The sequence below is a fragment of the Mustelus asterias genome, chromosome 21 (assembly GCF_964213995.1).
Source record: "Mustelus asterias chromosome 21, sMusAst1.hap1.1, whole genome shotgun sequence".
In the NCBI taxonomy this organism is placed as follows: Eukaryota; Metazoa; Chordata; class Chondrichthyes; order Carcharhiniformes; family Triakidae; genus Mustelus; species Mustelus asterias.
The window spans coordinates 21,280,776-21,857,491 of NC_135821.1; positions in this window are offsets into that span (position 1 = coordinate 21,280,776).

Below are 576,716 nucleotides of genomic sequence, written 5' to 3' on the forward strand. Positions count from 1 at the left end.
AATCCAATCCCATCCAAGTAACGGCACCCAATCCAATCCAATCCAATCCAAGTAACGGCATCCAATCCAATCCAATACAATACAAGTAACGGCATCCAATCCAGTACAATCCAATCCAATCCAAGTAACGGCACCCAATCCAATCCAATCCAATCCAAGTAACGGCATCCAATCCAATCCAATCCAATCCCATCCAAGTAACGGCATCCAATCCAATACAATCCAAGTAACGGCATCCAATCCAATACAATACAATACAAGTAACGGCATCCAATCCAGTACATTCCAATCCAATCCAAGTAACGGCACCCAATCCAATCCAATCCAACCCAAGTAACGGCATCCAATCCAATCCAATCCAAGTAACGGCATCCAATCCAATCCAAGCCAATCCAATCCAATCCAAGGAACGACATCCAATCCAATCCAATCCAATCCAATCCAAGTAACGGCATCCAACCCATCCCAATCCAATCCAATCCCAGTAACGGCATCCAATCCAATCCAATCCAAACCAATTAACGGCATCCAATCCAAGCCAATCCAATCCAATCCAATCCAATCCTATTCAAGTAACGGCATCCAATTCTATCCAATCCAATCCAATCCAATCGAAGTCACGGCATTCAATAAAATCCAATCAATTCCAATCCAATCCAAGTAACCGCATCCAATCCAATCCAATCCAAGTCACGCATCAAATCCAATCCAATCCAATCCAAGTAACCGCTTCCAATCCAATCCAATCGAATCCAATCCAATCCAATCAACTCGAACCTAATCGAAGGAACGGCATCCAATGAAATCCAATACGATCCAAGGAACGGCATCCAATCCAATCCAACCCAATCCAATCCAATCCAATCCAATCCAAGTAACGGCATCCAATCCAATCCAATGCAATCCAATCCAAGTAACGGCATTCAATCCAATCCAATCCAATCCAATCCAAGTTACGGCATCCAATGCAATCAATTTCCAATCCAATCCAAGTAACGGAATCCAATCCAATCCAATCCAATCCAAGTAACGGCATCCAATCCAATCCAATCCAAGAAACGGCATACAATCCAATCCAATCCAATCCAAGTAACGGCATCAAATTCAATCCAATCCAAGGAACGGCATCCAATCCAATCCATTCCGATCCAATCCAAGTAACGACATCCAATCCAATCCAATCCAATCCAATCCAAGTAACTGCATCCAACCCATCCCAATCCAATCCAATCCCAGTAACGGCATCCAATCCAATCCAATCCAATCCAATCCAATTAACGGCATCCAATCCAAGCCAATCCAATCCAATCCAATCCAATCCTATTCAAGTAACGGCATCCAATTCTATCCAATCCAATCCAATCCCATCCAAGTAACGGCATCCAATCCAATCCAATCCAATCCAAGTTACGGCATCCAATCCAATCCAATACAATACAAGTAACGGCATCCAATCCAGTACAATCCAATCCAATACAAGTAACGGCACCCAATCCAATCCAATCCAAGTAACGGCATCCAATCCAATCCAATCCAAGTAACGGCATCCAATCCAATCCAAGCCAATCCAATCCAATCCAAGGAACGACATCCAATCGAATCCAATCCAATCCAATCCAAGTAACGGCATCCAACCCATCCCAATCCAATCCAATCCCAGCAACGGCATCCAATCCAATCCAATCCAATCCAATCCAATTAACGGCATCCAATCCAAGCCAATCCAATCCAATCCAATCCAAGTAACGGCATCCAATTCAATCCAATCCAATCCAATCCAAGTAACCGCATCCAATCCAATCCAATCCAATCAAATCCAATCCAGTCCAATCCAATCCTAGTAACGGAATCCAATCAAATCCAATTCAATCCAAGTCACGGCATCCAATCCATTCCAATCCAATCCAAGTAACGGCATCCAATCCAATCCAATCCAATCCAATCCAAGGAAAGGCATCCAATCCAATCCAATCCAATCCAATCCAAGTCACGCCATCCAATCCAATCCAATCCCATCCAAGTAACGGCATCCAATCCAATCCAATTCAATCCAAGTCACGGCATCCAATCCAATCCAATCCAATCCAATACATGTTACCCCATCCAATCCAATTCAAGCCAATCCAATCCAATCCAATCCAATCCAATCCAAGTAACGGCATACAATCCAATGCAATGCAGTCCAATCCAAGTATCGGCATCCAATCCAATCCAATCCCATCCAAGTAACGGCATCCAATCCAATCCAATTCAATCCAAGTCACGGCATCCAATCCAATCCAATCCAATCCAATACATGTTACCCCATCCAATCCAATTCAAGCCAATCCAATCCAATCCAATCCAATCCAATCCAAGTAACGGCATACAATCCAATGCAATGCAGTCCAATCCAAGTATCGGCATCCAATCCAATCCAATCCAATCCAAGTAACGGCATCCAATCCAATCCAATTCAATCTAAGTAACGGCATCCAATCCAATGCAATCTAATCCAATCCAAGTAACGGCATGCAATCGAATCGAATCCAATCCAATCCAAGAAACGGCATACAACCCAATCCAATCCAATCAAATCCAAGTAACGGAATCCAATCCAATCCAATCCAATCCAATCCAATTAACCGCATCCAATCCAATCCAATCCAGTCCTATACAATGGAAGTAACTGCATCAAATCGAATCCAATCCAATCCAATCCAATCCAAGTAACGGCATCCAATCCAATCAATTCCAATCCAATGCAAGTAACCGCATCCAATCCAATCCAATCCAATCAAATCCAATCCAGTCCAATCCAATCCTAGTAACGGCATCCAATCCAATCCAATCCAAGTTACGGCATCCAATCCATTCCAATCCAATCCAAGTAACGGCATCCAATCCAATCCAATCCAATCCAATCCAAGGAAAGGCATCCAATCCAATCCAATCCAATCCAAGTAACGGCATCCAATCCAATCCAATCCCATCCAAGTAACGGCATCCAATCCAATCCAATTCAAATCAAGTCACGACATCCAATCCAATCCAATCCAATCCAATCCATGTTACGCCATCCAATCCAATCCAATCCAATTCAAGCCAATCCAATCCAATCCAATCCAATCCAATCCAAGTAACGGCATACAATCCAATCCAATACAATACAATCCACGTAACGGCATCCAGTCCAATCCAATCCAATCCAATCCAAACCAATGCAATGCAGTCCAATCCAAGTAACGGCATCCAATCCAATCCAATCCAATCCAAGTAACGGCATCCAATCCAATCCAATCCAATCTAAGTAACGTCATCCAATCCAATCCAATCCAATCCAAGTAACGGCATGCAATCGAATCCAATCCAATACAATCCAAGAAACGGCATATAACCCAATCCAATCCAATCAAATCCATGTAACGACATCCAATCCAATCCAATCCAAGTAACGGCATACAACCCAATCCAATCCAATAAAATCCAAGTAACGACATCCAATCCAATCCAATCCAAGTAACGGCATCCAATCCAATCCAATCCAATCCCATCCAAGTCACGGCATCCAATCCAATCCAATCGAATCCAAGTAACGGCATCCAATCCAATCCAATACAATACAAGTAACGGCATCCAATCCAGTACAATCCAATCCAATCCAAGTAACGGCACCCAATCCAATCCAATCCAAGTAACGGCATCCAATCCAATCCAATCCAATCCAATCCAAGTAACGGCATCCAATCGAATCCAAGCCAATCCAATCCAATCCAAGTAACGACATCCAATCGAATCAAATCCAATCCAATCCCAGTAACGGCATCCAATCCAATCCAATCCAATCCAATTAACGGCATCCAATCCAAGCCAATCCAATCCAATCCAATCCAATCCCATTCAAGTAACGGCATCCAATTCTATCCAATCCAATCCAATCCAATCCAAGTAACGGCATTCAATCAAATCCAATCAATTCCAATCCAATCCAAGTAACGGCATCCAATCCAATCCAATCCAAGTAACGGCATCCAATCCAATCCAATACAGTACAAGTAACGGCATCCAATCCAGTACAATCCAATCCAATCCAAGTAACGGCACCCAATCCAATACAATCCAATCCAAGTAACGGCATCCAATCCAATCCAATCCAAGTAACGGCACCCAATCCAATCCAATCCAATCCAAGTAACGGCATCCAATCCAATCCAATCCAATCCAAGTAACGGCATCCAATCCAATCCAAGCCAATCCAATCCAATCCAAGTAACGACATCCAATCGAATCCAATCCAATCCAATCCAAGTAACTGCATCCAACCCATCCCAATCCAATCCAATCCCAGTAACGGCATCCAATCCAATCCAATCCAATCCAATCCAATTAACGGCATCCAATCCAAGCCAATCCAATCCAATCCAATCCAATCCTATTCAAGTAACGGCATCCAATTCTATCCAATCCAATCCAATCCCATCCAAGTAACGGCATCCAATCCAATCCAATCCAATCCAAGTAACGGCATCCAATCCAATCCAATACAATACAAGTAACGGCATCCAATCCAGTACAATCCAATCCAATACAAGTAACGGCACCCAATCCAATCCAATCCAATCCAAGTAACGGCATCCAATCCAATCCAATCCAAGTAACGGCATCCAATCCAATCCAAGCCAATCCAATCCAATCCAAGGAACGACATCCAATCGAATCCAATCCAAACCAATCCAAGTAACGGCATCCAACCCATCCCAATCCAATCCAATCCCAGCAACGGCATCCAATCCAATCCAATCCAATCCAATTAACGGCATCCAACACAAGCCAATCCAATCCAATCCAAGTAACGGCATCCAATCCAATCCAATCCAATCCAATCCAAGTAACCGCATCCAATCCAATCCAATCCAATCAAATCCAATCCAGTCCAATCCAATCCTAGTAACGGAATCCAATCAAATCCAATCCAAGTTACGGCATCCAATCCATTCCAATCCAATCCAAGTAACGGCATCCAATCAAATCCAATCCAATCCAATCCAAGGAAAGGCATCCAATCCAATCCAATCCAATCCAATCCAATCCAAGTCACGCCATCCAATCCAATCCAATCCCATCCAAGTAACGGCATCCAATCCAATCCAATTCAATCCAAGTCACGGCATCCAATCCAATCCAATCCAATCCAATACATGTTACCCCATCCAATCCAATTCAAGCCAATCCAATCCAATCCAATCCAATCCAATCCAAGTAACGGCATACAATCCAATGCAATGCAGTCCAATCCAAGTATCGGCATCCAATCCAATCCAATCCAATCCAAGTAACGGCATCCAATCCAATGCAATCTAATCCAATCCAAGTAACGGCATGCAATCGAATCGAATCCAATCCAATCCAAGAAACGGCATACAACCCAATCCAATCCAATCAAATCCAAGTAACGGCATCCAATCCAATCCAATCCAATTAACGGCATCCAATCCAATCCAATCCAATCCCATCCAAGTAACGGCATCCAATCCAATCCAATCCAATCCAAGTAACCGCATCCAATCCAATCCAATCCATTCCAATCCAGGTAACGGCATTCAATCCAATCCAATCCAATCCAATCCAAGTAACGGCATCCAATCCAATCAATTTCCAATCCAATCCAAGTAACGGAATCCAATCCAATCCAATCCAATCCAATCCAATTAACCGCATCCAATCCAATCCAATCCAGTCCTATACAATGGAAGTAACTGCATCAAATCGAATCCAATCCAATCCAATCCAATCCAAGTAACGGCATCCAATCCAATCCAATTCAATCCAAGTAACCGCATCCAATCCAATCCAATCCAATCAAATCCAATCCAGTCCAATCCAATCCTAGTAACGGCATCCAATCCAATCCAATCCAAGTTACGGCATCCAATCCATTCCAATCCAATCCAAGTAACGGCATCCAATCCAATCCAATCCAATCCAATCCAAGGAAAGGCATCCAATCCAATCCAATCCAATCCAAGTAACGGCATCCAATCCAATCCAATCCCATCCAAGTAACGGCATCCAATCCAATCCAATTCAAATCAAGTCACGGCATCCAATCCAATCCAATCCAATCCAATCCATGTTACGCCATCCAATCCAATCCAATCCAATTCAAGCCAATCCAATCCAATCCAATCCAATCCAATTCAAGTAACGGCATACAATCCAATCCAATACAATACAATCCACGTAACGGCATCCAGTCCAATCCAATCCAATCCAATCCAAACCAATGCAATGCAGTCCAATCCAAGTAACGGCATCCAATCCAATCCAATCCAATCCAAGTAACGGCATCCAATCCAATCCAATCTAAGTAACGGCATCCAATCCAATCCAATCCAATCCAATCCAAGTAACGGCATGCAATCGAATCCAATCCAATACAATCCAAGAAACGGCATATAACCCAACCCAATCCAATCAAATCCAAGTAACGACATCCAATCCAATCCAATCCAAGTAACGGCATACAACCCAATCCAATCCAATAAAATCCAAGTAACGTCATCCAATCCAATCCAATCCAAGTAACGGCATCCAATCCAATCCAATCCAATCCCATCCAAGTAACGGCATCCAATCCAATCCAATCCAATCCAAGTAACGGCATCCAATCCAATCCAATACAATACAAGTAACGGCATCCAATCCAGTACAATCCAATCCAATACAAGTAACGGCACCCAATCCAATCCAATCCAATCCAAGTAACGGCATCCAATCCAATCCAATCCAATCCAATCCAAGTAACGGCATCCAATCGAATCCAAGCCAATCGAATCCAATCCAATCCAATCCCAGTAACGGCATCCAATCCAATCTATTCCAATCCAATTAACGGCATCCAATCCAAGCCAATCCAATCCAATCCAATCCAATCCTATTCAAGTAACGGCATCCAATTCTATCCAATCCAATCCAATCCAATCCAAGTAACGGCATTCAATCAAATCCAATCAATTCCAATCCAATCCAAGTAACGGCATCCAATCCAATCCAATGCAAGTAACGGCATCCAATCCAATCCAATCCCATCCAAGTAACGGCCTCCAATCCAATCCAATCCAATCCAAGTAACGGCATCCAATCCAATCCAATACAGTACAAGTAACGGCATCCAATCCAGTACAATCCAATCCAATCCAAGTAACGGCACCCAGTCCAATCCAATCCAATCCAAGTAACGGCATCCAATCCAATCCAATCCAAGTAACGGCATCCAATCCAATCCAAGCCAATCCAATCCAATCCAAGGAACGACATCCAATTGAATCCAATCGAATCCAATCCAAGTAACGGCATCCAACCCATCCCAATCCAATCCAATCCCAGTAACGGCATCCAATCCAATCCAATCCAATCCAATCCAATTAACGGCATCCAATCCAAGCCAATCCAATCCAATCCAATCCAATCCAAGTAACGGCATCCAATCCAATCCAATCCATTCCAAGTAACCGCATCCAATCCAATCCAATCCAATCAAATCCAATCCAGTCCAATCCAATCCTAGTAACGGCATCCAATCCAATCAAATCCAAGTTACGGCATCCAATCCATTCCAATCCAATCCAAGTAACGGCATCCAATCCAATCCAATCCAATCCAATCCAAGGAAAGGCATCCAATCCAATCCAATCCAATCCAATCCAATCCAAGTAACGGCATCCAATCCAATCCAATTCAATCCAAGTCACGGCACCCAATCCAATCCAATCCAATCCAATACAATCCATGTTACGCCATCCAATCCAATCCAATCCAATTCAAGCCAATCCAACCCAATCCAAGTAACGGCATACAATCCAATCCAATCCAATCCAATCCAAGTAACGGCATCCAATACAATCCAATCCACTCCAATCCAAGTAACGGCATGCAATCGAATCGAATCCAATCCAATCCAAGAAACGGCACACAACCCAATCCAATCCAATCAAATCCAAGTAACGGCATCCAATCCAATCCAAGTAACGGCATCCAATCCAATCCAATCCAATCCCATCCAAGTAACGGCATCCAATCCAATCCAATCCAATCCAAGTAACGGCATCCAATCCAAGCCAATACAATACAAGTAACGGCATCCAATCCAGTACAATCCAATCCAATCCAATTAACGGCACCCACTCCAATCCAATCCAATCCAAGTAACGGCATCCAATCCAATCCAATCCAATCCAAGTAACGGCATCCAATCCAATCCAAGCCAATCCAATCCAATCCAAGTAACGACATCCAATCGAATCCAATCCAATCCAATCCAAGTAACTGCATCCAACCCATCCCAATCCAATCCAATCCCAGTAACGGCATCCAATCCAATCCAATCCAATCCAATTAACGGCATCCAATCCAAGCCAATCCAATCCAATCCAATCCAATCCTATTCAAGTAACGGCATCCAATTCTATCCAGTCCAATCCAATCCAATCCAAGTAACGGCATTCAATCAAATACAATCAATTCCAATCCAATACAAGTAACGGCATCCAATCCAATCCTATCCAAGTAACGGCATCCAATCCAATCCAATCCAATCCCATCCAAGTAACGGCACCCAATCCAATCCAATCCAATCCAAGTAACGGCATCCAATCCAATCCAATACAATACAAGTAACGGCATCCAATCCAGTACAATCCAATCCAATCCAAGTAACGGCACCCAATCCAATCCAATCCAATCCAAGTAACGGCATCCAATCCAATCCAATCCAATCCAAGTAACGGCATCCAATCCAATCCAAGCCAATCCAATCCAATCCAAGGAACGACATCCAATCGAATCCAATCCAATCCAATCCAAGTAACGGCATCCAACCCATCCCAATCCAATCCAATCCCAGCAACGGCATCCAATCCAATCCAATCCAATCCAATCCAATTAACGGCATCCAATCCAAGCCAATCCAATCCAATCCAATCCAATCCAAGTAACGGCATCCAATCCAATCCAATCCAATCCAATCCAAGTAACCGCATCCAATCCAATCCAATCAAATCCAATCCAGTCCAATCCAATCCAATTAACCGCATCCAATCCAATCCAATCCAGTCCTATACAATGGAAGTAACTGCATCAAATCGAATCCAATCCAATCCAATCCAAGTAACGGCATCCAATCCAATCCAATCCAATCCAATCCCATCCAAGTAACGGCATCCAATCCAATCCAATTCAATCCAAGTCACGGCCTCCAATCCAATCAAATCCAATCCAATCCATGTTAAGCCATCCAATCCAATCCAATCCAATTCAAGCCAATCCAATCCAATCCAATCCAATCCAAGTAACGGCATACAATCCAATCCAATCCAATGCAATCCAAGTAACGGCATCCAGTCCAATCCAATCCAATCCAATCCAAACCAATGCAATGCAGTCCAATCCAAGTAACGGCATCCAATCCAATCCAATCCAATCCAAGTAACGGCATCCAATCCAATCCAATCCAATCTAAGTAACGGCATCCAATCTAATCCAATCCAATCCAATCCAAGTAACGGCACGCAATCGAATCCAATCCAATCCAATCCCAGTAACGGCATACAACCCAATCCAATCCAATAAAATCCAAGTAACGACATCCAATCCAATCCAAGTAACGGCATCCAATCCAATCCAATCCAATCCAATCCCATCCAAGTAACGGCATCCAATCCAATCCAATCCAATCCAAGTAACGGCATCCAATCCAATCCAATACAATACAAGTAACGGCATCCAATCCAGTACAATCCAATCCAATCCAAGTAACGGCACCCAATCCAATCCAATCCAAGTAACGGCATCCAATCCAATCCAATCCAATCCAAGTAACGGCATCCAATCCAATCCAAGCCAATCCAATCCAATTCAAGTAACGACATCCAATCGAATGCAATCCAATCCAATCCAAGTAACGGCATCCAACCCATCCCAATCCAATCCAATCCCAGTAACGGCATCCAATCCAATCCAATCCAATCCAATTAACGGCATCCAATCCAAGCCAATCCAATCCAATCCAATCAAATCCTATTCAAGTAACGGCATCCAATTCTATCCAATCCAATCCAATCCAATCCAAGTAACGGCATTCAATCAAATCCAATCAATTCCAATCCAATCCAAGTAAAAGCATCCAATCCAATCCAATCCAAGTAACGGCATCCAATCCAATCCAATCCAGTCCCATCCAAGTAACGGCCTCCAATCCAATCCAATCCAATCCAAGTAACGGCATCCAATCCAATCCAATACAGTACAAGTAACGGCATCCAATCCAGTACAATCCAATCCAATCCAAGTAACGGCACCCAATCCAATCCAATCCAATACAAGTAACGGCATCCAATCCAATCCAATCCAATCCAATCCAAGTAACGGCATCCAATCCAATCCAAGCCAAGCCAATCCAATCCAAGGAACGACATCCAATTGAATCCAATAGAATCCAATCCAAGTAACGGCATCCAACCCATCCCAATCCAATCCAATCCCAGTAACGGCATCCAATCCAATCCAATCCAATCCAATTAACGGCATCCAATCCAAGCCAATCCAATTAACCGCATCCAATCCAATCCAATCCAATCAAATCCAATCCAGTCCAATCCAATCCTAGTAACGGCATCCAATCCAATCCAATCCAAGTTACGGCATCCAATCCATTCCAATCCAATCCAAGTAACGGCATCCAATCCAATCCAATCCAATCCAATCCAAGGAAAGGCATCCAATCCAATCCAATCCAAGTAACGGCATCCAATCCAATCCAATCCCATCCAAGTAACGGCATCCAATCCAATCCAATTCAATCCAAGTCACGGCATCCAATCCAATCCAATCCAATCCAATCCATGTTACGCCATCCAATACAATCCAATCCAATTCAAGCCAATCCAATCCAATACAATCCAATCCAAGTAACGGCATACAATCGAATCCAATCCAATCCAATCCAATCCAATCCAAGTAACGGCATCCAGTCCAATCCAATACAATCCAATCCAAACCAATGCAATGCAGTCCAATCCAAGTAACGGCATCCAATCCAATCCAATCCAATCCAAGTAACGGCATCCAATCCAATCCAATCCAATCTAAGTAACGGCATCCAATCCAATCCACTCCAATCCAATCCAAGTAACGGCATGCAATCGAATCCATTCCAATACAATCCAAGAAACGGCATACAACCCAATCCAATCCATTCAAATCCAAGTAACGACATCCAATCCAATCCAATCCAAGTAACGGCATCCAATACAATCCAATCCACTCCAATCCAAGTAACGGCATGCAATCGAATCGAATCCAATCCAATCCAAGAAACGGCATACAACCCAATCCAATCCAATCAAATCCAAGTAACGGCATCCAATCCAATCCAAGTAACGGCATCCAATCCAATCCAATCCAATCCCATCCAAGTAACGGCATCCAATCCAGTCCAATCCAATCCAAGTAACGGCATCCAATCCAATCCAATACAATACAAGTAACGGCATCCAATCCAGTACAATCCAATCCAATCCAATTAACGGCACCCAATCCAATCCAATCCAATCCAAGTAACGGCATCCAGTCCAATCCAATCCAATCCAAGTAACGGCATCCAATCCAATACAAGCCAATCCAATCCAATCCAAGTAACGACATCCAATCGAATCCAATCCAATCCAATCCAAGTAACTGCATCCAACCCATCCCAATCCAATCCAATCCCAGTAACGGCATCCAATCCAATCCAATCCAATCCAATCCAATTAACGGCATCCAATCCAAGCCAATCCAATCCAATCCAATCCAATCCTATTCAAGTAACGGCATCCAATTCTATCCAATCCAATCCAATCCAATCCAAGTAACGGCATTCAATCAAATACAATCAATTCCAATCCAATACAAGTAACGGCATCCAATCCAATCCTATCCAAGTAACGGCATCCAATCCAATCCAATCCAATCCCATCCAAGTAACGGCACCCAATCCAATCCAATCCAATCCAAGTAACGGCATCCAATCCAATCCAATACAATACAAGTAACGGCATCCAATCCAGTACAATCCAATCCAATCCAAGTAACGGCACCCAATCCAATCCAATCCAATCCAAGTAACGGCATCCAATCCAATCCAAGCCAATCCAATCCAATCCAAGGAACGACATCCAATCGAATCCAATCCAATCCAATCCAAGTAACGGCATCCAACCCATCCCAATCCAATCCAATCCCAGCAACGGCATCCAATCCAATCCAATCCAATCCAATTAACGTCATCCAATCCAAGCCAATCCAATCCAATCCAATCCAATCCAAGTAACGGCATCCAATCCAATCCAATCCAATCCAATCCAAGTAACCGCATCCAATCCAATCCAATCCAATCAAATCCAATCCAGTCCAATCCAATCCTAGTAACGGAATCCAATCCAATCCAAGTTGCGGCATCCAATCCATTCCAATCCAATCCAAGTAACGGCATCCAATCCAATCCAATCCAATCCAATCCAAGTAAAGGCATCCAATCCAATCCAATCCAATCCAATCCAAGTCACGGCATCCAATCCAATCCAATCCCATCCAAGTAACGGCATCCATTCCAATCCAATTCAATCCAAGTCACGGCATCCAATCCAATCCAATCCAATCCATGTTACGCCATCCAATCCAATCCAATCCAATTCAAGCCAATCCCATCCAATCCAATCCAATCCAATCCAATCCAAGTAACGGCATACAATCCAATCCAATCCAATCCAATCCAAGTAACGGCATACAGTCCAATCCAATCCAATCCAATCCAAACCAATGCAATGCAGTCCAATCCAAGTAACGGCATCCAATCCAATTCAATCCAATCCAAGTAACGGCATCCAATCGAATCCAATTCAATCTAAGTAACGGCATCCAATCCAATCCAATCTAATCCAATCCAAGTAACGGCATGCAATCGAATTGCATCCAATCCAATCCAAGGAACGGCATACAACCCAATCCAGTCCAATCCAAGTAACCGCATGCAATCCAATCCAATCCAATCCAATCCAAGTAACGGCATCCAATCCAATCAATTTCCAATCCAATCCAAGTAACGGAATCCAATCCAATCCAATCCAATCCAATTAACCGCATCCAATCCAATCCAATCCAGTCCTATACAATGGAAGTAACTGCATCAAATCCAATCCAATCCAAACCAATCCAATCCAATCCAAGTAACGGCATCCAATCCAATCCAATCCAATCCAATCCAATCCAATCCAATCCAAGTAACGGCATCCAATCCAATCCAATGCAATCAAATCCAATCCAGTCCAATCCAATCCTAGGAACGGCATCCAATCCAATCCAATCCAAGTTACGGCATCCAATCCATTCCAATCCAATCCAAGTAACGGCATCCAATCCAATCCAATCCAATCCAATCCAATCCAAGGAAAGGCATCCAATCCAATCCAATCCAATCCAAGTAACGGCATCCAGTCCAATCCAATCCCATCCAAGTAACGGCATCCAATCCAATCCAATTCAATCCAAGTCACGGCCTCCAATCCAATCCAATCCAATCCAATCCATGTTACGCCATCCAATCCAATCCAATCCAATTCAAGCCAATCCAATCCAATCCAATCCAAGTAACGGCATACAATCCAATCCAATCCAATCCAATCCAAGTAACGGCATCCAGTCCAATCCAATCCAATCCAATCCAAACCAATGCAATGCAGTCCAATCCAAGTAACGGCATCCAATCCAATCCAATCCAATCTAAGTAACGGCATCCAATCTAATCCAATCCAATCCAATCCAAGTAACGGCATGCATTCGAATCCAATCCAATACAATCCAAGAAACGGCATACATCCCAATCCAATCCAATCAAATCCAAGTAACGACATCCAATCCAATCCAATCCAAGTAACGGCATACAACCCAATCCAATCCAATAAAATCCAAGTAACGACATCCAATCCAATCCAATCCAAGTAACGGCATCCAATCCAATCCAATCCAATCCCATCCAAGTAACGGCATCCAATCCAATCCAATCCAATCCAAGTAACGGCATCCAATCCAATCCAATACAATACAAGTAACGGCATCCAATCCAGTACAATCCAATCCAATCCAAGTAACGGCACCCAATCCAATCCAATCCAATCCAAGTAACGGCATCCAATCCAATCCAATCCAATCCAAGTAACGGCATCCAATCCAATCCAAGCCAATCCAATCCAATCCAAGTAACGTCATCCAATCGAATCCAATCCAATCCAATCCAAGTAACGGCATCCAACCCATCCCAATCCAATCCAATCCCAGTAACGGCATCCAATCCAATCCAATCCAATCCAATCCAATTAACGGCATCCAATCCAAGCCAATCCAATCCAATCCAATCCAATCCTATTCAAGTAACGGCATCCAATTCTATCCAATCCAATCCAATCCAATCCAAGTAACGGCATTCAATCAAATCCAATCAATTCCAATCCAATCCAAGTAAAAGCATCCAATACAATCCAATCCAAGTAACGGCATCCAATCCAATCCAATCCAGTCCCATTCAAGTAACGGCCTCCAATCCAATCCAATCCAATCCAAGTAACGGCATCCAATCCAATACAGTACAAGTAACGGCATCCAATCCAGTACAATCCAATCCAATCCAAGTAACGGCACCCAATCCAATCCAATCCAATACAAGTAACGGCATCCAATCCAATCCAATCCAATCCAAGTAACGGCATCCAATCCAATCCAAGCCAATCCAATCCAATCCAAGGAACGACATCCAATTGAATCCAATCGAATCCAATCCAAGTAACGGCATCCAACCCATCCCAATCCAATCCAATCCCAGTAACGGCATCCAATCCAATCCAATCCAATCCAATCCAATTAACGGCATCCAATCCAAGCCAATCCAAGTAACGGCATCCAATCCAATCCAATCCATTCCAAGTAACCGCATCCAATCCAATCCAATCCAATCAAATCCAATCCAGTCCAATCCAATCCTAGTAACGGCATCCAATCCAATCCAATCCAAGTTACGGCATCCAATCAATTCCAATCCAATCCAAGTAACGGCATCCAATCCAATCCAATCCAATCCAATCCAATCCAAGGAAAGGCATCGAATCCAATCCAATCCAATCCAATCCAATCCAATCCAAGTAACGGCATCCAATCCAATCCAATCCCATCCAAGTAACGGCATCCAATCCAATCCAATTCAATCCAAGTCGCGGCATCCAATCCAATCCAATCCAATCCAATCCATGTTACGCCATCCAATCCAATCCAATTCAAGCCAATCCAATCCAATCCAATCCAATCCAATCCAAGTAACGGCATACTATCCAATCCAATCCAATCCAATCCACGTAACGGCATCCAGTCCAATCCAATCCAATCCAATCCAATCCAATCCAATCTAAGTAACGGCATCCAATTCTATCCAATCCAATCCAATCCAATCCAAGTAAGGGCATTCAATCAAATCCAATCAATTCCAATCCAATCCAAGTAACGGCATCCAATCCAATCCAATCCAATCCCATCCAAGTAACGGCATCCAGTCCAATCCAGTCCAAGTAACGGCATCCATTCCAATCCAATATAATACAAGTAACGGCATCCAATCCAGTACAATCCAATCCAATCCAAGTAACGGCACCCAATCCAATCCAATACAATCCAAGTAACGGCATCCAATCCAATCCAATCCAATCCAAGTAACGGCATCCAATCCAATCCAAGCCAATCCAATCCAATCCAAGGAACGACATCCAATCGAATCCAATCCAATCCAATCGAAGTAACGGCATCCAACCCGTCCCAATCCAATCCAATCCCAGTAATGGCATCCAATCCAATCCAATCCAATCCAATTAACGGCATCCAATCCAATCCAATCCAATTAACGGCATCCAATCCAAGCCAATCCAATCCAATCCAATCCAATCCTATTCAAGTAACGGCATCCAATTCTATCCAATCCAATCCAATCCAAGTAACGGCATTCAATCAAATCCAATCAATTCCAATCCAATCCAAGTAACCGCATCCAATCCAATCCAATCCAAGTCACGCATCAAATCCAATCCAATACAATCCAAGTAACCGCTTCCAATCCAATCCAATCGAATCCAATCCAATCCAATCAACTCGAATCTAATCGAAGGAACGGCATCCAATCCAATCCAATCCGATCCAAGGAACGGCATCCAATCCAATCCAACCCAATCCAATCCAATCCAATCCAATCCAATCCAAGGAACGGCATCCAATCCAATCCAATGCAATCCAATCCAAGTAACGGCATTCAATCCAATCCAATCCAATCCAATCCAAGTTACGGCATCCAATCCAATCAATTTCCAATCCAATCCAAGTAACGGAATCCAATCCAATCCAATCCAATCCAAGAAACGGCATACAATCCAATCCAATCCAATTCAATCCAAGTAACGGCATCAAATTCAATCCAATCCAAGGAACGGCATCCAATCCAATCCAATCCGATCCAATCCAAGTAACGGCATCCAGTCCAATCCAATCCAATCCAATCCAATGCAATGCAATCGAATCCAAGTAACGGCATCCAATCCAATCCAATCCAAGTAACGGCATCCAATCCAATCCAATCCCATCCACGTAACGGCATCCAATCCAATCCAATTCAATGCAAATCACGGCACCCAATCCAATCCAATCCAATCCAATACAATCCATGTTACGCCATCCAATCCAATCCAATCCAATTCAAGCCAATCCAATCCAATCCAATCCAATCCAAGTAACGGCATACAATCCAATACAATCCAATCCAATCCAAGTAACGGCATCCAATACAATCCAATCCACTCCAATCCAAGTAACGGCATGCAATCGAATCCAATCCAATCCAATCCAAGAAACGGCATACAACCCAATCCAATACAATCAAATCCAAGTAACGGCATCCAATCCAATCCAAGTAACGGCATCCAATCCAATCCAATCCAATCCCTTCCAAGTAACGGCATCCAATCCAATCCAATCCAATACAAGTAACGGCATCCAATCCAATCCAATACAATACAAGTAACGGCATCCAATCCAGTACAATCCAATCCAATCCAAGTAACGGCACCCAATCCAATCCAATCCAATCCAAGTAACGGCATCCAATCCAATCCAATCCAATCCAAGTAACGGCATCCAATCCAATCCAAGCCAATCCAATCCAATCCAAGTCACGACATCCAATCGAATCCAATCCAATCCAATCCAAGTAACTGCATCCAACCCATCCCAATCCAATCCAATCCCAGTAACGGCATCCAATCCAATCCAATCCAATCCAATCCAATCCAATTAACGGCATCCAATCCAAGCCAATCCAATCCAATCCAATCCTATTCAAGTAACGGCATCCAATTCTATCCAATCCAATCCAATCCAATCCAAGTCACGGCATCCAATCCAATCCAAGTAACGGCATCCAATCCAATCCAATCCAATCCAATCCCAGTAACGGCATCCAATCCAATCCAATCCAATCCAATTAACGGCATCCAATCCAAGCCAATCCAATCCAATCCAATCCAATCCAAGTAACGGCATCCAATCCAATCCAATCCAATCCAAGTAACCGCATCCAATCCAATCCAATCCAATCAAATCCAATCCAGTCCAATCCAATCCTAGTAACGGAATCCAATCCAATCCAACCCAAGTTACGGCATCCAATCCATTCCAATCCAATCCAAGTAACGGCATCCAATCCAATCCAATCCAATCCAAGGAAAGGCATCCAATCCAATCCAATCCAATCCAATCCAATACAATGCAATCCAAGTCACGGCATCCAATCCAATCCAATCCCATCCACGTAACGGCATCCAATCCAATCCAATTCAGTCCAAGTCACGGCATCCAATCCAATCCAATCCAATCCAATCCATGTTACGACATCCAATCCAATCCAATCCAATTCAAGCCATCCAATCCAATCCAATCCAATCCAATCCAATCCAAGTAACGGCATACAATCCAATCCAATCCAATCCAATCCAAGTAACGGCATCCAGTCCAATCCAATCCAATCCAATCCAAACCAATGCAATGTAGTCCAATCCAAGTAACGGCATCCAATCCAATCCAATCCAATCCAAGTAACGGCATCCAATCCAATCCAATTCAATCTAAGTAACGGCATCCAATCCAATCCAATCCAATCCAAGTAACGGCATGCAATCGAATCGAATCCAATCCAATCCAAGAAACGGCTTACAACCCAATCCAATCCAATCAAATCCAAGTAACGGCATCCAATCCAATCCAATCCAATTAACGGCATCCAATCCAATCCAATCCAATCCCATCCAAGTAACGGCATCCAATCCAATCCAATCCAATCCAAGTAACCGCATCCAATCCAATCCAATCCAGTCCAATCCAAGTAACGGCATTCAATCCAATCCAATCCAATCCAATCCAAGTCACGGCATCCAATCCAATCAATTTCCAATCCAATCCAAGTAACGGAATCCAATCCAATCCAATCCAATTCACCGCATCCAATACAATCCAATCCAGTCCTATACAATGGAAGTAACTGCATCAAATCGAATCCAATCCAATCCAATGCAATCCAAGTAACGGCATCCAATCCAATCCAATCCAATCCAAGTAACCGCATCCAATCCAATCCAATCAAATCAAATCCAATCCAGTCCAATCCAATTCTAGAAACGGCATCCAATCCAATCCAATCCAAGTTACGGCATCCAATCCATTCCAATCCAATCCAAGTAACGGCATCCAATCCAATCCAATCCAATCCAATCCAAGGAAAGGCATCCAATCCAATCCAATCCAATCCAATCCAATCCAAGTAACGGCATCAATTCCAATCCAATCCCATCCAAGTAACGGCATCCAATCCAATCCAATCCAATCCAAGTAACCGCATCCAATCCAATCCAATCCAGTCCAATCCAAGTAACGGCATTCAATCCAATCCAATCCAATCCAATCCAAGTCACGGCATCCAATCCAATCAATTTCCAATCCAATCCAAGTAACGGAATCCAATCCAATCCAATCCAATCCAATTCACCGCATCCAATACAATCCAATCCAGTCCTATACAATGGAAGTAACTGCATCAAATCGAATCCAATCCAATCCAATGCAATCCAAGTAACGGCATCCAATCTAATCCAATCCAATCCAAGTAACCGCATCCAATCCAATCCAATCCAATCAAATCCAATCCAGTCCAATCCAATCCTAGAAACGGCATCCAATCCAATCCAATCCAAGTTACGGCATCCAATCCATTCCAATCCAATCCAAGTAACGGCATCCAATCCAATCCAATCCAATCCAATCCAAGGAAAGGCATCCAATCCAATCCAATCCAATCCAATCCAATCCAATCCAAGTAACGGCATCCAATCCAATCCAATCCCATCCAAGTAACGGCATCCAATCCAATCCAATTCAATCCAAGTCACGGCATCCAATCCATTCCAATCCAATCCAATCCATGTTACGCCATCCAATCCAATCCAATCCAATTCAAGCCAATCCAATCCAATCCAATCCAATCCAAGTAACGGCATACAATCCAATCCAATCCAATCCAATCCAAGTAACGGCATCCAGTCCAATCCAATACAATCCAATCCAAACCAATGCAATGCAGTCCAATACAAGTAACGGCATCCAATCCAATCCAATCCAATCCAAGTAACGGCATCCAATCCAATCCAATCTAAGTAACGGCATCCAATCCAATCCACTCCAATCCAACCCAAGTAACGGCATGCAATCGAATCCAATCCAATACAGTCCAAGAAACGGCATACAACCCAATCCAATCCAATCAAATCCAAGTAACGACATCCAATCCAATCCAATCCAAGTAACGGCATCCAATCCAATCCAATCCAATCCCATCCAAGTAACGGCATCCAATCCAATCCAATCCTATTCAAGTAACGGCATCCAATTCTATCCAATCCAATCCAATCCAATCCAAGTAACGGCATCCAATCCAATCCAATTCAATCCAAGTCACGGCATCCAATCCAATCCAATCCAATCCAATCCATGTTACGCCATCCAATCCAATCCAATCCAATTCAAGCCAATCCAATCCAATCCAATCCAATCCAAGTAACGGCATACAATCCAATCCAATCCAATCCAAGTAACGGCATCCAGTCCAATCCAATCCAATCCAATCCAAACCAATGCAATGCAGTTCAATCCAAGTAACGGCATCCAATCCAATCCAATCCAATCCAAGTAACGGCATCCAATCCAATCCAATTCAATCTAAGTAACGGCATCCAATCCAATCCAATCCAATCCAATCCAAGTAACGGCATGCAATCGAATCGAATCCAATCCAATCCAAGAAACGGCTTACAACCCAATCCAATCCAATCAAATCCAAGTAACGGCATCCAATCCAATCCAATCCAATTAACGGCATCCAATCCAATCCAATCCAATCCCATCCAAGTAACGGCATCCAATCCAATCCAATCCAAGTAACCGCATCCAATCCAATCCAATCCAGTCCAATCCAAGTAACGGCATTCAATCCAATCCAATCCAATCCAATCCAAGTCACGGCATCCAATCCAATCAATTTCCAATCCAATCCAAGTAACGGAATCCAATCCAATCCAATCCAATCCAATTAACCGCATCCAATCCAATCCAATCCAGTCCTATACAATGGAAGTAACTGCATCAAATCGAATCCAATCCAATCCAATCCAATCCAAGTAACGGCATCCAATCCAATCCAATCCAATCCAATCCAAGTAACCGCATCCAATCCAATCCAATCCAATCAAATCCAATCCAGTCCAATCCAATCCTAGTTACGGCATCCAATCCAATCCAATCCAAGTTACGGCATCCAATCCATTCCAATCCAATCCAAGTAACGGCATCCAATCCAATCCAATCCAATCCAATCCAAGGAAAGGCATCCAATCCAATCCAATCCAATCCAATCCAATCCAATCCAAGTAACGGCATCCAATCCAATCCAATCCCATCCAAGTAACGGCATCCAATTCAATCCAATTCAATCCAAGTCACGGCATCCAATCCAATCCAATCCAATCCAAGTAACCGCATCCAATCCAATCCAATCCAATCAAATCCAATCCAGTCCAATCCAATCCTAGAAACGGCATCCAATCCAATCCAATCCAAGTTACGGCATCCAATCCATTCCAATCCAATCCAAGTAACGGCATCCAATCCAATCCAATCCAATCCAATCCAAGGAAAGGCATCCAATCCAATCCAATCCAATCCAATTCAATCCAATCCAAGTAACGGCATCCAATCCAATCCAATCCCATCCAAGTAACGGCATCCAATCCAATCCAATTCAATCCAAGTCACGGCATCCAATCCATTCCAATCCAATCCAATCCATGTTACGCCATCCAATCCAATCCAATCCAATTCAAGCCAATCCAATCCAATCCAATCCAATCCAAGTAACGGCATACAATCCAATCCAATCCAATCCAATCCAAGTAACGGCATCCAGTCCAATCCAATACAATCCAATCCAAACCAATGCAATGCAGTCCAATACAAGTAACGGCATCCAATCCAATCCAATCCAATCCAAGTAACGGCATCCAATCCAATCCAATCCAATCTAAGTAACGGCATCCAATCCAATCCACTCCAATCCAACCCAAGTAACGGCATGCAATCGAATCCAATCCAATACAGTCCAAGAAACGGCATACAACCCAATCCAATCCAATCAAATCCAAGTAACGACATCCAATCCAATCCAATCCAAGTAACGGCATCCAATCCAATCCAATCCAATCCCATCCAAGTAACGGCATCCAATCCAATCCAATCCTATTCAAGTAACGGCATCCAATTCTATCCAATCCAATCCAATCCAATCCAAGTAACGGCATCCAATCCAATCCAATTCAATCCAAGTCACGGCATCCAATCCAATCCAATCCAATCCAATCCATGTTACGCCATCCAATCCAATCCAATCCAATTCAAGCCAATCCAATCCAATCCAATCCAATCCAAGTAACGGCATACAATCCAATCCAATCCAATCCAAGTAACGGCATCCAGTCCAATCCAATCCAATCCAATCCAAACCAATGCAATGCAGTTCAATCCAAGTAACGGCATCCAATCCAATCCAATCCAATCCAAGTAACGGCATCCAATCCAATCCAATTCAATCTAAGTAACGGCATCCAATCCAATCCAATCCAATCCAATCCAAGTAACGGCATGCAATCGAATCGAATCCAATCCAATCCAAGAAACGGCTTACAACCCAATCCAATCCAATCAAATCCAAGTAACGGCATCCAATCCAATCCAATCCAATTAACGGCATCCAATCCAATCCAATCCAATCCCATCCAAGTAACGGCATCCAATCCAATCCAATCCAAGTAACCGCATCCAATCCAATCCAATCCAGTCCAATCCAAGTAACGGCATTCAATCCAATCCAATCCAATCCAATCCAAGTCACGGCATCCAATCCAATCAATTTCCAATCCAATCCAAGTAACGGAATCCAATCCAATCCAATCCAATCCAATTAACCGCATCCAATCCAATCCAATCCAGTCCTATACAATGGAAGTAACTGCATCAAATCGAATCCAATCCAATCCAATCCAATCCAAGTAACGGCATCCAATCCAATCCAATCCAATCCAATCCAAGTAACCGCATCCAATCCAATCCAATCCAATCAAATCCAATCCAGTCCAATCCAATCCTAGTTACGGCATCCAATCCAATCCAATCCAAGTTACGGCATCCAATCCATTCCAATCCAATCCAAGTAACGGCATCCAATCCAATCCAATCCAATCCAATCCAAGGAAAGGCATCCAATCCAATCCAATCCAATCCAATCCAATCCAATCCAAGTAACGGCATCCAATCCAATCCAATCCCATCCAAGTAACGGCATCCAATTCAATCCAATTCAATCCAAGTCACGGCATCCAATCCAATCCAATCCAATCCAATCCATGTTACGCCATCCAATCCAATCCAATCCAATTCAAGCCAATCCAATCCACTCCAATCCAATCCAAGTAACGGCATACAATCCAATCCAATCCAATCCAATCCAATCCAAGTAACGGCATCCAGTCCAATCCAATACAATCCAATCCAAACCAATGCAATGCAGTCCAATCCAAGTAACGGCATCCAATCCAATCCAATCCAATCCAAGTAACGGCATCCAATCCAATCCAATCCAATCTAACTAACGGCATCCAATCCAATCCACTCCAATCCAATCCAAGTAACGGCATGCAATCGAATCCAATCCAATACAATCCAAGAAACGGCATACAACCCAATCCAATCCAATCAAATCCAAGTAACGACATCCAATCCAATCCAATCCAAGTAACGGCATCCAATCCAATCCAATCCAATCCCATCCAAGTTACGGCACCCAATCCAATCCAATCCAATCCAAGTAACCGCATCCAATCCAATCCAATCCAATCCAGGTAACGGCATCCAATCCAATCCAAGCCAATCCAATCCAATCCAAGTAACGACATCCAATCGAATCCAATCCAATCCAATCCAAGTAACGGCATCCAACCCATCCCAATCCAATCCAATCCCAGTAACGGCATCCAATCCAATCCAATCCAATCCAATCCAATTAACGGCATCCAATCCAAGCCAATCCAATCCAATCCAATCCAATCCTATTCAAGTAACGGCATCCAATTCTTCCCAATCCAATCCAATCCAATCCAAGTAACGGCATTCAATCAAATCCAATCAATTCCAATCCAATCCAAGTAACGGCATCCAATCCAATCCAATCCAAGTAACGGCATCCAATTCAATCCAATCCAATCCCATCCAAGTAACGGCCTCCAATCCAATCCAATCCAATCCAAGTAACGGCATCCAATCCAATCCAATACAGTACAGGTAACGGCATCCAACCCAGTACAATTCAATCCAATCCAAGTAACGGCACCCAATCCAATCCAATCCAATCCAAGTAACGGCATCCAATCCAATCCAATCCAATCCAAGTAACGGCATCCAATCCAATCCAAGCCAATCCAATCCAATCCTAGGAACGACATCCAATCGAATACAATCGAATCCAATCCAAGTAACGGCATCCAACCCATCCCAATCCAATCCAATCCCAGTAACGGCATCCAATCCAATCCAATCCAATCCAATTAACGGCATCCAATCCAAGACAATCCAATCCAATCCAATCCAATCCAAGTAACGGCATCCAATCCAATCCAATCCAATCCATTCCAAGTAACCGCATCCAATCCAATACAATCCAATCAAATCCAATCCAGTCCAATCCAATCCTAGTAACGGCATCCAATCCAATCCAATCCAAGTTGCGGCATCCAATCCATTCCAATCCAATCCAAGTAACGGCATCCAATCCAATCCAATCCAATCCAATCCAAGTAACGGCATCCAATCCAATCCAATCCCATTCAAGTAACGGCATCCAATCCAATCCAATTCAATCCATTTTACGCCATCCAATCCAATCCAATCCAATTCAAGCCAATCCAATCCAATCCAATCCAATCCAAGTAACGGCATACAATCCAATCCAATCCAATCCAAGTAACGGCATCCAGTCCAATCCAATACAATCCAAGTAACGGCATCCAGTCCAATCCAATACAATCCAAGTAACGGCATCCAATCCAATCCAATCCAATCCAATCCAATCCAATCCAAGTAACGGCATCCAATCCAATCCAATCCCATCCAAGTAACGGCATCCAATTCAATCCAATTCAATCCAAGTCACGGCATCCAATCCAATCCAATCCAATCCAAGTAACCGCATCCAATCCAATCCAATCCAATCAAATCCAATCCAGTCCAATCCAATCCTAGAAACGGCATCCAATCCAATCCAATCCAAGTTACGGCATCCAATCCATTCCAATCCAATCCAAGTAACGGCATCCAATCCAATCCAATCCAATCCAATCCAAGGAAAGGCATCCAATCCAATCCAATCCAATCCAATTCAATCCAATCCAAGTAACGGCATCCAATCCAATCCAATCCCATCCAAGTAACGGCATCCAATCCAATCCAATTCAATCCAAGTCACGGCATCCAATCCATTCCAATCCAATCCAATCCATGTTACGCCATCCAATCCAATCCAATCCAATTCAAGCCAATCCAATCCAATCCAATCCAATCCAAGTAACGGCATACAATCCAATCCAATCCAATCCAATCCAAGTAACGGCATCCAGTCCAATCCAATACAATCCAATCCAAACCAATGCAATGCAGTCCAATACAAGTAACGGCATCCAATCCAATCCAATCCAATCCAAGTAACGGCATCCAATCCAATCCAATCCAATCTAAGTAACGGCATCCAATCCAATCCACTCCAATCCAACCCAAGTAACGGCATGCAATCGAATCCAATCCAATACAGTCCAAGAAACGGCATACAACCCAATCCAATCCAATCAAATCCAAGTAACGACATCCAATCCAATCCAATCCAAGTAACGGCATCCAATCCAATCCAATCCAATCCCATCCAAGTAACGGCATCCAATCCAATCCAATCCTATTCAAGTAACGGCATCCAATTCTATCCAATCCAATCCAATCCAATCCAAGTAACGGCATCCAATCCAATCCAATTCAATCCAAGTCACGGCATCCAATCCAATCCAATCCATGTTACGCCATCCAATCCAATCCAATCCAATTCAAGCCAATCCAATCCAATCCAATCCAATCCAAGTAACGGCATACAATCCAATCCAATCCAATCCAAGTAACGGCATCCAGTCCAATCCAATCCAATCCAATCCAAACCAATGCAATGCAGTTCAATCCAAGTAACGGCATCCAATCCAATCCAATCCAATCCAAGTAACGGCATCCAATCCAATCCAATTCAATCTAAGTAACGGCATCCAATCCAATCCAATCCAATCCAATCCAAGTAACGGCATGCAATCGAATCGAATCCAATCCAATCCAAGAAACGGCTTACAACCCAATCCAATCCAATCAAATCCAAGTAACGGCATCCAATCCAATCCAATCCAATTAACGGCATCCAATCCAATCCAATCCAATCCCATCCAAGTAACGGCATCCAATCCAATCCAATCCAAGTAACCGCATCCAATCCAATCCAATCCAGTCCAATCCAAGTAACGGCATTCAATCCAATCCAATCCAATCCAATCCAAGTCACGGCATCCAATCCAATCAATTTCCAATCCAATCCAATAACGGAATCCAATCCAATCCAATCCAATCCAATTAACCGCATCCAATCCAATCCAATCCAGTCCTATACAATGGAAGTAACTGCATCAAATCGAATCCAATCCAATCCAATCCAATCCAAGTAACGGCATCCAATCCAATCCAATCCAATCCAATCCAAGTAACCGCATCCAATCCAATCCAATCCAATCAAATCCAATCCAGTCCAATCCAATCCTAGTTACGGCATCCAATCCAATCCAATCCAAGTTACGGCATCCAATCCATTCCAATCCAATCCAAGTAACGGCATCCAATCCAATCCAATCCAATCCAATCCAAGGAAAGGCATCCAATCCAATCCAATCCAATCCAATCCAATCCAATCCAAGTAACGGCATCCAATCCAATCCAATCCCATCCAAGTAACGGCATCCAATTCAATCCAATTCAATCCAAGTCACGGCATCCAATCCAATCCAATCCAATCCAATCCATGTTACGCCATCCAATCCAATCCAATCCAATTCAAGCCAATCCAATCCACTCCAATCCAATCCAAGTAACGGCATACAATCCAATCCAATCCAATCCAATCCAATCCAAGTAACGGCATCCAGTCCAATCCAATACAATCCAATCCAAACCAATGCAATGCAGTCCAATCCAAGTAACGGCATCCAATCCAATCCAATCCAATCCAAGTAACGGCATCCAATCCAATCCAATCCAATCTAACTAACGGCATCCAATCCAATCCACTCCAATCCAATCCAAGTAACGGCATGCAATCGAATCCAATCCAATACAATCCAAGAAACGGCATACAACCCAATCCAATCCAATCAAATCCAAGTAACGACATCCAATCCAATCCAATCCAAGTAACGGCATCCAATCCAATCCAATCCAATCCCATCCAAGTTACGGCACCCAATCCAATCCAATCCAATCCAAGTAACCGCATCCAATCCAATCCAATCCAATCCAGGTAACGGCATCCAATCCAATCCAAGCCAATCCAATCCAATCCAAGTAACGACATCCAATCGAATCCAATCCAATCCAATCCAAGTAACGGCATCCAACCCATCCCAATCCAATCCAATCCCAGTAACGGCATCCAATCCAATCCAATCCAATCCAATCCAATTAACGGCATCCAATCCAAGCCAATCCAATCCAATCCAATCCAATCCTATTCAAGTAACGGCATCCAATTCTTCCCAATCCAATCCAATCCAATCCAAGTAACGGCATTCAATCAAATCCAATCAATTCCAATCCAATCCAAGTAACGGCATCCAATCCAATCCAATCCAAGTAACGGCATCCAATTCAATCCAATCCAATCCCATCCAAGTAACGGCCTCCAATCCAATCCAATCCAATCCAAGTAACGGCATCCAATCCAATCCAATACAGTACAGGTAACGGCATCCAACCCAGTACAATTCAATCCAATCCAAGTAACGGCACCCAATCCAATCCAATCCAATCCAAGTAACGGCATCCAATCCAATCCAATCCAATCCAAGTAACGGCATCCAATCCAATCCAAGCCAATCCAATCCAATCCTAGGAACGACATCCAATCGAATACAATCGAATCCAATCCAAGTAACGGCATCCAACCCATCCCAATCCAATCCAATCCCAGTAACGGCATCCAATCCAATCCAATCCAATCCAATTAACGGCATCCAATCCAAGCCAATCCAATCCAATCCAATCCAATCCAAGTAACGGCATCCAATCCAATCCAATCCAATCCATTCCAAGTAACCGCATCCAATCCAATACAATCCAATCAAATCCAATCCAGTCCAATCCAATCCTAGTAACGGCATCCAATCCAATCCAATCCAAGTTGCGGCATCCAATCCATTCCAATCCAATCCAAGTAACGGCATCCAATCCAATCCAATCCAATCCAATCCAAGTAACGGCATCCAATCCAATCCAATCCCATTCAAGTAACGGCATCCAATCCAATCCAATTCAATCCATTTTACGCCATCCAATCCAATCCAATCCAATTCAAGCCAATCCAATCCAATCCAATCCAATCCAAGTAACGGCATACAATCCAATCCAATCCAATCCAAGTAACGGCATCCAGTCCAATCCAATACAATCCAATCCAAACCAATGCAATGCAGTCCAATCCAAGTAACGGCATCCAATCCAATCCAATCCAATCCAAGTAACGGCATCCAATCCAATCCAATCCAATCGAAGTAACGGCATCCAATTCTATCCAATCCAATGCAATCCAATCCAAGTAAGGGCATTCAATCAAATCCAATCAATTCCAATCCAATCCAAGTAACGGCATCCAATCCAATCCAATCCAAGTAACGGCATGCAATACAATCCAATCCAATGCCATCCAAGTAACGGCATCCAATCCAATCCAATCCAAGTAACGGCATCCAATCCAATCCAATACAATACAAGTAACGGCATCCAATCCAGTACAATCCAATCCAATCCAAGTAACGGCACCCAATCCAATCCAATCCAATCCAAGTAACGGCATCCAATCCAATCCAATCCAAGTAACGGCATCCAATCCAATCCAAGCCAATCCAATCCAAGGAACGACATCCAATCGAATCCAATCCAATCCAATCCAAGTAACGGCATCCAACCCATCCCAATCCAATCCAATCCCAGTAACGGCATCCAATCCAATACAATCCAATACAATCCAATTAACGGCATCCAATCCAAGCCAATACAATCCAATCCAATCCAATCCTATTCAAGTAACGGCATCCAATTCGATCCAATCCAATCCAATCCGATCCTATCCAAGTAACGGCATCCAATCTAATCCAAACCAATCCAATCCAATCCAAGTCACGGCATCCAATCCAATCCAATCCAAGTTGCGGCATCCAATCCATTCCAATCCATTCCAAGTAACGGCATCCAATCCAATCCAATCCAATCCAATCCAATCCAATCCAGTCCAATCCAATCCTAGTAACGGCATCCAATCCAATCCAATCCAAGTTGCGGCATCCAATCCATTCCAATCCAATCCAAGTAACGGCATCCAATCCAATCCAATCCAATCCAATCCAAGTAACGGCATCCAATCCAATCCAATCCCATTCAAGTAACGGCATCCAATCCAATCCAATTCAATCCAAGTCACGGCATCCAATCCAATCCAATCGAATCCAATCCATTTTACGCCATCCAATCCAATCCAATCCAATTCAAGCCAATCCAATCCAATCCAATCCAATCCAAGTAACGGCATACAATCCAATCCAATCCAATCCAAGTAACGGCATCCAGTCCAATCCAATACAATCCAATCCAAACCAATGCAATGCAGTCCAATCCAAGTAACGGCATCCAATCCAATCCAATCCAATCCAAGTAACGGCATCCAATCCAATCCAATCCAATCGAAGTAACGGCATCCAATTCTATCCAATCCAATGCAATCCAATCCAAGTAAGGGCATTCAATCAAATCCAATCAATTCCAATCCAATCCAAGTAACGGCATCCAATCCAATCCAATCCAAGTAACGGCATGCAATACAATCCAATCCAATGCCATCCAAGTAACGGCATCCAATCCAATCCAATCCAAGTAACGGCATCCAATCCAATCCAATACAATACAAGTAACGGCATCCAATCCAGTACAATCCAATCCAATCCAAGTAACGGCACCCAATCCAATCCAATCCAATCCAAGTAACGGCATCCAATCCAATCCAATCCAAGTAACGGCATCCAATCCAATCCAAGCCAATCCAATCCAAGGAACGACATCCAATCGAATCCAATCCAATCCAATCCAAGTAACGGCATCCAACCCATCCCAATCCAATCCAATCCCAGTAACGGCATCCAATCCAATACAATCCAATACAATCCAATTAACGGCATCCAATCCAAGCCAATACAATCCAATCCAATCCAATCCTATTCAAGTAACGGCATCCAATTCGATCCAATCCAATCCAATCCGATCCTATCCAAGTAACGGCATCCAATCTAATCCAAACCAATCCAATCCAATCCAAGTAACGGCATCCATTCCAATCCAATCCAATCCAAGTAACGGCATCCAATCCAATCTAATCCAATCCAATCCAATCCAATCCAATCCAAGTAACGGCATCCAATCCAATCTCATCCAAGCCAATCCAATCCAATCCAATCTAAGTTAACGCATCCAATCCAATCCAATCCAATCCAATCCAAGTAACGGCATCCAAACCAATCCAATCCAATCCAATCCAAGTAACGGCATCTATTCCAATCCAATCCAAGCCAATCCAATCCAATCCAAGTAACGGCATGCAATCCGATCCAATCCAATGCAATCCAATCCAATTAACCGGATGCAATCCAATGCAAATCAATCCCAGTAACTGCACCCAATCCAATCCAATCCTATCCTATCCAAGTAACGGCATCCAATCTAATCCAATCCAATCCAATACAATCCAAGTAACCGCATCTAATCCAATCCAATACAATCCAAGTAACGGCATCCAAACCAATCCAATCCAATCCAATGCAATGCAAGTAACTGCATCCAATCCAATCCAATCCAATTCAAGTAACGGCATCCAATCCAATCCAATCCAAGTAACGGCATCCAATCCAATCCAAACCATTCCAATGCAATCCAATCCGATCCAATCCAATCCAAGTAACGGCATCCAATCCAATCCAATCCAATCCAGATAACGGCATCCAATCCAACCTAATCCAATCCAATCGAATCCATTCCAATCCAAGTACCGGCAAGCAATCCAATCCAATCCAAGTAACGGCATCCAATACAATCCAATCCAATCCAATCCAATCCAAGTAACGGCACCCAATCGAATCCAATAGAATCCAATCCAATCCAAGTAACGGCATCCAACCCAATCCAATCCAATCCAATTCAGGTAACGGCATCCAATCCAATCCAATCCAATGCAATCCAAGTAACGGCACTCAATCCAATCCAATCCAATACAAATAACGGCATCCAATCCAAGCCAATCCAATCCAAGTAACGGCATCCAATCGAATAAAATCCAATCCAATGCAATCCAATTAAAGTAACGGCATCCAACCCAATCCAATCCATGTAACAGCATCCAATCCAATCCAATCCAATCAAATCCACGTAACGGCGTCCAATCGAATGCAAACGAATCCAATCCAATCCAATCCAAGTAACGGCATCCAACCCAATCCAATTCAATCCAATCCAATCCAATCCAATCCAATCCTATCCTATCCAAGTAACCGCATCCAATCCAATCCAATCCAATCCAAGAAACGGCATCCAATCCAATGCTATCCAATCCAATCCAATCCAATCCAATCCAATCCAATCCAATCCAATCCAGGTACCGGCATCCAATCCAATCAAATCGAATCTAAGTAACGGCATCCAATCCAATCTAATCCAAGCCAATCCAATGCAATCCAATCCAAGTAACCGCATCCAATCCAATCCAATCCTATCCAAGTAACGGCATCCAATCTAATCTAATCCAATCCAATCCAATCCAATCCAAGTAACCGCATCCATTCCAATCCAATACAATCCAATCCAATCCAAGTAACGGCATCCAATCCAATGCAATCCAATGCAATCCAATCCAGGTTCCGGCATCCAATCCATTTCAATCCAATCCAAGTAACGGCATCCAATCCAATCCAATCCAATCCAATCTAAGTAACGGCATCCAATCCAATCCAATCCAATCCAATCCAATTCAATCCAATCTAAGTAACGGCATCCAATCTAATCCAATCCAATCCAATCCAAGTAACGGCATCCAATCGAATCCAATCGAATCCAATCGAATCCAATCCAATCCAAGTAACGGCATCCAACCCAATCCAATCCAATCCAATCCAATCCATGTAACGGCATCCAATCCAATCCAATCGAATCAAATCCACGTAACGGCATCCAATCGAATCCAATCGAATCCAATCCAATCCAATCCAAGTAACGGCATCCAAACCAATCCAATCCAATCCAATGCAATGCAAGTAACGGCATCCAATCCAATCAAATCCAATCCAATTCAAGTAACGGCATCCAATCCAATCCAATCCAAGTAGCGGCATCCAATCCAATGCAATCCAATCCAATCCAATCCAAACCAATCCAATCCAAGTAACGGCATCCAATACAATGTGATCCAATCGAATCCAATCCAAGTAACGGCATCCAATCCAATCCAATCCAATCCAAGTCACGGCATCCAATGCAATTCAGTCCAATCCAATCCAAGTAACCGCATCCAATCCAATCCAATCGAATCCAATCGAATCCAATCCAATCCAATCCAATCCAAGTACCGGCATCCAATCCAATCCAATGCAATCCAATGCAATCCAATCCAATCCATGTAACTGCATCCAATCCAATCCAATCCAATCCAATCCAAGTATCCGCATCCAATCCAATCCAATCCAATCCAAGGAACGGCATCCAATCCAATCCAATCCAATCCAAGTAACGGCATACTATCCAATCCAATCCAATCCAATCCACGTAACGGCCTCCAGTCCAATCCAATCCAATCCAATCCAATCCAATCCAATCTAAGTAACGGCATCCAATTCTATCCAATCCAATTCAATCCAATCCAAGTAAGGGCATTCAATCAAATCCAATCAATTCCAATCCAATCCAAGTAACGGCATCCAATCCAATCCAATCCAATCCCATCCAAGTAACGGCATCCAATCCAATCCAATCCAAGAAACGGCATCCAATCCAATCCAATACAATACAAGTAACGGCATCCAATCCAGTACAATCCAATCCAATCCACGTAACGGCACCCAATCCAATCCAATCCAATCCAAGTAACGGCATCCAATCCAATCCAATCCAAGTAACGGCATCCAATCCAATCCAAGCCAATCCAATCCAATCCAAGGAACGACATCCAATCGAATCGAATCCAATCCAATCCAAGTAACGGCATCCAACCCATCCCAATCCAATCCAATCCCAGTAACGGCATCCAATCCAATCCAATCCAATTAACGGCATCCAATCCAAGCCAATCCAATCCAATCCAATCCAATCCTATTCAAGTAACGGCATCCAATTCTATCCAATCCAATCCAATCCAATCCAAGTAACGGCATTCAATCAAATCCAATCAATTCCAATCCAATCCAATCCAAGTCACGCATCAAATCCAATCCAATCCAATCCAAGTAACCGCTTCCAATGCAATCCAATCGAATCCAATCCAATCCAATCAACTCGAATCTAATCGAAGGAACGGCATCCAATCCAATCCAATCCGATCCAAGGAACGGCATCCAATTGAATCCAACCCAATCCAATCCAATCCAATCCAATCCAAGTAACGGCATCCAATCCAATCCAATGCAATCCAATCCAAGTAACGGCATTCAATCCAATCCAATCCAATCCAATCCAAGTTACGGCATCCAATCCAATCAATTTCCAATCCAATCCAAGTAACGGAATTCAATCCAATCCAATCCAATCCAAGTAACGGCATCCAATCCAATCCAATCCAAGAAACGGCATACAATCCAATCCAATCCAATTCAATCCAAGTAACGGCATCAAATTCAATCCAATCCAAGTAACGGCATCCAATCCAATCCAATCCAAGTAACGGCATCCAATACAATCCAATCCAATGCCATCCAAGTAACGGCATCCAATCCAATCCAATCCAAGTAACGGCATCCAATCCAATGCAGTACAATACAAGTAACGGCATCCAATCCAGTACAATCCAATCCAATCCAAGTAACGGCACCCAATCCAATCCAATCCAATCCAAGTAACGGCATCCAATCCAATCCAATCCAAGTAACGGCATCCAATCGATTCCAAGCCAATCCAATCCAAGGAACGACATCCAATCGAATCCAATCCAATCCAATCCAAGTAACGGCATCCAACCCATCCCAATCCAATCCAATCCCAGTAACGGCATCCAATCCAATCCAATACAATCCAATTAACGGCATCCAATCCAAGCCAATACAATCCAATCCAATCCGATCCTATCCAAGTAACGGCATCCAATCTAATCCAAACCAATCCAATCCAATCCAAGTAACAGCATCCAATCCAATCCAAACCATTCCAATGCAATCCAATCCAATCCAAGTAACGGCATCCATTCCAATCCAATCCAATCCAAGTAACGGCATCCAATCCAATCTAATCCAATCCAATCCAATCCAATCCAAGTAACGGCATCCAATCCAATCACATCCAAGCCAATCCAATCCAATCCAATCTAAGTTAACGCATCCAATCCAATCCAATCCAATCCAAGTACCGGCATCCAAACCAATCCAATCCAATCCAATCCAAGTAACGGCATCTATTCCAATCCAATCCAAGCCAATCCAATCCAATCCAAGTAACGGCATGCAATCCGATCCAATCCAATGCAATCCAATCCAAGTAACCGGATGCAATCCAATCCAAATCAATCCCAGTAACTGCACCCAATCCAATCCAATCCTATCCTATCCAAGTAACGGCATCCAATCTAATCCAATCCAATCCAATACAATCCAAGTAACCGCATCTAATCCAATCCAATCCAATCCAAGTAACGGCATCCAAACCAATCCAATCCAATCCAATGCAATGCAAGTAACTGCATCCAATCCAATCCAATCCAATCCAATTCAAGTAACGGCATCCAATCCAATCCAATCCAACTAACGGCATCCAATCCAATCCAAACCATTCCAATGCAATCCAATCCAATCCAATCCAATCCAAGTAACGGCATCCAATCCAATCCAATCCAATCCAGATAACGGCATCCAATCCAACCTAATCCAATCCAATCCAATCGAATCCATTCCAATCCAAGTACCGGCAAGCAATCCAATCCAATCCAAGTAACGGCATCCAATCCAATCCAATCCAATCCAATCCAATCCAAGTAACTGCACCCAATCGAATCCAATAGAATCCAATCCAATCCAATCCAAGTAACGGCATCCAACCCAATCCAATCCAATCCAATTCAGGTAACGGCATCCAATCCAATCCAATCCAATGCAATCCAAGTAACGGCCTCCAGTCCAATCCAATCCAATCCAATCCAATCCAATCCAATCTAAGTAACGGCATCCAATTCTATCCAATCCAATTCAATCCAATCCAAGTAAGGGCATTCAATCAAATCCAATCAATTCCAATCCAATCCAAGTAACGGCATCCAATCCAATCCAATCCAATCCCATCCAAGTAACGGCATCCAATCCAATCCAATCCAAGAAACGGCATCCAATCCAATCCAATACAATACAAGTAACGGCATCCAATCCAGTACAATCCAATCCAATCCACGTAACGGCACCCAATCCAATCCAATCCAATCCAAGTAACGGCATCCAATCCAATCCAATCCAAGTAACGGCATCCAATCCAATCCAAGCCAATCCAATCCAATCCAAGGAACGACATCCAATCGAATCGAATCCAATCCAATCCAAGTAACGGCATCCAACCCATCCCAATCCAATCCAATCCCAGTAACGGCATCCAATCCAATCCAATCCAATTAACGGCATCCAATCCAAGCCAATCCAATCCAATCCAATCCAATCCTATTCAAGTAACGGCATCCAATTCTATCCAATCCAATCCAATCCAATCCAAGTAACGGCATTCAATCAAATCCAATCAATTCCAATCCAATCCAATCCAAGTCACGCATCAAATCCAATCCAATCCAATCCAAGTAACCGCTTCCAATGCAATCCAATCGAATCCAATCCAATCCAATCAACTCGAATCTAATCGAAGGAACGGCATCCAATCCAATCCAATCCGATCCAAGGAACGGCATCCAATTGAATCCAACCCAATCCAATCCAATCCAATCCAATCCAAGTAACGGCATCCAATCCAATCCAATGCAATCCAATCCAAGTAACGGCATTCAATCCAATCCAATCCAATCCAATCCAAGTTACGGCATCCAATCCAATCAATTTCCAATCCAATCCAAGTAACGGAATTCAATCCAATCCAATCCAATCCAAGTAACGGCATCCAATCCAATCCAATCCAAGAAACGGCATACAATCCAATCCAATCCAATTCAATCCAAGTAACGGCATCAAATTCAATCCAATCCAAGTAACGGCATCCAATCCAATCCAATCCAAGTAACGGCATCCAATACAATCCAATCCAATGCCATCCAAGTAACGGCATCCAATCCAATCCAATCCAAGTAACGGCATCCAATCCAATGCAGTACAATACAAGTAACGGCATCCAATCCAGTACAATCCAATCCAATCCAAGTAACGGCACCCAATCCAATCCAATCCAATCCAAGTAACGGCATCCAATCCAATCCAATCCAAGTAACGGCATCCAATCGATTCCAAGCCAATCCAATCCAAGGAACGACATCCAATCGAAGCCAATCCAATCCAATCCAAGTAACGGCATCCAACCCATCCCAATCCAATCCAATCCCAGTAACGGCATCCAATCCAATCCAATACAATCCAATTAACGGCATCCAATCCAAGCCAATACAATCCAATCCAATCCGATCCTATCCAAGTAACGGCATCCAATCTAATCCAAACCAATCCAATCCAATCCAAGTAACAGCATCCAATCCAATCCAAACCATTCCAATGCAATCCAATCCAATCCAAGTAACGGCATCCATTCCAATCCAATCCAATCCAAGTAACGGCATCCAATCCAATCTAATCCAATCCAATCCAATCCAATCCAAGTAACGGCATCCAATCCAATCACATCCAAGCCAATCCAATCCAATCCAATCTAAGTTAACGCATCCAATCCAATCCAATCCAATCCAATCCAAGTACCGGCATCCAAACCAATCCAATCCAATCCAATCCAAGTAACGGCATCTATTCCAATCCAATCCAAGCCAATCCAATCCAATCCAAGTAACGGCATGCAATCCGATCCAATCCAATGCAATCCAATCCAAGTAACCGGATGCAATCCAATCCAAATCAATCCCAGTAACTGCACCCAATCCAATCCAATCCTATCCTATCCAAGTAACGGCATCCAATCTAATCCAATCCAATCCAATACAATCCAAGTAACCGCATCTAATCCAATCCAATCCAATCCAAGTAACGGCATCCAAACCAATCCAATCCAATCCAATGCAATGCAAGTAACTGCATCCAATCCAATCCAATCCAATCCAATTCAAGTAACGGCATCCAATCCAATCCAATCCAACTAACGGCATCCAATCCAATCCAAACCATTCCAATGCAATCCAATCCAATCCAATCCAATCCAAGTAACGGCATCCAATCCAATCCAATCCAATCCAGATAACGGCATCCAATCCAACCTAATCCAATCCAATCCAATCGAATCCATTCCAATCCAAGTACCGGCAAGCAATCCAATCCAATCCAAGTAACGGCATCCAATCCAATCCAATCCAATCCAATCCAATCCAAGTAACTGCACCCAATCGAATCCAATAGAATCCAATCCAATCCAATCCAAGTAACGGCATCCAACCCAATCCAATCCAATCCAATTCAGGTAACGGCATCCAATCCAATCCAATCCAATGCAATCCAAGTAACGGCACTCAATCCAATCCAATCCAATACAAATAACGGCATCCAATCCACGCCAATCCAATCCAAGTAACGGCATCCAATCGAATAAAATCCAATCCAATGCAATCCAATTAAAGTAACGGCATCCAACCCAATCCAATCCAATCCATGTAACAGCATCCAATCCAATCCAATCCAATCCAATCAAATCCACGTAACGGCGTCCAATCGAATGCAAACGAATCCAATCCAATCCAATCCAAGTAACGGCATCCAACCCAATCCAATCCAATCCAATCCAATCCTATCCTATCCAAGTAACGGCATCCAATCTAATCCAATCCAATGCAATCCAATCCAATCCCATGCAAGTAACCGCATCCAATCCAATCCAATCCAATCCAAGAAACGGCATCCAATCCAATGCTATCCAATCCAATCCAATCCAATCCAATCCAATCCAATCCAGGTACCGGCATCCAATCCAATCAAATCGAATCTAAGTAACGGCATCCAATCCAATCTAATCCAAGCCAATCCAATGCAATCCAATCCAAGTAACCGCATCCAATCCAATCCAATCCTATCCAAGTAACGGCATCCAATCCAATCCAATCCAATCCAATCCAATCCAATCCAATCCAATTCAATCCAATCTAAGTAACGGCATCCAATCTAATCCAATCCAATCCAATCCAAGTAACGGCATCCAATCGAATCCAATCGAATCCAATCCAATCCAAGTAACGGCATCCAACCCAATCCAATCCAATCCAATCCAATCCATGTAACGGCATCCAATCCAATCCAATCGAATCAAATCCACGTAACGGCATCCAATCGAATCCAATCGAATCCAATCCAATCCAATCCAAGTAACGGCATCCAAACCAATCCAATCCAATCCAATGCAATGCAAGTAACGGCATCCAATCCAATCAAATCCAATCCAATTCAAGTAACGGCATCCAATCCAATCCAATCCAAGTAGCGGCATCCAATCCAATGCAATCCAATCCAATCCAATCCAAACCAATCCAATCCAAGTAACGGCATCCAATACAATCTGGTCCAATCGAATCCAATCCAAGTAACGGCATCCATTCCAATCCAATCCAATCCAAGTAACGGCATCCAATCCAATCTAATCCAATCCAATCCAATCCAATCCAATCCAAGTAACGGCATCCAATCCAATCTCATCCAAGCCAATCCAATCCAATCCAATCTAAGTTAACGCATCCAATCCAATCCAATCCAATCCAATCCAAGTAACGGCATCCAAACCAATCCAATCCAATCCAATCCAAGTAACGGCATCTATTCCAATCCAATCCAAGCCAATCCAATCCAATCCAAGTAACGGCATGCAATCCGATCCAATCCAATGCAATCCAATCCAATTAACCGGATGCAATCCAATGCAAATCAATCCCAGTAACTGCACCCAATCCAATCCAATCCTATCCTATCCAAGTAACGGCATCCAATCTAATCCAATCCAATCCAATACAATCCAAGTAACCGCATCTAATCCAATCCAATACAATCCAAGTAACGGCATCCAAACCAATCCAATCCAATCCAATGCAATGCAAGTAACTGCATCCAATCCAATCCAATCCAATTCAAGTAACGGCATCCAATCCAATCCAATCCAAGTAACGGCATCCAATCCAATCCAAACCATTCCAATGCAATCCAATCCGATCCAATCCAATCCAAGTAACGGCATCCAATCCAATCCAATCCAATCCAGATAACGGCATCCAATCCAACCTAATCCAATCCAATCGAATCCATTCCAATCCAAGTACCGGCAAGCAATCCAATCCAATCCAAGTAACGGCATCCAATACAATCCAATCCAATCCAATCCAATCCAAGTAACGGCACCCAATCGAATCCAATAGAATCCAATCCAATCCAAGTAACGGCATCCAACCCAATCCAATCCAATCCAATTCAGGTAACGGCATCCAATCCAATCCAATCCAATGCAATCCAAGTAACGGCACTCAATCCAATCCAATCCAATACAAATAACGGCATCCAATCCAAGCCAATCCAATCCAAGTAACGGCATCCAATCGAATAAAATCCAATCCAATGCAATCCAATTAAAGTAACGGCATCCAACCCAATCCAATCCATGTAACAGCATCCAATCCAATCCAATCCAATCCAATCAAATCCACGTAACGGCGTCCAATCGAATGCAAACGAATCCAATCCAATCCAATCCAAGTAACGGCATCCAACCCAATCCAATTCAATCCAATCCAATCCAATCCAATCCAATCCAATCCTATCCTATCCAAGTAACCGCATCCAATCCAATCCAATCCAATCCAAGAAACGGCATCCAATCCAATGCTATCCAATCCAATCCAATCCAATCCAATCCAATCCAATCCAATCCAATCCAATCCAGGTACCGGCATCCAATCCAATCAAATCGAATCTAAGTAACGGCATCCAATCCAATCTAATCCAAGCCAATCCAATGCAATCCAATCCAAGTAACCGCATCCAATCCAATCCAATCCTATCCAAGTAACGGCATCCAATCTAATCTAATCCAATCCAATCCAATCCAATCCAAGTAACCGCATCCATTCCAATCCAATACAATCCAATCCAATCCAAGTAACGGCATCCAATCCAATGCAATCCAATGCAATCCAATCCAGGTTCCGGCATCCAATCCATTTCAATCCAATCCAAGTAACGGCATCCAATCCAATCCAATCCAATCCAATCTAAGTAACGGCATCCAATCCAATCCAATCCAATCCAATCCAATTCAATCCAATCTAAGTAACGGCATCCAATCTAATCCAATCCAATCCAATCCAAGTAACGGCATCCAATCGAATCCAATCGAATCCAATCGAATCCAATCCAATCCAAGTAACGGCATCCAACCCAATCCAATCCAATCCAATCCAATCCATGTAACGGCATCCAATCCAATCCAATCGAATCAAATCCACGTAACGGCATCCAATCGAATCCAATCGAATCCAATCCAATCCAATCCAAGTAACGGCATCCAAACCAATCCAATCCAATCCAATGCAATGCAAGTAACGGCATCCAATCCAATCAAATCCAATCCAATTCAAGTAACGGCATCCAATCCAATCCAATCCAAGTAGCGGCATCCAATCCAATGCAATCCAATCCAATCCAATCCAAACCAATCCAATCCAAGTAACGGCATCCAATACAATGTGATCCAATCGAATCCAATCCAAGTAACGGCATCCAATCCAATCCAATCCAATCCAAGTCACGGCATCCAATGCAATTCAGTCCAATCCAATCCAAGTAACCGCATCCAATCCAATCCAATCGAATCCAATCGAATCCAATCCAATCCAATCCAAGTACCGGCATCCAATCCAATCCAATGCAATCCAATGCAATCCAATCCAATCCATGTAACTGCATCCAATCCAATCCAATCCAATCCAATCCAAGTATCCGCATCCAATCCAATCCAATCCAATCCAAGGAACGGCATCCAATCCAATCCAATCCAATCCAAGTAACGGCATACTATCCAATCCAATCCAATCCAATCCACGTAACGGCCTCCAGTCCAATCCAATCCAATCCAATCCAATCCAATCCAATCTAAGTAACGGCATCCAATTCTATCCAATCCAATTCAATCCAATCCAAGTAAGGGCATTCAATCAAATCCAATCAATTCCAATCCAATCCAAGTAACGGCATCCAATCCAATCCAATCCAATCCCATCCAAGTAACGGCATCCAATCCAATCCAATCCAAGAAACGGCATCCAATCCAATCCAATACAATACAAGTAACGGCATCCAATCCAGTACAATCCAATCCAATCCACGTAACGGCACCCAATCCAATCCAATCCAATCCAAGTAACGGCATCCAATCCAATCCAAGTAACGGCATCCAATCCAATCCAGGCCAATCCAATCCAATCCAAGGAACGACATCCAATCGAATCGAATCCAATCCAATCCAAGTAACGGCATCCAACCCATCCCAATCCAATCCAATCCCAGTAACGGCATCCAATCCAATCCAATCCAATTAACGGCATCCAATCCAAGCCAATCCAATCCAATCCAATCCAATCCTATTCAAGTAACGGCATCCAATTCTATCCAATCCAATCCAATCCAATCCAAGTAACGGCATTCAATCAAATCCAATCAATTCCAATCCAATCCAATCCAAGTCACGCATCAAATCCAATCCAATCCAATCCAAGTAACCGCTTCCAATGCAATCCAGTCGAATCCAATCCAATCCAATCAACTCGAATCTAATCGAAGGAACGGCATCCAATCCAATCCAATCCGATCCAAGGAACGGCATCCAATTGAATCCAACCCAATCCAATCCAATCCAATCCAATCCAAGTAACGGCATCCAATCCAATCCAATGCAATCCAATCCAAGTAACGGCATTCAATCCAATCCAATCCAATCCAATCCAAGTTACGGCATCCAATCCAATCAATTTCCAATCCAATCCAAGTAACGGAATTCAATCCAATCCAATCCAATCCAAGTAACGGCATCCAATCCAATCCAATCCAAGAAACGGCATACAATCCAATCCAATCCAATTCAATCCAAGTAACGGCATCAAATTCAATCCAATCCAAGTAACGGCATCCAATCCAATCCAATCCAAGTAACGGCATCCAATACAATCCAATCCAATGCCATCCAAGTAACGGCATCCAATCCAATCCAATCCAAGTAACGGCATCCAATCCAATGCAGTACAATACAAGTAACGGCATCCAATCCAGTACAATCCAATCCAATCCAAGTAACGGCACCCAATCCAATCCAATCCAATCCAAGTAACGGCATCCAATCCAATCCAATCCAAGTAACGGCATCCAATCGATTCCAAGCCAATCCAATCCAAGGAACGACATCCAATCGAATCCAATCCAATCCAATCCAAGTAACGGCATCCAACCCATCCCAATCCAATCCAATCCCAGTAACGGCATCCAATCCAATCCAATACAATCCAATTAACGGCATCCAATCCAAGCCAATACAATCCAATCCAATCCGATCCTATCCAAGTAACGGCATCCAATCTAATCCAAACCAATCCAATCCAATCCAAGTAACAGCATCCAATCCAATCCAAACCATTCCAATGCAATCCAATCCAATCCAAGTAACGGCATCCATTCCAATCCAATCCAATCCAAGTAACGTCATCCAATCCAATCTAATCCAATCCAATCCAATCCAATCCAAGTAACGGCATCCAATCCAATCACATCCAAGCCAATCCAATCCAATCCAATCTAAGTTAACGCATCCAATCCAATCCAATCCAATCCAAGTAACGGCATCCAAACCAATCCAATCCAATAAAATCCAAGTAACGGCATCCAATCCAATCCAAGTAACGGCATCCAATCCAATCCAAGCCAATCCAATCCAATCCAAGGAACGACATCCAATCGAATCGAATCCAATCCAATCCAAGTAACGGCATCCAACCCATCCCAATCCAATCCAATCCCAGTAACGGCATCCAATCCAATCCAATCCAATTAACGGCATCCAATCCAAGCCAATCCAATCCAATCCAATCCAATCCTATTCAAGTAACGGCATCCAATTCTATCCAATCCAATCCAATCCAATCCAAGTAACGGCATTCAATCAAATCCAATCAATTCCAATCCAATCCAATCCAAGTCACGCATCAAATCCAATCCAATCCAATCCAAGTAACCGCTTCCAATGCAATCCAGTCGAATCCAATCCAATCCAATCAACTCGAATCTAATCGAAGGAACGGCATCCAATCCAATCCAATCCGATCCAAGGAACGGCATCCAATTGAATCCAACCCAATCCAATCCAATCCAATCCAATCCAAGTAACGGCATCCAATCCAATCCAATGCAATCCAATCCAAGTAACGGCATTCAATCCAATCCAATCCAATCCAATCCAAGTTACGGCATCCAATCCAATCAATTTCCAATCCAATCCAAGTAACGGAATTCAATCCAATCCAATCCAATCCAAGTAACGGCATCCAATCCAATCCAATCCAAGAAACGGCATACAATCCAATCCAATCCAATTCAATCCAAGTAACGGCATCAAATTCAATCCAATCCAAGTAACGGCATCCAATCCAATCCAATCCAAGTAACGGCATCCAATACAATCCAATCCAATGCCATCCAAGTAACGGCATCCAATCCAATCCAATCCAAGTAACGGCATCCAATCCAATGCAGTACAATACAAGTAACGGCATCCAATCCAGTACAATCCAATCCAATCCAAGTAACGGCACCCAATCCAATCCAATCCAATCCAAGTAACGGCATCCAATCCAATCCAATCCAAGTAACGGCATCCAATCGATTCCAAGCCAATCCAATCCAAGGAACGACATCCAATCGAATCCAATCCAATCCAATCCAAGTAACGGCATCCAACCCATCCCAATCCAATCCAATCCCAGTAACGGCATCCAATCCAATCCAATACAATCCAATTAACGGCATCCAATCCAAGCCAATACAATCCAATCCAATCCGATCCTATCCAAGTAACGGCATCCAATCTAATCCAAACCAATCCAATCCAATCCAAGTAACAGCATCCAATCCAATCCAAACCATTCCAATGCAATCCAATCCAATCCAAGTAACGGCATCCATTCCAATCCAATCCAATCCAAGTAACGTCATCCAATCCAATCTAATCCAATCCAATCCAATCCAATCCAAGTAACGGCATCCAATCCAATCACATCCAAGCCAATCCAATCCAATCCAATCTAAGTTAACGCATCCAATCCAATCCAATCCAATCCAAGTAACGGCATCCAAACCAATCCAATCCAATCCAATCCAAGTAACGGCATCTATTCCAATCCAATCCAAGCCAATCCAATCCAATCCAAGTAACGGCATGCAATCCGATCCAATCCAATGCAATCCAATCCAAGTAACCGGATGCAATCCAATCCAAATCAATCCCAGTAACTGCACCCAATCCAATCCAATCCTATCCTATCCAAGTAACGGCATCCAATCTAATCCAATCCAATCCAATACAATCCAAGTAACCGCATCTAATCCAATCCAATCCAATCCAAGTAACGGCATCCAAACCAATCCAATCCAATCCAATGCAATGCAAGTAACTGCATCCAATCCAATCCAATCCAATCCAATTCAAGTAACGGCATCCAATCCAATCCAATCCAACTAACGGCATCCAATCCAATCCAAACCATTCCAATGCAATCCAATCCAATCCAATCCAATCCAAGTAACGGCATCCAATCCAATCCAATCCAATCCAGATAACGGCATCCAATCCAACCTAATCCAATCCAATCCAATCGAATCCATTCCAATCCAAGTACCGGCAAGCAATCCAATCCAATCCAAGTAACGGCATCCAATCCAATCCAATCCAATCCAATCCAATCCAAGTAACTGCACCCAATCGAATCCAATAGAATCCAATCCAATCCAATCCAAGTAACGGCATCCAACCCAATCCAATCCAATCCAATTCAGGTAACGGCATCCAATCCAATCCAATCCAATGCAATCCAAGTAACGGCACTCAATCCAATCCAATCCAATACAAATAACGGCATCCAATCCACGCCAATCCAATCCAAGTAACGGCATCCAATCGAATAAAATCCAATCCAATGCAATCCAATTAAAGTAACGGCATCCAACCCAATCCAATCCAATCCATGTAACAGCATCCAATCCAATCCAATCCAATCCAATCAAATCCACGTAACGGCGTCCAATCGAATGCAAACGAATCCAATCCAATCCAATCCAAGTAACGGCATCCAACCCAATCCAATCCAATCCAATCCAATCCTATCCTATCCAAGTAACGGCATCCAATCTAATCCAATCCAATGCAATCCAATCCAATCCCATGCAAGTAACCGCATCCAATCCAATCCAATCCAATCCAAGAAACGGCATCCAATCCAATGCTATCCAATCCAATCCAATCCAATCCAATCCAATCCAATCCAATCCAGGTACCGGCATCCAATCCAATCAAATCGAATCTAAGTAACGGCATCCAATCCAATCTAATCCAAGCCAATCCAATGCAATCCAATCCAAGTAACCGCATCCAATCCAATCCAATCCTATCCAAGTAACGGCATCCAATCTAATCTAATCCAATCCAATCCAATCCAATCCAAGTAACCGCATCCATTCCAATCCAATACAATCCAATCCAATCCAAGTAACGGCATCCAATCCAATGCAATCCAATGCAATCCAATCCAGGTTCCGGCATCCAATCCATTTCAATCCAATCCAAGTAACGGCATCCAATCCAATCCAATCCAATCCAATCTAAGTAACGGCATCCAATCCAATCCAATCCAATCCAATCCAATCCAATCCAATTCAATCCAATCTAAGTAACGGCATCCAATCTAATCCAATCCAATCCAATCCAAGTAACGGCATCCAATCGAATCCAATCGAATCCAATCCAATCCAAGTAACGGCATCCAACCCAATCCAATCCAATCCAATCCAATCCATGTAACGGCATCCAATCCAATCCAATCGAATCAAATCCACGTAACGGCATCCAATCGAATCCAATCGAATCCAATCCAATCCAATCCAAGTAACGGCATCCAAACCAATCCAATCCAATCCAATGCAATGCAAGTAACGGCATCCAATCCAATCAAATCCAATCCAATTCAAGTAACGGCATCCAATCCAATCCAATCCAAGTAGCGGCATCCAATCCAATGCAATCCAATCCAATCCAATCCAAACCAATCCAATCCAAGTAACGGCATCCAATACAATGTGATCCAATCGAATCCAATCCAAGTAACGGCATCCAATCCAATCCAATCCAATCCAAGTCACGGCATCCAATGCAATTCAGTCCAATCCAATCCAAGTAACCGCATCCAATCCAATCCAATCGAATCCAATCCAATCCAATCCAATCCAAGTACCGGCATCCAATCCAATCCAATGCAATCCAATGCAATCCAATCCAATCCATGTAACTGCATCCAATCCAATCCAATCCAATCCAATCTAAGTATCCGCATCCAATCCAATCCAATCCAATCCAATCCAAGTAACGGCATCCAATCCAATACAATCCAATCCAATCCACGTAACGGCCTCCAGTCCAATCCAATCCAATCCAATCCAATCCAATCTAAGTAACGGCATCCAATTCTATCCAATCCAATCCAATCCAATCCAAGTAAGGGCATTCAATCAAATCCAATCAATTCCAATCCAATCCAAGTAACGGCATCCAATCCAATCCAATCCAATCCCATCCAAGTAACGGCATCCAATCCAATCCAATCCAAGAAACGGCATCCAATCCAATCCAATACAATACAAGTAACGGCATCCAATCCAGTACAATCCAATCCAATCCAAGTAACGGCACCCAATCCAATCCAATCCAATCCAAGTAACGGCATCCAATCCAGTCCAATCCAATCCAAGTAACGGCATCCAATCCAATCCAAGCCAATCCAATCCAATCCAAGGAACGACATCCAATCGAATCCAATCCAATCCAATCCAAGTAACGGCATCCAACCCATCCCAATCCAATCCAATCCCAGTAACGGCATCCAATCCAATCCAATCCAATTAACGGCATCCAATCCAAGCCAATCCAATCCAATCCAATCCAATCCTATTCAAGTAACGGCATCCAATTCTATCCAATCCAATCCAATCCAATCCAAGTAACGGCATTCAATCAAATCCAATCAATTCCAATCCAATCCAATCCAAGTCACGCATCAAATCCAATCCAATCCAATCCAAGTAACCGCTTCCAATGCAATCCAATCGAATCCAATCCAATCCAATCAACTCGAATCTAATCGAAGGAACGGCATCCAATCCAATCCAATCTAATCCAATCCGATCCAAGGAACGGCATCCAATTCAATCCAACCCAATCCAATCCAATCCAATCCAATCCAATCCAAGTAACGGCATCCAATCCAATCCAATGCAATCCAATCCAAGTAACGGCATTCAATCCAATCCAATCCAATCCAATCCAAGTTACGGCATCCAATCCAATCAATTTCCAATCCAATCCAAGTAACGGAATTCAATCCAATCCAATCCAATCCAAGTAACGGCATCCAATCCAATCCAATCCAAGAAACGGCATACAATCCAATCCAATCCAATTCAATCCAAGTAACGGCATCAAATTCAATCCAATCCAAGGAACGGCATCCAATCCAATCCAATCTGATCCAATCCAAGTAACGGCATCCAGTCCAATCCAATCCAATGCAATGCAATGCAATGCAATCGAATCCAAGTAACGGCATCCAATCCAATCCAATCCAAGTAACGGCATCCAATCCAATCCAATCCCATCCAAGTAACGGCATCCAATCCAATCCAATTCAATCCAAATCACGGCACCCAATCCAATCCAATCCAATCCATGTTACGCAATCCAATCCAATCCAATCCAATTCAAGCCAATCCAATCCAATCCAATCCAAGTAACGGCGTACAATCCAATCCAATCCAATCCAATCCAAGTAACGGCATCCAATACAATCCAATCCACTCCAATCCAAGTAACGGCATGCAATCGAATCGAATCCAATCCAATCCAAGAAACGGCATACAACCCAATCCAATCCAATAAAATCCAAGTAACGGCATCCAATCCAATCCAAGTAACGGCATCCAATCCAATCCAATCCAATCCCATCCAAGTAACGGCATCCAATCCAATCCAATCCAATCCAAGTAACGGCATCCAATCCAATCCAATACAATACAAGTAACGGCATCCAATCCAGTACAATCCAATCCAATCCATGTAACGGCACCCAATCCAATCCAACCCAATCCAAGTAACGGCATCCAATCCAATCCAATCCAATCCAATCCAAGTAACGGCATCCAATCCAATCCAAGCCAATCCAATCCAATCCAAGTCACGACATCCAATCGAATCCAATCCAATCCAATCCAAGTAACTGCATCCAACCCATCCCAATCCAATCCAACCCCAGTAACGGCATCCAATCCAATCCAATCCAATTAACGGCATCCAATCCAAGCCAATCCAATCCAATCCAATCCAATCCTATTCAAGTAACGGCATCCAATTCTATCCAATCCAATCCAATCCAATCCAAGTAACGGCATCCAATCCAATCCAATCCAATCCAATCCCAGTAACGGCATCCAATCCAATCCAATCCAATCCAATCCAATTAACGGCATCCAATCCAAGCCAATCCAATCCAATCCAATCCAATCCAAGTAACGGCATCCAATCCAATCCAATCCAATCAAATCCAATCCAGTCCAATCCAATCCTTGTAACGGAATCCAATCCAATCCAATCCAAGTTACGGCATCCAATCCATTCCAATCCAATCCAAGTAACGGCATCCAATCCAATCCAATCCAATCCAATCCAAGTAACGGCGTCCAAACCAATCCAATCCAATCCAATGCAATGCAAGTAACGGCATCCAATCCAATCAAATCCAATCCAATTCAAGTAACGGCATCCAATCCAATCCAATCCAAGTAGCGGCATCCAATCCAATGCAATCCAATCCAATCCAATCCAAACCAATCCAATCCAAGTAACGGCATCCAATACAATGTGATCCAATCGAATCCAATCCAAGTAACGGCATCCAATCCAATCCAATCCAATCCAAGTCACGGCATCCAATGCAATTCAGTCCAATCCAATCCAAGTAACCGCATCCAATCCAATCCAATCGAATCCAATCCAATCCAATCCAATCCAAGTACCGGCATCCAATCCAATCCAATGCAATCCAATGCAATCCAATCCAATCCATGTAACTGCATCCAATCCAATCCAATCCAATCCAATCTAAGTATCCGCATCCAATCCAATCCAATCCAATCCAATCCAAGTAACGGCATCCAATCCAATACAATCCAATCCAATCCACGTAACGGCCTCCAGTCCAATCCAATCCAATCCAATCCAATCTAAGTAACGGCATCCAATTCTATCCAATCCAATCCAATCCAATCCAAGTAAGGGCATTCAATCAAATCCAATCAATTCCAATCCAATCCAAGTAACGGCATCCAATCCAATCCAATCCAATCCCATCCAAGTAACGGCATCCAATCCAATCCAATCCAAGAAACGGCATCCAATCCAATCCAATACAATACAAGTAACGGCATCCAATCCAGTACAATCCAATCCAATCCAAGTAACGGCACCCAATCCAATCCAATCCAATCCAAGTAACGGCATCCAATCCAGTCCAATCCAATCCAAGTAACGGCATCCAATCCAATCCAAGCCAATCCAATCCAATCCAAGGAACGACATCCAATCGAATCCAATCCAATCCAATCCAAGTAACGGCATCCAACCCATCCCAATCCAATCCAATCCCAGTTACGGCATCCAATCCAATCCAATCCAATTAACGGCATCCAATCCAAGCCAATCCAATCCAATCCAATCCAATCCTATTCAAGTAACGGCATCCAATTCTATCCAATCCAATCCAATCCAATCCAAGTAACGGCATTCATTCAAATCCAATCAATTCCAATCCAATCCAATCCAAGTCACGCATCAAATCCAATCCAATCCAATCCAAGTAACCGCTTCCAATGCAATCCAATCGAATCCAATCCAATCCAATCAACTCGAATCTAATCGAAGGAACGGCATCCAATCCAATCCAATCTAATCCAATCCGATCCAAGGAACGGCATCCAATTCAATCCAACCCAATCCAATCCAATCCAATCCAATCCAAGTAACGGCATCCAATCCAATCCAATGCAATCCAATCCAAGTAACGGCATTCAATCCAATCCAATCCAATCCAATCCAAGTTACGGCATCCAATCCAATCAATTTCCAATCCAATCCAAGTAACGGAATTCAATCCAATCCAATCCAATCCAAGTAACGGCATCCAATCCAATCCAATCCAAGAAACGGCATACAATCCAATCCAATCCAATTCAATCCAAGTAACGGCATCAAATTCAATCCAATCCAAGGAACGGCATCCAATCCAATCCAATCCGATCCAATCCAAGTAACGGCATCCAGTCCAATCCAATCCAATGCAATGCAATGCAATGCAATCGAATCCAAGTAACGGCATCCAATCCAATCCAATCCAAGTAACGGCATCCAATCCAATCCAATCCCATCCAAGTAACGGCATCCAATCCAATCCAATTCAATCCAAATCACGGCACCCAATCCAATCCAATCCAATCCATGTTACGCAATCCAATCCAATCCAATCCAATTCAAGCCAATCCAATCCAATCCAATCCAAGTAACGGCGTACAATCCAATCCAATCCAATCCAATCCAAGTAACGGCATCCAATACAATCCAATCCACTCCAATCCAAGTAACGGCATGCAATCGAATCGAATCCAATCCAATCCAAGAAACGGCATACAACCCAATCCAATCCAATAAAATCCAAGTAACGGCATCCAATCCAATCCAAGTAACGGCATCCAATCCAATCCAATCCAATCCCATCCAAGTAACGGCATCCAATCCAATCCAATCCAATCCAAGTAACGGCATCCAATCCAATCCAAGCCAATCCAATCCAATCCAAGTCACGACATCCAATCGAATCCAATCCAATCCAATCCAAGTAACTGCATCCAACCCATCCCAATCCAATCCAATCCCAGTAACGGCATCCAATCCAATCCAATCCAATTAACGGCATCCAATCCAAGCCAATCCAATCCAATCCAATCCAATCCTATTCAAGTAACGGCATCCAATTCTATCCAATCCAATCCAATCCAATCCAAGTAACGGCATCCAATCCAATCCAATCCAATCCAATCCCAGTAACGGCATCCAATCCAATCCAATCCAATCCAATCCAATTAACGGCATCCAATCCAAGCCAATCCAATCCAATCCAATCCAATCCAAGTAACGGCATCCAATCCAATCCAATCCAATCAAATCCAATCCAGTCCAATCCAATCCTTGTAACGGAATCCAATCCAATCCAATCCAAGTTACGGCATCCAATCCATTCCAATCCAATACAAGTAACGGCATCCAATCCAATCCAATCCAATCCAATCCAATCCAATCCAAGGAAATGCATCCAATCCAATCCAATCCAATCCAATACAATCCAATCCAATACAATCCAAGTCACGGCATCCATTCCAATCCAATCCAATCCCATCCAAGTAACGGCATCCAATCCAATCCAATTCAATCCAAGTCACGGCATCCAATCCAATGCAATCCAATCCAATCCATGTTACGCCATCCAATCCAATCCAATCCAATTCAAGCCAATCCAATCCAATCCAATCCAAGTAACGGCATACAATCCAATCCAATCCAATCCAATCCAAGTAACGGCATCCAGTCCAATCCAATCCAATCAAATCCAAACCAATGCAATGCAGTCCAATCCAAGTAACGGCATCCAATCCAATCCAATCCAATCCAAGTAACGGCATCCAATCCAATCCAATTCAATCTAAGTAACGGCATCCAATCCAATCCAATCCAATCCAAGTAACGGCATGCAATCGAATCGAATCCAATCCAATCCAAGAAACGGCTTACAACCCAATCCAATCCAATCAAATCCAAGTAACGGCATCCAATCCAATCCAATACAATTAACGGCATCCAATCCAATCCAATCCAATCCCATCCAAGTAACGGCATCCATTCCAATCCAATCCAATCCAAGTAACCGCATCCAATCCAATCCAATCCAGTCCAATCCAAGTAACGGCATTCAATCCAATCCAATCCAATCCAATCCAAGTCACGGCATCCAATCCAATCAATTTCCAATCCAATCCAAGTAACGGAATCCAATCCAATCCAATCCAATTAACCGCATCCATTCCAATCCAATCCAGTCCTATACAATGGAAGTAACTGCATCAAATCGAATCCAATCCAATCCAATCCAATCCAAGTAACGGCATCCAATCCAATCCAATCCAATCCAATCCAAGTAACCGCATCCAATCCAATCAAATCCAATCCAGTCCAATCCAATCCTAGTAACGGCATCCAATCCAATCCAATCCAAGTTACGGCATCCAATCCATTCCAATCCAATCCAAGTAACGGCATCTAATCCAATCCAATCCAATCCAATCCAAGGAAAGGCATCCAATCCAATCCAATCCAATCCAAGTAACGGCATCCAATCCAATCCAATCCCATCCAAGTAACGGCATCCAATCCAATCCAATTCAATCCAAGTCACGGCATCCAATCCAATCCAATCCAATCCAATCCATGTTACGCCATCCAATCCAATCCAATCCAATTCAAGCCAATCCAATCCAATCCAATCCAATCCAAGTAACGGCATCCAATCCAATCCAATGCAATCCAATCCAAGTAACGGCATTCAATCCAATCCAATCCAATCCAATCCAAGTTACGGCATCCAATCCAATCAATTTCCAATCCAATCCAAGTAACGGAATTCAATCCAATCCAATCCAATCCAAGTAACGGCATCCAATCCAATCCAATCCAAGAAACGGCATACAATCCAATCCAATCCAATTCAATCCAAGTAACGGCATCAAATTCAATCCAATCCAAGGAACGGCATCCAATCCAATCCAATCCGATCCAATCCAAGTAACGGCATCCAGTCCAATCCAATCCAATGCAATGCAATGCAATGCAATCGAATCCAAGTAACGGCATCCAATCCAATCCAATCCAAGTAACGGCATCCAATCCAATCCAATCCCATCCAAGTAACGGCATCCAATCCAATCCAATTCAATCCAAATCACGGCACCCAATCCAATCCAATTCAATCCATGTTACGCAATCCAATCCAATCCAATCCAATTCAAGCCAATCCAATCCAATCCAATCCAAGTAACGGCGTACAATCCAATCCAATCCAATCCAATCCAAGTAACGGCATCCAATACAATCCAATCCACTCCAATCCAAGTAACGGCATGCAATCGAATCGAATCCAATCCAATCCAAGAAACGGCATACAACCCAATCCAATCCAATAAAATCCAAGTAACGGCATCCAATCCAATCCAAGTAACGGCATCCAATCCAATCCAATCCAATCCCATCCAAGTAACGGCATCCAATCCAATCCAATCCAATCCAAGTAACGGCATCCAATCCAATCCAATACAATACAAGTAACGGCATCCAATCCAGTACAATCCAATCCAATCCATGTAACGGCACCCAATCCAATCCAACCCAATCCAAGTAACGGCATCCAATCCAATCCAATCCAATCCAATCCAAGTAACGGCATCCAATCCAATCCAAGCCAATCCAATCCAATCCAAGTCACGACATTCAATCGAATCCAATCCAATCCAATCCAAGTAACTGCATCCAACCCATCCCAATCCAATCCAATCCCAGTAACGGCATCCAATCCAATCCAATCCAATTAACGGCATCCAATCCAAGCCAATCCAATCCAATCCAATCCAATCCTATTCAAGTAACGGCATCCAATTCTATCCAATCCAATCCAATCCAATCCAAGTAACGGCATCCAATCCAATCCAATCCAATCCAATCCCAGTAACGGCATCCAATCCAATCCAATCCAATCCAATCCAATTAACGGCATCCAATCCAAGCCAATCCAATCCAATCCAATCCAATCCAAGTAACGGCATCCAATCCAATCCAATCCAATCAAATCCAATCCAGTCCAATCCAATCCTTGTAACGGAATCCAATCCAATCCAATCCAAGTTACGGCATCCAATCCATTCCAATCCAATCCAAGTAACGGCATCCAATCCAATCCAATCCAATCCAATCCAATCCAAGGAAATGCATCCAATCCAATCCAATCCAATCCAATACAATCCAATCCAATACAATCCAAGTCACGGCATCCATTCCAATCCAATCCAATCCCATCCAAGTAACGGCATCCAATCCAATCCAATTCAATCCAAGTCACGGCATCCAATCCAATGCAATCCAATCCAATCCATGTTACGCCATCCAATCCAATCCAATCCAATTCAAGCCAATCCAATCCAATCCAATCCAAGTAACGGCATACAATCCAATCCAATCCAATCCAATCCAAGTAACGGCATCCAGTCCAATCCAATCCAATCAAATCCAAACCAATGCAATGCAGTCCAATCCAAGTAACGGCATCCAATCCAATCCAATCCAATCCAAGTAACGGCATCCAATCCAATCCAATTCAATCTAAGTAACGGCATCCAATCCAATCCAATCCAATCCAATCCAAGTAACGGCATGCAATCGAATCGAATCCAATCCAATCCAAGAAACGGCTTACAACCCAATCCAATCCAATCAAATCCAAGTAACGGCATCCAATCCAATCCAATCCAATTAACGGCATCCAATCCAATCCAATCCAATCCCATCCAAGTAACGGCATCCATTCCAATCCAATCCAATCCAAGTAACCGCATCCAATCCAATCCAATCCAGTCCAATCCAAGTAACGGCATTCAATCCAATCCAATCCAATCCAATCCAAGTCACGGCATCCAATCCAATCAATTTCCAATCCAATCCAAGTAACGGAATCCAATCCAATCCAATCCAATTAACCGCATCCAATACAATCCAATCCAGTCCTATACAATGGAAGTAACTGCATCAAATCGAATCCAATCCAATCCAATCCAATCCAAGTAACGGCATCCAATCCAATCCAATCCAATCCAATCCAATCCAAGTAACCGCATCCAATCCAATCCAATCCAATCAAATCCAATCCAGTCCAATCCAATCCTAGTAACGGCATCCAATCCAATCCAATCCAAGTTACGGCATCCAATCCATTCCAATCCAATCCAAGTAACGGCATCTAATCCAATCCAATCCAATCCAATCCAAGGAAAGGCATCCAATCCAATCCAATCCAATCCAAGTAACGGCATCCAATCCAATCCAATCCCATCCAAGTAACGGCATCCAATCCAATCCAATTCAATCCAAGTCACGGCATCCAATCCAATCCAATCCAATCCAATCCATGTTACGCCATCCAATCCAATCCAATCCAATTCAAGCCAATCCAATCCAATCCAATCCAATCCAAGTAACGGCATACAATCCAATCCAATCCAATCCAATCCAAGTAACGGCATCCAGTCCAATCCAATACAATCCAATCCAAACCAATGCAATGCAGTCCAATCCAAGTAACGGCATCCAATCCAATCCAAGTAACGGCATCCAATCCAATCCAATCCAATCTAAGTAACGGCATCCAATTCAATCCACTCCAATCCAATCCAAGTAACGGCATGCAATCGAATCCAATCCAATACAATCCAAGAAACGGCATACAACCCAATCCAATCCATTCAAATCCAAGTAACGACATCCAATCCAATCCAATCCAAGTAACGGCATCCAATCCAATCCAATCCAATCCCATCCAAGTAACGGCATCCAATCCAATCCAATCCAATTCAAGTAACGGCATCCAATCCAATCCAATACAATACAAGTAACGGCATCCAATCCAGTACAATCCAATCCAATCCAAGTTACGGCACCCAATCCAATCCAATCCAATCCAAGTAACCGCATCCAATCCAATCCAATCCAATCCAAGTAACGGCATCCAATCCAATCCAAGCCAATCCAATCCAATCCAAGTAACGACATCCAATCGAATCCAATCCAATCCAAGTAACGGCATCCAACCCATCCCACTCCAATCCAATCCCAGTAACGGCATCCAATCCAATCCAATCCAATCCAATTAACGGCATCCAATCCAAGCCAATCCAATCCAATCCAATCCAATCCAATCCTATTCAAGTAACGGCATTCAATCAAATCCAATCAATTCCAATCCAATCCAAGTAACGGCATCCAATTCAATCCAATCCAATCCCATCCAAGTAACGGCCTCCAATCCAATCCAATCCAATCGAAGTAACGGCATCCAATCCAATCCAATACAGTACAAGTAACGGCATCCAATCCAGTACAATCCAATCCAATCCAATAACGGCACCCAATCCAATCCAATCCAATCCAAGTAACGGCATCCAATCCAATCCAAGTAACGGCATCCAATCCAATCCAAGCCAATCCAATCCAATCCAAAGAACGACATCCAATCGAATCCAATCGAATCCAATCCAAGTAACGGCATCCAACCCATCCCAATCCAATCCAATCCCAGTAACGGCATCCAATCCAATCCAATCCAATCCAATTAACGGCATCCAATCCAAGCCAATCCAATCCAATCCAAGTAACGGCATCCAATCCAATCCAATCCAATCCATTCCAAGTAACCGCATCCAATCCAATACAATCCAATCAAATCCAATCCAGTCCAATCCAATCCTAGTAACGGCATCCAATCCAATCCAATCCAAGTGACGGCATCCAATCCATTCCAATCCAATCCAAGTAACGGCATCCAATCCAATCCAATCCAAGGAAAGGCATCCAATCCAATCCAATCCAATCCAATCCAAGTAACGGCATCCAATCCAATCCAATCCCATTCAAGTAACGGCATCCAATACAATCCAATTCAATCCAAGTCACGGCATCCAATCCAATCCAATCCATGTTACGCCATCCAATCCAATCCAATCCAATTCAAGCCAATCCAATCCAATCCAATCCAATCCAATCCAAGTAACGGCATACAATCCAATCCAATCCAATCCAATCCATGTAACGGCATCCAGTCCAATCCAATACAATCCAATCCAAACCAATGCAATGCAGTCCAATCCAAGTAACGGCATCCAATCCAATCCAATCCAATCCAAGTAACGGCATCCAATCCAATCCAATCTAAGTAACGGCATCCAATTCTATCCAATCCAATCCAATCCAATCCAAGTAACGGCATCCAATCCAATCCAATCCAAGTAACGGCATCTAATCCAATCCAATCCAATCCAATCCAAGGAAAGGCATCCAATCCAATCCAATCCAATCCAATCCAAGTAACGGCATCCAATCCAATCCAATCCCATCCAAGTAACGGCATCCGATCCAATCCAATTCAATCCAAGTCACGGCATCCAATCCAATCCAATCCAATCCAATCCATGTTACGCCATCCAATCCAATCCAATTCAAGCCAATCCAATCCCATCCAATCCAATCCAAGTAACGGCATACAATCCAATCCAATCCAATCCAATCCAAGTAACGGCATCCAGTCCAATCCAATACAATCCAATCCAAACCAATGCAATGCAGTCCAATCCAAGTAACGGCATCCAATCCAATCCAATCCAATCCAAGTAACGGCATCCAATCCAATCCAATCCAATCTAAGTAACGGCATCCAATTCAATCCACTCCAATCCAATCCAAGTAACGGCATGCAATCGAATCCAATCCAATACAATCCAAGAAACGGCATACAACCCAATCCAATCCATTCAAATCCAAGTAACGACATCCAATCCAATCCAATCCAAGTAACGGCATCCAATCCAATCCAATCCAATCCCATCCAAGTAACGGCATCCAATCCAATCCAATCCAATTCAAGTAACGGCATCCAATCCAATCCAATACAATACAAGTAACGGCATCCAATCCAGTACAATCCAATCCAATCCAAGTTACGGCACCCAATCCAATCCAATCCAATCCAAGTAACCGCATCCAATCCAATCCAATCCAAGTAACGACATCCAATCGAATCCAATCCAATCCAATCCAAGTAACGACATCCAATCGAATCCAATCCAATCCAATCCAAGTAACGGCATCCAACCCATCCCACTCCAATCCAATCCCAGTAACGGCATCCAATCCAATCCAATCCAATCCAATTAACGGCATCCAATCCAAGCCAATCCAATCCAATCCAATCCAATCCAATCCTATTCAAGTAACGGCATCCAATTCTATCCAATCCAATCCAATCCAATCCAAGTAACGGCATTCAATCAAATCCAATCAATTCCAATCCAATCCAAGTAACGGCATCCAATTCAATCCAATCCAATCCCATCCAAGTAACGGCCTCCAATCCAATCCAATCCAATCCAAGTAACGGCATCCAATCCAATCCAATACAGTACAAGTAACGGCATCCAATCCAGTACAATCCAATCCAATCCAAGTAACGGCACCCAATCCAATCCAATCCAATCCAAGTAACGGCATCCAATCCAATCCAAGTAACGGCATCCAATCCAATCCAAGCCAATCCAATCCAATCCAAAGAACGACATCCAATCGAATCCAATCGAATCCAATCCAAGTAACGGCATCCAACCCATCCCAATCCAATCCAATCCCAGTAACGGCATCCAATCCAATCCAATCCAATCCAATTAACGGCATCCAATCCAAGCCAATCCAATCCAATCCAATCCAAGTAACGGCATCCAATCCAATCCAATCCAATCCATTCCAAGTAACCGCATCCAATCCAATACAATCCAATCAAATCCAATCCAGTCCAATCCAATCCTAGTAACGGCATCCAATCCAATCCAATCCAAGTTACGGCATCCAATCCATTCCAATCCAATCCAAGTAACGGCATCCAATCCAATCCAATCCAAGGAAAGGCATCCAATCCAATCCAATCCAATCCAATCCAAGTAACGGCATCCAATCCAATCCAATCCCATTCAAGTAACGGCATCCAATACAATCCAATTCAATCCAAGTAACGGCATCCAATCCAGTCCAATCGAATATAACCCAATCCAATCCAAGTAACAGCATCCAATCGAATCCAATCCAATCCAATAAAAGTACCGGCATCCAACCCAATCCAATCCAATCCAATCCAAGTAACGGCATCCAATCCAATGCAATCCAATCCAATCCAATCCAAAACAATCCAATCCAAGTAACGGCATCCAATTCAATCTGATCCAATCGAATCCAATCCAATCCAAGTAACGGCATCCAATCCAATACAATCCAATCCAATCCAAGTAACCGCATCCAATCCAATCCAATCCAAGTAACGGCATCCAATCCAATCCAATCCAATCCTATCCTATTCAAGTAACGGCATCCAATCTAATCCAATACAATCCAATCCAATCCAATCCAAGTAACCGCATCCATTCCAATCCAATCCAATCCAATCCAAGTAACGGCATTCAATCAAATCCAATCAATTCCAATCCAATCCAAGTAACGGCATCCAATTCAATCCAATCCAATCCCATCCAAGTAACGGCCTCCAATCCAATCCAATCCAATCCAAGTAACGGCATCCAATCCAATCCAATACAGTACAAGTAACGGCATCCAATCCAGTACAATCCAATCCAATCCAAATAACGGCATCCAATCCAATCCAATCCAATCCAATCCAATCCAAGTAACGGCATCCAATCCAATCCAATCCAATCAAATCCAATCCAGTCCAATCCAATCCTTGTAACGGAATCCAATCCAATCCAATCCAAGTTACGGCATCCAATCCATTCCAATCCAATCCAAGTAACGGCATCCAATCCAATCCAATCCAAGGAAATGCATCCAATCCAATCCAATCCAATCCAATACAATCCAATCCAATACAATCCAAGTCACGGCATCCATTCCAATCCAATACAATTCCATCCAAGTAACGGCATCCAATCCAATCCAATTCAATCCAAGTCACGGCATCCAATCCAATGCAATCCAATCCAATCCATGTTACGCCATCCAATCCAATCCAATCCAATTCAAGCCAATCCAATCCAATCCAATCCAAGTAACGGCATACAATCCAATCCAATCCAATCCAAGTAACGGCATCCAGTCCAATCCAATCCAATCAAATCCAAACCAATGCAATGCAGTCCAATCCAAGTAACGGCATCCAATCCAATCCAATCCAATCCAAGTAACGGCATCCAATCCAATTCAATCTAAGTAACGGCATCCAATCCAATCCAATCCAATCCAATCCAAGTAACGGCATGCAATCGAATCGAATCCAATCCAATCCAAGAAACGGCTTACAACCCAATCCAATCCAATCAAATCCAAGTAACGGCATCCAATCCAATCCAATCCAATTAACGGCATCCAATCCAATCCAATCCAATCCCATCCAAGTAACGGCATCCATTCCAATCCAATCCAATCCAAGTAACCGCATCCAATCCAATCCAATCCAATCCAGTCCAATCCAAGTAACGGCATTCAATCCAATCCAATCCAATCCAATCCAAGTCACGGCATCCAATCCAATCAATTTCCAATCCAATCCAAGTAACGGAATCCAATCCAATCCAATTAACCGCATCCAATCCAATCCAATCCAGTCCTATACAATGGAAGTAACTGCATCAAATCGAATCCAATCCAATCCAATCCAATCCAAGTAACGGCATCCAATCCAATCCAATCCAATCCAAGTAACCGCATCCAATCCAATCCAATCCAATCAAATCCAATCCAGTCCAATCCAATCCTAGTAACGGCATCCAATCCAATCCAATCCAAGTTACGGCATCCAATCCATTCCAATCCAATCCAAGTAACGGCATCTAATCCAATCCAATCCAATCCAATCCAAGGAAAGGCATCCAATCCAATCCAATCCAATCCAAGTAACGGCATCCAATCCAATCCAATCCCATCCAAGTAACGGCATCCAATCCAATCCAATTCAATCCAAGTCACGGCATCCAATCCAATCCAATCCAATCCAATCCATGTTACGCCATCCAATCCAATCCAATCCAATTCAAGCCAATCCAATCCAATCCAATCCAATCCAAGTAACGGCATACAATCCAATCCAATCCAATCCAATCCAAGTAACGGCATCCAGTCCAATCCAATACAATCCAATCCAAACCAATGCAATGCAGTCCAATCCAAGTAACGGCATCCAATCCAATCCAAGTAACGGCATCCAATCCAATCCAATCCAATCTAAGTAACGGCATCCAATTCAATCCACTCCAATCCAATCCAAGTAACGGCATGCAATCGAATCCAATCCAATACAATCCAAGAAACGGCATACAACCCAATCCAATCCATTCAAATCCAATTAACGACATCCAATCCAATCCAATCCAAGTAACGGCATCCAATCCAATCCAATCCCATCCAAGTAACGGCATCCAATCCAATCCAATCCAATTCAAGTAACGGCATCCAATCCAATCCAATACAATACAAGTAACGGCATCCAATCCAGTACAATCCAATCCAATCCAAGTTACGGCACCCAATCCAATCCAATCCAATCCAAGTAACCGCATCCAATCCAATCCAATCCAATCCAAGTAACGGCATCCAATCCAATCCAAGCCAATCCAATCCAATCCAAGTAACGACATCCAATCGAATCCAATCCAATCCAAGTAACGGCATCCAACCCATCCCACTCCAATCCAATCCCAGTAACGGCATCCAATCCAATCCAATCCAATCCAATTAACGGCATCCAATCCAAGCCAATCCAATCCAATCCAATCCAATCCAATCCAATCCTATTCAAGTAACGGCATCCAATTCTATCCAATCCAATCCAATCCAAGTAACGGCATTCAATCAAATCCAATCAATTCCAATCCAATCCAAGTAACGGCATCCAATTCAATCCAATCCAATCCCATCCAAGTAACGGCCTCCAATCCAATCCAATCCAATCCAAGTAACGGCATCCAATCCAATCCAATACAGTACAAGTAACGGCATCCAATCCAGTACAATCCAATCCAATCCAAGTAACGGCACCCAATCCAATCCAATCCAATCCAAGTAACGGCATCCAATCCAATCCAAGTAACGGCATCCAATCCAATCCAAGCCAATCCAATCCAATCCAAAGAACGACATCCAATCGAATCCAATCGAATCCAATCCAAGTAACGGCATCCAACCCATCCCAATCCAATCCAATCCCAGTAACGGCATCCAATCCAATCCAATCCAATCCAATTAACGGCATCCAATCCAAGCCAATCCAATCCAATCCAATCCAATCCAAGTAACGGCATCCAATCCAATCCAATCCAATCCATTCCAAGTAACCGCATCCAATCCAATACAATCCAATCAAATCCAATCCAGTCCAATCCAATCCTAGTAACGGCATCCAATCCAATCCAATACAATTCCATCCAAGTAACGGCATCCAATCCAATCCAATTCAATCCAAGTCACGGCATCCAATCCAATGCAATCCAATCCAATCCATGTTACGCCATCCAATCCAATCCAATCCAATTCAAGCCAATCCAATCCAATCCAATCCAAGTAACGGCATACAATCCAATCCAATCCAATCCAAGTAACGGCATCCAGTCCAATCCAATCCAATCAAATCCAAACCAATGCAATGCAGTCCAATCCAAGTAACGGCATCCAATCCAATCCAATCCAATCCAAGTAACGGCATCCAATCCAATTCAATCTAAGTAACGGCATCCAATCCAATCCAATCCAATCCAATCCAAGTAACGGCATGCAATCGAATCGAATCCAATCCAATCCAAGAAACGGCTTACAACCCAATCCAATCCAATCAAATCCAAGTAACGGCATCCAATCCAATCCAATCCAATTAACGGCATCCAATCCAATCCAATCCAATCCCATCCAAGTAACGGCATCCATTCCAATCCAATCCAATCCAAGTAACCGCATCCAATCCAATCCAATCCAATCCAGTCCAATCCAAGTAACGGCATTCAATCCAATCCAATCCAATCCAATCCAAGTCACGGCATCCAATCCAATCAATTTCCAATCCAATCCAAGTAACGGAATCCAATCCAATCCAATTAACCGCATCCAATCCAATCCAATCCAGTCCTATACAATGGAAGTAACTGCATCAAATCGAATCCAATCCAATCCAATCCAATCCAAGTAACGGCATCCAATCCAATCCAATCCAATCCAAGTAACCGCATCCAATCCAATCCAATCCAATCAAATCCAATCCAGTCCAATCCAATCCTAGTAACGGCATCCAATCCAATCCAATCCAAGTTACGGCATCCAATCCATTCCAATCCAATCCAAGTAACGGCATCTAATCCAATCCAATCCAATCCAATCCAAGGAAAGGCATCCAATCCAATCCAATCCAATCCAAGTAACGGCATCCAATCCAATCCAATCCCATCCAAGTAACGGCATCCAATCCAATCCAATTCAATCCAAGTCACGGCATCCAATCCAATCCAATCCAATCCAATCCATGTTACGCCATCCAATCCAATCCAATCCAATTCAAGCCAATCCAATCCAATCCAATCCAATCCAAGTAACGGCATACAATCCAATCCAATCCAATCCAATCCAAGTAACGGCATCCAGTCCAATCCAATACAATCCAATCCAAACCAATGCAATGCAGTCCAATCCAAGTAACGGCATCCAATCCAATCCAAGTAACGGCATCCAATCCAATCCAATCCAATCTAAGTAACGGCATCCAATTCAATCCACTCCAATCCAATCCAAGTAACGGCATGCAATCGAATCCAATCCAATACAATCCAAGAAACGGCATACAACCCAATCCAATCCATTCAAATCCAATTAACGACATCCAATCCAATCCAATCCAAGTAACGGCATCCAATCCAATCCAATCCCATCCAAGTAACGGCATCCAATCCAATCCAATCCAATTCAAGTAACGGCATCCAATCCAATCCAATACAATACAAGTAACGGCATCCAATCCAGTACAATCCAATCCAATCCAAGTTACGGCACCCAATCCAATCCAATCCAATCCAAGTAACCGCATCCAATCCAATCCAATCCAATCCAAGTAACGGCATCCAATCCAATCCAAGCCAATCCAATCCAATCCAAGTAACGACATCCAATCGAATCCAATCCAATCCAAGTAACGGCATCCAACCCATCCCACTCCAATCCAATCCCAGTAACGGCATCCAATCCAATCCAATCCAATCCAATTAACGGCATCCAATCCAAGCCAATCCAATCCAATCCAATCCAATCCAATCCAATCCTATTCAAGTAACGGCATCCAATTCTATCCAATCCAATCCAATCCAAGTAACGGCATTCAATCAAATCCAATCAATTCCAATCCAATCCAAGTAACGGCATCCAATTCAATCCAATCCAATCCCATCCAAGTAACGGCCTCCAATCCAATCCAATCCAATCCAAGTAACGGCATCCAATCCAATCCAATACAGTACAAGTAACGGCATCCAATCCAGTACAATCCAATCCAATCCAAGTAACGGCACCCAATCCAATCCAATCCAATCCAAGTAACGGCATCCAATCCAATCCAAGTAACGGCATCCAATCCAATCCAAGCCAATCCAATCCAATCCAAAGAACGACATCCAATCGAATCCAATCGAATCCAATCCAAGTAACGGCATCCAACCCATCCCAATCCAATCCAATCCCAGTAACGGCATCCAATCCAATCCAATCCAATCCAATTAACGGCATCCAATCCAAGCCAATCCAATCCAATCCAATCCAATCCAAGTAACGGCATCCAATCCAATCCAATCCAATCCATTCCAAGTAACCGCATCCAATCCAATACAATCCAATCAAATCCAATCCAGTCCAATCCAATCCTAGTAACGGCATCCAATCCAATCCAATCCAAGTTACGGCATCCAATCCATTCCAATCCAATCCAAGTAACGGCATCCAATCAAATCCAATCCAAGGAAAGGCATCCAATCCAATCCAATCCAATCCAAGTAACGGCATCCAATCCAATCCAATCCCATTCAAGTAACGGCATCCAATACAATCCAATTCAATCCAAGTCACGGCATCCAATCCAATCCAATCCATGTTACGCCATCCAATCCAATCCAATCCAATTCAAGCCAATCCAATCCAATCCAATCCAATCCAAGTAACGGCATACAATCCAATCCAATCCAATCCAATCCAATCCATGTAACGGCATCCAGTCCAATCCAATACAATCCAATCCAAACCAATGCAATGCAGTCCAATCCAAGTAACGCCATCCAATCCAATCCAATCCAATCCAAGTAACGGCATCCAATCCAATCCAATCTAAGTAACGGCATCCAATTCTATCCAATCCAATCCAATCCAATCCAAGTAACGGCATCCAATCCAATCCAATCCAAGTAACGGCATCTAATCCAATCCAATCCAATCCAATCCAAGGAAAGGCATCCAATCCAATCCAATCCAATCCAAGTAACGGCATCCAATCCAATCCAATCCCATCCAAGTAACGGCATCCGATCCAATCCAATTCAATCCAAGTCACGGCATCCAATCCAATCCAATCCAATCCAATCCATGTTACGCCATCCAATCCAATCCAATCCAATTCAAGCCAATCCAATCCAATCCAATCCAATCCAAGTAACGGCATACAATCCAATCCAATCCAATCCAATCCAAGTAACGGCATCCAGTCCAATCCAATACAATCCAATCCAAACCAATGCAATGCAGTCCAATCCAAGTAACGGCATCCAATCCAATCCAATCCAATCCAAGTAACGGCATCCAATCCAATCCAATCCAATCTAAGTAACGGCATCCAATTCAATCCACTCCAATCCAATCCAAGTAACGGCATGCAATCGAATCCAATCCAATACAATCCAAGAAACGGCATACAACCCAATCCAATCCATTCAAATCCAAGTAACGACATCCAATCCAATCCAATCCAAGTAACGGCATCCAATCCAATCCAATCCAATCCCATCCAAGTAACGGCATCCAATCCAATCCAATCCAATTCAAGTAACGGCATCCAATCCAATCCAATACAATTCCAGTAACGGCATCCAATCCAGTACAATCCAATCCAATCCAAGTTACGGCACCCAATCCAATCCAATCCAATCCAAGTAACCGCATCCAATCCAATCCAATCCAATCCAAGTAACGGCATCCAATCCAATCCAAGCCAATCCAATCCAATCCAAGTAACGACATCCAATCGAATCCAATCCAATCCAATCCAAGTAACGGCATCCAACCCATCCCACTCCAATCCAATCCCAGTAACGGCATCCAATCCAATCCAATCCAATCCAATTAACGGCATCCAATCCAAGCCAATCCAATCCAATCCAATCCAATCCAATCCTATTCAAGTAACGGCATCCAATTCTATCCAATCCAATCCAATCCAATCCAAGTAACGGCATTCAATCAAATCCAATCAATTCCAATCCAATCCAAGTAACGGCATCCAATTCAATCCAATCCAATCCCATCCAAGTAACGGCCTCCAATCCAATCCAATCCAATCCAAGTAACGGCATCCAATCCAATCCAATACAGTACAAGTAACGGCATCCAATCCAGTACAATCCAATCCAATCCAAGTAACGGCACCCAATCCAATCCAATCCAATCCAAGTAACGGCATCCAATCCAATCCAAGTAACGGCATCCAATCCAATCCAAGCCAATCCAATCCAATCCAAAGAACGACATCCAATCGAATCCAATCGAATCGAATCCAAGTAACGGCATCCAACCCATCCCAATCCAATCCAATCCCAGTAACGGCATCCAATCCAATCCAATCCAATCCAATTAACGGCATCCAATCCAAGCCAATCCAATCCAATCCAATCCAATCCAAGTAACGGCATCCAATCCAATCCAATCCAATCCATTCCAAGTAACCGCATCCAATCCAATACAATCCAATCAAATCCAATCCAGTCCAATCCAATCCTAGTAACGGCATCCAATCCAATCCAATCCAAGTTACGGCATCCAATCCATTCCAATCCAATCCAAGTAACGGCATCCAATCCAATCCAATCCAAGGAAAGGCATCCAATCCAATCCAATCCAATCCAATCCAAGTAACGGCATCCAATCCAATCCAATCCCATTCAAGTAACGGCATCCAATACAATCCAATTCAATCCAAGTCACGGCATCCAATCCAATCCAATCCATGTTACGCCATCCAGTCCAATCCAATCCAATTCAAGCCAATCCAATCCAATCCAATCCAATCCAAGTAACGGCATACAATCCAATCCAATCCAATCCAATCCATGTAACGGCATCCAGTCCAATCCAATACAATCCAATCCAAACCAATGCAATGCAGTCCAATCCAAGTAACGGCATCCAATCCAATCCAATCCAATCCAAGTAACGGCATCCAATCCAATCCAATCTAAGTAACGGCATCCAATTCTATCCAATCCAATCCAATCCAATCCAAGTAACGGCATCCAATCCAATCCAATCCAAGTAACGGCATCTAATCCAATCCAATCCAATCCAATCCAAGGAAAGGCATCCAATCCAATCCAATCCAATCCAAGTAACGGCATCCAATCCAATCCAATCCCATCCAAGTAACGGCATCCGATCCAATCCAATTCAATCCAAGTCACGGCATCCAATCCAATCCAATCCAATCCAATCCATGTTACGCCATCCAATCCAATCCAATCCAATTCAAGCCAATCCAATCCAATCCAATCCAATCCAAGTAACGGCATACAATCCAATCCAATCCAATCCAATCCAAGTAACGGCATCCAGTCCAATCCAATACAATCCAATCCAAACCAATGCAATGCAGTCCAATCCAAGTAACGGCATCCAATCCAATCCAATCCAATCCAAGTAACGGCATCCAATCCAATCCAATCCAATCTAAGTAACGGCATCCAATTCAATCCACTCCAATCCAATCCAAGTAACGGCATGCAATCGAATCCAATCCAATACAATCCAAGAAACGGCATACAACCCAATCCAATCCATTCAAATCCAAGTAACGACATCCAATCCAATCCAATCCAAGTAACGGCATCCAATCCAATCCAATCCAATCCCATCCAAGTAACGGCATCCAATCCAATCCAATCCAATTCAAGTAACGGCATCCAATCCAATCCAATACAATTCCAGTAACGGCATCCAATCCAGTACAATCCAATCCAATCCAAGTTACGGCACCCAATCCAATCCAATCCAATCCAAGTAACCGCATCCAATCCAATCCAATCCAATCCAAGTAACGGCATCCAATCCAATCCAAGCCAATCCAATCCAATCCAAGTAACGACATCCAATCGAATCCAATCCAATCCAATCCAAGTAACGGCATCCAACCCATCCCACTCCAATCCAATCCCAGTAACGGCATCCAATCCAATCCAATCCAATCCAATTAACGGCATCCAATCCAAGCCAATCCAATCCAATCCAATCCAATCCAATCCTATTCAAGTAACGGCATCCAATTCTATCCAATCCAATCCAATCCAATCCAAGTAACGGCATTCAATCAAATCCAATCAATTCCAATCCAATCCAAGTAACGGCATCCAATTCAATCCAATCCAATCCCATCCAAGTAACGGCCTCCAATCCAATCCAATCCAATCCAAGTAACGGCATCCAATCCAATCCAATACAGTACAAGTAACGGCATCCAATCCAGTACAATCCAATCCAATCCAAGTAACGGCACCCAATCCAATCCAATCCAATCCAAGTAACGGCATCCAATCCAATCCAAGTAACGGCATCCAATCCAATCCAAGCCAATCCAATCCAATCCAAAGAACGACATCCAATCGAATCCAATCGAATCGAATCCAAGTAACGGCATCCAACCCATCCCAATCCAATCTAATCCCAGTAACGGCATCCAATCCAATCCAATCCAATCCAATTAACGGCATCCAATCCAAGCCAATCCAATCCAATCCAATCCAATCCAAGTAACGGCATCCAATCCAATCCAATCCAATCCATTCCAAGTAACCGCATCCAATCCAATACAATCCAATCAAATCCAATCCAGTCCAATCCAATCCTAGTAACGGCATCCAATCCAATCCAATCCAAGTTACGGCATCCAATCCATTCCAATCCAATCCAAGTAACGGCATCCAATCCAATCCAATCCAAGGAAAGGCATCCAATCCAATCCAATCCAATCCAATCCAATCCAAGTAACGGCATCCAATCCAATCCAATCCCATTCAAGTAACGGCATCCAATACAATCCAATTCAATCCAAGTCACGGCATCCAATCCAATCCAATCCATGTTACGCCATCCAGTCCAATCCAATCCAATTCAAGCCAATCCAATCCAATCCAATCCAATCCAAGTAACGGCATACAATCCAATCCAATCCAATCCAATCCATGTAACGGCATCCAGTCCAATCCAATACAATCCAATCCAAACCAATGCAATGCAGTCCAATCCAAGTAACGGCATCCAATCCAATCCAATCCAATCCAAGTAACGGCATCCAATCCAATCCAATCTAAGTAACGGCATCCAATTCTATCCAATCCAATCCAATCCAATCCAAGTAACGGCATCCAATCCAATCCAATCCAAGTAACGGCATCTAATCCAATCCAATCCAATCCAATCCAAGGAAAGGCATCCAATCCAATCCAATCCAATCCAAGTAACGGCATCCAATCCAATCCAATCCCATCCAAGTAACGGCATCCGATCCAATCCAATTCAATCCAAGTCACGGCATCCAATCCAATCCAATCCAATCCAATCCATGTTACGCCATCCAATCCAATCCAATCCAATTCAAGCCAATCCAATCCAATCCAATCCAATCCAAGTAACGGCATACAATCCAATCCAATCCAATCCAATCCAAGTAACGGCATCCAGTCCAATCCAATACAATCCAATCCAAACCAATGCAATGCAGTCCAATCCAAGTAACGGCATCCAATCCAATCCAATCCAATCCAAGTAACGGCATCCAATCCAATCCAATCCAATCTAAGTAACGGCATCCAATTCAATCCACTCCAATCCAATCCAAGTAACGGCATGCAATCGAATCCAATCCAATACAATCCAAGAAACGGCATACAACCCAATCCAATCCATTCAAATCCAAGTAACGACATCCAATCCAATCCAATCCAAGTAACGGCATCCAATCCAATCCAATCCAATCCCATCCAAGTAACGGCATCCAATCCAATCCAATCCAATTCAAGTAACGGCATCCAATCCAATCCAATACAATTCCAGTAACGGCATCCAATCCAGTACAATCCAATCCAATCCAAGTTACGGCACCCAATCCAATCCAATCCAATCCAAGTAACCGCATCCAATCCAATCCAATCCAATCCAAGTAACGGCATCCAATCCAATCCAAGCCAATCCAATCCAATCCAAGTAACGACATCCAATCGAATCCAATCCAATCCAATCCAAGTAACGGCATCCAACCCATCCCACTCCAATCCAATCCCAGTAACGGCATCCAATCCAATCCAATCCAATCCAATTAACGGCATCCAATCCAAGCCAATCCAATCCAATCCAATCCAATCCAATCCTATTCAAGTAACGGCATCCAATTCTATCCAATCCAATCCAATCCAATCCAAGTAACGGCATTCAATCAAATCCAATCAATTCCAATCCAATCCAAGTAACGGCATCCAATTCAATCCAATCCAATCCCATCCAAGTAACGGCCTCCAATCCAATCCAATCCAATCCAAGTAACGGCATCCAATCCAATCCAATACAGTACAAGTAACGGCATCCAATCCAGTACAATCCAATCCAATCCAAGTAACGGCACCCAATCCAATCCAATCCAATCCAAGTAACGGCATCCAATCCAATCCAAGTAACGGCATCCAATCCAATCCAATCCAATCCCATCCAAGTAACGGCATCCAATCCAATCCAATCCAAGTAACGGCATCCAATCCAATCCAATACAATACAAGTAACGGCATCCAATCCAGTACAATCCAATCCAATCCAAGTAACGGCACCCAGTCCAATCCAATCCAATCCAAGTAACGGCATCCAATCCAATCCAATCCAATCCAAGTAACGGCATCCAATCCAATCCAAGCCAATCCAATCCAAGGAACGACATCCAATCGAATCCAATCCAATCCAATCCAAGTAACGGCATCCAACCCATCCCAATCCAATCCAATCCCAGTAACGGCATCCAATCCAATCCAATCCAATACAATCCAATTAACGGCATCCAATCCAAGCCAATACAATCCAATCCAATCCAATCCTATTCAAGTAACGGCATCCAATTCTATCCAATCCAATCCAATCCGATCCTATCCAAGTAACGGCATCCAATCTAATCCAATCCAATTCAATCCAAGTAACGGCATCCAATCCAATCCAATCCAATCCAAGTAACGGCATCCAATCCAATCTAATCCAATCCAATCCAATCCAATCCAATCCAAGTCACGGCATCCAATCCAATCTCATCTAAGCCAATCAAATCCAATCCAATCTAAGTTAACGCATCCAATCCAATCCAATCCAAGTAACGGCATCCAAACCAATCCAATCCAATCCAATCCAAGTAACGGCATCTATTCCAATCCAATCCAAGCCAATCCAATCCAATCCAAGTAACTGCATCCAATCCGATCCAATCCAATGCAATCCAATCCAAGTAACCGGATGCAATCCAATCCAAATCAATCCCAGTAACTGCACCCAATCCAATCCAATCCTATCCTATCCAAGTAATGGCATCCAATCTAATCCAATCCAATCCAATACAATCCAAGTAACCGCATCTAATCCAATCCTATCCAATCCAAGTAACGGCATCCAAACCAATCCAATCCAATCCAATGCAATGCAAGTAACTGCATCCAATCCAATCCAATCCAATCCAATCCAATTCAAGTAACGGCATCCAATCCAAACCAATCCAAGTAACGGCATCCAATCCAATCCAAACCATTCCAATGCAATCCAATCCAATCCAATCCAAGTAACGGCATCCAATCCAATCCAATCCAATCCTAGTAACGGCATCCAATCCAATCCAATTCAAGTAACGGCATCCAATCCAATCCAATCCAACTAACGGCATCCAATCCAATCCAAACCATTCCAATGCAATCCAATCCAATCCAATCCAATCCAAGTAACGGCATCCAATCCAATCCAATCCAATCCAGATAACGGCATCCAATCCAACCTAATCCAATCCAATCCAATCGAATCCATTCCAATCCAAGTACCGGCAAGCAATCCAATCCAATCCAAGTAACGGCATCCAATCCAATCCAATCCAATCCAATCCAATCCAAGTAACTGCACCCAATCGAATCCAATAGGATCCAATCCAATCCAATCCAAGTAACGGCATCCAACCCAATCCAATCCAATCCAATTCACGTAACGGCATCCAATCCAATCCAATCCAATGCAATCCAAGTAACGGCACTCAATCCAATCCAATCCAATACAAATAACGGCATCCAATCCACGCCAATCCAATCCAAGTAACGGCATCCAATCGAATAAAATCCAATCCAATGCAATCCAATTAAAGTAACGGCATCCAACCCAATCCAATCCACTCCATGTAACAGCATCCAATCCAATCCAATCCAATCCAATCAAATCCACGTAACGGCGTCCAATCGAATGCAAACGAATCCAATCCAATCCAATCCAGGTAACGGCATCCAACCCAATCCAATCCAATCCAATCCAATCCTATCCTATCCAAGTAACGGCATCCAATCTAATCCAATCCAATGCAATCCAATCCAATCCCATGCAAGTAACCGCATCCAATCCAATCCAATCCAATCCAAGAAACGGCATCCAATCCAATGCTATCCAATCCAATCCAATCCAATCCAATCCAATCCAATCCAATCCAATCCAGGTACCGGCATCCAATCCAATCAAATCGAATCTAAGTAACGGCATCCAATCCAATCTAATCCAAGCCAATCCAATACAATCCAATCCAAGTAACCGCATCCAATCCAATCCAATCCTATCCAAGTAACGGCATCCAATCTAATCTAATCCAATCCAATCCAATCCAATCCAAGTAACCGCATCCATTCCAATCCAATACAATCCAATCCAATCCAAGTAACGGCATCCAATCCAATGCAATCCAATGCAATCCAATCCAGGTTCCGGCATCCAATCCATTTCAATCCAATCCAAGTAACGGCATCCAATCCAATCCAATCCAATCCAATCTAAGTAACGGCATCCAATCCAATCCAATCCAATCCAATCCAATCCAATCCAATTCAATCCAATCTAAGTAACGGCATCCAATCTAATCCAATCCAATCCAATCCAAGTAACGGCATCCAATCGAATCCAATCGAATCCAATCCAATCCAAGTAACGGCATCCAACCCAATCCAATCCAATCCAATCCAATCCATGTAACGGCATCCAATCCAATCCAATCGAATCAAATCCACGTAACGGCATCCAATCGAATCCAATCGAATCCAATCCAATCCAATCCAAGTAACGGCATCCAATCCAATCAAATCCAATCCAATTCAAGTAACGGCATCCAATCCAATCCAATCCAAGTAGCGGCATCCAATCCAATGCAATCCAATCCAATCCAATCCAAACCAATCCAATCCAAGTAACGGCATCCAATACAATGTGATCCAATCGAATCCAATCCAAGTAACGGCATCCAATCCAATCCAATCCAATCCAAGTCACGGCATCCAATGCAATTCAGTCCAATCCAATCCAAGTAACCGCATCCAATCCAATCCAATCGAATCCAATCCAATCCAATCCAATCCAAGTACCGGCATCCAATCCAATCCAATGCAATCCAATGCAATCCAATCCAATCCATGTAACTGCATCCAATCCAATCCAATCCAATCCAATCTAAGTATCCGCATCCAATCCAATCCAATCCAATCCAATCCAAGTAACGGCATCCAATCCAATACAATCCAATCCAATCCACGTAACGGCCTCCAGTCCAATCCAATCCAATCCAATCCAATCCAATCTAAGTAACGGCATCCAATTCTATCCAATCCAATCCAATCCAATCCAAGTGAGGGCATTCAATCAAATCCAATCAATTCCAATCCAATCCAAGTAACGGCATCCAATCCAATCCAATCCAATCCCATCCAAGTAACGGCATCCAATCCAATCCAATACAAGAAACGGCATCCAATCCAATCCAATACAATACAAGTAACGGCATCCAATCCAGTACAATCCAATCCAATCCAAGTAACGGCACCCAATCCAATCCAATCCAATCCAAGTAACGGCATCCAATCCAGTCCAATCCAGTCCAAGTAACGGCATCCAATCCAATCCAAGCCAATCCAATCCAATCCAAGGAACGACATCCAATCGAATCCAATCCAATCCAATCCAAGTAACGGCATCCAACCCATCCCAATCCAATCCAATCCCAGTAACGGCATCCAATCCAATCCAATCCAATTAACGGCATCCAATCCAAGCCAATCCAATCCAATCCAATCCAATCCTATTCAAGTAACGGCATCCAATTCTATCCAATCCAATCCAATCCAATCCAAGTAACGGCATTCAATCAAATCCAATCAATTCCAATCCAATCCAATCCAAGTCACGCATCAAATCCAATCCAATCCAATCCAAGTAACCGCTTCCAATGCAATCCAATCGAATCCAATCCAATCCAATCAACTCGAATCTAATCGAAGGAACGGCATCCAATCCAATCCAATCCAATCCGATCCAAGGAACGGCATCCAATTCAATCCAACCCAATCCAATCCAATCCAATCCAATCCAAGTAACGGCATCCAATCCAATCCAATGCAATCCAATCCAAGTAACGGCATTCAATCCAATCCAATCCAATCCAATCCAAGTTACGGCATCCAATCCAATCAATTTCCAATCCAATCCAAGTAACGGAATTCAATCCAATCCAATCCAATCCAAGTAACGGCATCCAATCCAATCCAATCCAAGAAACGGCATACAATCCAATCCAATCCAATTCAATCCAAGTAACGGCATCAAATTCAATCCAATCCAAGGAACGGCATCCAATCCAATCCAATCCGATCCAATCCAAGTAACGGCATCCAGTCCAATCCAATCCAATGCAATGCAATGCAATGCAATCGAATCCAAGTAACGGCATCCAATCCAATCCAATCCAAGTAACGGCATCCAATCCAATCCAATCCCATCCAAGTAACGGCATCCAATCCAATCCAATTCAATCCAAATCACGGCACCCAATCCAATCCAATCCAATCCATGTTACGCAATCCAATCCAATCCAATCCAATTCAAGCCAATCCAATCCAATCCAATCCAAGTAACGGCGTACAATCCAATCCAATCCAATCCAATCCAAGTAACGGCATCCAATACAGTCCAATCCACTCCAATCCAAGTAACGGCATGCAATCGAATCGAATCCAATCCAATCCAAGAAATGGCATACAACCCAATCCAATCCAATAAAATCCAAGTAACGGCATCCAATCCAATCCAAGTAACGGCATCCAATCCAATCCAATCCAATCCCATCCAAGTAACGGCATCCAATCCAATCCAATCCAATCCAAGTAACGGCATCCAATCCAATCCAATACAATACAAGTAACGGCATCCAATCCAGTACAATCCAATCCAATCCATGTAACGGCACCCAATCCAATCCAACCCAATCCAAGTAACGGCATCCAATCCAATCCAATCCAATCCAAGTAACGGCATCCAATCCAATCCAAGCCAATCCAATCCAATCCAAGTCACGACATCCAATCGAATCCAATCCAATCCAATCCAAGTAACTGCATCCAACCCATCCCAATCCAATCCAATCCCAGTAACGGCATCCAATCCAATCCAATCCAATTAACGGCATCCAATCCAAGCCAATCCAATCCAATCCAATCCAATCCAATCCTATTCAAGTAACGGCATCCAATTCTATCCAATCCAATCCAATCCAATCCAAGTAACGGCATCCAATCCAATCCAATCCAATCCAATCCCAGTAACGGCATCCAATCCAATCCAATCCAATCCAATTAACGGCATCCAACCCAAGCCAATCCAATCCAATCCAATCCAATCCAAGTAACGGCATCCAATCCAATCCAATCCAATCAAATCCAATCCAGTCCAATCCAATCCTTGTAACGGAATCCAATCCAATCCAATCCAAGTTACGGCATCCAATCCATTCCAATCCAATCCAAGTAACGGCATCCAATCCAATCCAATCCAATCCAATCCAATCCAAGGAAATGCATCCAATCCAATCCAATCCAATACAATACAATCCAATCCAATACAATCCAAGTCACGGCATCCATTCCAATCCAATCCAATCCCATCCAAGTAACGGCATCCAATCCAATCCAATTCAATCCAAGTCACGGCATCCAATCCAATGCAATCCAATCCAATCCATGTTACGCCATCCAATCCAATCCAATCCAATTCAAGCCAATCCAATCCAATCCAATCCAAGTAACGGCATACAATCCAATCCAATCCAATCCAATCCAAGTAACGGCATCCAGTCTAATCCAATCCAATCAAATCCAAACCAATGCAATGCAGTCCAATCCAAGTAACGGCATCCAATCCAATCCAATCCAATCCAAGTAACGGCATCCAATCCAATCCAATTCAATCTAAGTAACGGCATCCAATCCAATCCAATCCAAGTAACGGCATGCAATCGAATCGAATCCAATCCAATCCAAGAAACGGCTTACAACCCAATCCAATCCAATCAAATCCAAGTAACGGCATCCAATCCAATCCAATCCAATTAACGGCATCCAATCCAATCCAATCCAATCCCATCCAAGTAACGGCATCCATTCCAATCCAATCCAATCCAAGTAACCGCATCCAATCCAATCCAATCCAGTCCAATCCAAGTAACGGCATTCAATCCAATCCAATCCAATCCAATCCAAGTCACGGCATCCAATCCAATCAATTTCCAATCCAATCCAAGTAACGGAATCCAATCCAATCCAATCCAATTAACCGCATCCAATCCAATCCAATCCAGTCCTATACAATGGAAGTAACTGCATCAAATCGAATCCAATCCAATCCAATCCAATCCAAGTAACGGCATCCAATCCAATCCAATCCAATCCAATCCAATCCAAGTAACCGCATCCAATCCAATCCAATCCAATCAAATCCAATCCAGTCCAATCCAATCCTAGTAACGGCATCCAATCCAATCCAATCCAAGTTACGGCATCCAATCCATTCCACTCCAATCCAAGTAACGGCATCTAATCCAATCCAATCCAATCCAATCCAATCCAAGGAAAGGCATCCAATCCAATCCAATCCAATCCAAGTAACGGCATCCAATCCAATCCAATCCCATCCAAGTAACGGCATCCAATCCAATCCAATTCAATCCAAGTCACGGCATCCAATCCAATCCAATCCAATCCAATCCATGTTACGCCATCCAATCCAATCCAATCCAATTCAAGCCAATCCAATCCAATCCAATCCAATCCAAGTAACGGCATACAATCCAATCCAATCCAATCCAATCCAAGTAACGGCATCCAGTCCAATCCAATACAATCCAATCCAAACCAATGCAATGCAGTCCAATCCAAGTAACGGCATCCAATCCAATCCAAGTAACGGCATCCAATCCAATCCAATCCAATCTAAGTAACGGCATCCAATTCAATCCACTCCAATCCAATCCAAGTAACGGCATGCAATCGAATCCAATCCAATACAATCCAAGAAACGGCATACAACCCAATCCAATCCATTCAAATCCAAGTAACGACATCCAATCCAATCCAATCCAAGTAACGGCATCCAATCCAATCCAATCCAATCCCATCCAAGTAACGGCATCCAATCCAATCCAATCCAATTCAAGTAACGGCATCCAATCCAATCCAATACAATGCAAGTAACGGCATCCAATCCAGTACAATCCAATCCAATCCAAGTTACGGCACCCAATCCAATCCAATCCAATCCAAGTAACCGCATCCAATCCAATCCAATCCAATCCAAGTAACGGCATCCAATCCAATCCAAGCCAATCCAATCCAATCCAAGTAACGACATCCAATCGAATCCAATACAATCCAAGTAACGGCATCCAACCCATCCCACTCCAATCCAATCCCAGTAACGGCATCCAATCCAATCCAATCCAATCCAATTAACGGCATCCAATCCAAGCCAATCCAATCCAATCCAATCCAATCCAATCCTATTCAAGTAACGGCATTCAATCAAATCCAATCAATTCCAATCCAATCCAAGTAACGGCATCCAATTCAATCCAATCCAATCCCATCCAAGTAACGGCCTCCAATCCAATCCAATCCAATCCAAGTAACGGCATCCAATCCAATCCAATACAGTACAAGTAACGGCATCCAATCCAGTACAATCCAATCCAATCCAATAACGGCACCCAATCCAATCCAATCCAATCCAAGTAACGGCATCCAATCCAATCCAAGTAACGGCATCCAATCCAATCCAAGCCAATCCAATCCAATCCAAAGAACGACATCCAATCGAATCCAATCGAATCCAATCCAAGTAACGGCATCCAACCCATCCCAATCCAATCCAATCCCAGTAACGGCATCCAATCCAATCCAATCCAATCCAATTAACGGCATCCAATCCAAGCCAATCCAATCCAATCCAAGTAACGGCATCCAATCCAATCCAATCCAATCCATTCCAAGTAACCGCATCCAATCCAATACAATCCAATCAAATCCAATCCAGTCCAATCCAATCCTAGTAACGGCATCCAATCCAATCCAATCCAAGTTACGGCATCCAATCCATTCCAATCCAATCCAAGTAACGGCATCCAATCCAATCCAATCCAAGGAAAGGCATCCAATCCAATCCAATCCAATCCAAGTAACGGCATCCAATCCAATCCAATCCCATTCAAGTAACGGCATCCAATACAATCCAATTCAATCCAAGTCACGGCATCCAATCCAATCCAATCCATGTTACGCCATCCAATCCAATCCAATCCAATTCAAGCCAATCCAATCCAATCCAATCCAATCCAAGTAACGGCATACAATCCAATCCAATCCAATCCAATCCAATCCATGTAACGGCATCCAGTCCAATCCAATACAATCCAATCCAAACCAATGCAATGCAGTCCAATCCAAGTAACGGCATCCAATCCAATCCAATCCAATCCAAGTAACGGCATCCAATCCAATCCAATCTAAGTAACGGCATCCAATTCTATCCAATCCAATCCAATCCAATCCAAGTAACGGCATCCAATCCAATCCAATCCAAGTAACGGCATCTAATCCAATCCAATCCAATCCAATCCAAGGAAAGGCATCCAATCCAATCCAATCCAATCCAAGTAACGGCATCCAATCCAATCCAATCCCATCCAAGTAACGGCATCCGATCCAATCCAATTCAATCCAAGTCACGGCATCCAATCCAATCCAATCCAATCCAATCCATGTTACGCCATCCAATCCAATCCAATTCAAGCCAATCCAATCCAATCCAATCCAATCCAAGTAACGGCATACAATCCAATCCAATCCAATCCAATCCAAGTAACGGCATCCAGTCCAATCCAATACAATCCAATCCAAACCAATGCAATGCAGTCCAATCCAAGTAACGGCATCCAATCCAATCCAATCCAATCCAAGTAACGGCATCCAATCCAATCCAATCCAATCTAAGTAACGGCATCCAATTCAATCCACTCCAATCCAATCCAAGTAACGGCATGCAATCGAATCCAATCCAATACAATCCAAGAAACGGCATACAACCCAATCCAATCCATTCAAATCCAAGTAACGACATCCAATCCAATCCAATCCAAGTAACGGCATCCAATCCAATCCAATCCAATCCCATCCAAGTAACGGCATCCAATCCAATCCAATCCAATTCAAGTAACGGCATCCAATCCAATCCAATACAATACAAGTAACGGCATCCAATCCAGTACAATCCAATCCAATCCAAGTTACGGCACCCAATCCAATCCAATCCAATCCAAGTAACCGCATCCAATCCAATCCAATCCAAGTAACGACATCCAATCGAATCCAATCCAATCCAATCCAAGTAACGACATCCAATCGAATCCAATCCAATCCAATCCAAGTAACGGCATCCAACCCATCCCACTCCAATCCAATCCCAGTAACGGCATCCAATCCAATCCAATCCAATCCAATTAACGGCATCCAATCCAAGCCAATCCAATCCAATCCAATCCAATCCTATTCAAGTAACGGCATCCAATTCTATCCAATCCAATCCAATCCAATCCAAGTAACGGCATTCAATCAAATCCAATCAATTCCAATCCAATCCAAGTAACGGCATCCAATTCAATCCAATCCAATCCCATCCAAGTAACGGCCTCCAATCCAATCCAATCCAATCCAAGTAACGGCATCCAATCCAATCCAATACAGTACAAGTAACGGCATCCAATCCAGTACAATCCAATCCAATCCAAGTAACGGCACCCAATCCAATCCAATCCAATCCAAGTAACGGCATCCAATCCAATCCAAGTAACGGCATCCAATCCATTCCAAGCCAATCCAATCCAATCCAAAGAACGACATCCAATCGAATCCAATCGAATCCAATCCAAGTAACGGCATCCAACCCATCCCAATCCAATCCAATCCCAGTAACGGCATCCAATCCAATCCAATCCAATCCAATTAACGGCATCCAATCCAAGCCAATCCAATCCAATCCAATCCAAGAAACGGCATCCAATCCAATCCAATCCAATCCATTCCAAGTAACCGCATCCAATCCAATACAATCCAATCAAATCCAATCCAGTCCAATCCAATCCTAGTAACGGCATCCAATCCAATCCAATCCAAGTTACGGCATCCAATCCATTCCAATCCAATCCAAGTAACGGCATCCAATCCAATCCAATCCAAGGAAAGGCATCCAATCCAATCCAATCCAATCCAATCCAAGTAACGGCATCCAATCCAATCCAATCCCATTCAAGTAACGGCATCCAATACAATCCAATTCAATCCAAGTAACGGCATCCAATCCAGTCCAATCGAATATAACCCAATCCAATCCAAGTAACAGCATCCAATCGAATCCAATCCAATCCAATAAAAGTACCGGCATCCAACCCAATCCAATCCAATCCAATCCAAGTAACGGCATCCAATCCAATGCAATCCAATCCAATCCAATCCAAAACAATCCAATCCAAGTAACGGCATCCAATTCAATCTGATCCAATCGAATCCAATCCAATCCAAGTAACGGCATCCAATCCAATACAATCCAATCCAATCCAAGTAACCGCATCCAATCCAATCCAATCCAAGTTACGGCATCCAATCCAATCCAATCCAATCCTATCCTATTCAAGTAACGGCATCCAATCTAATCCAATACAATCCAATCCAATCCAATCCAAGTAACCGCATCCATTCCAATCCAATCCAATCCAATCCAAGTAACGGCATCCAATCCAATCCAATCCATGTTACGCCATCCAGTCCAATCCAATCCAATTCAAGCCAATCCAATCCAATCCAATCCAATCCAAGTAACGGCATACAATCCAATCCAATCCAATCCAATCCATGTAACGGCATCCAGTCCAATCCAATACAATCCAATCCAAACCAATGCAATGCAGTCCAATCCAAGTAACGGCATCCAATCCAATCCAATCCAATCCAAGTAACGGCATCCAATCCAATCCAATCTAAGTAACGGCATCCAATTCTATCCAATCCAATCCAATCCAATCCAAGTAACGGCATCCAATCTAATCCAATCCAAGTAACGGCATCCAATCCAATCCAATCCAATCCCATCCAAGTAACGGCATCCAATCCAATCCAATCCAAGTAACGGCATCCAATCCAATCCAATACAATACAAGTAACGGCATCCAATCCAGTACAATCCAATCCAATCCAAGTAACGGCACCCAGTCCAATCCAATCCAATCCAAGTAACGGCATCCAATCCAATCCAATCCAATCCAAGTAACGGCATCCAATCCAATCCAAGCCAATCCAATCCAAGGAACGACATCCAATCGAATCCAATCCAATCCAATCCAAGTAACGGCATCGAACCCATCCCAATCCAATCCAATCCCAGTAACGGCATCCAATCCAATCCAATCCAATACAATCCAATTAACGGCATTCAATCCAAGCCAATACAATCCAATCCAATCCAATCCTATTCAAGTAACGGCATCCAATTCTATCAAATCCAATCCAATCCGATCCTATCCAAGTAACGGCATCCAATCTAATCCAATCCAATTCAATCCAAGTAACGGCATCCAATCCAATCCAATCCAATCCAAGTAACGGCATCCAATCCAATCTAATCCAATCCAATCCAATCCAATCCAATCCAAGTCACGGCATCCAATCCAATCTCATCTAAGCCAATCAAATCCAATCCAATCTAAGTTAACGCATCCAATCCAATCCAATCCAAGTAACGGCATCCAAACCAATCCAATCCAATCCAATCCAAGTAACGGCATCTATTCCAATCCAATCCAAGCCAATCCAATCCAATCCAAGTAACTGCATCCAATCCGATCCAATCCAATGCAATCCAATCCAAGTAACCGGATGCAATCCAATCCAAATCAATCCCAGTAACTGCACCCAATCCAATCCAATCCTATCCTATCCAAGTAACGGCATCCAATCTAATCCAATCCAATCCAATACAATCCAAGTAACCGCATCTAATCCAATCCAATCCAATCCAAGTAACGGCATCCAAACCAATCCAATCCAATCCAATGCAATGCAAGTAACTGCATCCAATCCAATCCAATCCAATCCAATCCAATTCAAGTAACGGCATCCAATCCAAACCAATCCAAGTAACGGCATCCAATCCAATCCAAACCATTCCAATGCAATCCAATCCAATCCAATCCAAGTAACGGCATCCAATCCAATCCAATCCAATCCAGATAACGGCATCCAATCCAACCTAATCCAATCCAATCCAATCGAATCCATTCCAATCCAATTACCGGCAAGCAATCCAATCCAATCCAAGTAACGGCATCCAATCCAATCCAATCCAATCCAATCCAATCCAATCCAAGTAACGGCACCCAATCGAATCCAATAGAATCCAATGCAATCCAATCCAAGTAACGGCATCCAACCCAATCCAATCCAATCCAATTCAGGTAACGGCATCCAATCCAATCCAATCCAATGCAATCCAAGTAACGGCACTCAATCCAATCCAATCCAATCCAAGTAACGGCATCCAATCGAATAAAATCCAATCCAATGCAATCCAATTAAAGTAACGGCATCCAACCCAATCCAATCCAATCCAATCCATGTAACAGCATCCAATCCAATCCAATCCAATCCAATCCAATCAAATCCACGTAACGGCGTCCAATCGAATGCAAACGAATCCAATCCAATCCAATCCAAGTAACGGCATCCAACCCAATCCAATCCAATCCAATCCAATCCAATCCTTTCCTATCCTATCCAAGTAACGGCATCCAATCTAATCCAATCCAATGCAATCCAATCCAATCCTATCCAAGTAACCGCATCCAATCCAATCCAATCCAATCCAAGAAACGGCATCCAATCCAATGCTATCCAATCCAATCCAATACAATCCAATCCAATCCAATCCAGGTACCGGCATCCAATCCAATCAAATCGAATCTAAGTAACGGCATCCAATCCAATCTAATCCAAGCCAATCCAATGCAATCCAATCCAAGTAACCGCATCCAATCCAATCCAATCCTATCCATGTAACGGCATCCAATCTAATCTAATCCAATCCAATCCAATCCAATCCAAGTAACCGCATCCATTCCAATCCAATCCAATCCAATCCAATCCAAGTAACGGCATCCAATCCAATGCAATCCAATGCAATCCAATCCAGGTTCCGGATTCCAATCCATTTCAATCCAATCCAAGTAACGGCATCCAATCCAATCCAATCCAATCCAATCTAAGTAACGGCATCCAATCCAATCCAATCCAATCCAATCAAATCCAATCCAAGTAACGGCATCCAATCGAATCCAATCGAATCGAATCCAATCCAATCCAATCCAAGTAACGGCATCCAACCCAATCCAATCCAATCCAATCCAATCCATGTAACGGCATCCAATCCAATCCAATCCAATCAAATCCACGTAACGGCATCCAATCGAATCCAATCGAATCCAATCCAATCCAATCCAAGTAACGGCATCCAAATCAATCCAATCCAATCCAATGCAATGCAAGTAACGGCATCCAATCCAATCAAATCCAATCCAATTCAAGTAACGGCATCCAATCCAATCCAATTCAAGTAGCGGCATCCAATCCAATGCAATCCAATCCAATCCAATCCAAACCAATCCAATCCAAGTAACGGCATCCAATACAATCTGATCCAATCGAATCCAATCCAAGTAACGGCATCCAATCCAATCCAATCCAATCCAAGTCACGGCATCCAATGCAATTCAATCCAATCCAATCCAAGTAACCGCATCCAATCCAATCCAATCGAATCCAATCCAATCCAATCCAATCCAATCCAAGTACCGGCATCCAATCCAATCCAATGCAATCCAATGCAATCCAATCCAATCCATGTAACTGCATCCAATCGAATCCAATCCAATCTAATCCAATCCAAGTATCCGCATCCAATCCAATCCAATCCAATCCAATCCAATCCAATCCAAGTAACGGCATCCAATCCAATCCAATCCAATCCAAGTACCGGCATCCAACCCAATCCAATCCAATCCAATCCAAGTAACGGCATCCAATCCAATCCAATCCAATCCAAGTAACGGCATCCAATCCAGTCCAATCGAATATAACCCAATCCAATCCAAGTAACAGCATCCAATCGAATCCAATCCAATCCAATAAAAGTACCGGCATCCAACCCAATCCAATCCAATCCAATCCAAGTAACGGCATCCAATCCAATGCAATCCAATCCAATCCAATCCAAAACAATCCAATCCAAGTAACGGCATCCAATTCAATCTGATCCAATCGAATCCAATCCAATCCAAGTAACGGCATCCAATCCAATACAATCCAATCCAATCCAAGTAACCGCATCCAATCCAATCCAATCCAAGTAACGGCATCCAAACCAATCCAATCCAATCCAATGCAATGCAAGTAACTGCATCCAATCCAATCCAATCCAATCCAATCCAATTCAAGTAACGGCATCCAATCCAAACCAATCCAAGTAACGGCATCCAATCCAATCCAAACCATTCCAATGCAATCCAATCCAATCCAATCCAAGTAACGGCATCCAATCCAATCCAATCCAATCCAGATAACGGCATCCAATCCAACCTAATCCAATCCAATCCAATCGAATCCATTCCAATCCAATTACCGGCAAGCAATCCAATCCAATCCAAGTAACGGCATCCAATCCAATCCAATCCAATCCAATCCAATCCAATCCAATCCAATCCAATCCAAGTAACGGCACCCAATCGAATCCAATAGAATCCAATGCAATCCAATCCAAGTAACGGCATCCAACCCAATCCAATCCAATCCAATTCAGGTAACGGCATCCAATCCAATCCAATCCAATGCAATCCAAGTAACGGCACTCAATCCAATCCAATCCAATCCAAGTAACGGCATCCAATCGAATAAAATCCAATCCAATGCAATCCAATTAAAGTAACGGCATCCAACCCAATCCAATCCAATCCAATCCATGTAACAGCATCCAATCCAATCCAATCCAATCCAATCCAATCAAATCCACGTAACGGCGTCCAATCGAATGCAAACGAATCCAATCCAATCCAATCCAAGTAACGGCATCCAACCCAATCCAATCCAATCCAATCCAATCCTTTCCTATCCTATCCAAGTAACGGCATCCAATCTAATCCAATCCAATGCAATCCAATCCAATCCTATCCAAGTAACCGCATCCAATCCAATCCAATCCAATCCAAGAAACGGCATCCAATCCAATGCTATCCAATCCAATCCAATACAATCCAATCCAATCCAATCCAGGTACCGGCATCCAATCCAATCAAATCGAATCTAAGTAACGGCATCCAATCCAATCTAATCCAAGCCAATCCAATGCAATCCAATCCAAGTAACCGCATCCAATCCAATCCAATCCTATCCATGTAACGGCATCCAATCTAATCTAATCCAATCCAATCCAATCCAATCCAAGTAACCGCATCCATTCCAATCCAATCCAATCCAATCCAATCCAAGTAACGGCATCCAATCCAATGCAATCCAATGCAATCCAATCCAGGTTCCGGATTCCAATCCATTTCAATCCAATCCAAGTAACGGCATCCAATCCAATCCAATCCAATCCAATCTAAGTAACGGCATCCAATCCAATCCAATCCAATCCAATCAAATCCAATCCAAGTAACGGCATCCAATCGAATCCAATCGAATCGAATCCAATCCAATCCAATCCAAGTAACGGCATCCAACCCAATCCAATCCAATCCAATCCAATCCATGTAACGGCATCCAATCCAATCCAATCCAATCAAATCCACGTAACGGCATCCAATCGAATCCAATCGAATCCAATCCAATCCAATCCAAGTAACGGCATCCAAATCAATCCAATCCAATCCAATGCAATGCAAGTAACGGCATCCAATCCAATCAAATCCAATCCAATCCAATTCAAGTAACGGCATCCAATCCAATCCAATTCAAGTAGCGGCATCCAATCCAATGCAATCCAATCCAATCCAATCCAAACCAATCCAATCCAAGTACCGGCATCCAATACAATCTGATCCAATCGAATCCAATCCAAGTAACGGCATCCAATCCAATCCAATCCAATCCAAGTCACGGCATCCAATGCAATTCAATCCAATCCAATCCAAGTAACCGCATCCAATCCAATCGAATCCAATCCAATCCAATCCAATCCAATCCAAGTACCGGCATCCAATCCAATCCAATGCAATCCAATGCAATCCAATCCAATCCATGTAACTGCATCCAATCGAATCCAATCCAATCTAATCCAATCCAAGTATCCGCATCCAATCCAATCCAATCCAATCCAATCCAATCCAATCCAATCCAATCCAATCCAAGTAACGGCATCCAATCCAATCCAATCCAATCCAAGTACCGGCATCCAACCCAATCCCATCCAATCCAATCCAAGTAACGGCATCCAATCCAATCCAATCCAATCCAAGTAACGGCATCCAATCCAGTCCAATCGAATATAACCCAATCCAATCCAAGTAACAGCATCCAATCGAATCCAATCCAATCCAATAAAAGTACCGGCATCCAACCTAATCCAATCCAATCCAATCCAAGTAACGGCATCCAATCCAATGCAATCCAATCCAATCCAATCCAAAACAATCCAATCCAAGTAACGGCATCCAATTCAATCTGATCCAATCGAATCCAATCCAATCCAAGTAACGGCATCCAATCCAATACAATCCAATCCAATCCAAGTAATCGCATCCAATCCAATCCAATCCAAGTAACGGCATCCAATCCAATCCAATCCAATCCTATCCTATTCAAGTAACGGCATCCAATCTAATCCAATACAATCCAATCCAATCCAATCCAAGTAACCGCATCCATTCCAATCCAATCCAATCCAATCCAAGTAACGGCATTCAATCAAATCCAATCAATTCCAATCCAATCCAAGTAACGGCATCCAATTCAATCCAATCCAATCCCATCCAAGTAACGGCCTCCAATCCAATCCAATCCAATCCAAGTAACGGCATCCAATCCAATCCAATACAGTACAAGTAACGGCATCCAATCCAGTACAATCCAATCCAATCCAAGTAACGGCATCCAATCCAATCCAATCCAATCCAATCCAATCCAATCCAATCCAAGTAACGGCATCCAATCCAATCCAATCCAATCAAATCCAATCCAGTCCAATCCAATCCTTGTAACGGAATCCAATCCAATCCAATCCAAGTTACGGCATCCAATCCATTCCAATCCAATCCAAGTAACGGCATCCAATCCAATCCAATCCAATCCAATCCAATCCAAGGAAATGCATCCAATCCAATCCAATCCAATCCAATACAATCCAATCCAATACAATCCAAGTCACGGCATCCATTCCAATCCAATCCAATCCCATCCAAGTAACGGCATCCAATCCAATCCAATTCAATCCAAGTCACGGCATCCAATCCAATGCAATCCAATCCAATCCATGTTACGCCATCCAATCCAATCCAATCCAATTCAAGCCAATCCAATCCAATCCAATCCAAGTAACGGCATACAATCCAATCCAATCCAATCCAATCCAAGTAACGGCATCCAGTCCAATCCAATCCAATCAAATCCAAACCAATGCAATGCAGTCCAATCCAAGTAACGGCATCCAATCCAATCCAATCCAATCCAAGTAACGGCATCCAATCCAATCCAATTCAATCTAAGTAACGGCATCCAATCCAATCCAATCCAATCCAATCCAAGTAACGGCATGCAATCGAATCGAATCCAATCCAATCCAAGAAACGGCTTACAACCCAATCCAATCCAATCAAATCCAAGTAACGGCATCCAATCCAATCCAATCCAATTAACGGCATCCAATCCAATCCAATCCAATCCCATCCAAGTAACGGCATCCATTCCAATCCAATCCAATCCAAGTAACCGCATCCAATCCAATCCAATCCAGTCCAATCCAAGTAACGGCATTCAATCCAATCCAATCCAAGTCACGGCATCCAATCCAATCAATTTCCAATCCAATCCAAGTAACGGAATCCAATCCAATCCAATCCAATTAACCGCATCCAATCCAACCCAATCCAGTCCTATACAATGGAAGTAACTGCATCAAATCGAATCCAATCCAATCCAATCCAATCCAAGTAACGGCATCCAATCCAATCCAATCCAATCCAATCCAAGTAACCGCATCCAATCCAATCCAATCCAATCAAATCCAATCCAGTCCAATCCAATCCTAGTAACGGCATCCAATCCAATCCAATCCAAGTTACGGCATCCAATCCATTCCAATCCAATCCAAGTAACGGCATCTAATCCAATCCAATCCAATCCAATCCAAGGAAAGGCATCCAATCCAATCCAATCCAATCCAAGTAACGGCATCCAATCCAATCCAATCCCATCCAAGTAACGGCATCCAATCCAATCCAATTCAATCCAAGTCACGGCATCCAATCCAATCCAATCCAATCCAATCCATGTTACGCCATCCAATCCAATCAAATCCAATTCAAGCCAATCCAATCCAATCCAATCCAATCCAAGTAACGGCATACAATCCAATCCAATCCAATCCAATCCAAGTAACGGCATCCAGTCCAATCCAATACAATCCAATCCAAACCAATGCAATGCAGTCCAATCCAAGTAACGGCATCCAATCCAATCCAAGTAACGGCATCCAATCCAATCCAATCCAATCTAAGTAACGGCATCCAATTCAATCCACTCCAATCCAATCCAAGTAACGGCATGCAATCGAATCCAATCCAATACAATCCAAGAAACGGCATACAACCCAATCCAATCCATTCAAATCCAAGTAACGACATCCAATCCAATCCAATCCAAGTAACGGCATCCAATCCAATCCAATCCAATCCCATCCAAGTAACGGCATCCAATCCAATCCAATCCAATTCAAGTAACGACATCCAATCCAATACAATACAAGTAACGGCATCCAATCCAGTACAATCCAATCCAATCCAAGTTACGGCACCCAATCCAATCCAATCCAATCCAAGTAACCGCATCCAATCCAATCCAATCCAATCCAAGTAACGGCATCCAATCCAATCCAAGCCAATCCAATCCAATCCAAGTAACGACATCCAATCGAATCCAATCCAATCCAAGTAACGGCATCCAACCCATCCCACTCCAATCCAATCCCAGTAACGGCATCCAATCCAATCCAATCCAATCCAATTAACGGCATCCAATCCAAGCCAATCCAATCCAATCCAATCCAATCCAATCCTATTCAAGTAACGGCATCCAATTCTATCCAATCCAATCCAATCCAGTCCAAGTAACGGCATTCAATCAAATGCAATCAATTCCAATCCAATCCAAGTAACGGCATCCAATTCAATCCAATCCAATCCCATCCAAGTAACGGCCTCCAATCCAATCCAATCCAATCCAAGTAACGGCATCCAATCCAATCCAATACAGTACAAGTAACGGCATCCAATCCAGTACAATCCAATCCAATCCAAGTAACGGCACCCAATCCAATCCAATCCAATCCAAGTAACGGCATCCAATCCAATCCAAGTAACGGCATCCAATCCAATCCAAGCCAATCCAATCCAATCCAAAGAACGACATCCAATCGAATCCAATCGAATCCAATCCAAGTAACGGCATCCAACCCATCCCAATCCAATCCAATCCCAGTAACGGCATCCAATCCAATCCAATCCAATCCAATTAACGGCATCCAATCCAAGCCAATCCAATCCAATCCAATCCAATCCAATCCAAGTAACGGCATCCAATCCAATCCAATCCAATCCATTCCAAGTAACCGCATCCAATCCAATACAATCCAATCAAATCCAATCCAGTCCAATCCAATCCTAGTAACGGCATCCAATCCAATCCAATCCAAGTTACGGCATCCAATCCATTCCAATCCAATCCAAGTAACGGCATCCAATCCAATCCAATCCAAGGAAAGGCATCCAATCCAATCCAATCCAATCCAATCCAAGTAACGGCATCCAATCCAATCCAATCCCATTCAAGTAACGGCATCCAATACAATCCAATTCAATCCAAGTCACGGCATCCAATCCAATCCAATCCATGTTACGCCATCCAATCCAATCCAATCCAATTCAAGCCAATCCAATCCAATCCAATCCAATCCAAGTAACGGCATACAATCCAATCCAGTCCAATCCAATCCAATCCAATCCATGTAACGGCATCCAGTCCAATCCAATACAATCCAATCCAAACCAATGCAATGCAGTCCAATCCAAGTAACGGCATCCAATCCAATCCAATCCAATCCAAGTAACGGCATCCAATCCAATCCAATCTAAGTAACGGCATCCAATTCTATCCAATCCAATCCAATCCAATCCAAGTAACGGCATCCAATCCAATCCAATCCAAGTAACGGCATCTAATCCAATCCAATCCAATCCAATCCAAGGAAAGGCATCCAATCCAATCCAATCCAATCCAAGTAACGGCATCCAATCCAATCCAATCCCATCCAAGTAACGGCATCCGATCCAATCCAATTCAATCCAAATCACGGCATCCAATCCAATCCAATCCAATCCAATCCATGTTACGCCATCCAATCCAATCCAATCCAATTCAAGCCAATCCAATCCAATCCAATCCAATCCAAGAAACGGCATACAATCCAATCCAATCCAATCCAAGTAACGGCATCCAGTCCAATCCAAAACAATCCAATCCAAACCAATGCAATGCAGTCCAATCCAAGTAACGGCATCCAATCCAATCCAATCCAATCCAAGTAACGGCATCCAATCCAATCCAATCCAATCTAAGTAACGGCATCCAATTCAATCCACTCCAATCCAATCCAAGTAACGGCATGCAATCGAATTCAATCCAATACAATCCAAGAAACGGCATACAACCCAATCCAATCCATTCAAATCCAAGTAACGACATCCAATCCAATCCAATCCAAGTAACGGCATCCAATCCAATCCAATCCAATCCCATCCAAGTAACGGCATCCAATCCAATCCAATCCAATTCAAGTAACGGCATCCAATCCAATCCAATACAATACAAGTAACGGCATCCAATCCAGTACAATCCAATCCAATCCAAGTTACGGCACCCAATCCAATCCAATCCAATCCAAGTAACCGCATCCAATCCAATCCAATCCAATCCAAGTAACGGCATCCAATCCAATCCAAGCCAATCCAATCCAATCCAAGTAACGACATCCAATCGAATCCAATCCAATCCAATCCAAGTAACGGCATCCAACCCATCCCACTCCAATCCAATCCCAGTAACGGCATCCAATCCAATCCAATCCAATCCAATTAACGGCATCCAATCCAAGCCAATCCAATCCAATCCAATCCAATCCAATCCTATTCAAGTAACGGCATCCAATTCTATCCAATCCAATCCAATCCAATCCAAGTAACGGCATTCAATCAAATCCAATCAATTCCTATCCAATCCAAGTAACGGCATCCAATTCAATCCAATCCAATCCCATCCAAGTAACGGCCTCCAATCCAATCCAATCCAATCCAAGTAACGGCATCCAATCCAATCCAATACAGTACAAGTAACGGCATCCAATCCAGTACAATCCAATCCAATCCAAGTAACGGCACCCAATCCAATCCAATCCAATCCAAGTAACGGCATCCAATCCAATCCAAGTAACGGCATCCAATCCAATCCAAGCCAATCCAATCCAATCCAAAGAACGACATCCAATCGAATCCAATCGAATCCAATCCAAGTAACGGCATCCAACCCATCCCAATCCAATCCAATCCCAGTAACGGCATCCAATCCAATCCAATCCAATCCAATTAACGGCATCCAATCCAAGCCAATCCAATCCAATCCAATCCAATCCAAGTAACGGCATCCAAACCAATCAAATCCAATCCATTCCAAGTAACCGCATCCAATCCAATACAATCCAATCAAATCCAATCCAGTCCAATCCAATCCTAGTAACGGCATCCAATCCAATCCAATCCAAGTTACGGCATCCAATCCATTCCAATCCAGTCCAAGTAACGGCATCCAATCCAATCCAATCCAAGGAAAGGCATCCAATCCAATCCAATCCAATCCAATCCAAGTAACGGCATCCAATCCAATCCAATCCCATTCAAGTAACGGCATCCAATACAATCCAATTCAATCCAAGTCACGGCATCCAATCCAATCCAATCCATGTTACGCCATCCAATCCAATCCAATCCAATTCAAGCCAATCCAATCCAATCCAATCCAATCCAAGTAACGGCATACAATCCAATCCAATCCAATCCAATCCAATCCATGTAACGGCATCCAGTCCAATCCAATACAATCCAATCCAAACCAATGCAATGCAGTCCAATCCAAGTAACGGCATCCAATCCAATCCAATCCAATCCAGGTAACGGCATCCAATCCAATCCAATCTAAGTAACGGCATCCAATTCTATCCAATCCAATCCAATCCAATCCAAGTAACGGCATCCAATCCAATCCAATCCAAGTAACGGCATCCAATACAATCCAATCCAATCCCATCCAAGTAACGGCATCCAATCCAATCCAATCCAAGTAACGGCATCCAATCCAATCCAATACAATACAAGTAACGGCATCCAATCCAGTACAATCCAATCCAATCCAAGTAACGGCACCCAGTCCAATCCAATCCAATCCAAGTAACGGCATCCAATCCAATCCAATCCAATCCAAGTAACGGCATTCAATCCAATCCAAGCCAATCCAATCCAAGGAACGACATCCAATCGAATCCAATCCAATCCAATCCAAGTAACGGCATCCAACCCATCCCAATCCAATCCAATCCCAGTAACGGCATCCAATCCAATCCAATCCAATACAATCCAATTAACGGCATCCAATCCAAGCCAATACAATCCAATCCAATCCAATCCTATTCAAGTAACGGCATCCAATTCTATCCAATCCAATCCAATCCGATCCTATCCAAGTAACGGCATCCAATCTAATCCAATCCAATTCAATCCAAGTAACGGCATCCAATCCAATCCAATCCAATCCAAGTAACGGCATCCAATCCAATCTAATCCAATCCAATCCAATCCAATCCAATCCAAGTCACGGCATCCAATCCAATCTCATCTAAGCCAATCAAATCCAATCCAATCTAAGTTAACGCATCCAATCCAATCCAATCCAAGTAACGGCATCCAAACCAATCCAATCCAATCCAATCCAAGTAACGGCATCTATTCCAATCCAATCCAAGCCAATCCAATCCAATCCAATCCAAGTAACTGCATCCAATCCGATCCAATCCAATGCAATCCAATCCAAGTAACCGGATGCAATCCAATCCAAATCAATCCCAGTAACTGCACCCAATCCAATCCAATCCTATCCTATCCAAGTAACGGCATCCAATCTAATCCAATCCAATCCAATACAATCCAAGTAACCGCATCTAATCCAATCCAATCCAATCCAAGTAACGGCATCCAAACCAATCCAATCCAATCCAATGCAATGCAAGTAACTGCATCCAATCCAATCCAATCCAATCCAATCCAATTCAAGTAACGGCATCCAATCCAAACCAATCCAAGTAACGGCATCCAATCCAATCCAAACCATTCCAATGCAATCCAATCCAATCCAATCCAAGTAACGGCATCCAATCCAATCCAATCCAATCCAGATAACGGCATCCAATCCAACCTAATCCAATCCAATCCAATCGAATCCATTCCAATCCAATTACCGGCAAGCAATCCAATCCAATCCAAGTAACGGCATCCAATCCAATCCAATCCAATCCAATCCAATCCAATCCAATCCAAGTAACGGCATCCAATCCAATCCAATCCAATCCAATCCAATCCAATCCAAGTAACGGCACCCAATCGAATCCAATAGAATCCAATGCAATCCAATCCAAGTAACGGCATCCAACCCAATCCAATCCAATCCAATTCAGGTAACGGCATCCAATCCAATCCAATCCAATGCAATCCAAGTAACGGCACTCAATCCAATCCAATCCAATCCAAGTAACGGCATCCAATCGAATAAAATCCAATCCAATGCAATCCAATTAAAGTAACGGCATCCAACCCAATCCAATCCAATCCAATCCATGTAACAGCATCCAATCCAATCCAATCCAATCCAATCCAATCAAATCCACGTAACGGCGTCCAATCGAATGCAAACGAATCCAATCCAATCCAAGTAACGGCATCCAACCCAATCCAATCCAATCCAATCCAATCCAATCCTTTCCTATCCTATCCAAGTAACGGCATCCAATCTAATCCAATCCAATGCAATCCAATCCAATCCTATCCAAGTAACCGCATCCAATCCAATCCAATCCAATCCAAGAAACGGCATCCAATCCAATGCTATCCAATCCAATCCAATACAATCCAATCCAATCCAATCCAGGTACCGGCATTCAATCCAATCAAATCGAATCTAAGTAACGGCATCCAATCCAATCTAATCCAAGCCAATCCAATGCAATCCAATCCAAGTAACCGCATCCAATCCAATCCAATCCTATCCATGTAACGGCATCCAATCTAATCTAATCCAATCCAATCCAATCCAATCCAAGTAACCGCATCCATTCCAATCCAATCCAATCCAATCCAATCCAAGTAACGGCATCCAATCCAATGCAATCCAATGCAATCCAATCCAGGTTCCGGATTCCAATCCATTTCAATCCAATCCAAGTAACGGCATCCAATCCAATCCAATCCAATCCAATCTAAGTAACGGCATCCAATCCAATCCAATCCAATCAAATCCAATCCAAGTAACGGCATCCAATCGAATCCAATCGAATCGAATCCAATCCAATCCAATCCAAGTAACGGCATCCAACCCAATCCAATCCAATCCAATCCAATCCATGTAACGGCATCCAATCCAATCCAATCCAATCAAATCCACGTAACGGCATCCAATCGAATCCAATCGAATCCAATCCAATCCAATCCAAGTAACGGCATCCAAATCAATCCAATCCAATCCAATGCAATGCAAGTAACGGCATCCAATCCAATCAAATCCAATCCAATTCAAGTAACGGCATCCAATCCAATCCAATCCAAGTAGCGGCATCCAATCCAATGCAATCCAATCCAATCCAATCCAAACCAATCCAATCCAAGTAACGGCATCCAATACAATCTGATCCAATCGAATCCAATCCAAGTAACGGCATCCAATCCAATCCAATCCAATCCAAGTCACGGCACCCAATGCAATTCAATCCAATACAATCCAAGTACCGGCATCCAATCCAATCCAATGCAATCCAATGCAATCCAATCCAATCCATGTAACTGCATCCAATCCAATCCAATCCAATCTAATCCAATCCAAGTATCCGCATCCAATCCAATCCAATCCAATCAATCCAATCCAATCCAATCCAATCCAAGTAACGGCATCCAATCCAATCCAATCCAATCCAAGTACCGGCATCCAACCCAATCCAATCCAATCCAATCCAAGTAACGGCATCCAATCCAATCCAATCCAATCCAAGTAACGGCATCCAATCCAGTCCAATCGAATATAACCCAATCCAATCCAAGTAACAGCATCCAATCGAATCCAATCCAATCCAATAAAAGTACCGGCATCCAACCCAATCCAATCCAATCCAATCCAAGTAACGGCATCCAATCCAATGCAATCCAATCCAATCCAATCCAAAACAATCCAATCCAAGTAACGGCATCCAATTCAATCTGATCCAATCGAATCCAATCCAATCCAAGTAACGGCATCCAATCCAATACAATCCAATCCAATCCAAGTAACCGCATCCAATCCAATCCAATCCAAGTAACGGCATCCAATCCAATCCAATCCAATCCTATCCTATTCAAGTAACGGCATCCAATCTAATCCAATACAATCCAATCCAATCCAATCCAAGTAACCGCATCCATTCCAATCCAATCCAATCCAATCCAAGTAACGGCATCCAATCCAATGCAATCCAATCCAATCCAATCCAGGTTCCGGCATCCAATCCAATTCAATCCAATCCAAGTAACGGCATCTATTCCAATCCAATCCAATCCAATCCAATCCAATCTAAGTAACGGCATCCAATCCAATCCAATCCAATCCAATCCAAGTAACGGCATCCAATCCGATCCAATCCAATGCAATCCAATCCAAGTAACGCATCCAATCCAATCCAAATCAATCCCAGTAACTGCACCCAATCCAATCCAATCCAATCCGATCCGATCCAAGTAACGGCATCCAATCTAATCCAATCCAATCCAATCCAATCCAAGGAACAGCATCCAATCCAATCCAATCCAATCCAATCCAAGTAACGGCATACAATACAATGCAATCCAATCCAATCGAATCCATTCCAATCCAAGTACCGGCAAGCAATCAAATCCAATCCAAGTAACGGCATCCAATCCAATCCAATCCAATCCAACTTACGGCATCCAATCCAATCCAATCAAATCCAATCCAATCCAATCCAAGTAACGGCATCCAATCCAATCCAATCCAATCCAATTAACGTCATGCAATCCAATCCAATCCAATCCAATCCAACACAATCCAATCCAATCCAATCCAATCCAATCCAATCCAATCCAAGGAACGGCATCCAATTCAATCCAATCCAATCCAAGTAACTGCATCCAATCCAATCCACTCCAAGTAACGGCAATCAATCCAATCCAATCCAATCCAATCAAATCCAATCCAATCCAAGTAACGGCGTCCAATCCAATCCACTCCAATCCCATACAACGAACGGCATCGAATCCAATCCAATCCAATCCAATCCAAGAAAGGGCATACAATCCAATCCAATCCAATCCAATTCAATCCAATCCAAGTAACGGCATCAAATTCAATCCAATCCAAGGAACGGCATCCAATTCAATCAAATCTAATCCAATCCAAGTAGCGGCATCCAATCTATTCCAATCCAATCCAAGTAACCGCATCCAATCCAATCCAATCAAATCCAATCCAATCCTATCCAATCGAAGTAACTGCATCCAATCGAATCCAATCCTATCCAATCCAATCCAATCAAATCCAATCCAATCCAAGTAACGGCATCCAATCCAATCCAATCCAATCCAATCCAAGTACCGGCATCCAACCCAATCCAATCCAATCCAATCCAAGTAACGGCATCCAATCCAATCCAATCCAATGCAATCCAAGTAACGGCACTCAATCCAATCCAATCCAATCCAAGTAACGGCATCCAATCGAATAAAATCCAATCCAATGCAATCCAATTAAAGTAACGGCATCCAACCCAATCCAATCCAATCCAATCCATGTAACAGCATCCAATCCAATCCAATCCAATCCAATCCAATCAAATCCACGTAACGGCGTCCAATCGAATGCAAACGAATCCAATCCAATCCAATCCAAGTAACGGCATCCAACCCAATCCAATCCAATCCAATCCAATCCAATCCTTTCCTATCCTATCCAAGTAACGGCATCCAATCTAATCCAATCCAATGCAATCCAATCCAATCCTATCCAAGTAACCGCATCCAATCCAATCCAATCCAATCCAAGAAACGGCATCCAATCCAATGCTATCCAATCCAATCCAATACAATCCAATCCAATCCAATCCAGGTACCGGCATCCAATCCAATCAAATCGAATCTAAGTAACGGCATCCAATCCAATCTAATCCAAGCCAATCCAATGCAATCCAATCCAAGTAACCGCATCCAATCCAATCCAATCCTATCCATGTAACGGCATCCAATCTAATCTAATCCAATCCAATCCAATCCAATCCAAGTAACCGCATCCATTCCAATCCAATCCAATCCAATCCAATCCAAGTAACGGCATCCAATCCAATGCAATCCAATGCAATCCAATCCAGGTTCCGGATTCCAATCCATTTCAATCCAATCCAAGTAACGGCATCCAATCCAATCCAATCCAATCCAATCTAAGTAACGGCATCCAATCCAATCCAATCCAATCAAATCCAATCCAAGTAACGGCATCCAATCGAATCCAATCGAATCGAATCCAATCCAATCCAATCCAAGTAACGGCATCCAACCCAATCCAATCCAATCCAATCCAATCCATGTAACGGCATCCAATCCAATCCAATCCAATCAAATCCACGTAACGGCATCCAATCGAATCCAATCGAATCCAATCCAATCCAATCCAAGTAACGGCATCCAAATCAATCCAATCCAATCCAATGCAATGCAAGTAACGGCATCCAATCCAATCAAATCCAATCCAATTCAAGTAACGGCATCCAATCCAATCCAATCCAAGTAGCGGCATCCAATCCAATGCAATCCAATCCAATCCAATCCAAACCAATCCAATCCAAGTAACGGCATCCAATACAATCTGATCCAATCGAATCCAATCCAAGTAACGGCATCCAATCCAATCCAATCCAATCCAAGTCACGGCATCCAATGCAATTCAATCCAATCCAATCCAAGTACCGGCATCCAATCCAATCCAATGCAATCCAATGCAATCCAATCCAATCCATGTAACTGCATCCAATCCAATCCAATCCAATCTAATCCAATCCAAGTATCCGCATCCAATCCAATCCAATCCAATCAATCCAATCCAATCCAATCCAATCCAAGTAACGGCATCCAATCCAATCCAATCCAATCCAAGTACCGGCATCCAACCCAATCCAATCCAATCCAATCCAAGTAACGGCATCCAATCCAATCCAATCCAATCCAAGTAACGGCATCCAATCCAGTCCAATCGAATATAACCCAATCCAATCCAAGTAACAGCATCCAATCGAATCCAATCCAATCCAATAAAAGTACCGGCATCCAACCCAATCCAATCCAATCCAATCCAAGTAACGGCATCCAATCCAATGCAATCCAATCCAATCCAATCCAAAACAATCCAATCCAAGTAACGGCATCCAATTCAATCTGATCCAATCGAATCCAATCCAATCCAAGTAACGGCATCCAATCCAATACAATCCAATCCAATCCAAGTAACCGCATCCAATCCAATCCAATCCAAGTAACGGCATCCAATCCAATCCAATCCAATCCTATCCTATTCAAGTAACGGCATCCAATCTAATCCAATACAATCCAATCCAATCCAATCCAAGTAACCGCATCCATTCCAATCCAATCCAATCCAATCCAAGTAACGGCATCCAATCCAATGCAATCCAATCCAATCCAATCCAGGTTCCGGCATCCAATCCAATTCAATCCAATCCAAGTAACGGCATCTATTCCAATCCAATCCAATCCAATCCAATCCAATCTAAGTAACGGCATCCAATCCAATCCAATCCAATCCAATCCAAGTAACGGCATCCAATCCGATCCAATCCAATGCAATCCAATCCAAGTAACGCATCCAATCCAATCCAAATCAATCCCAGTAACTGCACCCAATCCAATCCAATCCGATCCGATCCAAGTAACGGCATCCAATCTAATCCAATCCAATCCAATCCAATCCAAGGAACAGCATCCAATCCAATCCAATCCAATCCAATCCAAGTAACGGCATACAATACAATGCAATCCAATCCAATCGAATCCATTCCAATCCAAGTACCGGCAAGCAATCAAATCCAATCCAAGTAACGGCATCCAATCCAATCCAATCCAATCCAATTTACGGCATCCAATCCAATCCAATCAAATCCAATCCAATCCAATCCAAGTAACGGCATCCAATCCAATCCAATCCAATCCAATTAACGTCATGCAATCCAATCCAATCCAATCCAATCCAACACAATACAATCCAATCCAATCCAATCCAATCCAATCCAATCCAAGGAACGGCATCCAATTCAATCCAATCCAATCCAAGTAACTGCATCCAATCCAATCCACTCCAAGTAACGGCAATCAATCCAATCCAATCCAATCCAATCAAATCCAATCCAATCCAAGTAACGGCGTCCAATCCAATCCACTCCAATCCCATACAACGAACGGCATCCAATCCAATCCAATCCAATCCAATCCAAGAAAGGGCATACAATCCAATCCAATCCAATCCAATTCAATCCAATCCAAGTAACGGCATCAAATTAAATCCAATCCAAGGAACGGCATCCAATTCAATCAAATCTAATCCAATCCAAGTAGCGGCATCCAATCTATTCCAATCCAATCCAAGTAACCGCATCCAATCCAATCCAATCAAATCCAATCCAATCCTATCCAATCGAAGTAACTGCATCCAATCGAATCCAATCCTATCCAATCCAATCCAATCAAATCCAATCCAATCCAAGTAACGGCATCCAATCCAATCCAATCCAATCCAATCCAAGTACCGGCATCCAACCCAATCCAATCCAATCCAATCCAAGTAACGGCATCCAATCCAATATAATCCAATCCAATCCAAACCAATCCAATCCAAGTAACGGCATCCAATTCAATCTGATCCAATCGAATCCAATCCAATCCAAGTAACGGCATCCAATTCAATCTGATCCAATCGAATCCAATCCAATCCAAGTAACGGCATCCAATCCAATCGAATCCAATCCAATCCAAGTAACCGCATCCAATCCAATCCAATCCAAGTAACGGCATCCAATCCAATCCAATCCAATCCAACCCTATCCTATTCAAGTAACGGCATCCAATCTAATACAATCCAATCCAATCCAATCCAAGTAACCGCATCCATTCCAATCCAATCCAATCCAATCCAATCCAAGTAACGGCATCCAATCCAATGCAATCCAATCCAATCCAATCCAATCCAGGTTCCGGCATCCAATAAAATTCAATCCAATCCAAGTAACGGCATCTATTCCAATCCAATCCAATCCAATTCAATCTAAGTAACGGCATCCAATCCAATCTAATCCAATCCACGTAACGGCATCCAATCCGATCCAATCCAATGCAATCCAATCCAAGTAACGCACCAATCCAATCCAAATCAATCCCAGTAACTGCACCCAATCCAATCCAATCCAATCCGATCCGACCCAAGTAACGGCATCCAATCTAATCCAATCCAATCCAATCCAATCCAATCCAAGGAACCGCATCCAATCCAATCCAATCCAATTCAAGTAACGGCATCCAATACAATGCAATCCAATCCAATCGAATCCATTCCAATCCAAGTACCGGCAAGCAATCCAATCCAATTCAAGTAACGGCATCCAATCCAATCCAATCCAATCCAATCCAAGTTACCGCATCCAATCCAATCCAATCCAAGTAACGGCATCCAATCCAATCCAATCCAAGTAACGGCAACCAATCGAATCCAGTCCAATCCAATCCACGTACCGGCATTCAACCCAATCCAATCCAATCCAATCCAAGTAAAGGCATCCAATCCAATGCAATGCAATCCAATCCAATCCAATCCAATCCAATCCAAGTAACGGCCTCCAATCCAATGCAATCCAATGCAATCCAATCCAGGTTCCGGCATCCAATCCAATTCAATCCAATCCAAGTAACGGCATCCAATCCAATCCAATCCAATCCAATCTAAGTAACGGCATCCAATCCAATCCAATCCAATCCAAGTAACGGCATCCAATCCGATCCAATCCAATGCAATCCAATCCAAGTAACGCATCCAATCCAATCCAAATCAATCCCAGTAACTGCACCCAATCCAATCCAATCCAATCCGATCCGATCCAAGTAACGGCATCCAATCTAATCCAATCCAATCCAAGTAACCGCATCCAATCCAATCCAACCCAAGTAACGGCATCCAATACAATGCAATCCAATCCAATCCAATCCAATCCAAGTAACGGCATCCAATCCAATCCAATCCAATCCAAGTCACGGCATCCAATCGAATCCAATCGAATCCAATCCAATCCAATCCAATCCAAGTAACGGCATCCAACCCAATCCAATCCAATCCAATCCGATCCGATCCAAGTAACGGCATCCAATCTAATCCAATCCAATCCAATCCAATCCAATCCAAGGAACCGCATCCAATCCAATCCAATCCAATTCAAGTAACGGCATCCAATCCAATCCAATCCAATCCAAGTTACCGCATCCAATCCAATCCAATCCAAGTAACGGCATCCAATCCAATCCAATCCAATCCAAGTAACGGCAACCAATCGAATCCAGTCCAATCCAATCCACGTACCGGCATTCAACCCAATCCAATCCAATCCAATCCAAGTAAAGGCATCCAATCCAGTGCAATGCAATCCAATCCAATCCAATCCAATCCAAGTAACGGCCTCCAATCCAATGCAATCCAATGCAATCCAATCCAGGTTCCGGCATCCAATCCAATTCAATCCAATCCAAGTAACGGCATCCAATCCAATCCAATCCAATCCAATCTAAGTAACGGCATCCAATCCAATCCAATCCAATCCAAGTAACGGCATCCAATCTGATCCAATCCAATGCAATCCAATCTAAGTAACGCATCCAATCCAATCCAAATCAATCCCAGTAACTGCACCCAATCCAATCCAATCCAATCCGGTCCGATCCAAGTAACGGCATCCAATCTAATCCAGTCCAATCCAAGTAACCGCATCCAATCCAATCCAACCCAAGTAACGGCATCCAATACAATGCAATCCAATCCAATCCAATCCAATCCAAGTAACGGCATCCAATCCAATCCAATCCAATCCAAGTCACGGCATCCAATCGAATCCAATCCAATCCAATCCAATCCAATCCAATCCAAGTAACGGCATCCAACCCAATCCAATCCAATCCAATCCAATCCAAGTAACGGCATCCAATCCAATGCAATCCAATGCAATCCAATCCAATCCAAGTAACCGCATCCATTCCAATCCAATCCAATCCAATCCAAGTAACGGCATCCAATCCAATGCAATCCAATGCAATCCAATCCAGGTTCCGGCATCCAATCCATTTCAATCCAATCCAAGTAACGGCATCCAATCCAATCCAATCCAATCCAATCTAATCCAAGCCAATCCAATGCAATCCAATCCAAGTAACCGCATCCAATCCAATCCAATCCTATCCAAGTAACGGCATCCAATCTAATCTAATCCAATCCAATCCAATCCAATCCAAGTAACCGCATCCATTCCAATCCAATCCAATCCAATCCAATCCAAGTAACGGCATCCAATCCAATGCAATCCAATCCAGGTTCCGGCATCCAATCCATTTCAATCCAATCCAAGTAACGGCATCCAATCCAATCCAATCCAATCCAATCTAAGTAACGGCATCCAATCCAATCCAATCCAATCCAATCAAATCCAATCCAAGTAACGGCATCCAATCGAATCCAATCGAATCGAATCCAATCCAATCCAATCCAAGTCACGGCATCCAACCCAATCCAATCCAATCCAATCCAATCCATGTAACGGCATCCAATCCAATCCAATCCAATCAAATCCACGTAACGGCATCCAATCGAATCCAATCGAATCCAATCCAATCCAATCCAAGTAACGGCATCCAAACCAATCCAATCCAATCCAATGCAATGCAAGTAACGGCATCCAATCCAATCAAATCCAATCCAATTCAAGTAACGGCATCCAATCCAATCCAATCCAAGTAGCGGCATCCAATCCAATGCAATCCAATCCAATCCAATCCAAACCAATCCAATCCAAGTAACGGCATCCAATACAATCTGGTCCAATCGAATCCAATCCAAGTAACGGCATCCAATCCAATCCAATCCAATCCAAGTCACGGCATCCAATGCAATTCAATCCAATCCAATCCAAGTAACCGCATCCAATCCAATCCAATCGAACCCAATCCAATCCAATCCAAGTACCGGCATCCAATCCAATCCAATGCAATCCAATGCAATCCAATCCAATCCATGTAACTGCATCCAATCCAATCCAATCCAATCCAATCCAAGTATCCGCATCCAATCCAATCCAATCCAATCCAATCCAAGTAACGGCATCCAATCCAATCCAATCCAATCCAAGTACCGGCATCCAACCCAATCCAATCCAATCCAATCCAATCCAAGTAACGGCATCCAATCCAATCCAATCCAATCCAAGTAACGGCATCCAATCCAGTCCAATCGAATATAACCCAATCCAATCCAAGTAACAGCATCCAATCGAATCCAATCCAATCCAATAAAAGTACCGGCATCCAACCCAATCCAATCCAATCCAATCCAAGTAACGGCATCCAATCCAATGCAATCCAATCCAATCCAATCCAAAACAATCCAATCCAAGTAACGGCATCCAATTCAATCTGATCCAATCGAATCCAATCCAATCCAAGTAACGGCATCCAATCCAATACAATCCAATCCAATCCAAGTAATCGCATCCAATCCAATCCAATCCAAGTAACGGCATCCAATCCAATCCAATCCAATCCTATCCTATTCAAGTAACGGCATCCAATCTAATCCAATACAATCCAATCCAATCCAATCCAAGTAACCGCATCCATTCCAATCCAATCCAATCCAATCCAATCCAAGTAACGGCATCCAATCCAATGCAATCCAATCCAATCCAATCCAGGTTCCGGCATCCAATCCAATTCAATCCAATCCAAGTAACGGCATCTATTCCAATCCAATCCTATCCAATCCAATCCAATCTAAGTAACGGCATCCAATCCAATCCAATCCAATCCAATCCAAGTAACGGCATACAATCCGATCCAATCCAATGCAATCCAATCCAAGTAACGCATCCAATCCAATCCAAATCAATCCCAGTAACTGCACCCAATCCAATCCAATCCAATCCGATCCGATCCAAGTAACTGCATCCAATCTAATCCAATCCAATCCAATCCAATCCAAGGAACAGCATCCAATCCAATCCAATCCAATCCAAGTAACGGCATACAATACAATGCAATCCAATCCAATCGAATCCATTCCAATCCAAGTACCGGCAAGCAATCAAATCCAATCCAAGTAACGGCATCCAATCCAATCCAATCCAATCCAATCCAACTGACGGCATCCAATCCAATCCAATCAAATCCAATCCAATCCAATCCAAGTAACGGCATCCAATCCAATCCAATCCAATCAAATTAACGTCATGCAATCCAATCCAATCCAATCCAATCCAATCCAATCCAATCCAAGGAACGGCATCCAATTCAATCCAATCCAATCCAAGTAACTGCATCCAATCCAATCCAATCCAAGTAACGGCAATCAATCCAATCCAATCCAATCCAATCAAATCCAATCCAATCCAAGTAACGGCGTCCAATCCAATCCACTCCAATCCCATACAACTAACGGCATCCAATCCAATCCAATCCAATCCAATCCAAGAAAGGGCATACAATCCAATCCAATCCAATCCAATTAAATCCAATCCAATTAACGGCATCAAATTCAATCCAATCCAAGGAACGGCATCCAATCCAATCCAATCCAATCCAATCTAATCCAATCCAAGTAGCGCCATCCAATCTATTCCAATCCAATCCAAGTAACCGCATCCAATCCAATCCAATCATATCCAATCCAATCCTATCCAATCGAAGTAACTGCATCCAATCGAATCCAATCCTATCCAATCCAATCCAATCAAATCCAATCCAATCCAAGTAACGGCATCCAATCCAATCCAATCCAATCCAATCCAAGTAACGGCATCCAATCCAAGCCAATCCAATCCAATCCAAGTCCCGGCATCCAACCCAATCCAATCCAATCCAAGTAACGGCATCCAAATCAATGCAATCCAATCCAATCCAAACCAATCCAATCCAAGTAACGGCATCCAATTCAATCTGATCCAATCGAATCCAATCCAATCCACGTAACGGCATCCAATCCAATCGAATCCAATCCAATCCAAGTAACCGCATCCAATCCAATCCAATACAAGTAACGGCATCCAATCCAATCCAATCCAATCCAACCCTATCCTATTCAAGTAACGGCATCCAATCTAATCCAATCCAATCCAATCCAATCCAAGTAACCGCATCCATTCCAATCCAATCCAATCCAATCCAATCCAATCCAAGTAACGGCATCCAATCCAATGCAATCCAATCCAATCCAATCCAATCCAGGTTCCGGCATCCAATAAAATTCAATCCAATCCAAGTAACGGCATCTATTCCAATCCAATCCAATCCAATCCAATCTAAGTAACGGCATCCAATCCAATCTAATCCAATCCAATCCACGTAACGGCATCCAATCCGATCCAATCCAATGCAATCCAATCCAACTAACGCATCCAATCCAATCCAAATCAATCCCAGTAACTGCACCCAATCTAATCCAATCCAATCCGATCCGAACCAAGTAACGGCATCCAATCTAATCCAATCCAATCCAATCCAATCCAAGGAACCGCATCCAATCCAATCCAATCCAATTCAAGTAACGGCATCCAATACAATGCAATCCAATCCAATCGAATCCATTCCAATCCAAGTACCGGCAAGCAATCCAATCCAATTCAAGTAACGGCATCCAATCCAATCCAATCCAATCCAAGTTACCGCATCCAATCCAATCCAATCCAAGTAACGGCATCCAATCCAATCCAATCCAATCCAAGTAACGGCAACCAATCGAATCCAGTCCAATCCAATCCACGTACCGCCATTCAACCCAATCCAATCCAATCCAATCCAAGTAAAGGCATCCAATCCAATCCAATCCAATCCAAGTAAAGGCATCCAATCCAATGCAATGCAATCCAATCCAATCCAATCCAATCCAAGTAACGACCTCCAATCCAATGCAATCCAATGCAATCCAATCCAGGTTCCGGCATCCAATCCAATTCAATCCAATCCAAGTAACGGCATCCAATCCAATCCAATCCAATCCAATCTAAGTAACGGCATCCAATCCAATCCAATCCAATCCAAGTAACGGCATCCAATCCGATCCAATCCAATGCAATCTAATCCAAGTAACGCATCCAATCCAATCCAAATCAATCCCAGTAACTGCACCCAATCCAATCCAATCCAATCCGATCCGATCCAAGTAACGGCATCCAATCTAATCCAATCCAATCCAAGTAACCGCATCCAATCCAATCCAACCCAAGTAACGGCATCCAATACAATGCAATCCAATCCAATCCAATCCAATCCAATCCAAGTAACGGCATCCAGTCCAATCCAATCCAATCCAAGTCACGGCATCCAATCGAATCCAATCGAATCCAATCCAATCCAATCCAATCCAAGTAAGGGCATCCAACCCAATCCAATCCAATCCAATCCGGTCCGATCCAAGTAACGGCATCCAATCTAATCCAATCCAATCCAATCCAATCCAAGGAACCGCATCCAATCCAATCCAATCCAATTCAAGTAACGGCATCCAATCCAATCCAATCCAATCCAAGTTACCGCATCCAATCCAATCCAATCCAAGTAGCGGCATCCAATCCAATGCAATCCAATCCAATCCAATCCAAACCAATCCAATCCAAGTAACGGCATCCAATACAATCTGATCCAATCGAATCCAATCCAAGTAACGGCATCCAATCCAATCCAATTCAAGTCACGGCATCCAATGCAATTCAATCCAATCCAATCCAAGTAACCGCATCCAATCCAGTCCAATCGAATCCAATCCAATCCAATCCAATCCAATCCAAGTACCGGCATCCAATCCAATCCAATGCAATCCAATGCAATCCAATCCAATCCATGTAACTGCATCCAATCCAATCCAATCCAATCCAATCCAAGTATCCGCATCCAATCCAATCCAATCCAATCCAATCCAAGTAACGGCATCCAATCCAATCCAATCCAATCCAATCCAAGTACCGGCATCCAACCCAATCAAATCCAATCCAATCCAATCCAAGTAACGGCATCCAATCCAATCCAATCCAATCCAATCCAAGTAACGGCATCCAATCCAGTCCAATCGAATATAACCCAATCCAATCCAAGTAACAGCATCCAATCGAATCCAATCCAATCCAATAAAAGTACCGGCATCCAACCCAATCCAATCCAATCCAATCCAATCCAAGTAACGGCATCCAATCCAATGCAATCCAATCCAATCCAATCCAAAACAATCCAATCCAAGTAACGGCATCCAATTCAATCTGATCCAATCGAATCCAATCCAATCCAAGTAACGGCATCCAATCCAATACAATCCAATCCAATCCTAGTAACCGCATCCAATCCAATCCAATCCAAGTAACGGCATCCAATCCAATCCAATCCAATCCTATCCTATTCAAGTAACGGCATCCAATCTAATCCAATACAATCCAATCCAATCCAATCCAAGTAACCGCATCCATTCCAATCCAATCCAATCCAATCCAATCCAAGTAACGGCAACGAATCCAATGCAATCCAATCCAATCCAATCCAGGTTCCGGCATCCAATCCAATTCAATCCAATCCAAGTAACGGCATCTATTCCAATCCAATCCAATCCAATCCAATCCAATCTAAGTAACGGCATCCAATCCAATCCAATCCAATCCAATCCAAGTAACGGCATCCAATCCGATCCAATCCAATGCAATCCAATCCAAGTAACGCATCCAATCCAATCCAAATCAATCCCAGTAACTGCACCCAATCCAATCCAATCCAATCCGATCCGATCCAAGTAACGGCATCCAATCTAATCCAATCCAATCCAATCCAATCCAAGGAACAGCATCCAATACAATCCAATCCAATCCAATCCAAGTAACGGCATCCAATACAATGCAATCCAATCCAATCGAATCCATTCCAATCCAAGTACCGGCAAGCAATCAAATCCAATCCAAGTAACGGCATCCAATCCAATCCAATCCAATCCAATCCAACTGACGGCATCCAAACCAATCCAATCAAATCCAATCCAATCCAATCCAAGTAACGGCATCCAATCCAATCCAATCCAATCCAATTAACGTCATCCAATCCAATCCAATCCAATCCAATCCAATCCAATACAATCCAATCCAATCCAATCCAATCCAATCCAAGGAACGGCATCCAATTCAATCCAATCCAATCCAAGTAACTGCATCCAATCCAATCCAATACAAGTAACGGCAATCAATCCAATCCAATCCAATCCAATCAAATCCAATCCAATCCAAGTAACGGCGTCCAATCCAATCCACTCCAATCCCATACAACTAACGGCATCCAATCCAATCCAATCCAATCCAAGAAAGGGCATACAATCCAATCCAATCCAATCCAATTCAATCCAATCCAAGTAACGGCATCAAATTCAATCCAATCCAAGGAACGGCATCCAATCCAATCCAATCCAATCTAATCCAATCCAAGTAGCGGCATCCAATCTATTCCAATCCAATCCAAGTAACCGCATCCAATCCAATCCAATCAAATCCAATCCAATCCTATCCAATCGAAGTAACTGCATCCAATCGAATCCAATCCTATCCAATCCAATCCAATCAAATCCAATCCAATCCAAGTAACGGCATCCAATCCAATCCAATCCAATCCAATCCAAGTAACGGCATCCAATCCAAGCCAATCCAATCCAATCCAAGTACCGGCATCCAACCCAATCCAATCCAATCCAATCCAAGTAACGGCATCCAATCCAATGCAATCCAATCCAATCCAAACCAATCCAATCCAAGTAACGGCATCCAATTCAATCTGATCCAATCGAATCCAATCCAATCCAAGTAACGGCATCCAATCCAATCGAATCCAATCCAATCCAAGTAACCGCATCCAATCCAATCCAATCCAAGTAACGGCATCCAATCCAATCCAATCCAATCCAACCCTATCCTATTCAAGTAACGGCATCCAATCTAATCCAATCCAATCCAATCCAATCCAAGTAACCGCATCCATTCCAATCCAATCCAATCCAATCCAATCCAAGTAACGGCATCCAATCCAATGCAATCCAATCCAATCCAATCCAATCCAGGTTCCGGCATCCAATAAAATTCAATCCAATCCAAGTAACGGCATCTATTCCAATCCAATCCAATCCAATCCAATCTAAGTAACGGCATCCAATCCAATCTAATCCAATCCAATCCACGTAACGGCATCCAATCCGATCAAATCCAATGCAATCCAATCCAAGTAACGCATCCAATCCAATCCAAATCAATCCCAGTAACTGCACCCAATCCAATGCAATCCAATCCGATCCGACCCAAGTAACGGCATCCAATCTAATCCAATCCAATCCAATCCAATCCAAGGAACCGCATCCAATCCAATCCAATCCAATTCAAGTAACGGCATCCAATACAATGCAATCCAATCCAATCGAATCCATTCCAATCCAAGTACCGGCAAGCAATCCAATCCAATTCAAGTAACGGCATCCAATCCAATCCAATCCACTCCAATCCAAGTTACCGCATCCAATCCAATCCAATCCAAGTAACGGCATCCAATCCAATCCAATCCAATCCAAGTAACGGCATCCAATCGAATCCAGTCCAATCCAATCCACGTACCGGCATTCAACCCAATCCAATCCATTCCAAGCAAAGGCATCCAATCCAATGCAATGCAATCCAATCCAATCCAATCCAATCCAATCCAAGTAACGGCCTCCAATCCAATGCAATCCAATGCAATCCAATCCACGTTCCGGCATCCAATCCAATTCAATCCAATCCAAGTAACGGCATCCAATCCAATCCAATCCAATCCAATCTAAGTAACGGCATCCAATCCAATCCAATCCAATCCAAGTAACGGCATCCAATCCGATCCAATCCAATGCAATCCAATCCAAGTAACGCATCCAATCCAATCCAAATCAATCCCAGTAACTGCACCCAATCCAATCCAATCCAATCCGATCCGATCCAAGTAACGGCATCCAATCTAATCCAATCCAATCCAAGTAACCGCATCCAATCCAATCCAACCCAAGTAACGGCATCCAATACAATGCAATGCAATCCAATCCAATCCAATCCAAGTAACGGCATCCAATCCAATCCAATCAAATCCAAGTCACGGCATCCAATCGAATCCAATCGAATCCAATCCAATCCAATCCAATCCAAGTAACGGCATCCAACCCAATCCAATCCAATCCAATCCAATACAAGTAACGGCATCCAATCCAATGCAATCCAATACAAGCAACGGCATCCAATCCAGTCCAATCGAATCTAACCCAATCCAATCCAAGTAACGCTATCCAATCGAATCCAATCCAATCCAATCCAAGTACCGGCATCCAACCCAATCCAATCCAATCCAATCCAATCCAAGTAACGGCATCCAATCCAATGCAATCCAATCCAATCCAATCCAAGTAACCGCATCCAATCTAATCCAATCCAATCCAATCCAATCCAAGTAACCGCATCCATTCCAATCCAATCCAATCCAAGTAACGGCCTCCAATCCAATGCAATCCAATCCAATCCAATCCAGGTTCCGGCATCCAATCCAATTCAATCCAATCCAAGTAACGGCATCCAATCCAATCCAATCCAATCCAATCCAAGTAACGGCATCCAATCCGATCCAATCCAATGCAATCCAATCCAAGTAACGCATCCAATCCAATCCAAATCAATCCCAGTAACTGCACCCAATTCAATCCAATCCAATCCAATCCAATCCAAGTAACCGCATCCAATCCAATCCAATCCAAGTAACGGCATCCAGTACAATGCAATCCAATCCAATCGAATCCATTCCAATCCAAGTACCGGCAAGCAATCCAATCCAATCCAAGTAACGGCATCCAATCCAATCCAAGTAACGGCATCCAATCGAATCCAATCGAATCGAATACAATCCAATCCAATCCAATCCAAGTAACGGCATCCAACCCAATCCAATCCAATCCAATCCAATCCAACTTACCGCATCCAATCCTATCCAATCCAATCCAATCCAAGTAACGGCATCCAATCCAATGCAATCCAATCCAAGTAACGGCATCCAATCGAGTCCAATCGAATCTAACCCAATCCAATCCAAGTAACGCTATCCAATCGACTCCAATCCAATGCAATCCAATTACCGGCATCCAACCCAATCCAATCCAATCCAATCCAATCCAAGTAACGGAATCCAATCCAATGCAATCCAATCCAATCCAATTCAAACCAATCCAATCCAAGGAACGGCATCCAATCCAATCTGATCCAAAAGAATCCAATCCAATCCAAGTAACGGCATCCAATCCAATCGAATCCAATCCAATCCAACTAACCGCATCCAATCCAATCCAATCCAATCCAAGTAACGGCATCCAATCGAATCCAATCCAATCCAATCAAATCCAAGTAACGGCATCCAATCGAATCCAATCCAATCCAATCCAAGTACCGGCATCCAACCGAATCCAATCCAATCTAATCCAATCCAAGTAACGGCATCCAATCCAATGCAATCCAATCCAATCCAATCCAAACCAATCCAACCCAAGTAACGGCATCCAATGCAATCTGATCCAATCGAATCCAATCCAATCCAAGCAACGGCATCCAATCCAATCGAATCCAATCCAATCCAAGTAACCGCACCCAATCCAATCCAATCCAATCCAAGTAACGGCATCCAATCCAATCCAATCCAATCCAATCCTATCCTATCCAAGTAACGGCATCCAATCTAATCCAATCCAATCCAATCCAAGTAACCGCATCCATTCCAATCCAATCCAATCCAATCCAATCCAAGTCACGGCATCCAATCCAATGCAATCCAATCCAATCCAATCCAGTTTCCGGCATCCAATCCAATCCAATCCAATCCAAGTAACTGCACCCAATCCAATCCAATCCAATCCGATCCGATCCAAGTAACGGCATCCAATCTAATCCAATCCAATCCAATCCAATCCAAGTAACCGCATCCAATCCAATCCAATCCAAGTAACGGCATCCAGTACAATGCAATCCAATCCAATCGAATCCATTCCAATCCAAGTACCGGCAAGCAATCCAATCCAATCCAAGTAACGGCATCCAATCCAATCCAATCCAAGTAACGGCATCCAATCGAATCCAATCCAATCCAATCCAAGTACCGGCATCCAACCGAATCCAATCGATTCTAATCCAATCCAAGTAACGGCATCCAATCCAATGCAATCCAATCCAATCCAATCCAAACCAATCCAACCCAAGTAACGGCATCCAATGCAATCTGATCCAATCGAATCCAATCCAATCCAAGTAACGGCATCCAATCCAATCGAATCCAATCCCATCCAAGTAACCGCATCCAATCCAATCCAATCCAAGTAACGGCATCCAATCCAATCCAATCCAATCCAATCCAATCCTATCCTATCCAAGTAACGGCATCCAATCTAATCCAATCCAATCCAATCCAATCCAAGTAACCGCATCCATTCCAATCCAATCCAATCCAATCCAAGTAACGGCATCCAATCCAATGCAATCCAATCCAATCCAATCCAGGTTCCGGCATCCAATCAAATCCAATCCAATCCAAGTAACGGCATCCAATCCAATCCAATCCAATCCAATCCAATCCAGTCTAAGTAACGGCATCCAATCCAATCCAATCCAATCCAATCCAAGTAACGGCATCCAATCCGATCCAAATCAATCCCAGTAACTGCACCCAATCCAATCCAATCCAATCCGATCCTATCCAAGGAACGGCATCCAATTTAATCCAATCCAATCCATGTAACCGCATCCAATCCAATCCAATCCAAGTAACGGCATCCAATACAATGCAATCCAATCCAATCGAGTCCATTCCAATCCAAGTACCGGCAAGCAATCCAATCCAATCCAAGTAACGGCATCCAATCCAATCCAATCCAATCCAATTCAAGTAACGTCATCCAATCCAATCCAATTCAAGTAACGGCATCCAATCCAATCCAAACCATTCCAATGCAATCCAATACAATCCAATCCAGCTAAGTAACGGCATCCAATCCAATCCAATCCAATCCAATCCAAGTAACGGCATCCAATCCGATCCAATCCAATGCAATCCAATCCAAGTAACGCATCTACCCAATCCAAATCAATCCCAGTAACTGCACCCAATCCAATCCAATCCAATCCGATCCGATCCAAGTAACGGCATCCAATCTAATCCAATCCAATCCAATCCAATCCAATCCAAGTAATGGCATCCAATACAATGCAATCCAATCCAATCGAATCCATTCCAATCCAAGTACCGGCAAGCAATCCAATCCAATCCAAGTAACGGCATCCAATCCAATCCAATCCAATCCAAGTAACGGCATCCAATCGAATCCAATCGAATCCAATCCAATCCAATCCAAGTAACGGCATCCAGCCCAATCCAATCCAATCCAATCCAATTTACCGCATCCAATCCAATCCAATCCAATCCAATCCAATCCAAGTAACGGCATCCAATCCAATGCAATCCAATCCAAGTAACGGCATCCAATCCAGTCCAATCGAATCGAACCCAATCCAATCCAAGTAACGCTATCTAATCGAATCCAATCCAATCCAATCCAATTACCGGCATCCAACCCAATCCAATCCAATCCAATCCAATCCAAGTAACGGAATCCATTCCAATGCAATCCAATCCAATCCAATCCAAACCAATCCAATCCAAGTCACGGCATCCAATCCAATCTGATCCAAAAGAATCCAATCCAATCCAAGTAACGGCATCCAATGCAATCGAATCCAATCCAATCCAAGTAACCGCATCCAATCCAATCCAATCCAATCCAATCCAAGTAACGGCATCCAATCCAATCCAATCCTATCCTATCCTATCCAAGTTATGGCATCCAATCTAATCTAATCCAATCCAATCCAATCCAAGTAACCGCCTCCATTCCAATCCAATCCAATCCAATCCAAGTAACGGCATCCAATCCAATCCAATCCAATCCAATCAAATCCAATCCAATCCTATCCAATCGAAGTAACTGCATCCAATCGAATCCAATCCTATCCAATCCAATCCAATCAAATCCAATCCAATCCAAGTAACGGCATCCAATCCAATCCAATCAAATCCAATCCAATCCAATCCAATCTAAGTAACGGCATCCAATCTAATCCAATCCAATCCAATCCAACTAACGGCACTCAATCCAATCCAAACCAATCCAAGTAACGGCATCCAATCCAATACAATGCAATCCAATGCAATCCAATCCAATCCATGTAACTGCATCCAATTCAATCCAATCCAATCCAATCCAAGTTACCGCATCCAATCCAATCCAATCCAATCCAAGTAACGGCATCCAATCCAATCCAATCCAAGTAACGGCATCCAATCGAATCCAATCCAATCCAATCCAAGTACCGGCATCCAACCGAATCCAATCCAATCTAATCCAATCCAAGTAACGGCATCCAATCCAATGCAATCCAATCCAATCCAATCCAAACCAATCCAACCCAAGTAACGGCATCCAATGCAATGTGATCCAATCGAATCCAATCCAATCCAAGTAACGGCATCCAATCCAATCGAATCCAATCCAAGTAACCGCATCCAATCCAATCCAATCCAAGTAACGGCATCCAATACGATCCAATCCAGTCCAATCCTATCCTATCCAAGTAACGGCATCCAATCTAATCCAATCCAAGTAACCGTATGCATTCCAATCCAATCCAATCCAATCCAATCCAAGTAACGGCATCCAATCCAATGCAATCCAATCCAATCCAATCCAGGTTCCGGCATCCAATCCAATCCAATCCAAGTAACGGCATCCAATACAATCCAATCCAATCCAATCCAATCTAAGTAACGGCATCCAATCCAATCCAATCCAATCCAATCCAATCCAATCCAATCCAATCCAATCCAAGTAACGGCATCCATTCCGATCCAATCCAATGCAATCCAATCCAAGTAACGCATCCAATCCGATCCAAATCAATCCCAGTAACTGCACCCAATCCAATCCAATCCAATTCAATCCAATCCAAGTAACGGCATCAAATTCAATCCAATCCAAGGAACGGCATCCAATCCAATCCAATCCAATCTTATCCAATCCAAGGAGCGGCATCCAATCTATTCCAATCCAATCCAAGTAACCGCATCCAATCCAATCCAATCCAATCAAATCCAATCCAATCCTATCCAATCGAAGTAACTGCATCCAATCGAATCCAATCCTATCCAAGTAACGGCATCCAATCCAATCCAATCCAATCCAATCCAAGTATCGGCATCCAATCCAATCCAATCCAATCCAAGTCACGGCATCCAATCCAATCCAAGTAACGGCATGCAATCCAATCCAATCCAAGTAACGGCATGCAATCGAATCGAAACCAATCCAATCCAAGAAACGGCATCCAACCCAATCCAATCCAATCCAATCCAAGTAACGGCATCCAATCCAATCCAATCCAAGTAACGGTATCCAATCCAATCCAGTCCAATCCAATCCAAGTAACGGCATCCAATCCAATCCAATCCAATCAAATCAAATCCAATCCAAGTAACGGCATCCAATCCAATCCAATCCAATCCACGTAACGGCATCCAGTCCAGTAGAATCAAATCCAATCCAATCCAAGGAACGGCATCCAATCCAATCCATCCAATCCAATCCAATGCAATACAAGTAACGGCATCCAATCCAATCCAATCCAATCTAATGCAAGTAACGGCACCCAATCCAATACAATCAAATCAAAGTAACGTCATCCAATCCAACACAATCAAAGTTACGGCATCCAATCCAATCCAAGCCAATCCAATCCAATCGAAGGAACGACATCCAATCGAACCCAATCCAATCCAATCCAAGGAACGGCATCCAATCAAATCCAATCCAATCCAATCGAATCCACGTAACCGCATCCAATCCAATCCAATCCAATCCAAGTCACGGCATCCAATACAATCCAATCCAAGTAACCGCATCCAATCCAATCCAATCGAATCCAATCCAATCCAAACCAGTCCAATCCAAGTAACGGCATCCAATCCAATCCAATGCAATCCAATGCAATCCAATCCAATCCATGTAACTGCATCCAATCCAATCCAATCCAATCCAAGTTACCGCATCCAATCCAATCCAATCCAATCCAAGTAACGGCATCCAATCCAATCCAATCCAAGTAACGGCATCCAATCCAATCCAATCGAATGTAACCCAATCCAATCCAAGTTACGGCATCCAACCCAATCCAATCCAATCCAAGTAACGGCATCCAATCCAATGCAAACCAATCCAATCCAATCCAAGTTACCGCATCCAATCCAATCCAATCCAATCCAATCCAAGTAACGGCATCCAATCCAATCCAATCCAATCCAAGTAACGTCATCCAATCGAATGCAATCCAATCCAATTCAATCCAATCAAAGTAACGCCATCCAACCCAACCCAATCCAATCCAATCCAATCCAATACAATCCATGTAACAGCATCCAATCCAATCCAATTCAATCCAATCAAATCCACGTAACAGCGTCCAATCGAATGCAAACGAATCGAATCCAATCCAATCCAAGTAACGGCATCCAGCCCAATCCAATCCAATCCAATCCAATCCAATCCTATCCTATCCAAGGAACGGCATCTAATCTAATGCAATCCAATCCAATCCAATCCAACCCCATCCAAGTAACCGCATCCAATCCAATCCAAGTAACGGCATCCAATCCAATGCAATCCAACCCACTCCAATCCAATCCAATCCAGGTACCGGCATCCAATCCAATCAAATCCAATCGAAGTAACGGCATCCAATCCAATCTTATCCAAGCCAATCCAATCCAATCCAATCCAAGAAACCGCATCCAATCCACTCCAATCCAATCCAAGTAACGGCATCCAATCCAAGCCAATCCAATCCAATCGAATCCAAGTAACGGCATCCAATCCGATCCAATCCAATGCAATCCAATCCAAGGAACCGCATCTAATCCAATCCAAATCAATCCCAGTAACTGCACCCAATCCAATCCAATCCTATTCTATCCAAGTAACGGCATCCAATCTTCTCCAATCCAATCCAATCCAATCCAATCCAAGTAACCGCATCTAATCCAATCCAATCCAATCCAAGTAACGGCATCCAACCAAATCCAATCCGAACCAATGCAATGCAAGTAACGGCATCCAATCCAGTCCAATCCAATCCAAGTAACAGCATCCAATCCGATCCAATCCAATGCAATCCAATCCAAGTAACGCATCTACCCAATCCAAATCAATCCCAGTAACTGCACCCAATCCAATCCAATCCGATCCGATCCAAGTAACGGCATCCAATCTAATCCAATCCAATCCACTCCAATCCAATCCAAGTAATGGCATCCAATACAATGCAATCCAATCCAATCGAATCCATTCCAATCCAAGTACCGGCAAGCAATCCAATCCAATCCAAGTAACGGCATCCAATCCAATCCAATCCAATCCAAGTAACGGCATCCAATCGAATCCAATCGAATCCAATCCAATCCAATCCAATCCAAGTAACGGCATCCAGCCCAATCCAATCCAATCCAATCCAATTTACCGCATCCAATCCAATCCAATCCAATCCAATCCAATCCAAGTAACGGCATCCAATCCAATGCAATCCAATCCAAGTAACGGCATCCAATCCAGTCCAATCGAATCGAACCCAATCCAATCCAAGTAACGCTATCCAATCGAATCCAATCCAATCCAATCCAATTACCGGCATCCAACCCAATCCAATCCAATCCAATCCAATCCAAGTAACGGAATCCAATCCAATGCAATCCAATCCAATCCAATCCAAACCAATCCAATCCAAGTCACGGCATCCAATCCAATCTGATCCAAAAGAATCCAATCCAATCCAAGTAACGGCATCCAATGCAATCGAATCCAATCCAATCCAAGTAACCGCATCCAATCCAATCCAATCCAATCCAAGTAACGGCATCCAATCCAATCCAATCCTATCCTATCCTATCCAAGTTATGGCATCCAATCTAATCTAATCCAATCCAATCCACTCCAAGTAACCGCCTCCATTCCAATCCAATCCAATCCAATCCAATCCAATCCAAGTAACGGCATCCAATCCAATCCAATCCAATCAAATCCAATCCAATCCTATCCAATCGAAGTAACTGCATCCAATCGAATCCAATCCTATCCAATCCAATCCAATCAAATCCAATCCAATCCAAGTAACGGCATCCAATCCAATCCAATCAAATCCAATCCAATCCAATCCAATCTAAGTAACGGCATCCAATCTAATCCAATCCAATCCAATCCAACTAACGGCACTCAATCCAATCCATTACAATCCAAGTAACGGCATCCAATCCAATACAATGCAATCCAATGCAATCCAATCCAATCCATGTAACTGCATCCAATTCAATCCAATCCAATCCAATCCAAGTTACCGCATCCAATCCAATCCAATCCAATCCAAGTAACGGCATCCAATCCAATCCAATCCAAGTAACGGCATCCAATCCAATCCAATCCAATCCAATCCAAGTACCGGCATCCAACCGAATCCAATCCAATCTAATCCAATCCAAGTAACGGCATCCAATCCAATGCAATCCAATCCAATCCAATCCAAACCAATCCAACCCAAGTAACGGCATCCAATGCAATGTGATCCAATCGAATCCAATCCAATCCAAGTAACGGCATCCAATCCAATCGAATCCAATCCAATCCAAGTAACCGCATCCAATCCAATCCAATCCAATCCAAGTAACGGCATCCAATACGATCCAATCCAGTCCAATCCTATCGTATCCAAGTAACGGCATCCAATCTAATCCAATCCAATCCAATCCAAGTAACCGTATGCATTCCAATCCAATCCAATCCAATCCAATCCAAGTAACGGCATCCAATCCAATGCAATCCAATCCAATCCAATCCAGGTTCCGGCATCCAATCCAATCCAATCCAATCCAAGTAACGGCATCCAATACAATCCAATCCAATCCAATCCAATCTAAGTAACGGCATCCAATCCAATCCAATCCAATCCAATCCAATCCAATCCAATCCAATCCAAGTAACGGCATCCATTCCGATCCAATCCAATGCAATCCAATCCAAGTAACGCATCCAATCCGATCCAAATCAATCCCAGTAACTGCACCCAATCCAATCCAATCCAATTCAATCCAATCCAAGTAACGGCATCAAATTCAATCCAATCCAAGGAACGGCATCCAATCCAATCCAATCCAATCTTATCCAATCCAAGGAGCGCCATCCAATCTATTCCAATCCAATCCAAGTAACCGCATCCAATCCAATCCAATCCAATCAAATCCAATCCAATCCTATCCAATCGAAGTAACTGCATCCAATCGAATCCAATCCTATCCAATCCAATTCAATCAAATCCAATCCAATCCAAGTAACGGCATCCAATCCAATCCAATCCAATCCAATCCAAGTATCGGCATCCAATCCAATCCAATCCAATCCAAGTCACGGCATCCAATCCAATCCAATCCAATCCAAGTAACGGCATGCAATCCAATCCAATCCAAGTAACGGCATGCAATCGAATCGAAACCAATCCAATCCAAGAAACGGCATCCAACCCAATCCAATCCAATCCAATCCAAGTAACGGCATCCAATCCAATCCAATCCAAGTAACGGCATCCAATCCAATCCAGTCCAATCCAATCCAAGTAACGGCATCCAATCCAATCCAATCCAATCAAATCAAATCCAATCCAAGTAACGGCATCCAATCCAATCCAATCCAATCCACGTAACGGCATCCAGTCCAGTAGAATCAAATCCAATCCAATCCAAGGAACGGCATCCAATCCAATCCATCCAATCCAATCCAATGCAATACAAGTAACGGCATCCAATCCAATCCAATCCAATCTAATGCAAGTAACGGCACCCAATCCAATACAATCAAATCAAAGTAACGTCATCCAATCCAATACAATCAAAGTTACGGCATCCAATCCAATCCAAGCCAATCCAATCCAATCGAAGGAACGACATCCAATCGAACCCAATCCAATCCAATCCAAGGAACGGCATCCAATCAAATCCAATCCAATCCAATCGAATCCACGTAACCGCATCCAATCCAATCCAATCCAATCCAAGTCACGGCATCCAATACAATCCAATCCAATCCAAGTAACCGCATCCAATCCAATCCAATCCAATCCAATCCAATCCAATCCAGTCCAATCCAAGTAACGGCATCCAATCCAATCCAATGCAATCCAATGCAATCCAATCCAATCCATGTAACTGCATCCAATCCAATCCAATCCAATCCAAGTTACCGCATCCAATCCAATCCAATCCAATCCAAGTAACGGCATCCAATCCAATCCAATCCAAGTAACGGCATCCAATCCAATCCAATCGAATGTAACCCAATCCAATCCAAGTTACGGCATCCAACCCAATCCAATCCAATCCAAGTAACGGCATCCAATCCAATGCAAACCAATCCAATCCAATCCAAGTTACCGCATCCAATCCAATCCAATCCAATCCAATCCAAGTAACGGCATCCAATCCAATCCAATCCAATCCAAGTAACGTCATCCAATCGAATGCAATCCAATCCAATTCAATCCAATCAAAGTAACGCCATCCAACCCAACCCAATCCAATCCAATCCAATCCAATACAATCCATGTAACAGCATCCAATCCAATCCAATTCAATCCAATCAAATCCACGTAACAGCGTCCAATCGAATGCAAACGAATCGAATCCAATCCAATCCAAGTAACGGCATCCAGCCCAATCCAATCCAATCCAATCCAATCCTATCCTATCCAAGGAACGGCATCTAATCTAATGCAATCCAATCCAATCCAATCCAATCCAACCCCATCCAAGTAACCGCATCCAATCCAATCCAAGTAACGGCATCCAATCCAATGCAATCCAACCCACTCCAATCCAATCCAATCCAGGTACCGGCATCCAATCCAATCAAATCCAATCGAAGTAACGGCATCCAATCCAATCTTATCCAAGCCAATCCAATCCAATCCAATCCAAGAAACCGCATCCAATCCACTCCAATCCAATCCAAGTAACGGCATCCAATCCAAGCCAATCCAATCCAATCGAATCCAAGTAACGGCATCCAATCCGATCCAATCCAATGCAATCCAATCCAAGGAACCGCATCCAATCCAATCCAAATCAATCCCAGTAACTGCACCCAATCCAATCCAATCCTATTCTATCCAAGTAACGGCATCCAATCTACTCCAATCCAATCCAATCCAATCCAAGTAACCGCATCTAATCCAATCCAATCCAATCCAAGTAACGGCATCCAACCAAATCCAATCCAATCCAATGCAATGCAAGTAACGGCATCCAATCCAATCCAATCCAATTCAAGTAACGGCATCCAATCCAATCCAAACCAATCCAATGCAATCAAATCCAATCCAATCCAATCCATTCCAATCCAATCCAAGTAACGGCATCCAATCCAATCCAAGTAACGGCATCCAATCCAATCTAATCCAATCCAATCCAAGTAACGGCATCCAAGCCAATCTCATCCAATCCAACCCAATCCAAGAAACCGGATCCAATCCAATCCAATCCAATGCAAGTCACGGCATCCAATCCAATCCAATCCAATCAATCCAATCCAAGTAACGGCATCCACTCCAAGCCAATCCAATCCAATCCAATACAATCCAAGCCAAGTAACGGCATCCAATCCGATCCAATCCAATGCAATCCAATCCAAGTAACCGCATGCAATCCAATCCAAATCAATCCCAGCAACTACACCCAATCCAATCCAATCCAATCTTATCCTATCCAAGTAACGGCATCCAATCCAATCGAATCCAATCCAATCCAATCCAATCCATGTAACGGCATCCAATGCAATCCAGTCCAATCCAAGTAACGGCATCCAATCCAATCCAATCCAAGCCAAGGAACGGCATCCAATCAAATCCAATCCAATCCAATCCAATCGAATTCAGTGAACCGCCTCCAATCCAATGCAAGTCACGGCATCCAATCCAATCCAATCCAATCCAAGTAACCGCATCCAATCCAATCCAATCGAATCCAATCCAATCCAATCCAAGCCAAGTAACGGCATCCAATCCAATCCAGTCCAATCGAATCTAACCCAATCCAATCCAAGTAACGGCATCCAATCCAATCCAATCCAATCCAATCCAAGTACCGGCATCCAACGCAATCCAATCCAATCCAATCCAATTAACGGCATCCAATCCAATGCAATCCAATCCAATCCAATCCAAACCAATCCAATCCAAGTAACGGCATCCAATCCAATCTGATCCAATCCAATCCAATCCAATCCAATCCAAGTAACGGCATCCAATCTAATCGAATGCAATCCAATCCAAGTAACCGCTTCCAATCCAATCCAATCCAATCCAAGTCACGGCATCCAATCCAATCCAATTCAATCCAATCCTATCCTATCCAACTAACGGCATCCAATCCAATGCAATCCAATCCAATCCAATCCGGGTTCCGGCATCCAATCCAATTCAATCCAATCCAAGTAACGGCATCCAATCCAATCCAATCCAATCCAATCTAAGAAACGGCATCCAATCCAATCCAAACCAATCCAATCCAATCCAATCCAAGTAACGGCATCCAATCCGATACAATCCAATGCAATCCAATCCAAGTAACGCATCCAATCCAATCCAAATCAATCCCAGTAACTGCACCCAATCCAATCCAATCCAATCCGATCCTATCCAAGGAACGGCATTCAATCTAATCCAATCCAATCCAATCCAATCCAAGTAACCGCATCCAATCCAATCCAATCCAATCCAATCCAAGAAACGGCATCCAATACAATGCAATCCAATCCAATCGAATCCAATCCAATCCAAATACCGGCATCCAATCCAATCCAATCCAATCCAATGCAATCCAATGCAATCCAATCCAATCCATGTAACTGCATCCAATCCAATCCAATCCAATCCAATATCCGCATCCAATCCAATCCAATCTAATCCAATCCAAGTAACGGCATCCAATCCAATCCAATCCAATCCACGTAACGGCATCCAATCCAGTCCAATCGAATCTAACCCAATCCAATCCAAGTAACGGCATCCAATCGAATCCAATCCAATCCAATCCAAGTACCGGCATCCAACCCAATCCAATCCAATCCAAGTAACGGCATCCAATCCAAGCCAATCCAATCCAATCCAAGTACCGGCATCCAACCCAATCCAATCCAATCCAAGTAACGGCATCCAATCCAATCCAAACCAATCCAATGCAATCAAATCCAATCCAATCCAATCCATTCCAACCCAATCCAAGTAACGGCATCCAATCCAATCCAAGGAACCGCATCCAATCCAATCCAAATCAATCCCAGTAACTGCACCCAATCCAATCCAATCCTATTCTATCCAAGTAACGGCATCCAATCTACTCCAATCCAATCCAATCCAATCCAATCCAAGTAACCGCATCTAATCCAATCCAATCCAATCCAAGTAACGGCATCCAACCAAATCCAATCCAATCCAATGCAATGCAAGTAACGGCATCCAATCCAATCCAATCCAATTCAAGTAACGGCATCCAATCCAATCCAAACCAATCCAATGCAATCAAATCCAATCCAATCCAATCCATTCCAATCCAATCCAAGTAACGGCATCCAATCCAATCCAAGTAACGGCATCCAATCCAATCTAATCCAATCCAATCCAATCCAAGTAACGGCATCCAAGCCAATCTCATCCAATCCAACCCAATCCAAGAAACCGGATCCAATCCAATCCAATCCAATGCAAGTCACGGCATCCAATCCAATCCAATCCAATCCAATCAATCCAATCCAAGTAACGGCATCCACTCCAAGCCAATCCAATCCAATACAATACAATCCAATCCAAGTAACGGCATCCAATCCGATCCAATCCAATGCAATCCAATCCAAGTAACCGCATGCAATCCAATCCAAATCAATCCCAGCAACTACACCCAATCCAATCCAATCCAATCTTATCCTATCCAAGTAACGGCATCCAATCCAATCGAATCCAATCCAATCCAATCCAATCCATGTAACGGCATCCAATGCAATCCAGTCCAATCCAAGTAACGGCATCCAATCCAATCCAATCCAAGCCAAGGAACGGCATCCAATCAAATCCAATCCAATCCAATCCAATCGAATTCAGTTAACCGCCTCCAATCCAATGCAAGTCACGGCATCCAATCCAATCCAATCCAATCCAAGTAACCGCATCCAATCCAATCCAATCGAATCCAATCCAATCCAATCCAAGCCAAGTAACGGCATCCAATCCAATCCAGTCCAATCGAATCTAACCCAATCCAATCCAAGTAACGGCATCCAATCCAATCCAATCCAAGTACCGGCATCCAACGCAATCCAATCCAATCCAATCCAAGTAACGGCATCCAATCCAATGCAATCCAATCCAATCCAATCCAAACCAATCCAATCCAAGTAACGGCATCCAATCCAATCTGATCCAATCCAATCCAATCCAAGTAACGGCATCCAATCTAATCGAATGCAATCCAATCCAAGTAACCGCATCCAATCCAATCCAATCCAATCCAAGTCACGGCATCCAATCCAATCCAATTCAATCCAATCCTATCCTATCCAAGTAACGGCATCCAATCCAATGCAATCCAATCCAATCCAATCCGGGTTCCGGCATCCAATCCAATTCAATCCAATCCAAGTAACGGCATCCAATCCAATCCAATCTAATCCAATCTTAGAAACGGCATCCAATCCAATCCAAACCAATCCAATCCAATCCAATCCAAGTAACGGCATCCAATCCGATACAATCCAATGCAATCCAATCCAAGTAACGCATCCAATCCAATCCAAATCAATCCCAGTAACTGCACCCAATCCAATCCAATCCAATCCGATCCTATCCAAGGAACGGCATTCAATCTAATCCAATCCAATCCAATCCAAGTAACCGCATCCAATCCAATCCAATCCAATCCAATCCAATCCAAGAAACGGCATCCAATACAATGCAATCCAATCCAATCGAATCCAATCCAATCCAAGTACCAGCAACCAATCCAATCCAATCCAATCCAATGCAATCCAATGCAATCCAATCCAATCCATGTAACTGCATCCAATCCAATCCAATCCAATCCAATATCCGCATCCAATCCAATCCAATCTAATCCAATCCAAGTAACGGCATCCAATCCAATCCAATCCAATCCACGTAACGGCATCCAATCCAGTCCAATCGAATCTAACCCAATCCAATCCAAGTAACGGCATCCAATCGAATCCAATCCAATCCAATCCAAGTACCGGCATCCAACCCAATCCAATCGAATCCAAGTAACGGCATCCAATCCAAGCCAATCCAATCCAATCCAAGTACCGGCATCCAACCCAATCCAATCCAATCCAAGTAACGGCATCCAATCCAATCCAAACCAATCCAATGCAATCAAATCCAATCCAATCCAATCCATTCCAATCCAATCCAAGTAACGGCATCCAATCCAATCCAAGTAACGGCATCCAATCCAATCTAATCCAATCCAATCCAATCCAAGTAACGGCATCCAAGCCAATCTCATCCAATCCAACCCAGTCCAAGAAACCGGATCCAATCCAATCCAATCCAATGCAAGTCACGGCATCCAATCCAATCCAATCCAATCAATCCAATCCAAGTAACGGCATCCACTCCAAGCCAATCCAATCCAAACCAATACAATCCAATCCAAGTAACGGCATCCAATCCGATCCAATCCAATGCAATCCAATCCAAGTAACCGCATGCAATCCAATCCAAATCAATCCCAGCAACTATACCCAATCCAATCCAATCCAATCTTATCCTATCCAAGTAACGGCATCCAATCCAATCGAATCCAATCCAATCCAATCCAATCCATGTAACGGCATCCAATGCAATCCAGTCCAATCCAAGTAACGGCATCCAATCCAATCCAATCCAAGCCAAGGAACGGCATCCAATCAAATCCAATCCAATCCAATCCAATCGAATTCAATTAACCGCATCCAATCCAATGCAAGTCACGGCATCCAATCCAATCCAATCCAATCCAAGTAACCGCATCCAATCCAATCCAATCGAATCCAATCCAATCCAATCCAAGCCAAGTAACGGCATCCAATCCAATCCAGTCCAATCGAATCTAACCCAATCCAATCCAAGTAACGGCATCCAATCCAATCCAATCCAATCCAATCCAAGTACCGGCATCCAACGCAATCCAATCCAATCCAATCCAAGTAACGGCATCCAATCCAATGCAATCCAATCCAATCCAATCCAAACCAATCCAATCCAAGTAACGGCATCCAATCCAATCTGATCCAATCCAATCCAATCCAATCCAAGTAACGGCATCCAATCTAATCGAATGCAATCCAATCCAAGTAACCGCATCCAATCCAATCCAATCCAATCCAAGTCACGGCATCCAATCCAATCCAATTCAATCCAATCCTATCCTATCCAAGTAACGGCATCCAATCCAATGCAATCCAATCCAATCCAATCCGGGTTCCGGCATCCAATCCAATTCAATCCAATCCAAGTAACGGCATCCAATCCAATCCAATCCAATCCAATCTAAGAAACGGCATCCAATCCAATCCAAACCAATCCAATCCAATCCAATCCAAGTAACGGCATCCAATCCGATACAATCCAATGCAATCCAATCCAAGTAACGCATCCAATCCAATCCAAATCAATCCCAGTAACTGCACCCAATCCAATCCAATTCAATCCAATCCAAGTAACCGCATCTATTGTTTAAGAAGGGGAACAGAGACTTCCCCGGGAATTATAGACCGGTGAGTCTCACTTCTGTTGTCGGCAAGATGTTGGAAAAAATTATAAGGGATAGGATTTATAGTTATTTGGAGAGTAATGAATTGATAGGTGATAGTCAGCATGGTTTTGTGGCAGGTAGGTCGTGCCTTACTAACCTTATTGAGTTTTTTGAGAAAGTGACCAAGGAGGTGGATGGGGGCAAGGCAGTGGACGTGGTATATATGGATTTTAGTAAGGCGTTTGATAAGGTTCACCATGGTAGGCTTCTGCAGAAAATGCAGATGTATGGGATTGGGGGTGATCTAGGAAATTGGATCAGGAATTGGCTAGCGGATAGGAAACAGAGGGTGGTGGTTGATAGTAAATATTCATCATGGAGTGCGGTTACAAGTGGTGTACCTCAGGGATCTGTTTTGGGGCCACTGCTGTTTGTAATATTTATTAATGATCTGGATGAGGGTATAGTTGGGTGGATTAGCAAATTTGCTGATGACACCAAAGTCGGTGGTGTGGTAGACAGTGAGGAAGGGTGTCGTAGTTTGCAGGAAGACTTAGACAGGTTGCAAAGTTGGGCCGAGAGGTGGCGGATGGAGTTTAATGCGGAGAAGTGTGAGGTAATTCACTTTGGTAGGAATAACAGATGTGTTGAGTATAGGGCTAACGGGAGGACTTTGAATAGTGTGGAGGAGCAGAGGGATCTAGGTGTATGTGTGCATAGATCCCTGAAAGTTGGGAATCAAGTAGATAAGGTTGTTAAGAAGGCATATGGTGTCTTGGCGTTTATTGGTAGGGGGATTGAATTTAGGAGTCGTAGCGTTATGTTGCAACTGTACACAACTCTGGTGCGGCCGCACTTGGAGTACTGTGTGCAGTTCTGGTCCCCACATTACAGGAAGGATGTGGAGGCTTTGGAGAGGGTGCAGAGGAGGTTTACCAGGATGTTGCCTGGTATGGAGGGGAGATCCTATGAGGAGAGGCTGAGGGATTTGGGATTGTTTTCGCTGGAAAGGCGGCGGCTAAGAGGGGATCTTATTGAAACATATAAGATGATTAGAGGTTTAGATAGGGTGGATAGTGATAGCCTTTTTCCTCTGATGGAGAAATCCAGCACGAGGGGGCATGGCTTTAAATTGAGGGGGGGTAGTTATAGAACCGATGTCAGGGGTAGGTTCTTTACCCAGAGGGTGGTGAGGGATTGGAATGCCCTGCCAGCATCAGTAGTAAATGCGCCTAGTTTGGGGGCGTTTAAGAGATCCGTAGATAGGTTCATGGACGAAAAGAAATTGGTTTAGGTTGGAGGGTCACAGTTTTTTTTTTAACTGGTCGGTGCAACATCGTGGGCCGAAGGGCCTGTTCTGCGCTCTAATGTTCTATGTTCTATGTTCTATTCCAATCCAATCCAATCCAATCCAATCTAAGTAACGGCATCCAATCCAATCCAATCCTATCCAATCCAAGTAACGGCATCCAATCCGATCCAATCCAATGCAATCCAATCCAAGTAACGCATCCAATCCAATCCAAATCAATCCCAGTAACTGCACCCAATCCAATCCAATCCAATCCGATCCGATCCAAGTAACGGCATGCAATCTAATCCAATCCAATCCAATCCAATCCAAGTAACCGCATCCAATCCAATCCAATCCAATCGAATCCATTCCAATCCAAGTACCGGCAAGCAATCCAATCCAATCCAAGTAACGGCATCCAATCCAATCCAATCCAATCCAAGTTACCGCATCCAATCCAATCCAATCCAATCCAAGTAACGGCATGCAATCCAATCCAATCCAATCCAAGTAACGGCATCCAATCCAGTCCAATCGGCTCTAACACAATCCAATCCAAGTAACGGCATCCAATCGAATCCAGTCCAATCCAATCCAAGTACCGGCATTCAACCCAATCCAATCCAATCCAATCCAATACAAGTAACGGCATCCAATCCAATGCAATCCAATCCAATCCAATCCAAACCAATCCAATCCAAGTAACGGCATCCAATCCAATCTGATCCAATCGAATCCAATCCAATCCAAGTAACGGCATCCAATGCAATCCAATCCAAGTAACCGCATCCAATCCAATCCAATCCAAGTTACGGCATCCAATCTAATCCAATCCAATCCAATCCTATCCTATCCAAGTAACGGCATCCAATCCAATCCAATCCAATCCAAGTAACCGCATCCATTCCAATCCAATCCAATCCAATCCAATCCAAGTAACGGCCTCCAATCCAATGCAATCCAATCCAGGTTCCGGCATCCAATCCAATTCAATCCAATCCAAGTAACGGCATCCAATCCAATCCAATCCAATCCAATCCAATCTAAGTAACGGCATCCAATCCAATCCAATCCAATCCAATCCAATCCAAGTAACGGCATCCAATCAGATCCAATCCAATGTAATCCAATCCAAGTAACGCATCCAATCCAATCCAAATCAATTCCAGTAACTGCACCCAATCCAATCCAATCCAATCCGATCTGATCCAAGTAACGGCATCCAATCTAATCCAATCCAATCCAATCCAATCCAAGTAACCGCATCCAATCCAATCCAATTAGGATATTGGTATGTAGATAGGCTGGAAAATTGGGCGGGGATCCAGGATTCAGGATTCAATCCTGGACCGGGGAGCGGCGCGGGCTTGGAGGGCCGAAGGGCCTGTTCCTGTGCTGTATTGTTCTTTGTTCTTCTTTGTTCTTTGTTCCAAGTAACGGCATCCAATCCAATCCAATCCAATCCAATCTAAGTAACGGCATCCAATCCAATCCAATCCAATCCAAGTAACGGTATCCAATCCGATCCAATCCAATGCAATCCAATCCAAGTAACGCATCCAATCCAATCCAAATCAATCCCAGTAACTGCACCCAATCCAATCCAATCCAATCCGATCCGATCCAAGTAACGGCATCCAATCTAATCCAATCCAATCCAATCCAATCCAATCCAAGTAACCGCATCCAATCCAATCCAAGGACCCGCATCCAATCCAATCCAATCCAAGTAACGGCATCCAATCCAATCCAATCCAATCCAATCCTATCCTATCCAAGTAACGGCATCCAATCTAATCCAATCCAATCCAAGTAACCGCATCCATTCCAATCCAATCCACTCCAATCCAATCCAAGTAACGGCCTCCAATCCAATGCAATCCAATACAATCCAGGTTCCGGCATTCAATGCAATCCAGTCCAATCCAAGTAACGGCATCCAATCCAATCGAATCCAAGCCAAGGAACGGCATCCAATCAAATCCAATCCAATCCAATCCAATCGAATTCAATTAACCGCATCCAATCCAATGCAAGTCACGGCATCCAATCCAATCCAATCCAATCCAAGTAACCGCATCCAATCCAATCCAATCGAATCCAATCCAATCCAATCCAAGCCAAGTAACGGCATCCAATCCAATCCAGTCCAATCGAATCTAACCCAATCCAATCCAAGTAACGGCATCCAATCCAATCCAATCCAATCCAATCCAAGTACCGGCATCCAACGCAATCCAATCCAATCCAATCCAAGTAACGGCATCCAATCCAATGCAAACCAATCCAATCCAATCCAAACCAATCCAATCCAAGTAACGGGATCCAATCCAATCTGATCCAATCCAATCCAATCCAATCCAAGTAACGGCATCCAATCTAATCGAATGCAATCCAATCCAAGTAACCGCATCCAATCCAATCCAATCCAATCCAAGTCACGGCATCCAATCCAATCCAATTCAATGCAATCCTATCCTATCCAAGTAACGGCATCCAATCCAATGCAATCCAATCCAATCCAATCCGGGTTCCGGCATCCAATCCAATTCAATCCAATCCAAGTAACGGCATCCAATCCAATCCAATCCAATCCAATCTAAGAAACGGCATCCAATCCAATCCAAACCAATCCAATCCAATCCAATCCAAGTAACGGCATCCAATCCGATACAATCCAATGCAATCCAATCCAAGTAACGCATCCAATCCAATCCAAATCAATCCCAGTAACTGCACCCAATCCAATCCAATCCAATTCGATCCTATCCAAGGAACGGCATTCAATCTAATCCAATCCAATCCAATCCAAGTAACCGCATCCAACCCAATCCAATCCAATCCAATCCAAGAAACGGCATCCAATACAATGCAATCCAATCCAATCGAATCCAATCCAATCCAAGTACCGGCATCCAATCCAATCCAATCCAATCCAATGCAATCCAATGCAATCCAATCCAATCCATGTAACTGCATCCAATCCAATCCAATCCAATCCAATATCCGCATCCAATCCAATCCAATCTAATCCAATCCAAGTAACGGCATCCAATGCAATCCAATCCAAGTAACCGCATCCAATCCAATCCAATCCAAGTTACGGCATCCAATCTAATCCAATCCAATCCAATCCTATCCTATCCAAGTAACGGCATCCAATCCAATCCAATCCAATCCAAGTAACCGCATCCATTCCAATCCAATCCAATCCAATCCAATCCAAGTAACGGCCTCCAATCCAATGCAATCCAATCCAGGTTCCGGCATCCAATCCAATTCAATCCAATCCAAGTAACGGCATCCAATCCAATCCAATACAATCCAATCCAATCTAAGTAACGGCATCCAATCCAATCCAATCCAATCCAATCCAATCCAAGTAAAGGCATCCAATCAGATCCAATCCAATGTAATCCAATCCAAGTAACGCATCCAATCCAATCCAAATCAATTCCAGTAACTGCACCCAATCCAATCCAATCCAATCCGAGCTGATCCAAGTAACGGCATCCAATCTAATCCAATCCAATCCAATCCAATCCAATCCAAGTAACCGCATCCAATCCAATCCAATTAGGATATTGGTATGTAGATAGGCTGGAAAATTGGGCGGGGATCCAGGATTCAGGATTCAATCCTGGACCGGGGAGCGGCGCGGGCTTGGAGGGCCGAAGGGCCTGTTCCTGTGCTGTATTGTTCTTTGTTCTTCTTTGTTCTTTGTTCCAAGTAACGGCATCCAATCCAATCCAATCCAATCCAATCTAAGAAACGGCATCCAATCCAATCCAAACCAATCCAATCCAATCCAATCCAAGTAACGGCATCCAATCCGATACAATCCAATGCAATCCAATCCAAGTAACGCATCCAATCCAATCCAAATCAATCCCAGTAACTGCACCCAATCCAATCCAATCCAATCCGATCCGATCCAAGTAACGGCATCCAATCTAATCCAATCCAATCCAATCCAATCCAAGTAACCGCATCCAATCCAATCCAAGGACCCGCATCCAATCCAATCCAATCCAAGTAACGGCATCCAATCCAATCCAATCCAATCCAATCCTATCCTATCCAAGTAACGGCATCCAATCTAATCCAATCCAATCCAAGTAACCGCATCCATTCCAATCCAATCCAATCCAATCCAAGTAACGGCCTCCAATCCAATGCAATCCAATCCAATCCAGGTTCCGGCATCCAATGCAATCCAGTCCAATCCAAGTAACGGCATCCAATCCAATCGAATCCAAGCCAAGGAACGGCATCCAATCAAATCCAATCCAATCCAATCCAATCGAATTCAATTAACCGCATCCAATCCAATGCAAGTCACGGCATCCAATCCAATCCAATCCAATCCAAGTAACCGCATCCAATCCAATCCAATCGAATCCAATCCAATCCAATCCAAGCCAAGTAACGGCATCCAATCCAATCCAGTCCAATCGAATCTAACCCAATCCAATCCAAGTAACGGCATCCAATCCAATCCAATCCAATCCAATCCAAGTACCGGCATCCAACGCAATCCAATCCAATCCAATCCAAGTAACGGCATCCAATCCAATGCAATCCAATCCAATCCAATCCAAACCAATCCAATCCAAGTAACGGCATCCAATCCAATCTGATCCAATCCAATCCAATCCAATCCAAGTAACGGCATCCAATCTAATCGAATGCAATCCAATCCAAGTAACCGCATCCAATCCAATCCAATCCAATCCAAGTCACGGCATCCAATCCAATCCAATTCAATCCAATCCTATCCTATCCAAGTAACGGCATCCAATCCAATGCAATCCAATCCAATCCGGGTTCCGGCATCCAATCCAATTCAATCCAATCCAAGTAACGGCATCCAATCCAATCCAATCCAATCCAATCTAAGAAACGGCATCCAATCCAATCCAAACCAATCCAATCCAATCCAATCCAAGTAACGGCATCCAATCCGATACAATCCAATGCAATCCAATCCAAGTAACGCATCCAATCCAATCCAAATCAATCCCAGTAACTGCACCCAATCCAATCCAATCCAATCCGATCCTATCCAAGGAACGGCATTCAATCTAATCCAATCCAATCCAATCCAAGTAACCGCATCCAATCCAATCCAATCCAATCCAATCCAAGAAACGGCATCCAATACAATGCAATCCAATCCAATCGAATCCAATCCAATCCAAGTACCGGCATCCAATCCAATCCAATCCAATCCAATGCAATCCAATGCAATCCAATCCAATCCATGTAACTGCATCCAATCCAATCCAATCCAATCCAATATCCGCATCCAATCCAATCCAATCTAATCCAATCCAAGTAACGGCATCCAATCCAATCCAATCCAATCCACGTAACGGCATCCAATCCAGTCCAATCGAATCTAACCCAATCCAATCCAAGTAACGGCATCCAATCGAATCCAATCCAATCCAATCCAAGTACCGGCATCCAACCCAATCCAATCCAATCCAAGTAACGGCATCCAATCCAATCCAATCCAATCCAAGTAACGGCATCCAATCCAGTCCAATCGAATCTAACCCAATCCAATCCAAGTAACGGCATCCAATCGATTCCAATCCAATCCAATAAAACTACCGGCATCCAACTCAATTCAATCCAATCCAATCCAAGTAACGGCATCCAATCCAATGCAATCCAATCCAATCCAATCCAAACCAATCCAATCCAAGTAACGGCATCCAATTCAATCTGATCCAATCGAATCCAATCCAATCCAAGTAACGGCATCCAATCCAATCTAATCCAATCCAATCCAAGTAACCGCATCCAATCCAATCCAATCCAAGTAACGGCATCCAATCCAATCCAATCCATTCCTATCCTATTCAAGTAACGGCATCCAATCTAATCCAATCCAATCCAATACAAGTAACCGCATCCATTCCAACCCAATCCAATCCAATCCAAGTAACGGCATCCACTCCAATGCAATCCAATCCAATCCAATCCAATCCAGGTTCCGTCATCCAATCCAATTCAATCCAATCCAAGTAACCGCATCTATTGTTTAAGAAGGGGAACAGAGACTTCCCCGGGAATTATAGACCGGTGAGTCTCACTTCTGTTGTCGGCAAGATGTTGGAAAAAATTATAAGGGATAGGATTTATAGTTATTTGGAGAGTAATGAATTGATAGGTGATAGTCAGCATGGTTTTGTGGCAGGTAGGTCGTGCCTTACTAACCTTATTGAGTTTTTTGAGAAAGTGACCAAGGAGGTGGATGGGGGCAAGGCAGTGGACGTGGTATATATGGATTTTAGTAAGGCGTTTGATAAGGTTCACCATGGTAGGCTTCTGCAGAAAATGCAGATGTATGGGATTGGGGGTGATCTAGGAAATTGGATCAGGAATTGGCTAGCGGATAGGAAACAGAGGGTGGTGGTTGATAGTAAATATTCATCATGGAGTGCGGTTACAAGTGGTGTACCTCAGGGATCTGTTTTGGGGCCACTGCTGTTTGTAATATTTATTAATGATCTGGATGAGGGTATAGTTGGGTGGATTAGCAAATTTGCTGATGACACCAAAGTCGGTGGTGTGGTAGACAGTGAGGAAGGGTGTCGTAGTTTGCAGGAAGACTTAGACAGGTTGCAAAGTTGGGCCGAGAGGTGGCGGATGGAGTTTAATGCGGAGAAGTGTGAGGTAATTCACTTTGGTAGGAATAACAGATGTGTTGAGTATAGGGCTAACGGGAGGACTTTGAATAGTGTGGAGGAGCAGAGGGATCTAGGTGTATGTGTGCATAGATCCCTGAAAGTTGGGAATCAAGTAGATAAGGTTGTTAAGAAGGCATATGGTGTCTTGGCGTTTATTGGTAGGGGGATTGAATTTAGGAGTCGTAGCGTTATGTTGCAACTGTACACAACTCTGGTGCGGCCGCACTTGGAGTACTGTGTGCAGTTCTGGTCCCCACATTACAGGAAGGATGTGGAGGCTTTGGAGAGGGTGCAGAGGAGGTTTACCAGGATGTTGCCTGGTATGGAGGGGAGATCCTATGAGGAGAGGCTGAGGGATTTGGGATTGTTTTCGCTGGAAAGGCGGCGGCTAAGAGGGGATCTTATTGAAACATATAAGATGATTAGAGGTTTAGATAGGGTGGATAGTGATAGCCTTTTTCCTCTGATGGAGAAATCCAGCACGAGGGGGCATGGCTTTAAATTGAGGGGGGGTAGTTATAGAACCGATGTCAGGGGTAGGTTCTTTACCCAGAGGGTGGTGAGGGATTGGAATGCCCTGCCAGCATCAGTAGTAAATGCGCCTAGTTTGGGGGCGTTTAAGAGATCCGTAGATAGGTTCATGGACGAAAAGAAATTGGTTTAGGTTGGAGGGTCACAGTTTTTTTTTTAACTGGTCGGTGCAACATCGTGGGCCGAAGGGCCTGTTCTGCGCTCTAATGTTCTATGTTCTATGTTCTATTCCAATCCAATCCAATCCAATCCAATCTAAGTAACGGCATCCAATCCAATCCAATCCTATCCAATCCAAGTAACGGCATCCAATCCGATCCAATCCAATGCAATCCAATCCAAGTAACGCATCCAATCCAATCCAAATCAATCCCAGTAACTGCACCCAATCCAATCCAATCCAATCCGATCCGATCCAAGTAACGGCATGCAATCTAATCCAATCCAATCCAATCCAATCCAAGTAACCGCATCCAATCCAATCCAATCCAATCGAATCCATTCCAATCCAAGTACCGGCAAGCAATCCAATCCAATCCAAGTAACGGCATCCAATCCAATCCAATCCAATCCAAGTTACCGCATCCAATCCAATCCAATCCAATCCAAGTAACGGCATGCAATCCAATCCAATCCAATCCAAGTAACGGCATCCAATCCAGTCCAATCGGCTCTAACACAATCCAATCCAAGTAACGGCATCCAATCGAATCCAGTCCAATCCAATCCAAGTACTGGCATTCAACCCAATCCAATCCAATCCAATCCAATACAAGTAACGGCATCCAATCCAATGCAATCCAATCCAATCCAATCCAAACCAATCCAATCCAAGTAACGGCATCCAATCCAATCTGATCCAATCGAATCCAATCCAATCCAAGTAACGGCATCCAATGCAATCCAATCCAAGTAACCGCATCCAACCCAATCCAATCCAAGTTACGGCATCCAATCTAATCCAATCCAATCCAATCCTATCCTATCCAAGTAACGGCATCCAATCCAATCCAATCCAATCCAAGTAACCGCATCCATTCCAATCCAATCCAATCCAATCCAATCCAAGTAACGGCCTCCAATCCAATGCAATCCAATCCAGGTTCCGGCATCCAATCCAATTCAATCCAATCCAAGTAACGGCATCCAATCCAATCCAATCCAATCCAATCCAATCTAAGTAACGGCATCCAATCCAATCCAATCCAATCCAATCCAAGTAACGGCATCCAATCAGATCCAATCCAATGTAATCCAATCCAAGTAACGCATCCAATCCAATCCAAATCAATTCCAGTAACTGCACCCAATCCAATCCAATCCAATCCGATCTGATCCAAGTAACGGCATCCAATCTAATCCAATCCAATCCAATCCAATCCAAGTAACCGCATCCAATCCAATCCAATTAGGATATTGGTATGTAGATAGGCTGGAAAATTGGGCGGGGATCCAGGATTCAGGATTCAATCCTGGACCGGGGAGCGGCGCGGGCTTGGAGGGCCGAAGGGCCTGTTCCTGTGCTGTATTGTTCTTTGTTCTTCTTTGTTCTTTGTTCCAAGTAACGGCATCCAATCCAATCCAATCCAATCCAATCTAAGTAACGGCATCCAATCCAATCCAATCCAATCCAATCCAAGTAACGGTATCCAATCCGATCCAATCCAATGCAATCCAATCCAAGTAACGCATCCAATCCAATCCAAATCAATCCCAGTAACTGCACCCAATCCAATCCAATCCAATCCGATCCGATCCAAGTAACGGCATCCAATCTAATCCAATCCAATCCAATCCAATCCAATCCAAGTAACCGCATCCAATCCAATCCAAGGACCCGCATCCAATCCAATCCAATCCAAGTAACGGCATCCAATCCAATCCAATCCAATCCAATCCTATCCTATCCAAGTAACGGCATCCAATCTAATCCAATCCAATCCAAGTAACCGCATCCATTCCAATCCAATCCAATCCAATCCAATCCAAGTAACGGCCTCCAATCCAATGCAATCCAATCCAATCCAGGTTCCGGCATCCAATGCAATCCAGTCCAATCCAAGTAACGGCATCCAATCCAATCGAATCCAAGCCAAGGAACGGCATCCAATCAAATCCAATCCAATCCAATCCAATCGAATTCAATTAACCGCATCCAATCCAATGCAAGTCACGGCATCCAATCCAATCCAATCCAATCCAAGTAACCGCATCCAATCCAATCCAATCGAATCCAATCCAATCCAATCCAAGCCAAGTAACGGCATCCAATCCAATCCAGTCCAATCGAATCTAACCCAATCCAATCCAAGTAACGGCATCCAATCCAATCCAATCCAATCCAAGTACCGGCATCCAACGCAATCCAATCCAATCCAATCCAAGTAACGGCATCCAATCCAATGCAATCCAATCCAATCCAATCCAAACCAATCCAATCCAAGTAACGGGATCCAATCCAATCTGATCCAATCCAATCCAATCCAATCCAAGTAACGGCATCCAATCTAATCGAATGCAATCCAATCCATGTAACCGCATCCAATCCAATCCAATCCAATCCAAGTCACGGCATCCAATCCAATCCAATTCAATGCAATCCTATCCTATCCAAGTAACGGCATCCAATCCAATGCAATCCAATCCAATCCAATCCGGGTTCCGGCATCCAATCCAATTCAATCCAATCCAAGTAACGGCATCCAATCCAATCCAATCCAATCCAATCTAAGAAACGGCATCCAATCCAATCCAAACCAATCCAATCCAATCCAATCCAAGTAACGGCATCCAATCCGATACAATCCAATGCAATCCAATCCAAGTAACGCATCCAATCCAATCCAAATCAATCCCAGTAACTGCACCCAATCCAATCCAATCCAATCCGATCCTATCCAAGGAACGGCATTCAATCTAATCCAATCCAATCCAATCCAAGTAACCGCATCCAACCCAATCCAATCCAATCCAATCCAAGAAACGGCATCCAATACAATGCAATCCAATCCAATCGAATCCAATCCAATCCAAGTACCGGCATCCAATCCAATCCAATCCAATCCAATGCAATCCAATGCAATCCAATCCAATCCATGTAACTGCATCCAATCCAATCCAATCCAATCCAATATCCGCATCCAATCCAATCCAATCTAATCCAATCCAAGTAACGGCATCCAATCCAATCCAATCCAATCCACGTAACGGCATCCAATCCAGTCCAATCGAATCTAACCCAATCCAATCCAAGTAACGGCATCCAATCGAATCCAATCCAATCCAATCCAAGTACCGGCATCCAACCCAATCCAATCCAATCCAAGTAACGGCATCCAATCCAATCCAATCCAATCCAAGTAACGGCATCCAATCCAGTCCAATCGAATCTAACCCAATCCAATCCAAGTAACGGCATCCAATCGATTCCAATCCAATCCAATAAAGGTACCGGCATCCAACCCAATTCAATCCAATCCAATCCAAGTAACGGCATCCAATCCAATGCAATCCAATCCAATCCAATCCAAACCAATCCAATCCAAGTAACGGCATCCAATTCAATCTGATCCAATCGAATCCAATCCAATCCAAGTAACGGCATCCAATCCAATCGAATCCAATCCAATCCAAGTAACCGCATCCAATCCAATCCAATCCAAGTAACGGCATCCAATCCAATCCAATCCATTCCTATCCTATTCAAGTAACGGCATCCAATCTAATCCAATCCAATCCAATACAAGTAACCGCATCCATTCCAACCCAATCCAATCCAATCCAATCCAAGTAACGGCATCCACTCCAATGCAATCCAATCCAATCCAATCCAATCCAGGTTCCGTCATCCAATCCAATTCAATCCAATCCAAGTAACCGCATCTATTCCAATCCAATCCAATCCAATCCAATCTAAGTAACGGCATCCAATCCAATCCAATCCTATCCAATCCAAGTAACGGCATCCAATCCGATCCAATCCAATGCAATCCAATCCAAGTAACGCATCCAATCCAATCAAAATCAATCCCAGTAACTGCACCCAATCCAATCCAATCAAATCCGATCCGATCCAAGTAACGGCATCCAATCTAATCCAATCCAATCCAATCCAATCCAATCCTAGTAACCGCATCCAATCCAATCCAATCCAATCGAATCCATTCCAATCCAAGTACCGGCAAGCAATCCAATCCAATCCAAGTAACGGCATCCAATCCAATCCAATCCAATCCAAGTTACCGCATCCAATCCAATCCAATCCAATCCAAGTAACGGCATGCAATCCAATCCAATCCAATCCAAGTAACGGCATCCAATCCAGTCCAATCGACTCTAACACAATCCAATCCAAGTAACGGCATCCAATCGAACCCAGTCCAATCCAATCCAAGTACCGGCATTCAACCCAATCCAATCCAATCCAATCCAATACAAGTAACGGCATCCAATCCAATGCAATCCAATCCAATCCAAACCAATCCAATCCAAGTAACGGCATCCAATCCAATCTGATCCCATCGAATCCAATCCAATCCAAGTAACGGCATCCAATGCAATCCAATCCAAGTAACCGCATCCAATCCAATCCAATCCAAGTTACGGCATCCAATCTAATCCAATCCAATCCAATCCTATCCTATCCAAGTAACGGCATCCAATCCAATCCAATCCAAGTAACCGCATCCATTCCAATCCAATCCAATCCAATCCAATCCAAGTAACGGCCTCCAATCCAATGCAATCCAATCCAATTCAATCCAGGTTCCGGCATCCAATCCAATTCAATCCAATCCAAGTAACGGCATCCAATCCAATCCAATCCAATCCAATCCAATCCAATCTAAGTAACGGCATCCAATCCAATCCAATCCAATCCAATCCAAGTAACGGCATCCAATCAGATCCAATCCAATGTAATCCAATCCAAGTAACGCATCCAATCCAATCCAAATCAATTCCAGTAACTGCACCCAATCCAATCCAATCCAATCCGATCTGATCCAAGTAACGGCATCCAATCTAATCCAATCCAATCCAATCCAATCCAAGTAACCGCATCCAATCCAATCCAATTAGGATATTGGTATGTAGATAGGCTGGAAAATTGGGCGGGGATCCAGGATTCAGGATTCAATCCTGGACCGGGGAGCGGCGCGGGCTTGGAGGGCCGAAGGGCCTGTTCCTGTGCTGTATTGTTCTTTGTTCTTCTTTGTTCTTTGTTCCAAGTAACGGCATCCAATCCAATCCAATCCAATCCAATCTAAGTAACGGCATCCAATCCAATCCAATCCAGTCCAATCCAAGTAACGGTATCCAATCCGATCCAATCCAATGCAATCCAATCCAAGTAACGCATCCAATCCAATCCAAATCAATCCCAGTATCTGCACCCAATCCAATCCAATCCAATCCGATCCGATCCAAGTAACGGCATCCAATCTAATCCAATCCAATCCAATCCAATCCAATCCAAGTAACCGCATCCAATCCAATCCAAGGAACCGCATCCAATCCAATCCAATCCAAGTAACGGCATCCAATCCAATCCAATCCAATCCAGTCCTATCCTATCCAAGTAACGGCATCCAATCTAATCCAATCCAATCCAAGTAACCGCATCCATTCCAATCCAATCCAATCCAATCCAATCCAAGTAACGGCCTCCAATCCAATGCAATCCAATCCAATCCAGGTTCCGGCATCCAATGCAATCCAGTCCAATCCAAGTAACGGCATCCAATCCAATCGAATCCAAGCCAAGGAACGGCATCCAATCAAATCCAATCCAATCCAATCCAATCGAATTCAATTAACCGCATCCAATCCAATGCAAGTCACGGCATCCAATCCAATCCAATCCAATCCAAGTAACCGCATCCAATCCAATCCAATCGAATCCAATCCAATCCAATCCAAGCCAAGTAACGGCATCCAATCCAATCCAGTCCAATCGAATCTAACCCAATCCAATCCAAGTAACGGCATCCAATCCAATCCAATCCAATCCAATCCAAGTACCGGCATCCAACGCAATCCAATCCAATCCAATCCAAGTAACGGCATCCAATCCAATGCAATCCAATCCAATCCAATCCAAACCAATCCAATCCAAGTAACGGCATCCAATCCAATCTGATCCAATCCAATCCAATCCAATCCAAGTAACGGCATCCAATCTAATCGAATGCAATCCAATCCAAGTAATCGCATCCAATCCAATCCAATCCAATCCAAGTCACGGCATCCAATCCAATCCAATTCAATCCAATCCTATCCTATCCAAGTAACGGCATCCAATCCAATGCAATCCAATCCAATCCAATCCGGGTTCCGGCATCCAATCCAATCCAAGTAACGGCATCCAATCCAATCCAATCCAATCCAATCTAAGAAACGGCATCCAATCCAATCCAAACCAATCCAATCCAATCCAATCCAAGTAACGGCATCCAATCCGATACAATCCAATGCAATCCAATCCAAGTAACGCATCCAATCCAATCCAAATCAATCCCAGTAACTGCACCCAATCCAATCCAATCCAATCCGATCCTATCCAAGGAACGGCATTCAATCTAATCCAATCCAATCCAATCCAAGTAACCGCATCCAATCCAATCCAATCCAATCCAATCCAAGAAACGGCATCCAATACAATGCAATCCAATCCAATCGAATCCAATCCAATCCAAGTACCGGCATCCAATCCAATCCAATCCAATCCAATGCAATCCAATGCAATCCAATCCAATCCATGTAACTGCATCCAATCCAATCCAATCCAATCCAATATCCGCATCCAATCCAATCCAATCTAATCCAATCCAAGTAACGGCATCCAATCCAATCCAATCCAATCCACGTAACGGCATCCAATCCAGTCCAATCGAATCTAACCCAATCCAATCCAAGTAACGGCATCCAATCGAATCCAATCCAATCCAATCCAAGTACCGGCATCCAACCCAATCCAATCCAATCCAAGTAACGGCATCCAATCCAATCCAATCCAATCCAAGTAACGGCATCCAATCCAGTCCAATCGAATCTAACCCAATCCAATCCAAGTAACGGCATCCAATCGATTCCAATCCAATCCAATAAAAGTACCGGCATCCAACCCAATTCAATCCAATCCAATCCAAGTAACGGCATCCAATCCAATGCAATCCAATCCAATCCAATCCAAACCAATCCAATCCAAGTAACGGCATCCAATTCAATCTGATCCAATCGAATCCAATCCAATCCAAGTAACCGCATCCAATCCAATCCAATCCAAGTAACGGCATCCAATCCAATCCAATCCAATCCATTCCTATCCTATTCAAGTAACGGCATCCAATCTAATCCAATCCAATCCAATACAAGTAACCGCATCCATTCCAACCCAATCCAATCCAATCCAATCCAAGTAACGGCATCCACTCCAATGCAATCCAATCCAATCCAATCCAATCCAGGTTCCGTCATCCAATCCAATTCAATCCAATCCAAGTAACCGCATCTATTCCAATCCAATCCAATCCAATCCAATCTAAGTAACGGCATCCAATCCAATCCAATCCTATCCAATCCAAGTAACGGCATCCAATCCGATCCAATCCAATGCAATCCAATCCAAGTAACGCATCCAATCCAATCCAAATCAATCCCAGTAACTGCACCCAATCCAATCCAATCCAATCCGATCCGATCCAAGTAACGGCATCCAATCTAATCCAATCCAATCCAATCCAATCCAAGTAACCGCATCCAATCCAATCCAATCCAATCGAATCCATTCCAATCCAAGTACCGGCAAGCAATCCAATCCAATCCAAGTAACGGCATCCAATCCAATCCAATCCAATCCAAGTTACCGCATCCAATCCAATCCAATCCAATCCAAGTAACGGCATGCAATCCAATCCAATCCAATCCAAGTAACGGCATCCAATCCAGTCCAATCGACTCTAACACAATCCAATCCAAGTAACGGCATCCAATCGAATCCAGTCCAATCCAACCCAAGTACCGGCATTCAACCCAATCCAATCCAATCCAATCCAATCCAATACAAGTAACGGCATCCAATCCAATGCAATCCAATCCAATCCAATCCAAACCAATCCAATCCAAGTAACGGCATCCAATCCAATCTGATCCAATCGAATCCAATCCAATCCAAGTAACGGCATCCAATGCAATCCAATCCACGTAACCGCATCCAATCCAATCCAATCCAAGTTACGGCATTCAATCTAATCCAATCCAATCCAATCCAAGTAACCGCATCCAATCCAATCCAATCCAATCCAATCCAAGAAACGGCATCCAATACAATGCAATCCAATCCAATCGAATCCAATCCAATCCAAGTACCGGCATCCAATCCAATCCAATCCAATCCAATGCAATCCAATGCAATCCAATCCAATCCATGTAACTGCATCCAATCCAATCCAATCCAATCCAATATCCGCATCCAATCCAATCCAATCTAATCCAATCCAAGTAACGGCATCCAATCCAATCCAATCCAATCCACGTAACGGCATCCAATCCAGTCCAATCGAATCTAACCCAATCCAATCCAAGTAACGGCATCCAATCGAATCCAATCCAATCCAATCCAAGTACCGGCATCCAACCCAATCCAATCCAATCCAAGTAACGGCATCCAATCCAATCCAATCCAATCCAAGTAACGGCATCCAATCCAGTCCAATCGAATCTAACCCAATCCAATCCAAGTAACGGCATCCAATCGATTCCAATTCAATCCAATAAAAGTACCGGCATCCAACCCAATTCAATCCAATCCAATCCAAGTAACGGCATCCAATCCAATGCAATCCAATCCAATCCAATCCAAACCAATCCAATCCAAGTAACGGCATCCAATTCAATCTGATCCAATCGAATCCAATCCAATCCAAGTAACCGCATCCAATCCAATCCAATCCAAGTAACGGCATCCAATCCAATCCAATCCAATCCATTCCTATCCTATTCAAGTAACGGCATCCAATCTAATCCAATCCAATCCAATACAAGTAACCGCATCCATTCCAACCCAATCCAATCCAATCCAATCCAAGTAACGGCATCCACTCCAATGCAATCCAATCCAATCCAATCCAATCCAGGTTCCGTCATCCAATCCAATTCAATCCAATCCAAGTAACCGCATCTATTCCAATCCAATCCAATCCAATCCAATCTAAGTAACGGCATCCAATCCAATCCAATCCTATCCAATCCAAGTAACGGCATCCAATCCGATCCAATCCAATGCAATCCAATCCAAGTAACGCATCCAATCCAATCCAAATCAATCCCAGTAACTGCACCCAATCCAATCCAATCCAATCCGATCCGATCCAAGTAACGGCATCCAATCTAATCCAATCCAATCCAATCCAATCCAAGTAACCGCATCCAATCCAATCCAATCCAATCGAATCCATTCCAATCCAAGTACCGGCAAGCAATCCAATCCAATCCAAGTAACGGCATCCAATCCAATCCAATCCAATCCAAGTTACCGCATCCAATCCAATCCAATCCAATCCAAGTAACGGCATGCAATCCAATCCAATCCAATCCAAGTAACGGCATCCAATCCAGTCCAATCGACTCTAACACAATCCAATCCAAGTAACGGCATCCAATCGAATCCAGTCCAATCCAACCCAAGTACCGGCATTCAACCCAATCCAATCCAATCCAATCCAATCCAATACAAGTAACGGCATCCAATCCAATGCAATCCAATCCAATCCAATCCAAACCAATCCAATCCAAGTAACGGCATCCAATCCAATCTGATCCAATCGAATCCAATCCAATCCAAGTAACGGCATCCAATGCAATCCAATCCACGTAACCGCATCCAATCCAATCCAATCCAAGTTACGGCATCCAATCTAATCCAATCCAATCCAATCCTATCCTATCCAAGTAACGGCATCCAATCCAATCCAATCCAATCCAAGTAACCGCATCCATTCCAATCCAATCCAATCCAATCCAATCCAAGTAACGGCCTCCAATCCAATGCAATCCAATCCAATCCAATCCAGGTTCCGGCATCCAATCCAATTCAATCCAATCCAAGTAACGGCATCCAATCCAATCCAATCCAATCCAATCCAATCTAAGTAACGGCATCCAATCCAATCCAATCCAATCCAATCCAATCCAATCCAAGTAATGGCATCCAATCAGATCCAATCCAATGTAATCCAATCCAAGTAACGCATCCAATACAATCCAAATCAATTCCAGTAACTGCACCCAATCCAATCCAATCCAATCCGATCTGATCCAAGTAACGGCATCCAATCTAATCCAATCCAATCCAATCCAATCCAAGTAACCGCATCCAATCCAATCCAATTAGGATATTGGTATGTAGATAGGCTGGAAAATTGGGCGGGGATCCAGGATTCAGGATTCAATCCTGGACCGGGGAGCGGCGCGGGCTTGGAGGGCCGAAGGGCCTGTTTCTGTGCTGTATTGTTCTTTGTTCTTCTTTGTTCTTTGTTCCAAGTAACGGCATCCAATCCAATCCAATCCAATCTAAGTAACGGCATCCAATCCAATCCAATCCAATCCAATCCAAGTAACGGTATCCAATCCGATCCAATCCAATGCAATCCAATCCAAGTAACGCATCCAATCCAATCCAAATCAATCCCAGTAACTGCACCCAATCCAATCCAATCCAATCCGATCCGATCCAAGTAACGGCATCCAATCTAATCCAATCCAATCCAATCCAATCCAATCCAAGTAACCGCATCCAATCCAATCCAAGGAACCGCATCCAATCCAATCCAATCCAAGTAACGGCATCCAATCCAATCTAATCCAATCCAATCCTATCCTATCCAAGTAACGGCATCCAATCGATTCCAATCCAATCCAATAAAAGTACCGGCATCCAACCCAATTCAATCCAATCCAATCCAAGTAACGGCATCCAATCCAATGCAATCCAATCCAATCCAATCCAAACCAATCCAATCCAAGTAACGGCATCCAATTCAATCTGATCCAATCGAATCCAATCCAATCCAAGTAACCGCATCCAATCCAATCCAATCCAAGTAACGGCATCCAATCCAATCCAATCCAATCCATTCCTATCCTATTCAAGTAACGGCATCCAATCTAATCCAATCCAATCCAATACAAGTAACCGCATCCATTCCAACCCAATCCAATCCAATCCAATCCAAGTAACGGCATCCACTCCAATGCAATCCAATCCAATCCAATCCAATCCAGGTTCCGTCATCCAATCCAATTCAATCCAATCCAAGTAACCGCATCTATTCCAATCCAATCCAATCCAATCCAATCTAAGTAACGGCATCCAATCCAATCCAATCCTATCCAATCCAAGTAACGGCATCCAATCCGATCCAATCCAATGCAATCCAATCCAAGTAACGCATCCAATCCAATCCAAATCAATCCCAGTAACTGCACCCAATCCAATCCAATCCAATCCGATCCGATCCAAGTAACGGCATCCAATCTAATCCAATCCAATCCAATCCAATCCAAGTAACCGCATCCAATCCAATCCAATCCAATCGAATCCATTCCAATCCAAGTACCGGCAAGCAATCCAATCCAATCCAAGTAACGGCATCCAATCCAATCCAATCCAATCCAAGTTACCGCATCCAATCCAATCCAATCCAATCCAAGTAACGGCATGCAATCCAATCCAATCCAATCCAAGTAACGGCATCCAATCCAGTCCAATCGACTCTAACACAATCCAATCCAAGTAACGGCATCCAATCGAATCCAGTCCAATCCAATCCAAGTACCGGCATTCAACCCAATCCAATCCAATCCAATCCAATCCAATACAAGTAACGGCATCCAATCCAATGCAATCCAATCCAATCCAATCCAAACCAATCCAATCCAAGTAACGGCATCCAATCCAATCTGATCCAATCGAATCCAATCCAATCCAAGTAACGGCATCCAATGCAATCCAATCCACGTAACCGCATCCAATCCAATCCAATCCAAGTTACGGCATCCAATCTAATCCAATCCAATCCAATCCTATCCTATCCAAGTAACGGCATCCAATCCAATCCAATCCAATCCAAGTAACCGCATCCATTCCAATCCAATCCAATCCAATCCAATCCAAGTAACGGCCTCCAATCCAATGCAATCCAATCCAATCCAATCCAGGTTCCGGCATCCAATCCAATTCAATCCAATCCAAGTAACGGCATCCAATCCAATCCAATCCAATCCAATCCAATCTAAGTAACGGCATCCAATCCAATCCAATCCAATCCAATCCTATCCAATCCAAGTAATGGCATCCAATCAGATCCAATCCAATGTAATCTAATCCAAGTAACGCATCCAATACAATCCAAATCAATTCCAGTAACTGCACCCAATCCAATCCAATCCAATCCGATCTGATCCAAGTAACGGCATCCAATCTAATCCAATCCAATCCAATCCAATCCAAGTAACCGCATCCAATCCAATCCAATTAGGATATTGGTATGTAGATAGGCTGGAAAATTGGGCGGGGATCCAGGATTCAGGATTCAATCCTGGACCGGGGAGCGGCGCGGGCTTGGAGGGCCGAAGGGCCTGTTTCTGTGCTGTATTGTTCTTTGTTCTTCTTTGTTCTTTGTTCCAAGTAACGGCATCCAATCCAATCCAATCCAATCTAAGTAACGGCATCCAATCCAATCCAATCCAATCCAATCCAAGTAACGGTATCCAATCCGATCCAATCCAATGCAATCCAATCCAAGTAACGCATCCAATCCAATCCAAATCAATCCCAGTAACTGCACCCAATCCAATCCAATCCAATCCGATCCGATCCAAGTAACGGCATCCAATCTAATCCAATCCAATCCAATCCAATCCAATCCAAGTAACCGCATCCAATCCAATCCAAGGAACCGCATCCAATCCAATCCAATCCAAGTAACGGCATCCAATCCAATCTAATCCAATCCAATCCTATCCTATCCAAGTAACGGCATCCAATCTAATCCAATCCAATGCAAGTAACCGCATCCATTCCAATCCAATCCAATCCAATCCAATCCAAGTAACGGCCTCCAATCCAATGCAATCCAATCCAATCCAGGTTCCGGCATCCAATCCAATTCAATCCAATCCAAGTAACGGCATCCAATCCAATCCAATCCAATCCAATCCAATCTAAGTAACGGCATCCAATCCAATCCAATCCAATCCAATCCAATCCAAGTAACGGCATCCAATCAGATCCAATCCAATGTAATCCAATCCAAGTAACGCATCCAATCAAATCCAAATCAATCCCAGTAACTGCACCCAATCCAATCCAATCCAATCCGATCCGATCCAAGTAACGGCATCCAATCTAATCCAATCCAATCCAATCCAATCCAAGTAACCGCATCCAATCCAATCCAATCAGGATATTGGTATGTAGATAGGCTGGAAAATTGGGCGGGGATCCTGGATTCAGGATTCAATCCTGGACCGGGGAGCGGCGCGGGCTTGGAGGGCCGAAGGGCCTGTTCCTGTGCTGTATTGTTCTTTGTTCTTCTTTGTTCTTTGTTCGAGGTAACGGCATCCAATCCAATCCAATCCAATCCAATCTAAATAACGGCATCCAATCCAATTCAATCCAATCCAATCCAAGTAACGGCATCCAATCCGATCCAATCCAATGCAATCCAATCCAAGTAACGCATCCAATCCAATCCAAATCAGTCCCAGTAACTGCACCCAATCAATTCCAATCCAATCCGATCCGATCCAAGTAACGGCATCCAATCTAATCCAATCCAATCCAAGTAACGGCATCCAATCCAATCCAATCCAAGTAACGGCATCCAATAGAATCCAATCGAATCGAATCCAATCCAATCCAATCCAATCCAATCCAATCCAAGTAACGGCATCCAACCCAATCCAATCCAATCCAATCCAATCCAAGTTACCGCATCCAATCCAATCCAATCCAAGTTACCGCATCCAATCCAATCCAATCCAATCCAAGTAACCGCATCCTATCCAATCCAATCCAATCCAAGTAACGGCATCCAATCCAATCCAATCGAATCTAATCCAATCCAATCCACGTAACGGCATCCAACCCCATCCAATCCAATCCAATCCAATCCAAGTAACGGCATCCAATCCAATGCAAACCAATCCAATCCAATCCAAGTAACGGCATCCAATAGAATCCAATCGAATCCAATCGAATCCAATCCAATCCAATCCAATCCAAGTAACGGCATCCAACCCAATCCAATCCAATCCAATCCAAGTTACCGCATCCAATCCAATCCAATCCAATCCAATCCAAGTTACCGCATCCAATCCAATCCAATCCAATCCAAGTAACCGCATCCTATCCAATCCAATCCAATCCAAGTACCGGCATCCAATCCAATCCAATCGAATCTAATCCAATCCAATCCACGTAACGGCATCCAACCCCATCCAATCCAATCCAATCCAATCCAAGTAACGGCATCCAATCCAATGCAAACCAATCCAATCCAATCCAAGTTACCGCATCCAATCCAATCCAATCCAATCCAAGTAACGGCATCCAATCCAATCCTATCCAATCCAAGTACCGGCATCCAATCGAATACAATACAATCCAATGCAATCCAATCAAAGTAACGCCATCCAACCCAATCCAATCCAATCCAATCCAATACAATCCATGTCACAGCATCCAATCCAATCCAATTCAATCCAATCAAATCCACGTAACAGCGTCCAATCGAATACAATCCAATCCAATCCAATCTAAGTAACGGCATCCAATCTAATCCAATCCAATCCAATCCAAGTAACGGCACTCAATCCAATCCAAACCAATCCAAGTAACGGCATCCAATCCAATCCAATGCAATCCAATGCAATCCAATCCAATCCATGTAACTGCACCAATCCAATCCAATCCAATCCAAGTTACCGCATCCAATCAAATCCAATCCAAGTAACGGCATCCAATCCAATCCAATCCAATCCAAGTAACGGCATCCAATCGAATCCAATCCAATCCAATCCAAGTACCGGCATCCAACCGAATCCAATCCAATCTAATCCAATCCAAGTAACGGCATCCAATCCAATGCAATCCAATCCAATCCAATCCAAACCAATCCAACCCAAGTAACGGCATCCAATGCAATCTGATCCAATCGAATCCAATCCAATCCAAGTAACGGCATCCAATCCAATCGAATCCAATCCAATCCAAGTAACCGCATCCAATCCAATCCAAATCAACCCAAGTAACGGCATCCAATCCAATCCAATCCAATCCAATCCTATCCTATCCAAGGAACGGCATCCAATCTAATCCAATCCAATCCAATCCAATCCAATCCAATCCAAGTAACCGCATCCATTCCAATCCAATCCAATCCAATCCAATCCAAGTAACGGCGTCCAATCCAATGCAATCCAATCCAATCCAATCCAGGTTCCGGCATCCAATCCAATCCAATCCAATCCAAGTAACGGCATCCAATCCAATCCAATCCAATCCAATCCAATCTAAGTAACGGCATCCAATCCAATCCAACCCAATCCAATCCAAGTAACGGCATCCATTCCGATCCAATCCAATGCAATCCAATCCAAGTAACGCATCCAATCCGATCCAAATCAATCCCAGTAACTGCACCCAATCCAATCCAATCCAATCCAATCCGATCCTATCCAAGTAACGGCATCCAATCTAATCCAATCCAATCCAATCCAATCCAAGTAACCGCATCCAATCCAATCCAATCCAAGTAACGGCATCCAATACAATGCAATCCAATCCAATCGAATCCATTCCAATCCAAGTTCCGGCAAGCAATCCAATCCAATCCAAGTAACGGCATCCAATCCAATCCAATCCAATCCAATTCAAGTAACTGCATCCAATCCAATCCAATCCAAGTAACGGCATCCAATCCAATCCAAACCATTCCAATGCAATCCAATCCAATACAATCCAATCCAAGTAACGGCATCCAATCCAATCCAATCCAATCCAAGTAACGGCATCCAATCCAATCTAATCCAATCCAATCCAATCCAATCCAACCAAGTAACGGCATCCAATCCAATCTCATCCAAGCCAATCCAATCCAATCCAATCTAAGTTAACGCGTCCAGTCCAATCCAATCCAATCCAATCCAAGTAACGGCATCTAAACCAATCCAATCCAATGCAATCCAAGTAACGGCATCTGTTCCAATCCAATCCAAGCCAATCCAATACAATCCAAGTAACGGCATCCAATCCGATCCAATCCAATGCAATCCAATCCAAGTAACCGCATGCAATCCAATCCAAATCAATCCCAGTAACTGCACCCAATCCAATCCAATCCTATCCTATCCAAGTAACGGCATCCAATCTAATCCAATCCAATCCAATCCAATGCAAGTAACCGCATCTAATCCAATCCAATCCAATACAAGTAACGGCATCCAAACCAATCCAATCCAATCCAATGCAATGCAAGTAACTGCATCCAATCCAATACAATCCAATCCAATTCAAGTAACGGCATCCAATCCAATCCAAACCATTCCAATGCAATCCAATCCAATCCAATCCAATCCAAGTAACGGCATCAAATCCAATCCAATCCAATCCAGATAACGGCATCCAATCCAACCTAATCCAATCCAATCCAATCGAATCCATTCCAATCCAAGTACCGGCAAGCAATCCAATCCAATCCAAGTAACGGCATCCAATCCAATCCAATCCAAGTAACGGCACCCAATCGAATCCAATCGAATCCAATCCAATCCAATCCAAGTAACGGCATCCAACCCAATTCAATCCAATCCAATCCAATGCAATGCAAGTAACGGCACTCAATCCAATCCAATCCAATACAAATAACGGCATCCAATCCAAGCCAATCCAATCCAAGTAACGGCATCCAATCGAATAAAATCCAATCCAATGCAATCCAATTAAAGTAACGGCATCCAACCCAATCCAATCCAATCCAATCCATGTAACAGCATCCAATACAATCCAATCCAATCCAATCAAATCAAATCCACGTAACGGCGTCCAATCGAATGCAAACGAATCCAATCCAATCCAAGTAACGGCATCCAACCCAATCCAATCCAATCCAATCCAATCCAATCCAATCCTATCCCATCCAAGTAACCGCATCCAATCCAATCCAATCCAATCCAAGAAACGGCATCCAATCCAATGCAATCCAATCCAATCCAATCCAATCCAATCCAGGTACCGGCATCCAATCCAATCAAATCGAATCGAAGTAACGGCATCCAATCCAATCTAATCCAAGCCAATCCAATGCAATCCAATTCAAGTAACCGCATCCAATCCAATCCAATCCAAGTAACGGCATCCAATCCAATCCAATCCAATCCAAGTAACGGCATCCAATCCAATTCAATCCAAGCCAATCCAATCCAAACCAATCCAATCCAAGTAACGGCATCCAATCCGATCCAATCCAATGCAATCCAATCCAAGTCACCGCATCCAATCCAATCCAAATCAATCCCAGTAACTGCACCCATTCCAATCCAATCTTATCCTATCCAAGTAACGGCATCCAATCTACTCCAATCCAATCCAATCCAATCCAATCCAAGTAACCGCATCTAATCCAGTCCAATCCAATCCAAGTAACGGCATCCAACCCAATCCAATCCAATCCAATGCAATGCAAGTAACGGCATCCAATCCAATCCAATTCAAGTAACGGCATCCAATCCAATCCAAACCAATCCAATGCAATCCAATCCAATCCAATCCAATCCAATCCAATTCAAGTAACGGCATCCAATCCAATCCAATCCAATCCAATTCAAGGAGCGGCATCCAATCCAATCTCATCCAATCCAATCCAATCCAATCCAAGTAACGGCATCCAATCCAATCTCATCCAATCCAATCCAACCCAATCCAAGTAACCGCAACCAATCCAATCCAATCCAATCCCAGTAACGGCATCCAATCCAATCCAATCAATCCAATTCAAGTAACGGCATCCACTCCAAGCCAATCCAATCCAATCCAATCCATTCCAATCCAAGTAACGGCATCCAATTCGATCCAATCCAATGCAATCCAATCCAAGTAACGGCATCCAATCCAATCCAATCCAATCCAATCTCAGTAACGGCATCCAATCCAACCCAATCCAATCCAATCCAATCCAATCTAAGTAACGGCATCCAATCTAATCCAATCCAATCCAATCGAAGTAACGGCACTCAATCCAATCCAAACCAATCCAAGTAACGGCATCCAATCCAATCCAATGCAATCCAATGCAATCCAATCCAATCCATGTAACTGCATCCAATCCAATCCAATCCAATCCAATCCAAGTTACCGCATCCAATCCAATCCAATCCAATCCAAGTAACGGCATCCAATGCAATCTGATCCAATCGAATCCAATCCAATCCAAGTAACGGCATCCAATCCAATCGAATCCAATCCAATCCAAGTAACCGCATCCAATCCAATCCAATCCAATCCAAGTAACGGCATCCAATCCAATCCAATCCAATCCAATCCTATCCTATCCAAGTAACGGCATCCAATCTAATCCAATCCAATCCAATCCAATCCAAGTAACCGCATCCATTCCAATCCAATCCAATCCAATCCAATCCAAGTAACGGCATCCAATCCAATGCAATCCAATCCAATCCAATCCAGGTTCCGGCATCCAATCCAATCCAATCCAATCCAAGTAACGGCATCCAATCCAATCCAATCCAATCCAATCCTATCCAAGTAACCGCATCCATTCCAATCCAATCCAATCCAATCCAATCCAAGTACCGGCATCCAATCCAATGCAATCCAATCCAATCCAATCCAGGTTCCGGCATCCAATCCAATCCAATCCAATCCAAGTAACGGCATCCAATCCAATCCAATCCAATCCAATCCAATCTAAGTAACGGCATCCAATCCAATCCAACCCAATCCAATCCAAGTAACGGCATCCATTCCGATCCAATCCAATGCAATCCAATCCAAGTAACGCATCCAATCCGATCCAAATCAATCCCAGTAACTGCACCCAATCCAATCCAATCCAATCCAATCCGATCCTATCCAAGTAACGGCATCCAATCTAATCCAATCCAATCCAATCCAATCCAAGTAACCGCATCCAATCCAATCCAATCCAAGTAACGGCATCCAATACAATGCAATCCAATCCAATCGAATCCATTCCAATCCAAGTTCCGGCAAGCAATCCAATCCAATCCAAGTAACGGCATCCAATCCAATCCAATCCAATCCAATTCAAGTAACTGCATCCAATCCAATCCAATCCAAGTAACGGCATCCAATCCAATCCAAACCATTCCAATGCAATCCAATCCAATACAATCCAATCCAAGTAACGGCATCCAATCCAATCCAATCCAATCCAAGTAACGGCATCCAATCCAATCTAATCCAATCCAATCCAATCCAATCCAACCAAGTAACGGCATCCAATCCAATCTCATCCAAGCCAATCCAATCCAATCCAATCTAAGTTAACGCGTCCAGTCCAATCCAATCCAATCCAATCCAAGTAACGGCATCTAAACCAATCCAATCCAATGCAATCCAAGTAACGGCATCTGTTCCAATCCAATCCAAGCCAATCCAATACAATCCAAGTAACGGCATCCAATCCGATCCAATCCAATGCAATCCAATCCAAGTAACCGCATGCAATCCAATCCAAATCAATCCCAGTAACTGCACCCAATCCAATCCAATCCTATCCTATCCAAGTAACGGCATCCAATCTAATCCAATCCAATCCAATCCAATGCAAGTAACCGCATCTAATCCAATCCAATCCAATACAAGTAACGGCATCCAAACCAATCCAATCCAATCCAATGCAATGCAAGTAACTGCATCCAATCCAATACAATCCAATCCAATTCAAGTAACGGCATCCAATCCAATCCAAACCATTCCAATGCAATCCAATCCAATCCAATCCAATCCAAGTAACGGCATCAAATCCAATCCAATCCAATCCAGATAACGGCATCCAATCCAACCTAATCCAATCCAATCCAATCGAATCCATTCCAATCCAAGTACCGGCAAGCAATCCAATCCAATCCAAGTAACGGCATCCAATCCAATCCAATCCAAGTAACGGCACCCAATCGAATCCAATCGAATCCAATCCAATCCAATCCAAGTAACGGCATCCAACCCAATTCAATCCAATCCAATCCAATGCAATGCAAGTAACGGCACTCAATCCAATCCAATCCAATACAAATAACGGCATCCAATCCAAGCCAATCCAATCCAAGTAACGGCATCCAATCGAATAAAATCCAATCCAATGCAATCCAATTAAAGTAACGGCATCCAACCCAATCCAATCCAATCCAATCCATGTAACAGCATCCAATACAATCCAATCCAATCCAATCAAATCAAATCCACGTAACGGCGTCCAATCGAATGCAAACGAATCCAATCCAATCCAAGTAACGGCATCCAACCCAATCCAATCCAATCCAATCCAATCCAATCCAATCCTATCCCATCCAAGTAACCGCATCCAATCCAATCCAATCCAATCCAAGAAACGGCATCCAATCCAATGCAATCCAATCCAATCCAATCCAATCCAATCCAGGTACCGGCATCCAATCCAATCAAATCGAATCGAAGTAACGGCATCCAATCCAATCTAATCCAAGCCAATCCAATGCAATCCAATTCAAGTAACCGCATCCAATCCAATCCAATCCAAGTAACGGCATCCAATCCAATCCAATCCAATCCAAGTAACGGCATCCAATCCAATTCAATCCAAGCCAATCCAATCCAAACCAATCCAATCCAAGTAACGGCATCCAATCCGATCCAATCCAATGCAATCCAATCCAAGTCACCGCATCCAATCCAATCCAAATCAATCCCAGTAACTGCACCCATTCCAATCCAATCTTATCCTATCCAAGTAACGGCATCCAATCTACTCCAATCCAATCCAATCCAATCCAATCCAAGTAACCGCATCTAATCCAGTCCAATCCAATCCAAGTAACGGCATCCAACCCAATCCAATCCAATCCAATGCAATGCAAGTAACTGCATCCAATCCAATCCAATTCAAGTAACGGCATCCAATCCAATCCAAACCAATCCAATGCAATCCAATCCAATCCAATCCAATCCAATCCAATTCAAGTAACGGCATCCAATCCAATCCAATCCAATCCAATTCAAGGAGCGGCATCCAATCCAATCTCATCCAATCCAATCCAATCCAATCCAAGTAACGGCATCCAATCCAATCTCATCCAATCCAATCCAACCCAATCCAAGTAACCGCAACCAATCCAATCCAATCCAATCCCAGTAACGGCATCCAATCCAATCCAATCAATCCAATTCAAGTTACGGCATCCACTCCAAGCCAATCCAATCCAATCCAATCCATTCCAATCCAAGTAACGGCATCCAATTCGATCCAATCCAATGCAATCCAATCCAAGTAACGGCATCCAATCCAATCCAATCCACTCCAATCTCAGTAACGGCATCCAATCCAACCCAATCCAATCCAATCCAATCCAATCTAAGTAACGGCATCCAATCTAATCCAATCCAATCCAATCGAAGTAACGGCACTCAATCCAATCCAAACCAATCCAAGTAACGGCATCCAATCCAATCCAATGCAATCCAATGCAATCCAATCCAATCCATGTAACTGCATCCAATCCAATCCAATCCAATCCAATCCAAGTTACCGCATCCAATCCAATCCAATCCAATCCAAGTAACGGCATCCAATGCAATCTGATCCAATCGAATCCAATCCAATCCAAGTAACGGCATCCAATCCAATCGAATCCAATCCAATCCAAGTAACCGCATCCAATCCAATCCAATCCAATCCAAGTAACGGCATCCAATCCAATCCAATCCAATCCAATCCTATCCTATCCAAGTAACGGCATCCAATCTAATCCAATCCAATCCAATCCAATCCAAGTAACCGCATCCATTCCAATCCAATCCAATCCAATCCAATCCAAGTAACGGCATCCAATCCAATGCAATCCAATCCAATCCAATCCAGGTTCCGGCATCCAATCCAATCCAATCCAATCCAAGTAACGGCATCCAATCCAATCCAATCCAATCCAATCCTATCCAAGTAACCGCATCCATTCCAATCCAATCCAATCCAATCCAATCCAAGTACCGGCATCCAATCCAATGCAATCCAATCCAATCCAATCCAGGTTCCGGCATCCAATCCAATCCAATCCAATCCAAGTAACGGCATCCAAACCAATCCAATCCAATCCAATCCAAGTAACGGCATCTATTCCAATCCAATCCAAGCCAATCCAATCCAATCCAAGTAACGGCATCCAATCCGATCCAATACAATGCAATCCAATCCAAGTAACCGCATGCAATCCAATCCAAATCAATCCCAGTAACTGGACCCAATCCAATCCAATCCTATCCTATCCAAGTATCGGCATCCAATCTAATCCAATCCAATCCAATCCAATGCAAGTAACCGCATCGAATCCAATCCAATCCAATCCAAGTAACGGCATCCAAACCAATCCAATCCAATCCAATGCAATGCAAGTAACTGCATCCAATCCAATCCAATCCAATCCAATTCAAGTAACGGCATCCAATCCAATCCAAGTAACGGCATCCAATCCAATCCAAACCAATCCAATGCAATCCAATCCAATCCAATCCAATCCAAGTAACGGCATCCAATCCCATTCAATCCAATCCAGATAACGGCATCCAAACCAACCTCATCCAATCCAATCCGATCGAATCCATTCCAATCCAAGTTCCGGCAAGCAATCCAATCCAATCCAAGGAACGGCATCCAATCCAATCCAATACAATCCAATCCAATCCAAGTTACGGCACCCAATCGAATCCAATCGAATCCAATCCAATCCAATCCAAGTAACGGCATCCAACCCAATCCAATCCAATCCAATTCAGGTAACGGCATCCAATCCAATCCAATCCAATGCAATCCAAGTAACGGCACTCAATCCAATCCAATCCAATACAAATAACGGCATCCAATCCAAGCCAATCCAATCCAAGTAACGGCATCCAATCGAATAAAATCCAATCCAATGCAATCCAATTAAAGTAACGGCATCCAACCCAATCCAATCCAATCCAATCCATGTAACAGCATCCAATCCAATCCAATCCAATCCATTCCAATCAAATCCACGTAACGGCGTCCAATCGAATGCAAACGAATCCAATCCAATCCAATCCAATCCAAGTAACGGCATCCAACCCAATCCAATCCAATCCAATCCAATCCTATCCTATCCTATCCAAGTAACGGCATCCAATCTAATCCAATCCAATCCAATCCAATACCATCCAAGTAACCGAATCCAATCCAATCCAATCCAAGAAACGGCATCCAATCCAATGCAATCCAATCCAATCCAATCCAATCCAATCCAATCCAATCCAGGTACCAGCATCCAATCCAATCAAATCGAATCTAAGTAACGGCATCCAATCCAATCTAATCCAAGCCAATCCAATGCAATCCAATCCAAGTAACCGCATCCAATCCCATCCAATCCAATCCAAACCATTCCAATGCAATCCAATCCAATCCAATCCAATCCATGTAACGGCATCCAATCCGATCCAATCCAGATAACGGCATCCAATCCAACCTAATCCAATCCAATCCAATCGAATCCATTCCAATCCAAGTACCGGCAAGCAATCCAATCCAATCCAAGTAACGGCATCCAATCCAATCCAATCCAAGTAACGGCACCCAATCGAATCCAATCGAATCCAATCCAATCCAATCCAAGTAACGGCATCCAACCCAATTCAATCCAATCCAATCCAATGCAATGCAAGTAACGGCACTCAATCCAATCCAATCCAATACAAATAACGGCATCCAATCCAAGCCAATCCAATCCAAGTAACGGCATCCAATCGAATAAAATCCAATCCAATGCAATCCAATTAAAGTAACGGCATCCAACCCAATCCAATCCAATCCAATCCATGTAACAGCATCCAATCCAATCCAATCCAATCCAATCCAATCAAATCCACGTAACGGCGTCCAATCGAATGCAAACGAATCCAATCCAATCCAATCCATGTAACGGCATCCAACCCAATCCAATCCAATCCAATCCAATCCAATCCTATCCTATCCTATCGAAGTAACGGCATCCAATCTAATCCAATCCAATCCAATCCAATTCAATCCCATCCAAGTAACCGCATCCAATCCAATCCAATCCAATCCAAGAAACGGCATCCAATCCAATGCAATCCAATCCAATCCAATCCAATCCAATCCAGGTACCGGCATCCAATCCAATTAAATCGAATCTAAGTAACGGCATCCAATCCAATCTAATCCAAGCCAATCCAATGCAATCCAATCCAAGTAACCGCATCCAATCCAATCCAATCCAAGTAACGGCATCCAATCCAATCCAATCCAATCCAAGTAACGGCATCCAATCCAATTCAATCCAAGCCAATCCAATCCAATCCAATCCAATCCAAGTAACGGCATCCAATCCGATCCAATCCAATGCAATCCAATCCAAGTCACCGCATCCAATCCAATCCAAATCAATCCCAGTAACTGCACCCATTCCAATCCAATCTTATCCTATCCAAGTAACGGCATCCAATCTACTCCAATCCAATCCAATCCAATCCAATCCAAGTAACCGCATCTAATCCAGTCCAATCCAATCCAAGTAACGGCATCCAACCCAATCCAATCCAATCCAATGCAATGCAAGTAACGGCATCCAATCCAATCCAATTCAAGTAACGGCATCCAATCCAATCCAAACCAATCCAATGCAATCCAATCCAATCCAATCCAATCCAATTCAAGTAACGGCATCCAATCCAATCCAATCCAATCCAATCCAAGTAACGGCATCCAATCCAGTCTCATCCAATCCAATCCAATCCAAGTAACGGCATCCAATCCAATCTCATCCAATCCAATCCAACCCAATCCAAGTAACCGCAACCAATCCAATCCAATCCAATCCAAGTAACGGCATCCAATCCAATCCAATCCAATCAATCCAATTCAAGTAACGGCATCCACTCCAAGCCAATCCAATCCAATCCAATCCATTCCAATCCAAGTAACGGCATCCAATCCGATCCAATCCAATGCAATCCAATCCAAGTAACGGCATCCAATCCAATCCAATCCAATCTCAGTAACGGCATCCAATCCAATCCAATCCAATCATATCCAATCCAATCTAAGTAACGGCATCCAATCTAATCCAATCCAATCCAATCGAAGTAACGGCACTCAATCCAATCCAAACCAATCCAAGTAACGGCATCCAATCCAATCCAATGCAATCCAATGCAATCCAATCCAATCCATGTAACTGCATCCAATCCAATCCAATCCAATCCAAGTTACCGCATCCAATCCAATCCAATCCAATCCAAGTAACGGCATCCAATCCAATCCAATCCAATCCAAGTAACGGCATCCAATCGAATCCAATCCAATCCAATCCAAGTACCGGCATCCAACCGAATCCAATCCAATCTAATCCAATCCAAGTAACGGCATCCAATCCAATGCAATCCAATCCAATCCAATCCAAACCAATCCAACCCAAGTAACGGCATCCAATGCAATCTGATCCAATCGAATCCAATCCAATCCAAGTAACGGCATCCAATCCAATCGAATCCAATCCAATCCAAGTAACCGCATCCAATCCAATCCAATCCAATCCAAGTAACGGCATCCAATCCAATCCAATCCAATCCAATCCTATCCTATCCAAGTAACGGCATCCAATCTAATCCAATCCAATCCAATCCAATCCAATCCAAGTAACCGCATCCATTCCAATCCAATCCAATCCAATCCAATCCAAGTAACGGCATCCAATCCAATGCAATCCAATCCAATCCAATCCAGGTTCCGGCATCCAATCCAATCCAATCCAATCCAAGTAACGGCATCCAATCCAATCCAATCCAATCCAATCCAATCCAAGTAACCGCATCCATTCCAATACAATCCAATCCAATCCAATCCAAGTAACGGCATACAATCCAATGCAATCCAATCCAATCCAATCCAGGTTCCGGCATCCAATCCAATCCAATCCAATCCAAGTAACGGCATCCAAACCAATCCAATCCAATCCAATCCAAGTAACGGCATCTATTCCAATCCAATCCAAGCCAATCAAATCCAATCCAAGTAACGGCATCCAATCCGATCCAATCCAATGCAATCCAATCCAAGTAACCGCATGCAATCCAATCCAAATCAATCCCAGTAACTGCACCCAATCCAATCCAATCGTTTCCTATCCAAGTATCGGCATCCAATCTAATCCAATCCAATCCAATCCAATGCAAGTAACCGCATCGAATCCAATCCAATCCAATCCAAGTAACGGCATCCAAACCAATCCAATCCAATCCAATGCAATGCAAGTAACTGCATCCAATCCAATCCAATCCAATTCAAGTAACGGCATCCAATCCAATCCAATCCAAGGAACGGCATCCAATCCAATCCAAACCATTCCAATGCAACCAATCCAATCCAATCCAATCCAAGTAACGGCATCCAATCCCATCCAATCCAATCCAGATAACGGCATCCAATCCAACCTCATCCAATCCAATCCAATCGAATCCATTCCAATCCAAGTTCCGGCAAGCAATCCAATCCAATCCAAGGAACGGCATCCAATCCAATCCAATCCAATCCAATCCAATCCAAGTAACGGCACCCAATCGAATCCAATCGAATCCAATCCAATCCAATCCAAGTAACGGCATCCAACCCAATCCAATCCAATCCAATTCAGGTAACGGCATCCAATCCAATCCAATCCAATGCAATCCAAGTAACGGCACTCAATCCAATCCAATCCAATACAAATAACGGCATCCAATCCAAGCCATTCCAATCCAAGTAACGGCATCCAATCGAATAAAATCCAATCCAATGCAATCCAATTAAAGTAACGGCATCCAACCCAATCCAATCCAATCCAATCCATGTAACAGCATCCAATCCAATCCAATCCAATCAAATCCACGTAACGGCGTCCAATCGAATGCAAACGAATCCAATCCAATCCAATCCAATCCAAGTAACGGCGTCCAACCCAATCCAATCCAATCCAATCCAATCCTATCCTATCCTATCCAAGTAACGGCATCCAATCTAATCCAATCCAATCCAATCCAATCCCATCCAAGTAACCGAATCCAATCCAATCCAATCCAATCCAAGAAACGGCATCCAATCCAATGCAATCCTATCCAATCCAATCCAATCCAATCCAATCCAATCCAATCCAATCCAATCCAATCCAGGTACCAGCATCCAATCCAATCAAATCGAATCTAAGTAACGGCATCCAATCCAATCTAATCCAAGCCAATCCAATGCAATCCAATCCAAGTAACCGCATCCAATCCAATCCAATCCAAGTAACGGCATCCAATCCAGTCCAATCCAATCCAAGTAACGGCATCCAATCCAATTCAATCCAAGCCAATCCAATCCAATCCAAGTAACGGCATCCAATCCGATCCAATCCAATGCTATCCAATCCAAGTAACCGCATCCAATCCAATCCAAATCAATCCCAGTAACTGCACCCATTCCAATCCAATCTTATCCTATCCAGGTAACGGCATCCAATCTACTCCAATCCAATCCAATCCAATCCAATCCAAGTAACCGCATCTAATCCAGTCCAATCCAATCCAAGTGACGGCATCCAACCCAATCCAATCCAATCCAATGCAATGCAAGTAACGGCATTCAATCCAATCCAATCCAATCCAATTCAAGAAACGGCATCCAATCCAATCTAAACCAATCCAATGCAATCCAAACCAATCCAATCCAATCCAATTCAAGTAACGGCATCCAATCCAATCCAATCCAATCCAAGTAACGGCATCCAATCCAATCTAATCCAATCCAATCCAATCCAAGTAACGGCATCCAATCCAATCTCATCCAATCCAATCCAACCCAATCCAAGTAACCGCAACCAATCCAATCCAATCCAATTCAAGTAACGGCATCCAATCCAATCCAATCCAATCAATCCAATTCAAGTAACGGCATCCACTCCAAGCCAATCCAATCCAATCCAATCCAAGTAACGGCATCCAATCCGATCCAATCCAATGCAATCCAATCCAAGTAACCGCATCCAATCCAATCCAAATCAATCCCAGTAACTGCACCCAATCCAATCCAATCCTATCCTATCCAAGTAACGGCATCCAATCCAATCGAATCCAACCCAATCTGATCCAATGCAAGTAACGGCATCCAATGAATCCAATGCAATCCACTCCATGTAACGGCATCCAATCCAATCCAGTCCAATCCAAGTAACGGCATCCAATCCCATCCAATCCAATTAAATCCAAGGAACGGCATCCAATCAAATCCAATCCAATCCAATCCAATCGAATCCAAGTAACCGCATCCAATCCAATCCAATCCAATCCAAGTCACGGCATCCAATCCAATCCTATCCAATCCTATTCAAGTAACCGCATCCCATCCAATCCAATCCAATCCAATCCAAGTAACGGCGTCCAATCCAATCCAATGCAATCCAGTGCAATCCAATCCAATCCATGTAACTGCATCCAATACAATCCAATCCAATCCAATCCAATTTACCGCATCCAATCCAATCCAATCCAATCCAAGTAACGGCATCCAATACAATCCAATCCAATCCAAGTAACGGCATCCAATCGAATCCAATCCAATCCAATCCAAGTACCGGCATCCAGCTCAATCCAATCGAATCCAATACAATCCAAGTAACGGCATCCAATCCAATGCAATCCAATCCAATCCAATCCAATCCAAACCAATCCAACCCAAGTAACGGCATCCAATCGAATCTGATCCAATCGACTCCAATCCAATCCAGGTAACGGCATCCAATGCAATCGAATCCAATCCAATCCAAGTAACCGCATCCAATCCAATCCAATCCAATCCAAATAACGGCATCCAATCCAATCCAATCCAATCCAATCCTATCCTATCCTATCATAGTAACGGCATTCAATCTAATCCAATCCAATCCAATCCAATCCAATCCAAGAAACCGCATCCATTCCAATCCAATCCAATAAAATCCAATCCAAGTAACGGCATCAAATCCAATGCAATCCAATCCAATCCAATCCAGGTTCCGGCATCCAATCCAATCCAATTCAATCCCAGTAACGGCATCCAATCCAATCCAATCCAATCCAATCTAAGTAACGACATCCAATCCAATCCAATCCAATCCAAGTAAAGGCATCCATTCCGATCCAATTCAATGCAATCCAATCCAAGTAACGCATCCAATCCAATCCAAATCAATCCCAGTAACTGCACCCAATCCAATCCAATCCAATCCGATCCTATCCAAGTAACGGCATCCAATCCAATCGAATCCAATCCAATCCAAGTAACCGCATCCAATCCAATCCAATCCAAGTTGCGGCATCCAATACAATGCAATCCAATACAATCGAATCCATTCCAATCCAAGTACCGGCAAGCAATCCAATCCAATCCAGGTAACGGCATCCAATCCAATCTAATCCAATCCAATTCAAGTAACGGCATCCAATCCAATTTAATACAAGCCAATCCAATACAATCCAATCTAAGTAAACGCATCCAATCCAATCCAATCCAATCCATGTAACGGCATCCAAACCAATCCAATCCAATCCAATCCAAGTAACGGCATCCAATCCAATGCAATCCAAGCCAATCCAATTCAATCCCAGTAACGGCATCCAATCCGATCCAATCCAATGCAATGCAATCCTAGTAACCGCATCCAATCCAATCCAAATCAATCCCAGTAACTGCACCGAATCCAATCCAATCCAATCCAATCCAAGTAACGGCATCCAATCCAATCTCATCCAATCCAATCCAACCCAATCCAAGTAACCGCAACCAATCCAATCCAATCCAATCCAAGTAACGGCATCCAATCCAATCCAATCCAATCAATCCAATCCAAGTAACGGCATCCACTCCAAGCCAATCCAATCCAATCCAATCCAATCCAATCCAAGTAACGGCATCCAATCCGATCCAATCCAATGCAATCCAATCCAAGTAACCGCATCCAATCCAAATCAATCCCAGTAACTGCACCCAATCCAATCCAATCCAATCCTATCCTATCCAAGTAACGGCATCCAATCCAACCGAATCGAACCCAGTCCGATCCAATCCAAGTAACGGCATCCAATCCAATCCAATCCAATCCACTCCATGTAACGGCATCCAATCCAATCCAGTCCAATCCAAGTAACGGCATCCAATCCCATCCAATCCAATTAAATCCAAGGAACGGCATCCAATCAAATCCAATCCAATCCAATCGAATCCAAGTAACCGCATCCAATCCAATCCAATCCAATCCAAGTCACGGCATCCAATCCAATCCAATCCAATCCTATCCAAGTAACCGCATCCAATCCAATCCAATCCAATCCAATCCAATCTAAGTAACGGCGTCCAATCCAATCCAATGCAATCCAATGCAATCCAATCCAATCCAAGTAACGGCATCCAATCCAATCCAATCCAATCCAATCCAATTAACGGCATCCAATCGAATCCAATCCAATCCAATCCAAGTACCGCCATCCAGCTCAATCCAATCCAATCCAAGTAACGGCATCCAATCCAATGCAATCCAATCCAATCCAATCCAATCCAAACCAACCCAACCCATGTAACGGCATCCAATCGAATCTGATCCAATCCAATCCAAGTAACCGCATCCAATCCAATACAATCCAAGTAACGGCATCCAATCCAATCCAATCCAATCCAATCCTATCCTATCCAAGTAACGGCATTCAATCTAATCCAATCCAATCCAATCCAATCCAAGTTACCGCATCCATTGCAATCCAATCCAATCCAATCCAATCCAAGTAACGGCATCCAATCCAATGCAATCCAATCCAATTCAATCCAGGTTCCGGCATCCAATCCAATCCAATCCAATTCAATCCAGGTTCCGGCATCCAATCCAATCCAATCCAATCCAATCTAAGTAACTGCATCCAATCCAATCCAATCCAATCCAATCCAATCCAAGTAAAGGCATCCATTCCGAACCAATCCAATGCAATCCAATCCAAGTAACGCATCCAATCCAATCCAAATCAATCCCAGTAACTGCACCCAATCCAATCCAATCCAATCCGATCCTATCCAAGTAACGGCATCCAATCTAATCCAATCCAATCCAATCCAAGTAACCGCATCCAATCCAATCCAATCCAATTCAAGTAACGGCATCCAATACAATGCAATCCAATCCAATCGAATCCATTCCAATGCAAGCACCGGCAAGCAATCCAATCCAATCCAAGTAACGGCATCCAATTCAATCCAATCCAATCCAGTTCAAGTAACGGCATGCAATCCAATCTAATCCAAGCCAATCCAATCCAATCCAATCTACGTAAACGCATCCAATCAAATCCAATCCAATCCAAGTAACGGCATCCAAACCAATCCAATCCAATCCAAGTAACGGCATCCAATCCAATGCAATCCAAGCCAATCCAATCCAATCCAATCCCAGTAACGGCATCCAATCCGATCCAATCCAATGCAACCCAATACAGGTAACCGCATCCAATCCAATCCAAATCAATCCCAGGAACTGGACTGAATCCAATCCAATCCTATCCTATCCAAGGAACGGCATACAATCGAATAAAATCCAATCCAATGCAATCCAATCAAAGTAACGGCATCCAACCCAATCCAATCCAATCCAATCCAATCCATGTAACAGCATCCAATCCAATCCAATCCAATCCAATCCAATCAAATCCACGTAACGGCGTCCAATCGAATGCAAACGAATCGAATCCAATCCAATCCAAGTAACGGCATCCAACCCAATGCAATCCAATCCAATCCAATCCAATCCAATCCTATCCTATCCTATCCAATCCAAGTAACGGCATCCAATCTAATCCAATCCAATCCAATACAATCCCATCCAAGTAACCGCATCCAATCCAATCCAATCCAATCCAAGAACGGCATCCAATCCAATGCAATCCAATCCAATACAATCCAATACAGGTACCGGCATCCAATCCAATCAAATCCAATCTAAGTAACGGCATCCAGTCCAATCTAATCCAAGCCAATCCAATCCAATCCAATCCAAGTCACCGCATCCAATCCAATCCAATCCAATCCAAGTAACGGCATCCAATCCGATCCAATCCAATGGAATCCAATCCAAGTAACCGCATCCAATCCAATCCAAATCAATCCCAGTAACTGCACCCAATCCAATCCAATCCTATCCTATCCAAGTAACGGCATCCAATCTACTCCAATCCAATCCAATCCAATCCAATCCAAGTAACCGCATCTAATCCAGTCCAATCCAATCCAAGTAACGGCATCCAACCCAATCCAATCCAATCGAATGCAATGCAAGTAACGGCATCCAATCGAATCCAATCCAATTCATGTAACGGCATCCAATCCAATCCAAACCAATCAAATGCAATCCAATCCAATCCAATCCAATCCAAGTAACGGCATCCAATCCAATCCAATCCAATCCAAGTAACGGCATCCAATCCAAACTAATCCAATCCAATCCTACCCAATCCAAGTAACGGCATCCAATCCAATCTCATCCATTCCAATCCAACCCAATCCAAGTAACCGCATCCAATCCAATCCAATCCAATCCAAGAAACGGCATCCAATCCATTCCAATCCAATCTATCCAATCCAAGTAACGGCATCCACTCCAAGGCAATCCAATCCAATCCAAGTAACGGCATCCAATCCAATCTAATACAATCCAAACCAATTCAATCCAAGTAACGGCATCCAATCCAATCTCATCCATTCCAATCCAACCCAATCCAAGTAACCGCATCCAATCCAATCCAATTAAATCCAAGGAACGGCATCCAATCAAATCCAATCCAATATGTTCAAATCCAAGTAACCGCATCCAATCCAATCCAATCCAATCCAAGTCACGGCATCCAATCCAATCCAATCCAATCCAATTCAATCCAAGTAACGGCGTCCAATCCAATCCAATGCAATCCAATGCAATCCAATCCAATCCATGTAACTGCATCCAATCCAATCCAATCCAATCCAAGTTACCGCATCCAATCCAACCCAATCCAATCCAAGTAACGGCATCCAATCCAATCCAATCCAATCCAAGTAACGGCATCCAATCGAATCCAATACAATCCAATGCAAGTACCGGCATCCAACTCAATCCAATCCAATCCAATCCAAGTAACGGCATCCAATCCAATGCAATCCAATCCAATCCAATCCAATCCAAACCAATCCAACCCAAGTAACGGCATCCAATCGAATCTGATCCAATCGAATCCAATCCAATCCAAGTAACGGCATCCAATCCAATCGAATCCAATCCAATCCAAGTAACCGCATCCAATCCAATCCAATCCAATACAAGTAACCGCATCCATTCCAATCCAATCCAATGCAATCCAATCCAAGTAACGGCGTCCAATCCAATGCAATCCAATCCAATCCAATCCAATCCAGCTTCCGGCATCCAATCCAATCGAATCCAATCCAAGTCACGGCATCCAATCCAATCCAATCCAATCTAAGTAACGGCATCCAATCCAATCCAATCCAATCCAATCCAAATAACGGCATCCAATCCGATCCAATACAATGCAATCCAATCCAAGTGACGCATCCAATCCAATCCAAATCAATACCAGTAACTGCACCCAATCCAATCCAATCCAATCCGATCCTATCCAAGTAACGGCATCCAATCTAATCCAATCCAATCCAATTCAATCAAATCCAAGTAACCGCATCCAATCCAATCCAATCCAAGTAACGCCATCCAATACAATGAAATCCAATCCACTCGAATCCATTCCAATCCAAGTACCGGCAAGTAATCCAATCCAAGTAACGGCATCCAATCCAATACAATCCAATCCAATCCAAGTAACGGCATCCAATCGAATCCAATCCAATCCAATACAATACAAGTAACGGCATCCAACCCAATCCAATCCAATCCATGTAACGGCATCCAATCCAATCCAATCGAATCCAATCCAATCCAAGTACCGGCATGCAACCCAATCCAATCCAATCCAATCCAATCCAAGTAACGGCATCCAATCCAATGCAATCCAATCCAATCCAAACCAATCATATCCAAGTAACGGCATCCAATCCAATCTGATCCAATGGAATCCAATCCAATCCAAGTAACGGCATCCAATCCAGTCGAATCCAATCCAATCCAAGTAACCGCATCCTATTCAATCCAATCCACGTAACGGCATCCAATCCAATCCAATCCAATCCTATCCTATCATAACCAAGTAACGGCATCCAATCTAATGCAATCCAATCCAATCCAATCCTATCCAATCCAATCCAAGTTACCGCATCCATTGCAATCCAATCCAATCCAATCCAAGTAACGGCATTCAATCCAGTGCAATCCAATCCAATCCAATCCAGGTTCCGGCATCCAATCCAATCCAATCCACGTAACGGCATCCAATCCAATCCAAATCAATCCCAGTAACTGCACCCAATCCAATCCAATCCAATCCGATCCTATCCAAGTAACGGCATCCAATCTAATCCAATACAATCCAAGTAACGGCATCCAATACAATGCAATCCAATCCAATCCAATCCATTCCAATCCAAGTACCGGCAAGCAATCCAATCCAATGCAAGTAACGGCATCCAATCCAATCCAATCCAATCCAATTCAAGTAACGGCATCCAATCCAATCCAATCCAATTAACGGCATCCAATCCAATCCAAACGATTCCAATGCAATCCAATCCAATCCAATCCAAGTAACGGCATCCAATCCAATCCAATCCAATCCAAGTAACGGCATCCAATCCAATCTAATCCAATCCAATCCAATCCAAGTAACGGCATCCAATCCAATCTCATCCAATCCAATCCAACCCAATCCAAGTAACCGCATTCAATCCAATCCAATCCAATCCAAGTAACGGCATCCAATCCAATCCAATCCAAGTAACGGCATCCAATCCAATCCAATCCAATCCAATCCAATCCAATCCAATCCAAGTAACGGCATCCACTCCGATCCAATCCAATGCAATCCAATCCAAGTAACCGCATCCAATCGAATCCAAATCAATCCCAGTAACAGCACCCAATCCAATCAAATCCAATCCAATCCTATCCAATCCAAGTAACGGCATCCAATCCAATCGAATCCAACCCAATCCAATCCAATCCAAGGAACGGCATCCAATCCAATCCAATCCAATCCAATCCAATCCAATCCATGTAACGGCATTCAATCCAATCCAATCCAATCCACGTAACGGCATCCAATCCAATCCAATCCAATCCAAGGAACGGCATCCAATCAAATCCAATCCAATCCAATCGAATTCAAGTAACCGCATCCAATCCAATCCAATCCAATCCAAGTCACGGCATCCAATCCAATCCAATCCAATCCAATCCAAGTAACCGCATCCAATCCAATACAATCGAATCCAATCCAATCCAATCCAATCCAAGTAACGGCATCCAATCCAATCCAATCCAAGTAACGGCATCCAGTCCAATCTAATCCAAGCCAATCCAATCCAATCCAATCCAAGTCACCGCATCCAATCCAATCCAATCCAATCCAAGTAACGGCATCCAATCCGATCCAATCCAATGGAATCCAATCCAAGTAACCGCATCCAATCCAATCCAAATCAATCCCAGTAACTGCACCCAATCCAATCCAATCCTATCCTATCCAAGTAACGGCATCCAATCTACTCCAATCCAATCCAATCCAATCCAATCCAAGTAACCGCATCTAATCCAGTCCAATCCAATCCAAGTAACGGCATCCAACCCAATCCAATCCAATCGAATGCAATGCAAGTAACGGCATCCAATCGAATCCAATCCAATTCATGTAACGGCATCCAATCCAATCCAAACCAATCAAATGCAATCCAATCCAATCCAATCCAAGCCAAGTAACGGCATCCAATCCAATCCAATCCAATCCAATCCAAGTAACGGCATCCAATCCAAACTAATCCAATCCAATCCTACCCAATCCAAGTAACGGCATCCAATCCTATCTCATCCATTCCAATCCAACCCAATCCAAGTAACCGCATCCAATCCAATCCAATCCAATCCAAGAAACGGCATCCAATCCATTCCAATCCAATCTATCCAATCCAAGTAACGGCATCCACTCCAAGGCAATCCAATCCAATCCAAGTAACGGCATCCAATCCAATCTAATACAATCCAAACCAATTCAATCCAAGTAACGGCATCCAATCCAATCTCATCCATTCCAATCCAACCCAATCCAAGTAACCGCATCCAATCCAATCCAATTAAATCCAAGGAACGGCATCCAATCAAATCCAATCCAATATGTTCAAATCCAAGTAACCGCATCCAATCCAATCCAATCCAATCCAAGTCACGGCATCCAATCCAATCCAATCCAATCCAATCCAATTCAATCCAAGTAACGGCGTCCAATCCAATCCAATGCAATCCAATGCAATCCAATCCAATCCATGTAACTGCATCCAATCCAATCCAATCCAATCCAAGTTACCGCATCCAATCCAACCCAATCCAATCCAAGTAACGGCATCCAATCCAATCCAATCCAATCCAAGTAACGGCATCCAATCGAATCCAATACAATCCAATGCAAGTACCGGCATCCAACTCAATCCAATCCAATCCAATCCAAGTAACGGCATCCAATCCAATGCAATCCAATCCAATCCAATCCAATCCAAACCAATCCAACCCAAGTAACGGCATCCAATCGAATCTGATCCAATCGAATCCAATCCAATCCAAGTAACGGCATCCAATCCAATCGAATCCAATCCAATCCAAGTAACCGCATCCAATCCAATCCAATCCAATACAAGTAACCGCATCCATTCCAATCCAATCCAATGCAATCCAATCCAAGTAACGGCGTCCAATCCAATGCAATCCAATCCAATCCAATCCAATCCATCTTCCGGCATCCAATCCAATCGAATCCAATCCAAGTCACGGCATCCAATCCAATCCAATCCAATCTAAGTAACGGCATCCAATCCAATCCAATCCAATCCAATCCAAATAACGGCATCCAATCCGATCCAATACAATGCAATCCAATCCAAGTGACGCATCCAATCCAATCCAAATCAATACCAGTAACTGCACCCAATCCAATCCAATCCAATCCGATCCTATCCAAGTAACGGCATCCAAGCTAATCCAATCCAATCCAATTCAATCAAATCCAAGTAACCGCATCCAATCCAATCCAATCCAATCCAAGTAACGCCATCCAATACAATGAAATCCAATCCACTCGAATCCATTCCAATCCAAGTACCGGCAAGTAATCCAATCCAAGTAACGGCATCCAATCCAATACAATCCAATCCAATCCAAGTAACGGCATCCAATCGAATCCAATCCAATCCAATCCAATACAAGAAACGGCATCCAACCCAATCCAGTCCAATCCATGTAACGGCATCCAATACAATCCAATCGAATCCAATCCAATCCAAGTACCGGCATGCAACCCAATCCAATCCAATCCAATCCAATCCAAGTAACGGCATCCAATCCAATGCAATCCAATCCAATCCAAACCAATCATATCCAAGTAACGGCATCCAATCCAATCTGATCCAATGGAATCCAATCCAATCCAAGTAACGGCATCCAATCCAGTCGAATCCAATCCAATCCAAGTAACCGCATCCTATTCAATCCAATCCACGTAACGGCATCCAATCCAATCCAATCCAATCCAATCCTATCCTATCCTAACCAAGTAACGGCATCCAATCTAATGCAATCCAATCCAATCCAATCCTATCCAATCCAATCCAAGTTACCGCATCCATTGCAATCCAATCAAATCCAATCCAAGTAACGGCATTCAATCCAGTGCAATCCAATCCAATCCAGGTTCCGGCATCCAATCCAATCCAATCCACGTAACGGCATCCAATCCAATCCAATCCAATCCAAATCAATCCCAGTAACTGCACCCAATCCAATCCAATCCAATCCGATCCTATCCAAGTAACGGCATCCAATCTAATCCAATCCAATCCAAGTAACGGCATCCAATACAATGCAATCCAATCCAATCCAATCCATTCCAATCCAAGTACCGGCAAGCAATCCAATCCAATGCAAGTAACGGCATCCAATCCAATCCAATCCAATCCAATTCAAGTAACGGCATCCAATCCAATCCAATCCAATTAACGGCATCCAATCCAATCCAAACGATTCCAATGCAATCCAATCCAATCCAATCCAAGTAACGGCATCCAATCCAATCCAATCCAATCCAAGTAACGGCATCCAATCCAATCTAATCCAATCCAATCCAATCCAAGTAACGGCATCCAATCCAATCTCATCCAATCCAATCCAACCCAATCCAAGTAACCGCATTCAATCCAATCCAATCCAATCCAAGTAACGGCATCCAATCCAATCCAATCCAAGTAACGGCATCCAATCCAATCCAATCCAATCCAATCCAATCCAATCCAATCCAATCCAAGTAACGGCATCCACTCCGATCCAATCCAATGCAATCCAATCCAAGTAACCGCATCCAATCGAATCCAAATCAATCCCAGTAACAGCACCCAATCCAATCAAATCCAATCCAATCCTATCCAATCCAAGTAACGGCATCCAATCCAATCGAATCCAACCCAATCCAATCCAATCCAAGGAACGGCATCCAATCCAATCCAATCCAATCCAATCCAATCCAATCCAATCCATGTAACGGCATTCAATCCAATCCAATCCAATCCACGTAACGGCATCCAATCCAATCCAATCCAATCCAAGGAACGGCATCCAATCAAATCCAATCCAATCCAATCGAATTCAAGTAACCGCATCCAATCCAATCCAATCCAATCCAAGTCACGGCATCCAATCCAATCCAATCCAATCCAATCCAAGTAACCGCATCCAATCCAATACAATCGAATCCAATCCAATCCAATCCAATCCAACTAACGGCATCCAATCCAATCCAATCCAAGTAACGGCATCCAGTCCAATCTAATCCAAGCCAATCCAATCCAATCCAATCCAAGTCACCGCATCCAATCCAATCCAATCCAATCCAAGTAACGGCATCCAATCCGATCCAATCCAATGGAATCCAATCCAAGTAACCGCATCCAATCCAATCCAAATCAATCCCAGTAACTGCACCCAATCCAATCCAATCCTATCCTATCCAAGTAACGGCATCCAATCTACTCCAATCCAATCCAATCCAATCCAAGTAACCGCATCTAATCCAGTCCAATCCAATCCAAGTAACGGCATCCAACCCAATCCAATCCAATCGAATGCAATGCAAGTAACGGCATCCAATCGAATCCAATCCAATTCATGTAACGGCATCCAATCCAATCCAAACCAATCAAATGCAATCCAATCCAATCCAATCCAAGCCAAGTAACGGCATCCAATCCAATCCAATCCAATCCAATCCAAGTAACGGCATCCAATCCAAACTAATCCAATCCAATCCTACCCAATCCAAGTAACGGCATCCAATCCTATCTCATCCATTCCAATCCAACCCAATCCAAGTAACCGCATCCAATCCAATCCAATCCAATCCAAGAAACGGCATCCAATCCATTCCAATCCAATCTATCCAATCCAAGTAACGGCATCCACTCCAAGGCAATCCAATCCAATCCAAGTAACGGCATCCAATCCAATCTAATACAATCCAAACCAATTCAATCCAAGTAACGGCATCCAATCCAATCTCATCCATTCCAATCCAACCCAATCCAAGTAACCGCATCCAATCCAATCCAATTAAATCCAAGGAACGGCATCCAATCAAATCCAATCCAATATGTTCAAATCCAAGTAAGCGCATCCAATCCAATCCAATCCAATCCAAGTCACGGCATCCAATCCAATCCAATCCAATCCAATTCAATCCAAGTAACGGCGTCCAATCCAATCCAATGCAATCCAATGCAATCCAATCCAATCCATGTAACTGCATCCAATCCAATCCAATCCAATCCAAGTTACCGCATCCAATCCAACCCAATCCAATCCAAGTAACGGCATCCAATCCAATCCAATCCAATCCAAGTAACGGCATCCAATCGAATCCAATACAATCCAATGCAAGTACCGGCATCCAACTCAATCCAATCCAATCCAATCCAAGTAACGGCATCCAATCCAATGCAATCCAATCCAATCCAATCCAATCCAAACCAATCCAACCCAAGTAACGGCATCCAATCGAATCTGATCCAATCGAATCCAATCCAATCCAAGTAACGGCATCCAATCCAATCGAATCCAATCCAATCCAAGTAACCGCATCCAATCCAATCCAATCCAATACAAGTAACCGCATCCATTCCAATCCAATCCAATGCAATCCAATCCAAGTAACGGCGTCCAATCCAATGCAATCCAATCCAATCCAATCCAATCCAGCTTCCGGTATCCAATCCAATCGAATCCAATCCAAGTCACGGCATCCAATCCAATCCAATCCAATCTAAGTAACGGCATCCAATCCAATCCAATCCAATCCAATCCAAATAACGGCATCCAATCCGATCCAATACAATGCAATCCAATCCAAGTGACGCATCCAATCCAATCCAAATCAATACCAGTAACTGCACCCAATCCAATCCAATCCAATCCGATCCTATCCAAGTAACGGCATCCAATCTAATCCAATCCAATCCAATTCAATCAAATCCAAGTAACCGCATCCAATCCAATCCAATCCAATCCAAGTAACGCCATCCAATACAATGAAATCCAATCCACTCGAATCCATTCCAATCCAAGTACCGGCAAGTAATCCAATCCAAGTAACGGCATCCAATCCAATACAATCCAATCCAATCCAAGTAACGGCATCCAATCGAATCCAATCCAATCCAATCCAATACAAGTAACGGCATCCAACCCAATCCAGTCCAATCCATGTAACGGCATCCAATACAATCCAATCGAATCCAATTCAATCCAAGTACCGGCATGCAACCCAATCCAATCCAATCCAATCCAATCCAAGTAACGGCATCCAATCCAATGCAATCCAATCCAATCCAAACCAATCATATCCAAGTAACGGCATCCAATCCAATCTGATCCAATGGAATCCAATCCAATCCAAGTAACGGCATCCAATCCAGTCGAATCCAATCCAATCCAAGTAACCGCATCCTATTCAATCCAATCCACGTAACGGCATCCAATCCAATCCAATCCAATCCAATCCTATCCTATCCTAACCAAGTAACGGCATCCAATCTAATGCAATCCAATCCAATCCAATCCTATCCAATCCAATCCAAGTTACCGCATCCATTGCAATCCAATCCAATCCAATCCAAGTAACGGCATTCAATCCAGTGCAATCCAATCCAATCCAATCCAGGTTCCGGCATCCAATCCAATCCAATCCACGTAACGGCATCCAATCCAATCCAATCCAATCCAAATCAATCCCAGTAACTGCACCCAATCCAATCCAATCCAATCCGATCCTATCCAAGTAACGGCATCCAATCTAATCCAATCCAATCCAAGTAACGGCATCCAATACAATGCAATCCAATCCAATCCAATCCATTCCAATCCAAGTACCGGCAAGCAATCCAATCCAATGCAAGTAACGGCATCCAATCCAATCCAATCCAATCCAATTCAAGTAACGGCATCCAATCCAATCCAATCCAATTAACGGCATCCAATCCAATCCAAACGATTCCAATGCAATCCAATCCAATCCAATCCAAGTAACGGCATCCAATCCAATCCAATCCAATCCAAGTAACGGCATCCAATCCAATCTAATCCAATCCAATCCAATCCAAGTAACGGCATCCAATCCAATCTCATCCAATCCAATCCAACCCAATCCAAGTAACCGCATTCAATCCAATCCAATCCAATCCAAGTAACGGCATCCAATCCAATCCAATCCAAGTAACGGCATCCAATCCAATCCAATCCAATCCAATCCAATCCAATCCAATCCAATCCAAGTAACGGCATCCACTCCGATCCAATCCAATGCAATCCAATCCAAGTAACCGCATCCAATCGAATCCAAATCAATCCCAGTAACAGCACCCAATCCAATCAAATCCAATCCAATCCTATCCAATCCAAGTAACGGCATCCAATCCAATCGAATCCAACCCAATCCAATCCAATCCAAGGAACGGCATCCAATCCAAACCAATCCAATCCAATCCAATCCATGTAACGGCATTCAATCCAATCCAATCCAATCCACGTAACGGCATCCAATCCAATCCAATCCAATCCAAGGAACGGCATCCAATCAAATCCAATCCAATCCAATCGAATTCAAGTAACCGCATCCAATCCAATCCAATCCAATCCAAGTCACGGCATCCAATCCAATCCAATCCAATCCAATCCAAGTAACCGCATCCAATCCAATACAATCGAATGCAATCCAATCCAAGTAACGGCATCCAATCGAATCCAATGCAATCCAATGCAATCCAATCCAATCCATGTAACTGCATCCAATCCAATCCAATCCAATCCAATCCAAGTTACCGCATCCAATCCAATCCAATCCAATACAAGTAACGGCATCCAATCCAATTCAATCCAATCCAAGTTACGGCATCCAATCCAATCCAATCGAATCAAATCCAACCCAATCCAAGTAACGGCATCCAATCGAATCCAACCCACTCCAATCCAATCCAATCCAATCCAAGTAACGGCATCCAATCCAATGCAAACCAATCCAATTCAATCCAAACCAATCCAATCCAACCCAAGTAACGGCATCCAATCCAATCTGATCCAATCGAATCCAATCCAATCCATGTAACGGCATGCAATCCAATCCAATCCAATCCAAGTAACAGCATCCAATCCAATCCAATCCAATCCAAGTAACGGCATCCAACCAATCCAATCCAATCCAATCCTATCCTCTCCAAGTAACGGCATCCAATCTAATCCAATCCAGTCCAATCCAATCCAATCCAATCCAATCCAAGTAACAGCATCCAATTCAATCCAATCCAATCCAAGTAACGGCATCCAACCAATCCAATCCAATCCAATCCTATCCTCTCCAAGTAACGGCATCCAATCTAATCCAATCCAGTCCAATCCAATCCAATCCAATCCAATCCAAGTAACCGCATCCATTCCAATCGAATCCAAGCCAATCCAATCCAAGTAACGGCATCCAATCCAATGCAATCCAATCCAATCCAGGTTCCGGCATCCAATCCAATCGAATCCAATCCAAGTAACGGCATCCAATCCAATACAATCCAATGCAATCCAATCCAATCGAAGTAACGGCATTCAATCCAATCCAATCCAATCCAATCCAAATAACGGCATCCAATCCGATCCAATACAATGCAATCCAATCCAAGTAACGCATCCAATCCAATCCAAATCAATCCCAGTAACTGCACCCAATCCAATCCAATCCAATCCGATCCTATCCAAGTAACGGCATCCAATCTCATCCAATCCAATCCATTCCAATCCAATCCAAGTAACCACATCCAATCCAATCCATTCCAATCCAAGTAACGCCATCCAATACAATGAAATCCAATCCAATCGAATTCATTCCAATCCAAGTATCGGCAAGCAATCCAATCCAATCTAAGTAAGACATCCAATCCAATCCAATTCACTCCAATGCAATCCAAGTCACGGCATCCAATCCAATCCAATCCAATGCAATCCAATCCAATCCAAGTAACGGCATCCAGCCCAATCCAATCCAATCCATGTAACGGCATCCAATCCAATCCAAGTAATCGCATCCAATCCAATCCAATCCAATCCAATCCAATCCAAGTAACGCCATCCAATACAATGCAATCCAATCCAATCGAATCCATTCCAATCCAAGTACCGGCAAGCAATCCAATCCAATTCAAGTAACGGCATGCAATCCAATCAAATCCAATCCAATCCAAGTAACCGCATCCAATCCAATCCAATCCAATACAAGTAACCGCATCCATTCCAATCCAATCCAATGCAATCCAATCCAAGTAACGGCGTCCAATCCAATGCAATCCAATCCAATCCAATCCAATCCAGCTTCCGGTATCCAATCCAATCGAATCCAATCCAAGTCACGGCATCCAATCCAATCCAATCCAATCTAAGTAACGGCATCCAATCCAATCCAATCCAATCCAATCCAAATAACGGCATCCAATCCGATCCAATACAATGCAATCCAATCCAAGTGACGCATCCAATCCAATCCAAATCAATACCAGTAACTGCACCCAATCCAATCCAATCCAATCCGATCCTATCCAAGTAACGGCATCCAATCTAATCCAATCCAATCCAATTCAATCAAATCCAAGTAACCGCATCCAATCCAATCCAATCCAATCCAAGTAACGCCATCCAATACAATGAAATCCAATCCACTCGAATCCATTCCAATCCAAGTACCGGCAAGTAATCCAATCCAAGTAACGGCATCCAATCCAATACAATCCAATCCAATCCAAGTAACGGCATCCAATCGAATCCAATCCAATCCAATCCAATACAAGTAACGGCATCCAACCCAATCCAGTCCAATCCATGTAACGGCATCCAATACAATCCAATCGAATCCAATTCAATCCAAGTACCGGCATGCAACCCAATCCAATCCAATCCAATCCAATCCAAGTAACGGCATCCAATCCAATGCAATCCAATCCAATCCAAACCAATCATATCCAAGTAACGGCATCCAATCCAATCTGATCCAATGGAATCCAATCCAATCCAAGTAACGGCATCCAATCCAGTCGAATCCAATCCAATCCAAGTAACCGCATCCTATTCAATCCAATCCACGTAACGGCATCCAATCCAATCCAATCCAATCCAATCCTATCCTATCCTAACCAAGTAACGGCATCCAATCTAATGCAATCCAATCCAATCCAATCCTATCCAATCCAATCCAAGTTACCGCATCCATTGCAATCCAATCCAATCCAATCCAAGTAACGGCATTCAATCCAGTGCAATCCAATCCAATCCAATCCAGGTTCCGGCATCCAATCCAATCCAATCCACGTAACGGCATCCAATCCAATCCAATCCAATCCAAATCAATCCCAGTAACTGCACCCAATCCAATCCAATCCAATCCGATCCTATCCAAGTAACGGCATCCAATCTAATCCAATCCAATCCAAGTAACGGCATCCAATACAATGCAATCCAATCCAATCCAATCCATTCCAATCCAAGTACCGGCAAGCAATCCAATCCAATGCAAGTAACGGCATCCAATCCAATCCAATCCAATCCAATTCAAGTAACGGCATCCAATCCAATCCAATCCAATTAACGGCATCCAATCCAATCCAAACGATTCCAATGCAATCCAATCCAATCCAATCCAAGTAACGGCATCCAATCCAATCCAATCCAATCCAAGTAACGGCATCCAATCCAATCTAATCCAATCCAATCCAATCCAAGTAACGGCATCCAATCCAATCTCATCCAATCCAATCCAACCCAATCCAAGTAACCGCATTCAATCCAATCAAATCCAATCCAAGTAACGGCATCCAATCCAATCCAATCCAAGTAACGGCATCCAATCCAATCCAATCCAATCCAATCCAATCCAATCCAATCCAATCCAAGTAACGGCATCCACTCCGATCCAATCCAATGCAATCCAATCCAAGTAACCGCATCCAATCGAATCCAAATCAATCCCAGTAACAGCACCCAATCCAATCAAATCCAATCCAATCCTATCCAATCCAAGTAACGGCATCCAATCCAATCGAATCCAACCCAATCCAATCCAATCCAAGGAACGGCATCCAATCCAAACCAATCCAATCCAATCCAATCCATGTAACGGCATTCAATCCAATCCAATCCAATCCACGTAACGGCATCCAATCCAATCCAATCCAATCCAAGGAACGGCATCCAATCAAATCCAATCCAATCCAATCGAATTCAAGTAACCGCATCCAATCCAATCCAATCCAATCCAAGTCACGGCATCCAATCCAATCCAATCCAATCCAATCCAAGTAACCGCATCCAATCCAATACAATCGAATGCAATCCAATCCAAGTAACGGCATCCAATCGAATCCAATGCAATCCAATGCAATCCAATCCAATCCATGTAACTGCATCCAATCCAATCCAATCCAATCCAATCCAAGTTACCGCATCCAATCCAATCCAATCCAATACAAGTAACGGCATCCAATCCAATTCAATCCAATCCAAGTTACGGCATCCAATCCAATCCAATCGAATCAAATCCAACCCAATCCAAGTAACGGCATCCAATCGAATCCAACCCACTCCAATCCAATCCAATCCAATCCAAGTAACGGCATCCAATCCAATGCAAACCAATCCAATTCAATCCAAACCAATCCAATCCAACCCAAGTAACGGCATCCAATCCAATCTGATCCAATCGAATCCAATCCAATCCATGTAACGGCATGCAATCCAATCCAATCCAATCCAAGTAACAGCATCCAATCCAATCCAATCCAATCCAAGTAACGGCATCCAACCAATCCAATCCAATCCAATCCTATCCTCTCCAAGTAACGGCATCCAATCTAATCCAATCCAGTCCAATCCAATCCAATCCAATCCAATCCAAGTAACAGCATCCAATTCAATCCAATCCAATCCAAGTAACGGCATCCAACCAATCCAATCCAATCCAATCCTATCCTCTCCAAGTAACGGCATCCAATCTAATCCAATCCAGTCCAATCCAATCCAATCCAATCCAATCCAAGTAACCGCATCCATTCCAATCGAATCCAAGCCAATCCAATCCAAGTAACGGCATCCAATCCAATGCAATCCAATCCAATCCAGGTTCCGGCATCCAATCCAATCGAATCCAATCCAAGTAACGGCATCCAATCCAATACAATCCAATGCAATCCAATCCAATCGAAGTAACGGCATTCAATCCAATCCAATCCAATCCAATCCAAATAACGGCATCCAATCCGATCCAATACAATGCAATCCAATCCAAGTAACGCATCCAATCCAATCCAAATCAATCCCAGTAACTGCACCCAATCCAATCCAATCCAATCCGATCCTATCCAAGTAACGGCATCCAATCTCATCCAATCCAATCCATTCCAATCCAATCCAAGTAACCACATCCAATCCAATCCATTCCAATCCAAGTAACGCCATCCAATACAATGAAATCCAATCCAATCGAATTCATTCCAATCCAAGTATCGGCAAGCAATCCAATCCAATCTAAGTAAGACATCCAATCCAATCCAATTCACTCCAATGCAATCCAAGTCACGGCATCCAATCCAATCCAATCCAATGCAATCCAATCCAATCCAAGTAACGGCATCCAGCCCAATCCAATCCAATCCATGTAACGGCATCCAATCCAATCCAAGTAATCGCATCCAATCCAATCCAATCCAATCCAATCCAATCCAAGTAACGCCATCCAATACAATGCAATCCAATCCAATCGAATCCATTCCAATCCAAGTACCGGCAAGCAATCCAATCCAATTCAAGTAACGGCATGCAATCCAATCAAATCCAATCCAATCCAAGTAACGGCATCCAATCGTATCCAATCCAATCCAATCCAAGTAGCGGCATCCAACCCAATCCAATCCAATCCAATCCAATCCAAGTAACGGCATCCAACCCAATGCAATCCAATCCAATCCAAGTAACGGCATCCAATCCAATTCAATCCAATCCAATCCACGTAACGGCACTCAATCCAATCCAAACCAATCCAAGTAACGGCATCGAATCCAATCCAATCCAATCCATGAAACGGCATCCAATCGAATGCAAACGAATCGAATCCAATCCAATCCAAGTAACGGCATCCAACCCAATCCAATCCAATCCAATCCTATCCAAGGAACGGCATCCAATCTAATCCAATCCAATCCAATCCAATCCAATCCCATCCAAGTAATCGCATCCAATCCAATTCAATCCAATCCAAGTAACGGCATCCAATCCAATGCAATCCAATCCAATCCAATCCAATCCAATCCAGGTACCGGCATCCAATCCAATCAAATCCAATCCAAGTAACGGCATCCAATCCAATCTAATCCAAGCCAATCCAATCCAATCCAATCCAAGTAACGGCATCCAATCCAATCCAATCCAAGTAACGGCATCCAATCCAATCCAATGCAAGTAACGGCATCCAATCCAATCCAATCCAAGACAATCCAATCCAATCCAATCCAAGTAACGGCATCCAATCCGATCCAATCCAATCAATCCAATCCAAGTAACCGCATGCAATCTAATCCAAATCAATCCCAGTAACTGTACCCAACCCAATCCAATCCTATCCTATCCAAGTAACGGCATCCAATCTAATCCAATCCAATCCAATCCAAGTAACCGCATCTAATCCAATCCAATCCAATCCAAGTAACGGCATCCAATCTAATCCAATCCAATCCAATCCAATCCAATCAAATCCAAGTAACCGCATCCAATCCAATCCAACCCAACCCGATCCAAGTAACGCCATCCAATACAATGAAATACAATCCAATCGAATCCATTCCAATCCAAGTACCGGGAAGCAATCCAATCCAATCCAAGTAACGGCATGCAATCCAATCAAATCCAATCCAATCCAAGTAACGGCATCCAATGGTATCCAATCCAATCCAATCCAAGTAGCGGCATCCAACCCAATCCAATCCAATCCAATCCAATCCAATCCAAGTAACGGCATCCAACCAATCCAATCCAATCCAATCCAAGTAACGGCATCCAATCCAATTCAATCCAATCCAATCCAAGTAACGGCACTCAATCCAATCCAAACCAATCCAAGGAACGGCATCGAATCCAATCCAATCCAATCCAAGTAACGGCATCCAATCGAATGCAAACGAATCGAATCCAATCCAATCCAAGTAACGGTATCCAACCCAATCCAATCCAATCCAATCCTATCCAAGGAACGGCATCCAATCTAATCCAATCCAATCCAATCCAATCCAATCCCATCCAAGTAATCGCATCCAATCCAATCCAATCCAATCCAAGTAACGGCATCCAATCCAATGCAATCCAATCCAATCCAATCCAATCCAATCCAGGTACCGGCATCCAATCCAACCAAATCCAATCCAAGTAACGACATCCAATCCAATCTAATCCAAGCCAATCCAATCCAATCCAAGTAACGGCATCCAATCCAATCCAATCCAAGTAACGGCATCCAATCCAATCCAATCCAATGCAAGTAACGGCATCCAATCCAATCCAATACAAGACAATCCAATCCAATCCAATCCAAGTAACGGCATCCATTCCGTTCCAATCCATTTAATCCAATCCAAGTAACCGCATGCAATCCAATCCAAATCAATCCCAGTAACTGTACCCAACCCAATCCAATCCTATCCTATCCAAGTAACGGCATCCAATCTACTCCAATCCAATCCAATCCAAGTAACCGCATCTAATCCAATCCAATCCAATCCAAGTAACGGCATCCAATCTAATCCAATCCAATCCAATCCAATCCAATCAAATCCAAGTAACCGCATCCAATCCAATCCAACCCAACCCGATCCAAGTAACCCCATCCAATACAATGAAATCCAATCCATTCGAATCCATTCCGAACCAAGTACCGGCAAGCAATCCAATCCAATCCAAGTAACGGCATCCAATCCAATCCAATCCAATCCAAGTAACGGCATCCAATCCAATCCAATCCAATCCAATCCAATCCAAGTAACGGCATCCAACCCAATCCAATCCAATCCAATCCAATCCATGTAACGGCATCCAATCCAATCCAATCGAATCCAATCCAATCCAAGTACCGGCATGCAACCCAATCCAATCCAATCCAATCCAAGTAACGGCATCCAATCCAATGCAATCCAATCCAATTCAAACCAATCCAATCCAAGTAACGGCATCCAATCCAATCTGATCCAATCGAATCCAATCCAATCCAAGTAACGGCATCCAATCCAGTCGAATCCAATCCAATCCAAGTAACCGCATCCTATCCAATCCAATCCAATCCACGTAACGGCATCCAATCCAATCCAATCCTCTCCTATCCTATCCAAGTAACGGCATCCAATCTAATCCAATCCAATCCAATCCAATCCAATCCAATCCAAGTTACCGAATCCATTCCAATCCAATCCAATCCAAGTAACGGCATCCAATCCAATGCAATCCAATCCAATCCAATCCAGGTTCCGGCATCCAATCCAATCCAATCCAATCCAAGTAACGGCATCCAATTCAATCCAATCCAATCCAATCCAATCCAGGTAACGGCATTCATTCCGATACAATCCAATGCAATCCAATCCAAGTAACGCATCCAATCCAATACAAATCAATTCCAGTAACTGCACCCAATCCAATCCAATCCAATCCGATCCTATCCAAGTAACGGCATCCAATCTAATCCAATCCAATCCAATCCAATCCAAGTAACCGCATCCAATCCAATCCAATCCAATCCAAGTAACGGCATCCAATACAATGCAATCCAATCCAATCCAATCCATTCCAATTCAAGTCCCGGCAAGCAATCCAATACAATCCAAGTAACGGCATCCAATCCAATCCAATCCAATCCAATTCAAGTAACGGCATCCAATCCAATCCAATCCAAGTAACGGCATCCAATCCAATCCAATCCAATCCAATCTAAGTAACGGCATCCAATCCAATCCAATCCAATCCAATCCAAGTAACGGCATCCATTCCGATCCAATCCAATGCAATCCAATCCAAGTAACGCATCCAATCCAATCCAAATCAATCCCAGTAACTGCACCCAATCCAATCCAATCCAATCCGATCCTATCCAAGTAACGGCATCCAATACAATGCAATCCAATCCAATCCAATCCTTTCCAATCCAAGTACCGGCAAGCAATCCAATCCAATCCAAGTAACGGCATCCAATCCAATCCAATCCAATCCAATCCAAGTAACGGCATCCAATCCAATCCAATCCAAGTAACGGCATCCAATTCAATCTAATCCAATCCAATCCAATCCAATCCAAGTAACGGCATCCAATCCAATCTCATCCAATCCAATCCAACCCAATCCAAGTAACCGCATTCAATCCAATCCAATCCAATCCAAGTAACGGCATCCAATACAATCCAATCCAAGTAACGGCATCCAATCCAATCCAATCCAATCCAATCCAATCCAAGTAACGGCATCCAATCCGATCCAATCCAATGCAATCCAATCCAAGTAACCGCATCCAATCCAATCCAAATCAATCCCAGTAACAGCACCCAATCCAATTAAATCCAATCCAATCCTATCCTATCCAAGTAACGGCATCCAATCCAATCGAATCCAACCCAATCCAATCCAATCCAACGAACGGCATCCGATCCAATCCAATCCAATCCATGTAACGGCATTCAATCCAATCCAATCCAATCCACGTAACGGCATCCAATCCAATCCTATCCAATCCAAGGAACGGCATCCAATCAAATCCAATCCAATCCAATCGAATCCAAGTAACCGCATCCAATCCAATCCAATCCAATCCAAGTCACGGCATCCAATCCAATCCAATCCAATCCAATCCAATTCAATCCAAGTAACGGCGTCCAATCCAATCCAATGCAATCCAATGCAATCCAATCCAATCCATGTAACTGCATCCAATCCAATCCAATCCAATCCAAGTTACCGCATCCAATCCAATCCAACCCAATCCAATCCAAGTAACGGCATCCAATCCAATCCAATCCAATCCAAGTAACGGCATCCAATCGAATCCAATACAATCCAATGCAAGTACCGGCATCCAACTCAATCCAATCCAATCCAATCCAATCCAAGTAACGGCATCCAATCCAATGCAATCCAATCCAATCCAATCCAAACCAATCCAACCCAAGTAACGGCATCCAATCGAATCTGATCCAATCGAATCCAATCCAATCCAAGTAACGGCATCCAATCCAATCGAATCCAATCCAATCCAAGTAACCGCATCCAATCCAATCCAATCCAATCCAAGTAACCGCATCCATTCCAATCCAATCCAATGCAATCCAATCCAAGTAACGGCGTCCAATCCAATGCAATCCAATCCAATCCAATCCAGCTTCCGGCATCCAATCCAATCGAATCCAATCCAAGTCACGGCATCCAATCCAATCCAATCCAATCTAAGTAACGGCATCCAATCCAATCCAATCCAATCCAATCCAAATAACGGCATCCAATCCGATCCAATACAATGCAATCCAATCCAAGTGACGCATCCAATCCAATCCAAATCAATACCAGTAAGTGCACCCAATCCAATCCAATCCAATCCGATCCTATCCAAGTAACGGCATCCAATCTAATCCAATCCAATCCAATTCAATCAAATCCAAGTAACCGCATCCAATCCAATCCAATCCAATCCAAGTAACGCCATCCAATACAATGAAATCCAATCCACTCGAATCCATTCCAATCTAAGTACCGGCAAGTAATCCAATCCAAGTAACGGCATCCAATCCAATACAATCCAATCCAATCCAAGTAACGGCATCCAATCGAATCCAATCCAATCCAATACAATACAAGTAACGGCATCCAACCCAATCCAATCCAATCCATGTAACGGCATCCAATCCAATCCAATCGAATCCAATCCAATCCAAGTACCGGCATGCAACCCAATCCAATCCAATCCAATCCAATCCAAGTAACGGCATCCAATCCAATGCAATCCAATCCAATCCAAACCAATCATATCCAAGTAACGGCATCCAATCCAATCTGATCCAATGGAATCCAATCCAATCCAAGTAACGGCATCCAATCCAGTCGAATCCAATCCAATCCAAGTAACCGCATCCTATTCAATCCAATCCACGTAACGGCATCCAATCCAATCCAATCCAATCCAATCCTATCCTATCCTAACCAAGTAACGGCATCCAATCTAATGCAATCCAATCCAATCCAATCCTATCCAATCCAATCCAAGTTACCGCATCCATTGCAATCCCATCCAATCCAATCCAAGTAACGGCATTCAATCCAATGCAATCCAATCCAATCCAATCCAGGTTCCGGCATCCAATCCAATCCAATCCACGTAACGGCATCCAATCCAATCCAATCCAATCCAAATCAATCCCAGTAACTGCACCCAATCCAATCCAATCCAATCCGATCCTATCCAAGTAACGGCATCCAATCTAATCCAATCCAATCCAAGTAACGGCATCCAATACAATGCAATCCAATCCAATCCAATCCATTCCAAAACAAGTACCGGCAAGCAATCCAATCCAATCCAAGTAACGGCATCCAATCCAATCCAATCCAATCCAATTCAAGTAACGGCATCCAATCCAATCCAATCCAATTAACGGCATCCAATCCAATCCAAACCATTCCAATGCAATCCAATCCAATCCAATCCAATCCAAGTAACGGCATCCAATCCAATCCAATCCAATCCAAGTAACGGCATCCAATCCAATCTAATCCAATCCAATCCAATCCAAGTAACGGCATCCAATCCAATCTCATCCAATCCAATCCAACCCAATCCAAGTAACCGCATTCAATCCAATCCAATCCAATCCAAGTAACGGCATCCAATCCAATCCAATCCAAGTAACGGCATCCAATCCAATCCAATCCAATCCAATCCAATCCAAGTAACGGCATCCACTCCGATCCAATCCAATCCAATCCAAGTAACGGCATCCAACCCAATCCAATCCAATCCAATCCAAGTAACGGCATCCAATCCAATGCAAACCAATCCAATTCAATCCAAACAAATCCAATCCAACCCAAGTAACGGCATCCAATCCAATCTGATCCAATCGAATCCAATCCAATCCATGTAACGGCATGCAATCCAATCCAATCCAATCCAAGTAACAGCATCCAATTCAATCCAATCCAATCCAAGTAACGGCATCCAACCAATCCAATCCAATCCAATCCTATCCTCTCCAAGTAACGGCATCCAATCTAATCCAATCCAGTCCAATCCAATCCAATCCAATCCAATCCAAGTAACCGCATCCATTCCAATCCAATCCAAGCCAATCCAATCCAAGTAACGGCATCCAATCCAATGCAATCCAATCCAATCCAGGTTCCGGCATCCAATCCAATCCAATCCAATCCAAGTAACGGCATCCAATCCAATCCAATCCAATGCAATCCAATCCAATCGAAGTAACGGCATTCAATCCAATCCAATCCAATTAAATCCAAATAACGGCATCCAATCCGATCCAATACAATGCAATCCAATCCAAGTAACGCATCCAATCCAATCCAAATCAATCCCAGTAACTGCACCCAATCCAATCCAATCCAATCCGATCCTATCCAAGTAACGGCATCCAATCTCATCCAATCCAATCCATTCCAATCCAATCCAAGTAACCACATCCAATCCAATCCAATCCAATCCAAGTAACGCCATCCAATACAATGAAATCCAATCCAATCGAATCCATTCCAATCCAAGTATCGGCAAGCAATCCAATCCAATCCAAGTAAGACATCCAATCCAATCCAATTCACTCCAATGCAATCCAAGTCACGGCATCCAATCCAATCCAATCCAATCCAATCCAAGTAACGGCATCCAGCCCAATCCAATCCAATCCAATCCATGTAACGGCATCCAATCCAATCCAAGTAATCGCATCCAATCCAATCCAATCCAATCCAATCCAAGTAACGCCATCCAATACAATGCAATCCAATCCAATCGAATCCATTCCAATCCAAGTACCGGCAAGCAATCCAATCCAATTCAAGTAACGGCATGCAATCCAATCAAATCCAATCCAATCCAAGTAACGGCATCCAATCGTATCCAATCCAATCCAATCCAAGTAGCGGCACCCAACCCAATCCAATCCAATCCAATCCAATCCAAGTAACGGCATCCAATCCAATGCAATCCAATCCAATCCAAGTAACGGCATCCAATCCAATTCAATCCAATCCAATCCAAGTAACGGCACTCAATCCAATCCAAACCAATCCAAGTAACGGCATCGAATCCAATCCAATCCAATCCAAGTAACGGCATCCAATCGAATGCAAACGAATCGAATCCAATCCAATCCAAGTAACGGCATCCAACCCAATCCAATCCAATCCAATCCTATCCAAGGAACGGCATCCAATCTAATCCAATCCAATCCAATCCAATCCCATCCAAGTAATCGCATCCAATCCAATCCAATCCAATCCAAGTAACGGCATCCAATCCAATGCAATCCAATCCAATCCAATCCAATCTAATCCAGGTACCGGCATCCAATCCAATCAAATCCAATCCAAGTAACGGCATCCAATCCAATCTAATCCAAGCCAATCCAATCCAATCCAATCCAAGTAACGGCATCCAATCCAATCCAATCCAAGTAACGGCATCCAATCCAATCCAATCCAATGCAAGTAACGGCATCCAATACAATCCAATCCAAGACAATCCAATCCAATCCAATCCAAGTAACGGCATCCAATCCGATCCAATCCAATCAATCCAATCCAAGTAACCGCATGCAATCCAATCCAAATCAATCCCAGTAACTGTACCCAACCCAATCCAATCCTATCCTATCCAAGTAACGGCATCCAATCTAATCCAATCCAATCCAATCCAATCCAAGTAACCGCATCTAATCCAATCCAATCCAATCCAAGTAACGGCATCCAATCTAATCCAATCCAATCCAATCCAATCAAATCCAAGTAACCGCATCCAATCCAATCCAACCCAACCCCATCCAAGTAACGCCATCCAATACAATGAAATCCAATCCAATCGAATCCATTCCAATCCAAGTACCGGCAAGCAATCCAATCCAATCCAAGTAACGGCATGCAATCCAATCAAATCCAATCCAATCCAAGTAACGGCATCCAATGGTATCCAATCCAATCCAATCCAAGTAGCGGCATCCAACCCAATCCAATCCAATCCAATCCAATCCAAGTAACGGCATCCAACCCAATCCAATCCAATCCAATCCAAGTAACGGCATCCAATCCAATTCAATCCAATCCAATCCAAGTAACGGCACTCAATCCAATCCAAACCAATCCAAGGAACGGCATCGAATCCAATCCAATCCAATCCAAGTAACGGCATCCAATCGAATGCAAACGAATCGAATCCAATCCAATCCAAGTAACGGTATCCAACCCAATCCAATCCAATCCAATCCTATCCAAGGAACGGCATCCAATCTAATCCAATCCAATCCAATCCAATCCAATCCCATCCAAGTAATCGCATCCAATCCAATCCAATCCAATCCAAGTAACGGCATCCAATCCAATGCAATCCAATCCAATCCAATCCAATCCAGGTACCGGCATCCAATCCAACCAAATCCAATCCAATTAACGACATCCAATCCAATCTAATCCAAGCCAATCCAATCCAATCCAAGTAACGGCATCCAATCCAATCCAATCCAAGTAACGGCATCCAATCCAATCCAATCCAATGCAAGTAACGGCATCCAATCCAATCCAATACAAGACAATCCAATCCAATCCAATCCAAGTAACGGCATCCATTCCGTTCCAATCCATTTAATCCAATCCAAGTAACCGCATGCAATCCAATCCAAATCAATCCCAGTAACTGTACCCAACCCAATCCAATCCTATCCTATCCAAGTAACGGCATCCAATCTACTCCAATCCAATCCAATCCAAGTAACCGCATCTAATCCAATCCAATCCAATCCAAGTAACGGCATCCAATCTAATCCAATCCAATCCAATCCAATCCAATCAAATCCAAGTAACCGCATCCAATCCAATCCAACCCAACCCGATCCAAGTAACGCCATCCAATACAATGAAATCCAATCCATTCGAATCCATTCCGAACCAAGTACCGGCAAGCAATCCAATCCAATCCAAGTAACGGCATCCAATCCAATCCAATCCAATCCAATCCAAGTAACGGCATCCAATCCAATCCAATCCAATCCAATCCAATCCAAGTAACGGCATCCAACCCAATCCAATCCAATCCAATCCATGTAACGGCATCCAATCCAATCCAATCGAATCCAATCCAATCCAAGTACCGGCATGCAACCCAATCCAATCCAATCCAATCCAAGTAACGGCATCCAATCCAATGCAATCCAATCCAATTCAAACCAATCCAATCTAAGTAACGGCATCCAATCCAATCTGATCCAATCGAATCCAATCCAATCCAAGTAACGGCATCCAATCCAGTCGAATCCAATCCAAGTAACGGCATCCAATACAATCCAATCCAAGTAACGGCATCCAATCCAATCCAATCCAATCCAATCCAATCCAAGTAACGGCATCCAATCCGATCCAATCCAATGCTATCCAATCCAAGTAACCGCATCCAATCCAATCCAATTCAATCCCAGTAACAGCACCCAATCCAATTAAATCCAATCCAATCCTATCCTATCCAAGTAACGGCATCCAATCCAATCCAATCCAAGTAACGGCATCCAATCCAATCTAATCCAATCCAATCCAATCCAAGTAACGGCATCCAATCCAATCTCATCCAATCCAATCCAACCCAATCCAAGTAACCGCATTCAATCCAATCCAATCCAATCCAAGTAACGGCATCCAATACAATCCAATCCAAGTAACGGCATCCAATCCAATCCAATCCAATCCAATCCAATCCAAGTAACGGCATCCAATCCGATCCAATCCAATGCTATCCAATCCAAGTAACCGCATCCAATCCAATCCAAATCAATCCCAGTAACAGCACCCAATCCAATTAAATCCAATCCAATCCTATCCTATCCAAGTAACGGCATCCAATCCAATCGAATCCAACCCAATCCAATCCAATCCAACGAACGGCATCCGATCCAATCCAATCCAATCCATGTAACGGCATTCAATCCAATCCAATCCAATCCACGTAACGGCATCCAATCCAATCCTATCCAATCCAAGGAACGGCATCCAATCAAATCCAATCCAATCCAATCGAATCCAAGTAACCGCATCCAATCCAATCCAATCCAATCCAAGTCACGGCATCCAATCCAATCCAATCCAATCCACGTAACCGCATCCAATCCAATCCAATCGAATCCAATCCAATCCAATCCAATCCAAGTAACGGCATCCAATCCAATCCAATGCAATCCAATGCAATCCAATCCAATCCATGTAACTGCATCCAATCCAATCCAATCCAATCGAAGTTACCGCATCCAATCCAATCCAATCCAGTCCAAGTTTCCGCATCCAATCCAATCCAATCCAACCCAAGTAACGGCATCCAATCCAATCTGATCCAATCGAATCCAATCCAATCCAAGTAACGGCATCCAATCCAATCCAATCCAATCCAAGTAACAGCATCCAATCCAATCCAATCCAATCCAATTAACGGCATCCAATCCAATCCAATCCAATCCAATCCAATCCTATCCTATCCAAGTAACGGCATCCAATCTAATCCAATCCAGTCCAATCCAATCCAATCCAATCCAATCCAAGTAACCGCATCCATTCCAATCCAATCCAATCCAATCCAATCCAAGTAACGGCATCCAATCCAATGCAATCCAATGCAATCCAATCCAATCCAGGTTCCGGCATCCAATCCAATCGAATCCAATCCAAATAACGGCATCCAATCCAATCCAATCCAATCCAATCCAATCTAAGTAACGGCATTCAATCCAATCCAATCCAATCCAATCCAAATAACGGCATCCAATCCGATCCAATACAATGAAATCCAATCCAAGTAACGCATCCAATCCAATCCAAATCAATCCCAGTAACTGCACCCAATCCAATCCAATCCAATCCGATCCTATCCAAGTAACGGCATCCAATCTAATCCAATCCAATCCATTCCAATCCAATCCAAGTAACCGCATCCAATCCAATCCAATCCAATCCAAGTAACGCCATCCAATACAATGAAATCCAATCCAATCGAATCCATTCCAATCCAGGTATCGGCAAGCAATCCAATCCAATCCAAGTAAGACATCCAATCCAATCCAATCCACTCCAATCCAATCCAAGTCACGGCATCCAATCCAATCCAATCCAAGTAACGCCATCCAATACAATGCAATCCAATCGAATCCATTCCAATCCAAGTACCGGCAAGCAATCCAATCCAATCCAAGTAACGGCATGCAATCCAATCAAATCCAATCCAATCCAAGTAACGGCATCCAATCGTATCCAATCCAATCCAATCCAATCCAATCCAATCCAAGTAGCGGCATTCAACCCAATCCAATCCAATCCAATCCAATCCAAGTAACGGCATCCAACCCAATCCAATCCAATCCAAGTAACGGCATCCAATCCAATTCAATCCAATCCAATCCAAGTAACGGCACTCAATCAAATCCAAACCAATCCAAGTAACGGCATCGAATCCAATCCAATCCAATCCAAGTAACGGCATCCAATCGAATACAAACGAATCGAATCCAATCCAATCCAAGTAACGGCATCCAACCCAATCCAATCCAATCCAAGTAACGGCATCCAATCCAATTCAATCCAATCCAATCCAAGTAACGGCACTCAATCAAATCCAAACCAATCCAAGTAACGGCATCGAATCCAATCCAATCCAATCCAAGTAACGGCATCCAATCGAATACAAACGAATCGAATCCAATCCAATCCAAGTAACGGCATCCAACCCAATCCAATCCAATCCAATCCTATAAAGTAACGGCATCCAATCTAATCCAATCCAATCCAATCCAATCCCATCCAAGTAATCGCATCCAATCCAATCCAATCCAAGTAACGGCATCCAATCCAATGCAATCCAATCCAATCCAATCCAATCCAGGTACCGGCATCCAATCCAATCAAATCCAATCCAAGTAACGGCATCCAATACAATCTAATCCAAGCCAATCCAATCCAATCCAATCCAAGTAACGGCATCCAAACCAATCCAATCCAATCCAAGTAACGGCATCCAATCCAATCCAATCCAATGCAAGTAACGGCATCCAATCCAATCCAATCCAAGACAACCCAATCCAATCCAATCCAAGTAACGGCATCCAATCCGATCCAATCCAATCAATCCAATCCAAGTAACCGCATGCAATCCAATGCAAATCAATCCCAGTAACTGTACCCAACCCAATCCAATCCTATCCGATCCAAGTAACGGCATCCAATCTACTCCAATCCAATCCAATCCAATCCAATCCAAGTAACCGCATCTAATCCAATCCAATCCAATCCAAGTAACGGCATCCAATCTAATCCAATCCAATCCAATCCAATCAAATCCAAGTAACCGCATCCAATCCATTCCAATCCAATCCGATCCAAGTAACGCCATCCAGTACAATGAAATCCAATCCAATTGAATCCATTCCAATCCAAGTACCGGCAAGCAATCCAATCCAATCCAAGTAACGGCATCAAATCCAATCCAATCCAATCCAATTAACGGCATCCAATCCAATCCAATCCAATCCAATCCAATCCTATCCTATCCAAGTAACGGCATCCAATCTAATCCAATCCAGTCCAATCCAATCCAATCCAATCCAATCCAAGTAACCGCATCCATTCCAATCCAATCCAATCCAATCCAATCCAAGTAACGGCATCCAATCCAATGCAATCCAATGCAATCCAATCCAATCCAGGTTCCGGCATCCAATCCAATCGAATCCAATCCAAATAACGGCATCCAATCCAATCCAATCCAATCCAATCCAATCTAAGTAACGGCATTCAATCCAATCCAATCCAATCCAATCCAAATAACGGCATCCAATCCGATCCAATACAATGAAATCCAATCCAAGTAACGCATCCAATCCCATCCAAATCAATCCCAGTAACTGCACCCAATCCAATCCAATCCAATCCGATCCTATCCAAGTAACGGCATCCAATCTAATCCAATCCAATCCATTCCAATCCAATCCAAGTAACCGCATCCAATCCAATCCAATCCAATCCAAGTAACGCCATCCAATACAATGAAATCCAATCCAATCGAATCCATTCCAATCCAGGTATCGGCAAGCAATCCAATCCAATCCAAGTAAGACATCCAATCCAATCCAATCCACTCCAATCCAATCCAAGTCACGGCATCCAATCCAATCCAATCCAAGTAACGCCATCCAATACAATAGAACATAGAACATAGAACATAGAACATTACAGCGCAGAACAGGCCCTTCGGCCCACGATGTTGCACCGACCAGTTAAAAAAAACTGTGACCCTCCAACCTAAACCAATTTCTTTTCGTCCATGAACCTATCTACGGATCTCTTAAACGCCCCCAAACTAGGCGCATTTACTACTGATGCTGGCAGGGCATTCCAATCCCTCACCACCCTCTGGGTAAAGAACCTACCCCTGACATCGGTTCTATAACTACCCCCCCTCAATTTAAAGCCATGCCCCCTCGTGCTGGATTTCTCCATCAGAGGAAAAAGGCTATCACTATCCACCCTATCTAAACCTCTAATCATCTTATATGTTTCAATAAGATCCCCTCTTAGCCGCCGCCTTTCCAGCGAAAACAATCCCAAATCCCTCAGCCTCTCCTCATAGGATCTCCCCTCCATACCAGGCAACATCCTGGTAAACCTCCTCTGCACCCTCTCCAAAGCCTCCACATCCTTCCTGTAATGTGGGGACCAGAACTGCACACAGTACTCCAAGTGCGGCCGCACCAGAGTTGTGTACAGTTGCAACATAACGCTACGACTCCTAAATTCAATCCCCCTACCAATAAACGCCAAGACACCATATGCCTTCTTAACAACCTTATCTACTTGATTCCCAACTTTCAGGGATCTATGCACACATACACCTAGATCCCTCTGCTCCTCCACACTATTCAAAGTCCTCCCGTTAGCCCTATACTCAACACATCTGTTATTCCTACCAAAGTGAATTACCTCACACTTCTCCGCATTAAACTCCATCCGCCACCTCTCGGCCCAACTTTGCAACCTGTCTAAGTCTTCCTGCAAACTACGACACCCTTCCTCACTGTCTACCACACCACCGACTTTGGTGTCATCAGCAAATTTGCTAATCCACCCAACTATACCCTCATCCAGATCATTAATAAATATTACAAACAGCAGTGGCCCCAAAACAGATCCCTGAGGTACACCACTTGTAACCGCACTCCATGATGAATATTTACTATCAACCACCACCCTCTGTTTCCTATCCGCTAGCCAATTCCTGATCCAATTTCCTAGATCACCCCCAATCCCATACATCTGCATTTTCTGCAGAAGCCTACCATGGTGAACCTTATCAAACGCCTTACTAAAATCCATATATACCACGTCCACTGCCTTGCCCCCATCCACCTCCTTGGTCACTTTCTCAAAAAACTCAATAAGGTTAGTAAGGCACGACCTACCTGCCACAAAACCATGCTGACTATCACCTATCAATTCATTACTCTCCAAATAACTATAAATCCTATCCAATGCAATCCAATCGAATCCATTCCAATACAAGTACCGGCAAGCAATCCAATCCAATCCAAGTAACGGCATGCAATCCAATCAAATCCAATCCAATCCAAGTAACGGCATCCAATCGTATCCATTCCAATCCAATCCAATCCAATCCAATCCAAGTAGCGGCATTCAACCCAATCCAATCCAATCCAATCCAATCCAAGTAACGGCATCCAACCCAATCCAATCGAATCCAAGTAACGGCATCCAATCCAATTCAATCCAATCCAATCCAAGTAACGGCACTCAATCCAATCCAAACCAATCCAAGTAACGGCATCGAATCCAAGCCAATCCAATCCAAGTAACGGCATCCAATCGAATGCAAACGAATCGAATCCAATCCAATCCAAGTAACGGCATCCAACCCAATCCAATCCAATCCAATCCTATCCAAGTAACGGCATCCAATCTAATCCAATCCAATCCAATCCAATCCAATCCAATCCCATCCAAGTAATCGCATCCAATCCAATCCAATCCAAGTAACGGCATCCAATCCAATGCAATCCAATCCAATCCAATCCAATCCAGGTACCGGCATCCAATCCAATCAAATCCAATCCAAGTAACGGCATCCAATACAATCTAATCCAAGCCAATCCAATCCAATCCAATCCAAGTAACGGCATCCAAACCAATCCAATCCAATCCAAGTAACGGCATCCAATCCAATCCAATCCAATGAAAGTAACGGCATCCAATCCAATCCAAGACAACCCAATCCAATCCAATCCAAGTAACGGCATCCAATCCGATCCAATCCAATCAATCCAATCCAAGTAACCGCATGCAATCCAATGCAAATCAATCCCAGTAACTGTACCCAACCCAATCCAATCCTATCCGATCCAAGTAACGGCATCCAATCTACTCCAATCCAATCCAATCCAATCCAATCCAAGTAACCGCATCTAATCCAATCCAATCCAATCCAAGTAACGGCATCCAATCTAATCCAATCCAATCCAATCCAATCAAATCCAAGTAACCGCATCCAATCCAATCCAATCCAATCCGATCCAAGTAACGCCATCCAGTACAATGAAATCCAATCCAATTGAATCCATTCCAATCCAAGTACCGGCAAGCAATCCAATCCAATCCAAGTAACGGCATCCAATGGTATCCAATCCAATCCAATCCAAGTAGCGGCATCCAACCCAATCCAATCCAATCCAATCCAATCCAAGTAACGGCATCCAACCCAATCCAATCCAATCCAATCCAAGTAACGGCATCCAATCCAATTCAATCCAATCCAATCCAAGTAACGGCACTCAATCCAATCCAAACCAATCCAAGGAACGGCATCGACTCCAATCCAATCCAATCCAAGTAACGGCATCCAATCGAATGCAAACGAATCGAATCCAATCCAATCCAAGTAACGGTATCCAACCCAATCCAATCCAATCCAATCCTATCCAAGGAACGGCATCCAATCTAATCCAATCCAATCCAATCCAATCCAATCCCATCCAAGTAATCGCATCCAATCCAATCCAATCCAATCCAAGTAACGGCATCCAATCCAATGCAATCCAATCCAATCCAATCCAATCCAGGTACCGGCATCCAATCCAACCAAATCCAATCCAATTAACGACATCCAATCCAATCTAATCCAAGCCAATGCAATCCAATCCAAGTAACGGCATCCAATCCAATCCAATCCAAGTAACGGCATCCAATCCAATCCAATCCAATGCAAGTAACGGCATCCAATCCAATCCAATACAAGACAATCCAATCCAAACCAATCCAAGTAACGGCATCCATTCCGTTCCAATCCATTTAATCCAATCCAAGTAACCGCATGCAATCCAATCCAAATCAATCCCAGTAACTGTACCCAACCCAATCCAATCCTATCCTATCCAAGTAACGGCATCCACTCTACTCCAATCCAATCCAATCCAAGTAACCGCATCTAATCCAATTCAATCCAATCCAAGTAACGGCATCCAATCTAATCCAATCCAATCCAATCCAATCCAATCAAATCCAAGTAACCGCATCCAATCCAATCCAACCCAACCCGATCCAAGTAACGCCATCCAATACAATGAAATCCAATCCATTCGAATCCATTCCGAACCAAGTACCGGCAAGCAATCCAATCCAATCCAAGTAACGGCATCCAATCCAATCCAATCCAATCCAATCCAAGTAACGGCATCCAATCCAATCCAATCCAATCCAATCCAATCCAATCCAATCCAAGTAACGGCATCCAACCCAATCCAATCCAATCCAATCCATGTAACGGCATCCAATCCAATCCAATCGAATCCAATCCAATCCAAGTACCGGCATGCAACCCAATCCAATCCAATCCAATCCAAGTAACGGCATCCAATCCAATGCAATCCAATCCAATTCAAACCAATCCAATCTAAGTAACGGCATCCAATCCAATCTGATCCAATCGAATCCAATCCAATCCAAGTAACGGCATCCAATCCAGTCGAATCCAATCCAAGTAACGGCATCCAATACAATCCAATCCAAGTAACGGCATCCAATCCAATCCAATCCAATCCAATCCAATCCAAGTAACGGCATCCAATCCGATCCAATCCAATGCTATCCAATCCAAGTAACCGCATCCAATCCAATCCAAATCAATCCCAGTAACAGCACCCAATCCAATTAAATCCAATCCAATCCTATCCTATCCAAGTAACGGCATCCAATCCAATCCAATCCAAGTAACGGCATCCAATCCAATCTAATCCAATCCAATCCAATCCAAGTAACGGCATCCAATCCAATCTCATCCAATCCAATCCAACCCAATCCAAGTAACCGCATTCAATCCAATCCAATCCAATCCAAGTAACGGCATCCAATACAATCCAATCCAAGTAACGGCATCCAATCCAATCCAATCCAATCCAAGTAACGGCATCCAATCCGATCCAATCCAATGCTATCCAATCCAAGTAACCGCATCCAATCCAATCCAAATCAATCCCAGTAACAGCACCCAATCCAATTAAATCCAATCCAATCCTATCCTATCCAAGTAACGGCATCCAATCCAATCGAATCCAACCCAATCCAATCCAATCCAACGAACGGCATCCGATCCAATCCAATCCAATCCATGTAACGGCATTCAATCCAATCCAATCCAATCCACGTAACGGCATCCAATCCAATCCTATCCAATCCAAGGAACGGCATCCAATCAAATCCAATCCAATCCAATCGAATCCAAGTAACCGCATCCAATCCAATCCAATCCAAGTCACGGCATCCAATCCAATCCAATCCACGTAACCGCATCCAATCCAATCCAATCGAATCCAATCCAATCCAATCCAATCCAAGTAACGGCATCCAATCCAATCCAATGCAATCCAATGCAATCCAATCCAATCCATGTAACTGCATCCAATCCAATCCAATCGAAGTTACCGCATCCAATCCAATCCAATCCAGTCCAAGTTACCGCATCCAATCCAATCCAATCCAATCCAAGTAACGGCATCCAATCGAATCCAATCCAATCCATGTTACGGCATCCAATCCAATCCAATCGAATCAAATCCAATCCAATCCAAGTAACGGCCTTCAATCGAATCCAATCCAATCCATGTTACGGCATCCAATCCAATCCAACCCAATCCAATCCAATCCAATCCAATCCAAGTAACGGCATCCAATCCAATCCAATCCAATCCAAGTAACAGCATCCAATCCAATCCAATCCAATCCAATTAACGGCATCCAATCCAATCCAATCCAATCCAATCCAATCCAATCCTATCCTATCCAAGTAACGGCATCCAATCTAATCCAATCCAGTCCAATCCAATCCAATCCAATCCAATCCAAGTAACCGCATCCATTCCAATCCAATCCAATCCAATCCAAGTAACGGCATCCAATCCAATGCAATCCAATGCAATCCAATCCAATCCAGGTTCCGGCATCCAATCCAATCGAATCCAATCCAAATAACGGCATCCAATCCAATCCAATCCAATCCAATCCAATCTAAGTAACGGCATTCAATCCAATCCAATCCAATCCAATCCAAATAACGGCATCCAATCCGATCCAATACAATGAAATCCAATCCAAGTAACGCATCCAATCCAATCCAAATCAATCCCAGTAACTGCACCCAATCCAATCCAATCCAATCCGATCCTATCCAAGTAACGGCATCCAATCTAATCCAATCCAATCCATTCCAATCCAATCCAAGTAACCGCATCCAATCCAATCCAATCCAATCCAAGTAACGCCATCCAATACAATGAAATCCAATCCAATCGAATCCATTCCAATCCAGGTATCGGCAAGCAATCCAATCCAATCGAATCCATTCCAATCCAGGTATCGGCAAGCAATCCAATCCAATCCAAGTAAGACATCCAATCCAATCCAATCCACTCCAATCCAATCCAAGTCACGGCATCCAATCCAATCCAATCCAAGTAACGCCATCCAATACAATGCAATCCAATCGAATCCATTCCAATCCAAGTACCGGCAAGCAATCCAATCCAATCCAAGTAACGGCATGCAATCCAATCAAATCCAATCCAATCCAAGTAACGGCATCCAATCGTATCCAATCCAATCCAATCCAATCCAAGTAGCGGCATTCAACCCAATCCAATCCAATCCAATCCAATCCAAGTAACGGCATCCAACCCAATCCAATCCAATCCAAGTAACGGCATCCAATCCAATTCAATCCAATCCAATCCAAGTAACGGCACTCAATCCAATCCAAACCAATCCAAGTAACGGCATCGAATCCAATCCAATCCAATCCAAGTAACGGCATCCAATCGAATGCAAACGAATCGAATCCAATCCAATCCAAGTAACGGCATCCAACCCAATCCAATCCAATCCAATCCTATCCAAGTAACGGCATCCAATCTAATCCAATCCAATCCAATCCAATCCAATCCCATCCAAGTAATCGCATCCAATCCAATCCAAGTAACGGCATCCAATCCAATGCAATCCAATCCAATCCAATCCAATCCAGGTACCGGCATCCAATCCAATGAAATCCAATCCAAGTAACGGCATCCAATACAATCTAATCCAAGCCAATCCAATCCAATCCAATCCAAGTAACGGCATCCAAACCAATCCAATCCAATCCAAGTAACGGCATCCAATCCAATCCAATCCAATGCAAGTAACGGCATCCAATCCAATCCAATCCAAGACAACCCAATCCAATCCAATCCAAGTAACGGCATCCAATCCGATCCAATCCAATCAATCCAATCCAAGTAACCGCATGCAATCCAATGCAAATCAATCCCAGTAACTGTACCGAACCCAATCCAATCCTATCCGATCCAAGTAACGGCATCCAATCTACTCCAATCCAATCCAATCCAATCCAATCCAAGTAACCGCATCTAATCCAATCCAATCCAATCCAAGTAACGGCATCCAATCTAATCCAATCCAATCCAATCCAATCAAATCCAAGTAACCGCATCCAATCCAATCCAATCCAATCCGATCCAAGTAACGCCATCCAGTACAATGAAATCCAATCCAATTGAATCCATTCCAATCCAAGTACCGGCAAGCAATCCAATCCAATCCAAGTAACGGCATCAAATCCAATCCAATCCAATCCAATTAACGGCATCCAATCCAATACCATCCAATCCAATCCAATCCTATCCTATCCAAGTAACGGCATCCAATCTAATCCAATCCAGTCCAATCCAATCCAATCCAATCCAATCCAAGTAACCGCATCCATTCCAATCCAATCCAATCCAATCCAATCCAAGTAACGGCATCCAATCCAATGCAATCCAATGCAATCCAATCCAATCCAGGTTCCGGCATCCAATCCAATCGAATCCAATCCAAATAACGGCATCCAATCCAATCCAATCCAATCCAATCCAATCTAAGTAACGGCATTCAATCCAATCCAATCCAATCCAATCCAAATAACGGCATCCAATCCGATCCAATACAATGAAATCCAATCCAAGTAACGCATCCAATCCAATCCAAATCAATCCCAGTAACTGCACCCAATCCAATCCAATCCAATCCGATCCTATCCAAGTAACGGCATCCAATCTAATCCAATCCAATCCATTCCAATCCAATCCAAGTAACCGCATCCAATCCAATCCAATCCAATCCAAGTAACGCCATCCAATACAATGAAATCCAATCCAATCGAATCCATTCCAATCCAGGTATCGGCAAGCAATCCAATCCAATCCAAGTAAGACATCCAATCCAATCCAATCCACTCCAATCCAATCCAAGTCACGGCATCCAATCCAATCCAATCCAAGTAACGCCATCCAATACAATGCAATCCAATCGAATCCATTCCAATCCAAGTACCGGCAAGCAATCCAATCCAATCCAAGTAACGGCATGCAATCCAATCAAATCCAATCCAATCCAAGTAACGGCATCCAATCGTATCCAATCCAATCCAATCCAATCCAATCCAATCCAAGTAGCGGCATTCAACCCAATCCAATCCAATCCAATCCAATCCAAGTAACGGCATCCAACCCAATCCAATCCAATCCAAGTAACGGCATCCAATCCAATTCAATCCAATCCAATCCAAGTAACGGCACTCAATCCAATCCAAACCAATCCAAGTAACGGCATCGAATCCAATCCAATCCAATCCAAGTAACGGCATCCAATCGAATGCAAACGAATCGAATCCAATCCAATCCAAGTAACGGCATCCAACCCAATCCAATCCAATCCAATCCTATCCAAGTAACGGCATCCAATCTAATCCAATCCAATCCAATCCAATCCAATCCAATCCCATCCAAGTAATCGCATCCAATCCAATCCAATCCAAGTAACGGCATCCAATCCAATGCAATCCAATCCAATCCAATCCAATCCAGGTACCGGCATCCAATCCAATCAAATCCAATCCAAGTAACGGCATCCAATACAATCTAATCCAAGCCAATCCAATCCAATCCAATCCAAGTAACGGCATCCAAACCAATCCAATCCAATCCAAGTAACGGCATCCAATCCAATCCAATCCAATGCAAGTAACGGCATCCAATCCAATCCAATCCAAGACAACCCAATCCAATCCAATCCAAGTAACGGCATCCAATCCGATCCAATCCAATCAATCCAATCCAAGTAACCGCATGCAATCTAATGCAAATCAATCCCAGTAACTGTACCCAACCCAATCCAATCCTATCCGATCCAAGTAACGGCATCCAATCTACTCCAATCCAATCCAATCCAATCCAATCCAATCCAAGTAACCGCATCTAATCCAATCCAATCCAATCCAAGTAACGGCATCCAATCTAATCCAATCCAATCCAATCCAATCAAATCCAAGTAACCGCATCCAATCCAATCCAATCCAATCCGATCCAAGTAACGCCATCCAGTACAATGAAATCCAATCCAATTGAATCCATTCCAATCCAAGTACCGGCAAGCAATCCAATCCAATCCAAGTAACGGCATCAAATCCAATCCAATCCAATCCAATAACGGCATCCAATCGAATCCAATCCAATCCAATCCAATCCAAGTAACGGCATCCAACCCAATCCAATCCAATCCAATCCAATCCATGTAACGGCATCCAATCCAATCCAATCGAATCCAATCCAATCCAAGTACCGGCATGCAACCCAATCCAATCCAATCCAATCCAAGTAACGGCATCCAATCCAATGCAATCCAATCCGATCCAAACCAATCCAATCCAAGTAACGGCATCCAATCCAATCTGATCCAATCGAATCCAATCCAATCCAAGTAACGGCATCCAATCCAATCGAATCCAATCCAATCCAAGTAACGGGCTCCAATACAATCCAATCCAAACAAATCCTCTCCTATCCTATCCAAGTAACGGCATCCAATCTAATCCAATCCAATCCAATCCAAGTTACCGCATCCATTCCAATCCAATCCAATCCAAGTAACGGCATCCAATCCAATCCAATGCAATGCAATCCAATCCAATCCATGTAACTGCATCCAATCCAATCCAATCCAATCCAAGTTACCGCATCCAATCCAATCCAATCCAATCCAAGTAACGGCATCCAATCCAATCCAATCCAATCCAAGTTACGGCATCCAATCCAATCCAATCGAATCAAATCCAATCCAATCCAAGTAACGGCATCCAATCGAATCCAATCCAATCCAATCCAAGTACCGGCATCCAACCCAATCCAATCCAATCCAATCCAATCCAAGTAACGGCATCCAATCCAATTCAAACCAATCCAATCCAATCCAAACCAATCCAATCCAACCCAAGTAACGGCATCCAATCCAATCTGATCCAATCGAATCCAATCCAATCCAAGTAACGGCATCCAATCCAATCCAATCCAATCCAATCCAAGTAACAGCATCCAATCCAATCCAATCCAATCCAATTAACGGCATCCAATCCAATCCAATCCTATCCTATCCAAGTAACGGCATCCAATCTAATCCAATCCAGTCCAATCCAATCCAATCCAATCCAATCCAAGTAACCGCATCCATTCCAATCCAATCCAATCCAATCCAATCCAATCCAAGTAACGGCATCGAATCCAAATTCAATCCAATGCAATCCAATCCAATGCAAGTAACGGCATCCAATCCAATCCAATCCAAGACAACCCAATCCAATCCAATCCAAGTAACGGCATCCAATCCGATCCAATCTAATCAATCCAATCCAAGTAACCGCATGCAATCCAATGCAAATCAATCCCAGTAACTGTACCCAACCCAATCCAATCCTATCCGATCCAAGTAACGGCATCCAATCTACTCCAATCCAATCCAATCCAATCCAATCCAAGTAACCGCATCTAATCCAATCCAATCCAATCCAAGTAACGGCATCCAATCTAATCCAATCCAATCCAATCCAATCAAATCCAAGTAACCGCATCCAATCCAATCCAATCCGATCCAAGTAACGCCATCCAGTACAATGAAATCCAATCCAATTGAATCCATTCCAATCCAAGTACCGGCAAGCAATCCAATCCAATCCAAGTAACGGCATCAAATCCAATCCAATCCAATCTAATTAACGGCATCCAATCCAATACCATCCAATCCAATCCAATCCTATCCTATCCAAGTAACGGCATCCAATCTAATCCAATCCAGTCCAATCCAATCCAATCCAATCCAATCCAAGTAACCGCATCCATTCCAATCCAATCCAATCCAATCCAATCCAAGTAACGGCATCCAATCCAATGCAATCCAATGCAATCCAATCCAATCCAGGTTCCGGCATCCAATCCAATCGAATCCAATCCAAATAACGGCATCCAATCCAATCCAATCCAATCCAATCCAATCTAAGTAACGGCATTCAATCCAATCCAATCCAATCCAATCCAAATAACGGCATCCAATCCGATCCAATACAATGAAATCCAATCCAAGTAACGCATCCAATCCAATCCAAATCAATCCCAGTAACTGCACCCAATCCAATCCAATCCAATCCGATCCTATCCAAGTAACGGCATCCAATCTAATCCAATCCAATCCATTCCAATCCAATCCAAGTAACCGCATCGAATCCAATCCAATCCAATCCAAGTAACGCCAGCCAATACAATGAAATCCAATCCAATCGAATCCATTCCAATCCAGGTATCGGCAAGCAATCCAATCCAATCCAAGTAAGACATCCAATCCAATCCAATCCACTCCAATCCAATCCAAGTCACGGCATCCAATCCAATCCAATCCAAGTAACGCCATCCAATACAATGCAATCCAATCGAATCCATTCCAATCCAAGTACCGGCAAGCAATCCAATCCAATCCAAGTAACGGCATGCAATCCAATCAAATCCAATCCAATCCAAGTAACGGCATCCAATCGTATCCAATCCAATCCAATCCAATCCAATCCAATCCAAGTAGCGGCATTCAACCCAATCCAATCCAATCCAATCCAATCCAAGTAACGGCATCCAACCCAATCCAATCCAATCCAAGTAACGGCATCCAATCCAATTCAATCCAATCCAATCCAAGTAACGGCACTCAATCCAATCCAAACCAATCCAAGTAACGGCATCGAATCCAATCCAATCCAATCCAAGTAACGGCATCCAATCGAATGCAAACGAATCGAATCCAATCCAATCCAAGTAACGGCATCCAACCCAATCCAATCCAATCCAATCCTATCCAAGTAACGGCATCCAATCTAATCCAATCCAATCCAATCCAATCCAATCCAATCCCATCCAAGTAATCGCATCCAATCCAATCCAATCCAAGTAACGGCATCCAATCCAATGCAATCCAATCCAATCCAATCCAATCCAGGTACCGGCATCCAATCCAATCAAATCCAATCCAAGTAACGGCATCCAATACAATCTAATCCAAGCCAATCCAATCCAATCCAATCCAAGTAACGGCATCCAAACCAATCCAATCCAATCCAAGTAACGGCATCCAATCCAATCCAATCCAATGCAAGTAACGGCATCCAATCCAATCCAATCCAAGACAACCCAATCCAATCCAATCCAAGTAACGGCATCCAATCCGATCCAATCCAATCAATCCAATCCAAGTAACCGCATGCAATCCAATGCAAATCAATCCCAGTAACTGTACCCAACCCAATCCAATCCTATCCGATCCAAGTAACGGCATCCAATCTACTCCAATCCAATCCAATCCAATCCAATCCAAGTAACCGCATCTAATCCAATCCAATCCAATCCAAGTAAAGGCATCCAATCTAATCCAATCCAATCCAATCCAATCAAATCCAAGTAACCGCATCCAATCCAATCCAATCCAATCCGATCCAAGTAACGCCATCCAGTACAATGAAATCCAATCCAATTGAATCCATTCCAATCCAAGTACCGGCAAGCAATCCAATCCAATCCAAGTAACGGCATCAAATCCAATCCAATCCAATCCAATAACGGCATCCAATCGAATCCAATCCAATCCAATCCAATCCAAGTAACGGCATCCAACCCAATCCAATCCAATCCAATCCAATCCATGTAACGGCATCCAATCCAATCCAATCGAATCCAATCCAATCCAAGTACCGGCATGCAACCCAATCCAATCCAATCCAATCCAATCCAAGTAACGGCATCCAATCCAATGCAATCCAATCCGATCCAAACCAATCCAATCCAAGTAACGGCATCCAATCCAATCTGATCCAATCGAATCCAATCCAATCCAAGTAACGGCATCCAATCCAATCGAATCCAATCCAATCCAAGTAACGGGCTCCAATACAATCCAATCCAAACAAATCCTCTCCTATCCTATCCAAGTAACGGCATCCAATCTAATCCAATCCAATCCAATCCAAGTTACCGCATCCATTCCAATCCAATCCAATCCAAGTAACGGCATCCAATCCAATCCAATGCAATGCAATCCAATCCAATCCATGTAACTGCATCCAATCCAATCCAATCCAATCCAAGTTACCGCATCCAATCCAATCCAATCCAATCCAAGTAACGGCATCCAATCCAATCCAATCCAATCCAAGTTACGGCATCCAATCCAATCCAATCGAATCAAATCCAATCCAATCCAAGTAACGGCATCCAATCGAATCCAATCCAATCCAATCCAAGTACCGGCATCCAACCCAATCCAATCCAATCCAATCCAATCCAAGTAACGGCATCCAATCCAATTCAAACCAATCCAATCCAATCCAAACCAATCCAATCCAACCCAAGTAACGGCATCCAATCCAATCTGATCCAATCGAATCCAATCCAATCCAAGTAACGGCATCAAATCCAATCCAATCCAATCCAAGTAACAGCATCCAATCCAATCCAATCCAATCCAATTAACGGCATCCAATCCAATCCAATCCTATCCTATCCAAGTAACGGCATCCAATCTAATCCAATCCAGTCCAATCCAATCCAATCCAATCCAATCCAAGTAACCGCATCCATTCCAATCCAATCCAATCCAATCCAATCCAAGTAACGGCATCGAATCCAAATTCAATCCAATGCAATCCAATCCAATCCAGGTTCCGGCATCCAATCCAATCGAATCCAATCCAAGTAACGGCATCCAATCCAATCCAATCCAATCCAATCCAATCTAAGTAACGGCATTCAATCCAATCCAATCCAAATAACGGCATCCAATCCGATCCAATACAATGCAATCCAATCCAAGTAACGCATCCAATCCAATCCCAATCAATCCCAGTAACTGCACCCAATCCAATCCAATCCAATCCGATCCTATCCAAGTAACGGCATCTATTCTAATCCAATCCAATCCATTCCAATCCAATCGAAGTAACCGCATCCAATCCAATCCAATCCAATCCAATCCAAGGAACGCCATCCAATACAATGAAATCCAATCCAATCGAATCCATTCCAATCCAAGTATCGGCAAGCAATCCAATCCAATCCAAGTAAGACATCCAAACCAATCCAATCCACTCCAATCCAATCCAAGTCACGGCATCCAATCCAATCCAAGTAACGCCATCCAATACAATGCAATCCAATCCAATCGAATCCATTCCAATCCAAGTACCGGCAAGCAATCCAATCCAATCCAAGTAACGGCATGCAATCCAATCAAATCCAATCCAATCCAAGTAACGGCATCCAATCGTATCCAATCCAATCCAATCCAATCCAATCCAAGTAGCGGCATCCAACCCAATCCAATCCAATCCAATCCAATTCAAGTAACGGCATCCAACCCAATCCAATCCAATCCAATCCATGTTACGGCATCCAATCCAATTCAATCCAATCCAATCCAAGTAACGTCACTCAATCCAATCCAAACCAATCCAAGTAACGGCATCGAATCCAATCCAATCCAATCCAAGTAACGGCATCCAATCGAATGCAAACGAATCGAATCCAATCCAATCCAAATAACGGCATCCAACCCAATCCAATCCAATCCAATCCTATCCAAGTAACGGCATCCAATCTAATCCAATCCAATTGAATCCAATCCAATCCCATCCAAGTAATCGCATCCAATCCAATCCAATCCAATCCAAGTAACGGCATCCAATCCAATGCAATCCAATCCAATCCAATCCAATCCAATCCAGGTACCGGCATCCAATCCAATCAAATCCAATCCAAGTCACGGCATCCAATACAATCTAATCCAAGCCAATCCAATCCAATCCAATCCAAGTAACGGCATCCAAACCAATCCAATCCAATCCAAGTAACGGCATCCAATCCAATCCTATCCAATCCAAGGAACGGCATCCAATCAAATCCAATCCAATCCAATCGAATCCAAGTAACCGCATCCAATCCAATCCAATCCAATCCAAGTCACGGCATCCAATCCAATCCAATCCAAGTAACCGCATCCAATCCAATCCAATCGAATCCAATCCAATCCAATCCAATCCAAGTAACGGCATCCAATCCAATCCAATGCAATCCAATGCAATCCAATCCAATCCATGTAACTGCATCCAATCCAATCCAATCCAATCAAATCCAATCGAAGTTACCGCATCCAATCCAATCCAATCCAGTCCAAGTTACCGCATCCAATCCAATCCAATCCAATCCAAGTAACGGCATCCAATCCAATCCAATCCAATCCATGTTACGGCATCCAATCCAATCCAATCGAATCAAATCCAATCCAATCCAAGTAACGGCATCCAATCGAATCGAATCCAATCCAATCCAAGTACCGGCATCCAACCCAATCCAATCCAATCCAATCCAATCCAACCCAAGTAACGGCATCCAATCCAATCTGATCCAATCGAATCCAATCCAATCCAAGTAACGGCATCCAATCCAATCCAATCCAATCCAATCCAAGTAACAGCATCCAATCCAATCCAATCCAATCCAATTAACGGCATCCAATCCAATCCAATCCAATCCAATCCTATCCTATCCAAGTAACGGCATCCAATCTAATCCAATCCAGTCCAATCCAATCCAATCCAATCCAATCCAAGTAACCGCATCCATTCCAATCCAATCCAATCCAATCCAATCCAAGTAACGGCATCCAATCCAATGCAATCCAATGCAATCCAATCCAATCCAGGTTCCGGCATCCAATCCAATCGAATCCAATCCAAATAACGGCATCCAATCCAATCCAATCCAATCCAATCCAATCTAAGTAACGGCATTCAATCCAATCCAATCCAATCCAATCCAAATAACGGCATCCAATCCGATCCAATACAATGCAATCCAATCCAAGTAACGCATCCAATCCAATCCAAATCAATCCCAGTTACTGCACCCAATCCAATCCAATCCAATCCGATCCTATCCAAGTAACGGCATCCAATCTAATCCAATCCAATCCATTCCAATACAATCCAAGTAACCCCATCCAATCCAATCCAATCCAATCCAAGTAACGCCATCCAATACAATGAAATCCAATCCAATCGAATCCATTCCAATCCAGGTATCGGCAAGCAATCCAATCCAATCCAAGTAAGACATCCAATCCAATCCAATCCAATCCACTCCAATCCAATCCAAGTCACGGCATCCAATCCAATCCAAGTAACGCCATCCAATACAATGCAATCCAATCGAATCCATTCCAATCCAAGTACCGGCAAGCAATCCAATCCAATCCAAGTAACGGCATGCAATCCAATCAAATCCAATCCAATCCAAGTAACGGCATCCAATCGTATCCAATCCAATCCAATCCAATCCAAGTAGCGGCATTCAACCCAATCCAATCCAATCCAATCCAATCCAAGTAACGGCATCCAACCCAATCCAATCCAATCCAAGTAACGGCCTCCAATCCAATTCAATCCAATCCAATCCAAGTAACGGCACTCAATCCAATCCAAACCAATCCAAGTAACGGCATCGAATCCAATCCAATCCAATCCAAGTAACGGCATCCAATCGAATGCAAACGAATCGAATCCAATCCAATCCAAGTAACGGCATCCAACCCAATCCAATCCAATCCACTCCTATCCAAGTAACGGCATCCAATCTAATCCAATCCAATTGAATCCAATCCAATCCCATCCAAGTAATCGCATCCAACCCAATCCAATCCAATCCAAGTAACGGCATCCAATCCAATGCAATCCAATCCAATCCAATCCAATCCAATCCAGGTACCGGCATCCAATCCAATCAAATCCAATCCAAGTCACGGCATCCAATACAATCTAATCCAAGCCAATCCAATCCAATCCAATCCAAGTAACGGCATCCAAACCAATCCAATCCAATCCAAGTAACGGCATCCAATCCAATCCTATCCAATCCAAGGAACGGCATTCAATCAAATCCAATCCAATCCAATCGAATCCAAGTAACCGCATCCAATCCAATCCAATCCAATCCAAGTCACGGCATCCAATCCAATCCAATCCAAGTAACCGCATCCAATCCAATCCAATCGAATCCAATCCAATCCAATCCAATCCAAGTAACGGCATCCAATCCAATCCAATGCAATCCAATGCAATCCAATCCAATCCATGTAACTGCATCCAATCCAATCCAATCCAATCAAATCCAATCGAAGTTACCGCATCCAATCCAATCCAATCCAGTCCAAGTTACCGCATCCAATCCAATCCAATCCAATCCAAGTAACGGCATCCAATCCAATCCAATCCAATCCATGTTACGGCATCCAATCCAATCCAATCGAATCAAATCCAATCCAATCCAAGTAACGGCATCCAATCGAATCCAATCCAATCCAATCCAAGTACCGGCATCCAACCCAATCCAATCCAATCCAATCCAATCCAATCCAACGCAAGTAACGGCATCCAATCCAATCTGATCCAATCGAATCCAATCCAATCCAAGTAACGGCATCCAATCCAATCCAATCCAATCCAATCCAAGTAACAGCATCCAATCCAATCCAATCCAATCCAATTAACGGCATCCAATCCATTCCAATCCAATCCAATCCAATCCAATCCAAGTAACGGCATCCAATCCAATGCAATCCAATGCAATCCAATCCAATCCAGGTTCCGGCATCCAATCCAATCGAATCCAATCCAAATAACGGCATCCAATCCAATCCAATCCAATCCAATCCAATCTAAGTAACGGCATTCAATCCAATCCAATCCAATCCAATCCAAATAACGGCATCCAATCCGATCCAATACAATGCAATCCAATCCAAGTAACGCATCCAATCCAATCCAAATCAATCCCAGTAACTGCACCCAATCCAATCCAATCCAATCCGATCCTATCCAAGGAACGGCATCCAATCTAATCCAATCCAATCCATTCCAATACAATCCAAGTAACCGCATCCAATCCAATCCAATCCAATCCAAGTAACGCCATCCAATACAATGAAATCCAATCCAATCGAATCCATTCCAATCCAGGTATCGGCAAGCAATCCAATCCAATCCAAGTAAGACATCCAATCCAATCCAATCCAATCCACTCCAATCCAATCCAAGTCACGGCATCCAATCCAATCCAATCCAAGTAACGCCATCCAATACAATGCAATCCAATCGAATCCATTCCAATCCAAGTACCGGCAAGCAATCCAATCCAATCCAAGTAACGGCATGCAATCCAATCAAATCCAATCCAATCCAAGTAACGGCATCCAATCGTATCCAATCCAATCCAATCCAATCCAAGTAGCGGCATTCAACCCAATCCAATCCAATCCAATCCAATCCAAGTAACGGCATCCAACCCAATCCAATCCAATCCAAGTAACGGCATCCAAACCAATTCAATCCAATCCAATCCAAGTAACGGCACTCAATCCAATCCAAACCAATCCAAGTAACGGCATCGAATCCAATCCAATCCAATCCAAGTAACGGCATCCAATCGAATGCAAACGAATCGAATCCAATCCAATCCAAGTAACGGCATCCAACCCAATCCAATCCAATCCAATCCTATCCAAGTAACGGCATCCAATCTAATTCAATCCAATCCAATCCAATCCAATCCCATCCAAGTAATCGCATCCAATCCAATCCAATCCAATCCAAGTAACGGCATCCAATCCAATGCAATCCAATCCAATCCAATCCAATCCAGGTACCGGCATCCAATCCAATCAAATCCAATCCAAGTAACGGCATCCAATACAATCTAATCCAAGCCAATCCAATCCAATCCAATCCAAGTAACGGCATCCAAACCAATCCAATCCAATCCAAGTAACGGCATCCAATCCAATCCAATCCAATGCAAGTAACGGCATCCAATCAAATCCAATCCAAGACAACCCAATCCAATCCAATCCAAGTAACGGCATCCAATACGATCCAATCCAATCAATCCAATCCAAGTATCCGCATGCAATCCAATGCAAATCAATCCCAGTAACTGTACCCAACCCAATCCAATCCTATCCGATCCAAGTAACGGCATCCAATCTATTCAAATCCAATCCACTCCAATCCAATCCAAGTCACGGCATCCAATCCAATCCAATCCAAGTAACGCCATCCAATACAATGCAATCCAATCGAATCCATTCCAATCCAAGTACCGGCAAGCAATCCAATCCAATCCAAGTAACGGCATGCAATCCAATCAAATCCAATCCAATCCAAGTAACGGCATCCAATCGTATCCAATCCAATCAAATCCAATCCAAGTAGCGGCATTCAACCCAATCCAATCCAATCCAATCCAATCCAAGTAACGGCATCCAACCCAATCCAATCCAATCCAAGTAACGGCATCCAAACCAATTCAATCCAATCCAATCCAAGTAACGGCACTCAATCCAATCCAAACCAATCCAAGTAACGGCATCGAATCCAATCCAATCCAATCCAAGTAACGGCATCCAATCGAATGCAAACGAATCGAATCCAATCCAATCCAAGTAACGGCATCCAACCCAATCCAATCCAATCCAATCCTATCCAAGTAACGGCATCCAATCTAATTCAATCCAATCCAATCCAATCCAATCCCATCCAGGTAATCGCATCCAATCCAATCCAATCCAATCCAAGTAACGGCATCCAATCCAATGCAATCCAATCCAATCCAATCCAATCCAGGTACCGGCATCCAATCCAATCAAATCCAATCCAAGTAACGGCATCCAATACAATCTAATCCAAGCCAATCCAATCCAATCCAATCCAAGTAACGGCATCCAAACCAATCCAATCCAATCCAAGTAACGGCATCCAATCCAATCCAATCCAATGCAAGTAACGGCATCCAATCAAATCCAATCCAAGACAACCCAATCCAATCCAATCCAAGTAACGGCATCCAATACGATCCAATCCAATCAATCCAATCCAAGTATCCGCATGCAATCCAATGCAAATCAATCCCAGTAACTGTACCCAACCCAATCCAATCCTATCCGATCCAAGTAACGGCATCCAATCTATTCAAATCCAATCCAATCCAATCCAATCCAAGTAACCGCATCTAATCCAATCCAATCCAATCCAAGTAACGGCATCCAATCTAATCCAATCCAATCCAATTCAATCCAATCAAATCCAAGTAACCGCATCCAATCCAATCCAATCCGATCCAAGTAACGCCATCCAATACAATGAAATGCAATCCAATCGAATCCATTCCAATCCAAGTACCGGCAAGCAATCCAATCCAATCCAAGTAACGGCATCAAATCCAATCCAATCCAATCCAATAACGGCATCCAATCGAATCCAATCCAATCCAATCCAATCCAAGTAACGGCATCCAACCCAATCCAATCCAATCCAATCCAATCCATGTAACGGCATCCAATCCAATCCAATCGAATCCAATCCAATCCAAGTACCGGCATGCAACCCAATCCAATCCAATCCAATCCAAGTAACGGCATCCAATCCAATGCAATCCAATCCAATCCAAACCAATCCAATCCAAGTAACGGCATCCAATCCAATCTGATCCAATCGAATCCAATCCAATCCAAGTAACGGCATCCAATCCAATCGAATCCAATCCATTCCAAGTAACGGCCTCCAATACAATCCAATCCAATCAAATCCTCTCCTATCCTATCCAAGTAACGGCATCCAATCTAATCCAATCCAAACCAATACAATACAATCCAATCCAAGTTACCGCATCCATTCCAATCCAATCCAATCCAAGTAACGGCATCCAATCCAATCCAATGCAATCCAATGCAATCCAATCCAATCCATGTAACTGCATCCAATCCAATCCAATCCAATCCAAGTTACCGCATCCATTCCAATCCAATCCAATCCAAGTAACGGCATCCAATCCAATCCAATCCAATCCAAGTAACGGCATCCAATCCAATCCAATCGAATCAAATCCAATCCAATCCAAGTAACGGCATCCAATCGAATCCAATCCAATCCAATCCAAGTACCGGCATCCAACCCAATCCAATCCAATCCAATCCAATCCAAGTAACGGCATCCAATCCAATTCAAACCAATCCAATCCAATCCAAACCAATCCAATCCAACCCAAGTAACGGCATCCAATCCAATCTGATCCAATCGAATCCAATCCAATCCAAGTAACGGCATCCAATCCAATCCAATCCAATCCAAGTAACAGCATCCAATCCAATCCAATCCAATCCAATTAACGGCATCAATTCCAATCCAATCCTATCCTATCCAAGTAACGGCATCCAATCTAATCCAATCCAGTCCAATCCAATCCAATCCAATCCAATCCAAGTAACCGCATCCATTCCAATCCAATCCAATCCAATCCAAGTAACGGCATCCAATCCAAATTCAATCCAATGCAATCCAATCCAATCCAGGTTCCGGCATCCAATCCAATCGAATCCAATCCAAGTAACGGCATCCAATCCAATCCAATCCAATCCAATCCAATCTAAGTAACGGCATTCAATCCAATCCAATCCAAATAACGGCATCCAATCCGATCCAATACAATGCAATCCAATCCAAGTAACGCATCCAATCCAATCCCAATCAATCCCAGTAACTGCACCCAATCCAATCCAATCCAATCCGATCCTATCCAAGTAACGGCATCCAATCTAATCCAATCCAATCCATTCCAATCCAATCCAAGTAACCGCATCCAATCCAATCCAATCCAATCCAATCCAAGTAACGCCATCCAATACAATGAAATCCAATCCAATCGAATCCATTCCAATCCAAGTATCGGCAAGCAATCCAATCCAATCCAAGTAAGACATCCAATCCAATCCAATCCACTCCAATCCAATCCAAGTCACGGCATCCAATCCAATCCAAGTAACGCCATCCAATACAATGCAATCCAATCCAATCGAATCCATTCCAATCCAAGTACCGGCAAGCAATCCAAACCAATCCAAGTAACGGCATGCAATCCAATCAAATCCAATCCAATCCAAGTAACGGCATCCAATCGTATCCAATCCAATCCAATCCAATCCAAGTAGCGGCATCCAACCCAATCCAATCCAATCCAATCCAAGTAACGGCATCCAACCCAATCCAATCCAATCCAATCCAAGTTACGGCATCCAATCCAATTCAATCCAATCCAATCCAAGTAACGGCACTCAATCCAATCCAAACCAATCCAAGTAACGGCATCGAATCCAATCCAATCCAATCCAAGTAACGGCATCCAATCGAATGCAAACGAATCGAATCCAATCCAATCCAAGTAACGGCATCCAACCCAATCCAATCCAATCCAATCCTATCCAAGTAACGGCATCCAATCTAATCCAATCCAATCCAATCCAATCCCATCCAAGTAATCGCATCCAATCCAATCCAATCCAATCCAATCCAAGTAACGGCATCCAATCCAATGCAATCCAATCCAATCCAATCCAATCCAATCCAGGTACCGGCATCCAATCCAATCAAATCCAATCCAAGTAACGGCATCCAATACAATCCAATCCAAGCCAATCCAATCCAATCCAATCCAAGTAACGGCATCCAAACCAATCCAATCCAATCCAAGTAACGGCATCCAATGCAATCCAATCCAATGCAAGTAACGGCATCCAATCCAATCCAATCCAAGACAACCCAATCCAATCCAATCCATGTAACGGCATCCAATCCGATCCAATCCAATCAATCCAATCCACGTAACCCCATGCAATCCAATCCAAATCAATCCCAGTAACTGTACCCAACCCAATCCAATCCTATCCGATCCAAGTAACGGCATCCAATCTACTCCAATCCAATCCAATCCAATCCAAGTAACCGCATCTAATCCAATGCAATCCAATCCAAGTAACGGCATCCAATCTAATCCAATCCAATCCAATCCAATCCAATCAAATCCAAGTAACCGCATCCAATCCAATCCAATCCAATCCGATCCAAGTAACGCCATCCAATACAATGAAATCCAATCCAATCGAATCCATTCCAATCCAAGTACCGGCAAGCAATCCAATCCAATCCAAGTAACGGCATCCAATCCAATCCAATCCAATCCAACAACGGCATCCAATCCAATCCAATCCAATCCAATCCAAGTAACGGCATCCAACCCAATCCAATCCAATCCAATCCAATCCATGTAACGGCATCCAATCCAATCCAATCCAATCCAACAACGGCATCCAATCCAATCCAATCCAATCTAATCCAACAACGGCATCCAATCCAATCCAATCCAATCCAATCCAAGTACCGGCATGCAACCCAATCCAATCCAATCCAATCCAAGTAACGGCATCCAATCCAATGCAATCCAATCCAATCCAAACCAATCCAATCCAAGTAACGGCATCCATTCCAATCTGATCCAATCGAATCCAATCCAATCCAAGTAACGGCATCCAATCCAGTCGAATCCAATCCAATCCAAGTAACCGCATCCTATCCAATCCAATCCAATCCAAGTAACGGCCTCCAATCCAATCCAATCCAATCCAATCCTCTCCTATCCTATCCAAGTAACGGCATCCAATCTAATCCAATCCAATCCAATCCAATCCAATCCAATCCAAGTTACCGCATCCATTCCAATCCAATCCAATTCAAGTAACGTCATCCAATCCAATGCAATCCAATCCAATCCAATCCAGGTTCCGGCATCCAATCCAATCCAATCCAATCCAAGTAACGGCATCCAATCCAATCCAATCCAATCCAATCCAATCCAATCCAGGTAACGGCATCCATTCCGATACAATCCAATGCAATCCAATCCAAGTAACGCATCCAATCCAATCCAAATCAATCCCAGTAACTGCACCCAATCCAATCCAATCCAATCCGATCCTATCCAAGTATCGGCATCTAATCCAATCCAATCCAATCCAATCCAATCCAAGTAACCGCATCCAATCCAATCCAATCCAATCCAAGTAACGGCATCCAATACAATGCAATCCAATCCAATCCAATTCATTCCAATCCAAGTACCGGCAAGCAATCCAATACAATCCAAGTAACGGCATCCAATCCAATCCAATCGAATCCGATTCAAGTGACGGCATCCAATCCAATCCAATCCAAGTAACGGCATCCAATCCAATCCAAACCATTCCAATGCAATCCAATCCAATCCAATCCAAGTAACGGCATCCACTCCAATCCAATCCAATCCAATCAAATTAAGGGCATCCAATCCAATCCACTCCAATCCAATCCAATCCAAGTAACGGCATCCATTCCGATCCAATCCAATGCAATCCAATCCAAGTAACGCATTCAATCCAATCCAAATCAATCCCAGTAACTGCACCCAATTCAATCCAATCCAATCCGATCCTATCCAAGTAACGGCATCCAATACAATGCAATCCAATACAATCCAATCCATTCCAATCCAAGGACCGGCAAGCAATCCAATCCAATCCAAGTAACGGCATCCAATCCAATCCAATCCAATCCAATTCAAGTAACGGCATCCAATCGAATGCAAACGAATCGAATCCAATCCAATCCAAGTAACGGCATCGAACCCAATCCAATCCAATCCAATCCTATCCAAGTAACGGCATCCAATCTAATACAATCCAATCCAATCCAATCCTATCCCATCCAAGTAATCGCATCCAATCCAATCCAATCCAATCCAAGTAACGGCATCCAATCCAATGCAATCCAATCCAATCCAATCCAATCCAATCCAGGTACCGGCATCCAATCCAATCAAATCCAATCCAAGTAACGGCATCCAATACAATCCAATCCAAGCCAATCCAATCCAATCCAATCCAAGTAACGGCATCCAAACCAATCCAATCCAATCCAAGTAACGGCATCCAATGCAATCCAATCCAATGCAAGTAACGGCATCCAATCCAATCCAATCCAAGACAACCCAATCCAATCCAATCCAAGTAACGGCATCCAATCCGATCCAATCCAATCAATCCAATCCAAGTAACCCCATGCAATCCAATCCAAATCAATCCCAGTAACTGTACCCAACCCAATCCAATCCTATCCGATCCAAGTAACGGCATCCAATCTACTCCAATCCAATCCAATCCAATCCAAGTAACCGCATCTAATCCAATGCAATCCAATCCAAGTAACGGCATCCAATCTACTCCAATCCAATCCAATCCAATCCAAGTAACCGCATCTAATCCAATGCAATCCAATCCAAGTAACGGCATCCAATCTAATCCAATCCAATCCAATCCAATCCAATCAAATCCAAGTAACCGCATCCAATCCAATCCAATCCAATCCGATCCAAGTAACGCCATCCAATACAATGAAATCCAATCCAATCGAATCCATTCCAATCCAAGTACCGGCAAGCAATCCAATCCAATCCAAGTAACGGCATCCAATCCAATCCAATCCAATCCAACAACGGCATCCAATCCAATCCAATCCAATCCAAGTAACGGCATCCAACCCAATCCAATCCAATCCAATCCAATCCATGTAACGGCATCCAATCCAATCCAATCGAATCCAATCCAATCCAAGTACCGGCATGCAACCCAATCCAATCCAATCCAATCCAAGTCACGGCATCCAATCCAATGCAATCCAATCCAATCCAAACCAATCCAATCCAAGTAACGGCATCCATTCCAATCTGATCCAATCGAATCCAATCCAATCCAAGTAACGGCATCCAATCCAGTCGAATCCAATCCAATCCAAGTAACCGCATCCTATCCAATCCAATCCAATCCAAGTCACGGCCTCCAATCCAATCCAATCCAATCCAATCCTCTCTTATCCTATCCAAGTAACGGCATCCAATCCAATCCAATCCAAGTTACCGCATCCATTCCAATCCAATCCAATTCAAGTAACGTCATCCAATCCAATGCAATCCAATCCAATCCAATCCAGGTTCCGGCATCCAATCCAATCCAATCCAATCCAAGTAACGGCATCCAATCCAATCCAATCCAATCCAATCCAATCCAATCCAGGTAACGGCATCCATTCCGATACAATCCAATGCAATCCAATCCCAGTAACGCATCCAATCCAATCCAAATCAATCCCAGTAACTGCACCCAATCCAATCCAATCCAATCCGATCCTATCCAAGTAACGGCATCCAATCTAATCCAATCCAATCCAATCCAATCCAAGTAACCGCATCCAATCCAATCCAATCCAATCCAAGTAACGGCATCCAATACAATGCAATCCAATCCAATCCAATTCATTCCAATCCAAGTACCGGCAAGCAATCCAATACAATCCAAGTAACGGCATCCAATCCAATCCAATCGAATCCGATTCAAGTGACGGCATCCAATCCAATCCAATCCAAGTAACGGCATCCAATCCAATCCAAACCATTCCAATGCAATCCAATCCAATCCAAGTAACGGCATCCACTCCAATCCAATCCAATCCAATCAAATTAAGGGCATCCAATCCAATCCACTCCAATCCAATCCAATCCAAGTAACGGCATCCATTCCGATCCAATCCAATGCAATCCAATCCAAGTAACGCATCCAATCCAATCCAAATCAATCCCAGTAACTGCACCCAATTCAATCCAATCCAATCCGATCCTATCCAAGTAACGGCATCCAATACAATGCAATCCAATACAATCCAATCCATTCCAATCCAAGGACCGGCAAGCAATCCAATCCAATCCAAGTAACGGCATCCAATCCAATCCAATCCATGTAACGGCATCCAATCCAATCCAATCGAATCCAATCCAATCCAAGTACCGGCATGCAACCCAATCCAATCCAATCCAATCCAAGTAACGGCATCCAATCCAATGCAATCCAATCCAATCCAAACCAATCCAATCCAAGTAACGGCATCCATTCCAATCTGATCCAATCGAATCCAATCCAATCCAAGTAACGGCATCCAATCCAGTCGAATCCAATCCAATCCAAGTAACCGCATCCTATCCAATCCAATCCAATCCAAGTCACGGCCTCCAATCCAATCCAATCCAATCCAATCCTCTCCTCTCCTATCCAAGTAACGGCATCCAATCTAATCCAATCCAATCCAATCCAATCCAATCCAAGTTACCGCATCCATTCCAATACAATCCAATTCAAGTAACGTCATCCAATCCAATGCAATCCAATCCAATCCAATCCAGGTTCCGGCATCCAATCCAATCCAATCCAATCCAAGTAACGGCATCCAATCCAATCCAATCCAATCCAATCCAATCCAATCCAGGTAACGGCATCCAATCCAATGCAATCCAATCCAATCCAAACCAATCCAATCCAAGTAACGGCATCCATTCCAATCTGATCCAATCGAATCCAATCCAATCCAAGTAACGGCATCCAATCCAGTCGAATCCAATCCAATCCAAGTAACCGCATCCTATCCAATCCAATCCAATCCAAGTCACGGCCTCCAATCCAATCCAATCCAATCCAATCCTCTCCTATCCTATCCAAGTAACGGCATCCAATCTAATCCAATCCAATCCAATCCAATCCAATCCAATCCAAGTTACCGCATCCATTCCAATCCAATCCAATTCAAGTAACGTCATCCAATCCAATGCAATCCAATCCAATCCAATCCAGGTTCCGGCATCCAATCCAATCCAATCCAATCCAAGTAACGGCATCCATTCCAATCCAATCCAATCCAATCCAATCCAATCCAATCCAGGTAACGGCATCCATTCCGATACAATCCAATGCAATCCAATCCAAGTAACGCATCCAATCCAATCCAAATCAATCCCAGTAACTGCACCCAATCCAATCCAATCCAATCCGATCCTATCCAAGTAACGGCATCCAATCTAATCCAATCCAATCCAATCCAATCCAAGTAACCGCATCCAATCCAATCCAATCCAATCCAAGTAACGGCATCCAATACAATGCAATCCAATCCAATCCAATTCATTCCAATCCAAGTACCGGCAAGCAATCCAATACAATCCAAGTAACGGCATCCAATCCAATCCAATCGAATCCGATTCAAGTGACGGCATCCAATCCAATCCAATCCAAGTAACGGCATCCAATCCAATCCAATCCAATCCAAGTAACGGCATCCACTCCAATCCAATCCAATCCAATCAAATTAAGGGCATCCAATCCAATCCACTCCAATCCAATCCAATCCAAGTAACGGCATCCATTCCGATCCAATCCAATGCAATCCAATCCAAGTAACGCATCCAATCCAATCCAAATCAATCCCAGTAACTGCACCCAATTCAATCCAATCCAATCCGATCCTATCCAAGTAACGGCATCCAATACAATGCAATCCAATACAATCCAATCCATTCCAATCCAAGGACCGGCAAGCAATCCAATCCAATCCAAGTAACGGCATCCAATCCAATCCAATCCATGTAACGGCATCCAATCCAATCCAATCGAATCCAATCCAATCCAAGTACCGGCATGCAACCCAATCCAATCCAATCCAATCCAAGTAACGGCATCCAATCCAATGCAATCCAATCCAATCCAAACCAATCCAATCCAAGTAACGGCATCCATTCCAATCTGATCCAATCGAATCCAATCCAATCCAAGTAACGGCATCCAATCCAGTCGAATCCAATCCAATCCAAGTAACCGCATCCTATCCAATCCAATCCAATCCAAGTCACGGCCTCCAATCCAATCCAATCCAATCCAATCCTCTCCTATCCTATCCAAGTAACGGCATCCAATCTAATCCAATCCAATCCAATCCAATCCAATCCAATCCAAGTTACCGCATCCATTCCAATCCAATCCAATTCAAGTAACGTCATCCAATCCAATGCAATCCAATCCAATCCAATCCAGGTTCCGGCATCCAATCCAATCCAATCCAATCCAAGTAACGGCATCCAATCCAATCCAATCCAATCCAATCCAATCCAGGTAACGGCATCCATTCCGATACAATCCAATGCAATCCAATCCAAGTAACGCATCCAATCCAATCCAAATCAATCCCAGTAACTGCACCCAATCCAATCCAATCCAATCCGATCCTATCCAAGTAACGGCATCCAATCTAATCCAATCCAATCCAATCCAATCCAAGTAACCGCATCCAATCCAATCCAATCCAATTCAAGTAACGGCATCCTATACAATGCAATCCAATCCAATTCATTCCAATCCAAGTACCGGCAAGCAATCCAATACAATCCAAGTAACGGCATCCAATCCAATCCAGTCGAATCCGATTCAAGTGACGGCATCCAATCCAATCCAATCCAAGTAACGGCATCCAATCCAATCCAAACCATTCCAATGCAATCCAATCCAATCCAATCCAATCCAAGTAACGGCATCCACTCCAATCCAATCCAATCAAATTAAGGGCATCCAATCCAATCCACTCCAATCCAATCCAATCCAAGTAACGGCATCCATTCCGATCCAATCCAATGCAATCCAATCCAAGTAACGCATCCAATCCAATCCAAATCAATCCCAGTAACTGCACCCAATTCAATCCAATCCAATCCGATCCTATCCAAGTAACGGCATCCAATACAATGCAATCCAATACAATCCAATCCATTCCAATCCAAGGACCGGCAAGCAATCCAATCCAATCCAAGTAACGGCATCCATTCCAATCCAATCCAATCCAATTCAAGTAACGGCATCCAATCCAATCCAATCCAAGTAACGGCATCCAATCCAATCCAAACCATTCCAATGCAATCCAATCCAATCCAATCCAAGTAACGGCATCCAATCCAATCCAATCCAATCCAAGTAACGGCATCCAATCCAATCTCATCCAATCCAATCCAACCCAATCCAAGTAACCGCATTCAATCCAATACAAGTAACGGCATCCAATCCAATCTCATCCAATCCAATCCAGCCCAATCCAAGTAACCGCATTCAATCCAATCCAATCCAATCCAAGTAACGGCATCCAATCCAATCCAATCCAAGTAACGGCATCCAATCCAATCCAATCCAATCCAATCCAATCCAATCCAAGTAACGGCATCCAATCCGATCCAATCCAATGCAATCCAATCCAAGTAACCGCATCCAATCCAATCCAAATCAATCCCAGTAACAGCACCCAATCCAATCAAATCCAATCCAATCCTATCCCATCCAAATAACGGCATCCAATACAATCGAATCCAACCCAATCCAATCCAATCCAAGGAACGGCATCCAATACAATCCAATCCAATCCATGTAACGGCATTCAATCCAGTCCAATCGAATCCACGTAACCGCATCCAATCCAATCCAATCCAATCCAAGTCACGGCATCCAATCCAATCCAATCCAATCCAAGGAACCGCATCCAATCCAATCCAATCGAATCCAATCCAATCCAATCCAATCCAAGTAACGGCATCCAATCCAATCCAATGCAATCCAATGCAATCCAATCCAATCCATGTAACTGCATCCAATCCAATCCAATCCAATCTAAGTTACCGCATCCAATCCAATCCAATCCAAGTAACGGCATCCAATACAATCCAATCCAATCCAAGTTACGGCATCCAATCCAATCCAATCGAATCAAATCCAATCCAATCCAAGTAACGGCATCCAATCCAATCCAATCCAATCCAAGTTACGGCATCCAATCCAATCCAATCGAATCAAATCCAATCCAATCCAAGTACCGGCATCCAACCCAATCCAATCCAATCCAATCCAAGTAACGGCATCCAATCCAATGCAAACCAATCCAAACCAATCCAAACCAATCCAATCCAACCCAAGTAACGGCATCCAATCCAATCTGATCCAATCGAATCCAATCCGATCCAAGGAACGGCATCCAATCCAATCCAAGTAACAGCAACCAATCCAATCCAATCCAATCCAAGTAACGTCATCCAATCCAATCCAATCCAATCCTATCCAATCCAATTAACGGCATTCAATCTAATCCAATCCAGTCCAATCCAATCCAATCCAATCCAATCCAAGTAACCGCATCCATTCCAATCCAATCCAATCCAATCCAAGTAACGGCATCCAATCCAATGCAATCCAATGCAATCCAATCCAATCCAGGTTCCGGCATCCAATCCAATCGAATCCAATTCAGGTAACGGCATCCAATCCAATCCAATCCAATCCAATCTAAGTAATGGCATTCAATCCAATCCAATCCAATCCAATCCAAATAACGGCATCCAATCCGATCCAATACAATGCAATCCAATCCAAATAACGCATCCAATCCAATCCAAATCAATCCCAGTAACTGCACCCAATCCAATCCAATCCGATCCTATCCAAGTAACGGCATCCAATCTAATCCAATCCAATCCATTCCAATCCAATCCAAGTAACCGCATCCAATCCAATCCAAGTAACGCCATCCAATACAATGAAATCCAATCCAATCGAATCCATTCCAATCCAAGTATCGGCAAGCAATCCAATCCAATCCAAGTAAGACATCCAATCCAATCCAATCCACTCCAATCCAATCCAAGTCACGGCATCCAATCGAATCCAATCCAATCCAATCCAATCCAAGTAACGGCATCCAACCCAATTCAATCCAATCCAATCCAATCCATGTAACGGCATCCAATCCAATCCAATCGAATCCAATCCAATCCAATCCAAGTAACGGCATCCAGCCCAATCCAATCCAATCCAATCCAATCCATGTAACGGCATCCAATCCAATCCAAGTAACCGCATCCAATCCAATCCAATCCAATCCAATCCAAGTAACGCCATCCAATACAATGCAATCCAATCCAATCGAATCCATTCCAATCCAAGTACCGGCAAGCAATCCAATCCAATCCAAGTAACGGCATGCAATCCAATCAAATCCAATCCAATCCAAGTAACGGCATCCAATCGTATCCAATCCAATCCAATCCAAGTAGCGGCATCCAACCCAATCCAATCCAATCCAAGTAACGGCATCCAACCCAATCCAATCCAATCCAATCCAAGTAACGGCATCCAATCCAATTCAATCCAATCCAATCCAAGTAACGGCACTCAATCCAATCCAAACCAATCCAAGTAACGGCATCGATTCCAATCCAATCCAATCCAAGTAACGGCATCCAATCGAATGCAAACGAATCGAATCCAATCCAATCCAAGTAAAGGCATTCAACCCAATCCAATCCAATCCTATCCAAGCAACGGCATCCAATCTAATCCAATCCAATCCAATCCAATCCAATCCCATCCAAGTAATCGCATCCAATCCAATCCTATCCAATCCAAGTAACGGCATCCAATCCAATCCAAACCATTCCAATGCAATCCAATCCAAAACAATCCAAGTAACGGCATCCAATACAATCCAATCCGATCCAAGCAACGGCATCCAATCCAATCAATTTCAATCCAATCCAATCCAAGTAACGGCATCCAATCCAATCTCATCCAATCCAATCCAACCCAATCCAAGTAACGGCATTCTATCCAATCCAATCCAATCCAAGTAACGGCATCCAATCCAATCCAATGCAATCCAATGCAATCCAATCCAATCCATGTAACTGCATCCAATCCAATCCAATCCAATCTAAGTTACCGCATCCAATCCAATCCAATCCAAGTAACGGCATCCAATACAATCCAATCCAATCCAAGTTACGGCATCCAATCCAATCCAATCGAATCAAATCCAATCCAATCCAAGTAACGGCATCCAATCCAATCCAATCCAATCCAAGTTACGGCATCCAATCCAATCCAATCGAATCAAATCCAATCCAATCCAAGTACCGGCATCCAACCCAATCCAATCCAATCCAATCCAAGTAACGGCATCCAATCCAATGCAAACCAATCCAAACCAATCCAAACCAATCCAATCCAACCCAAGTAACGGCATCCAATCCAATCTGATCCAATCGAATCCAATCCGATCCAAGGAACGGCATCCAATCCAATCCAATCCAATCCAAGTAACAGCAACCAATCCAATCCAATCCAATCCAAGTAACGTCATCCAATCCAATCCAATCCAATCCTATCCTATCCAATTAACGGCATTCAATCTAATCCAATCCAGTCCAATCCAATCCAATCCAATCCAAGTAACCGCATCCATTCCAATCCAATCCAATCCAATCCAAGTAACGGCATCCAATCCAATGCAATCCAATGCAATCCAATCCAATCCAGGTTCCGGCATCCAATCCAATCGAATCCAATTCAGGTAACGGCATCCAATCCAATCCAATCCAATCCAATCTAAGTAATGGCATTCAATCCAATCCAATCCAATCCAATCCAAATAACGGCATCCAATCCGATCCAATACAATGCAATCCAATCCAAATAACGCATCCAATCCAATCCAAATCAATCCCAGTAACTGCACCCAATCCAATCCAATCCGATCCTATCCAAGTAACGGCATCCAATCTAATCCAATCCAATCCATTCCAATCCAATCCAAGTAACCGCATCCAATCCAATCCAAGTAACGCCATCCAATACAATGAAATCCAATCCAATCGAATCCATTCCAATCCAAGTATCGGCAAGCAATCCAATCCAATCCAAGTAAGACATCCAATCCAATCCAATCCACTCCAATCCAATCCAAGTCACGGCATCCAATCGAATCCAATCCAATCCAATCCAATCCAAGTAACGGCATCCAACCCAATTCAATCCAATCCAATCCAATCCATGTAACGGCATCCAATCCAATCCAATCGAATCCAATCCAATCCAATCCAAGTAACGGCATCCAGCCCAATCCAATCCAATCCAATCCAATCCATGTAACGGCATCCAATCCAATCCAAGTAACCGCATCCAATCCAATCCAATCCAATCCAATCCAAGTAACGCCATCCAATAAAATGCAATCCAATCCAATCGAATCCATTCCAATCCAAGTACCGGCAAGCAATCCAATCCAATCCAAGTAACGGCATGCAATCCAATCAAATCCAATCCAATCCAAGTAACGGCATCCAATCGTATCCAATCCAATCCAATCCAAGTAGCGGCATCCAACCCAATCCAATCCAATCCAAGTAACGGCATCCAACCCAATCCAATCCAATCCAATCCAAGTAACGGCATCCAATCCAATTCAATCCAATCCAATCCAAGTAACGGCACTCAATCCAATCCAAACCAATCCAAGTAACGGCATCGATTCCAATCCAATCCAATCCAAGTAACGGCATCCAATCGAATGCAAACGAATCGAATCCAATCCAATCCAAGTAAAGGCATTCAACCCAATCCAATCCAATCCTATCCAAGCAACGGCATCCAATCTAATCCAATCCAATCCAATCCAATCCAATCCCATCCAAGTAATCGCATCCAATCCAATCCTATCCAATCCAAGTAACGGCATCCAATCCAATCCAAACCATTCCAATGCAATCCAATCCAAAACAATCCAAGTAACGGCATCCAATACAATCCAATCCGATCCAAGCAACGGCATCCAATCCAATCAATTTCAATCCAATCCAATCCAAGTAACGGCATCCAATCCAATCTCATCCAATCCAATCCAACCCAATCCAAGTAACGGCATTCTATCCAATCCAATCCAATCCAAGTAACGGCATCCAATCCAATCCAATCCAAGTAACGGCATCCAATCCAATACAATCCAATACAATCCAATCCAAGTAACGGCATCCAATCCGATCCAATCCAATGCAATCCAATCCAAGTAACCGCATCCAATCCAATCCAAATCAATCCCAGTAACAGCACCCAATCCAATCCAATCCAATCCAATCCTATCCTATCCAAGTAACGGCATCCAATCCAATCGAATCCAACCCAATCCAATCCAACCCAAGTAACGGCATCCAATCCAATCCAATCCAATCCAATCCATGTAACGGCATCCAATCCAATCCAATCCAATCCAAGGAACGGCATCCAATCAAATCCAATCCAATCCAATCGAATCCAAGTCACGGCATCCAATCCAATCCAATCCAAGTAACCGCATGCAATCCAATCCAATCCAATCCAATCCAATCCAACCCAAGTAACGGCATCCAATCCAATCCAATCCAATCCATGTAACGGCATCCAATCCAATCCAATCCAATCCAAGGAACGGCATCCAATCAAATCCAATCCAATCCAATCGAATCCAAGTCACGGCATCCAATCCAATCCAATCCAAGTAACCGCATGCAATCCAATCCAATCGAATCCAATCCAATCCAATCCAAGTAACGGCATCCAATCCAATCCAATGCAATCCAATGCAATCCAATCCAATCCATGTAACTGCATCCAATCCAATCCAATCCAATCCAAGTTACCGCATCCAATCCAATCCAATCCAAGTAACGGCATCCAATCCAATCCAATCCAATCCAAGTAACGGCATCCAATCCAACCAATCGAATCTATTCCAATCCAATCCAAGTAACGGCATCCAATCGAATCCAATCGAATCCAATCCAAGTACCGGCATCCAACCCAATCCAATCCAATCCAATCTAAGTTACGGCATCCAATCCAATCCAATCCAATCCAAGTAACGGCATCCAATCCAACCAATCGAATCTATTGCAATCCAATCCAAGTAACGGCATCCAATCGAATCCAATCCAATCCAATCCAAGTACCGGCATCCAACCCAATCCAATCCAATCCAATCTAAGTTACGGCATCCAATCCAATCCAATCCAATCCAAGTAACGGCATCCATTCCGATCCAATCCAATGCAATCCAATCCAAGTAACGGCATCCAATACAATGCAATCCAATCCAATCCAATCCATTCCAATCCAAGTACCGGCAAGCAATCCAATCCAGTCCAAGTAACGGCATCCAATCCAATCCAATCCAATCCAATTCAAGTAACGGCATCCAATCCAATCCAATCCAAGTAACGGCATCCAATCCAATCCAATCCAATCCAAGTAACGGCATCCAATCCAATCTAATCCAATCCAATCCAATCCAAGTAACGGCATCCAATCCAATATAATCCAAGCCAATCCAATCCAATCCAATCTAAGTTAATGCATCCAATCCAATCCAATCCAAGTAACGGCATCCAAACCAATCCAATCCAATCCAATCCAACAACGGCATCTATTCCAATCCAATCCAAGCCAATCCAATCCAATCCAAGTAACGGAATCCAATCCGATCCAATCCAATGCAATCCAATCCAAGTAACCGCATGCAATCCAATCCAAATCAATCCCAGTAACTGCACCCAATCCAATCCAATCCTATCCTATCCAAGTAACGGCATCCAATCTAATCCAATCCAATCCAATCCAAGTAACCGCATCTAATCCAATCCAATCCAATCCAAGTAACGGCATCCAAACCAATCCAATCCAATCCAATGCAATGCAAGTAACTGCATCCAATCCAATCCAATCCAATTCAAGTAACGGCATCCAATCCAATCCAATCCATGAAACGGCATCCAATCCAATCCAAACCATTCCAATGCAATCCAATCCAATCCAAGTCACGGCATCCAATCCAATCCAATCCAATTCAAGTAACGGCATCCAATCCAATCCAATCCATGAAACGGCATCCAATCCAATCCAAACCATTCCAATGCAATCCAATTCAATCCAAGTCACGGCATCCAATCCAATCCAATCCAATCCAGATAACGGCATCCAATCCAACCTAATCCAATCCAATCCAATCGAATCCATTCCAATCCAAGTACCGGCAAGCAATCCAATCCAATCCAAGTAACGGCATCGATTCCAATCCAATCCAATCCAAGTAACTGCATCCAATCGAATGCAAACGAATCGAATCCAATCCAATCCAAGTAAAGGCATTCAACCCAATCCAATCCAATCCAATCCTATCCAAGTAACGGCATCCAATCTAATCCAATCCAATCCAATCCAATCCAATCCCATCCAAGTAATCGCATCCAATCCAATCCTATCCAATCCAAGTAACGGCATCCAATCCAATCCAAACCATTCCAATGCAATCCAATCCAAAACAATCCAAGTAACGGCATCCAATACAATCCAATCCGATCCAAGCAACGGCATCCAATCCAATCTAATCCAATCCAATCCAATCCAAGTAACGGCATCCAATCCAATCTCATCCAATCCAATCCAACCCAATCCAAGTAACGGCATTCTATCCAATCCAATCCAATCCAAGTAACGGCATCCAATCCAATCCAATCCAAGTAACGGCATCCAATCCAATACAATACAATCCAATCCAATCCAAGTAACGGCATCCAATCCGATCCAATCCAATGCAATCCAATCCAAGTAACCGCATCCAATCCAATCCAAATCAATCCCAGTAACAGCACCCAATCCAATCCAATCCAATCCAATCCTATCCTATCCAAGTAACGGCATCCAATCCAATCGAATCCAACTCAATCCAATCCAACCCAAGTAACGGCATCCAATCCAATCCAATCCAATCCAATCCATGTAACGGCATCCAATCCAATCCAATCCAATCCAAGGAACGGCATCCAATCAAATCCAATCCAATCCAATCGAATCCAAGTCACGGCATCCAATCCAATCCAATCCAAGTAACCGCATGCAATCCAATCCAATCCAATCCAATCCAATCCAACCCAAGTAACGGCATCCAATCCAATCCGATCCAATCCATGTAACGGCATCCAATCCAATCCAATCCAATCCAAGGAACGGCATCCAATCAAATCCAATCCAATCCAATCGAATCCAAGTCACGGCATCCAATCCAATCCAATCCAAGTAACCGCATGCAATCCAATCCAATCGAATCCAATCCAATCCAATCCAAGTAACGGCATCCAATCCAATCCAATGCAATCCAATGCAATCCAATCCAATCCATGTAACTGCATCCAATCCAATCCAATCCAATCCAAGTTACCGCATCCAATCCAATCCAATCCAATCCAAGTAACGGCATCCAATCCAATCCAATCCAATCCAAGTAACGGCATCCAATCCAACCAATCGAATCTATTCCAATCCAATCCAAGTAACGGCATCCAATCGAATCCAATCCAATCCAATCGAAGTACCGGCATCCAACCCAATCCAATCCAATCCAATCTAAGTTACGGCATCCAATCCAATCCAATCCAATCCAATCCAAGTAACGGCATCCAATCCAACCAATCGAATCTATTGCAATCCAATCCAAGTAACGGCATCCAATCGAATCCAATCCAATCCAATCCAAGTACCGGCATCCAACCCAATCCAATCCAATCCAATCTAAGTTACGGCATCCAATCCAATCCAATCCAATCCAAGTAACGGCATCCATTCCGATCCAATCCAATGCAATCCAATCCAAGTAACGGCATCCAATACAATGCAATCCAATCCAATCCAATCCATTCCAATCCAAGTACCGGCAAGCAATCCAATCCAGTCCAAGTAACGGCATCCAATCCAATCCAATCCAATCCAATTCAAGTAACGGCATCCAATCCAATCCAATCCAAGTAACGGCATCCAATCCAATCCAATCCAATCCAAGTAACGGCATCCAATCCAATCTAATCCAATCCAATCCAATCCAAGTAACGGCATCCAATCCAATATAATCCAAGCCAATCCAATCCAATCCAATCTAAGTTAACGCATCCAATCCAATCCAATCCAATCCAAGTAACGGCATCCAAACCAATCCAATCCAATCCAATCCAACAACGGCATCTATTCCAATCCAATCCAAGCCAATCCAATCCAATCCAAGTAACGGAATCCAATCCGATCCAATCCAATGCAATCCAATCCAAGTAACCGCATGCAATCCAATCCAAATCAATCCCAGTAACTGCACCCAATCCAATCCAATCCTATCCTATCCAAGTAACGGCATCCAATCTAATCCAATCCAATCCAATCCAAGTAACCGCATCTAATCCAATCCAATCCAATCCAAGTAACGGCATCCAAACCAATCCAATCCAATCCAATGCAATGCAAGTAACTGCATCCAATCCAATCCAATCCAATTCAAGTAACGGCATCCAATCCAATCCAATCCATGAAACGGCATCCAATCCAATCCAAACCATTCCAATGCAATCCAATCCAATCCAAGTCACGGCATCCAATCCAATCCAATCCAATTCAAGTAACGGCATCCAATCCAATCCAATCCATGAAACGGCATCCAATCCAATCCAAACCATTCCAATGCAATCCAATCCAATCCAAGTCACGGCATCCAATCCAATCCAATCCAATCCAGATAACGGCATCCAATCCAACCTAATCCAATCCAATCCAATCGAATCCATTCCAATCCAAGTACCGGCAAGCAATCCAATCCAATCCAAGTAACGGCATCCAATCCAATCCAATCCAATCCAATCCAAGTAACGGCTCCCAATCGAATCCAATCGAATCCAATCGAATCCAATCCAAGTAACGGCATCCAACCCAATCCAATCCAATCCAATTCAGGTAACGGCATCCAATCCAATCCAATCCAATGCAATCCAAGTAACGGCACTCAATCCAATCCAATCCAATCCAAATCACGGCATCCAATCCAAGCCAATCCAATCCAAGTAACGGCATCCAATCGAATAAAATCCAATCCAATGCAATCCAATCAAAGTAACGGCATCCAACCCAATCCAATCCAATCCAATCCATGTAACAGCATCCAATACAATCCAATCCAAACCAATCCAATCCAATCCAATCCAACAACGGCATCTATTCCAATCCAATCCAAGCCAATCCAATCCAATCCAAGTAACGGCATCCAATCCGATCCAATCCAATGCAATCCAATCCAGGTAACCGCATCCAATCCAATCCAAATCAATCCCAGTAACTGCACCCATTCCAATCCAATCTTATCCTATCCAAGTAACGGCATCCAATCATCTCCAATCCAATCCAATCCAATCCAAGTAACCGCATCTCATCCAGTCCAATCCAATCCAAGTAACGGCATCCAACCCAATCCAATCCAATCCAATGCAATGCAAGTAACGGCATCCAATCCAATCCAATCCAATCCAATTCAAGTAACGGCATCCAATCCAATCCAAACCAATCCAATGCAATCCAATCCAATCCAATCCAATCCAATTCAAGTAACTGCATCCAATCCAATCCAATCCAATCCAAGTAACGGCATCCAATCCAATCTCATCCAATCCAATCCACTCCAAGTAACGGCATCCAATCCAATCTCATCCAATCCAATCCAACTCAATCCAAGTAACCGCAACCAATCCAATCCAATCCAATCCAATCCAAGTAACGGCATCCACTCCAAGCCAATCCAATCCAATCGAATCCAATCCAAGTAACGGCATCCAATCCGATCCAATACAATGCAATCCAATCCAAGTAACCGCATCCAATCCAATCCAAATCAATCCCAGTAACTGCACCCAATCCAATCCAATCCAATCCTATCCTATCCAAGTAACGGCATCAAATCCAATCCAATCCAAGTAACGGCATCCAATCCAATCCAATACAATCCAATCCACTCCAAGTAACGGCATCCAATCCGATCCAATCCAATGCAATCCAATCCAAGTAACCGCATCCAATCCAATCCAAATCAATCCCAGTAACAGCACCCAATCCAATCAAATCCAATCCAATCCTATCTCATCCAAATAACGGCATCCAATACAATCGAATCCAACCCAATCCAATCCAATCCAAGGAACGGCATCCAATACAATCCAATCCAATCCATGTAACGGCATTCAATCCAGTCCAATCGAATCCACGTAACCGCATCCAATCCAATCCAATCCAATCCAAGTCACGGCATCCAATCCAATCCAATCCAATCCAAGGAACCGCATCCAATCCAATCCAATCGAATCCAATCCAATCCAATCCAATCCAAGTAACGGCATCCAATCCAATCCAATGCAATCCAATGCAATCCAATCCAATCCATGTAACTGCATCCAATCCAATCCAATCCAATCTAAGTTACCGCATCCAATCCAATCCAATCCAAGTAACGGCATCCAATACAATCCAATCCAATCCAAGTTACGGCATCCAATCCAATCCAATCGAATCAAATCCAATCCATCCAAGTAACGGCATCCAATCCAATCCAATCCAATCCAAGTTACGGCATCCAATCCAATCCAATCGAATCAAATCCAATCCAATCCAAGTACCGGCATCCAACCCAATCCAATCCAATCCAATCCAAGTAACGGCATCCAATCCAATGCAAACCAATCCAAACCAATCCAAACCAATCCAATCCAACCCAAGTAACGGCATCCAATCCAATCTGATCCAATCGAATCCAATCCGATCCAAGGAACGGCATCCAATCCAATCCAATCCAATACAAGTAACAGCAACCAATCCAATCCAATCCAATCCAAGTAACGGCATCCAATCCAATCCAATCCAATCCTATCGTATCCAATTAACGGCATTCACTCTAATCCAATCCAGTCCAATCCAATCCAATCCAATCCAATCCAATCCAATCCAAGTAACCGCATCCATTCCAATCCAATCCAATCCAATCCAAGTAACGGCATCCAATCCAATGCAATCCAATGCAATCCAATCCAATCCAGGTTCCGGCATCCAATCCAATCGAATCCAATTCAGGTAACGGCATCCAATCCAATCCAATCCAATCCAATCTAAGTAATGGCATTCAATCCAATCCAATCCAATCCAATCCAAATAACGGCATCCAATCCGATCCAATACAATGCAATCCAATCCAAATAACGCATCCAATCCAATCCAAATCAATCCCAGTAACTGCACCCAATCCAATCCAATCCGATCCTATCCAAGTAACGGCATCCAATCTAATCCAATCCAATCCATTCCAATCCAATCCAAGTAACCGCAACCAATCCAATCCAATCCAATCCAATCCAAGTAACGCCATCCAATACAATGAAATCCAATCCAATCGAATCCATTCCAATCCAAGTATCGGCAAGCAATCCAATCCAATCCAAGTAAGACATCCAATCCAATCCAATCCACTCCAATCCAATCCAAGTCACGGCATCCAATCGAATCCAATCCAATCCAATCCAATCCAAGTAACGGCATCCAACCCAATTCAATCCAATCCAATCCAATCCATGTAACGGCATCCAATCCAATCCAATCGAATCCAATCCAATCCAATCCAAGTAACGGCATCCAGCCCAATCCAATCCAATCCAATCCATGTAACGGCATCCAATCCAATCCAAGTAACCGCATCCAATCCAATCCAATCCAATCCAAGTAACGCCATCCAATACAATGCAATCCAATCCAATCGAATCCATTCCAATCCAAGTACCGGCAAGCAATCCAATCCAATCCAAGTAACGGCATGCAATCCAATCAAATCCAATCCAATCCAAGTAACGGCATCCAATCGTATCCAATCCAATCCAATCCAAGTAGCGGCATCCAACCCAATCCAATCCAATCCAAGTAACGGCATCCAACCCAATCCAATCCAATCCAATCCAAGTAACGGCATCCAATCCAATTCAATCCAATCCAATCCAAGTAACGGCACTCAATCCAATCCAAACCAATCCAAGTAACGGCATCGATTCCAATCCAATCCAATCCAAGTAACGGCATCCAATCGAATGCAAACGAATCGAATCCAATCCAATCCAAGTAACGGCGTTCAACCCAATCCAATCCAATCCAATCCTATCCAAGTAACGGCATCCAATCTAATCCAATCCAATCCAATCCAATCCAATCCCATCCAAGTAATCGCATCCAATCCAATCCTATCCAATCCAAGTAACGGCATCCAATCCAATCCAAACCATTCCAATGCAATCCAATCCAAAACAATCCAAGTAACGGCATCCAATACAATCCAATCCGATCCAAGTAACGGCATCCAATCCAATCTAATCCAATCCAATCCAATCCAAGTAACGGCATCCAATCCAATCTCATCCAATCCAATCCAACCCAATCCAAGTAACGGCATTCTATCCAATCCAATCCAATCCAAGTAACGGCATCCAATCCAATCCAATCCAAGTAACGGCATCCAATCCAACACAATCCAATCCAATCCAATCCAAGTAACGGCATCCAATCCGATCCAATCCAATGCAATCCAATCCAAGTAACCGCATCCAATCCAATCCAAATCAATCCCAGTAACAGCACCCAATCCAATCCAATCCAATCCAATCCTATCCTATCCAAGTAACGGCATCCAATCCAATCGAATCCAACCCAATCCAATCCAACCCAAGTAACGGCATCCAATCCAATCCAATCCAATCCAATCCATGTAACGGCATCCAATCCAATCCAATCCAATCCAAGGAACGGCATCCAATCAAATCCAATCCAATCCAATCGAATCCAAGTCACGGCATCCAATCCAATCCAATCCAAGTAACCGCATGCAATCCAATCCAATCGAATCCAATCCAATCCAATCCAAGTAACGGCATCCAATCCAATCCAATGCAATCCAATGCAATCCAATCCAATCCATGTAACTGCATCCAATCCAATCCAATCCAAGTTACCGCATCCAATCCAATCCAATCCAATCCAAGTAACGGCATCCAATCCAATCCAATCCAATCCAAGTAACGGCATCCAATCCAACCAATCGAATCTATTCCAATCCAATCCAAGTAACGGCATCCAATCGAATCCAATCCAATCCAATCCAAGTACCGGGATCCAACCCAATCCAATCCAATCCAATCTAAGTTACGGCATCGAATCCAATCCAATCCAATCCAATCCAAGTAACGGCATCCAATCCAACCAATCGAATCTATTGCAATCCAATCCAAGTAACGGCATCCAATCGAATCCAATCCAATCCAATCCAAGTACCGGCATCCAACCCAATCCAATCCAATCCAATCTAAGTTACGGCATCCAATCCAATCCAATCCAATCCAATCCAAGTAACGGCATCCATTCCGATCCAATCCAATGCAATCCAATCCAAGTAACGGCATCCAATACAATGCAATCCAATCCAATCCAATCCATTCCAATCCAAGTACCGGCAAGCAATCCAATCCAGTCCAAGTAACGGCATCCAATCCAATCCAATCCAATCCAATTCAAGTAACGGCATCCAATCCAATCCAATCCAAGTAACGGCATCCAATCCAATCCAATCCAATCCAAGTAACGGCATCCAATCCAATCTAATCCAATCCAATCCAATCCAAGTAACGGCATCCAATCCAATATAATCCAAGCCAATCCAATCCAATCCAATCTAAGTTAACGCATCCAATCCAATCCAATCCAATCCAAGTAACGGCATCCAAACCAATCCAATCCAATCCAATCCAACAACGGCATCTATTCCAATCCAATCCAAGCCAATCCAATCCAATCCAAGTAACGGAATCCAATCCGATCCAATCCAATGCAATCCAATCCAAGTAACCGCATGCAATCCAATCCAAATCAATCCCAGTAACTGCACCCAATCCAATCCAATCCTATCCTATCCAAGTAACGGCATCCAATCTAATCCAATCCAATCCAATCCAATCCAATCCAAGTAACCGTATCTAATCCAATCCAATCCAATCCAAGTAACGGCATCCAAACCAATCCAATCCAATCCAATGCAATGCAAGTAACTGCATCCAATCCAATCCAATCCAATTCAAGTAACGGCATCCAATCCAATCCAATCCAAGAAACGGCATCCAATCCAATCCAAACCATTCCAATGCAATCCAATCCAATCCAAGTCACGGCATCCAATCCAATCCAATCCAATCCAGATAACGGCATCCAATCCAACCTAATCCAATCCAATCCAATCGAATCCATTCCAATCCAAGTACCGGCAAGCAATCCAATCCAATCCAAGTAACGGCATCCAATCCAATCCAATCCAATCCAATCCAAGTAACGGCTCCCAATCGAATCCAATCGAATCCAATCGAATCCAATCCAAGTAACGGCATCCAACCCAATCCAATCCAATCCAATTCAGGTAACGGCATCCAATCCAATCCAAATCCAATGCAATCCAAGTAACAGCACTCAATCCAATCCAATCCAATCCAAATCACGGCATCCAATCCAAGCCAATCCAATCCAAGTAACGGCATCCAATCGAATAAAATCCAATCCAATGCAATCCAATCAAAGTAACGGCATCCAACCCAATCCAATCCAATCCAATCCATGTAACAGCATCCAATACAATCCAATCCAAACCAATCCAATCCAATCCAATCCAACAACGGCATCTATTCAAATCCAATCCAAGCCAATCCAATCCAATCCAAGTAACGGCATCCAATCCGATCCAATCCAATGCAATCCAATCCAGGTAACCGCATCCAATCCAATCCAAATCAATCCCAGTAACTGCACCCATTCCAATCCAATCTTATCCTATCCAAGTAACGGCATCCAATCATCTCCAATCCAATCCAATCCAATCCAAGTAACCGCATCTCATCCAGTCCAATCCAATCCAAGTAACGGCATCCAACCCAATCCAATCCAATCCAATGCAATGCAAGTAACGGCATCCAATCCAATCCAATCCAATCCAATTCAAGTAACGGCATCCAATCCAATCCAAACCAATCCAATGCAATCCAATCCAATCCAATCCAATCCAATTCAAGTAACTGCATCCAATCCAATCCAATCCAATCCAAGTAACGGCATCCAATCCAATCTCATCCAATCCAATCCACTCCAAGTAACGGCATCCAATCCAATCTCATCCAATCCAATCCAACTCAATCCAAGTAACCGCAACCAATCCAATCCAATCCAATCCAATCCAAGTAACGGCATCCACTCCAAGCCAATCCAATCCAATCCAATCCAATCCAATCCAAGTAACGGCATCCAATCCGATCCAATACAATGCAATCCAATCCAAGTAACCGCATCCAATCCAATCCAAATCAATCCCAGTAACTGCACCCAATCCAATCCAATCCAATCCAATCCTATCCTATCCAAGTAACGGCATCAAATCCAATCGAATCCAACCCAATCCGATCCAATCCAAGTAACGGCATCCAATCCAATCCAATCCAATCCACTCCATGTAACGGCATCCAATCCAATCCAGTCCAATCCAAGTAACGGCATCCAATCCCATCCAATCCAATTAAATCCAAGGAACGGCATCCAATCAAATCCAATCCAATCCAATCCAATCGAATCCAAGTAACCGCATCCAATCCAATCCAATCCAATCCAATCCTATCCAAGTAACCGCATCCAATCCAATCCAATCCAATCCAATCCAAGTAACGGCGTCCAATCCAATCCAATGCAATCCAAGTAACGGCATCCAACCCAATCCAATCCAATCCAATCGAATCCAAGTAACCGCATCCAATCCAATCCAATCCAATCCAATCCTATCCAAGTAACCGCATCCAATCCAATCCAATCCAATCCAAGTAACGGCATCCAATCGAATCTGATCCAATCGACACCAATCCAATCCAGGTAACCGCATCCAATCCAATTCAATCCAATCCAAATAACGGCATCCAATCCAATCCAATCCTATCCTATCCAATCCAGGTTCCGGCATCCAATCCAATACAATCCAATCCAAGTAACGGCATCCATTCCGATCCAATTCAATGCAATCCAATCCAAGTAACGCATCCAACCCAATCCAAATCAATCCCAGTAACTGCACCCAATCCAATCCAATCCAATCCGATCCTATCCAAGTAACGGCATCCAATCCAATCGAATGCAATCCAATCCAAGTAACCGCATCCAATCCAATACAATCCAAGTTACGGCATCCAATACAATGCAATCCAATCCAATCGAATCCATTCCAATCCAAGTACCGGCAAGCAATCCAATCCAATCCAAGTAACGGCATCCAATCCAATACAATCCAATACAATTCAAGTAACGGCATCCAATCCAATCTAATCCAAGCCAATCCAATCCAATCCAATCTAAGTAAACGCATCCAATCCAATCCAATCCATGTAACGGCATCCAAACCAATCCAATCCAATCCAATCCAAGTAACGGCATCCAATCCAATGCAATCCAATCCAATCCAATCCAATCCCAGTAACGGCATGCAATCCGATCCAATCCAATGCAATCCAATCCAAGTAACCGCATCCAATCCAATGCAAATCAATCCCAGTAACTGCACCGAATCCAATCCAATCCAATCCAAGTAACGGCATCCAATCCAATCTCATCCAATCCAATCCAACCCAATCCAAGTAACCGCAACCAATCCAATCCAATCCAATCCAATCCAAGTAACGGCATCCAATCCAATCCAATCAATCCAATCCAAGTAACGGCATCCACTCCAAGCCAATCCAATCCAATCCAATCCAAACCAATCCAAGTAACGGCATCCAATCCGATCCAATCCAATGCAATCCAATCCAAGTAACCGCATTCAATCCAATCCAAATCAATCCCAGTAACTGCACCCAATCCAATCCAATCCAATCCTATCCTATCCAAGTAACGGCATCCAATCCAACCGATTGCAACCCAATCCGATCCAATCCAAGTAACGGCATCCAATCCAATCCAATCCAATCCACTCCATGTAACGGCATCCAATCCAGTCCAGTCCACTCCAAGTAACGGCATCCAATCCCATCCAATCCAATTAAATCCAAGGAACGGCATCCAATCAAATCCAATCCAATCCAATCCAATCGACTCCAAGTAACCGCATCCAATCCAATCCAATCCAATCCAAGTCACGGCATCCAATCCAATCCAATCCAATCCTATCCAAGTAACCGCATCCAATCCAATTCAATCCAATCCAATCCAATCCAAGTGACGGCGTCCGATCCAAACCAATGCAATCCAATGCAATCCAATCCAATCCATGTAACTGCATCCAATCCAATCCAGTCCAATCCAATCCAATTTTCCGCATCCAATCCAATCCAATCCAATCCAAGTAACGTCATCCAATCCAATCCAATCCAAGTAACGGCATCCAATCGAATTCAATCCAATCCAATCCAAGTACCGGCATCCAGCTCAATCCAATCCAATCCAATCCAAGTAACGGCATCCAATCCAATGCAATCCAATCCAATCCAATCCAATCCAAACCAATCCAACCCAAGTAACGGCATCCAATCGAATCTGATCCAATCCAATCCAAGTAACCGCATCCAATCCAATCCAATCCAATCCAAGTAACGGCATCCAATCCAATCCAATCCAATCCAATCCTATCCTATCCAAGTAACGGCATTCAATCTAATACAATCCAATCCAATCCAATCCAAGTAACCGCATCCATTCCAATCCAATCCAATCCAATCCAATCCAAGTAACGGCATCCAATCCAATGCAATCCAATCCAATCCAATCCAGGTTCCGGCATCCAATCCAATCCAATCCAATCCAAGTAACGGCATCCAGTCCAATCCAATCCAATCCAATCTAAGTAACGACATCCAATCCAATCCAATCCAAGTAAAGGCATCCATTCCGATCCAATCCAATGCAATCCAATCCAATCCAATCCAATCCAAGTAACGGCATCCAATCCAATGCAAACCAATCCAAACCAATCCAAACCAATCCAATCCAACCCAAGTAACGGCATCCAATCCAATCTGATCCAATCGAATCCAATCCGATCCAAGTAACGGCATCCAATCCAATCAATCCAAGTAACAGCACCCAATCCAATCCAATCCAATCCAAGTAACGGCATCCAATCCAATCCAATCCAATCCAATCCAATCCTATCCTATCCAATTAACGGCATCCAATCTAATCCAATCCAGTCCAATCCAATCCAATCCAATCCAATCCAATCCACGTAACCGCATCCATTCCAATCCAATCCAATCCAATCCAATCCAAGTAACGGCATCCAATCCAATGCAATCCAATGCAATCCAATCCAATCCAGGTTCCGGCATCCAATCCAATCGAATCCAATTCAGGTAACGGCATCCAATCCAATCCAATCCAATCCAATCTAAGTAACGGCATTCAATCCAATCCAATCCAATCCAAATAACGGCATCCAATCCGATGGAATACAATGCAATCCAATCCAAATAACGCATCCAATCCAATCCAAATCAATCCCAGTAACTGCACCCAATCCAATCCAATCCAATCCGATCCCATCCAAGTAACGGCATCCAATCTAATCCAATCCAATCCATTCCAATCCAATCCAAGTAACCGCATCCAATCCAATCCAATCCAATCCAATCCAAGTAACGCCATCCAATACAATGAAATCCAATCCAATCGAATCCATTCCAATCCAAGTATCGGCAAGCAATCCAATCCAATCCAAGTAAGGCATCCAATCCAATCCAATCCACTCCAATCCAATCCAAGTCACGGCATCCAATCGAATCCAATCCAATCCAATCCAATGCAATCCAAGTAACGGCATCCAACCCAATCCAATCCAATCCAATCCAATCCATGTAACGGCAGCCAATCCAATCCAATCGAATCCAATCCAATCCAATCCAAGTAACGGCATCCAGCCCAATCCAATCCAATCCAATCCAATCCATGTAACTGCATCCAATCCAATCCAATCCAATCCAATCCAAGTAACGCCATCCAATACAATGCAATCCAATCCAATCGAATCCATTCCAATCCAAGTACCGGCAAGCAATCCAATACAATCCAAGTAACGGCATGCAATCCAATCAAATCCAATCCAATCCAAGTAACGGCATCCAATCGTATCCAATCCAATCCAATCCAATCTAAGTAGCGGCATCCAACCCAATCCAATCCAATCCAATCCAATCCAAGTAACGGCATCCAACCCAATTCAATCCAATCCAATCCAAGTAACGGCATCCAATCCAATTCAATCCAATCCAATCCAAGTAACGGCACTCAATCCAATCCAAACCAATCCAAGTAACGGCATCGAATCCAATCCAATCCAATCCAAGTAACGGCATCCAATCGAATGCAAACGAATCGAATCCAATCCAATCCAAGTAACGGCATTCAAATCAATCCAATCCAGTCCAATCCTATCCAAGTAACGGCATCCAATCTAATCCAATCCAATCCAATCCAATCCAATCCCATCCAAGTAATCGCATCCAATCCAATCCAATCCAATCCAAGTAACGGCATCCAATCCAATCCAAACCATTCCAATGCAATCCAATCCAAAACAATCCAAGTAACGGCATCCAATACAATCCAATCCGATCCAAGTAACGGCATCCAATCCAATCTAATCCAATCCAATCCAATCCAATCCAAGTAACGGCATCCAATCCAATCTCATCCAATCCAATCCAACCCAATCCAAGTAACGGCATGCAATCCAATCCAATCCAATCCAAGTAACGGCATCCAATCCAATCCAATCCAAGTAACGGCATCCAATCCAATCCAATCCAATCCAATCCAATCCAAGTAACGGCATCCAATCCGATCCAATCCAATGCAATCCAATCCAAGTAACCGCATCCAATCCAATCAAAATCAATCCCAGTAACAGCACCCAATCCAATCCAATCCAATCCAATCCTATCCTATCCATTAACGGCATGCAATCCAATCGAATCCAACCCAATCCAATCCAATCCAAGTAACGGCATCCAATCCAATCCAATCCAATCCAATCCATGTAACGGCATCGAATCCAATCCAATCCAATCCAAGGAACGGCATCCAATCCAATCCAATCCAATCCAATCGAATGCAAGTCACGGCATCCAATCCAATCCAATCCAAGTAACCGCATGCAATCCAATCCAATCGAATCCAATCCAATCCAATCCAAGTAACGGCATCCAATCCAATCCAATGCAATCCAATGCAATCCAATCCAATCCATGTAACTGCATCCAATCCAATCCAATCCAATCCAAGTTACCGCATCCAATCCAATCCAATCCAATCCAATCCAAGTAACGGCATCCAATCCAATCCAATCCTATCCTATCCTATCCTAAGTAACGGCATTCAATCTAATCCAATCCAATCCAATCCAATCCAATCCAATCCAAGTAACCGCATCCATTCCAATCCAATCCAATCCAATCCAAGTAACGGCATCCAATCCAATGCAATCCAATCCAATCCAATCCAGGTTCCGGCATCCAATACAATCCAATCCAATCCAATCCAAGTAACGGCATCCAATCCAATCCAATCCAATCCAGTCTTAGTAACGACATCCAATCCAATCCAATCCAAGTAAAGGCATCCATTCCGATCCAATCCAATGCAATCCAATCCAATCCAATCCAAGTAACGGCATCCAATCCAATGCAAACCAATCCAAACCAATCCAAACCAATCCAATCCAACCCAAGTAACGGCATCCAATCCAATCTGATCCAATCGAATCCAATCCGATCCAAGTAACGGCATCCAATCCAATCCAATCCAATCCAATCCAAGTAACAGCACCCAATCCAATCCAATCCAATCCAAGTAACGGCATCCAATCCAATCCAATCCAATCCAATCCAAGTAACGGCATCCAATCCAATGCAAACCAATCCAAACCAATCCAAACCAATCCAATCCAACCCAAGTAACGGCATCCAATCCAATCTGATCCAATCGAATCCAATCCGATCCAAGTAACGGCATCCAATCCAATGCAATCCAATCCAAGTAACAGCACCCAATCCAATCCAATCCAATCCAAGTAACGGCATCCAATCCAATCCAATCCAATCCTATCCTATCCAATTAACGGCATCCAATCTAATCCAATCCAGTCCATTTCAATCCAATCCAATCCAATCCAATCCAAGTAACCGCATCCATTCCAATCCAATCCAATCCAAGTAACGGCATCCAATCCAATGCAATCCAATGCAATCCAATCCAATCCAGGTTCCGGCATCCAATCCAATCGAATCCAATTCAGGTAACGGCATCCAATCCAATCCAATCCAATCCAATCTAAGTAACGGCATTCAATCCAATCCAATCCAATCCAATCCAAATAACGGCATCCAATCCGATCCAATACAATGCAATCCAATCCAAATAACGCATCCAATCCAATCCAAATCAATCCCAGTAACTGCACGCAATCCAACCCAATCCAATCCGATCCTATCCAAGTAACGGCATCCAATCTAATCCAATCCAATCCATTCCAATCCAATCCTAGTAACCGCATCCAATCCAATCCAATCCAATCCAATCCAAGTAACGCCATCCAATACAATGAAATCCAATCCAATCGAATCCATTCCAATCCAAGTATCGGCAAGCAATCCAATCCAATCCAAGTAAGACATCCAATCCAATCCAATCCACTCCAATCCAATGCAAGTCACGGCATCCAATCGTATCCAATCCAATCCAATCCAATCCAAGTAACGGCATCCAACCCAATCCAATCCAATCCAATCCAATCCATGTAACGGCATCCAATCCAATCCAATCGAATCCAATCCAATCCAATCCAAGTAACGGCATCCAGCCCAATCCAATCCAATCCAATCCATGTAACGGCATCCAATCCAATCCAAGTAACCGCATCCAATCCAATCCAATCCAATCCAATCCAAGAAACGCCATCCAATACAATGCAATCCAATCCAATCGAATCCATTCCAATCCAAGTACCGGCAAGCAATCCAATCCAATCCAAGTAACGGCATGCAATCCAATCAAATCCAATCCAATCCAAGTAACGGCATCCAATCGTATCCAATCCAATCCAATCCAAGGAGCGGCATCCAACCCAATCCAATCCAATCCAATCCAATCCAAGTAACGGCATCCAACCCAATCCAATCCAATCCAATCCAAGTAACGGCATCCAATCCAATTCAATCCAATCCAATCCAAGTAACGGCACTCAATCCAATCCAAGCCAATCCAAGTAACGGCATCGAATCCAATCCAATCCAATCCAAGTAACGGCATCCAATCGAATGCAAACGAATCGAATCCAATCCAATCCAAGTAACGGCATTCAACCCAATCCAATACAATCCAATCCTATCCAAGTAACGGCATCCAATCTAATCCAATCCAATCCAATGCAATCCAATCCCATCCAAGTAATCGCATCCAATACAATCCAATCCAATCCAAGTAACGGCATCCAATCCAATCCAAACCATTCCAATGCAATCCAATCCAAAACAATCCAAGTAACGGCATCCAATACAATCCAATCCGATCCAAGTAACGGCATCCAATCCAATCTAATCCAATCCAATCGAATCCAATCCAAGTAACGGCATCCAATCCAATCTGTTTAGGATTGGTTTAGGTTGGAGGGTCACAGTTGGTTTAGGTTGGAGGGTCACAGTTTTTTTTTTAACTGGTCGGTGCAACATCGTGGGCCGAAGGGCCTGTTCTGCGCTGTAATGTTCTATGTTCTATGTTCTATGTTCTAATCTCATCCAATCCAATCCAACCCAATCCAAGTAACGGCATTCAATCCAATCCAATCCAATCCAAGTAACGGCATCCAATCCAATCCAATCCAAGTAACGGCATCCAATCCAATCCAATCCAATCCAAGTAACGGCATCCAATCCGATCCAATCCAATGCAATCCAATCCAAATAAACGCATCCAATCCAATCCAAATCAATCCCAGTAACAGCACCCAATCCAATCCAATCCAATCCAATCCTATCCTATCCAAGTAACGGCATCCAATCCAATCGAATCCAACCCAATCCAATCCAATCCAAGTAACGGCATCCAATCCAATCCAATCCAATCCAATCCATGTAACGGCATCCAATCCAATCCAATCCAATCCAAGGAACGGCATCCAATCCAATCCAATCCAATCGAATCCAAGTCACGGCATCCAATCCAATCGAATCCAAGTAACCGCATGCGATCCAATCCAATCGAATCCAATCCAATCCAATCCAAGTAACGGCATCCAATCCAATCCAATGCAATCCAATGCAATCCAATCCAATCCAATCCATGTAACTGCATCCAATCCAATCCAATCCAATCCAAGTTACCGCATCCAATCCAATCCAATCCAAGTAACGGCATCCAATCCAATCCAATCCAATCCAGGTAACGGCATCCAATCCAACCAATCGAATCTATTGCAATCCAATCCAAGTAACGGCATCCAATCGAATCCAATCCAATCCAATCCAAGTACCGGCATCCAACCCAATCCAATCCAATCCAATCTAAGTTACGGCATCCAATCCAATCCAATCCAATCCAAGTAACGGCATCCATTCCGATCCAATCCAATGCAATCCAATCCAAGTAACGGCATTCAATACAATGCAATCCAATCCAATCCAATCCATTCCAATCCAAGTACCGGCAAGCAATCCAATCCAGTCCAAGTAACGGCATCCAATCCAATCCAATCCAATTCAAGTAACGGCATCCAATCCAATCCAATCCAAGTAACGGCATCCAATCCAATCCAATCCAATCCAAGTAACGGCATCCAATCCAATCAAATCCAATCCAATCCAATCCAAGTAACGGCATCCAATCCAATATAATCCAAGCCAATCCAATCCAATCCAATCTAAGTTAACGCATCCAATCCAATCCAATCCAATCCAATCCAAGTAACGGCATCCAAACCAATCCAATCCAATCCAATCCAACAACGGCATCTATTCCAATCCAATCCAAGCCAATCCAATCCAATCCAAGTAACGGAATCCAATCCGATCCAATCCAATCCAAGTAACCGCATGCAATCCAATCCAAATCAATCCCAGTAACTGCACCCAATCCAATCCTATCCTATCCAAGTAACGGCATCCAATCTAATCCAATCCAATCCAATCCAATCCAAGTAACCGCATCTAATCCAATCCAATCCAATCCAAGTAACGGCATCCAAACCAATCCAATCCAATCCAATGCAATGCAAGTAACTGCATCCAATCCAATCCAATCCAATTCAAGTAACGGCATCCAATCCAATCCAATCCAAGAAACGGCATCCAATCCAATCCAAACCATTCCAATGCAATCCAATCCAATCCAATCCAAGTAACGGCATCCAATCCAATCCAATCCAATCCAGATAACGGCATCCAATCCAACCTAATCCAATCCAATCGAATCCATTCCAATCCAAGTACCGGCAAGCAATCCAATCCAATCCAAGTAACGGCATCCAATCCAATCCAATCCAATCCAATCCAAGTAACGGCTCCCAATCGAATCCAATCGAATCCAATCGAATCCAATCCAAGTAACGGCATCCAACCCAATCCAATCCAATCCAATTCAGGTAACGGCATCCAATCCAATCCAATCCAATGCAATCCAAGTAACGGCACTCAATCCAATCCAATCCAATCCAAATCACGGCATCCAATCCAAGCCAATCCAATCCAAGTAACGGCATCCAATCGAATAAAATCCAATCCAATGCAATCCAATCAAAGTAACGGCATCCAACCCAATCCAATCCAATCCAATCCATGTAACAGCATCCAATACAATACAATCCAAACCAATCCAATCCAATCCAATCCAACAACGGCATCTATTCCAATCCAATCCAAGCCAATCCAATCCAATCCAAGTAACGGCATCCAATCCGATCCAATCCAATGCAATCCAATCCAAGTAACCGCATCCAATCCAATCCAAATCAATCCCAGTAACTGCACCCATTCCAATCCAATCTTATCCTATCCAAGTAACGGCATCCAATCATCTCCAATCCAATCCAATCCAATCCAAGTAACCGCATCTCATCCAGTCCAATCCAATCCAAGTAACGGCATCCAACCCAATCCAATCCAATCCAATGCAATGCAAGTAACGGCATCCAATCCAATCCAATCCAATCCAATTCAAGTAACGGCATCCAATCCAATCCAAACCAATCCAATGCAATCCAATCCAATCCAATCCAATCCAATTCAAGTAACTGCATCCAATCCAATCCAATCCAATCCAAGTAACGGCATCCAATCCAATCTCATCCAATCCAATCCACTCCAAGTAACGGCATCCAATCCAATCTCATCCAATCCAATCGAACTCAATCCAAGTAACCGCAACCAATCCAATCCAATCCAATCCAATCCAAGTAACGGCATCCACTCCAAGCCAATCCAATCCAATCCAATCCAATCCAAGTAACGGCATCCAATCCGATCCAATACAATGCAATCCAATCCAAGTAACCGCATCCAATCCAATCCAAATCAATCCCAGTAACTGCACCCAATCCAATCCAATCCAATCCAATCCAATCCAATCCAATCCTATCCTATCCAAGTAACGGCATCAAATCCAATCGAATCCAACCCAATCCGATCCAATCCAAGTAACGGCATCCAATCCAATCCAATCCAATCCACTGCATGTAACGGCATCCAATCCAATCCAGTCCAATCCAAGTAACCGCATCCAATCCCATCCAATCCAATTAAATCCAAGGAACGGCATCCAATCAAATCCAATCCAATCCAATCCAATCGAATCCAAGTAACCGCATCCAATCCAATCCAATCCAATCCAATCCAATCCTATCCAAGTAACCGCATCCAATCCAATCCAATCCAATCCAATCCAAGTAACGGCGTCCAATCCAATCCAATGCAATCCAATCCAATCCATGTAAATGCATCCAATCCAATCCAATCCAATCCAATCCAATTTACCGCATCCAATCCAATCCAATCCAATCCAAGTAACGCCATCCAATCCAATCCAATCCAATCCAAGTAACGGCATCCAATCGAATCCAATCCAATCCAATCCAAGTACCGGCATCCAGCTCAATCCAATCCAATTCAATCCAATCCAAGTAACGGCATCCAATCCAATGCAATCCAATCCAATCCAATCCAATCCAAACCAATCCAACCCAAGTAACGGCATCCAATCGAATCTGATCCAATCGACACCAATCCAATCCAGGTAACGGCATCCAATCCAATCGAATCTAATCCAATCCAAGTAACCGCATCCAATCCAATCCAAATAACGGCATCCAATCCAATCCAATCCTATCCTATCCAAGCAACGGCATTCAATCTAATCCAATCCAATCCAATCCAACCAAGTAACCGCATCCATTCCAATCCAATCCAATCCAGGTAACGGCATCCAATCCAATGCAATCCAATCCAATCCAATCCAGGTTCCGGCATCCAATCCAATCCAATCCAATCCAAGTAACGGCATCCAATCCAATCCAATCCAATCCAATCTAAGTAACGACATCCAATCCAATCCAATCCAATCCAAGTAAAGGCATCCATTCCGATCCAATTCAATGCAATCCAATCCAAGTAACGCATCCAACCCAATCCAAATCAATCCCAGTAACTGCACCCAATCCAATCCAATCCAATCCGATCCTATCCAAGTAACGGCATCCAATCCAATCGAATCCAATCCAATCCAAGTAACCGCATCCAATCCAATACAATCCAAGTTACGGCATCCAATACAATGCAATCCAATCCAATCGAATCCATTCCAATCCAAGTAACGGCAAGCAATCCAATCCAATCCAAGTAACGGCATCCAATCCAATACAATCCAATACAATTCAAGTAACGGCATCCAATCCAATCTAATCCAAGCCAATCCAGTCCAATCCAATCTAAGTAAACGCATCCAATCGAATCCAATCCATGTAACGGCATCCAAACCAATCCAATCCAATCCAATCCAAGTAACGGCATCCAATCCAATGCAATCCAAGCCAATCCAATCCAATCCCAGTAACGGCATCCAATCCGATCCAATCCAATGCAATCCAATCCAAGTAACCGCATCCAATCCAACGGGCGGCACGGTAGCACAGTGGTTAGCACTGCTGCTTCACAGCTCCAGGGTCCTGGGTTCGATTCCCGGCTCGGGTCACTGTCTGTGTGGAGTTTGCACATTCTCCTCGTGTCTGCGTGGGTTTCCTCCGGGTGCTCCGGTTTCCTCCCACAGTCCAAAGATGTGCGGGTTAGGTTGATTGGCCAGGTTAAAAATTGCCCCTTAGAGTCCTGGGATGTGTAGGTTAGAGGGATTAGTGGGTAAAATATGTGGGGGTAGGGCCTGGGTGGGATTGTGGTCGGTGCAGACTCGATGGGCCGAATGGCCTCCTTCTGCACTGTAGGGTTTCTATGTTTCTATGTTTCAATCCAATGCAAATCAATCCCAGTAACTGCACCGAATCCAATCCAATCCAATCCAAGTAACGGCATCCAATCCAATCTCATCCAATCCAATCCAACCCAATCCAAGTAACCGCAACCAATCCAATCCAATCCAATCCAAGTACCGGCATCCAATCCAATCCAATCCAATCAATCCAATTCAAGTAACGGCATCCACTCCAAGCCAATCCAATCCAATCCAATCCAATCCAAGTAACGGCATCCAATCCGATCCAATCCAATGCAATCCAATCCAAGTAACCGCATTCAATCCAATCCAAATCAATCCCAGTAACTGCACCCAATCCAATCCAATCCAATCCTATCCTATCCAAGTAACGGCATCCAATCCAACCGAATGCAACCCAATCCGATCCAATCCAAGTAACGGCATCCAATCCAATCCAATCCAATCCACTCCATGTAACGGCATCCAATCCAATCCAGTCCAATCCAAGTAACGGCATCCAATCCCATCCAATCCAATTAAATCCAGGGAACGGCATCCAATCAAATCCAATCCAATCCAATCCAATCGAATCCAAGTAACCGCATCCAATCCAATCCAATCCAATCCAAGTCACGGCATCCAATCCAATCCAATCCAATCCTATCCAAGTAACCGCATCCAATGCAATCCAATCCAATCCAATCCAATCCAATCCAAGTAACGGCGTCCAATCTAATCCAATGCAATCCAATGCAATCCAATCCAATCCATGTAACTGCATCCAATCCAATCCAGTCCAATCCAATCCAATTTACCGCTACCAATCCAATCCAATCCAATCCAAGTAACGTCATCCAATCCAATCCAATCCAATCCAAGTAACGGCATCCAATCGAATCCAATCCAATCCAAGTACCGGCATCCAGCTCAATCCAATCCAATCCAATCCAAGTAACGGCATCCAATCCAATGCAATCCAATCCAATCCAATCCAATCCAAACCAATCCAACCCAAGTAACGGCATCCAATCGAATCTGATCCAATTCAATCCTAGTAACCGCATCCAATCCAATCCAATCCAATCCAAGTAACGGCATCCAATCCAATCCAATCCAATCCAATCCTATCCTATCCAAGTAACGGCATTCAATCTAATCCAATCCAATCCAATCCAATCCAATCCAATCCAAGTAACCGCATCCATTCCAATCCAATCCAATCCAATCCAATCCAAGTAACGGCATCCAATCCAATGCAATCCAATCCAATCCAATCCAGGTTCCGGCATCCAATCCAATCCATCCAATCCAATCCAAGTAACGGCATTCAATCCAATCCAATCCAATCCAATCTAAGTAACGACATCCAATCCAATCCAATCCAAGTAAAGGCATCCATTCCGATCCAATCCAATGCAATCCAATCCAAGTGACGCACCAATCCAATCCAAATCAGTCCCAGTAACTGCACCCAATCCAATCCAATCCAATCCGATCCTATCCAAGTAACGGCATCCAATCTAATCCAATCCAATCCAATCCAATCCAAGTAACCGCATCCAATCCAATCCAATCCAATCCAAGTAACGGCATCCAATACAATTCAATCCAACCCAATCCAATCCATTCCAATCCAGGTACCGGCAAGCAATCCAATCCAATCCAAGTAACGGCATCCAATCCGATCCAATCCAATGCAATCCAATCCAAGTAACCGCATTCAATCCAATCCAAATCAATCCCAGTAACTGCACCCAATCCAATCCAATCCAATCCTATCCTATCCAAGTAACGGCATCCAATCCAACCGAATGCAACCCAATCCGATCCAATCCAAGTAACGGCATCCAATCCAATCCAATCCAATCCACTCCATGTAACGGCATCCAATCCAATCCAGTCCAATCCAAGTAACGGCATCCAATCCCATCCAATCCAATTAAATCCAGGGAACGGCATCCAATCAAATCCAATCCAATCCAATCCAATCGAATCCAAGTAACCGCATCCAATCCAATCCAATCCAATCCAAGTCACGGCATCCAATCCAATCCAATCCAATCCTATCCAAGTAACCGCATCCAATGCAATCCAATCCAATCCAATCCAATCCAATCCAAGTAACGGCGTCCAATCTAATCCAATGCAATCCAATGCAATCCAATCCAATCCATGTAACTGCATCCAATCCAATCCAGTCCAATCCAATCCAATTTACCGCTACCAATCCAATCCAATCCAATCCAAGTAACGTCATCCAATCCAATCCAATCCAATCCAAGTAACGGCATCCAATCGAATCCAATCCAATCCAATCCAAGTACCGGCATCCAGCTCAATCCAATCCAATCCAATCCAAGTAACGGCATCCAATCCAATGCAATCCAATCCAATCCAATCCAATCCAAACCAATCCAACCCAAGTAACGGCATCCAATCGAATCTGATCCAATCCAATCCAAGTAACCGCATCCAATCCAATCCAATCCAATCCAAGTAACGGCATCCAATCCAATCCAATCCAATCCTATCCTATCCAAGTAACGGCATTCAATCTAATCCAATCCAATCCAATCCAATCCAATCCAATCCAAGTAACCGCATCCATTCCAATCCAATCCAATCCAATCCAATCCAAGTAACGGCATCCAATCCAATGCAATCCAATCCAATCCAATCCAGGTTCCGGCATCCAATCCAATCCATCCAATCCAATCCAAGTAACGGCATTCAATCCAATCCAATCCAATCCAATCTAAGTAACGACATCCAATCCAATCCAATCCAAGTAAAGGCATCCATTCCGATCCAATCCAATGCAATCCAATCCAAGTGACGCACCAATCCAATCCAAATCAGTCCCAGTAACTGCACCCAATCCAATCCAATCCAATCCGATCCTATCCAAGTAACGGCATCCAATCTAATCCAATCCAATCCAATCCAATCCAAGTAACCGCATCCAATCCAATCCAATCCAATCCAAGTAACGGCATCCAATACAATGCAATCCAACCCAATCCAATCCATTCCAATCCAGGTACCGGCAAGCAATCCAATCCAATCCAAGTAACGGCATCCAATCCGATCCAATCCAATGCAATCCAATCCAAGTAACCGCATTCAATCCAATCCAAATCAATCCCAGTAACTGCACCCAATCCAATCCAATCCAATCCTATCCTATCCAAGTAACGGCATCCAATCCAACCGAATGCAACCCAATCCGATCCAATCCAAGTAACGGCATCCAATCCAATCCAATCCAATCCACTCCATGTAACGGCATCCAATCCAATCCAGTCCAATCCAAGTAACGGCATCCAATCCCATCCAATCCAATTAAATCCAGGGAACGGCATCCAATCAAATCCAATCCAATCCAATCCAATCGAATCCAAGTAACCGCATCCAATCCAATCCAATCCAATCCAAGTCACGGCATCCAATCCAATCCAATCCAATCCTATCCAAGTAACCGCATCCAATGCAATCCAATCCAATCCAATCCAATCCAAGTAACGGCGTCCAATCAAATCCAATGCAATCCAATGCAATCCAATCCAATCCATGTAACTGCATCCAATCCAATCCAGTCCAATCCAATCCAATTTACCGCTACCAATCCAATCCAATCCAATCCAAGTAACGTCATCCAATCCAATCCAATCCAATCCAAGTAACGGCATCCAATCGAATCCAATCCAATCCAATCCAAGTACCGGCATCCAGCTCAATCCAATCCAATCCAATCCAAGTAACGGCATCCAATCCAATGCAATCCAATCCAATCCAATCCAATCCAAACCAATCCAACCCAAGTAACGGCATCCAATCGAATCTGATCCAATCCAATCCAAGTAACCGCATCCAATCCAATCCAATCCAATCCAAGTAACGGCATCCAATCCAATCCAATCCAATCCAATCCTATCCTATCCAAGTAACGGCATTCAATCTAATCCAATCCAATCCAATCCAATCCAATCCAATCCAAGTAACCGCATCCATTCCAATCCAATCCAATCCAATCCAATCCAAGTTACGGCATCCAATCCAATGCAATCCAATCCAATCCAATCCAGGTTCCGGCATCCAATCCAATCCATCCAATCCAATCCAAGTAACGGCATTCAATCCAATCCAATCCAATCCAATCTAAGTAACGACATCCAATCCAATCCAATCCAAGTAAAGGCATCCATTCCGATCCAATCCAATGCAATCCAATCCAAGTGACGCACCAATCCAATCCAAATCAGTCCCAGTAACTGCACCCAATCCAATCCAATCCAATCCGATCCTATCCAAGTAACGGCATCCAATCTAATCCAATCCAATCCAATCCAATCCAAGTAACCGCATCCAATCCAATCCAATCCAATCCAAGTAACGGCATCCAATACAATGCAATCCAACCCAATCCAATCCATTCCAATCCAGGTACCGGCAAGCAATCCAATCCAATCCAAGTAACGGCATCCAATCCAATCCAAACCATTCCAATGCAATCCAATCCAATCCAATCCAATCCAAGTAACGGCATCTATTCCAATCCAATCCAAGCCAATCCAATCCAATCCAAGTAACGGAATCCAATCCGATCCAATCCAATGCAATCCAATCCAAGTAACCGCATGCAATCCAATCCAAATCAATCCCAGTAACTGCACCCAATCCAATCCTATCCTATCCAAGTAACGGCATCCAATCTAATCCAATCCAATCCAATCCAATCCAAGTAACCGCATCTAATCCAATCCAATCCAATCCAAGTAACGGCATCCAAACCAATCCAATCCAATCCAATGCAATGCAAGTAACTGCATCCAATCCAATCCAATCCAATTCAAGTAACGGCATCCAATCCAATCCAATCCAAGAAACGGCATCCAATCCAATCCAAACCATTCCAATGCAATCCAATCCAATCCAAACCAAGTAACGGCATCCAATCCAATCCAATCCAATCCAGATAACGGCATCCAATCCAACCTAATCCAATCCAATCGAATCCATTCCAATCCAAGTACCGGCAAGCAATCCAATCCAATCCAAGTAACGGCATCCAATCCAATCCAATCCAATCCAATCCAAGTAACGGCTCCCAATCGAATCCAATCGAATCCAATCGAATCCAATCCAAGTAACGGCATCCAACCCAATCCAATCCAATCCAATTCAGGTAACGGCATCCAATCCAATCCAATCCAATGCAATCCAAGTAACGGCACTCAATCCAATCCAATCCAATCCAAATCACGGCATCCAATCCAAGCCAATCCAATCCAAGTAACGGCATCCAATCGAATAAAATCCAATCCAATGCAATCCAATCAAAGTAACGGCATCCAACCCAATCCAATCCAATCCAATCCATGTAACAGCATCCAATACAATCCAATCCAAACCAATCCAATCCAATCCAATACAACAACGGCATCTATTCCAATCCAATCCAAGCCAATCCAATACAATCCAAGTAATGGCATCCAATCCGATCCAATCCAATGCAATCCAATCCAAGTAACCGCATCCAATCCAATCCAAATCAATCCCAGTAACTGCACCCATTCCAATCCAATCTTATCCTATCCAAGTAACGGCATCCAATCATCTCCAATCCAATCCAATCCAATCCAAGTAACCGCATCTCATCCAGTCCAATCCAATCCAAGTAACGGCATCCAACCCAATCCAATCCAATCCAATGCAATGCAAGTAACGGCATCCAATCCAATCCAATCCAATCCAATTCAAGTAACGGCATCCAATCCAATCCAAACCAATCCAATGCAATCCAATCCAATCCAATCCAATTCAAGTAACTGCATCCAATCCAATCCAATCCAATCCAAGTAACGGCATCCAATCCAATCTCATCCAATCCAATCCACTCCAAGTAACGGCATCCAATCCAATCTCATCCAATCCAATCCAACTCAATCCAAGTAACCGCAACCAATCCAATCCAATCCAATCCAATCCAAGTAACGGCATCCACTCCAAGCCAATCCAATCCAATCCAATCCAAGTAACGGCATCCAATCCGATCCAATACAATGCAATCCAATCCAAGTAACCGCATCCAATCCAATCCAAATCAATCCCAGTAACTGCACCCAATCCAATCCAATCCAATCCAATCCTATCCTATCCAAGTAACGGCATCAAATCCAATCGAATCCAACCCAATCCGATCCAATCCAAGTAACGGCATCCAATCCAATCCAATCCAATCCACTCCATGTAACGGCATCCAATCCAATCCAGTCCAATCCAAGTAACGGCATCCAATCCCATCCAATCCAATTAAATCCAAGGAACGGCATCCAATCAAATCCAATCCAATCCAATCCAATCGAATCCAAGTAACCGCATCCAATCCAATCCAATCCAATCCAATCCTATCCAAGTAACCGCATCCAATCCAATCCAATCCAATCCAATCCAAGTAACGGCGTCCAATCCAATCCAATGCAATCCAATCCAATCCATGTAAATGCATCCAATCCAATCCAATCCAATCCAATTTACCGCATCCAATCCAATCCAATCCAATCCAAGTAACGGCATCCAATCCAATCCAATCCAATCCAAGTAACGGCATCCAATCGAATCCAATCCAATCCAATCCAAGTACCGGCATCCAGCTCAATCCAATCCAATTCAATCCAATCCAAGTAACGGCATCCAATCCAATGCAATCCAATCCAATCCAATCCAATCCAAACCAATCCAACCCAAGTAACGGCATCCAATCGAATCTGATCCAATCGACACCAATCCAATCCAGGTAACGGCATCCAATCCAATCGAATCTAATCCAATCCAAGTAACCGCATCCAATCCAATCCAAATAACGGCATCCAATCCAATCCAATCCTATCCTATCCAAGCAACGGCATTCAATCTAATCCAATCCAATCCAATCCAACCAAGTAACCGCATCCATTCCAATCCAATCCAATCCAATCCAATCCAGGTAACGGCATCCAATCCAATGCAATCCAATCCAATCCAATCCAGGTTCCGGCATCCAATCCAATCCAATCCAATCCAAGTAACGGCATCCAATCCAATCCAATCCAATCCAATCTAAGTAACGACATCCAATCCAATCCAATCCAATCTAAGTAAACGCATCCAATCGAATCCAATCCATGTAACGGCATCCAAACCAATCCAATCCAATCCAATCCAAGTAACGGCATCCAATCCAATGCAATCCAAGCCAATCCAATCCAATCCCAGTAACGGCATCCAATCCGATCCAATCCAATGCAATCCAATCCAAGTAACCGCATCCAAACCAACGGGCGGCACGGTAGCACAGTGGTTAGCACTGCTGCTTCACAGCTCCAGGGTCCTGGGTTCGATTCCCGGCTCGGGTCACTGTCTGTGTGGAGTTTGCACATTCTCCTCGTGTCTGCGTGGGTTTCCTCCGGGTGCTCCGGTTTCCTCCCACAGTCCAAAGATGTGCGGGTTAGGTTGATTGGCCAGGTTAAAAATTGCCCCTTAGAGTCCTGGGATGTGTAGGTTAGAGGGATTAGTGGGTAAAATATGTGGGGGTAGGGCCTGGGTGGGATTGTGGTCGGTGCAGACTCGATGGGCCGAATGGCCTCCTTCTGCACTGTAGGGTTTCTATGTTTCTATGTTTCAATCCAATGCAAATCAATCCCAGTAACTGCAACGAATCCAATCCAATCCAATCCAAGTAACGGCATCCAATCCAATCTCATCCAATCCAATCCAACCCAATCCAAGTAACCGCAACCAATCCAATCCAATCCAATCCAAGTAACGGCATCCAATCCAATCCAATCCAATCAATCCAATTCAAGTAACGGCATCCACTCCAAGCCAATCCAATCCAATCCAATCCAAGTAACGGCATCCAATCCGATCCAATCCAATGCAATCCAATCCAAGTAACCGCATTCAATCCAATCCAAATCAATCCCAGTAACTGCACCCAATCCAATCCAATCCAATCCTATCCTATCCAAGTAACGGCATCCAATCCAACCGAATGCAACCCAATCCGATCCAATCCAAGTAACGGCATCCAATCCAATCCAATCCAATCCACTCCATGTAACGGCATCCAATCCAATCCAGTCCAATCCAAGTAACGGCATCCAATCCCATCCAATCCAATTAAATCCAGGGAACGGCATCCAATCAAATCCAATCCAATCCAATCCAATCGAATCCAAGTAACCGCATCCAATCCAATCCAATCCAATCCAAGTCACGGCATCCAATCCAATCCAATCCAATCCTATCCAAGTAACCGCATCCAATGCAATCCAATCCAATCCAATCCAAGTAACGGCGTCCAATCTAATCCAATGCAATCCAATGCAATCCAATCCAATTCATGTAACTGCATCCAATCCAATCCAGTCCAATCCAATCCAATTTACCGCTACCAATCCAATCCAATCCAATCCAAGTAACGTCATCCAATCCAATCCAATCCAATCCAAGTAACGGCATCCAATCGAATCCAATCCAATCCAATCCAAGTACCGGCATCCAGCTCAATCCAATCCAATCCAATCCAAGTAACGGCATCCAATCCAATGCAATCCAATCCAATCCAATCCAATCCAAACCAATCCAACCCAAGTAACGGCATCCAATCGAATCTGATCCAATCCAATCCAAGTAACCGCATCCAATCCAATCCAATCCAATCCAAGTAACGGCATCCAATCCAATCCAATCCAATCCAATCCTATCCTATCCAAGTAACGGCATTCAATCTAATCCAATCCAATCCAATCCAATCCAATCCAAGTAACCGCATCCATTCCAATCCAATCCAATCCAATCCAATCCAAGTAACGGCATCCAATCCAATGCAATCCAATCCAATCCAATCCAGGTTCCGGCATCCAATCCAATCCATCCAATCCAATCCAAGTAACGGCATTCAATCCAATCCAATCCAATCCAATCTAAGTAACGACATCCAATCCAATCCAATCCAAGTAAAGGCATCCATTCCGATCCAATCCAATGCAATCCAATCCAAGTGACGCACCAATCCAATCCAAATCAGTCCCAGTAACTGCACCCAATCCAATCCAATCCAATCCGATCCTATCCAAGTAACGGCATCCAATCTAATCCAATCCAATCCAATCCAAGTAACCGCATCCAATCCAATCCAATCCAATCCAAGTAACGGCATCCAATACAATGCAATCCAACCCAATCCAATCCATTCCAATCCAGGTACCGGCAAGCAATCCAATCCAATCCAAGTAACGGCATCCAATCCAATCCAAACCATTCCAATGCAATCCAATCCAATCCAATCCAATCCAAGTAACGGCATCCAATCCAATCCAATCCAATCCAAGTAACGGCATCCAATCCAATCTAATGCAATCCAATCCAATCCAATCCAAGGAACGGCATCCAATCCAATCTCATCCAATCCAATCCAACCCAATCCAAGTTACCGCATCCATTCCAATCCACCCAATCCAATCCAATCCAAGTAACGGCATCCAATCCAATCCAATCCAATCCAATCCAAGTAACGGCATCCATTCCGATCCAATCCAATGCAATCCAATCCAAGTAACGCATCCAATCCAATCCAAATCAATCCCAGTAACTGCACCTAATCCAATCCAATCCAATCCGATCCTATCCAAGTAACGGCATCCAATCTAATCCAATCCAATCCAAGTAACGGCATCCAATACAATGCAATCCAATCCAATCCAATCCATTCCAATCCAAGTACCGGCAAGCAATCCAATCCAATCCAAGTAACGGCATCCAATCCAATCCAATCCAATCCAATTCAAGTAACGGCATCCAATCCAATCCAATCCAAGTAACGGCATCCAATCCAATCCAAACCATTCCAATGCAATCCAATCCAATCCAATCCAAGTAACGGCATCCAATCCAATATCATCCAATCCAATCCAACCCAATCCAAGTAACCGCATTCAATCCAATCCAATCCAATCCAAGTAACGGCATGCAATCCAATCCAATCCAAGTAACGGTATCCAATCCAATCCAATCCAATCCAATCCAATCCAATCCAATCCAATCCAATCCAAGTAACGGCATCCAATCCGATCCAATCCAATGCAATCCAATCCAAGTAACCGCATCCAATCCAATCCAAATCAATCCCAGTAACAGCACCCAATCCAATCAAATCCAATCCAATCCTATCCTATCCAAGTAACGGCATCCAATCCAATCGAATCCAACCCAATCCTATCCAATCCAAGGAACGGCATCCAATCCAATCCAATCCAATCCAATCCATGTAACGGCATTCAATCCAATCCAATCCACGTAACGGCATCCAATCCAATCCAATCCAATCCAAGGAACGGCATCCAATCAAATCCAATCCAATCCAATCGACTCCAAGTAACCGCATCCAATCCAATCCAATCCAAGTCACGGCATCCAATCCAATCCAATCCAATCCAATCCAATCCAATCCAAGTAACCGCATCCAATCCAATCCAATCGAATCCAATCCAATCCAATCCAGGTTCCGGCATCCAATCCAATCGAATCCAATCCAAGTAACGGCATCCAATCCAATCACATCCAATCTAAGTAACGGCATCCAATCCAATCCAATCCAAATAACGGCATCCAATCCGATCCAATACAATGCAATCCAATCCAAGTGACGCATCCAATCCAATCCAAATCAATCCCAGTAACTGCACCCAATCCAATCCAATCCAATCCAATCCAATCAAATCAAAGCCAAGTAACCGCATCCAATCCAATCCAAGTAACGCCATCCAATACAATGAAATCCAATCCACTCGAATCCATTCCAATCCAAGTACCGGCAAGCAATCCAATCCAATCCAAGTAACGGCGTCCAATCCAATCCAATCCAATCCACGTAACGGCATCCAATCGAATCCAATCCAATCCAATCCAAATAACGGCATCCAACCCAATCCAATCCAATCCATGTAACGGCATCCAATCCAATCCAATCGAATCCAATCCAATCCAAGTACCGGCATGCAACCCAATCCAATCCAATCCAATCCAAGTAACGGCATCCAATCCAATGCAATCCAATCCAATCCAATCCAAACCAATCCAATCCAAGTAACGGCATCCAATCCAATCTGATCCAATCGAATCCAATCCAATCCAAGTAACGGCATCCAATCCAGTTGAATCCAATCCAATCCAAGTAACCGCATCCTATCCAATCCAATACACGTAACGGAATCCAATCCAATCCAATCCAATCCAATCCTATCCTATCCTAACCAAGTAACGGCATCCAATCGAATCCAATCCAATCCAATCCTATCCAATCCAATCCAAGTTACCGCATCCATTCCAATCCACCCAATCCAATCCAATCCAAGTAACGGCATCCAATCCAATGCAATCCAATCCAATCCAATCCAGGTTCCGGCATCCAATCCAATCCAATCCAATCCACGTAACGGCATCCAATCCAATCCAATCCAATCCAATCCAATCTAAGTAACGGCATCCAATCCAATCCAATCCAATCCAAGTAACGGCATCCATTCCGATCCAATCCAATGCAATCCAATCCAAGTAACGCATCCAATCCAATCCAAATCAACCCCAGTAACTGCACCCAATCCAATCCAATCCAATCCGATCCTATCCACGTAACGGCATCCAATCTAATCCAATCCAATCCAAGTAACGGCATCCAATACAATGCAATCCAATCCAATCCATTCCAATCCAAGTACCGGCAAGCAATCCAATCCAATCCAAGTAACGGCATCCAATCCAATCCAATCCAATCCAATTCAAGTAACGGCATCCAATCCAATCCAATCCAAGTAACGGCATCCAATCCAATCCAAACCATTCCAATGCAATCCAATCCAATCCAATCCAATCCAAGTAACGGCATCCAATCCAATCTAATCCAATCCAATCCAATCCAAGTAACGGCATCCAATCCAATCTCATCCAATCCAATCCAACCCAATCCAAGTAACCGCATTCAATCCAATCCAATCCAATCCAAGTAACGGCATCCAATCCAATCCAATCCAAGTAACGGCATCCAATCCAATCCAATCCAATCCAATCCAATCCAAGTAACGGCATCCAATCCGATCCAATCCAATGCAATCCAGTCCAAGTAACCGCATCCAATCCAATCCAAATCAATCCCAGTAACAGCACCCAATCCAATCAAATCCAATCCAATCCTATCCTATCCAAGTAACGGCATCCAATCCAATCGAATCCAACCCAATCCTATCCAATCCAAGGAACGGCATCCAATCCAATCCAATCCAATCCAATCCATGTAACGGCATTCAATCCAATCCAATCCACGTAACGGCATCCAATCCAATCCAATCCAATCCAAGGAACGGCATCCAATCAAATCCAATCCAATCCAATCGACTCCAAGTAACCGCATCCAATCCAATCCAATCCAATCCAAGTCACGGCATCCAATCCAATCCAATCCAATCCAATCCAAGTAACCGCATCCAATCCAATACAATCGAATCCAATCCAATCCAATCCTATCCAAGTAACGGCATCCAATCCAATCCAATGCAATCCAATGCAATCCAATCCAATCCATGTAACTGCATCCAATCCAATGCAATCCAATCCAATCCAAGTTACCGCATCCAATCCAATCCAATCCAATCCAAGCAACGGCATCCAATCCAATCCAATCCAAGTTACGGCATCCAATCCAATCCAATCGAATCAAATCCAATCCAATCCAAGTAACGGCATCCAATCGAATCCAATCCAATCCAATCCAAGTACCGGCATCCAACCCAATCCAATCGAATCCAATCCAATCCAAGTAACGGCATGCAACCCAATCCAATCCAATCCAATCTAATCCTAGTAACGGCATCCAATCCAATGCAATCCAATCCAGTCCAATCCAAACCAATCCAATACAAGTAACGGCATCCAATCCAATCTGATCCAATCGAATCCAATCCAATCCAAGTAACGGCATCCAATCCAGTCGAATCCAATCCAATCCAAGTAACCGCATCCTATCCAATCCAATCCACGTAACGGCATCCAATCCAATCCAATCCAATCCAATCCTATCCTATCCTAACCAAGTAACGGCATCCAATCGAATCCAATCCAATCCAATCCAATCCTATCCAATCCAATCCAAGTTACCGCATCCATTCCAATCCACCCAATCCAATCCAATCCAAGTAACGGCATCCAATCCAATGCAATCCAATCCAATCCAATCCAGGTTCCGGCATCCAATCCAATCCAATCCAATCCACGTAACGGCATTCAATCCAATCCAATCCAATCCAATCCAATCTAAGTAACGGCATCCAATCCAATCCAATCCAATCCAATCCAAGTAACGGCATCCATTCCGATCCAATCCAATGCAATCCAATCCAAGTAACGCATCCAATCCAATCCAAATCAATACCAGTAACTGCACCCAATCCAATCCAATCCAATCCGATCCTATCCAAGTAACGGCATCCAATCTAATCCAATCCAATCCAAGTAACGGCATCCAATACAATGCAATCCAATCCAATCCAATCCATTCCAATCCAAGAACCGGCAAGCAATCCAATCCAATCCAAGTAACGGCATCCAATCCAATCCAATCCAATCCAATTCAAGTAACGGCATCCAATCCAATCCAATCCAAGTAACGGCATCCAATCCAATCCAAACCATTCCAAGTAACGGCATCCAATCCAATCTAATCCAATCCAACCCAATCCAATCCAAGTAACGGCATCCAATCCAATCTCATCCAATCCAATCCAACCCAATCCAAGTAACCGCATTCAATCCAATCCAATCCAATCCAATCCAAGTAACGGCATCCAATCCAATCCAATCCAAGTAACGGCATCCAATCCAATCCAATCCAATCCAATCCAATCCAATCCAAGTAACGGCATCCAATCCGATCCAATCCAATGCAATCCAATCCAAGTAATCGCATCCAATCCAATCCAAGTCAATCCCAGTAACAGCACCCAATCCAATCAAATCCAATCCAATCCTATCCTATCCAAGTAACGGCATCCAATCCAATCGAATACAACACAATCCTATCCAATCCAAGGAACGGCATCCAATCCAATCCAATCCAATCCAATCCATGTAACGGCATTCAATCCAATCCAATCCACGTAACGGCATCCAATCCAATCCAATCCAATCCAAGGAACGGCATCCAATCAAATCCAATCCAATCCAATCGACTCCAAGTAACCGGATCCAATCCAATCCAATCCAATCCAAGTCACGGCATCCAATCCAATCCAATCCAATCCAATCCAATCCAATCCAAGTAACCGCATCCAATCCAATCCAATCGAATCCAATCCAATCCAATCCTATCCAAGTAACGGCATCCAAGCCAATCCAATGCAATCCAATGCAATCCAATCCAATCCATGTAACTGCATCCAATCCAATGCAATCCAATCCAATCCAAGTTACCGCATCCAATCCAATCCAATCCAAGTAACGGCATCCAATCCAATCCAATCCAAGTTACGGCATCCAATCCAATACAATCGAATCAAATCCAATCCAATCCAAGTAACGGCATCCAATCGAATCCAATCCAATCCAATCCAAGTACCGGCATCCAACCTAATCCAATCCAATCCAATCCAATCCAAGTAACGGCATCCAATCCAATGCAAACCAATCCAATCCAATCCAAACCAATCCAATCCATCCCAAGTAACGGCATCCAATCCAATCTGATCCAATCGAATACAATCCAATCCAAGTAACGGCATCCAATCCAATCCAAGTAACAGCATCCAATCCAATCCAATCCAATCCAAGTAACGGCATCCAATCCAATCCAATCCAATCCAATCCTATCCTATCCAAGTAACGCCATCCAATCTAATCCAATCCAGTCCAATCCAATCCAATCCAAGTAACCGCATCCATTCCAATCCAATCCAATCCAATCCAAGTAACGGCATCCAATCCAATGCAATCCAATGCAATCCAATCCAATCCAGGTTCCGGCATCCAATCCAATCGAATCCAATCCAAGTAACGGCATCCAATCCAATCCAATCCAATCCAATCCAATCTAAGTAACGGCATTCAATCCAATCCAATCCAATCCAATCCAAATAACGGCATCCAATCCGATCCAATACAATGCAATCCAATCCAAGTAACGTATCCAATCCATTCCAAATCAATCCCAGTAACTGCACCCAATCCAATCCAATCCAATCCGATCCTATCCAAGTAACGGCATCCAATCTCATCCAATCCAATCCATTCCAATCCAATCCAAGTAACCGCATCCAATCCAATCCAATCCAATCCAATCCAATCCAAGTAACGCCATCCAATACAATGAAATCCAATCCAATCGAATCCATTCCAATCCAAGTATCGGCAAGCAATCCAATCCAATCCAAGTAAGACATCCAATCCAATCCAATCCACTCCAATCCAATCCAAGTCACGGCATCCAATCGAATCCAATCCAATCCAATCCATTCCAATCCAAGTAACGGCATCCAACCCAATCCAATCCAATCCAATCCAATCCATGTAACGGCATCCAATCCAATCCAATCGAACCCAATCCAATCCAATTCAAGTAACGGCATCCAGCCCAATCCAATCCAATCCAATCCAATCCATGTAACGGCATCCAATACAATCCAAGTAACCGCAACCAATCCAATCCAATCCAATCCAATCCAAGTGACGCCATCCAATACAATGCAATCCAATCCAATCGAATCCATTCCAATCCAAGTACCGGCAAACAATCCAATCCAATCCAAGTAACGGCATGCAATCCAATCAAATCCAATCCAATCCAAGTAACGGCATCCAATCGTATCCAATCCAATCCAATCCAATCCAATCCAAGTAGCGGCATCCTACCCAATCCAATCCAATCCAATCCAAGTAACGGCATCCAACCCAATCCAATCCAATCCAATCCAAGTAACGGCATCCAATCCAATTCAATCCAATCCAATCCAAGTAACGGCATCGAATCCAATCCAATCCAATCCAAGTAACGGCATCCAATCGAATGCAAACGAATCGAATCCAATCCAATCCAAGTAACGGCATCCAACCCAATCCAATCCAATCCAATCCCATCGAAGTAATCGCATCCAATCCAATCCAATCCAAGTAACGGCATCCAATCCAATGCAATCCAATCCAATCCAATCCAATCCAATCCAGGTACCGGCATCCAATCCAATCAAATCCAATCCAAGTAACGGCATCCAATCCAATCTAATCCCAGCCAATCCAATCCAATCCAATCCAAGTAACGGCATCCAATCCAATCCAATCCAATCCAAGTAACGGCATCCAATCCAATCCAATCCAATCCAATGCAAGTAACGGCATTCAATCCATTCCAATCCAAGACAATCCAATCCAATCCAATCCAAGTAACGGCATCCAATCCGATCCAATCCAATCAATCCAATCCAAGTAACCGCATGCAATCCAATCCAAATCAATCCCAGTAACTGTACCCAACCCAATCCAATCCTATCCTATCCAAGTAACGGCATCCAATCTACTCCAATCCAATCCAATCCAATCCAAGTAACCGCATCTAATCCAATCCAATCCAATCCAAGTAACGGCATCCAATCTAATCCAATCCAATCCAATCCAATCCAATCAAATCCAAGGAACCGCATCCAATCCAATCCAATCCAATCCGATCCAAGTAACGCCATCCAATACAATGAAATCCAATCCAATCGAATCCATTCCAATCCAAGTACCGGCAAGCAATCCAATCCAAGTAACGGCATCCAATCCAATCCAATCCAAGTAACGGCATCCAATCGAATCGAATCGAATCCAATCCAATCCAACCCAAGCAACGGCATCCAACCCAATCCAATCCAATCCAAGCAACGGCATCCAACCCAATCCAATCCAATCCAATCCAATCCAAGTAACGGCATCCAATCCAATCCAATACAATACAATACAAAAGTTTCTTTGTTGGTTAAAAAGAAAAAGGAGGCTTATGTTCGGATGAGACGTGAGCACTCGGGTAGTGCACTAGAAAGCTTTAGATTGGCTAAGAGGGAGTTGAAGAGCGAGCTTAGAAGGGCTAAAAGGGGACATGAGAAGACTTTGGCGGATAGGGTTAAAGAGAATCCTAAGGCGTTCTATAGGTATGTCAAGAACAGAAGGTTGGTTAGGGCAAGTTTAGGGCCAGTTATAGATGGCAGAGGGAAGTTATGTGTGGAACCGGAGGAGATTGGTGAAGCATTGAACCAATATTTCTCTTCGGTGTTCACGCAAGGGGACATGAATATAGCTGAGGAGGACACTGGGTTGCAAGGGAGTAGAATAGACAGTATTACAGTTGATAAGGAGGATGTGCAGGATATTCTGGAGGGTCTGAAAATAGATAAATCCCCTGGTCCGGATGGGATTTATCCAAGGATTCTCTGGGAGGCAAGAGAAGTGATTGCAGAGCCTCTGGCTCTGATCTTCAGGTCGTCGTTGGCCTCTGGTATAGTACCAGAAGATTGGAGGTTAGCGAATGTTGTCCCATTGTTTAAGAAGGGGAACAGAGACTTCCCCGGGAATTATAGACCGGTGAGTCTCACTTCTGTTGTCGGCAAGATGTTGGAAAAAATTATAAGGGATAGGATTTATAGTTATTTGGAGAGTAATGAATTGATAGGTGATAGTCAGCATGGTTTTGTGGCAGGTAGGTCGTGCCTTACTAACCTTATTGAGTTTTTTGAGAAAGTGACCAAGGAGGTGGATGGGGGCAAGGCAGTGGACGTGGTATATATGGATTTTAGTAAGGCGTTTGATAAGGTTCACCATGGTAGGCTTCTGCAGAAAATGCAGATGTATGGGATTGGGGGTGATCTAGGAAATTGGATCAGGAATTGGCTAGCGGATAGGAAACAGAGGGTGGTGGTTGATAGTAAATATTCATCATGGAGTGCGGTTACAAGTGGTGTACCTCAGGGATCTGTTTTGGGGCCACTGCTGTTTGTAATATTTATTAATGATCTGGATGAGGGTATAGTTGGGTGGATTAGCAAATTTGCTGATGACACCAAAGTCGGTGGTGTGGTAGACAGTGAGGAAGGGTGTCGTAGTTTGCAGGAAGACTTAGACAGGTTGCAAAGTTGGGCCGAGAGGTGGCGGATGGAGTTTAATGCGGAGAAGTGTGAGGTAATTCACTTTGGTAGGAATAACAGATGTGTTGAGTATAGGGCTAACGGGAGGACTTTGAATAGTGTGGAGGAGCAGAGGGATCTAGGTGTATGTGTGCATAGATCCCTGAAAGTTGGGAATCAAGAAGATAAGGTTGTTAAGAAGGCATATGGTGTCTTGGCGTTTATTGGTAGGGGGATTGAATTTAGGAGTCGTAGCGTTATGTTGCAACTGTACACAACTCTGGTGCGGCCGCACTTGGAGTACTGTGTGCAGTTCTGGTCCCCACATTACAGGAAGGATGTGGAGGCTTTGGAGAGGGTGCAGAGGAGGTTTACCAGGATGTTGCCTGGTATGGAGGGGAGATCCTATGAGGAGAGGCTGAGGGATTTGGGATTGTTTTCGCTGGAAAGGCGGCGGCTAAGAGGGGATCTTATTGAAACATATAAGATGATTAGAGGTTTAGATAGGGTGGATAGTGATAGCCTTTTTCCTCTGATGGAGAAATCCAGCACGAGGGGGCATGGCTTTAAATTGAGGGGGGGTAGTTATAGAACCGATGTCAGGGGTAGGTTCTTTACCCAGAGGGTGGTGAGGGATTGGAATGCCCTGCCAGCATCAGTAGTAAATGCGCCTAGTTTGGGGGCGTTTAAGAGATCCGTAGATAGGTTCATGGACGAAAAGAAATTGGTTTAGGTTGGAGGGTCACAGTTTTTTTTTTAACTGGTCGGTGCAACATCGTGGGCCGAAGGGCCTGTTCTGCGCTGTAATGTTCTATGTTCTATGTTCTATGTTCTATGTTCTATGTTCTATGTTCTATCCAATCTAAGTAACGGCTTTCAATCCAATCCAATCCAATCCAATCCAAATAACGGCATCCAATCCGATCCAATACAATCCAATCCAATCCAAGTAACGGCATCCAATCCAATCCAAGAAACGGCATCCAATCCAATCCAATCCAATCCAATCCAATCCAATCCAATCCAATCCAACTAACGGCATCCAATACTATCCAATCCAATGCAATCCAAGCCAAGTAACCGCATCCAATCCAATCCAAATCAATCCCAGGAACAGCACCCAATCCAATCAAATCCAATCGAATCCAACCCAATCCAATCCAATCCAAGGAACGCCATCCAATCCAATCCAATCCAATCCATGTAACGGCATTCAATCCAATCCAATCCAATCCACGTAACGACATCCAATCCAATCCAATCCAATCGAATCCAAGTAACCGCATCCAATCCAATCCAATCCAATCCAAGTCACGGCATCCAATCCAATCCAATCCAATCCAATCCAAGTAAACGCATCCAATCCAATCCAATCCAATCCAATCCAATCCAATACAATCCAGGTAACGGCATCCAATCCAATCCAATGCAATCCAATGCAATCCAATCCAATCCATGTAACTGCATCCAATCCAATCCAATCCAAGTTACCGCATCCAATCCAATCCAATCCAATCCAAGTAACGGCATCCAACCCAAGCCAATCCAATCCAAGTTACGGCATCCAATCCAATCCAATCGAATCAAATCCAATCCAATCCAAGTAACGGCATCCAACCGAATCCAATCCAATCCAATCCAAGTACCGGCATCCAACCCAATCCAATCCAATCCAATCCAATCCAAGTAACGGCATCCAATCCAATGCAAACCAATCCAATCCAATCCAATCCAAACCAATCCAATCCAACCCAAGTAACGGCATCCAATCCAATCTGATCCAATCGAATCCAATCCAATCCAAGTAACGGCATCCAATCCAATCTAATCCAATCCAATCCAAGTAACAGCATCCAATCCAATCCAATCCAAGTAACGGCATCCAATCCAATCCAATCCAATCCTATCCTATCCAAGTAACGGCATCCAATCTAATCCAATCCAGTCCAATCCAATCCAATCCAATCCAAGGAACGGCATCCAATCAAATCCAATCCAATCCAATCGAATCCAAGTAACCGCATCCAATCCAATCCAATCCAATCCAAGTCACGGCATCCAATCCAATCCAATCCAATCCAATCCAAGTAACCGCATCCAATCCAATCCAATCCAATCCAATACAATACAATCCAGTTAACGGCATCCAATCCAATCCAATGCAATCCAATGCAATCCAATCCAATCCATGTAACTGCATCCAATCCAATCCAATCCAATCCAATCCAAGTAACGGCATCCAATCCAATCCAAGAAACGGCATCCAATCCAATCCAATCCAATCCAATCCAATCCAATCCAATCCAATCCAAGTAACGGCATCCAATCCGATCCAATCCAATGCAATCCAAGCCAAGTAACCGCATCCAATCCAATCCAAATCAATCCCAGGAACAGCACCCAATCCAATCAAATCCAATCGAATCCAACCCAATCCAATCCAATCCAAGGAACGCCATCCAATCCAATCCAATCCAATCCAATCCATGTAACGGCATTCAATCCAATCCAATCCAATCCACGTAACGACATCCAATCCAATCCAATCCAATCCAAGGAACGGCATCCAATCAAATCCAATCCAATCCAATCGAATCCAAGTAACCGCATCCAATCCAATCCAATCCAATCCAAGTCACGGCATCCAATCCAATCCAATCCAATCCAATCCAAGTAACCGCATCCAATCCAATCCAATCCAATCCAATCCAATCCAATACAATCCAGGTAACGGCATCCAATCCAATCCAATGCAATCCAATGCAATCCAATCCAATCCATGTAACTGCATCCAATCCAATCCAATCCAATCCAATCCAAGTTACCGCATCCAATCCAATCCAATCCAATCCAAGTAACGGCATCCAACCCAAGCCAATCCAATCCAAGTTACGGCATCCAATCCAATCCAATCGAATCAAATCCAATCCAATCCAAGTAACGGCATCCAACCGAATCCAATCCAATCCAATCCAAGTACCGGCATCCAACCCAATCCAATCCAATCCAATCCAATCCAAGTAACGGCATCCAATCCAATGCAAACCAATCCAATCCAATCCAATCCAAACCAATCCAATCCAACCCAAGTAACGGCATCCAATCCAATCTGATCCAATCGAATCCAATCCAATCCAAGTAACGGCATCCAATCCAATCTAATCCAATCCAATCCAAGTAACAGCATCCAATCCAATCCAATCCAAGTAACGGCATCCAATCCAATCCAATCCAATCCTATCCGATCCAAGTAACGGCATCCAATCTAATCCAATCCAGTCCAATCCAACCCAATCCAATCCAAGGAACGGCATCCAATCAAATCCAATCCAATCCAATCGAATCCAAGTAACCGCATCCAATCCAATCCAATCCAATCCAAGTCACGGCATCCAATCCAATCCAATCCAATCCAAGCCAAGTAACCGCATCCAATCCAATCCAATCCAATCCAATACAATCCAGGTAACGGCATCCAATCCAATCCAATGCAATCCAATGCAATCCAATCCAATCCATGTAACTGCATCCAATCCAATCCAATCCAATCCAATCCAAGTTACCGCATCCAATCCAATCCAATCCAATCCAAGTAACGGCATCCAACCCAAGCCAATCCAATCCAAGTTACGGCATCCAATCCAATCCAATCGAATCAAATCCAATCCAATCCAAGTAACGGCATCCAACCGAATCCAATCCAATCCAATCCAAGTACCGGCATCCAACCCAATCCAATCCAATCCAATCCAATCCAAGTAACGGCATCCAATCCAATGCAAACCAATCCAATCCAATCCAATCCAAATCAATCCAATCCAACCCAAGTAACGGCATCCAATCCAATCTGATCCAATCGAATCCAATCCAATCCAAGTAACGGCATCCAATCCAATCTAATCCAATCCAATCCAAGTAACAGCATCCAATCCAATCCAATCCAAGTAACGGCATCCAATCCAATCCAATCCAATCCTATCCTATCCAAGTAACGGCATCCAATCTAATCCAATCCAGTCCAATCCAATCCAATCCAATCCAATCCAAGTAACCGCATCCATTCCAATCCAATCCAATCCAATCCAATCCAAGTAACGGCATCCAATCCAATGCAATCCAATGCAATCCAATCCAATCCAGGTTCCGGCATCCAATCCAATCGAATCCAATCCAAGTAACGGCATCCAATCCAATCCAATACAATACAATACAAAAGTTTCTTTGTTGGTTAAAAAGAAAAAGGAGGCTTATGTTCGGATGAGACGTGAGCACTCAGGTAGTGCACTAGAAAGCTTTAGATTGGCTAAGAGGGAGTTGAAGAGCGAGCTTAGAAGGGCTAAAAGGGGACATGAGAAGACTTTGGCGGATAGGGTTAAAGAGAATCCTAAGGCGTTCTATAGGTATGTCAAGAACAGAAGGTTGGTTAGGGCAAGTTTAGGGCCAGTTATAGATGGCAGAGGGAAGTTATGTGTGGAACCGGAGGAGATTGGTGAAGCATTGAACCAATATTTCTCTTCGGTGTTCACGCAAGGGGACATGAATATAGCTGAGGAGGACACTGGGTTGCAAGGGAGTAGAATAGACAGTATTACAGTTGATAAGGAGGATGTGCAGGATATTCTGGAGGGTCTGAAAATAGATAAATCCCCTGGTCCGGATGGGATTTATCCAAGGATTCTCTGGGAGGCAAGAGAAGTGATTGCAGAGCCTCTGGCTCTGATCTTCAGGTCGTCGTTGGCCTCTGGTATAGTACCAGAAGATTGGAGGTTAGCGAATGTTGTCCCATTGTTTAAGAAGGGGAACAGAGACTTCCCCGGGAATTATAGACCGGTGAGTCTCACTTCTGTTGTCGGCAAGATGTTGGAAAAAATTATAAGGGATAGGATTTATAGTTATTTGGAGAGTAATGAATTGATAGGTGATAGTCAGCATGGTTTTGTGGCAGGTAGGTCGTGCCTTACTAACCTTATTGAGTTTTTTGAGAAAGTGACCAAGGAGGTGGATGGGGGCAAGGCAGTGGACGTGGTATATATGGATTTTAGTAAGGCGTTTGATAAGGTTCACCATGGTAGGCTTCTGCAGAAAATGCAGATGTATGGGATTGGGGGTGATCTAGGAAATTGGATCAGGAATTGGCTAGCGGATAGGAAACAGAGGGTGGTGGTTGATAGTAAATATTCATCATGGAGTGCGGTTACAAGTGGTGTACCTCAGGGATCTGTTTTGGGGCCACTGCTGTTTGTAATATTTATTAATGATCTGGATGAGGGTATAGTTGGGTGGATTAGCAAATTTGCTGATGACACCAAAGTCGGTGGTGTGGTAGACAGTGAGGAAGGGTGTCGTAGTTTGCAGGAAGACTTAGACAGGTTGCAAAGTTGGGCCGAGAGGTGGCGGATGGAGTTTAATGCGGAGAAGTGTGAGGTAATTCACTTTGGTAGGAATAACAGATGTGTTGAGTATAGGGCTAACGGGAGGACTTTGAATAGTGTGGAGGAGCAGAGGGATCTAGGTGTATGTGTGCATAGATCCCTGAAAGTTGGGAATCAAGTAGATAAGGTTGTTAAGAAGGCATATGGTGTCTTGGCGTTTATTGGTAGGGGGATTGAATTTAGGAGTCGTAGCGTTATGTTGCAACTGTACACAACTCTGGTGCGGCCGCACTTGGAGTACTGTGTGCAGTTCTGGTCCCCACATTACAGGAAGGATGTGGAGGCTTTGGAGAGGGTGCAGAGGAGGTTTACCAGGATGTTGCCTGGTATGGAGGGGAGATCCTATGAGGAGAGGCTGAGGGATTTGGGATTGTTTTCGCTGGAAAGGCGGCGGCTAAGAGGGGATCTTATTGAAACATATAAGATGATTAGAGGTTTAGATAGGGTGGATAGTGATAGCCTTTTTCCTCTGATGGAGAAATCCAGCACGAGGGGGCATGGCTTTAAATTGAGGGGGGGTAGTTATAGAACCGATGTCAGGGGTAGGTTCTTTACCCAGAGGGTGGTGAGGGATTGGAATGCCCTGCCAGCATCAGTAGTAAATGCGCCTAGTTTGGGGGCGTTTAAGAGATCCGTAGATAGGTTCATGGACGAAAAGAAATTGGTTTAGGTTGGAGGGTCACAGTTTTTTTTTTTAACTGGTCGGTGCAACATCGTGGGCCAAAGGGCCTGTTCTGCGCTGTAATGTTCTATGTTCTATGTTCTAATCCAATCCAAGTAACGGCATCCAATCCAATCCAATCCAAGTAACGGCATGCAATCCAATCCAATCCAATCCAATCCAAGTAACGGCATCCAATCCAATCCAATCCAAGTAACGGCATTCAATCCAATCCAATCCAATCCAATCAAATCCAATCCAATCCAAATAACGGCATCCAATCCAATCCACTCCAATCCAATCCAAATAACGGCATCCAATCCAATCCAATCCAAGAAACGGCATACAATCCAATCCAATCCAATCCAAGTAACGGCATCAAATTCAATCCAATCCAATCCAATCCAATCCAAGTAACGGCATCCAATCCAATCCAATCCAAGTAACCGCATCAAATCCAATCCAATCCAATCAAATCCAATCCAATCCAATCCAATCCTATCCAATCGAAGGAACTGCATCCAATCAAATCCAATCCAATCCAATCCAATCCAATCCAAGTAACGGCATCCAATCCAATCCAATCCAATCCAAGTAACGGCATCCAATCCAATCCAATCCAATCCAATCAAATCCAATCCAATCCAAATAACGGCATCCAATCCAATCCACTCCAATCCAATCCAAGTAACGGCATCCAATCCAATCCAATCCAAGAAACGGCATACAATCCAATCCAATCCAATCCAATCCAGTCAAAGTAACGGCATCAAATTCAATCCAATCCAATGCAATGCAATCCAATCCAAGTAACGGCATCCAATCCAATCCAATCCAAGTTACCGCATCCAATCCAATCCAATCCAATCAAATACAATCCAATCCAAGTAACGGCATGCAATCCAATCTAATCCAATCCAATACAAGTAACGGCATCCAATCCAATCCAATCCAATCCAAGAAACGGCATTCAATCCAACCCAATCCAATCCACTCCAAGCAAGGGCATCAAATTCAATCCAATCCAAGGAACGGCCACCAATCCAATCCAATCCAATCCAATCTAATCCAATCCAAGTAACGGCACGCAATCCAATCAATTCCAATCCAAGTAACCGCATCCAATCCAATCCAATCCAATCCAATGGAAGGAATTGCATCCAATCGAATCCAATCCAATACAAGTAAGCGCATCCAATCCAATCCAATCCAATCAAATCCAATCCAATGCAATGCAATGCAGTCCAATCCAAGTAACGGCATGCAATCCAATCCAATCCAATCCAAGTAACAGCATCCAATCCAATTCAATCCAATCCAATCCAAGTAACGGCATCCAATCCAATGCAATCCAATCCAATTAACGGCATCAAATCCAATCCAATCCAATCCAGTCCAATCCAATCCAATCAATCCAAGTAACGGCATCCAATCCTATCCAGTCCAATCCAATCCAATCCAAGTAACGGGATCCAATCAAATCCAATCCAATCCAATCCAAGTAACCGCATCCAATCCAATCCAATCCACTTCACGGCATCCAATCCAATCCAATCCAATCGAATCCAAGTAACCGCATCCATTCCAATCCAATCGAATCCAATCCAATCCAATCAACTCCAATCTAATCCAAGTAACGGCATCCAATCCAATCCAATCCAATCCAATCCAAGTAACGGCATCCAATCCAATACAATCCAATACAATCCAATCCATTCCAAGTAACGGCATCCAATCCAATCCAATCCAATCCAATCCAAGTAACGGCATCCAATCCAATCCAATTCAAGTAACGGCATCCAACCCAATCCAATGCAATCCAATCCAATCCAATCCGATCCATGGAACGGCATCCAATCCAATACAATACAATCCAATCCAAGTAACAGCATCCAATCCAATCGAATCCAATCCAAGTAACGGCATCCAATCCAATCCAATCCAAGTAACGGCATGCAATCGAATCCAATCCAATCCAATCCAAGAAACGGCATCCAACCCAATCCAATCCAATCCAATCCAAGTAACGGCATCCAATCCAATCCAATCCAAGTAATCGCATCCAATCCAATCCAATCCAGTCCAATCCAAGTAACGGCATTCAATCCAATCCAATCCAATCCAATCCAAGTAACGGCATCCAATCCTATCAATTTCCAATCCAATCCAACTAACGGAATCCAATCCAATCCAATCCAATCCAATCGAAGTAACGGCATCCAATCCAATCGAATCCAAGTAACGGCATACAATCCAATCCAATCCAATCCAATCCAAGTAACGGCATCAAATTGAATCCAATCCAAGGAACGGCATCCAATCCAATCCAATCCGATCCAGTCCAAGAAACGGCATCCAGTCCAATCCAATCCAATCCAATGCAATGCAATCGAATCCAAGTAACGGCGTCCAATCCAATCCAATCCAATACAAGTAACGGCATCCAATCCAATCCAATCCAAGTAACGGCATCCAATCCAATGCAATCCAATCCAATCCAATCCAATTAACGGCATCCAATCCAATCCAATCCAGTCCAATCCAATCCAATCCAATCCAAGTAAAAGGCATCAAATTCAATCCAATCCAAGGAACGGCATCCAATCCAATCCAATCCAATTCAATCTAATCCAATCCAGGTAACGGCATCCAATCCAATCCAATCCAGTCCAATCCAATCCAATCCAATCCAATCCAATCCAAGTAACGGCATCAAATTCAATCCAATTCAAGTAACGACAATCAATCCAATCGAATCCAATCCAATGCAATCATATCCAATCCAATCCAAGTAACGGCATGCAATCCAATCTAATCCAATCCAATACAAGTAACGGCATCCAATCCAATCCAATCCAATCCCAGAAACGGCATTCAATCCAACGCAATCCAATTCAATCCAAGCAAGGGCATCAAATTCAATCCAATCCAAGGAACGGCCTCCAATACAATCCAATCCAATCCAATCTAATCCAATCCAAGTAACGGCACGCAATCCAATCAATTCCAATCCAAGTAACCGCATCCAATCCAATCCAATCCAATGCAATCCAATCCAATGGAAGGAACTGCATCCAATCGAACCCAATCCAATCCAATCCAATCCAAGTAACCGCATCCAATCCAATCCAATCAAATCCAATCCAATCCAATCCAAGTAACGGCTTCCAATCCAATCCAATCCAATCCAAGTAACGGCATCCAATCCAATCCAAATCAATCCCAGGAACAGCACCCAATCCAATCAAATCCAATCCAATCCTATCCTATCCAAGTAACGGCATCCAATCCAATCGAATCCAACCCAATCCAATCCAATCCAAGGAACGGCATCCAATCCAATCCAATCCAATCCAATCCAATCCATGTAACGGCATTCAATCCAATCCAATCCACGTAACGGCATCCAATCCAATCCAATCCAATCCAAGGAACGGCATCCAATCAAATCCAATCCAATCCAATCGAATCCAAGTAACCGCATCCAATCCAAGCCAATCCAATCCAAGTTACGGCATCCAATCCAATCCAATCGAATCAAATCCAATCCAATCCAAGTAACGGCATCCAATCGAATCCAATCCAATCCAATCCAAGTACCGGCATCCAACCCAATCCAATCCAAGCCAATCCAATCCAAATAACGGCATCCAATCCAATGCAAACCAATCCAATCCAATCCAAACCAATCCAATCCAACCCAAGTAACGGCATCCAATCCAATCCAATCCAATCCAAGTAAAGGCATCCAATCCGATCCAATCCAATGCAATCCAATCCAAGTAACCGCATCCAATCCAATTCAAATCAATCCCAGGAACAGCACCCAATCCAATCAAATCCAATCCAATCCTATCCTATCCAAGTAACGGCATCCAATCCAATCGAATCCAACCCAATCCAATCCAATCCAAGGAACGGCATCCAATCCAATCCAATCCAATCCAATCCATGTAACGGCATTCAATCCAATCCAATCCACGTAACGGCATCCAATCCAATCCAATCCAATCCAATCCAAGGAACGGCATCCAATCAAATCCAATCAATCCAATCGAATCCAAGTAACCGCATCCAATCCAATCCAATCCAATCCAAGTCACGGCATCCAATCCAATCCAATCCAATCCAATCCAAGTAACGGCATCCAATCCAATCCAATGCAATCCAATGCAATCCAATCCAATCCATGTAACTGCATCCAATCCAATCCAATGCAATCCAATCCAATCCAAGTTACCGCATCCAATCCAATCCAATCCAATCCAAGTAACGGCATCCAACCCAAGCCAATCCAATCCAAGTTACGGCATCGAATCCAATCCAATCGAATCAAATCCAATCCAATCCAAGTAACGGCATCCAATCGAATCGAATCCAATCCAATCCAAGTACCGGCATCCAACCCAATCCAATCCAATACAATCCAATCCAAGTAACGGCATCCAATCCAATGCAAACCAATCCAATCCAATCCAAACCAATCCAATCCAACCCAAGTAACGGCATCCAATCCAATCTGATCCAATCGAATCCAATCCAATCCAAGTAACGGCATCCAATCCAATCTAATCCAATCCAATCCAAGTAACAGCATCCAATCCAATCCAATCCAAGTAACGGCATCCAATCCAATGCAATCCAATCCAATCCAATCCAATTAACGGCATCCAATCCAATCCAATCCAGTCCAATCCAATCCAATCCAATCCAAGTAAAAGGCATCAAATTCAATCCAATCCAAGGAACGGCATCCAATCCAATCCAATCCAATTCAATCTAATCCAATCCAGGTAACGGCATCCAATCCAATCCAATCCAGTCCAATCCAATCCAATCCAATCCAATCCAATCCAAGTAACGGCATCAAATTCAATCCAATTCAAGTAACGACAATCAATCCAATCGAATCCAATCCAATGCAATCATATCCAATCCAATCCAAGTAACGGCATGCAATCCAATCTAATCCAATCCAATACAAGTAACGGCATCCAATCCAATCCAATCCAATCCCAGAAACGGCATTCAATCCAACGCAATCCAATTCAATCCAAGCAAGGGCATCAAATTCAATCCAATCCAAGGAACGGCCTCCAATACAATCCAATCCAATCCAATCTAATCCAATCCAAGTAACGGCACGCAATCCAATCAATTCCAATCCAAGTAACCGCATCCAATCCAATCCAATCCAATGCAATCCAATCCAATGGAAGGAACTGCATCCAATCGAACCCAATCCAATCCAATCCAATCCAAGTAACCGCATCCAATCCAATCCAATCAAATCCAATCCAATCCAATCCAAGTAACGGCTTCCAATCCAATCCAATCCAATCCAAGTAACGGCATCCAATCCAATCCAAATCAATCCCAGGAACAGCACCCAATCCAATCAAATCCAATCCAATCCTATCCTATCCAAGTAACGGCATCCAATCCAATCGAATCCAACCCAATCCAATCCAATCCAAGGAACGGCATCCAATCCAATCCAATCCAATCCAATCCAATCCATGTAACGGCATTCAATCCAATCCAATCCACGTAACGGCATCCAATCCAATCCAATCCAATCCAAGGAACGGCATCCAATCAAATCCAATCCAATCCAATCGAATCCAAGTAACCGCATCCAATCCAAGCCAATCCAATCCAAGTTACGGCATCCAATCCAATCCAATCGAATCAAATCCAATCCAATCCAAGTAACGGCATCCAATCGAATCCAATCCAATCCAATCCAAGTACCGGCATCCAACCCAATCCAATCCAAGCCAATCCAATCCAAATAACGGCATCCAATCCAATGCAAACCAATCCAATCCAATCCAAACCAATCCAATCCAACCCAAGTAACGGCATCCAATCCAATCCAATCCAATCCAAGTAAAGGCATCCAATCCGATCCAATCCAATGCAATCCAATCCAAGTAACCGCATCCAATCCAATTCAAATCAATCCCAGGAACAGCACCCAATCCAATCAAATCCAATCCAATCCTATCCTATCCAAGTAACGGCATCCAATCCAATCGAATCCAACCCAATCCAATCCAATCCAAGGAACGGCATCCAATCCAATCCAATCCAATCCAATCCATGTAACGGCATTCAATCCAATCCAATCCACGTAACGGCATCCAATCCAATCCAATCCAATCCAATCCAAGGAACGGCATCCAATCAAATCCAATCAATCCAATCGAATCCAAGTAACCGCATCCAATCCAATCCAATCCAATCCAAGTCACGGCATCCAATCCAATCCAATCCAATCCAATCCAAGTAACGGCATCCAATCCAATCCAATGCAATCCAATGCAATCCAATCCAATCCATGTAACTGCATCCAATCCAATCCAATGCAATCCAATCCAATCCAAGTTACCGCATCCAATCCAATCCAATCCAATCCAAGTAACGGCATCCAACCCAAGCCAATCCAATCCAAGTTACGGCATCGAATCCAATCCAATCGAATCAAATCCAATCCAATCCAAGTAACGGCATCCAATCGAATCGAATCCAATCCAATCCAAGTACCGGCATCCAACCCAATCCAATCCAATACAATCCAATCCAAGTAACGGCATCCAATCCAATGCAAACCAATCCAATCCAATCCAAACCAATCCAATCCAACCCAAGTAACGGCATCCAATCCAATCTGATCCAATCGAATCCAATCCAATCCAAGTAACGGCATCCAATCCAATCTAATCCAATCCAATCCAAGTAACAGCATCCAATCCAATCCAATCCAATCCAAGTAACGGCATCCAATCCAATCGAATCCAATCCTATCCTATCCAAGTAACGGCATCCAATCTAATCCAATCCAGTCCAATCCAATCCAATCCAATCCAATCCAAGTAACCGCTTCCATTCCAATCCAGTCCAATCCAATCCAATCCAAGTAACGGCATCCAATCCAATGCAATCCAATGCAATCCAATCCAATCCAGGTTCCGGCATCCAATCCAATCGAATCCAATCCAAGTAACGGCATCCAATCCAATCCAATCCAATCCAATCTAAGTAACGGCATTCAATCCAATCCAATCCAATCCTATCCAAATAACGGCATCCAATCCGATCCAATACAATGCAATCCAATCCAAGTAACGCATCCAATCCAATCCAAATCAATCCCAGTAACTGCACCCAATCCAATCCAATCCAATCCGATCCTATCCAAGTAACGGCATCCAATCTAATCCAATCCAATCCATTCCAATCCAATCCAATCCAAGTAACGCCATCCAATACAATGAAATCCAATCCAATCGAATCCATTCCAATCCAAGTATCGGCAAGCAATCCAATCCAATCCAAGTAAGACATCCAATCCAATCCAATCCACTCCAATCCAAATCCATGTCACGGCATCCAATCGAATCCAATCCAACCCAATCCAATCCAATCCAAGTAACGGCATCCAACCCAATCCAATCCAATCCAATCCAATCCATGTAACGGCATCCAATCCAATCCAATCGAATCCAATCCAATCCAATCCATGTAACAGCATCCAATCCAATCCAAGTTACCGCATCCAATCCAATCCAATCCAATCCAATCCAAGTAACGCCATCCAATACAATGCAATCCAATCCAATCGAATCCATTCCAAGCCAAGTACCGGCAAGCAATCCAATCCAATCCAAGTAACGGCATGCAATCCAATCAAATCCAATCCAATCCAAGTAACGGCATCCAATCGTATCCAATCCAATCCAATCCAATCGAAGGAGCGGCATCCAACCCAATCCAGTCCAATCCAATCCAATCCAAGTAACGGCATCCAACCCAATCCAATCCAATCCAATCCAAGTAACGGCATCCAATCCAATTCAATCCAATCCAATCCAAGTAACGGCACTCAATCCAATCCAAACCAATCCATGTAACGGCATCGAATCCAATCCAATCCAATCCAAGTAACGGCATCCAATCGAATGCAAACGAATCGAATCCAAACCAATCCAAGTAACGGCATCCAACCCAATCCAATCCAATCCAATCCTATCCAAGTAACGGCATCCAATCTAATCCAATCCAATCCAATCCAATCCCATCCAAGTAATCGCATTAAATCCAATCCAATCCAATCCAAGTAACGGCATCCAATCCAATGCAATCCAGTCCAATCCAATCCAATCCAATCCAGGTACCGGCATCCAATCCAATCAAATCCAATCCAAGTAACGGCATCCAATCCAATCCAATCCAATGCAAGTAACGGCATCCAATCCGATCCAATCCAAGACAATCCAATCCAATCCAATCCAAGTAACGGCATTCAATCAGATCCAATCCAATCAATCCAATCCAAGTAACCGCATGCAATCCAATCCAAATCAATCCCAGTAACTGTACCCAACCCAATCCAATCCTATCCTATCCAAGTAACGGCATCCAATCCAATCCAATCCAATCCGATCCAAGTAACGCCATCCAATACAATGAAATCCAATCCAATCGAATCCATTCCAATCCAAGTACCGGCAAGCAATCCAATCCAATCCAAGTAACGGCATCCAATACAATCCAATCCAATCCAATCCAATCCAAGTAACGGCATCCAATCGAATCCAATCCAATCCAATCCAATCCAATCCAATCCAATCCACGTAACGGCATCCAACCCAATCCAATCCAATCCAATCCATGTAACGGCATCCAATCCAATCCAATCGAATCCAATCCAATCCATGTACCGGCATGCAACCCAATCCAATCCAATCCAATCCAAGGAACGGAATCCAATCCAATGCAATCCAATCCAATCCAAACCAATCCAATCCAAGTAACGGCATCCAATCCAATCTGATCCAATCGAATCCAATCCAATCCAAGTAACGGCATCCAATCCAGTCGAATCCAATCCAATGCAAGTAACCGCATCCTATCCAATCCAATCCAATCCAAGTAACGGCATCCAATCCAATCCAATCCAATCCTCTCCTATCCTATCCAGGTAACGGCATCCAATCTAATCCAATCCAATCCAATCCAATCTAATCCAAGTTACCGCATCCATTCCAATCCAATCCAATCCAAGTAACGGCATCCAATCCAATGCAATCCAATCCAATCCAATCCAGGTTCCGGCATCCAATCCAATCCAATCCAATCCAAGTAACGGCATCCAATCCAATCCAATCCAATCCAATCCAGGTAACGGCATCCATTCCGATACAATCCAATGCAATCCAATCCAAGTAACGCATCCAATCCAATCCAAATCAATCCCAGTAACTGCACCCAATCCAATCCAATCCAATCCGATCCTATCCAAGTAACGGCATCCAATCTAATCCAATCCAAGTAACGGCATCCAATACAATGCAATCCAAACCAATCCAATCCATTCCAATCCAAGTTCCGGCAAGCAATCCAATACAATCCAAGTAACGGCATCCAATCCAATCCAATCCAATCCAATTCAAGTAACGGCATCCAATCCAATCCAATCCAAGTAACGGCATCCAATCCAATCCAAACCATTCCAATGCAATCCAATGCAATCCAATCCAAGTAACGGCATCCAATCCAATCCAATCCAATCCAAGTAACGGCATCCAATCCAATCTAATCCAATCCAATCCAATCCAATCCAAGTAACGGCATCCAATCCAATCTCATCCAATCCAATCCAACCCAATCCAAGTAACCGCATTCAATCCAATCCAATCCAATCCAAGTAACGGCATCCAATCCAATCCAATCCAAGTAACGGCATCCAATCCAATCCAATCCAATCCAATCCAATCCAAGTAACGGCATCCAATCCGATCCAATCAAATGCAATCCAATCCAAGTAACGGCATCCAATCCAATCTCATCCAATCCAATCCAACCCAATCCAAGTAACCGCATTCAATCCAATCCAATCCAATCCAAGTAACGGCATCCAATCCAATCCAATCCACTAAACGGCATCCAATCCAATCCAATCCAATCCAATCCAATCCAAGTAACGGCATCCAATCCAATCCAATCCTCTCCTATCCTATCCAGGTAACGGCATCCAATCCAATCCAATCCAAGTAACGGCATCCAATCCAATCCAATCCAATCCAATCCAAGTAACGGCATCCAATCCAATCCAATCCAATCCTCTCCTATCCTATCCAGGTAACGGCATCCAATCTAATCCAATCCAATACAATCCAATCCAATCCAATCCAAGTTACCGCATCCATTCCAATCCAATCCAATCCAAGTAACGGCATCCAATACAATGCAATGCAATCCAATCCAATCCAGGTTCCGGCATCCAATCCAATCCAATCCAAGTAACGGCATCCAATCCAATCCAATCCAATCCAATCCAATCCAGGTAACGGCATCCATTCCGATACAATCCAATGCAATCCAATCCAAGTAACGCATCCAATCCAATCCAAATCAATACCAGTAACTGCACCCAATCCAATCCAATCCAATCCGATCCTATCCAAGTAACGGCATCCAATCTAATCCAATTCTATCCAATCCAATCCAAGTAACCGCATCCAATCCAATCCAATCCAATCCAAGTAACGGCATCCAATACAATGCAATCCAAACCAATCCAATCCAAGTTCCGGCAAGCAATCCAATACAATCCAAGTAACGGCATCCAATCCAATCCAATCCAATCCAATTCAAGTAACGGCATCCAATCCAATCCAATCCAAGTAACGGCATCCAATCCAATCCAAACCATTCCAATGCAATCCAATGCAATCCAATCCAAGTAACGGCATCCAATCCAATCCAATCCAATCCAAGTAACGGCATCCAACCCAATCTAGTCCAATCCAATCCAATCCAATCCAAGTAACGGCATCCAATCCAATCTCATCCAATCCAATCCAACCCAATCCAAGTAACCGCATTCAATCCAATCCAATCCAATCCAAGTAACGGCATCCAATCCAATCCAATCCAAGTAACGGCATCCAATCCAATCCAATCCAATCCAATCCAATCCAAGTAACGGCATCCAAACCGATCCAATCCAATGCAATCGAATCCAAGTAACCGCATCCAATCCAAGCCAAATCAATCCCAGTAATAGCACCCAATCCAATCCAATCCAATCCAATCCAAGTAACGGCATCCAATCCAATCCAATCCAATCCAAGTAACGGCATCCAATCCAATCCAATCCAATCCAAGGAACGGCATCCAATCAAATCCAAACCAATCCAATCGAATCCAAGTAACCGCATCCAATCCAATCCAATCCAATCCAAGTCACGGCATCCAATCCAATCCAATCCAATCCAATCCAAGTAACCGCATGCAATCCAATCCAATCGAATCCAATCCAATCCAATCCAAGTAACGTCATCCAATCCAATCCAATGCAATCCAATCAAATCCATGTAACTGCATCCAATCCAATCCAATCCAATCCAAGGAACGGCATCCAATCAAATCCAATCCAATCCAATCGAATCCAAGTAACCGCATCCAATCCAATCCAATCCAATCCAAGTCACGGCATCCAATCCAATCCAATCCAATCCAAGTAACCGCATGCAATCCAATCCAATCGAATCCAATCCAATCCAATCCAAGTAACGTCATCCAATCCAATCCAATGCAATCCAATCAAATCCATGTAACTGCATCCAATCCAATCCAATCCAATCCAAGTTACCGCATCCAATCCAATCCAATCCAATCCAAGTAACGGCATCCAATCCAATCCAATCCAATCCAAGTAACGGCATCCAATCCAATCCAATCCAATCCAATCCGATCCTATCCAAGTAACGGCATCCAATCTAATCCAATCCTATCCAATCCAATCCAAGTAACCGCATCCAATCCAATCCAATCCAATACAAGTAACGGCATCCAATACAATGCAATCCAAACCAATCCAATCCATTCCAATCCAAGTTCCGGCAAGCAATCCAATACAATCCAAGTAACGGCATCCAAACCAATCCAATCCAATCCAATTCAAGTAACGGCATCCAATCCAATCCAATCCAAGTAACGGCATCCAATCCAATCCAAACCATTCCAATGCAATCCAATGCAATCCAATCCAAGTAACGGCATCCAATCCAATCCAATCCAATCCAAGTAACGGCATCCAATCCAATCTAATCCAATCCAATCCAATCCAATCCAAGTAACGGCATCCAATCCAATCTCATCCAATCCAATCCAACCCAATCCAAGTAACCGCATTCAATCCAATCCAATCCAATCCAAGTAACGGCATCCAATCCAATCCAATCCAAGTAACGGCATCCAATCCAATCCAATCCAATCCAATCCAAGTAACGGCATCCAATCCGATCCAATCCAATGCAATCGAATCCAAGTAACCGCATCCAATCCAAGCCAAATCAATCCCAGTAACAGCACCCAATCCAATCCAATCCAATCCAATCCAAGTAACGGCATCCAATCCAATCCAATCCAATCCAAGTAACGGCATCCAATCCAATCCAATCCAATCCAAGGAACGGCATCCAATCAAATCCAATCCAATCCAATCCAATCCAAGTAACCGCATCCAATCCAATCGAATCCAAGTCACGGCATCCAATCCAATCCAATCCAATCCAATCCAAGTAACCGCATGCAATCCAATCCAATCGAATCCAATCCAATCCAATCCAAGTAACGTCATCCAATCCAATCCAATGCAATCCAATCAAATCCATGTAACTGCATCCAATCCAATCCAATCCAAGGAACGGCATCCAATCAAATCCAATCCAATCCAATCGAATCCAAGTAACCGCATCCAATCCAATCCAATCCAAGTCACGGCATCCAATCCAATCCAATCCAATCCAAGTAACCGCATGCAATCCAATCCAATCGAATCCAATCCAAACCAATCCAAGTAACGTCATCCAATCCAATCCAATGCAATCCAATCAAATCCATGTAACTGCATCCAATCCAATCCAATCCAATCCAAGTATCGGCATCCAATCCAATCCAAGTAACGGCATCCAATTCAACCAATCGAATCTATTCCAATCCAATCCACATAACGGCATCCAATGGAATCCAATCCAATCCAATCCAAGTACCGGCATCCAACCCAATCCAATCCAATCCAATCCAAGTAACGGCATCCAATCCAATGCAAACCAATCCAATCCAATCCAAACCAATCCAATCCAAGTAACGGCATCCAATCCAATCTGATCCAATCGAATCCAATCCAATCCAAGGAACGGCATCCAATCCAGTCGAATCCAATCCAATCCAAGTAACGGCATCCAATCCAATGCAAACCAATCCAATCCAATCCAAGTAACGGCATCCAATCCAATCCAATCGAATCTAATCCAATCCAATCCAAGTAACGGCATCCAATCGAATCCAATCCAATCCAATCCAAGTACCGGCATCCACCCCAAGCCAATCCAATCCAATCCAATCCAAGTAACGGCATCCAATCCAATGCAAACCAATCCAATCCAATCCAAACCAATCCAATCCAAGTAACGGCATCCAATCCAATCCAATCCAATTAAAACCAATCCAATCCAAGTAACGGCATCCAATCCAATCTGATCCAATCGAATCCAATCCAATCCAAGTAACAGCATCCAATCCAATCCAATCCAATCCAAGTTACGGCATCCAATCCAATCCAATCCAATCCAATCCTATCCTATCCAAGTAACGGCATCCAATCTAATCCAATCCAGTCCAATCCAATCCAATCCAATCCAATCCAATCCAATCCAAGTAACCGCATCCATTCCAATCCAATCCAATCCAATCCAATCCAAGTAACGGCATCCAATCCAATGCAATCCAATGCAATCCAATCCAATCCAGGTTCCGGCATCCAATCCAATCGAATCCAATCCAAGTAACGGCATCCAATCCAATCCAGTCCAATCCAATCCAATCTAAGTAACGGAATCCAATCCAATCCAATCCAATCCAATCCAATCCAATCCAAGTAACGGCATCCAATCCGATCCAATACAATGCAATCCAATCCAATCCAAGTAACGGCATCCAATCCGATCCAATACAATGCAATCCAATCCAAGTAACGCACCCAATGCAATCCAAATCAATCCCAGTAACTGCACCCAATCCAATCCAGTCCAATCCAATCCAATCTAAGTAACGGAATCCAATCCCATCCAATCCAATCCAATCCAATCCAATCCAAGTCACGGCATCCAATCAGATCCAATACAATGCAATCCAATCCAAGTAACGCACCCAATCCAATCCAAATCAATCCCAGTAACTGCACCCAATCCAATCCAATCCAATCCAATCCAATCCGATCCTATCCAAGTAACGGCATCCAATCTAATCCAATCCAAACCAATCCAATCCAAGTAACCGCATCCAATCCAATCCAATCCAATCTAATCCATTCCAATCCAAGTACCGGCAAGCAATCCAATCCAATCCAAGTAACGGCATCCAATCCAATCCAAGTAACGGCATCCAATCCAATCCACTCCAATCCAATCCAAGTAACGGCATCCACTCCAATCCAATCCAATCCAATCCAAGGAACGGCATCCAACCCAATCCAATCCAATCCAATCCAATCCATGTAACGGCATCCAATCCAATGCAATCGAATCCAATCCAATCCAATCCAAGTAACGGCATCCAACCCAATCCAATCCAATCCAATCCATGTAACGGCATCCAATCCAAGTAACCGCATCCAATCCAATCCAATCCAATCCAATCCAAGTAACGCCATCCAATACAATGCAATCCAATCCAATCCAATGGAATCCATTCCAATCCAAGTACCGGCAAGCAATCCAATCCAATCCAAGTAACGGCATGCAATCCAATCCAATCCAATCCAATCCAAGTAACGGCATCCAATCGAATCCAATCCATTCCAATCCAATCCAATCCAAGTAGCGGCATCCAACCCAATCCAATCCAATCCAATCCAATCCAAGTAACGGCATCCAACCCAATCCAATACAATCCAATCCAAGTAACGACATCCAATCCAATCCAATCCAATCCAATCCAAGTAACGGCACTCAATCCAATCCAAACCAATCCAAGTAACGGCATCCAATCCAATCGAATCCAACCCATTCCAATCCAATCCAAGTAACGGCATCCAATCCAATCCAATCCAATCCATGTAACGGCATCCAATCCAATCCTGTCCAATCCAAGGACCGGCATCCAATCAAATCCAATCCAATCCAATCCAATCCAATCGAATCCAAGTAACCGCATCCAATCCAATCCAATCCAATCCAAGTCACGGCATCCAATCCAATCCAATCCAATCCAAGTAACCGCATCCAATCCAATCCAATCCAATCCAATCCAATCCATGTAACGGCATCCAATCCAATCCAATGCAATCCAATGCAATCCAATCCAATCCATGGAACTGCATCCAATCCAATCCAATCCAATCCAATCCAAGGTACCGCATCCAATCCAATCCAATCCAATCCAAGTAACGGCATCCAATCCAATCCAATCCAATCCAAGTAACGGCATCCAATCCAATCCAATCGAATCTAATCCAATCCAATCCAAGTAACGGCATCCAATCGAATCCAATCCAATCTAATCCAAGTACCGGCATCCAACCCAAACCAATCCAATCCAAGTAACGGCATCCAATCCAATGCAAACCAATCCAATCCAATCCAAACCAATCCAATCCAAGTAACGGCAACCAATCCAATCTGATCCAATCGAATCCAATCCAATCCAAGTAACGGCATCCAATCCAATCGAAACCAATCCAAGTAACAGCATCCAATCCAATCCAATACAGCTAACGGCATCCAATCCAATCCAATCCAATCCAATCCTATCCTATCCAAGTAACGGCATCCAATCTAATCCAATCCAGTCCAATCCAATCCAATCCAATCCAATCCAATCCAAGTAACCGCATCCATTCCAATCCAATCCAATCCAATGCAATCCAATCCAATCCAGGTTCCGGCATCCAATCCAATCGAATCCAATCCAAGTAACGGCATCCAATCCAATCCAATCCAATCCAATCCAAGTAACGGCATCCAATCCAATCCAATCCAATCCAAATAACGGCATCCAATCCGATCCAATACAATGCAATCCAATCCAAGTAACGCACCCAATCCAATCCAAATCAATCCCAGTAACTGCACCCAATCCAATCCAATCCAATCCGATCCTATCCAAGTAACGGCATCCAATCTAATCCAATCCAATCCAATCCAATCCAATCCAAGTAACCGCATCCAATCCAATCCAATCCAATCCAATCCAAGTAACGCCATCCAATACAATGAAATCCAATCCAATCGAATCCGTTCCCATCCAAGTACAGGCGAGCAATCCAATCCAATCCAAGTAACGGCATCCAATCCAATCCAATCCACTCCAATCCAATCCAAGTAACGGCATCCAATCGAATCCAATCCAATCCAATCCAATCCAAGTAACGGCATCCAACCCAATCCAATCCAATCCAATCCAATCCATGTAACGGCATCCAATCCAATCCAATCGAATCCAATCCAATCCAATCCAAGTAACGGCATCCAACCCAATCCAATTCAATCCAATCCAATCCATGTAACGGCATCCAATCCAATCCAAGGAACCGCATCCAATACAGTACAATCCAATCCAATCCAATCCAAGTAACGCCATCCAATACCATGCAATCCAATCCAATCGAATCCATTCCAAACCAAGTACCGGCAAGCAATCCAATCCAATCCAAGTAACGGCATGCAATCCAATCCAATCCAATCCAATCCAAGTAACGGCATCCAATCAAATCCAATCCAATCCAATCCAATCCAATCCAGGTAGCGGCATCCAACCCAATCCAATCCAATCCAATCCAATCCAAGTAACGGCATCCAACCCAATCCAATCCAATCCAATCCAAGTAACGGCATCAAATCCAATCCAATCCAATCCAATCCAAGTAACGGCACTCAATCCAATCCAAACCAATCCAAGTAACGGCATCCAATCCAATCCAATCCAAGTAACGGCATCCAACCGAATGCAAACGAATCGAATCCAATCCAATCCAAGTAACGGCATCCAACCCAATCCAATCCAATCCAGTCCAATCCAATCCAATCCTATCCAAGTAACGGCATCCAATCTAATCCAATCCAATCCAATCCAATCCCATCCAAGGAACCGCATCCAATCCAATCCAATCCAATCCAGGTACCGGCATCCAATCCAATCAAATCCAATCCAAGTAACGGCATCCAATCCTGTCCAATCGAATCTCACCCAATCCAATCCAAGTAACGGCATCCAACCCAGTCCAATCCAATCCAATCCAATCCAAGTAACGGCATCCAATCCAATGCAATCAAATCCAATCCAAACCAATCCAATACAAGTAACGGCATTCAATCCAATCTGATCCAATCGAATCCAATCCAATCCAAGTAACGGCATCCAATCCAATCGAATCCAATCCAATCCAAGTAACCGCATCCAATCCAATCCAATCCAATCCAAGTAACCGCATCCATTCCAATCCAATCCAATCCAATCCAATCCAAGTAACGGCATCCAATCCAATGCAATCCAATCCAACCCAATCCAAGTAACGGCATCCAATCCAATCCAATCCACTCCAATCCAATCCAATCCAAGTAACGGCATCCAATCGAATCGAATCCAATCCAATCCAATCCAATCCAAGTAACGGCATTCAACCGAATCCAATCCAATCCAATCCAATCCATGTAACGGCATCCAATCCAATCCAATCGAATCCAATCCAATCCAAGTAACGGCATCCAACCCAATCCAATCCAATCCAATCCATGTAACGGCATCCAATCCAATCCAATCCAAGTAACCGCATCCAATCCAATCCAATCCAATCCAATCCAAGTAACGCCATCCAATACAATGCAATCCAATCCAATTGAATCCATTCCAATCCAAGTACCGGCAAGCAATGCAATCCAATCCAAGTAACGGCATGCAATCCAATCCAATCCAATCCAAGTAACGGCATCCAATCGAATCCAATCCAATCCAATCCAATCCAATCCAGGTAGCGGCGTCCAACCCAATCCAATCCAATCCAATCCAATCCAAGTAACGGCATCCAACCCAATCCAATCCAATCCAATCCAAGTAACGGCATCCAATCCGATCCAATCAAATGCAATCCAATCCAAGTAACGGCATCCAATCCAATCTCATCCAATCCAATCCAACCCAATCCAAGTAACCGCATTCAATCCAATCCAATCCAATCCAAGTAACGGCATCCAATCCAATCCAATCCAAGTAACGGCATCCAATTCAATCCAATCCAATCCAATCCAATCCAAGTAACGGCATCCAATCCAATCCAATCCAATCCTCTCCTATCCTATCCAGGTAACGGCATCCAATCCAATCCAATCCAAGTAACGGCATCCAATCCAATCCAATCCAATCCACTCCAATCCAATCTAAGTAACGGCATCCAATCCAATCCAATCCAATCCTCTCCTATCCTATCCTGGTAACGGCATCCAATCTAATCCAATCCAATCCACGGTAGCACAGTGGTTAGCACTGCTGCTTCACAGCTCCAGGGACCTGGGTTCGATTCCCGGCTTGGGTCACTGTCTGTGTGGAGTTTGCACATTCTCCTCATGTCTGGGCGGCACGGTAGCACAGTGGTTAGCACTGCTGCTTCACAGCTCCAGGGTCCCGGGTTCGATTCCTGGCTCGGGTCACTGTCTGTGTGGAGTTTGCACATTCTCCTCGTGTCTGCGTGGGTTTCCTCCGGGTGCTCCGGTTTCCTCCCACAGTCCAAAGATGTGCGGGTTAGGTTGATTGGCCAGGTTAAAAATTGTCCCTTAGAGTCCTGGGATGCACAGGTTAGAGGGATTAGCGGGTAAATATGTGGGGGTGGGGCCTGGGTGGGATTGTGGTCGGTGCAGACTCGATGGGCCGAATGGCCTCCTTCTGCACTGTAGGGTTTCTATGATTCTATGAGTCTGCGTGGGTTTCCTCCGGATGCTCCGGTTTCCTCCCACAGTCCAAAGATGTGCGGGTTAGGTTGATTGGCCGTGCTAAAATTGCCCCTTAGTGTCTTGAGATGGGTAGGTTAGAGGGATTAGCAGGTAAATATGTAGGGAAATGGGGGTAGGGCCTGGGTGGGATTGTGGTTGGTGTAGACTCGATGGGCCGAATGGCCTCTTTCTACACTGTAGGGTTTCTATGATTTCTATGATTTCTAATACAATCCAATCCAATCCAATCCAAGTTACCGCATCCATTCCAATCCAATCCAATCCAAGTAACGGCATCCAATCCAATGCAATGCAATCCAATCCAATCCAGGTTCCGGCATCCAATCCAATCCAATCCAATCCAAGTAACGGCATCCAATCCAATCCAATCCAATCCAATCCAATCCAATCCAGGTAACGGCATCCATTCCGATACAATCCAATGCAATCCAATCCAAGTAACGCATCCAATCCAATCCAAATCAATACCAGTAACTGCACCCAATCCAATCCAATCCAATCCGATCCTATCCAAGTAACGGCATCCAATCTAATCCAATCCTATCCAATCCAATCCAAGTAACCGCATCCAATCCAATCCAAGTAACGGCATCCAATACAATGCAATCCAAACCAATCCAATCCTTTCCAATCCAAGGTCCGGCAAGCAATCCAATACAATCCAAGTAACGGCATCCAATCCAATCCAATCCAATCCAATTCAAGTAACGGCATCCAATCCAATCCAATCCAAGTAACGGCATCCAATCCAATCCAAACCATTCCAATGCAATCCAATGCAATCCAATCCAAGTAACGGCATCCAATCCAATCCAATCCAATCCAAGTAACGGCATCCAACCCAATCTAATCCAATCCAATCCAATCCAATCCAAGTAACGGCATCCAATCCAATCTCATCCAATCCAATCCAACCCAATCCAAGTAACCGCATTCAATCCAATCCAATCCAAGTAACGGCATCCAATCCAATCCAATCCAAGTAACGGCATCCAATCCAATCCAATCCAATCCAATCCAATCCAAGTAACGGCATCCAATCCGATCCAATCCAATGCAATCGAATCCAAGTAACCGCATCCAATCCAAGCCAAATCAATCCCAGTAATAAATCAATCCAATCCAAGTAACGTCATCCAATCCAATCCAATGCAATCCAATCAAATCCATGTAACTGCATCCAATCCAATCCAATCCAATCCAAGGAACGGCATCCAATCAAATCCAATCCAATCCAATCGAATCCAAGTAACCGCATCCAATCCAATCCAATCCAATCCAAGTCACGGCATCCAATCCAATCCAATCCAATCCAAGTAACCGCATGCAATCCAATCCAATCGAATCCAATCCAATCCAATCCAATCCAAGTAACGTCATCCAATCCAATCCAATGCAATCCAATCAAATCCATGTAACTGCATCCAATCCAATCCAATCCAATCCAATCCAAGTTACCGCATCCAATCCAATCCAATCCAATCCAATCCAAGTAACGGCATCCAATCCAATCCGATCCAATCCAAGTAACGGCATCCAATCCAATCCAATCCAATCCAATCCGATCCTATCCAAGTAACGGCATCCAATCTAATCCAATCCTATGCAATCCAATCCAAGTAACCGCATCCAATCCAATCCAATCCAATCCAAGTAACGGCATCCAAGACAATGCAATCCAAACCAATCCAATCCATTCCAATCCAAGTTCCGGCAAGCAATCCAATACAATTCAAGTAACGGCATCCAATCCAATCCAATCCAATCCAATTCAAGTAACGGCATCCAATCCAATCCAATCCAAGTAACGGCATCCAATCCAATCCAAACCATTCCAATGCAATCCAATGCAATCCAATCCAAGTAACGGCATCCAATCCAATCCAATCCAATCCAAGTAACGGCATCCAATCCAATCGAATCCAATCCAATCCAATCCAATCCAAGTAACGGCATCCAATCCAATCTCATCCAATCCAATCCAACCCAATCCAAGTAACCGCATTCAATCCAATCCAATCCAATCCAAGTAACGGCATCCAATCCAATCCAGTCCAAGTAACGGCATCCAATCCAATCCAATCCAATCCAATCCAATCCAAGTAACGGCATCCAATCCGATCCAATCCAATGCAATCGAATCCAAGTAACCGCATCCAATCCAAGCCAAATCAATCCCAGTAACAGCACGCAATCCAATCCAATCCAATCCAATCCAAGTAACGGCATCCAATCCAATCCAATCCAATCCAAGTAACGGCATCCAATCCAATCCAATCCAATCCAAGGAACGGCATCCAATCAAATCCAATCCAATCCAATCGAATCCAAGTAACCGCATCCAATCCAATCCAATCCAATCCAAGTCACGGCATCCAATCCAATCCAATCCAAACCAATCCAAGTAACCGCATGCATTCCAATCCAATCGAATCCAATCCAATCCAATCCAAGTAACGTCATCCAATCCAATCCAATGCAATCCAATCAAATCCATGTAACTGCATCCAATCCAATCCAATCCAATCCAAGGAACGGCATCCAATCAAATCCAATCCAATCCAATCGAATCCAAGTAACCGCATCCAATCCAATCCAATCCAATCCAAGTCACGGCATCCAATCCAATCCAATCCAATCCAATCCAAGTAACCGCATGCATTCCAATCCAATCGAATCCAATCCAATCCAATCCAAGTAACGTCATCCAATCCAATCCAATGCAATCCAATCAAATCCATGTAACTGCATCCAATCCAATCCAATCCAATCCAAGTTACCGCATCCAATCCAATCCAATCCAAGTAACGGCATCCAATCCAATCCAATCCAATCCAAGTAACGGCATCCAATTCAACCAATCGAATCTATTCCAATCCAATCCAAATAACGGCATCCAATGGAATCCAATCCAATCCAATCCAAGTACCGGCATCCAACCCAATCCAATCCAATCCAATCCAATCCAAGTAACGGCATCCAATCCAATGCAAACCAATCCAATCCAAGTAACGGCATCCAATCCAATCTGATCCAATCGAATCCAATCCAATCCAAGGAACGGCATCCAATCCAGTCGAATCCAATCCAATCCAAGTAACGGCATCCAATCCAATGCAAACCAATCCAATCCAATCCAAGTAACGGCATCCAATCCAATCCAATCGAATCTTATCCAATCCAATCCAAGTAACGGCATCCAATCCGATCCAATCAAATGCAATCCAATCCAAGTAACGGCATCCAATCCAATCTCATCCAATCCAATCCAACCCAATCCAAGTAACCGCATTCAATCCAATCCAATCCAATCCAAGTAACGGCATCCAATCCAATCCAATCCAAGTAACGGCATCCAATCCAATCCAATCCAATCCAATCCAATCCAATCCAAGTAACGGCATCCAATACAATCCAATCCAATCCTCTCCTATCCTATCCAGGTAACGGCATCCAATCCAATCCAATCCAAGTAACGGCATCCAATCCAATCCAATCCAATCCAATCCAATCCAAGTAACGGCATCCAATCCAATCCAATCCAATCCTCTCCTATCCTATCCAGGTAACGGCATCCAATCTAATCCAATCCAATACAATCCAATCCAATCCAATCCAAGTTACCGCATCCATTCCAATCCAATCCAATCCAAGTAACGGCATCCAATCCAATGCAATGCAATCCAATCCAATCCAGGTTCCGGCATCCAATCCAATCCAATCCAATCCAAGTAACGGCATCCAATCCAATCCAATCCAATCCAATCCAATCCAATCCAGGTAACGGCATCCATTCCGATACAATCCAATGCAATCCAATCCAAGAAACGCATCCAATCCAATCCAAATCAATACCAGTAACTGCACCCAATCCAATCCAATCCAATCCGATCCTATCCAAGTAACGGCATCCAATCTAATCCAATTCTATCCAATCCAATCCAAGTAACCGCATCCAATCCAATCCAATCCAATCCAAGTAACGGCATCCAATACAATGCAATCCAAACCAATCCAATCCATTCCAATCCAAGTTCCGGCAAGCAATCCAATACAATCCAAGTAACGGCATCCAATCCAATCCAATCCAATCCAATTCAAGTAACGGCATCCAATCCAATCCAATCCAATCCAAGTAACGGCATCCAATCCAATCCAAACCATTCCAATGCAATCCAATGCAATCCAATCCAAGTAACGGCATCCAATCCAATCCAATCCAATCCAAGTAACGGCATCCAACCCAATCTAGTCCAATCCAATCCAATCCAATCCAAGTAACGGCATCCAATCCAATCTCATCCAATCCAATCCAACCCAATCCAAGTAAGCGCATTCAATCCAATCCAATCAAATCCAAGTAACGGCATCCAATCCACTCCAATCCAAGTAACGGCATCCAATCCAATCCAATCCAATCCAATCCAAGTAACGGCATCCAATCCGATCCAATTCAATGCAATCGAATCCAAGTAACCGCATCCAATCCAAGCCAAATCAATCCCAGTAATAGCACCCAATCCAATCCAATCCAATCCAATCCAAGTAACGGCATCCAATCCAATCCAATCCAATCCAAGTAACGGCATCCAATCCAATCCAATCCAATCCAAGGAACGGCATCCAATCAAATCCAATCCAATCCAATCGAATCCAAGTAACCGCATCCAATCCAATCCAATCCAATCCAAGTCACGGCATCCAATCCAATCCAATCCAATCCAATCCAAGTAACCGCATGCAATCCAATCCAATCGAATCCAATCCAATCCAATCCAAGTAACGTCATCCAATCCAATCCAATGCAATCCAATCAAATCCATGTAACTGCATCCACTCCAATCCAATCCAATCCAAGGAACTGCATCCAATCAAATCCAATCCAATCCAATCGAATCCAAGTAACCGCATCCAATCCAATCCAATCCAATCCAAGTCACGGCATCCAATCCAATCCAATCCAATCCAAGTAACCGCATGCAATCCAATCCAATCGAATCCAATCCAATCCAATCCAAATAACGTCATCCAATCCAATCCAATGCAATCCAATCAAATCCATGTAACTGCATCCAATCCAATCCAATCCAATCCAATCCAAGTTACCGCATCCAATCCAATCCAATCCAAGTAACGGCATCCAATCCAATCCAATCCAATCCAAGTAACGGCATCCAATCCAATCCAATCCAATCCAATCCGATCCTATCCAAGTAACGGCATCCAATCTAATCCAATCCTATCCAATCCAATCCAAGTAACCGCATCCAATCCAATCCAATCCAATACAAGTAACGGGATCCAATACAATGCAATCCAAACCAATCCAATCCATTCCAATCCAAGTTCCGGCAAGCAATCCAATACAATCCAAGTAACGGCATCCAATCCAATCCAATCCAATCCAATTCAAGTAACGGCATCCAATCCAATCCAATCCACGTAACGGCATCCAATCCAATCCAAACCATTCCAATGCAATCCAATGCAATCCAATCCAAGTAACGGCATCCAATCCAATCCAATCCAATCCAAGTAACGGCATCCAATCCAATCTAATCCAATCCAATCCAATCCAATCCAAGTAACGGCATCCAATCCAATCTCATCCAATCCAATCCAACCCAATCCAAGTAACCGCATTCAATCCAATCCAATCCAATCCAAGTAACGGCATCCAATCCAATCCAATCCAAGTAACGGCATCCAATCCAATCCAATCCAATCCAATCCAATCCAAGTAACGGCATCCAATCCGATCCAATCCAATGCAATCGAATCCAAGTAACCGCATCCAATCCAAGCCAAATCAATCCCAGTAACAGCACCCAATCCAATCCAATCCAATCCAATCCAAGTAACGGCATCCAATCCAATCCAATCCAATCCAAGTAACGGCATCCAATCCAATCCAATCCAATCCAAGGAACGGCATCCAATCAAATCCAATCCAATCCAATCGAATCCAAGTAACCGCATCCAATCCAATCCAATCCAAGTCACGGCATCCAATCCAATCCAATCCAATCCAATCCAATCCAAGTAACCGCATGCAATCCAATCCAATCGAATCCAATCCAATCCAATCCAAGTAACGTCATCCAATCCAATCCAATGCAATCCAATCAAATCCATGTAACTGCATCCAATCCAATCCAATCCAATCCAAGGAACGGCATCCAATCAAATCCAATCCAATCCAATCGAATCCAAGTAACCGCATCCAATCCATCCAATCCAAGTCACGGCATCCAATCCAATCCAATCCAATCCAATCCAAGTAACCGCATGCAATCCAATCCAATCGAATCCAATCCAATCCAATCCAAGTAACGTCATCCAATCCAATCCAATGCAATCCAATCAAATCCATGTAACTGCATCCAATCCAATCCAATCCAATCCAAGTTACCGCATCCAATCCAATCCAAGTAACGGCATCCAATCCAATCCAAGTAACGGCATCCAATTCAACCAATCGAATCTATTCCAATCCAATCCAAATAACGGCATCCAATGGAATCCAATCCAATCCAATCCAAGTACCGGCATCCAACCCAATCCAATCCAATCCAATCCAAGTACCGGCATCCAATCCAATGCAAACCAATCCAATCCAATCCAAACCAATCCAATCCAAGTAACGGCATCCAATCCAATCTGATCCAATCGCATCCAATACAATCCAAGGAACGGCATCCAATCCAGTCGAATCCAATCCAATCCAAGTAACGGCATCCAATCCAATGCAAACCAATCCAATCCAATCCAAGTAACGGCATCCAATCCAATCCAATCGAATCTAATCCAATCCAATCCAAGTAACGGCATCCAATCGAATCCAATCCAATCCTATCCAAGTACCGGCATCCACCCCAAGCCAATCCAATCCAATCCAATCCAAGTAACGGCATCCAATCCAATGCAAACCAATCCAATCCAATCCAAACCAATCCAATCCAAGTAACGGCATCCAATCAAATCCAATCCAATTAAAACCAATCCAATCCAAGTAAAGGCATCCAATCCAATCTGATCCAATCGAATCCAATCCAATCCAAGTAACAGCATCCAATCCAATCCAATCCAATCCAAGTTACGGCATCCAATCCAATCCAATCCAATCCAATCCTATCCTATCCAAGTAACGGCATCCAATCTAATCCAATCCAGTCCAATCCAATCCAATCCAATCCAATCCAATCCAAGTAACCGCATCCATTCCAATCCAATCCAATCCAATCCAATCCAATCCAAGTAACGGCATCCAATCCAATGCAATCCAATGCAATCCAATCCAATCCAGGTTCCGGCATCCAATCCAATCGAATCCAATCCAAGTAACGGCATCCAATCCAATCCAGTCCAATCCAATCCAATCTAAGTAACGGAATCCAATCCAATCCAATCCAATCCAATCCAATCCAATCCAAGTAACGGCATCCAATCCGATCCAATACAATGCAATCCAATCCAATCCAAGTAACGGCATCCAATCCGATCCAATACAATGCAATCCAATCCAAGTAACGCACCCAATCCAATCCAAATCAATCCCAGTAACTGCACCCAATCCAATCCAGTCCAATCCAATCCAATCTAAGTAACGGAATCCAATCCCATCCAATCCAATCCAATCCAATCCAATCCAAGTCACGGCATCCAATCCGATCCAATACAATGCAATCCAATCCAAGTAACGCACCCAATCCAATCCAAATCAATCCCAGTAACTGCACCCAATCCAATCCAATCCAATCCAATCCAAACCGATCCTATCCAAGTAACGGCATCCAATCTAATCCAATCCAAACCAATCCAATCCAAGTAACCGCATCCAATCCAATCCAATCCAATCTAATCCATTCCAATCCAAGTACCGGCAAGCAATCCAATCCAATCCAAGTAACGGCATCCAATCCAATCCAAGTAACGGCATCCAATCCAATCCACTCCAATCCAATCCAAGTAACGGCATCCACTCCAATCCAATCCAATCCAATCCAAGGAACGGCATCCAACCCAATCCAATCCAATCCAATGCAATCCATGTAACGGCATCCAATCCAATGCAATCGAATCCAATCCAATCCAATCCAAGTAACGGCATCCAACCCAATCCAATCCAATCCAATCCATGTAACGGCATCCAATCCAAGTAACCGCATCCAATCCAATCCAATCCAATCCAATCCAAGTAACGCCATCCAATACAATGCAATCCAATCCAATCCAATGGAATCCATTCCAATCCAAGTACCGGCAAGCAATCCAATCCAATCCAAGTAACGGCATGCAATCCAATCCAATCCAAGTAACGGCATCCAATCGAATCCAATCCAATCCAATCCAATCCAATCCAATCCAAGTAGCGGCATCCAACCCAATCCAATCCAATCCAATCCAAGTAACGGCATCCAACCCAATCCAATACAATCCAATCCAAGTAACGACATCCAATCCAATCCAATCCAAGTAACGGCACTCAATCCAATCCAAACCAATCCAAGTAACGGCATCCAATCCAATCGAATCCAACTCATTCCAATCCAATCCAAGTAACGGCATCCAATCCAATCCAATCCAATCCATGTAACGGCATCCAATCCAATCCTGTCCAATCCAAGGACCGGCATCCAATCAAATCCAATCCAATCCAATCCAATCCAATCGAATCCAAGTAACCGCATCCAATCCAATCCAATCCAATCCAAGTCACGGCATCCAATCCAATCCAATCCAATCCAAGTAACCGCATCCAATCCAATCCAATCCAATCCAATCCATGTAACGGCATCCAATCCAATCCAATGCAATCCAATGCAATCCAATCCAATCCATGGAACTGCATCCAATCCAATCCAATCCAATCCAATCCAATCCAAGGTACCGCATCCAATCCAATCCAATCCAATCCAAGTAACGGCATCCAATCCAATCCAATCCAATCCAAGTAACGGCATCCAATCCAATCGAATCTAATCCAATCCAATCCAAGTAACGGCATCCAATCGAATCCAATCCAATCTAATCCAAGTACCGGCATCCAACCCAAACCAATCCAATCCAATCCAAGTAACGGCATCCAATCCAATGCAAACCAATCCAATCCAATCCAAACCAATCCAATCCAAGTAACGGCATCCAATCCAATCTGATCCAATCGAATCCAATCCAATCCAAGTAACGGCATCCAATCCAATCGAATCCAATCCAATCCAATCCTATCCTATCCAAGTAACGGCATCCAATCTAATCCAATCCAGTCCAATCCAATCCAATCCAATCCAATCCAAGTAACCGCATCCATTCCAATCCAATCCAATCCAATGCAATCCAATCCAATCCAGGTTCCGGCATCCAATCCAATCGAATCCAATCCAAGTAACGGCATCCAATCCAATCCAATCCAATCCAATCCAATCCAAGTAACGGCATCCAATCCAATCCAATCCAAATAACGGCATCCAATCCGATCCAATACAATGCAATCCAATCCAAGTAACGCACCCAATCCAATCCAAATCAATCCCAGTAACTGCACCCAATCCAATCCAATCCAATCCGATCCTATCCAAGTAACGGAATCCAATCTAATCCAATCCAATCCAATCCAATCCAATCCAAGTAACCGCATCCAATCCAATCCAATCCAATCCAAGTAACGCCATCCAATACAATGAAATCCAATCCAATCGAATCCATTCCCATCCAAGTACAGGCGAGCAATCCAATCCAATCCAAGTAACGGCATCCAATCCAATCCAATCCACTCCAATCCAATCCACGTAACCGCATCCAATCCAATCCAATCGAATCCAATCCAATCCAATCCAATACAAGTAACGGCATCCAACCCAATCCAATCCAATCCAATCAAATCCATGTAACGGCATCCAATCCAATCCAATCCAATCCAATCCAAGCCAATCCAAGTAACGGCATCCAACCCAATCCAATTCAATCCAATCCAATCCATGTAACGGCATCCAATCCAATCCAAGGAACCGCATCCAATACAATACAATCCAATCCAATCCAATCCAAGTAACGCCATCCAATACCATGCAATCCAATCCAATCGAATCCATTCCAAACCAAGTACCGGCAAGCAATCCAATCCAATCCAATCCAATCCAAGTAACCGCATCCATTCCAATCCAATCCAATCCAATCCAATCCAAGTAACGGCATCCAATCCAATCCAATCCAAGTAACGGCATCCAATCAAATCCAATCCAATCCAATCCAATCCAATCGAAGTAGCGGCATCCAACCCAATCCAATCCAATCCAATCCAATACAAGTAACGGCATCCAACCCAATCCAATCCAATCCAATCCAAGTAACGGCATCAAATACAATCCAATCCAATCCAATCCAAGTAACGGCACTCAATCCAATCCAAACCAATCCAAGTAACGGCATCCAATCCAATCCAATCCAAGTAACGGCATCCAACCGAATGCAAACGAATCGAATCCAATCCAATCCAAGTAACGGCATCCAACCCAATCCAATCCAATCCAGTCCAATCCAATCCAATCCTATCCAAGTAACGGCATCCAATCTAATCCAATCCAATCCAATCCAATCCCATCCAAGGAACCGCATCCAATCCAATCCAATCCAGGTACCGGCATCCAATCCAATCAAATCCAATCCAAGTAACGGCATCCAATCCAGTCCAATCGAATCTCACCCAATCCAATCCAAGTAACGGCATCCAACCCAGTCCAATCCAATCCAATCCAATCCAAGTAACGGCATCCAATCCAATGCAATCAAATCCAATCCAAACCAATCCAATACAAGTAAAGGCATTCAATCCAATCTGATCCAATCGAATCCAATCCAATCCAAGTAACGGCATCCAATCCAATCGAATCCAATCCAATCCAAGTAACCGCATCCAATCCAATCCAATCCAATCCAATCCAAGTAACCGCATCCATTCCAATCCAATCCAATCCAATCCAATCCAAGTAACGGCATCCAATCCAATGCAATCCAATCCAACCCAATCCAAGTAACGGCATCCAATCCAATCCAATCCACTCCAATCCAATCCAATCCAAGTAACGGCATCCAATCGAATCCAATCCAATCCAATCCAATCCAATCCAAGTAACGGCATTCAACCGAATCCAATCGAATCCAATCCAATCCATGTAACGGCATCCAATCCAATCCAATCGAATCCAATCCAATCCAAGTAACGGCATCCAACCCAATCCAATCCAATCCAATCCATGTAACGGCATCCAATCCAATCCAAGTAACCGCATCCAATCCAATCCAATCCAATCCAATCCAATCCAAGTAACGCCATCCAATACAATGCAATCCAATCCAATCGAATCCATTCCAATCCAAGTACCGGCAAGCAATCCAATCCAAACCAAGTAACGGCATGCAATCCAATCCAATCCAATCCAATCCAAGTAACGGCATCCAATCGAATCCAATCCAATCCAATCCAATCCAATCCAAGTAGCGGCATCCAACCCATTCCAATCCAATCCAATCCAATCCAAGTAACGGCATCCAACCCAATCCAATCCAATCCAATCCAAGTAACGGCATCAAATCCAATCCAATCCAATCCAAGTAACGGCACTCAATCCAATCCAAACCAATCCAAGTAACGGCATCCAATCCAATCCAATCCAATCCAATCCAAGTAACGGCATCCAATCGAATGCAAACGAATCGAATCCAATCCAATCCAAGTAACGGCATCCAACCCAATCCAATCCAATCCAGTCCAATCAAATCCAATCCTATCCAAGGAACGGCATCCAATCTAATCCAATCCAATCCAATCCAATCCAGGTACCGGCATCCAATCCAATCAAATCCAATCCAAGTAACGTCATCCAATCCAATCTAATCCAAGCCAATCCAATCCAATCCAATCCAAGTAACCGCATCCATTCCAATCCAATCCAAGTAACGGCATCCAATCCAATCCAATCCAATGCAAGTAACGGCATCCAATCCAATCCAATCCAAGCCAATCCAATCCAATCCAATCCAAGTAACGGCATCCAATCCGATCCAATCCAATGCAATCCAATCCAAGTAACCACATGCAATCCAATCCAAATCAATCCCAGTAACTGTACCCAATCCAATCCAATCCTATCCTATCCAAGTAACGGCATCCAATCAACTCCAATCCAATCCAATCCAATCCAATCCAAGTAACCGCATCTAATCCAATCCAATCCAATCCAAGTAACGGCATCCAACCAAATCCAATCCAATCCAATGCAATGCAAGTAACGGCATCCAATCCAATCCAAACCAATCCAATGCAATCCAATCCAATCCAATCCAAGTAACGGCATCGAATCCAATCCAATCCAATCCAAGTAACGGCATCCAATCCAATCTACTCAAATCCAATCCAATCCAATCCAAGTAACGGCATCCAATCTAATCTCATCAAATCCAATCCAACCCAATCCAAGTAACCGCATCCAATCTAATCCAATCCAATCCAAGTAACGGCACCCAATCCAATCCAATCCAATCAATCCAATCCAAGGAACGGCATCCACTCCAAGCCAATCCAACCCAATGCAATCCAATCCAAATCAATCCCAGTAACTGCACCCAATCCAATGCAATCCTATCCTATCCAAGTAACGGCATCCAATCCAATCCAATCCAATCCATGTAACGGCATCCAATCCAATCCAGTCCAATCCAAGTAACGGCATCCAATCCAATCCAATCCAATCCAATCCAAGGAACGGCATCCAATCAAATCCAATCCACTCAAATCCAATCGAATCCAAGTAACCGCATCCAATCCAATCCAATCCAATCCAAGTCACGGCATCCAATCCAATCCAATCCAATCCAATCCAAGTCGCATCATCCAATCCAATCCAAGTAACGGCATCCAATCCAATCCAATGCAATCCAATCCAATCCATGTAACTGCATCCAATCCAATCCAATCCAATCCAAGTTACCGCATCCAATCCAATCCAATCCAATCCAAGTAACGGCATCCAATCCAATCCAATCCAAGTAACGGCATCCAATCCAGTCCAATCGAATCTAACCCAATCCAATCCAAGTAACGGCATCCAACCCAGTCCAATCCAATCCAATCCAATCCAAGTAACGGCATCCAATCCAATGCAATCCAATCCAAACCAATCCAATACAAGTAACGGCATCCAATCCAATCCAATCGAATCCAATCCAATCCAAGTAACGGCATCCAACCCAATCCAATCCAATCCAATCCATGTAACGGCATCCAATCCAATCCAAGTAACCGCATCCAATCCAATCCAATCCAATCCAATCCAATCCAAGTAACGCCATCCAATACAATGCAATCCAATCCAATCGAATCCATTCCAATCCAAGTACCGGCAAGCAATCCAATCCAAACCAAGTAACGGCATGCAATCCAATCCAATCCAATCCAATCCAAGTAACGGCATCCAATCGAATCCAATCCAATCCAATCCAATCCAATCCAAGTAGCGGCATCCAACCCATTCCAATCCAATCCAATCCAATCCAAGTAACGGCATCCAACCCAATCCAATCCAATCCAATCCAAGTAACGGCATCAAATCCAATCCAATCCAATCCAAGTAACGGCACTCAATCCAATCCAAACCAATCCAAGTAACGGCATCCAATCCAATCCAATCCAATCCAATCCAAGTAACGGCATCCAATCGAATGCAAACGAATCGAATCCAATCCAATCCAAGTAACGGCATCCAACCCAATCCAATCCAATCCAGTCCAATCAAATCCAATCCTATCCAAGGAACGGCATCCAATCTAATCCAATCCAATCCAATCCAATCCAGGTACCGGCATCCAATCCAATCAAATCCAATCCAAGTAACGTCATCCAATCCAATCTAATCCAAGCCAATCCAATCCAATCCAATCCAAGTAACCGCATCCATTCCAATCCAATCCAAGTAACGGCATCCAATCCAATCCAATCCAATGCAAGTAACGGCATCCAATCCAATCCAATCCAAGCCAATCCAATCCAATCCAATCCAAGTAACGGCATCCAATCCGATCCAATCCAATGCAATCCAATCCAAGTAACCACATGCAATCCAATCCAAATCAATCCCAGTAACTGTACCCAATCCAATCCAATCCTATCCTATCCAAGTAACGGCATCCAATCAACTCCAATCCAATCCAATCCAATCCAATCCAAGTAACCGCATCTAATCCAATCCAATCCAATCCAAGTAACGGCATCCAACCAAATCCAATCCAATCCAATGCAATGCAAGTAACGGCATCCAATCCAATCCAAACCAATCCAATGCAATCCAATCCAATCCAATCCAAGTAACGGCATCGAATCCAATCCAATCCAATCCAAGTAACGGCATCCAATCCAATCTACTCAAATCCAATCCAATCCAATCCAAGTAACGGCATCCAATCTAATCTCATCAAATCCAATCCAACCCAATCCAAGTAACCGCATCCAATCTAATCCAATCCAATCCAAGTAACGGCACCCAATCCAATCCAATCCAATCAATCCAATCCAAGGAACGGCATCCACTCCAAGCCAATCCAACCCAATGCAATCCAATCCAAATCAATCCCAGTAACTGCACCCAATCCAATGCAATCCTATCCTATCCAAGTAACGGCATCCAATCCAATCCAATCCAATCCATGTAACGGCATCCAATCCAATCCAGTCCAATCCAAGTAACGGCATCCAATCCAATCCAATCCAATCCAATCCAAGGAACGGCATCCAATCAAATCCAATCCACTCAAATCCAATCGAATCCAAGTAACCGCATCCAATCCAATCCAATCCAATCCAAGTCACGGCATCCAATCCAATCCAATCCAATCCAATCCAAGTCGCATCATCCAATCCAATCCAAGTAACGGCATCCAATCCAATCCAATGCAATCCAATCCAATCCATGTAACTGCATCCAATCCAATCCAATCCAATCCAAGTTACCGCATCCAATCCAATCCAATCCAATCCAAGTAACGGCATCCAATCCAATCCAATCCAAGTAACGGCATCCAATCCAGTCCAATCGAATCTAACCCAATCCAATCCAAGTAACGGCATCCAACCCAGTCCAATCCAATCCAATCCAATCCAAGTAACGGCATCCAATCCAATGCAATCCAATCCAAACCAATCCAATACAAGTAACGGCATCCAATCCAATCTGATCCAATCGAATCCAATCCAATCCAAGTAACGGCATCCAATCCAATCGAATCCAATACAATCCAAGTAACCGCATCCAATCCAATCCAATCCAATCCAATCCAAGGAAACGCATCCATTCCAATCCAATCCAATCCAATCCAATCCAAGTAACGGCATCCAATTCAATGCAATCCAATCCAATCCAATCCATTCCAATCCAAGTCCCGGCAAGCAATCCAATCCAATCCAAGTAACGGCATCCAATCCAATCCAATCCACTCCAATCCAATCCAAGTCACGGCATCCAATCGAATTGAATCCAATCCAATGCAATCCAATCCAATCCAAGTAACGGCATCCAACCCAATCCAATCCAATCCAATCCAATCCATGTAACGGCATCCAATCCAATCCAATCGAATCCAATCCAATCCAATCCAAGTAACGGCATCCAACCCAATCCAATCCAATCCAATCCAATCCAATCCATGTAACGGCATCCAATCCAATCCAAGTACCCGCATCCAATCCAATCCAATCCAATCCAAGTAACGCCATCCAATACAATGCAATCCAATCCAATCGAATCCATTCCAATCCAAGTACCGGCAAGCAATCCAATCCAATCCAAGTAACGGCATGCAATCGAATCCAATCCAATCCAATCCAATCCAATGCAAGTAGCGGCATCCAACCCAATACAATCCAATCCAATCCAATCCAAGTAACGGCATCCAACCCAATCCAATCCAATCCAATCCAAGTAACGGCATCAAATCCAATCCAATCCAATCCAATCCAAGTAACGGCACTCAATCCAATCCAAACCAATCCAAGTAACGGCATCCAATCCAATCGAATCCAATCCAAGTAACGGCATCCAATCGAATGCAAACGAATCGAATCCAATCCAATCCAAATAGCGGCATCCAACCCAATCCAATCCAATCCAATCCAATCCAAGTTACGGCATCCAACCCAATCCAATCCAATCCAATCCAAGTAACGGCATCAAATCCAATCCAATCCAATCCAATCCAAGTAACGGCACTCAATCCAATCCAAACCAATCCAAGTAACGGCATCCAATCCAATCGAATCCAATCCAAGTAACGGCATCCAATCCAATCCAAGAAACGGCATCCAATCCAATCCAATCCAATCCAATCCAAGTAACGGCATCCAATCCGATCCAATCCAACGCAATCCAAGCCAAGTAAGCGCATCCAATCCAATCCAAATCAATCCCAGGAACAGCACCCAATCCAATCAAATCCAATCCAATCCTATCCTATCCAAGTAACGGCATCCAATCCAATCGAATCCAACCCAATCCAATCCAATTCAAGGAACGCCATCCAATCCATTCCAATCCAATCCAATCCATGTAACGGCATTCAATCCAATCCAATCCAATCCTCGTAACGACATCCAATCCAATCCAATCCAATCCAAGTAACGGCATCCAATCCGATCCAATCCAATGCAATCCAAGCCAAGTAACCGCATCCAATCCAATCCAAATCAATCCCAGGAACAGCACCCAATCCAATCAAATCCAATCCAATCCTATCCTATCCAAGTAACGGCATCCAATCCAATCGAATCCAACCCAATCCAATACAATTCAAGGAACGCCATCCAATCCAATCCAATCCAATCCAATCCATGTAACGGCATTCAATCCAATCCAATCCTCGTAACGACATCCAATCCAATCCAATCCAAGGAACGGCATCCAATCAAATCCAATCCAATCCAATCGAATCCAAGTAACCGCATCCAATCCAATCCAATCCAATCCAAGTCACGGCATCCAATCCAATCCAATCCAATCCAAGTAACCGCATCCAATCCAATCCAATCCAATCCAATCCAATACAATCCAGGTAACGGCATCCAATCCAATCCAATGCAATCCAATGCAATCCAATCCAATCCATGTAACTGCATCCAACCCAATCCAATCCAATCCAATCCAAGTTACCGCATCCAATCCAATCCAATCCAATCCAAGTAACGGCATCCAACCCAAGGCAATCCAATCCAAGTTACGGCATCCAATCCAATCCAATCGAATCAAATCCAATCCAATCCAAGTAACGGCATCCAACCGAATCCAATCCAATCCAATCCAAGTACCGGCATCCAACCCAATCCAATCCAATCCAATCAAATCCAAGTAACGGCATCCAATCCAATGCAAACCAATCCAATCCAATCCAAACCAATCCAATCCAACCCAAGTAACGGCATCCAATCCAATCTGATCCAATCGAATCCAATCCAATCCAAGTAACGGCATCCAATCCAATCTAATCCAATCCAATCCAAGTAACAGCATCCAATCCAATCCAATCCAATCCAATCCAAGTAACGGCATCCAATCCAATCCAATCCAATCCTATCCTATCCAAGTAACGGCATCCAATCTAATCCAATCCAGTCCAATCCAATCCAATCCAATCCAAGTAACCGCATCCATTCCAATCCAATCCAATCCAATCCAAGTAACGGCATCCAATACAATGCAATCCAACCTAATCCAATCCATTCCAATCCAAGTACCGGCAAGCAAGCCAATACAATCCAAGTAACGGCATCCAATCCAATCCAATCCAATCCAATTCAAGTAACGGCATCCAATCCAATCCAATCCAAGTAACGGCATCCAATCCAATCCAAACGATTCCAATGCAATCCAATCCAATCCAATCCAAGTAACGGCATCCAATCCAATCCAATCCAATCTAAGTTACGGCATCCAATCCAATCCAATCCAATCCAAGTAACGCATCCAATCCAATCCAAATCAACCCCAGTAACTGCACCCTATCCAATCCAATCCAATCCGATCCTATCCAAGTAACGGCATCCAATACAATGCAATCCAATCCAATCCATTCAAATCCAACTACCGGCAAGCAATCCAATCCAATCCAAGTAACGGCATCCAAGCCAATCCAATCCAATCCAATTCAAGTAACGGCATCCAATCCAATCCAATCCAAGTAACGGCATCCAATCCAATCCAAACCATTCCAATGCAATCCAATCCAATCCAATCCAATCCAAGTAACGGCATCCAATCCAATCCAATCTATTCCAAGTAACGGCATCCAATCCAATCTAATCCAATCCAATCCAATCCAATCCAAGTAACGGCATCCAATCGAATCTCATCCAATCCAATCCAACCCAATCCAAGTAACCGCATTCAATCCAATCCAATCCAATCCTAGTAACGGCATCCAATCCAAGAAACGGCATCCAATCCAATCCAATCCAATCCAATCCAAGTAACGGCATCCAATCCGATCCAATCCAATGCAATCCAAGCCAAGTAACCGCATCCAATCCAATCCAAATCAATCCCAGGAACAGCACCCAATCCAATCAAATCCAATCCAATCCTATCCTATCCAAGTAACGGCATCCAATCCAATCGAATCCAACCCAATCCAATCCAATCCAAGGAACGGCATCCAATCCAATCCAATCCAATCCAATCCATGTAACGGCATTCAATCGAATCCAATACAATCCACGTAACGACATCCAATCCAATCCAATCCAATCCAAGGAACGGCATCCAATCAAATCCAATCCAATCCAATCGAATCCAAGTAACCGCATCCAATCCAATCCAATCCAATCCAAGTCACGGCATCCAATCCAATCCAATCCAATCCAAGTAACCGCATCCAATCCAATCCAATCCAATCCAATCCAATCCAGGTAACGGCATCCAATCCAATCCAATGCAATCCAATGCAATCCAATCCAATCCATGTAACTGCATCCAATCCAATCCAATCCAATCCAAGTTACCGCATCCAATCCAATCCAATCCAATCCAAGTCACGGCATCCAATCCAATCCAATCCAATCCAAGTAACCGCATCCAATCCAATCCAATCCAATCCAATCCAATCCAATCCAAGTAACCGCATCCAATCCAATCCAATCCAATCCAATCCAAGGAACGGCATCCAATCCAATCCAATGCAATCCAATGCAATCCAATCCAATCCATGTAACTGCATGCAATCCAATCCAATCTAATCCAAGGTACCGCATCCAATCCAATCCAATCCAATCCAAGTAAGGGCATCCAATCCAATCCAATCCAATCCAATCCAATCCAAGTAACGGCATCCAATCCAATCCAATCGAATCTAATCCAATCCAATACAAGTAACGGCATCCAATCGAATCCAATCCAATCCAATCCAAGTACCGGCATCCAACCCAACCCAATCCAATCCAATCCAATCCAAGTAACGGCATCCAATCCAATGCAAACCAATCCAATCCAATCCAAACCAATCCAATCCAAGTAACGGCATCCAATCCAATCTGATCCAATCGAATCCAATCCAATCCAAGTAACGGCATCCAATCCAATCGAATGCAATCCAAGTAAAAGCATCCAATCCAATCCAATCCAATCCAATAACGGCATCCATTCCGATACAATCCAATGCAATCCAATCCAAGTAACGCATCCAATCCAATCCAAATCAATCCCAGTAACTGCACCCAATCCAATCCAATCCAATCCGATCCTATCCAAGTAACGGCATCCAATCTAATCCAATCCAATCCAATCCAAGTAACCGCATCCGATCCGATCCAATCCAATCCAAGTAACGGCATCCAATACAATGCAATCCAACCCAATCCAATCCATTCCAATCCAAGTACCGGCAAGCAATCCAATACAATCCAAGTAACGGCATCCAATCCAATCCAATCCAATCCAATTCAAGTAACGGCATCCAATCCAATCCAATCCAAGTAACGGCATCCAATCCAATCCAAACGATTCCAATGCAATCCAATCCAATCCAAGTAACGGCATCTAATCCAATCCAATCCAATCTAAATTACGGCATCCAATCCAATCCAATCCAATCCAATCCAAGTAACGGCATCCATTCCGATCCAATCCAATGCAATCCAATCCAAGTAACGCATCCAATCTAATCCAAATCAACCCCAGTAACTGCACCCTATCCAATCCAATCCAATCCGATCCTATCCAAGTAACGGCATCCAATACAATGCAATCCAATCCAATCCAATCCATTCCAATCCAAGTACCGGCAAGCAATCCAATCCAATCCAAGTTAAGGCATCCAATCCAATCCAATCCAATCCAATTCAAGTAACGGCATCCAATCCAATCCAATCCAAGTAACGGCATCCAATCCAATCCAAACCATTCCAATGCAATCCAAACCAATCCAATCCAATCCAAGTAACGGCATCCAATCCAATCCAATCCAAACTAAGTAACGGCATCCAATCCAATCTAATCCAATCCAATCCAATCCAAGTAACGGCATCCAATCCAATCTCATCCAATCCAATCCAACCCAATCCAAGTAACCGCATTCAATCCAATCCATTCCAATCCAAGTACCGGCAAGCAATCCAATCCGATCCAAGTAACGGCATCCAATCCAATCCAATCCAATCCAATTCAAGTAACGGCATCCAATCCAATCCAATCCAAGTAACGGCATCCAATCCAATCCAAACCATTCCAATGCAATCCAATCCAATCCAATCCAATCCAAGTAACGACATCCAATCCAATCCAATCCAATCCAAGTAACGGCATCCAATCCAATACAATCCAATCCAAGTAACTGCATCCAATCCAATCAAATCCAATCCAATCCAATCCAAGTAACGGCATCCAATCCAATCTCATCCAATCCAATGCAACCCAATCCAAGTAACCGCATTCAATCCAATCCAATCCAATCCAAGTAACGGCATCCAATCCAATCCAAGAAACGGCATCCAATCCAATGCAATCCAAGCCAAGTAACCGCATCCAATCCAATCCAAATCAATCCCAGGAACAGCACCCAATCCAATCAAATCCAATCCAATCCTATCCTATCCAAGTAACGGCATCCAATCCAATCGAATCCAACCCAATCCAATCCAATCCAAGGAACGCCATCCAATCCAATCCAATCCAATCCATGTAACGGCATTCAATCCTATCCAATCCAATCCTCGTAACGACATCCAATCCAATCCAATCCAATCCAAGGAACGGCATCCAATCAAATCCAATCCAATCCAATCGAATCCAAGTAACCGCATCCAATCCAATCCAATCCAATCCAGGTCACGGCATCCAATCCAATCCAATCCAATCCAATCCAAGTAACCGCATCCAATCCAATCCAATCCAATCCAATACAATACAATCCAGGTAACGGCATCCAATCCAATCCAATGCAATCCAATGCAATCCAATCCAAACCATGTAACTGCATCCAATCCAATCCAATCCAATCCAATCCAAGTTACCGCATCCAATCCAATCCAATCCAATCCAAGTAACGGCATCCAACCCAAGCCAATCCAATCCAAGTTACGGCATCCAATCCAATCCAATCGAATCAAATCCAATCCAATCCAATCCAAGTAACGGCATCCAACCGAAGCCAATACAATCCAATCCAAGTACTGGCATCCAACCCAATCCAATCCAATCCAATCCAAGTAACGGCATCCAATCCAATGCAAACCAATCCAATCCAATCCAAACCAATCCAATCCAACCCAAGTAACGGCATCCAATCCAATCTGATCCAATCCAATCCAATCCAATCCAAGTAACGGCATCCAATCCAATCTAATCCAATCCAATCCAAGTAACAGCATCCAATCCAATCCAATCCAATCCAAGTAACGGCATCCAATCCAATCCAATCCAATCCTATCCTATCCAAGTAACGGCATCCAATCTAATCCAATCCAGTCCAATCCAATCCAATCCAATCCAATCCAATCCAATCCAAGTAACCGCATCCATTCCAATCCAATCCAATCCAATCCAATCCAAGTAACGGCATCCAATACAATGCAATCCAACCCAATCCAATCCATTCCAATCCAAGTACCGGCAAGCAATCCAATACAATCCAAGTAACGGCATCCAATCCAATCCAATCCAATCCAATTCAAGTAACGGCATCCAATCCAATCCAATCCAAGTAACGGCATCCAATCCAATCCAAACGATTCCAATGCAATCCAATCCAATCCAATCCAAGTAACGGCATCCAATCCAATCCAATCCAATCTAAGTTACGGCATCCAATCCAATCCAATCCAATCCAATCCAATCCAAGTAACGGCATCCATTCCGATCCAATCCAATGCAATCCAATCCAAGTAACGCATCCAATCCAATCCAAATCAACCCCAGTAACTGCACCCTATCCTATCCAATCCAATCCAATCCGATCCTATCCAAGTAACGGCATCCAATACAATGCAATCCAATCCAATCCAATCCATTCCAATCCAACTACCGGCAAGCAATCCAATCCAATCCAAGTAACGGCATCCAAGCCAATCCAATCCAATCCAATTCAAGTAACGGCATCCAGTCCAATCCAATCCAAGTAACGGCATCCAATCCAATCCAAACCATTCCAATGCAATCCAATCCAATCCAATCCAATCCAAGTAACGGCATCCAATCCAATCCAATCTATTCCAAGTAACGGCATCCAATCCAATCTCATCCAATCCAATCCAACCCAATCCAAGTAACCGCATTCAATCCAATCCAATCCAATCCTAGTAACGGCATCCAATCCAATCCAAGAAACGGCATCCAATCCAATCCAATCCAATCCAATCCAATCCAAGTAACGGCATCCAATCCGATCCAATCCAATGCAATCCAAGCCAAGTAACCGCATCCAATCCAATCCAAATCAATCCCAGGAACAGCACCCAATCCAATCAAATCCAATCCAATCCTATCCTATCCAAGTAACGGCATCCAATCCAATCGAATCCAACCCAATCCAATCCAATCCAAGGAACGGCATCCAATCCAATCCAATCCAATCCAATCCAATCCAATCCATGTAACGGCATTCAATCCAATCCAATCCAATCCACGTAACGACATCCAATCCAATCCAATCCAATCCAAGGAACGGCATCCAATCAAATCCAATCCAATCCAATCGAATCCAAGTAACCGCATCCAATCCAATCCATTCCAATCCAAGTCACGGCATCCAATCCAATCCAATCCAATCCAATCCAAGTAACCGCATCCAATCCAATCCAATCCAATCCAATCCAATCCAATCCAGGTAACGGCATCCAATCCAATCCAATGCAATCCAATGCAATCCAATCCAATCCATGTAACTGCATCCAATCCAATCCAATCCAATCCAAGTTACCGCATCCAATCCAATCCAATCCAACCCAAGTCACGGCATCCAATCCAATCCAATCCAATCCAAGTAACCGCATCCAATCCAATCCAATCCAATCCAATCCAATCCAATCCAATCCAAGTAACCGCATCCAATCCAATCCAATCCAATCCAATCCAAGGAACGGCATCCAATCCAATCCAATGCAATCCAATGCAATCCAATCCAATCCATGTAACTGCATGCAATCCAATCCAATCCAATCCAAGGTACCGCATCCAATCCAATCCAATCCAATCCAAGTAAGGGCATCCAATCCAATCCAATCCAATCCAAGTAACGGCATCCAATCCAATCCAATCGAATCTAATGCAATCCAATACAAGTAACGGCATCCAATCGAATCCAATCCAATCCAATCCAAGTACCGGCATCCAACCCAATCCAATCCAATCCAGTCCAAGTAACGGCATCCAATCCAATGCAAACCAATCCAATCCAATCCAAACCAATCCAATCCAAGTAACGGCATCCAATCCAATCTGATCCAATCGAATCCAATCCAATCCAAGTAACGGCATCCAATCCAATCGAATCCAATCCAAGTAACAGCATCCAATCCAATCCAATCCAATTTAATAACGGCATCCATTCCGATACAATCCAATGCAATCCAATCCAAGTAACGCATCCAATACAATCCAAATCAATCCCAGTAACTGCACCCAATCCAATCCAATCCAATCCGATCCTATCCAAGTAACGGCATCCAATCTAATCCAATCCAATCCAATCCAATCCAAGTAACCGCATCCGATCCGATCCAATCCAATCCAAGTAACGGCATCCAATACAATGCAATCCAACCCAATCCAATCCATTCCAATCCAAGTACCGGCAAGCAATCCAATACAATCCAAGTAACGGCATCCAATCCAATCCAATCCAATCCAATTCAAGTAACGGCATCCAATCCAATCCAATCCAAGTAACGGCATCCAATCCAATCCAAACGATTCCAATGCAATCCAATCCAATCCAATCCAAGTAACGGCATCCAATCCAATCCAATCCAATCTAAATTACGGCATCCAATCCAATCCAATCCAATCCAATCCAATCCAAGTAACGGCATCCATTTCGATCCAATCCAATGCAATCCAATCCAAGTAACGCATCCAATCCAATCCAAATCAACCCCAGTAACTGCACCCTATCCAATCCAATCCAATCCGATCCTATCCAAGTAACGGCATCCAATACAATGCAATCCAATCCAATCCAATCCATTCCAATCCAACTACCGGCAAGCAATCCAATCCAATCCAAGTAACGGCATCCAAGCCAATCCAATCCAATCCAATTCAAGTAACGGCATCCAATCCAATCCAAGTAACGGCATCCAATCCAATCCAAACCATTCCAATGCAATCCAATCCAATCCAACCCAAGTAACGGCATCCAATCCAATCCAATCTATTCCAAGTAACGGCATCCAATCCAATCTAATCCAATCCAATCCAATCCAATCCAAGTAACGGCATCCAATCGAATCTCATCCAATCCAATCCAACGCAATCCAAGTATCCGCATTCAATCCAATCCAATCCAATCCTAGTAACGGCATCCAATCCAATCCAAGAAACGGCATCCAATCCAATCCAATCCAATCCAAGGAACGGCATCCAATCAAATCCAATCCAATCCAATCCAATCCAAGTAACCGCATCCAATCCAATCCAATCCAATCCAAGTCACGGCATCCAATCCAATCCAATCCAATCCAATCCAAGTAACCGCATCCAATCCAATCCAATGCAATCCAATGCAATCCAATCCAATCCATGTAACTGCATCCAATCCAATCCAATCCAATCCAAGTTACCGCATCCAATCCAATCCAATCCAATCCAAGTCACGGCATCCAATCCAATCCAATCCAATCCAAGTAACCGCATCCAATCCAATCCAATCCAATCCAATCCAATCCAATCCAATCCAAGTAACCGCATCCAATCCAATCCAATCCAATCCAATCCAATCCAAGGAACGGCATCCAATCCAATCCAATGCAATCCAATGCAATCCAATCCAATCCATGTAACTGGGTAAATAATGTTGCCAGTGGACCCAAAGAAAGGGAATTCATTGAATGTTTACAGGATGGCTTTTTGGAACAGCTTGTGATGGAGCCCACGAGGGAACAGGCTATTCTGGACTTAGTGTTATGTAATGAGCCAGACGTGATAAAAGATCTTAAAGTAAGGGAACACTTAGGAAGCAGTGATCATAATATGGTAGAATTCAGTCTGCAATTTGAAAGAAGGAAGGCAGAATCAGATGTGAAGGTTCTACAGTTAAATAAAGGTAATTACAGGCGCATGAGGGAGGAACTGACAAAAATCGACTGGAAGCAGAGCCTAATGGGAAAGACAGTAGAACAGCAATGGCAGGAGTTTCTGGGAGTAATTGAGGACACAGTGCAGAGGTTCATCCCAAACAAAAGAAAGGTTATCAGAGGGGGGATTAGACAGCCATGGTTGACAAAGGAAGTCAGGGAATGCATCAAGGCAAAAGAGAGAGCCTATAATGTGGCAAAGAGTAGTGGGAAGTCAGAAGATTGGGAAGGCTATAAAAACAAACAGAGGATAACAAAGAGAGAAATAAGGAAGGAGAGGATCAAATATGAAGGTAGGCTAGCCAGTAACATTAGGAATGATAGTAAAAGTTTCTTTAAATACATTAAAAACAAACGGGAGGCAAAAGTAGACATTGGGCCGCTCCAAAATGACGCTGGTAATCTAGTGATGGGAGACAAGGAAATAGCTGAGGAACTTAATAAGTACTTTGCGTCAGTCTTCACAGTAGAAGACATGAGTAATATCCCAACAATTCAGGAAAGTCAGGGGGCAGAGTTGAATATGGTTGCCATCACAAAGGAGAAAGTGCTAGAGAAACTAAAAGGTCTGAAAATTGATAAATCTCCGGGCCCAGATGGGCTACATCCTAGAGTTCTAAAGGAGATAGCTGAAGAAATAGTGGAGGCATTAGTTATGATCTTTCAAAAGTCACTGGAGTCAGGGAAAGTCCCAGAGGATTGGAAAATCGCTGTTGTAACCCCACTGTTCAAGAAGGGAACAAGAAAAAAGATGGAAAATTATAGGCCAATTAGCCTAACCTCAGTTGTTGGCAAAATTCTAGAATCCATCGTTAAGGATGAGATTTCTAAATTCTTGGAAGTGCAGGGTCGGATTAAGACAAGTCAGCATGGATTTAGTAAGGGGAGGTCGTGCCTGACAAACCTGTTAGAGTTCTTTGAAGAGATAACAAATAGGTTAGACCAAGGAGAGCCAATGGATGTTATCTATCTTGACTTCCAAAAGGCCTTTGACAAGGTGCCTCACGGGAGACTGCTGAGTAAAATAAGGGCCCATGGTATTCGAGGCAAGGTACTAACATGGATTGACGATTGGCTGTCAGACAGAAGGCAGAGAGTTGGGATAAAAGGTTCTTTCTCAGAATGGCAACCGGTGACAAGTGGTGTCCCGCAGGGTTCAGTGTTGGGGCCACAGCTGTTCTCTTTATATATTAACGATCTAGATGACGGGACTGGGAGCATTCTGGCCAAGTTTGCCGATGATACAAAGATAGGTGGAGGGGCAGGTAGTATTTAGGAGGTGGGGAGGCTGCAGAAAGATTTAGACAGTTTAGGAGAGTGGTCCAAGAAGTGGCTGATGAAATTCAACGTGGGCAAGTGCGAGGTCGTACACTTTGGAAAAAAGAATAGAGGCATGGACTATTTTCTAAACGGTGACAAAATTCATAATGCTAAAGTGCAAAGGGACTTGGGAGTCCTAGTCCAGGATTCTCTAAAGGTAAACTTGCAGGTTGAGTCCGTAATTAAGAAAGCAAATGTAATGTTGTCATTTATCTCAAGAGGCTTGGAATACAAAAGCAGGGATGTACTTCTGAGGCTTTATAAAGCACTGGTTAGGCCCCATTTGGAGTACTGTGAGCAATTTTGGGCCCCACACCTCAGGAAGGACATACTGGCACTGGAGCGGGTCCAGCGGAGATTCACACGGATGATCCCAGGAATGGTAGGCCTGACATACGATGAACGTCTGAGGATCGTGGGATTATATTCATTGGAGTTTAGGAGGTTGAGGGGAGATCTGATAGAAACTTACAAGATAATGAACGGCTTAGATAGGATGGACGTAGGGAAGTTGTTTCCATTAACAGGGGAGACTAGGACGCGGGGGCACAGCCTTAGAATAAAAGGGAGTCACTTTAGAACAGAGATGAGGAGAAATTTCTTCAGCCAGAGAGTGGTGGGTCTGTGGAATTCATTGCCACAGAGGGCTGTGGAGGCCGAGACGTTGAGCGTCTTCAAGACAGAAATTGATAAATTCTTGATTTCTCGAGGAATTAAGGGCTATGGGGAGAGAGCGGGTAAATGGAGTTGAAATCAACCATGATTGAATGGTGGAGTGGACTCGATGGGCCGAATGGCCTTACTTCCGCTCCTATGTCTTATGGTCTTATGGTCTTATGGTAACTGCATGCAATCCAATCCAATCTAATCCAAGGTACCGCATCCAATCCAATCCAATCCAATCCAAGTAAGGGCAACCAACCCAATCCAATCCAATCCAAGTAACGGCATCCAATCCAATCCAATCGAATCTAATCCAATCCAATCCAAGTAACGGCATCCAATCGAATCCAATCCAATCCAATCCAAGTACCGGCATCCAACCCAATCCAATCCAATCCAATCCAAGTAACGGCATCCAATCCAATGCAAACCAATCCAATCCAATCCAAACCAATCCAATCCAAGTAACGGCATCCAATCCAATCTGATCCAATCGAATCCAATCCAATCCAAGTAACGGCATCCAATCCAATCGAATCCAATCCACGTAACAGCATCCAATCCAATCCAATCCAATCCAATAACGGCATCCATTCCGATACAATCCAATGCAATCCAATCCAAGTAACGCATCCAATACAATCCAAATCAATCCCAGTAACTGCACCCAATCCAATCCAATCCAATCCGATCCTATCCATGTAACGGCATCCAATCTAATCCAATCCAATCCAATCCAATCCAAGTAACCGCATCCGATCCGATCCAATCCAATCCAAGTAACGGCATCCAATACAATGCAATCCAACCCAATCCAATCCATTCCAATCCAAGTACCGGCAAGCAATCCAATACAATCCAAGTAACGGCATCCAATCCAATCCAATCCAATCCAATTCAAGTAACGGCACCCAATCCAATCCAATCCAAGTAACGGCATCCAATCCAATCCAAACGATTCCAATGCAATCCAATCCAATCCAATCCAAGTAACGGCATCCAATCCAATCCAATCCAATCTAAGTTACGGCATCCAATCCAATCCAATCCAATCCAATCCAAGTAACGGCATACATTTCGATCCAATCCAATGCAATCCAATCCAAGTAACGCATCCAATCCAATCCAAATCAACCCCAGTAACTGCACCCTATCCAATCCAATCCAATCCGATCCTATCCAAGTAACGGCATCCAATACAATGCAATCCAATCCAATCCAATCCATTCCAATCCAACTACCGGCAAGCAATCCAATCCAATCCAAGTAACGGCATCCAAGCCAATCCAATCCAATCCAATTCAAGTAACGGCATCCAATCCAATCCAATCCAAGTAACGGCATTCCAATCCAATCCAAACCATTCCAATGCAATCCAATCCAATCCAAGTAACGGCATCCAATCCAATCCAATCTATTCCAAGTAACGGCATCCAATCCAATCTAATCCAATCCAATCCAATCCAATCCAAGTAACGGCATCCAATCGAATCTCATCCAATCCAATCCAACCCAATCCAAGTAACCGCATTCAATCCAATCCAATCCAATCCTAGTAACGGCATCCAATCCAATCCAAGAAACGGCATCCAATCCAATCCAATCCAATCCAATCCAACCCAATCCAATCCAATCCAAGTAACGGCATCCAATCCGATCCAATCCAATGCAATCCAAGCCAAGTAACCGCATCCAATCCAATCCAAATCAATCCCAGGAACAGCACCCAATCCAATCAAATCCAATCCAATCCTATCCTATCCAAGTAACGGCATCCAATCCAATCGAATCCAACCCAATCCAATCCAATCCAAGGAACGGCATCCAATCCAATCCAATCCAATCCAATCCATGTAACGGCATTCAATCCAATCCAATCCAATCCACGTAACGACATCCAATCCAATCCAATCCAATCCAAGGAACGGCATCCAATCAAATCCAATCCAATCCAATCGAATCCAAGTAACCGCATCCAATCCAATCCAATCCAATCCAAGTCACGGCATCCAATCCAATCCAATCCAATCCAATCCAAGTAACCGCATCCAATCCAATCCAATGCAATCCAATGCAATCCAATCCAATCCATGTAACTGCATCCAATCCAATCCAATCCAATCCAAGTTACCGCATCCAATCCAATCCAATCCAATCCAAGTCACGGCATCCAATCCAATCCAATCCAATCCAAGTAACCGCATCCAATCCAATCCAATCCAATCCAATCCAATCCAAGTAACCGCATCCAATCCAATCCAATCCAATCCAATCTAATCCAAGGAACGGCATCCAATCCAATCCAATGCAATCCAATGCAATCCAATCCAATCCATGTAACTGCATGCAATCCAATCCAATCTAATCCAAGGTACCGCATCCAATCCAATCCAATCCAAGTAAGGGCATCCAATCCAATCCAATCCAATCCAAGTAACGGCATCCAATCCAATCCAATCGAATCTAATCCAATCCAATACAAGTAACGGCATCCAATCGAATCCAATCCAATCCAATCCAAGTACCGGCATCCAACCCAATCCAATCCAATCCAATCCAAGTAACGGCATCCAATCCAATGCAAACCAATCCAATCCAATCCAAACCAATCCAATCCAAGTAACGGCATCCAATCCAATCTGATCCAATCGAATCCAATCCAATCCAAGTAACGGCATCCAATCCAATCGAATCCAATCCACGTAACAGCATCCAATCCAATCCAATCCAATCCAATAACGGCATCCATTCCGATACAATCCAATGCAATCCAATCCAAGTAACGCATCCAATACAATCCAAATCAATCCCAGTAACTGCACCCAATCCAATCCAATCCAATCCGATCCTATCCAAGTAACGGCATCCAATCTAATCCAATCCAATCCAATCCAATCCAAGTAACCGCATCCGATCCGATCCAATCCAATCCAAGTAACGGCATCCAATACAATGCAATCCAACCCAATCCAATCCATTCCAATCCAAGTACCGGCAAGCAATCCAATACAATCCAAGTAACGGCATCCAATCCAATCCAATCCAATCCAATCCAATTCAAGTAACGGCATCCAATCCATTCCAATCCAAGTACCGGCAAGCAATCCAATACAATCCAAGTAACGGCATCCAATCCAATCCAATCCAATCCAATTCAAGTAACGGCATCCAATCCAATCCAATCCAAGTAACGGCATCCAATCCAATCCAAACGATTCCAATGCAATCCAATCCAATCCAATCCAAGTAACGGCATCCAATCCAATCCAATCCAATCTAAGTTACGGCATCCAATCCAATCCAATCCAATCCAATCCAATCCAATCCAAGTAACGGCATCCATTTCGATCCAATCCAATGCAATCCAATCCAAGGAACGCATCCAATCCAATCCAAATCAACCCCAGTAACTGCACCCTATCCAATCCAATCCAATCCGATCCTATCCAAGTAATGAAGGGTACCATTCTTAGCAGTGTAGAGGATCAGAAGGACCTTGGGGTCCGGGTCCATAGGACTCTTAAATCGGCCTCGCAGGTGGAGGATGCGGTCAAGAAGGCGTATGGCGTACTAGCCTTCATTAATCGAGGGATTGAGTTTAGGAGTCGGGAGATAATGCTGCAGCTTTATAGGACCCTGGTTAGACCCCACTTGGAGTACTGCGCGCAGTTCTGGTCACCTCATTACAGGAAAGATGTTGAAGCCATTGAAAGGGTGCAGAGGAGATTTACAAGGATGTTGCCTGGATTGGGGGGCATGCCTTATGAGGATAGGTTGAGGGAGCTTGGTCTCTTCTCCCTGGAGAGACGAAGGATGAGAGGTGACCTGATAGAGGTTTACAAGATGTTGAGGGGTCTGGATAGGGTGGACTCTCAGAGGCTATTTCCAAGGGCTGAAATGGTTGCTACGAGAGGACACAGGTTTAAGGTGCTGGGGGGTAGGTACAGGGGGGATGTCAGGGGTAAGTTTTTCACTCAGAGGGTGGTGGGTGAGTGGAATCGGCTGACGTCGGTGGTGGTGGAGGCAAACTCGTTGGGGTCTTTTAAGAGACTTCTGGATGAGTACATGGGATTTAATGGGATTGAGGGCTATAGATAGGCCTAGAGGTGGGGATGTGATCGGCGCAACTTGTGGGCCGAAGGGCCTGTTTGTGCTGTGGCTTTCTATGTTCTATGTTCTATGTTCTATGTAACGGCATCCAATACAATGCAATCCAATCCAATCCAATCCATTCCAATCCAAGTACCGGCAAGCAATCCAATCCAATCCAAGTAACGGCATCCAATCCAATCCAATCCAATCCAATTCAAGTAACGGCATCCAATCCAATCCAATCCAAGTAACGGCATCCAATCCAATCCAAACCATTCCAATGCAATCCAATCCAATCCAATCCAATCCAAGTAACGGCATCCAATCCAATCTCATCCAATCCAATCCAACCCAATCCAAGTAACCGCATTGAATCCAATCCAATCCAATCCAAGTAACGGCATCCAATCCAATCCTAGAAACGGCATCCAATCCAATCCAATCCAATCCAATCCAATCCAATCCAATCCAATCCAATCCAATCCAAGTAACGGCATCCAATCCGATCCAATCCAATGCAATCCAAGCCAAGTAACCGCATCCAATCCAATCCAAATCAATCCCAGGAACAGCACCCAATCCAATCACATCCAATCCAATCCTATCCTATCAAAGTAACGGCATCCAATCCAATCGAATCCAACCCAATGCAATCCAATGCAAGGAACGCCATCCAATCCAATCCAATCCAATCCATGTAACGGCATTCAATCCAATCCAATCCAATCCACGTAACGACATCCAATCCAATCCAATCCAATCCAATCCAAGGAACGGCATCCAATCAAATCCAATCCAATCCAATCGAATCCAAGTAACCGCATCCAATCCAATCCAATCCAATCCAAGTCACGGCATCCAATCCAATCCAATCCAATCCAATCCAAGTAACCGCATCCAATCCAATCCAATCCAATCCAATCCAATACAATCCAGGTAACGGCATCCAATCCAATCCAATGCAATCCAATGCAATCCAATCCAATCCATGTAACTGCATCCAATCAAATCCAATCCAATCCAATCGAATCCAAGTAACCGCATCCAATCCAATCCAATCCAATCCAAGTCACGGCATCCAATCCAATCCAATCCAATCCAAGTAACCGCATCCAATCCAATCCAATCCAATCCAATCCAATACAATCCAGGTAACGGCATCCGATCCAATCCAATGCAATCCAAGCCAAGTAACCGCATCCAATCCAATCCAAATCAATCCCAGGAACAGCACCCAATCCAATCAAATCCAATCCAATCCTATCCTATCCAAGTAACGGCATCCAATCCAATCGAATCCAACCCAATCCAATCCAATCCAAGGAACGCCATCCAATCCAATCCAATCCAATCCAATCCATGTAACGGCATTCAATCCAATCCAATCCAATCCACGTAACGACATCCAATCCAATCCAATCCAATCCAAGGAACGGCATCCAATCAAATCCAATCCAATCCAATCGAATCCAAGTAACCGCATCCAATCCAATCCAATCCAATCCAAGTCACGGCATCCAATCCAATCCAATCCAATCCAATTCAAGTAACCGCATCCAATCCAATCCAATCCAATCCAATACAATCCAGGTAACGGCATCCAATCCAATCCAATGCAATCCAATGCAATCCAATCCAATCCATGTAACTGCATCCAATCCAATCCAATCCAATCCAATCCAAGTTACCGCATCCAATCCAATCCAATCCAATCCAAGTAACGGCATCCAACCCAAGCCAATCCAATCCAAGTTACGGCATCCAATCCAATCAAATCCAATCCAATCCAAGTAACGGCATCCAACCGAATCCAATCCAATCCATTCCAAGTACCGGCATCCAACCCAATCCAATCCAATCCAATCCAAGTAACGGCATCCAATCCAATGCAAACCAATCCAATCCAATCCAAACCAATCCAATCCACCCCAAGTAACGGCATCCAATCCAATCTGATCCAATCGAATCCAATCCAATCCAAGGAACGGCATCCAATCCAATCCAATCCAATCCAATCCATGTAACGGCATTCAATCCAATCCAATACAATCCACATAACGACATCCAATCCAATCCAATCCAAGGAACGGCATCCAATCAAATCCAATACAATCCAATCGAATCCAAGTAACCGCATCCAATCCAATCCAATCCAATCCAAGTCACGGCATCCAATCCAATCCAATCCAATCCAATCCAAGTAACCGCATCCAATCCAATCCAATGCAATCCAATGCAATCCAATCCAATCCATGTAACTGCATCCAATCCAATCCAATCCAATCCAAGTTACCGCATCCAATCCAATCCAATCCAATCCAAGTCACGGCATCCAATCCAATCCAATCCAATCCAAGTAACCGCATCCAATCCAATCCAATCCAATCCAATCCAATCCAAGTAACCGCATCCAATCCAATCCAATCCAAGGAACGGCATCCAATCCAATCCAATGCAATCCAATGCAATCCAATCCAATCCATGTAACTGCATGCAATCCAATCCAATCTAATCCAAGGTACCGCATCCAATCCAATCCAATCCAATCCAAGTAAGGGCATCCAATCCAATCCAATCCAATCCAAGTAACGGCATCCAATCCAATCCAATCGAATCTAATCCAATCCAATACAAGTAACGGCATCCAATCGAATCCAATCCAATCCAATCCAAGTACCGGCATCCAACCCAATCCAATCCAATCCAATCCAAGTAACGGCATCCAATCCAATGCAAACCAATCCAATCCAATCCAAACCAATCCAATCCAAGTAACGGCATCCAATCCAATCTGATCCAATCGAATCCAATCCAATCCAAGTAACGGCATCCAATCCAATCGAATCCAATCCACGTAACAGCATCCAATCCAATCCAATCCAATCCAATAACGGCATCCATTCCGATACAATCCAATGCAATCCAATCCAAGTAACGCATCCAATACAATCCAAATCAATCCCAGTAACTGCACCCAATCCAATCCAATCCAATCCGATCCTATCCAAGTAACGGCATCCAATCTAATCCAATCCAATCCAATCCAATCCAAGTAACCGCATCCGATCCGATCCAATCCAATCCAAGTAACGGCATCCAATACAATGCAATCCAACCCAATCCAATCCATTCCAATCCAAGTACCGGCAAGCAATCCAATCCAATCCAAGTAACGGCATCCAATCCAATCCAATCCAATCCAATTCAAGTAACGGCATCCAATCCAATCCAATCCAAGTAACGGCATCCAATCCAATCCAAACCATTCCAATGCAATCCAATCCAATCCAATCCAATCCAAGTAACGGCATCCAATCCAATCCAATCCAATCCAAGTAACGGCATCCAATCCAATCTAATCCAATCCAATCCAATCCAATCCAAGTAACGGCATCCAATCCAATCTCATCCAATCCAATCCAACCCAATCCAAGTAACCGCATTCAATCCAGTCCAATCCAATCCAAGTAACGGCATCCAATCCAATCCAAGAAACGGCATCCAATCCAATCCAATCCAATCCAATCCAATCCAATCCAATCCAAGTAACGGCATCCAATCCGATCCAATCCAATGCAATCCAAGCCAAGTAACCGCATCCAATCCAATCCAAATCAATCCCAGGAACAGCACCCAATCCAATCAAATCCAATCCAATCCTATCCTATCCAAGTAACGGCATCCAATCCAATCGAATACAACCCAATCCAATCCAATCCAAGGAACGCCATCCAATCCAATCCAATCCAATCCAATCCATGTAACGGCATTCAATCCAATCCAATCCAAACCACGTAACGACATCCAATCCAATCCAATCCAATCCAAGGAACGGCATCCAATCAAATCCAATCCAATCCAATCGAATCCAAGTAACCGCATCCAATCCAATCCAATCCAAGTCACGGCATCCAATCCAATCCAATCCAATCCAATCCAAGTAACCGCATCCAATCCAATCCAATCCAATCCAATCCAATACAATCCAGGTAACGGCATCCAATCCAATCCAATGCAATCCAATGCAATTCAATCCAATCCATGTAACTGCATCCAATCAAATCCAATCCAATCCAATCGAATCCAAGTAACCGCATCCAATCCAATCCAATCCAATCCAAGTCACGCATCCAATCCAATCCAATCCAATCCAAGTAACCGCATCCAATCCAATCCAATCCAATCCAATCCAATACAATCCAGGTAACGGCATCCGATCCAATCCATTGCAATCCAAGCCAAGTAACCGCATCCAATCCAATCCAAATCAATCCCAGGAACAGCACCCAATCCAATCAAATCCAATCCAATCCTATCCTATCCAAGTAACGGCATCCAATCCAATCGAATCCAACCCAATCCAATCCAATCCAAGGAACGCCATCCAATCCAATCCAATCCAATCCATGTAACGGCATTCAATCCAATCCAATCCAATCCACGTAACGACATCCAATCCAATCCAATCCAATCCAAGGAACGGCATCCAATCAAATCCAATCCAATCCAATCGAATCCAAGTAACCGCATCCAATCCAATCCAATCCAATCCAAGTCACGGCATCCAATCCAATCCAATCCAATCCAATCCAAGTAACCGCATCCAATCCAATCCAATCCAATCCAATCCAATACAATCCAGGTAACGGCATCCAATCCAATCCAATGCAATCCAATGCAATCCAATCCAATCCATGTAACTGCATCCAATCCAATCCAATCCAATCCAATCCAAGTTACCGCATCCAATCCAATCCAAGTAACGGCATCCAACCCAAGCCAATCCAATCCAAGTTACGGCATCCAATCCAATCCAATCGAATCAAATCCAATCCAATCCAAGTAACGGCATCCAACCGAATCCAATCCAATCCAATCCAAGTACCGGCATCCAACCCAATCCAATCCAATCCAATCCAATCCAAGTAACGGCATCCAATCCAATGCAAACCAATCCAATCCAATCCAAACCAATCCAATCCAACCCAAGTAACGGCATCCAATCCAATCTGATCCAATCGAATCCAATCCAATCCAAGTAACGGCATCCAATCCAATCTAATCCAATCCAATCCAAGTAACAGCATCCAATCCAATCCAATCCAAGTAACGGCATCCAATCCAATCCAATCCTATCCTATCCAAGTAACGGCATCCAATCTAATCCAATCCAGTCCAATCCAATCCAATCCAATCCAAGTAACCGCATCCATTCCAATCCAATCCAATCCAATCCAATCCAATCCAAGTAACGGCATCCAATCCAATGCAATCCAATGCAATCCAATCCAATCCAGGTTCCGGCATCCAATCCAATCGAATCCAATCCAAGTAACGGCATCCAATCCAATCCAATACAATACAATCCAATCTAAGTAACGGCTTTCAATCCAATCCAATCCAATCCAATCCAAATAACGGCATCCAATCCGATCCAATACAATGCAATCCAATCCAAGTAACGCATCCAATCCAATCCAAATCAATCCCAGTAACTGCACCCAATCCAATCCAATCCAATCCGATCCTATCCAAGTAACGGCATCCAATCTAATCCAATCCAATCCATTCCAATCCAATCCAAGTAACCGCATCCAATCCAATCCAATCCAATCCAATCCAAGTAACGCCATCCAATACAATGAAATCCAATCCAATCGAATACATTCCAATCCAAGTATCGGCAAGCAATCCAATCCAATGCAAGTAAGACATCCAATCCAATCCAATCCACTCCAATCCAATCCAAGTCACGGCATCCAATCGAATCCAATCCAATCCAATCCAATCCAAGTAACGGCATCCAACCCAATCCAATCCAATCCAATCCAATCCAATCCATGTAACGGCATCAATTCCAATCCAATCGAATCCAATCCAATCCAAGTAACGGCATCCAGCCCAATCCAATCCAATCCAATCCAATCCATGTAACGGCATCCAATCCAATCCAAGTAACCGCATCCAATCCAATCCAATCCAATCCAAGTAACGCCATCCAATACAATGCAATCCAATCCAATCGAATCCATTCCAATCCAAGTAACGGCATGCAATCCAATCAAATCCAATCCAATCCAAGTAACGGAATCCAATCGTATCCAATCCAATCCAAGTAACCGCATCCAATCCAATCCAATCCAATCCAATCCAACTAACGCCATCCAATACAATGCAATCCAATCCAATCGAATCCAATCCAATCCAAGAAACGGCATGCAATCCAATCAAATCCAATCCAATCCAAGTAACGGCATCCAATCGTATCCAATCCAATCCAATCCAATCCAATCCAAGTAGCGGCATCCAACCCAATCCAATCCAATCCAATCCAAGTAACGGCATCCAACCCAATCCAATCCAATCCAATCCAAGTAACGGCATCCAATCCAATTCAATCCAATCCAATCCAAGTAACGGCACTCAATCCAATCCAAACCAATCCAAGTAACGGCATCGAATCCAATCCAATCCAATCCAAGTAACGGCATCCAATCGAATGCAAACGAATCGAATCCAATCCAATCCAAGTAACGGCATCCAACCCAATCCAATCCAATCCAATCCTATCCAAGGAACGGCATCCAATTTAATCCAATCCAATCCAATCCAATCCCATCCAAGTAATCGCATCCAATCCAATCCAATCCAATCCAAGTAACGGCATCCAATCCAATGCAATCCAATCCAATCCAATCCAATCCAATCCAGGTACCGGCATCCAATCCAATCAAATCCAATCCAAGTAACGGCATTCAATCCAATCAAATCCAAGCCAATCCAATCCAATCCAATCCAAGTAACGGCATCCAATCCAATCCAATCCAATCCAAGTAACGGCATCCAATCCAATCCAATCCAATGCAAGTAACGGCATCCAATCCAATCCAATCCAAGACAATCCAATCCAATCCAATCCAATCCAAGTAACGGCATCCAATCCGATCCAATCCAATCAATCCAATCCAAGTAACCGCATGCAATCCAATCCAAATCAATCCCAGTAACTGTACCCAACCCAATCCAATCCTATCCTATCCAAGTAACGGCATCCAATCTACTCCAATCCAATCCAATCCAATCCAATCCAAGTAACCTCATCTAATCCAATCCAATCCAATCCAAGTAACGGCATCCAATCTAATCCAATCCAATCCAATCCAATCCAATCACATCCAAGTAACCGCATCCAATCCAATCCAATCCAATCCAATCCGATCCAAGTAACGCCATCCAATACAATGAAATCCAATCCAATCGAATCCATTCCAATCCAAGTACCGGCAAGCAATCCAATCCAATCCAAGTAACGGCATGCAATACAATCCAATCCAATCCAATCCAATCCAAGTAACGGCATCCAATCGAATCCAATCCAATCCAATCCAATCCAAGTAAAGGCATCCAACCCAATCCAATCCAATCCAATCCAATCCATGTAACGGCATCCAATCCAATCCAATCCAATCCAATCCAAGTACCGGCATGCAACCCAATCCAATCCAATCCAAGTAACGGCATCCAATCCAATCTGATCCAATCGAATCCAATCCAATCCAAGTAACGGCATCCAATCCAGTCGAATCCAATCCAATCCAAGTAACCGCATCCTATCCAATCCAATCCAATCCAACTAACGGCATCCAATCCAATCCAATCCAATCCAATCCTCTCCTATCCTATCCAGGTAACGGAATCCAATCTAATCCAATCCAATCCAATCCAATCCAAGTTACCGCATCCATTCCAATCCAATCCAATCCAAGTAACGGCATCCAATCCAATGCAATCCAATCCAATCCAATCCAGGTTCCGCCATCCAATCCAATCCAATCCAATCCAATCCAGGTAACGGCATCCATTCCGATACAATCCAATGCAATCCAATCCAAGTAACGCATCCAATCCAATCCAAATCAATCCCAGTAACTGCACCCAATCGAATCCAATCCAATCCGATCCTATCCAAGTAACGGCATCCAATCTAATCCAATCCAATCCAATACATTCCAAGTAACCGCATCCAATCAAATCCAATCCAATCCAAGTAACGTCATCCAATACAATGCAATCCAAACCAATCCAATCCATTCCAATCCAAGTTCCGGCAAGCAATCCAATACAATCCAAGTAACGGCATCCAATCCAATCCAATCCAATCCAATTCAAGTAACGGCATCCAATCCAATCCAATCCAAGTAACGGCATCCAATCCAATCCAAACCATTCCAATGCAATCCAATCCAATCCAATCCAAGTAACGGCATCCAATGCAATCCAATCCAATCCAGGTAACGGCATCCAATCCAATCTAATCCAATCCAATCCAATCCAATCCAAGTAACGGCATCCAATCCAATCTCATCCCATCCAATCCAACCCAATCCAAGTAACCGCATTCAATCCAATCCAATCCAATCCAAGTAACGGCATCCAATCCAATCCAATCCAAGTAACGGCATCCAATCCAATCCAATCCAATCCAATCCAATCCAAGTAACCGCATCCAATCCGATCCAATGCAATGCAATCGAATCCAAGTAACCGCATCCAATCCAATCCAAATCAATCCCAGTAACAGCACCCAATCCAATCGAATCCAACCCAATCCAATCCAATCCAAGTAACGGCATCCAATCCAATCCAATCCAATCCATGTAACGGCATTCAATCCAATCCAATCCAATCCAAGTAACGGCATCCAATCCAATCCAATCCAATCCAATCCAAGGAACGGCATCCAATCAAATCCAATCCAATCCAATCGAATCCAAGTAACCGCATCCAATCCAATCCAATCAAATCCAAGTCACTGCATCCAATCCAATCGAATCCAAGTAACCGCATGCAATCCAATCCAATCGAATCGAATCCAATCCAATCCAATCCAAGTAACGTCATCCAATCCAATCCAATCCAATCAATGTAACAGCATTCAATCCAATCCAATCCAAGTAACGGCATCCAATCCAATCCAAACCAATCCAATCCAAGGAACGGCATCCAATCAAATCCAATGCAATCCAATCAAATCCATGTAACTGCATCCAATCCAATCCAATCCAAGTTACCGCATCCAATCCAATCCAATCCAATCCAAGTAACGGCATCCAATCCAATCCAATCCAATCCAAGTAACGGCATCCAATCCAACCAATCGAATCTATTCCAATCCAATCCACATAACGGCATCCAATGGAATCCAATCCAATCCAATCCAAGTACCGGCATCCAACCCAATCCAAGCCAATCCAATCCAATCCAAGTAACGGCATCCAATCCAATGCAAACTAATCCAATCCAATCCAAACCAATCCAATCCAAGGAACGGCATCCAATCCAGTCGAATCCAATCCAATCCAAGTAACGGCATCCAATCCAATGCAAACCAATCCATTCCAATCCAATCCAATCCAAGTAACGGCATCCAATCCAATCCAATCGAATCTAATCCAATCCAATCCAAGTAACGGCATCCAATCAAATCCAATCCAATCCAATCCAAGTACCGGCATCCACCCCAATCCAATCCAATCCAATCCAATCCAATCCAATCCAAGTAACGGCATCTAATCCAATGCAAACCAATCCAATCCAATCCAAACCAATCCAATCCAAGTAACGTCATCCAATCCAATCCAATCCAATTAAAACCAATCCAATACAAGTAACGGCATCTAATCCAATATGATCCAATCGAATCGAATCCAATCCAAGTAACAGCATCCAATCCAATCCAATCCAATCCAAGTTACGGCATCCAATCCAATCCAATCCAATCCTATCCTATCCAAGTAACGGCATCCAATCTAATCCAATCCAGTCCAATCCAATCCAATCCAATCCAATCAAAGTAACCGCATCCATTCCAATCCAATCCAATCCAATCCAATCCAAGTAACGGCATCCAATCCAATGCACTCCAATGCAATCCAATCCAATCCAGGTTCCGGCATCCAATCCAATCGAATCCAATCCAAGTAACGGCATCCAATCCAATCCAGTCCAATCCAATCCAATCTCAGTAACGGCATCCAATCCAATCCAATCCAATCCAATCCAATCCAATTCAAATAACGGCATCCAATCCGATCCAATACAATGCAATCCAATCCAAGTAACGCACCCAGTCCAATCCAAATCAATCCCAGTAACTGCACCCAATCCAATCCAATCCAATCCAATCCAATCCAATCCGATCCTATCCAAGTAACGGCATCCAATCTAATCCAATCCAATCCAATCCAATCCAAGTAACCGCATCCAATCCAATCCAATCCAATCGAATCCATTCCAATCCAAGTACCGGCAAGCAATCCAATTCAATCCAAGTAACGGCATCCAATCCAATCCAATCCACTCCAATCCAGTCCAAGTAACGGCATCCAATCCAATCCATTCCAATCCAATCCAATCCAAGTAACGGCATCCAACCCAATCCAATCCAATCCAATCCAATCCATGTAACGGCATCCAATCCAATCCAATCGAATCCAATCCAATCCAATCCAAGTAACGGCATCCAACCCAATCCAGTCCAATCCAATCCAATCCATGTAACGGCATTCAATCCAAGTAACCGCATCCAATCCAATCCAATCCAATCCAATCCAAGTAACGGCTTGCAATCCAATCCAATCCAATCCAAGTAACGTCATCCAATCGAATCCAATCCAATCCAATCCAATCCAAGTAGCGGCATCCAACCCAATCCAATCCAATCCAATCCAATCCAAGTAACGGCATCCAACCCAATCCAATCCAATACAATCCAAGTAACGACATCCAATCCAATCCAATCCAATCCAATCCAAGTAACGGCACTCAATCCAATCCAAACCAATCCAAGTAACGGCATCCAATCCCATCGAATCCAACCCATTCCAATCCAATCCAAGTAACGGCATCCAATCCAATCCGATCCAATCCATGTAACGGCATCCAATCCAATCCTGTCCAATCCAAGGACCGGCATCCAATCAAATCCAATCCAATCCAATCCAATCCAATCCAATCCAAGTAACCGCATCCAATCCAATCCAATCCAATCCAAGTCACGGCATCCAATGCAATCCAATTCAATCCAATCCAATTCAATCCAAGTAACCGCATCCAATCCAATCCAATCCAATCCAATCCAAGTAAAGGCATCCAATCCAATCCAATGCAATCCAATGCAATCCAATCCAATACATGGAACTGCATCCAATCCAATCCAATCCAATCCAATCCAAGGTACCGCATCCAATCCAATCCAATCCAATCCAATCCAAGTAACGGCATCCAATCCAATCCAATCCAATCCAAGTAACGGCATCCAATCCAATCCAATCGAATCTAATCCAATCCAATCCAAGTAACGGCATCCAATCCAATGCAAACCAATCCAATCCAATCCAAACCAATCCAATCCAAGTAACGGCTTCCAATCCAATCTGATCCAATCGAATCCAATCCAATCCAAGTAACGGCATCCAATCCAATCGAATCCAATCCAAGTAACAGAATCCAATCCAATCCAATCCAATCCAACTAACGGCGTCCAATCCAATCCAATCCAATCCAATCCTATCCTATCCAAGTAACGGCATCTAATCCAATCCAATCCAATCCAATCCAAGTAACGGCATCCAATCCAATGCAATCCAATCCAATCCAATCCATTCCAATCCAAGTACCGGCAAGCAATCCAATCCAATCCAAGTAACGGCATCCAATCCAATCCAATCCACTGCAATCCAATCCAAGTAACGGCATCCAAACGAATCCAATCCAATCCAATGCAATCCAATCCAATCCAAGTAACGGCATCCAACCCAATCCAATCCAATCCAATCCAATCCAATCCATGTAACGGCATCCAATCCAATCCAATCGAATCCAAGCCAATCCAATCCAAGTAACGGCATCCAACCCAATCCAATCCAATCCAATCCAATCCATGTAACAGCATCCAATCCAATCCAAGTAACCGCATCCAATCCAATCCAATGCAATCCAAGTAACGCTATCCAATACAATGCAATCCAATCCAATCGAATCCATTCCAATCCAAGTACCGGCAAGCAATCCAATCCAATCCAAGTAACGGCATGCAATCGAATCCAATCCAATCCAATCCAATCCAATCCAAGTAGCGGCATCCAACCCAATCCAATCCAATCCAATCCAAGTAACGGCATCCAACCCAATCCAATCCAATCCAATCCAAGTAACGGCATCAAATCCAATCCAATCCAATCCAAGTAACGGGAATCAATCCAATCCAAACCAATCCAAGTAACGGCATCCAATCCAATCGAATCCAATCCAAGTAACGGCATCCAATCGAATGCAAACGAATCGAATCCAATCCAATCCAAGTAACGGCATCCAACCCAATCCAATCCAATCCAGTCCAATCCAATCCAATCCAATCCAAGTAACGGCATCCAATCGAATGCAAACGAATCGAATCCAATCCAATCCAAGTAACGGCATCCAACCCAATCCAATCCAATTCAGTCCAATCCATTCCAATGCAATCCAAGTAACGGCATCCAATCGAATCCAATCCCATCCATGTAACGGCATCCAATCCAATCCTGTCCAATCCAAGGACCGGCATCCAATCAAATCCAATCCAATCCAATCCAATCCAATCGAATGCAAGTAACCGCATCCAATCCAATCCAATCCAATCCAAGTCACGGCATCCAATCCAATCCAATCCAATCCAATCCAAGTAACCGCATCCAATCCAATCTAATCCAATCCAATCCAAGTAACCGCATCCAATCCAATCCAATCCAATCCAATCCAATCCAATCCATGTAACTGCATGCAATCCAATCCAATCCAATCCAAGGTACCGCATCCAATCCAATCCAATCCAAGTAAGGGCATCCAATCCAATCCAATCCAATCCAAGTAACGGCATCCAATCCAATCCAATCGAATCTAATCCAATCCAATCCAAGTAACGGCATCCAATCGAATCCAATCCAATCCAATCCAAGTACCGGCATCCAACCCAATCCAATCCAATCCAATCCAATCCAAGTAACGGCATCCAATCCAATGCAAACCAATCCAATCCAATCCAAACCAATCCAATCCAAGTAACGGCATCCAATCCAATCTGATCCAATCGACTCCAATCCAATCCAAGTAACGGCATCCAATCCAATCGAATCCAATCCAAGTAACAGCATCCAATCCAATCCAATCCAATCCAAGTAACGGCATCCATCCCGATACAATCCAATGCAATCCAATCCAAGTAACGCATCCAATCCAATCCAAATCAATCCCAGTAACTGCACCCAATCCAATCCAATCCAATCCGATCCTATCCAAGTAACGGCATCCAATCTAATCCAATCCAATCCAATCCAAGTAACCGCATCCAATCCAATCCAATCCAATCCAAGTAACGGCATCCAATACAATGCAATCCAACCCAATCCAATCCATTCCAATCCAAGTACCGGCAAGCAATCCAATACAATCCAAGTAACGGCATCCAATCCAATCCAATCCAATCCAATTCAAGTAACGGCATCCAATCCAATCCAATCCAAGTAAAGGCATCCAATCCAATCCAAACCACTCCAATGCAATCCAATCCAATCCAATCCAAGTAACGGCATCTAATCCAACCCAATCCAAACCAATCAAAGTTACGGCATCCAATCCAATCCAATCCAATCCAATCCAATCCTATCCTATCCAAGTAACGGCATCCAATCTAATCCAATCCAGTCCAATCCAATCCAATCCAATCCAAGTAACCGCATCCATTCCAATCCAATCCAATCCAATCCAATCCAAGTAACGGCATCCAATCCAATGCACTCCAATGCAATCCAATCCAATCCAGGTTCCGGCATCCAATCCAATCGAATCCAATCCAAGTAACGGCATCCAATCCAATCCAGTCCAATCCAATCCAATCTCAGTAACGGCATCCAATCCAATCCAATCCAATCCAATCCAATCCAATTCAAATTACGGCATCCAATCCGATCCAATACAATGCAATCCAATCCAAGTAACGCACCCAGTCCAATCCAAATCAATCCCAGTAACTGCACCCAATCCAATCCAATCCAATCCAATCCAATCCGATCCTATCCAAGTAACGGCATCCAATCTAATCCAATCCAATCCAATCCAATCCAAGTAACCGCATCCAATCCAATCCAATCCAATCGAATCCATTCCAATCCAAGTACCGGCAAGCAATCCAATTCAATCCAAGTAACGGCATCCAATCCAATCCAATCCACTCCAATCCAGTCCAAATAACGGCATCCAATCCAATCCATTCCAATCCAATCCAATCCAAGTAACGGCATCCAACCCAATCCAATCCAATCCAATCCAATCCATGTAACGGCATCCAATCCAATCCAATCGAATCCAATCCAATCCAATCCAAGTAACGGCATCCAACCCAATCCAATCCAATCCAATCCAATCCATGTAACGGCATTCAATCCAAGTAACCGCATCCAATCCAATCCAATCCAATCCAATCCAAGTAACGGCTTGCAATCCAATCCAATCCAATCCAAGTAACGTCATCCAATCGAATCCAATCCAATCCAATCCAATCCAAGTAGCGGCATCCAACCCAATCCAATCCAATCCAATCCAATCCAAGTAACGGCATCCAACCCAATCCAATCCAATACAATCCAAGTAACGACATCCAATCCAATCCAATCCAATCCAATCCAAGTAACGGCACTCAATCGAATCCAAACCAATCCAAGTAACGGCATCCAATCCAATCGAATCCAACCCATTCCAATCCAATCCAAGTAACGGCATCCAATCCAATCCGATCCAATCCATGTAACGGCATCCAATCCAATCCTGTCCAATTCAAGGACCGGCATCCAATCAAATCCAATCCAATCCAATCCAATCCAATCCAATCCAATCCAAGTAACCGCATCCAATCCAATCCAATCCAATCCAAGTCACGGCATCCAATGCAATCCAATTCAATCCAATCCAATTCAATCCACGTAACCGCATCCAATCCAATCCAATCCAAGTAAAGGCATCCAATCCAATCCAATGCAATCCAATGCAATCCAATCCAATACATGGAACTGCATCCAATCCAATCCAATCCAATCCAATCCAAGGTACCGCATCCAATCCAATCCAATCCAATCCAAGTAACGGCATCCAATCCAATCCAATCCAATCCAAGTAACGGCATCCAATCCAATCCAATCGAATCTAATCCAATCCAATCCAAGTAACGGCATCCAATCCAATGCAACCAATCCAATCCAATCCAAACCAATCCAATCCAAGTAACGGCTTCCAATCCAATCTGATCCAATCGAATCCAATCCAATCCAAGTAACGGCATCCAATCCAATCGAATCCAATCCAAGTAACAGCATCCAATCCAATCCAATCCAATCCAACTAATGGCGTCCAATCCAATCCAATCCAATCCAATCCTATCCTATCCAAGTAACGGCATCCAATCCAATCCAATCCAATCCAATCCAAGTAACGGCATCCAATCCAATGCAATCCAATCCAATCCAATCCATTCCAATCCAAGTACCGGCAAGCAATCCAATCCAATCCAAGTAACGGCATCCAATCCAATCCAATCCACTCCAATCCAATCCAAGTAACGGCATCCAATCGAATCCAATCCAATCCAATGCAATCCAATCCAATCCAAATAACGGCATCCAACCCAATCCAATCCAATCCAATCCAATCCATGTAACGGCATCCAATCCAATCCAATCGAATCCAAGCCAATCCAATCCAAGTAACGGCATCCAACCCAATCCAATCCAATCCAATCCATGTAACAGCATCCAATCCAATCCAAGTAACCGCATCCAATCCAATCCAATGCAATCCAAGTAACGCTATCCAATACAATGCAATCCAATCCAATCGAATCCATTCCAATCCAAGTACCGGCAAGCAATCCAATCCAATCCAAGTAACGGCATGCAATCGAATCCAATCCAATCCAATCCAATCCAATCCAAGTAGCGGCATCCAACCCAATCCAATCCAATCCAATCCAAGTAACGGCATCCAACCCAATCCAATCCAATCCAATCCAAGTAACGGCATCAAATCCAATCCAATCCAATCCAAGTAACGGGAATCAATCCAATCCAAACCAATCCAAGTAACGGCATCCAATCCAATCGAATCCAATCCAAGTAACGGCATCCAATCGAATGCAAACGAATCGAATCCAATCCAATCCAAGTAACGGCATCCAACCCAATCCAATCCAATCCAGTCCAATCCAATCCAATCCAATCCAAGTAACGGCATCCAATCGAATGCAAACGAATCGAATCCAATCCAATCCAAGTAACGGCATCCAACCCAATCCAATCCAATTCAGTCCAATCCATTCCAATGCAATCCAAGTAACGGCATCCAATCGAATCCAATCCCATCCATGTAACGGCATCCAATCCAATCCTGTCCAATCCAAGGACCGGCATCCAATCAAATCCAATCCAATCCAATCCAATCCAATCGAATGCAAGTAACCGCATCCAATCCAATCCAATCCAATCCAAGTCACGGCATCCAATCCAATCCAATCCAATCCAATCCAAGTAACCGCATCCAATCCAATCTAATCCAATCCAATCCAAGTAACCGCATCCAATCCAATCCAATCCAATCCAATCCAATCCAATCCAATCCATGTAACTGCATGCAATCCAATCCAATCCAATCCAAGGTACCGCATCCAATCCAATCCAATCCAAGTAAGGGCATCCAATCCAATCCAATCCAATCCAAGTAACGGCATCCAATCCAATCCAATCGAATCTAATCCAATCCAATCCAAGTAACGGCATCCAATCGAATCCAATCCAATCCAATCCAAGTACCGGCATCCAACCCAATCCAATCCAATCCAATCCAATCCAAGTAACGGCATCCAATCCAATGCAAACCAATCCAATCCAATCCAAACCAATCCAATCCAAGTAACGGCATCCAATCCAATCTGATCCAATCGACTCCAATCCAATCCAAGTAACGGCATCCAATCCAATTGAATCCAATCCAAGTAACAGCATCCAATCCAATCCAATCCAATCCAAGTAACGGCATCCATCCCGATACAATCCAATGCAATCCAATCCAAGTAACGCATCCAATCCAATCCAAATCAATCCCAGTAACTGCACCCAATCCAATCCAATCCAATCCGATCCTATCCAAGTAACGGCATCCAATCTAATCCAATCCAATCCAATCCAAGTAACCGCATCCAATCCAATCCAATCCAATTCAAGTAACGGCATCCAATCCAATCCAATCCAAGTAAAGGCATCCAATCCAATCCAAACCACTCCAATGCAATCCAATCCAATCCAATCCAAGTAACGGCATCTAATCCAACCCAATCCAAACCAATCAAAGTTACGGCATCCAATCCAATCCAATCCAATCCAATCCAATCCAATCCAATCCTATCCTATCCAAGTAACGGCATCCAATCTAATCCAATCCAGTCCAATCCAATCCAATCCAATCCAATCCAAGTAACCGCATCCATTCCAATCCAATCCAATCCAATCCAATCCAATCCAAGTAACGGCATCCAATCCAATGCACTCCAATGCAATCCAATCCAATCCAGGTTCCGGCATCCAATCCAATCGAATCCAATCCAAGTAACGGCATCCAATCCAATCCAGTCCAATCCAATCCAATCTCAGTAACGGCATCCAATCCAATCCAATCCAATCCAATCCAATCCAATTCAAATTACGGCATCCAATCCGATCCAATACAATGCAATCCAATCCAAGTAACGCACCCAGTCCAATCCAAATCAATCCCAGTAACTGCACCCAATCCAATCCAATCCAATCCAATCCAATCCGATCCTATCCAAGTAACGGCATCCAATCTAATCCAATCCAATCCAATCCAATCCAAGTAACCGCATCCAATCCAATCCAATCCAATCGAATCCATTCCAATCCAAGTACCGGCAAGCAATCCAATTCAATCCAAGTAACGGCATCCAATCCAATCCAATCCACTCCAATCCAGTCCAAGTAACGGCATCCAATCCAATCCATTCCAATCCAATCCAATCCAAGTAACGGCATCCAACCCAATCCAATCCAATCCAATCCAATCCATGTAACGGCATCCAATCCAATCCAATCGAATCCAATCCAATCCAATCCAAGTAACGGCATCCAACCCAATCCAATCCAATCCAATCCAATCCATGTAACGGCATTCAATCCAAGTAACCGCATCCAATCCAATCCAATCCAATCCAATCCAAGTAACGGCTTGCAATCCAATCCAATCCAATCCAAGTAACGTCATCCAATCCAATCCAATCCAATCCAATCCAAGTAGCGGCATCCAACCCAATCCAATCCAATCCAATACAATCCAAGTAACGGCATCCAACCCAATCCAATCCAATACAATCCAAGTAACGGCATCCAACCCAATCCAATCCAATCCAATCCAAGTAACGGCACTCAATCCAATCCAAACCAATCCAAGTAACGGCATCCAATCCAATCGAATCCAACCCATTCCAATCCAATCCAAGTAACGGCATCCAATCCAATCCGATCCAATCCATGTAACGGCATCCAATCCAATCCTGTCCAATTCAAGGACCGGCATCCAATCAAATCCAATCCAATCCAATCCAATCCAATCCAATCCAATCCAAGTAACCGCATCCAATCCAATCCAATCCAATCCAAGTCACGGCATCCAATGCAATCCAATTCAATCCAATCCAATTCAATCCACGTAACCGCATCCAATCCAATCCAATCCAATCCAATCCAAGTAAAGGCATCCAATCCAATCCAATGCAATCCAATGCAATCCAATCCAATACATGGAACTGCATCCAATCCAATCCAATCCAATCCAATCCAAGGTACCGCATCCAATCCAATCCAATCCAATCCAAGTAACGGCATCCAATCCAATCCAATCCAAGTAACGGCATCCAATCCAATCCAATCGAATCTAATCCAATCCAATCCAAGTAACGGCATCCAATCCAATGCAAACCAATCCAATCCAATCCAAACCAATCCAATCCAAGTAACGGCTTCCAATCCAATCTGATCCAATCGAATCCAATCCAATCCAAGTAACGGCATCCAATCCAATCGAATCCAATCCAAGTAACAGCATCCAATCCAATCCAATCCAATCCAACTAACGGCGTCCAATCCAATCCAATCCAATCCTATCCTATCCAAGTAACGGCATCCAATCCAATCCAATCCAATCCAAGTAACGGCATCCAATCCAATGCAATCCAATCCAATCCAATCCATTCCAATCCAAGTACCGGCAAGCAATCCAATCCAATCCAAGTAACGGCATCCAATCCAATCCAATCCACTCCAATCCAATCCAAGTAACGGCATCCAATCGAATCCAATCCAATCCAATGCAATCCAATCCAATCCAAGTAACGGCATCCAACCCAATCCAATCCAATCCAATCCAATCCATGTAACGGCATCCAATCCAATCCAATCGAATCCAAGCCAATCCAATCCAAGTAACGGCATCCAACCCAATCCAATCCAATCCAATCCAATCCATGTAACAGCATCCAATCCAATCCAAGTAACCGCATCCAATCCAATCCAATGCAATCCAAGTAACGCTATCCAATACAATGCAATCCAATCCAATCGAATCCATTCCAATCCAAGTACCGGCAAGCAATCCAATCCAATCCAAGTAACGGCATGCAATCGAATCCAATCCAATCCAATCCAATCCAATCCAAGTAGCGGCATCCAACCCAATCCAATCCAATCCAATCCAAGTAACGGCATCCAACCCAATCCAATCCAATCCAATCCAAGTAACGGCATCAAATCCAATCCAATCCAATCCAAGTAACGGGAATCAATCCAATCCAAACCAATCCAAGTAACGGCATCCAATCCAATCGAATCCAATCCAAGTAACGGCATCCAATCGAATGCAAACGAATCGAATCCAATCCAATCCAAGTAACGGCATCCAACCCAATCCAATCCAATCCAGTCCAATCCAATCCAATCCAATCCAAGTAACGGCATCCAATCGAATGCAAACGAATCGAATCCAATCCAATCCAAGTAACGGCATCCAACCCAATCCAATCCAATTCAGTCCAATCCATTCCAATGCAATCCAAGTAACGGCATCCAATCGAATCCAATCCCATCCATGTAACGGCATCCAATCCAATCCTGTCCAATCCAAGGACCGGCATCCAATCAAATCCAATCCAATCCAATCCAATCGAATGCAAGTAACCGCATCCAATCCAATCCAATCCAATCCAAGTCACGGCATCCAATCCAATCCAATCCAATCCAATCCAAGTAACCGCATCCAATCCAATCTAATCCAATCCAATCCAAGTAACCGCATCCAATCCAATCCAATCCAATCAAATCCAATCCAATCCATGTAACTGCATGCAATCCAATCCAATCCAATCCAAGGTACCGCATCCAATCCAATCCAATCCAAGTAAGGGCATCCAATCCAATCCAATCCAATCCAAGTAACGGCATCCAATCCAATCCAATCGAATCTAATCCAATCCAATCCAAGTAACGGCATCCAATCGAATCCAATCCAATCCAATCCAAGTACCGGCATCCAACCCAATCCAATCCAATCCAATCCAATCCAAGTAACGGCATCCAATCCAATGCAAACCAATCCAATCCAATCCAAACCAATCCAATCCAAGTAACGGCATCCAATCCAATCTGATCCAATCGACTCCAATCCAATCCAAGTAACGGCATCCAATCCAATCGAATCCAATCCAAGTAACAGCATCCAATCCAATCCAATCCAATCCAAGTAACGGCATCCATCCCGATACAATCCAATGCAATCCAATCCAAGTAACGCATCCAATCCAATCCAAATCAATCCCAGTAACTGCACCCAATCCAATCCAATCCAATCCGATCCTATCCAAGTAACGGCATCCAATCTAATCCAATCCAATCCAATCCAAGTAACCGCATCCAATCCAATCCAATCCAATCCAAGTAACGGCATCCAATACAATGCAATCCAACCCAATCCAATCCATTCCTATCCAAGTACCGGCAAGCAATCCAATACAATCCAAGTAACGGCATCCAATCCAATCCAATCCAATCCAATTCAAGTAACGGCATCCAATCCAATCCAATCCAAGTAACGGCATCCAATCCAATCCAAACCACTCCAATGCAATCCAATCCAATCCAATCCAAGTAACGGCATCCAATCCAACCCAATCCAAACCAATCAAAGTTACGGCATCCAATCCAATCCAATCCAATCCAATCCAATCCAAGTAACGGCATCCATTCCGATCCAATCCAATGCAATCCAATCCAAGTAACGCACCCAATCCAATCCAAATCAACCCCAGTAACTGCACCCTATCCAATCCAATCCAATCCGATCCTATCCAAGTAACGGCATCCAATACAATGCAATCCAATCCAATCCAATTCATTCCAATCCAAGTACCGGCAAGCAATCCAATCCAATCCAAGTAACGGCATCCAATCCAATCCAATCCAATCCAATTCAAGTAACGGCATCCAATCCAATCCAATCCAAGTAACGGCATCCAATCCAATCCAAACCATTCCAATGCAATCCAATCCAATCCAATCCAATCCAAGTAACGGCATCCAATCCAATCCAATCCAATCCAAGTAACGGCATCCAATCCAATCTAATCCAATCCAATCCAATCCAATCCAAGTAACGGCATCCAATCCAATCTCATCCAATCCAATCCAACCCAATCCAAGTAACCGCATTCAATCCAATCCAATCCAATCCAAGTAACGGCATCCAATCCAATCCAATCCAAGTAACGGCATCCAATCCAATCCAATCCAATCCAATCCAATCCAAGTAACGGCATCCAATCCGATCCAATCCAATGCAATCCAAGCCAAGTAACCGCATCCAATCCAATCCAATCCAATCCAATCGAATCAAATCCAATCCAATCCAATTAACGGCAGCCAACCGAATCCAATCCAATCCAAGTACCGGCATCCAACCCAATGCAATCCAATCCATTCCAATCCAGGTAACGGCATCCAATCCAATGCAAACCAATCCAATCCAATCCAAACCAATCCAATCCAACCCAAGTAACGGCATCCAATCCAATCTGATCCAATCGAATCCAATCCAATCCAAGTAACGGCATCCAATCCAATCTAATCCAATCCAATCCAAGTAACAGCATCCAATCCAATCCAATCCAATCCAAGTAACGGCATCCAATCCAATCCAATCCAATCCAATCCAATCTATGTAACAGCATCCAATCCAATCCAAGTAACCGCATCCAATCCAATCCAATGCAATCCAAGTAACGCTATCCAATACAATGCAATCCAATCCAATCGAATCCATTCCAATCCAAGTACCGGCAAGCAATCCAATCCAATCCAAGTAACGGCATGCAATCGAATCCAATCCAATCCAATCCAATCCAATCCAAGTAGCGGCATCCAACCCAATCCAATCCAATCCAATCCAAGTAACGGCATCCAACCCAATCCAATCCAATCCAATCCAAGTAACGGCATCAAATCCAATCCAATCCAATCCAAGTAACGGGAATCAATCCAATCCAAACCAATCCAAGTAACGGCATCCAATCCAATCGAATCCAATCCAAGTAACGGCATCCAATCGAATGCAAACGAATCGAATCCAATCCAATCCAAGTAACGGCATCCAACCCAATCCAATCCAATCCAGTCCAATCCAATCCAATCCAATCCAAGTAACGGCATCCAATCGAATGCAAACGAATCGAATCCAATCCAATCCAAGTAACGGCATCCAACCCAATCCAATCCAATTCAGTCCAATCCATTCCAATGCAATCCAAGTAACGGCATCCAATCAAATCCAATCCCATCCATGTAACGGCATCCAATCCAATCCTGTCCAATCCAAGGACCGGCATCCAATCAAATCCAATCCAATCCAATCCAATCCAATCGAATGCAAGTAACCGCATCCAATCCAATCCAATCCAATCCAAGTCACGGCATCCAATCCAATCCAATCCAATCCAATCCAAGTAACCGCATCCAATCCAATCTAATCCAATCCAATCCAAGTAACCGCATCCAATCCAATCCAATCCAATCCAATCCATGTAACTGCATGCAATCCAATCCAATCCAATCCAAGGTACCGCATCCAATCCAATCCAATCCAAGTAAGGGCATCCAATCCAATCCAATCCAATCCAAGTAACGGCATCCAATCCAATCCAATCGAATCTAATCCAATCCAATCCAAGTAACGGCATCCAATCGAATCCAATCCAATCCAATCCAAGTACCGGCATCCAACCCAATCCAATCCAATCCAATCCAATCCAAGTAATGGCATCCAATCCAATGCAAACCAATCCAATCCAATCCAAACCAATCCAATCCAAGTAACGGCATCCAATCCAATCTGATCCAATCGACTCCAATCCAATCCAAGTAACGGCATCCAATCCAATCGAATCCAATCCAAGTAACAGCATCCAATCCAATCCAATCCAATCCAAGTAACGGCATCCATCCCGATACAATCCAATGCAATCCAATCCAAGTAACGCATCCAATCCAATCCAAATCAATCCCAGTAACTGCACCCAATCCAATCCAATCCAATCCGATCCTATCCAAGTAACGGCATCCAATCTAATCCAATCCAATCCAATCCAAGTAACCGCATCCAATCCAATCCAATCCAATCCAAGTAACGGCATCCAATACAATGCAATCCAACCCAATCCAATCCATTCCAATCCAAGTACCGGCAAGCAATCCAATACAATCCAAGTAACGGCATCCAATCCAATCCAATCCAATCCAATTCAAGTAACGGCATCCAATCCAATCCAATCCAAGTAACGGCATCCAATCCAATCCAAACCACTCCAATGCAATCCAATCCAATCCAATCCAAGTAACGGCATCCAATCCAACCCAATCCAAACCAATCAAAGTTACGGCATCCAATCCAATCCAATCCAATCCAATCCAAGTAACGGCATCCATTCCGATCCAATCCAATGCAATCCAATCCAAGTAACGCACCCAATCCAATCCAAATCAACCCCAGTAACTGCACCCTATCCAATCCAATCCAATCCGATCCTATCCAAGTAACGGCATCCAATACAATGCAATCCAATCCAATGCAATCCAATCCAATCCAAGTAACGGCATCCAACCCAATCCAATCCAATCCAATCCAATCCATGTAACGGCATCCAATCCAATCCAATCGAATCCAAGCCAATCCAATCCAAGTAACGGCATCCAACCCAATCCAATCCAATCCAATCCAATCCATGTAACAGCATCCAATCCAATCCAAGTAACCGCATCCAATCCAATCCAATGCAATCCAAGTAACGCTATCCAATACAATGCAATCCAATCCAATCGAATCCATTCCAATCCAAGTACCGGCAAGCAATCCAATCCAATCCAAGTAACGGCATGCAATCGAATCCAATCCAATCCAATCCAATCCAATCCAAGTAGCGGCATCCAACCCAATCCAATCCAATCCAATCCAAGTAACGGCATCCAACCCAATCCAATCCAATCCAATCCAAGTAACGGCATCAAATCCAATCCAATCCAATCCAAGTAACGGGAATCAATCCAATCCAAACCAATCCAAGTAACGGCATCCAATCCAATCGAATCCAATCCAAGTAACGGCATCCAATCGAATGCAAACGAATCGAATCCAATCCAATCCAACTAACGGCATCCAACCCAATCCAATCCAATCCAGTCCAATCCAATCCAATCCAATCCAAGTAACGGCATCCAATCGAATGCAAACGAATCGAATCCAATCCAATCCAAGTAACGGCATCCAACCCAATCCAATCCAATTCAGTCCAATCCATTCCAATGCAATCCAAGTAACGGCATCCAATCGAATCCAATCCCATCCATGTAACGGCATCCAATCCAATCCTGTCCAATCCAAGGACCGGCATCCAATCAAATCCAATCCAATCCAATCCAATCGAATGCAAGTAACCGCATCCAATCCAATCCAATCCAATCCAAGTCACGGCATCCAATCCAATCCAATCCAATCCAATCCAAGTAACCGCATCCAATCCAATCTAATCCAATCCAATCCAAGTAACCGCATCCAATCCAATCCAATCCAATCAAATCCAATCCAATCCATGTAACTGCATGCAATCCAATCCAATCCAATCCAAGGTACCGCATCCAATCCAATCCAATCCAAGTAAGGGCATCCAATCCAATCCAATCCAATCCAAGTAACGGCATCCAATCCAATCCAATCGAATCTAATCCAATCCAATCCAAGTAACGGCATCCAATCGAATCCAATCCAATCCAATCCAAGTACCGGCATCCAACCCAATCCAATCCAATCCAATCCAATCCAAGTAACGGCATCCAATCCAATGCAAACCAATCCAATCCAATCCAAACCAATCCAATCCAAGTAACGGCATCCAATCCAATCTGATCCAATCGACTCCAATCCAATCCAAGTAACGGCATCCAATCCAATCGAATCCAATCCAAGTAACAGCATCCAATCCAATCCAATCCAATCCAAGTAACGGCATCCATCCCGATACAATCCAATGCAATCCAATCCAAGTAACGCATCCAATCCAATCCAAATCAATCCCAGTAACTGCACCCAATCCAATCCAATCCAATCCGATCCTATCCAAGTAACGGCATCCAATCTAATCCAATCCAATCCAATCCAAGTAACCGCATCCAATCCAATCCAATCCAATCCAAGTAACGGCATCCAATACAATGCAATCCAACCCAATCCAATCCATTCCTATCCAAGTACCGGCAAGCAATCCAATACAATCCAAGTAACGGCATCCAATCCAATCCAATCCAATCCAATTCAAGTAACGGCATCCAATCCAATCCAATCCAAGTAACGGCATCCAATCCAATCCAAACCACTCCAATGCAATCCAATCCAATCCAATCCAAGTAACGGCATCCAATCCAACCCAATCCAAACCAATCAAAGTTACGGCATCCAATCCAATCCAATCCAATCCAATCCAAGTAACGGCATCCATTCCGATCCAATCCAATGCAATCCAATCCAAGTAACGCACCCAATCCAATCCAAATCAACCCCAGTAACTGCACCCTATCCAATCCAATCCAATCCGATCCTATCCAAGTAACGGCATCCAATACAATGCAATCCAATCCAATCCAATTCATTCCAATCCAAGTACCGGCAAGCAATCCAATCCAATCCAAGTAACGGCATCCAATCCAATCCAATCCAATCCAATTCAAGTAACGGCATCCAATCCAATCCAATCCAAGTAACGGCATCCAATCCAATCCAAACCATTCCAATGCAATCCAATCCAATCCAATCCAATCCAAGTAACGGCATCCAATCCAATCCAATCCAATCCAAGTAACGGCATCCAATCCAATCTAATCCAATCCAATCCAATCCAATCCAAGTAACGGCATCCAATCCAATCTCATCCAATCCAATCCAACCCAATCCAAGTAACCGCATTCAATCCAATCCAATCCAATCCAAGTAACGGCATCCAATCCAATCCAATCCAAGTAACGGCATCCAATCCAATCCAATCCAATCCAATCCAATCCAAGTAACGGCATCCAATCCGATCCAATCCAATGCAATCCAAGCCAAGTAACCGCATCCAATCCAATCCAATCCAATCCAATCGAATCAAATCCAATCCAATCCAATTAACGGCAGCCAACCGAATCCAATCCAATCCAAGTACCGGCATCCAACCCAATGCAATCCAATCCATTCCAATCCAGGTAACGGCATCCAATCCAATGCAAACCAATCCAATCCAATCCAAACCAATCCAATCCAACCCAAGTAACGGCATCCAATCCAATCTGATCCAATCGAATCCAATCCAATCCAAGTAACGGCATCCAATCCAATCTAATCCAATCCAATCCAAGTAACAGCATCCAATCCAATCCAATCCAATCCAAGTAACGGCATCCAATCCAATCCAATCCAATCCAATCCAATCTATGTAACAGCATCCAATCCAATCCAAGTAACCGCATCCAATCCAATCCAATGCAATCCAAGTAACGCTATCCAATACAATGCAATCCAATCCAATCGAATCCATTCCAATCCAAGTACCGGCAAGCAATCCAATCCAATCCAAGTAACGGCATGCAATCGAATCCAATCCAATCCAATCCAATCCAATCCAAGTAGCGGCATCCAACCCAATCCAATCCAATCCAATCCAAGTAACGGCATCCAACCCAATCCAATCCAATCCAATCCAAGTAACGGCATCAAATCCAATCCAATCCAATCCAAGTAACGGGAATCAATCCAATCCAAACCAATCCAAGTAACGGCATCCAATCCAATCGAATCCAATCCAAGTAACGGCATCCAATCGAATGCAAACGAATCGAATCCAATCCAATCCAAGTAACGGCATCCAACCCAATCCAATCCAATCCAGTCCAATCCAATCCAATCCAATCCAAGTAACGGCATCCAATCGAATGCAAACGAATCGAATCCAATCCAATCCAAGTAACGGCATCCAACCCAATCCAATCCAATTCAGTCCAATCCATTCCAATGCAATCCAAGTAACGGCATCCAATCAAATCCAATCCCATCCATGTAACGGCATCCAATCCAATCCTGTCCAATCCAAGGACCGGCATCCAATCAAATCCAATCCAATCCAATCCAATCCAATCGAATGCAAGTAACCGCATCCAATCCAATCCAATCCAATCCAAGTCACGGCATCCAATCCAATCCAATCCAATCCAATCCAAGTAACCGCATCCAATCCAATCTAATCCAATCCAATCCAAGTAACCGCATCCAATCCAATCCAATCCAATCCAATCCATGTAACTGCATGCAATCCAATCCAATCCAATCCAAGGTACCGCATCCAATCCAATCCAATCCAAGTAAGGGCATCCAATCCAATCCAATCCAATCCAAGTAACGGCATCCAATCCAATCCAATCGAATCTAATCCAATCCAATCCAAGTAACGGCATCCAATCGAATCCAATCCAATCCAATCCAAGTACCGGCATCCAACCCAATCCAATCCAATCCAATCCAATCCAAGTAATGGCATCCAATCCAATGCAAACCAATCCAATCCAATCCAAACCAATCCAATCCAAGTAACGGCATCCAATCCAATCTGATCCAATCGACTCCAATCCAATCCAAGTAACGGCATCCAATCCAATCGAATCCAATCCAAGTAACAGCATCCAATCCAATCCAATCCAATCCAAGTAACGGCATCCATCCCGATACAATCCAATGCAATCCAATCCAAGTAACGCATCCAATCCAATCCAAATCAATCCCAGTAACTGCACCCAATCCAATCCAATCCAATCCGATCCTATCCAAGTAACGGCATCCAATCTAATCCAATCCAATCCAATCCAAGTAACCGCATCCAATCCAATCCAATCCAATCCAAGTAACGGCATCCAATACAATGCAATCCAACCCAATCCAATCCATTCCAATCCAAGTACCGGCAAGCAATCCAATACAATCCAAGTAACGGCATCCAATCCAATCCAATCCAATCCAATTCAAGTAACGGCATCCAATCCAATCCAATCCAAGTAACGGCATCCAATCCAATCCAAACCACTCCAATGCAATCCAATCCAATCCAATCCAAGTAACGGCATCCAATCCAACCCAATCCAAACCAATCAAAGTTACGGCATCCAATCCAATCCAATCCAATCCAATCCAAGTAACGGCATCCATTCCGATCCAATCCAATGCAATCCAATCCAAGTAACGCACCCAATCCAATCCAAATCAACCCCAGTAACTGCACCCTATCCAATCCAATCCAATCCGATCCTATCCAAGTAACGGCATCCAATACAATGCAATCCAATCCAATCCAATTCATTCCAATCCAAGTACCGGCAAGCAATCCAATCCAATCCAAGTAACGGCATCCAATCCAATCCAATCCAATCCAATTCAAGTAACGGCATCCAATCCAATCCAATCCAAGTAACGGCATCCAATCCAATCCAAACCATTCCAATGCAATCCAATCCAATCCAATCCAATCCAAGTAACGGCATCCAATCCAATCCAATCCAATCCAAGTAACGGCATCCAATCCAATCTAATCCAATCCAATCCAATCCAATCCAAGTAACGGCATCCAATCCAATCTCATCCAATCCAATCCAACCCAATCCAAGTAACCGCATTCAATCCAATCCAATCCAATCCAAGTAACGGCATCCAATCCAATCCAATCCAAGTAACGGCATCCAATCCAATCCAATCCAATCCAATCCAATCCAATCCAATCCAAGTAACGGCATCCAATCCAATCCAATCCAAGTAACGGCATCCAATCCGATCCAATCCAATGCAATCCAAGCCAAGTAACCGCATCCAATCCAATCCAATCCAATCCAAGTAACGGCATCCAATCCGAGCCAATCCAATCCAAGTTACGGCATCCAATCCAATCCAATCGAATCAAATCCAATCCAATCCAAGTAACGGCAGCCAACCGAATCCAATCCAATCCAATCCAAGTACCGGCATCCAACCCAATGCAATCCAATCCAATCCAATCCAGGTAACGGCATCCAATCCAATGCAAACCAATCCAATCCAATCCAAACCAATCCAATCCAACCCAAGTAACGGCATCCAATCCAATCTGATCCAATCGAATCCAATCCAATCCAAGTAACGGCATCCAATCCAATCTAATCCAATCCAATCCAAGTAACAGCATCCAATCCAATCCAATCCAATCCAAGTAACGGCATCCAATCCAATCCAATCCAATCCTATCCTATCCAAGTAACGGCATCCAATCTAATCCAATCCAGTCCAATCCAATCCAATCCAATCTAATCCAAGTAACCGCATCCATTCCAATCCAATCCAATCCAATCCAAGTAACGGCATCCAATCCAATGCAATCCAATGCAATGCAATCCAATCCAGGTTCCGGCATCCAATTCAATCGAGTCCAATCCAAGTAACGGCATCCAATCCAATCCAATCCAATCCAATCCAATCTAAGTAACGGCATTCAATCCAATCCAATCCAATCCAATCCAAATAACGGCATCCAATACGATCCAATACAATGCAATCCAATCCAAGTAACGCATCCAATCCAATCCAAATCAATCCCAGTAACTGCACCCAATCCAATCCAATCCAATCCGATCCTATCCAAGTAACGGCATCCAATCCAATCGAATCCAATCCAAGTAACAGCATCCAATCCAATCCAATCCATGTAACGGCATCCAATCCAATCCTGTCCAATCCAAGGACCGGCATCCAATCAAATCCAATCCAATCCAATCCAATCCAATCGAATGCAAGTAACCGCATCCAATCCAATCCAATCCAATCCAAGTCACGGCATCCAATCCAATCCAATCCAATCCAATCCAAGTAACCGCATCCAATCCAATCCAATCCAATCCAATCCAAGGAACCGCATCCAATCCAATCCAATCCAATCCAATCCAATCCAATCCATGTAACTGCATGCAATCCAATCCAATCCAATCCAAGGTACCGCATCCAATCCAATCCAATCCAATCCAAGTAAGGGCATCCAATCCAATCCAATCCAATCCAAGTAACGGCATCCAATCCAATCCAATCGAATCTAATCCAATCCAATCCAAGTAACGGCATCCAATCGAATCCAATCCAATCCAATCCAAGTACCGGCATCCAACCCAATCCAATCCAATCCAATCCAATCCAAGTAACGGCATCCAATCCAATCCAATCCAATCCAAGTAACGGCATCCAATCCAATCTAATCCAATCCAATCCAATCCAATCCAAGTAACGGCATCCAATCCAATCTCATCCAATCCAATCCAACCCAATCCAAGTAACCGCATTCAATCCAATCCAATCCAATCCAAGTAACGGCATCCAATCCAATCCAATCCAAGTAACGGCATCCAATCCAATCCAATCCAATCCAATCCAATCCAATCCAATCCAAGTAACGGCATCCAATCCGATCCAATCCAATGCAATCCAAGCCAAGTAACCGCATCCAATCCAATCCAATCCAATCCAAGTAACGGCATCCAATCCAAGCCAATCCAATCCAAGTTACGGCATCCAATCTAATCCAATCGAATCAAATCCAATCCAATCCAAGTAACGGCAGCCAACCGAATCCAATCCAATCCAATCCAATCCAAGTAACGGCATCCAATCCAATCCAATCCAATCCAATTCAAGTAACGGCATCCAATCAAATCCAATCCAAGTAACGGCATCCAATCCAATCCAAACCATTCCAATGCAATCCAATCCAATCCAAGTAACGGCATCCAATCCAATCCAATCCAATCCAAGTAACGGCATCCAATCCAATCTAATCCAATCCAATCCAATCCAATCCAAGTAACGGCATCCAATCCAATCTCATCCAATCCAATCCAACCCAATCCAAGTAACCGCATTCAATCCAATCCAATCCAATCCAAGTAACGGCATCCAATCAAATCCAATCCAAGTAACGGCATCCAATCCAATCCAAACCATTCCAATGCAATCCAATCCAATCCAATCCAATCCAAGTAACGGCATCCAATCCAATCCAATCCAATCCAAGTAACGGCATCCAATCCAATCTAATCCAATCCAATCCAATCCAATCCAAGTAACGGCATCCAATCCAATCTCATCCAATCCAATCCAACCCAATCCAAGTAACCGCATTCAATCCAATCCAATCCAATCCAAGTAACGGCATCCAATCCAATCCAATCCAAGTAACGGCATCCAATCCAATCCAATCCAATCCAATCCAATCCAATCCAATCCAAGTAACGGCATCCAATCCGATCCAATCCAATGCAATCCAAGCCAAGTAACCGCATCCAATCCAATCCAATCCAATCCAAGTAACGGCATCCAATCCAAGCCAATCCAATCCAAGTTACGGCATCCAATCTAATCCAATCGAATCAAATCCAATCCAATCCAAGTAACGGCAGCCAACCGAATCCAATCCAATCCAATCCAATCCAAGTAACGGCATCCAATCCAATCCAATCCAATCCAATTCAAGTAACGGCATCCAATCAAATCCAATCCAAGTAACGGCATCCAATCCAATCCAAACCATTCCAATGCAATCCAATCCAATCCAAGTAACGGCATCCAATCCAATCCAATCCAATCCAAGTAACGGCATCCAATCCAATCTAATCCAATCCAATCCAATCCAATCCAAGTAACGGCATCCAATCCAATCTCATCCAATCCAATCCAACCCAATCCAAGTAACCGCATTCAATCCAATCCAATCCAATCCAAGTAACGGCATCCAATCCAATCCAATCCAAGTAACGGCATCCAATCCAATCCAATCCAATCCAATCCAATCCAATCCAAGTAACGGCATCCAATACAATGCAATCCAATCCAATCCAATTCATTCCAATCCAAGTACCGGCAAGCAATCCAATCCAATCCAAGTAACGGCATCCAATCCAATCCAATCCAATCCAATTCAAGTAACGGCATCCAATCAAATCCAATCCAAGTAACGGCATCCAATCCAATCCAAACCATTCCAATGCAATCCAATCCAATCCAATCCAATCCAAGTAACGGCATCCAATCCAATCCAATCCAATCCAAGTAACGGCATCCAATCCAATCTAATCCAATCCAATCCAATCCAATCCAAGTAACGGCATCCAATCCAATCTCATCCAATCCAATCCAACCCAATCCAAGTAACCGCATTCAATCCAATCCAATCCAATCCAAGTAACGGCATCCAATCCAATCCAATCCAAGTAACGGCATCCAATCCAATCCAATCCATTCCAATCCAATCCAATCCAATCCAAGTAACGGCATCCAATCCGATCCAATCCAATGCAATCCAAGCCAAGTAACCGCATCCAATCCAATCCAATCCAATCCAAGTAACGGCATCCAATCCAAGCCAATCCAATCCAAGTTACGGCATCCAATCTAATCCAATCGAATCAAATCCAATCCAATCCAAGTAACGGCAGCCAACCGAATCCAATCCAATCCAATCCAATCCAAGTAACGGCATCCAATCCAATCCAATCCAATCCAATTCAAGTAACGGCATCCAATCAAATCCAATCCAAGTAACGGCATCCAATCCAATCCAAACCATTCCAATGCAATCCAATCCAATCCAAGTAACGGCATCCAATCCAATCCAATCCAATCCAAGTAACGGCATCCAATCCAATCTAATCCAATCCAATCCAATCCAATCCAAGTAACGGCATCCAATCCAATCTCATCCAATCCAATCCAACCCAATCCAAGTAACCGCATTCAATCCAATCCAATCCAATCCAAGTAACGGCATCCAATCCAATCCAATCCAAGTAACGGCATCCAATCCAATCCAATCCAATCCAATCCAATCCAATCCAAGTAACGGCATCCAATCCGATCCAATCCAATGCAATCCAAGCCAAGTAACCGCATCCAATCCAATCCAATCCAATCCAAGTAACGGCATCCAATCCAAGCCAATCCAATCCAAGTTACGGCATCCAATCTAATCCAATCGAATCAAATCCAATCCAATCCAAGTAACGGCAGCCAACCGAATCCAATCCAATCCAATCCAAGTACCAGCATCCAACCCAATGCAATCCAATCCAATCCAATCCAGGTAACGGCATCCAATCCAATGCAAACCAATCCAATCCCATCCAAACCAATCCAATCCAACCCAAGTAACGGCATGCAATCCAATCAAATCCAATCCAATCCAAGTAACGGCATCCAATCGGATCCAATCCAATCCAATCCAAGTAGCGGCATCCAACCCAATCCAATCCAATCCAATCCAATCCAAGTAACGGTATCCAACCCAATGCAATCCAATCCAATCCAAGTAACGGCATCCAATCCAATTCAATCCAATCCAATCCAAGTAACGGCACTCAATCCAATCCAAACCAACCCAAGTAACGGCATCGAATCCAATCCAATCCAATCCAAGTAACGGCATCCAATCGAATGCAAACGAATCGAATCCAATCCAATCCAAGTAACGGCATCCAACCCAATCCAATCCAATCCAATCCAATCCAAGTAACGGCATCCAATCCAATCCAATCCAATGCAAGTAACGGCATCCAATCCAATCCAATCCAAGACAATCCAATCCAATCCAATGCAAGTAACGGCATCCAATCCGATCCAATCCAATCAATCCAATCCAAGTAACCGCATGCAATCCAATCCAAATCAATCCCAGTAACTGTACCCAACCCAATCCAATTCTATCCTATCCAAGTAACGGCATCCAATCTACTCCAATCCAATCCAATCCAATCCAATCCAAGTAACCGCATCTAATCCAATCCAATCCAATCCAAGTAACGGCATCCAATCGAATCCAATCCAATCCAATCCAATCCAATCACATTCAAGTAACCGCATCCAATCCAATCCAATCCAATCCGATCCAAGTAACGCCATCCAATACAATGAAATCCAATCCAATCGAATCCATTCCAATCCAGGTACCGGCAAGCAATCCAATCCAATCCAAGTAACGGCATCCAATACAATCCAATCCAATCCAATCCAATCCAAGTAACGGCATCCAATCGAATCCAATCCAATCCAATCCAATCCAATCCAAGTAACGGCATCCAACCCAATCCACTCCAATCCAATCCAATCCATGTAACGGCATCCAATCCAATCCAATCCAATCCAAGTACCGGCATGCAACCCAATCCAATCCAATCCAATCCAAGTAACGGCATCCAATCCAATGCAATCCAATCCAATCCAAACCAATACAATCCAAGTAACGGCGTCCAATCCAATCTGATCCAATCGAATCCAATCCAATCCAATCCAAGTAACGGCATCAAATCCAATCCAATCCAATCCAATCCAAGTAACGGCACTCAATCCAATCCAAACCAATCCAAGTAACGGCATCCAATCCAATCGAATCCAATCCAAGTAACGGCATCCAATCGAATGCAAACGAATCGAATCCAATCAAATCCAAGTAACGGCATCCAACCCAATCCAATCCTATCCAGTCCAATCCAATCCAATCCAATCCAAGTAACGGCATCGAATCGAATGCAAACGAATCGAATCCAATCCAATCCAAGTAACGGCATACAACCCAATCCAATCCAATCCAGTCCAATCCATTCCAATACAATCCAAGTAACGGCATCCAATCGAATCCAATCCAATCCATGGAACGGCATCCAATCCAATCCTGTCCAATCCAAGGAAAGGCATCCAAACAAATCCAATCCAATCCAATCCAATCCAATCGAATCCAAGTAACCGCATCCAATCCAATCCAATCCAATCCAAGTCACGGCATCCAATCCAATCCAATCCAATCCAAGTAACCGCATCCAATCCAATCCAATCCAATCCAATCCACGTAACCGCATCCAATCCAATCCAATCCAATCCAAGTAACGGCATCCAATCCAATCCAATCCAATGCAAGTAACGGCACCCAATCCAAGACAATCCAATCCAATCCAATGCAAGTAACGGCATCCAATCCAAGACAATCCAATCCAATCCCATCCAAGTAACGGCATCCAATCCGATCCAATCCAATCAATCCAATCCAAGTAACCGCATGCAATCCAATCCAAATCAATCCAAGTAACTGTACCCAACCCAATCCAATCCTATCCTATCCAAGTAACGGCATCCAATCTACTCCAATCCAATCCAATCCAATCCAATCCAAGTAACCGCATCTAATCCAATCCAATCCAATCCAAGTAACGGCATCCAATCTAATCCAATCCAATCCAATCCAATCCAATCACATCCAAGTAACCGCATCCAATCCAATCCAATCCAATCCGATCCAAGTAACGCCATCCAATACAATGAAATCCAATCCAATCGAATCCATTCCAATCCAGGTACCGGCAAGCAATCCAATCCAATCCAAGTTACGGCATCCAATACAATCCAATCCAATCCAATCCAATCCAAGTAACGGCATCCAATCGAATCCAATCCAATCCAATCCAATCCAAGTAACGGCATCCAACCCAATCCAATCCAATCCAATCCATGTAACGGCATCCAATCCAATCCAATACAATCCAAGTACCGGCATGCAACCCAATCCAATCCAATCCAATCCAAGTAACGGCATCCAATCCAATGCAATCCAATCCAATCCAAACCAATCCAATCCAAGTAACGGCATCCAATCCAATCTGATCCAATCGAATCCAATCCAATCCAAGTAACGGCATCCACTCCAGTCGAATCCAATCCAATCCAAGTAACCGCATCCTATCCAATCCAATCCAATCCAAGTAACGGCATCCAATCCAATCTAATCCAATCCAATCCTCTCCTATCCTATCCAGGTAACGGCATCCAATCTAATCCAATCCAATCCAAGCCAATCCAATCCAATCCAATCCAAGTTACCGCATCCATTCCAATCCAATCCAATCCAAGTAACGGCATCCAATACAATGCAATCCAATCCAATCCCATCCAGGTTCCGGCATCCAATCCAATCCAATCCAATCCAAGAAACGGCATCCAATCCAATCCAATCCAATCCAATCCAGGTAACGGCATCCATTCCGAAACAATCCAATGCAATCCAACCCAAGTAACGCATCCAATCCAATCCAAATCAATCCCAGTAACTGCACCCAATCCAATCCAATCCACTCCGATCCTATCCAAGTCACGGCATCCAATCTAATCCAATCCAATCAAATCCAATCCAAGCAACCGCATCCAATCCAATCCAATCCAATACAATTAACGGCATCCAATACAATGCAATCCATACCAATCCAATCCATTCCAATCCAAGTTCCGGCAAGCAATCCAATACAATCCAAGTAACGGCATCCAATCCAATCCAATCCAATCCAATTCAAGTAACGGCATCCAATCCAATCCAAGTAACGGCATCCAATCCAATCCAAACCATTCCAATGCAATCCAATCCAATCCAATCCAAGTAACGGCATCCAATCCAATCCAATCCAATCCAAGGAACGGCATCCAATCCAATCGAATCCAATCCAATCCAATCCAAGTAACGGCATCCAATCCAATCTCATCCAATCCAATCCAACCCAATCCAAGTAACCGCATTCAATCCAATTCAATCCAATCCAAGTAACGGCATCCAATCCAATCCAATCCAAGTAACGGCATCCAATCCAATCCAATCCAATCCAATCCAAGTAACGGCATCCAATCCGAGCCAATCCAATGCAATCGAATCCAAGTAACCGCATCCAATCCAATCCAAATCAATCCCAGTAACAGCACCCAATCCAATCCAATCCAATCCAATCCTATCCTATCCACGTAACGGCATCCAATCCAATCGAATCCAACCCAATCCAATCCAATCCAAGTAACGGCATCCAATCTCATCCAATCTAATCCATTCCAATCCAATCCAAGTAACCGCATCCAATCCAATCCAATCCAATCCAAGTAACGCCATCCAATGCAATGAAATCCAATCCAATCGAATCCATTCCAATCCAAGTATCGGCAAGCAATCCAATCCAATCCAAGTCAGACATCCAATCCAATCCAATCCACTCCAATCCAATCCAAGTCACGGCATCCAATCGAATCCAATCCAATCCAATCCAATCCAAGTAACGGCATCCAACCCAATCCAATCCAATCCATGTAACGGCATCCAATCCAATCCAATCGAATCCAATCCAATCCAATCCATGTAACGGCATCCAATCCAATCCAAGTAACCGCATCCAATCCAATCCAATCCAATCCAATCCTATCCAAGTAACACCATCCAATACGATGCAATCCAATCCAATCGAATCCATTCCAATCCAAGTACCGGCAAGCAATCCAATCCAATACAAGTAACGGCATGCAATCCAATCAAATCCAATCCAATCCAAGTAACGGCATCCAATCGTATCCAATCCAATCCAATCCAATCCAATCCAAGTAGCGGCATCCAACCCAATCCAATCCAATCCAATCCAAGTAACGGCATCCAACCCAATTCAATCCAATCCAATCCAAGTAACGGCACTCAATCCAATCCAAACCAATCCAAGTAACGGCATCGAATCCAATCCAATCCAATCCAAGTAACCGCATCCAATCCAATCCAATCCAAGTAACGGCATCCAACACAATGCAATCCAACCCAATCCAATCCATTCCAATCCAAGTACCGGCAAGCAATCCAATACAATCCAAGTAACGGCATCCAATCCAATCCAATCCAATCCAATCTACGTTACGGCATCCAATCCAATCCAATCCAATCCAATCCAATCCAAGTAACGGCATCCATTCCGATCCAATCCAATGCAATCCAATCCAAGTAACGCATCCAATCCAATCCAAATCAACCCCAGTAACTGCAACCTATCCAATCCAAATCCAATCCGATCCTATCCAAGTAACGGCATCCAATACAATGCAATCCAATCCAATCCAATCCATTCCAATCCAAGTACCGGCAAGCAATCCAATCCAATCCACGTAACGGCATCCAATCCAATCCAATCCAATTCAAGTAACGGCATCCAATCCAATCCAATCCAAGTAACGGCATCCAATCCAATCCAAACCATTCCAATGCAAACCAATCCAATCCAATCCAATCCAAGTAACGGCACCAATCCAATCCAATCCAATCCAAGTAACGGCATCCAATACAATCTAATCCAATCCAATCCAATCCAATCCAAGTAACGGCATCCAATCCAATCCAAACCATTCCAATGCAATCCAATCCAATCCAATCCAATCCAAGTAACGGCATCCAATCCAATCCAATCCAATCCAAGTAACGGCATCCAATCCAATCTAATCCAATCCAATCCAATCCAATCCAAGTAACGGCATCCAATCCAATCTCATCCAATCCAATCCAACCCAATCCAAGTAACCGCATTCAATCCAATCCAATCCAATCCAAGTAACGGCATCCAATCCAATCCAATCCAAGTAACGGCATCCAATCCAATCCAATCCAATCCAATCCAAGTAACGGCATCCAATCCGATCCAATCCAATGCAATCCAAGCCAAGTAACCGCATCCAATCCAATCCAATCCAATCCAAGTAACGGCATCCAATCCAAGCCAATCCAATCCAAGTTACGGCATCCAATCCAATCCAATCGAATCAAATCCAATCCAATCCAAGTAACGGCATCCAACCGAATCCAATCCAATCCAATCCAAGTACCGGCATCCAAACCAATCCAATCCAATCCAATCCAATCCAGGTAACGGCATCCAATCCAATGCAAACCAATCCAATCCAATCCAAACCAATCCAATCCAACCCAAGTAACGGCATCCAATCCAATCTGATCCAATCGAATCCAATCCAATCCAAGTAACGGCATCCAATCCAATCTAATCCAATCCAATCCAAGTAACAGCATCCAATCCAATCCAATCCAATCCAAGTAACGGCATCCAATCCAATCCAATCCAATCCAATCCTATCCTATCCAAGTAACGGCATCCAATCTAATCCAATCCAATCCAATCCAATCCAATCCAAGTAACCGCATCCATTCCAATCCAATCCAATCCAATCCAAGTAACGGCATCCAATCCAATGCAATCAAATGCAATCCAATCCAATCCAGGTTCCGGCATCCAATCCAATCGAATCCAATCCAAGTAACGGCATCCAATCCAATCCAATCCAATCCAATCCAATCCAAATAACGGCATCCAATCCGATCCAATACAATGCAATCCAATCCAAGTAACGCATCCAATCCAATCCAAATCAATCCCAGTAACTGCACCCAATCCAATCCAATCCAATCCGATCCTATCCAAGTAACGGCATCCAATCTCATCCAATCCAATCCATTCCAATCCAATCCAAGTAACCGCATGCAATTCAATCCAATCCAATCCAAGTAACGCCATCCAATACAATGAAATCCAATCCAATCGAATCCATTCCAATCCAACTATCGGCAAGCAATCCAATCCAATCCAAGTAAGACATCCAATCCAATCCAATCCACTCCAATCCAATCCAAGTCACGGCATCCAATCCAATCCAATCCAATCCAAGTAACGGCATCCAACCCAATCCAATCCAATCCAATCCATCTAACGTATTCCAATCCAATCCAATCCACTCCAATCCAAGTCACGGCATCCAATCCAATCCAATCCAATCCATGTAACGGCATCCAATCCAATCCAAGTAACCGCATCCAATCCAATCCAATCCAATCCAATCCAAGTAACGCCATCCAATACGATGCAATCCAATCCAATCGAATCCATTCCAATCCAAGTACAGGCAAGCAATCCAATCCAATCCAAGTAACGGCATGCAATCCAATCAAATCCAATCCAATCCAAGTAACGGCATCCAATCGTATCCAATCCAATCCAATCCAATCCAATTAGCGGCATCCAACGCAATCCAATCCAATCCAATCCAATCCAAGTAACGGCATCCAACCCAATCCAATCCAATCCAATCCAAGTAACGGCATCCAATTAAATTCAATCCAATCCAATCCAAGTAACGGCATCCAATCCAATCTCATCCAATCCAATCCAACCCAATCCAAGTAACCGCATTCAATCCAATCCAATCCAATCCAAGTAACGGCATCCAATCCAATCCAATCCAAGTAACGGCATCCAATCCAATCCAATCCAATCCAATCCAATCCAAGTAACGGCATCCAATCCGATCCAATCCAATGCAATCCAAGCCAAGTAACCGCATCCAATCCAATCCAATCCAATCCAAGTAACGCCATCCAATCCAAGCCAATCCAATCCAAGTTACGGCATCCAATCCAATCCAATCGAATCAAATCCAATCCAATCCAAGTAACGGCATCCAACCGAATCCAATCCAATCCAATCCAAGTACCGGCATCCAACCCAATCCAATCCAATCCAATCCAATCCAGGTAACGGCATCCAATCCAATGCAAACCAATCCAATCTAATCCAAACCAATCCAATCCAACCCAAGTAACGGCATCCAATCCAACCTGATCCAATCGAATCCAATCCAATCCAAGTAACGGCATCCAATCCAATCTAATCCAATCCAATCCAAGTAACAGCATCCAATCCAATCCAATCCAAGTAACGGCATCCAATCCAATCCAATCCAATCCTATCCTATCCAAGTAACGGCATCCAATCTAATCCAATACAATCCAATCCAATCCAATCCAATCCAAGTAACCGCATCCATTCCAATCCAATCCAATCCAATCCAATCCAAGTAACGGCATCCAATCCAATGCAATCCAATGCAATCCAATCCAATCCAGGTTCCGGCATCCAATCCAATCGAATCCAATCCAAGTAACGGCATCCAATCCAATCCAATCCAATCCAATCCAATCCAATCCAATCCAAATAACGGCATCCAATCCGATCCAATACAATGCAATCCAATCCAAGTAACGCATCCAATCCAATCCAAATCAATCCCAGTAACTGCACCCAATCCAATCCAATCCAATCCGATCCTATCCAAGTAACGGCATCCAATCTCATCCAATCCAATCCATTCCAATCCAATCCAAGTAACCGCATCCAATTCAATCCAATCCAATCCAAGTAACGCCATCCAATACAATGAAATCCAATCCAATCGAATCCATTCCAATCCAACTATCGGCAAGCAATCCAATCCAATCCAAGTAAGACATCCAATCTAATCCAATCCACTCCAATCCAATCCAAGTCACGGCATCCAATCCAATCCAATCCAATCCAAGTAACGGCATCCAACCCAATCCAATCCAATCCAATCCAATCCAATCCAAGTAACGGCATCCAATCGAATCCAATCCAATCCAATCCAATCCAAGTAACGGCATCCAACCCAATCCAATCCAATCCAATCCATGTAACGGCATCCAATCCAATCCAATCCAATCCAATCCAAGTACCGGCATGCAACCCAATCCAATCCAATCCAATGCAATCCAAGTAACGGCATCCAATCCAATGCAATCCAATCCAATCCAAACCAATCCAATCCAAGTAACGGCATCCAATCCAATCTGATCCAATCGAATCCAATCCAATCCAAGTAACGGCATCCAATCCGATCCAATCCAATGCAATCCAAGCCAAGGAACCGCATCCAATCCAATCCAATCCAATCCAAGTAACGGCATCCAATCCAAGCCAATCCAATCCAAGTTACGGCATCCAATCCAATCCAATCGAATCAAATCCAATCCAATCCAAGTAACGGCATCCAACCGAATCCAATCCAATCCAATCCAAGTACCGGCATCCAACCCAATCCAATCCAATCCAATCCAATCCAGGTAACGGCATCCAATCCAATGCAAACCAATCCAATCCAATCCAAACCAATCCAATCCAACCCAAGTAACGGCATCCAATCCAATCTGATCCAATCGAATCCAATCCGATCCAAGTAACGCCATCCAATACAATGAAATCCAATCCAATCGAATCCATTCCAATCCAGGTACCGGCAAGCAATCCAATCCAATCCAAGTAACGGCATCCAATACAATCCAATCCAATCCAATCCAATCCAAGTAACGGCATCCAATCGAATCCAATCCAATCCAATCCAATCCAAGTAACGGCATCCAACCCAATCCAATCCAATCCAATCCATGTAACGGCATCCAATCCAATCCAATCCAATCCAATCCAAGTACCGGCATGCAACCCAATCCAATCCAATCCAATCCAAGTAACGGCATCCAATCCAATGCAATCCAATCCAATCCAAACCAATCCAATCCAAGTAACGGCATCCAATCCAATCTGATCCAATCGAATCCAATCCAATCCAAGTAACGGCATCCAATCCAGTCGAATCCAATCCAATCCAAGTAACCGCATCCTATCCAATCCAATCCAATCCAAGTAACGGCATCCAATCCAATCTAATCCAATCCAATCCTCTCCTATCCTATCCAGGTAACGGCATCCAATCTAATCCAATCCAATCCAAGTTACCGCATCCATTCCAATCCAATCCAATCCAAGTAACGGCATCCAATACAATGCAATCCAATCCAATCCCATCCAGGTTCCGGCATCCAATCCAATCCAATCCAATCCAAGTAACGGCATCCAATCCAATCCAATCCAATCCAATCCAGGTAACGGCATCCATTCCGAAACAATCCAATGCAATCCAATCCAAGTAACGCATCCAATCCAATCCAAATCAATCCCAGTAACTGCACCCAATCCAATCCAATCCAATCCGATCCTATCCAAGTAACGGCATCCAATCTAATCCAATCCAATCCAATCCAATCCAAGCAACCGCATCCAATCCAATCCAATCCAATCCAAGTAACGGCATCCAATACAATGCAATCCATACCAATCCAATCCATTCCAATCCAAGTTCCGGCAAGCAATCCAATACAATCCAAGTAACGGCATCCAATCCAATCCAACCCAATCCAATTCAAGTAACGGCATCCAATCCAATCCAAGTAACGGCATCCAATCCAATCCAAACCATTCCAATGCAATCCAATCCAATCCAATCCAAGTAACGGCATCCAATCCAATCCAATCCAATACAAGGAACGGCATCCAATCCAATCTAATCCAATCCAATCCAATCCAAGTAACGGCATCCAATCCAATCTCATCCAATCCAATCCAACCCAATCCAAGTAACCGCATTCAATCCAATCCAATCCAATCCAAGTAACGGCATCCAATCCAATCCAATCCAAGTAACGGCATCCAATCCAATCCAATCCAATCCAATCCAAGTAACGGCATCCAATCCGATCCAATCCAATGCAATCGAATCCAAGTAACCGCATCCAATCCAATCCAAATCAATCCCAGTAACAGCACCCAATCCAATCCAATCCAATCCAATCCTATCCTATCCACGTAACGGCATCCAATCCAATCGAATCCAACCCAATCCAATCCAATCCAAGTAACGGCATCCAATCTCATCCAATCCAATCCATTCCAATCCAATCCAAGTAACCGCATCCAATCCAATCCAATCCAATCCAAGTAACGCCATCCAATGCAATGAAATCCAATACAATCGAATCCATTCCAATTCAAGTATCGGCAAGCAATCCAATCCAATCCAAGTCAGACATCCAATCCAATCCAATCCACTCCAATCCAATCCAAGTCACGGCAACCAATCGAATCCAATCCAATCCAATCCAATCCAAGTAACGGCATCCAACCCAATCCAATCCAATCCAATCCATGTAACGGCATCCAATCCAATCCAATCGAATCCAATCCAATCCAATCCAATCCATGTAACGGCATCCAATCCAATCCAAGTAACCGCATCCAATCCAATCCAAATCAATCCCAGTAACAGCACCCAATCCAACCCAATCCAATCCAATCCAAGTAACGGCATCCAATCTCATCCAATCCAATCCATTCCAATCCAATCCAAGTAACCGCATCCAATCCAATCCAATCCAATCCAAGTAACGCCATCCAATGCAATGAAATCCAATACAATCGAATCCATTCCAATTCAAGTATCGGCAAGCAATCCAATCCAATCCAAGTCAGACATCCAATCCAATCCAATCCACTCCAATCCAATCCAAGTCACGGCAACCAATCGAATCCAATCCAATCCAATCCAATCCAAGTAACGGCATCCAACCCAATCCAATCCAATCCAATCCATGTAACGGCATCCAATCCAATCCAATCGAATCCAATCCAATCCAATCCAATCCATGTAACGGCATCCAATCCAATCCAAGTAACCGCATCCAATCCAATCCAATCCAATCCTATCCAAGTAACACCATCCAATACGATGCAATCCAATCCAATCGAATCCATTCCAATCCAAGTACCGGCAAGCAATCCAATCCAATCCAAGTAACGGCATGCAATCCAATCAAATCCAATCCAATCCAAGTAACGGCATCCAATCGTATCCAATCCAATCCAATCCAATCCAATCCAAGTAGCGGCATCCAACCCAATCCAATCCAATCCAATCCAATCCATGTAACGGCATCCAACCCAATCCAATCCAATCCAATCCAAGTAACGGCATCCAATCCAATTCAATCCAATCCAATCCAAGTAACGGCACTCAATCCAATCCAAACCAATCCAAGTAACGGCATCGAATCCAATCCAGTCCAATCCAAGTAACGGCATCCAATCGAATGCAAACGAATCGAATCGAATCCAATCCAAGTAACGGCATCCAACCCAATCCAATCCAATCCAATCCAATCCTATCCAAGGAACGGCATCCAATCTAATCCAATCCAATCCAATCCAATCCCATCCAAGTAATCGCATCCAATCCAATCCAATCCAATCCAAGTAACGGCATCCAATCCAATGCAATCCAATCCAATCCAATCCAATCCAATCCAGGTACCGGCATCCAATCCAATCAAACCCAATCCAAGTAACGGCATCCAATCCAATCTAATCCAAGCCAATCCAAACCAATCCAAGTAACGGCGTCCAATCCAATCCAATCCAAGTAACGGCATCCAATCCAATCCAATGCAAGTCACGGCATCCAATCCAATCCAATCCAAGACAATCCAATCCAATCCAATCCAAGTAACGGCATCCAATCCGATCCAATCCAATGCAATCCAATCCAAGTAACCGCATCCAATCCAATCCAAATCAATCCCAGTAACTGCACCCAATCCAATCCAATCCTATTCTATCCAAGTAACGGCATCCAATCTACTCCAATCCAATCCAATCCAATCCAATCCAAGTAACCGCATCCAACCCAATCCAATCCAATCCAAGTAACGGCATCCAATCCAATCCAATCCAATCCATGTAACGGCATCCAATCCAATCCAATCCAATCCAAGTAACGGCATCCAATCCAATCCAATCCAATCCAAGGAACGACATCCAATCAAATCCAATCCAATCGAATCCAAGTAACCGCATCCAATCCAATCCAATCCAATCCAAGTCACGGCATCCAATCCAATCCAATCCAATCCCATCCAAGTAACCGCATCCAATCCAATCCAATCGAATCGAATCCAATCCAATCCAGTCCAATCCAAGTAACGGCATCCAATCCAATCCAATGCAATCCAATGCAATCCAATCCAATCCATGTAACTGCATCCAATTCAATCCAATCCAATCCAATCCAATCCAAGTTACCGCATCCAATCCAATCCAATCCAAGTAAAGGCATCCAATCCAATCCAATCCAATCCAAGTAACGGCATCCAATCCAATCCAATCGAATCTAATCCAATCCAATCCAAGTAACGGCATCCAACCCAATCCAATCCAATCCAATCCAAGTAACGGCATCCAATCCAATGCAAACCAATCCAATCCAATCCAAGTTACCGCATCCAATCCATTCCAATCCAAGTAACGGCATCCAATCCAATCCAATCCAATCCAAGTAACGGCATCCAATCGAATACAATCCAATCCAATGCAATCCAATCAAAGTAACGGCATCCAACCCAATCCAATCCAATCCAATCCAATCCAATCCAAGTAACGGCATCCAATCCAATCCAATTCAATCCAATGAAATCCACGTAACAGCGTCCAATCGAATGCAAACTAATCGAATCCAATCCAATCCAAGTAACGGCATCCAACCCAATCCAATCCAATCCAATCCAATCCTATCCTATCCAAGGAACGGCATCTAATCTAATCCAATCCAATCCAATCCAATCCAATCCCATCCAAGTAACCGCATCCAATCCAATCCAATCCAATCCAATCCAAGTAACGGCATCCAATCCAATGCAATCCAATCCACTCCAATCCAATCCAATCCAGGTACCGGCATCCAATCCAATCAAATCCAATCGAAGTAACGGCATCCAATCCAATCTTATCCAAGCCAATCCAATCCAATCCAATCCAAGTAACCGCATCCAATCCAATCCAATCCAATCCAAGTAACGGCATCCAATCCAAGCCAATCCAATCCAATCGAACACAAGTAACGGCATCCAATCCGATCCAATCCAATGCAATCCAATCCAAGTAACCGCATCCAATCCAATCCAAATCAATCCCAGTAACTGCACCCAATCCAATCCAATCCTATTCTATCCAAGTAACGGCATCCAATCTACTCCAATCCAATCCAATCCAATCCAAGTAACCGCATCTAATCCAATCCAATCCAATCCAAGTAACGGCATCCAACCAAATCCAATCCAATCCAATGCAATGCAGGTAACTGCATCCAATCCAATCCAATCCAATCCAATTCAAGGAACGGCATCCAATCCAATCCAAACCAATCCAATGCAATCCAATCCAATCCAATCCAATCCAATCCAATCCAAGTAACGGCATCCAATCCAATCCAATCCAATCCAAGTAACGGCATCCAATCCAATCTAATCCAATCCAATCCAATCCAATCCAAGTAACGGCATCCAATCCAATCGCATCCAATCCATTCCAACCCAACCCAAGTAACCGCATCCAATCCAATCCAATCCAATCCAATCCAAGTCACGGCGTCCAATCCAATCCAATCCAATCAATCCAAACCAAGTAACGACATCCACTCCAAGCCAATCCAATCCAATCCAATTCAATCCAATCCAAGTAACGTCATCCAATCCAGTCCAATTGAATCTAACCCAATCCAATCCAAGTAACGGCATCCAATCGAATCCAATCCAATCCAATCCATGTAACGGCATCCAACCCAATCCAATCCAATCCAATCCAAGTAACGGCATCCAATCCAATGCAATCCAATCCAATCCAATTCAAACCAATCCAATCCAAGTAACGGCATCCAATCCCATCTGATCCAATCGAATCCAATCCAATCCAAGTAACGGCATCCAATCCAATCGAATCCAATCCAATCCAAGTACCCGCATCCAATCCAATCCAATCCAATCCAAGTAACGGCATCCAATCCAATCCTATCCTATCCAAGTAACCGCATCCATTCCAATCCAATCCACTCCAATCCAAGTAACGGCATCCAATCCAATGCAATCCAATCCAATCCAATCCAGGTTCCGGGATCCAATCCAATCCAATCCAATCCAACGAACGGCATCCAATCCAATCCAATCCAATCAAATCCAATCCAATCTAAGTAACGGCATCCAATTCAATCCAATCCAATCCAATCCAATCCAAGTAACGGCATCCAATCCGATCCAGTCCAATGCAATCCAATACAAGTAACGCATCCAATCCAATCCAAATCAATCCCAGTAACTGCACCCAATCCAATCCAATCCAATCCGATCCTATCCAAGTAACGGCATCCAATCTAAGCCAATCCAATCCAATCCAATCCAATCCAAGTAACCGCATCCAATCCAATCCAATCCAATCCACTCCAAGTAACGGCATCCAATACAATGCAATCCAATACAATCGAATCCATTCCAATCCAAGTACCGGCAAACAATCCAATCCAATCCAAGTAACGGCATCCAATCCAATCCAATCCAATTCAAGTAACGGCATCCAATCCAATCCAATCCAAGTAACGGCATCCAATCCAATCCAAACCATTCCAATGCAATCCAATCCAATCCAATCCAATCCAAGTAACGGCATCCAATCCAATCCATTCCAATCCAAGTAACGGCATGCAATCCAATCTAATCCAATCCAATCCTATCCAATCCAATCCAAGTAACGGCATCCAATCCAATCCAATCCAATCCAAGTAACGGCATCCAATCCAATCCAATCCAATCCAACCCAATCCAATCCAAGTAACGGCATCCAATCCGATCCAATCCAATGCAATCCAATCCAAGTAACCGCATCCAATCCAATCCAAATCAATCCCAATAACTGCACCCAATCCAATCCAATCCAATCCAATGAACGGTATCCAATCCAATCCAATCCAATACAATCCTATCCTATCCAGGTAACGGCATCCAATCTAATCCAATCCAATCCTATCCAATCCAAGTAACCGCATCCAATCCAATACAATCCAATCCAATCCAAGTAACGGCATTCAATCCAATGCAATCCAATCCAATCCAGGTACCGGCATCCAATCCAATCCAATCCAATCCAAGTAACGGCATCCAATCCAATCGAATCCAACCCAATCCAATCCAATCCAAGTAACGGCATCCAATCCAATCCAATCCAATCCAATCCATGTAACGGCATCCAATCCAATCCAATCCAAGTAACGGCATCCGTTCCAATCCAATCCAATCCAAGGAACGGCATCCAATCAAATCCAATCCAATCCAATCCAATCGAATCCAAGTAACCGCATCCAATCCAATCCAATCCAATCCAAGTCACGGCATCCAATCCAATCCAATCGAATCGAATCCAATCCAATCCAAGTAACGGCATCCAACCCAATCCAATCCAATCCAATCCAAGTAACGGAATCCAATCCAATGCAAACCAATCCAATCCAATCCAAGTTACCGCATCCAATCCATTCCAATCCAAGTAACGGCATCCAATCCAATCAAATCCAATCCAAGTAACGGCATCCAATCGAATACAATCCAATCCAATGCAATCCAATCAAAGTAACGGCATCCAACCCAATCCAATCCAATTCAATCCAATGAAATCCACGTAACAGCGTCCAATTGAATGCAAACTAATCGAATCCAATCCAATCCAAGTAACGGCATCCAACCCAATCCAATCCAATCCAATCCAATCCAATCCTATCCTATCCAAGGAACGGCATCTAATCTAATCCAATCCAATCCAATTCAATCCCATCCAAGTAACCGCATCCAATCCAATGCAATCCAATCCACTCCAATCCAATCCAATCCAAGTAACGGCATCCAATCCAATCTAATCCAATCCAATTCTATCCAATCCAATCCAAGTAACGGCATCCAATCCAATCTCATCCAATCCAATCCAACCCAATCCAGGTAACCGCATTCAATCCAATCCAATCCAATCCAAGTAACGGCATCCAATCCAATCCAATCCAATCCAGGTAACGGCATCCAATCCAATCCAATCCAATCCAATCCAAGTAACGGCATCCAATCCGATCCAATCCAATGCAATCCAATCCAAGTAACCGCATCCAATCCAATCCAAATCAATCCCAGTAACTGCACCCAATCCAATCCAATCCAATCCAATGAACGGTATCCAATCCAATCCAATCACATCCAATCCTATCCTATCCAGGTAACGGCATCCAATCTAATCCAATCCAATCCTATCCAATCCAAGTAACCGCATCCAATCCAATACAATCCAATCCAATCCAAGTAACGGCATTCAATCCAATGCAATCCAATCCAATCCAGGTACCGGCATCCAATCCAATCCAATCCAAGTAAAGGCATCCAATCCAATCGAATCCAACCCAATCCAATCCAATCCAAGTAACGGCATGCAATCCAATCCAATCCAATCCAATCCAAGTAACGGCATCCAATCCAATCCAATCCAATCCAAGGAACGGCATCCAATCAAATCCAATCCAATCCAATCCAATCGAATCCAAGTAACCGCATCCAATCCAATCCAATCCAATCCAAGTCACGGCATCCAATCCAATCCAATCGAATCCAATCCAATCCAATCCAGTCCAATCCAAGTAACGGCATCCAATCCAATCCAATGCAATCCAATCCAATCCATGTAACTGCATCCAATTCAATCCAATCCAATCCAATCCAAGTTACCGCATCCAATCCAATCCAATCCAAGTAACGGCATCCAATCCAATCCAATCCAATCCAAGTAACGGCATCCAATCCAATCCAATCGAATCTAATCCAATCCAATCCAAGTAACGGCATCCAACCCAACCCAATCCAATCCAATCCAAGTAACGGAATCCAATCCAATGCAAACCAATCCAATCCAATCCAAGTTACCGCATCCAATCCATTCTAATCCAAGTAACGGCATCCAATCCAATCCAATCCAATCCAAGTAACGGCATCCAATCGAATACAATCCAATCCAATGCAATCCAATCAAAGTAACGGCATCCAACCCAATCCACTCCAATTCAATCCAATGAAATCCACGTAACAGCGTCCAATTGAATGCAAACTAATCGAATCCAATCCAATCCAAGTAACGGCATCCAACCCAATCCAATCCAATCCAATGCAATGCAAGTAACGGCATCCAATCCAATCCAATCCAATTCACGTAACGGCATCCAATCCAATCCAATCCAAGTAACGGCATCCAATCCAATCGCATCCAATCCATTCCAACCCAACCCAAGTAACCGCATCCAATCCAATCCAATCCAATCCAATCCAAGTCACGGCGTCCAATCCAATCCAATCCAATCAATCCAAACCAAGTAACGACATCCACTCCAAGCCAATCCAATCCAATCCAATTCAATCCAATCCAAGTAACGGCATCCAATCCAGTCCAATCGAATCTAACCCAATCCAATCCAAGTAACGGCATCCAATCGAATCCAATCCAATCCAATCCAAGTACCGGCATCCAACCCAATCCAATCCAATCCAATCCAATCCAAGTAACGGCATCCAATCCAATGCAATCCAATCCAATCCAATTCAAACCAATCCAATCCAAGTAACGGCATCCAATCCCATCTGATCCAATCGAATCCAATCCAATCCAAGTAACGGCATCCAATCCAATCGAATCCAATCCAATCCAAGTACCCGCATCCAATCCAATCCAATCCAATCCAAGTAACGGCATCCAATCCAATCCTATCCTATCCAAGTAACCGCATCCATTCCAATCCAATCCACTCCAATCCAAGTAACGGCATCCAATCCAATGCAATCCAATCCAATCCAATCCAGGTTCCGGGATCCAATCCAATCCAATCCAATCCAACGAACGGCATCCAATCCAATCCAATCCAATCAAATCCAATCCAATCTAAGTAACGGCATCCAATTCAATCCAATCCAATCCAATCCAATCCAAGTAACGGCATCCAATCCGATCCAGTCCAATGCAATCCAATCCAAGTAACGCATCCAATCCAATCCAAATCAATCCCAGTAACTGCACCCAATCCAATCCAATCCGATCCTATCCAAGTAACGGCTCCAATCTAATCCAATCCAATCCAATCCAATCCAAGTAACCGCATCCAATCCAATCCAATCCAATCCACTCCAAGTAACGGCATCCAATACAATGCAATCCAATACAATCGAATCCATTCCAATCCAAGTACCGGCAAGCAATCCAATCCAATCCAAGTAACGGCATCCAATCCAATCCATTCCAATTCAAGTAACGGCATCCAATCCAATCCAATCCAAGTAACGGCATCCAATCCAATCCAAACCATTCCAATGCAATCCAATCCAATCCAATCCAATCCAAGTAACGGCATCCAATCCAATCCATTCCAATCCAAGTAACGGCATGCAATCCAATCTAATCCAATCCAATCCAATCCAATCCAATCCAAGTAACGGCATCCAATCCAATCTCATCCAATCCAATCCAACCCAATCCAGGTATCCGCATTCAATCCAATCCAATCCAATCCAAGTAACGGCATCCAATCCAATCCAATCCAATCCATGTAACGGCATCCAATCCAATCCAATCCAATCCAATCCAATCCAATCCAAGTAACGGCATCCAATCCGATCCAATCCAATGCAATCCAATCCAAGTAACCGCATCCAATCCAATCCAAATCAATCCCAGTAACTGCACCCAATCCAATCCAATCCAATCCAATCCAATGAACGGTATCCAATTCAATCCAATCCAATCCAATCCTATCCTATCCAGGTAACGTCATCCAATCTAATCCAATCCAATCCTATCCAATCCAAGTAACCGCATCCAATCCAATACAATCCAATCCAATCCAAGTAACGGCATTCAATCCAATGCAATCCAATCCAATCCAGGTACCGGCATCCAATCCAATCCAATCCAATCCAAGTAACGGCATCCAATCCAATCGAATCCAACCCAATCCAATCCAATCCAAGTAACGGCATCCAATCCAATCCAATCCAATCCATGTAACGGCATCCAATCCAATCCAATCCAAGTAACGGCATCCAATCCAATCCAATCCAATCCAAGGAACGGCATCCAATCAAATCCAATCCAATCCAATCCAATCGAATCCAAGTAACCGCATCCAATCCAATCCAATCCAATCCAAGTCACGGCATCCAATCCAATCCAATCGAATCGAATTCAATCCAATCCAAGTAACGGCATCCAACCTAATCCAATCCAATCCAATCCAAGTAACGGAATCCAATCCAATGCAAACCAATCCAATCCAATCCAAGTTACCGCATCCAATCCATTCCAATCCAAGTAACGGCATCCAATCCAATCCAATCCAATCCAAGTAACGGCATCCAATCGAATACAATCCAATCCAATGCAATCCAATCAAAGTAACGGCATCCAACCCAATCCAATCCAATTCAATCCAATGAAATCCACGTAACAGCGTCCAATTGAATGCAAACTAATCGAATCCAATCCAATCCAAGTAACGGCATCCAACCCATTCCAATCCAATCCAATCCTATCCTATCCAAGGAACGGCATCTAATCTAATCCAATCCAATCCAATCCAATCCAATCCCATCCAAGTAACCGCATCCAATCCAATGCAATCCAATCCACTCCAATCCAATCCAATCCTAGTAACGGCATCCAATCCAATCTAATCCAATCCAATCCTATCCAATCCAATCCAAGTAACGGCATCCAATCCAATCTCATCCAATCCAATCCAACCCAATCCAGGTAACCGCATTCAATCCAATCCAATCCAATCCAAGTAACGGCATCCAATCCAATCCAATCCAATCCAAGTAACGGCATCCAATCCAATCCAATCCAATCCAATCCAATCCAATCCAAGTAACGGCTTCCAATCCGATCCAATCCAATGCAATCCAATCCAAGTAACCGCATCCAATCCAATCCAAATCAATTCCAGTAACTGCACCCAATCCAATCCAATCCAATCCAATGAACGGTATCCAATCCAATCCAATCCAATCCAATCCTATCCTATCCAGGTAACGGCATCCAACCTAATCCAATCCAATCCTATCCAATCCAAGTAACCGCATCCAATCCAATACAATCCAATCCAATCCAAGTAACGGCATTCAATCCAAAGCAATCCAATCCAATCCAGGTACCGGCATCCAATCCAATCCAATCCAATCCAAGTAACGGCATCCAATCCAATCGAATCCAACCCAATCCAATCCAATCCAAGTAACGGCATGCAATCCAATCCAATCCAATCCAATCCATGTAACGGCATCCAATCCAATCCAATCCAAGTAACGGCATCCAATCCAATCCAATCCAATCCAAGGAACGGCATCCAATCAAATCCAATCCAATCCAATCGAATCCAAGTAACCGCATCCAATCCAATCCAATCCAATCCAAGTCACGGCATCCAATCCAATCCAATCCAATCGAATCCAATCCAATCCAGTCCAATACAAGTAACGGCATCCAATCCAATCCAATGCAATCCAATCCAATCCATGTAACTGCATCCAATTCAATCCAATCCAATCCAATCCAATCCAAGTTACCGCATCCAATCCAATCCAATCCAAGTAATGGCATCCAATCCAATCCAATCCAATCCAAGTAACGGCATCCAATCCAATCCAATCGAATCTAATCCAATCCAATCCAAGTAACGGCATCCAACCCAACCCAATCCAATCCAATCCAAGTAACGGAATCCAATCCAATGCAAACCAATCCAATCCAATCCAAGTTACCGCATCCAATCCATTCCAATCCAAGTAACGGCATCCAATCCAATCCAATCCAATCCAAGAAACGGCATCCAATCGAATACAATCCAATCCAATGCAATCCAATCAAAGTAACGGCATCCAACCCAATCCAATCCAATTCAATCCAATGAAATCCACGTAAAAGCGTCCAATTGAATGCAAACTAATCGAATCCAATCCAATCCAAGTAACGGCATCCAATCCAATCCAATCCAATCCTATCCTATCCAAGGAACGGCATCTAATTTAATCCAATCCAATCCAATCCAATCCAATCCAACCCCATCCAAGTAACGGCAACCAATCCAATGCAATCCAATCCACTCCAATCCAATCCAATCCAAGTACCGGCATTCAATCCAATCAAATCCAATCGAAGTAACGGCATGCAATCCAATCTTATCCATGCCAATCCAATCCAAGTAACCGCATCCAATCCAATCCAATCCAATCCAAGTAACGGCTTCCAATCCAAGCCAATCCAATCCAATCGAACACAAGTAACGGCATCCAATCCGATCCAATCCAATGCAATCCAATCCAAGTAACCGCATCCAATCCAATGCAAATCAATCCCAGTAACTGCACCCAATCCAATCCAATCCTATTCTATCCAAGTAACGGCATCCAATCTACTCCAATCCAATCCAATCCAATCCAATCCAAGTAACCGCATCTAATCCATTCCAATCCAAGTAACGGCATCCAACCAAATCCAATCCAATCCAATGCAATGCAGGTAACTGCATCCAGTCCAATCCAATCCAATCCAATTCAAGGAACGGCATCCAATCGAATCCAAACCAATCCACTGCAATCCAATCCAATCCAATCCAATCCAATCCAAGTAACGGCATCCAATCCAATCCAATCCAATCCAAGTAACGGCATCCAATCCAATTTAATCCAATCCAATCCAATCCAAGTAACGGCATCCAATCCAATCTCATCCAATCCATTCCAAACCAAGCCAAGTAACCGCATCCAATCCAATCCAACCCAAGTCACGGCGTCCAATCCAATCCAATCCAATCAATCCAATCCAAGTAACGGCATCCAGTCCAATCCAATCCAAGTAACGGCATCCAATCCAATCCAATCCAATCCAATCCAATCCAAGTAACGGCATCCAATCCGATCCAAACCAATGCAATCCAATCCAAGTAACCGCATCCAATCCAATCCAAATCAATCCCAGTAACTGCACCCAATCCAATCCAATCCAATCCCATCCTATCCTATCCAACTAACGGCATCCAATCCAATCGAATCCAACCCAACCCAATCCAATCCAAGTAACGGCATCCAATCCAATCCAATCCAATCCATGTAACGGCATCCAATCCAATCCAATCCAATTCAAGTAACGGCATCCAATCCAATCCAGTCCAATCCAAGGAACGACATCCAATCAAATCCAATCCAATCGAATCCAAGTAACCGCATCCAATCCAATCCAATCCAATCCAAGTCACGGCATCCAATCCAATCCAATCCAGTCCAATCCAAGTAACGGCATCCAATCCAATCCAATGCCATCCAATGCAATCCAATCCGATCCATGTAACTGCATCCAATTCAATCCAATCCAATCCAATCCAATCCAAGTTACCGCATCCGATACAATCCAATCCAAGTAACGGCATCCAATCCAATCCAATCCAATCCAAGTAACGGCATCCAATCCAATCCAATCGAATCTAATCCAATCCAATCCAAGTAACGGCATCCAACCCAATCCAATCCAATCCAATCCAAGTAACGGCATCCAATCCAATGCAACCAATCCAATCCAATCCAAGTTACCGCATCCAATCCATTCCAATCCAAGTAACGGCATCCAATCCAATCCAATCCAATCCAAGTAACGGCATCCAATCGAATACAATCCAATCCAATGCAATCCAATCAAAGTAACGGCATCCAACCCAATCCAATCCAATCCAATCCAATCCAAGTAACGGCATCCAATCCAATCCAATTCAATCCAATGAAATCCACGTAACAGCGTCCAATCGAATGCAAACTAATCGAATCCAATCCAATCCAAGTAACGGCATCCAACCCAAACCAATCCAATCCAATCCAATCCTATCCTATCCAAGGAACGGCATCTAATCTAATCCAATCCAATCCAATCCAATCCCATCCAAGTAACCGCATCCAATCCAATCCAATCCAATCCAAGTAACGGCATCCAATCCAATGCAATCCAATCCACTCCAATCCAATCCAATCCAGGTACCGGCATCCAATCCAATCAAATCCAATCGAAGTAACGGCATCCAATCCAATCTTATCCAAGCCAATCCAATCCAATCCAATCCAAGTAACCGCATCCAATCCAATCCAATCCAATCCAAGGAACGGCATCCAATCCAAGCCAATCCAATCCAATCGAACACAAGTAACGGCATCCAATCCGATCCAATCCAATGCAATCCAATCCAAGTAACCGCATCCAATCCTATCCAAATCAATCCCAGTAACTGCACCCAATCCAACCCAATCCTATTCTATCCAAGTAACGGCATCCAATCTACTCCAATCCAATCCAATCCAATCCAATCCAAGTAACCGCATCTAATCCAATCCAATCCAATCCAAGTAACGGCATCCAACCAAATCCAATCCAATCCAATGCAATGCAGGTAACGGCATCCAATCCAATCCAATCCAATCCAATTCAAGGAACGGCATCCAATCCAATCCAAACCAATCCAATGCAATCCAATCCAATCCAATCCAATCCAATCCAATCCAAGTAACGGCATCCAATCCAATCCAATCCAATCCAAGTAACGGCATCCAATCCAATCTAATCCAATCCAATCCAATCCAATCCAAGTAACGGCATCCAATCCAATCGCATCCAATCCATTCCAACCCAACCCAAGTAACCGCATCCAATCCAATCCAATCCAATCCAATCCAAGTCACGGCGTCCAATCCAATCCAATCCAATCAATCCAATCCAAGTAACGACATCCACTCCAAGCCAATCCAATCCAATCCAATTCAATCCAATCCAAGTAACGGCATCCAATCCAGTCCAATTGAATCTAACCCAATCCAATCCAAGTAACGGCATCCAATCGAATCCAATCCAATCCAATCCAAGTACCGGCATCCAACCCAATCCAATCCAATCCAATCCAATCCAAGTAACGGCATCCAATCCAATCGAATCCAATCCAATCCAAGTACCCGCATCCAATCCAATACAATCCAATCGAAGTAACGGCATCCAATCCAATCCTTTCCTATCCAAGTAACCGCATCCATTCCAATCCAATCCACTCCAATCCAAGTAATGGCATCCAATCCAATGCAATCCAATCCAATCCAATCCAGGTTCCGGGATCCAATCCAATCCAATCCAATCCAACGAACGGCATCCAATCCAATCCAATCCAATCAAATCCAATCCAATCTAAGTAACGGCATCCAATTCAATCCAATCCAATCCAATCCAATCCAAGTAACGGCATCCAATCCGATCCAGTCCAATGCAATCCAATCCAAGTAACGCATCCAATCCAATCCAAATCAATCCCAGTAACTGCACCCAATACAATCCAATCCAATCCGATCCTATCCAAGTAACGGCATCCAATCTAATCCAATCCAATCCAATCCAATCCAAGTGACCGCATCCAATCCAATCCAATCCAATCCACTCCACGTAACGGCATCCAATACAATGCAAACCAAACCAATCGAATCCATTCCAATCCAAGTACCGGCAAGCAATCCAATCCAATCCAAGTAACGGCATCCAATCCAATCCAATCCAATCCAATTCAAGTAACGGCATCCAATCCAATCCAATCCAAGTAACGGCATCCAATCCAATCCAAACCATTCCAATGCAATCCAATCCAATCCAATCCAATCCAAGTAACGGCATCCAATCCAATCCATTCCAATCCAAGTAACGGCATCCAATCCAATCTAATCCAATCCAATCCTATCCAATCCAATCCAAGTAACGGCATCCAATTCAATCTCATCCAATCCAATCCAACCCAATCCAGGTAACCGCATTCAATCCAATCCAATCCAATCCAAGTAACGGCGTCCAATCCAATCCAATCCAAATAACGGCATCCAATCCAATTCAATCCAATCCAATCCAATCCAATCCAATCCAATCCAATCCAATCCAAGTAACGGCATCCAATCCGATCCAATCCAATGCAATCCAATCCAAGTAACCGCATCCAATCCAATCCAAATCAATCCCAGAAACTGCACCCAATCCAATCCAATCCAATCCCATCCTATCCTATCCAACTAACGGCATCCAATCCAATCGAATCCAAACCAATCCAATCCAATCCAAGTAACGGCATCCAATCCAATCCAATTCAATCCATGGAACGGCATCCAATCCAATCCAATCCAATCCAAGTAACGGCATCCATTCCAATCCAATCCAATCCAAGGAACGGCATCAAATCAAATCCAATCCAATCCAATCCAATCGAATCCAAGTAACCGCAGCCAATCCAATCCAATCCAAGTAACCGCATCCAATCCAATCCAATCGAATCCAATCCAATCCAATCCAGTCCAATCCAAGTAACGGCATCCAATCCAATCCAATGCAATCCAATGCAATCCAATCCAATCCAATCCGATCCTATCCACGTAACGGCATCCAATCTAATCCAATCCAATCCAATCCAATCCAATCCAAGTACCCGCATCCAATCCAATCCAATCCAATCCACTCCAAGTAACGGCATCCAATACAATGCAATCCAATCCAATCGAATCCATTCCAATCCAAGTACCCGCAAGCAATCCAATCCAATCCAAGTAACGGCATCCAATCCAATCCAATTCAAGTAACGGCATCCAATCCAGTCCAATCCAAGTAACGGCATCCAATCCAATCCAAACCATTCCAATGCAATCCAATCCAATCCAATCCAATCCCAGTAACGGCATCCAATCCAATCCATTCCAATCCAAGTAACGGCATCCAATCCAATCTAATCCAATCCAATCCTATCCAATGCAATCCAAGTAACGGCATCCAATCCAATCTCATCCAATCCAATCCAACCCAATCCAGGTAACCGCATTCAATCCAATCCAATCCAATCCAAGTAACGGCATCCAATCCAATCCAATCCAAGTAACGGCATCCAACCCAATCCAATCCAATCCAATCCAATCCAATCCAAGTAACGGCATCCAATCCGATCCAATCCAATGCAATGCAATCCAAGTAACCGCATCCAATCCAATCCAAATCAATCCCAGTAACTGCACCCAATCCAATCCAATCCAATCCCATCCTATCCTATCCAACTAACGGCATCCAATCCAATCGAATCCAAACCAATCCAATCCAATCCAAGTAACGGCATCCAATCCAATCCAATCCAATCCAATCCATGTAACGGCATCCAATCCAATCCAATCCAATCCAAGTAACGGCATCCAATCCAATGCAAACCAATCCAATCCAATCCAAGTTACCGCATCCAATCCATTCCAATCCAAGTAACGGCATCCAATCCAATCCAATCCAATCCAAGAAACGGCATCCAATCGAATACAATCCAATCCAATGCAATCCAATCAAAGTAACGGCATCCAACCCAATCCAATCCAATTCAATCCAATGAAATCCACGTAACAGCGTCCAATTGAATGCAAACTAATCGAATCCAATCCAATCCAAGTAACGGCATCCAACCCAATCCAATCCAATCCAATCCAATCCTATCCTATCCAAGGAACGGCATCTAATCTAATCCAATCCAATCCAATCCAATCCAATCCCATCCAAGTAACGGCAACCAATCCAATGCAATCCAATCCACTCCAATCCAATCCAATCCAAGTACCGGCATTCAATCCAATCAAATCCAATCGAAGTAACGGCATCCAATCCAATCTTATCCACGCCAATCCAATCGAAGTAACCGCATCCAATCCAATCCAATCCAATCCAAGTAACGGCATCCAATCCAAGCCAATCCAATCCAATCGAACACAAGTATCGGCATCCAATCGGATCCAATCCCATGCAATCCAATCCAAGTAACCGCATCCAATCCAATGCAAATCAATCCCAGTAACTGCACCCAATCCAATCCAATCCTATTCTATCCAAGTAACGGCATCCAATCTACTCCAATCCAATCCAATCCAATCCAATCCAAGTAACCGCATCTAATCCAATCCAATCCAAGTAACGGCATTCAACCAAATCCAATCCAATCCAATGCAATGCAGGTAACGGCATCCATTCCAATCCAATCCAATCCAATTCAAGGAACGGCATCCAATCGAATCCAAACCAATCCACTGCAATCCAATCCAATCCAATCCAATCCAATCCAAGTAACGGCATCCAATCCAATCCAATCCAATCCAAGTAACGGCATCCAATCCAATTTAATCCAATCCAATCCAATCCAATCCAAGTAACGGCATCCAATCCAATCTCATCCAATCCATTCCAAACCAACCCAAGTAACCGCATCCAATCCAATCCAATCCAAGTCACGGCGTCCAATCCAATCCAATCAATCCAATCCAAGTAACGGCATCCAATCCAATCCAATCCAAGTAACGGCATCCAATCCAATCCAATCCAATCCAATCCAATCCAATCCAAGTAACGGCATCCAATCCGATCCAAACCAATGCAATCCAATCCAAGTAACCGCATCCAATCCAATCCAAATCAATCCCAGTAACTGCACCCAATCCAATCCAATCCAATCCCATCCTATCCTATCCAACTAACGGCATCCAATCCAATCGAATCCAACCCAATCCAATCCAATCCAAGTAACGGCATCCAATCCAATCCAATCCAATCCAATCCATGTAACGGCATCCAATCCAATCCAATCCAATTCAAGTAACGGCATCCAATCCAATCCAGTCCAATCCAAGGAACGACATCCAATCAAATCCAATCCAATCGAATCCAAGTAACCGCATCCAATCCAATCCAATCCAATCCAAGTCACGGCATCCAATCCAATCCAATCCAGTCCAATCCAAGTAACGGCATCCAATCCAATCCAATGCCATCCAATGCAATCCAATCCGATCCATGTAACTGCATCCAATTCAATCCAATCCAATCCAATCCAATCCAAGTTACCGCATCCGATACAATCCAATCCAAGTAACGGCATCCAATCCAATCCAATCCAATCCAAGTAACGGCATCCAATCCAATCCAATCGAATCTAATCCAATCCAATCCAAGTAACGGCATCCAACCCAATCCAATCCAATCCAATCCAAGTAACGGCATCCAATCCAATGCAAACCAATCCAATCCAATCCAAGTTACCGCATCCAATCCATTCCAATCCAAGTAACGGCATCCAATCCAATCCAATCCAATCCAAGTAACGGCATCCAATCGAATACAATCCAATCCAATGCAATCCAATCAAAGTAACGGCATCCAACCCAATCCAATCCAATCCAATCCAAGTAACGGCATCCAATCCAATCCAATTCAATCCAATGAAATCCACGTAACAGCGTCCAATCGAATGCAAACTAATCGAATCCAATCCAATCCAAGTAACGGCATCCAACCCAATCCAATCCAATCCAATCCAATCCTATCCTATCCAAGGAACGGCATCTAATCTAATCCAATCCAATCCAATCCAATCCCATCCAAGTAACCGCATCCAATCCAATCCAATCCAATCCAATCCAAGTAACGGCATCCAATCCAATGCAATCCAATCCACTCCAATCCAATCCAATCCAGGTACCGGCATCCAATCCAATCAAATCCAATCGAAGTAACGGCATCCAATCCAATCTTATCCAAGCCAATCCAATCCAATCCAATCCAAGTAACCGCATCCAATCCAATCCAATCCAATCCAAGTAACGGCATCCTATCCAAGCCAATCCAATCCAATCGAACACAAGTAACGGCATCCAATCCGATCCAATCCAATGGAATCCAATCCAAGTAACCGCATCCAATCCAATCCAAATCAATCCCAGTAACTGCACCCAATCCAACCCAATCCTATTCTATCCAAGTAACGGCATCCAATCTACTCCAATCCAATCCAATCCAATCCAATCCAAGTAACCGCATCTAATCCAATCCAATCCAAGTAACGGCATCCAACCAAATCCAATCCAATCCAATGCAATGCAGGTAACGGCATCCAATCCAATCCAATCCAATCCAATTCAAGGAACGGCATCCAATCCAATCCAAACCAATCCAATGCAATCCAATCCAATCCAATCCAATCCAATCCAAGTAACGGAATCCAATCCAATCCAATCCAATCCAAGTAACGGCATCCAATCCAATCTAATCCAATCCAATCCAATCCAATCCAAGTAACGGCATCCAATCCAATCGCATTCAATCCATTCCAACCCAACCCAAGTAACCGCATCCACTCCAAGCCAATCCAATCCAATCCAATTCAATCCAATCCAAGTAACGGCATCCAATCCAGTCCAATTGAATCTAACCCAATCCAATCCAAGTAACGGCATCCAATCGAATCCAATCCAATCCAATCCAAGTACCGGCATCCAACCCAATCCAATCCAATCCAATCCAAGTAACGGCATCCAATCCAATGCAATCCAATCCAATCCAATCCAAACCAATCCAATCCAAGTAACGGCATCCAATCCCATCTGATCCAATCGAATCCAATCCAATCCAAGTAACGGCATCCAATCCAATCGAATCCAATCCAATCCAAGTACCCGCATCCAATCCAATCCAATCCAATCGAAGTAACGGCATCCAATCCAATCCTTTCCTATCCAAGTAACCGCATCCATTCCAATCCAATCCACTCCAATCCAAGTAATGGCATCCAATCCAATGCAATCCAATCCAATCCAATCCAGGTTCCGGGATCCAATCCAATCCAATCCAATCCAACGAACGGCATCCAATCCAATCCAATCCAATCAAATCCAATCCAATCTAAGTAACGGCATCCAATTCAATCCAATCCAATCCAATCCAATCCAAGTAACGGCATCCAATCCGATCCAGTCCAATGCAATCCAATCCAAGTAACGCATCCAATCCAATCTAAATCAATCCCAGTAACTGCACCCAATACAATCCAATCCAATCCGATCCTATCCAAGTAACGGCATCCAATCTAATCCAATCCAATCCAATCCAATCCAAGTGACCGCATCCAATCCAATCCAATCCAATCCACTCCACGTAACGGCATCCAATACAATGCAAACCAAACCAATCGAATCCATTCCAATCCAAGTACCGGCAAGCAATCCAATCCAATCCAAGTAACGGCATCCAATCCAATCCAATCCAATCCAATTCAAGTAACGGCATCCAATCCAATCCAATCCAAGTAACGGCATCCAATCCAATCCAAACCATTCCAATGCAATCCAATCCAATCCAATCCAATCCAAGTATCGGCATCCAATCCAATCCATTCCAATCCAAGTAACGGCATCCAATCCAATCTAATCCAATCCAATCCTATCCAATCCAATCCAAGTAACGGCATCCAATTCAATCTCATCCAATCCAATCCAACCCAATCCAGGTAACCGCATTCAATCCAATCCAATCCAATCCAAGTAACGGCGTCCAATCCAATCCAATCCAAATAACGGCATCCAATCCAATTCAATCCAATCCAATCCAATCCAATCCAATCCAATCCAATCCAAGTAACGGCATCCAATCCGATCCAATCCAATGCAATCCAATCCAAGTAACCGCATCCAATCCAATCCAAATCAATCCCAGAAACTGCACCCAATCCAATCCAATCCAATCCAATCCCATCCTATCCTATCCAACTAACGGCATCCAATCCAATCGAATCCAAACCAATCCAATCCAATCCAAGTAACGGCATCCAATCCAATCCAATCCAATTCAATCCATGGAACAGCATCTAATCCAATCCAATCCAATCCAATCCAAGTAACGGCATCCATTCCAATCCAATCCAATCCAAGGAACGGCATCAAATCGAATCCAATCCAATCCAATCCAATCGAATCCAAGTAACCGCAGCCAATCCAATCCAATCCAATCCAAGTCACGGCATCCAATCCAATCCAATCCAATCCAATCCAATCCAAGTAACCGCATCCAATCCAATCCAATCGAATCCAATCGAATCCAATCCAGTCCAATCCAAGTAACGGCATCCAATCCAATCCAATGCAATCCAATGCAATCCAATCCAATCCAATCCAATCCGATCCTATCCAAGTAACGGCATCCAATCTAATCCAATCCAATCCAATCCAATCCAAGTAACCGCATCCAATCCAGTCCAATCCAATCCACTCCAAGTAACGGCATCCAATACAATGCAATCCAATCCAATCGAATCCATTCCAATCCAAGTACCGGCAAGCAATCCAATCCAATCCAAGTACCCGCATCCAATCCAATCCAATCCAATCGAAGTAACGGCATCCAATCCAATCCTTTCCTATCCAAGTAACCGCATCCATTCCAATCCAATCCACTCCAATCCAAGTAATGGCATCCAATCCAATGCAATCCAATCCAATCCAATCCAGGTTCCGGGATCCAATCCAATCCAATCCAATCCAACGAACGGCATCCAATCCAATCCAATCCAATCAAATCCAATCCAATCTAAGTAACGGCATCCAATTCAATCCAATCCAATCCAATCCAATCCAAGTAACGGCATCCAATCCGATCCAGTCCAATGCAATCCAATCCAAGTAACGCATCCAATCCAATCCAAATCAATCCCAGTAACTGCACCCAATACAATCCAATCCAATCCGATCCTATCCAAGTAACGGCATCCAATCTAATCCAATCCAATCCAATCCAATCCAAGTGACCGCATCCAATCCAATCCAATCCAATCCACTCCACGTAACGGCATCCAATACAATGCAAACCAAACCAATCGAATCCATTCCAATCCAAGTACCGGCAAGCAATCCAATCCAATCCAAGTAACGGCATCCAATCCAATCCAATCCAATCCAATTCAAGTAACGGCATCCAATCCAATCCAATCCAAGTAACGGCATCCAATCCAATCCAAACCATTCCAATGCAATCCAATCCAATCCAATCCAATCCAAGTATCGGCATCCAATCCAATCCATTCCAATCCAAGTAACGGCATCCAATCCAATCTAATCCAATCCAATCCTATCCAATCCAATCCAAGTAACGGCATCCAATTCAATCTCATCCAATCCAATCCAACCCAATCCAGGTAACCGCATTCAATCCAATCCAATCCAATCCAAGTAACGGCGTCCAATCCAATCCAATCCAAATAACGGCATCCAATCCAATTCAATCCAATCCAATCCAATCCAATCCAATTCAATCCAATCCAATCCAAGTAACGGCATCCAATCCGATCCAATCCAATGCAATCCAATCCAAGTAACCGCATCCAATCCAATCCAAATCAATCCCAGAAACTGCACCCAATCCAATCCAATCCAATCCCATCCTATCCTATCCAACTAACGGCATCCAATCCAATCGAATCCAAACCAATCCAATCCAATCCAAGTAACGGCATCCAATCCAATCCAATCCAATTCAATCCATGGAACGGCATCCAATCCAATCCAATCCAATCCAATCCAAGTAACGGCATCCATTCCAATCCAATCCAATCCAAGGAACGGCATCAAATCGAATCCAATCCAATCCAATCCAATCGAATCCAAGTAACCGCAGCCAATCCAATCCAATCCAATCCAAGTCACGGCATCCAATCCAATCCAATCCAATCCAATCCAATCCAAGTAACCGCATCCAATCCAATCCAATCGAATCCAATCGAATCCAATCCAGTCCAATCCAAGTAACGGCATCCAATCCAATCCAATGCAATCCAATGCAATCCAATCCAATCCAATCCGATCCTATCCAAGTAACGGCATCCAATCTAATCCAATCCAATCCAATCCAATCCAATCCAAGTAACCGCATCCAATCCAATCCAATCCAATCCACTCCAAGTAACGGCATCCAATACAATGCAATCCAATCCAATCGAATCCATTCCAATCCAAGTACCGGCAAGCAATCCAATCCAATCCAAGTAACGGCATCCAATCCAATCCAATTCAAGTAACGGCATCCAATCCAGTCCAATCCAAGTAACGGCATCCAATCCAATTCAAACCATTCCAATGCAATCCAATCCAATCCAATCCAATCCCAGTAACGGCATCCAATCCAATCCATTCCAATCCAAGTAACGCCATCCAATCCAATCTAATCCAATCCAATCCTATCCAATCCAATCCAAGTAACGGCATCCAATCCAATCTCATCCAATCCAATCCAACCCAATCCAGGTAACCGCATTCAATCCAATCCAATCCAATCCAAGTAACGGCATCCAATCCAATCCAATCCAAGTAACGGCATCCAATCCAATCCAATCCAATCCAATCCAATCCAAGTAACGGCATCCAATCCGATCCACTCCAATGCAATCCAATCCAAGTAACCGCATCCAATCCAATCCAAATCAATCCCAGTAACTGCACCCAATCCAATCCAATCCAATCCCATCCTATCCTATCCAACTAACGGCATCCAATCCAATCGAATCCAAACCAATCCAATCCAATCCAAGTAACGGCATCCAATCCAATCCAATCCAATCCAATCCAAGTAACGGCATCCAATCCAATCCAATCCAATCCAAGTAACGGCATCCAATCCAATCTAATCCAATCCAATCCAATCCAATCCAAGTAACGGCATCCAATCCAATCGCATTCAATCCATTCCAACCCAACCCAAGTAACCGCATCCAATCCAATCCAATCCAATCCAAGTCACGGCGTCCAATCCAATCCAATCCAATCAATCCAATCCAAGTAACGACATCCACTCCAAGCCAATCCAATCCAATCCAATTCAATCCAATCCAAGTAACGGCATCCAATCCAGTCCAATTGAATCTAACCCAATCCAATCCAAGTAACGGCATCCAATCGAATCCAATCCAATCCAATCCAAGTACCGGCATCCAACCCAATCCAATCCAATCCAATCCAATCCACGTAACGGCATCCAATCCAATGCAATCCAATCCAATCCAATCCAAACCAATCCAATCCAAGTAACGGCATCCAATCCCATCTGATCCAATCGAATCCAATCCAATCCAAGTAACGGCATCCAATCCAATCGAATCCAATCCAATCCAAGTACCCGCATCCAATCCAATCCAATCCAATCGAAGTAACGGCATCCAATCCAATCCTTTCCTATCCAAGTAACCGCATCCATTCCAATCCAATCCACTCCAATCCAAGTAATGGCATCCAATCCAATGCAATCCAATCCAATCCAATCCAGGTTCCGGGATCCAATCCAATCCAATCCAATCCAACGAACGGCATCCAATCCAATCCAATCCAATCAAATCCAATCCAATCTAAGTAACGGCATCCAATTCAATCCAATCCAATCCAATCCAATCCAAGTAACGGCATCCAATCCGGTCCAGTCCAATGCAATCCAATCCAAGTAACGCATCCAATCCAATCCAAATCAATCCCAGTAACTGCACCCAATACAATCCAATCCAATCCGATCCTATCCAAGTAACGGCATCCAATCTAATCCAATCCAATCCAATCCAATCCAAGTGACCGCATCCAATCCAATCCAATCCAATCCACTCCACGTAACGGCATCCAATACAATGCAAACCAAACCAATCGAATCCATTCCAATCCAAGTACCGGCAAGCAATCCAATCCAATCCAAGTAACGGCATCCAATCCAATCCAATCCAATCCAATTCAAGTAACGGCATCCAATCCAATCCAATCCAAGTAACGGCATCCAATCCAATCCAAACCATTCCAATGCAATCCAATCCAATCCAATCCAATCCAAGTAACGGCATCCAATCCAATCCATTCCAATCCAAGTAACGGCATCCAATCCAATCTAATCCAATCCAATCCTATCCAATCCAATCCAAGTAACGGCATCCAATTGAATCTCATCCAATCCAATCCAACCCAATCCAGGTAACCGCATTCAATCCAATCCAATCCAATCCAAGTAACGGCGTCCAATCCAATCCAATCCAAATAACGGCATCCAATCCAATTCAATCCAATCCAATCCAATCCAATCCAATCCAATCCAATCCAATCCAATCCAAGTAACGGCATCCAATCCGATCCAATCCAATGCAATCCAATCCAAGTAACCGCATCCAATCCAATCCAAATCAATCCCAGAAACTGCACCCAATCCAATCCAATCCAATCCCATCCTATCCTATCCAACTAACGGCATCCAATCCAATCGAATCCAAACCAATCCAATCCAATCCAAGTAACGGCATCCAATCCAATCCAATCCAATTCAATCCATGGAACGGCATCCAATCCAATCCAATCCAATCCAATCCAAGTAACGGCATCCATTCCAATCCAATCCAATCCAAGGAACGGCATCAAATCGAATCCAATCCAATCCAATCCAATCGAATCCAAGTAACCGCAGCCAATCCAATCCAATCCAATCCAAGTCACGGCATCCAATCCAATCCAATCCAATCCAAGTAACCGCATCCAATCCAATCCAATCGAATCCAATCGAATCCAATCCAGTCCAATCCAAGTAACGGCATCCAATCCAATCCAATGCAATCCAATGCAATCCAATCCAATCCAATCCGATCCTATCCAAGTAACGGCATCCAATCTAATCCAATCCAATCCAATCCAATCCAATCCAAGTAACCGCATCCAATCCAATCCAATCCAATCCACTCCAAGTAACGGCATCCAATACAATGCAATCCAATCCAATCGAATCCATTCCAATCCAAGTACCGGCAAGCAATCCAATCCAATCCAAGTAACGGCATCCAATCCAATCCAATTCAAGTAACGGCATCCAATCCAGTCCAATCCAAGTAACGGCATCCAATCCAATTTAAACCATTCCAATGCAATCCAATCCAATCCAATCCAATCCCAGTAACGGCATCCAATCCAATCCATTCCAATCCAAGTAACGCCATCCAATCCAATCTAACCCAATCCAATCCTATCCAATCCAATCCAAGTAACGGCATCCAATCCAATCTCATCCAATCCAATCCAACCCAATCCAGGTAACCGCATTCGATCCAATCCAATCCAATCCAAGTAACGGCATCCAATCCAATCCAATCCAAGTAACGGCATCCAATCCAATCCAATCCAATCCAATCCAATCCAATCCAAGTAACGGCATCCAATCCGATCCAATCCAATGCAATCCAATCCAAGTAACCGCATCCAATCCAATCCAAATCAATCCCAGTAACTGCACCCAATCCAATCCAATCCAATCCCATCCTATCCTATCCAACTAACGGCATCCAATCCAATCGAATACAAACCAATCCAATCCAATCCAAGTAACGGCATCCAATCCAATCCAATCCAATCCAATCCAATCCAATCCAAGTAACGGCATCCAATCCAATCCAATCCAAGTAACGGCATCCAATCCAATCTAATCCAATCCAATCCAATCCAATCCAAGTAACGGCATCCAATCCAATCGCATTCAATCCATTCCAACCCAACCCAAGTAACCGCATCCAATCCAATCCAATCCAATCCAAGTCACGGCGTCCAATCCAATCCAATCCAATCAATCCAATCCAAGTAACGACATCCACTCCAAGCCAATCCAATCCAATCCAATTCAATCCAATCCAAGTAACGGCATCCAATCCAGTCCAATTGAATCTAACCCAATCCAATCCAAGTAACGGCATCCAATCGAATCCAATCCAATCCAATCCAAGTACCGGCATCCAACCCAATCCAATCCAATCCAATCCAATCCAAGTAACGGCATCCAATCCAATGCAATCCAATCCAATCCAATCCAAACCAATCCAATCCAAGTAACGGCATCCAATCCCATCTGATCCAATCGAATCCAATCCAATCCAAGTAACGGCATCCAATCCAATCGAATCCAATCCAATCCAAGTACCCGCATCCAATCCAATCCAATCCAATCGAAGTAACGGCATCCAATCCAATCCTTTCCTATCCAAGTAACCGCATCCATTCCAATCCAATCCACTCCAATCCAAGTAATGGCATCCAATCCAATGCAATCCAATCCAATCCAATCCAGGTTCCGGGATCCAATCCAATCCAATCCAATCCAACGAACGGCATCCAATCCAATCCAATCCAATCAAATCCAATCCAATCTAAGTAACGGCATCCAATTCAATCCAATCCAATCCAATCCAATCCAAGTAACGGCATCCAATCCGATCCAGTCCAATGCAATCCAATCCAAGTAACGGCATCCAATCCAATCCAATCCAATCCAAGTAACGGCATCCAATCCAATCCAATCCAATCCAAGTAACGGCATCCAATCCAATCTAATCCAATCCAATCCAATCCAATCCAAGTAACGGCATCCAATCCAATCGCATTCAATCCATTCCAACCCAACCCAAGTAACCGCATCCAATCCAATCCAATCCAATCCAAGTCACGGCGTCCAATCCAATCCAATCCAATCAATCCAATCCAAGTAACGACATCCACTCCAAGCCAATCCAATCCAATCCAATTCAATCCAATCCAAGTAACGGCATCCAATCCAGTCCAATTGAATCTAACCCAATCCAATCCAAGTAACGGCATCCAATCGAATCCAATCCAATCCAATCCAAGTACCGGCATCCAACCCAATCCAATCCAATCCAATCCAATCCAAGTAACGGCATCCAATCCAATGCAATCCAATCCAATCCAATCCAAACCAATCCAATCCAAGTAACGGCATCCAATCCCATCTGATCCAATCGAATCCAATCCAATCCAAGTAACGGCATCCAATCCAATCGAATCCAATCCAATCCAAGTACCCGCATCCAATCCAATCCAATCCAATCGAAGTAACGGCATCCAATCCAATCCTTTCCTATCCAAGTAACCGCATCCATTCCAATCCAATCGACTCCAATCCAAGTAATGGCATCCAATCCAATGCAATCCAATCCAATCCAATCCAGGTTCCGGGATCCAATCCAATCCAATCCAATCCAACGAACGGCATCCAATCCAATCCAATCCAATCAAATCCAATCCAATCTAAGTAACGGCATCCAATTCAATCCAATCCAATCCAATCCAAGTAACGGCATCCAATCCGATCCAGTCCAATGCAATCCAATCCAAGTAACGCATCCAATCCAATCCAAATCAATCCCAGTAACTGCACCCAATACAATCCAATCCAATCCGATCCTATCCAAGTAACGGCATCCAATCTAATCCAATCCAATCCAATCCAATCCAAGTGACCGCATCCAATCCAATCCAATCCAATCCACTCCACGTAACGGCATCCAATACAATGCAAACCAAACCAATCGAATCCATTCCAATCCAAGTACCGGCAAGCAATCCAATCCAATCCAAGTAACGGCATCCAATCCAATCCAATCCAATCCAATTCAAGTAACGGCATCCAATCCAATCCAATCCAAGTAACGGCATCCAATCCAATCCAAACCATTCCAATGCAATCCAATCCAATCCAATCCAATCCAAGTAACGGCATCCAATCCAATCCATTCCAATCCAAGTAACGGCATCCAATCCAATCTAATCCAATCCAATCCTATCCAATCCAATCCAAGTAACGGCATCCAATTCAATCTCATCCAATCCAATCCAACCCAATCCAGGTAACCGCATTCAATCCAATCCAATCCAATCCAAGTAACGGCGTCCAATCCAATCCAATCCAAATAACGGCATCCAATCCAATTCAATCCAATCCAATCCAATCCAATCCAATCCAATCCAATCCAATCCAAGTAACGGCATCCAATCCGATCCAATCCAATGCAATCCAATCCAAGTAACCGCATCCAATCCAATCCAAATCAATCCCAGAAACTGCACCCAATCCAATCCAATCCAATCCCATCCTATCCTATCCAACTAACGGCATCCAATCCAATCGAATCCAAACCAATCCAATCCAATCCAAGTAACGGCATCCAATCCAATCCAATCCAATTCAATCCATGGAACGGCATCCAATCCAATCCAATCCAATCCAATCCAAGTAACGGCATCCATTCCAATCCAATCCAATCCAAGGAACGGCATCAAATCGAATCCAATCCAATCCAATCCAATCGAATCCAAGTAACCGCAGCCAATCCAATCCAATCCAATCCAAGTCACGGCATCCAATCCAATCCAATCCAATCCAATCCAAGTAACCGCATCCAATCCAATCCAATCGAATCCAATCGAATCCAATCCAGTCCAATCCAAGTAACGGCATCCAATCCAATCCAATGCAATCCAATGCAATCCAATCCAATCCAATCCGATCCTATCCAAGTAACGGCATCCAATCTAATCCAATCCAATCCAATCCAATCCAATCCAAGTAACCGCATCCAATCCAATCCAATCCAATCCACTCCAAGTAACGGCATCCAATACAATGCAATCCAATCCAATCGAATCCATTCCAATCCAAGTACCGGCAAGCAATCCAATCCAATCCAAGTAACGGCATCCAATCCAATCCAATTCAAGTAACGGCATCCAATCCAGTCCAATCCAAGTAACGGCATCCAATCCAATTTAAACCATTCCAATGCAATCCAATCCAATCCAATCCAATCCCAGTAACGGCATCCAATCCAATCCATTCCAATCCAAGTAACGCCATCCAATCCAATCTAACCCAATCCAATCCTATCCAATCCAATCCAAGTAACGGCATCCAATCCAATCTCATCCAATCCAATCCAACCCAATCCAGGTAACCGCATTCGATCCAATCCAATCCAATCCAAGTAACGGCATCCAATCCAATCCAATCCAAGTAACGGCATCCAATCCAATCCAATCCAATCCAATCCAATCCAATCCAAGTAACGGCATCCAATCCGATCCAATCCAATGCAATCCAATCCAAGTAACCGCATCCAATCCAATCCAAATCAATCCCAGTAACTGCACCCAATCCAATCCAATCCAATCCCATCCTATCCTATCCAACTAACGGCATCCAATCCAATCGAATACAAACCAATCCAATCCAATCCAAGTAACGGCATCCAATCCAATCCAATCCAATCCAATCCAATCCAATCCAAGTAACGGCATCCAATCCAATCCAATCCAAGTAACGGCATCCAATCCAATCTAATCCAATCCAATCCAATCCAATCCAAGTAACGGCATCCAATCCAATCGCATTCAATCCATTCCAACCCAACCCAAGTAACCGCATCCAATCCAATCCAATCCAATCCAAGTCACGGCGTCCAATCCAATCCAATCCAATCAATCCAATCCAAGTAACGACATCCACTCCAAGCCAATCCAATCCAATCCAATTCAATCCAATCCAAGTAACGGCATCCAATCCAGTCCAATTGAATCTAACCCAATCCAATCCAAGTAACGGCATCCAATCGAATCCAATCCAATCCAATCCAAGTACCGGCATCCAACCCAATCCAATCCAATCCAATCCAATCCAAGTAACGGCATCCAATCCAATGCAATCCAATCCAATCCAATCCAATCCAAACCAATCCAATCCAAGTAACGGCATCCAATCCCATCTGATCCAATCGAATCCAATCCAATCCAAGTAACGGCATCCAATCCAATCGAATCCAATCCAATCCAAGTACCCGCATCCAATCCAATCCAATCCAATCGAAGTAACGGCATCCAATCCAATCCTTTCCTATCCAAGTAACCGCATCCATTCCAATCCAATCCACTCCAATCCAAGTAATGGCATCCAATCCAATGCAATCCAATCCAATCCAATCCAGGTTCCGGGATCCAATCCAATCCAATCCAATCCAACGAACGGCATCCAATCCAATCCAATCCAATCAAATCCAATCCAATCTAAGTAACGGCATCCAATTCAATCCAATCCAATCCAATCCAATCCAAGTAACGGCATCCAATCCGATCCAGTCCAATGCAATCCAATCCAAGTAACGGCATCCAATCCAATCCAATCCAATCCAATCCAAGTAACGGCATCCAATCCAATCCAATCCAATCCAAGTAACGGCATCCAATCCAATCTAATCCAATCCAATCCAATCCAATCCAAGTAACGGCATCCAATCCAATCGCATTCAATCCATTCCAACCCAACCCAAGTAACCGCATCCAATCCAATCCAATCCAATCCAAGTCACGGCGTCCAATCCAATCCAATCCAATCAATCCAATCCAAGTAACGACATCCACTCCAAGCCAATCCAATCCAATCCAATTCAATCCAATCCAAGTAACGGCATCCAATCCAGTCCAATTGAATCTAACCCAATCCAATCCAAGTAACGGCATCCAATCGAATCCAATCCAATCCAATCCAAGTACCGGCATCCAACCCAATCCAATCCAATCCAATCCAATCCAAGTAACGGCATCCAATCCAATGCAATCCAATCCAATCCAATCCAAACCAATCCAATCCAAGTAACGGCATCCAATCCCATCTGATCCAATCGAATCCAATCCAATCCAAGTAACGGCATCCAATCCAATCGAATCCAATCCAATCCAAGTACCCGCATCCAATCCAATCCAATCCAATCGAAGTAACGGCATCCAATCCAATCCTTTCCTATCCAAGTAACCGCATCCATTCCAATCCAATCGACTCCAATCCAAGTAATGGCATCCAATCCAATGCAATCCAATCCAATCCAATCCAGGTTCCGGGATCCAATCCAATCCAATCCAATCCAACGAACGGCATCCAATCCAATCCAATCCAATCAAATCCAATCCAATCTAAGTAACGGCATCCAATTCAATCCAATCCAATCCAATCCAAGTAACGGCATCCAATCCGATCCAGTCCAATGCAATCCAATCCAAGTAACGCATCCAATCCAATCCAAATCAATCCCAGTAACTGCACCCAATACAATCCAATCCAATCCGATCCTATCCAAGTAACGGCATCCAATCTAATCCAATCCAATCCAATCCAATCCAAGTGACCGCATCCAATCCAATCCAATCCAATCCACTCCACGTAACGGCATCCAATACAATGCAAACCAAACCAATCGAATCCATTCCAATCCAAGTACCGGCAAGCAATCCAATCCAATCCAAGTAACGGCATCCAATCCAATCCAATCCAATCCAATTCAAGTAACGGCATCCAATCCAATCCAATCCAAGTAACGGCATCCAATCCAATCCAAACCATTCCAATGCAATCCAATCCAATCCAATCCAATCCAAGTAACGGCATCCAATCCAATCCATTCCAATCCAAGTAACGGCATCCAATCCAATCTAATCCAATCCAATCCTATCCAATCCAATCCAAGTAACGGCATCCAATTGAATCTCATCCAATCCAATCCAACCCAATCCAGGTAACCGCATTCAATCCAATCCAATCCAATCCAAGTAACGGCGTCCAATCCAATCCAATCCAAATAACGGCATCCAATCCAATTCAATCCAATCCAATCCAATCCAATCCAATCCAATCCAATCCAATCCAATCCAAGTAACGGCATCCAATCCGATCCAATCCAATGCAATCCAATCCAAGTAACCGCATCCAATCCAATCCAAATCAATCCCAGAAACTGCACCCAATCCAATCCAATCCAATCCCATCCTATCCTATCCAACTAACGGCATCCAATCCAATCGAATCCAAACCAATCCAATCCAATCCAAGTAACGGCATCCAATCCAATCCAATCCAATTCAATCCATGGAACGGCATCCAATCCAATCCAATCCAATCCAATCCAAGTAACGGCATCCATTCCAATCCAATCCAATCCAAGGAACGGCATCAAATCGAATCCAATCCAATCCAATCCAATCGAATCCAAGTAACCGCAGCCAATCCAATCCAATCCAATCCAAGTCACGGCATCCAATCCAATCCAATCCAATCCAAGTAACCGCATCCAATCCAATCCAATCGAATCCAATCCAATCCAGTCCAATCCAAGTAACGGCATCCAATCCAATCCAATGCAATCCAATGCAATCCAATCCAATCCAATCCGATCCTATCCAAGTAACGGCATCCAATCTAATCCAATCCAATCCAATCCAATCCAATCCAAGTAACCGCATCCAATCCAATCCAATCCAATCCACTCCAAGTAACGGCATCCAATACAATGCAATCCAATCCAATCGAATCCATTCCAATCCAAGTACCGGCAAGCAATCCAATCCAATCCAAGAAACGGCATCCAATCCAATCCAATTCAAGTAACGGCATCCAATCCAGTCCAATCCAAGTAACGGCATCCAATCCAATCCAAACCATTCCAATGCAATCCAATCCAATCCAATCCAATCCCAGTAACGGCATCCAATCCAATCCATTCCAATCCAAGTAACGGCATCCAATCCAATCTAATCCAATCCAATCCTATCCAATCCAATCCAAGTAACGGCATCCAATCCAATCTCATCCAATCCAATCCAACCCAATCCAGGTAACCGCATTCAATCCAATCCAATCCAATCCAATTAACGGCATCCAATCCAATCCAATCCAAGTAACGGCATCCAATCCAATCCAATCCAATCCAATCCAATCCAATCCAATCCAAGTAACGGCATCCAATCCGATCCAATCCAATGCAATCCAATCCAAGTAACCGCATCCAATCCAATCCAAATCAATCCCAGTAACTGCACCCAATCCAATCCAATCCAATCCCATCCTATCCTATCCAACTAACGGCATCCAATCCAATCGAATCCAAACCAATCCAATCCAATCCAAGTAACGGCATCCAATCCAATCCAATCCAATCCAATCCATGTAACGGCATCCAATCCAATCCAATCCAATCCAAGTAACGGCATCCAATCCAATCCAATCCAATCCAAGGAACGGCATCCAATCAAATACAATCCAATCCAATCCAATCGAATCCAAGTAACCGCATCCAATCCAATCCAATCCAATCCAAGTCACGGCATCCAATCCAATCCAATCCAATCCAATCCAAGTAACCGCATCCAATCCAATCCAATCGAATCCAATCCAATCCAATCCAGTCCAATCCAAGTAACGGCATCCAATCCAATCCAATGCAATCCAATGCAATCCAATCCAATCCATGTAACTGCATCCAATCCAATCCAATCCAATCCAATCCAATCCAAGTTACCGCATCCAATCCAATCCAATCCAAGTAACGGCATCCAATCCAATCCAATCCAAGTAACCGCATCCAATCCAATCCAATCCAATCCAAGTAACGGCATCCAATCCAAGCCAATCCAATCCAATCGATCCACGTAACGGCATCCAATCCGATCCAATCCAATGCAATCCAATCCAAGTAACCGCATCCAATCCAATCCAATCCTATTCTATCCAAGTAACGGCATCCAATCTAATCCAATCCAATCCAATCCAATCCAAGTGACCGCATCCAATCCAATCCAATCCAATCCACTCCACGTAACGGCATCCAATACAATGCAAACCAAACCAATCGAATCCATTCCAATCCAAGTACCGGCAAGCAATCCAATCCAATCCAAGTAACGGCATCCAATCCAATCCAATCCAATCCAATTCAAGTAACGGCATCCAATCCAATCCAATCCAAGTAACGGCATCCAATCCAATCCAAACCATTCCAATGCAATCCAATCCAATCCAATCCAATCCAAGTAACGGCATCCAATCCAATCCATTCCAATCCAAGTAACGGCATCCAATCCAATCTAATCCAATCCAATCCTATCCAATCCAATCCAAGTAACGGCATCCAATTCAATCTCATCCAATCCAATCCAACCCAATCCAGGTAACCGCATTCAATCCAATCCAATCCAATCCAAGTAACGGCGTCCAATCCAATCCAATCCAAATAACGGCATCCAATCCAATTCAATCCAATCCAATCCAATCCAATCCAATCCAATCCAATCCAAGTAACGGCATCCAATCCGATCCAATCCAATGCTATCCAATCCAAGTAACCGCATCCAATCCAATCCAAATCAATCCCAGAAACTGCACCCAATCCAATCCAATCCAATCCCATCCTATCCTATCCAACTAACGGCATCCAATCCAATCGAATCCAAACCAATCCAATCCAATCCAAGTAACGGCATCCAATCCAATCCAATCCAATTCAATCCATGGAACGGCATCCAATCCAATCCAATCCAATCCAATCCAAGTAACGGCATCCATTCCAATCCAATCCAATCCAAGGAACGGCATCAAATCGAATCCAATCCAATCCAATCCAATCGAATCCAAGTAACCGCAGCCAATCCAATCCAATCCAATCCAAGTCACGGCATCCAATCCAATCCAATCCAATCCAATCCAATCCAAGTAACCGCATCCAATCCAATCCAATCGAATCCAATCGAATCCAATCCAGTCCAATCCAAGTAACGGCATCCAATCCAATCCAATGCAATCCAATGCAATCCAATCCAATCCAATCCGATCCTATCCAAGTAACGGCATCCAATCTAATCCAATCCAATCCAATCCAATCCAATCCAAGTAACCGCATCCAATCCAATCCAATCCACTCCAAGTAACGGCATCCAATACAATGCAATCCAATCCAATCGAATCCATTCCAATCCAAGTACCGGCAAGCAATCCAATCCAATCCAAGTAACGGCATCCAATCCAATCCAATTCAAGTAACGGCATCCAATCCAGTCCAATCCAAGTAACGGCATCCAATCCAATTCAAACCATTCCAATGCAATCCAATCCAATCCAATCCAATCCCAGTAACGGCATCCAATCCAATCCATTCCAATCCAAGTAACGCCATCCAATCCAATCTAACCCAATCCCATCCTATCCAATCCAATCCAAGTAACGGCATCCAATCCAATCTCATCCAATCCAATCCAACCCAATCCAGGTAACCGCATTCGATCCAATCCAATCCAATCCAAGTAACGGCATCCAATCCAATCCAATCCAAGTAACGGCATCCAATCCAATCCAATCCAATCCAATCCAATCCAATCCAAGTAACGGCATCCAATCCGATCCAATCCAATGCAATCCAATCCAAGTAACCGCATCCAATCCAATCCAAATCAATCCCAGTAACTGCACCCAATCCAATCCAATCCAATCCCATCCTATCCTATCCAACTAACGGCATCCAATCCAATCCAATCCAATCCAATCCAAGTAACGGCATCCAATCCAATCCAATCCAATCCAAGTAACGGCATCCAATCCAATCTAATCCAATCCAATCCAATCCAATCCAAGTAACGGCATCCAATCCAATCGCATTCAATCCATTCCAACCCAACCCAAGTAACCGCATCCAATCCAATCCAATCCAATCCAAGTCACGGCGTCCAATCCAATCCAATCCAATCAATCCAATCCAAGTAACGACATCCACTCCAAGCCAATCCAATCCAATCCAATTCAATCCAATCCAAGTAACGGCATCCAATCCAGTCCAATTGAATCTAACCCAATCCAATCCAAGTAACGGCATCCAATCGAATCCAATCCAATCCAATCCAAGTACCGGCATCCAACCCAATCCAATCCAATCCAATCCAATCCAAGTAACGGCATCCAATCCAATGCAATCCAATCCAATCCAATCCAATCCAAACCAATCCAATCCAAGTAACGGCATCCAATCCCATCTGATCCAATCGAATCCAATCCAATCCAAGTAACGGCATCCAATCCAATCGAATCCAATCCAATCCAAGTACCCGCATCCAATCCAATCCAATCCAATCGAAGTAACGGCATCCAATCCAATCCTTTCCTATCCAAGTAACCGCATCCATTCCAATCCAATCCACTCCAATCCAAGTAATGGCATCCAATCCAATGCAATCCAATCCAATCCAATCCAGGTTCCGGGATCCAATCCAATCCAATCCAATCCAACGAACGGCATCCAATCCAATCCAATCCAATCAAATCCAATCCAATCTAAGTAACGGCATCCAATTCAATCCAATCCAATCCAATCCAATCCAAGTAACGGCATCCAATCCGATCCAGTCCAATGCAATCCAATCCAAGTAAGGGCATCCAATCCAATCCAATCCAATCCAATCCAAGTAACGGCATCCAATCCAATCCAATCCAATCCAAGTAACGGCATCCAATCCAATCTAATCCAATCCAATCCAATCCAATCCAAGTAACGGCATCCAATCCAATCGCATTCAATCCATTCCAACCCAACCCAAGTAACCGCATCCAATCCAATCCAATCCAATCCAAGTCACGGCGTCCAATCCAATCCAATCCAATCAATCCAATCCAAGTAACGACATCCACTCCAAGCCAATCCAATCCAATCCAATTCAATCCAATCCAAGTAACGGCATCCAATCCAGTCCAATTGAATCTAACCCAATCCAATCCAAGTAACGGCATCCAATCGAATCCAATCCAATCCAATCCAAGTACCGGCATCCAACCCAATCCAATCCAATCCAATCCAATCCAAGTAACGGCATCCAATCCAATGCAATCCAATCCAATCCAATCCAAACCAATCCAATCCAAGTAACGGCATCCAATCCCATCTGATCCAATCGAATCCAATCCAATCCAAGTAACGGCATCCAATCCAATCGAATCCAATCCAATCCAAGTACCCGCATCCAATCCAATCCAATCCAATCGAAGTAACGGCATCCAATCCAATCCTTTCCTATCCAAGTAACCGCATCCATTCCAATCCAATCCACTCCAATCCAAGTAATGGCATCCAATCCAATGCAATCCAATCCAATCCAATCCAGGTTCCGGGATCCAATCCAATCCAATCCAATCCAACGAACGGCATCCAATCCAATCCAATCCAATCAAATCCAATCCAATCTAAGTAACGGCATCCAATTCAATCCAATCCAATCCAATCCAAGTAACGGCATCCCATCCGATCCAGTCCAATGCAATCCAATCCAAGTAACGCATCCAATCCAATCCAAATCAATCCCAGTAACTGCACCCAATACAATCCAATCCAATCCGATCCTATCCAAGTAACGGCATCCAATCTAATCCAATCCAATCCAATCCAATCCAAGTGACCGCATCCAATCCAATCCAATCCAATCCACTCCACGTAACGGCATCCAATACAATGCAAACCAAACCAATCGAATCCATTCCAATCCAAGTACCGGCAAGCAATCCAATCCAATCCAAGTAACGGCATCCAATCCAATCCAATCCAATCCAATTCAAGTAACGGCATCCAATCCAATCCAATCCAAGTAACGGCATCCAATCCAATCCAAACCATTCCAATGCAATCCAATCCAATCCAATCCAATCCAAGTAACGGCATCCAATCCAATCCATTCCAATCCAAGTAACGGCATCCAATCCAATCTAATCCAATCCAATCCTATCCAATCCAATCCAAGTAACGGCATCCAATTGAATCTCATCCAATCCAATCCAACCCAATCCAGGTAACCGCATTCAATCCAATCCAATCCAATCCAAGTAACGGCGTCCAATCCAATCCAATCCAAATAACGGCATCCAATCCAATTCAATCCAATCCAATCCAATCCAATCCAATCCAATCCAATCCAATCCAAGTAACGGCATCCAATCCGATCCAATCCAATGCAATCCAATCCAAGTAACCGCATCCAATCCAATCCAAATCAATCCCAGAAACTGCACCCAATCCAAGCCAATCCAATCCCATCCTATCCTATCCAACTAACGGCATCCAATCCAATCGAATCCAAACCAATCCAATCCAATCCAAGTAACGGCATCCAATCCAATCCAATCCAATTCAATCCATGGAACGGCATCCAATCCAATCCAATCCAATCCAAGTAACGGCATCCATTCCAATCCAATCCAATCCAAGGAACGGCATCAAATCGAATCCAATCCAATCCAATCCAATCGAATCCAAGTAACCGCAGCCAATCCAATCCAATCCAATCCAAGTCACGGCATCCAATCCAATCCAATCCAATCCAATCCAAGTAACCGCATCCAATCCAATCCAATCGAATCCAATCCAATCCAGTCCAATCCAAGTAACGGCATCCAATCCAATCCAATGCAATCCAATGCAATCCAATCCAATCCAATCCGATCCTATCCAAGTAACGGCATCCAATCTAATCCAATCCAATCCAATCCAATCCAATCCAAGTAACCGCATCCAATCCAATCCAATCCAATCCACTCCAAGTAACGGCATCCAATACAATGCAATCCAATCCAATCGAATCCATTCCAATCCAAGTACCGGCAAGCAATCCAATCCAATCCAAGAAACGGCATCCAATCCAATCCAATTCCAGTAACGGCATCCAATCCAGTCCAATCCAAGTAACGGCATCCAATCCAATTCAAACCATTCCAATGCAATCCAATCCAATCCAATCCAATCCCAGTAACGGCATCCAATCCAATCCATTCCAATCCAAGTAACGGCATCCAATCCAATCTAATCCAATCCAATCCTATCCAATCCAATCCAAGTAACGGCATCCAATCCAATCTCATCCAATCCAATCCAACCCAATCCAGGTAACCGCATTCAATCCAATCCAATCCAATCCAATTAACGGCATCCAATCCAATCCAATCCAAGTAACGGCATCCAATCCAATCCAATCCAATCCAATCCAATCCAATCCAAGTAACGGCATCCAATCCGATCCAATCCAATGCAATCCAATCCAAGTAACCGCATCCAATCCAATCCAAATCAATCCCAGTAACTGCACCCAATCCAATCCAATCCAATCCCATCCTATCCTATCCAACTAACGGCATCCAATCCAATCGAATCCAAACCAATCCAATCCAATCCAAGTAACGGCATCCAATCCAATCCAATCCAATCCAATCCATGTAACGGCATCCAATCCAATCCAATCCAATCCAAGTAACGGCATCCAATCCAATCCAATCCAATCCAAGGAACGGCATCCAATCAAATACAATCCAATCCAATCCAATCGAATCCAAGTAACCGCATCCAATCCAATCCAATCCAATCCAAGTCACGGCATCCAATCCAATCCAATCCAATCCAATCCAAGTAACCGCATCCAATCCAATCCAATCGAATCCAATCCAATCCAATCCAGTCCAATCCAAGTAACGGCATCCAATCCAATCCAATGCAATCCAATGCAATCCAATCCAATCCATGTAACTGCATCCAATCCAATCCAATCCAATCCAATCCAAGTTACCGCATCCAATCCAATCCAATCCAAGTAACGGCATCCAATCCAATCCAATCCTAGTAACCGCATCCAATCCAATCCAATCCAATCCAAGTAACGGCATCCAATCCAAGCCAATCCAATCCAATCGATCCAAGTAACGGCATCCAATCCGATCCAATCCAATGCAATCCAATCCAAGTAACCGCATCCAATCCAATCCAATCCTATTCTATCCAAGTAACGGCATCCAATCTACTCCAATCCAATCTAATCCAATCAAATTCAAGTAACCGCATCTAATCCAATCCAGTTCAATCCAAGTAACGGCATCCAATCCAATCCAATCCAATCCAATCCAAGTAACGGCATCCAATCCAATGCAATCCAATCCACTCCAATCCAATCCAATCCAGGTACCGGCATCCAATCCAATCAAATCCAATCGAAGTAACGGCATCCAATCCAATCTTATCCAAGCCAGTCCAATCCAATACAATCCAAGTAACCGCATCCAATCCAATCCAATCCAATCCAAGTAACGGCATCCAATCCTAGCCAATCCAATCCAATCGAACACAAGTAACGGCATCCAATCCGATCCAATCCAATGCAATCCAATCCAAGTAACCGCATCCAATCCAATCCAAATCAATCCCTGTAACTGCACCCAATCCAATCCAATCCTATTCTATCCAAGTAACGGCATCCAATCTACTCCAATCCAATCCAATCCAATCCAATCCAAGTAACCGCATCTAATCCAAGCCAATCCAATCCAAGTAACGGCATCCAACCAAATCCAATCCAATCCAATGCAATGCAGGTAACGGCATCCAATCCAATCCAATCCAATCCAATTCAAGGAACGGCATCCAATCCAATCCAAACCAATCCAATGCAATCCAATCCAATCCAATCCAATCCAATCCAATCCAATCCAATCCAAGTAACGGCATCCAATCCAATCCAATCCAATCCAAGTAACGGCATCCAATCCAATCTAATCCAATCCAATCCAATCCAAGTAACGGCATCCAATCCAATCGCATCGAATCCATTCCAACCCAACCCAAGTAACCGCATCCAATCCAATCCAATCCAATCCAAGTCACGGCGTCCAATCCAATCCAATCCAATCAATCCAATCCAAGTAACGACATCCACTCCAAGCCATTCCAATCCAATCCAATTCAATCCAATCCAAGTAACGGCATCCAATCCAGTCCAATCGAATCTAACCCAATCCAATCCAAGTAACGGCATCCAATCGAATCCAATCCAATCCAATCCAAGTACCGGCATCCAACCCAATCCAATCCAATCCAATCCAATCCAAGTAACGGCATCCAATCCAATGCAATCCAATCCAATCCAATCCAAACCAATCCAATCCAAGTAACGGCATCCAATCCCATCTGATCCAATCGAATCCAATCCAATCCAAGTAACGGCATCCAATCCAATCGAATCCAATCCAATCCAAGTACCCGCATCCAATCCAATCCAATCCAATCCAAGTAACGGCATCCAATCCAATCCTATCCTATCCAAGTAACCGCATCCATTCCAATCCAATCCACTCCAATTCAAGTAACGGCATCCAATCCAATGCAATCCAATCCAATCCAATTCAGGTTCCGGGATCCAATCCAATCCAATCCAATCCAACGAACGGCATCCAATCCAATCCAATCCAATCAAATCCAATCCAATCTAAGTAACGGCATCCAATTCAATCCAATCCAATCCAATCCAATCCAAGTAACGGCATCCAATCCGATCCAGTCCAATGCAATCCAATCCAAGTAACGCATCCAATCCAATCCAAATCAATCCCAGTAACAGCACCCAATCCAATCCAATCCAATCCGATCCTATCCAAGTAACGGCATACAATCTAATCCAATCCAATCCAATCCAAGTAACCGCATCCAATCCAATCCAATCCAATCCACTCCAAGTAACGTCATCCAATACAATGCAATCCAATCCAATCGAATCCATTCCAATACAAGTACCGGCAAGCAATCCAATCCAATCCAAGTAACGGCATCCAATCCAATCCAATACAATCCAATCCAATCCAATCCAAGTAACGGCATCCAATCCGATCCAATCCAATGCAATCCAATCCAAGTAACCGCATCCAATCCAATCCAAATCAATCCCAGTAACAGCACCCAATCCAATCAAATCCAATCCAATCCTATCCCATCCAAATAACGGCATCCAATACAATCGAATCCAACCCAATCCAATCCAATCCAAGGAACGGCATCCAATACAATCCAATCCAATCCATGTAACGGCATTCAATCCAGTCCAATCGAATCCACGTAACCGCATCCAATCCAATCCAATCCAATCCAAGTCACGGCATCCAATCCAATCCAATCCAATCCAATCCAAGGAACCGCATCCAATCCAATCCAATCGAATCCAATCCAATCCAATCCAATCCAAGTAACGGCATCCAATCCGATCCAGTCCAATGCAATCCAATCCAAGTAACGCATCCAATCCAATCCAAATCAATGCCAGTAACTGCACCCAATCCAATCCAATCCAATCCGATCCTATCCAAGTAACGGCATACAATCTAATCCAATCCAATCCAATCCAAGTAACCGCATCCAATCCAATCCAATCCAATCCACTCCAAGTAACGGCATCCAATCCAATCCAATCCAATCCAATTCAAGTAACGGCATCCAATCCAATCCAATCCAAGTAACGGCATCCAATCCAATCCAAACCATTCCAATGCAATGCAATCCAATCCAATCCAATCCAAGTAACGGCATCCAATGCAATCCATTCCAATCCAAGTAACGGCATCCAATCCAATCTAATCCAATCCAATCCTATCCAATCCAATCCAAGTAACGGCATCCAATCCAATCTCATCCAATCCAATCCAACCCAATCCAGGTAACCGCATTCAATCCAATCCAATCCAATCCAAGTAACGGCATCCAATCCAATCCAATCCAAGTAACGGCATCCAATCCAATCCAATCCAATCCAATCCAATCTAATCCAATCCAAGTAACGGCATCCAATCCGATCCAATCCAATGCAATCCAATCCAAGTAACCGCATCCAATCCAATCCAAATCAATCCCAGTAACTGGACCCAATCCAATCCAATCCAATCCCATCCTATCCTATCCAACTAACGGCATCCAATCCAATCGAATCCAAACCAATCCAATCCAATCCAAGTAACGGCATCCAATCCAATCCAATCCAATCCAATCCATGGAACGGCATCCAATCCAATCCAATCCAATCCAAGTAACGGCATCCATTCCAATCCAATCCAATCCAAGGAAGGGCATCAAATCAAATCCAATCCAATCCAATCCAATCGAATCCAAGTAACCGCAGCCAATCCAATCCAATCCAAGTCACGGCATCCAATCCAATCCAGTCCAATCCAATCCAATCCAATCCAAGTAACCGCATCCAATCCAATCCAATCGAATCCGATCCAATCCAATCCAGTCCAATCCAAGTAACGGCAACCAATCCAATCCAATGCAATCCAATGCAATCAAATCCAATCCAATCCGATCCTATCCAAGTAACGGCATCCAATCTAATCCAATCCAATCCAATCCAATCCAATCCAAGTAACCGCATCCAATCCAATCCAATCCAATCCACTCCAAGTAACGGCATCCAATACAATGCAATCCAATCCAATCGAATCCATTCCAATCCAAGTACCGGCAAGCAATCCAATCCAATCCAAGTAACGGCATCCAATCCAATCCAATCCAATCCAAGTAACGGCATCCAATCCAATCCAAACCATTCCAATGCAATCGAACCCAATCCAATCCAATCCCAGTAACGGCATCCAATCCAATCCATTCCAATCCAAGTAACAGCATCCAATCCAATCTAATCCAATCCAATCCTATCCAATCCAATCCAAGTAACGGCATCCAATCCAATCTCATCCAATCCAATACAACCCAATCCAGGTAACCGCATTCAATCCAATCCAATCCAATCCAAGTAACGGCATCCAATCCAATCCAAGTAACGGCATCCAATCCAATCCAATCCAATCCAATCCAATCCAATCCAAGTAACGGCATCCAATCCGATCCAATCCAATGCAATCCAATCCAAGTAACCGCATCCAATCCAATCCAAATCAATCCCAGTAACTGCACCCAATCCAATCCAATCCAATCCCATCCTATCCTATCCAACTAACGGCATCCAATCCAATAGAATCCAAGCCAGTCCAATCCAATTCAATCCAAGTAACGGCATCCAATCCAATCCAATCCAATCCATGTAACGGCATCCAATCCAATCCAATCCAAGTAACGGCATCCAATCCAATCCAATCCAATCCAAGGAACGGCATCCAATCAAATCCAATCCAATCCAATCGAATCCAAGTAACCGCATCCAATCCAATCCAATCCAATCCAAGTAACCGCATCCAATCCAATCCAATCCAATCCAATCCAATCCAGTCCAATCCAAGTAACGGCATCCAATCCAATCCAATGCAATCCAATGCAATCCAATCCAATCCATGTAACTGCATCCAATCCAATCCAATCCAATCCAATCCAAGTTACCGCATCCAATCCAATCCAATCCAAGTAACGGCATCCAATCCAATCCAATCCAAGTAACGGCATCCAATCCAATCCAATCGAATCTCATCCAATCCAATCCAAGTAACGGCATCCAACCCAATCCAATCCAATCCAATCCAATCCAAGTAACGGCATCCAATCCAATGCAAACCAATCCAATCCAATCCAAGTTACCGCATCCAATCCAATCCAATCCAATCCAAGTAACGGCATCCAATCCAATCCAATCCAATCCAAGTAACGGCATCCAATCGAATACAATCCAATCCAATGCAATCCAATCAAAGTAACGGCATCCAACCCAATCCAATCCAATCCTATCCAATACAATCCATGTAATAGCAGCAAATCCAATCCAATTCAATCCAATCAAATCCACGTAACAGCGTCCAATCGAATACAAACGAATCGAATCCAATCCAATCCAAGTAACGGCATCCAACCCAATCCAATCCAATCCAATCCAATCCAATCCAATCCAATCCCATCCAAGTAACCGCATCCAATCCAATCCAATCCAATCCAAGTAACGGCATCCAATCCAATGCAATCCAATCCACTCCAATCCAATCCAATCCAGGTACCGGCATCCAATCCAATCAAATCCAATCGACGTAAGGGCATCCAATCCAATCTTATCCAAGCCAATCCAATCCAATCCAATCCAAGTAACCGCATCCAATCCAATCCAATCCAATCCAAGTAACGGCATCCAATCCAAGCCAATCCAATCCAATCGATCCAAGTAACGGCATCCAATCCGATCCAATCCAATGCAATCCAATCCAAGTAACCGCATCCAATCCAATCCAAATCAATCCCAGTAACTGCACCCAATCCAATCCAATCCTATTCTATCCAAGTAACGGCATCCAATCTACTCCAATCCAATCTAATCCAATCCAATCCAAGTAACCGCATCTAATCCAATCCAATCCAATCCAAGTAACGGCATCCAACCAAATCCAATCCAATCCAATGCAATGCAAGTAACGGCATCCAATCCAATCCAATCCAATTCAAGTAACGGCATCCAATCCAATCCAAACCAATCCAATGCAATCCAATCCAATCCAATCCAATCAAATCCAATCCAAGTAACGGCATCCAATCCAATCCAATCCAAGTAACGGCATCCAATCCAATCTAATCCAATCCAATCTAATCCAATCCAAGTAACGGCATCCAAGCCAATCTCATCCAATCCAACCCAATCCAAGTAACCGCATCCAATCCAATCCAATCCAATTCAATTCAAGTCACGGCATCCAATCCAATCCAATCCAATCAATCCAATCCAAGTAACGGCATCCACTCCAAGCCAATCCAATCCAATCCAATTCAATCCAAGTAACGGCATCCAATCCGATCCAATCCAATGCAATCCAATCCAAGTAACCGCATGCAATCCAATCCAAATCAATCCCAGCAACTGCACCCAATCCAATCCAATCCAATCCTATCTCAGTCTCACTTCTGTTGTCGGCAAGATGTTGGAAAAAATTATAAGGGATAGGATTTATAGTTATTTGGAGAGTAATGAATTGATAGGTAATAGTCAGCATGGTTTTGTGGCAGGTAGGTCGTGCCTTACTAACCTTATTGAGTTTTTTGAGAAAGTGACCAAGGAGGTGGATGGGGGCAAGGCAGTGGACGTGGTATATATGGATTTTAGTAAGGCGTTTGATAAGGTTCACCATGGTAGGCTTCTGCAGAAAATGCAGATGTATGGGATTGGGGGTGATCTAGGAAATTGGATCAGGAATTGGCTAGCGGATAGGAAACAGAGGGTGGTGGTTGATAGTAAATATTCATCATGGAGTGCGGTTACAAGTGGTGTACCTCAGGGATCTGTTTTGGGGCCACTGCTGTTTGTAATATTTATTAATGATCTGGATGAGGGTATAGTTGGGTGGATTAGCAAATTTGCTGATGACACCAAAGTCGGTGGTGTGGTAGACAGTGAGGAAGGGTGTCGTAGTTTGCAGGAAGACTTAGACAGGTTGCAAAGTTGGGCCGAGAGGTGGCGGATGGAGTTTAATGCGGAGAAGTGTGAGGTAATTCACTTTGGTAGGAATAACAGATGTGTTGAGTATAGGGCTAACGGGAGGACTTTGAATAGTGTGGAGGAGCAGAGGGATCTAGGTGTATGTGTGCATAGATCCCTGAAAGTTGGGAATCAAGTAGATAAGGTTGTTAAGAAGGCATATGGTGTCTTGGCGTTTATTGGTAGGGGGATTGAATTTAGGAGTCGTAGCGTTATGTTGCAACTGTACACAACTCTGGTGCGGCCGCACTTGGAGTACTGTGTGCAGTTCTGGTCCCAACATTACAGGAAGGATGTGGAGGCTTTGGAGAGGGTGCAGAGGAGGTTTACCAGGATGTTGCCTGGTATGGAGGGGAGATCCTATGAGGAGAGGCTGAGGGATTTGGGATTGTTTTCGCTGGAAAGGCGGCGGCTAAGAGGGGATCTTATTGAAACATATAAGATGATTAGAGGTTTAGATAGGGTGGATAGTGATAGCCTTTTTCCTCTGATGGAGAAATCCAGCACGAGGGGGCATGGCTTTAAATTGAGGGGGGGTAGTTATAGAACCGATGTCAGGGGTAGGTTCTTTACCCAGAGGGTGGTGAGGGATTGGAATGCCCTGCCAGCATCAGTAGTAAATGCGCCTAGTTTGGGGGCGTTTAAGAGATCCGTAGATAGGTTCATGGACGAAAAGAAATTGGTTTAGATTGGAGGGTCACAGTTTTTTTTTTAACTGGTCGGTGCAACATCGTGGGCCGAAGGGCCTGTTCTGCACTGTAATGTTCTATGTTCTATGTTCTATCCTATGCAAGTAACGGCATCCAATCCAATCGAATCCAACCCAATCCAATCCAATCCAAGTAACGGCATCCAATCCAATCCAATCCAATCCATGTAACGGCATCCAATCCAATCCAGTCCAATCCAAGTAACGGCATCCAATCCAATCCAATCCAATCCAATCCAATCCAAGGAACGGCATCCAATCAAATCCAATCCAATCCAATCCAATCGAATCCAAGTAACCGCATCCAATCCAATCCAAGTCACGGCATCCAATCCAATCCAATCCAATCCAATCCAAGTTACCGCATCCAATCCAATCCAATGCAATCCAACTAACGGCATCCAATCCAATCCAATCCAATCCAAGTAACGGCATCCAATCCAGTCCAATCGAATCTAACCCAATCCAATCCAAGTAACGGCATCCAATCGAATCCAATCCAATCCAATCTAAGTACCGGCATCCAATCCAATCCAATCCAATCCAAGTAACGGCATCCAATCCAGTCCAATCGAATCTAACCCAATCCAATCCAAGTAACGGCATCCAATCCAATGCAATCCAATCCACTCCAATCCAATCCAATCCAGGTACCGGCATCCAATCCAATCAAATCCAATCGAAGTAAGGGCATCCAATCCAATCTTATCCAAGCCAATCCAATCCAATCCAATCCAAGTACCCGCATCCAATCCAATCCAATCCAATCCAAGTAACGGCATCCAATCCAAGCCAATCCAATCCAATCGATCCAAGTAACGGCATCCAATCCGATCCAATCCAATGCAATCCAATCCAAGTAACCGCATCCAATCCAATCCAAATCAATCCCAGTAACTGCACCCAATCCAATCCAATCCTACTCTATCCAAGTAACGGCATCCAATCTACTCCAATCCAATCTAATCCAATCCAATCCAAGTAACCGCATCTAATCCAATCCAATCCAATCCAAGTAACGGCATCCAACCAAATCCAATCCAATCCAATGCAATGCAAGTAACGGCATCCAATCCAATCCAATCCAATCCAAGTAACGGCATCCAATCCAATCTAATCCAATCCAATCCTATCCAATCCAAGTAACGGCATCCAATCCAATCTCATCCAATCCAATCCAACCCAATCCAGGTAACCGCATTCAATCCAATCCAATCCAATCCAAGTAACGGCATCCAATCCAATCCAATCCAAGTAACGGCATCCAATCCAATCCAATCCAATCCAATCCAATCCAATACAATACAATCCAATCCAAGTAACGGCATCCAATCCGATCCAATCCAATGCAATCCAATCCAAGTAACCGCATCCAATCCAATCCAAATCAATCCCAGTAACTGCACCCAATCCAATCCAATCCAATCCCATCCTATCCTATCCAACTAACGGCATCCAATCCAATCGAATCCAAACCAATCCAATCCAATCCAAGTAACGGCATCCAATCCAATCCAATCCAATCCAATCCATGGAACGGCATCCAATCCAATCCAATCCAATCCAAGTAACGGCATCCATTCCAATCCAATCCAATCCAAGGAACGGCATCAAATCAAATCCAATCCAATCCAATCAAATCGAATCGAATCCAGGTAACCGCAGCCAATCCAATCCAATCCAATCCAAGTCACGGCATCCAATACAATCCAATCCAATCCAATCCAAGTAACCGCATCCAATCCATTCCAATCGAATCCAATCCAATCCAGTCCAGTCCAATCCAAGTAACGGCATCCAATCCAATCCAATGCAATCCAATGCAATCCAATCCAATCCAATCCGATCCTATCCAAGTAACGGCATCCAATCTAATCCAATCCAATCCAATCCAATCCAATCCAAGTAACCGCATCCAATCCAATCCAATCCAATCCAATCCACTCCAAGTAACGCCATCCAATACAATGCAATCCAATCCAATCGAATCCATTCCAATACAAGTACCGGCAAGCAATCCAATCCAATCCAAGTAACGGCATCCAATCCAATCCAATACAATCCAATCCAATCCAATCCAAGTAACGGCATCCAATCCGATCCAATCCAATGCAATCCAATCGAAGTAACCGCATCCAATCCATTCCAATCGAATCCAATCCAATCCAGTCCAGTCCAATCCAAGTAACGGCATCCAATCCAATCCAATGCAATCCAATGCAATCCAATCCAATCCAATCCGATCCTATCCAAGTAACGGCATCCAATCTAATCCAATCCAATCCAATCCAATCCAATCCAAGTAACCGCATCCAATCCAATCCAATCCAATCCAATCCACTCCAAGTAACGCCATCCAATACAATGCAATCCAATCCAATCGAATCCATTCCAATACAAGTACCGGCAAGCAATCCAATCCAATCCAAGTAACGGCATCCAATCCAATCCAATCCAATCCAATTCAAGTAACGGCATCCAATCCAGTCCAATCCAAGTAACGGCATCCAATCCAAACCATTCCAATGCAATCCAATCCAATCCAATCCAATCCCAGTAACGGCATCCAATCCAATCCATTCCAATCCAAGTAACGGCATCCAATCCAATCTAATCCAATCCAATCCTATCCAATCCAATCCAAGTAACGGCATCCAATCCAATCTCATCCAATCCAATCCAACCCAATCCAGGTAACCGCATTCAATCCAATCCAATCCAATCCAAGTAACGGCATCCAATCCAATCCAATCCAAGTAACGGCATCCAATCCAATCCAATCCAATCCAATCCAATCCAATCCAAGTAACCGCATCCAATCCAATCCAAATCAATCCCAGTAACTGCACCCAATCCAATCCAATCCAATCCCATCCTATCCTATCCAACTAACGGCATCCAATCCAATCGAATCCAAACCAATCCAATCCAATCCAGGTAACGGCATCCAATCCAATCCAATCCAACCCAATCCATGTAACGGCATCCAATCCAATCCAATCCAAGTAACGGCATCCAATCCAATCCAATCCAATCCAAGGAACGGCATCCAATCAAATCCAATCCAATCCAATCCAATCGAATCCAAGTAACCGCATCCAATCCAATCCAATCCAATCCAAGTCACGGCATCCAATCCAATCCAATCCAATACAAGTAACCGCATCCAATCCAATCCAATCGAATCCAATCCAATCCAATCCAGTCCAATCCAAATAACGGCATCCAATCCAATCCAATGCAAGTAACGGCATCCAATGCAATCCAATCCAATCCATGTAACTGCATCCAATCCAATCCAATCCAATCCAATCCAATCCAAGTTACCTCATCCAATCCAATCCAATCCAAGTAACGGCATCCAATCCAATCCAATCCGAGTAACGGCATCCAATCCAATCCAATCCAATCTCATCCAATCCAATCCAAGTAACGGCATCCAACCCAATCCAATCCAATCCAATCCAAGTAACGGCATCCAATCCAATCCAATCCAATCCAATCCAATCCACTCCAATACAATCCAATCCAAGTAACGGCATCCAATCCGATCCAATCCAATGCAATCCAATCCAAGTAACGGCATCCAATCCAATCGCATCGAATCCATTCCAACCCAACCCAAGTAACCGCATCCAATCCAATCCAATCCAATCCAAGTCACGGCGTCCAATCCAATCCAATCCAATCAATCCAATCCAAGTAACGACATCCACTCCAAGCCATTCCAATCCAATCCAATTCAATCCAATCCAAGTAACGGCATCCAATCCAGTCCAATCGAATCTAACCCAATCCAATCCAAGTAACGGCATCCAATCGAATCCAATCCAATCCAATCCAAGTACCGGCATCCAACCCAATCCAATCCAATCCAATCCAATCCAAGTAACGGCATCCAATCCAATGCAATCCAATCCAATCCAATCCAAACCAATCCAATCCAAGTAACGGCATCCAATCCCATCTGATCCAATCGAATCCAATCCAATCCAAGTAACGGCATCCAATCCAATCGAATCCAATCCAATCCAAGTACCCGCATCCAATCCAATCCAATCCAATCCAAGTAACGGCATCCAATCCAATCCTATCCTATCCAAGTAACCGCATCCATTCCAATCCAATCCACTCCAATTCAAGTAACGGCATCCAATCCAATGCAATCCAATCCAATCCAATTCAGGTTCCGGGATCCAATCCAATCCAATCCAATCCAACGAACGGCATCCAATCCAATCCAATCCAATCAAATCCAATCCAATCTAAGTAACGGCATCCAATTCAATCCAATCCAATCCAATCCAATCCAAGTAACGGCATCCAATCCGATCCAGTCCAATGCAATCCAATCCAAGTAACGCATCCAATCCAATCCAAATCAATCCCAGTAACTGTACCCAATCCAATCCAATCCAATCCGATCCTATCCAAGTAACGGCATACAATCTAATCCAATCCAATCCAATCCAAGTAATCGCATCCAATCCAATCCAATCCAATCCACTCCAAGTAACGTCATCCAATACAATGCAATCCAATCCAATCGAATCCATTCCAATACAAGTACCGGCAAGCAATCCAATCCAATCCAAGTAACGGCATCCAATCCAATCCAATACAATCCAATCCAATCCAATCCAAGTAACGGCATCCAATCCGATCCAATCCAATGCAATCCAATCGAAGTAACCGCATCCAATCCAATCCAAATCAATCCCAGTAACAGCACCCAATCCAATCAAATCCAATCCAATCCTATCCCATCCAAATAACGGCATCCAATACAATCGAATCCAACCCAATCCAATCCAATCCAAGTCACGGCATCCAATCCAATCCAATCCAATCCAAGGAACCGCATCCAATCCAATCCAATCGAATCCAATCCAATCCAATCCAATCCAAGTAACGGCATCCAATCCGATCCAGTCCAATGCAATCCAATCCAAGTAACGCATCCAATCCAATCCAAATCAATGCCAGTAACTGCACCCAATCCAATCCAATCCAATCCGATCCTATCCAAGTAACGGCATACAATCTAATCCAATTCAATCCAATCCAAGTAACCGCATCCAATCCAATCCAATCCAATCCACTCCAAGTAACGGCATCCAATCCAATCCAATCCAATCCAATTCAAGTAACGGCATCCAATCCAATCCAATCCAAGTAACGGCATCCAATCCAATCCAAACCATTCCAATGCAATCCAATCCAATCCAATCCAATCCAAGTAACGGCATCCAATGCAATCCATTCCAATCCAAGTAACGGCATCCAATCCAATCTAATCCAATCCAATCCTATCCAATCCAATCCAAGTAACGGCATCCAATCCAATCTCATCCAATCCAATCCAACCCAATCCAGGTAACCGCATTCAATCCAATCCAATCCAATCCAAGTAACGGCATCCAATCCAATCCAATCCAAGTAACGGCATCCAATCCAATCCAATCCAATCCAATCCAATCTAATCCAATCCAAGTAACGGCATCCAATCCGATCCAATCCAATGCAATCCAATCCAAGTAACCGCATCCAATCCAATCCAAATCAATCCCAGTAACTGGACCCAATCCAATCCAATCCAATCCCATCCTATCCTATCCAACTAACGGCATCCAATCCAATCGAATCCAAACCAATCCAATCCAATCCAAGTAACGGCATCCAATCCAATCCAATCCAATCCAATCCATGGAACGGCATCCAATCCAATCCAATCCAATCCAAGTAACGGCATCCATTCCAATCCAATCCAATCCAAGGAACGGCATCAAATCAAATCCAATCCAATCCAATCCAATCGAATCCAAGTAACCGCAGCCAATCCAATCCAATCCAAGTCACGGCATCCAATCCAATCCAGTCCAATCCAATCCAATCCAATCCAAGTAACCGCATCCAATCCAATCCAATCGAATCCAATCCAATCCAATCCAGTCCAATCCAAGTAACGGCATCCAATCCAATCCAATGCAATCCAATCCAATCCAATCCGATCCTATCCAAGTAACGGCATCCAATCTAATCCAATCCAATCCAATCCAATCCAATCCAAGTAACCGCATCCAATCCAATCCAATCCAATCCACTCCAAGTAACGGCATCCAATACAATGCAATCCAATCCAATCGAATCCATTCCAATCCAAGTACCGGCAAGCAATCCAATCCAATCCAAGTAACGGCATCCAATCCAATCCAATCCAATCCAGGTAACGGCATCCAATCCAATCCAAACCATTCCAATGCAATCCAACCCAATCCAATCCAATCCCAGTAACGGCATCCAATCCAATCCATTCCAATCCAAGTAACAGCATCCAATCCAATCTAATCCAATCCAATCCTATCCAATCCAATCCAAGTAACGGCATCCAATCCAATCTCATCCAATCCAATACAACCCAATCCAGGTAACCGCATTCAATCCAATCCAATCCAATCCAAGTAACGGCATCCAATCCAATCCAAGTAACGGCATCCAATCCAATCCAATCCAATCCAATCCAATCCAATCCAATCCAAGTAACGGCATCCAATCCGATCCAATCCAATGCAATGCAATCCAAGTAACCGCATCCAATCCAATCCAAATCAATCCCAGTAACTGCACCCAATCCAATCCAATCCAATCCCATCCTATCCTATCCAACTAACGGCATCCAATCCAATAGAATCCAAGCCAGTCCAATCCAATTCAATCCAAGTAACGGCATCCAATCCAATCCAATCCAATCCATGTAACGGCATCCAATCCAATCCAATCCAATCCAAGTAACGGCATCCAATCCAATCCAATCCAATCCAAGGAACGGCATCCAATCAAATCCAATCCAATCCAATCGAATCCAAGTAACCGCATCCAATCCAATTCAATCCAATCCAAGTAACCGCATCCAATCCAATCCAATCCAATCCAATCCAATCCAATCCAGTCCAATCCAAGTAACGGCATCCAATCCAATCCAATGCAATCCAATGCAATCCAATCCAATCCATGTAACTGCATCCAATCCAATCCAATCCAATCCAATCCAATCCAATCCAAGTTACCGCATCCAATCCAATCCAATCCAAGTAACGGCATCCAATCCAATCCAATCCAAGTAACGGCATCCAATCCAATCCAATCGAATCTCATCCAATCCAATCCAAGTAACGGCATCCAACCCAATCCAATCCAATCCAATCCAATCCAAGTAACGGCATCCAATCCAATGCAAACCAATCCAATCCAATCCAAGTTACCGCATCCAATCCAATCCAATCCAATCCAAGTAACGGCATCCAATCCAATCCAATCCAATCCAAGTAACGGCATCCAATCGAATACAATCCAATCCAATGCAATCCAATCAAAGTAACGGCATCCAACCCAATCCAATCCAATCCTATCCAATACAATCCATGTAATAGCATCAAATCCAATCCAATTCAATCCAATCAAATCCACGTAACAGCGTCCAATCGAATACAAACGAATCGAATCCAATCCAATCCAAGTAACGGCATCCAACCCAATCCAATCCAATCCAATCCAATCCAATCCAATCCTATCCTATCCAAGGAACGGCATCTAATCTAATCCAATCCAATCCAATCCAATCCAATCCCATCCAAGTAACCGCATCCAATCCAATCCAATCCAATCCAAGTAACGGCATCCAATCCAATGCAATCCAATCCACTCCAATCCAATCCAATCCAGGTACCGGCATCCAATCCAATCAAATCCAATCGACGTAAGGGCATCCAATCCAATCTTATCCAAGCCAATCCAATCCAATCCAATCCAAGTAACCGCATCCAATCCAATCCAATCCAATCCAAGTAACGGCATCCAATCCAAGCCAATCCAATCCAATCGATCCAAGTAACGGCATCCAATCCGATCCAATCCAATGCAATCCAATCCAAGTAACCGCATCCAATCCAATCCAAATCAATCCCAGTAACTGCACCCAATCCAATCCAATCCTATTCTATCCAAGTAACGGCATCCAATCTACTCCAATCCAATCTAATCCAATCCAATCCAAGTAACCGCATCTAATCCAATCCAATCCAATCCAAGTAACGGCATCCAACCAAATCCAATCCAATCCAATGCAATGCAAGTAACGGCATCCAATCCAATCCAATCCAATTCAAGTAACGGCATCCAATCCAATCCAAACCAATCCAATGCAATCCAATCCAATCCAATCCAATCAAATCCAATCCAAGTAACGGCATCCAATCCAATCCAATCCAAGTAACGGCATCCAATCCAATCTAATCCAATCCAATCCAATCCAATCCAAGTAACGGCATCCAAGCCAATCTCATCCAATCCAACCCAATCCAAGTAACCGCATCCAATCCAATCCAATCCAATCCAATTCAAGTCACGGCATCCAATCCAATCCAATCCAATCAATCCAATCCAAGTAACGGCATCCACTCCAAGCCAATCCAATCCAATCCAATTCAATCCAAGTAACGGCATCCAATCCGATCCAATCCAATGCAATCCAATCCAAGTAACCGCATGCAATCCAATCCAAATCAATCCCAGCAACTGCACCCAATCCAATCCAATCCAATCCTATCTCAGTCTCACTTCTGTTGTCGGCAAGATGTTGGAAAAAATTATAAGGGATAGGATTTATAGTTATTTGGAGAGTAATGAATTGATAGGTAATAGTCAGCATGGTTTTGTGGCAGGTAGGTCGTGCCTTACTAACCTTATTGAGTTTTTTGAGAAAGTGACCAAGGAGGTGGATGGGGGCAAGGCAGTGGACGTGGTATATATGGATTTTAGTAAGGCGTTTGATAAGGTTCACCATGGTAGGCTTCTGCAGAAAATGCAGATGTATGGGATTGGGGGTGATCTAGGAAATTGGATCAGGAATTGGCTAGCGGATAGGAAACAGAGGGTGGTGGTTGATAGTAAATATTCATCATGGAGTGCGGTTACAAGTGGTGTACCTCAGGGATCTGTTTTGGGGCCACTGCTGTTTGTAATATTTATTAATGATCTGGATGAGGGTATAGTTGGGTGGATTAGCAAATTTGCTGATGACACCAAAGTCGGTGGTGTGGTAGACAGTGAGGAAGGGTGTCGTAGTTTGCAGGAAGACTTAGACAGGTTGCAAAGTTGGGCCGAGAGGTGGCGGATGGAGTTTAATGCGGAGAAGTGTGAGGTAATTCACTTTGGTAGGAATAACAGATGTGTTGAGTATAGGGCTAACGGGAGGACTTTGAATAGTGTGGAGGAGCAGAGGGATCTAGGTGTATGTGTGCATAGATCCCTGAAAGTTGGGAATCAAGTAGATAAGGTTGTTAAGAAGGCATATGGTGTCTTGGCGTTTATTGGTAGGGGGATTGAATTTAGGAGTCGTAGCGTTATGTTGCAACTGTACACAACTCTGGTGCGGCCGCACTTGGAGTACTGTGTGCAGTTCTGGTCCCCACATTACAGGAAGGATGTGGAGGCTTTGGAGAGGGTGCAGAGGAGGTTTACCAGGATGTTGCCTGGTATGGAGGGGAGATCCTATGAGGAGAGGCTGAGGGATTTGGGATTGTTTTCGCTGGAAAGGCGGCGGCTAAGAGGGGATCTTATTGAAACATATAAGATGATTAGAGGTTTAGATAGGGTGGATAGTGATAGCCTTTTTCCTCTGATGGAGAAATCCAGCACGAGGGGGCATGGCTTTAAATTGAGGGGGGTAGTTATAGAACCGATGTCAGGGGTAGGTTCTTTACCCAGAGGGTGGTGAGGGATTGGAATGCCCTGCCAGCATCAGTAGTAAATGCGCCTAGTTTGGGGGCGTTTAAGAGATCCGTAGATAGGTTCATGGACGAAAAGAAATTGGTTTAGGTTGGAGGGTCACAGTTTTTTTTTTAACTGGTCGGTGCAACATCGTGGGCCGAAGGGCCTGTTCTGCACTGTAATGTTCTATGTTCTATGTTCTATCCTATGCAAGTAACGGCATCCAATCCAATCGAATCCAACCCAATCCAATCCAATCCAAGTAACGGCATCCAATCCAATCCAATCCAATCCATGTAACGGCATCCAATCCAATCCAGTCCAATCCAAGTAACGGCATCCAATCCAATCCAATCCAATCCAATCCAATCCAAGGAACGGCATCCAATCAAATCCAATCCAATCCAATCCAATCGAATCCAAGTAACCGCATCCAATCCAATCCAAGTCACGGCATCCAATCCAATCCAATCCAATCCAATCCAAGTTACCGCATCCAATCCAATCCAATGCAATCCAACTAACGGCATCCAATCCAATCCAATCCAATCCAAGTAACGGCATCCAATCCAGTCCAATCGAATCTAACCCAACCCAATCCAAGTAACGGCATCCAATCGAATCCAATCCAATCCAATCTAAGTACCGGCATCCAATCCAATCCAATCCAATCCAAGTAACGGCATCCAATCCAGTCCAATCGAATCTAACCCAATCCAATCCAAGTAACGGCATCCAATCCAATGCAATCCAATCCACTCCAATCCAATCCAATCCAGGTACCGGCATCCAATCCAATCAAATCCAATCGAAGTAAGGGCATCCAATCCAATCTTATCCAAGCCAATCCAATCCAATCCAATCCCAGTACCCGCATCCAATCCAATCCAATCCAATCCAAGTAACGGCATCCAATCCAAGCCAATCCAATCCAATCGATCCAAGTAACGGCATCCAATCCGATCCAATCCAATGCAATCCAATCCAAGTAACCGCATCCAATCCAATCCAAATCAATCCCAGTAACTGCACCCAATCCAATCCAATCCTACTCTATCCAAGTAACGGCATCCAATCTACTCCAATCCAATCTAATCCAATCCAATCCAAGTAACCGCATCTAATCCAATCCAATCCAATCCAAGTAACGGCATCCAACCAAATCCAATCCAATCCAATGCAATGCAAGTAACGGCATCCAATCCAATCCAATCCAATCCAAGTAACGGCATCCAATCCAATCTAATCCAATCCAATCCTATCCAATCCAATCCAAGTAACGGCATCCAATCCAATCTCATCCAATCCAATCCAACCCAATCCAGGTAACCGCATTCAATCCAATCCAATCCAATCCAAGTAACGGCATCCAATCCAATCCAATCCAAGTAACGGCATCCAATCCAATCCAATCCAATCCAATCCAATACAATACAATCCAATCCAAGTAACGGCATCCAATCCGATCCAATCCAATGCAATCCAATCCAAGTAACCGCATCCAATCCAATCCAAATCAATCCCAGTAACTGCACCCAATCCAATCCAATCCAATCCCATCCTATCCTATCCAACTAACGGCATCCAATCCAATCGAATCCAAACCAATCCAATCCAATCCAAGTAACGGCATCCAATCCAATCCAATCCAATCCTATCCATGGAACGGCATCCAATCCAATCCAATCCAATCCAAGTAACGGCATCCATTCCAATCCAATCCAATCCAAGGAACGGCATCAAATCAAATCCAATCCAATCCAATCAAATCGAATCCAGGTAACCGCAGCCAATCCAATCCAATCCAATCCAAGTCACGGCATCCAATCCAATCCAATCCAATCCAATCCAAGTAACCGCATCCAATCCATTCCAATCGAATCCAATCCAATCCAGTCCAGTCCAATCCAAGTAACGGCATCCAATCCAATCCAATGCAATCCAATGCAATCCAATCCAATCCAATCCGATCCTATCCAAGTAACGGCATCCAATCTAATCCAATCCAATCCAATCCAATCCAATCCAAGTAACCGCATCCAATCCAATCCAATCCAATCCACTCCAAGTAACGCCATCCAATACAATGCAATCCAATCCAATCGAATCCATTCCAATACAAGTACCGGCAAGCAATCCAATCCAATCCAAGTAACGGCATCCAATCCAATCCAATCCAATCCAATTCAAGTAACGGCATCCAATCCAGTCCAATCCAAGTAACGGCATCCAATCCAAACCATTCCAATGCAATCCAATCCAATCCAATCCAATCCCAGTAACGGCATCCAATCCAATCCATTCCAATCCAAGTAACGGCATCCAATCCAATCTAATCCAATCCAATCCTATCCAATCCAATCCAAGTAACGGCATCCAATCCAATCTCATCCAATCCAATCCAACCCAATCCAGGTAACCGCATTCAATCCAATCCAATCCAATCCAAGTAACGGCATCCAATCCAATCCAATCCAAGTAACGGCATCCAATCCAATCCAATCCAATCCAATCCAAGTAACCGCATCCAATCCAATCCAAATCAATCCCAGTAACTGCACCCAATCCAATCCAATCCAATCCCATCCTATCCTATCCAACTAACGGCATCCAATCCAATCGAATCCAAACCAATCCAATCCAATCCAAGTAACGGCATCCAATCCAATCCAATCCAATCCAATCCATGTAACGGCATCCAATCCAATCCAATCCAAGTAACGGCATCCAATCCAATCCAATCCAATCCAAGGAACGGCATCCAATCAAATCCAATCCAATCCAATCCAATCGAATCCAAGTAACCGCATCCAATCCAATCCAATCCAATCCAAGTCACGGCATCCAATCCAATCCAATCCAATACAAGTAACCGCATCCAATCCAATCCAATCGAATCCAATCCAATCCAATCCAGTCCAATCCAAATTACGGCATCCAATCCAATCAAATGCAAGTAACGGCATCCAATGCAATCCAATCCAATCCATGTAACTGCATCCAATCCAATCCAATCCAATCCAAGTTACCTCATCCAATCCAATCCAATCCAAGTAACGGCATCCAATCCAATCCAATCCGAGTAACGGCATCCAATCCAATCCAATCCAATCTCATCCAATCCAATCCAAGTAACGGCATCCAACCCAATCCAATCCAATCCAATCCAAGTAACGGCATCCAATCCAATCCAATCCAATCCAATCCAATCCACTCCAATGCAATCCAATCCAAGTAACGGCATCCAATCCGATCCAATCCAATGCAATCCAATCCAAGTACCGCATCCAATCCAATCCAAATCAATCCCAGTAACTGCACCCAATCCAATCCAATCCAATCCCATCCTATCCTATCCAACTAACGGCATCCAATCCAATCGAATCCAAACCAATCCAATCCAATCCAAGTAACGGCATCCAATCCAATCCAATCCAATCCAATCCATGGAACGGCATCCAATCCAATCCAATCCAAGTATCGGCATCCATTCCAATCCAATCCAAGGAACGGCATCAAATCAAATCCAATCCAATCCAATCCAATCGAATCCAAGTAACCGCAGCCAATCCAATCCAATCCAAGTCACGGCATCCAATCCAATCCAATCCAATCCAATCCAATCCGAGTAACCGCATCCAATCCAATCCAATCGAATCCAATCCAATCCAATCCAGTCCAATCCAAGTAACGGCATCCAATCCAATCCAATGGAATCCAATGCAATCCAATCCAATCCGATCCTATCCAAGTAACGGCATCCAATCTAATCCAATCCAATCCAATCCAATCCAAGTAACCGCATCCAATCCAATCCAATCTAATCCACTCCAAGTAACGCCATCCAATACAATGCAATCCAATCCAATCGAATCCATTCCAATACAAGTACCGGCAAGCAATCCAATCCAATCCAAGTAACGGCATCCAATCCAATCCAATCCAATCCAATTCAAGTAACGGCATCCAATCCAGTCCAATCCAAGTAACGGCATCCAATCCAAACCATTCCAATGCAATCCAATCCAATCCAATCCAATCCCAGTAACGGCATCCAATCCAATCCATTCCAATCCAAGTAACAGCATCCAATCCAATCTAATCCAATCCAATCCTATCCAATCCAATGCAAGTAACGGCATCCAATCCAATCTCATCTAATCCAATCCAACCCAATCCAGGTAACCGCATTCAATCCAATCCAATCCAATCCAAGTAACGGCATCCAATCCAATCCAATCCAAGTAACGGCATCCAATCCAATCCAATCCAATCCAATCCAATCCAAGTAACGGCATCCAATCCGATCCAATCCAATGCAATCCAATCCAAGTAACCGCATCCAAACCAATCCAAATCAATCCCAGTAACTGCACCCAATCCAATCCAATCCAATCCAATCCCATCCTATCCTATCCAACTAACGGCATCCAATCCAATCGAATCCAAACCAATCCAATCCAATCCAAGTAACGGCATCCAATCCAATCCATTCCAATCCAAGTAACGGCATCCAATCCAATCTAATCCAATCCAATCCTATCCAATCCAATCCAAGTAACGGCATCCAATTCAATCTCATCCAATCCAATCCAACCCAATCCAGGTAACCGCATTCAATCCAATCCAATCCAATCCAAGTAACGGCATCCAATCCAATCCAATCCAAATAACGGCATCCAATCCAATTCAATCCAATCCAATCCAATCCAATCCAATCCAATCCAATCCAATCCAAGTAACGGCATCCAATCCAATCCAATCCAAATAACGGCATCCAATCCAATTCAATCCAATCCAATCCAATCCAATCCAATCCAATCCAATCCAATCCAAGTAACGGCATCCAATCCGATCCAATCCAATGCAATCCAATCCAAGTAACCGCATCCAATCCAATCCAAATCAATCCCAGAAACTGCACCCAATCCAATCCAATCCTATCCCATCCTATCCTATCCAACTAACGGCATCCAATCCAATCGAATCCAAACCAATCCAATCCAATCCAAGTAACGGCATCCAATCCAATCCAATCCAATTCAATCCATGGAACGGCATCCAATCCAATCCAATCCAATCCAAGTAACGGCATCCATTCCAATCCAATCCAATCCAAGGAACGGCATCAAATCAAATCCAATCCAATCGAATCCAAGTAACCGCAGCCAATCCAATCCAATCTAATCCAATCCAATCCAAGTAACGGCATCCAATCCAATCCAATCCAAGTAACGGCATCCAATCCAATCCAATCCAATCCAATCCAATCCAATCCAATCTAAGTAACGGCATCCAATCCGATCCAATCCAATGCAATCCAATCCAAGTAACCGCATCCAATCCAATCCAAATCAATCCCAGTAACTGCACCCAATCCAATCCAATCCAATCCCATCCTATCCTATCCAACTAACGGCATCCAATCCAATCGAATCCAAACCAATCCAATCCAATCCAAGTAACGGCATCCAATCCAATCCAATCCAATCCAATCCATGTAACGGCATCCAATCCAATCCAATCCAATCCAAGTAACGGCATCCAATCCAATCCAATCCAATCCAAGGAACGGCATCCAATCAAATCTAATCCAATCCAATCCAATCGAATCCAAGTAACCGCATCCAATGCAATCCAATCCAATCCAAGTCACGGCATCCAATCCAATCCAATCCAATCCAATCCAAGTAACCGCATCCAATCCAATCCAATCGAATCCAATCCAATCCAATCCAGTCCAATCCAAGTAACGGCATCCAATCCAATCCAATGCAATCCAATGCAATCCAATCCAATCCATGTAACTGCATCCAATGCAATCCAATCCAATCCAATCCAATCCAAGTTACCGCATCCAATCCAATCCAATCCAAGTAACGGCATCCAATCCAATCCAATCCAAGTAACGGCATCCAATGCAATCCAATCGAATCTCATCCAATCCAATCCAAGTAACGGCATCCAACCCAATCCAATCCAATCCAATCCAATCCAAGTAACGGCATCCAAACCAATGCAAACCAATCCAATCCAATCCAGGTTACCGCATCCAATCCAATCCAATCCAATCCAAGTAACGGCATCCAATCCAATCCAATCCAATCCAAGTAACGGCATCCAATCGAATACAATCCAATCCAATGCAATCCAATCAAAGTAACGGCATCCAACCCAATCCAATCCAATCCAATCCAATCCAATCCATGTAATAGCATCCAATCCAATCCAATTCAATCCAATCAAATCCACGTAACAGCATCCAATCGAATACAAACGAATCGAATCCAATCCAATCCAAGTTACGGCATCCAACCCAATCCAATCCAATCCAATCCAATCCAATCCAATCCAATCCTATCCTATCCAAGGAACGGGATCTAATCTAATCCAATCCAATCCAATCCAATCCAATCCCATCCAAGAAACCGCATCCAATCCAATCCAATCCAATCCAAGTAACGGCATCCAATCCAATGCAATCCAATCCACTCCAATCCAATCCAATCCAGGTACCGGCATCCAATCCAATCAAATCCAATCGAAGTAAGGGCATCCAATCCAATCTTATCCAAGCCAATCCAATCCAATCCAATCCAAGTAACCGCATCCAATCCAATCCAATCCAATCCAAGTAACGGCATCCAATCCAAGCCAATCCAATCCAATCGATCCAAGTAACGGCATCCAATCCGATCCAATCCAATGCAATCCAATCCAAGTAACCGCATCCAATGCAATCCAAATCAATCCCAGTAACTGCACCCAATCCAATCCAATCCTATTCTATCCAAGTAACGGCATCCAATCTACTCCAATCCAATCCAATCCATGTAACGGCATCCAATCCAATCCAATCCAATCCAAGTAACGGCATCCAATCCAATCCAATCCAATCCAATCCAAGGAACGGCATCCAATCAAATCCAATCCAATCCAATCCAATCGAATCCAAGTAACCGCATCCAATGCAATCCAATCCAATCCAAGTCACGGCATCCAATCCAATCCAATCCAATCCAAGTAACCGCATCCAATCCAATCCAATCGAATCCAATCCAATCCAATCCAGTCCAATCCAAGTAACGGCATCCAATCCAATCCAATGCAATCCAATGCAATCCAATCCAATCCATGTAACTGCATCCAATGCAATCCAATCCAATCCAATCCAATCCAAGTTACCGCATCCAATCCAATCCAATCCAAGTAACGGCATCCAATCCAATCCAATCCAAGTAACGGCATCCAATCCAATCCAATCGAATCTCATCCAATCCAATCCAAGTAACGGCATCCAACCCAATCCAATCCAATCCAATCCAATCCAAGTAACGGCATCCAAACCAATGCAAACCAATCCAATCCAATCCAGGTTACCGCATCCAATCCAATCCAATCCAATCCAAGTAACGGCATCCAATCCAATCCAATCCAATCCAAGTAACGGCATCCAATCGAATACAATCCAATCCAATGCAATCCAATCAAAGTAACGGCATCCAACCCAATCCAATCCAATCCAATCCAATCCAATCCATGTAATAGCATCCAATCCAATCCAATTCAATCCAATCAAATCCACGTAACAGCATCCAATCGAATACAAACGAATCGAATCCAATCCAATCCAAGTTACGGCATCCAACCCAATCCAATCCAATCCAATCCAATCCAATCCAATCCAATCCTATCCTATCCAAGGAACGGCATCTAATCTAATCCAATCCAATCCAATCCAATCCAATCCCATCCAAGAAACCGCATCCAATCCAATCCAATCCAATCCAAGTAACGGCATCCAATCCAATGCAATCCAATCCACTCCAATCCAATCCAATCCAGGTACCGGCATCCAATCCAATCAAATCCAATCGAAGTAAGGGCATCCAATCCAATCTTATCCAAGCCAATCCAATCCAATCCAATCCAAGTAACCGCATCCAATCCAATCCAATCCAAGTAACGGCATCCAATCCAAGCCAATCCAATCCAATCGATCCAAGTAACGGCATCCAATCCGATCCAATCCAATGCAATCCAATCCAAGTAACCGCATCCAATGCAATCCAAATCAATCCCAGTAACTGCACCCAATCCAATCCAATCCTATTCTATCCAAGTAACGGCATCCAATCTACTCCAATCCAATCCAATCCATGGAACGGCATTCAATCCAATCCAATCCAATCCAAGTAACGGCATCCATTCCAATCCAATCCAATCCAAGGAACGGCATCAAATCAAATCCAATCCAATCCAATCCAATCGAATCCAAGTAACCGCAGCCAATCCAATCCAATCCAATCCAAGTCACGGCATCCAATCCAATCCAATCCAATCCAATCCAAGTAACCGCATCCAATCCAATCCAATCGAATCCAATCCAATCCAATCCAGTCCAATCCAAGTAACGGCATCCAATCCAATCCAATGGAATCCAATGCAATCCAATCCAATCCGATCCTATCCAAGTAACGGCATCCAATCTAATCCAATCCAATCCAATCCAATCCAATCCAAGTAACCGCATCCAATCCAATCCAATCCAATCCACTCCAAGTAACGCCATCCAATACAATGCAATCCAATCCAATCGAATCCATTCCAATACAAGTACCGGCAAGCAATCCAATCCAATCCAAGTAACGGCATCCAATCCAATCCAATCCAATGCAATTCAAGTAACGGCATCCAGTCCAGTCCAATCCAAGTAACGGCATCCAATCCAATCCAAACCATTCCAATGCAATCCAATCCAATCCAATTCAATCCCAGTAACGGCATCCAATCCAATCCATTCCAATCCAAGTCACAGCATCCAATCCAATCTAATCCAATCCAATCCTATCCAATCCAATCCAAGTAACGGCATCCAATCCAATCTCATCCAATACAATCCAACCCAATCCAGGTAACCGCATTCAATCCAATCCAATCCAATCCAAGTAACGGCATCCAATCCAATCCAATCCAAGTAACGGCATCCAATCCAATCCAATCCAATCCAATCCAATCCAAGTAACGGCATCCAATCCGATCCAATCCAATGCAATCCAATCCAAGTAACCGCATCCAATCCAATCCAAATCAATCCCAGTAACTGCACCCAATCCAATCCAATCCAATCCAATCCCATCCTATCCTATCCAACTAACGGCATCCAATCCAATCGAATCCAAACCAATCCAATCCAATCCAAGTAACGGCATCCAATCCAATCCATTCCAATCCAAGTAACGGCATCCAATCCAATCTAATCCAATCCAATCCTATCCAATCCAATCCAAGTAACGGCATCCAATTCAATCTCATCCAATCCAATCCAACCCAATCCAGGTAACCGCATTCAATCCAATCCAATCCAATCCAATCCAAGTAACGGCATCCAATCCAATCCAATCCAAATAACGGCATCCAATCCAATTCAATCCAATCCAATCCAATCCAATCCAATCCAATCCAAGTAACGGCATCCAATCCGATCCAATCCAATGCAATCCAATCCAAGTAACCGCATCCAATCCAATCCAAATCAATCCCAGAAACTGCACCCAATCCAATCCAATCCAATCCCATCCTATCCTATCCACTAACGGCGTCCAATCCTATCGAATCCAAACCAATCCAATCCAATCCAAGTAACGGCATCCAATCCAATCCAATCCAATTCAATCCATGGAACGGCATCCAATCCAATCCAATCCAATCCAAGTAACGGCATCCATTCCAATCCAATCCAATCCAAGGAACGGCATCAAATCAAATCCAATCCAATCCAATCCAATCGAATCCAAGTAACCGCAGCCAATCCAATCCAATCCAAGTCACGGCATCCCATCCAATCCAATCCAATCCAATCCACTCCAAGTAACCGCATCCAATCCAATCCAATCCAATCCAATCCAATCCAATCCAGTCCAATCCAAGTAACGGCATCCAATCCAATCCAATGCAATCCAATCCAATCCAATCCGATCCTATCCAAGTAACGGCATCCAATCTAATCCAATCCAATCCAATCCAATCCAATCCAAGTAACCGCATCCAATCCAATCCAATCCAATCCACTCCAAGTAACGCCATCCAATACAATGCAATCCAATCCAATCGAATCCATTCCAATACAAGTACCGGCAAGCAATCCAATCCAATCCAAGTAACGGCATCCAATCCAATCCAATTCAAGTAACGGCATCCAATCCAGTCCAATCCAAGTAACGGCATCCAATCCAATCCAAACCATTCCAATGCAATCCAATCCAATCCAATCCAATCCCAGTATCGGCATCCAATCCAATCCATTCCAATCCAAGTAACGGCATCCAATCCAATCCAATCCAATCCTATCCAATCCAAGTAACGGCATCCAATCCAATCTCATTCAATCCAATCCAACCCAATCCAGGTAACCACATTCAATCCAATCCAATCCAATCCAAGTAACGGCATCCAATCCAATCCAATCCAAGTAACGGCATCCAATCCAATCCAATCCAATCCAATCCAATCCAAGTAACGGCATCCAATCCGATCCAATCCAATGCAATCCAATCCAAGTAACCGCATCCAATCCAATCCAAATCAATCCAAGTAACTGCACCCATTCCAATCCAATCCAATCCCATCCTATCCTATCCAACTAACGGCATCCAATCCAATCGAATCCAAACCAATCCAATCCAATCCAAGTAACGGAATCCAATCCAATCCAATCCAATCCAATCCATGTAACGGCATCCAATCCAATCCAATCCAATCCAAGTAACGGCATCCAATCCAATCCAATCCAATCCAAGGAACGGCATCCAATCAAATCCAATCCAATCCAATCCAATCGAATCCAAGTAACCGCATCCAATGCAATCCAATCCAATCCAAGTCACGGCATCCAATCCAATCCAATCCAATCCAATTCAAGTAACGGCATCCAATCCAATCCAAACCAATCCAATGCAATCCAATCCAATCCAATCCAATCCAATCCAAGTAACGGCATCCAATCCAATCCAATCCAAGTAACGGCATCCAATCCAATCTAATCCAATCCAAGCCAATCCAATCCAAGTAACGGCATCCAAGCCAATCTCATCCAATCCAACCCAATCCAAGTAACCGCATCCAATCCAATCCAATCCAAGTCACGGCATCCAATCCAATCAATCCAATCCAAGTAACGGCATCCACTCCAAGCCAATCCAATCCAATCCAATCCAATCCAAGTAACGGCATCCAATCCGATCCAATCCAATGCAATCCAATCCAAGTAACCGCATGCAATCCAATCCAAATCAATCCCAGCAACTGCACCCAATCCAATCCAATCCAATCCTATCCTATCCAAGTAACGGCATCCAATCCAATCGAATCCAACCCAATCCAATCCAATCCAAGTAACGGCATCCAATCCAATCCAATCCAATCCATATAACGGCATCCAATCCAATCCAGTCCAATCCAAGTAACGGCATCCAATCCAATCCAATCCAATCCAAGGAACGGCATCAAATCAAATCCAATCCAATCCAATCCAATCGAATCCAAGTAACCGCATTCAATCCAATCCAAGTCACGGCATCCAATCCAATCCAATCCAATCCAAGTTACCGCATCCAATCCAATCCAATGCAATCCAACTAACGGCATCCAATCCAATCCAATCCAATCCAAGTAACGGCATCCAATCCAGTCCAATCGAATCTAACCCAATCCAATCCAAGCAACGGCATCCAATCGAATCCAATCCAATCCAATCCAAGTACCGGCATCCAATCCAATCCAATCCAATCCAAGTAACGGCATCCAATCCAGTCCAATCGAATCTAACCCAATCCAATCCAAGTAACGGCATCCAATCCAATGCAATCCAATCCACTCCAATCCAATCCAATCCAGGTACCGGCATCCAATCCAATCAAATCCAATCGAAGTAAGGGCATCCAATCCAATCTTATCCAAGCCAATCCAATCCAATCCAATACAAGTAACCGCATCCAATCCAATCCAATCCAATCCAAGTAACGGCATCCAATCCAAGCCAATCCAATCCAATCGATCCAAGTAACGGCATCCAATCCGATCCAATCCAATGCAATCCAATCCAAGTAACCGTATCCAATCCAATCCAAATCAATCCCAGTAACTGCACCCAATCCAATCCAATCCTACTCTATCCAAGTAACGGCATCCAATCTACTCCAATCCAATCTAATTCAATCCAATCCAAGTAACCGCATCTAATCCAATCCAAGTAACGGCATCCAACCAAATCCAATCCAATCCAATGCAATGCAAGTAACGGCATCCAATCCAATCCAATCCAATCCAATTCAAGTAACGGCATCCAATCCAATCCAAACCAATCCAATCCAATCCAATCCAATCCAATCCAATCCAAGTAACGGCATCCAATCCAATCCAATCCAAGTAACGGCATCCAATCCAATCTAATCCAATCCAATCCAAGTAACGGCATCCAAGCCAATCTCATCCAATCCAACCCAATCCAAGTAACCGCATCCAATCCAATCCAATCCAATCCAAGTCACGGCATCCAATCCAATCCAATCCAATCAATCCAATCCAAGTTACGGCACCACTCCAAGCCAATGCAATCCAATGCAATCCAATCCAAGTAACCGCATGCAATCCAATCCAAATCAATCCCAGCAACTGCACCCAATCCAATCCAATCCAATCCTATCCTATCCAAGTAACGGGATCCAATCCAATCGAATCCAACCCAATCCAATCCAATCCAAGTAAAGGCATCCAATCCAATCCAATCCAATCCATGTAACGGCATCCAATTCAATCCAGTCCAATCCAAGTAACGGCATCCAATCCAATCCAATCCAATCCAATCCAATCCAAGTCACGGCATCCAATCCAATCCAATCCAATCCAATCCAAGTTACCGCATCCAATCCAATCCAATCCAATGCAATCCAACTAACGGCATCCAATCCAATCCAATCCAATCCAAGTAACGGCATCCAATCCAGTCCAATCGAATCTAGCCCAATCCAATCCAATTCAAGTAACGGCATCCAATCCAATCCAAACCAATCCAATGCAATCCAATCCAATCCAATCCAATCCAATCCAAGTAACGGCATCCAATCCAATCCAATCCAAGTAACGGCATCCAATCCAATCTAATCCAATCCAATCCAATCCAAGTAACGGCATCCAAGCCAATCTCATCCAATCCAACCCAATCCAAGTAACCGCATCCAATCCAATCCAATCCAATCCAAGTCACGGCATCCAATCCAATCCAATCCAATCAATCCAATCCAAGTAACGGCATCCACTCCAAGCCAATCCAATCCAATCCAATCCAATCCAATCCAAGTAACGGCATCCAATCCGATCCAATCCAATGCAATCCAATCCAAGTAACCGCATGCAATCCAATCCAAATCAATCCCAGCAACTGCACCCAATCCAATCCAATCCAATCCTATCCTATCCAAGTAACGGCATCCAATCCAGTCGAATCCAACCCAATCCAATCCAATCCAAGTAACGGCATCCAATCCAATCCAATCCAATCCATGTAACGGCATCCAATTCAATCCAGTCCAATCCAAGTAACGGCATCCAATCCAATCCAATCCAATCCAATCCAATCCAAGGAACGGCATCCAATCAAATCCAATCCAATCCAATCCAATCGAATCCAAGTAACCGCATCCAATCCAATCCAAGTCACGGCATCCAATCCAATCCAATCCAATCCAAGTTACCGCATCCAATCCAATCCAATCCAATGCAATCCAACTAACGGCATCCAATCCAATCCAATCCAATCCAAGTAACGGCATCCAATCCAGTCCAATCGAATCTAACCCAATCCAATCCAAGTAACGGCATCCAATCGAATCCAATCCAATCCAATCCAAGTACCGGCATCCAATCCAATCCAATCCAATCCAAGTAACGGCATCCAATCCACTCCAATCGAATCTAACCCAATCCAATCCAAGTAACGGCATCCAATCCAATGCAATCCAATCCCCTCCAATCCAATCCAATCCAGGTACCGGCATTCAATCCAATCAAATCCAATCGAAGTAAGGGCATCCAATCCAATCTTATCCAAGCCAATCCAATCCAATCCAATCCAAGTAACCGCATCCAATCCAATCCAATCCAATCCAAGTAACGGCATCCAATCCAAGCCAATCCAATCCAATCGATCCAAGTAACGGCATCCAATCCGATCCAATCCAATGCAATCCAATCCAAGTAACCGCATCCAATCCAATCCAAATCAATCCCAGTAACTGCACCCAATCCAATCCAATCCTATTCTATCCAAGTAACGGCATCCAATCTACTCCAATCCAATCTAATCCAATCCAATCCAAGTAACCGCATCTAATCCAATCCAATCCAATCCAAGTAACGGCATCCAACCAAATCCAATCCAATCCAATGCAATGCAAGTAACGGCATCCAATCCACTCCAATCGAATCTAACCCAATCCAATCCAAGTAACGGCATCCAATCCAATGCAATCCAATCCACTCCAATCCAATCCAATCCAGGTACCGGCATCCAATCCAATCAAATCCAATCGAAGTAAGGGCATCCAATCCAATCTTATCCAAGCCAATCCAATCCAATCCAATCCAAGTAACCGCATCCAATCCAATCCAATCCAATCCAAGTAACGGCATCCAATCCAAGCCAATCCAATCCAATCGATCCAAGTAACGGCATCCAATCCGATCCAATCCAATGCAATCCAATCCAAGTAACCGCATCCAATCCAATCCAAATCAATCCCAGTAACTGCACCCAATCCAATCCAATCCTATTCTATCCAAGTAACGGCATCCAATCTACTCCAATCCAATCTAATCCAATCCAATCCAAGGAACCGCATCTAATCCAATCCAAGCCAATCCAATCCAATCGATCCAAGTAACGGCATCCAATCCGATCCAATCCAATGCAATCCAATCCAAGTAACCGCATCCAATCCAATCCAAATCAATCCCAGTAACTGCACCCAATCCAATCCAATCCTATTCTATCCAAGTAACGGCATCCAATCTACTCCAATCCAATCTAATCCAATCCAATCCAAGTAACCGCATCTAATCCAATCCAATCCAATCCAAGTAACGGCATCCAACCAAATCCAATCCAATCCAATGCAATGCAAGTAACGGCATCCAATCCAATCCAATCCAATCCAATTCAAGTAACGGCATCCAATCCAATCCAAACCAATCCAATGCAATCCAATCCAATCCAATCCAATCCGATCCAAGTAACGGCATCCAATCCAATCCAATCCAAGTAACGGCATCCAATCCAATCTAATCCAATCCAATCCAATCCAATCCAAGTAACGGCATCCAAGCCAATCTCATCCAATCCAACCCAATCCAAGTAACCGCATCCAATCCAATCCAATCCAATCCAAGTCACGGCATCCAATCCAATCCAATCCAATCAATCCAATCCAAGTAACGGCATCCACTCCAAGCCAATCCAATCCAATCCAATCCAAGTAACGGCATCAAATCCGATCCAATCCAATGCAATCCAATCCAAGTAACCGCATGCAATCCAATCCAAATCAATCCCAGCAACTGCACCCAATCCAATCCAATCCAATCCTATCCTATCCAAGTAACGGCATCCAATCCAATCGAATCCAACCCAATCCAATCCAATCCAAGTAACGGCATCAAATCCAATCCAATCCAATCCATGTAACGGCATCCAATCCAATCCAGTCCAATCCAAGTAACGGCATCCAATCCAATCCAATCCAATTCAAGGAACGGCATCCAATCAAATCCAATCCAATCCAATACAATCGAATCCAAGTAACCGCATCCAATCCAATCCAAGTCACGGCATCCAATCCAATCCAATCCAATCCAAGTTACCGCATCCAATCCAATCCATTCCAATGCAATCCAACTAACGGCATCCAATCCAATCCACTCCAATCCAAGTAACGGCATCCAATCCAGTCCAATCGAATCTAGCACAATCCAATCCAAGTAACGGCATCCAATCGAATCCAATCCAATCCAATCCAAGTACCGGCATCCAACCCAATCCAATCCAATCCAAGTAACGGCATCCAATCCAATGCAATCCAATCCAATCCAATCCAAACCAATCCAATCCAAGTAACGGCATCCAATCCAATCTGATCCAATCCAATCCAATCCAAGTAACGGCATCCAATCCAATCGAACCCAATCCAATCCAAGTAACCGCATCCAATCCAATCCAATCCAATCCATGTAACGGCATCCAATCCAATCCAATCCAATCCAAGTAACGGCATCCAATCCAATCAAATCCAATCCAAGGAACGGCATCCAATCAAATCCAACCCCATCCAATCCAATCGAATCCAAGTAACCGCATCCAATCCAATCCAATCCAATCCAAGTCACGGCATCCAATCCAATCCAATCCAATCCAAGTAACTGCATCCAATCCAATCCAATCGAATCCAATCCAATCCAATCCAGTCCAATCCAAGTAACGGCATCCAATCCAATCCAATGCAATCCAATGCAATCCAATCCAATCCATGTAACTGCATCCAATCCAATCCAATCCAATCCAAGTTACCGCATCCAATCCAATCCAATCCAAGTAACGGCATCCAATCCAATCCAATCCAAGTAACGGCATCCAATCCAATCCAATCGAATCTAATCCAATCCAATCCAAGTAACGGCATCCAACCCAATCCAATCCAATCCAATCCAAGTAACGGCATCCAATCCAATGCAGACCAATCCAATCCAATCCAAGTTACCGCATCCAATCCAATCCAATCCAATCCAAGTAACGGCATCCAATCCAATCGAATCCAATCCAAGTAACGGCATCCAATCGAATACAATCCAATCCAATGCAATCCAATCAAAGTAACGGCATCCAACCCAATCCAATCCAATCCAATCCAATACAATCTTTGTAATAGCATCCAATCCAATCTAATTCAATCCAATCAAATCCACGTAACAGCGTCCAATCGAATACAAACGAATCGAATCCAATCCAATCCAAGTAACGGCATCCAACCCAATCCAATCCAATCCAATCCAATCCAATCCAATCCTATCCTATCCAAAGAACGGCATCTAATCTAATCCAATCCAATCCAATCCAATCCAATCCCATCCAAGTAACCGCATCCAATCCAATCCAATCCAATCCAAGTAACGGCATCCAATCCAATGCAATCCAATCCACTCCAATCCAATCCAATCCAGGTACCGGCATCCAAAACAATCAAATCCAATCGAAGTAAGGGCATCCAATCCAATCTTATCCAAGCCAATCCAATCCAATCCAATCCAAGTAACCGCATCCAATCCAATCCAATCCAATCCAAGTAACGGCATCCAATCCAAGCCAATCCAATCCAATCGATCCAAGTAACGGCATCCAATCCGATCCAATCCAATGCAATCCAATCCAAGTAACCGCATCCAATCCAATCCAATCCAAGTAACGGCATCCAATCCAATCTAATCCAATCCAATCCAATCCAATCCAAGTAACGGCATCCAAGCCAATCTCATCCAATCCTACCCAATCCAAGTAACCGCATCCAATCCAATCCAATCGAATCCAAGTCACGGCATCCAATCCAATCCAATCCAATCAATCCAATCCAAGTAACGGCATCCACTCCAAGCCAATCCAATCCAATCCAATCCAAGTAACGGCATCCAATCCGATCCAATCCAATGCAATCCAATCCAAGTAACCGCATGCAATCCAATCCAAATCAATCCCAGCAACTGCACCCAATCCAATCCAATCCAATCCTATCCTATCCAAGTAACGGCATCCAATCCAATCGAATCCAACCCAATCCAATCCAATCCAAGTAACGGCATCCAATCCAATCCAATCCATGTAACGGCATCCAATTCAATCCAGTCCAATCCAAGTAACGGCATCCAATCCAATCCAATCCAATCCAATCCAAGGAACGGCATCCAATCAAATCCAATCCAATCCAATCCAATCGAATCCAAGTAACCGCATCCAATCCAATCCAAGTCACGGCATCCAATCCAATCCAATCCAATCCAATCCAAGTTACCGCATCCAATCCAATCCAATCCAATGCAATCCAACTAACGGCATCCAATCCAATCCAATCCAATCCAAGTAACGGCATCCAATCCAGTCCAATCGAATCTAACCCAATCCAATCCAAGTAACGGCATCCAATCGAATCGAATCTAATCCAATCCAAGTACCGGCATCCAATCCAATCCAAGTAACGGCATCCAATCCACTCCAATCGAATCTAACCCAATCCAATCCAAGTAACGGCATCCAATCCAATGCAATCCAATCCACTCCAATCCAATCCAATCCAGGTACCGGCATCCAATCCAATCAAATCCAATCGAAGTAAGGGCATCCAATCCAATCTTATCCAAGCCAATCCAATCCAATCCAATCCAAGTAACCGCATCCAATCCAATCCAATCCAATCCAAGTAACGGCATCCAATCCAAGCCAATCCAATCCAATCGATCCAAGTAACGGCATCCAATCCGATCCAATCCAATGCAATCCAATCCAAGTAACCGCATCCAATCCAATCCAAATCAATCCCAGTAACTGCACCCAATCCAATCCAATCCTATTCTATCCAAGTAACGGCATCCAATCTACTCCAATCCAATCTAATCCAATCCAATCCAAGTAACCGCATCTAATCCAATCCAAGCCAATCCAATCCAATCGATCCAAGTAACGGCATCCAATCCGATCCAATCCAATGCAATCCAATCCAAGTAACCGCATCCAATCCAATCCAAATCAATCCCAGTAACTGCACCCAATCCAATCCAATCCTATTCTATCCAAGTAACGGCATCCAATCTACTCCAATCCAATCTAATCCAATCTATTCCAAGTAACCGCATCTAATCCAATCCAATCCAATCCAAGTAACGGCATCCAACCAAATCCAATCCAATCCAATGCAATGCAAGTAACGGCATCCAATCCAATCCAATCCAATCCAATTCAAGTAACGGCATCCAATCCAATCCAAACCAATCCAATGCAATCCAATCCAATCCAATCCAATCCGATCCAAGTAACGGCATCCAATCCAATCCAATCCAAGTAACGGCATCCAATCCAATCTAATCTAATCCAATCCAATCCAATCCAATCCAAGTAACGGCATCCAAGCCAATCTCATCCAATCCAACCCAATCCAAGTAACCGCATCCAATCCAATCCAATCCAATCCAAGTCACGGCATCCAATCCAATCCAATCCAATCAATCCAATCCAAGTAACGGCATCCACTCCAAGCCAATCCAATCCAATCCAATCCAAGTAACGGCATCAAATCCGATCCAATCCAATGCAATCCAATCCAAGTAACCGCATGCAATCCAATCCAAATCAATCCCAGCAACTGCACCCAATCCAATCCAATCCAATCCTATCCTATCCAAGTAACGGCATCCAATCCAATCGAATCCAACCCAATCCAATCCAATCCAAGTAACGGCATCAAATCCAATCCAATCCAATCCATGTAACGGCATCCAATCCAATCCAGTCCAATCCAAGTAACGGCATCCAATCCAATCCAATCCAATTCAAGGAACGGTATCCAATCAAATCCAATCCAATCCAATACAATCGAATCCAAGTAACCGCATCCAATCCAATCCAAGTCACGGCATCCAATCCAATCCAATCCAATCCAAGTTACCGCATCCAATCCAATCCATTCCAATGCAATCCAACTAACGGCATCCAATCCAATCCACTCCAATCCAAGTAACGGCATCCAATCCAGTCCAATCGAATCTAGCCCAATCCAATCCAAGTAACGGCATCCAATCGAATCCAATCCAATCCAATCCAAGTACCGGCATCCAACCCAATCCAATCCAATCCAAGTAACGGCATCCAATCCAATGCAATCCAATCCAATCCAATCCAAACCAATCCAATCCAAGTAACGGCATCCAATCCAATCTGATCCAATCCAATCCAATCCAAGTAACGGCATTCAATCCAATCGAACCCAATCCAATCCAAGTAACCGCATCCAATCCAATCCAATCCAATCCACGTAACGGCATCCAATCCAATCCAATCCAATCCAAGTAACGGCATCCAATCCAATCAAATCCAATCCAAGGAACGGCATCCAATCAAATCCAACCCCATCCAATCCAATCGAATCCAAGTAACCGCATCCAATCCAATCCAATCCAATCCAAGTCACGGCATCCAATCCAATCCAATCCAATCCAAGTAACTGCATCCAATCCAATCCAATCGAATCCAATCCAATCCAATCCAGTCCAATCCAAGTAACGGCATCCAATCCAATCCAATGCAATCCAATGCAATCCAATCCAATCCATGTAACTGCATCCAATCCAATCCAATCCAATCCAAGTTACCGCATCCAATCCAATCCAATCCAAGTAACGGCATCCAATCCAATCCAATCCAAGTAACGGCATCCAATCCAATCCAATCGAATCTAATCCAATCCAATCCAAGTAACGGCATCCAACCCAATCCAATCCAATCCAATCCAATCCAAGTAACGGCATCCAATCCAATGCAGACCAATCCAATCCAATCCAAGTTACCGCATCCAATCCAATCCAATCCAATCCAAGTAACGGCATCCAATCCAATCGAATCCAATCCAAGTAACGGCATCCAATCGAATACAATCCAATCCAATGCAATCCAATCAAAGTAACGGCATCCAACCCAATCCAATCCAATCCAATCCAATACAATCTTTGTAATAGCATCCAATCCAATCTAATTCAATCCAATCAAATCCACGTAACAGCGTCCAATCGAATACAAACGAATCGAATCCAATCCAAGTAACGGCATCCAACCCAATCCAATCCAATCCAATCCAATCCAATCCAATCCAATCCTATCCTATCCAAGGAACGGCATCTAATCTAATCCAATCCAATCCAATCCAATCCAATCCCATCCAAGTAACCGCATCCAATCCAATCCAATCCAATCCAAGTAACGGCATCCAATCCAATGCAATCCAATCCACTCCAATCCAATCCAATCCAGGTACCGGCATCCAAAACAATCAAATCCAATCGAAGTAAGGGCATCCAATCCAATCTTATCCAAGCCAATCCAATCCAATCCAATCCAAGTAACCGCATCCAATCCAATCCAATCCAATCCAAGTAACGGCATCCAATCCAAGCCAATCCAATCCAATCGACCCAAGTAACGGCATCCAATCCGATCCAATCCAATGCAATCCAATCCAAGTAACCGCATCCAATCCAATCCAATCCAAGTAACGGCATCCAATCCAATCTAATCCAATCCAATCCAATCCAATCCAAGTAACGGCATCCATGCCAATCTCATCCAATCCTACCCAATCCAAGTAACCGCATCCAATCCAATCCAATCGAATCCAAGTCACGGCATCCAATCCAATCCAATCCAATCAATCCAATCCAAGTAACGGCATCCACTCCAAGCCAATCCAATCCAATCCAATCCAATCCAAGTAACGGCATCCAATCCGATCCAATCCAATGCAATCCAATCCAAGTAACCGCATGCAATCCAATCCAAATCAATCCCAGCAACTGCACCCAATCCAATCCAATCCAATCCTATCCTATCCAAGTAACGGCATCCAATCCAATCGAATCCAACCCAATCCAATCCAATCCAAGTAACGGCATCCAATCCAATCCAATCCAATCCATGTAACGGCATCCAATTCAATCCAGTCCAATCCAAGTAACGGCATCCAATCCAATCCAATCCAATCCAATCCAAGGAACGGCATCCAATCAAATCCAATCCAATCCAATCCAATCCAATCGAATCCAAGTAACCGCATCCAATCCAATCCAAGTCACGGCATCCAATCCAATCCAATCCAATCCAATCCAAGTTACCGCATCCAATCCAATCCAATCCAATGCAATCCAACTAACGGCATCCAATCCAATCCAATCCAATCCAAGTAACGGCATCCAATCCAGTCCAATCGAATCTAACCCAATCCAATCCAAGTAACGGCATCCAATCGAATCGAATCCAATCCAATCCAAGTACCGGCATCCAATCCAATCCAATCCAATCCAAGTAACGGCATCCAATCCACTCCAATCGAATCTAACCCAATCCAATCCAAGTAACGGCATCCAATCCAATGCAATCCAATCCACTCCAATCCAATCCAATCCAGGTACCGGCATCCAATCCAATCAAATCCAATCGAAGTAAGGGCATCCAATCCAATCTTATCCAAGCCAATCCAATCCAATCCAATCCAAGTAACCGCATCCAATCCAATCCAATCCAATCCAAGTAACGGCATCCAATCCAAGCCAATCCAATCCAATCGATCCAAGTAACGGCATCCAACCCGATCCAATCCAAAGCAATCCAATCCAAGTAACCGCATCCAATCCAATCCACATCAATCCCAGTAACTGCACCCAATCCAATCTAATCCTATTCTATCCAAGTAACGGCATCCAATCTACTCCAATCCAATCTAATCCAATCCAATCCAAGTAACCGCATCTAATCCAATCCAATCCAAGTAACGGCATCCAACCAAATCCAATCCAATCCAATGCAATGCAAGTAACGGCATCCAATCCAATCCAATCCAATCCAATTCAAGTAACGGCATCCAATCCAATCCAAACCAATCCAATGCAATCCAATCCAATCCAATCCAATCCAATCCAATCCAAGTAACGGCATCCAATCCAATCCAATCCAAGTAACGGCATCCAATCCAATCTAATACAATCCAATCCAATCCAATCCAAGTAACGGCATCCAAGCCAATCTCATCCAATCCAACCCAATCCAAGTAACCGCATCCAATCCAATCCAAGTCACGGCATCCAATCCAATCCAATCCAATCAATCCAATCCAAGTAACGGCATCCACTCCAAACCAATCCAATCCAATCCAATTCAACAACGGCATCTATTCCAATCCAATCCAAGCCAATCCAATCCAATCCAAGTAACGGAATCCAATCCGATCCAATCCAATGCAATCCAATCCAAGTAACCGCATGCAATCCAATCCAAATCAATCCCAGTAACTGCACCCAATCCAATCCTACCCTATCCAAGTAACGGCATCCAATCCAAGCCAATCCAATCCAATCGATCCAAGTAACGGCATCCAACCCGATCCAATCCAATGCAATCCAATCCAAGTAACCGCATCCAATCCAATCCAAATCAATCCCAGTAACTGCACCCAATCCAATCTAATCCTATTCTATCCAAGTAACGGCATCCAATCTACTCCAATCCAATCTAATCCAATCCAATCCAAGTAACCGCATCTAATCCAATCCAATCCAATCCAAGTAACGGCATCCAACCAAATCCAATCCAATCCAATGCAATGCAAGTAACGGCATCCAATCCAATCCAATCCAATCCAATTCAAGTAACGGCATCCAATCCAATCCAAACCAATCCAATGCAATCCAATCCAATCCAATCCAATCCAATCCAAGTAACGGCATCCAATCCAATCCAATCCAATTAACGGCATCCAATCCAATCTAATCCAATCCAATCCAATCCAATCCAAGTAACGGCATCCAAGCCAATCTCATCCAATCCAACCCAATCCAAGTAACCGCATCCAATCCAATCCAATCCAATCCAAGTCACGGCATCCAATCCAATCCAATCCAATCAATCCAATCCAAGTAACGGCATCCACTCCAAACCAATCCAATCCAATCCAATCCAATCCAAGTAACGGCATCCAAACCAATCCAATCCAATCCAATGCAATGCAAGTAACTGCATCCAATCCAATCCAATCCAATTCAAGTAACGGCATCCAATCCAATCCAATCCAAGAAACGGCATCCAATCCAATCCAAACCATTACAATGCAATCCAATCCAATCCAATCCAAGTAACGGCATCCAATCCAATCCAATCCAATCCAGATAACGGCATCCAATCCAACCTAATCCAATCCAATCGAATCCATTCCAATCCAAGTACCGGCAAGCAATCCAATCCAATCCAAGTAATGGCATCCAATCCAATCCAATCCAATCCAATCCAAGTAACGGCTCCCAATCGAATCCAATCGAATCCAATCGAATCCAATCCAAGTAACGGCATCCAACCCAATCCAATCCAATCCAATTCAGGTAACGGCATCCAATCCAATCCAATCCAATGCAATCCAAGTAACGGCACTCAATCCAATCCAATCCAATCCAAATCACGGCATCCAATCCAAGCCAATCCAATCCAAGTAACGGCATCCAATCGAATAAAATCCAATCCAATGCAATCCAATCAAAGTAACGGCATCCAACCCAATCCAATCCAATCCAATCCATGTAACAGCATCCAATACAATCCAATCCAAACCAATCCAATCCAATCCAATCCAATCCAACAACGGCATCTATTCCAATCCAATCCAAGCCAATCCAATCCAATCCAAGTAACGGCATCCAATCCGATCCAATCCAATGCAATCCAATCCAAGTAACCGCATCCAATCCAATCCAAATCAATCCCAGTAACTGCACCCATTCCAATCCAATCTTATCCTATCCAAGTAACGGCATCCAATCATCTCCAATCCAATCCAATCCAATCCAAGTAACCGCATCTCATCCAGTCCAATCCAATCCAAGTAACGGCATCCAACCCAATCCAATCCAATCCAATGCAATGCAAGTAACGGCATCCAATCCAATCCAATCCAATCCAATTCAAGTAACGGCATCCAATCCAATCCAAACCAATCCAATGCAATCCAATCCAATCCAATCCAATCCAATCCAATTCAAGTAACTGCATCCAATCCAATCCAATCCAATCCCAGTAACGGCATCCAATCCAATCTCATCCAATCCAATCCACTCCAAGTAACGGCATCCAATCCAATCTCATCCAATCCAATCCAACTCAATCCAAGTAACCGCAACCAATCCAATCCAATCCAATCCAATCCAAGTAACGGCATCCACTCCAAGCCAATCCAATCCAATTTAATCCAATCCAAGTAACGGCATCCAATCCGATCCAATACAATGCAATCCAATCCAAGTAACCGCATCCAATCCAATCCAAATCAATCCCAGTAACTGCACCCAATCCAATCCAATTCAATCCAATCCTATCCTATCCAAGTAACGGCATCAAATCCAATCGAATCCAACCCAATCCGATCCAATCCAAGTAAGGGCATCCAATCCAATCCAATCCACTCCATGTAACGGCATCCAATCCAATCCAGTCCAATCCAAGTAACGGCATCCAATCCCATCCAATCCAATTAAATCCAAGGAACGGCACCCAATCAAATCCAATCCAATCCAATCCTATCGAATCCAAGTAACCGCATCCAATCCAATCCAATCCAATCCAATCCAATCCTATCCAAGTAACCGCATCCAATCCAATCCAATCCAATCCAATCCAAGTAACGGCGTCCAATCCAATCCAATGCAATCCAATCCAATCCATGTAAATGCATCCAATCCAATCCAATCCAATCCAATTTACCGCATCCAATCCAATCCAATCCAATCCAAGTAACGCCATCCAATCCAATCCAATCCAATCCAAGTAACGGCATCCAATCGAATCCAATCCAATCCAATCCAAGTACCGGCATCCAGCTCAATCCAATCCAATTCAATCCAATCCAAGTAACGGCATCCAATCCAATGCAATCCAATCCAATCCAATCCAATCCAAACCAATCCAACCCAAGTAACGGCATCCAATCGAATCTGATCCAATCGACACCAATCAAATCCAGGTAACGGCATCCAATCCAATCGAATCTAATCCAATCCAAGTAACCGCATCCAATCCAATCCAAATAACGGCATCCAATCCAATCCAATCCTATCCTATCCAAGTAACGGCATTCAATCTAATCCAATCCAATCCAATCCAATCCAACCAAGTAACCGCATCCATTCCAATCCAATCCAATCCAATCCAGGTAACGGCATCCAATCCAATGCAATCCAATCCAATCCAATCCAGGTTCCGGCATCCAATCCAATCCAATCCAATCCAAGTAACGGCATCCAATCCAATCCAATCCAATCCAATCTAAGTAACGACATCCAATCCAATCCAATCCAATCCAAGTAAAGGCATCCATTCCGATCCAATTCAATGCAATCCAATCCAAGTAACGCATCCAACCCAATCCAAATCAATCCCAGTAACTGCACCCAATCCAATCCAATCCAATCCGATCCTATCCAAGTAACGGCATCCAATCCAATCGAATCCAATCCAATCCAAGTAACCGCATCCAATCCAATACAATCCAAGTTACGGCATCCAATACAATGCAATCCAATCCAATCGAATCCATTCCAATCCAAGTACCGGCAAGCAATCCAATCCAATCCAAGTAACGGCATCCAATCCAATACAATCCAATACAATTCAAGTAACGGCATCCAATCCAATCTAATCCAAGCCAATCCAATCCAATCCAATCTAAGTAAACGCATCCAATCGAATCCAATCCATGTAACGGCATCCAAACCAATCCAATCCAATCCAATCCAAGTAACGGCATCCAATCCAATGCAATCCAAGCCAATCCAATCCAATCCCAGTAACGGCATCCAATCCGATCCAATCCAATGCAATCCAATCCAAGTAACCGCATCCAATCCAACGGGCGGCACGGTAGCACAGTGGTTAGCACTGCTGCTTCACAGCTCCAGGGTCCTGGGTTCGATTCCCGGCTCGGGTCACTGTCTGTGTGGAGTTTGCACATTCTCCTCGTGTCTGCGTGGGTTTCCTCCGGGTGCTCCGGTTTCCTCCCACAGTCCAAAGATGTGCGGGTTAGGTTGATTGGCCAGGTTAAAAATTGCCCCTTAGAGTCCTGGGATGTGTAGGTTAGAGGGATTAGTGGGTAAAATATGTGGGGGTAGGGCCTGGGTGGGATTGTGGTCGGTGCAGACTCGATGGGCCGAATGGCCTCCTTCTGCACTGTAGGGTTTCTATGTTTCTATGTTTCAATCCAATGCAAATCAATCCCAGTAACTGCACCGAATCCAATCCAATCCAATCCAAGTAACGGCATCCAATCCAATCCAACCCAATCCAAGTAACCGCAACCAATCCAATCCAATCCAAGTAACGGCATCCAATCCAATCCAATCCAATCAATCCAATCCAAGTAACGGCATCCACTCCAAGCCAATCCAATCCAATCCAATCCAATCCAAGTAACGGCATCCAATCCGATCCAATCCAATGCAATCCAATCCAAGTAACCGCATTCAATCCAATCCAAATCAATCCCAGTAACTGCACCCAATCCAATCCAATCCAATCCAATCCTATCCTATCCATGTAACGGCATGCAATCCAACCGAATGCAACCCAATCCGATCCAATCCAAGTAACGGCATCCAATCCAATCCAATCCAATCCACTCCATGTAACGGCATCCAATCCAATCCAGTCCAATCCAAGTAACGGCATCCAATCCCATCCAATCCAATTAAATCCAAGGAACGGCATCCAATCAAATCCAATCCAATCCAATCCAATCGAATCCAAGTAACCGCATCCAATCCAATCCAATCCAATCCAAGTCACGGCATCCAATCCAATCCAATCCAATCCTATCCAAGTAACCGCATCCAATGCAATCCAATCCAATCCAATCCAATCCAATCCAAGTAACGGCGTCCAATGCAATCCAATGCAATCCAATCCAATCCATGTAACTGCATCCAATCCAATCCAGTCCAATCCAATCCAATTTACCGCATCCAATCCAATCCAATCCAATCCAAGTAACGTCATCCAATCCAATCCAATCCAATCCAAGTAATGGCATCCAATCGAATCCAATCCAATCCAATCCAAGTACCGGCATCCAGCTCAATCCAATCCAATCCAAGTAACGGCATCCAATCCAATGCAATCCAATCCAATCCAATCCAATCCAAACCAATCCAACCCAAGTAACGGCATCCAATCGAATCTGATCCAATCCAATCCAAGTAACCGCATCCAATCCAATCCAATCCAATCCAAGTAACGGCATCCAATCCAATCCAATCCAATCCTATCCTATCCAAGTAACGGCATTCAATCTAATCCAATCCAATCCAATCCAATCCAATCCAATCCAAGTAACCGCATCCATTCCAATCCAATCCAATCCAATCCAATCCAAGTAACGGCATCCAATCCAATGCAATCCAATCCAATCCAATCCAGGTTCCGGCATCCAATCCAATCCATCCAATCCAATCCAAGTAACGGCATTCAATCCAATCCAATCCAATCCAATCTAAGTAACGACATCCAATCCAATCCAATCCAAGTAAAGGCATCCATTCCGATCCAATCCAATGCAATCCAATCCAAGTGACGCACCAATCCAATCCAAATCAGTCCCAGTAACTGCACCCAATCCAATCCAATCCAATCCGATCCTATCCAAGTAACGGCATCCAATCTAATCCAATCCAATCCAATCCAATCCAAGTAACCGCATCCAATCCAATCCAATCCAATCCAAGTAACGGCATCCAATACAATGCAATCCAACCCAATCCAATCCATTCCAATCCAGGTACCGGCAAGCAATCCAATCCAATCCAAGTAACGGCATCCAATCCAATCCAAACCATTCCAATGCAATCCAATCCAATCCAAGTAACGGCATCCAATCCAATCCAATCCAATCCAAGTAACGGCATCCAATCCAATCTAATGCAATCCAATCCAATCCAATCCAAGGAACGGCATCCAATCCAATCTCATCCAATCCAATCCAACCCAATCCAAGTTACCGCATCCATTCCAATCCACCCAATCCAATCCAATCCAAGTAACGGCATCCAATCCAATCCAATCCAATCCAAGGAACGGCATCCATTCCGATCCAATCCAATGCAATCCAATCCAAGTAACGCATCCAATCCAATCCAAATCAATCCCAGTAATTGCACCTATTCCAATCCAATCTAATCCAATCCAATCCAAGTAACGGCATCCAATACAATGCAATCCAATCCAATCCAATCCATTCCAATCCAAGTACCGGCAAGCAATCCAATCCAATCCAAGTAACGGCATCCAATCCAATCCAATCCAATCCAATTCAAGTAACGGCATCCAATCCAATCCAATCCAAGTAACGGCATCCAATCCAATCCAAACCATTCCAATGCAATCCAATCCAAACCAATCCAATCCAAGTAACGGCATCCAATCCAATCTCATCCAATCCAATCCAACCCAATCCAAGTAACCGCATTCAATCCAATCCAATCCAATCCAAGTAACGGCATGCAATCCAATCCAATCCAAGTAACGGCATCCAATCCAATCCAATCCAATCCAATCCAATCCAATCGAAGTAACGGCATCCAATCCGATCCAATCCAATGCAATCCAATCCAAGTAACCGCATCCAATCCAATCCAAATCAATCCCAGTAACAGCACCCAATCCAATCAAATCCAATCCAATCCTATCCTATCCAAGTAACGGCATCCAATCCAATCGAATCCAACCCAATCCTATCCAATCCAAGGAACGGCATCCAATCCAATCCAATCCAATCCAATCCATGTAACGGCATTCAATCCAATCCAATCCACGTAACGGCATCCAATCCAATCCAATCCAATCCAAGGAACGGCATCCAATCAAATCCAATCCAATCCAATCGACTCCAAGTAACCGCGTCCAATCCAATCCAATCCAATCCAAGTCACGGCATCCAATCCAATCCAATCCAATCCAATCCAATCCAAGTAACCGCATCCAATCCAATCCAATCGAATCCAATCCAATCCAATCCAATCCAGGTTCCGGCATCCAATCCAATCGAATCCAATCCAAGTAACGGCATCCAATCCAATCCAATCCAATCTAAGTAACGGCATCCAATCCAATCCAATCCAAATAACGGCATCCAATCCGATCCAATACAATGCAATCCAATCCAAGTGACGCATCCAATCCAATCCAAATCAATCCCAGTAACTGCACCCAATCCAATCCAATCCAATCCAATCCAATCAAATCAAATCCAAGTAACCGCATCCAATCCAATCCAATCCAATCCAATCCACGTAACGCCATCCAATACAATGAAATCCAATCCACTCGAATCCATTCCAATCCAAGTACCGGCACCAATCCAATCCAATCCAAGTAACGGCATCCAATCCAATCCAATCCAATCCACGTAACGGCATCCAATCGAATCCAATCCAATCCAATCCAAGTAACGGCATCCAACCCAATCCAATCCAATCCATGTAACGGCATCCAATCCAATCCAATCGAATCCAATCCAATCCAAGTACCGGCATGCAACCCAATCCAATCCAATCCAATCCAAGTAACGGCATCCAATCCAATGCAATCCAATCCAATCCAATCCAAACCAATCCAATCCAAGTAACGGCATCCAATCCAATCTGATCCAATCGAATCCAATCCAATCCAACTAACGGCATCCAAGCCAGTTGAATCCAATCCAATCCAAGTAACCGCATCCTATCCAATCCAATACACGTAACGGCATCCAATCCAATCCAATCCAATCCAATCCTATCCTATCCTAACCAAGTAACGGCATCCAATCGAATCCAATCCAATCCAATCCTATCCAATCCAATCCAAGTTACCGCATCCATTCCAATCCACCCAATCCAATCCAATCCAAGTAACGGCATCCAATCCAATGCAATCCAATCCAATCCAATCCAGGTTCCGGCATCCAATCCAATCCAATCCAATCCACGTAACGGCATCCAATCCAATCCAATCCAATCCAATCTAAGTAACGGCATCCAATCCAATCCAATCCAATCCAATCCAAGTAACGGCATCCATTCCGATCCAATCCAATGCAATCCAATCCAAGTAACGCATCCAATCCAATCCAAATCAATCCCAGTAACTGCACCCAATCCAATCCAATCCAATCCGATCCTATCCACGTAACGGCATCCAATCTAATCCAATCCAATCCAAGTAACGGCATCCAATACAATGCAATCCAATCCAATCCAATCCATTCCAATCCAAGTACCGGCAAGCAATCCAATCCAATCCAAGTAACGGCATCCAATCCAATCCAATCCAATCCAATTCAAGTCACGGCATCCAATCCAATCCAATCCAAGTAACGGCATCCAATCCAATCCAAACCATTCCAATGCAATCCAATCCAATCCAATCCAATACAAGTAACGGCATCCAATCCAATCTAATCCAATCCAATCCAATCCAAGTAACGGCATCCAATCCAATCTCATCCAATCCAATCCAACCCAATCCAAGTAACCGCATTCAATCCAATCCAATCCAATCCAAGTAACGGCATCCAATCCAATCCAATCCAAGTAACGGCATCCAATCCAATCCAATCCAATCCAATCCAATCCAAGTAACGGCATCCAATCCGATCCAATCCAATGCAATCCAGTCCAAGTAACCGCATCCAATCCAATCCAAATCAATTCCAGTAACAGCACCTAATCCAATCAAATCCAATCCAATCCTATCCTATCCAAGTAACGGCATCCAATCCAATCGAATCCAACCCAATCCTATCCAATCCAAGGAACGGCATCCAATCCAATCCAATCCAATCCAATCCATGTAACGGCATTCAATCCAATCCAATCCACGTAACGGCATCCAATCCAATCCAATCCAATCCAAGGAACGGCATCCAATCCAATCCAATCCAATCCAATCCAAGTAACCGCATCCAATCCAATACAATCGAATCCAATCCAATCGAATCCTATCCAAGTAACGGCATCCAATCCAATCCAATGCAATCCAATGCAATCCAATCCAATCCATGTAACTGCATCCAATCCAATGCAATCCAATCCAATCCAAGTAACGGCATCCAATCCAATCCAATCCAATCCAAGTTACGGCATCCAATCCAATCCAATCGAATCCAATCCAATCCAATCCAAGTACCGGCATCCAACCCAATCCAATCGAATCCAATCCAATCCAAGTACCGGCATGCAACCCAATCCAATCCAATCCAATCCAATCCAAGTAACGGCATCCAATCCAATGCAATCCAATCCAGTCCAACCCAAACCAATCCAATCCAAGTAACGGCATCCAATCCAATCTGATCCAATCGAATCCAATCCAATCCAAGTAACGGCATCCAATCCAATCAAATCCAATCCAATCCAATCCAAGTAACGGCATCCAATCCAATATAATCCAAGCCAATCCAATCCAATCCAATCTAAGTTAACGCATCCAATCCAATCCAATCCAATCCAATCCAAGTAACGGCATCCAAACCAATCCAATCCAATCCAATCCAACAACGGCATCTATTCCAATCCAATCCAAGCCAATCCAATCCAATCCAAGTAACGGAATCCAATCCGATCCAATCCAATGCAATCCAATCCTAGTAACCGCATGCAGTCCAATCCAAATCAATCCCAGTAACTGCACCCAATCCAATCCTATCCTATCCAAGTAACGGCATCCAATCTAATCCAATCCAATCCAATCCAATCCAAGTAACCGCATCTAATCCAATCCAATCCAATCCAAGTAACGGCATCCAAACCAATCCAATCCAATCCAATGCAATGCAAGTAACTGCATCCAATCCAATCCAATCCAATTCAAGTAACGGCATCCAATCCAATCCAATCCAAGAAACGGCATCCAATCCAATCCAAACCATTCCAATCCAATCCAATCCAATCCAATCCAAGTAACGGCATCCAATCCAATCCAATCCAATCCAGATAACGGCATCCAATCCAACCTAATCCAATCCAATCGAATCCATTCCAATCCAAGTACCGGCAAGCAATCCAATCCAATCCAAGTAACGGCATCCAATCCAATCCAATCCAATCCAAGTAACGGCTCCCAATCGAATCCAATCGAATCCAATCGAATCCAATCCAAGTAACGGCATCCAACCCAATCCAATCCAATCCAATTCAGGTAACGGCATCCAATCCAATCCAATCCAATGCAATCCAAGTAACGGCACTCAATCCAATCCAATCCAATCCAAATCACGGCATCCAATTCAAGCCAATCCAATCCAAGTAACGGCATCCAATCGAATAAAATCCAATCCAATGCAATCCAATCAAAGTAACGGCATCCAACCCAATCCAATCCAATCCATGTAACAGCATCCAATACAATCCAATCCAAACCAATCCAATCCAATCCAATCCAATCCAACAACGGCATCTATTCCAATCCAATCCAAGTCAATCCAATCCAATCCAAGTAACGGCATCCAATCCGATCCAATCCAATGCAATCCAATCCAAGTCACCGCATCCAATCCAATCCAAATCAATCCCAGTAACTGCACCCATTCCAATCCAATCTTATCCTATCCAAGTAACGGCATCCAATCATCTCCAATCCAATCCAATCCAAGTAACCTCATCTCATCCAGTCCAATCCAATCCAAGTAACGGCATCCAACCCAATCCAATCCAATCCAATGCAATGCAAGTAACGGCATCCAATCCAATCCAATCCAATCCAATTCAAGTAACGGCATCCAATCCAATCCAAACCAATCCAATGCAATCCAATCCAATCCAATCCAATCCAATTCATGTAACTGCATCCAATCCAATCCAATCCAATCCAAGTAACGGCATCCAATCCAATCTCATCCAATCCAATCCACTCCAAGTAACGGCATCCAATCCAATCTCATCCAATCCAATCCAACTCAATCCAAGTAACCGCAACCAATCCAATCCAATCCAATCCAATCCAAGTAACGGCATCCACTCCAAGCCAATCCAAGCCAATCCAATCCAATCCAAGTAACGGCATCCAATCCGATCCAATACAATGCAATCCAATCCAAGTAACCGCATCCAATCCAATCCAAATCAATCCCAGTAACTGCACCCAATCCAATCCAATCCAATCCAATCCAATCCTATCCTATCCAAGTAACGGCATCAAATCCAATCGAATCCAACCCAATCCGATCCAATCCAAGTAACGGCATCCAATCCAATCCAATCCAATCCACTCCATGTAACGGCATCTAATCCAATCCAGTCCAATCCAAGTAACGGCATCCAATCCCATCCAATCCAATTAAATCCAAGGAACGGCATCCAATCAAATCCAATCCAATCCAATCCAATCGAATCCAAGTAACCGCATCCAATCCAATCCAATCCAATCCAATCCAATCCTATCCAAGTAACCGCATCCAATCCAATCCAATCCAATCCAATCCAAGTAACGGCGTCCAATCCAATCCAATGCAATCCAATGCAATCCAATCCAATCCATGTAAATGCATCCAATCCAATCCAATACAATCCAACTTACCGCATCCAATCCAATCCAATCCAATCCAAGTCACGGCATCCAATCCAATCCAATCCAATCCAAGTAACGGCATCCAATCTAATCCAATCCAATCCAATCCAAGTACCGGCATCCAGCTCAATCCAATCCAATTCAATCCAATCCAAGTAACGGCATCCAATCCAATGCAATCCAATCCAATCCAATCCAATCCAATCCAAACCAATCCAACCCAAGTAACGGCATCCAATCGAATCTGATCCAATCGACACCAATCCAATCCAGGTAACGGCATCCAATCCAATCGAGTCTAATCCAATCCAAGTAACCGCATCCAATCCAATCCAAATAAAGGCATCCAATCCAATCCAATCCTATCCTATCCAAGTAACGGCATTCAATCTAATCCAATCCAATCCAATCCAACCAAGTAACCGCATCCATTCCAATCCAATCCAATCCAATCCAATCCAGGTAACGGCATCCAATCCAATGCAATCCAATCCAATCCAATCCAGGTTCCGGCATCCAATCCAATCCAATCCAATCCAAGTAACGGCATCCAATCCAATCCAATCTAAGTAACGACATCCAATCCAATCCAATCCAATCCAAGTAAAGGCATCCATTCCGATCCAATTCAATGCAATCCAATCCAAGTAACGCATCCAACCCAATCCAAATCAATCCCAGTAACTGCACCCAATCCAATCCAATCCAATCCGATCCTATCCAAGTAACGGCATCCAATCCAATCGAATCCAATCCAATCCAAGTAACCGCATCCAATCCAATACAATCCAAGTTACGGCATCCAATACAATGCAATCCAATCCAATCGAATCCATTCCAATCCAAGTACCGGCAAGCAATCCAATCCAATCCAAGTAACGTCATCCAATCCAATACAATCCAATACAATTCAAGTAACGGCATCCAATCCAATCTAATCCAAGCCAATCCAATCCAATCCAATCTAAGTAAACGCATCCAATCGAATCCAATCCATGTAACGGCATCCAAACCAATCCAATCCAAGTAACGGCATCCAATCCAATGCAATCCAAGCCAATCCAATCCAATCCCAGTAACGGCATCCAATCCGATCCAATCCAATGCAATCCAATCCAAGTAACCGCATCCAATCCAACGGGCGGCACGGTAGCACAGTGGTTAGCACTGCTGCTTCACAGCTCCAGGGTCCTGGGTTCGATTCCCGGCTCGGGTCACTGTCTGTGTGGAGTTTGCACATTCTCCTCGTGTCTGCGTGGGTTTCCTCCGGGTGCTCCGGTTTCCTCCCACAGTCCAAAGATGTGCGGGTTAGGTTGATTGGCCAGGTTAAAAATTGCCCCTTAGAGTCCTGGGATGTGTAGGTTAGAGGGATTAGTGGGTAAAATATGTGGGGGTAGGGCCTGGGTGGGATTGTGGTCGGTGCAGACTCGATGGGCCGAATGGCCTCCTTCTGCACTGTAGGGTTTCTATGTTTCTATGTTTCAATCCAATGCAAATCAATCCCAGTAACTGCACCGAATCCAATCCAATCCAATCCAAGTAACGGCATCCAATCCAATCTCATCCAATCCAATCCAACCCAATCCAAGTAACCGCAACCAATCCAATCCAAGTAACGGCATCCAATCCAATCCAATCCAATCAATCCAATCCAAGTAACGGCATCCACTCCAAGCCAATCCAATCCAATCCAATCCAATTCAAGTAACGGCATCCAATCCGATCCAATCCAATGCAATCCAATCCAAGTAACCGCATTCAATCCAATCCAAATCAATCCCAGTAACTGCACCCAATCCAATCCAATCCAATCCTGTCCTATCCAAGTAACGGCATCCAATCCAACCGAATGCAACCCAATCCGATCCAATCCAAGTAACGGCATCCAATCCAATCCAATCCAATCCACTCCATGTAACGGCATCCAATCCAATCCAGTCCAATCCAAGTAACGGCATCCAATCCCATCCAATCCAATTAAATCCAAGGAACGGCATCCAATCAAATCCAATCCAATCCAATCCAATCGAATCCAAGTAACCGCATCCAATCCAATCCAATCCAATCCAAGTCACGGCGTCCAATCCAATCCAATCCAATCCTATCCAAGTAACCGCATCCAATGCAATCCAATCCAATCCAATCCAATCCAATTCAAGTAACGGCGTCCAATCCAATCCAATGCAATCCAATGCAATCCAATCCAATCCATGTAACTGCATCCAATCCAATCCAGTCCAATCCAATCCAATTTACCGCATCCAATCCAATCCAATCCAATCCAAGTAACGTCATCCAATCCAATCCAATCCAATCCAAGTAACGGCATCCAATCGAATCCAATCCAATCCAATCCAAGTACCGGCATCCAGCTCAATCCAATCGATTCCAATCCAAGTAACGGCATCCAATCCAATGCAATCCAATCCAATCCAATCCAATCCAAACCAATCCAACCCAAGTAACGGCATCCAATCGAATCTGATCCAATCCAATCCAAGTAACCGCATCCAATCCAATCCAATCCAATCCAAGTAACGGCATCCAATCCAATCCAATCCAATCCAATCCTATCCTATCCAAGTAACGGCATTCAATCTAATCCAATCCAATCCAATCCAATCCAAGTAACCGCATCCATTCCAATCCAATCCAATCCAATCCAATCCAAGTAACGGCATCCAATCCAATGCAATCCAATCCAATCCAATCCAGGTTCCGGCATCCAATCCAATCCATCCAATCCAATCCAAGTAACGGCATTCAATCCAATCCAATCCAATCCAATCTAAGTAACGACATCCAATCCAATCCAATCCAAGTAAAGGCATCCATTCCGATCCAATCCAATGCAATCCAATCCAAGTGACGCACCAATCCAATCCAAATCAGTCCCAGTAACTGCACCCAATCCAATCCAATCCAATCCGATCCTATCCAAGTAACGGCATCCAATCTAATCCAATCCAATCCAATCCAAGTAACCGCATCCAATCCAATCCAATCCAATCCAAGTAACGGCATCCAATACAATGCAATCCAACCCAATCCAATCCATTCCAATCCAGGTACCGGCAAGCAATCCAATCCAATCCAAGTAACGGCATCCAATCCAATCCAAACCATTCCAATGCAATCCAATCCAATCCAATCCAATACAAGTAACGGCATCCAATCCAATCCAATCCAATCCAAGTAACGGCATCCAATCCAATCTAATGCAATCCAATCCAATCCAATCCAAGGAACGGCATCCAATCCAATCTAATGCAATCCAATCCAATCCAATCCAAGGAACGGCATCCAATCCAATCCAATCCAATCCAAGTAACGGCATCCAATCCAATCTAATGCAATCCAATCCAATCCAATCCAAGGAACGGCATCCAATCCAATCTCATCCAATCCAATCCAACCCAATCCAAGTTACCGCATCCATTCCAATCCACCCAATCCAATCCAATCCAAGTAACGGCATCCAATCCAATCCAATCCAATCCAATCCAAGTAACGGCATCCATTCCGATCCAATCCAATGCAATCCAATCCAAGTAACGCATCCAATCCAATCCAAATCAATCCCAGTAACTGCACCTAATCCAATCCAATCCAATCCGATCCTATCCAAGTAACGGCATCCAATCTAATCCAATCCAATCCAAGTAACGGCATCCAATACAATGCAATCCAATCCAATCCAATCCATTCCAATCCAAGTACCGGCAAGCAATCCAATCCAATCCAAGTAACGGCATCCAATCCAATCCAATCCAATCCAATTCAAGTAACGGCATCCAATCCAATCCAATCCAAGTAACGGCATCCAATCCAATCCAAACCATTCCAATGCAATCCAATCCAATCCAATCCAAGTAACGGCATCCAATCCAATATCATCCAATCCAATCCAACCCAATCCAAGTAACCGCATTCAATCCAATCCAATCCAATCCAAGTAACGGCATGCAATCCAATCCAATCCAAGTAACGGTATCCAATCCAATCCAATCCAATCCAATCCAATCCAATCCAATCCAAGTAACGGCATCCAATCCGATCCAATCCAATGCAATCCAATCCAAGTAACCGCATCCAATCCAATCCAAATCAATCCCAGTAACAGCACCCAATCCAATCAAATCCAATCCAATCCTATCCTATCCAAGTAACGGCATCCAATCCAATCGAATCCAACCCAATCCTATCCAATCCAAGGAACGGCATCCAATCCAATCCAATCCAATCCAATCCATGTAACGGCATTCAATCCAATCCAATCCACGTAACGGCATCCAATCCAATCCAATCCAATCCAAGGAACGGCATCCAATCAAATCCAATCCAATCCAATCGACTCCAAGTAACCGCATCCAATCCAATCCAATCCAATCCAAGTCACGGCATCCAATCCAATCCAATCCAATCCAATCCAATCCAATCCAAGTAACCGCATCCAATCCAATCCAATCGAATCCAATCCAATCCAATCCAATCCAGGTTCCGGCATCCAATCCAATCGAATCCAATCCAAGTAACGGCATCCAATCCAATCCAATCCAATCTAAGTAACGGCATCCAATCCAATCCAATCCAAATAACGGCATCCAATCCGATCCAATACAATGCAATCCAATCCAAGTGACGCATCCAATCCAATCCAAATCAATCCCAGTAACTGCACCCAATCCAATCCAATCCAATCAAATCAAATCCAAGTAACCGCATCCAATCCAATCCAATCCAATCCAAGTAACGCCATCCAATACAATGAAATCCAATCCACTCGAATCCATTCCAATCCAAGTACCGGCAAGCAATCCAATCCAATCCAAGTAACGGCATCCAATCCAATCCAATCCAATCCACGTAACGGCATCCAATCGAATCCAATCCAATCCAATCCAAGTAACGGCATCCAACCCAATCCAATCCAATCCATGTAACGGCATCCAATCCAATCCAATCGAATCCAATCCAATCCAAGTACCGGCATGCAACCCAATCCAATCCAATCCAATCCAAGTAACGGCATCCAATCCAATGCAATCCAATCCAATCCAATCCAAACCAATCCAATCCAAGTAACGGCATCCAATCCAATCTGATCCAATCGAATCCAATCCAATCCAAGTAACGGCATCCAATCCAGTTGAATCCAATCCAATCCAAGTAACCGCATCCTATCCAATCCAATACACGTAACGGCATCCAATCCAATCCAATCCAATCCCATCCTATCCTATCCTAACCAAGTAACGGCATCCAATCGAATCCAATCCAATCCAATCCTATCCAATCCAATCCAAGTTACCGCATCCATTCCAATCCACCCAATCCAATCCAATCCAAGTAACGGCATCCAATCCAATGCAATCCAATCCAATCCAATCCAGGTTCCGGCATCCAATCCAATCCAATCCAATCCACGTAACGGCATCCAATCCAATCCAATCCAATCCAATCCAATCTAAGTAACGGCATCCAATCCAATCCAATCCAATCCAAGTAACGGCATCCATTCCGATCCAATCCAATGCAATCCAATCCAAATAACGCATCCAATCCAATCCAAATCAATCCCAGTAACTGCACCCAATCCAATCCAATCCAATCCGATCCTATCCACGTAACGGCATCCAATCTAATCCAATCCAATCCAAGTAACGGCATCCAATACAATGCAATCCAATCCAATCCAATCCATTCCAATCCAAGTACCGGCAAGCAATCCAATCCAATCCAAGTAACGGCATCCAATCCAATCCAATCCAATCCAATTCAAGTAACGGCATCCAATCCAATCCAATCCAAGTAACGGCATCCAATCCAATCCAAACCATTCCAATGCAATCCAATCCAATCCAATCCAATCCAAGTAACGGCATCCAATCCAATCTAATCCAATCCAATCCAATCCAAGTAACGGCATCCAATCCAATCTCATCCAATCCAATCCAACCCAATCCAAGTAACCGCATTCAATCCAATCCAATCCAATCCAAGTAACGGCATCCAATCCAATCCAATCCAAGTAACGGCATCCAATCCAATCCAATCCAATCCAATCCAATCCAATCCAAGTAACGGCATCCAATCCGATCCAATCCAATGCAATCCAGTCCAAGTAACCGCATCCAATCCAATCCAAATCAATCCCAGTAACAGCACCCAATCCAATCAAATCCAATCCAATCCTATCCTATCCAAGTAACGGCATCCAATCCAATCGAATCCAACCCAATCCTATCCAATCCAAGGAACGGCATCCAATCCAATCCAATCCAATCCAATCCATGTAACGGCATTCAATCCAATCCAATCCACGTAACGGCATCCAATCCAATCCAATCCAATCCAAGGAACGGCATCCAATCAAATCCAATCCAATCCAATCGACTCCAAGTAACCGCATCCAATCCAATCCAATCCAATCCAAGTCACGGCATCCAATCCAATCCAATCCAATCCAATCCAAGTAACCGCATCCAATCCAATACAATCGAATCCAATCCAATCTAATACTATCCAAGTAACGGCATCCAATCCAATCCAATGCAATCCAATGCAATCCAATCCAATCCATGTAACTGCATCCAATCCAATGCAATCCAATCCAATCCAAGTTACCGCATCCAATCCAATCCAATCCAATCCAAGTAGCGGCATCCAATCCACTCCAATCCAATCCAAGTTACGGCATCCAATCCAATCCAATCAAATCCAATCCAATCCAAGTAACGGCATCCAATCGAATCCAATCCAATCCAATCCAAGTACCGGCATCCAACCCAATCCAATCGAATCCAATCCAATCCAAGTACCGGCATGCAACCCAATCCAATCCAATCCAATCCAATCCAAGTAACGGCATCCAATCCAATGCAATCCAATCCAGTCCAATCCAAACCAATCCAATCCAAGTAACGGCATCCAATCCAATCTGATCCAATCGAATCCAATCCAATCCAAGTAACGGCATCCAATCCAGTCGAATCCAATCCAATCCAAGTAACCGCATCCTATCCAATCCAATCCACGTAACGGCATCCAATCCAATCCAATCCAATCCTATCCTATCCTAACCAAGTAACGGCATCCAATCGAATCCAATCCAATCCAATCCTATCCAATCCAATCCAAGTTACCGCATCCATTCCAATCCACCCAATTCAATCCAATCCAAGTAACGGCATCCAATCCAATGCAATCCAATCCAATCCAATCCAGGTTCCGGCATCCAATCCAATCCAATCCAATCCACGTAACGGCATTCAATCCAATCCAATCCAATCCAATCCAATCTAAGTAACGGCATCCAATCCAATCCAATCCAATCCAATCCAAGTAACGGCATCCATTCCGATCCAATCCAATGCAATCCAATCCAAGTAACGCATCCAATCCAATCCAAATCAATACCAGTAACTGCACCCAATCCAATCCAATCCAATCCGATCCTATCCAAGTAACGGCATCCAATCGAATCCAATCCAATCCAAGTAACGGCATCCAATACAATGCAATCCAATCCAATCCAATCCATTCCAATCCAAGAACCGGCAAGCAATCCAATCCAATCCAAGTAACGGCATCCAATCCAATCCAATCCAATCCAATTCAAGTAACGGCATCCAATCCAATCCAATCCAAGTAACGGCATCCAATCCAATCCAAACCATTCCAAGTAACGGCATCCAATCCAATCTAATCCAATCCAATCCAATCCAATCCAAGTAACGGCATCCAATCCAATCTCATCCAATCCAATCCAACCCAATCCAAGTAACCGCATTCAATCCAATCCAATCCAATCCAATCCAAGTAACGGCATCCAATCCAATCCAATCCAAGTAACGGCATCCAATCCAATCCAATCCAATCCAATCCAATCCAATCCAATCCAATCCAAGTAACGGCATCCAATCCGATCCAATCCAATGCAATCCAATCCAAGTAACCGCATCCAATCCAATCCAAATCAATCCCAGTAACAGCACCCAATCCAATCAAATCCAATCCAATCCTATCCTATCCAAGTAACGGCATCCAATCCAATCGAATACAACACAATCCTATCCAATCCAAGGAACGGCATCCAATCCAATCCAATCCAATCCAATCCAATCCATGTAACGGCATTCAATCCAATCCAATCCACGTAACGGCATCCAATCCAATCCAATCCAATCCAAGGAACGGCATCCAATCAAATCCAATCCAATCCAATCGACTCCAAGTAACCGCATCCAATCCAATCCAATCCAATCCAAGTCACGGCATCCAATCCAATCCAATCCAATCCAATCCAATCCAATCCAAGTAACCGCATCCAATCCAATCCAATCGAATCCAATCCAATCCAATCCTATCCAAGTAACGGCATCCAAGCCAATCCAATGCAATCCAATGCAATCCAATCCAATCCATGTAACTGCATCCAATCCAATGCAATCCAATCCAATCCAAGTTACCGCATCCAATCCAATCCAATCCAATCCAAGTAACGGCATCCAATCCAATCCAATCCAATCCAAGTTACGGCATCCAATCCAATACAATCGAATCAAATCCAATCCAATCCAAGTAACGGCATCCAATCGAATCCAATCCAATCCAATCCAAGTACCGGCATCCAACCCAATCCAATCCAATCCAATCCAATCCAAGTAACGGCATCCAATCCAATGCAAACCAATCCAATCCAATCCAAACCAATCCAATCCAACCCAAGTAACGGCATCCAATCCAATCTGATCCAATCGAATACAATCCAATCCAAGTAACGGTATCCAATCCAATCCAAGTAACAGCATCCAATCCAATCCAATCCAATCCAAGTAACGGCATCCAATCCAATCCAATCCAATCCAATCCTATCCTATCCAAGTAACGGCATCCAATCTAATCCAATCCAGTCCAATCCAATCCAATCCAATCCAATCCAAGTAACCGCATCCATTCCAATCCAATCCAATCCAATCCAAGTAACGGCATCCAATCCAATGCAATCCAATGCAATCCAATCCAATCCAGGTTCCGGCATCCAATCCAATCGAATCCAATCCAAGTAACGGCATCCAATCCAATCCAATCCAATCCAATCCAATCTAAGTAACGGCATTCAATCCAATCCAATCCAATCCAATCCAAATAACGGCATCCAATCCGATCCAATACAATGCAATCCAATCCAAGTAACGTATCCAATCCAATCCAAATCAATCCCAGTAACTGCACCCAATCCAATCCAATCCAATCCGATCCTATCCAAGTAACGGCATCCAATCTCATCCAATCCAATCCATTCCAATCCAATCCAAGTAACCGCATCCAATCCAATCCAATCCAATCCAATCCAATCCAAGTAACGCCATCCAATACAATGAAATCCAATCCAATCGAATCCATTCCAATCCAAGTATCGGCAAGCAATCCAATCCAATCCAAGTAAGACATCCAATCCAATCCAATCCACTCCAATCCAATCCAAGTCACGGCATCCAATCGAATCCAATCCAATCCAATCCATTCCAATCCAGGTAACGGCATCCAATCCAATCTAATCCAATCCAATCCAATCCAATCCAAGTAACGCCATCCAATCCAATCTCATCCAATCCAATCCAACCCAATCCAAGTAACCGCATTCAATCCAATCCAATCCAATCCAATCCAAGTAACGGCATCCAATCCAATCCAATCCAAGTAACGGCATCCAATCCAATCCAATCCAATCCAATCCAAGTAACGGCATCCAATCCGATCCAATCCAATGCAATCCAATCCAAGTAACCGCATCCAATCCAATCCAAATCAATCCCAGTAACAGCACCCAATCCAATCAAATTCAATCCAATCCTATCCTATCCAAGTAACGGCATCCAATCCAATCGAATACAACACAATCCTATCCAATCCAAGGAACGGCATCCAATCCAATCCAATCCAATCCAAGTAACGGCATCCAATCCAATCCAATCCAATCCAATCCAATCCAAGTAACGGCATCCAATCCGATCCAATCCAATGCAATCCAATCCAAGTAACCGCATCCAATCCAATCCAAATCAATCCCAGTAACAGCACCCAATCCAATCAAATCCAATCCAATCCTATCCTATCCAAGTAACGGCATCCAATCCAATCGAATACAACACAATCCTATCCAATCCAAGGAACGGCATCCAATCCAATCCAATCCAATCCAAGGAACGGCATCCAATCAAATCCAATCCAATCCAATCGACTCCAAGTAACCGGATCCAATCCAATCCAATCCAATCCAATCCAAGTCACGGCATCCAATCCAATCCAATCCAATCCAATCCAATCCAAGTAACCGCATCCAATCCAATCCAATCGAATCCAATCCAATCCAATCCTATCCAAGTAACGGCATCCAAGCCAATCCAATGCAATCCAATGCAATCCAATCCAATCCATGCAACGGCATCCAATCCAATGCAATCCAATCCAATCCAAGTTACCGCATCCAATCCAATCCAATCCAATCCAAGTAACGGCATCCAATCCAATCCAATCCAATCCAAGTTACGGCATCCAATCCAATACAATCGAATCAAATCCAATCCAATCCAAGTAACGGCATCCAATCGAATCCAATCCAATCCAATCCAAGTACCGGCATCCAACCCAATCCAATCCAATCCAATCCAATCCAAGTAACGGCATCCAATCCAATGCAAACCAATCCAATCCAATCCAAACCAGTCCAATCCAACCCAAGTAACGGCATCCAATCCAATCTGATCCAATCGAATACAATCCAATCCAAGTAACGGTATCCAATCCAATCCAAGTAACAGCATCCAATCCAATCCAATCCAATCCAAGTAACGGCATCCAATCCAATCAAATCCAATCCAATCCTATCCTATCCAAGTAACGGCATCCAATCTAATCCAATCCAGTCCAATCCAATCCAATCCAATCCAATCCAAGTAACCGCATCCATTCCAATCCAATCCAATCCAATCCAAGTAACGGCATCCAATCCAATGCAATCCAATGCAATCCAATCCAATCCAGGTTCCGGCATCCAATCCAATCGAATCCAATCCAAGTAACGGCATCCAATCCAATCCAATCCAATCCAATCCAATCTAAGTAACGGCATTCAATCCAATCCAATCCAATCCAATACAAATAACGGCATCCAATCCGATCCAATACAATGCAATCCAATCCAAGTAACGTATCCAATCCAATCCAAATCAATCCCAGTAACTGCACCCAATCCAATCCAATCCAATCCGATCCTATCCAAGTAACGGCATCCAATCTCATCCAATCCAATCCATTCCAATCCAATCCAAGTAACCGCATCCAATCCAATCCAATCCAATCCAATCCAATCCAAGTAACGCCATCCAATACAATGAAATCCAATCCAATCGAATCCATTCCAATCCAAGTATCGGCAAGCAATCCAATCCAATCCAAGTAAGACATCCAATCCAATCCAATCCACTCCAATCCAATCCAAGTCACGGCATCCAATCGAATCCAATCCAATCCAATCCATTCCAATCCAAGTAACGGCATCCAATCCAATCTAATCCAATCCAATCCAATCCAATCCAAGTAACGCCATCCAATCCAATCTCATCCAATCCAATCCAACCCAATCCAAGTAACCGCATTCAATCCAATCCAATCCAATCCAATCCAAGTAACGGCATCCAATCCAATCCAATCCAAGTAACGGCATCCAATCCAATCCAATCCAATCCAATCCAATCCAAGTAACGGCATCCAATCCGATCCAATCCAATGCAATCCAATCCAAGTAACCGCATCCAATCCAATCCAAATCAATCCCAGTAACAGCACCCAATCCAATCAAATTCAATCAAATCCTATCCTATCCAAGTAACGGCATCCAATCCAATCGAATACAACACAATCCTATCCAATCCAAGGAACGGCATCCAATCCAATCCAATCCAATCCAAGTAACGGCATCCAATCCAATCCAATCCAATCCAATCCAATCCAAGTAACGGCATCCAATCCGATCCAATCCAATGCAATCCAATCCAAGTAACCGCATCCAATCCAATCCAAATCAATCCCAGTAACAGCACCCAATCCAATCAAATCCAATCCAATCCTATCCTATCCAAGTAACGGCATCCAATCCAATCGAATACAACACAATCCTATCCAATCCAAGGAACGGCATCCAATCCAATCCAATCCAATCCAAGGAACGGCATCCAATCAAATCCAATCCAATCCAATCGACTCCAAGTAACCGGATCCAATCCAATCCAATCCAATCCAATCCAAGTCACGGCATCCAATCCAATCCAATCCAATCCAATCCAATCCAAGTAACCGCATCCAATCCAATCCAATCGAATCCAATCCAATCCAATCCTATCCAAGTAACGGCATCCAAGCCAATCCAATGCAATCCAATGCAATCCAATCCAATCCATGCAACGGCATCCAATCCAATGCAATCCAATCCAATCCAAGTTACCGCATCCAATCCAATCCAATCCAATCCAAGTAACGGCATCCAATCCAATCCAATCCAATCCAAGTTACGGCATCCAATCCAATACAATCGAATCAAATCCAATCCAATCCAAGTAACGGCATCCAATCGAATCCAATCCAATCCAATCCAAGTACCGGCATCCAACCCAATCCAATCCAATCCAATCCAAGTAACGGCATCCAATCCAATGCAAACCAATCCAATCCAATCCAAACCAGTCCAATCCAACCCAAGTAACGGCACCCAATCCAATCTGATCCAATCGAATACAATCCAATCCAAGTAACGGTATCCAATCCAATCCAAGTAACAGCATCCAATCCAATCCAATCCAATCCAAGTAACGGCATCCAATCCAATCAAATCCAATCCAATCCTATCCTATCCAAGTAACGGCATCCAATCCAATCGAATACAACACAATCCTATCCAATCCAAGGAACGGCATCCAATCCAATCCAATCCAATCCAAGTAATGGCATCCAATCCAATCCAATCCAATCCAATCCAATCCAAGTAACGGCATCCAATCCGATCCAATCCAATGCAATCCAATCCAAGTAACCGCATCCAATCCAATCCAAATCAATCCCAGTAACAGCACCCAATCCAATCAAATCCAATCCAATCCTATCCTATCCAAGTAACGGCATCCAATCCAATCGAATACAACACAATCCTATCCAATCCAAGGAACGGCATCCAATCCAATCCAATCCAATCCAAGGAACGGCATCCAATCAAATCCAATCCAATCCAATCGACTCCAAGTAACCGGATCCAATCCAATCCAATCCAATCCAATCCAAGTCACGGCATCCAATCCAATCCAATCCAATCCAATCCAATCCAAGTAACCGCATCCAATCCAATCCAATCGAATCCAATCCAATCCAATCCTATCCAAGTAACGGCATCCAAGCCAATCCAATGCAATCCAATGCAATCCAATCCAATCCATGCAACGGCATCCAATCCAATGCAATCCAATCCAATCCAAGTTACCGCATCCAATCCAATCCAATCCAATCCAAGTAACGGCATCCAATCCAATCCAATCCAATCCAAGTTACGGCATCCAATCCAATACAATCGAATCAAATCCAATCCAATCCAAGTAACGGCATCCAATCGAATCCAATCCAATCCAATCCAAGTACCGGCATCCAACCCAATCCAATCCAATCCAATCCAATCCAAGTAACGGCATCCAATCCAATGCAAACCAATCCAATCCAATCCAAACCAGTCCAATCCAACCCAAGTAACGGCATCCAATCCAATCTGATCCAATCGAATACAATCCAATCCAAGTAACGGTATCCAATCCAATCCAAGTAACAGCATCCAATCCAATCCAATCCAATCCAAGTAACGGCATCCAATCCAATCCAATCCAATCCTATCCTATCCAAGTAACGGCATCCAATCTAATCCAATCCAGTCCAATCCAATCCAATCCAATCCAATCCAAGTAACCGCATCCATTCCAATCCAATCCAATCCAATCCAAGTAACGGCATCCAATCCAATGCAATCCAATGCAATCCAATCCAATCCAGGTTCCGGCATCCAATCCAATCGAATCCAATCCAAGTAACGGCATCCAATCCAATCCAATCCAATCCAATCCAATCTAAGTAACGGCATTCAATCCAATCCAATCCAATCCAATCCAAATAACGGCATCCAATCCGATCCAATACAATGCAATCCAATCCAAGTAACGTATCCAATCCAATCCAAATCAATCCCAGTAACTGCACCCAATCCAATCCAATCCAATCCGATCCTATCCAAGTAACGGCATCCAATCTCATCCAATCCAATCCATTCCAATCCAATCCAAGTAACCGCATCCAATCCAATCCAATCCAATCCAATCCAAGTAACGCCATCCAATACAATGAAATCCAATCCAATCGAATCCATTCCAATCCAAGTATCGTCAAGCAATCCAATCCAATCCAAGTAAGACATCCAATCCAATCCAATCCACTCCAATCCAATCCAAGTCACGGCATCCAATCGAATCCAATCCAATCCAATCCATTCCAATCCAAGTAACGGCATCCAACCCAATCCAATCCAATCCATGTAACGGCATCCAATCCAATCCAATCGAACCCAATCCAATCCAATCCAAGTAACGGCATCCAGCCCAATCCAATCCAATCCAATCCAATCCATGTAACGGCATCCAATACAATCCAAGTAACCGCAACCAATCCAATCCAATCCAATCCAATCCAAGTAACGCCATCCAATACAATGCAATCCAATCCAATCGAATCCATTCCAATCCAAGTACCGGCAAACAATCCAATCCAATCCAAGTAACGGCATGCAATCCAATCAAATCCAATCCAATCCAAGTAACGGCATCCAATCGTATCCAATCCAATCCAATCCAATCCAATCCAAGTAGCGGCATCCTACCCAATCCAATCCAATCCAATCCAAGTAACGGCATCCAACCCAATCCAATCCAATCCAATCCAAGTAACGGCATCCAATCCAATTCAATCCAATCCAATCCAAGTAACGGCATCGAATCCAATCCAATCCAATCCAAGTAACGGCATCCAATCGAATGCAAACGACTCGAATCCAATCCAATCCAAGTAACGGCATCCAACCCAATCCAATTCAATCCAATCCCATCGAAGTAATCGCATCCAATCCAATCCAATCCAAGTAACGGCATCCAATCCAATGCAATCCAATCCAATCCAATCCAATCCAATCCAGGTACCGGCATCCAATCCAATCAAATCCAATCCAAGTAACGGCATCCAATCCAATCTAATCCCAGCCAATCCAATCCAATCCAATCCAAGTAACGGCATCCAATCCAATCCAATCCAATCCAAGTAACGGCATCCAATCCAATCCAATCCAATCCAATGCAAGTAACGGCATCCAACCCAATCCAATCCAAGACAATCCAATCCAATCCAATCCAAGTAACGGCATCCAATCCGATCCAATCCAATCAATCCAATCCAAGTAACCGCATGCAATCCAATCCAAATCAATCCCAGTAACTGTACCCAACCCAATCCAATCCTATCCTATCCAAGTAACGGCATCCAATCTACTCCAATCCAATCCAATCCAATCCAAGTAACCGCATCTAATCCAATCCAATCCAATCCAAGTAACGGCATCCAATCTATTCCAATCCAATCCAATCCAATCCAATCAAATCCAAGGAACCGCATCCAATCCAATCCAATCCAATCCGATCCAAGTAACGCCATCCAATACAATGAAATCCAATCCAATCGAATCCATTCCAATCCAAGTACCGGCAAGCAATCCAATCCAAGTAACGGCATCCAATCCAATCCAATCCAATCCAAGTAACGGCATCCAATCCAATCCAATCCAATCCAATCCAATCCAACCCAAGCAACGGCATCCAACCCAATCCAATCCAATCCAAGCAACGGCATCCAACCCAATCCAATCCTATCCAATCCAATCCAAGTAACGGCATCCAATCCAATCCAATCGAATCCAATCCAATCCAAGTACCGGCATGCAACCCAATCCAATCCAATCCAAGTAACGGCATCCAATCCAATGCAATCCATTCCAATCCAAACCAATCCAATCCAAGTAACGGCATCCAATCCAATCTGATCCAATCGAATGCAATCCAATCCAAGTAACGGCATCCAATCCAGTCGAATCCAATCCAATCCAAGTAACCGCATCCTATCCAATCCAATCCAATCCAAGTAACGGCATCCAATCCAATCCAATCCAATCCTCTCCTCTCCTATCCTATCCAAGTAACGGCATCCAATCTAATCCAATCCAATCCAATCCAATTCAATCCAATCCAATCCAAGTTACCGCATTCATTCCAATCCAATCCAATCCAAGTAACGGCATCCAATCCAATGCAATCCAATCCAATCCAATCCAGGTTCCGGCATCCAATCCAATCCAATCCAATCCAAGTAACGGCATTCAATCCAATCCAATCCAATCCAATCCAATCCAGGTAACGGCATCCATTCCGATACAATCCAATGCAATCCAATCCAAGTAACGCATCCAATCCAATCCAAATCAATCCCAGTTAATGCACCCAATCCAATCCAATCCAATCCGATCCTATCCAAGTAACGGCATCCAATCTAATCCAATCCAATCCAATCCAATCCAATCCAATCCAAGTAACCGCATCCAATCCAATCCAAGTAACGGCATCCAATGCAATGCAATCCAACCCAATCCAATCCATTCCAATCCAAGTACCGGCAAGCAATCCAATACAATCCAAGTAACGGCATCCAATCCAATCCAATCCAATCCAATTCAAGTAACGGCATCCAATCCAATCCAATCCAAGTAACGGCATCCAATCCAATCTCATCCAATCCAATCCAACCCAATCCAAGTAACCGCATTCAATCCAATCCAATCCAATCAAAGTAACGGCATCCAATCCAATCCAATCCAAGTAACGGCATCCAATCCAATCCAATCCAATCCAATCCAAGTAACGGCATCCAATCCGATCCAATCCAATGCAATCCAATCCAAGTAACCGCATCCAATCCAATCCAAATCAATCCCAGGAACAGCACCCAATCCAATCAAATCCAATCCAATCCTATCCTATCCAAGTAACGGCATCCAATCCAATCGAATCCAACCCACTCCAATCCAATCCAAGGAACGGCATCCAATCCAATCCAATCCAATCCAATCCATGTAACGGCATTCAATCCAATCCAATCCACGTAACGGCATCCAATCCAATCCAATCCAATCCAAGGAACGGCATCCAATCAAATCCAATCCAATCCAATCGAATCCAAGTAACCGCATCCAATCCAATCCAATCCAATCCAAGTCACGGCATCCAATCCAATCCAATCCAATCCAATCCAAGTAACCGCATCCAATCCAATCCAATCCAATCCAAGTGACGGCATCCAATCCAATCCAATGCAATCCAATGCAATCCAATCCAATCCATGTAACTGCATCCAATCCAATCCAAGTAACGGCATCCAATCCGATCCAATCCAATGCAATCCAATCCAAGTAACCGCATCCAATCCAATCCAAATCAATCCCAGGAACAGCACCCAATCCAATCAAATCCAATTCAATCCTATCCTATCCAAGTAACGGCATCCAATCCAATCGAATCCAACCCAATCCTATCCAATCCAAGGAACGGCATCCAATCCAATCCAATCCAATCCAATCCATGTAACGGCATTCAATCCAATCCAATCCACGTAACGGCATCCAATCCAATCCAATCCAATCCAAGGAACGGCATCCAATCAAATCCAATCCAATCCAATCGAATCCAAGTAACCGCATCCAATCCAAGCCAATCCAATCCAAGTTACGGCATCCAATCGAATCCAATCGAATCAAATCCAATCCAATCCAAGTAACGGCATCCAATCGAATCCAATCCAATCCAATCCAAGTACCGGCATCCAACCCAATCCAATCCAATCCAATCCAATCCAAATAACGGCATCCAATCCAATGCAAACCAATCCAATCCAATCCAAACCAATCCAATCTAACCCAAGTAACGGCATCCAATCCAATCCAATCCAATCCAATCCAAGTAACGGCATCCAATCCGATCCAATCCAATGCAATCCAATCCAAGTAACCGCATCCAATCCAATTCAATTCAATCCCAGGAACAGCACCCAATCCAATCAAATCCAATCCAATCCTATCCTATCCAAGTAACGGCATCCAAGCCAATCCAATGCAATCCAATGCAATCCAATCCAATCCATGTAACTGCATCCAATCCAATGCAATCCAATCCAATCCAAGTTACCGCATCCAATCCAATCCAATCCAATCCAAGTAACGGCATCCAATCCAATCCAATCCAATCCAAGTTACGGCATCCAATCCAATACAATCGAATCAAATCCAATCCAATCCAAGTAACGGCATCCAATCGAATCCAATCCAATCCAATCCAAGTACCGGCATCCAACCCAATCCAATCCAATCCAATCCAATCCAAGTAACGGCATCCAATCCAATGCAAACCAATCCAATCCAATCCAAACCAATCCAATCCAACCCAAGTAACGGCATCCAATCCAATCTGATCCAATCGAATACAATCCAATCCAAGTAACGGTATCCAATCCAATCCAAGTAACAGCATCCAATCCAATCCAATCCAATCCAAGTAACGGCATCCAATCCAATCCAATCCAATCCAATCCTATCCTATCCAAGTAACGGCATCCAATCTAATCCAATCCAGTCCAATCCAATCCAATCCAATCCAATCCAAGTAACCGCATCCATTCCAATCCAATCCAATCCAATCCAAGTAACGGCATCCAATCCAATGCAATCCAATGCAATCCAATCCAATCCAGGTTCCGGCATCCAATCCAATCGAATCCAATCCAAGTAACGGCATCCAATCCAATCCAATCCAATCCAATCCAATCTAAGTAACGGCATTCAATCCAATCCAATCCAATCCAATCCAAATAACGGCATCCAATCCGATCCAATACAATGCAATCCAATCCAAGTAACGTATCCAATCCAATCCAAATCAATCCCAGTAACTGCACCCAATCCAATCCAATCCAATCCGATCCTATCCAAGTAACGGCATCCAATCTCATCCAATCCAATCCATTCCAATCCAATCCAAGTAACGGCATCCAATCCAATCCAATCCAAGTAACGGCATCCAATCCAATCCAATCCAATCCAAGTAACGGCATCCAATCCAATCCAATCCAATCCAATGCAAGTAACGGCATCCAACCCAATCCAATCCAAGACAATCCAATCCAATCCAATCCAAGTAACGGCATCCAATCCGATCCAATCCAATCAATCCAATCCAAGTAACCGCATGCAATCCAATCCAAATCAATCCCAGTAACTGTACCCAACCCAATCCAATCCTATCCTATCCAAGTAACGGCATCCAATCTACTCCAATCCAATCCAATCCAATCCAAGTAACCGCATCTAATCCAATCCAATCCAATCCAAGTAACGGCATCCAATCTATTCCAATCCAATCCAATCCAATCCAATCAAATCCAAGGAACCGCATCCAATCCAATCCAATCCAATCCGATCCAAGTAACGCCATCCAATACAATGAAATCCAATCCAATCGAATCCATTCCAATCCAAGTACCGGCAAGCAATCCAATCCAAGTAACGGCATCCAATCCAATCCAATCCAATCCAAGTAACGGCATCCAATCCAATCCAATCCAATCCAATCCAATCCAACCCAAGCAACGGCATCCAACCCAATCCAATCCAATCCAAGCAACGGCATCCAACCCAATCCAATCCTATCCAATCCAATCCAAGTAACGGCATCCAATCCAATCCAATCGAATCCAATCCAATCCAAGTACCGGCATGCAACCCAATCCAATCCAATCCAAGTAACGGCATCCAATCCAATGCAATCCATTCCAATCCAAACCAATCCAATCCAAGTAACGGCATCCAATCCAATCTGATCCAATCGAATGCAATCCAATCCAAGTAACGGCATCCAATCCAGTCGAATCCAATCCAATCCAAGTAACCGCATCCTATCCAATCCAATCCAATCCAAGTAACGGCATCCAATCCAATCCAATCCAATCCTCTCCTCTCCTATCCTATCCAAGTAACGGCATCCAATCTAATCCAATCCAATCCAATCCAATTCAATCCAATCCAATCCAAGTTACCGCATTCATTCCAATCCAATCCAATCCAAGTAACGGCATCCAATCCAATGCAATCCAATCCAATCCAATCCAGGTTCCGGCATCCAATCCAATCCAATCCAATCCAAGTAACGGCATTCAATCCAATCCAATCCAATCCAATCCAATCCAGGTAACGGCATCCATTCCGATACAATCCAATGCAATCCAATCCAAGTAACGCATCCAATCCAATCCAAATCAATCCCAGTTAATGCACCCAATCCAATCCAATCCAATCCGATCCTATCCAAGTAACGGCATCCAATCTAATCCAATCCAATCCAATCCAATCCAATCCAATCCAAGTAACCGCATCCAATCCAATCCAAGTAACGGCATCCAATGCAATGCAATCCAACCCAATCCAATCCATTCCAATCCAAGTACCGGCAAGCAATCCAATACAATCCAAGTAACGGCATCCAATCCAATCCAATCCAATCCAATTCAAGTAACGGCATCCAATCCAATCCAATCCAAGTAACGGCATCCAATCCAATCTCATCCAATCCAATCCAACCCAATCCAAGTAACCGCATTCAATCCAATCCAATCCAATCCAAGTAACGGCATCCAATCCAATCCAATCCAAGTAACGGCATCCAATCCAATCCAATCCAATCCAATCCAAGTAACGGCATCCAATCCGATCCAATCCAATGCAATCCAATCCAAGTAACCGCATCCAATCCAATCCAAATCAATCCCAGGAACAGCACCCAATCCAATCAAATCCAATCCAATCCTATCCTATCCAAGTAACGGCATCCAATCCAATCGAATCCAACCCACTCCAATCCAATCCAAGGAACGGCATCCAATCCAATCCAATCCAATCCAATCCATGTAACGGCATTCAATCCAATCCAATCCACGTAACGGCATCCAATCCAATCCAATCCAATCCAAGGAACGGCATCCAATCAAATCCAATCCAATCCAATCGAATCCAAGTAACCGCATCCAATCCAATCCAATCCAATCCAAGTCACGGCATCCAATCCAATCCAATCCAATCCAATCCAAGTAACCGCATCCAATCCAATCCAATCCAATCCAAGTGACGGCATCCAATCCAATCCAATGCAATCCAATGCAATCCAATCCAATCCATGTAACTGCATCCAATCCAATCCAAGTAACGGCATCCAATCCGATCCAATCCAATGCAATCCAATCCAAGTAACCGCATCCAATCCAATCCAAATCAATCCCAGGAACAGCACCCAATCCAATCAAATCCAATTCAATCCTATCCTATCCAAGTAACGGCATCCAATCCAATCGAATCCAACCCAATCCTATCCAATCCAAGGAACGGCATCCAATCCAATCCAATCCAATCCAATCCATGTAACGGCATTCAATCCAATCCAATCCACGTAACGGCATCCAATCCAATCCAATCCAATCCAAGGAACGGCATCCAATCAAATCCAATCCAATCCAATCGAATCCAAGTAACCGCATCCAATCCAAGCCAATCCAATCCAAGTTACGGCATCCAATCGAATCCAATCGAATCAAATCCAATCCAATCCAAGTAACGGCATCCAATCGAATCCAATCCAATCCAATCCAAGTACCGGCATCCAACCCAATCCAATCCAATCCAATCCAATCCAAATAACGGCATCCAATCCAATGCAAACCAATCCAATCCAATCCAAACCAATCCAATCCAACCCAAGTAACGGCATCCAATCCAATCCAATCCAATCCAATCCAAGTAACGGCATCCAATCCGATCCAATCCAATGCAATCCAATCCAAGTAACCGCATCCAATCCAATTCAATTCAATCCCAGGAACAGCACCCAATCCAATCAAATCCAATCCAATCCTATCCTATCCAAGTAACGGCATCCAAGCCAATCCAATGCAATCCAATGCAATCCAATCCAATCCATGTAACTGCATCCAATCCAATGCAATCCAATCCAATCCAAGTTACCGCATCCAATCCAATCCAATCCAAGTAACGGCATCCAATCCAATCCAATCCAATCCAAGTTACGGCATCCAATCCAATACAATCGAATCAAATCCAATCCAATCCAAGTAACGGCATCCAATCGAATCCAATCCAATCCAATCCAAGTACCGGCATCCAACCCAATCCAATCCAATCCAATCCAATCCAAGTAACGGCATCCAATCCAATGCAAACCAATCCAATCCAATCCAAACCAATCCAATCCAACCCAAGTAACGGCATCCAATCCAATCTGATCCAATCGAATACAATCCAATCCAAGTAACGGTATCCAATCCAATCCAAGTAACAGCATCCAATCCAATCCAATCCAATCCAAGTAACGGCATCCAATCCAATCCAATCCAATCCAATCCTATCCTATCCAAGTAACGGCATCCAATCTAATCCAATCCAGTCCAATCCAATCCAATCCAATCCAATCCAAGTAACCGCATCCATTCCAATCCAATCCAATCCAATCCAAGTAACGGCATCCAATCCAATGCAATCCAATGCAATCCAATCCAATCCAGGTTCCGGCATCCAATCCAATCGAATCCAATCCAAGTAACGGCATCCAATCCAATCCAATCCAATCCAATCCAATCTAAGTAACGGCATTCAATCCAATCCAATCCAATCCAATCCAAATAACGGCATCCAATCCGATCCAATACAATGCAATCCAATCCAAGTAACGTATCCAATCCAATCCAAATCAATCCCAGTAACTGCACCCAATCCAATCCAATCCAATCCGATCCTATCCAAGTAACGGCATCCAATCTCATCCAATCCAATCCATTCCAATCCAATCCAAGTAACCGCATCCAATCCAATCCAATCCAATCCAATCCAATCCAAGTAACGCCATCCAATACAATGAAATCCAATCCAATCGAATCCATTCCAATCCAAGTATCGGCAAGCAATCCAATCCAATCCAAGTAAGACATCCAATCCAATCCAATCCACTCCAATCCAATCCAAGTCACGGCATCCAATCGAATCCAATCCAATCCAATCCATTCCAATCCAAGTAACGGCATCCAATCCAATCCAATCCAATCCAATTCAAGTAACGGCATCCAATCCAATCCAATCCAAGTAACGGCATCCAATCCAATCCAAACCATTCCAAGTAACGGCATCCAATCCAATCTCATCCAATCCAATCCAACCCAATCCAAGTAACCGCATTCAATCCAATCCAATCCAATCCAATCCAAGTAACGGCATCCAATCCAATCCAATCCAAGTAACGGCATCCAATCCAATCCAATCCAATCCAATCCAATCCAAGTAACGGCATCCAATCCGATCCAATCCAATGCAATCCAATCCAAGTAACCGCATCCAATCCAATCCAAATCAATCCCAGTAACAGCACCCAATCCAATCAAATCCAATCCAATCCTATCCTATCCAAGTAACGGCATCCAATCCAATCGAATACAACACAATCCTATCCAATCCAAGGAACGGCATCCAATCCAATCCAATCCAATCCATGTAACGGCATTCAATCCAATCCAATCCACGTAACGGCATCCAATCCAATCCAATCCAATCCAAGGAACGGCATCCAATCAAATCCAATCCAATCCAATCGACTCCAAGTAACCGGATCCAATCCAATCCAATCCAATCCAATCCAAGTCACGGCATCCAATCCAATCCAATCCAATCCAATCCAATCCAAGTAACCGCATCCAATCCAATCCAATCGAATCCAATCCAATCCAATCCTATCCAAGTAACGGCATCCAAGCCAATCCAATGCAATCCAATGCAATCCAATCCAATCCATGTAACTGCATCCAATCCAATGCAATCCAATCCAATCCAAGTTACCGCATCCAATCCAATCCAATCCAATCCAAGTAACGGCATCCAATCCAATCCAATCCAATCCAAGTTACGGCATCCAATCCAATACAATCGAATCAAATCCAATCCAATCCAAGTAACGGCATCCAATCGAATCCAATCCAATCCAATCCAAGTACCGGCATCCAACCCAATCCAATCCAATCCAATCCAATCCAAGTAACGGCATCCAATCCAATGCAAACCAATCCAATCCAATCCAAACCAATCCAATCTGATCCAATCGAATACAATCCAATCCAAGTAACGGTATCCAATCCAATCCAAGTAACAGCATCCAATCCAATCCAATCCAATCCAAGTAACGGCATCCAATCCAATCCAATCCAATCCTATCCTATCCAAGTAACGGCATCCAATCTAATCCAATCCAGTCCAATCCAATCCAATCCAATCCAATCCAAGTAACCGCATCCATTCCAATCCAATCCAATCCAATCCAAGTAACGGCATCCAATCCAATGCAATCCAATGCAATCCAATCCAATCCAGGTTCCGGCATCCAATCCAATCGAATCCAATCCAAGTAACGGCATCCAATCCAATCCAATCCAATCCAATCCAATCTAAGTAACGGCATTCAATCCAATCCAATCCAATCCAATCCAAATAACGGCATCCAATCCGATCCAATACAATGCAATCCAATCCAAGTAACGTATCCAATCCAATCCGATCCTATCCAAGTAACGGCATCCAATCTCAACCAATCCAATCCATTCCAATCCAATCCAAGTAACCGCATCCAATCCAATCCAATCCAATCCAATCCAAGTAACGCCATCCAATACAATGAAATCCAATCCAATCGAATCCATTCCAATCCAAGTATCGGCAAGCAATCCAATCCAATCCAAGTAAGACATCCAATCCAATCCAATCCACTCCAATCCAATCCAAGTCACGGCATCCAATCGAATCCAATCCAATCCAATCCATTCCAATCCAAGTAACGGCATCCAACCCAATCCAATCCAATCCAATCCAATCCATGTAACGGCATCCAATCCAATCCAATCGAACCCAATCCAATCCAATCCAAGTAACGGCATCCAGCCCAATCCAATCCAATCCAATCCAATCCATGTAACGGCATCCAATACAATCCAAGTAACCGCAACCAATCCAATCCAATCCAATCCAATCCAAGTGACGCCATCCAATACAATGCAATCCAATCCAATCGAATCCATTCCAATCCAAGTACCGGCAAACAATCCAATCCAATCCAAGTAACGGCATGCAATCCAATCAAATCCAATCCAATCCAAGTAACGGCATCCAATCGCATCCAATCCAATCCAATCCAATCCAATCCAAGTAGCGGCATCCTACCCAATCCAATCCAATCCAATCCAAGTAACGGCATCCAACCCAATCCAATCCAATCCAATCCAAGTAACGGCATCCAATCCAATTCAATCCAATCCAATCCAAGTAACGGCATCGAATGCAATCCAATCCAATCCAAGTAACGGCATCCAATCGAATGCAAACGAATCGAATCCAATCCAATCCAAGTAACGGCATCCAACCCAATCCAATTCAATCCAATCCCATCGAAGTAATCGCATCCAATCCAATCCAATCCAAGTAACGGCATCCAATCCAATGCAATCCAATCCAATCCAATCCAATCCAATCCAGGTACCGGCATCCAATCCAATCAAATCCAATCCAAGTAACGGCATCCAATCCAATCTAATCGCAGCCAATCCAATCCAAGTAACGGCATCCAATCCAATCCAATCCAATCCAAGTAACGGCATCCAATCCAATCCAATCCAATCCAATGCAAGTAACGGCATCCAACCCAATCCAATCCAAGACAATCCAATCCAATCCAATCCAAGTAACGGCATCCAATCCGATCCAATCCAATCAATCCAATCCAAGTAACCGCATGCAATCCAATCCAAATCAATCCCAGTAACTGTACCCAACCCAATCCAATCCTATCCTATCCAAGTAACGGAATCCAATCTACTCCAATCCAATCCAATCCAATCCAAGTAACCGCATCTAATCCAATCCAATCCAATCCAAGTAACGGCATCCAATCTAATCCAATCCAATCCAATCCAATCTAATCCAAGGAAGCGCATCCAATCCAATCCAATCCAATCCGATCCAAGTAACGCCATCCAATACAATGAAATCCAATCCAATCGAATCCATTCCAATCCAAGTACCGGCAAGCAATCCAATCCAAGTAACGGCATCCAATCCAATCCAATCCAATCCAAGTAACGGCATCCAATCGAATCGAATCGAATCCAATCCAATCCAACCCAAGCAACGGCATCCAACCCAATCCAATCCAATCCAAGCAACGGCATCCAACCCAATCCAATCCTATCCAATCCAATCCAAGTAACGGCATCCAATCCAATCTGATCCAATCGAATGCAATCCAATCCAAGTAACGGCATCCAATCCAGTCGAATCCAATCCAATCCAAGTAACCGCATCCTATCCAATCCAATCCAATCCAAGTAACGGCATCCAATCCAATCCAATCCAATCCTCTCCTCTCCTATCCTATCCAAGTAACGGCATCCAATCTAATCCAATCCAATCCAATCCAATTCAATCCAATCCAATCCAAGTTACCGCATTCATTCCAATCCAATCCAATCCAAGTAACGGCATCCAATCCAATGCAATCCAATCCAATCCAATCCAGGTTCTGGCATCCAATCCAATCCAATCCAATCCAAGTAACGGCATTCAATCCAATCCAATCCAATCCAATCCAATCCAGGTAACGGCATCCATTCCGATACAATCCAATGCAATCCAATCCAAGTAACGCATCCAATCCAATCCAAATCAATCCCAGTTACTGCACCCAATCCAATCCAATCCAATCCGATCCTATCCAAGTAACGGCATCCAATCTAATCCAATCCAATCCAATCCAATCCAATCCAAGTAACCGCATCCAATCCAATCCAAGTAACGGCATCCAATGCAATGCAATCCAACCCAATCCAATCCATTCCAATCCAAGTACCGGCAAGCAATCCAATACAATCCAAGTAACGGCATCCAATCCAATCCAATCCAATCCAATTCAAGTAACGGCATCCAATCCAATCCAATCCAAGTAACGGCATCAATCCAATCTCATCCAATCCAATCCAACCCAATCCAAGTAACCGCATTCAATCCAATCCAATCCAATCCAAGTAACGGCATCCAATCCAATCCAATCCAAGTAACGGCATCCAATCCAATCCAATCCAATCCAATCCAATCCAATCCAAGTAACGGCATCCAATCCGATCCAATCCAATGCAATCCAATCCAAGTAACCGCATCCAATCCAATCCAAATCAATCCCAGGAACAGCACCCAATCCAATCAAATCCAATCCAATCCTATCCTATCCAAGTAACGGCATCCAATCCAATCGAATCCAACCCAATCCAATCCAATCCAAGGAACGGCATCCAATCCAATCCAATCCAATCCATGTAACGGCATTCAATCCAATCCAATCCACGTAACGGCATCCAATCCAATCCAATCCAATCCAAGGAACGGCATCCAATCAAATCCAATCCAATCCAATCGAATCCAAGTAACCGCATCCAATCCAATCCAATCCAATCCAAGTCACGGCAACCAATCCAATCCAATCCAATCCAATCCAAGTAACCGCATCCAATCCAATCCAATCCAATCCAAGTAACGGCATCCAATCCAATCCAATGCAATCCAATGCAATCCAATCCAATCCATGTAACTGCATCCAATCCAATCCAAGTAACGGCATCCAATCCGATCCAATCCAATGCAATCCAATCCAAGTAACCGCATCCAATCCAATCCAAATCAATCCCAGGAACAGCACCCAATCCAATCAAATCCAATCCAATCCTATCCTATCCAAGTAACGGCATCCAATCCAATCGAATCCAACCCAATCCAATCCAATCCAAGGAACGGCATCCAATCCAATCCAATCCAATCCAATCCATGTAACGGCATTCAATCCAATCCAATGCACGTAACGGCATCCAATCCAATCCAATCCAATCCAAGGAACGGCATCCAATCAAATCCAATCCAATCCAATCGAATCCAAGTAACCGCATCCAATCCAAGCCAATCCAATCCAAGTTACGGCATCCAATCGAATCCAATCGAATCAAATCCAATCCAATCCAAGTAACGGCATCCAATCGAATCCAATCCAATCCAATCCAAGTACCGGCATCCAACCCAATCCAATCCAATCCAATCCAATCCAAATAACGGCATCCAATCCAATGCAAACCAATCCAATCCAACCCAAGTAACGGCATCCAATCCAATCCAATCCAATCCAATCCAAGTAACGGCATCCAATCCGATCCAATCCAATGCAATCCAATCCAAGTAACCGCATCCAATCCAATTCAAATCAATCCCAGGAACAGCACCCAATCCAATCAAATCCAATCCAATCCTATCCTATCCAAGTAACGGCATCCAATCCAATCGAATCCAACCCAATCCAATCCAATCCTAGGAACGGCATCCAATCCAATCCAATCCAATCCAATCCATGTAACGGCATTCAATCCAATCCAATCCACGTAACGGCATCCAATCCAATCCAATCCAATCCAAGGAACGGCATCCAATCAAATCCAATCCAATCCAATCGAATCCAAGTAACCGCATCCAATCCAATCCAATCCAATCCAAGTCACGGCATCCAATCCAATCCAATCCAATCCAATCCAAGTAACCGCATCCAATCCAATCCAATCCAATCCAAGTAACGGCATCCAATCCAATCCAATGCAATCCAATGCAATCCAATCCAATCCATGTAACTGCATCCAATCCAATCCAATGCAATCCAATCCAATCCAAGTTACCGCATCCAATCCAATCCAATCCAATCCAAGTAACGGCATCCAATCCAAGCCAATCCAATCCAAGTTACGGCATCCAATCCAATCCAATCGAATCAAATCCAATCGAATCCAAGTAACGGCATCCAATCGAATCCAATCCAATCCAATCCAAGTACCGGCATCCAACCCAATCCAATCCAATACAATCCAATCCAAGTAACGGCATCCAATCCAATGCAAACCAATCCAATCCAATCCAAACCAATCCAATCCAACCGAAGTAACGGCATCCAATCCAATCTGATCCAATCGAATCCAATCCAATCCAAGTAACGGCATCCTATCCAATCTAATCCAATCCAATCCAAGTAACAGCATCCAATCCAATCCAATCCAATCCAAGTAACGGCATCCAATCCAATCCAATCCAATCCTATCCTATCCAAGTAACGGCATCCAATCTAATCCAATCCAGTCCAATCCAATCCAATCCAATCTAATCCAAGTAACCGCTTCCATTCCAATCCAGTCCAATCCAATCCAATCTAAGTAACGGCATTCAATCCAATCCAATCCAATCCTATCCAAATAACGGCATCCAATCCGATCCAATACAATGCAATCCAATCCAAGTAACGCATCCAATCCAATCCAAATCAATCAAAGTAACTGCACCCAATCCAATCCAATCCAATCCGATCCTATCCAAGTAACGGCATCCAATCTAATCCAATCCAATCCATTCCAATCCAATCCAATCCAAGTAACGCCATCCAATACAATGAAATCCAATCCAATCGAATCCATTCCAATCCAAGTATCGGCAAGCAATCCAATCCAATCCAAGTAAGACATCCAATCCAATCCAATCCACTCCAATCCAAATCCAAGTCACGGCATCCAATCGAATCCAATCCAACCCAATCCAATCCAATCCAAGTAACGGCATCCAACCCAATCCAATCCAATCCAATCCAATCCATGTAACGGCATCCAATCCAATCCAATCGAATCCAATCCAATCCAATCCATGTAACAGCATCCAATCCAATCCAAGTAACCGCATCCAATCCAATCCAATCCAATCCAATCCAAGTAACGCCATCCAATACAATGCAATCCAATCCAATCGAATCCATTCCAATCCAAGTACCGGCAAGCAATCCAATCCAATCCAAGTAACGGCATGCAATCCAATCAAATCCAATCCAATCCAAGTAACGGCATCCAATCGTATCCAATCCAATCCAATCCAATCCAATCCAAGGAGCGGCATCCAACCCAATCCAGTCCAATCCAATCCAATCCAAGTAACGGCATCCAACCCAATCCAATCCAATCCAATCCAAGTAACGGCATCCAATCCAATTCAATCCAATCCAATCCAAGTAACGGCACTCAATCCAATCCAAACCAATCCATGTAACGGCATCGAATCCAATCCAATCCAATCCAAGTAACGGCATCCAATCGAATGCAAACGAATCGAATCCAAACCAATCCAAGTAACGGCATCCAACCCAATCCAATCCAATCCAATCCTATCCAAGTAACGGCATCCAATCTAATCCAATCCAATCCAATCCCATCCAAGTAATCGCATCCAATCCAATCCAATCCAATCCAAGTAACGGCATCCAATCCAATGCAATCCAGTCCAATCCAATCCAATCCAATCCAGGTACCGGCATCCAATCCAATCAAATCCAATCCAAGTAACGGCATCCAATCCAATCCAATCCAATGCAAGTAACGGCATCCAATCCAATCCAATCCAAGACAATCCAATCCAATCCAATCCAAGTAACGGCATTCAATCAGATCCAATCCAATCAATCCAATCCAATCCAAGTAACCGCATGCAATCCAATCCAAATCAATCCCAGTAACTGTACCCAACCCAATCCAATCCTATCCTATCCAAGTAACGGCATCCAATCTACTCCAATCCAATCCAATCCAATCCAATCCAATCCAAGTAACCGCATCTAATCCAATCCAATCCAATCCAAGTAACGGCATCCAATCTAATCCAATCCAATCCAATCCAATCACATCACATCCAAGTAACCGCATCCAATCCAATCCAATCCAATCCGACCCAAGTAACGCCATCCAATACAATGAAATCCAATCCAATCGAATCCATTCCAATCCAAGTACTGGCAAGCAATCCAATCCAATCCAAGTAACGGCATCCAATACAATCCAATCCAATCCAATCCAATCCAAGTAACGGCATCCAATCGAATCCAATCCAATCCAATCCAATCCAATCCAAGTAACGGCATCCAACCCAATCCAATCCAATCCAATCCATGTAACGGCATCCAATCCAATCCAATCGAATCCAATCCAATCCATGTACCGGCATGCAACCCAATCCAATCCAATCCAATCCAAGGAACGGAATCCAATCCAATGCAATCCAATCCAATCCAATCCAAACCAATCCAATCCAAGTAACGGCATCCAATCCAATCTGATCCAATCGAATCCAATCCAATCCAAGTAACGGCATCCAATCCAGTCGAATCCAATCCAATGCAAGTAACCGCATCCTATCCAATCCAATCCAATCCAAGTAACGGCATCCAATCCAATCCAATCCAATCCTCTCCTATCCTATCCAGGTAACGGCATCCAATCTAATCCAATCCAATCCAATCCAATCCAATCCAAGTTACCGCATCCATTCCAATCCAATCCAATCCAAGTAACGGCATCCAATCCAATGCAATCCAATCCAATCCAATCCAGGTTCCGGCATCCAATCCAATCCAATCCAATCCAAGTAACGGCATCCAATCAAATCCAATCCAATCCAATCCAATCCAGGTAACGGCATCCATTCCGATACAATCCAATGCAATCCAATCCAAGTAACGCATCCAATCCAATCCAAATCAATCCCAGTAACTGCACCCAATCCAATCCAATCCAATCCGATCCTATCCAAGTAACGGCATCCAATCTAATCCAATCCAAGTAACGGCATCCAATACAATGCAATCCAAACCAATCCAATCCATTCCAATCCAAGTTCCGGCAAGCAATCCAATACAATCCAAGTAACGGCATCCAATCCAATCCAATCCAATCCAATTCAAGTAACGGCATCCAATCCAATCCAAGTAACGGCATCCAATCCAATCCAAACCATTCCAATGCAATCCAATGCAATCCAATCCAAGTAACGGCATCCAATCCAATCCAATCCAATCCAAGTAACGGCATCCAATCCAATCTAATCCAATCCAATCCAATCCAAGTAACGGCATCCAATCCAATCTCATCCAATCCAATCCAACCCAATCCAAGTAACCGCATTCAATCCAATCCAATCCAATCCAAGTAACGGCACCCAATCCAATCCAATCCAAGTAACGGCATCCAATCCAATCCAATCCAATCCAATCCAATCCAATCCAAGTAACGGCATCCAATCCGATCCAATCAAATGCAATCCAATCCAAGTAACGGCATCCAATCCAATCTCATCCAATCCAATCCAACCCAATCCAAGTAACCGCATTCAATCCAATCCAATCCAATCCAATCCAAGTAACGGCATCCAATCCAATCCAATCCAAGTAACGGCATCCAATCCAATCCAATCCAATCCAATCCAATCCAAGTAACGGCATCCAATCCAATCCAATCCAATCCTCTCCTATCCTATCCAGGTAACGGCATCCAATCCAATCCAATCCAAGTAACGGCATCCAATCCAATCCAATCCAATCCAATCCAAGTAACGGCATCCAATCCAATCCAATCCAATCCTCTCCTATCCTATCCAGGTAACGGCATCCAATCTAATCCAATCCAATACAATCCAATACAATCCAATCCAAGTTACCGCATCCATTCCAATCCAATCCAATCCAAGTAACGGCATCCAATCCAATGCAATGCAATCCAATCCAATCCAGGTTCCGGCATCCAATCCAATCCAATCCAATCCAAGTAACGGCATCCAATCCAATCCAATCCAATCCAATCCAATCCAATCCAGGTAACGGCATCCATTCCGATACAATCCAATGCAATCCAATCCAAGTAACGCATCCAATCCAATCCAAATCAATACCAGTAACTGCACCCAATCCAATCCAATCCAATCCGATCCTATCCAAGTAACGGCATCCAATCTAATCCAATTCTATCCAATCCAATCCAAGTAACCGCATCCAATCCAATCCAATCCAATCCAAGTAACGGCATCCAATACAATGCAATCCAAACCAATCCAATCCATTCCAATCCAAGTTCCGGCAAGCAATCCAATACAATCCAAGTAACGGCATCCAATCCAATCCAATCCAATCCAATTCAAGTAACGGCATCCAATCCAATCCAATCCAAGTAACGGCATCCAATCCAATCCAAACCATTCCAATGCAATCCAATGCAATCCAATCCAAGTAACGGCATCCAATCCAATCCAATCCAATCCAAGTAACGGCATCCAACCCAATCTAGTCCAATCCAATCCAATCCAATCCAAGTAACGGCATCCAATCCAATCTCATCCAATCCAATCCAACCCAATCCAAGTAACCGCATTCAATCCAATCCAATCCAATCCAAGTAACGGCATCCAATCCAATCCAATACAAGTAACGGCATCCAATCCAATCCAATCCAATCCAATCCAATCCAATCCAAGTAACGGCATCCAATCCGATCCAATCCAATGCAATCGAATCCAAGTAACCGCATCCAATCCAAGCCAAATCAATCCCAGTAATAGCACCCAATCCAATCCAATCCAATCCAATCCAAGGAACGGCATCCAATCAAATCCAATCCAATCCAATCGAATCCAAGTAACCGCATCCAATCCAATCCAATCCAATCCAAGTCACGGCATCCAATCCAATCCAATCCAATCCAAGTAACCGCAACCAATCCAATCCAATCCAATCCAAGTAACGGCATCCAATCCAATCCAATGCAATCCAATGCAATCCAATCCAATCCATGTAACTGCATCCAATCCAATCCAAGTAACGGCATCCAATCCGATCCAATCCAATGCAATCCAATCCAAGTAACCGCATCCAATCCAATCCAAATCAATCCCAGGAACAGCACCCAATCCAATCAAATCCAATCCAATCCTATCCTATCCAAGTAACGGCATCCAATCCAATCGAATCCAACCCAATCCAATCCAATCCAAGGAACGGCATCCAATCCAATCCAATCCAATCCAATCCATGTAACGGCATTCAATCCAATCCAATCCACGTAACGGCATCCAATCCAATCCAATCCAATCCAAGGAACGGCATCCAATCAAATCCAATCCAATCCAATCGAATCCAAGTAACCGCATCCAATCCAAGCCAATCCAATCCAAGTTACGGCATCCAATCCAATCCAATCGAATCAAATCCAATCCAATCCAAGTAACGGCATCCAATCGAATCCAATCCATCCAATCCAAGTACCGGCATCCAACCCAATCCAATCCAATCCAATCCAATCCAAATAACGGCATCCAATCCAATGCAAACCAATCCAATCCAATCCAAACCAATCCAATCCAACCCAAGTAACGGCATCCAATCCAATCCAATCCAATCCAATCCAAGTAACGGCATCCAATCCGATCCAATCCAATGCAATCCAATCCAAGTAACCGCATCCAATCCAATTCAAATCAATCCCAGGAACAGCACCCAATCCAATCAAATCCAATCCAATCCTATCCTATCCAAGTAACGGCATCCAATCCAATCGAATCCAACCCAATCCAATCCAATCCAAGGAACGGCATCCAATCCAATCCAATCCAATCCAATCCATGTAACGGCATTCAATCCAATCCAATCCACGTAACGGCATCCAATCCAATCCAATCCAATCCAAGGAACGGCATCCAATCAAATCCAATCCAATCCAATCGAATCCAAGTAACCGCATCCAATCCAATCCAATCCAATCCAAGTCACGGCATCCAATCCAATCCAATCCAATCCAAGTAATCGCATCCAATCCAATCCAATCCAATCCAAGTAACGGCATCCAATCCAATCCAATGCAATCCAATGCAATCCAATCCAATCCATGTAACTGCATCCAATCCAATCCAATGCAATCCAATCCAATCCAAGTTACCGCATCCAATCCAATCCAATCCAAGTAACGGCATCCAATCCAAGCCAATCCAATCCAAGTTACGGCATCCAATCCAATCCAATCGAATCAAATCCAATCGAATCCAAGTAACGGCATCCAATCGAATCCAATCCAATCCAATCCAAGTACCGGCATCCAACCCAATCCAATCCAATACAATCCAATCCAAGTAACGGCATCCAATCCAATGCAAACCAATCCAATCCAATCCAATCCAAACCAATCCAATCCAACCGAAGTAACGGCATCCAATCCAATCTGATCCAATCGAATCCAATCCAATCCAAGTAACGGCATCCAATCCAATCTAATCCAATCCAATCCAAGTAACAGCATCCAATCCAATCCAATCCAATCCAAGTAACGGCATCCAATCCAATCCAATCCAATCCTATCCTATCCAAGTAACGGCATCCAATCTAATCCAATCCAGTCCAATCCAATCCAATCCAATCCAATCCAAGTAACCGCTTCCATTCCAATCCAGTCCAATCCAATCCAATCTAAGTAACGGCATTCAATCCAATCCAATCCAATCCTATCCAAATAACGGCATCCAATCCGATCCAATACAATGCAATCCAATCCAAGTAACGCATCCAATCCAATCCAAATCAATCCCAGTAACTGCACCCAATCCAATCCAATCCAATCCGATCCTATCCAAGTAACGGCATCCAATCTAATCCAATCCAATCCATTCCAATCCAATCCAATCCAAGTAACGCCATCCAATACAATGAAATCCAATCCAATCGAATCCATTCCAATCCAAGTATCGGCAAGCAATCCAATCCAATCCAAGTAAGACATCCAATCCAATCCAATCCACTCCAATCCAAATCCAAGTCACGGCATCCAATCGAATCCAATCCAACCCAATCCAATCCAATCCAAGTAACGGCATCCAACCCAATCCAATCCAATCCAATCCAATCCATGTAACGGCATCCAATCCAATCCAATCGAATCCAATCCAATCCAATCCATGTAACAGCATCCAATCCAATCCAAGTAACCGCATCCAATCCCATCCAATCCAATCCAATCCAAGAAACGCCATCCAATACAATGCAATCCAATCCAATCGAATCCATTCCAATCCAAGTACCGGCAAGCAATCCAATCCAATCCAAGTAACGGCATGCAATCCAATCAAATCCAATCCAATCCAAGTAACGGCATCCAATCGTATCCAATCCAATCCAATCCAATCCAATCCAAGGAGCGGCATCCAACCCAATCCAGTCCAATCCAATCCAATCCAAGTAACGGCATCCAACCCAATCCAATCCAATCCAATCCAAGTAACCGCATCCAATCCAATCCAATCCAATCCAATCCAATCCAGGTAACGGCATCCAATCCAATCCAATGCAATCCAATGCAATCCAATCCAATCCATGTAACTGCATCCAATCCAATCCAATCCAATCCAAGTTACCGCATCCAATCCAATCCAATCCAATCCAAGTCACGGCATCCAATCCAATCCAATCCAATCCAAGTAACCGCATCCAATCCAATCCAATCCAATCCAATCCAATCCAAGTAACCGCATCCAATCCAATCCAATCCAATCCAATCCAAGGAACGGCATCCAATCCAATCCAATGCAATCCAATGCAATCCAATCCAATCCATGTAACTGCATGCAATCCAATCCAATCTAATCCAAGGTACCGCATCCAATCCAATCCAATCCAATCCAAGTAAGGGCATCCAATCCAATCCAATCCAATCCAAGTAACGGCATCCAATCCAATCCAATCGAATCTAATCCAATCCAATACAAGTAACGGCATCCAATCGGATCCAATCCAATCCAATCCAAGTACCGGCATCCAACCCAACCCAATCCAATCCAATCCAATCCAAGTAACGGCATCCAATCCAATGCAAACCAATCCAATCCAATCCAAACCAATCCAATCCAAGTAACGGCATCCAATCCAATCGAATCCAATCCAAGTAACAGCATCCAATCCAATCCAATCCAATCCAATAACGGCATCCATTCCGATACAATCCAATGCAATCCAATCCAAGTAACGCATCCAATCCAATCCAAATCAATCCCAGTAACTGCACCCAATCCAATCCAATCCAATCCGATCCTATCCAAGTAACGGCATCCAATCTAATCCAATCCAATCCAATCCAATCCAAGTAACCGCATCCGATCCGATCCAATCCAATCCAAGTAACGGCATCCAATACAATGCAATCCAACCCAATCCAATCCATTCCAATCCAAGTACCGGCAAGCAATCCAATACAATCCAAGTAACGGCATCCAACCCAATCCAATCCAATCCAATCCAATCCAAGTAACGGCATCCAATCCAATGCAAACCAATCCAATCCAATCCAAACCAATCCAATCCAACCCAAGTAACGGCATCCAATCCAATCTGATCCAATCGAATCCAATCCAATCCAAGTAACGGCATCCAATCCAATCTAATCCAATCCAATCCAAGTAACAGCATCCAATCCAATCCAATCCAATCCAAGTAACGGCATCCAATCCAATCCAATCCAATCCTATCCTATCCAAGTAACGGCATCCAATCTAATCCAATCCAGTCCAATCCAATCCAATCCAATCCAATCCAAGTAACCGCATCCATTCCAATCCAATCCAATCCAATCCAATCCAGGTAACGGCATCCAATACAATGCAATCCAACCTAATCCAATCCATTCCAATCCAAGTACCGGCAAGCAATCCAATACAATCCAAGTAACGGCATCCAATCCAATCCAATCCAATCCAATTCAAGTAACGGCATCCAATCCAATCCAATCCAAGTAACGGCATCCAATCCAATCCAAACGATTCCAATGCAATCCAATCCAATCCAATCCAAGTAACGGCATCCAATCCAATCCAATCCAATCTAAGTTACGGCATCCAATCCAATCCAATCCAATCCAAGTAACGGCATCCATTCCGATCCAATCCAATGCAATCCAATCCAAGTAACGCATCCAATCCAATCCAAATCAACCCCAGTAACTGCACCCTATCCAATCCAATCCAATCCGATCCTATCCAAGTAACGGCATCCAATACAATGCAATCCAATCCAATCCATTCCAATCCAACTACCGGCAAGCAATCCAATCCAATCCAAGTAACGGCATCCAAGCCAATCCAATCCAATCCAATTCAAGTAACGGCATCCAATCCAATCCAATCCAAGTAACGGCATCCAATCCAATCCAAACCATTCCAATGCAATCCAATCCAATCCAATCCAATCCAAGTAACGCCATCCAATCCAATCTATTCCAAGTAACGGCATCCAATCCAATCTAATCCAATCCAATCCAATCCAATCCAAGTAACGGCATCCAATCGAATCTCATCCAATCCAATCCAACCCAATCCAAGTAACCGCATTCAATCCAATCCAATCCAATCCTAGTAACGGCATCCAATCCAATCCAAGAAACGGCATCCAATCCAATCCAATCCAATCCAATCCAATCCAAGTAACGGCATCCAATCCGATCCAATCCAATGCAATCCAAGCCAAGTAACCGCATTCAATCCAATCCAAATCAATCCCAGGAACAGCACCCAATCCAATCAAATCCAATCCAATCCTATCCTATCCAAGTAACGGCATCCAATCCAATCGAATCCAACCCAATCCAATCCAATCCAAGGAACGGCATCCAATCCAATCCAATCCAATCCAATCCATGTAACGGCATTCAATCCAATCCAATACAATCCACGTAACGACATCCAATCCAATCCAATCCAATCCAAGGAACGGCATCCAATCAAATCCAATCCAATCCAATCGAATCCAAGTAACCGCATCCAATCCAATCCAATCCAATCCAAGTCACGGCATCCAATCCAATCCAATCCAATCCACGTAACCGCATCCAATCCAATCCAATCCAATCCAATCCAGGTAACGGCATCCAATCCAATCCAATGCAATCCAATGCAATCCAATCCAATCCATGTAACTGCATCCAATCCAATCCAATCCAATCCAAGTTACCGCATCCAATCCAATCCAATCCAATCCAAGTCACGGCATCCAATCCAATCCAATCCAATCCAAGTAACCGCATCCAATCCAATCCAATCCAATCCAAGTAACCGCATCCAATCCAATCCAATCCAATCCAATCCAAGGAACGGCATCAAATCCAATCCAATGCAATCCAATGCAATCCAATCCAATCCATGTAACTGCATGCAATCCAATCCAATCTAATCCAAGGTACCGCATCCAATCCAATCCAATCCAATCCAAGTAAGGGCATCCAATCCAATCCAATCCAATCCAAGTAACGGCATCCAATCCAATCCAATCGAATCTAATCCAATCCAATACAAGTAACGGCATCCAATCGAATCCAATCCAATCCAATCCAAGTACCGGCATCCAACCCAACCCAATCCAATCCAATCCAATCCAAGTAACGGCATCCAATCCAATGCAAACCAATCCAATCCAATCCAAACCAATCCAATCCAAGTAACGGCATCCAATCCAATCTGATCCAATCGAATCCAATCCAATCCAAGTAACGGCATCCAATCCAATCGAATCCAATCCAAGTAACGGCATCCAATCCAATCCAATCCAAGTAACGGCATCCAATCCAATCCAAACGATTCCAATGCAATCCAATCCAATCCAAGTAACGGCATCCAATCCAATCCAATCCAATCTAAGTTACGGCATCCAATCCAATCCAATCCAATCCAATCCAAGTAACGGCATCCATTCCGATCCAATCCAATGCAATCCAATCCAAGAAACGCATCCAATCCAATCCAAATCAACCCCAGTAACTGCACCCTATCCAATCCAATCCAATCCGATCCTATCCAAGTAACGGCATCCAATACAATGCAATCCAATCCAATCCATTCCAATCCAACTACCGGCAAGCAATCCAATCCAATCCAAGTAACGGCATCCAAGCCAATCCAATCCAATCCAATTCAAGTAACGGCATCCAATCCAATCCAATCCAAGTAACGGCATCCAATCCAATCCAAACCATTCCAATGCAATCCAATCCAATCCAATCCAATCCAAGTAACGGCATCCAATCCAATCCAATCTATTCCAAGTAACGGCATCCAATCCAATCTAATCCAATCCAATCCAATCCAATCCAAGTAACGGCATCCAATCGAATCTCATCCAATCCAATCCAACCCAATCCAAGTAACCGCATTCAATCCAATCCAATCCAATCCTAGTAACGGCATCCAATCCAATCCAAGAAACGGCATCCAATCCAATCCAATCCAATCCAAGTAACGGCATCCAATCCGATCCAATCCAATGCAATCCAAGCCAAGTAACCGCATCCAATCCAATCCAAATCAATCCCAGGAACAGCACCCAATCCAATCAAATCCAATCCAATCCTATCCTATCCAAGTAACGGCATCCAATCCAATCGAATCCAACCCAATCCAATCCAATCCAAGGAACGGCATCCAATCCAATCCAATCCAATCCAATCCAATCCATGTAACGGCATTCAATCCAATCCAATACAATCCACGTAACGACATCCAATCCAATCCAATCCAATCCAAGGAACGGCATCCAATCAAATCCAATCCAATCCAATCGAATCCAAGTAACCGCATCCAATCCAATCCAATCCAATCCAAGTCACGGCATCCAATCGAATCCAACCCAATCCAAGTAACCGCATCCAATCCAATCCAATCCAATCCAATCCAATCCAATCCAATCCAGGTAACGGCATCCAATCCAATCCAATGCAATCCAATGCAATCCAATCCAATCCATGTAACTGCATCCAATCCAATCCAATCCAATCCAAGTTACCGCATCCAATCCAATCCAATCCAATCCAAGTCACGGCATCCAATCCAATCCAATCCAAGTAACCGCATCCAATCCAATCCAATCCAATCCAAGTAACCGCATCCAATCCAATCCAATCCAATCCAATCCAAGGAACGGCATCCAATCCAATCCAATGCAATCCAATGCAATCCAATCCAATCCATGTAACTGCATGCAATCCAATCCAATCTAATCCAAGGTACCGCATCCAATCCAATCCAATCCAATCCAAGTAAGGGCATCCAATCCAATCCAATCCAATCCAAGTAACGGCATCCAATCCAATCCAATCGAATCTAATCCAATCCAATACAAGTAACGGCATCCAATCGAATCCAATCCAATCCAAGTACCGGCATCCAACCCAACCCAATCCAATCCAATCCAATCCAAGTAACGGCATCCAATCCAATGCAAACCAATCCAATCCAATCCAAACCAATCCAATCCAAGTAACGGCATCCAATCCAATCTGATCCAATCGAATCCAATCCAATCCAAGTAACGGCATCCAATCCAATCGAATCCAATCCAAGTAACAGCATCCAATCCAAACCAATCCAATCCAATAACGGCATCCATTCCGATACAATCCAATGCAATCCAATCCAAGTAACGCATCCAATCCAATCCAAATCATTCCCAGTAACTGCACCCAATCCAATCCAATCCAATCCGATCCTATCCAAGTAACGGCATCCAATCTAATCCAATCCAATCCAATCCAATCCAAGTAACCGCATCCGATCCGATCCAATCCAATCCAAGTAACGGCATCCAATACAATGCAATCCAACCCAATCCAATCCATTCCAATCCAAGTACCGGCAAGCAATCCAATACAATCCAAGTAACGGCATCCAATCCAATCCAATCCAATCCAATTCAAGTAACGACATCCAATCCAATCCAATCCAAGTAACGGCATCCAATCCAATCCAAACGATTCCAATGCAATCCAATCCAATCCAATCCAAGTAACGGCATCCAATCCAATCCAATCCAATCTAAGTTACGGCATCCAATCCAATCCAATCCAATCCAAGTAACGGCATCCATTCCGATCCAATCCAATGCAATCCAATCCAAGTAACGCATCCAATCCAATCCAAATCAACCCCAGTAACTGCACCCTATCCAATCCAATCCAATCCGATCCTATCCAAGTAACGGCATCCAATACAATGCAATCCAATCCAATCCAATCCATTCCAATCCAAGTACCGGCAAGCAATCCAATCCAATCCAAGTTAAGGCATCCAATCCAATCCAATCCAATCCAATTCAAGTAACGGCATCCAATCCAATCCAATCCAAGTAACGGCATCCAATCCAATCCAAACCATTCCAATGCAATCCAATCCAATCCAATCCAATCCAAGTAACGGCATCCAATCCAATCCAATCCAATCCAAGTAACGGCATCCAATCCAATCTAATCCAATCCAATCCAATCCAAGTAACGGCATCCAATCCAATCTCATCCAATCCAATCCAACCCAATCCAAGTAACCGCATTCAATCCAATCCATTCCAATCCAAGTACCGGCAAGCAATCCAATCCAATCCAAGTAACGGCATCCAATTCAATCCAATCCAATCCAATTCAAGTAACGGCATCCAATCCAATCCAATCCAAGTAACGGCATCCAATCCAATCCAAACCATTCCAATGCAATCCAATCCAATCCAATCCAATCCAAGTAACGACATCCAATCCAATCCAATCCAATCCAAGTAACGGCATCCAATCCAATACAATCCAATCCAAGTAACGGCATCCAATCCAATCAAATCCAATCCAATCCAATCCAATCCAAGTAACGGCATCCAATCCAATCTCATCCAATCCAATGCAACCCAATCCAAGTAACCGCATTCAATCCAATCCAATCCAATCCAAGTAACGGCATCCAATCCAATCCAAGAAACGGCATCCAATCCAATCCAATCCAATCCAATCCAAGTAACGGCATCCAATCCGATCCAATCCAATGCAATCCAAGCCAAGTAACCGCATCCAATCCAATCCAAATCAATCCCAGGAACAGCACCCAATCCAATCAAATCCAATCCAATCCTATCCTATCCAAGTAACGGCATCCAATCCAATCGAATCCAACCCAATCCAATCCAATCCAAGGAACGCCATCCAATCCAATCCAATCCAATCCATGTAACGGCATTCAATCCTATCCAATCCAATCCTCGTAACGACATCCAATCCAATCCAATCCAATCCAAGGAACGGCATCCAATCAAATCCAATCCAATCCAATCGAATCCAAGTAACCGCATCCAATCCAATCCAATCCAATCCAAGTCACGGCATCCAATCCAATCCAATCCAATCCAATCCAAGTAACCGCATCCAATCCAATACAATCCAGGTAACGGCATCCAATCCAATCCAATGCAATCCAATGCAATCCAATCCAATCCATGTAACTGCATCCAATCCAATCCAATCCAATCCAATCCAAGTTACCGCATCCAATCCAATCCAATCCAATCCAAGTAACGGCATCCAACCCAAGCCAATCCAATCCAAGTTACGGCATCCAATCCAATCCAATCGAATCAAATCCAATCCAATCCAATCCAAGTAACGGCATCCAACCGAATCCAATCCAATCCAATCCAAGTACCGGCATCCAACCCAATCCAATCCAATCCAATCCAAGTAACGGCATCCAATCCAATGCAAACCAATCCAATCCAATCCAAACCAATCCAATCCAACCCAAGTAACGGCATCCAATCCAATCTGATCCAATCGAATCGAATCCAATCCAAGTAACAGCATCCAATCCAATCTAATCCAATCCAATCCAAGTAACAGCATCCAATCCAATCCAATCCAATCCAAGTAACGGCATCCAATCCAATCCAATCCAATCCTATCCTATCCAAGTAACGGCATCCAATCTAATCCAATCCAGTCCAATCCAATCCAATCCAATCCAAGTAACCGCATCCATTCCAATCCAATCCAATCCAATCCAATCCAAGTAACGGCATCCAATACAATGCAATCCAACCCAATCCAATCCATTCCAATCCAAGTACCGGCAAGCAATCCAATACAATACAAGTAACGGCATCCAATCCAATCCAATCCAATCCAATTCAAGTAACGGCATCCAAACCAATCCAATCCAAGTAACGGCATCCAATCCAATCCAAACGATTCCAATGCAATCCAATCCAATCCAATCCAAGTAACGGCATCCAATCCAATCCAATCCAATCTAAGTTACGGCATCCAATCCAATCCAATCCAATCCAATCCAATCCAAGTAACGGCATCCATTCCGATCCAATCCAATGCAATCCAATCCAAGTAACGCATCCAATCCAATCCAAATCAACCCCAGTAACTGCACCCTATCCTATCCAATCCAATCCAATCCGATCCTATCCAAGTAACGGCATCCAATACAATGCAATCCAATCCAATCCAATCCATTCCAATCCAACTACCGGCAAGCAATCCAATCCAATCCAAGTAACGGCATCCAAGCCAATCCAATCCAATCCAATTCAAGTAACGGCATCCAATCCAATCCAATCCAAGTAACGGCATCCAATCCAATCCAAACCATTCCAATGCAATCCAATCCAATCCAATCCAAGTAACGGCATCCAATCCAATCCAATCTATTCCAAGGAACGGCATCCAATCCAATCTCATCCAATCCAATCCAATCCAATCCAAGTAACCGCATTCAATCCAATCCAATCCAATCCTAGTAACGGCATCCAATCCAATCCAAGAAACGGCATCCAATCCAATCCAATCCAATCCAATCCAATCCAATCCAATCCAATCCAAGTAACGGCATCCAATCCGATCCAATCCAATGCAATCCAAGCCAAGTAACCGCATCCAATCCAATCCAAATCAATCCCAGGAACAAAACCCAATCCAATCAAATCCAATCCAATCCTATCCTATCCAAGTAACGGCATCCAATCCAATCGAATCCAACCCAATCCAATCCAATCCAAGGAACGGCATCCAATCCAATCCAATCCAATCCAATCCAATCCATGTAACGGCATTCAATCCAATCCAATACAATCCACGTAACGACATCCAATCCAATCCAATCCAAGGAACGGCATCCAATCCAATCCATTCCAATCCAAGTCACGGCATCCAATCCAATCCAATCCAATCCAAGTAACCGCATCCAATCCAATCCAATCAAATCCAATCCAATCCTATCCTATCCAAGTAACGGCATCCAATCCAATCGAATCCAACCCAATCCAATCCAATCCAAGGAACGGCATCCAATCCAATCCAATCCAATCCAATCCATGTAACGGCATTCAATCCAATCCAATACAATCCACGTAACGACATCCAATCCAATCCAATCCAATCCAAGGAACGGCATCCAATCAAATCCAATCCAATCCAATCGAATCCAAGTAACCGCATCCAATCCAATCCAATCCAATCCAAGTCACGGCATCCAATCCAATCCAATCCAATCCAATCCAAGTAACCGCATCCAATCCAATCCAATGCAATCCAATGCAATCCAATCCAATCCATGTAACTGCATCCAATCCAATCCAATCCAATCCAAGTTACCGCATCCAATCCAATCCAATCCAATCCAAGTCACGGCATCCAATCCAATCCAATCCAATCCAAGTAACCGCATCCAATCCAATCCAATCCAATCCAAGTAACCGCATCCAATCCAATCCAATCCAATCCAATCCAAGGAACGGCATCCAATCCAATCCAATGCAATCCAATGCAATCCAATCCAAGGTACCGCATCCAATCCAATCCAAGTAAGGGCATCCAATCCAATCCAATCCAATCCAAGTAACGGCATCCAATCCAATCCAATCGAATCTAATCCAATCCAATACAAGTAACGGCATCCAATCGAATCCAATCCAATCCAATCCAAGTACCGGCATCCAACCCAATCCAATCCAATCCAATCCAAGTAACGGCATCCAATCCAATGCAAACCAATCCAATCCAATCCAAACCAATCCAATCCAAGTAACGGCATCCAATCCAATCTGATCCAATCGAATCCAATCCAATCCAAGTAACGGCATCCAATCCAATCGAATCCAATCCACGTAACAGCATCCAATCCAATCCAATCCAATCCAATAACGGCATCCATTCCGATACAATCCAATGCAATCCAATCCAAGTAACGCATCCAATCCAATCCAAATCAATCCCAGTAACTGCACCCAATCCAATCCAATCCAATCCGATCCTATCCAAGTAACGGCATCCAATCTAATCCAATCCAATCCAATCCAATCCAAGTAACCGCATCCGATCCGATCCAATCCAATCCAAGTAACGGCATCCAATACAATGCAATCCAACCCAATCCAATCCATTCCAATCCAAGTACCGGCAAGCAATCCAATACAATCCAAGTAACGGCATCCAATCCAATCCAATCCAATCCAATTCAAGTAACGGCATCCAATCCAATCCAATCCAAGTAACGGCATCCAATCCAATCCAAACGATTCCAATGCAATCCAATCCAATCCAATCCAAGTAACGGCATCCAATCCAATCCAATCCAATCTAAGTTACGGCATTCAATCCAATCCAATCCAATCCAATCCAAGTAACGGCATCCATTCCGATCCAATCCAATGCAATCCAATCCAAGAAACGCATCCAATCCAATCCAAATCAACCCCAGTAACTGCACCCTATCCAATCCAATCCAATCCGATCCTATCCAAGTAACGGCATCCAATACAATGCAATCCAATCCAATCCATTCCAATCCAACTACCGGCAAGCAATCCAATCCAATCCAAGTAACGGCATCCAAGCCAATCCAATCCAATCCAATTCAAGTAACGGCATCCAATCCAATCCAATCCAAGTAACGGCATCCAATCCAATCCAAACCATTCCAATGCAATCCAATCCAATCCAATCCAATCCAAGTAACGGCATCCAATCCAATCCAATCTATTCCAAGTAACGGCATCCAATCCAATCTAATCCAATCCAATCCAATCCAATCCAAGTAACGGCATCCAATCGAATCTCATCCAATCCAATCCAACCCAATCCAAGTAACCGCATTCAATCCAATCCAATCCAATCCTAGTAACGGCATCCAATCCAATCCAAGAAACGGCATCCAATCCAATCCAATCCAATCCAATCCAATCCAAGTAACGGCATCCAATCCGATCCAATCCAATGCAATCCAAGCCAAGTAACCGCATCCAATCCAATCCAAATCAATCCCAGGAACAGCACCCAATCCAATCAAATCCAATCCAATCCTATCCTATCCAAGTAACGGCATCCAATCCAATCGAATCCAACCCAATCCAATCCAATCCAAGGAACGGCATCCAATCCAATCCAATCCAATCCATGTAACGGCATTCAATCCAATCCAATACAATCCACGTAACGACATCCAATCCAATCCAATCCAATCCAAGGAACGGCATCCAATCAAATCCAATCCAATCCAATCGAATCCAAGTAACCGCATCCAATCCAATCCAATCCAATCCAAGTCACGGCATCCAATCGAATCCAACCCAATCCAAGTAACCGCATCCAATCCAATCCAATCCAATCCAATCCAGGTAACGGCATCCAATCCAATCCAATGCAATCCAATGCAATCCAATCCAATCCATGTAACTGCATCCAATCCAATCCAATCCAATCCAAGTTACCGCATCCAATCCAATCCAATCCAATCCAAGTCACGGCATCCAATCCAATCCAATCCAATCCAATCCAAGTAACCGCATCCAATCCAATCCAATCCAATCCAATCCAAGTAACCGCATCCAATCCAATCCAATCCAATCCAATCCAAGGAACGGCATCCAATCCAATCCAATGCAATCCAATGCAATCCAATCCAATCCATGTAACTGCATGCAATCCAATCCAATCTAATCCAAGGTACCGCATCCAATCCAATCCAATCCAATCCAAGTAAGGGCATCCAATCCAATCCAATCCAATCCAAGTAACGGCATCCAATCCAATCCAATCGAATCTAATCCAATCCAATACAAGTAACGGCATCCAATCGAATCCAATCCAATCCAAGTACCGGCATCCAACCCAACCCAATCCAATCCAATCCAATCCAAGTAACGGCATCCAATCCAATGCAAACCAATCCAATCCAATCCAAACCAATCCAATCCAAGTAACGGCATCCAATCCAATCTGATCCAATCGAATCCAATCCAATCCAAGTAACGGCATCCAATCCAATCGAATCCAATCCAAGTAACAGCATCCAATCCAAACCAATCCAATCCAATAACGGCATCCATTCCGATACAATCCAATGCAATCCAATCCAAGTAACGCATCCAATCCAATCCAAATCATTCCCAGTAACTGCACCCAATCCAATCCAATCCAATCCGATCCTATCCAAGTAACGGCATCCAATCTAATCCAATCCAATCCAATCCAATCCAAGTAACCGCATCCGATCCGATCCAATCCAATCCAAGTAACGGCATCCAATACAATGCAATCCAACCCAATCCAATCCATTCCAATCCAAGTACCGGCAAGCAATCCAATACAATCCAAGTAACGGCATCCAATCCAATCCAATCCAATCCAATTCAAGTAACGACATCCAATCCAATCCAATCCAAGTAACGGCATCCAATCCAATCCAAACGATTCCAATGCAATCCAATCCAATCCAATCCAAGTAACGGCATCCAATCCAATCCAATCCAATCTAAGTTACGGCATCCAATCCAATCCAATCCAATCCAAGTAACGGCATCCATTCCGATCCAATCCAATGCAATCCAATCCAAGTAACGCATCCAATCCAATCCAAATCAACCCCAGTAACTGCACCCTATCCAATCCAATCCAATCCGATCCTATCCAAGTACCGGCATCCAATACAATGCAATCCAATCCAATCCAATCCATTCCAATCCAAGTACCGGCAAGCAATCCAATCCAATCCAAGTTAAGGCATCCAATCCAATCCAATCCAATCCAATTCAAGTAACGGCATCCAATCCAATCCAATCCAAGTAACGGCATCCAATCCAATCCAAACCATTCCAATGCAATCCAATCCAATCCAATCCAATCCAAGTAACGGCATCCAATCCAATCCAATCCAATCCAAGTAACGGCATCCAATCCAATCTAATCCAATCCAATCCAATCCAAGTAACGGCATCCAATCCAATCTCATCCAATCCAATCCAACCCAATCCAAGTAACCGCATTCAATCCAATCCATTCCAATCCAAGTACCGGCAAGCAATCCAATCCAATCCAAGTAACGGCATCCAATTCAATCCAATCCAATCCAATTCAAGTAACGGCATCCAATCCAATCCAATCCAAGTAACGGCATCCAATCCAATCCAAACCATTCCAATGCAATCCAATCCAATCCAATCCAATCCAAGTAACGACATCCAATCCAATCCAATCCAATCCAAGTAACGGCATCCAATCCAATACAATCCAATCCAAGTAACGGCATCCAATCCAATCAAATCCAATCCAATCCAATCCAATCCAAGTAACGGCATCCAATCCAATCTCATCCAATCCAATGCAACCCAATCCAAGTAACCGCATTCAATCCAATCCAATCCAATCCAAGTAACGGCATCCAATCCAATCCAAGAAACGGCATCCAATCCAATCCAATCCAATCCAATCCAAGTAACGGCATCCAATCCGATCCAATCCAATGCAATCCAAGCCAAGTAACCGCATCCAATCCAATCCAAATCAATCCCAGGAACAGCACCCAATCCAATCAAATCCAATCCAATCCTATCCTATCCAAGTAACGGCATCCAATCCAATCGAATCCAACCCAATCCAATCCAATCCAAGGAACGCCATCCAATCCAATCCAATCCAATCCAATCCATGTAACGGCATTCAATCCTATCCAATCCAATCCTCGTAACGACATCCAATCCAATCCAATCCAATCCAAGGAACGGCATCCAATCAAATCCAATCCAATCCAATCGAATCCAAGTAACCGCATCCAATCCAATCCAATCCAATCCAAGTCACGGCATCCAATCCAATCCAATCCAATCCAATCCAAGTAACCGCATCCAATCCAATCCAATCCAATACAATCCAGGTAACGGCATCCAATCCAATCCAATGCAATCCAATGCAATCCAATCCAATCCATGTAACTGCATCCAATCCAATCCAATCCAATCCAATCCAAGTTACCGCATCCAATCCAATCCAATCCAATCCAAGTAACGGCATCCAACCCAAGCCAATCCAATCCAAGTTACGGCATCCAATCCAATCCAATCGAATCAAATCCAATCCAATCCAATCCAAGTAACGGCATCCAACCGAATCCAATCCAATCCAATCCAAGTACCGGCATCCAACCCAATCCAATCCAATCCAATCCAAGTAACGGCATCCAATCCAATGCAAACCAATCCAATCCAATCCAAACCAATCCAATCCAACCCAAGTAACGGCATCCAATCCAATCTGATCCAATCGAATCGAATCCAATCCAAGTAACAGCATCCAATCCAATCTAATCCAATCCAATCCAAGTAACAGCATCCAATCCAATCCAATCCAATCCAAGTAACGGCATCCAATCCAATCCAATCCAATCCTATCCTATCCAAGTAACGGCATCCAATCTAATCCAATCCAGTCCAATCCAATCCAATCCAATCCAAGTAACCGCATCCATTCCAATCCAATCCAATCCAATCCAATCCAAGTAACGGCATCCAATACAATGCAATCCAACCCAATCCAATCCATTCCAATCCAAGTACCGGCAAGCAATCCAATACAATCCAAGTAACGGCATCCAATCCAATCCAATCCAATCCAATTCAAGTAACGGCATCCAAACCAATCCAATCCAAGTAACGGCATCCAATCCAATCCAAACGATTCCAATGCAATCCAATCCAATCCAATCCAAGTAACGGCATCCAATCCAATCCAATCCAATCTAAGTTACGGCATCCAATCCAATCCAATCCAATCCAATCCAATCCAAGTAACGGCATCCATTCCGATCCAATCCAATGCAATCCAATCCAAGTAACGCATCCAATCCAATCCAAATCAACCCCAGTAACTGCACCCTATCCTATCCAATCCAATCCAATCCGATCCTATCCAAGTAACGGCATCCAATACAATGCAATCCAATCCAATCCAATCCATTCCAATCCAACTACCGGCAAGCAATCCAATCCAATCCAAGTAACGGCATCCAAGCCAATCCAATCCAATCCAATTCAAGTAACGGCATCCAATCCAATCCAATCCAAGTAACGGCATCCAATCCAATCCAAAAAATTCCAATGCAATCCAATCCAATCCAATCCAAGTAACGGCATCCAATCCAATCCAATCTATTCCAAGGAACGGCATCCAATCCAATCTCATCCAATCCAATCCAACCCAATCCAAGTAACCGCATTCAATCCAATCCAATCCAATCCTAGTAACGGCATCCAATCCAATCCAAGAAACGGCATCCAATCCAATCCAATCCAATCCAATCCAATCCAATCCAAGTAACGGCATCCAATCCGATCCAATCCAATGCAATCCAAGCCAAGTAACCGCAGCCAATCCAATCCAAATCAATCCCAGGAACAGCACCCAATCCAATCCAATCCAATCCAATCCAATCCAATCCAATCCATGTAACGGCATTCAATCCAATCCAATACAATCCACGTAACGACATCCAATCCAATCCAATCCAATCCAAGGAACGGCATCCAATCCAATCCATCCCAATCCAAGTCACGGCATCCAATCCAATCCAATCCAATCCAAGTAACCGCATCCAATCCAATCCAATCAAATCCAATCCAATCCTATCCTATCCAAGTAACGGCATCCAATCCAATCGAATCCAACCCAATCCAATCCAATCCAAGGAACGGCATCCAATCCAATCCAATCCAATCCAATCCATGTAACGGCATTCAATCCAATCCAATACAATCCACGTAACGACATCCAATCCAATCCAATCCAATCCAAGGAACGGCATCCAATCAAATCCAATCCAATCCAATCGAATCCAAGTAACCGCATCCAATCCAATCCAATCCAATCCAAGTCACGGCATCCAATCCAATCCAATCCAATCCAATCCAAGTAACCGCATCCAATCCAATCCAATGCAATCCAATGCAATCCAATCCAATCCATGTAACTGCATCCAATCCAATCCAATCCAATCCAAGTTACCGCATCCAATCCAATCCAATCCAATCCAAGTCACGGCATCCAATCCAATCCAATCCAATCCAAGTAACCGCATCCAATCCAATCCAATCCAATCCAATCCAATCCAAGTAACCGCATCCAATCCAATCCAATCCAATCCAATCCAAGGAACGGCATCCAATCCAATCCAATGCAATCCAATGCAATCCAATCCAAGGTACCGCATCCAATCCAATCCAATCCAAGTAAGGGCATCCAATCCAATCCAATCCAATCCAAGTAACGGCATCCAATCCAATCCAATCGAATCTAATCCAATCCAATACAAGTAACGGCATCCAATCGAATCCAATCCAATCCAATCCAAGTACCGGCATCCAACCCAATCCAATCCAATCCAATCCAAGTAACGGCATCCAATCCAATGCAAACCAATCCAATCCAATCCAAACCAATCCAATCCAAGTAACGGCATCCAATCCAATCTGATCCAATCGAATCCAATCCAATCCAAGTAACGGCATCCAATCCAATCGAATCCAATCCACGTAACAGCATCCAATCCAATCCAATCCAATCCAATAACGGCATCCATTCCGATACAATCCAATGCAATCCAATCCAAGTAACGCATCCAATACAATCCAAATCAATCCCAGTAACTGCACCCAATCCAATCCAATCCAATCCGATCCTATCCAAGTAACGGCATCCAATCTAATCCAATCCAATCCAATCCAATCCAAGTAACCGCATCCGAACCGATCCAATCCAATCCAAGTAACGGCATCCAATACAATGCAATCCAACCCAATCCAATCCATTCCAATCCAAGTACCGGCAAGCAATCCAATACAATCCAAGTAACGGCATCCAATCCAATCCAATCCAATCCAATTCAAGTAACGGCATCCAATCCAATCCAATCCAAGTAACGGCATCCAATCCAATCCAAACGATTCCAATGCAATCCAATCCAATCCAATCCAAGTAACGGCATCCAATCCAATCCAATCCAATCTAAGTTACGGCATCCAATCCAATCCAATCCAATCCAATCCAAGTAACGGCATCCATTTCGATCCAATCCAATGCAATCCAATCCAAGTAACGCATCCAATCCAATGCAAATCAACCCCAGTAACTGCACCCTATCCAATCCAATCCAATCCGATCCTATCCAAGTAACGGCATCCAATACAATGTCAATCCAATCCAATCCAATCCATTCCAATCCAAGTACCGGCAAGCAATCCAATCCAATCCAAGTAACGGCATCCAATCCAATCCAATCCAATCCAATTCAAGTAACGGCATCCAATCCAATCCAATCCAAGTAACGGCATCCAATCCAATCCAAACCATTCCAATGCAATCCAATCCAATCCAATCCAAGTAACGGCATCCAATCCAATCCAATCCAATCCAAGTAACGGCATCCAATCCAATCTAATCCAATCCAATCCAATCCAATCCAATCCAAGTAACGGCATCCAATCCAATCTCATCCAATCCAATCCAACCCAATCCAAGTAACCGCATTCAATCCAATCCAATCCAATCCAAGTAACGGCATCCAATCCAATCCAAGAAACGGCATCCAATCCAATCCAATCCAATCCAATCCAATCCAATCCAATCCAATCCAAGTAACGGCATCCAATCCGATCCAATCCAATGCAATCCAAGCGAAGTAACCGCATCCAATCCAATCCAAATCAATCCCAGGAACAGCACCCAATCCAATCAAATCCAATCGAATCCAACCCAATCCAATCCAATCCAAGGAACGCCATCCAATCCAATCCAATCCAATCCAATCCATGTAACGGCATTCAATCCAATCCAATCCAATCCACGTAACGACATCCAATCCAATCCAATCCAATCCAAGGAACGGCATCCAATCAAATCCAATCCAATCCAATCGAATCCAAGTAACCGCATCCAATCCAATCCAATCCAATCCAAGTCACGGCATCCAATCCAATCCAATCCAATCCAATCCAAGTAACCGCATCCAATCCAATCCAATCCAATCCAATCTTATCCAATACAATCCAGGTAACGGCATCCAATCCAATCCAATGCAATCCAATGCAATCCAATCCAATCCATGTAACTGCATCCAATCCAATCCAATCCAAGTTACCGCATCCAATCCAATCCAATCCAATCCAAGTAACGGCATCCAACCCAAGCCAATCCAATCCAAGTTACGGCATCCAATCCAATCCAATCGAATCAAATCCAATCCAATCCAAGTAACGGCATCCAACCGAATCCAATCCAATCCAATCCAAGTACCGGCATCCAACCCAATCCAATCCAATCCAATCCAATCCAAGTAACGGCATCCAATCCAATGCAAACCAATCCAATCCAATCCAATCCAAACCAATCCAATCCAACCCAAGTAACGGCATCCAATCCAATCTGATCCAATCGAATCCAATCCAATCCAAGTAACGGCATCCAATCCAATCTAATCCAATCCAATCCAAGTAACAGCATCCAATCCAATCCAATCCAAGTAACGGCATCCAATCCAATCCAATCCAATCCTATCCTATCCAAGTAACGGCATCCAATCTAATCCAATCCAGTCCAATCCAATCCAATCCAATCCAAGGAACGGCATCCAATCAAATCCAATCCAATCCAATCGAATCCAAGTAACCGCATCCAATCCAATCCAATCCAATCCAAGTCACGGCATCCAATCCAATCCAATCCAATCCAATCCAAGTAACCGCATCCAATCCAATCCAATCCAATCCAATCCAATACAATCCAGTTAACGGCATCCAATCCAATCCAATGCAATCCAATGCAATCCAATCCAATCCATGTAACTGCATCCAATCCAATCCAATCCAATCCAATCCAAGTAACGGCATCCAATCCAATCCAAGAAACGGCATCCAATCCAATCCAATCCAATCCAATCCAATCCAATCCAATCCAATCCAATCCAATCCAAGTAACGGCATCCAATCCGATCCAATCCAATGCAATCCAAGCCAAGTAACCGCATCCAATCCAATCCAAATCAATCCCAGGAACAGCACCCAATCCAATCAAATCCAATCGAATCCAACCCAATCCAATCCAATCCAAGGAACGCCATCCAATCCAATCCAATCCAATCCAATCCATGTAACGGCATTCAATCCAATCCAATCCAATCCACGTAACGACATCCAATCCAATCCAATCCAATCCAAGGAACGGCATCCAATCAAATCCAATCCAATCCAATCGAATCCAAGTAACCGCATCCAATCCAATCCAATCCAATCCAAGTCACGGCATCCAATCCAATCCAATCCAATCCAATCCAAGTAACCGCATCCAATCCAATCCAATCCAATCCAATCCAATACAATACAATCCAGGTAACGGCATCCAATCCAATCCAATGCAATCCAATGCAATCCAATCCAATCCATGTAACTGCATCCAATCCAATCCAATCCAATCCAATCCAAGTTACCGCATCCAATCCAATCCAATCCAATCCAAGTAACGGCATCCAACCCAAGCCAATCCAATCCAAGTTACGGCATCCAATCCAATCCAATCGAATCAAATCCAATCCAATCCAAGTAACGGCATCCAACCGAATCCAATCCAATCCAATCCAAGTACCGGCATCCAACCCAATCCAATCCAATCCAATCCAATCCAAGTAACGGCATCCAATCCAATGCAAACCAATCCAATCCAATCCAATCCAAACCAATCCAATCCAACCCAAGTAACGGCATCCAATCCAATCTGATCCAATCGAATCCAATCCAATCCAAGTAACGGCATCCAATCCAATCTAATCCAATCCAATCCAAGTAACAGCATCCAATCCAATCCAATCCAAGTAACGGCATCCAATCCAATCCAATCCAATCCTATCCTATCCAAGTAACGGCATCCAATCTAATCCAATCCAGTCCAATCCAATCCAATCCAATCCAAGGAACGGCATCCAATCAAATCCAATCCAATCCAATCGAATCCAAGTAACCGCATCCAATCCAATCCAATCCAATCCAAGTCACGGCATCCAATCCAATCCAATCCAATCCAATCCAAGTAACCGCATCCAATCCAATCCAATCCAATCCAATACAATCCAGGTAACGGCATCCAATCCAATCCAATGCAATCCAATGCAATCCAATCCAATCCATGTAACTGCATCCAATCCAATCCAATCCAATCCAATCCAAGTTACCGCATCCAATCCAATCCAATCCAATCCAAGTAACGGCATCCAACCCAAGCCAATCCAATCCAAGTTACGGCATCCAATCCAATCCAATCGAATCAAATCCAATCCAATCCAAGTAACGGCATCCAACCGAATCCAATCCAATCCAATCCAAGTACCGGCATCCAACCCAATCCAATCCAATCCAATCCAATCCAAGTAACGGCATCCAATCCAATGCAAACCAATCCAATCCAATCCAATCCAAATCAATCCAATCCAACCCAAGTAACGGCATCCAATCCAATCTGATCCAATCGAATCCAATCCAATCCAAGTAACGGCATCCAATCCAATCTAATCCAATCCAATCCAAGTAACAGCATCCAATCCAATCCAATCCAAGTAACGGCATCCAATCCAATCCAATCCAATCCTATCCTATCCAAGTAACGGCATCCAATCTAATCCAATCCAGTCCAATCTAATCCAATCCAATCCAATCCAAGTAACCGCATCCATTCCAATCCAATCCAATCCAATCCAATCCAAGTAACGGCATCCAATCCAATGCAATCCAATGCAATCCAATCCAATCCAGGTTCCGGCATCCAATCCAATCGAATCCAATCCAAGTAACGGCATCCAATCCAATCCAATACAATACAATACAAAAGTTTCTTTGTTGGTTAAAAAGAAAAAGGAGGCTTATGTTCGGATGAGACGTGAGCACTCGGGTAGTGCACTAGAAAGCTTTAGATTGGCTAAGAGGGAGTTGAAGAGCGAGCTTAGAAGGGCTAAAAGGGGACATGAGAAGACTTTGGCGGATAGGGTTAAAGAGAATCCTAAGGCGTTCTATAGGTATGTCAAGAACAGAAGGTTGGTTAGGGCAAGTTTAGGGCCAGTTATAGATGGCAGAGGGAAGTTATGTGTGGAACCGGAGGAGATTGGTGAAGCATTGAACCAATATTTCTCTTCGGTGTTCACGCAAGGGGACATGAATATAGCTGAGGAGGACACTGGGTTGCAAGGGAGTAGAATAGACAGTATTACAGTTGATAAGGAGGATGTGCAGGATATTCTGGAGGGTCTGAAAATAGATAAATCCCCTGGTCCGGATGGGATTTATCCAAGGATTCTCTGGGAGGCAAGAGAAGTGATTGCAGAGCCTCTGGCTCTGATCTTCAGGTCGTCGTTGGCCTCTGGTATAGTACCAGAAGATTGGAGGTTAGCGAATGTTGTCCCATTGTTTAAGAAGGGGAACAGAGACTTCCCCGGGAATTATAGACCGGTGAGTCTCACTTCTGTTGTCGGCAAGATGTTGGAAAAAATTATAAGGGATAGGATTTATAGTTATTTGGAGAGTAATGAATTGATAGGTGATAGTCAGCATGGTTTTGTGGCAGGTAGGTCGTGCCTTACTAACCTTATTGAGTTTTTTGAGAAAGTGACCAAGGAGGTGGATGGGGCAAGGCAGTGGACGTGGTATATATGGATTTTAGTAAGGCGTTTGATAAGGTTCACCATGGTAGGCTTCTGCAGAAAATGCAGATGTATGGGATTGGGGGTGATCTAGGAAATTGGATCAGGAATTGGCTAGCGGATAGGAAACAGAGGGTGGTGGTTGATAGTAAATATTCATCATGGAGTGCGGTTACAAGTGGTGTACCTCAGGGATCTGTTTTGGGGCCACTGCTGTTTGTAATATTTATTAATGATCTGGATGAGGGTATAGTTGGGTGGATTAGCAAATTTGCTGATGACACCAAAGTCGGTGGTGTGGTAGACAGTGAGGAAGGGTGTCGTAGTTTGCAGGAAGACTTAGACAGGTTGCAAAGTTGGGCCGAGAGGTGGCGGATGGAGTTTAATGCGGAGAAGTGTGAGGTAATTCACTTTGGTAGGAATAACAGATGTGTTGAGTATAGGGCTAACGGGAGGACTTTGAATAGTGTGGAGGAGCAGAGGGATCTAGGTGTATGTGTGCATAGATCCCTGAAAGTTGGGAATCAAGTAGATAAGGTTGTTAAGAAGGCATATGGTGTCTTGGCGTTTATTGGTAGGGGGATTGAATTTAGGAGTCGTAGCGTTATGTTGCAACTGTACACAACTCTGGTGCGGCCGCACTTGGAGTACTGTGTGCAGTTCTGGTCCCCACATTACAGGAAGGATGTGGAGGCTTTGGAGAGGGTGCAGAGGAGGTTTACCAGGATGTTGCCTGGTATGGAGGGGAGATCCTATGAGGAGAGGCTGAGGGATTTGGGATTGTTTTCGCTGGAAAGGCGGCGGCTAAGAGGGGATCTTATTGAAACATATAAGATGATTAGAGGTTTAGATAGGGTGGATAGTGATAGCCTTTTTCCTCTGATGGAGAAATCCAGCACGAGGGGGCATGGCTTTAAATTGAGGGGGGGTAGTTATAGAACCGATGTCAGGGGTAGGTTCTTTACCCAGAGGGTGGTGAGGGATTGGAATGCCCTGCCAGCATCAGTAGTAAATGCGCCTAGTTTGGGGGCGTTTAAGAGATCCGTAGATAGGTTCATGGACGAAAAGAAATTGGTTTAGGTTGGAGGGTCACAGTTTTTTTTTTAACTGGTCGGTGCAACATCGTGGGCCGAAGGGCCTGTTCTGCGCTGTAATGTTCTATTTTCTATGTTCTATGTTCTATGTTCTATGTTCTATCCAATCTAAGTAACGGCTTTCAATCCAATCCAATCCAATCCAATCCAAATAACGGCATCCAATCCGATCCAATACAATGCAATCCAATCCAAGTAACGCATCCAATCCAATCCAAATCAATCCCAGTAACTGCACCCAATCCAATCCAATCCAATCCGATCCTATCCAAGTAACGGCATCCAATCTAATCCAATCCAATCCATTCCAATCCAATCCAAGTAACCGCATCCAATCCAATCCAATCCAATCCAATCCAAGTAACGCCATCCAATACAATGAAATCCAATCCAATCGAATACATTCCAATCCAAGTATCGGCAAGCAATCCAATCCAATGCAAGTAAGACATCCAATCCAATCCAATCCACTCCAATCCAATCCAAGTCACGGCATCCAATCGAATCCAATCCAATCCAATCCAATCCAATCCAAGTAACGGCATCCAACCCAATCCAATCCAATCCAATCCAATCCAATCCAATCCAATCCATGTAACGGCATCAATTCCAATCCAATCGAATCCAATCCAATCCAATCCAAGTAACGGCATCCAGCCCAATCCAATCCAATCCAATCCAATCCATGTAACGGCATCCAATCCAATCCAAGTAACCGCATCCAATCCAATCCAATCCAATCCAAGTAACGCCATCCAATACAATGCAATCCAATCCAATCGAATCCATTCCAATCCAAGTAACGGCATGCAATCCAATCAAATCCAATCCAATCCAAGTAACGGCATCCAATCGTATCCAATCCAATCCAAGTAACCGCATCCAATCCAATCCAATCCAATCCAATCCAACTAACGCCATCCAATACAATGCAATCCAATCCAATCGAACCCAATCCAATCCAAGAAACGGCATGCAATCCAATCAAATCCAATCCAATCCAAGTAACGACATCCAATCGTATCCAATCCAATCCAATCCAAGTAGCGGCATCCAACCCAATCCAATCCAATCCAATCCAATCCAAGTAACGGCATCCAGCCCAATCCAATCCAATCCAATCCAAGTAACGGCATCCAATCCAATTCAATCCAATCCAATCCAAGTAACGGCACTCAATCCAATCCAAACCAATCCAAGTAACCGCATCGAATCCAATCCAATCCAATCCAAGTAACGGCATCCAATCGAATGCAAACGAATCGAATCCAATCCAATCCAAGTAACGGCATCCACCCAATCCAATCCAATCCAATCCTATCCAAGGAACGGCATCCAATTTAATCCAATCCAATCCAATCCAATACAATCCAAGTAACGGCATCCAATCCAATCCAATCCAATCCAATTCAAGTAACGGCATCCAATCCAATCCAATCCAAGTAACGGCATCCAATCCAATCCAAACGATTCCAATGCAATCCAATCCAATCCAATCCAAGTAACAGCATCCAATCCAATCCAATCCAATCTAAGTTACGGCATCCAATCCAATCCAATCCAATCCAATCCAAGTAACGGCATCCATTTCGATCCAATCCAATGCAATCCAATCCAAGTAACGCATCCAATCCAATCCAAATCAACCCCAGTAACTGCACCCTATCCAATCCAATCCAATCCGATCCTATCCAAGTAACGGCATCCAATACAATGTCAATCCAATCCAATCCAATCCATTCCAATCCAAGTACCGGCAAGCAATCCAATCCAATCCAAGTAACGGCATCCAATCCAATCCAATTCAAGTAACGGCATCCAATCCAATCCAATCCAAGTAACGGCATCCAATCCAATCCAAACCATTCCAATGCAATCCAATCCAATCCAATCCAATCCAAGTAACGGCATCCAATCCAATCCAATCCAAGTAACGGCATCCAATCCAATCTAATCCAATCCAATCCAATCCAATCCAAGTAACGGCATCCAATCCAATCTCATCCAATCCAATCCAACCCAATCCAATTAACCGCATTCAATCCAATCCAATCCAATCCAAGTAACGGCATCCAATCCAATCCAAGAAACGGCATCCAATCCAATCCAATCCAATCCAATCCAATCCAATCCAATCCAATCCAAGTAACGGCATCCAATCCGATCCAATCCAATGCAATCCAAGCCAAGTAACCGCATCCAATCCAATCCAAATCAATCCCAGGAACAGCACCCAATCCAATCAAATCCAATCCAATCCTATCCTATCCAAGTAACGGCATCCAATCCAATCGAATCCAACCCAATCCAATCCAATCCAAGGAACGCCATCCAATCCAATCCAATCCAATCCAATCCATGTAACGGCATTCAATCCAATCCAATCCAATCCACGTAACGACATCCAATCCAATCCAATCCAATCCAAGGAACGGCATCCAATCAAATCCAATCCAATCCAATCGAATCCAAGTAACCGCATCCAATCCAATCCAATCCAATCCAAGTCACGGCATCCAATCCAATCCAATCCAATCCAAGTAACCGCATCCAATCCAATCCAATCCAATCCAATCCAATACAATCCAGGTAACGGCATCCAATCCAATCCAATGCAATCCAATGCAATCCAATCCAATCCATGTAACTGCATCCAATCCAATCCAATCCAATCCAATCCAAGTTACCGCATCCAATCCAATCCAATCCAATCCAAGTAACGGCATCCAACCCAAGCCAATCCAATCCAAGTTACGGCATCCAATCCAATCCAATCGAATCAAATCCAATCCAATCCAAGTAACGGCATCCAACCGAATCCAATCCAATCCAATCCAAGTACCGGCATCCAACCCAATCCAATCCAATCCAATCCAATCCAAGTAACGGCATCCAATCCAATGCAAACCAATCCAATCCAATCCAATCCAAACCAATCCAACCCAAGTAACGGCATCCAATCCAATCTGATCCAATCGAATCCAATCCAATCCAAGTAACGGCATCCAATCCAATCTAATCCAATCCAATCCAAGTAACAGCATCCAATCCAATCCAATCCAAGTAACGGCATCCAATCCAATCCAATCCAATCCTATCCTATCCAAGTAACGGCATCCAATCTAATCCAATCCAGTCCAATCCAATCCAATCCAATCCAAGTAACCGCATCCATTCCAATCCAATCCAATCCAATCCAATCCAAGTAACGGCATCCAATCCAATGCAATCCAATGCAATCCAATCCAATCCAGGTTCCGGCATCCAATCCAATCGAATCCAATCCAAGTAACGGCATCCAATCCAATCCAATACAATACAATCCAATCTAAGTAACGGCTTTCAATCCAATCCAATCCAATCCAATCCAAATAACGGCATCCAATCCGATCCAATACAATGCAATCCAATCCAAGTAACGCATCCAATCCAATCCAAATCAATCCCAGTAACTGCACCCAATCCAATCCAATCCAATCCGATCCTATCCAAGTAACGGCATCCAATCTAATCCAATCCAATCCATTCCAATCCAATCCAAGTAACCGCATCCAATCCAATCCAATCCAATCCAATCCAAGTAACGCCATCCAATACAATGAAATCCAATCCAATCGAATACATTCCAATCCAAGTATCGGCAAGCAATCCAATCCAATGCAAGTAAGACATCCAATCCAATCCAATCCACTCCAATCCAATCCAAGTCACGGCATCCAATCGAATCCAATCCAATCCAATCCAATCCAATCCAAGTAACGGCATCCAACCCAATCCAATCCAATCCAATCCAATCCAATCCATGTAACGGCATCAATTCCAATCCAATCGAATCCAATCCAATCCAATCCAAGTAACGGCATCCAGCCCAATCCAATCCAATCCAATCCAATCCATGTAACGGCATCCAATCCAATCCAAGTAACCGCATCCAATCCAATCCAATCCAATCCAAGTAACGCCATCCAATACAATGCAATCCAATCCAATCGAATCCATTCCAATCCAAGTAACGGCATGCAATCCAATCAAATCCAATCCAATCCAAGTAACGGCATCCAATCGTATCCAATCCAATCCAAGTAACCGCATCCAATCCAATCCAATCCAATCCAATCCAACTAACGCCATCCAATACAATGCAATCCAATCCAATCGAATCCAATCCAATCCAAGAAACGGCATGCAATCCAATCAAATCCAATCCAATCCAAGTAACGGCATCCAATCGTATCCAATCCAATCCAATCCAAGTTGCGGCATCCAACCCAATCCAATCCAATCCAATCCAATCCAAGGAACGGCATCCAACCCAATCCAATCCAATCCAATCCAAGTAACGGCATCCAATCCAATTCAATCCAATCCAATCCAAGTAACGGCACTCAATCCAATCCAAACCAATCCAAGTAACGGCATCGAATCCAATCCAATCCAATCCAAGTAACGGCATCCAATCGAATGCAAACGAATCGAATCCAATCCAATCCAAGTAACGGCATCCAACCCAATCCAATCCAATCCAATCCAATCCAAGTAACGGCATCCAACCGAATCCAATCCAATCCAATCCAAGTACCGGCATCCAACCCAATCCAATCCAATCCAATCCAATCCAAGTAACGGCATCCAATCCAATGCAAACCAATCCAATCCAATCCAATCCAAACCAATCCAATCCAACCCAAGTAACGGCATCCAATCCAATCTGATCCAATCGAATCCAATCCAATCCAAGTAACGGCATCCAATCCAATCTAATCCAATCCAATCCAAGTAACAGCATCCAATCCAATCCAATCCAAGTAACGGCATCCAATCCAATCCAATCCAATCCTATCCTATCCAAGTAACGGCATCCAATCTAATCCAATCCAGTCCAATCCAATCCAATCCAATCCAAGGAACGGCATCCAATCAAATCCAATCCAATCCAATCGAATCCAAGTAACCGCATCCAATCCAATGCAATCCAATCCAAGTCACGGCATCCAATCCAATCCAATCCAATCCAATCCAAGTAACCGCATCCAATCCAATCCAATCCAATCCAATACAATCCAGGTAACGGCATCCAATCCAATCCAATGCAATCCAATGCAATCCAATCCAATCCATGTAACTGCATCCAATCCAATCCAATCCAATCCAATCCAAGTTACCGCATCCAATCCAATCCAATCCAATCCAAGTAACGGCATCCAACCCAAGCCAATCCAATCCAAGTTACGGCATCCAATCCAATCCAATCGAATCAAATCCAATCCAATCCAAGTAACGGCATCCAACCGAATCCAATCCAATCCAATCCAAGTACCGGCATCCAACCCAATCCAATCCAATCCAATCCAATCCAAGTAACGGCATCCAATCCAATGCAAACCAATCCAATCCAATCCAATCCAAATCAATCCAATCCAACCCAAGTAACGGCATCCAATCCAATCTGATCCAATCGAATCCAATCCAATCCAAGTAACGGCATCCAATCCAATCTAATCCAATCCAATCCAAGTAACAGCATCCAATCCAATCCAATCCAAGTAACGGCATCCAATCCAATCCAATCCAATCCTATCCTATCCAAGTAACGGCATCCAATCTAATCCAATCCAGTCCAATCTAATCCAATCCAATCCAATCCAAGTAACCGCATCCATTCCAATCCAATCCAATCCAATCCAATCCAAGTAACGGCATCCAATCCAATGCAATCCAATGCAATCCAATCCAATCCAGGTTCCGGCATCCAATCCAATCGAATCCAATCCAAGTAACGGCATCCAATCCAATCCAATACAATACAATACAAAAGTTTCTTTGTTGGTTAAAAAGAAAAAGGAGGCTTATGTTCGGATGAGACGTGAGCACTCGGGTAGTGCACTAGAAAGCTTTAGATTGGCTAAGAGGGAGTTGAAGAGCGAGCTTAGAAGGGCTAAAAGGGGACATGAGAAGACTTTGGCGGATAGGGTTAAAGAGAATCCTAAGGCGTTCTATAGGTATGTCAAGAACAGAAGGTTGGTTAGGGCAAGTTTAGGGCCAGTTATAGATGGCAGAGGGAAGTTATGTGTGGAACCGGAGGAGATTGGTGAAGCATTGAACCAATATTTCTCTTCGGTGTTCACGCAAGGGGACATGAATATAGCTGAGGAGGACACTGGGTTGCAAGGGAGTAGAATAGACAGTATTACAGTTGATAAGGAGGATGTGCAGGATATTCTGGAGGGTCTGAAAATAGATAAATCCCCTGGTCCGGATGGGATTTATCCAAGGATTCTCTGGGAGGCAAGAGAAGTGATTGCAGAGCCTCTGGCTCTGATCTTCAGGTCGTCGTTGGCCTCTGGTATAGTACCAGAAGATTGGAGGTTAGCGAATGTTGTCCCATTGTTTAAGAAGGGGAACAGAGACTTCCCCGGGAATTATAGACCGGTGAGTCTCACTTCTGTTGTCGGCAAGATGTTGGAAAAAATTATAAGGGATAGGATTTATAGTTATTTGGAGAGTAATGAATTGATAGGTGATAGTCAGCATGGTTTTGTGGCAGGTAGGTCGTGCCTTACTAACCTTATTGAGTTTTTTGAGAAAGTGACCAAGGAGGTGGATGGGGGCAAGGCAGTGGACGTGGTATATATGGATTTTAGTAAGGCGTTTGATAAGGTTCACCATGGTAGGCTTCTGCAGAAAATGCAGATGTATGGGATTGGGGGTGATCTAGGAAATTGGATCAGGAATTGGCTAGCGGATAGGAAACAGAGGGTGGTGGTTGATAGTAAATATTCATCATGGAGTGCGGTTACAAGTGGTGTACCTCAGGGATCTGTTTTGGGGCCACTGCTGTTTGTAATATTTATTAATGATCTGGATGAGGGTATAGTTGGGTGGATTAGCAAATTTGCTGATGACACCAAAGTCGGTGGTGTGGTAGACAGTGAGGAAGGGTGTCGTAGTTTGCAGGAAGACTTAGACAGGTTGCAAAGTTGGGCCGAGAGGTGGCGGATGGAGTTTAATGCGGAGAAGTGTGAGGTAATTCACTTTGGTAGGAATAACAGATGTGTTGAGTATAGGGCTAACGGGAGGACTTTGAATAGTGTGGAGGAGCAGAGGGATCTAGGTGTATGTGTGCATAGATCCCTGAAAGTTGGGAATCAAGTAGATAAGGTTGTTAAGAAGGCATATGGTGTCTTGGCGTTTATTGGTAGGGGGATTGAATTTAGGAGTCGTAGCGTTATGTTGCAACTGTACACAACTCTGGTGCGGCCGCACTTGGAGTACTGTGTGCAGTTCTGGTCCCCACATTACAGGAAGGATGTGGAGGCTTTGGAGAGGGTGCAGAGGAGGTTTACCAGGATGTTGCCTGGTATGGAGGGGAGATCCTATGAGGAGAGGCTGAGGGATTTGGGATTGTTTTCGCTGGAAAGGCGGCGGCTAAGAGGGGATCTTATTGAAACATATAAGATGATTAGAGGTTTAGATAGGGTGGATAGTGATAGCCTTTTTCCTCTGATGGAGAAATCCAGCACGAGGGGGCATGGCTTTAAATTGAGGGGGGGTAGTTATAGAACCGATGTCAGGGGTAGGTTCTTTACCCAGAGGGTGGTGAGGGATTGGAATGCCCTGCCAGCATCAGTAGTAAATGCGCCTAGTTTGGGGGCGTTTAAGAGATCCGTAGATAGGTTCATGGACGAAAAGAAATTGGTTTAGGTTGGAGGGTCACAGTTTTTTTTTTAACTGGTCGGTGCAACATCGTGGGCCGAAGGGCCTGTTCTGCGCTGTAATGTTCTATGTTCTATGTTCTATGTTCTATGTTCTATGTTCTATGTTCTATCCAATCTAAGTAACGGCTTTCAATCCAATCCAATCCAATCCAATCCAAATAACGGCATCCAATCCGATCCAATACAATGCAATCCAATCCAAGTAACGCATCCAATCCAATCCAAATCAATCCCAGTAACTGCACCCAATCCAATCCAATCCAATCCGATCCTATCCAAGTAACGGCATCCAATCTAATCCAATCCAATCCATTCCAATCCAATCCAAGTAACCGCATCCAATCCAATCCAATCCAATCCAATCCAAGTAACGCCATCCAATACAATGAAATCCAATCCAATCGAATACATTCCAATCCAAGTATCGGCAAGCAATCCAATCCAATGCAAGTAAGACATCCAATCCAATCCAATCCACTCCAATCCAATCCAAGTCACGGCATCCAATCGAATCCAATCCAATCCAATCCAAGTAACGGCATCCAACCCAATCCAATCCAATCCAATCCAATCCAATCCAATCCATGTAACGGCATCAATTCCAATCCAATCGAATCCAATCCAATCCAATCCAAGTAACGGCATCCAGCCCAATCCAATCCAATCCAATCCAATCCATGTAACGGCATCCAATCCAATCCAAGTAACCGCATCCAATCCAATCCAATCCAATCCAAGTAACGCCATCCAATACAATGCAATCCAATCCAATCGAATCCATTCCAATCCAAGTAACGGCATGCAATCCAATCAAATCCAATCCAATCCAAGTAACGGCATCCAATCGTATCCAATCCAATCCAAGTAACCGCATCCAATCCAATCCAATCCAATCCAATCCAACTAACGCCATCCAATACAATGCAATCCAATCCAATCGAACCCAATCCAATCCAAGAAACGGCATGCAATCCACTCAAATCCAATCCAATCCAAGTAACGACATCCAATCGTATCCAATCCAATCCAATCCAAGTAGCGGCATCCAACCCAATCCAATCCAATCCAATCCAATCCAAGTAACGGCATCCAGCCCAATCCAATCCAATCCAATCCAAGTAACGGCATCCAATCCAATTCAATCCAATCCAATCCAAGTAACGGCACTCAATCCAATCCAAACCAATCCAAGTAACCGCATCGAATCCAATCCAATCCAATCCAAGTAACGGCATCCAATCGAATGCAAACGAATCGAATCCAATCCAATCCAAGTAACGGCATCCACCCAATCCAATCCAATCCAATCCTATCCAAGGAACGGCATCCAATTTAATCCAATCCAATCCAATCCAATACAATCCAAGTAACGGCATCCAATCCAATCCAATCCAATCCAATTCAAGTAACGGCATCCAATCCAATCCAATCCAAGTAACGGCATCCAATCCAATCCAAACGATTCCAATGCAATCCAATCCAATCCAATCCAAGTAACAGCATCCAATCCAATCCAATCCAATCTAAGTTACGGCATCCAATCCAATCCAATCCAATCCAATCCAAGTAACGGCATCCATTTCGATCCAATCCAATGCAATCCAATCCAAGTAACGCATCCAATCCAATCCAAATCAACCCCAGTAACTGCACCCTATCCAATCCAATCCAATCCGATCCTATCCAAGTAACGGCATCCAATACAATGTCAATCCAATCCAATCCAATCCATTCCAATCCAAGTACCGGCAAGCAATCCAATCCAATCCAAGTAACGGCATCCAATCCAATCCAATTCAAGTAACGGCATCCAATCCAATCCAATCCAAGTAACGGCATCCAATCCAATCCAAACCATTCCAATGCAATCCAATCCAATCCAATCCAATCCAAGTAACGGCATCCAATCCAATCCAATCCAAGTAACGGCATCCAATCCAATCTAATCCAATCCAATCCAATCCAATCCAAGTAACGGCATCCAATCCAATCTCATCCAATCCAATCCAACCCAATCCAATTAACCGCATTCAATCCAATCCAATCCAATCCAAGTAACGGCATCCAATCCAATCCAAGAAACGGCATCCAATCCAATCCAATCCAATCCAATCCAATCCAATCCAATCCAATCCAAGTAACGGCATCCAATCCGATCCAATCCAATGCAATCCAAGCCAAGTAACCGCATCCAATCCAATCCAAATCAATCCCAGGAACAGCACCCAATCCAATCAAATCCAATCCAATCCTATCCTATCCAAGTAACGGCATCCAATCCAATCGAATCCAACCCAATCCAATCCAATCCAAGGAACGCCATCCAATCCAATCCAATCCAATCCAATCCATGTAACGGCATTCAATCCAATCCAATCCAATCCACGTAACGACATCCAATCCAATCCAATCCAATCCAAGGAACGGCATCCAATCAAATCCAATCCAATCCAATCGAATCCAAGTAACCGCATCCAATCCAATCCAATCCAATCCAAGTCACGGCATCCAATCCAATCCAATCCAATCCAAGTAACCGCATCCAATCCAATCCAATCCAATCCAATACAATCCAGGTAACGGCATCCAATCCAATCCAATGCAATCCAATGCAATCCAATCCAATCCATGTAACTGCATCCAATCCAATCCAATCCAATCCAATCCAAGTTACCGCATCCAATCCAATCCAATCCAATCCAAGTAACGGCATCCAACCCAAGCCAATCCAATCCAAGTTACGGCATCCAATCCAATCCAATCGAATCAAATCCAATCCAATCCAAGTAACGGCATCCAACCGAATCCAATCCAATCCAATCCAAGTACCGGCATCCAACCCAATCCAATCCAATCCAATCCAATCCAAGTAACGGCATCCAATCCAATGCAAACCAATCCAATCCAATCCAATCCAAACCAATCCAATCCAACCCAAGTAACGGCATCCAATCCAATCTGATCCAATCGAATCCAATCCAATCCAAGTAACGGCATCCAATCCAATCTAATCCAATCCAATCCAAGTAACAGCATCCAATCCAATCCAATCCAAGTAACGGCATCCAATCCAATCCAATCCAATCCTATCCTATCCAAGTAACGGCATCCAATCTAATCCAATCCAGTCCAATCCAATCCAATCCAATCCAAGTAACCGCATCCATTCCAATCCAATCCAATCCAATCCAATCCAAGTAACGGCATCCAATCCAATGCAATCCAATGCAATCCAATCCAATCCAGGTTCCGGCATCCAATCCAATCGAATCCAATCCAAGTAACGGCATCCAATCCAATCCAATACAATACAATCCAATCTAAGTAACGGCTTTCAATCCAATCCAATCCAATCCAATCCAAATAACGGCATCCAATCCGATCCAATACAATGCAATCCAATCCAAGTAACGCATCCAATCCAATCCAAATCAATCCCAGTAACTGCACCCAATCCAATCCAATCCAATCCGATCCTATCCAAGTAACGGCATCCAATCTAATCCAATCCAATCCATTCCAATCCAATCCAAGTAACCGCATCCAATCCAATCCAATCCAATCCAATCCAAGTAACGCCATCCAATACAATGAAATCCAATCCAATCGAATACATTCCAATCCAAGTATCGGCAAGCAATCCAATCCAATGCAAGTAAGACATCCAATCCAATCCAATCCACTCCAATCCAATCCAAGTCACGGCATCCAATCGAATCCAATCCAATCCAATCCAATCCAAGTAACGGCATCCAACCCAATCCAATCCAATCCAATCCAATCCAATCCATGTAACGGCATCAATTCCAATCCAATCGAATCCAATCCAATCCAATCCAAGTAACGGCATCCAGCCCAATCCAATCCAATCCAATCCAATCCATGTAACGGCATCCAATCCAATCCAAGTAACCGCATCCAATCCAATCCAATCCAATCCAAGTAACGCCATCCAATACAATGCAATCCAATCCAATCGAATCCATTCCAATCCAAGTAACGGCATGCAATCCAATCAAATCCAATCCAATCCAAGTAACGGCATCCAATCGTATCCAATCCAATCCAAGTAACCGCATCCAATCCAATCCAATCCAATCCAATCCAACTAACGCCATCCAATACAATGCAATCCAATCCAATCGAATCCAATCCAATCCAAGAAACGGCATGCAATCCAATCAAATCCAATCCAATCCAAGTAACGGCATCCAATCGTATCCAATCCAATCCAATCCAAGTTGCGGCATCCAACCCAATCCAATCCAATCCAATCCAATCCAAGGAACGGCATCCAACCCAATCCAATCCAATCCAATCCAAGTAACGGCATCCAATCCAATTCAATCCAATCCAATCCAAGTAACGGCACTCAATCCAATCCAAACCAATCCAAGTAACGGCATCGAATCCAATCCAATCCAATCCAAGTAACGGCATCCAATCGAATGCAAACGAATCGAATCCAATCCAATCCAAGTAACGGCATCCAACCCAATCCAATCCAATCCAATCCTATCCAAGGAACGGCATCCAATTTAATCCAATCCAATCCAATCCAATCCCATCCAAGTAATCGCATCCAATCCAATCCAATCCAAGTAACGGCATCCAATCCAATGCAATCCAATCCAATCCAATCCAATCCAATCCAGGTACCGGCATCCAATCCAATCAAATCCAATCCAAGTAACGGCATTCAATCCAATCAAATCCAAGCCAATCCAATCAAATCCAATCCAAGTAACGGCATCCAATCCAATCCAATCCAAGTAACGGCATCCAATCCAATCCAATCCAATGCAAGTAACGGCATCCAATCCAATCCAATCCAAGACAATCCAATCCAATCCAATCCAATCCAAGTAACGGCATCCAATCCGATCCAATCCAATCAATCCAATCCAAGTAACCGCATGCAATCCAATCCAAATCAATCCCAGTAACTGTACCCAACCCAATCCAATCCTATCCTATCCAAGTAACGGCATCCAATCTACTCCAATCCAATCCAATCCAATCCAAGTAACCTCATCTAATCCAATCCAATCCAATCCAAGTAACGGCATCCAATCTAATCCAATCCAATCCAATCCAATCACATCCAAGTAACCGCATCCAATCCAATCCAATCCAATCCGATCCAAGTAACGCCATCCAATACAATGAAATCCAATCCAATCGAATCCATTCCAATCCAAGTACCGGCAAGCAATCCAATCCAATCCAAGTAACGGCATGCAATACAATCCAATCCAATCCAATCCAAGTAACGGCATCCAATCGAATCCAATCCAATCCAATCCAATCCAATCCAAGTAAAGGCATCCAACCCAATCCAATCCAATCCAATCCAATCCATGTAACGGCATCCAATCCAATCCAATCCAATCCAATCCAAGTACCGGCATGCAACCCAATCCAATCCAATCCAAGTAACGGCATCCAATCCAATCTGATCCAATCGAATCCAATCCAATCCAAGTAACGGCATCCAATCCAGTCGAATCCAATCCAATCCAAGTAACCGCATCCTATCCAATCCAATCCAATCCAACTAACGGCATCAAATCCAATCCAATCCAATCCAATCCTCTCCTATCCTATCCAGGTAACGGAATCCAATCTAATCCAATCCAATCCAATCCAATCCAATCCAAGTTACCGCATCCATTCCAATCCAATCCAATCCAAGTAACGGCATCCAATCCAATGCAATGCAATCCAATCCAATCCAGGTTCCGCCATCCAATCCAATCCAATCCAATCCAAGTAACGGCATCCAATCCAATCCAATCCAATCCAATCCAGGTAACGGCATCCATTCCGATACAATCCAATGCAATCCAATCCAAGTAACGCATCCAATCCAATCCAAATCAATCCCAGTAACTGCACCCAATCGAATCCAATCCAATCCGATCCTATCCAAGTAACGGCATCCAATCTAATCCAATCCAATCCAATACAATCCAAGTAACCGCATCCAATCAAATCCAATCCAATCCAAGTAACGTCATCCAATACAATGCAATCCAAACCAATCCAATCCATTCCAGTCCAAGTTCCGGCAAGCAATCCAATACAATCCAAGTAACGGCATCCAATCCAATCCAATCCAATCCAATTCAAGTAACGGCATCCAATCCAATCCAATCCAAGTAACGGCATCCAATCCAATCCAAACCATTCCAATGCAATCCAATCCAATCCAATCCAAGTAACGGCATCCAATGCAATCCAATCCAATCCAGGTAACGGCATCCAATCCAATCTAATCCAATCCAATCCAATCCAATCCAAGTAACGGCATCCAATCCAATCTCATCCAATCCAATCCAACCCAATCCAAGTAACCGCATTCAATCAAATCCAATCCAATCCAAGTAACGGCATCCAATCCAATCCAATCCAAGTAACGGCATCCAATCCAATCCAATCCAATCCAAGTAACGGCATCCAATCCAATCCAATCCAATCCAAGTAACGGCATCCAATCCAACCAATCGAATCTATTCCAATCCAATCCACATAACGGCATCCAATGGAATCCAATCCAATCCAACCCAAGTAACGGCAACCAATCCAATCTGATCCAATCGAATCCAATCCAATCCAAGTAACGGCATCCAATCCAATCTAATCCAATCCAATCCAAGTAACAGCATCCAATCCAATCCAATCCAAGTAACGGCAACCAATCCAATCCAATCCAATCCTATCCTATCCAAGTAACGGCATCCAATCTAATCCAATCCAGTCCAATCCAATCCAATCCAATCCAATCCAATCCAATCCAAGTAACCGCATCCATTCCAATCCAATCCAATCCAATCCAAGTAACGGCATCCAATCCAATGCAATCCAATGCAATCCAATCCAATCCAGGTTCCGGCATCCAATCCAATCGAATCCAATCCAAGTAACGGCATCCAATCCAATCCAATACAATACAATCCAATCTAAGTAACGGCTTTCAATCCAATCCAATCCAATCCAATCCAAATAACGGCATCCAATCCGATCAAATACAATGCAATCCAATCCAAGTAACGCATCCAATCCAATCCAAATCAATCCCAGTAACTGCACCCAATCCAATCCAATACAATCCGATCCTATCCAAGTAACGGCATCCAATCTAATCCAATCCAATCCATTCCAATCCAATCCAAGTAACCGCATCCAATCCAATCCAATCCAATCCAAGTAACGCCATCCAATACAATGAAATCCAATCCAATCGAATACATTCCAATCCAAGTATCGGCAAGCAATCCAATCCAATGCAAGTAAGACATCCAATCCAATCCAATCCACTCCAATCCAATCCAAGTCACGGCATCCAATCGAATCCAATCCAATCCAATCCAATCCAATCCAAGAAACGGCATGCAATCCAATCAAATCCAATCCAATCCAAGTAACGGCATCCAATCGTATCCAATCCAATCCAAGTAACCGCATCCAATCCAATCCAATCCAATCCAATCCAACTAACGCCATCCAATACAATGCAATCCAATCCAATCGAATCCAATCCAATCCAAGAAACGGCATGCAATCCAATCAAATCCAATCCAATCCAAGTAACGGCATCCAATCGTATCCAATCCAATCCAATCCAAGTTGCGGCATCCAACCCAATCCAATCCAATCCAATCCAATCCAAGGAACGGCATCCAACCCAATCCAATCCAATCCAATCCAAGTAACGGCATCCAATCCAATTCAATCCAATCCAATCCAAGTAACGGCACTCAATCCAATCCAAACCAATCCAAGTAACGGCATCGAATCCAATCCAATCCAATCCAAGTAACGGCATCCAATCGAATGCAAACGAATCGAATCCAATCCAATCCAAGGAACGGCATCCAACCCAATCCAATCCAATCCAATCCTATCCAAGGAACGGCATCCAATTTAATCCAATCCAATCCAATCCAATCCCATCCAAGTAATCGCATCCAATCCAATCCAATCCAATCCAAGTAACGGCATCCAATCCAATGCAATCCAATCCAATCCAATCCAATCCAGGTACCGGCATCCAATCCAATCAAATCCAATCCAAGTAACGGCATTCAATCCAATCAAATCCAAGCCAATCCAATCAAATCCAATCCAAGTAACGGCATCCAATCCAATCCAATCCAATCCAAGTAACGGCATCCAATCCAATCCAATCCAATGCAAGTAACGGCATCCAATCCAATCCAATCCAATCCAAGACAATCCAATCCAATCCAATCCAATCCAAGTAACGGCATCCAATCCGATCCAATCCAATCAATCCAATCCAAGTAACCGCATGCAATCCAATCCAAATCAATCCCAGTAACTGTACCCAACCCAATCCAATCCTATCCTATCCAAGTAACGGCATCCAATCTACTCCAATCCAATCCAATCCAATCCAAGTAACCTCATCTAATCCAATCCAATCCAATCCAAGTAACGGCATCCAATCTAATCCAATCCAATCCAATCCAATCACATCCAAGTAACCGCATCCAATCCAATCCAATCCAATCCGATCCAAGTAACGCCATCCAATACAATGAAATCCAATCCAATCGAATCCATTCCAATCCAAGTACCGGCAAGCAATCCAATCCAATCCAAGTAACGGCATGCAATACAATCCAATCCAATCCAATCCAAGTAACGGCATCCAATCGAATCCAATCCAATCCAATCCAATCCAATCCAAGTAAAGGCATCCAACCCAATCCAATCCAATCCAATCCATGTAACGGCATCCAATCCAATCCAATCCAATCCAATCCAAGTACCGGCATGCAACCCAATCCAATCCAATCCAAGTAACGGCATCCAATCCAATCTGATCCAATCGAATCCAATCCAATCCAAGTAACGGCATCCAATCCAGTCGAATCCAATCCAATCCAAGTAACCGCATCCTATCCAATCCAATCCAATCCAACTAACGGCATCAAATCCAATCCAATCCAATCCAATCCTCTCCTATCCTATCCAGGTAACGGAATCCAATCTAATCCAATCCAATCCAATCCAATCCAATCCAATCCAAGTTACCGCATCCATTCCAATCCAATCCAATCCAAGTAACGGCATCCAATCCAATGCAATGCAATCCAATCCAATCCAGGTTCCGCCATCCAATCCAATCCAATCCAATCCAAGTAACGGCATCCAATCCAATCCAATCCAATCCAATCCAGGTAACGGCATCCATTCCGATACAATCCAATGCAATCCAATCCAAGTAACGCATCCAATCCAATCCAAATCAATCCCAGTAACTGCACCCAATCGAATCCAATCCAATCCGATCCTATCCAAGTAACGGCATCCAATCTAATCCAATCCAATCCAATACAATCCAAGTAACCGCATCCAATCAAATCCAATCCAATCCAAGTAACGTCATCCAATACAATGCAATCCAAACCAATCCAATCCATTCCAATCCAAGTTCCGGCAAGCAATCCAATACAATCCAAGTAACGGCATCCAATCCAATCCAATCCAATCCAATTCAAGTAACGGCATCCAATCCAATCCAATCCAAGTAACGGCATCCAATCCAATCCAAACCATTCCAATGCAATCCAATCCAATCCAATCCAAGTAACGGCATCCAATGCAATCCAATCCAATCCAGGTAACGGCATCCAATCCAATCTAATCCAATCCAATCCAAGCCAATCCAAGTAACGGCATCCAATCCAATCTCATCCAATCCAATCCAACCCAATCCAAGTAACCGCATTCAATCAAATCCAATCCAATCCAAGTAACGGCATCCAATCCAATCCAATCCAAGTAACGGCATCCAATCCAATCCAATCCAATCCAAGTAACGGCATCCAATCCAATCCAATCCAATCCAAGTAACGGCATCCAATCCAACCAATCGAATCTATTCCAATCCAATCCACATAACGGCATCCAATGGAATCCAATCCAATCCAACCCAAGTAACGGCATCCAATCCAATCTGATCCAATCGAATCCAATCCAATCCAAGTAACGGCATCCAATCCAATCTAATCCAATCCAATCCAAGTAACAGCATCCAATCCAATCCAATCCAAGTAACGGCAACCAATCCAATCCAATCCAATCCTATCCTATCCAAGTAACGGCATCCAATCTAATCCAATCCAGTCCAATCCAATCCAATCCAATCCAATCCAATCCAAGTAACCGCATCCATTCCAATCCAATCCAATCCAATCCAAGTAACGGCATCCAATCCAATGCAATCCAATGCAATCCAATCCAATCCAGGTTCCGGCATCCAATCCAATCGAATCCAATCCAAGTAACGGCATCCAATCCAATCCAATACAATACAATCCAATCTAAGTAACGGCTTTCAATCCAATCCAATCCAATCCAATCCAATCCAAATAACGGCATCCAATCCGATCCAATACAATGCAATCCAATCCAAGTAACGCATCCAATCCAATCCAAATCAATCCCAGTAACTGCACCCAATCCAATCCAATACAATCCGATCCTATCCAAGTAACGGCATCCAATCTAATCCAATCCAATCCATTCCAATCCAATCCAAGTAACCGCATCCAATCCAATCCAATCCAATCCAATCCAAGTAACGCCATCCAATACAATGAAATCCAATCCAATCGAATACATTCCAATCCAAGTATCGGCAAGCAATCCAATCCAATGCAAGTAAGACATCCAATCCAATCCAATCCACTCCAATCCAATCCAAGTCACGGCATCCAATCGAATCCAATCCAATCCAATCCAATCCAATCCAAGTAACGGCATCCAACCCAATCCAATCCAATCCAATCCAATCCAATCCATGTAACGGCATCAATTCCAATCCAATCGAATCCAATCCAATCCAATCCAAGTAACGGCATCCAGCCCAATCCAATCCAATCCAATCCAATCCATGTAACGGCATCCAATCCAATCCAAGTAACCGCATCCAATCCAATCCAATCCAATCCAAGTAACGCCATCCAATACAATGCAATCCAATCCAATCGAATCCATTCCAATCCAAGTAACGGCATGCAATCCAATCAAATCCAATCCAATCCAAGTAACGGCATCCAATCGTATCCAATCCAATCCAAGTAACCGCATCCAATCCAATCCAATCCAATCCAAGTAACGCTATCCAATACAATGCAATCCAATCCAATCGAATCCAATCCAATCCAAGAAACGGCATGCAATCCAATCAAATCCAATCCAATCCAAGTAACGGCATCCAATCGTATGCAATCCAATCCAATCCAAGTAGCGGCATCCAACCCAATCCAATCCAATCCAATCCAAGTAACGGCATCCAACCCAATCCAATCCAATCCAATCCAAGTAACGGCATCCAATCCAATTCAATCCAATCCATTCCAAGTAACGGCACTCAATCCAATCCAAACCAATCCAAGTAACGGCATCGAATCCAATCCAATCCAATCCAAGTAACGGCATCCAATCGAATGCAAACGAATCGAATCCAATCCAATCCAAGTAACGGCATCCAACCCAATCCAATCCAATCCAATCCTATCCAAGGAACGGCATCCAATTTAATCCAATCCAATCCAATCCCATCCAAGTAATCGCATCCAATCCAATCCAATCCAAGTAACGGCATCCAATCCAATGCAATCCAATCCAATCCAATCCAATCCAGGTACCGGCATCCAATCCAATCAAATCCAATCCAAGTAACGGCATTCAATCCAATCAAATCCAAGCCAATCCAATCCAATCCAAGTAACGGCATCCAATCCAATCCAATCCAATCCAAGTAACGGCATCCAATCCAATCCAATCCAATGCAAGTAACGGCATCCAATCCAATCCAATCCAAGACAATCCAATCCAATCCAATCCAATCCAAGTAACGGCATCCAATCCGATCCAATCCAATCAATCCAATCCAAGTAACCGCATGCAATCCAATCCAAATCAATCCCAGTAACTGTACCCAACCCAATCCAATCCTATCCTATCCAAGTAACGGCATCCAATCTACTCCAATCCAATCCAATCCAATCCAATCCAAGTAACGGCATCCAATCCAATGCAATCCAATCCAATCCAATCCAATCCAGGTACCGGCATCCAATCCAATCAAATCCAATCCAAGTAACGGCATTCAATCCAATCAAATCCAAGCCAATCCAATCCAATCCAATCCAAGTAACGGCATCCAATCCAATCCAATCCAATCCAAGTAACGGCATCCAATCCAATCCAATCCAATGCAAGTAACGGCATCCAATCCAATCCAATCCAAGACAATCCAATCCAATCCAATCCAATCCAAGTAACGGCATCCAATCCGATCCAATCCAATCAATCCAATCCAAGTAACCGCATGCAATCCAATCCAAATCAATCCCAGTAACTGTACCCAACCCAATCCAATCCTATCCTATCCAAGTAACGGCATCCAATCTACTCCAATCCAATCCAATCCAATCCAATCCAAGTAACCTCATCTAATCCAATCCAATCCAATCCAAGTAACGGCATCCAATCTAATCAAATCCAATCCAATCCAATCACATCCAAGTAACCGCATCCAATCCAATCCAATCCAATCCAATCCGATCCAAGTAACGCCATCCAATACAATGAAATCCAATCCAATCGAATCCATTCCAATCCAAGTACCGGCAAGCAATCCAATCCAATCCAAGTAACGGCATGCAATACAATCCAATCCAATCCAATCCAATCCAATCCAAGTAACGGCATCCAATCGAATCCAATCCAATCCAATCCAATCCAATCCAAGTAAAGGCATCCAACCCAATCCAATCCAATCCAATCCAATCCATGTAACGGCATCCAATCCAATCCAATCCAATCCAAGTACCGGCATGCAACCCAATCCAATCCAATCCAAGGAACGGCATCCAATCCAATCTGATCCAATCGAATCCAATCCAATCCAAGTAACGGCATCCAATCCAGTCGAATCCAATCCAATCCAAGTAACCGCATCCTATCCAATCCAATCCAATCCAACTAACGGCATCCAATCCAATCCAATCCAATCCAATCCTCTCCTATCCTATCCAGGTAACGGAATCCAATCTAATCCAACCCAATCCAATCCAATCCAATCCAAGTTACCGCATCCATTCCAATCCAATCCAATCCAAGTAACGGCATCCAATCCAATGCAATCCAATCCAATCCAATCCAGGTTCCGCCATCCAATCCAATCCAATCCAATCCAATCCAAGTAACGGCATCCAATCCAATCCAATCCAATCCAATCCAGGTAACGGCATCCATTCCGATACAATCCAATGCAATCCAATCCAAGTAACGCATCCAATCCAATCCAAATCAATCCCAGTAACTGCACCCAAGCGAATCCAATCCAATCCGATCCTATCCAAGTAACGGCATCCAATCTAATCCAATCCAATCCAATACAATCCAAGTAACCGCATCCAATCAAATCCAATCCAATCCAAGTAACGTCATCCAATACAATGCAATCCAAACCAATCCAATCCATTCCAATCCAAGTTCCGGCAAGCAATCCAATACAATCCAAGTAACGGCATCCAATCCAATCCAATCCAATCCAATTCAAGTAACGGCATCCAATCCAATCCAATCCAAGTAACGGCATCCAATCCAATCCAAACCATTCCAATGCAATCCAATCCAATCCAATCCAAGTAACGGCATCCAATGCAATCCAATCCAATCCAGGTAACGGCATCCAATCCAATCTATTCCAATCCAATCCAATCCAATCCAAGTAACGGCATCCAATCCAATCTCATCCAATCCAATCCAACCCAATCCAAGTAACCGCATTCAATCCAATCCAATCCAATCCAAGTAACGGCATCCAATCCAATCCAATCCAAGTAACGGCATCCAATCCAATCCAATCCAATCCAATCCAAGTAACGGCATCCAATCCGATCCAATCCAATGCAATCGAATCCAAGTAACCGCATCCAATCCAATCCAAATCAATCCCAGTAACAGCACCCAATCCAATCCAATCCAATCCAATCCTATCCTATCCACGTAACGGCATCCAATCCAATCGAATCCAACCCAATCCAATCCAATCCAAGTAACGGCATCCAATCCAATCCAATCCAATCCATGTAACGGCATTCAATCCAATCCAATCCAATCCAAGTAACGGCATCCAATCCAATCCAATCCAATCCAATCCAATCCAAGGAACGGCATCCAATCAAATCCAATCCAATCCAATCGAATCCAAGTAACCGCATCCAATCCAATCCAATCCAATCCAAGTCACTGCATCCAATGCAATCGAATCCAAGTAACCGCATGCAATCCATCCCAATCGAATCGAATCCAATCCAATCCAATCCAAGTAACGTCATCCAATCCAATCCAATCCAATCCAATCAATGTAACGGCATTCAATCCAATCCAATCCAATCCAAGTAACGGCATCCAATCCAATCCAAACCAATCCAATCCAAGGAACGGCATCCAATCAAATCCAATGCAATCCAATCAAATCCATGTAACTGCATCCAATCCAATCCAATCCAAGTTACCGCATCCAATCCAATCCAATCCAATCCAAGTAACGGCATCCAATCCAATCCAATCCAATCCAAGTAACGGCATCCAATCCAACCAATCGAATCTATTCCAATCCAATCCACATAACGGATTCCAATCCAATCCACATAACGGATGGATTGGATTCCAATCCAATCCACATAACGGATGGAAAGGGATAGGCATGAACCTCGGGCCAGTGGTTTTAGCTGGGGGAAGGGTAATTATGAGGCTATTAGGAGAGAATTAGGAAACATAGGTTGGACTAGGAGATTACAGGGACTGGGAACGTCCGACATGTGGAGTTTTTTCAAGGAGCAGCTACTGCGAGTCTGTGATAGGTATGTCCCTGTCAGGCAAGGAGGAATTGGTAGGGCTAGGGAACCGTGGTGCACCAAAAAAGTTTCTTTGTTGGTTAAAAAGAAAAAGGAGGCTTATGTTCGGATGAGACGTGAGCACTCGGGTAGTGCACTAGAAAGCTTTAGATTGGCTAAGAGGGAGAGCGAGCTTAGAAGGGCTAAAAGGGGACATGAGAAGACTTTGGCGGATAGGGTTAAAGAGAATCCTAAGGCGTTCTATAGGTATGTCAAGAACAGAAGGTTGGTTAGGGCAAGTTTAGGGCCAGTTATAGATGGCAGAGGGAAGTTATGTGTGGAACCGGAGGAGATTGGTGAAGCATTGAACCAATATTTCTCTTCGGTGTTCACGCAAGGGGACATGAATATAGCTGAGGAGGACACTGGGTTGCAAGGGAGTAGAATAGACAGTATTACAGTTGATAAGGAGGATGTGCAGGATATTCTGGAGGGTCTGAAAATAGATAAATCCCCTGGTCCGGATGGGATTTATCCAAGGATTCTCTGGGAGGCAAGAGAAGTGATTGCAGAGCCTCTGGCTCTGATCTTCAGGTCGTCGTTGGCCTCTGGTATAGTACCAGAAGATTGGAGGTTAGCGAATGTTGTCCCATTGTTTAAGAAGGGGAACAGAGACTTCCCCGGGAATTATAGACCGGTGAGTCTCACTTCTGTTGTCGGCAAGATGTTGGAAAAAATTATAAGGGATAGGATTTATAGTTATTTGGAGAGTAATGAATTGATAGGTGATAGTCAGCATGGTTTTGTGGCAGGTAGGTCGTGCCTTACTAACCTTATTGAGTTTTTTGAGAAAGTGACCAAGGAGGTGGATGGGGGCAAGGCAGTGGACGTGGTATATATGGATTTTAGTAAGGCGTTTGATAAGGTTCACCATGGTAGGCTTCTGCAGAAAATGCAGATGTATGGGATTGGGGGTGATCTAGGAAATTGGATCAGGAATTGGCTAGCGGATAGGAAACAGAGGGTGGTGGTTGATAGTAAATATTCATCATGGAGTGCGGTTACAAGTGGTGTACCTCAGGGATCTGTTTTGGGGCCACTGCTGTTTGTAATATTTATTAATGATCTGGATGAGGGTATAGTTGGGTGGATTAGCAAATTTGCTGATGACACCAAAGTCGGTGGTGTGGTAGACAGTGAGGAAGGGTGTCGTAGTTTGCAGGAAGACTTAGACAGGTTGCAAAGTTGGGCCGAGAGGTGGCGGATGGAGTTTAATGCGGAGAAGTGTGAGGTAATTCACTTTGGTAGGAATAACAGATGTGTTGAGTATAGGGCTAACGGGAGGACTTTGAATAGTGTGGAGGAGCAGAGGGATCTAGGTGTATGTGTGCATAGATCCCTGAAAGTTGGGAATCAAGTAGATAAGGTTGTTAAGAAGGCATATGGTGTCTTGGCGTTTATTGGTAGGGGGATTGAATTTAGGAGTCGTAGCGTTATGTTGCAACTGTACACAACTCTGGTGCGGCCGCACTTGGAGTACTGTGTGCAGTTCTGGTCCCCACATTACAGGAAGGATGTGGAGGCTTTGGAGAGGGTGCAGAGGAGGTTTACCAGGATGTTGCCTGGTATGGAGGGGAGATCCTATGAGGAGAGGCTGAGGGATTTGGGATTGTTTTCGCTGGAAAGGCGGCGGCTAAGAGGGGATCTTATTGAAACATATAAGATGATTAGAGGTTTAGATAGGGTGGATAGTGATAGCCTTTTTCCTCTGATGGAGAAATCCAGCACGAGGGGGCATGGCTTTAAATTGAGGGGGGGTAGTTATAGAACCGATGTCAGGGGTAGGTTCTTTACCCAGAGGGTGGTGAGGGATTGGAATGCCCTGCCAGCATCAGTAGTAAATGCGCCTAGTTTGGGGGCGTTTAAGAGATCCGTAGATAGGTTCATGGACGAAAAGAAATTGGTTTAGGTTGGAGGGTCACAGTTTTTTTTTAACTGGTCGGTGCAACATCGTGGGCCGAAGGGCCTGTTCTGCGCTGTAATGTTCTATGTTCTATGTTCTTTTACGGCATCCAATGGAATCCAATCCAATCCAATCCAAGTACCGGCATCCAACCCAATCCAATCCAATCCAATCCAATCCAAGTAACGGCATCCAATCCAATGCAAACTAATCCAATCCAATCCAAACCAATCCAATCCAAGGAACGGCATCCAATCCAGTCGAATCCAATCCAATCCAAGTAACGGCATCCAATCCAATGCAAACCAATCCAATCCAATCCAATCCAATCCAAGTAACGGCATCCAATCCAATCCAATCGAATCTAATCCAATCCAATCCAAGTAACGGCATCCAATCAAATCCAATCCAATCCAATCCAAGTACCGGCATCCACCCCAATCCAATCCAATCCAATCCAAGTAACGGCATCTAATCCAATGCAAACCAATCCAATCCAATCCAAACCAATCCAATCCAAGTAACGTCATCCAATCCAATGCAATCCAATTAAAACCAATCCAATACAAGTAACGGCAACCAATCCAATCTGATCCAATCGAATCGAATCCAATCCAAGTAACAGCATCCAATCCAATCCAATCCAATCCAAGTTACGGCATCCAATCCAATCCAATCCAATCCTATCCTATCCAAGTAACGGCATCCATTCTAATCCAATCCAGTCCAATCCAAACCAATCCAATCCAATCCAATCCAAGTAACCGCATCCATTCCAATCCATTCCAATCCAATCCAATCCAAGTAACGGCATCCAATCCAATGCACTCCAATGCAATCCAATCCAATCCAGGTTCCGGCATCCAATCCAATCGAATCCAATCCAAGTAACGGCATCCAATCCAATCCAGTCCAATCCAATCCAATCTCAGTAACGGCATCCAATCCAATCCAATCCAATCCAATCCAATCCAATTCAAATAACGGCATCCAATCCGATCCAATACAATGCAATCCAATCCAAGTAACGCACCCAGTCCAATCCAAATCAATCCCAGTAACTGCACCCAATCCAATCCAATCCAATCCAATCCAATCCAATCCGATCCTATCCAAGTAACGGCATCCAATCTAATCCAATCCAATCCAATCCAATCCAAGTAACCGCATCCAATCCAATCCAATCCAATCGAATCCATTCCAATCCAAGTACCGGCAAGCAATCCAATCCAATCCAAGTAACGGCATCCAATCCAATCCAATCCACTCCAATCCAGTCCAAGTAACGGCATCCAATCCAATCCATTCCAATCCAATCCAATCCAAGTAACGGCATCCAACCCAATCCAATCCAATCCAATCCAATCCATGTAACGGCATCCAATCCAATCCAATCGAATCCAATCCAATCCAATCCAAGTAACGGCATCCAACCCAATCCAATCCAATCCAATCCAATCCATGTAACGGCATTCAATCCAAGTAACCGCATCCAATCCAATCCAATCCAATCCAATCCAAGTAACGGCTTGCAATCCAATCCAATCCAATCCAAGTAACGTCATCCAATCGAATCCAATCCAATCCAATCCAATCCAAGTAGCGGCATCCAACCCAATCCAATCCAATCCAAGTAACGGCATCCAACCCAATCCAATCCAATCCAATCCAAGTAACGACATCCAATCCAATCCAATCCAATCCAATCCAAGTAACGGCACTCAATCCAATCCAAACCAATCCAAGTAACGGCATCCAATCCAATCGAATCCAACCCATTCCAATCCAATCCAAGTAACGGCATCCAATCCAATCCGATCCAATCCATGTAACGGCATCCAATCCAATCCTGTCCAATCCAAGGACCGGCATCCAATCAAATCCAATCAAATCCAATCCAATCCAATCCAAGTAACCGCATCCAATCCAATCCAATCCAATCCAAGTCACGGCATCCAATGCAATCCAATCCAATCCAATCCAATTCAATCCAAGTAACCGCATCCAATCCAATCCAATCCAATCCAATCCAATCCAAGTAAAGGCATCCAATCCAATCCAATGCAATCCAATGCAATCCAATCCAATACATGGAACTGCATCCAATCCAATCCAATCCAATCCAATCCAATCCAAGGTACCGCATCCAATCCAATCCAATCCAATCCAAGTAACGGCATCCAATCCAATCCAATCCAATCCAAGTAACGGCATCCAATCCAATCCAATCGAATCTAATCCAATCCAATCCAAGTAACGGCATCCAATCCAATGCAAACCAATCCAATCCAATCCAAACCAATCCAATCCAAGTAACGGCTTCCAATCCAATCTGATCCAATCGAATCCAATCCAATCCAAGTACCGGCAAGCAATCCAATCCAATCCAAGGAACGGCATCCAATCCAATCCAATCCACTCCAATCCAATCCAAGTAACAGCATCCAATCGAATCCAATCCAATCCAATGCAATCCAATCCAATCCAAGCAACGGCATCCAACCCAATCCAATCCAATCCAATCCAATCCATGTAACGGCATCCAATCCAATCCAATCGAATCCAAGCCAATCCAATCCAAGTAACGGCATCCAACCCAATCCAATCCAATCCAATCCAATCCATGTAACAGCATCCAATCCAATCCAAGTAACCGCATCCAATCCAATCCAATCCAATCCAAGTAACGCTATCCAATACAATGCAATCCAATCCAATCGAATCCATTCCAATCCAAGTACCGGCAAGCAATCCAATCCAATCCAAGTAACGGCATGCAATCGAATCCAATCCAATCCAATCCAATCCAATCCAAGTAGCGGCATCCAACCCAATCCAATCCAATCCAATCCAAGTAACGGCATCCAACCCAATCCAATCCAATCCAATCCAAGTAACGGCATCAAATCCAATCCAATCCAATCCAAGTAACGGGAATCAATCCAATCCAAACCAATCCAAGTAACGGCATCCAATCCAATCGAATCCAATCCAAGTAACGGCATCCAATCGAATGCAAACGAATCGAATCCAATCCAATCCAAGTAACGGCATCCAACCCAATCCAATCCAATCCAATCCAAGTCACGGCATCCAATCCAATCCAATCCAATCCAATCCAAGTAACCGCATCCAATCCAATCTAATCCAATCCAATCCAAGTAACCGCATCCAATCCAATCCAATCCAATCCAATCCAATCCATGTAACTGCATGCAATCCAATCCAATCCAATCCAAGGTACCGCATCCAATCCAATCCAATCCAAGTAAGGGCATCCAATCCAATCCAATCCAATCCAAGTAACGGCATCCAATCCAATCCAATCGAATCTAATCCAATCCAATCCAAGTAACGGCATCCAATCGAATCCAATCCAATCCAATCCAAGTACCGGCATCCAACCCAATCCAATCCAATCCAATCCAATCCAAGTAACGGCATCCAATCCAATGCAAACCAATCCAATCCAATCCAAACCAATCCAATCCAAGTAACGGCATCCAATCGAATCTGATCCAATCGACTCCAATCCAATCCAAGTAACGGCATCCATCCCGATACAATCCAATGCAATCCAATCCAAGTAACGCATCCAATCCAATCCAAATCAATCCCAGTAACTGCACCCAATCCAATCCAATCCAATCCGATCCTATCCAAGTAACGGCATCCAATCTAATCCAATCCAATCCAATCCAAGTAACCGCATCCAATCCAATCCAATCCAATCCAAGTAACGGCATCCAATACAATGCAATCCAACCCAATCCAATCCATTCCAATCCAAGTACCGGCAAGCAATCCAATACAATCCAAGTAACGGCATCCAATCCAATCCAATCCAATCCAATTCAAGTAACGGCATCCAATCCAATCCAATCCAAGTAACGGCATCCAATCCAATCCAAACCACTCCAATGCAATCCAATCCAATCCAATCCAAGTAACGGCATCCAATCCAACCCAATCCAAACCAATCAAAGTTACGGCATCCAATCCAATCCAATCCAATCCAATCCAATCCAAGTAACGGCATCCATTCCGATCCAATCCAATGCAATCCAATCCAAGTAACGCACCCAATCCAATCCAAATCAACCCCAGTAACTGCACCCTATCCAATCCAATCCAATCCGATCCTATCCAAGTAACGGCATCCAATACAATGCAATCCAATCCAATCCAATTCATTCCAATCCAAGTACCGGCAAGCAATCCAATCCAATCCAAGTAACGGCATCCAATCCAATCCAATCCAATCCAATTCAAGTAACGGCATCCAATCCAATCCAATCCAAGTAACGGCATCCAATCCAATCCAAACCATTCCAATGCAATCCAATCCAATCCAATCCAATCCAAGTAACGGCATCCAATCCAATCCAAGTAACGGCATCCAATCCAATCTAATCCAATCCAATCCAATCCAATCCAAGTAACGGCATCCAATCGAATCCAATCCAATCCAATCCAAGTACCGGCATCCAATCCAATCCAGTCCAATCCAATCCAATCTCAGTAACGGCATCCAATCCAATCCAATCCAATCCAATCCAATTCAAATAACGGCATCCAATCCGATCCAATACAATGCAATCCAATCCAAGTAACGCACCCAGTCCAATCCAAATCAATCCCAGTAACTGCACCCAATCCAATCCAATACAATCCAATCCAATCCAATCCAATCCGATCCTATCCAAGTAACGGCATCCAATCTAATCCAATCCAATCCAATCCAATCCAAGTAACCGCATCCAATCCAATCCAATCCAATCGAATCCATTCCAATCCAAGTACCGGCAAGCAATCCAATCCAATCCAAGTAACGGCATCCAATCCAATCCAATCCACTCCAATCCAGTCCAAGTAACGGCATCCAATCCAATCCATTCCAATCCAATCCAATCCAAGTAACGGCATCCAACCCAATCCAATCCAATCCAATCCAATCCATGTAACGGCATCCAATCCAATCCAAGTAACCGCATCCAATCCAATCCAATCCAATCGAATTCATTCCAATCCAAGTACCGGCAAGCAATCCAATCCAATCCAAGTAACGGCATCCAATCCAATCCAATCCACTCCAATCCAGTCCAAGTAACGGCATCCAATCCAATCCATTCCAATCCAATCCAATCCAAGTAACGGCATCCAACCCAATCCAATCCAATCCAATCCAATCCATGTAACGGCATCCAATCCAATCCAATCGAATCCAATCCAATCCAATCCAAGTAACGGCAACCAACCCAATCCAATCCAATCCAATCCATGTAACGGCATTCAATCCAAGTAACCGCATCCAATCCAATCCAATCCAATCCGATCCAAGTAACGGCTTGCAATCCAATCCAATCCAAGTAACGTCATCCAATCGAATCCAATCCAATCCAATCCAAGTAACGGCATCCAACCCAATCCAATCCAATCCAATCCAAGTAACGACATCCAATCCAATCCAATCCAATCCAAGTAACGGCACTCAATCCAATCCAAACCAATCCAAGTAACGGCATCCAATCCAATCGAATCCAACCCATTCCAATCCAATCCAAGTAACGGCATCCAATCCAATCCGATCCAATCCATGTAACGGCATCCAATCCAATCCTGTCCAATCCAAGGACCGGCATCCAATCCAATCCAATCCAATCCAATCCAATCCAATCCAATCCAAGTAACCGCATCCAATCCAATCCAATCCAATCCAAGTCACGGCATCCAATGCAATCCAATCCAATCCAATCCAATTCAATCCAAGTAACCGCATCCAATCCAATCCAATCCAATCCAATCCAAGTAAAGGCATCCAATCCAATCCAATGCAATCCAATGCAATCCAATCCAATACATGGAACTGCATCCAATCCAATCCAATCCAATCCAATCCAATCCAAGGTACCGCATCCAATCCAATCCAATCCAATCCAAGTAACGGCATCCAATCCAATCCAATCCAATCCAAGTAACGGCATCCAATCCAATCCAATCGAATCTAATCCAATCCAATCCAAGTAACGGCATCCAATCCAATGCAAACCAATCCAATCCAATCCAAACCAATCCAATCCAAGTAACGGCTTCCAATCCAATCTGATCCAATCGAATCCAATCCAATCCAAGTAACGGCATCCAATCCAATCGAATCCAATCCAAGTAACAGCATCCAATCCAATCCAATCCAATCCAACTAACGGCGTCCAATCCAATCCAATCCAATCCAATCCTATCCTATCCAAGTAACGGCATCCAATCCAATCCAATCCAATCCAATCCAAGTAACGGCATCCAATCCAATGCAATCCAATCCAATCCAATCCATTCCAATCCAAGTACCGGCAAGCAATCCAATCCAATCCAAGTAACGGCATCCAATCCAATCCAATCCACTCCAATCCAATCCAAGTAACAGCATCCAATCGAATCCAATCCAATCCAATGCAATCCAATCCAATCCAAGCAACGGCATCCAACCCAATCCAATCCAATCCAATCCAATCCATGTAACGGCATCCAATCCAATCCAAACGAATCCAAGCCAATCCAATCCAAGTAACGGCATCCAACCCAATCCAATCCAATCCAATCCAATCCATGTAACAGCATCCAATCCAATCCAAGTAACCGCATCCAATCCAATCCAATCCAATCCAAGTAACGCTATCCAATACAATGCAATCCAATCCAATCGAATCCATTCCAATCCAAGTACCGGCAAGCAATCCAATCCAATCCAAGTAACGGCATGCAATCGAATCCAATCCAATCCAATCCAATCCAATCCAAGTAGCGGCATCCAACCCAATCCAATCCAATCCAATCCAAGTAACGGCATCCAACCCAATCCAGTCCAATCCAATCCAAGTAACGGCATCAAATCCAATCCAATCCAATCCAAGTAACGGGAATCAATCCAATCCAAACCAATCCAAGTAACGGCATCCAATCCAATCGAATCCAATCCAAGTAACGGCATCCAATCGAATGCAAACGAATCGAATCCAATCCAATCCAAGTAACGGCATCCAACCCAATCCAATCCAATCCAATCCAAGTCACGGCATCCAATCCAATCCAATCCAATCCAATCCAAGTAACCGCATCCAATCCAATCTAATCCAATCCAATCCAAGTAACCGCATCCAATCCAATCCAATCCAATCCAATCCAATCCATGTAACTGCATGCAATCCAATCCAATCCAATCCAAGGTACCGCATCCAATCCAATCCAATCCAAGTAAGGGCATCCAATCCAATCCAATCCAATCCAAGTAACGGCATCCAATCCAATCCAATCGAATCTAATCCAATCCAATCCAAGTAACGGCATCCAATCGAATCCAATCCAATCCAATCCAAGTACCGGCATCCAACCCAATCCAATCCAATCCAATCCAATCCAAGTAACGGCATCCAATCCAATGCAAACCAATCCAATCCAATCCAAACCAATCCAATCCAAGTAACGGCATCCAATCCAATCTGATCCAATCGACTCCAATCCAATCCAAGTAACGGCATCCAATCCAATCGAATCCAATCCAAGTAACAGCATCCAATCCAATCCAATCCAATCCAAGTAACGGGATCCATCCCGATACAATCCAATGCAATCCAATCCAAGTAACGCATCCAATCCAATCCAAATCAATCCCAGTAACTGCACCCAATCCAATCCAATCCAATCCGATCCTATCCAAGTAACGGCATCCAATCTAATCCAATCCAATCCAATCCAAGTAACCGCATCCAATCCAATCCAATCCAATCCAAGTAACGGCATCCAATACAATGCAATCCAACCCAATCCAATCCATTCCAATCCAAGTACCGGCAAGCAATCCAATACAATCCAAGTAACGGCATCCAATCCAATCCAATCCAATCCAATTCAAGTAACGGCATCCAATCCAATCCAATCCAAGTAACGGCATCCAATCCAATCCAAACCACTCCAATGCAATCCAATCCAATCCAATCCAAGTAACGGCATCCAATCCAACCCAATCCAAACCAATCAAAGTTACGGCATCCAATCCAATCCAATCCAATCCAATCCAAGTAACGGCATCCATTCCGATCCAATCCAATGCAATCCAATCCAAGTAACGCACCCAATCCAATCCAAATCAACCCCAGTAACTGCACCCTATCCAATCCAATCCAATCCGATCCTATCCAAGTAACGGCATCCAATACAATGCAATCCAATCCAATCCAATTCATTCCAATCCAAGTACCGGCAAGCAATCCATTCCAATACAAGTAACGGCATCCAATCCAATCCAATCCAATCCAATTCAAGTAACGGCATCCAATCCAATCCAATCCAAGTAACGGCATCCAATCCAATCCAAACCATTCCAATGCAATCCAATCCAATCCAATCCAATCCAAGTAACGGCATCCAATCCAATCCAATCCAATCCAAGTAACGGCATCCAATCCAATCTAATCCAATCCAATCCAATCCAATCCAAGTAACGGCATCCAATCCAATCTCATCCAATCCAATCCAACCCAATCCAAGTAACCGCATTCAATCCAATCCAATCCAATCCAAGTAACGGCATCCAATCCAATCCAATCCAAGTAACGGCATCCAATCCAATCCAATCCAATCCAATCCAATCCAATCCAATCCAATCCAAGTAACGGCATCCAATCCGATCCAATCCAATGCAATCCAAGCCAAGTAACCGCATCCAATCCAATCCAATCCAATCCAAGTAACGGCATCCAATCCAAGCCAATCCAATCCAAGTTACGGCATCCAATCCAATCCAATCGAATCAAATCCAATCCAATCCAAGTAACGGCAGCCAACCGAATCCAATCCAATCCAATCCAAGTACCGGCATCCAACCCAATGCAATCCAATCCAATCCAATCCAGGTAACGGCATCCAATCCAATGCAAACCAATCCAATCCAATCCAAACCAATCCAATCCAACCCAAGTAACGGCATCCAATCCAATCTGATCCAATCGAATCCAATCCAATCCAAGTAACGGCATCCAATCCAATCTAATCCAATCCAATCCAAGGAACAGCATCCAATCCAATCCAATCCAATCCAAGTAACGGCATCCAATCCAATCCAATCCAATCCTATCCTATCCAAGTAACGGCATCCAATCTAATCCAATCCAGTCCAATCCAATCCAATCCAATCTAATCCAAGTAACCGCATCCATTCCAATCCAATCCAATCCAATCCAAGTAACGGCATCCAATCCAATGCAATCCAATGCAATGCAATCCAATCCAGGTTCCGGCATCCAATTCAATCGAGTGCAATCCAAGTAACGGCATCCAATCCAATCCAATCCAATCCAATCCAATCTAAGTAACGGCATTCAATCCAATCCAATCCAATCCAATCCAAATAACGGCATCCAATACGATCCAATACAATGCAATCCAATCCAAGTAACGCATCCAATCCAATCCAAATCAATCCCAGTAACTGCACCCAATCCAATCGAATCCAATCCGATCCTATCCAAGTAACGGCATCCAATCCAATCGAATCCAATCCAAGTAACAGCATCCAATCCAATCCAATCCAATCCATGTAACGGCATCCAATCCAATCCTGTCCAATCCAAGGACCGGCATCCAATCAAATCCAATCCAATCCAATCCAATCCAATCGAATGCAAGTAACCGCATCCAATCCAATCCAATCCAATCCAAGTCACGGCATCCAATCCAATCCAATCCAATCCAATCCAAGTAACCGCATCCAATCCAATCCAATCCAATCCAATCCAAGTAACCGCATCCAATCCAATCCAATCCAATCCAATCCATGTAACTGCATGCAATCCAATCCAATCCAATCCAAGGTACCGCATCCAATCCAATCCAAGTAAGGGCATCCAATCCAATACAATCCAATCCAAGTAACGGCATCCAATCCAATCCAATCGAATCTAATCCAATCCAATCCAAGTAACGGCATCCAATCGAATCCAATCCAATCCAATCCAAGTACCGGCATCCAACCCAATCCAATCCAATCCAATTCAATCCAAGTAACGGCATCCAATCCAATGCAAACCAATCCAATCCAAACCAATCCAATCTGATCCAATCGACTCCAATCCAATCCAAGTAACGGCATCCAATCCAATCGAATCCAATCCAAGTAACAGCATCCAATCCAATCCAATCCAATCCAAGTAACGGCATCCATCCCGATACAATCCAATGCAATCCAATCCAAGTAACGCATCCAATCCAATCCAAATCAATCCCAGTAACTGCACCCAATCCAATCCAATCCAATCCGATCCTATCCAAGTAACGACATCCAATCTAATCCAATCCAATCCAATCCAAGTAACCGCATCCAATCCAATCCAATCCAATCCAAGTAACGGCATCCAATACAATGCAATCCAACCCAATCCAATCCATTCCAATCCAAGTACCGGCAAGCAATCCAATACAATCCAAGTAACGGCATCCAATCCAATCCAATCCAATCCAATTCAAGTAACGGCATCCAATCCAATCCAATCCAAGTAACGGAATCCAATCCAATCCAAACCACTCCAATGCAATCCAATCCAATCCAATCCAAGTAACGGCATCCAATCCAACCCAATCCAAACCAATCAAAGTTACGGCATCCAATCCAATCCAATCCAATCCAATCCAAGTAACGGCATCCATTCCGATCCAATCCAATGCAATCCAACCCAAGTAACGCACCCAATCCAATCCAAATCAACCCCAGTAACTGCACCCTATCCAATCCAATCCAATCCGATCCTATCCAAGTAACGGCATCCAATACAATGCAATCCAATCCAATCCAATTCATTCCAATCCAAGTACCGGCAAGCAATCCAATCCAATCCAAGTAACGGCATCCAATCCAATCCAATCCAATCCAATTCAAGTAACGGCATCCAATCAAATCCAATCCAAGTAACGGCATCCAATCCAATCCAAACCATTCCAATGCAATCCAATCCAATCCAATCCAATCCAAGTAACGGCATCCAATCCAATCCAATCCAATCCAAGTAACGGCATCCAATCCAATCCAATCCAATCCAATCCAATCCATGTAACTGCATGCAATCCAATCCAATCCAATCCAAGGTACCGCATCCAATCCAATCCAATCCAAGTAAGGGCATCCAATCCAATCCAATCCAATCCAAGTAACGGCATCCAATCCAATCCAATCGAATCTAATCCAATCCAATCCAAGTAACGGCATCCAATCGAATCCAATCCAATCCAATCCAAGTACCGGCATCCAACCCAATCCAATCCAATCCAATCCAATCCAAGTAACGGCATCCAATCCAATGCAAACCAATCCAATCCAATCCAAACCAATCCAATCCAAGTAACGGCATCCAATCCAATCTGATCCAATCGACTCCAATCCAATCCAAGTAACGGCATCCAATCCAATCGAATCCAATCCAAGTAACAGCATCCAATCCAATCCAATCCAATCCAAGTAACGGGATCCATCCCGATACAATCCAATGCAATCCAATCCAAGTAACGCATCCAATCCAATCCAAATCAATCCCAGTAACTGCACCCAATCCAATCCAATCCAATCCGATCCTATCCAAGTAACGGCATCCAATCTAATCCAATCCAATCCAATCCAAGTAACCGCATCCAATCCAATCCAATCCAATCCAAGTAACGGCATCCAATACAATGCAATCCAACCCAATCCAATCCATTCCAATCCAAGTACCGGCAAGCAATCCAATACAATCCAAGTAACGGCATCCAATCCAATCCAATCCAATCCAATTCAAGTAACGGCATCCAATCCAATCCAATCCAAGTAACGGCATCCAATCCAATCCAAACCACTCCAATGCAATCCAATCCAATCCAATCCAAGTAACGGCATCCAATCCAACCCAATCCAAACCAATCAAAGTTACGGCATCCAATCCAATCCAATCCAATCCAATCCAAGTAACGGCATCCATTCCGATCCAATCCAATGCAATCCAATCCAAGTAACGCACCCAATCCAATCCAAATCAACCCCAGTAACTGCACCCTATCCAATCCAATCCAATCCGATCCTATCCAAGTAACGGCATCCAATACAATGCAATCCAATCCAATCCAATTCATTCCAATCCAAGTACCGGCAAGCAATCCATTCCAATACAAGTAACGGCATCCAATCCAATCCAATCCAATCCAATTCAAGTAACGGCATCCAATCCAATCCAATCCAAGTAACGGCATCCAATCCAATCCAAACCATTCCAATGCAATCCAATCCAATCCAATCCAATCCAAGTAACGGCATCCAATCCAATCCAATCCAATCCAAGTAACGGCATCCAATCCAATCTAATCCAATCCAATCCAATCCAATCCAAGTAACGGCATCCAATCCAATCTCATCCAATCCAATCCAACCCAATCCAAGTAACCGCATTCAATCCAATCCAATCCAATCCAAGTAACGGCATCCAATCCAATCCAATCCAAGTAACGGCATCCAATCCAATCCAATCCAATCCAATCCAATCCAATCCAATCCAATCCAAGTAACGGCATCCAATCCGATCCAATCCAATGCAATCCAAGCCAAGTAACCGCATCCAATCCAATCCAATCCAATCCAAGTAACGGCATCCAATCCAAGCCAATCCAATCCAAGTTACGGCATCCAATCCAATCCAATCGAATCAAATCCAATCCAATCCAAGTAACGGCAGCCAACCGAATCCAATCCAATCCAATCCAAGTACCGGCATCCAACCCAATGCAATCCAATCCAATCCAATCCAGGTAACGGCATCCAATCCAATGCAAACCAATCCAATCCAATCCAAACCAATCCAATCCAACCCAAGTAACGGCATCCAATCCAATCTGATCCAATCGAATCCAATCCAATCCAAGTAACGGCATCCAATCCAATCTAATCCAATCCAATCCAAGGAACAGCATCCAATCCAATCCAATCCAATCCAAGTAACGGCATCCAATCCAATCCAATCCAATCCTATCCTATCCAAGTAACGGCATCCAATCTAATCCAATCCAGTCCAATCCAATCCAATCCAATCTAATCCAAGTAACCGCATCCATTCCAATCCAATCCAATCCAATCCAAGTAACGGCATCCAATCCAATGCAATCCAATGCAATGCAATCCAATCCAGGTTCCGGCATCCAATACAATCGAGTGCAATCCAAGTAACGGCATCCAATCCAATCCAATCCAATCCAATCCAATCTAAGTAACGGCATTCAATCCAATCCAATCCAATCCAATCCAAATAACGGCATCCAATACGATCCAATACAATGCAATCCAATCCAAGTAACGCATCCAATCCAATCCAAATCAATCCCAGTAACTGCACCCAATCCAATCGAATCCAATCCGATCCTATCCAAGTAACGGCATCCAATCCAATCGAATCCAATCCAAGTAACAGCATCCAATCCAATCCAATCCAATCCATGTAACGGCATCCAATCCAATCCTGTCCAATCCAAGGACCGGCATCCAATCAAATCCAATCCAATCCAATCCAATCCAATCGAATGCAAGTAACCGCATCCAATCCAATCCAATCCAATCCAAGTCACGGCATCCAATCCAATCCAATCCAATCCAATCCAAGTAACCGCATCCAATCCAATCCAATCCAATCCAATCCAAGTAACCGCATCCAATCCAATCCAATCCAATCCAATCCATGTAACTGCATGCAATCCAATCCAATCCAATCCAAGGTACCGCATCCAATCCAATCCAAGTAAGGGCATCCAATCCAATACAATCCAATCCAAGTAACGGCATCCAATCCAATCCAATCGAATCTAATCCAATCCAATCCAAGTAACGGCATCCAATCGAATCCAATCCAATCCAATCCAAGTACCGGCATCCAACCCAATCCAATCCAATCCAATCCAATCCAAGTAACGGCATCCAATCCAATGCAAACCAATCCAATCCAAACCAATCCAATCTGATCCAATCGACTCCAATCCAATCCAAGTAACGGCATCCAATCCAATCGAATCCAATCCAAGTAACAGCATCCAATCCAATCCAATCCAATCCAAGTAACGGCATCCATCCCGATACAATCCAATGCAATCCAATCCAAGTAACGCATCCAATCCAATCCAAATCAATCCCAGTAACTGCACCCAATCCAATCCAATCCAATCCGATCCTATCCAAGTAACGACATCCAATCTAATCCAATCCAATCCAATCCAAGTAACCGCATCCAATCCAATCCAATCCAATCCAAGTAACGGCATCCAATACAATGCAATCCAACCCAATCCAATCCATTCCAATCCAAGTACCGGCAAGCAATCCAATACAATCCAAGTAACGGCATCCAATCCAATCCAATCCAATCCAATTCAAGTAACGGCATCCAATCCAATCCAATCCAAGTAACGGAATCCAATCCAATCCAAACCACTCCAATGCAATCCAATCCAATCCAATCCAAGTAACGGCATCCAATCCAACCCAATCCAAACCAATCAAAGTTACGGCATCCAATCCAATCCAATCCAATCCAATCCAATCCAATCCAAGTAACGGCATCCATTCCGATCCAATCCAATGCAATCCAACCCAAGTAACGCACCCAATCCAATCCAAATCAACCCCAGTAACTGCACCCTATCCAATCCAATCCAATCCGATCCTATCCAAGTAACGGCATCCAATACAATGCAATCCAATCCAATCCAATTCATTCCAATCCAAGTACCGGCAAGCAATCCAATCCAATCCAAGTAACGGCATCCAATCCAATCCAATCCAATCCAATTCAAGTAACGGCATCCAATCAAATCCAATCCAAGTAACGGCATCCAATCCAATCCAAACCATTCCAATGCAATCCAATCCAATCCAATCCAATCCAAGTAACGGCATCCAATCCAATCCAATCCAATCCAAGTAACGGCATCCAATCCAATCAAATCCAATCCAATCCAATCCAATCCAAGTAACGGCATCCAATCCAATCTCATCCAATCCAATCCAACCCAATCCAAGTAACCGCATTCAATCCAATCCAATCCAATCCAAGTAACGGCATCCAATCCAATCCAATCCAAGTAACGGCATCCAATCCAATCCAATCCAATCCAATCCAATCCAATCCAATCCAAGTAACGGCATCCAATCCGATCCAATCCAATACAATCCAAGCCAAGTCACCGCATCCAATCCAATCCAATCCAATCCAAGTAACGGCATCCAATCCAAGCCAATCCAATCCAATCCAAGTTACGGCATCCAATCCAATCCAATCGAATCAAATCCAATCCAATCCAAGTAACGGCAGCCAACCGAATCCAATCCAATCCAATCCAAGTACCGGCATCCAACCCAATGCAATCCAATCCAATCCAATCCAGGTAACGGCATCCAATCCAATGCAAACCAATCCAATCCCATCCAAACCAATCCAATCCAACCCAAGTAACGGCATCCAATCCAATCTGATCCAATCGAATCCAATCCAATCCAAGTAACGGCATCCAATCCAATCTAATCCAATCCAATCCAAGTAACAGCATCCAATCCAATCCAATCCAATCCAAGTAACGGCATCCAATCCAATCCAATCCAATCCTATCCTATCCTATCCAAGTAACGGCATCCAATCTAATCCAATCCAGTCCAATCCAATCCAATCCAATCTAATCCAAGTAACCGCATCCATTCCAATCCAATCCAATCCAATCCAAGTAACGGCATCCAATCCAATGCAATCCAATGCAATGCAATCCAATCCAGGTTCCGGCATCCAATTCAATCGAGTGCAATCCAAGTAACGGCATCCAATCCAATCCAATCCAATCCAATCCAATCTAAGTAACGGCATTCAATCCAATCCAATCCAATCCAATCCAAATAACGGCATCAAATACGATCCAATACAATGCAATCCAATCCAAGTAACGCATCCAATCCAATCCAAATCAATCCCAGTAACTGCACCCAATCCAATCCAATCCAATCCGATCCTATCCAAGTAACGGCATCCAATCTCATCCAATCCAATCCATTCCAATCCAATCCAAGTAACCGCATCCAATCCAATCCAATCCAATCCAATCCAAGTAACGCCATCCAATACAATGAAATCCAATCCAATCGAATCCATTCCAGTCCAAGTATCGGCAAGCAATCCAATCCAATCCAAGTAAGACATCCAATCCAATCCAATCCACTCCAATCCAATCCAAGTCACGGCATCCAATCGAATCCAATCCAATCCAATCCAATCCAATCCAAGTAACGGCATCCAACCCAATCCAATCCAATCCAATCCATGTAACGTATTCCAATCCAATCCAATCGAATTCAATCCAATCCAATCCAAGTAACGGCCTCCAGCCCAATCCAATCCAATCCAATCCACTCCAGGTAACGGCATCCAATCCAATCCAAGTAACCGCATCCAATCCAATCCAATCCAATCCAAGTAACGCCATCCAATACGATGCAATCCAATCCAATCGAATCCATTCCAATCCAAGTACAGGCAAGCAATCCAATCCAATTCAAGTAACGGCATGCAATCCAATCAAATCCAATCCAATCCAAGTAACGGTATCCAATCGGATCCAATCCAATCCAATCCAAGTAGCGGCATCCAAACCAATCCAATCCAATCCAATCCAAGTAACGGTATCCAACCCAATGCAATCCAATCCAATCCAAGTAACGGCATCCAATCCAATTCAATCCAATCCAATCCAAGTAACGGCACTCAATCCAATCCAAACCAACCCAAGTAACGGCATCGAATCCAATCCAATCCAATCCAAGTAACGGCATCCAATCGAATGCAAACGAATCGAATCCAATCCAATCCAAGTAACGGCATCCAACCCAATCCAATCCAATCCAATCCTATCCAAGGAACGGCATCCAATCTAATCCAATCCAATCCAATCCAATCCCATCCAAGTAATCGCATCCAATCCAATCCAATCCAATCCAAGTAACGGCATCCAATCCAATGCAATCCAATCCAATCCAATCCAATCCAGGTACCGGCATCCAATCCAATCAAATCCAATCCAAGTAACGGCATCCAATCCAATCTAATCCAAGCCAATCCAATCCAATCCAAGTAACGGCATCCAATCCAATCCAATCCAATCCAAGTAACGGCATCCAATCCAATCCAATCCAATGCAAGTAACGGCATCCAATCCAATCCAATCCAAGACAATCCAATCCAATCCAATCCAAGTAACGGCATCCAATCCGATCCAATCCAATCAATCCAATCCAAGTAACCGCATGCAATCCAATCCAAATCAATCCCAGTAACTGTACCCAACCCAATCCAATTCTATCCTATCCAAGTAACGGCATCCAATCTACTCCAATCCAATCCAATCCAATCCAATCCAAGTAACCGCATCTAATCCAATCCAATCCAAGTAACGGCATCCAATCGAATCCAATCCAATCCAATCCAATCCAATCACATCCAAGTAACCGCATCCAATCCAATCCAATACAATCCGATCCAAGTAACGGCATCCAATACAATGAAATCCAATCCAATCGAATCCATTCCAATCCAGGTACCGGCAAGCAATCCAATCCAATCCAAGTAACGGCATCCAATACAATCCAATCCAATCCAATCCAAGTAACGGCATCCAATCGAATCCAATCCAATCCAATCCAATCCAATCCAATCCAAGTAACGGCATCCAACCCAATCCACTCCAATCCAATCCAATCCATGTAACGGCATCCAATCCAATCCAATCCAATCCAATCCAAGTACCGGCATGCAACCCAATCCAATCCAATCCAATCCAAGTAACGGCATCCAATCCAATGCAATCCAATCCAATCCAAACCAATCCAATCCAAGTAACGGCATCCAATCCAATCTGATCCAATCGAATCCAATCCAATCCAATCCAAGTAACGGCATCAAATCCAATCCAATCCAATCCAATCCAAGTAACGGCACTCAATCCAATCCAAACCAATCCAAGTAACGGCATCCAATCCAATCGAATCCAATCCAAGTAACGGCATCCAATCGAATGCAAACGAATCGAATCCAATCAAATCCAAGTAACGGCATCCAACCCAATCCAATCCTATCCAGTCCAATCCAATCCAATCCAATCCAAGTAACGGCATCCAATCGAATGCAAACGAATCGAATCCAATCCAATCCAAGTAACGGCATACAACCCAATCCAATCCAATCCAGTCCAATCCATTCCAATACAATCCAAGTAACGGCATCCAATCGAATCCAATCCAATCCATGGAACGGCATCCAATCCAATCCTGTCCAATCCAAGGAAAGGCATCCAAACAAATCCAATCCAATCCAATCCAATCCAATCGAATCCAAGTAACCGCATCCAATCCAATCCAATCCAATCCAAGTCACGGCATCCAATCCAATCCAATCCAATCCAATCCAAGTAACCGCATCCAATCCAATCCAATCCAATCCAATCCACGTAACCGCATCCAATCCAATCCAATCCAATCCAAGTAACGGCATCCAATCCAATCCAATCCAATGCAAGTAACGGCATCCAATCCAAGACAATCCAATCCAATCCAATGCAAGTAACGGCATCCAATCCAAGACAATCCAATCCAATCCAATCCAAGTAACGGCATCCAATCCGATCCAATCCAATCAATCCAATCCAAGTAACCGCATGCAATCCAATCCAAATCAATCCAAGTAACTGTACCCAACCCAATCCAATCCTATCCTATCCAAGTAACGGCATCCAATCTACTCCAATCCAATCCAATCCAATCCAATCCAAGTAACCGCATCTAATCCAATCCAGTCCAATCCAAGTAACGGCATCCAATCTAATCCAATCCAATCCAATCCAATCCAATCACATCCAAGTAACCGCATCCAATCCAATCCAATCCAATCCGATCCAAGTAACGCCATCCAATACAATGAAATCCAATCCAATCGAATCCATTCCAATCCAGGTACCGGCAAGCAATCCAATCCAATCCAAGTAACGGCATCCAATACAATCCAATCCAATCCAATCCAATCCAAGTAACGGCATCCAATCGAATCCAATCCAATCCAATCCAATCCAAGTAACGGCATCCAACCCAATCCAATCCAATCCAATCCATGTAACGGCATCCAATCCAATCCAATCCAAGTACCGGCATGCAACCCAATCCAATCCAATCTAATCCAAGTAACGGCATCCAATCCAATGCAATCCAATCCAATCCAAACCAATCCAATCCAAGTAACGGCATCCAATCCAATCTGATCCAATCCAATCCAATCCAATCCAAGTAACGGCATCCAATCCAGTCGAATCCAATCCAATCCAAGTCACCGCATCCTATCCAATCCAATCCAATCCAAGTAACGGCATCCAATCCAATCTAATCCAATCCAATCCTCTCCGATCCTATCCAGGTAACGGCATCCAATCTAATCCAATCCAATCCAAGCCAATCCAATCCAATCCAATCCAAGTTACCGCATCCATTCCAATCCAATCCAATCCAAGTAACGGCATCCAATCCAATGCAATCCAATCCAATCCCATCCCGGTTCCGGCACCCAATCCAATCCAATCCAATCCAAGTAACGGCATCCAATCCAATCCAATCCAATCCAATCCAGGTAACGGCATCCATTCCGAAACAATCCAATGCAATCCAATCCAAGTAACGCATCCAATCCAATCCAAATCAATCCCAGTAACTGCACCCAATCCAATCCAATCCAATCCGATCCTATCCAAGTCACGGCATCCAATCTAATCCAATCCAATCAAATCCAATCCAAGCAACCGCATCCAATCCAATCCAATCCAATCCAATTAACGGCATCCAATACAATGCAATCCATAACAATCCAATCCATTCCAATCCAAGTTCCGGCAAGCAATGCAATACAATCCAAGTAACGGCATCCAATCCAATCCAATCCAATCCAATTCAAGTAACGGCATCCAATCCAATCCAAGTAACGGCATCCAATCCAATCCAAACCATTCCAATGCAATCCAATCCAATCCAATCCAAGTAACGGAATCCAATCCAATCCAATCCAATCCAAGGAACTGCATCCAATCCAATCGAATCCAATCCAATCCAATCCAAGTAACGGCATCCAATCCAATCTCATCCAATCCAATCCAACCCAATCCAAGTAACCGCATTCAATCCAATCCAATCCAATCCAAGTAACGGCATCCAATCCAATCCAATCCAAGTAACGGCATCCAATCCAATCCAATCCAATCCAATCCAAGTAACGGCATCCAATCCGAGCCAATCCAATGCAATCGAATCCAAGTAACCGCATCCAATCCAATCCAAATCAATCCCAGTAACAGCACCCAATCCAATCCAATCCAATCCAATGCTATCCTATCCACGTAACGGCATCCAATCCAATCGAATCCAACCCAATCCAATCCAATCCAAGTAACGGCATCCAATCTCATCCAATCCAATCCATTCCAATCCAATCCAAGTAACCGCATCCAATCCAATCCAATCCAATCCAAGTAACGCCATCCAATGCAATGAAATCCAATCCAATCGAATCCATTCCAATACAAGTATCGGCAAGCAATCCAATCCAATCCAAGTCAGACATCCAATCCAATCCAATCCACTCCAATCCAATCCAAGTCACGGCATCCAATCGAATCCAATCCAATCCAATCCAATCCAAGTAACGGCATCCAACCCAATCCAATCCAATCCAATCCATGTAACGGCATCCAATCCAATCCAATCGAATCCAATCCAATCCAATCCAATCCATGTAACGGCATCCAATCCAATCCAAGTAACCGCATCCAATCCAATCCAATCCAATCCAATCCTATCCAAGTAACACCATCCAATACGATGCAATCCAATCCAATCGAATCCATTCCAATCCAAGTACCGGCAAGCAATCCAATCCAATTCAAGTCACGGCATCCAATCCAATCCAATCCAATCCAATCCAAGTAACCGCATCCAATCCAATCCAATCCAATCCAATCCACGTAACCGCATCCAATCCAATCCAATCCAATCCAAGTAACGGCATCCAATCCAATCCAATCCAATGCAAGTAACGGCATCCAATCCAAGACAATCCAATCCAATCCAATGCAAGTAACGGCATCCAATCCAAGACAATCCAATCCAATCCAATCCAAGTAACGGCATCCAATCCGATCCAATCCAATCAATCCAATCCAAGTAACCGCATGCAATCCAATCCAAATCAATCCAAGTAACTGTACCCAACCCAATCCAATCCTATCCTATCCAAGTAACGGCATCCAATCTACTCCAATCCAATCCAATCCAATCCAATCCAAGTAACCGCATCTAATCCAATCCAGTCCAATCCAAGTAACGGCATCCAATCTAATCCAATCCAATCCAATCCAATCCAATCACATCCAAGTAACCGCATCCAATCCAATCCAATCCAATCCGATCCAAGTAACGCCATCCAATACAATGAAATCCAATCCAATCGAATCCATTCCAATCCAGGTACCGGCAAGCAATCCAATCCAATCCAAGTAACGGCATCCAATACAATCCAATCCAATCCAATCCAATCCAAGTAACGGCATCCAATCGAATCCAATCCAATCCAATCCAATCCAAGTAACGGCATCCAACCCAATCCAATCCAATCCAATCCATGTAACGGCATCCAATCCAATCCAATCCAAGTACCGGCATGCAACCCAATCCAATCCAATCTAATCCAAGTAACGGCATCCAATCCAATGCAATCCAATCCAATCCAAACCAATCCAATCCAAGTAACGGCATCCAATCCAATCTGATCCAATCCAATCCAATCCAATCCAAGTAACGGCATCCAATCCACTCGAATCCAATCCAATCCAAGTCACCGCATCCTATCCAATCCAATCCAATCCAAGTAACGGCATCCAATCCAATCTAATCCAATCCAATCCTCTCCGATCCTATCCAGGTAACGGCATCCAATCTAATCCAATCCAATCCAAGCCAATCCAATCCAATCCAATCCAAGTTACCGCATCCATTCCAATCCAATCCAATCCAAGTAACGGCATCCAACCCAATCCAATCCAATCCAATCCACGTAACGGCATCCAATCCAATCCAATCCAATCCAAGTAACGGCATTCAATCCAATCCAATCCAATCCAATCCAGTCAAATCCAATCCAATCCAAGTAACGGCATCCAATCCAATCCAATCCAATCCAAGTAACGGCATCCAATCCAATCCAATCCAAGAAACGGCATACAATCCAATCCAATCCAATCCAATCCAATCCAGGTAACGGCATCAAATTCAATCCAATCCAAGGAACGGCATGCAATCCAATCCAATCCAATCCAATCCAATCCAATCAAACCCAATCCAATCCAGTTCAATCCAATCCAATCCAAGTAACGGCATCCAATCCAATCCAATCCAAGTAACGGCATCCAATCCTATCCAATCCAATCCAAGTAACGGGTCGCATCCAATCCAATCCAATCCAAGAAACGGCATACAATCCAATCCAATCCAAGTAACGGCATCAAATTCAATCCAATCCAAGGAACGGCATGCAATCCAATCCAATCCAATCCAATCCAATCCAATCCAATCAAACACAATCCAATCCAGTTCAATCCAATCCAATCCAAGTAACGGCATCCAATCCAATCCAATCCAATCCAAGTAACGGCATCCAATCCAATCCAATCCAAGTCACGACATCCAATTCAATCCAATCCAATCCAACCCATGTAACGACATCCAATCCAATCCAATCCAAGCCAATCCAATCCAATGCAATCCAATCCAATCCAATCCAAGTAACGGCATACAATCCAATCCAATCCAATCCAAGTAACGGCATCATGTCCAATCCAATCCAATCCAGTCCAATCCAATCCAATCCAATCCAAGTAACGGCATCCAATTCTATCCAATCCAATCCAAGTCACGGGTCCAATCCAATCCAATCCAATCCAAGTAACGGCATCCAATCCAATCCAATCCAATCCAATCCAAGTAACGGCATCCAATTCAATGCAATCCAATCCAATCCAATCCAATTAAAGTCATCCAATCCAATCCAATCCAATCCAGTCCAATCCAATCCAATCCAATCCAATCCAAGTAACGGCATCCAATCCTATCCAATCCAATACAATCCAAGTAACGGGATTAAATCAAATCCAATCCAATACAATCCAATCCATTTAACCGCATCCAATCCAATCCAATGCATGTCACGGCATCCAATCCAATCCAATCCAATCCAATCCACGGAACCGCATCCAATCCAACCCAATCGAATCCAATCCAAACCAATCAACTCCAATCTAATCCAAGTAACGGCATCCAATACAATCCAATACAATCCAATCCAAGTAACGGCATCCAATCCAATACAATCCAATCCAATCCAAGTAACGGCATCCATTCCAATCCAATCCAATCCAATCCAAGTAACAGCATCCAAAACAATCTAATCCAAGTAACGGCATCCAACCCAATCCAATGCAATCCAATCCATTCCAACCCAATCCAATCCGATCCAAGGAACGGCATCCAATCCAATACAATCCAATCCAATACAATCCAATCCAAGTAACCGCATCCAATCCAATCCAATCCAATCCAATCCAAGTAACGGCATCCAATCCAATCCAATCCAATCCAATCCAAGTAACCGCATCCAATTCAATCCAATCCAATCCAATCCAAGAAACGGCATCCAACCCAATCCAATCCAATCCAATCCAAGTAACGGCATCCAATCCAATCCAATCCAAGTAACGGCATTCAATGCAATCCAATCCAATTCAATCCAATCAAATCCAATCCAATCCAAGTTACGGCATCCAATCCAATCCAATCCAATCCAAGTAACGGCATCCAATCCAATCCAATCCAATCCAATCCAAGAAACGGCATACAATCCAATCCAATCCAATCCAATCCAAGTAACGGCGTCAAATTCAATCCAATCCAAGGAACGGCATCCAATCCAATCCAATCTAATCCAATCCAAGTAACGGCATCCAATCCAATCCAATCCAAGTAACCGCATCCAATCCAATCCAATCCAATCCTACCCAATGGAAGTAACTGCATTCCATCGAATCCAATCCTATCCAATCCAATCCAATCCATACCAATCAAATCCAATCCAATCCAATTAACGGCATCCAGTCCAATCCAATCCAATCCAAGTTACGGCATCCAATCCAATCCAATCCAATCCAAGTAATGGCATCCAATCCAATTCAATCCAAGGAAAGGCATCCAATCCAATCCAATCCAATCCAATCAATTCCAATCCAATCCAATCCAATCCAAGTAACGGAATCCAATCCAATCCAATCCAATCCAAGTAACGGCATCCAATCCAATCCAATCCAATCCAATCCAATCCAAGTCACGACATCCAATTCAATCCAATCCAATCCAATCCATGTTACGACATCCAATCCAATCCAATCCAAGCCAATCCAATCCAATCCAATCCAATCCAAGTAACGGCATACAATCCAATCCAATCCAACCCAAGTAACGGCATCCATTCCAATCCAATCCAATCCAATCCAAGTAACGGCATCCAATCCAATGCAATCCAATCCAATCCAATCCAATTAACGGCATCCAATCCAATCCAATCC